The 576,716-nt window shown below is 36.0% G+C and overlaps 1 protein-coding gene across 2 annotated transcripts; it reads left to right on the top strand.

Moving 5' to 3' along the window:
* Nucleotides 1-177,024: 177,024 nt before the first annotated feature.
* Nucleotides 177,025-541,381, top strand: TRHDE (thyrotropin releasing hormone degrading enzyme). 2 transcript variants are annotated; one of them, XM_019748962.2, is made up of 19 exons: nucleotides 177,025-178,057; nucleotides 190,215-190,488; nucleotides 286,456-286,582; nucleotides 374,137-374,291; nucleotides 378,285-378,398; nucleotides 397,917-398,054; nucleotides 432,368-432,433; nucleotides 450,911-450,976; nucleotides 451,658-451,845; nucleotides 457,803-457,891; nucleotides 464,124-464,257; nucleotides 464,353-464,408; nucleotides 501,124-501,271; nucleotides 503,122-503,219; nucleotides 503,713-503,820; nucleotides 524,743-524,910; nucleotides 525,447-525,587; nucleotides 528,916-528,997; nucleotides 534,436-541,381. In XM_019748962.2, exons 1-19 carry the CDS (start codon nucleotides 177,153-177,155, stop codon nucleotides 534,577-534,579), a joined length of 3,201 nt encoding a protein of 1,066 aa, XP_019604521.1. In that variant the 5' UTR covers nucleotides 177,025-177,152; the 3' UTR covers nucleotides 534,580-541,381. The 2 variants fall into 2 exon arrangements, with proteins under 2 accessions (XP_019604521.1, XP_019604522.1); XM_019748963.2 differs by lacking the exon at nucleotides 397,917-398,054.
* Nucleotides 541,382-576,716: the final 35,335 nt, after the last annotated feature.

Here is a 576,716-nt window from a genome sequence, read left to right as displayed (position 1 = left end):
GTCTCTGACAGTTTGGTTACCTCTGCTTCATTTAGTTCCATTTCTGAAGGTTTCTTCTGTTCTTTTATTTGGGATATGTTTCTTTGTTTCCTCATTCTGGCTGACTCTCTGTGTTTGCTTCGATGTATTAGGTAGATGCCCTGGAGTTCTTAGTTCTTGCTGGATTAGTATATAATAAATGTCCTTTATATTTGACTTGCACTACTTCGTTCTTCTCCCCTAGGTGTGCTCTAAAAGTGACTCTTGTGTTGTGTATATTGTCCTGTTAAAGAAGATCCTTAATTGCTTTTCGCTTGTGAGTAGGTGGAGTTAACTCCTAGGCTGACTAGTTGTGAGACTTGGCTTTGCCCACGCAGGGTATTCTGCTGCGTGAGGATTGACCGCTTAGATGTGGTTTGCCCTTTGGCCTCTATGTGCCTGTAAAGAATCCCTCTGAGTGTGTCACTTGTAGGTCAAACCCGGTAGTACTCTGGCTTGGTCTGGAGTTGGCCGCTGGGTATGTTGAATCTTGTGCCTCTTAAGCTGGGCACTGGTAGGGCAATTACAGAACAAAGCAAATCACCAAGCACAACAATAACAACAAGGAAAAAGTCAAATACATTCACATGTAAAAAACAATCGACAACCCCCACTCGACATAGGCAAAGATGTCAAAAATATAAAGACAAATCAACACAGAACAAAAACAAACAAACAAACAAAAAACAAACAAACAAACAAACAAAAAACACAGCGCCAGTTGTGGCTTAAGCCCACCAAGTGATCTCCAAGTTGTTCTCTGCTGTAGCACAGAATCCTCACTCGACAGAGGCAAAGATGTCAAAAATATAAAGACAAATCAAAACAGAAAGAAAAGAAAGAAAAAGAAAAAAAAAAAAAAAAAAAGACAGCGCCAGTTGTGGCTTAAGCCCACCAAGTAATCCCCTGCGTATTGTGCAGGTAGAGCCGGTCACCTGATGCCCAGAGTGACTCTGAGGCTGCAGCTTTAGATGCGTGGGGCTGAGGGGTCTGGACAGTAGGTTTTACAAAGTCAGTGCAGTTTCTGCCCTTGCCGGCACATATGCACACCGAGAATAGCATTCAGTAGAACTTTCTTAAAAATTTCTTAAAACTTTCAGTTGATTTAAATTTAAATAGCCGTATGTAGCTAGTGGCTACAGTAATGTACACAATAGTGCAGTTCTTAAACATATTATAGGAGAATATCTTATAACCTTGACATAACGAAAAGATTTTAAAAATACGACAGCAAAATTAGCAACTACAAAGGAAAATATAATAAATTGGACTACATTAAAATTAATTTTCTTTCATCAAAAGACACTTTTAAGAGAATGAAAAGTTAAGGCACAGAGTGGGAGAAAGTATTTTCAGTACAAAAAATTAACAGGATGCCAAGGATATAGCATGGCATACTCTGACTCTTTCCACATACCCTCCACTTTTTGATGTGAATGACTGATCCTTTCTTGATCTTAAATAAAGTCGTATGCAAGTGGACCTTCAAGCTCCATTTTCCAACCACATTGATGCACATATAAAGCCACCACTCTCTAGGTTATAAAAGTGATGTCCAATACATTCTCATACCTTTTTATTACAATCCAGAAAGATTACACAGGATGACAGCTGTCCATTGTTGAAATTTATTGGCTCTTCTTCAGACTTCAGTTGGAAAGAATCTTGGAGGAAGGGCTGAGGCAGTAGCTAAGGGTCTGTTTGTCATTCTGTTCCTAATGCTGACACTCTGGATACATCCCTCACCGCTGAGATTCATTGTTTAAAATCTGAAAATCAAGAGAGTTGCTGGCCCCTGAGGACCTTGACTTTCCTAATTCCCTTTCCCCTTCCAGCTACAACAACGTTGCAAAGAGTCCTGCTGTCAAGGGGACTGGCTAGTTGCAATTGTTACTGCAGAAGCCAATTTGGGGAAAGGCACATTTCCTGGAGAGAGAGACAGTCTTGTTCAGCATATATAAAGAACTCCTATAAAGAAGAGGAAGATAAGGAAAAAGGAGATAATAGAAATTTTTCAAGAGATTTGCACAGGCACTTTAAAAGGAGGGCATATAAATAAACAATGAACATATGGAAAGGTGTTCAACATGATTAATAATCAGAAAATGCAAATTAAAACTGTGAGACAATACTACTTACTCTCTAATCAGAATATTAAAATTCAAAACACTTAAAAAATGCCAAGGGTTGATAACGATATAGAGCAGCAGGATTTCTCACACATGATGGAAAGCATGTCAGTTAGTTCAACCGCTTCGAAAACAGTTTGGTATTGTCTCCTGAAACTGAAGATCTGTATACCCTTTAACTCAATAAGTATTTTCTGAACAGAAACAGGACACATGCCCTAAATAACATGTCTAAGAATATTCATAACAATATTATTAGTTATAGCTCAAACAAAGAAAAAACCCAAATGACTATCATGAGTAGAATGAATGTATGTATCATAGTGGGTTAATAGAATGGAACTTTGTTTTTTGAATGGGATTTTTTATAATAATGAAAACGAAAACTGAAGCCCTTCGGTCTACATTCAGGAACAAGACAGGGTTGTCCACTATACCACTGTTATTCAACGCAGTACTGGAAGTCCCCGCCAGAGCAATCAGGCAAGAGAAAGAAATAAAAGGCATCCAAATTGGGAATGAAGAAGTTAAATTGTCACATTTTGCAGATGACATGATGCTATATATAGGAAACCCTAAAGACTTCACCAAAAAGCTATTAGGAACAATAAACGAATACAGTAGAGTTGCTGGCTACAAAATCAATGTACAAAAGTCCATTACATTCCTATATACTAACAATGAAATCTCAGAAAAAGAAAAAAAACACACAAAACACCAATTCCTTTTGCAATTGCAACAAAAAGAATAAAATACCTAGGAATAAACTTAACCAAGGATGTGAAAGACCAATAGACTGAAAACTATAAGACATTTTAAAAGAAATTGAAGACACAAAGAAATGGAAAGACATTCCATGTTCATGGATTGGAAGAATCAACATAATTAAAAAGGCCATATTACCCAAAGCAATATATAGATTTAATGCAATCCCCGTCAAAATCCCAATGGCATTTTTTAAGAAATAGAACAAAAAATCATCAGATTTGTATAGAACTTCAAAAGACCCCAAATAGCCACAGTAATCCTAAGAAAAAAGAATGAGGCTGGAAGTATCACACTCCTTGGCCTCAGCTTGTACTACAGGGCAATAATAATCAAAACAGCATGTGACTGGCAGAAAAACAGATACACAGACCAATGGAATAGAATTGAAAACCCAGAAATAAACCCACATAAATATGGACAGATAATTTTAGACAAAAGAGCCAAAAACATGCAATGGAAAAAGAAAGGCTCTTCAATAAATGGTGCTGGGAAAATTGAATAGCCACATGCAAAAGAATGAAACTGGACTACTATCTGTCACCATATGCTAAAATTAACTCAAAATGGATCAAAACCCCAAACATAAGACCTTAAACAAATTGCATAGAAAAAACATAGGAACTAAAATTATGGCCTTGGGTTCAAAGAGCATTTTATGAATTTGACTCCAAAGGCAAGGGAAGTAAAAGCTAAAATAAATGAATGGGACTATATCAAACTAAAAACTTCTGCACAGCAAAAGGAACCATCGACAAAATAAAGAGGCAACCAACCAAATGGGAGAAGATATTTGCAAACAATGTCTCCGATAAAGGGCTAATATCCAAAATTGACAAGGGACTCATACAACTCAACAACAAAAAGACAAACAGTCCAATTAAAAAATGGGCAGAAGACATGAACAGAAACATCTCCCACGAAGACACACAAACAGCCAATAGATATATGAAAAATACTGAACTTCACCAGCTATTAGGGAAATGCAAATCAAAACCACAATGAGATATCACCTCACCCCAGTTAGAATGGCTATCATCAACAAGACAAATAATAACAAGTGTTGGAGAGGCTGTGGAGAAAAAGGAACCCTCATACACTGTTGGTGGGAATGCAGATTTGTGCAGCAGCTATGGAAGATGGTGTGGAGTTTCCTCAAAAAATTAAGACTAGAATTACCATATAACCCAGCAGTCCCTCTCGAGTACATACCCAAAAGTCTGAAAACATTTATTTGTAAAGATATATGTGCTCCGATGTTCATTGCAGCTTTGTTTACGATGGCCAAGACATGGAAACAATCAGTGTCCTTTGATAGATGATTGGATAAAGAAGATGTGGTAGGTATATATACACAATGGAATACTCTGCCATAAGAAAAGATGAAATACTGCCATTGGTGACAACATGTATGGACCCTGAGATTGTTATGCTCAACGAAATAAGTAAGACAGAAAAAGTCGAGAACCATATGATTTCACTGATATTTGGGATATAAAACTGAAGGCAACAAAGGAACATGACAAACAAATGAAGAAACAAAAACTCATAGACATAGACAACAGTTCAGTGGTTACCAGAGGGTAAGGCGGGTGGATGGTAGAAGAGAGTAAAGGGGGTCAAATATATGGTGATGGAAGGGGAACTGACTCTGGGTGGTGAGCACACAAGGTGATATATAGATGATGTATTATAGAATTGTACACTTGAAACCTATGTAATTTTACTAACATTGTCACCTTAATAAATTTAATTAAAAAAAAGAAAGAGATGGGGGTGGACAGGGAGGGAGGAAGGAAGAAAGGGAAAGGAAGGAAGGAAAGAACTACTGAGGGAGGGGAGAGTGAGACCAGAGGATGAAAAGGAGGAAGGAAAAAAGAAACAAAAATAGCTTTACAGGTTAAAGCTGCGATTACTCAAACAAAAAAACAAAAACAAAACAAAAAGAAAAGAAAAAGAAAAAGAAAGAAAAATGAACGAATTACAGCCACACAAACAACATGGATTAACCTCATAAAGTTGAGCAAAAGAAGGCTGACTAAAGAGAATATATAATGTCATATTCTACTTATATAGAATTCAAAACCAGGCAAAACTGAACTGTGTGTTTAGAACTTGGGATAGTAGTTGTCTTGGTTGGGAAGTGAAGATTAGTGATCCAAAGGGGGCACGAGGGAGCCTTCAGGGTGTTGATGTTTTGTTTCTTGACCTGGTTGTAGGTTACATGGGTATGTTTGTTCTGTGATACTACTTTGAGCTTTGCACTTCTGTTTTGTGCACTTTTCTGAATATGTGTTTTACCTCCATAAAATGCAAATTAATGAAAAGAACAAATTAGATGATAAAAAGTAGACTGCAACATAGACTAAATATAGAGAGTAAACATTTCATCTTAAATGTGTAAGGAACACGCATTCTTTTCAGAAATATGAAGCAATATTTTATCCTTGCATTAATGTCAGTGTTCAAGACAATCTTAAGTTCAGGTTTTGGCTGACGGTACAGGACCCACAAGTGGGTTAGCTCAACTGGGCAGGAGAAAACAGGGCTGGCTTCCACACAGCAAACACTGTGAGACAGCCTGGCAGGTGGAGAGCTGGTATCTGGGAGGCCTGGCAGTGGTCTGCAGACAGATGTCCTGGCTGGTGGTTTAGGGCTCTCAAACTGGCCGCAGGCCGGCAGTGAGTGTCCAAGCAGTCGGGTGGTGGGTGGTTGGTGCAGGGAGGACTCACAGCAGGTAGCATTGACCATGCCATGCAGTAGGACCCAGGGACTGGCCTCCATATCATGAGAAGAACGGGAGGGAAAAAATGGGATTCAAATCCCAGAGGAATATGGTACAAGGCAGAAAATCAGTTCATGAAAATCGGGTACAAAGTAGAGGTTCGGTCATAAGAATGACAGAGCCTGGAGCCATTTTGAGTCTAGAGGTGGAAGTTAAATATTTTCAGCTCTGCAGCTTGGAGGCTAAGAGAGGGAACCAGGCTGGTAAACAATTTCTAGTACGTAGGAAAAAAATAATAAAAACATAAAATGATAGCATCAGAAGGGATCTTAAAGCTCACCTAATTCATTCAACCCCTTCATTTTACAGGGAAGAAGACTAATCTTATTGAATGCCACCTGTTAATTGCTTTTTATAAGCAAATCCATCCGATCCGTGTACTACCCCGTGAAATAAATAGTATTACCTTTATTTTACAGATTGGTCAGAGAAATTAAGTAAGTTCCTCGGTGTCAGCACTGTCGATGCTATTTCCACTTGAGGTAGTAAGTTACGGCAGAGTTGGGTTTAAATTTCAGCCTTCTTGACTTCTAGGTTTATTCTGTTTCCAATATGACAGAACTGACTGGAATTTTATTTACATGGATTGACTGAAAAGGAGAGGATCTGAAATTTCAATACCTCTCCTATCTCACTTGAGTTGAAAACATGGCTGACTGGTAATTTACACTTTGTTCACTGTATTTGAGATTTGTTGAAAATCTGATTTTTGCCTGAAATGGCCTCAAATACAGGGATGCTTAAATGGATCAAATTGTATCTTTGGGTTCCAGTTAAATTTTCCTATGTACAGCCTTAGTTCAGGAAAACCAGAGCATGCAAACTGGGGGAAAAAAAAAAAGAAGAATTAGGAAAAAATCAAATGGAAAAGTTCTAGCCAACTGTTCTGAAGCTCTTTTGGATGAGAGGTGAGCGGATGGACTGGGAAGAGGCTAATGACACCCTTCCTTGCAGCTTACTCTCACAGACCTATTAGCCCTGCAGCAGGAGTGGGGAAGACAATAGAAGCTCTCTGCTGGGATAGAGGAGGAGAAATTTCCAAAGCCACCTGAAAAGCCCAAGTAATTATAGAGTCACCTGAAATTTAGCCAGAAACAGCATGGACAAGTCACTAACACCTTTAGTCATCCTTTCCTAATTGCAGATAAAAGCTTTTAATGTACTTACTGTATGGAGACATAAGAATACATGTGATTTTTATTGTAAAATTTCTTTCAACTATTTCACGAAGAATTCTATCTAAGAACAATGTATTGTTATTATCATTTCTTTCAGCTTTGTGTCTAGGGAGCTTTCGAAAGAAGCTACAAATGGATTGGGTGGGTCTAAGATAATATAGTCCTCCTCCTCCAGGAGGTTGAAATGTGGAGATGGTAGACCATTTTCTCCCCAGCACCTACATGCAGAAAGGCAAATGAGTACATATCAATATGTATATACTATCCAGAGATGTCATTGTATTGTTATATTGTGTTCAGCACCCTTGCATTAGCCATAAGAGTTTTCTATTTTCTATGTCATGCTATATTATATGCTTAACCCCTTTTCCCCTCCCTGTCTATGCTCCTTCCCTCCTTCCCTTTTCCCCTCCCTTCCTTCCTTTTAGGCATCTATTGACTTAGATGAGAAGTGAAACTTTTTTTTTTATCATGGATACTTTATTTTTCTATGGGATGCCAAATATTCTTAAATATTTGAGATTTGGAAGAGTCTGTTTGGTGTGTTATTGAAAACAGGCAGACATTCTATCTCAATGTTCCAGGTGTGAAAAACATGTGGTTCTCTCAGTCCAGATTTCATTTTCTCATTTACTAAAAGATACTAACTTATAGAAACATATTTATGACTATGACATGAAAAAGAGACTGTGCACGCTCGATGATAAACAACTATTGACGTGCAGACTAGGGTCTGGTGACAAGATGGGGTAGTAGGAATTATAGTTATTATTGTAGTTATTAATTGTAGTTATTAATTGTAGTTATTATATACCATGAGGAAAATGGGAGCAGTTTAGACACAGTTTTCAATTTTTCAAGAAAACTCAGGAATTTCAATTTTTAATTGGTGATAGCATTTTTTCCCCCAAGTATTAGCAATGAGTTAAAAATCTTTTGAAATACTCTTTAGGGCCAACAAAACATGTTTGTGGTTCAACTTCTGTTCACAGGTCCTAGTCTACAGTCTTTGAGGAAAGATATTGGTAAGAAATTTGGATTTTAATATGCATGCAACATCATTAAATAGTGTTAATAGCAATGATAAAATCTAGTTTACTATTCCAACAATGGCTTTGGAGATTGGCTTTTAGACGGGCAAGAGTGGAAGAAGGCCATGGCTGTGGTCCAAGTGAGAGATGATGGGCCCTGGTACGTGAAGATGGCAATGGAAGGATAATTTGAGTTACTGTCAACAAGGAAAGAGCTGAATCTAGGATGTCACATAGATCTGGGCTGAAGCTGTTGGGTAGAGGTGGTGACATCTACTGAGATGCTTATGAGGGTAAAGGATTAAGTTCCGGGAGAATCAGAACTCAATTTTGGAAAAGTTCTTTCTCTAATTTCTTACATTGAATGCTCAGTTCACTTATTATTTCTTTAAAAATTGATAGCATTTTTGTTTGAGCCTGCTAAGATTGTCATTTTTACTTTTTGGTGGTTTCCCTTCAAAAGTTTACCATATTTTTTATTTCCTTTTTTATCCAAATTTGATTAAAGGGTTATTTTAAAATATCTAAGTGGTTCTGGCTTTGTTAGTGACTTCTTTTATTACATTGTGGTTAGAAAATGAAGTCTGTTCAAATTCTGCTTTTCTAAATTAATTGAGATTTTCTTTGTATTTAGTTTAAAATTGGTTCTTTGGGAAAAAGTACCTATTTTATCTCAATTTTATTTTATCAACGCTTCAACATCTCAGAAGGCCAATCAGAGTTTCTTACCCACATCTACTTCAAAGAAAGAAGAATGATTGTTCTATTTAAACTAATGGTTGATTTGCTCTGTAAGTGAAAATATCTTATACAAAATTAACCTCATGAGAAGGTAATGTCATACCATTTTTCACATATAAGTTTTCAAGTGAATACAGTGAGCATTTGCTATAGAACTATTTACTTTAGTTCCAAGTTTGACCAAAGGCGATTTCATTTTGGACCTTGTCCAAAGAAGCTTTACATCTTCCAAGGGATTTAAGCAACTGAGGGCTGGAGTATTACAGAGGGTCTCCAGGATACTTTCTCATAATGGAACTCTGTTCTCAGCCCTCGCACCTTCTACTGATTCCAGGGATGTGCTGCTTTTCCCATCACAGATGCTTCTTAAGTGCGTACTTACTTTGATTCTCTCAGATGCTCGCATCACCTGTTTTTTTCACAAACCCTGCTTTCGGGGAGTTCTTTGATAGCATCTATGACGTACTGAATCTTATGCACGTACATCTCTGAGGACTTCCCTTTCTATTGAAATATTTTGCTGCTGTTCTGTAATCGAGTGACAGTCTTGTTACTACCACTCTTTCACGGGCTCTTTCAGCCTTGTTTCTCTTCTTTTTAGTAAGTGGTCAAGCAGAGAAAACCCTTGCCAAACTCCCTTTTCTCATTGTAGTCACCCGTTTATTTATTTTTCAGTTTTCCTTTATCCTCAGGTGCCTACCTGGAACTAGATTGGGAAAGTATAAAGTGTTTGTTTCAAAAGCATGGGTAATATTTGTATACTTGTTATTATAGTAAGATATTTAATAGTAAACCTGTTTGTGTATTCTACACTGTTTTGGACTTCTAGTTACACATTTGTATATTCTCTTTGTGAACTGAATTCAATTTTCAGTAGAAAGAAAATATTGAAAAGAGCCTAATGAAGTACATTATAGTCAAAAACTTATGGGGGAAGAGAATTTCTCTTGTGCAGTTTCAGAAATATCATCCAAGTGAAGATTGTGCTAAAGGTTCGAGGCCAGGTAAAGAATTAAATTCTTTCCCACATGGTGGCCAGTATTTCTAGTGTACATTGAAAATGAAATAGTCTGCCAGTTATTAAGTAGGCTTGAATATATTATTATAGGAAGGAAATTATATGGGATTTAAGTGCCAGCTCAGGAAGAGAGGCCTAGACTAGCTTTCCCGCCTCCTCTGGCCCCCATTTAGTTGCAGCTTGCTTCTGAAAGAAGCAATCAGCAGTGGTTTATGATGCTCAGACATTTCTCTGATGCACGCTCCATGAAAATCATTGATGTTTCTGCTTTAACTAGATTTAGCTACTTTGAGTTGAAAGCACTGCGCTGCCTGAAATCCTGTTTTACTAAACCCGCCAGTGAGTAAAACCACTGAGTCCTTCAGGAAAATTCCATTGCACAGTTAGAGGAAGCTGTTAATTACAGCTACAATCAGCTCTACCTTAAAGGTACAGGAATTCTGCCTGCTCCAGCGGGTCTTTATATCCAGCTCATGTGGTTCCATTCAAGTGGTATCATGTGGCTTAGCCTCTTTTGAATGGGTTTCCTGGGCTCTGATGAGTTTTGTGTTCCTGCAAAATGCTTTGCTAGCACGGCCACAGATCTTTCAGATATCTCCTTTCTTTTCCATTCCTGGGATTCCAGGCTTTTCCCACTTGCCTTTCTTCCCCCTCACCTTTAGCAAAACAGCTATTTCTTAAAAACTAAATATAAACCAGCCCCACACTTGATTATTTGTAGAAATGGTCCCTTTACACAGAATATGTTACCTTGGGAACTGAGACAAATTGTAGGCTTATGTATTATAAAGTTTTTTTTTTTACCTTAATGAAAATTTAATTTGTTATGAATGGTTCATCACAACATATGCCAAGAAAAACGTGCCAGAAATAACAATCTGAAGGAACACACGGGATCTAATGCTTCCATAACTTTTCCAAGAGTGAAAGAGATCATTGAAATAACACATGTCAGATGCTATTACTGTCATATTGTTGAGGCCATCTGTTAAAAACCAAGATCAGAACCTGCTGCATTCATTGAATTTGCAGTTCTGGAAATGACAATGTCAAATGAAATTAAATTGATTCTGTTAACAGGAGTTTACCTGAGGGATTAAAATATTTTTTTCAGAAAGATAAGCCCATTTTATTCATGTAGATATTCATATAAACATAGCAGACTTTAAAAACAAAAGCACTAAAATTTGCATCATTACACTATTCAGTTTTTAGAACACAATATGGCAATAATCCTTTGTATATTTAGATAGATATTTGAATGTATGCATGTAAAGAATCAGAATATGGATACGTACCTGATAAAGTTGGCACATGGAATACTTAGGGACTTTCAAAATAAATCAAGGATGGCTGCAAAATAATATGATTTGTTTATAAATTTAAAAAAAAAGTGCTGTTTTCTTTGATATTCTGATGAGGCCTGAAAAGTGGGATTTAAGAGTGGTTTTTAATGAGATGCTTTCTCACTTTCAGCTATACTTGCTTTTACATTGAAACATCAAGCTGGTTTTATTAAACAATAGCTACATGGGCCTCCCAGTCTCTTGGAATGTTTCTTTGGGCAGTATTTCAAGTGGCCCTGCTAACATTCCACTTGTCTGTACTCTATGTTTTTTCCCCCATTCTCCCACAATACACCCTCCCCTCACACAGATAACAAAAGAGGAAAAATTCTCTTTCTCATTCTATTTCTTAATTCTGATCAGGCTATGCATCTGGGGCTCTTTAGTAAAAGCATATTTGCCTAATTCATCAGCTCTAAATTAGTGGCTAAATGCACTAGGCAAGTCAGGGACAATCCTTAGATCTTCATTTCCTTATCTATTAAATGCTTGGAGTGGATTTAATGGTCCATTTTTCCATCTCTAGAAGTCCAGGATCCTAGGGAAAACAAGGTCCTGTATATCTCTGTAAAGTGGTATGACATGCTTTATTTAAATTTTATCTCAGCAGATGATGTAGAGTTAATGATATATAGCAAAATCGCCGAGAAAATCTAAGACAGAACAATAATGTTTGACACAAATCTGTACTCAATGAAGATGAAGACATACTTTCTGAGTAGTTCTCTACTATTTCTTTAGGGTGTTTTTTTTAAAAAAAATCTTATTCCATGTTTCACCACAAATTCAAATCTATCTATCTATCTATCTATCTATCTATCTATCTATCTATCTTCTATCTTCTATCATCTATCATCTATCTATCAATCATCTATCATCTATGAAGTTTCTTTTGATGTTTAATGGCTTAGATGCATGAAGTTTGTTTCTCCCTTATTTTTAGGACTATATTTAAATAGAAAATAATATCTGAGTAGGTGTCTCCTGGTCCTGCCTAACAAATGCTGGAGTGCCAGGTTTAGACCTGGAGACCTAAGAACAGACCCTCAGTTCCCTCTCATCTGATAGTTGATCTGCAGGGGCAGATGCACCCAGCTATAAATTAAGAATGAAGGTCTCTAATTCCACTGTAGTGACCCTGTCGACTTGTGAAATGGATCCAGGGTCTGTCTCAGTCTCTCACTACTCTCTGGTAGCATTTTATTCCTTCTGGTGTGGGAAGGTGCAATGTAGCTAGTAAGGGAGTGGACAGTGGTAGAAGCATAGGCAGAAGATATCCTTGTGGACAGAGCAGAAATACAAGGAGAGAGGCAGAAACGCCCCCAACTCTAGCAGTTCGTATATAAACAGCAACCATGATGAATTTGGTAGATTGCTCAGCTTCTTGGTTCTACATACAACACTCAGGGAACTGATGCCTATTGCTCCAGATCGTTATTAGGATTTATCTTAATGAGATTATCCTTTTTTTACAAATGGGTATTGGGGGTGAGGACACTTTATGTTTTGGGCTTTATACCTCTAATAAAGAGGAATATGCTTATGTGCTTGATTGAAATTTCCTCTGAACTTATTTTATTATAGTGACATTATAAGATATTAATTCATTGTGATTCTTCATAGTTTGAGTGAGGGTCTCTAGCACACTGGGAAAGTCTTAACTGTCTCTTACATATATATAATTAAATGCAATGGAAGATTGTTGTGTACTATACGCCGGGCTCTGCAGGGTACACAGAGGAACAGCCTTGCTCTTCTGGATCTTACAGTTCAGTTTAAAAATGTTAATACTGCACTTAGTGATTCTAAGATAAATATGTAACATTTCTAAAGTTGGGATTCTTCTTATAGTTGATGGCATGACATAGTTTAATTGACAGCATTTAAAACTTTTAAAAAAGATTTTTGTTAAAATATAGCTAACATACAATATTATATCAGTTTCAGGTGTACACCACAGTTATTCAACATTTATATACCTCAAGAACTAATGACCAGGATAAGTCCAGCAACCATCTGATAGTGTACTATGCTATTGCAATATTATTGACTATATTCCCCATGCTTTACTTTATTTACATCCCCATGACTATTTTGTAACTACCAATTTATACTTCTTAAACCCTTCACCTTTTACACCCTGTCCTCAACCCTCTCCCATCTATCACCCCAATAGTCTTATAACAATCTGACACCATACATACTCGTAGTTGTGACAATATTATTGACTATATTCCTTATGCTATACCCTACATCCCCATGGGTACTTTGTATTATAACAATCAATTTGGACTTCTTAATCCCTTCCCTTTTTTCACCCATCCCCAATCCCTTCCCATGTGGCAACCATAAAAATGTTTTCTGTATCTATGAGTTTGTTTTTTTTCATTTGTTTATTTATTTTGTTCTTTAGGGTCTACTTATATGTGAAATCATATGACATTTATCTTTTGCTGTCTGACTTATTACACTCAGCACAATACCCTCTAGGTCCATCCATGTTGTTACAAACAGCAAGATTTCATTCTTTTTCACAACAGAGTAATCCATTGCACATATGTACCATCTCTTCTTTATCCATTCATCCATTCAGGGACACCCAGGTTGGCTTCCTATCTTGGCTTATGTAAATAATGCTGCAGTGAATGGATGAGCACATCCCCTCAAAGTAGAGTTTTGGGTTTCTTTGGATAAATACCCAGAAGTGGGATTACTAGATCCTTCTTTGTCTCTTGTTGTATTCTTTGTTTTAAAGTCTGTTTTGTGTCGTATAAGTATCATTACCCCAGATTTTTGTTGTTTGTTTTCATTTTCATGAAATATAATTTTTCAGTCTGTATGTGTCTTTCAATCTGAAGTGAGTCTCTTGTAGGAAGCATATGTAAGGATCTTATTTTCTTATACATTCAGCCACCCTATCTTTTGATTGGAGCATTTAATCCATTTACATTTAAAGTAATTTTTGGTAGATATGTAGTTATTGCCATTTTATTATTCATAATTTTGATTTTTTTTCTTTTTTTTTGGTCTTAAAGAAGTCCCTCTAACATTCCTTCTAATACTGGTTTGGTGATTAGGAACACCTTTAGCTTTTTCTTGTCTGGGAAGGTCTTTATCTATCCTTTAATTCTAAATGATAGCTTTGCTGGGTGGAGTAATCCTGATTGTAGGTCCTTGGTTTTCATCACTTTGAATATTTCTTACCAATCCCTTCTGGCCTGCAAAATTTCTGTTGAGAAATCAGCTGACAGTGTTATGGGAGCTCCCTTGTAGGTAACTAACTGCTTTTCTTTTGCTGCTTTTAAGTTTCTCTTTATCTTTAACCTTTGACATTTTAATTATGATGTATCTTGTTGTGAGCCTCTTTGGGTTAATCTTGTTTGGGACTTTCTGTGCTTTCTGGGCTTGTATAGCTATTTCCTTCACAGATTAGGAAAATTTTCTGTCACAATTTCTTCATACAGGTGTTCAATTCTTTGCTTTCTTTCTTCTCCTTCTGGTACCCTTATGATGTGAATATTTGTGTGCTTGATGTCCCAGATGCCCCTTAAACTATCCTCATTTTTTTTTTTTTTTTGATTCTTTTTTTCTTTTTGCTGTTCTGTTTGGGTGTTTTCTGCTACCTTATATTCTAGACTGCTGATTCGATCCTCTGCCTCATCTAATCTACTGTTGATTACTTTTAAGTACTCTTCTTTTCAGTTATTGTAGTCTTTATTTCTGACTGGTTCTTATTTTATGTTTTATGTGCTCTATCTCTTAGGTTAAGTTCTCTTTGAGATCACCGAGCATCATTATAACCAGTGTTTTGAACTCTGTGTCTAGATTGCTTGTCTCCATTTTGTTTAGTGCTTTTTTCTGGAGCTTTGTTTTGTTCTTTTATTTGGGACATGTTTCTTTGTCTCCCATTTTGGCTGCCTCCCTGTGTTTGTTTCTATGTAGGGTTGCTATGTCTCCCAGTCTTAGTAGAGTGGCCTGATGTAGTAGGTGTCCTGTGGGACCCAGACTGATTGGTTGTGAGGACTGGCTGTGACTACAGTGGAGGAGCTGTGGTGCAGGGGCTGACCCTACAGAGCCAGGTTTATTTTAGTAGAGCTTCGGTGCCTCCGCAGTCTGCCTTTGGTGTGTTGTCCTTGTAGGTGGCAGGGGAATGCTCTGGCCAAGTCCAAAGCCACTGGGCCTGCCAGAACCAGAGCATCCTGGGAAGATACTTGCTATAGGCCAAATTCAGCTGCGGTTCATGCTTTCCTGGGGCCACGTGGCATGAGCCACATAGCAATGCAGAGATGGACATCCCCCATGCTGTGCTTGGAGGTGCTTTGAGAGGCCAAGTTGCAAACCAAGGCTGGCTCTCACTAGTGCCAGGCTTGGGGCTGCTCTGTTAGACGTTTGGGACATGCCAAAACCAAATGCTTCTTGTTTGCATTTTGTGAACCTTTGAGAGGTTTTAAAAATGTTTGCAGAATGAGCCAAGGCAGGTAGTTTGTACAAAAAAGCCACTGAAGTGGCTTCAATGTGCCTGAAAGTTAGGAGGGGTGTGGTTTCAGACTCACCAGGGTGGGGCAAATGAATGGTGTTAGCCAGGTTGATGGAGACTCATATATGACACCTGTGTCTGCATGCCAAGAAGGGGGAGGGCTCAACAAAGAAGCAATAGTTTCTGCCAGCTCCTCCTTCTGAGAGAAAGCTGCCCCTCCAGCCCTCACCTTCAAGCCAGAGAATTCAGTTCTTCTCCTTATGTCCCTCGTGCTGCTGCTGCAGCACTGGAGCTCAGAGCGAGTGAGTCTGTCTGCAAGTAAGTCCATACGTGATCCCTTTAATAAGAGAACCTGGGAGTGCAGCTGCCCTCTGACTCACTTAGCTACAATCTCCACTAGCTTTCACAACCAGAAGTTATGGGCCTTCTCTCCTCAGCACTGAAACCCTGGGCTGGGAAGGGTCTTGGACCCCTTGCTTCTGGGGCTGGGGGTGGGGACCATCCACAGCTGAGATATCTTTCCCAATTTTTAATGGTCACATATGGGTGTGGGACCAGCCCGTTCCGTGTCTCTGCCCCTTCTACCAGTCTTGAGGTGGCTTCTTCTGTAGTTGTAGGGCTTTGGTTCAGCTAGACTTCAGTCAATTCTCAATGGTGGTTGTTCTGTGGTTTAGCTGTAATTGATGTGGTCCTGAGAGAAGGTGAGTGTTTACCTACTCTGTCATCTTGACTGGAAATCTCTAAAATTTCTTGATAGTAAGTAAAATTACATGTCTTCCAGTTAATATCTTCAGATTCAATGAGAATTTTGGGCAAGTTTACCTGCCATTACACTTAATAAGCACATGCTGTGAGTGATTATGAGATAGGAAATAAGAAGCTGTAGTTCTGTCAGTTGATTTCAGTTTCCAGTTTCTATTAGCTTTGTGTGATCATTGTATCAGCTGGAAGTGATTTTAGGATTTAAAAATATATCGTCTTACAAGACGCAAACCAGTTACCTCATTTGGTATTCAGTAATCAGGTACCTCCTGGAACCCTGGAGGGAACACTGGGTTTTCTAGACTTACTGAAAGATGAAGACTTCAGCAATGTGACAACTTTTAAAGGATTCAAAGATAAATATGACTATATATAATTTTTTCCATCATAACTAAAAGACCATGTAAGGTGAGTGGGGACAGAGTCCCAGAGAACAGTTTCCAGGCTCTCGGCCTCACCTGGAGGGGTGCTGGCTCGGTTATTGGGTGGCCATCAGCCGTAATCAGATGGCCATCCACTGTGTCTGGGTGGCCATCAACTGTTACCAGTTAGCCATTAGCCACCAGTATAACTGCCATGGCTACACTAGGCTGTGGGTTGGTTGGCCGAGAAGGGGACGGCAGATTGCGGACCGTGTGGCTCCTGCTTCCTGTACCTCCAACCCAGCCGCCAGCGAGAATATAGTGGTGTGAACCCCCATCTATGGCTCCGTTTATGTTCCTTTTTGGCTTCACCATATCCTGTGTTCTTATGTGGCTAGCGGGACCAGAGACCCTGCATTACAAAGTGTCTTCACTTTATGCAAGGCAGGATATGGCATTTTTGGCATTGGTATGAAGATTGGATGATGCCCAAATTATTTTTATTCATTTGTGCATTTAGAAAACATATTGAATGCCTATTATGTGCAAGTTGCCTACCCAGTCTGGGAGAGTATTAGTGAGAGACCAAGAGATAGCATTACAAATTTTGCCTTCACGGACTTTGCAATATAATACAGCAGAGTAACTACAGATATTTAAATGAGCAAATATTTGAAATTGTTGATATTATTAAATGAGGTAATATATTTAAGTGTGTTTAGAACAGTGCCTAGAACATTGTAAGTGCTACATGAAAATGTTTATTAAAAGAAATATATAAACAAAGGAAGGTCAATTTATAATATAGTATAGTATAGTATGGGATAAGTGATCTAAGAATGGTACCAAAAATTCTATGGAAATTCAAATAGAGAGATATGTTCCAGCTGGGAGTGATAAGAGAGCCAAGGGAAATTTTGAGCCAAGCTTGTAAAGAATAGTAGGATTCCAATAGAGAGAAGAGAAAGCACTCTGGATCCAGTGAGTGTCAGAAGAAAAGTCCATGTACACTAGCTTTTCTTATTACCCTACAGTGTGTTTAATTGCTGCAAGTGGGAGCTAGGAGACAGAGAAAGGCTGAAGACACAGGAACCAGGGGGGGTCAGTAATAGATTATGACTTGGGAAGAGGTAAGAGGTGATGGGCTTTAGACTAGCAGAGGGATTAATCTTAGATAAGAAAAGGAACATGTATTCCTCTGAGGCATGAAAAAGGAAGGAAGAGTAAGTAGGATGCAGTTAAATTAATTTGGGGTTGATTCCTTCAGCACTCCTTAGCAGCTGAAGTGTAGAGGCAGAGCAGAGGTAGGAATGCAGAGTTGCTACAAGGTTGAGTTGTCTTGGAAGCTGCAGCTCAATAGGGAAGAAAATAAAGTCAAGAGGGCTTCCAAAGAGAAGAAGGGAAATAAGGGTCAGGAATTGTCAGGGTTGAAGTTGATCATTAAATTTGGTGGGAGTGGCCTATGTGGAAGCTCAGGAGGCTGTTGTGCACAAGAGAGCATCAGAATGTTGGGTGCTTTGGCTGAATCAGGTCTCCTCACTGGAGAAGGAGCTGTTGGATAGTCATCCACGTTGATAATGAATTAGCTCAACTTCTAGAGTCCTCAGTGGATCATGGGAAGTGATCTGGGGTCAATAATTGGTAAGAACAAGGAAGGCTGCAAGGAGTTACAGGGAATCAAATATATGTTGAAGAAGCAAAGGCACAATTTAAAAAGGTGAAGGAAGAAAGAGCAAAGAAGATCTGCAAGAAACAGTGGGAGTATGAAGAGTGATATCCAAATATTTTAGCCTTAAAGTATGCACACTGTAGGAGAATGAGCATTTGGACGATATATAAAGAAAGCAGTAATTTTAGAGGAGAAGCGTGCCTTGAAGTTTAGCTGCGTTGCAGTTTGGTATTCTGGATCAGAGTATGAACTATGGAATCGGATAGTCAAATCCAGGCTTTAGAACTGTGTGATCCTGGGCAGCATGACTTTGCTATGCCTCTGTTTTCTCATCTGTAAAATGGCAATAATAATACTATCTGGTAACTCTATGGATTAAATACTATGGTGTTTTTCTCCTACTTTACAAATCTCTCATCTTCACTTCCTTTCTGTGTTTTATTGTCTCCCTGGGCCTTTAATATTGGGAGTGTCTTAGGGCTCATACCTTGTTCTGCTTTACTTTCCCTTCTCTCCTTTCTCCCCTCCCTTTCCCATCCTCCCCCTTCCCTACCCATCAGCCTGTTTCCTTGTTTTAAATACCATTCAAATGCTGATGACTCTTAAATTTTATCTCTAATACAGGCCTTTCTCCCAAACTTCAGACTCATATATCTGCTTGCTGATTAGACATCTCCACCTGGATAGCTAATATACATCTCCAACTCAACATGTCCAAAACTGAAATCCTGAACTACCCCTCAAACCTGATTTGCTCACAGCCTTCTCCATCTCACTGATGACAACTCTACTTACTTGCCAAGGCCCAAACCTCTGAAGTCATCCCTTTTCACTCTCTCAGACCCCACATCCACTTATGTCTTGCATACAATGAATGTCTTGAATTCAGCTGCTTTTCACCACTCCCACTGCTATCACCCTGATCTGAGTTCACTTACTACACTGTTTCTAGCACTGTCCTCTACAGTCTTTTCTCAACATAGCTTGAGCTTGCTAGAAAGATCTTTAAAAATGTCAGTCTGGTCATATCAGTCTTCTGGCACCGTCCAGTGGATTCCATTTCTCTCAGAAAATGAAAGTCCTTACAAACGCTTGCAAGGCTGGGCAAGGTCTGCACCCTCCTTACCTCTCTAGCTTCATCACCCGTTTCTCTCTTTCTTCTCACCATGCCACAGTCTGTGCAGCCTCCTCGTTCCTTGAACAGGTCATGTAACCTTCACTCTACGGCCTTCGTGCTGACGATTTTCTCTGCCGAGAATGCTCTTCGTTCAGGTGTTTTCGTGGCCAACTTCCTTGCTTTCACATCTGTGTTTAAAGCGTCCTTCTCAGTGAAGCCTGTGCGGACCACCCCATTTAGCAGTATACCATGTACCAGCCCCCCATGGCACTCCCAATCTCCTCCCCCTGTGTGACTTTTTATTATCACCTCCTTGCATATTATAGAATTTACTTAATATGTTTATTCTCTCTTGCTTATCTCCCTGTGCCATAAAAACTCCATTTGAGCAGAGTCTTTATCTGCTTTTATCATTAATATGTACTAAGAACCTAGTATGGTGCTTGGCAAATGGTGGGTACTCAATAAATATTTATTGAATGAATAAAACAATGAATAAGTGAATGGATGACTATAAAGCACTTTCTATATGCTGGACATTATACCAAGTCCGCCATTAATGCTACCTGTTATTATTGTTGCTATGTTTTACTTAGGGGAGAGGAATGACAAATACATTCTAGAAAGGTTTGAAAAAGAAGAAGGAAAGAGAGGAAGATTGTTAGGTTGACATAGGCTGGCAAATGGATTATGACCTTAAAATAAACCCTAACAGGCTATTGGTTTCTCTGTAAGAGCTTTCTGGGAGAAGGCACCTTTGGGAGAGCATAGTTAGGAAATAATTTACCCATGGATAATTATTACTAGCAGGAATGAGTCTTTTCCCACCCTGACTCACCCAATAGAGACTACTTTTAAGTAATTACCTTGGTTAAGTTTTATTAATCTTTTCGCACTGAGTGCAGTGGTGCACTTTATTGGAGGACACTGTTCACCACTGAGGTTTTAAAGCTCTTGGGGGAGCATTAGAATGAGAATAGAATTTGATAGCAGGATTGATTTAGGAGTGGTTGTTCACATTTTCCTGACTTTTTTTTTTTTTAATGTCTTGAATGTTTGCAATTGGTGAGTTTAAGAGAGAACCGAAAATTTAGTTCAGAGAATATGGAATTTTCTGATTACTTTGAGTGAGTGTTTATGCCTTTTGAATTTTGATGCTTCCTCTTTGTGCTGCCGCCCATTGATTTAAATATTGAAGTGGTCTAGCTGCTATGTTGGACCTGGGAGTTTTAAGATTGATCCAGGGATAAATGTCAATAATTTTTCTTCTTAAATTAACCTTTTGTACACTGACATAATTCATACGCAACATAGGCAATGAAGACAAGATAAAAGAAGAAAAATTAGTCCTTGTCCTATCACCAGAGATGACCACTGTTAACTTATTGGTCTGTTGTGCATGTTCTACCTTGAATCATTTCAAAAGTTGGATATATTTCCTTTGGAACTTGTTCAGTAGGCATCAGAACTACCTTACAGTCTGCAAGGCAGTGATGTCTCACCATTTCTTGCATTATGGACTCTTGTGAGAATCTAATAAAACCTATAGGTTCCCTTCCTCCAAATCTCCATATTGTCAGGCACACAAATTTTGTGTTTATTAGCAGCGGTTTTATGCACAATCTGAATCCGATTGTAGTCTGTGGATTCTAAGTTAACATTTTTGCTATAAAGCACAAGTCTCTTTAAAAAATTTTAAAATCTGATAAATAATGAAGAAGTAAAATACACTCTTATGATGCTCACACTTGTTCAAAGGTAACTGCAGTGAATGTCTGTTGCTTTTATCTGCCTGGCACCCATTTTATCCTCTCTTACTGCCCAATCACCTTGTTATAAGGATGGACTTATATCCCAGGTTGCAGCAAGAAGATCTGACCTTTAGAATAGCTTAAGTTGATGTAAAATTAAACTGAGACTGACATTTTACCAAATACATAGGAATCTATGCATCTGAATGTTCTTTTCTACTGTGATCACTTTGGGAGATTTCATTTCAGTTACACTGTCATGGTTCAAAATATTTTTTAGTATCTCTTTTGGAATTGCCTTTAAAATAAATTTACGAGCTATATAAGCAAGGCACATGGTTGAAAGTTACAGAAAACCCCACTTAAATTATTTAAGCGAAAAGGGAATTTATTGGTCCACATGACTATAAAGTTTTCAAACACAGGTGGACCAAGGAACTCAAACAGTGCCATTAGGATCTTGTTTGTCCCCTTGTCCCTGGGCTCTGCTTTCTTTGTGTCAGTTCCATTCTCAGACAGGCTTTTCTTTCATGATAGCAAAAGTGACCACACCATCTTATCCTTCCAGGCTCAAATCCACCAGAAGCAGAGAGCATCATTTCTGGTAGCTCCCAGAGAAGTCTCAATACTTAGACTGCATACTCACAGTGAAACCATCTCTGAGGCCAAAGGAATGCAATGTGGCTTTTGGTTTAGTTCTGGGGCATGTACTATCCCATGGAGTCTTCGGTCCTTCCAATATGCATGGACTAATTAAGAGTGGGGGAGGAGGTTAAAAGTAAAAATAGGGGGCTATTGTTGGAAGATGGGCAAAGGATACTGAGAATACTCACTCATTCTTTAGTCAATATGATTCCTTTTTAAAATTAAATTATAGTTGATATATTAGTTTCAGGTGTACAACATAGTGATTCAACATTTATATACCTTACAAAGTGATCACTACAATAAGTCTAGTAACTCTGTCACTGTAAAAATTGATCCTGATATGATTGACTATATTCATGGCTCTTGCATCACTAATGCACCAGCTCACACGGCACTGTCTGTGAGGGAGTTTTTAGTCAGTAAACAAATAACTGTTTTGGAACACTCTCCCTACTCACCCGATCTAGCCCCTAATGACTTTTCTTTACCCGAAGATAAAGGAAATATTGAAACAAAGACATTTTGATGACATTCAGGACATCAAGGGTAATATGATGACAGCTCTCATGGCCATTCCAAAAAAAGTTAGAAAATTGCTTTGTAGGGTAGACTAGGTATTGGCATCGGTGCATAGCTTCCCAAGGGGAGTGCTTGGAAGGTGACTGTAGTGACATTCAGCAATGAGGTATGTAGCACTTTTTCTAGGATGAGTTAGTGAACTTAATTGTCAGTACTTGTGTGTGTGTGTGTATGTACATATGTATATATGCATATACATATACACATATATGTATATATATGTGCATGTGTGTGTGTATATATATATGTGTGTGTGTGTGTATATATATATATATATATATATATATATTTTTTTTTTTTTTTTTTTTTCAAATGAGTGTTTTCAATTTCTTTTCATAAGTACCCAGAAGTGCAATTGCTGGGTCATATGGTATTAATAGTTCTTTTTTTAATTTTCTGAAGAAACTCCATGCTGTTTTTCATAGAAGCTCTACCAATTTTCAAATCCACCAATAGTGCACAAAGGTTTCCTTTTCTTGCCATGTCCTCGCCAACATGTGTATTTGTTGTCTTTTGGATAATAGTCATTCTGACAGGTGAGGTGATATCTCATTGTAATTTTGATTTGCATTTCCCTGATAATTAGTAATGCTGAGCATCTTTTCATGTGTCTGTTGGCCATCTGTATGTCTTCTTTGGAGAAATCTCTGTTCAGGTACTCTGTCCAATTTTTAATCTGGATTTTTGTGTTTTTTTGATGTTGAGTTGAATGAGTTCTTTATGTGTTTTGGATATTAACCCTTTATTGAATATGTCATTTGAAAATGTACTCTGTCATTCAGTAGGTTGCCTTTTTGTTCTGTTGATGGTTCCTTTGCTGTGCAAAAAGCTTTTTAGTTTGATGTAGTTTCATTTGTTTAGTTTTGCTTTTGTTACCCTTGCCTGATGAGACATATCCAAAAAAATATTACTAAACTGATGTCAAAGAGTTTGCAGCCTATGTTTTTTTCTAGGAGTTTTATGGTCCCAGGTCTTATATTTAAGTCTTTAATCCATTTTGAATTTTCTTTTGTATATAGGTAAGAAAGCAGTCCAGATTCATGTTTTTTTTTTGCATGTATCTGTCCAGTTTTCCCAACACTGTTTATTAAAAAGACTCATTTTCCCAATGTATATTCTTGTCTCTTTTGTTGTAGATTAATTGACCATATTAGCATGGGCTACTTTCTGGGTTCTATATTCTGTTCCATCAATCTATGTGTCTGTTTTTTTGTGCCAGTACCATATTGTTTTGATTACTATAGATTTGTAGTATAGTTTGAAATCAGGTTGTGTGATACCTCCAACTCGGTTTTTGTTTCTCAAGATTTCTTTGGCTATTTGGAATCTTTTGTGGTTCCATATAACTTTTAGGATTATTTTTTCTAGTTCTGTGAAAAATCCTATTGGTATTTTGATAGGGACAACATTGAATCTGTAAATTGTTTTGGGTAGTATGTACATTTTAACAATATTAATTCTTCCAATCCTTGAGCACAATAAATCCTTCCATTTATTTGTGTTTTCTTCAATTTCTTTTCCCAATGTTTCCTAATTTTCAGAGCACAGGTCTTTTACATCCTTGGTTAAATTTATTCCTATGTATTTTATTTTTTTGATGCAATTGTAAATAAGATTGTTTTCTTAATTTCTTTTTCTGATAGTTCATTATTAATGTATAGATTTCTGTATGTTAATGCAATAGATTTCTGTATATTAATTTTGTATTTTGTTACTTACTGAATCATTTTAGTTCTAATAGTTTTTTGATGGAGTTTTCCATATGTAGTATTATGTCATTGGTAAATTATGATAGTTTTGTTTCTTTCTTTCCAGTTTGGATGTCTTTTATTACTTTTTCTTGTCTGATTGCTGTGGCATCAATTTAATTCTTTTGAAGTCATAACTCATTGTAACCCAAACATCCACCTTCTTCACCAGACATGACCCTAAATAACTTTCAATAACAATAAAGATAATAATTTACTATTGTCAGAGGTATTCAAAAGAATGTGTTTCAGATTGTAATATCCACTCTAAGGGAGGCAGTCATTACACGTGGGAATATACAGTTTATACCTGGGAAAAGGAGTTATCTCCTAATTTAAGTAAAACAGAAGGAATAAGAAGTAAGACAAATAAATCATAAAATAGCATGTAAACCAGTGTTGATTTTTAGCCTGCATTGTTTAAGGCCATTTCACAAAAGAGATTATGAAGTTCTCAAAGGGTGTCTACAATATTCTACAATATTGAATTATAGACAAAATGTCAACCTAGTAAATATAGTAAGTTTTGAAAAATGTTCTAAACAATGAATTGTTGTGAGTGTTCCTGTAGGTTCAACAATTTATATGCACCCCGTGTTACTGGTTTAATATTCTATGTGATCAAGTTTATTTACTGTGGAATTTATACATTTTCTATTTGGCTTATTTTTGTCTTTTCACGTAGCACTTCGAAATGAATGTGTTAAAAATCCTCACTTACAATTGTCGATTCAGCTATTTATCTCTCCTAATTTTTCAGTGACTTAAAAAATATACACCTTTCAAGGCTACGTACAGACATAATCCTTATTTCCCTCACCTCACTTCCCTCTAAAACATGACAAACACCTATCATGTGTGAGGCAACATACTGAGTGAAGTAACAAACACAAAAGATGTGATCCTTGCCCTTGCAGTCAATTAAGACCACTAGAACAGCCATAAAATCATTTAAATTTAGAGCAGTCTTTGATAATTCACACCTCCTCCCTTGTGCTCTACCATCACATCTTCTTTGTAATACCTGCTTGCTACTTTTACATGTTGTTTTTCTCCCCCTTAATATGTATGTCTCTTGTAAAACTCTTATTTAAAATTTTTTTTTTAATTTATGGCAAGAACACTTAACATGAGACCTGCCCTCTGACAATTTTTTGAGTTCACAATACAGTTTTGTTAATGATAGAAACAATATTGTACAGCAGATCTCTAGAATTTATTCGTCTTGCATAATTGAAACATTATACCTGTTGATTAACAATTTTCTACTTCCCCCTCCCTCTAGACCCTGGTAACCACCATTCTACTCTCTGATTGTATGAGTTTGATTATTTTAGACACCTCATACAAGTGGAATAACACAGTATTTGTCCTTCTGTGAGTAGGTTGTTTTGCTTAGCAAAATGTTTTCAAGGTTCATCCATGTCATTGCACATAGCAGGATTTCCTTCTTTTTAAAGACTATCTTTTAAAATACTATTCAGTTGTATATATATGCCACCCTTTCGCTATCCATTTATCCATTGATTGACATTTAGGTTGTTTCCACACTTTGGCTATTGTGAACAGTGCTGCAATGAACCTTAGGGTATTGATATCTGTTCAATATCCTGCTTTCAGTTCTTTTGGATATCGAGAAGTGAGATAACTGGATCAAATAGTAGTTCTATTTTTAATATCTTGAGGAACCGCCACACTGTTTTGTATAGCAATTGCACTATTTTGCATTCCTGTCAATAGTGTAACTCTCCTATTTGATTTTTTAAAAATCACATCTTAAATGCTAAACATAAATGTGCTGTTACAGGAATTACAGAGGATAAAAGAACATTTCTGGGTTGCCAAGAATAGTGACAATGCTATTTGAAGTAAGTTACTCTTTGGCTTTAACTCAAATCCTCTTTCCTCAGGTGTGCTTTCAAACGTTTTTTGATCATCTTGAAATATTGTTTCCCTCTGAGTAGAAATTTCTCAAGAACACATCAGCTCCAAGGGAAGGGCTAGATGTTTTTGTCATCATCTCTGTCTTTTGGATTCAACTTGATTTCCATTGAAAAAGCAAAATTTTCACCTGATACAGCTGAAAAACCTTTTAGTGTGGGCTGCCTCTAGCAGTTCAGTGTCACTTTGGCTAGGCTGTTAACCAACACCCACGGACCCCTGTCATTGCTATTCTCAGCAGCACATGTCCCACTTTTATTTGCATAGCAAGAAGGTTGGCGCTAGAAAAGAGAACAATATCCCATTTGACATTTGAAATCAGTATTATCAACATAGACTGAAGAGATTCAAGGAAGGAGCAAGGTTGATGGTCCTTGATGAGAGAGGATATTAGAACCATGGCATGATTGAATGTTAGAAGACGCCTTGGAGGTCACTCGTTCTACTCCCCTCACCGTAGAGATGAGGAAACTGAAATTCAGGTTGGTGAACTGCCTTGGTTAAATTAGTACCCGAACTGTAACCACAGCTTGGGCCTTCTTACTTCTAAGGCAGTGTTCTTGTATTATATTCAGCTACGCTTCCTGTGTATTTCACTCTTGGAAGTCAACGATAGCACGTTGATAGGATAGTTTTCTATAGATCTGGATTTTGTAAGCCAGAAACTGTAGTTGACGACATGGAGAATTTTGCTAAGACTTGTTCCTGTTACTCTGGAGAACTCTGATGTATACTTAGTGAAACATTTGTTTCTTTAATCCAGCCTTTGAACCTTAAATATTTGTACCCAGAGAATATTATCTGATGTTTTGTGTCATCATTTGCTATTATCTGTATCTCTAATGCTCTGTAAACACAAAGATACTTCTCTTTTATTTTGGTACTAAAAGAGAACCTTTAAAAATTATGCCCTTGTTTCTTCCTCAGTAATGGAGATCATAATAGAATCCTGATAAGTCTTTGTCAAATTGTGACACCACTGCTATTGGCTCTACCTGGTGAAGGGTGAGGCGGGTTTTTGGCTCACGTGCCAGAGATGGCAAGAAAGCAAGCACACAACAACTCATTTTTTAATTTTCTCTGAAAAATTGATAGTTGTTCTCCTGTCCAGTCCTCCATCCTGCTTTTCCAAGATGCTCCCAGGTCCTCTCTATCCTCTTTTTATACTGGTTAGGACACTTTCAATCATTAGTCACAGTAACCAATTTATTCAGCCCAAAGAGAATTTTATTTGCAAAGTCTGAGGGGAGTTCTGTGATAGGTGAATTCAGAGCTTCAAATATTATCAAGACCCAGTCTCTCCCCATCTCCCTGCTTAGCTTCCATATGTGTTGGTGCCATTTTCAGGCTAGGTTCATCCTCAGTACTGGCAAGATGCAATCAGTCAGTCCTAGCGCCCATTCTGTTCACCTAACACTACAGGAGAAAAGAAAGCACTTCCCAAGAGTTCCAACAAAAGTCCTGGTTCTGACTCTCATGGCCAAATAGGTCATGTGTCTGTCCCTGAATATGCTGGTTAGCTTACTTGCAGGTCAGACACCCATCTTTATACTTCAGTTAGGGCTGGCCTCAGTCAGCCACATGTGCAAAAAATAGGAAGAGGCAGTTTTCTCAAAGGGAAAGAGAGAATGGATGCCAGGTAAAGAAAGTAATAGAATACACTACATCATCCCTGTCAAGTTTAGCAGTCAGATTGTATCTGGCAGGTGGGTGAGGAGCAGTGGAAAGGAGAACTAAAGAGCTCAGTCTTTTATATAGTTGAATATTTCTTAATCTTAAAAATTTTTGAATATATTTTTCAGATTTATTGAAGTATAGTTGACAAAATTAAAGTATATTTAAAGTGTACAATGTGATGATTTGATATACCTACCCATTATATATACACATATTTATATATGTATATTTATATATGTGTATACACACACAAACACACACACACACACACACACACACACACACAATTGAGATCTGGAAATAGTGAAAGAAGACTAAGCTAGAGAGCCTCCTCAATATTTTAGAAACAAATTACATTTCCTGGAAGGTTTTAAAGTTTAGAATGGAAGTCTTAAATATATTTAGTCTCTCCTTACCTTATAGTACCATTTTCTCATTGACTACTATCTTGTCAACCCCGGCTCTTCTCTTTCTTTCTTTTCTGTGGTTTGCCATAGTATTCAGAATGAAATACTGGGAGGTATGCTCCACGAGGAAAGGGATTTGGTCCATTGGCTCATTGTTATATATCCAGTGCCTAGAAGAATACAGGGCCCATGATTGTCACTCAGAAATATTTATTGAATACATTGTTTGATAAATTACATGTTATTTTATATTTCATACCATGGATTTGGTAAGATGTCATGGTAATGAATTCTGTTTTGTTTACTATGTTCTTTATAATGATTTTTCCACTTGACTTTTTTTTAACATTACATTTTTAATTTTGAGACAATACAGAGATTTCCTATATTCTTTACTCTGTTTTCCCCAATGGTAACATCTTGCAAAACAATAGTATAATATTACAACTAGGATATTGAGATGTTGACATTGACGCAGTCACTCTGGCTCACTCGGTGTGTGTGTGGCCATGGGAAATTGTCTCATAGCACAGATTCTTCCCATCTAATGTATGTGCTCTTTTGCAATGTGACTTTGCTGTTCCTGTAATCCAGAGGTAAGTCTCTTGCTCCATATCCTTGAATTTGGGCCAGATGTATTTTGCTTTGACCAACAGAATGTGGCAGAAGTTATATTGTGTGAATCCTAGAGCCTCGGCCTCAAAAGGCTTTGCATCATTTTACCTTCTCTCTCTCGGTACATTTTCCTGAGACTCCCATTTGAAGAAGATGGTCTAGTCTACTAGAGGATGAGAAACCAGGAGGAAGCAAATTGAGGTTGTCCAGCCAACAGCTAGAACCAGCTACCAGACATGTGAGTGTGCCCAGCCGACTGTCTTGCTGGATGCATAATTAAGCCCAGGTGAAACCAGCACAGGACCTGCCCAGTCAAAACACACAGAATTGTGAGAAATAATGAATTATCAATGCTATAATTTTTGGGATACTTGGCTATGTATTAGAGGGTAACTGAGATGGCAGCATCTCACATTGAGTATCTTTTGGTACAAACACTCAGATTTTATTCTTGGATTATGATATAGCAACTAGCAGGTGAGGATCAACTATGTGTAGTTTGAAACTTTTTCCCCTTAAATACATTATCTGTCAGTTGCTTTTATCTTGTCATGTTTCTACTCAGTTACATGTCAAGAAAATCTGATTAATACCAGCCTTACTTCATCTCTTTTTTTTGTTAGCATGCAGAATTTTTAGTGGTATCTGACAAAGCAATTTAATGGTTTCATGTAGTTACAGATCCAGATTTGTTTCCCTAGGTTAATACTTATGTAGACTTAAATCCAGCCAAATAAATGTTTCAATAGAAAAATCCACATTACCGTATTGTATGATTACCGTATTGTATGAGTTCAGACTCAAGAAGACAATTCAAAGACTATTTTTGTTTCTGAAAAACATTCAGTTTCTGTCACTTTTATTTTTGTGTTGACCCTAATGTTAATACCAATGATAAATCTTTAACTAGATGTGGTCTGAAAGGACCCATTGTTTCAGAAATCCCAAGAAAATATCTGGACATACTATGGATAGTGAAAATATGAATGTGTTTATATTGACTGGTTCTTTACAGCATTTTTCTCAAATACATTAAAGATTAATCAAGTATTCCAGTGAGTAGATCTTTGCATAGTGGTGAAGAAATCAGTCTTTGGAGTTAGACTCCCAGATGTAAAATCTAATTATATTGTTTACAGACTGTAGGACCTTAGATTGCTTAATCACCTTGTGCCTCATTTCCTACATCTGTAGAATAAGGATGATAATAATAAATGTTTTGGGTTTTTTATGAGGATTAAATGGGAAAATACACAATTCCTACCACATACTAATGACTCAAATGTCACTTAATACTACATCTCCTTTTTACTTCTCCTCTTCTTGCTACCACACATAACTCTTCATTCTCTCCTTGGTTGACCACCAGGATGCACGGTCTTATTTCTAGCTTCTCAGAATGCTGGGACTCTGAACATTTTGCACAAAGCTAACGACTTGTTGCCTGGTTCAAGCTTTTGATTGTTGCACTTAATAGATGTTTACAATGAGGTCAGTAATGTGTAGCATGAGAGAAACTCTGTGGGTTTACTGGATCACTAGGGTGTATTTGTTGTTATCATAGTTATTTGTCTTTCCTAGATATCCCTCTACTTCCCCTGAGGGATCAGATAAATAAACACATAAATAAAACAGATAAATAAAGATTTCTGAAAATTGCTGCCTCCTAGTCCCTTTGGGATCAGGTGATGAACATTCCCCTTGTAACGGAAATTACCTCTCTTTCTCCTGGCTGTACTTAACCTCTCCAAGGCATATTGCGACCATGACCCAGCCATTCCACCAAAGTGCAAGGCTTGTTTCCATTTATTGAATCATTGGCTGGGCCACTGACCCCCTCATGTACATGGTAGGGTTGTATCTGTCTGGGAATTGATGACAGCTTAGACTTACCAAGATTCCTCATTCTTTCTTAGTAGCCTTGATTCATTCTGGCTGCTAAATTTATTGCAAGGTACATACATTCTGGGTCTTCTGGATGCCAATAAAACTTCATAGGATGTATTTAAATTCAGAGGTAAACGAAGGGTAAAATGGTATGCTAGTGTGACTGCAGTTTGACTAATTTGAATCTATTTGCCCTCTATCATTTCTGTGTCAGCATAGCATACCAAAATGGAATCTGTGAAGCTGATTGAATCACAGCATCTAGAAGCTTAATAAGCTGCTGAAATGTAAATACTGACCTGGAGAATTTTGCATGGCTAATGAAGGCAGAGTTGAGTGTCCATGATTATATTGCACACCTTTACTGTAACAGCTAATAAATGTTTACAAATCCATTTGATCTACTCAGTTTGCCTGCTTACAGTATAGGTGGGGTGATTATGTTTCAATAACAACTTAGCTCTTTCAGGGAGAATGATATGAAGGGAATGAAGCAGTAGACACAGGATGAGTGTCTGCTTTGAGTCCATGTTTTAAGGATGGTTGATGAACAATCCTTAAAGTACCCTGGTGATTACAGTGTCATCTTTATGAACAAGGAGCTTTCTGCCAATAAGTCTTGCAAATAGTTTTGGTTCTGGAAGGAAATTGAGAGGAGAGTGGAGAGAAGAGAATACAAATGCTTTGTGCTATGAATGCTGGATTTTCCATCTGAAATCTGTAAATACAATATAGATTTTCCTGGCATTGAGTTAGATTTGGCTGATCCTTCATTCGATTGATCTTGAGGGTAATAATATTTATCATAGTGTAATCCTTTAGTAGAAGCAAAAATACTTCTGACTGAAGAGACAATCCAATTATTCATGTCCTTTTGTTATTGTGCTATTATCTTTATGTTTGTTTTGTCTGACTGTTTTGGTGAAGAGAGAACAGACTGAGAAAAATGTGGAATCTGAAATGGTACAGGGTGAGTACTCTGGAAAATGAGAAATGCACACATAGTTTTTAAACTTTGAATTAGAGGTGAAGTTCATTTCCAAACTAAAAACATAACTAGCTATAATGACAGCCTATTTTGTTTAGATCATTTAAAATTTCAAAGTGTGTTGCTAAATGCATAGATTTTTTTCATTTCATTTCTTCTCCTGTGTGAATCTTTGCTTACAAGGACCTCCATGATGGAACAGAGGGAATCTTTATAAGGCCGTAATCAAGCATAATGAACACAATTGGGAATGCAAGACTTGGTGTAAATCGTGCTTTTCATTGCCCTCAAATATATTCAGGTAGCTAGACATGCTTAACCACATCCCAGGTGCTAGGCAGTTTGGGTACCCCACCTCGCCCCAGATAATGCCAGGGCTTGAATAAGGCATTAGGAGAGGAACAGAGTGACACGCTTGAGCTCACAGTCACCTCAGAAGAGCTTTCTCTAGAGCAGATTGGTTCAGTCATCCAGGACTTCCCCAAATGTGGTAGAAGGGTTTGGCTCCAAGGTCACAGAGAAATGCCAGGAATTTGATGGGTCCACTGAAGACTCAAATAACTTTATTGTCTTAGATGAACGGAACCCGATTGCTGGACCTGAGTCTGTTGGGCCACCTGATTGTGTGTCCCAGACTAACACTAACCCTAACCTAAATTTAGTTATTTATGCCATTAAATTCCAATCTTGTACTTTAATTAGTCCAACTGATAATAGGCAGCTCATGGGATACCAGAAAATGTATTTAGAAATTGAATGTATTAGCAAATGTCTTGAGAGTTCAAGGGGAGGAGAAAGGGAGACCATGGGGAGTTTGTGTCAATGTAGAACTCTCCAACCTACAGTGTTTAGAAAATGCTCCTGTGGATGTGGTCATCAGGAAACTAGGCAAATCCCAATGTATGATGAATCATGGTGGGGGGGGCATTGCTAAGATCCCCTTCCGAGGAAGGGCGTGTTGCCTTAGCATGTGGGAGAGCTCTCAAAAGACAGCCTGCAGGCATTGTCTCAGCAGCAGAGAACCAACTGCTAAGCCCAACGCTACCTTCTTGGGCAGCCCATATCTCATGACTGAGCTAAGCAGGAGTATAAGGACCTGGACATTTTGGCCCACTGCAGGACAACTCTGAGGGACCATTTCGGCTTAAGATCTCCCTTTGCTTTGCCGTGTGACTTCTTCTCCTGCCCAATCCTGCTTTCTTCTCCCTCTTCCCCAAAGCACTACCTACACACTAAATTCCATTTCAGCATCAGCCGCCCAGAGAGCCCAACCTCAGACACAATGTGGACATTAGGGTCCACTTGAAAAATACAACTGGAGTTTAGTGAGGAAGCACCAAGTGCCCTGATTTGAAAGATAAAGAAGGCTGAGATTAAATCCTTTGCTCACAGTTCCTTTGCAATACCACCTAGGTCAGGTCTAGTTTTTAAAAGTATTTTATCTTAAAGAAGTATCATACTAGAACATCACTAAATAATTATCTTTTTCATTAAATTCATGGGAAAGCCTACTGCTTAAAGGAATCCCACTTTTGGGGATAGAGTTAAGAAAGCCTCAATCTGGTCACAGGGACAAGAGACCAGTATGACAGAAGAGAGCTAGGCATGAGTAGCAGTGATAATAAAAGACAAGGTCTGCAGCATTTGCTGTCTGCAGCCCTATTAAATGTTTTTTATTTACTGTGAATCCCGTGGCTGGAGAAGCTCTTAGAGTCATGGAGACTCTATTTTTTCTGTTTCCACCGTCCTTACTCCTCTGTTAAAGGAATATTATTGGCAGGCTGGTCTTTCCCTTTAGAGTGTAAGTTCTTTGAGGGTATTGTCTTAGTTTGGGTTGCCCTGGAAGCAGAGCAGAAAATAAAGATTTGAATGAAAATAGTTTCCCTCCCTCCCCTGCCCAAGGAGATATAGAGAACACAGACAGGAAGTGGAAAAGTAATAGAGCAAAGGAGAGGAGGCCAATAAAATGTCTATTACTAAGTTGGTCATAGTGGGCCACACAATGTCTCAGTATTATGCCCCTCCAGTGTTAAAGGAGCTGGGGTATTGATGCACCGTCTGGCTCAGGGCTGTCACTGGCTGAGGGCTGTGGGGGGCAAAGGTATGGGAAGCCCAGGAGGCACAGGGGGGTGTTAATTCCCTGGTGCCTCTGGCCTGCTGTGCTCTGGAAGAGTAGCTTTCTAGAAGAATTCCAAGCTCAGAGATGTAGATACTAGCCAATAGAAGTTGGAGCACACCAAACTGGTAAAGTCCAAAATATGTGGGTGTGGGGGAGAACCTGGCAATGGCTGCTCAGGCATGAATTATATTATTCATCCGTATATTTCCCCTGTGCCTGGTACATAGTATGTGCTCAGTCATTGTTTTTTTGAATTCCTAAAAGATGAAACCAAGCTCAGCTATGTGGTCCTTGCGTGCCAGGGTCCTAGACTCCAGCAGGCTTGAGAAGGTGAATGCACTGTGACTCTGGACATCTCTTGTTTCTAGAAGAGAGAATGGAGAGTGCCAAGCATACTTAGACTCAGTTCTTAAAGATTAATGTAATACTCAGATTCCCTGATAAGCTTTAAATTAAAGTTGGAAATTGCCTGGTGCGATTCACAAAGGTGCATACATAAGAAGGGAGAAAAAAATTCTGATTACAGTTTTATTTGCTGACACTCCTTAACAATTTATGTTCAAGTGCTATTTTTCTAATTAATGGCTGCTCAAGAAATGCCATGTGTCAGCAATGAATCACTTACTTTTGTTGCTCTTCAATGGTATACAGATAATGAACAAGGACAAGTCATATAATTAAAGCTGAAAATAGCCTGGCTGTGGGACAGAGGCCATCAACAGGAAAAAGATACTGTATTTACCAGTATCCATACCAGGTCTTTAAGAGTTACACTAGTTAAAAGCCTAACGGGAAACTTGATTGACATATATAACCCAATAACCAAGGTACAGAGGACAGGTAGAGTTAGCTTCAGGGATATTTGGGATCAGGGAGTAGAACACTATCCAGATTCCCACTTTCCATCGCTGATCTATGCCTCTCTGTGCTTCCTTCATTGTCTCCCACTAGCGTTTGCATGGTTTTGGGGGCACGGCTCTTGGTAGGTTTGAGTTCACAACTAATATCTCTTTGCCAGAAAGGAGAGGGCTCTTCTCCATTCAAGCTTGAAGTACTTCAAGGAAGAGTTAACTGTCCATGAGTGTCATGTGGCCAAGGAAGTAGACCCCAGTCTTTAAAGCTTCTTTTCAGAAAAAAGGAGAGGTGCCTTGTGGGTGAACCAGACAATAGACTGTTAAATGTACGTAGCAGTACAAAGAAGTATATGATTGAAACTCTGGGTTCAAACTGCCATTGTAATTCAGAGACTGGGAAGAGGATGGTTCAAGTGATTGGGGAGGTGGGACTTGAACTGGAGTTTGATTAATGAGTAGCTAGGATAGAAAGGGGGCATTTCAGGTAAGTGATGCTAAATGAAGAACGTCCAGTTCAGGATTGAAAGCAGGGCACTGGGGAGACTGGTCTAGCTGGAGTAAAGCTGGTCTGTGCTTGGGAGTAGAAGAGAAAATGTAGAAGAGAGATTATTGACAGCTATGAATGCCAGGCAGGAAAATCACAATAAAAATTTGAGCTAGAGAGTGGTGTGATAATAATAATAATAATAGTAATAATAGCAAATACTTCTATAGAACTTACTTTGGGTCAGGGACTATTTTAAGTGCATTATATAATATTAAGGTATGTAGTCCTCAGAAAAACCCTGTAAGTACAATTATTCTCTTTTTGCAGAGTAGTAAACTGAGGCATAGGTCTTGTATGGTCATGGTCATATCGTTTATGAGTGGCAGTCTCGCTCCAAAGCCTATGCTTTCATTGCTATACTGTACCATTTACAGGTAATACATCTGAAGCTTAAAGCTTACTACCATCTGATAGTTGTGTTATGTTTTAAACACCACAAAGCCCTTTTATTTATATTAATTCATTTGAGTTTCACAACAATCCCATGAACTCAGTGAAACAGGAATTTATTTCTATCTCCATTTTATTTTTGAGACCCCTGAAATACACTTATCTTATCCCATGCAATTGTTCTAAATTCACATGGCTGGAAAGTGGTTGGACTCAAACTAGAGATCAGAGTTCCTGGGTCTGGCTGGTGTTTTTGCCTCATTGCCTCAACATTAATGTATTATGGATGGATGACATTGTAATGCACACATGGGAGGGAGGAAACAAGGGTGTACAGATGATTCAGGAGCTGTTGGAAACTCCAAGAGGGAGGTGGTAAGAGTCTGAGTTACAGTCATTCTGTTTACTTCCCAGATTAAAAGGAGAGACTTTTGTACTTTTAAAAATTAAACTCAGTGTTCATGTTTCAATAAAAAAATTATGAGAAAATTAAACTCAATGTCTTCTAATTTCCCGAAAAAGGAAAATTAATTATATGTAGATGTTTTTACTGAGGAAACATGATTTAAAATATTGAAATTGCCTACTTTAAAAATGTTAAGCATTGCAAACCTAAGCTTTAATTCAATAAGTGTGAAAAATATTAAAAAATATTCTTTAGTTTTTAATTAATTTTAAAGAAAAAGGCAAATAAAAGAAGAAGTGAAAAGTAAAGAAAAAGATGTGAGTTAAAAGGAAATGCATGTTGAGAGAATAACAGAGAGAAAGACTTGAGAGGAAGGCAGGATGAATATTATATATGTGAAGGAAACTAGCACAGACCCTGGCACACAGTCTTTCTTTCTTTCTTTTTTTTCTTTCTTTCTTTCTTTCTTTCTTTCTTTCTTTCTTTCTTTCTTTCTTTCTTTCTTTCTTTCTTTCTTTCTTTCTTTCTTTCTTTCTTTCTTCCGCTTTCTCTTTCTTTCTTTCTTTCTTTCTTTCTTTCTTTCTTTCTTTCTTTCTTTCTTTCTTTCTTTTCTCCTTATCCCTCTCTCTCTCTCTCTCTCTCTCTCTCTCTCTCTCTCTCTCTCTCCCTCCCTCCTTTCTTCTCTCCCTCCTTCCCTTCCTCCCTCCTTTTTTTTCCTTCCTTCCTTCCTTCCTTCCTTCCTTCCTTCCTTCCTTCCTTCCTTCCTTCCTTCCTTCCTTCCTTAACGTCCAATACATTTTAAGATGTATCTTGGCCTGCAAAGTTCAAAGAAAATGACTTTTGTAATGTTAATTCCTCAGAGATACTTACTTATTTGAATTCTGAGAGTTTATAAATTATACTCTTAATATGATAGGCAGAATGATCCAATATAGTAGACATTTCCACATTGTGAAAATACTGATTATTTGTTCGTTCCATTCATTCACTAGTTAATTAATTCTTTCAACAAAGCCTCTCCCATTTGCCATGTACTATCCTAGTGGTCCTGGTCCTAGTCGCACTCTCTGTCTAGCAGAGAGAAAACTTTAGGTGTGTAGCTGTATGCAACATACTTCCTGATCTGTTATGTCATCAATCCATAGGGTACCATCTTCTCCAAATGACAGAGGGGGGATCTGAGATTCAGGCCTACACATTGGAACTGCAACTTCTAAAGATGTAGTGAGAGAAATATTAGTCTGGTCCCATAAAGAATCAAGCCATGTGTTGGAACTCATCTCCTGTTGCATATTCCCGACTCACATTCCAAGTTTTGGCTAAAAGGAGAGTAATGTCATATCTGTTCTAAGTCATTCTGTTCATGGTCTGAGGCATTTGTGAACTGAGTTGCTTTTTAGTCAGAAAAAAATTATGAAGCTTAAGCAAGGGGCAACAGTAAATTTTGGTATGATCTTTCAAAAATCTGTTGGTCTAACCATATACTATTCCTACAAATTTCCTTGAAGCAATTTTTTTTTCTTGTTCGCAAGTAATTTCCAATTTTCCTGAGACCGCTTCTTGTTGGGAGGAAGCTATCTGGTATTATGAAGTCTTTGGTACCAGCACAATTTAGTTTCTTCTCAACTTTGAGGAGCAAAATGCAAAAATAACCTAAATATATGCCAAAATTCCTGGGAGCACAGGAACTGAAAGAAGCCTCCAGGGTAGAGCTGAAACCCTATGACTCCATGTGCTGGATTCTTTTTTTTGTAATGGGTATTTTTTTAAAAAATTAATTTCAGGTTCTTTTGTTGATGGGCTGTACATAGGTAATTAGGTCAACTCCCTCTTTCTGAACCCTTCAGAGTTTCCAATGGAACGATCCTGTTTCCTATCGTTAACGGAGCTCTACATCAGTGCAACCTGGAGCTAAATCCTTTATAAAGGTGCCTGTGGCATTTGGAGATGCAGAATTTTCAACTTTCAAAGCTACTGTGGCTCTTGAATGTCTGACTAAACTGCCAGATAGCACAGAGACTGCAGGGCTGACAATTATCAGTGGCTTTGATCATTTGCTGAGAACTTAAAATGAACTTATTATAGTGCTTGTTTAGACTTTTTTTGGAAATGTGTTATTTAATGGATTGATTTAGTAAACTTACTGAAGAATGCTTCACTGTTTCACTTGTTGGCTTAAAGGACTGCAGCTTCCTTAGAACTAGATACTCTAATAAACCTACTTATTATGTGACCTTTTGCTCTGCCTACTTTCCTCTGGCAGTTTCTCTGAGTTCAAGAATGAAAAATTGCTTGTATTTAAAATTACAAAATTATGGCTTCCTGATAAAATGTTAGGGACGATCCAGTGATGGTGTAACATTGATCTTCCATCCAGTTAACTCTGGGAAATGGTCTAATTCCAAGCCAGTAAGTGAGAAAATCAAGCATGACTTATTCAGGAAAATAAGGATCATTAACAGTGGAATTGATGGTTGTAGGGTGGGAAAACTGCTTTTTTATCCAAATAGATGGATTTGTGGAGCAAAGTTCCTTAAGGAACCAACAGGCTCAATTTTCATGTTGTGGTAAATGCTGAGACAATCAGAAGGGCAGTTCTTACCCTTCACCTGGAATAGAAAAGAGAGGAAGGAAGATAAGGATGATTTTCAGTTTGTACAATCATTGACAGAATATTCAAAATATAATGATAGGTCTTATGAACTCAGAGTACCAATATGTATATTTTTTCAGGCTAACATCCTATTTGCAAAAGGGACAGACGCTGTTTATGTTTGCAAGTAGTCAACGAAGCTAATATGTCAGCTTCTTCTTTGATGTTTCAGCTTTGAGAAAGTTGCATTAATGGAGGGCAATTATGGTAATTTGAATTAGGAATGGAATTATGGTAATTGAAAACTTGTGCAGTGACAGGTATTCGTGAGACCCTGGTGTTCTGGTGCAGTTCAGCACTGCTATTAAGCCCATGGTAATTAGCATTTCCTCCCCTGAAATGGCTGAAAGAATAAGGGAACATAAAACAAAATTTGACAGTGTGAGAAGGAAACTGGCAACAACATCAAAATCTACAGTCAACACAAAGAAACACAAACACACTGATGGTCTTGGCTTTTTAAAAATAGAGAATCAGAAAAAAAAATCACAGCTTTGTAGGGGGCACTGGGGAGGCTAAGCATTTATGTTGTAGGGCTGCAGTATAGAGCCATTTGCAACAGAAAGATGAAAGCCATTCTGGCTTTTTGGCTTTGTTTCCCAATCAAATGGTGCAGAGAGTGCTGGAGGCCCCCCACAATCGAGTGCACTAGAAAGCTACAACAAATTTGACGAATTACTCCACAGTGTTCATGTAGTCGTTCAACAAATGTTTATTGATTATGTACTATGTGCCAGGCAACGTGCCAGGTGCTAAAGATGTAAATAAGACAAGGTTCCTTCCCTCACAGAGATTTTCCAGTCTAGTGTAAAATTGATACCTATTTGGCTCCACCTTAAAGGCAGGGAAGCATTCTTTTAAATCCAGAGCGATACTTCTGGTTTCCTTGATCCTGCAAGGGTGAAAAATGCTGTTTTAGCTCTTTTTTTTTTTGCCCCCCCCCCCCTTTGTAAGCCATTGTTTCTCAGTCTAGTTGTAGGGCTCAGCTCCCTGGTCCATGCTGGTATTACGAGCCTTGCGGGGGGGCCCCCCCCCCGCCCCAGGCAGTTGGTTGCTCATCTCATTGGTCGGCCGCTCACAGAAGCTCATGCTCACAGCAGCTCACACCAACCTCTGGCTGCTCCTGGCAGCCCAGCTCCTGGGAGAGCCATTGTTCACAGTCTTAGCTGTAGAAGGCACAGCTACTGGCCCATGTGGGAATCAAACCGGCGGCCTTCAGAGTTAGGAGCATGTCACTGTTTTAGCTCTTAATCCCTTAGACTTCATTTCTGTTTTGGTAATTTCTCTTGAGGTCTCTAAGGATAGTACAATAATAGAGTGTGTATAAATTAGGATATGCTTGACTGCAAATAACAGAAAACCTGACTGAAAGCATGTGTGTGTGTATATATATATACACATATACATACATATACATATATATACACATATACATACATATACATATATATATATGCTTTACTAATCTCACATAATAAGTAGGAAATTCCAGAGTTAGTGTAGCAGGTCAGTGTATCACCAACAATCCAGGCTTCTATACTTTCTGCTCCACCATTGTCTCTATGTTGGCAATGTCTCCCTAATAGTAATAGATTGGCTACCACATCTGTAAGCTAATGTCTTTACACAATAATATTCCAAGCAAGAAAAAAGGGGGCAGGAACTAAAATACTTTTCCCTTTAAGGGGAGAAATTCCTAGGGGAGAATCCCCCCTCCCTGACCGCCCCCAAACCACTAGGAGACTGCCCCTTATGTCTCATTGGCTCAAACTGGATGCCTACTCTTAGAACTTTAATTGGCAAATGGGAATAGTATTGGCATGACTGGCTTAAACAAACTATTACTCATTGACGGTGGCTAGGTACATCCCCATTCCATCAAAATACAGTTTCAGTTAGGATGGAAGAGGGAAAATGGCTTTGGTTGCATCTGTGTGGAGGCAGAGATAACGGAAAAGTGTGCAGATACTTTCCCTCTAGTTGTACATTTCTAATTTTTTCCTCAGGTCAAATAGCTTTCAAACATTTTTCTATAAAAATGAAAATGCTTCTGGGAATGGTACCACATCAAGTGCTTAATACCTGTTTGTTGGATAAACAGTAATAGGAAAGAGTGGGACACCGTGGAATCGCTGGGAGTCTATAAATTTAAGATGAGCTTAGTACTGAAAAATGGGAGAATCACATAGAATTTTGAGATTGCTGAGGATACATTTTCCCTACACAATAATTTCATCAACCGTCTGTGTAGAATTTGATTACCTTGTCCAAAAGAGTTCATATTTATTGAACATCAGTTATCTGCAGAGCACTGTACCCTATGGGCATTAATCCCAAAAACATTGAGGTCAGACCATCTCTACAAGTAAGAAAGTTAAGGTACAGAGAGGTTAAGTAACATTCAGGGATTCAAACCCACCCAGGCCTGATGCTGAAGTCAACTTTTCCCCCATTACATCACAATTCTTCTCAAAGTCTAGTGTACAGGTAAAGTCATTTGAATCTGAGAATGTGATTTATGAGGTTTTGTGTCTGTTGAGAATTTCCTTGTTATTCAATGCTAATTTCTATATAATATACTTCTTTAGTCCAGCAAGAGTACAAACACATTGGGAGAAAAATTAGAAACTTTCCCTATCAAATACCTGAGACTAAATAACACTGTATTCTTTTGATAAGATCCAGGCAATTAATATTCTGTCTCTAGGTGCTGCCATCATTGCTGTCCTTCAATGATTTATTTCAAATGAACCGTGGGCAGAAGATTTTGCAGTGAACAGAGTTGTTTCAATATGGAAAGAGGGAAGAAATAGAGATCTATAAACCCAGTAGAAAGTGCTGTTTGTAAACATGTTTAAATGGCTAGTGTTATTGTTTTAATGGGGGAGGGGGAATGGTGGAAAATATGGTGAAATTCAAATTTCCTCAAATGAGAACTATGTCCTCATAAGTGGGCAAGTATGTCTCTTTTCCTGTCACTCCCAAGCAATCTCTGCTTGTGATATGCATCAGCTAGACTTCAGTTCAGCAGAGGGTAATTGACCAACGCAACTTCACCACAGTCAGCGCTTGTCATTACCAGTTATTCTATGTCCTTGGCAAAATCTCTGAGACGCAATTCCATTATTGGAGTTCCTCTTCAAGAGAACAAATGTTTTCTTGCTGCTGAACATTAACTTATGTTACAGATGTGATTGAAACGATGGAGCAGTCCCTCTCAGAGAGCGGGGAGACTGGTTCTATTGATGACCTGATTTCTGCCTCCTGATGACTTATGCCAGAAGCACGAGTTTGCCTGTGTTGGACAGCCCCTGGCAATAGAAGGACCACACAAAAGAATTGGTCTGTGCATTAACTCTTTCTGCTCAGTTTCCTATTTAACAAACCAACACACGAAACGGTAAAACTTCCCTCAGTAATTCAGAAAGGCTGTCTATCTATCTGTCTATCTATCTATCTATCTGTCTGTCTGTCTGTCTGTGTCTGTCTGTCTGTCTGTCTATCTATCTATCTATCATCTTTCTATCTGTCTGTCTATCACCTATTTATTTTTGAGTCCTTATAAATAGAAAGCTGGATGAAACAGTTGATTGTTATGGGGAGAAAATGTCATTTGGGAGTGTGAAAGAACAATTTGACAAGTATCTCCATAGTTCCAAGGTCTGAGGAAGAGAAATGCCAACATTTTATTAGAAAGCACTTTTAATTGACGTAATTAGGAGCAACAAAGCTAGGGCAGGCTGAAAGACTGTCAGAAGGAAAATGGATTTTCTGGTCAAGTTTGCAGAGTGGGGAGGTTGCTGATGAACTTTTGTGATAATAATAATAATGTAATGCTTCTGAGGCATTTTCAGCCTTCCCAGAAATTATTTTTCTCTGCTTCTTTCTTATTTCAGATGAAATAATAATGTTTAGCACTTAGCTGGCATCTCTCATTCTGATGGGTCCCCTGGTTCTTAAACAATTTTTCTATCTCCACATGTGTGAATATGTGTCTATACAGAGACATTTCAGCAATCCCACTGGGTACCATGTTGCAGCTGTTCAGTATTATCCAGCAAAGCTCATAGTGTTTGAGGGGTATAAAATAAAAAAAAAAAAGGAAAAAAAAGAAAAAGAAAAGAAAAAGCAATGTTAATAGTCTAGGAAGAATCTGGCAGGCAGAAATGTATATATACACAAAAGGATTTGCTCAGCATATACCTAATTCCTGCTTCTAATATATGAGCCATTAAATATCTGGGTACCAGGAGGGGACTGTGAAGTCGGTTTTAAAGTGTCTTTGAAATATGGTGTTGTTAGCAGCAGGGTTTGCCGATGCAGTACTGGGGCATCCATTCAGCACTGACGCAAAGCAATGCATGCTACTTCATTGAATTAGCAATATACTTCCTGTAGCATGCTGTGTTTTCCTTAGAGCCCTCACTCAAGGATTGGCCATGCCTGCTATTTCGGTTTTAGGAGCTGATAAGTAACTGTGATTAGCCATTCAGATTTTATCTGAAAAGAAATAAAATCATTTAATTGCTTTAAAAAGACATGTACATTCACAGCCTTGGTGTAATTGGAATTGGAAAAGCGATGATTGATTTTGTCCAGCAAGTGGAGCAGTGCCTGGCACATAGTAGGCACCATCTATTAAATTAATGAATGAAAGCTTTGAATTCCTGATGGTAACATTTGTACGGTGATAAGTACGATTTAATACCGTTTCACAAGTACCAACTTTTTTTATCTCGTTGATATTACACTGGACTTAATTTCATATTGTTAATGTTAGAAGAATTTAATGTAGGAAATTCATCACGGTGAGATCACTTCCATTTCTCTTTGGCAAGCTATTACTAACACTCTCAGATGGATTGAACTTTCAAGGCCTGCCTTGCTCACACCCCGTTCTATGGGAAACTGCCTGGTTGAGAGACCTTATTGCCTGTTAGTTTTGTTTAAAACTATGAGATCCTTTTCCATTTTGTTGTCTCTCAAGTCAGCTTCCTGGGCTTCCAAGGCCCTCAGAAGCAGGCATATCACTCCAAAGCAGTCATTGCGTAAGCTGGCCAGTGATGTTTGACCTGTATTTCTGTTTCCAAAACGGAGTGGAATTAAGTGGGTTTTCTCTTAAGAACCTGAAATTAGAAACATGGTAAAAAATTTCCAGCTATTAGGGCAGCTGAAAATGAAATGAGGGTATGAGTTAAGAGTTGGCTGTAGCAAGCTAAAGGCGTGTGATGACTTTGACAGAGTCCAGTGAGAAAGCTGCATGGTGGTAAAGAGAGGGAACAAATATACAGAGAATCTAAGAACATGCATTGCTGATGAGATCATAAGGTCCTTGTGAAAGAGATGGAGAATTATTGTGACAACTTCCTCTTCCATCTGTGTGCGTTTTTATAATGCACCTTCATTTCATAATGCGACTTAAGTGGGCTCTTGTTCCGTACAATCAAAAGAGTTGAAAGAGATGTTGGCATGATACAAATTTGCTGATGAAAATAGAGTGATGCATAGGAAAGATGGTGATGGCTTTGAACTTCTCTTCCTGGATGGAATGTTATATTAATAGTAATCGATGCCTTGGCTTTGGGAGGAATTAATGAGAAATTGCCTTGAAAGATTGCACCAACTTTTCACATGATGTGGGTCTTCTTATCCACCATAGTACTTAGATGCTGCTGAGTACATGGTTTACAGCAGGTTCCTGGCCCCCTAGGAGCTTATATTCTAAGTCAGATAGTTTTTTATTAAGACCTTGCCTTAGAATTATTGGACAAGGATCTTCATTGGCTATTTCAGTTTCTGTGTGGTTGACTTACCTGAGCAGGTGTGGCTGCAGATCTTGCATGTAGGGGAAATTAGGGGCCAAGAATGATACCCTCTGACTTCTGAGAAGTTTAGTTTTATGCCAAGAGCTACTGGAACTATTGTTTTGGGAGCTAAAGTAAAAAAAAAAAGAAAAAAGAAAAAAGAAGAGTATGCTGGGGAGCTAAGTCACTTAGCCAGTCTCATCCTTCCTTTCCCCATGTGTCCATTTCTAACGCTCTTAAAGTTACTAAGGGAAAGTACCAAAGAATGATGTTAGGAGCCATGTGCTACTTCACTGAATCGTGACTGCAAATTGTGAGGAATAGTTTTTGTTCACCTCACAGAGGTGTTATCAGGTTCAAATGTTAGAACACATTCACTAACATTTACTGAGCTCCCAAATATGGACCAGATGATTCTGCCTGGCAGAAATAGTTTCCCTTTTCTGTCCCTCTGTGCGCCCTCTATTAGTATTCTTGAAGATTTCGTCATTGTTGTTTCCTTGGGCACACACTCTTCCTGTGTGGGCTCATAATCTATGCACATGCAAGATGATGTCATCTTTGCTGGTTAACTCCAAAATCTTTCCCTCCAATGTATTTTTTCATCAGTTCTAGACTTCAGTATCAAACTCTCTGGCAAATATCCCTCTCTAAAAATTTTAGGGACACCTCAAGAGCATTACAAAATATGTGCAGTGGCTTAGAGGTGACAGAGAAGTAGGCTTGTAGATCCAAAGTGGGGACCCATAAATAGTGCAGGATGGGAGAAAGCAAGGGAGGAGAAAACGCTAAGGAGTTTGTTTTTGTGGTGGTTTGTTCCCTGTCAACCTAACTAAGCTGGAGCTACTTCCCCCAGAATTCTTTTTCCAGTGTGGTTCTGGCAGGGTTAGGGCTAACCCCAAGAGAAATTTGACTGAGATTTGGAAGGTGGAAGTATAGCAATAGCCACATGTCAGTGTGGACCAGATGCTGTTGCATGACCTGCTGGCTTACCTGGTTGGCATGGACAGTACCCAGGTTATCTCTGCATGCCCTCCCTCCTTTCCCCCACCACTGGCCTCCTTCAGATTCTCTGAATCCTATTCTGGAGCTGTGGTGAAGGCTACCTAATACCCTGCATGTCACTCATACCATCAAGAAGGGAGGTGATGAGAAAAACGAGGATTCCAGTTTGTCCATGTTAGTTTCCTTTTGTCCTCACAGCTTCTATCTTGTTTTTGCTCTGCCCCCACTTCACATCCTTAGTTTCTTCTGTATTACTGGACCTACTGACCTCAGGCCAAGCACTGGAGGCAGAAGCAGCAGCTCACACAATTGTTTAAGTTTTGATTGCCACAATCAATTCCTTAATCTGTATCATTCATTGTGACTCTTCTTTGATCAAACCCTAACTGGTATAGCTTTTTATTACATCAGTGCTCATCTATTAGTTTAACTGATTCATTGATTAGTTTTGACATTAAAATTGTACTCTACACAGGAATTTTAGACAGGATAAACAGACTGCCCAGTTTTAACAGAACTGTAGCAGCAATTTCTTTGCTGAACAAATTTCCGTACTTTAAGAAATGTTTTCCAGTAGTAGGCTATCATGTCCAAGAAACTGACTTTTGTAAAAATGAATTTTCAGGGAGTACTTTTTCCATATTATAATGCTTATTTTTTAATAGCTTTACTAAAGAAGGTGATTTTTCACTGTTAGCCAAACTCAAAACACTTAGAGTATCATATCATTGAAAGAAAGTCACTTTTTTGGATATTTGAAAGCTCTGTGTACACATCTCTAGAGGTCGTGGTATCCACCTAATGCAAAAATAAGTATTTTATATGTAAATGAAAGTTTCTGACCCTAAACATAACTCTTTCCTTTTGTTCACAAGGAATTTCAAAACTAAATATTGTTTAAAAATATATTTAAATATATAATGAACAACTTTTAAAATATAGCTGCCAAATATTTATCTTAAAGATTCCTGTGAAGGAAACAAAAGTGAAAGCTAGCAGAAAGACAATACCATCCTGAATTGTACATTTAAAAAATAAAAATATTCAGTTGTAATGCCTGCTTAGAGCTGTTATGCTGGTAGACAGCCCAACATTCCTATATCTGAGAATAAATTTCTCATACGTAAACAATTTGAGGAGACATGGCAGATAGACACATGGAACTGCCATCACAATTAGGGTGTTGAACATTTCCATCACCCCAAAGGTTTTCTCATGCTCCGTTTCAGTCATCCCTCCCTTGGCAAACACTTATCTATTTTCTACCGTTGTGTACATTTTCTAGAATTTTATATGAAAAGAATCCTACAGTATTTACATATACTCTTTTTCTGTCTGGCTTCTTGCTTTCTTTTTCTTTTCTTTTTTTTCACTTTTAAATTTTATTCTATTAAATTTATTGGGGTGACAATTGTTAGTAAAATTACATAGATTTCAGGTGTACAATTCTGTATTACATCATCTATAAATCCCATTGTGTGTTCATCACCCAGAGTCAGTTCTCCTTCCATCACCATATATTTGATCCCCCTTACCCTCATCTCCCACCCCCCACCCCCTTACCCTCTGGTAACCACTAAACTATTGTCTGTGTCTATGAGTTTCTGTTTCTCATTTGTTTGTCTTGTTCTTTTGTTGTTTTTGGTTTATATACCACATATCAGTGAAATCACATGGTTCTCTGCTTTTTCTGTCTGACTTATTTCGCTCAGCATTACTCTCTCAAGATCCATCCATGTTGTCACAAATGTTCCTATATCATCTTTTCTTACCGCCGAATAGTATTCCATTGTGTATATATACCACAACTTCTTTATCCATTCATCTATCGAAGGACATTTTGGTTGTTTCCATGTCTTGGCCACCGTAAACAAAGCTGCAATTAACATTGGAGGACACGTGTCTTTATGTATAAATGTTTTCAGATTTTTGGGGTAGATACCCAGGAGAGGGATTGCTGGGTCATATGGTAATTCTATTCGTAATTCTTTGAGGATCCTCCACACTGCCTTCCATAGCAGCTGCACCAGTCTGCATTCCCACCAATAGTGTATGAGGGTTCCTTTTTCTCCACAGCCTTTCCAACATTTGTTACTATTTGTCTTGTTGATGATAGCCATTCTGACTGGGGTGAGGTGATATCTCACTGTGGTTTTGATTTGCATTTCTCTGATGATTAGTGATGTTGAGCATTTTTTCATATATCTATTTGCCATTTGTATGTCCTCTTTGGAGAAATGTCTTTTCAAGTCCTCTGCCCATTTTTCAATTGGGTTGTTTGTTTTTTTGTTGTTGAGTTGCATGAGTTCCTTGTATATTCTGGATACTAGCCCCTTATCGGAGGCACTGTTTGCAAAAATCTTCTCCCATTCAGTTGGTGGCCTCTTTATTTTGTCAATGGTTTCTTTTGCTGTGCAGAAGCTTTTAAGTTTCATATAGTCCCATTTGTTTATTTTAGCTTTTACTTCCATTGCCTTTGGAGTCAAATTCATAAAATGCTCTTTGAACCCAAGGTCCATAAGTTAGTACCTATGTTTTTTCTATGCAGTTTATTGTGTCAGGTCTTATGCTTAAGTCTTTGATCCATTTTGAATTAACTTTGGTACATGGTGACAAATAGCAGTCCAGTTTCATTCTTTTGCACGTGGTTATCCAATTCTCCCAGCACCATTTATTGAAGAGGCTGTCTTTGCTCCATTGTATGTTTTCAGCTTCTTTGTCAAAAATTATCTGTCCATATTTATGTGGTTTTATTTCTGGGTTCTCAATTCTATTCCATTGGTCTATGTGTCTATTTTTCTGTCTGTCTGGCTTCTTTCCTTCAGCCTAATGCATTTGAGACTCATCCATATTGTTACCTGTACTAGTAGTTTGTTTTGTTTTGCCACTGAGTGGTATACTGTTGCATAGCATGCAATTTCCCCCATAAAATGTGCAGAGAACAACAAAACCACACTGAGATTCAGATGCTAGACACCTCCACTACCCTGGATTCATAGTGCTTGTGAATTACATTCATGATTCAACATAACTACATATTTTCATAAGTCATGGAACTTGAGGTCACTTAAAATAATCAACATCTCTAATGTTAACTTCATTCATCTATTTGTTTGAGATATGCAAATTTGCTAGTCATACCTAGGTACTTGAGGTACATCAGCAAACCAGACAAAAACTTTTTCTTGTTGAAATGATGTTGTAATAGAAGATGAGATTAAATTACAGTAAATAGTAGATATCAACATATAAACCATCCAGTTCGTTAGAAGTTGATAAGTTTTACCAAAAAAAAAAAAAAAAAAAAAGAAAAAAAGAAAGAAAACATGGAGGTGGGAATGGCAGATTGGGACAGCCAGGGGTGTCTGTTTTTGGGGGTGTAGAGTAGGTTGTGAGATTAAATAGAGTGATCAGAGTAAATCTCAGTGATGTCTGAGTTTTAAAATCTGACAAGGTCAAGGATCTATTTGTCATAGTATTTTCTATGTAATTCTTTGTAAAGTATTTTCTATGTAATTCTTTGTATCCATTATATGGATATATGATATTCAGTGGGGTAGTTATATCATCATTTGCTTCATCAGAGCTATGGTTGAACATTTAGATTGGCTCTAATTTTCACTGCTATATATAATGTTGCTATGAACATTGTTTGAGTAAAGCTTTTGAATTGAATTGCTTTTATAGATTTTGAAGTACAATTATTGTAACAAAAGGCATAAGCTTTTTTCTTTCAAATACTTTTTTAGATTTTTGATGGTGAATCATTATTGCATTCCTAAGATTAAATCTCCTTAGATATGATATATTATTATTTCCTAAAATATTGCTACATTCAATTTGTTATATTTTATTTCAGATTTTCATCTATTTAAAAAAATAAAATTGATGTGTAATTTATTTTCTAGTGGTTTTTTGTTTTTTCTGGCAATTGTTATTAAGGTAAGTAATTCTATCATCATAAAACAAATGAGTTGCTTGCCCTCTTGGGAATAATTTTGAGCAGAGAGCTTTGTTCCTTTGTAAATATAATAGAACTTACCTATAATTCCTCTGTTCTGGATCCTTATGGTGGGAGAGATTCCTTGCAGATTGTTTATATCATTTTAATTTTTATTTCTCTTATTAATGATTACAGTTGTTTCTGTTGTTTTTCTAATTACTTATCCTGAATAAAAAATTGAGAAAAAAAATTGGACCTCAAGTGCCCATCATAGAGTTGATCAGGGCAAGTAATCATCACCAGGCAATAACATCACTCATCTAATTGTTTTGCTGTTCCCATTATCTACTATCTCCAATTCTCCCTTGCCCTTCTAACATCCACTGCTATGTGTTTAATATATGCCCTTCCATTCACTGTTCATGCATTTATTTTTATCCTTGAAAAGTATATGTAGAATTTTTTATGCTTCTGAGTTTTACGTAAATAATTTCCGGCCTAGATGGAGTAACACTCTTAAACAACTGAAACAAAACAAAACAAACAAAATATTTTAGCCAATGGTTTTCAAGACACTGGACATCAGACAAAACAACAACAACAACAACAAAACAACAACAACAACAAAAAAAGTGATCCCTGAGAGATGAGAAACAAATGAGGTGATCTCTGTGACTTATCTTGAGAGAGTTTCTAGAACATGATGCAAGTGTGGGAGAACTGAGGTGGATCCTGGAAGACTCTGAGTTGAAGAGATGGAACTGAGAATTTGGGGAGACCAATGTGGCTTGAGTTTGCAGGACAGGATCCTGGAGAGGAGCAAACTGCCCAGAAACAGTACCCTGGATATCTGCAGAGGTTACCCCTTGAGTATTTAGCAGAGTCCTGATCAGTGCAGTTGTGTGAGGTCAGGGAAACGACCATTGGAAGGAATTAGAGGAAACTGCTTTGTACTCATACAGGGCTAGGAACAGTGTCTATTCCCACAATGCAGTCTAGAAAACCTCATAATTCATAGGACATTGGGTAGAGTACTCAGAAGGGTTTGCCTCAAGAGTGGGCAATAATTAACCCTAGAATAATCACTGTCCCAGCCCTGCCTAATAAATCTTAAAAGCAAGACCTGAAATAATCAAAGTGTTTACAAAAAACTGCATTCCAGAACAAAGCTTGACAATAATTATATGAATACAAACACATTCAGTACACAGTAAGTTAAAATTGGATGCCTGGTATCCATTCAAAATTACCAGGCATGCAAAAAAGCAGGACAATATGACCCATCATCAATCAATTGAAACTGAACAAGAACTGACACAGATGTTAAAATTTCCAGACAAGGACATCAAAGCAGTCATTAAAACAATATTGTGTGTTCAAAAAGTTAAGTATAGAGACAGATGATATAAAAAAAGACTAAATTGAATGTTTAGGGATTAAAATTTAAATGTGTAAAATGAAAAAGTCACTGAATGGGATTAGCAGCAGATGAGATATTGCAGAGGAAAAGATTAATGCACTTGAAGGCATTGCTGTAGAAACTCTCTAAAAGGAAACACAGAGAAAAAGGGTTTTAAAAAACAGTATCAGCTGTGAGACAACTTCAAGAAGCTGAATATGTATGTAATTGAAGTCTCTAAGGGGGAAGGGGGAACAGAAGAAGTAGTTGAAGAAATAATGGCTGAAAAATTTCCAAATTCGATGCAGACTATAAACCCGCAGATCTAAGAAGCTCAAAGAACACCACAGAAAGACGAGGACACATATTAAAATCAAACTGCTCAAAACCAATGTTAAATAGGAAATATTAGGAGCAGCCAGAGAAAATGTCACATATGCACAGAGGTACAAAGATAAGGATGACAGCAGATTCCCCTTTGGAAACAGTGTAACATCTTTAAGGCACTGCAAGAAAAATAAAATTCTACTTAGCACTCTAAAACCAGGAAAAATATAGTTTAAAAACAAAGAAAAAGTAAAGACAAAAGCTGAAAAAATTTATCATCAGCCAGCCTGCACTAAGCGAATTGTTAAAGCAAGTTATTCAGGCAGAAGGAAAATGATTCCAGATGGAAATATGAATATACACAAAGAAATAAAGAACTCTGGAGATGGTAACATGGGTAAATACATGACGTTTTCTTTTTATTTAAGTGTCTTTAAGCCAGCTCTATTTATCTGTTCCTACAGCATGAATACGTAGATCATCTCCAACACTTTCCTAACACTCAGACAATTGTGTATCTCTTGTGTATCTAAGCAGGAATCCCTAGAATATACAGAGGGTGCCAAAAAAAATGTATACACATTTTAAGAAAGGAAAACACTGTAATAAAATTCTAATAGTCAATATATACCGATAAAAGACATACAAGTCATGTTTAACTTCTGCAATTACAAGAGGTGCTCAAAGTGGTTGCCATCAGTATAATTTTAATACAGTTTTTCCCTTTCTTAAAATGTAAATACATTTTTTTGGCATCCTCTGTATAACTTTTAGAAAACTAGAATCAGAAGGAAACTTCTAGATGATAAAAGCTCTTTACCAAGAACTTACATTATTTAACAGAGAAACTGTTAAATATGTAATGTTGGAAAAAGACAAGGTTGACTGCTTTGACTGCTATTGGTTCTGGATATTGTAATAAGCAAAGAAAAAGTAAATAAGACTTTTATTTGAATAGACAGATAAAATAATTACTCCATAGAGAACCCAACAGAGGTCAGTAAGATTGCTGGATGTAAAATTTATTAGTATTTCCCTATGCCAGTAAAGACCAATTAAAAATGTAATAGATACCATTTTCAATAGAACAAAAACTATAAAGTACTTAGTAAATTACCTAATAAAGAGTGCTTAAGACTCTAGTAGAGAAATATAAAAAAAATTTCTATTAAGGGACATAAAATAATAAATGAAATGATACATTAAACTCATAGTTGGAACAAGTCATCATTTTAAAGATTTAAGTTTTACTTCAGATTATTCTATAAATTCGATGCTAAAATAATATTGAAAAAGAACAGATATGCAGGATTGCCTTACTAGATATTAAGACAATACAAAGCTACAGTTAAAGCAACAGTACAGTACTGATATTGAACCCAACCAATGGACAACTAACAAGTTGGTATATCTTATAGTATAATAGGGGAAAGGATAAATTATTTAGAATAAAGTTTCCAAACAGATGAAAAATCAAACAGAAGAAAATGTCAGAAAATATCTTGGTGTCCTTGGGATGTGGTAGGTTTGTGAACTGAGACCAAACAAATAAACAAAATCAGTGGGGTAACGTTAATGGACTTTTCTATATCAAAATAAAATATTTCTGTCTATTTAAGAACACTACAAGGTTAATAATTGGGTGACAGACTGGGGAAAAATATTTGTAAACTAACAAGAAAAGCTCAAGAAATGCAACAGCAAATGGGAAAGGATATGGCTAATAAGTATATGAAAGAGTCTCAACCTCATTATTGATCAGAAAAATGCTAATTAATATGTGATTACAAACACTACCATTGAACAAAAATGAAAAAGCTAGCTGATATCAATTGCTGGAGAAGAAAAAGGGAAACTAAAACCTTTATATACTCCTAGTGGGCTTATAAATTGGAGATACCATTTTGAAAAGCAATGTGGCAAAAATAAGAATTGAGAGCTTTTTGTACATATGGCCAAATTATTTTCCCAAAAGTGCAATGCCATATGATGTCTGTTACTGCATCCTTTGTATCTTTTAAGTTTACAAAAAATTATATTGATACTCTCATTTTAATTTTTAAATTAATAGCAAAGCCGGATATTTTACAATCTGTTAATTGATTTCCTCTTATCCAAGTTATTTATCTTCTTTACCCATTTATCTTTTGAGAACTTGACATTTTTTTCTTATTGATTCATATGAGCTTTCATGTAAAAAATATTTTTACTTTGATATATTTGCATAAAAATGTTTTGATCTGTTGTATCTCTCAACCGTACTATACTTATAAATGACTCCAAAATATCAGTTACACATTGGCTGCTGGTTGGTGACCGCTCTTCTGGGATATAGCAGGCTCTGTTCCGCGTGTGCTCATCATTCTAGGATCCCAGCTCAGGGAGCAGCCCCACCGTGGGTCATCCCTTTTTTTGTGGTGGAGAGTAAAACTCAAGAGAACTCGTGGAGATGTATACTGGCTCTTAATGCTTCTGTTCAGAACTGGCATTTGGCACATGTGCTCCTTTACAGTTGCTCAAAACAGGGTAGGGAAATGTACCCCACCTACAGGAGTCCATGTTAAATCACATGGCAGTGGGCAGGAATGGATAATCCTCTCACTGTAAATGAAATAATGAAAGACAGGGAGCAAGAAGAGGATAACCTACTAAAGAATTTATTTGTAGGTGACTAATTTCTTAAAAAGAATCCAAATCTTTTCATTTCTACCTTGGTTTGATGTAACAATGGAATAGGAGTGTCTCGAGGAAGGCTATCTGAACAATGAGAAGTATCCCTGGGAAAGTACCCAGTTGTAACTTTTGGAGGTTGTACCCTACAGCTAAATGAGCTTGTTTAACTGAAGGAAATGTGGTAAGCCTGCTGGTTTGCCTGGAGACTGGTGAGGCTGGCTGGCTGACTCTAGCAGTACTGGCAATTAATAGCATCTGAAGAAAAGAGCAGGGCTTTCATAGATAAGAAGGCTGCTGAGGGCTTAAAGGGTACAGCAGTTTTGAAAGACACGAGCAGTCTTTCAGGTGGCATTGCTTTGGGAGAAATTTGTGCCCCATGGAAACCAGACCAAAAAGTCAAGTCAGACACTTTTGGGTACAGGATTAAAAAAACAAAAACCAAAAAAAGGAGCACAGGCTCAAGATACATGCAGTTCCTCTTTCTAGTCCCCAAACTTTTTCTGATTGATAAAGTTCTTTTGCTGTGAGTGACTCTGCCCTCCTCCCAACAACCTTGCACTCAGACTCCAACACTCCAAAAGCAGAGTTGCAAAAAATTAGCGCAATCCTCAGCTCTAAACCTGCTCTGCACATCAATCCTTGGTGTTTGGGAAGACTTTTTATTTCAGTAAGTATTTATGGAGTGCTTTCCCGTGCCAGCTCTGTGCGGGGTGCTGGGGACACAGATGAATAGAACCCGTGCCCAAGAAGTCAACATGAACATAGATAATTTTCTTGTAAGGTCGACTGATAGATACTACAAGAGACACCAGAAAAAGGACATATTCATTTGGCTAAGAGGATGGTGGGTCAGATAGAGTTTCATAGAAATGCTATATTAACTTGGATCTTGATGATGAGGGGAGGTTTTCCTCAGAGACAGCAAAGTCATAGGATATGAAAAAGAGAAAACAGTGTCTTCTGTAGCCAAAGCAGGGGGCCTGGGAGAGAGTGGCATAAGGTGAGTCTGCAGAGGTAGGTTGCAGCCATGACAGTGGATTTTTATTTTTAAGCAATGGGGAGCCACTGAGCGTACTTGTAAATATACATTAGAGCGAAGCCCACAGAGCTGTGCTTCAGAAAATAGCTATTGATGACCGGAAGACAAACTAGTGAATGGCAAGTTTGAAAATTGGGAAACAGGTAGGAGGCTAATGCTGTCATCCAGAGAAAAATTAATGAGTCCTATTGAAAGCAGTAGCAATGAAAATAGAAAGGAAGGGGGCAGATTCAAGGGATATTTCAGAGATGGAACTGACAGGGTTGGCAACGATTTGGATGTGGGGAGTAAGAGAGGGAGGAAGCAAGAGTGGCTGAGGTTGCTGCCTTGGGTCGAACATTGTGAGATCACAAGAAGAGCAGGCTTGAAAGAGACAGGGAGGCTCTCTTTCAAGAGAGGGAGGGAAGATGATCTTATTATCCTAGAAGAAGTCCTATCTATTATAGGATGTCTGGGCTAGAACAGTAAGCATTGCCACAGTTTTCCAGTCTCTTAGAGTAGTTTTCCATCTGTGGGTTGAATTTCAAGGTGGACTAGAACTATACTGACTCATAGCATTGATGCTGAACTTGTGGTGTAGATGCTGAATCAGAAGTCTGTAGCTGGGCCACTGGGTGTCCCTGGTTGCATCCAAAAGGCTGCCCATCTTCTGACCTATGCTCTAATGCGTGTGCTGGGTTGTCTATGGAGTGTTTAAGTGACTTACTGTCCTGGTTGATCTTGGGCTAGGAACACTGCTGGGACTGCAAAAGCTTCAGCATTCTTTTCTTGACAACAGCTGCATCTCCTTTCACCTCCTCCTCAGCTTTTCCCTGGGTGGCTGTTCTATATGCAGAGCGATATAGCAAGCACTGGATAGGTGATATTGCCGACTGCAAGGGAGCAAACTGGCTTCTCTTGGCTGTTGTTTGTGCTGGCAGCTAAAGTTGCTAATTCACTCCTCGTTCTAATTAAAATTAGAATTTGCCAGGTCCTTGGTCTTTTTTTTTTAACGAATAAACATGAGGAGCTTGTGATGGAATTGACAGGTTTCTTTAATTGTCACTGGCACAGGGTGATCTCTGATTTTCTTCCCCCTAGTATTGGAGCATAAAAGTAAGCATAGTTTGAAAATTCAAATTCAGGAAATAATTTCATTGTCCTTGCTCTTTTTTTCCCCCTTAAGGTTATTTCTTGGAAGTTTCTGGAAAAAGGGCTGTTGTTCACTATTTGGTTTCATGTACAAACGGTGTGTTCTGACATAACTGAGAATACATCTATTGCCCAGACTCCAGAAGACATGTAGTAGAAGAAAAAGATCTTGGGAAAAAAGTGGGAGAGGGTCATGGGAATTAGGCTAAAGCATGCTGTGTGAGCAAGAGTGAGAGACATGGAAAAATCCATTCCAGCCCTGTTACGTAGGGATAGAGGCAGATTTATTTTAAGCTTTAGAACGCTTCCCTTACATGGGCCCCTTCCACATTCCTGGGAGGGGCCCTAGCAATGCATTGACATAGATATATATTTTTGAAAAACTTTGTGTATGCTTATTCTCAAAGAGGACCCCCCCACACACACTGTGTAATCTATAGGATTCACAGAACCTGGGTCTGCTTTTAATTTATGGCCCTAGAAAAAGAAGACAAAGAAAAACTCCTAATAGGAGTTTTTTTGTGTTCCTTCTATGCATTATGTTAGCTTTATCTGGCTTACTATAATCCTACAATTCGACATGCAGCTATTTCGAAAGTTGGAAAGTTTGGGGGGTTGGGTGCAGGGGAAGGAGTGGGAGACAGATTTCAGTTGGTCCTTTGGTTCTGTCATTTGCATAATTCCAGATAAACAAATGATGACAGCAATGACTAATAGTTATTGTGATACTGCCTTAACTGTTTCAAGCCAGCAAAATGGTAATTAGTCATTGATGCTAGACTCTTTCTTTATGTTTGCTCTGTTTTGGGTATATGCATGAGCTTTAAAATCAGGACATGTAAAGTGCTGTGAAAAAAAGAAAAGAAACAAAAAAGGAAAAAAGAAAGACAGGATGTGAGTGTTAAAGTAAAAATGCATCAAGCTCCAACATAAAAGCAGATGAAAACTGGCAATAAGCCTAGGGCTTGTGGGGTTTTGACTTCTAGTTCAATCACTCAAAATTGGCACTGAAGTGTCATTTTCCAGAGGCATAATTGGAATGACCAAGTCTCCATAGCCTCTTCAGCATTGTCATTTCTCTTCTGTTTATTATTAATTCGTCATGTTGTTTTCAAGCATTTCAGCACAATCATTGTGTTTGAAGAGCATTTCCATTCATTATAAGTTCTGCCGAATCCCCATTAGGTATGTTGGCAGATGTATCAGCCTTGTCGTTCCATTTGGTGACATGGAGACAGGGCCAGATGAAGCTTGCCTTAGGTCTCACATTCAATCAATACTTGGGACAAAGCTCAGCAGTAGTGGTAGACTTGCTAGCCCTATACCTGGCTACCGGGACATCCTGCTTTCATGATTTTTTTATATTGTGTGTGTGTGTTTAACCTACACGTTATTTTTAAATAAAAGGACCAAGGAAAAACCTGGTCTTATCGTAGCTGCCTTGAGCCCCTGAAAAGACTCACAAGGGCTATTTACTGGTGATAAAATACAAGTGCCTTGTTGTAGGATGAGATCAATAAGTAGTGTTCTCTAGACTTCCTGCTGAACTCTGGGGAGATTAAGTTTGTTCCGCGTTCACTGAGAATTCTTCTCCCTTTAGAAGCAAGCTGCTGTGCGCCCATCCAGGTCTCCGGCTGAGTTATGCTGCTGGGACAGATGTGCTGCCCCCGTGACTTAGACTCTTTAAAACTCTTTTTGTGATCAGTACTGACAACACAGCACTGGACAGTTCAGTAATGGGAATCTTGGGGCTCATTCTTTCTGGAGACATCTGCTCTTCAGCATTTGCTGCTTGGTTTGATGTTGCTGTAAGCATGCCATTCATTTGCATCGGCCGGGCTACGATGCCTGTCCTTCGTTTGGACCATGACTATGTAGCAACATACCCAGAACTCAATTGATTACGATATTTTTGAAATTTCTGAATTGCAGCTGGATAGGAGAGGAAGGGTGTCTCCACTTATTTTCAGTGCAGAATATAAGTAAGTCTGTGCTGTGAGGCTATATGAACATCTGCAAAATGGGCTCTTTATGTTTCTTTTTCTTTTTTTTAAAACGTGCACTGTAGTGGAACAGAAGCATAATATAACCCATTAGCGTTACTGTCAGCGTAATAGCCTCTGAACTGCATATTGGTGTGAAAATATTGATAGCAAAGTGTAAACAACCGCAAATGGGAAATGCAATAAAGCTCTCTTCATAGGATCCGTAATTTACAATTAAATAGGCTACATTGAAATAACATGAAGTAGAGGCATGTGTGTTCAATAAAATGAACTTAGTGGATTGTCTGGCCAGTGTAGGGCTGTTGATGGTACAAATAATATTTGTTAATCCTACTCTGGGTTAGTGTTAAATTTTCAGCAGTGAATATTCTGTGTACCCCAGTGCAAGTTGCTTATAGCAAAAAAGCATTTCAGAGGTACAAATGTATTCCACAGTGAGGAAATATGCAGTTGAAGGGGTGTTTTCTCACAGGCAGGCAGCTGTCTTTTGGGAAGAGAAATGACTGGCTTAGTCAAGTGAATTTGGACTTACTCTTACAGAATTCCTAGTCTTCAGTCTCCTCATCTATACTTTAATGGAGTTGACCTAAGTCGGTGTTTTCCATCTGCTCCATGTTGTCACTCCTGTGTCATGTAATAAGGTGACAATAGATAAGACTTACTAGTCTGAGTCTTGGGAAAGTAGTGAACTTCAGAAACAAAGCACTGGTATTATAATCTTTGTCATTCTGTGGTGAAATTGGCACTGAAAAGAGGGATGGGGGAGGTTCCTTTTAAGTCTGGTGCCTGGTGTTGGAGTCGTTGGCCAGTTACAGATTCGGGGTAGGGCCTTGGGGAAGCAGAGTCTCTGAAGGCAGGGTTTTTATGTTTCCCTCCCTTGGGCACCATTTGAAAAAGAAGCAACTTTTGTGTTTGAGCTTCGATATCAAAGGAGCATTACTTGGATCCAACCCGACAAGACAGTACAGAGAGAAACCAAGGATAACATTGGTTTAGCCCCAAGAATAACAGGTGTTCAAGTTAGATATTCCAGAAATGGCTCGATTTTGAACCCCAAGTTTGTGAGGCAGTGCATTTTAGATAGATCCATATGTGGGATGGGCCCCCTTTAGTAACTGTGCTCACCATGGGTCACTGCATGGATAAATAAAATTAATTACGGGTTAGGCTAAGTTCCTAATATGCTAGTAAAAATGTCTCCATTTTGTTTCTCAGGGATTCTTGTACTCGGCTGAGGCTGAGAACCTCGAGGTTCCTGAGTAATCCTACGGCTGTGGTCATTTCACTTGTCTTTTGGAGAGAACCACTGGTGCTCTCCTAACCTATAATGATTTCTGGGAGGAATATCAATAGGGGAATCTTCCTCAATAGAAGGTGCTTCTACGGAAAAGAAATTAAGTAAGGAGTCGAAGATGGAGTTATCATATCTGGAAATATTCATCTTTGTGCTTTACTTTTCTGCTTCTCATAGTGTATGACTGTTTCCCAATGAGTCAAACTATTCTCCTTCAGAAGAAGTAGGATTGCGATAGCAGGAAGACAGAGACAAAGCAACAGCCCCTGTTGTGTTTGTGACTTCCAAAACAGGCCCTTGAAGCCCACAGGAAAAACAATAGTTTTAAAAATTGAAGCTTACTGTTTTTAAGAGTCAGTCTCTGCAACAGCTAAGAAAATATTTTGAGATTCCAAAGGAAGACCCTGAAGGAAGTTTGGCATGTAGTTTGTGCCAGAACAATAGATGAGAAAGTGAAAAAGAAAAAGCAGTGTTCTGAACCCTGGCTGAACATTAGAATCATCTGGGGGAGCTATTGAAATGCCTGTTCCTAGCCTTTACCCGAGGCCAATTGAGTCAGAATCTCTCAGGGTGGTCACTGGGCATTGGTACTTAAAACAGAACAGAACAGAACAGAACAGAACAGAACAAAACAAAAAACAAAGCTCTCTGGATTTTTCTAATGTGTAGCCAGGGTTGAGAACTAGTAAATGGGAAAACCCTAGACCATTCTGATCTGGGAGGGGGTAACGTGTGTGCTTGGAGGAGGTGTTTGGGGGCTGAGATTAGGAGACGAGGTCTGGGCAGACCTCATGGAGAGGATCTGAGGATGGAAAAACTGTCCGTCCACATTTACTGCTAACATCAGGGGGTTGTGTGGGAGTTGAGGCAACATCCACAGGTCAATGCTATTTCTATTTGGATGTGACTCTCTGAGGAGTCACAGCGGTTGTATTCCTTACTGTCTGGGGAGGACATTCCATAGTCCAGTGCTTGTTAGGTCATCCTGAGTTGGACTACAGAAGTCGCACCCTCCTGCACCCAGACAGTGCTGAGTCCTAACCAAACTTCCCTGGGGGACATTCCCAGAGCAGAAGGGTGATAACCTGTAGGAAAACCTGGAAATCTGGTGAGGTTATACAAAGGGCAGCACCAAAACTGAGAGGCAGGGCTAGACCTTGGTGAAATTTACTCTTGCTATGCAAACAAGGGGTATCTCAACAAAATCAAATGAGCACTAGGTGCATTTTAGAAAGAAGATGAATTGTGTGAGCAGAGCCTTTGACTTGTATTTCTTTCCCCTAATTAGGGGTTACCATGGTGATTTCAAAACAATGCTTGATGCCCCTGCATATACAGAGGATGCGAAAAACATGTGTACAATTTTAAGAAAGGAAAACAATGTATGAAAACTGTAATACTCAATATATGCCAATAGCAAAAGATGAATACAAGTCATGTTTGACTTCTGCAATTACAAGAGGTGCTCAAAGTGGTTACCATCAGCATCCAGACACTTCTGATTACTGCGAATTACTGCTTGAGAATAGCTAACATCTCTTAAAATGTGTATACATTTTTTTTTGCATCCTGGTATATTAGAACCCGGCTCACCAGTTAGGTGGAGTTGAGTTGTTCTTTTGAAAAAACACATTTAAGATTATAACTAGCAGAATTGAGTATAAAAGGAAGAAATACAACTAAAGATGCTGGCAATGTTTCCATTTTCACCATCAAATTTTATTAATAGAAGGCAGAACTGCTTTTTTATTTTTAATGTGGTAAAAAGGCTTTTAAGAGTAAATTCAAAAGACTTTTGCGGATAATATTTAGGTTTCTGAAAAATTTATAGTGATAAAAAGTTCATAAAGATGATAATTGTCATACTTGCATGACTTTAATCTTGATAGGGTGATACAATATCAAGATGTGTGTTTTACATAAACTATATCTAAAGAAAGACATATTAGAAAACCTCACTAGGGAAAGTTTTGGATTACTGACTCCCTCTTGGTATCGCTGTATAGCCATTATGAATAGAAATGTTTTCAGCTAGAGCAGGAATGTCAACCTTCGGAATGTCACAGTTGGGGGTGATGCTGAACAGGAAAACATAATTCTTTGTTCCTTGTGCCAGGTAGGCTGCCATTGAGATCAACAGCACTGTGCTTTCCAAAGCAATGCTGGCTCAGGTCCTTATTAGAGATCAAATTAAGCTATTATGAGAAATAGTCTTATTTAATGAGGATATAAGTATTTTAATTGTGGCTAGTAACAACCATAATACGAGTGACAGAGCGTGTTAAGGAGCTGTTGAGCTTTGTAATCAGGTTGGGAATTCTCTGCTGCCCACTCTCCCCGGGTCTCAGTTTTCTCAACTATATGCTAAAACAGTCACTTCAAAGAATATCACAGAGTTTTGGCAGAAAAAGTCTATGAACATGGTGCAAAATACAAAATGTTCTTAAACTTTTAATTAAAAGGGGGAGATGATGGGAAAGGGTTTGGTACTGCTGATGTGAGTGGCTACACTTAAATTAATCAGAAAACTAATGAATAGCATGCCTTTTCAAAAGTTCTTTTTCACCAAATGAAAACACAGGACACCCACTTAAGTGAATCTCAGATAAACACCAACAATTTTTTTAGTGAGAGTATATCTCATGCAACATTTGGGGCATACTTATGCTAAAATATAGGGCACTCTTTATGTTATCTGGTGACCCTAATTAGGTGGCCACCTCTGAGATGAGACTTGAGCTGGGCCTCAAGGAAGCCTGCCATGTATAAAATATTACCTTCTCCCACTGGCTGCTCCTGTGCCTGAAATTCCACAGCTAAACCATTTCTATGAGTTAAGGCATGACATCCAAGATGTCTTTGTTTAACTGCACGTATGTCACACATTATCACATCATTTTATCTTAGTTTTTCAGGGACTCATGCTGTGAGTCCCCTCTATTCAATAGCCTCCTGTAGCTACAAAGAAAGTCTCTAAAAAACTGTAGGCTTAGCTCTGTCAACTCGTTAACTAGTCCCGACCATGGGAGACAAAATTTTGGAAGGCTTAGAATGATCAGCAGTGGGTTCTGAAATTATTTTTGTAGTCATGGTCTTAAATTTGAGGAGCCTTTGCTTCTTTTTAGCAGTTTTGTGTTCCTGAAGCTGCAATCACTCACCACATATTTGTTGAATCCCTTTATGTCTGGCACAGTGCCAAGTATTATGGGTAAGAGAACTAATAAGTAATGGTTCTAGTCTTTAATGACTTTATAGTCAGGAACATAAACATAATAGATAACTCTACTCTAACGTAGGAGCTATGATAGAAATAGGCTCTGAATACCATGGGAGTATGTAAGATGAACCCCCAAGTCAGACTGCGGGGATTAGGAAAGACTTTTGGAGAAGGTGATGTTTTAATAGAGTTCAAATGATAAGTAGGAACTGGCCAGGAAAGAGGAGTTGGGGAAGAAGGGAAGGGCCTTCTAAGCAAGGGTTAGCACACGCAGGAAAACAACAGGGAAAGGGCACCAGAGAATTACAAGTAGTGCGTTATGCTGAAATCTAGAGTGTCTCTTAAATTTGGGGTACAAGGTATTGAGAGGCAACTCTGGACTAGCAGATAGTCACGAGGATCTCTTTGTCATGCTTAGAACTCTTTGTTCACCATTTTCATGTTAAATAGGCTGACTAGGCCTCTGTCTCTCAGTTTCTGCATCAGCATTCTTGGCAGTTTTCATGAGGGCTAGAGTGTTGTTCTAACACCTTTGGCAGGAGTCCTATCATCCTACCTGGCTCTTTTTAGTCCCTTATCTGTCATGGCGGTAGTGGTGGTAATCTTATGTACATTTATGCATGGGATGAGCCAGGATCCTATTTCTTGAATTACTGAATTGAGTCATGATGCCAACATAATATTCAGGAACCCAAAACTGTACCCCAAATATCTTTCAAGTGTTTTTACTGGTTTACTTCTCCTACCATGTTCAAGGACCCCATTGAATAGTCTTTGTTACTGTTGATGAATTTATTAAGTTGATATTTTTGGAATTAGAGATTAGACATATTCACACTGTTTTTTAAAACTTGTAGCCAGATTCCTAGACCCAGTCCTGTGCCGTTCAAGTTTCCTATTTCCCTGTAAAGTCTTGACATCTTATCTATCTATGAAGTCTATGGCATCTTTTCATATCTCAAAGCTGTGTTTCTGGAGTAGCCAGGTGAGAAACGGTGGGGAGAGGAGACAACCATTGCTTCTAGGGAGGATATACATACATACATATATATATATATATATATATATAAAGTGGGGGTGACTAATTTCTAGAGGGCCATGGCCGGACTCAGTGGGATGACAGATGACAGTGGTTTGGCCAGGCTTTCTTTGATTTTCTCAGTCACTTTTTCTGATCTCCCTGTTAAGGTTCTGGTTGGGCTACCTCTATTTGGCATCACATCCAGCTGTTAGCTTCTGTTAATTGCCAGCTGATGGCTCTATTGTTTTTGACGATGCCCTGGGGTACCATACCACATGCTCCAAAGCCTAATCCAGTTAAAGTCAGGCCTTTTGCCCAGGTAGTCTTTGAGGCTATCTCTAACTCTAGGAGGACTCTATTTAGTTTTCTCTTTCCCTGATTCTTGGTATTAAACTTTTAGTCTGTCTAGTGTTTTACCTGTGTCTGTCAAGGAGCTACCAGCCTCCTGTTAATTGCTCACCACCGAGATTTCCATTGTTTTTCGATAATGCCCCTAGGCTTGGACTCCCCTCTCTCCTTTCAAATAAAGTCATTCCCCTTAGAGAGAGCCACAGAATTCTGTTTGAACAACCTGTCTCTCTTACTGGGAAGAATGTCTATGTCATGGTTCTAGAGCTAGTGTCAAGGAAGTGGCCTCCTTCTTTCAGAGTGACAATCCTGTTCTGTGAGTGAGCACTGGGCATGTGTGGTAGCACCTGGTGTTCTCAACTTGCCCCTCCTGATGTGGAATGTCCGGCTCCCTTTATGAGAGACCAGAAGGGAGAGTAATGAGGGCCCAGTATTCTTGTCCTGCCAAGACTGCGATAGAGCTTCTGTCACACTAGTGAAGGCTGCTGGAAGAAAGGAGCCTCAGACCGCTCTGCCACTCTTGCTTGGAACAGAGTTTCTGCAGTACAGATCAAGGTACAGGGTACGGGCATGATAAATGCAGACAGATTTCCTATGTCCAGGGAGAAACCAGCACCCTAGCCTGGGAGCTGGGGGAAGAAGGGGCCCTGTGTTCTTGGTTGACCCTGTCTGGATTAGAACTTCCATCACACTGAGCTGTTCTTACTGAGATTTGTAAAAGATTTTCGTGAGTAAATATTTCTTCATTTGCTATATGCCCTTAGGATAATTTCCATAGACTTTAAATTGTTGTTTTTAAATTCAATTTCCTCCAGTAAGGTTGTTTTACTATGGAGAAGGTTTGCAGAGATCCTAATACCACCATTCAGAAGTGTTCCTCTTTTAATCATTTTAAAAAAGGTCATGGATTCTGTCTTCAGGAAGAACCATAATTTATTCAAATTCTCTTTCTGTACTGGGCATTTAAATGACAATACTATAAAAATATTGCATTGCTCATCAGTGTAGCTTGATTTCTGCATAAATCTGGAATTCTTTTCTCTGTCTTCTTTCTTTCTTTTCTCTCTCTCTCTTTCTAATTTTTATTGGGGAATATTGGGGAACAGTGTGTTTCCCCAGGACCCATCAGCTCCATGTCAAGTCATTGTTTTTCAATCTAGTTGTGGAGGGCGCAGCTCACTGGCCCATGTGGGAATCGAACCAGTGACCTTGGTGTTGTGAGCACTGCACTCTAACCAATGAGCTAACTGGCCACCCCTGGAATTATTTTCTTAGGATTAGTCCTTTGAAGTTTTATAGATGGTTCTAAGTTATCACCTGGCTGGATTCTCACCAAATGGTTCACAGGGTTTGGTGGTAAATAATTTTTTGTTTTAAATTCTGTATTTAGTTCTGTGTAGTAACAGCATTAGTTCTGTGTAACAGCTCGAAGCAGACAACTTGGCTTCTCTTACTGTGTGACCTAATTCATTCTGTTTCCTTTATGAAACCTTTTTTCAGTTCTCAGCTCATTTTGGTAGTAAAGGTGAATTTTTGAAGTCAGTAAGTGATTAGACATTTCTAGTTCTAATTCTTCCCAGTTTTAGGATTCCTCTTCAATTATCTCTTTTCTCAGTTGTTCCCCAAGTCAAGCATTACCCAAATATCTTAAACAAAAAACTTAAGACACATGAATTCCTACAAAAGTAAGAATTGTTTTTTCATAGGTTTTGGGAGTTGACGTAAGGACTCCTAAAAGTAAACTTGTTTACTTAAATATTTCCTCTAAGGACATTCCTGATTCTAATCATATTTTAAAATTCTCATCTGTTATTTTTAGGTATTTTTCACTACCAGAAGTATGCTACAATAGTAAGAAAACAACTTATAATAAGGATTGTGTGCTATAAAATAAAACCAAATTTCTGTCTTGTTTAAATATTCATGAAAACGTGTGTTCAGCTGTCATCCTTGTCCTTATTTATTTATTTATTTATTGGGGTGACAATTGTTAGTAAAATTACGTAGATTTCAGGTGTACAATTCTGTATTATATCATCTATAAATCCCATTGTGTGTTCACCACCCAGAGTCAGTTCTCCTTCCATCACCATATATTTGATCCCCCTTACCCTCATCTCCCGTCCCCCACCCCCCTTACCCTCTGGTAACCACTAAACTATTGTCTGTGTCTATGTGTTTCTGTTTCTCATTTGTTTGTCTTGTTCTTTTGTTGTTTTTGGTTTATATACCACATATCAGTGAAATCATATGGTTCTCTGCTTTTTCTGTCTTATTTCGCTTAGCAGCATACTCTCAAGATCCATCCATGTTGTCACAAATGTTCCTATATCACCTTTTCTTACTACCGAATAGTATTACATTGCGTATATATACCACAACTTCTTTATCCATTCATCTATCGAAGGACATTTTGGTTGTTTCCATGTCTTGGCTGCCACAAATGAAGCTGCAATGAACATTGGAGCACACATGTCTTTATGTATAAATGTTTTCAGATTTTTTTGGTAGATACCCAGGAGAGGGATTGCTGGGTCATATGGCAATTCTATTCGTAATTTTTTGAGGAACCTCCACACTGCCTTCCATAATGGATGCACCAGTCTGCATTCCCACCAACAGTGTATGAGGGTTCCTTTTTCTCCACAGCCTCTCCAACACTTGTTACTATTTGTCTTGTTGGTGCTAGCCATTCTGACTGGGGTGAGGTGATATCTCATTGTGGTTTTTATTTGCATTTCTCTGATGATTAGTGATGTTGAGCATTTTTTCATGTCTATTTGCCATTTGTATGTCGTCTTTGGAGAAATGTCTCTTCAGGTCCTCTGCCCATTTTTCAATTGGGTTGTTTTTTTTTTTGTTGTTGTTGAGTTGCATGAGTTCCTTGTATATTTTGGATATTAGCCCCTTATCGGAGGCACTCTTTGCAAAAATATTCTCCCATTCAGTTGGTTGCTTCTTTATTTTGTCGATGGTTTGTTTTGCTGTGCAGAAATTTTTAAGTTTCATATAGTCCCATTTGTTTATTTTAGCTTTTACTTCCCTTGCCTTTGGAGTCAAATTCATAAAATTCTCTTTGAACCCAAGGTCCATAAGTTTAGTACCTATGTTTTCTTCTATGCAGTTTATTGTGTCAGGTCTTATGCTTAAGTCTTTGATCCATTTTGAATTAATTTTGGTACATGGTGACAGATAGCAGTCAAGTTTTATTCTTTTGCACGTGGCTATCCAATTCTCCCAGCACCATTTATTGAAGAGGCTGATTTTATGTCCCAATATATGGTTTGTCCTTGAGAATGTTCCATGTACACTAGAAAAGAATGTATAGTCTGATGTTTTAGGATGAAGTGCTCTATATATGTCAATTATGCCCATTTCATCTAATGTGTCATTTAGGGCTGCTATTTCGTTATTTATTTTCTGTTTGGATGATCTATCCATAGCTCTCAATGATGTATTTAAGTCCCCTAGTATAACTGTGTTTTGGTCAATGTTTCCCTTTAGTTCTGTTAGTAGTTGCTTGGTATATTTCGGTGCTCCCTGATTGCGGGCATAAATATTGATGACTGTTATGTCTTCTTGTTGTGTAGTCCCCTTTACCATTATGAAATGTCCATCTTTGTCTCTTGTTACCTTTTTCACCCTGAAGTCTGTTTCATCTGATATAAGTATGGGTACACCTGATTTTCTCTTTTTCCATTTGCTGGGAGTGTCAATTTCCACCCTTTCACTTTGAGTCTATGCTTGTCCTTGTAGCTGAGATCTGTCTCTTGGAGACAGCATATGTTTGGGTTTAGTTTCTTGATCCAATCTGCTACTCTGTGCCTTTTTATTGGTGAGTTCAGTCCATTTACATTTAGGGTGATTATTGATATGTGAGGATTTCCTGTCATTCTATCTTTAGTTTTCTGGTAAGGCTGTGTCTCCATTGTTTCTTTGCCTTTTTGTTGTTGTCTATTATTTCTGTGTGGTGGTATTCTATGATGTTTCCCTCTGTTTCTTCTTTTATTACAGTATATATTTCAGTTCTGGATTTTTTTTGAGTGGTTACCCTTAAGTTTATGTAAAAGAAAGTTTGATATTTAGAGTATTCCATTTTCTTCAGCACGTTTACTTTCTCCATTCCCATATTCCGGTTCAGGCCTTTACTCTCCCCCTTTTTATGTTTTGGTTGCCACAAATTGTCCCTGTTGATGATGGTCGAATAGCCTCCTTTAGTATTTCTTGTAGTGCAGGTCATGTATTAGAAAATTCCCTCAGCTTCTGTATGTCTGGAAAGGTCTTTATTCTTCCTTCATCTCTAAAGGATATCTTTGCTGGATATATTATTCTTGGCTCATAATTTCTCTCTTTCAATAGTTTGAATATTTGGTTCCACTCCCTCCTGGCTTGTAGAGTTTCTGCTGAAAAATCTGATGATAATCTAATGGGCTTTCCTTTGTAGGTTACCGTCTTCTTTTCCCTGGCTGCCTTGAGGATTCTTTCTTTGTCGTTGATTTTAGACAGCTTCAATACAATGTGCCTTGGAGAAGGCCTGTTGGGATTGAGGTAATTAGGTGTTCTATTTGCTTCTTGGATTCGAGGATCCAGTTCTGTCCACAAGTTTGGGAAGTTCTCATCAACAATTTGTTTGAATATATTCTCTGTTCCCTTGTCTCTTTCTTCTCCTTCTGGTATGCCCATTATTCTTATATTGCTCTTTCTGATGGAGTCAGAAAGTTCTTGTAGAGTTCTTTCATTTCTTTTAAGTCTCAAGTCTCTTTCTTCTTCCATCTGTGTAATTTCCAGGTTTCTATCTTCGATGTCACTGATTCTTTCCTCCATCTGGTCAACTCTACTACCTAAGCTGGTTATTTCATTCTTAATTTCTTCTATTGAGTTCTTAATCTCCAGAAATTCTATTTGGTTCTTTTTTAAAATTTCAATCTCTTTCATAAAATGCTCATGTTGTTCTTTGATTGTGTTTCTGAGTTCATTAAACTGCCTTTCTGTGTTTTCTTGCATCTCATTGAGTTTTTTCAGAACTGCAATCTTGAATTCTCTGTCATTTAAGTCACATATTTCCATATCTTTAAGTTCCTTTTCTGGAGACTTTTCACTTTCTTTCTGAGCTATCTTGTTGCCTTGGTTATTCATGGCAATTACTGATTTATTATTTCTTTTCCTAGACATCTACAGGAATGGCTTCTGCAACAGGTTGATAGGAAGAGGTCTTTCTTTTGTTTTCCAGTACTTGTTAGTAGAATGTTTTATTTTCTCTCTGACTGCAGCCTTTTTCTCTCTCTCACATGGTAGTGCTATATTTTCTCTGTACTATTCCAGCTTCTCACACAATGGGGGGATTCCCTGGGAGATGGGCTTCTCCTCTGTTAATAGTTTGCCTGGGTCACAGGGTGCAGTGTCCGTGTGGGTATGAGGAGAGCTTTTGAAGTTCCAAAGCTCTTTCTGCACCAGATTCAGAGCCCGTGTGTTTCAGCAGTTCTGTTTGCTCCTGCAGGGATCCACCCAGATAGGTGGGGCTAGGGGTGGGGTGAGTTGTGAGAGGTGGCCCAGAGCAATGGCGGCAACCACCACCACAGCTGGTCCTGTTTCCACAGCTCCCTCCCCTTTGCCGGAACTAGTTGGGCTGCGAATCTGTGTCTGCGGTACACAGTTCTCAAAACAGCAAATATTCTGTTCTTTTGATCTGACACTGCTACCCTTCTGTTTCTAGCGCCGGGCAGGTGGGGCGGGGCGAGCTCTGGGAGGGTAGGGAGGGGGTGGCTAGTCTCAGTGCCTAAGGCTTCCGTTCAGAGGGCTTAAACCACTGTTTTTTCAGCCTTCTTCTCAGTCTTTTTTCTCAGGTCTCTCTGCAGGCGTTGGGTTCAGCCGTGTTATATGCTGTCCCTCTGCCCTGTGGGCCATAAGCGGAGCCCTAGCAGTCCAAGTTCTTCCCTCTCCCGCAGCTGCGGTAGTTCCAGGATGCAGGGAGCTTGGAGCACTGAGCTAGGTCTGTGTCCTGCGCGCCAGCTGCTCCATCTCCTCACTTCTCCTTCCTCCTCCCCTGCTCCGATTTCACCACCTTTTAGGTGAATTCAGTAGTGGGCCTCTTCGTCTTGCCTGTCTGCTGTGCAGGGAGTCCTTTGTGGAGTTATAGTTGTTCAATTAGTTGTAAATTCCAGGGGAGATTTACAAAGGCTCACCTCACGCCACCATTTTGATGACTGCAACTTCCTTGTCCTTATTTGTTACTCTTAAGATTATTTTAATAAGATGCATTCTTTATTTTTTATTTCTAAATTATTGAGGAAATAATATAACAATAAGCTTCCCAAAGACCCCTTTTCTCATGTTGCTTCCCTATTCAAAAACCTTCAGTGTCTATAGGGTAACATTACTTCTCTCACGTTACACTGTAAGTACAGCTCTAGGTTTACTTTTTCAACCCCCTTGCAGAAAGTCTCTTCTTTAGCTAGTGTGGTTTATTCAGTTTCCCCTGAGTATGTAACGTTCCTGCTTTGCAAGCTCCCCATCTGGATCGCCTCCCTAATCTATTATCTATCAATTGACTTTGAACTTGGAATAGGAAAGAAATATGATTATCAGTCTAAAATCTCCATATCCAAACCTCTGAATCTATACAAAAAGAAATAAATAAAGCTTCTGTCCATCAAGGTTCAACACTTCTCTCACCACGGAAAGTCATGGTGAAATTTTTCTCATCCATCTTCCAACACTACCAATTGATATCTATCACTTGGCACTTGTTTATTGTGTTTTTATAGTTTTAGTTGTGTTATGTAGCTGTCACTGGACTGTGAACTTGTTGAAGGAAAACAGTGTTTCAGTCATCTTTGAACACCTGAAGTGCCTTCCAAAGGGTAGGTGCTCAATAGACATTGAGTGATATCAATTGTGCTGAATGGCTCTTTTATGATTACTTCAAACTAGCTTTTGAACAATGACTTCTCTTAAATAATAATGTTATTGAATTTGTTCTGTACTTTACAATTTTCAAACTGCATTTCAAATGACATGGCTTACTTTATTTAATCTTTAAAGAATCCTTTGAGATGGGCAGAACAAATATTATTTCCATTTCTTAGATGTGACACAAAGATCTCAGAGAACTGAGTTACTTGCTCAGGGTCATGGTGCTTATAAATTTCAAAATTCAGTACTTCGAATTCCTAGGAGATAACCCTTTTATCCTGCCGCAACTGTCTTTTGTATGATGGTAGAAACCTCAGGTGACTTTCCAGAAATGTAAAGAATCCCACAGCATTAGAAAATATATGACATTTCCAAGGCACCAGTTGAAATTTGATGTGAAATTCCATCTGACATGTTTGTAGCAGCTTTAATTATTTAATCAATTTAATAACAGAATATTTAAAGCAGCCACAAAAATCACTGGGCATAACCAATTTCATCCATAAGTCAGACATTTTGCACCTCAATTTTCACTCTTCAGTTCTATTTTGTGAACTAATTGGCAACACTTGATGGGAAATTTAAGATGTAGACAGACTATACCAGGTGGAGCAATCACCCCTTCAAAATAAAAGCTGATGATAAATAATACATGTTCATTTTAAACAAACAAACAAACAAACAAACAAACAAACAAACCCAAACTATGAAAAAATATATAAAGAAGTCAAATAGTGTGTGAAGTCATATCACTGAAAGATAATAATTATTTTTTCTACTTTTGATTTTCACTGCTTCAGATGCTATGTTAAGTTCTCCAATGGTTTTTCTTTCCCTTAATTTTTGCACTTTTCCTTTGCCAGTTCTCTTTTCATCTTAGTATTATTATTTTGGGGTCATATCATTTCATCTTTCATCTCTTGTTTTATAGAGTTCTTGATTTCTCTAATTTTCTTTAGATGTCCAATTAGTTACTTTCTTAAACACTTCTTTTTCTACCTAAATCATCTCTTCCTAATTGTGTTCTTTTTTCTATATTTTTTAGACTATGCTTTTATTTATTTATTTTTCTTTTGCATTAGTTATATTTGTTTTTTTCTCTGCCATTTATTTCTTAGTTGGGGGACATTCTCTCTGGTTATGTTATGTGTTCATATTGTTGGCCAAGGTTTGTTTGTCACCTTCTCTGCTTCCCTGACTCCCATTTGAATACTTCTAGGAATTAAACTGGAAGTCTAGATCAGTAGTGACTCTCATAGTGTGGTCTACAAACCAGCAGCATCAGCATCATTTTGGAATTTATTAGATATGTGAATTCTTGGATCCCCATCTCAGACCTCTTGAATCAGAATCTCAGGAGTGGGGCCCAGCAAGCTGATTTTAGGAAGCCCTCCAAGTGATTCTGAGACAAGTTCTGAGAACCACTGGTTTAGATGTGCTTTTTTTTTTCCTTCCCAGTGGCTCCCATCCTATTTATGTTCATGTCACATTTCTAAATACTAGCATTTTGGGGCAATACATTTGAAATAGATTACACTGTTCCCTTGGTAGTGTTTAGTGTTATACTGCTGTTTGAGTAGAACTGTTCACTGCCTGGCATTCTTTCTCATCTACTTAATATCAGGCATTTTTTGGGTTTGTTTTAGTAAATATAAAATCTTTTTTTGTTCCTCTCATCTCTCATTTATTGTACCTTTTATGTATCATTGGTTGCACATCGTACCTGTGCTGTGTGACTGCTCATCTCAGTGACTGATCGACATTTGCTATCAATAATATGTCCTCAGGTGTAGCACATTAAATTTTTTTACATTGATGCAATTTGGATAGACGTTTGTGACATTAACTAAACATCAGTATTCTATATACACATTAGGGCAAATGGTTTATATTATCGGTCTAGTTATATTGATTTTTGTGATGGGTAAGGAGAAAACTAGGGCTATGCCCAAACATGTTAAGCACTTTTTCTGGATTATCTATGAATGAATTAGAATTTTTGTACTGAAAAGTTAGCTTTTTGGATTTGAGAACATACCTTGCTCTGTTGGGAGGGGGTTTGGTTTGTTCCCCTATTTAAGTATGAACTGGGTAATTTGATGTGATGTCAAATTAAAAAGAATCTCCATAAAGGATGGATTACAAAGAAATTTGGGAAAACTTTTCAGGCTGCTGGATATGTTCATCATCTTAATGTGTCAATGTTTTCATGGATGTATATATATATCAAAACTTGTATGCTTTAAATACATCCATCATATTACACGTCAGTTATACCTCAATAAATCTGTTCAAAAAAGCACGATGGGTTTTTGTAAACCTGTCAATGTGGTTTGCCTTATAAACTGTGGTTAGTGAATATGGATCTTTGGTTCTAACTATAACTCTTTGTAAGTTTTACCTGTTTTTCCCACCATTCATGGGGCAGAGAAAAAAACCCCACAATGTAATGATTTTTCTAAACCTGTCATTGTGATTTTAAAGTACACAGTGTGAAGGAGAACTACAAGTGATAATGGCTAACAACATCCACTCTAAGTTTTTTCTGGTATGCTAAAACTATATTCCTAGATCTTAGGTAGTCAGAGTTTCAGGTAAGATTTATGTTTCATCAACCACATGCTGTTATATGAGGCTCTGATTAAAAAACTGAACAAAGGCAAGAGAGGTAGTATGTGGAGGCACCGGTTATGGAAGAATGTCATGGTTTTGGAGCCATCATATGAAATGGTGACCCCCTATCATGGCAGATGATTCCCTAATCAGCTCCCTGCTACGGTGTGGTGCCCCTGTGTTCCCAATATATCAGTGTGTCCCATGGTGGCAGGGTTCCCAGTCATGTCAGAGTTACTATGGTTTTGCAGTCAGCAATAGTACAAATGGACTCCTGATTTGTTAGGTAACTGTGGCAGTGGTAATTTCTGCGGCATTTTCTGAATCACAGTTGTGGCTTTCTGCTTAAACCAGTTAAAGTGGATTCTGTTGTGTGCACGTGAGACCTGAATGATAATATAATTAGTACCAGAAGTAGTTATGGGCAATAAAACATCAAAGACATTGGACTCGATTTTGTTTAAAGGCAACTATAGCACAGAGTGAGCAGTTAGTTAAATTATCACCTCTGGTCATCCACTGTGATAGACCATTATGGGACATGAAGAAGAAAAGGACTTAGGAGCTGGTGTTTTTTTTTCCTCTTAGTTGTGCTGGTGAACTAAAAGAAAGAAAGGAATATGCTCAGTATTTTAAATTCTGAGCTTCAGGAACCATCTGAGAATCAAGGAATTTTTACAACTGTACTTAAAGACTCTTTCATCTTTTGCAGACTTAAGACTAATTTAGATGGAAATCAGATGGAAAGTCTGATGCTGCAGGTGGTTGAATTTTAAGGTAGGTTGAATTTACAGTTTTGCCCTTTATTTTTCACAAATTGAAAACACTGCCTGAGAAAAAGTTAGACCCCTCATTGAAGTGATGTCATTTAGGAGGACTTGATTAATCTCCAAACTCTGTACCCCAAACTTTATCAAGTATCCCCCGCCAGCAGAAGCAGCTTCCCCCTTGCCTGATGAGGTTGATCTTGACTTGCTTGAAGACCCTATAGCAGCCTTTTATAAGGCAGGTCCCTTGCAAAGAGATGACAGTTCTTCTCTTGTAGCACCCCTAATATCCTCATTGCTTCCACACCTATAACCATATCTGATCCCTGCATGTCCTAAGGAACAATTAGGCTATTAAACCTTAGAGGAAATGGCTTACAAACAAAAGGAGTTAAATAGTTTTGCTAATATATTTATAACAGCAGAAAGCTGGGGATCATCTGTGGGAAAAGGATTCTGAAGATAATACGCCAGTGCTTTAAAGGGGTGAATTTATTGATATGGACACAATTACCAGAGATTTGGGACTCAACGTATAGTTTGAGCACCTGAGAGTGTTTCTATTGGGTCTGATAGCTGATTGAGTCTTAGACTTAGCAGTGTCTTAGGCTAAATGAAATTGAGATGTCAGAAATCCTTAGTACCATAAAAAAGAAGAAATTCAAGTCTTAGGGAATTAAGAACATTAGAATGGGTTTAACATGTGTGATCAACTCAACTGCCCCATAGCTAGATCTCACAAGGGTACCCAAGTCATTGATAAATCACATTGATGGGAGGCAGCCATATCTGTCCTCTATAGGTTGGAAGTGAAGACAGAACATGCTGCCATTCAATCAGAATTCCAACGTTAGTGGGAATGATAGAATTTTATGTAGCAGAGGCCAGAAAAGCTGAGCATAGTTATCTTAGCAGGCTGAAGTGGTTTGACGGCAGAGATTTTTATTGGTGACTTGCTGATTGGTGGCATATATATACCGAATTGCTTCTCATAAAGTGAGTGGTGTCTAACTTGCCAAGTCATAAATTAGGGCATGTCCAGCATCACTCTGTCATCAAGAGGAAGTATCATGTATGCTCTACAGTGCAAGTCCTTCTGCTGCACTTCATTCTTCCCTCAGCCTACACTCAGGACCTCAGGGGAAGTTCCATATAACCTGAGAAAGAAAAAAAGTTTCAAGCCTGTTTATAGATCGTTCCTCATTATATGTGGCATGAACTGGAAGTAGACTTACTGCTGAAGCAGTAAAGCTTTGCTCAAGGATCTTACTGAAAGACAAGGGAAGAAGTAAATCTTCCCAGTGGGCAGAACTTACAGTGATACGGTCTACTTGTCTACCTGTTCAGCATGAACGATAACTGAATGTATGTATACATTTTAATTCATGGGCAGCAGCTGATGGCTAATGGTTTGGGGAATACAAGATTGGAGGATTTTAGACAAAGAAGTTTGAGAAAAAGGTAGGTGTATGGACCTTTCAGGTGGACCTAGTCAGATGTCCTAGTCAGATGTCCTTTATGACTGCTCTCCAAAAGGTTCCACTTTGGACTTGAGGTTCTCAAAATCAAGTGAACATATGGTCACTCATATGATGAGATGAAAGAGAAAGTGTTTTTCCAACCACTCCAATGGTTGCTAACTGGGTTAATGAACAGAGCGGCTCTGGTTCTATATCAGCTAAATAACGTGAATTTTCCTCCACCATAGTTGTCATGGCTATATATCAACTAAGTGTCCAAACTGCCTGAAACAGAATAATGCCCAGATAGCTTAGTGGTAGGTAGATTACAGTAAGCACCTTATATCATGGGAAAGTAGTGATTTTTTCTCACTGGAAAGGGATTACTCAACTGGATTTGGATTTGTTTTCTCTGCTTACTATGTTTCTGCCAGCAGATATCTGAGGACTTGGTAAATAGCTATTCACAATATCACACACAATACATTTTCTGATCTAAGAACTAATTTTATAGTTCTAGATCTATGAGGCATGAGGTTCATACTTATGAGATTCACTGGTGTTATCTATCCAGAAGCAGTTTCCCTTATAAAATGATGGAATAGACTATTGAAGACTTAGTTACGGCAGCATCTAAGAAATAATACCTTGTGAGATTGGAGTGCTGTGTGACAGATGTAGTATTTATCACTGACCAACATATTTTTCCTATTTCTGGAATACACAGGGTCTGAAAACAAAGTGAGAAATTTGCGAATGGCATCTCTTACTACTATACCAATCTAATACCAAATGACCTACTTATAAAATTTTGCTTCTTGTTGCTGAAATTTTTGACTCTGCTGGTTTAGAGTTCTCAGTATCTAAAAGAGGATTACTTCCCCGAAGGGACAGAACTGGCCATTTTATGAAAAGGGGACTAATCCTGTTTTGGCTGACACAATTGATCCTAATTATCAAGGGGGAAAGGAAATAAGATCATGTCTGGAACACCAGCAATCCTCTTGAATGTCTCCTATGTCTCCTTGAATGTCTCCTTTGTCTGTAGCTGGAAAACTGCAGGAGATAGGCATGTTGTGGACATTGTCATTTGGAAATATAAGTATGGAAAGTAGGTTGTCTATGGATGCCAAGTATGTAGAAAATAGTTTTATAAACAAATACTCTTATCCTGTAGAATCAAAGGTTGGACAACTTTAAAAAAAAATCCCACATTTCCTGAGCTCCTTTGCAGCTAAGATTTTGGACATGATTTAGATTACATCAATCAGAAGTATTTTTATGGTATATTGATTAGTATTTGAGTCACACTGGTAGAGAGGCAAGATATGGGGTACCCATTTTGTGGATATAGATAGAGGATGACAGAAGTTACATGGTTTTGGGGTCATCTGCTAAAGCTTCCTAATTTAGAGTCTGGCTCCCTGATTCAGCAGGTTCCTGCAGAATCAGATTTCCTGATCATAGCAGAGTCGATGTGGCTTTGGGAGCTGTCCTTCGTGTCCCGACCTTCCAACAATTTTATAATCACTTAATTTCCTTCATCAAATCTTGTTCGCTTCAACTAAGTAGAGTGGATTTTCTGAAATTAAACACTGTCCAATGTACCTTCCTTCTAGCTTGGAGATATTAGTGGGATTTTTTTTTTTTCAGAAAAATTTCCATTTACTTCTAGCTGTGCTGTACTGTTCTCTTGAGAAGGTGAATTATGTAGCTTATTGGCAGCTTCTTTTAATTTAGTCCAAATTTAGACAGTGTTTCTCAGATGTTGTGCTTTAAGCTTAGGAGTCTGTTTTGTTTACAGGGTTTTTAAGAGTTTCTTTATTAATTTTGTTTCTTTCTTTGAAAGTTACTTCCAACAGAAAATAAGAGCTTTTTAGTAAGTCTTTATATTAAAAATCATGGACTGATTTATTCTCAAGTTATTTTAATTTCAAGCTCAGTTTACATTCTGCTGCTCAAGCTGGCAAGATATAAACATGTCTTCCGTATCTATTTGGGGATTCCTTGAAATAGGAGAACAAATATATCTAATCTAAATACATCCTGTATGTGATGTCATTGGGACAGATTTTTTAAAAAAATAGGCCTAAGGTTTCAATCTTATAAACCAGGGACAGTCCCAGTGGTTCTCAACCTTGGCTGCACATACAATAATCTGGGAAGCTTCTAAGAAGTTTAAATGCAAGGACCAGACAAACTGAATCATTTTCCTAGGGGTATGTATTTTTTAAAGCCACTCCCGGATTATTGTATTAGTCTGCTTAGGATGGCTGCCATAACAAAATACTACAGACCAGGTAGCTTTAACAACAGCAATTTATTTTTTTCACTATTCTGGAGGCTAGGAGTCCAAGATCAAGGTGCCACAATGATTGCTTTCCAGTGAGGCCTCTCTTTCCTAGCTTGTAGATGGCTGCCTTCTTACTATATCCTCCCTCAGCCTCTCCTCTGTGCATTTGTAGAAAGAGATCTCTGGTGTCTCTTCCTCTTCTTATAACAGTCCTGTTGGATTAGGGGTCCATACTTATGACCTCACATAACCTTAATTACATCCTTACAGGCCTTTCTCACAATACAGTACCATTGGGGATTGGGGCTTCAACATGAATTTTGGAGAGGCACAATTCAGTTTATAACAATAATGACTGACAACTACTGATTTAGTGGAATCATCTGGTTTGGGGGGGCTGAATCTTAGGACATAAGAAAAAGCAAGTTGCAATGCTGTACCAGGGTTAAGAATGGGGCAACTTGGCAACATCTGCTAGGTAGAAAGGAGAGAAAGAGCACTGGATAGAGAAAGGCCTGGGATGGGCAAGAGCTCATCAACCAGAACATTTAGTCTCTGTGCGATAGCAGGTTCAACTCCAGTTCAAGCTGGCTTTATATCCCAGAGTGTGTTACAGTATTGAGACTTGTCAAGTACTAGAGTTCTTAAAGTCATGAATCCTGAAGTAAATGACAAGAATATGAGAATCAGGGTCCAACTTTAGTGACAGGAGCAGTAGGAAATGGATGTGTGATCCTGTAAACTGGTTTTCAGGAAAAATTCTTGACCTTGTCTGCAAATTGGAAAGTAAGTCTTGAGGCATCAAGAGCCAACTGGGGCATATGTGGGGAGGTTAGAGTGAGAGCTTACAGAAGGCTAAATCGATTCCCAGGGTTAACTGTTGTGGGAACGGCTGACTATTGTTAAATGTCATTGGTTGGTGGAGTGAAGAATTCTTTTTTAATCTCTGATATGTCTCTCATTGGTCTAGTATCCAGAGCAGTGGTTCCCAAACTTTAGCAGGCATCAGAGTCTCCTGGAATGGTCATTCAAACATGGATTGCTTGGCCTCCCCCCCAAAGTTTCCTATTCAGTAGGTCGGGGGTTGGGTCCAAGAATTTGCACTTGTAACAAGCTTTCAGGTGCTGTTGGTATTACTAGTTTGGGGACTACTTTGAGAATCACTGATGCTATTTGCATATAACAGACATTTTATAATGTGAACTACTTTTATTGTCTCTGTAATAATCAATTAAAAAGTTAAATAATATCTTCAGGTATTAATAATTAGAAATAAATTTAGAGGGACCCCAGGACCATGTTTAATCATTATTCTGGTGTCACAATTGGACAGACTAAGGTGAGGTGGGAGTGGTATGATGTTGTGGCCAGATAGATCTGAAATTCAAACAAAGCTAGAAGAGGTTGGTATGACCAAGTAATAGGTATAAACTATTATCATTCAGGTGCTCACCAGCTATCTATAGGTTTACCTGATATTACAGAGAGATGATACAATTTCCCATGATAAGGAAAAAGATACAAATATGAATTTAACTTGGACCGGCCTGGTGGCTCAGGTCGCTGGAGCGCCATGCTCCCAACGCTGAGGTCGCCAGTATGATTCCCAGATGGGCCAGTGAACTGAACTGCCCCTCTACAGCTAAGATTGTGAACAACAAGTCTCCTTGGAGCTGAGCTGCCGTGGGCTGCTGTGTGCAGCCGGTGGCCAGCATGAGTAGCCAGCAGCCAGTGTGAGTGACCAATAGCCGTCAAGAGCTGCTGTGAGCGGCCAACCGCTGACCGGAGACCGACTGCCTCAGCGGGAGGGAGCACAAGGCTCATAATACCAGCATGGGCCAGGGGGCTGTGTCCTACACAACTAGACTGAGAAACAACAGCTTGAACTGGAGTGGTGGGTGGGAGGTGCGTATGAGTGTGGGGGAAGGTGAGGCGGAAGAAAGGGGAAAAAAAAGAATTTAAACAGGAAAGCTCCCCACACCCAGAACACAGCAATAGTCTCCCCAGCACTCTCCTTTAAAGGGCCTGCTTCTCATCCCACCCACATGGTTCCTGTATGTGATGTCATTGTATTACAGCGACCCTATGACCCTGGCGTCAAACGGAGGTCATTTAATACTTCAGCAGAATTAAAAAAACTTTTTGTTATGAAATAATTGTAAACTTAAAGAGTTGCAGAATAGTACCCAAAGCTCCCATATCTCACTTATACCAAGCATGCGGAGTCAGCCCTTGTTACCCTTCTGCTACATTTGCTTCTCTCTTTCTTTATGCACATGCAGCACACATGCTACTTTTCCCCACAACTATTTGTGACTAAATTGCAGACATTATGCACCTTTACCCTTAATCATTTCAATGGGTATTTTCTAAGAATAAGGCTATTCTAATTATAGTATGAGGGATTGCAAAATGGCCACATATGTCTCCTGTATGTGTATGCATATCCTTTTGTAATGTGACTTAGATGTTCCTCCCAACAAGAGGGGAAATATTTTTCTTCACTCCTTAAATCTGGGCCGAGCCATGTAACTTGCCTTGCACACAGGATATTAAACATTGATGTAAGCAGAGGTTGGAAAAGTGCTTGTGCTTTGGGGCTTGCTCTCTCTTGAGGCTGGGAACCTTTCTGCCGCACTGTGATCAAGCTGGGCTAGGCTGCTGGGGGATGAGAGACATGCAGCTGTCATCTTAGTTTACATCAATCCGAGTGCTGTTAATGTGAGTGAGGTTATCTAGACCATACAGCTGCAGCGGAACCAGCTCAGACTACAAGAATTGCCCAGACAACCCGTAGAACCATGAGAAGGAATAAATACCTACTTATGGCTTCAAGCCATTAAGGTTTAGGGTGGTTTGTAGCACAGCAACAGACTAAAATGATAACCAGGACATTCAATAGGAAGACAATATTATTATCCAATCCATATTCAAATTTTTCTAATTGTTCTAAAAATGTTTTTCTAGCATTTTTTTCCCCTCCCCAATCCATGTTCCAATACAGGATCATACACTATAATTAGCTGTTATGTCATTCCCTTTTTTGAACCTTCACAACATTTTGTTGTTATTTTTTTGACATGCAAAAAGCTGCACATAATTAATGTATGCAAATGGATGAGTTTGGAGATAAGTGTACACCTGTGAAGTCATCACCACAATCTGTGCCATAAACCTGTCCATCAACTCCAAAGTTTCTTCCTGCCCTCCTATTTGTGACGATGATGATGATGATAAGAACACTTAATATTAGATCTGCCTTCTTAGGACATTTTTAAGTATACAATACAGTGTTGCTAACTCTAGGCATTGTGCTGTGCCGTAGATCTCTAGGACTTATTCATCTTGTATAACCAAACAGTGTACTCTTTGACGCATAGTTCCCTTTTCCCCTCCCCTCAGCTCCTGGCAACCACCAATCCACTCTTCTTCCATGAGTTTGACTATTTTAGATTCATCATATAAGTGGTATCATGTAGTATTTGTGTTCTGTGACTGACTTATTTCACTTAGCATAATGTCCTCCAGTTTCATCTATGTTGTTGGAAGTGGCAGGATTTTTTTCTTTTCAAAGGGTGAATACTAGTCCTTCATAGGTATATCCTACATTTTTTTTTAAAATCCATTCATCCATTGATGGACATTAAGTTGCTTCCATGTTTTGGCTATTGTAAATAAAGCTGCAGTGAACATGAGAATGCAGATATTTTTTGAGGTCCTAATTTTAATTCCTTTGGTTGTTTACTCAGAAGTGGGATTGCTAGGTTGAATGCTGGTTCTATTTTTAGTTTTTTGAGGAACCTCCATACTGTTTTTCGTGGTGGCTGTACGAATTTACCTTCGTACCAACAGTGCATGAGGGTTCCCTTTTCTCTATCCATGCCAACAGTTGTTTTCTTTTAATTTTTTTGATAATAGCTATCCTAACAAGGGTGGGGTGATAAGTTATTGTGGCTTTGGTTTACATTTCCCTAATGATTAGTGATGTTGAGCACCTTTTCATGTACTTGTTAGCTATTTGTATGACTTTGGAAGAATGTCTGTGCAGTTCCTTTGTCCATTTTAAAATTGGGTTATCATACTTCCTGATTTCAAATTATATTACAAAGCCACAATAATCAAAATAGTATCGTACAGGCATAAAAACAGACCAATGGAACATAATAACAACCCCAAAATAAACTCACACACATCAGGTTAATCTTTGGCAAGGGTGCCAAGAATATACTATAGGGAAAGGATAGTCCTTAAATAAATGGTGTTGAGAAAACTGGATATCCACATGCAGAAAAATGAAATTGGGCCCTTATCTTACACGATCCCACCAAATCAACTCAAAGTGGATTAAAGGTTTAAATGTAGGACCTGAAACTGTAAAACTCTTAGAAAAACTCCTGGACGTTCATCTGGGCAATGATTTCTTGGACATGACACCAAAATCATAGGCAACCGAAGTAAACGTCTATAGACAACTGAGATTACATCAAACTAAAAAGCTTCTCTACAGTAAAAGAGGTAGTCAACAAAAGGAAAAGGCAGTCTTTGAAATGGGAGAAAATATTTGTAAACCATATATCTAATAAAAGATTAATATCTAAAATATGATATTTACACAACTCAATATCATGTCTCTTTGATTTCCTTTAATCTGGAACTCTGCCTTAGCTAATTTTTTTTCTGCATGGTGAATATTTTTGAAGAATACAGAGTTGTTTTGAAGAATGTCTTTTAGTTTGAGTTTATTTACTTATGATTAGATTTAAGTAATGCTTTCTTCCCCCACAAGAATACTATGTAAGTGATCTTGTGTCCTTGGTGCTTCATATCAGAAGGCACAGGATGTTAGTTTGTCTCACTGGTTATGTTAATTTTGATATTTCATTAAGGTGGTGTCCACCAGGTTTCTCCACTGTAATATTACCATGTTTCCCTTTGCCGTTACTAAGTATCACCACCCCAGGGAGGGGATGGGAAGTCCCTAAAACAGTACATTAAAGAACAAGCTAGGAGTAGGACTCTTAATTCTTCTAATGTTACCAACACTGATCCAGAAACCTGACCTGTGGCACATATTACCAATAACACTGGGCATGGGTATTCTTTTTCTGTCAATCAAACCACACAGGCAGCCCATCAAAGTGCTGACTTGGAGGAAGGGTCCTAAAAATACCTCCATTAGTACCGTAGGTGGCTATGCTTAGATTTGGGGTGGGTTCACATGGCCGACCCTAGATTATGGACATTTGAGCACCTGGGCACCCCATGATGGGAACAGAAAAGTCACTCCAAACATGACCAATCGAATTGTACCATAGATACGGGGTGGTTATCACTGAAACTTTGTTGTCATTCTGTCCCATTAAAGGGTAGCGACTGGTTTGGCCGTGACTGGTTGCGCCATCCAGGTATTTATTGGGTATCCCTGAGTGGGACTCCGTGGTTGTGTGGCACAAATCTTTGGCTGTGACTTCCACCTGGGTGGTTGGGCCACTGAAGCCTGGGTTTTCCCTGGGAACAGGGGAGAGTCTTCCCTGCACTAACAAATTGCCAACCTCAAGGACAGATGGGCATGTTTTGTTTTCCACTGGTATGATTATTTGGTCTCAGCCTTTGTCCCTTGCATTGGCCTGGGGGACGTTGTAGCACACATAGACGCCCTTACAAAATTCACCCAGCAACCCTTAGATGATAGCTAGCAAAGCCCGTCTTTACCAAACACTTACACGTCTCTAATGAGAAAAGCTGTCTTCCAAAATAGAATGGCCTGGGACATTACGGCTTCCTTGCAAGGAGGCACCTGTGCCGTTCTTCAAACAGAATGTTGTGTCTTCATACTTGATGTGTCTGCTAAGGCATCATCTGTATTAAATCACGAGGGCACAAGTGAATGCCCTGAGTGGTCCAACTCCCAGCTTAGGAGACTTAATAAATCAGTCATTTGAATATGGGGCTCTTGGTGGAAAAAGTTGTTACTTACATTGGGAATCATTATCTTAATCAGTGTTTTCTGTTGCATGTGCCTATATTGTTGCTGTGGTATCTGCCTCCAGTGCAGCCAGAGAGCCGCACCAATGGAGTGACTTCCATGCTAGTGAAACCCCTTGCTGATCACTCTGTGTACATCGCAAAAGAGGGGGGCATATGAGATTGTAAGAGCCAGTCATGAAGTGTGGAGTGTTGGAGGAGGTCATTGAGAGATATAACTGCTGGTTGACCCACAGGCTGGACCCAGGCAATCAGAGGCTCCTTACCCCTCCCCTTTTCTTGGAATGTACATTCTGCCCCACGTTCCACAGTGAGAGCCATTTCAGGGGTGCATTCTTGAGAAAGTAACATGTTGTTGAGACCATCTGGATGGTATATGTGCCTCTACCAAGATAAGGCTTCTGTAGAAACTGTTAATATTTTAGACAGCATGTGCAGAGATCTTCTCATTTCGTGGCTGCCCACAAGCCTTGTATGTCACTTCCCTTGTTTATTAAAACTGCCACCTACTAATCTGGAGTGGCCTGCCTCTTTCTTCAGTCTCTCCTTGTGCTCTGTGTGTGGGGGTCAGATTTAGATTTCACCTCGGAATCTCCGGAGGGTGCGAACTATCAAAGTAGTTCCTGTCACAGTGTCCTGGGTCTTGTTGAAATTGCTGGTTCTTTATATTCTCATCCTGCTTAGTCCAGATATGGCCTGAGAAGGATTTGACCTCAGGCTGCGTGATGATGCTCTGCAGTTGAGGCAGACCCTAGAGATGCTGACAGCTAAAGGCTGTCTGTTGATCACCCTTCCCAGACCTAGGCAGCAAGTCCTTCTGGGAGGTTCAGCTCTGTGTCTACTACATCAAGATACTAAAACAGTGAGTGATATGTATTATTATGGGTTACCATATGTTGCTCTCAGTTACTTAAAACTAATTGTGTGCATTAATGTGGTATGTTTTTTTTCCGTAAAATACTGTCATTAAATTTATGATGCATACACAGCCAATGCCATCACAGAATGGGAAAAATATAGCAATTGAGATTGAGTCGTTAAATGAAAAGTGGTCATTAACTTGTTTGAAAATTTCCTGTCCTATTCCATATATTTCATAGAATATAAAGGAACCTTGAAAACTTTACTTTCAAAAGAGTACTTCTCATTCAAAGGAAACGATAGCAGAAAAACCAAAATAATCAATTTGATATTTTGATACCAAAGTTCCTCTGGATTTATTTAAAAGAACAAGTTGAATTATACCTTACAGAGAGGCAGAAAGCATACAAGAAGAACAAGATAAATAATGAAAAATAAAAAGTTTTTTTCACTGGTAAGGAAGCTGGGGCCATCCAATACATCATGGAGACAAGTGAGCGGTGATAACAATAAAAGATATTCTTGGAATGGATATCCCAACAATTCAAGTGACTGGCCTTAGTCCAGGTCTTTATTTCTAGGTCTTAAAAATGATATGTGTCTGAGCATCACTGAAGGTATTTTTTTTTATTGGAAATTGCTATAACTAAGGACAGATATGATTGGAATTTGGAAGGCAGCATTTATCATCACTAAATTGGATTGCTTATATTTATAGTTCTTTCAAAAGTACCAAACATGGAAAGTTTCCACTTGCAACAATTCTACAATATTGTATGTTAGCTCAAGAAAATATGACAATGAAGTACTTTTGAGGCTTGATTTTATAAAGACAGTTTGGCAAATATACATTGTGCCTGGAAACCTGATACTAAGAGGTCCGATCAATTTAGGTCATTCAGTGGCATTTATCTAGAAGTGTATACCAAACAGGCATCTAGAAGATGAAATAAATAGCTGCAATAAAAATGCTCCAAATCACAGTCTAGCAAAACCATGACCAATAAGAACAAAATTATGAAATGTCTATAAATATTATCCAAGGTGAATATATGTTATAAATTCTACACATGTAGAATAAAGACTAACTGCCAAAATGTTTTCTACAAAACTGGGTTTATAGAATGCCACAATTAGGTGTGAGCTTAGACAATGAAAATACTTTTTTTATTTTAAAAAATGTACTTTTTATACAGCAAAGCTGGCTGAAACTTCAGATAGCTGTTGAACTATGCCTAAAATGTCTAAAATGATAAACTGTTATTAGAATTTATATATTTGTATTCACCAACAATCATTACTTCTAGGCCTATGAAAGGAAGATAAACAAAAAGAAGTGAATACTTAGAACTGTGTTCTAACCTGACTTCATACTGTATTTTGTCAAAGTAAGCTTCAAGATATACACACCAGCCATTGCAAGGGAAAAAGACCCCGTTGCCTTCTTTTGTGAAGGAAAAAACAAAAATGCTTTTGAGAGAAAAGTCTGGAGGCTAAATTGCCAAGTATATAAATGAAAAGTGTTAAATAGTTTTTTGAAGATCATTTTTTACATACATTTCAGAAAATGAGCAATTTATATAATGTCAAGCACCATTAATTGAAATGTGCCCTTGTTTTGATAAATTTGCCTCCCTGACTTGATCCAGAAGGTTTTTTTGATTAAATGATCTTTGCTTCTAAGTTGGAAAATACATATGAGGAGTCTTTATTTGGACTTAACTTTTCAGCATGGTGCTGTAAGTAGGCTATTGTAGTATCCAAAAATTCAGACTCAGATATTGAATTGTGGGATAATATGCTGCTATCATAAATAATAATATTTATAATAATAATAGTAACAGCACTGAAAATATCTTCAAGTCCAAAATTTAAAATGCCAAAAGAAATAATGGCAATAAATACACTGGTTTAGAACTATAAAAACTGATTTAAAAATATCTTGCTCAATAGACCAGACATTTTGTTTCCTAAAACTAATAATATAAAGGTGCCTATGCCTGTAACTGTTCTAAATAGAAACATTTCAATAATGTAGGGGAACAAAATTAGTGTAGCCTGTGGGTTTGACACAAAATTTGATGAGAGATGGAAATTGAGGAATATTAAAAGAGAGATAGTTATGTTGCTGAGTGGAATAGTTTCAGAAAGGCTAATGGGAAATCTTAACACACCTGGAGAACTTATCACACTTTGATGTCAGTGAAAAAGTTACTACTTCCTCCTATTTGTCATACATCAGAATATTTCTAATCCTAATAGAAGATATTACAATGTACTTGGCCAGTACATTAAAGTAATTGTTAAAGTAACTTGAGAACAGATTTCTCTGAACTGCAAAAACAAATATAAATTATAAACCCAAGGCAAGATATCACAATGTTTGTTTAAAAAATAAACAAAGAAATATCTTGGACTCTATCATGAAAAATTGACTACAGAGGTAATTTGTACCAACTGAAGATATATCGAAGCCACATTTTGGGAAGGTTCCCAAATGTCACTGAAACAATGTGGCCTTGAAAGAGATAAATCAGACAGATGGAACCATGCAAATGTCACCTATTGGAAATCTGAACAGGAGGTGACTGATGTAATAAAAGCAGCTTGTAACCAGAAAGCTCAGGTCCTGACTGATTGCAGACTTCTGGTACGAGAAGTTCATGATAACACTTGGAGACGTTGCAGACTGTATTATGAGTAAATCAGAAGAATACTGAATTTAATTAGACTTGAAAACAAGTAACAATTGTAAGTAACACTATTTTGAGGTCGGTAAAATTTTGATCAGTTACATTTTACCTACTTTTGTAAACCATTTGCATCAGTTTTGCTACAGATTTGTCTCATTGAGAGGGAAATAGCTCCACTGATGAGCTTCAAGGATGTAACTAATTACTGGACAAATATGTAAACAAACTATCACAGACTTTATTTGCCTTCAGGTACTTCTTTTTTGAGCCAACCCACCTTCCTCCCATACATTTTTACTTTCCCCAGAAGAGTATTTGATAATACTCTCTGCTTTTGTGGAATCCCTACCATCCCGTTTCTGCTTGTACATACCCAAATCTTACCTTCACATGCCTTTTTCTCCATGAAGCCATATCTGCCCAGCCCTAGCCAGATATAATCTTTTCCTTATCTGAGCTTTATAGTCAGAACTCACTCATGTCTCTTTTGGTTTTGACCTCATATTATAGCTCATTATGTACTTAAACTATTTTCTTATTAAAATATAATTTCCTCAAGGGAAGAGTTTAATCTGAGTCATTCTCATTTTCTCTGCAGCAGCTAACAATATCTTGTACATATAGTAACTGTTTGTTAAATGAATAAACAAATCATAGTCTAATTTCTAAAACAATAAGCTGAGAAATATGAATGAATCTACTCATAATTATTCTAGTTATTTGTAGGATTTATGAAGATACAGGCCGTCTCTGTCATTTGTTGCTTTACATTAGGTTGTGCTAGTCATGCAGCACGTGGTAGTCCATAAATACTACGTAATACTCATGCCTCCATTCTGAGGTTTCTTTGTTCTGTTAGTAGCTTCAGCCTATACTTCAGGGTACTAAGTTATATCTTTTAAAAAAATACGTTTTATTTTTAGAGTGTAGTTAGATTTTAAAGGCAGTTTGCAATGCACACACTTTTGGGCCAAATAGGACATGCAGTAACATTTATGTGACCTGCATATTATTTGTGAAAACATTCAGTAGTTGCCAACCATTTAATATTGGAAAAATTTGCATTAACAACCCCACACTAGATTTCATGAAAATCAGATCTGACAATACTTTGTCCCCATTTTTTCAGAGCAACAATCTGCTGGATTCAAATATGGGAACTTGGAATGCTTTCCAGTTTTGAACAGTTTCTACCAGGCCCCTGTCACTCATTTATATTCTTTTTTCTCAACTGTAAAAACTTTTTAATATTTCAATTACAGTTGACATACAACAAATATTATATTAGCTTCAGGTGTACAACATGGTGATTAGATATTTATATAACCTATCATGTGATCACCCTCATAAATCTAGTACCCATGTGACACCATACATACTTATTACAATATTATTGACTATATTTCTCATGCTATACTTTATATCACCATGACCATTTTGTAACTACCAATTTGTACTTCTTAATCCCTCCTCTCTTTTCACCCATCCTCCCAATTCCTCTCCCGTCTGGCCACCATCAAAATGTTTTCTGTATTTATGAGTTTGTTTCTGGTTTGTTTGTTCGTTTATTTTGTTCTTTAGATTCCACATATAAGTGAAATAATATGGCATTTGTCTTTCTCTATCTGACTTACATCATTCAGCACAATACCCTCTAGGCCAATCCATGTTGTTGCAATAACAAGATTGTATTTTTTTTAATAGCTGAGCAATGTTCCATTGTATATATATATATACCACCTCTTCTTTATCTGCTATTACATTAATAGACACCTAGGTTGCCTCCATAGCTTGGCTATTGTAAATAATGCTGTAGTGAACAAATGGATGCATACGTCCCTTCAAACTAGTGTTTGGGGTTTCTTTGGATACATATCCAGAATGGGACTACCGGGTTCTTCTTTGTCCCTTGTTATTGTAGTCTTTGTTTTAAAGTCTCTTTTGTCTGGTATATGTATTGCTACCCCAGCTTTTTTGTTTGTCTGTTTTCTATTTTCATGAAATAATCTTTTTCCATCCCCTTAATTTCAATCTCTGTGAGTCTCTTATAGGTAGCCTATGTAAGGGTCTTGTTTTCTTATCCATTCAGCCATCCTATGTCTTTTGTAATCAAGTTTACTCATCTAGTTTACTTATAATGAAAGTAATTGTTGATAGATATGTAGTTATGGCCATTTTATTATTCAAAATTTTAATCTTTATTTTTTTTTCCTTCTTCTTAAAGAAGTCTCTTTATTCCTTGCAATACTGGTTTGGTGGTGGTGAACTCCTTTAGCCTTATCTTGTCTGGGAAGCTTTCTATCTGTCCTTCAATTCTAAGTGATAGCCTTGTTGGGTAAAGTACTGTTGGTTGTAGGTACTTGCTTTTTTTTTTTTTAATCACTTTGAATATTTTGTGCCAATGCCTTTTGTCCTGTAAAGTTTCTGTTGAGAAATCAGCTGTCAGTCTTATGGGAACTCCCTTGTAGGTAACTAACTGCTTTTCTCTTGCTGCTTTTAATATTCTTTGTTTGTCTTTAACCTTTGGCATTTTAATTATGATGTGTCTTGGTGTGGGCCTCTTTGGGTTCATCTTGTCTGGGACTCTTTGTGTTTCCTGGGCTTGTATATCTATATCCTTCACCAGGTTAGGAAAGTTTTCCATCATTATTTCTTCAAATAGGTTTTCAATTCCTTTTCTTCACCTTCTCCTTCTTGTACTCCAGTGATGTGAATGTTGATATGCTTGATGTTATCCCAGAAGCCCCTTAAAATACCCTCATTTTTCTGCATTCTTTTTCTTATTGGTGCTCTAATTGGGTGTTTTCTGCTACCCTATCTTCTAAAGTGCTGATTCAGTCTTCTGCTACAGCTAATCTACTGTTGATTCCCTCTAATGTATTTTTTATTTCAGTTATTGTAGTCTTTTTTTTCCTGACTGGTTCATTTTTATGTTTTATGTCTGCATTTTTATGTTTCCTATTTCTTTGTTTAAATTCTCTGTGAGATCACTGAGCAACCTTATAACCAGTGTTTTGAACTCTGCATCTGCAAGATTGCTTGTCCCCATTTTGTTTAGTTCTTTTTCTGAAGCTTTGTCCTGTTCTTTTATTTGAGAAATGTTTCTTTGTCTCCCCATTTTGGCTGCCTCCTTGTGTTTGTTTATATGTATTAGGTAGGGCTGCTATGTCTCCTGATCTTAGGAGAGTGCCCCTGGGATGGAAGGTAATAAGTCTTGGGTCAAGATGATATTTTCCAATTCATATTTACTAATAACAGAGCTAATATGTTGGTGCCTATTTAAGCCCTGAGTCTCTTTCTAAGTGTAATTACTTTATCCATTCATTCCCAAACTATAAACAGCTCTGGAGCCTCCAACTATCTACCTCAGTCTCTATAGCTCTTAGTTCAAACAAAAGACAGTGAAATAATTCAATTGGTTCAGTTTAAATAAACTGTCTGTCTCTATTGTGGACAGTTACCCCAGTTATGGCCAAAGGGGTAAGCTAACTTGAACCTAATTGTACCTCTTCAGCAGAAACCATGGGGGAAACTCCAAAGAAGGTTAGTAAGTTGGGTAGACCCACCAACAGTCAAAGGTCTCTTTAAGTTATAACATTCCTGGTCTCTAAAATAGCATTCACCCCTAAAGCTGTTATTATTTAATGGATTCCACAATTGAATTCAGTGACAGGATTGTTCTCAATTTGGCAAATAGAAGATCTATCATCCTAGCTCCACATTTAAAAGACATCCGGTATTTCCCACTTTTATTGCAATGTGTTCCTGAAAGTGATGTTATAAAATGGACTAACATTAACCAAACTGTAAAAATAATATTACAAGTGGGGGTTGTATGCCATCAAGTACATTGCAGCCTTGTATCATGTAGCAAAGGTCAAAATGGATTGGCTTCCTTGCCCTTATACCCAAAGTTGAAGTTGCCTGTACAGTAGCAGGCAGAGCAGCTAGAAATTTCCAAGCCTCTCCCCACCGAGGTCTGCCCTGATGAACACTTCAAAGACAATGATTATAGATACTAGTCGCTGGTCAATTAAAATTATGTTTCAAATCTTATAAATGGGTCTGATGTTCTCTACACATGATTATGCTAGGATTGCTACATTACTAGCATATAAATATATAATTCTAAGTCATGCTTACAGAAATAATTAATTTTATAACCTCAAAATTTCACCTAATATGCAAGCTATAATAAATATCAAAAACTGAATTTAAATTAATTTTGCTTGCAACCTAGCAATTCAGAAGGACCTAAGTGAAATGGTTTGGCTAGCCCAGGGCTCTCAAAGAGGCTGCATATATAAGTTGAAACTGAGGTGCTTTTTTTTTTCTCTCTCAACAAATTTCAATGAAGCTAGGAGAGAATTCAATATCATTCTACTGACCTGGGGGATGAACTCAAAGGACTAAACCAGGTGCTCAGTAAAGTTTTGGTGTTGATGCTAATGATAGGGCTTCTCTGAATAAAAAGCATCTTAAAAGTCAAGATGACTCAATGTTTCTCTCCCTCACTCCTTTCCACTACTAAATTTTATCTACAAGTCCCCACACTCAGAACAAATAGCGCCATTATCATTTATTCTCACTTATCCTCTGCCTACTTGACAATTGTTACCAAGAATCAGCTGCCATGACCAATTACCATGTCATTAACATTCTGGATTATTTAGGGTAGGCTAACCACCAAAACAAAGAAAACTTAATGAATTGGAAAATATCATCTTGACCCAAGACTTATTACCTTCCATCCCAGGGGCAGGGGATGATTGGATGAGCATTCTGTGCAGACCCCACACACCCCTAGAGGAGAGAGAGCACCCAAAACGGATGGGCAGACCAGGCTCCAAAAGAAAGATCAAGAAGATCATGGGTTCTACACACGCAAGGACCCTCCTCGTAGTCTCACCAATCAGATTAATTCACACCAGGGAAAGAAATGAGAGAAGGGAATAAAGAGAGGTATACTTCCTTCCCAGTACTCTGTAAACAAGGAACATTTTCAGTTTTATGGACCAAAGCAAGAGTCTGAGGAGGGGGAGACAGTTATTTCTTTGTATGGCCTTGGGACCATCTTTTAATCCAATGTTATGGGGGAGTAGGAACTAGGAGCCTGCAGAGAAAGAACAAAATAAGGGCAGGAGAGGGGAGAGTTCATATACCGACAGAAAAAGTGGAGAATGTAATTGCCTGATGTCTCTATTCCCATAAGGGCAGCCCCTTCTTGCTACGGGTTCACTGAGGGCCCTCTCACTCCTTTGGCTTATAAGCTTCCCTCTCTTTTCAATGAAACCATCCCAAAGACATAACTCACCTTCACTAGTTTTAAAAAGTTTATTATCTGCTAAGCACTATGGAATGCACCTAACGATCTTTAGCTGATTTTGTGAAAGGCTGATTTGTTATTATGGAAGTAAATAAAGATTTAGTTATTAAATATTTGACATTTAAAAAACTTAGCATTTACTTAGCATTAATAGTCCCCCTTGCCTTAAAATAGACTCTCAGCAACTATACAAAGTATGGTGAGTAGCACTTAGAAAAATCCACCCCTTCCCCACCCCCCAAAAAACACATTAGTTCTTGTGTAGAGGATTATTAAACACTTTCTTGACAAAATATATAATTCCATAGAATTGCTGTGAATACATTTGTAATAGTTCTAACATTTATTTGACGTTATAAAATGGTCAAGTGCATGCAAAGAGATCATGATATTAGGTTGAACCATAGGACATTTTCGTTTTTTTGTAGGTCAAAATGGCCAAAGGTAGGCAATTTCCTATGAGTCAGCCTCATTATACACCATAATAGTGATAATGGTTTTGTGGATTTGAAAGATGAAGAATTTCTTCATGCAGAAAACTATTCAGGCTGCAGTCTAGACTTAAGTCTAGGGAAGTGGTTCACAAACCCCAGTTCATGGCTAAGTTGAAACTTGGTTTAAAATGAAAGAAATAATTACAGTGTGAAGAAGTTTTTCCAAAAAGTTAAATTTCTTTCATTTTAAAAACCTGAGATTATAGGATTTGGAGGGTTAAACTACCTATTCTTTTGTAACATGATGTTTTAGTAGATGCTGCTTTTAAAATCTACTTAATTGGAAACAATAATGGCAAGTGCATATCAGCCTTCAACATGGTTCTTTATATTTTACTACCCTCTAAAATCTCAATGTTTAGGAACCACCCAAGGGCACACAAATAACAAGTAGTAGTATGACCTGAAAGAAGACCAGTAGGGAAAATTAAAGGCTACATAGCCATTCATTCATCAGGAAGTCTTCATTCTTTCTTTTATTTATGCAACAACTTGTGGAGCACCAAAGGTATTTCTTACTACCCTTAAGGGAAGAAGGTCGTCAGTGCCTGGGGTCTTCTCAGCTTCTGTGCCCTGCATCTCCTGTTTGCTTGATAAAAAGGCACAGCGCCACCTCATAATTGTTAGGGAGGAATGTTCCTTCAGCTCCTTCTCCTCTGTAGCCTGAGCAAGTCATCCTTCTATCCCTGGTACCTCCCACCTTCCCTTCTTCCCCAGCGCAAGTGCATATCTGATTATTGTGAAGATTTCTCATCTTCTCTAAGGAGGGTCTTATAGGTCTCAGGACTGTAAAGGAAGAACAGAGATGAAAAATTTAGCTTACTTCTTTTCCTTCTTGTACTACAGATCTACAGATAGGAAGAACATTCCTTTAATTAAGACTTCAAAAGGCCTCATTCTCTCTCGACCGACTTCTTTCCTTAATATTTTGCAGTCAACTTTTTAAAGTTCCCCATCCTTTTTTCTTCATTCTCTCCCTCATGCAATGGAGTTTCCATGCCTCTGCCCCATTTGTTCTTGTGTCTGGAGGGCTTCAGGGTTGGGTGTATCCAATCTGGAGATGAAAGGGATGGCCTTTTGCCCCAAGTATGGAGGAAAAGTCAGATACTCCCGTTTTGGTTTAGTCTGCCCTCCAGCAGGTGCTGTGGTTCATTTCTTTAGTAATTTTGCCTAAGAAGCAAGGTAAGAATGATTTTTTTCCCATAGAAAATACAGTATTATCTCAAATGAGTAAATTGTATTTCTTTTATTAGTATGATATGACCTTGCCCATTGCAAAACAATAATATCAACAGCATGGTACAATGTCAGAAAGTTGCTAGACTTATGGTAATCATTTCTTTAGGTGTATAAATGTTGAAGAACTATGGTGTATCCTTGAAACTGATATAATGTAGTTAACTATATTTTTTTAATAAATGTTTTTTTAAAACAACAATAATAGAACTATTATTATTTTTTAAATTAAAGTTCATTGGGGTGACAATTGTTAGTAAAGCTACATAGATTTCAGGTGTACAATTCTGTATTACATCATCTATAAATCCCATTGTGTGTTCACCACCCAGAGTCAGTTCTCCTTTCATCACCATATATTTGATCCCCCTTACCCTCATCTCCTGCCCCCCTCCCCCCTAAAGACACGTGTGCTCCAATGTTCATTGCAACTTTATTTATGGTGGCCAAGACATGGAAACAACCAAAATGTCCTTTGATAGATGAATGGATAAAGAAGTTGTGGTATATATATGCAATGGAATACTATTCGGTGGTAAGAAAAGATGAAATAGGACCATTTGTGACAACATAGATGGATCTTGAGAATATAATGCTGAGCGAAATAAGTCAGATAGAAAAAGCAGAGAACCATATGATTTCACTGATATGTGGTATATAAACCAAAAACAACAAAAGAACAAGACAAACAAATGAGAAACAAAAACTCATAGGGGGGAGAATTATTTTACTACAAAAATTTTGACTCATTTTTGGATCTGGCATTTTTAAAAAAAACATGCACAATTATTGCAGTTGTAAATAGTTCTCCTTTATCACTCTGGAGGGGTGGCATCAGTTCCAGTTAGATTCTATAGATTCTACATCTCCTATCTGATAGAAATAAACAGTTGTGTTACTGGTTTATCTCACTGCCTACATGATAGGAACTATATTTGTCATCGTGACACAGAAAAGAATAAGGTATAGGGGCAGCTCTTTGAAAGCTCAGTCTCGACAAAACTCTATAATTATAAATATTTATATAATCTTGTATTAAGTAGTATGCAAGCAGAGAATTTGAATTTAGGTGTTCAATGCAAAACATTCTTGATAAGGAAGCAACTTGAAAGTCACATAGGATTAATTTATAACAGTTTGCAGTGTTTTCACATTTAATATCTTATTTGACTCTTGTGATTATGTTGTGAGATAGATGTTGTTATTCCATTTTACAGATAATTAGAGCCCAGAAAGCTGAAGTAATTTGGTCAAGGTCACACAGTTTCTGAGAGGTAGAACTGGGATCCACATTGTAATTGAAAAGTACATACTGCCTTTGACTGCTATGTACTGTATTATCAGACTAAATGTGGTTAAGAATGTATCTTAACAGTTAGTTCTCAAGTTTAAGCTAATAACCAATTTAGGATTATATTATGCACATAAAGCCAAGGAAGTTACAGAAAATAATTAATGCAAAAATAGGAGAATAGAAAACTCTGGCCAAAACAATAGATGTTCTGATGTTTGATAAATGGAGTTAACAGTGATGGCTTATGATATTACTCTTCCACAAAACAAGGATATGCAGAATTTATGCAAAAATGACAATTATGGTCAGAGGAATTGCTAAAACTAATGTGGAGGCTGAGTAAATTAACACTATTATGATTTGGGGGACAGAGTTTCAGTAGTCAGTAGTTAAATGTCATGAGTAAGAGAATGCATTATAGTTGTAAGTAAATTCATTCAATTGCATTGACATTGAAATCACACTAGACTAGACTAGTTTCAGTTTGTTTAAATAGTTAAAGTCGTTGTGAAAATGGATCTCTAAAAAAATTGGCATCAGATCACAAGGTAGTGTTTCTGTATCTCAGCTGTTAAGATCTATCTTGGACCAAATTATTTATGCCCCACTCTTTCCCATTTCCCCAACTCTGCACCTAGTACAGCTCGGATAGAGAGAATAAATTTCAGTGCCTACAAGAGCAGAGTAGGCTACTTAAAGGAGGGAGATGAGCCAGGTGTAAACAGAGACTGTTGGGCTCTGCCTGTGCCCTTGGTATCCATCTCATCTCTCTCGCCCAGACTCACATTTCTTTGTACTACAATTTTCTTTGTGCAAATTTCTTGCCCAGCCAGATGCTCATCCCATAAAGGTTAGGAGAAAAGTCTTTGGAAGCAGAGAGACCTGCCATTCAAGGAACTTATAGTCCTACTCATTTTTCCTGTACCTAAAATAAGGATTATCAAATGTACCTTCACTGTAGCCATCTTTATTATTCAGGGTATTGATTATTTTACCATCTCAAAGGGAAACATGCTGACCTACTTCACTGATGACCTTGTGATGTCAGGACTCGGTAAACAGGCAGTAGCAGGCACTCTAGATGCCTGGTAGAAAATATGTGATTTGAGAGTAGGAGAAGAATCCAAAGAGAATTCAGGGCCAGTCACATTGGTGAAGTTTTGGGGAGACTGGCAATCTGAGGTGTGAAGGGATATCCTCGTCAGAGTACTTCTAAGAAGGAGGTACAATGCATTGTGGGTCACTTTGAATTTTAAAGCCAACAGAGCCCACATTTAGAAACTATTTACTGAAAAATCCCTAGGGTTACCAGGTACGAGTGAGGCCAAGAGTAGGAAAAGCCACTACTTGTCCTAGCTGGTCCAAGCCTCAGAGCAAAGCTCTGTCCTTTAGTCCTTATAGCCAGTGGGTACATTGGTGCTTGAAATGTCTGTGGCATTTTGGGATGTCCTAGGTAGCCCTTAGCAGGCCCTTATAGGAACATCATATACAAAGCAAGCTTGTCGCATTTGGAAATAAATAAATATTCTAATGTTGAGAAATTGCTGTTGGCTTGCTAACGGGCCCCACTAGACAGTGAAAGTCAGGCCATGTGAACTTAATGTTCAATAATGGCCTCGTTTTCTCCTGCTCCACCAGGCACTAATGTTAAGTGTGTCTGTCATCAGGTGGAAATGGCACATATGAGATCAGGCCTTCTCACATTCTGTAGGCACTAATAAGTTTTAATTAACAGGGTAGCTCCTGTTAAGAGCAGGTGGCTCCCATTACTAATGCACTGCCTGCTGTTGCACTGTCACCTCTCTGTCAACCCACCCATGGCCTCATTCAGAGTTTTCTATAACTAGCTAACTGATGAAGAACAAGTTCAATTCTGGTTTGCAGGTGGCTCTGCCTTACAATACCGCGTCGCGCAAGTGGCTTGCTGCAGTGGTCTAACCCCACAGAGGGGTGAACCAGAAGGCTGTGATGAGGAAAAAAAAAAAATCATTCTCGTGGGCGGGAATTTGAGTGATATAACTAATTGTCCATTTTGTTTGTCTGGAAGGAGAGATGGTTAGAATCATGTACCAATTCACGGATAGAGGTTAATGGTTTGGCTGGACATTCAGAGATTTGGAAAGATCATGATTGAAGGATCATTGATACGTAGGTTTTGGGAAGAGATGTGTGCATAGACCTCCAAGAATGGACACAGAATGTAAGGTAGTTTACATCTCCTGTGAGTATTCGCCAAAGTGCCCTCTCTATAGAAAAGTTTTAATAGCCATGTGGACAAGATAATTTTCCCTGAAGATTTCACTAAGTCTCTGTCACTAGCCACCTTAATGCTTGATTAATGTGCTAATGAGCAAGTGATCATGGTGGCAGGGATGGAAGCAGTGCATGGAAGTAATGCAAAACACAGACTTCCCTTTACTAAGTCCGATCTGGCTAATGCCCATGCTCAGTGTCCAGTCTGTACCATACTTAATGGAACTGGAAGCTACCTAGTGGCACGTCCGTTAGATCAGACCCTTTCTGGTATAAAAGGGGCAGCAACTTGTTCTCACTGGAATAGTTATTTACTCTGGATTTTATTTTGTCTTCGTTGCCTTCTTTCTGCAAGCACTATGGTCTGTGGATTTTCTGAATGCCTTAATTTCTCTTATGGTATCCCACAGAATATTGAATCTGACTGAGTAACTGATTTTACATAGAAAATAAAAGACAATAGATAGACTATCATGGAATACCCTGGTCTTTACATGTGCTCCATCACTCACAGACAGATGGATTTTTTCATCTATATTGAGGTAAAATTGACAAATTAAATGGTAAGATATTTAGTGTACGATGATTTGATATAAATGTACATTGTGAAAGGATTTCCTCATCGAGTTAATTAACTAACACATCCATCACCTCACATAGTTACCTTTTTTGTGAGACTATTTAAGTTCCACCCTCTTAGTAAATTTTAATCATACAATACAATGTTATCAATTACAGTCACAGTCACCATGTTATACATTATATCCTCAGAACTTATTCATCTTATTAGTGAAAGTTCATACTCTTGTACCAATTTACCCCATTCCCCTCTCCCCGAAATCCTCTGGCAACCACTTTCTACTCTCTGTTTCTATAAGTTTGACTTTTTAATTTTATTTTTTATATTTTAGATTTCACATATAAGTGATACCATGCAGTCTTTGTTTTCCTCTGTCTAGCTTATTTCACTTAGCATAATGCTTTCAGGTTTCATCCATGTTGTCACAAATGACAGGATTTCCTGCTTTTTTAAGGCTGAATAATATTGTGTTGTATATGTATGCAACCCCTTTTCTTGATCCATTTGACAATGGCTGTATAGAATGCTTAATGGACTCTATTAAAGCCTGGCTAGCATGGATCATGGCAGAAGTGTGATTCCGGAGCTAGGAGCTATTGGAGTGGCTTCCTGACTTAACAGGCAGCTTCTTCATTCTACAGTTTCCCGATTTTGTTAGGAGCAGCAGCTCTTTTAGTGTCTAAGTTCTCAGATGTGACTTTGAGAGTCACTCTGTGAATCCCAGCCTATATTCAGTTTCTGCAGCCCTCCTAAAGGCTAAGTCATTTAATATTCTGTAATAATATACCTATTGCTTCAGTTAGCTAGAATGGATTCTGCTTCCTGACACTGAACCCTGACCAACACAGGCAAGAAAGTCTTTTCCCATTTCCAAAAATTGTGTGGACAAATGACTCCATGCCCAGGCAAAAAGCAATTTTAACCTGTGCATTTTAATATGGAGCATTTTGAGAAAATTTCAATAGCCCCTGATTATAATGTTCCAACCCCCTTCCAAATGTTTCATTGTTGTCTTAATACTCAGTGAATTTGAGAAAGGGAAAACAGAAGTGGTGTGAATTCTTTGGGAGTCTAAGCAAAAAAAAAAAATTATATATATACATATATATATATATAAAGTTACACTAGCAATAATAATAATAATGTTTACTGACTAACCATGTGGAGAAGTCGTTGAATGTTTTGTAAACTTAGAATAAAAATTTGTTCTCTTAACCACGTCATAAAACTTATGGGAGATGTTAATGTGGTATTTTGTGATTCATAAATGTGCTACAGAATTGAAGTATAAGCCTTAATATAATATGAAAATCATATCTATTCATTATTTTTTTTGAATCCGTGATTGAAATAAAAACAGAATCCTCCCACTGAAGTTGAACAGTAGTAAAAGCTGTCTGCCTAAAAGTCTCTAAATAGAAGCTGTTCTGGTTTAGCTTTCTAGATTGGAAAATTTGGAGGAATTTTGAAACCCAGTGAAAGCACTTCCTTAAACTCACCTGGTGTATCTGCTGCTCTCCTTTTCTCATCGTTATCATCAAGTTCTAGAAGTTTATAGTGTCTACTTGCAAATGACACTTGGAAAACTTCCCTGTGCTCTAATATACTAATTTTAATGGGGATTAGTGCTGAGTCTGTCTGAACCTGGACGTTTTCTTCTTGATAGCAGTGCTACTTAAACTGGGGACCTGTTTGGCAGGTGAGAGAGGGGTCTGGATTTCTGCATTTCTAACAAAGTCCCAGGTGACATTGCGGTTTCTGATCTGCAGATTTCATTTTGTGTAAGGAGGTGTTATAAACTGAAATTTAAAATCTCAATCAACTTTTTCCTTTTAAAGTTGACAACAAATAATTTGATTGAGTCCTTCTTCTAATTCAGCCAGATTATTTGGATAATTTACTTAACCCAGTCACAGTGTCGACTCAGGGAAAATATGTATAAAAGAGGAAAAAGGCAGAAAAGTTAAGGTAATGATTTAAAGTACTGGCAGATTTTCAACTCTGGGCTAACTCTAAGGCTTTTGTTTTTACTCTATTACAAAACAGAGTCTACTTCATAGTGTGGACTCTGCAGTTAAGCAAGACCTGGAGTGGGATCCGAGATCTACTTTTAGTTTTGTATGAACTTGGGAAAGTTTTAAAAATTCCTAAGCTTGGTCTCCCCATGTTGTTGTCATAATGTCAAAGAGTTGCAGTGAGGTTAAAAGAGCCAATACAGCTAAATGTTTACTAGAATGCCTTTGCATAGAAGTGCTCAAAAACTACCTGCTTTATTAGTTATTTTCAACAAACAGTCTAGATTCAATTTGATGGTGACTCTTATTGGCATAGGAATTCTTGGCTAGAAATCTACTGGCTGCAATAGTTAATGAGGTTGTTTTGTGAAAACTAGTCCATCACCATCATCATTACATCATTCTCAAATAAGAAGCTAATAATTACATATAAAGTACTTTACCTGTAAGAAAAATTGTGAATATCAAAAGTGGATACATTTCATTTTCAAGATTGCTTATAATTGGAAGTTGTCTCATTTATAACTTTTGGCTTAGATCTTTAAGTATTAGTATACTTATTTTGTCACTGTTATGAACATACATATAAGGAAAATAAAGTATGTACATTTTTAAATGAATATTTAGCCGCGTAGTTGCCCTAAAGACTTACATGAGTCTATAAACATACAGATACATTAAGTGTTCCATTTTTTATCCAGCATGTTAGAAACTTTCATTTCAACCTCAGAAACTTTTTTTCTCCCATTAAGGAGGCATTTGTGCAATTGTTCATATCTGTAGAACTTCTAATACTGTATTTATGTAAAATTACACTTCAGTATAATTGCCTATGTAATTAACATTCAAGAAGAAATTATTTATTCAGGAGTGCATTTCACAATTCAATTTCAGTCTGTGACAAAGAGGTTTTTAAATGTTAATCTTGTGAAAGAAAATGGAGCAAATAGTAAAGGCTGTGGATTAATACAAGAGGCAGCTATTGACAGTGTTTTAACATTTTCCCTGACTGGGAATTACCTATTTTCTACCAGAGAGTCTAGGCATGTTGCAAATCTCACTGGGAAGTGTGGAGTTGAATCTTATATTTTGTGCCTATTAGATGGTTTCCCATCAGGTGACTACATAAAAAAGCAAAATGGTTACAAACACATTTGCTGTCGGAGCTCTAAAGGAGGCTGAGAGAATGAATGCACATTATGATGAACCTGAAAATGATCAAGAATATGTAGAAAATAAAAACAGGAGGTATATTTTCAGCCTCAATTCTATGGAAATTTTCTACCTTGGATGATAATCCTTTCAAAGCTTATAAATAGGATCCACGCCTCCCCTCCATCAGCTAGCTTTAAACTTCAGTAGCATATAGTAATAGTTTCTGTCTCATACCTATTATTGTAGGAATTGGTGAAAACATAAGGAAGACAAGAATAATCAGAATATTGTCCTCTATTATTTGAAAGTTTTTTTGATGATCATGTTGAAATACAATTAATTTGATAAACATCCAACAGTACATTAAAACTTATAGGAAAGTTATTTTTAGCCATATTTGTGATGTAAGCTTAAAATTTTTCTTATCTTTAATTCTGAGGTATAATTTAGTGATCTGAGTTTATACCAGCCTTCTTTCTAGGCTCCCTGTTTTCACACTTACATTATTGCCCGCAGAACAGTTAGAATTAACTTTGATTATATTCACAGGCTCCCACCACATCTATCCATCTACCTGTTTCTGTGCCATTCTGACCTCCATTACCTCCTTATTTTGGATGAACTCTTCATTCTCCCATCCAAAGCCAATCTTCCACCTGTGGATGAGAAGATCCCATCTCCTTTCGCTTACTAAAAACACTCCTCCAGATATTCTCTCTCCTCTTTCTAGCAGCATCACTTTTTACCTCTTCACTGAATCATTTTTGTGAGCATGTCTACCCAAACCTCCCTCCTGCTATTACCCCTTCTCTTTGCCTTTTTTTTTTTTTTTACAGAAACATCTCTTTAAATAGTGACTTATACCAATTTCCTCCAATTCTCCCATTATCTCTGAATGCACTCTAATCAGGCCAATACCCACCATCACTTCACTGAAACCATTTTATCAAAGTTCACCAGTGACCTCCACGTTGCAAGATTCAACAATCAATTCTTAGTCTTCATCTTAGCTGATCTATAGCTGGTATTTGGCACAACTGATCATTCCTCCTTGAACTACTACCTTTAGGAGGCTTCTGAGCTATCACAATTTCCAGTTTTCTTCCTACCTCACTGGCAATTCCTTCTTAGGTCCCCCCTAAACACTCATGTCTCACTTCCTCATTTCTTTCAAGTCTTTGCTCAAATATCACATCACAATGAGGCCTTCCTATTCCACCTGTATGTGTCAGGATTCTCCAGAGAAACAGAGCCAATAAGATATAGATATCCACAAGAGACACAGGAAGAGTTATATTTATTATAGGGAATTGGCTCAGGTGATGTGGAGGCTGAGAAGTCCCAAAGTCTGCATTTGGAGAGCTGGGGACCCAGGAGAGTTGGTTGTGTCGTTCCAGTCTGAGTCAAAAGGGCTGAGAACCAGTCAAAGGGCAGGAACTCAAACAAAGCTGGACTTCAGGCAGGTGAAGTTCCCTCTTATTCAGCCTTTTTTTTTTTTCCCCCCTTCGATTTAGGTCGTCAACCGATTGAATGAAGTCCATCTACATTAGGGAGGGCAATCTGTTTTAGTCAGAATCTACAGATTCAAATGTTAAGCTCATCCAAAAACAGACACACTCAAAATGGTGTTTGACCCATTGTCTGGGCATTCTATGTCACAGTCAAGTTGACATATAAAATTAACCACCACACCACCCTACTTAAAATGGCATATCCTATGCCCTTCCCTGACTTTCTTATCTCCTTACCACCGACATATGCTATATTTTACTTATTTACTGATTGGGCAGCTGTCTCCTCCAATGGAATGGTAGGTCTATGAGGGCAAAGAATTGCATCATTGTTTATGGCTGTAACTCCTATTTCACAGCAGTGTTTGGCACATAGTAGATGATAATTTAATTTATTGTGTGAATGACTAGGTGTTACTCCTTTGCTTAAAACTTTTCAATGGCTTATTATTACAAGTAAAATAAAATCCAAAATGTTTACCATGACCTATAAACTGTGTGATCTGCCCATTCCTTCCTCTCTTCTTGTGTCCCTCTCTCTTGATTCTTCTTTGAGTTTCTAGGACTCACCAAGCTTTTTTCTGCCTTAAGGTGTTGATACTGTTCCTTCTTCCAGAAACACTGATGCCTCTTTCTTTGTGTATCTGGGTTCTGCTTATATTTTAGGTATGTGATTAGCTACTGGCTCCTCAAGGTAGCCTTCCCTGGTCATCCTATTTTCTAGGGTTCTCTCTATTATTCTCTACTACCGTACCCTCTTTTTTATTCATATTTCTGATTTATAATTATATTTTCTCTTTAAAATAGATTATAATTCATATACAGTAAATTTTCCCTTTTAAAGTATGCAATTTATTGGGCTTTAGTATATTCGCAAAGTTGTGCAACCATTATCTAATTCCAGAATACTTTCATCCACTTAAAAAGAAACTCTATCCATCAGCAGTCACTTCCTCATTTCCCCTCCCCCCCAGTTTCTGACAAACACTAAACTACTTTCTGTCTTTATGGATTTGCCTATTCTGAACATAGCATATAAACAGAATCCTACAATATATAATCTTTTGTGTCTGGCTCTTTCATTTGGCATAATGTTTTCAAGGTTCATTCACGTTGTCGTATGTGTTAGTACTTTATTCCTTTTTATGCCTGAATAACATCCCATTGTATGAATATACAACGTTTAATTTCTCCATTCATCAGTTGATGGACATTTGGGTAGTTTCTACATTTTGGCTATTATGAATAATGCTATAAATATTTATGTACCAGTTTTTGGTTGGATATATGTTTCCATATCTCATTTTTAAATTACAAATTTATCTACTTATATCCTTTTTTAATTGTCAACATTGGGCAGAAGATATGCTCTATGAGGTCAGGGATCCTACTGTTTATCCACTAAAATCCCTAGTGCCTAGCATAATTTTTGTTACCAGGAAAGCACTCAATATGCATTTGTTGGATAATGAAGGTTTGCAAGTAAGGGATTGCATAACCAGAGGCAGCCTGCCTTTTCAGATCATAATTCAGTGTGTGGAAATCATCCCATCCACAAGTGGATGAAAATGTTAGTATCTGATACTGAACTTTAGTATTGTGGGGATATTGGAATTTGAGCTTGGACAACCTGGCTGGAAAGCTCTATCTTTGCCTGAATTAGCTATGTGGCTTTGGGGAAATTCTTAATATCTGTGAGTCGTACTTCTTTCCCCATTTTTAAAATGAAGAGATTGGACTAGAAAGGTGTTTTGCGAATATGTTCTGTAGACATGAGTGTGCGGGGTTTTTTTTTTTTTTTTTATGCCCCGTTTTCCTTCTTTGACCAGGGTGGCTCCAGTCCTATGTACTTTTTAGAGTAATAGGTGACCATGTGTGATTTCATTTAAAAATGGTCATGGGAGGTATGTTGATGCTTAAAAATATACTTTAAAATGCTACTGGACACACCAGAGGAAGGTCAGGTTGCTTTCAGCGTTAACTTTCTGTGATATTAAGTGCATTTGGAAATCAAATGAGAGAGGCTAGAAGGGGAGGTCTCAGACAGATGATATTTGGGTGGGACTTGTTGGGCTGGCAAAACTGTGGAAACCAGGTTGTCATGGCATGTTAGAGGGACAGAGAACAGACCACATGGGGATAAGAATATGATGTAGATTGGAGCTCGATTATGGATGGCCTTGGATGCTAAGTGACGTCTGTGCCCACAAACTCCTGCAAACATTAAGAAGTCACTACAGTGGTTTAAACAGTTGACATGATAAAAATAGCCCTTACGAAGATAAAGACATAGCACACTAGCAGGCCACTCTAGGAACTGAAGTAAGCCTTCAAGAGGCAGGTAATTTGATTAGGTTACTTCGTTCATTATTCATTCAGTGATTTGGGGGCTTGCCATTTAATTCTTGGATTATGTGAAGATTCTTCTGCTCTCTGTACACCAGTGCATTCTGATTAAGGAGCTCACACAATTTTGGTGTTCAGATCCTAGTATGAATTTAAATTCTGAAGGGCTAGCCTGTTTGAGATTTCTTCTCCTTTGTGCTAAATGCGGTCAATTGTGGTGAAATTAAGCTTGAATTCCTTCTGGTGCCTTCAGTGGTTATCTGCATATGTCTAGATTTCTTTCTTTTTTTTTTTTTTTTTGTGAGAAGGGGTGTGTGTCTCTCAGCTGAAAATAGGATACTGCTGAGATAGCTGACTGAGTTCTAAGGTATTCCTACGTGAATCACAGACTGACCTGAGAAGCCCTCTGATTTCTAGCATGTTGATGGATGGAGATTTATTTCCTATTGACTGTGTGCCTTGAATGGAATAGGAACAGTGTTACCCCCAATCCATTAGGCTGACATCTCTTGTAATTGAAAGCCGAACAGGTATGTGTAGTAAAGATTGATTGTAGATTTGTGTATGTGTTGAGGAGAGGGAAAGTGGGAAGAAGAGAAGGCGAGGAGGGAAGACTGTGAAGCAGTTGGTGTGAAGCCCAGTGTATTTAAGGAGCTTTAACGCAGTCATGAGAGGGCTCCATTTAGTGACTGTTGGAGAGATGTTTGTTAGAACAAACACCTGCTGCCTGAGAAAACTGGCATTGTCTCATTTTGAGTTCCATTTCCTATGGAAGTATCATTTGCGATAATGGCTTGTATCATTTATTATGCTATCAGAAAATGCATTCCCTGAACCTAAGTGGAGGGTATTGTCTATTGGGAAAAAAAATTGAAAGTGATAATGAGAAAGTTTGCTTTGGGGATGGAATCTGGAAGTGCAGAGAATGGAAAGAAAATAAAATGGAGAAATCACTTCTAGGGTCCAGGTGGTGTTGTTAACACCTCGTGTGACAGTGACGATGCAGTAGTTTGGGTTGAAAGCCTAGGTTAAGCTTTAGGTGTTGATGAATTCAGCTACTGTGTGGCATATCCTGCTTGCAAGGGTCTGGTTGTCTAGTGGCGAAGACCGAAAAATAAACAAGTGTCTATACTATAGGAGCTAATTTATAGACTGTTTATGAGCTCACTAAGACAGGGCACCTCACCCAACCACAGGGGCGTGGGGATCAGGAAGACTTCTGGGAGTGGCTGTAAGCTAAGCTGAGCATTAGCAGGGAATGTGGAATAGGAGAGTGATGCAGGAAGACTTCCTAGCAGAGATAGCAGCATGCCCAAACCTAGGGGTAAATGTGGAGAATTATATGCCACTAACTGTATTAGATTAGTACCCCTGGAGATTCTCTCTCTCTCTCTCTCTCTCTCTCTCTCTCTCTCTCTCTCTCTCTGATGCGTCTATCTTAGAAGAGGTCAGTGTGGGAGTGGAACCATGGAAGAAGGGAAAGGGATGCCCCTGGAGCAGCAAGCAGGGTTAAGGGATATTAGCCACTGGAATGGAAATAATTAAAGGAGAAAAAAGAAAATGCTACAGCTGTAAACAAAAACAAAAAGAATTGTAAAATCCAAATCCAGTAGCTTACAATAGGAGTTCTTAGAAAATGATTTTAGGGGAGCAGAAGATCCAAAGAATGAAGGGAACAAATGGGATAAGGAGAGATTAATATTTTTGGCTAAGTTTCTGAAGTTAGATTCTCCCCCAGTTTAGCCTAACTAACTCTGTTAAGCTTCTAGTTTATTCTGTGGACTATCTCTAGCAGTAGAGGATTTAGAAACACAAAGGATGCCTCTGGGACCCACCTAGGCGACAGGTCCTCTGAAGTGATTTCCAGACGGATTGTAAGAGGCAGCAATAGTTAGGAGTCTTTGTAGGAGTGCGATAGTTAGTCTACAGGAAAGAAGTGTGCTGGGCAGGAGCAGCCGGCGATCAGCACGCACCGTGACAGGCAGAAGCACCCTCAGCGCCCGCCGCTTGTTGGCCTGCAGCGGTCTTGCCTCGGTGTTATGACACCTTCTGTTTTTTCAAATCTGGACAACTAATTCAAACTTCCTCGTCTTTGCTTCTGCTTACATCACAGCCACCTCCTATCGTGTGTGTGGTTAGAATCATGAAACTGTGCAAGCTATGATGAATCATCACTAAGAAATTATCAATCGTTCATAAAGTGTCCATTTTTAATAACTCCGGAACATTCTTTTGCTAATTTTGAGTGAGAACATAAAGTGCTCACCAGAGCAGATATTTGCATTGGTCGTAACAGTGCTGCCTCGTTCTGCAAACAACCTGTGTGGGAAGCCAGTTCATTACGCTGGTTGCTGGTGAGATGGCCGAAATCAAATTTGGGTTTTAATTTGCCTTGATCTCCATGGTAGGCCTAGGGTTTGGATGTGCCCAGGTTCTGCTCATTTCTTTGCTGCTAAGATTCTTCTCTTTCTCTCAGTGTGATACTGCGTCCTTTCTCTCTGTGTGGTTAACTGTTGGTTTTGGCCACGGGGGAACCTTAACAGGAGTTCTGAGGGAGGAAGGAAAGTGGGGTTATAGTATTTATTCCCTTGGTTTCTCAGGGTGTATCCACATGACAGAGTTGTTGAGATGTTTAATTAATGTCAACAGTATAGTCCCTGGTACAGGTAAGCTCTCAGCAAAACTTGTTTTAATTTTTTAAAAGAATAATTAACATAGTTTAAGAAGTTAAATATTTTCCTGTCTCTCCTGTAGGAAGTGGATCTTTTCAAGGTGATCTGCTTCCCCTAATGCCCCTTCTGCATTTCGGCACTCTAGCTTTCCTGACTTCCTTTGAGTCTAAGGAAGAGGTTGGTTTTATCTTTACTGCTTCTAGTTCCAGATTTCTACACTATCCACTATGGTTCCCTGCCCCACTGAGATCATGGAAATGAATTACTTTTTAAATAAGCCCTCCTAGAATTACCTTAATGTGAGTGTATGCCATCCACTTCCTGTCGGAATCCTGATTATTCGACCCTTGAAGCCATTGTCATCTCTTGCTTGGACAACTGTCTGTTTCTGGTCTCGTAGCAGCAGAGTCAACTTAACCTGCGGTTCTGAATATACCACTTCCCTTTTACAAATCTCTCACAGTCGACTGCCTTCAATTTAGCTTCTATTTATATCTTCTATTTAACTTTTTTTTCAATGACGTTACCTATATCTTCACCTGTCCTTGTCTTTCTCCAGTCACAGGTAGAGCTAGAAGCCTACTCTTAAGCAGAGCTAACCTTCTTATCCAAGTGGTTGACTGGTTGATTTAGGGCCCCTCCCCTTCCCCAATCTTTGAAACAATGACTTTCATCTTACAAAATGCAATGGTTAATTCTCTCCATCCATCTCACTTTACCTCTCAGGAGCACATGCGTCCGTTGATTAATTTCTCCACTTGAAACACTTTTTTTCTTGACTTCCTTTTCAGTACACTTTCCTGATTTTCTTCCTCCTTCCTCGCCTGCTTTTTTTCCAGCGTCCTTTGATGGCTTCTTACCTTTTTTTTGTTCTAAATATTAGAGTGCTCTAAGGCTCTGTCCTTGCCTATCTTTCTTTTCTTTTTCTTTCTTTCTGCTTTTTTTTTCTTCCTATTATTTTTATATTGACTCTTCTTCTGGGTAATTTCACCCATAAATAGTAGCTATATGGAGGAGATTGCCACATTTGTCTCCTGAGACTTAAGCCCTTCCTTGAGCTCTAGGCTCCTATAGTCAACATCCTAATACATAGTAGGTGCTCAATGCATACTTACTAATTTAATTCCTGTTAACAGGTAAATGACAGTCTATACCTTATTTATTATACCTCTATCAGCATGTATAGAAAGAGTTGACCTTTCTAACATCAGTCATATCCTCTATTTTTTTAAAATAGAAGAACACGAATTATGTTTTCACATTATTCCTTTCCCATGGAATTCAATTGACTTGTTGATGTAGTTATTGTATTACTGTTTCAAAATGACAATTAAAAAAAAGAAATAAACTTAATTATATTATTTATGAAGTAATAGCTTTATTTAAGAATAAAGTGTTACATACTATATATTCATACCTAAATGCCTACTTATATAATATGTTTATCTACATATAATAATATATAGGAGAAAATATTTTGCATGTTATGAATTGGATTTGACATCCAATGACAACTCCTAGTAGGTGAATGAACTTGAAAGCAACTGGTATGATATGATTTATTGAACACAGTGGGATGAAAATATGACTTTTAACCTTTTTTCTTTTAGTATCACACTCTTAAGGTCCTCAGCATTTCCTATTACAGCTTGCTCAAGTGTGTCAATAAATCTCTACATTTTACTTGCAATGTTATTTTATCTTTCTCTTGGACATCTGTTCCTACTTTATTCTTTTGAGAATTTTCAAAAGGCTATTTCCCTCCTACGATTGCCTGCGATAGCTGATGACCGAAAAAGATATGTACAAACTAGAAAATAGGAGGACAGCGTGGCTATTACATATGGTCCAGTCACATTAGGTTAAATCAAAAGTGTTTATTCTGTTTTTTACCCCTTATGTCACCTAGTCTTTAGAATCTGACTTTAGGCAAACTGAGAAAGCACAAGCTCAGGAGGATAGCTTAAAGATCACAGTTAAATTTCTTTGGACTTGCATTGAACAACATCTAGAGGGACAAGTTTGACTACCAAATGTCAGTACTAGTGGGAAAAATGCAGAAAAAATTGCACATTATGAGACAGAATTCCATAACAAAAGGGACAACCACTTTAACATATGGCTACAATTCAATTTTATAAAAATGATAACAAAAATAAAACCTCAAGAGAAAAGGCCTTGTAGATTAAGAACTATTCTGGCAAAATGTTTGTATTGCCTTTTATTAGTAGCATAAGTTAGTAGCTTGCTGTGCATGATTGAAGGGCTGGTTTATATTGCATTGCTCTTGCTCTTCCCTCTTCCTGTGTATCCAGCAAGCCAGGATGTCCCCAGCCCCTGCAAACACTGAGGTCACGTGATTTTGCTGCTTGGTGATGCTCACCTGTACAATGGTGGGGCCTCAACTTTTTCCTGCTGCCGTTCAAAAACTCTGCTGTTTATTTCTAGACATCTCTGGGAGAGTTCTCCTGAGATCTGAAGAATAAGGCCATTAATATGCTTTTGTTTCTTTGATGTCTGCTCCCTATGAATCACAGAAGGAAGCATCTTTACCACTGTGGCTTGTTGGTGCTGTGCTGAGTGTCTCTGTCCCTTCTGTTGCCCTTTCCCTAACTGTTCCACATTTTATCACTTGGGCTCTCTCAGCTTATATAAATCACAGGTTTCGAGGAGTTCCTCCTACACACAACCCCATCGACTTCCATCTTCAGCCTTCAGCTGTTCTCTAATTTCCAACTTCTGTTATATATCCTACCCACTGCCCTTTACACACACACACACACACACACACACACACACACACCCTCACATTCTTTACACAGTTCAGGCACTTCAAAGCCAAACCTCTCCAGCCATAAAACAACTCAAGTGAGTGGGCTGAGTGCAGGAGGAACAGCGCATGTTCCGTGTATTTGCATTCGTTTGCTCAGATTTCACCATGAATGTCCAACTTGATATGTATGACATAATGGAAAGGGAAAATCAGATTGAGGGGGTTGCATAGGGAAAAGGGTGCGGAAAGGAAGAAAAGAAGAATTCATCTATTGCATCTTCTTGGAAGATGATGAAAAGGAATGAAAGTGGCACCCAGTAGGGGTGAAGAATGCAAATTGCTAAGTTTCAAATCCATCTCTACCTCTTATGTGACCTGGGACAAGTTTCTAAAATCCTTTGCACTAATTTTTCTCATCTCCACATTGGGAATAATAATAGTACCTACCTCATAGAGTTATGGTGAGGACTGAGTTAGTTAATATATGCCAAATACTTAAGTGCCTTGTAAGTATTGGCTATTGTTAATTATTATTATTTACCATTGAGTCTATAAATTCGTCTAGATTCTATGCCTTTGCTTTAATTAGAAGTTGAATTAATCTATAAGTATCTGTGTATTTTGGAGTGATAATCAATGTCTCTGGATCCAAAGACACTTGTGGTCAGCAGGCCATTAAAACAACCCACTCTGCCTAGGATCTGAATCCCCAACACAGGGCACTGATGCTGCTCTTATGACTTCTCTGAACTCTTAGGCTCTAGATAATTCTGGCTTCTGCTTCTGTAAGCTGGCTACCTCTGCCTCCTCTGACCTTTCCAAATCAGCCTCATTGTCTACTTCTAATCATAAGTAACTTGTAGATGTCTTCTGTTTAACTGGCCTTCTAGTCCTGGTTCTCTGAGTTATTCCTCTCCTGTTGTCACTTGTACCCTGTCCTGATAGAATTGAATATTCAAAGACTAGAAACAGATGGATTATGATGAATATAATATATTGTGCCCTCACTCAACCTGGTTACAGGTGGCTGCTTAGCCAGCTGGACTCGTTTTGAGGACACTCTCCCAGGCCTTCCCTCTGACCATATGCACTTCAGTCCAGATGGTGACATGGTTCCCCCGAGTCTTGGATCAACTTAACAGTAGATGACATGGCCATGCTGATTTTGCCTAGGGTCTAATTCAAGCATAAAGGTTTTTTTTTTTTGTGTTTTTTTTAAATTTTAATTTCTAATTCAAGAAAAAGGAACAAACCTTATGTGAAAGTTATGTTCACAATGTGGTTTCAAATTCTGTCACAGGAAATCTAAATTTATGTGATTAAATTAGCCTTCATACGTAAATGCCAACGCCAGAAAAGCAAATGAATTGGTTTTTAAGATTGGAAAAGAATAAAGATGACTTTGCATTATCTAATGTATTCGGTTTACTTTGTAAAGATTCATGCTACATTAAAATAGTGGCCAACATGTTTGTTATGTTAAGGTACAGATACATTGGGCACAGACTCACCTTGGTAAGAGATGGAGGCAGGTTGATTTCATGTAAGGTTAAGACTACTTTACACTATATTCTAGAACTAAACTACTTTAACAAATGGCTTATAAGAATAGTCATATTTGCTTAAAGTTATTTTTGCTTACATAGTGTTTTCTGATGCATTTATGCAAGTGTTGATTAAATCCTTCATGTGGCTTGAATGCTTATGATCACTGAATTGTTGGTTAAGGAAATATGTTCCCAAGCCAAGGCACAGATATTTTTGAGGTTTGAGAAGAATAAAATAACATGGCATTATTCCAAGACTGGTTGAGAAATTTATAAATAACTGCAGATGAAACAGATGAAAATTTTCTAATTAATTAAAAAATTTTGACTTTTAAAATTTTTAATCTCAATAAACATGAACTTTGAAATATCTAGAACCACAAAGATAACTTCATCTATCTATTTATCTACCTATTATCTACCTATTATCTATCTATCTATCTATCTATCTATCTATCTATCATCTATCTATCTATCTATCTATCTATCTATCTATCTATCTATCTATCTATCTATCTATCTATCTATCTATCTATCATCTACCTACCTACCTACCTATTTCGGGGCTGACAGAAATTGTATAATTATATACAAATGGACACTTTGGTCAATGTTGCTCAAGCAGTAGTTCGCCGTAATCAGAAGTGTCTGGACGCTGATGGTAACCACTTTGAGCACCTCTTGTAATTGCAGAAGTCAAATGTGACTTGTATTTGTCTTTTGTTATTGGTATATATTGAGTATTACAATTTTAATAGTTTTTTCCTTTCTTAAAAAGTATATACATTTTTTTTGGGCACCCTTGTGTGTGTGTGTGTGTGTGTGTGTGTGTGTGTGTGTGTGTCTGTGTGTATGTGTATTTTTTTTTCCTGATAGAATAGCATACCTATTTTATGGGTGTTTGTGCCATTACTCTATGACATTAAAAGCTTTAGTAACAGTCTTCTCAGTAACGTGGCTCCGACTGAAACATGACAGAATTCTGATGGTGGCCTCCATTGTTTCCTTGTCCATCATCAGTGTTCAATATGACTGCTATTTTCCATTTCTAACCCTGGAGATTAAGTTCAGTGAAGAGGAAAGAAAAGTTAGGAAAGGGAGGAAAATCAATGAAGGACAGAAAAATCAGGGCTGTAACACTAATCTTGACCAAATAATCCTCAATATTTGTGTTAAAGGATCATTTTCTTAAGGTGAAATCATGATTTTCATACAAATATAAAATGAACACGTGTCAAAGATTTTATTTAACTCATTAATTAATGAGGGAACCAGTAAATGTTACAACTGCTTAAAAGGAGAATTTAAGTTACAGAGATTTATACTCTCTATTGGACAAAATCTATTTACATTTGTGTGAAGAGGAATCATTCATAGAAGTATGGACAAGAAACTATTTTATTACTATCAGTTTCTATATAGGATAGTCAAAGACAACAAAAAGTGGAGATAACCCTAACAATTGAGCTAGGCAGAACACCAGTTTCTTTTCTTTTTTCTTTTTAACCATTCTGAAGTCATTCACAATATTTCCTGATATTTGTATATATAATATCTATTACGAGCTGAATTGTGTCCCCAAATTAAAATGTGGAAGCCCTAACCCCCAATGCAACTATATTTTGAGATAAGGCTTTTAAAGAGGTAATTAAGGTTAAATCAGGCCATAAAGGTAGGACCCTAATCCACTAGGACTAGTATTCTTGTAAGAAGAGCAAGAGACACCAGGTTTCTTGCACACAAAGAAAAGGCCATCTGTAAGCCAGTGAAAAGAGGCCTCAGGAGAAACTAAGCCTGCCAACATCTTGATCTTGGACTTCGAACTTTCAGAACTGTGAGAAAACACATTTTTGTTGTTTAAACCACCCAGTCTGTGATATTTTGTTATGGCAGCCCTAGGAAACTAATTCAATATCTAAATCCCACCATAACCTAAGTAGCACAAAACATTTGAAAGTGAGTGTTGCTTTATTCTAAAATTGATGACATTACTGAAACTTAGCAGCTGGCTGACCAGATAATTGATGCCCTATCCTTTGGTGCCACCTCCTGAACAGCCCCCACCCACGTGGCATTTATCCCTTTCCACTTAATGGGGATTCTGAATGTCAGATAAATACTATGGAAACAGGAACGCTCCCCTCCTTTCTGCTTCCAGAGACAGCTTTGCCTGCTAGCCCAGCACCCTCTTCTTTTGTTCTCCTCCATTTCTCCCACCTCACGTCCCAACTCCTCTTCCTGCTAAAAACTTATCCTTTCCCTAGAGGATAGACAGGCATCAAGACCTATGGGCTATGTCACAATACTGAGTTGTCTTGGATTTTATTTTAATTTGGTTTCTATAAAAAAAAAAAAAAAGGAAAGCAAATAATGTTTTTTGGCTGCTATTTACGTACTACCCAGTGGACTTGAAGGTCCACCTCAAAAACCGACCTGTGAGCAGTCCTAACCTTGGTCATCTTCTAGTTATGACCATCCTGAAAACGTTATCAGCACAACTTGAAGCTCTTAATGTTTTTTTCTTGTTGTTGTTGTTGTTGTTTTGGTTTTCATTGTCACTGTGCACTAGCAATTCTTTTTTGGGAAACTTCTCTTATTAGGGAGACTACTTCTTATTGTTATTCTTCAATATTTCACTTCTTTTTTGGTACGTGCCTGAAGATATCAACATCCTTAGGTCTTTGCCTCTAGGCCTCTTTTTTCTTTCAACTCCTTCCTTATAGAACAAGAATTTTGAAATCTTCTAAGGGGATGTTCCTGAGCCTATAATGTCTTTTTGCCCTGAAAGTTTCCACTGACAGAAATTTCAGTAACACTTAAAAAAAAATCGTTATAATGGGGATGGCAGAGTTAAGGGGATCAAAGGATCCTAAACAATTTAACTGGTGAAAATTGTCAACAACAACAATCATTTAAAGTCTCTGGAAATTGTCCTGAGGTTATATAGCAAATGGAGAAGAATCCATTCAAGAAAATCTACCAAATCTTGGTAAGAACAGCAAGAGTCTGTGGTATTTCAGACACTACCTGCTCTATCACCACTCACTCCCATGTTGTGAAACTCTACCTGGTATGCTCTAATCTGGGCAGGTGTGGCCGAGGAGAGGGAGCTCTCTTTCTCCCCAGGTCCTAGTCAGGAGCTATAATTTCCACTCAGGAGGGGCAGGCTGCCAGCATTTGTCACCCCTCCCTCACCACCAGCCCCACCTCTATTCCAGGCAGGCAATGCCAAGAGGATCAGGTTGCTCTTACCCCATCCAGCCTCCATGTATAGGGTGGCAACTTTATCTCAGGTGTGGCCGGCCTCGGTCAGCCCCTCCCCAGCTCTCTCATATGGTTGGTCCACACCAGGAGTGGCCAGATGAGAAGACCAGAGGCTGCCACCCTAAGCGCCAGTACAGTGATGCTGGGGTTCTGCCTAGGGAGAAAGGCAGACCACAAGGATAAAGAGCTCCATGGTTCTGGTTGAGGGGACCTATTTATGTAACAGATCAAAAAATACATGCCATGCAAAATGGAACTCTGAGAGACCTCAAATGGCTATGCTAATATTAGACAAAGTGGACTATAAAACAAAACCATGTTACTAGAGATAAATAGGGACATTTTATAATGATAAATGGGTCAATCTATTAGGGAGATATAGCATATAAACATATAGTCATCCGATATTTAATAATATTAACTTAATGATATAATAACAGTAGGACACTTCTAAAATATTTAGAGATATTAACAGTAAACATAAATTCCAACAATTATTGAGCACTATTGTGGGTCAGAAATTGTGAGAGGCTTGGAGGACCCAAAAATATAGACAGCTACTCTTGAAGAATTCAAGGGACATAGACATTTAAAAAATTTCTAATTTACTAATGAAACATGATAAGGGTTCTTATAGAGCATTTGAAGAAACCATTTCAACAAAAAGGACAATAATAAAAACAAAATTAATTTTCTCTATTAAAAAGTCTTAAAAAATGTCTTTACATTATTATTTCATTTGATCATTGCAATGACTTGCTTTTATACAGTTGAGGAAATTAAATTTCAGAAAAGTCAAGTCCAAAAAACTGATACGTAAATATAAATTATCAAAGGAAAAAGTTGCCTACAAAACAATGTGCATTATGTGATCTCATTAAAAATTAAATAAAACAAATACACAGAGAATAGATTTTGGAAGCATATAAACCAGGGTGATAAAAGTGGTTCTTTTGGAATGAATAGATTGTGGGCATTTTTTGTTTTATTCCTTTTTCTTGTGTCTATATTCTGATTTTTCTCTAATAGCATGTACATATTGTGTTGGACATATTAAATTGACAAAACAATGGAGTTGGACCTGTGTCTCACACCAAAAACAAAATTAACTCAAAATGAATCATAGACCTAAATGTAAGAGCTAAAACTATGTAACTCTTAGAGACTTAGGAGTAAATCTTCAGGATTTTGGGTTAGGCATAGGCTTTTTTGTGTAATACCAAAAGCAAAGACAACAAAAGAAAAACATAGATATACCAAATTTCATCAAAATTAAAACATTGTTTGCTCAAATGAGAACAGTAAGAAAGTAAAAAGACAAGCCACATAATAAAAGAAAATAGTCACAAGCCATATATTTGATAAGGGACTTGTAGCTCAAATATATAAAGATCTCTTACAATTCAATAACAAAAAAGATAAATAATTCCAGTAAGTAATAAGCAAAGGGTTAGACATTTCTCCCAGAAAGCCATACAAAAAGCTAATAAGCACAAGAAATATATTCAATCTATTAGTCATTAGGAAAATGCAAATCAAAACCATGTCATACTACTTCATACCCACCAGGGTAGTTATAATAAAAAAGACAGAGAATAACAAGTGTTGGAGAAAATGATATTCTTGTACACTGCTGGTATTCGTATGGCACAGCTGCTTTGGAAAACAATATCATTTCCTCAATATGTTAAACATAGATTTACAGAATCCAGCAGTTACACTCCTAGGTACATACCTATGAGAAATGAAAGCATATGTTTACACAAAACCTTGTACATGAACGTTCATAGAAGCATTATTCATAATAGCCAAAAAAAGTAAACAACTTAAATGTGCATTACCTGATGAATGGATGAATAAAATGTAGTATATCTGTACTAATAGGGGGATATTTGGCAATAAAAAGAAATCAAGCACTGATACATGCTACAATATGAATAAACCCTGTGAAATTATTCTAAGTGAAAGAAGCCAGTCACAAAAGATTACATATTATATGATTCCATTTAGATGAAAGTTCCAGAATAGGCAATCTGTAGAGATAGCAAGTAGATTTTTGATTGCCTAGAGATGGGGATGGAAGGAGTTGGGGACATTGAGGGTGACTGTTACTGGGCATGGGGTTACTTTTATGGGAGACAAAGATATTCTAAAATTAGTTTGGTGTGATTGTTGTACAAGCTTATGAATGTACTAAAAAACATTGAATTGTACACTGGAAATGGGTGAATTATTGAATGTGTATTATATCCCAGTAAAGCTGTTAAAAGTAACATAGTATCTTTAGGGTATATTAGAGTTAGCAAAGATACTTTCATAGACATTTTTCTTAAACATCACAGTAAACTTTGTTATTTTGAAGAGAAAGAGAGTTTTGAAGAGAGTGAGAACTGAGGTTCAAAGAGAGGCAGTGATTCCCCCAAGGTCACATTAGCAAAGCTAGGACACAGATACTAGATTTTCTCCATCTAAATCTCCTGGTCTTTCCACTTACCATGCTGATGGTTATATTACACCTGTAACTATCAAATTGCACCATATTCCTATAGTTACCTGAATGATGTACCTGAATGGGCACCACAATTTTGTAAAGTCCAAAACAGAATTGTTTGACATTATTTGTATGTGACACCATAAAATTAAATTCATTTAAATTTCTGTGAGCCAGTTAAAAGCGATTGATTACATGTGAGTCACATAAAACAATTTTTTCATTATATAATCCACATTATGTAGACCACCTAACTGGGAAGTAACTGGGAAAAAAAAAAACTTTATATAACTAACAGTCTTTAGATGTTTTTTGCTTCCATATGAATATTTACTATGCTAAAATTCCAAAAACAAAGACAAAAAGTGAATAAAAATTGTAACAGCTCTTTTAATTCTTGGTCACTCATATATAACTAGACATTTGTATTTTTAGATAAGTTAAATCTTTGTACATTTCACTCGATGCAGATCAAGAATAAATAAACAGCTTTGATAATTTTAACATGGGTTGTGGGAAAGTGCTTGAGAGATGGTGAAGGGTTAATACATTTAATAATCTGAGTAATATTTTTTTGGAGAAATGATGCAGGTCTCCTGATTTCAGTTGCATCTCTCTTTACAGAGCACTGCATTCTGAATACTGAAATACAACACTTCTTGGAATGTAAAATAAAACCATTAGTCTCTCTGACCCTATTCTAGGATAATTTGACTAGAAATTAGTAACTGTCAACCGGAGATAGTTTGCTGGTACTAAGGCAAAATGATGTGTGATTCCTCTTCAGGTTACTCACAATTGCACACTACATTTACAGCCAGAAGATTAAGTTACTGGCTGGAGTGGGGGAAAAGGATTTTAATTTGCAAAACAATTATTGCTTTTTCTGAGGTCATGAATTTGATTTTCTGGACGTTTTAGATGTTTTAAAGTGCTGCCTCACTCAATTGCTGAGTAACAAGCAAAGCTGATGATATGGTTTTAGTGACTTTGTAATAAAGTATCCAGTGTTTTGCATTTGAACAGTTTTTTTTTAACATATTTTAAAACAAAATCATTCCATGTCTACAATATAAAACAATAAATACAAACAAATTAATGACACAGTATTTACTTAATGCTGAATGCACTGGCATTTTCTTGAAGAAAACGAAATAGAACCTATAAGACAAAATTAAAATTATGATTGAAATTGTATTTAACTATACTTTTTCTCTTCTGATATACTTTCTCTTATTCTTACTGCAGGCCAAAGAAACAATGCTTTTCTTTCTTCATGCATATTCTCCGGTGCTGCTACACTGTAGGGACAATAGACCCTCTGAAAGCTTTGTAGACATTGTCAGAGAGGAAGAGTTACCTCTCATCCAGTTTTTAATCCCACCAAAGTCTCATTTCTTTGGTGCCTTCTTTGTTTTAGATGCTTCCTATACATGACTTCACTTATCTCCCAACACTTTGAGGTTTTATTTTAATGTTTATATGAGAAACATGAGGCTCACAGAGATCTGGGAACTGCCAAAGGTCACAGAGCTAGGAATGAGAAGCAGAAGGGTTGGAAGCAGCCCAAGTACCTAAATTCGCTGTACTCTGTTATGCTGACCTACTCAACAACTGTTTGCCCATCTTCAACTACCCTTTCCAAATTGTCATGACAATAGTATGGTCTAAAATCCCTCAGCGAGATTCTCAGGGCCCGAAAAGATTTAGATAAATGTCAGATCATTGAGGCACCTTGTTTTGTGTGATCAGCAAGACTTTGGAAAGACAGGTGGAAAATGTGCATGTGGTACCACAGTGCCCTGGAATTCATTTGGATGGTGGCAGTGACACCTGAACTCCTGGAGGGTCTCAGAAAAATGGTTGGAGACTGACAATCTGAATAACCAGTTACCTTGGGACATGGAAAAGGATTGTGAATGTTCTTATATTTCATTTCTGAATCTTCCACTCCAATTGCACTTGAGCCAGGAGAAATTTGGATGGGATATAGATTAAAGTGGAAAAAAGTTTGGGCATGGAAGCAAGACATAGCTGGGTTTGGAACTCATCTCTGCTGTTGTTACCAAGTGAAATTAGGCAGGTGAATCCATATGAATCTCTTTCCTCATTTGTAAAATGTGCATAGCAAAATTTCTCTCTCTGAATTGTCATGGGGATGAAATTAGGCTATATAAAGGATTAGATAGTGGGCACTCAACAAATATTAGTAGGCTTTTTACTTCCCAGAAATCTAGTTGAATAGGGGCAGCCAAGCAAAGACTGCTTGGGTAGATTTGTGCTTGATTCTATGAGAGTTCTAGGCTGGCAGCCTGGGACTCACACGTAGCTACAAAGGCTTGCCAGCTCTGTAGTATCTTATAATTTACCAAGCATTTTGACCCCAACCTGTTATTTCACTTGATTCTTATAAAATCCTCACAGTTGGGGCATGGCTGACACTTTTTATGTCCAATGTTTAAACGCCATTGAATATAGATGAGAGGCTCGATGCTCAGGTCACACAACTTAGTTAAAGTCATAGAATTGTCAGGTAGAGAAACCAGGATAAAAAAAGCTAGGTCTTCTGTCTTCATCAGGGTCTTCATTATGGATCTCTCTTGAGAGGTGGGAACATGTCATGCTGCAAAGTGTAAGGCATTCTGATCAACTTGAATCTACAATTCCTGTTTCTCTCATTCCACTGGAAAGATGTGTCTTACATAGAAAAGCATGCTGTGCAATGGACAATGCAGGATACATTTTAATGATATTTTTATAAGCTTGACAATTTTTATTGATTGATTTGTTGTGTCACCAAAACAAATATCATTTCTATATTATCAATTACTATTTGCATTTTCTCTAAGGTTTTATACCAATGTAGTCATTTAATGAATTAAACTTGCATTTATTTCACTTCAGAACGGTGAGAAAATTTATTATAATTTAACTGAAAAAATTTACATAAATTGAATTCTTGGCATTTCATTTTAATGGTATTGGCCATGGAAAGTAAACAGCAACCTAACGTGATGGTGTTCTTTTTTCTTTTTTTTAAATTTAAACTTTTATTTATTTAAGTGTGTTTTTCCAGGACCCATCAGCTTCACGTCAAGTAGTTGTTTCAATCTAGTTGTGGGGGGCACAGCTCACAGTGGCCCATGTGTGGATTGAACCGGCAACATTGTTGTTAAGAGCACCGCACTCTAACCAACCAAGCTAACCAGTTGCCCCCATTTTTTTTTTTTTTTTTTTGTATTTTGTCATTGAAAAGATTTTAAGATAATGTTAGTTTTTTTTTTTTTTAAATTGAGGTTGTATTAAGGCAATTGGTCAGATGAGCAATTATAATTTAATGATTTTATTATATATACTATAAATGATCATTTTTTGGAATATCTGTCAGTATGCGTTGCATCTTTAAGAAAAAATTGAAAGAAGATGATGTTTACTGATAATAAACATTTTTAAAAAAACCACTCAAATGAAGGTGTATGGAAAGTAGTTATATATACCATATCTCTACTATTCCCTGCTGAGGAAATCAAGCCTGGTAATGAACTTTGGTTATTCTATTCAATTTCAGCAAGTTGCCATTGTGAATCAAATTACTCTATAACCTCAGTAATACTAAATAGCTCCCTTTCTCGCCTTTGGTTTCCTAAATAACTATCTATTCACATCTTGTTTAAGGACTTTCCCTAGTGCCTATAGTAATTAATGGATGGTAGCATTCCTCAACAGCGTCTTAAAAAGCCAAAGATCATTTACTGTATTTGGAAAAATCCAATGAATGTCTGACAAGATGTGAGAGTTTCTTGCATCTGTCAGTCTCTTATTTGGTTATCAATGTACAGCATGTCAGTTAGATGGTCTTCTGTAGGAGGAAGTAAGCCTTGTTAATCTCTATAAAAGCCAGAAATCACTGCTTCATCATTCCAACCTAATGGCTGATTTTTATGCTTGAAGAGCAGTGCATATACATTTAAAGTAGCAAGATCTCTGCAGATTCAACAGAATGTTAAGTGAAACAGAGATGCTTTCGTTGCACAATATAATGAATCAGAAACATGAGAAACATAAAAAATTTTAAAACATAAGCTGAAATGTCAGATTGCAGTACAACAACTCAATTTTTTTACTGTATTTGATGGGAAAATGTTTAAACAAAATATTGGACTTGTTTGGTAGAAACCCAGAGTCAGATATTACTCATTTGTTTCTGCATCTTATTAAAATAGACTTTAAAATAAGTTTAAATTTTAATTTTATTTGTCTACAACAAAGAATGTATATATTATTATTAGCCATGACGTAGCTCAGTTCATGATTTAGCAATGGCAAAAATAGTAGCCTACCTAAATTAGTAGCCCTGAATTTTACTTTCCATGATATTACATATCTATTCAAATAAAGATATCAATGTGAGCTATAGGGAATACAGATATAGGAAAAAATGTGAAGTTACTTTCTATATGATCATGATTTTATGTCAATGAGACTTTAAAAGCAAATAATGGAAAACTTTATCACTGTGGTTTCTGGATCAGGCATAAATTGGACCAAATTTTTATGCCTGTATATAATTATCATCTTTCAACTAAAGGAAATGCAAAGTTGGGAGTGCTATCATGTTGATATTTTTCTTCTAGCATAAATAATAAATATAATGGCCTTTCTCAGACTATAGATTCCTCCATTTTGTTACATTTTCATAATGCCATTTTTGTCAATCTCCAATTTGAATAACTCCCTGTATTAGTTTCCTAGGGCTGCCATAACAAATTACCACTGACCGGAGGGTTCAAGATAACAGAGATCTATTCTCTCATAGCTCTGGAAGCCAGAAGTCTGAAATAAAGGTGTGGGCTTGGCTTTTTCCTTCTGCATTCCCTAAGGGAGAATCCATTGCATGCCTCTTCTAGCTTCTGGTGGCTACTGGCAATCTTTGGTGTTCCTTGGCTCTCAGCTTCATAACTCCAATCGTTGGCTCTGTCTTTATGTGACTTTCCCATCTGTGTCTCTGTTTCTCAAATATCCCTCTGACCTTTTCTTTTAAGGAGTTTCATCGTTGGATTAGGGTATAGGATGATGTCATCTTAAGACCCTTAATGTAATTATATCTGCAAAGACCTCTTTTCCAAATAAGGTCACAGTCACAGGTACTGGGGGCTAAGACTTGTACATATCTATTTGAAAGCCATTACTCAACTCACTACACTTCCTAATGCCCCAGTTTCATGAATTGGTTCAAGTATAACCCGAGTTTCAACTCCAGCAGAGAATAACAGAATCAATGACAATGAAGCAAATCCTTCATAAAGTTAATGAATTAAATATAGAAAATGACCCCTTGTTCTAAGAGTATTCCTTCCTAGTTTCTTCTTATTGAAACATGATGGTAATAATAGATAGCAATGGTTTGAAAATATTTTTTGTTCCTTGGCCCATTTTGGTAAAGACTGTTCTACTGTAATAAAGCTCCTGAACAGATTTCTCTATTAGGACTCTTATTTACCAGTGACCAAAATTCCAGCTGTATCTAAGAATGTAAGTGCTGGAAGCTATGGACTCATTCATCCAATGCATATTTTTTGAGTGCTTATTTTGTGTCCATTACTATAAATAAGACATTACATGACATTGTTCACATGAAGTTCATATTGCAATGATGTATACTTTTTTTAAACCTTTAACCACCCAAAGGTAAGAATCTTTCCCATGAGCTACATGAGAGTCATTTTCAGGGAAGGATCCCAGTTGCCTCAGCCGGTCTACCTTGAACCAATTACTGTGACTGGGAGGGAGCTACTATGATTGACCCACCTTGGGTCACATGCCCAGCACTGAATTCCTCATCATAGGCCTATTGCGAGGAGGAGGGAAGAGAAACTGTAGACAAAACCAAAATATATTGATGAGCCTCTGTTATTGGGATGATGAGCATTGTTAGAGAGCATCACAAAACTGCTTTGCTTTTGTGCGCTACAAATTCATGGTACTGAGTCTTAGCCCTTCATTTGATAATCCTTGGTCATTTTGTCCATCTTTGTTTTGACTTTGTGTGCTTGTTCACCAGGGACCTGCTTAGATGTTGTGCTTGATTCTGGGTTTATAAAGATAAATAGTACACAGGCCCTTCCCACAAATAACTTGTGGGCAAGAATGATTTTAAACATTTAATTTAAAAAACAACATGGTGAATACCCTCATCGGGGGAAAGTGCCATTTGCAGAGATGAAGAAATAACTAACCTGGAATAGGTTAAATTCACAAAGGAAAGAAGTGTAGAGTGGGCCTCCCAGGCGTAGATAATAAATGGGATGTAAAAAGTCATGGGCGTTTGAAAGGGCACCACATGTTTGCAGATACGTTTAGGGTAGTTTTAGGGAAAGGATATGTGGTGGGAGAGTGCAAATGAGGCCAGACGCGACAGCGTGGAAGCCTTATATGACTAGGATTGCAACTTTTAGAAAGCCTCTTAAATGTCTCTGCAGCCTCTAGATTCTCCCTTTTTCAATTCTGAAAGTTATCCAGTTATACTTCTTAAAGCTTGCTTTGGTCATGTCATCTTCCTGCTGAAAAACTGAGATAGATATCTATGACCTAAAATATATAGGCTAAGTTTGTAGCTGTGTTTTACAATTAATACAAGTGAAGCACTTGAGACAGAGCCTGGCCCGTGACAAGTACCCATTTCATGCAAATTACTCTTGTTACTGTTATTAGCTTGGCATTCCTGCATTCTCTAAGGTGAATATGTTCTCTCGTAACTTTCCACTATGTCCAAACCAGGCGACTCACTGTTCCCCAAATAGTTCTTGTTTCTTTCCACCTTTGTTAACCTTCCATGTTATCTTCAGAGGTTGGAATCTCACCCATACTTCCAAATCCCACCCAAAGGTCACTCCCATTTCTCTTAGTCAGAAATTATTTCTCCTTTTTTCTCATACCATTTTGCTTGAACTTCTTTGATGACATTTCACATGGAGTCTTATACTATAGTTATTTACGCACATGGCTTCCTGTCTAATTTTCTCTTATCAGCTTGACTCTAATTGGTGCATTTTTCGATCTGATTACTCTGCCACCAAGGAGTGTTACTGGACATTTTTGATGTGGGTCTTCTTGTTTGCCTGTCTTTATTGTGAAAGCTGGCTATGTTTTTGTTTGTTTGTTTTGTGTTTTTTTTTGTCTAAAAAATGTATCGCTATTAATGCATTTTTTCTGAAGTCTTTAACAGTTTCAACAAGACACGAAAATGTAACATGGAGCAAGGAAGGCAAAGGAGGTAGCAAAATTATAATTATTTGAAGAAAATAAGATTATCTACTTAGAAACAAAGTCAGTCTAGTTTATTTGTGAGAATAAGTTGAAAGAGTTGTTGGGATGATTTAGAGAGTTTAGTAAAGTAGTCATGAACCAACAATACATTTAAAATATGCCTATTTGAAACTATGTATATGTGTATGTGGGGAGGACAATGACATCTAATAGCACTAGCAACAAAAATAGAAAATGTTTGAGAATAAATTTACTAAGAAATGTTCAGGACTATGTGAAGAAATAAAACCAAGAATTACTGAATAGTGTGGAAGGAACCTTTAAGAGGAAAATATATCAAGTTCATTAGGACCTCTTAATATTGTGAAACAAGCTAATTTATCAATTTAAGACAAACTCAAATAAAATGTAATGGTCCTTTGTTAATTATTTATCGGTAGACCTTGAAAATGGTTCTAACATTTAGCCAGCAGTCCAGAGACTTTTGAAAAAGGCAATTCAGGTGGGAATAGTCCTTCTCACCATTAAAATATATTACAGAACTATATTTAAAATAATATAGAAAAAAGTACAGAAATAAGGACTCAAGTCAATAGTTTAGAGGAAAAAGTCCAGAAATAGACCCCCAAATATAAAAGCATTTAATATAGTAACTGTGGCTTTTACAAGGAACAGAGAAAAGGTGGATTATTTCATAAATGGCATTAGGATGACTGGCTTAACTTGGGAACACACGAGGTTAGATTACCAGAACACTCTATGGTCAGCGACTTCTAAATATTAGTGGCCTAAAACAACGACAGCCATTTAATTATGTCTCACAGTTTTTGTGGGTCAGACAATTGGGAAGGACCCAGATGACTGGGTCTGGCTCAGGTTCTGTCATGCAGTTGGAGTCAAATGTTGGTGATTGGAGTTGGAACAGCAGGGTGTTGAAGCAACTGGGCCCTGGCTGAGCATGATGAGTCTCCGTATGATTTCTTCTCATGGGCTCTGTTGAAAGTCCTTCAGCATGAAAGCCTCAGAGACTAAGATTGCTTACAACTGTTCTTTTGCATAAGAAATTATTTATTGACATACAATTTTATACATCAGCATATTATAAGGGCTTTTTCACATCATGAAGTGAAACTGACATTTCAAGTGATTATAGAATGTTATACGGCTATAATAACAGATATAGATTTTTGCATGTTCTGTGGAGCATACTTTAAGGGTCTACAAGTTATGCTCAGTCCTGCCCACCACTGTTCAAACTATACTGACATCTAAGTCGGTGACCAGAGGAGATTTATTTTTCATGTTTCTGCTTTATTAAGATTAATAATTGGTTACATTAGATTCCTTAAAAATATTTAGGATTGTGTTTGAGGTTAAAAAGATGAGCATGAATGTTTTCTTGAATAAAAGTATGTAGCTTATGAGTCAAAAGCAAAATATTTCTCAAGTACTATTTATTTATTTATTTTAATTAAAGTTTATTGGGGTGACAATTGCTAGTAAAGTTACATAGATTTCAGGTGTACAATTCTGTATTACATCATCTATAAATCCCATTATTTATTTTTTAAAGAGCTTTTTTTTAAAAATTTATTGGGGTGACAATTGTTAGTAAAATTACATAGATTTCAGGTGTACAATTCTGTATTACATCATCTATAAATCCCATTGTGTGTTTACCACCCAGGGTCAGTTCTCCTTCCATCACCATATATTTGATCCCCCTTACCCTCATCTCCCACCCTCCACCCCCCTTACCCTCTGGCAACCACTAAACTATTGTCTGTGTCTATGAGTTTCTGTTTCTCATTTGTTTGTCTTGTTCTTTTGTTGTTTTTGGTTTATATACCACATATCAGTGAAATCACATGGTTCTCGGCTTTTTCTGTCTGACTTATTTTGCTCAGCATTACACTCTCAAGATCCATCCATGTTGTCACAAATGTTCCTATATCATTTTTTCTTACCGCCGAATAGTATTTCATTGTGTATATATACCACAACTTCTTTATCCATTCATCTATCGAAGGACATTTTGGTTGTTTCCATGTCTTGGCCACCGTAAACAAAGCTGCAATGAACATTGGAGCACACGTGTCTTTATGTATAAATGTTTTCAGATTTTTTGGGTAGATACCCAGGTGAGGGATTGCTGGGTCATATGGTAATTCTATTTGTAATTTTTTGAGGAACCTCCACACTGCCTTCCATAACGGATGCACCAGTCTGCATTCCCACCAACAATGTATGAGGGTTCCTTTTTCTCCACAGCCTCTCCAACACTTGTTACTATTTGTCTTGTTGATGATAGCCATTCTGACTGGGGTGAGGTGATATCTCATTGTGGTTTTTATTTGCATTTCAAAGAGCTTTTCTTTTAATCATGGAGTAAAGAAAAAAAAATTGTTTAGAAGGCTCTAGGTGTGAAGACATTTCTATTCTCAGTTTCCCAGAGCTGTAAAGGTTATTAGACTGTGTTCGGACAGCTAACATCATATCTGAAGTCTTCAAGAGCAAGTATTCCAACAAGCAAGACAGAAGTTGAATTGCTCTTTGTGACAATTCACCTATGTGAGCTAGAAAGTCACATGGTCTCACTATTGCCACGTTCTATTGGTTAATGTTGAAAGACAAGCCTATTCAGATTCAAGGGTAGGGGGCATAGACCCACTTTCCTGATGGGAAGATTGTCGATGTCATTGTAAGAAGAGTATATGTGGGATAGGAGATATTGTTCCCACTACCTTTGGTAAATACAGTCTGTCACACTATTTCATATATTGCTGATTGGATCTTCATAGAATAATCTGAGGGAAAGTCTCCCTGTCTCTCTACTCTGATAGTCACCATCATACATCCATGATTTTCAAACTTGAGCATACATCAGAATCACCTGGAAGGCTTCCTAAAACATACATTTCTGGATCCCCCCTCAGAGTTTCTGATTCATTATTTCTGGAGGTAGGTAGGTGAGAATTTGGATTTCTTATAAATTCCAAGGTCTGAAGACCACATTTCGAGAACTGCGTTCTAGAACATAACATTTATTCTTTGCTAACTATTATCTTTCAGGTGGACATTATGGGCCATGTAGAAAGCAATTCTTTTCCATTTATTGAATCACTTCAGATTTGTTCCCATCTGCAGTTATGGTTGGCTTAGGGAAATTAGAAGGTTGCAAAAATAAGAAGGATTTTTAGGTTTTGTGAGTCTCAGTGGGATAGCCTCCATTCTCCCATTTAGAATGTCAAGGACACTTGAATTTTTAGTGGGAGGAAAACCATACGATATATATATATATATATATATATATATATATATATATATATATATATATATATATATTTTTTTTTTTTTTTTCTTTTCTTTTTTTTTTCTGACAACTTCAAAAAAAAAATCTGCCTAAGTGTCAGTGGTGAAGCTTTTCCTTTCACCTTCCATCAATTTGCTAACCTTCTCAGGGCCCTGTTTCTATATTGCCAAAAATTCCTCACCAAGTGAGTATAGTGACCTGAGAAGAAAATTAGAAGTGACAATCTATTATCTCATCAAATTGTGATTTGTATTCTTATATAAAGAATATAATCTCCTTTTATGTCTTAAAATTTTCAATTATAATTAATCCACGTGAGAAGACCCAAGTTTAGCTGTGAAATCAGAACATGAAGCTAGATTGTACAGTCTAGTTTGAATTTGGTGACATCATGGAGACTCAGTATCCAGAGGACATCAGGAAGTTTATTTTTCCTGGTTTCGCAACCGAAAGTTAACAACTCTGAATTTTGTAAAAACCTAGATATTCTGGATGAAAAGGCTTAATCACAGTTGACTTAAATGCTCAAACCAAATAAAGCTGGGAGAGAAGAGCAACTTTTCCCATTACTGTTCAAGGACAACTTTTAATATTGGGCTCTGATCCTTGACCATGTTAATCTAGAATTACAGTACGGTCTAGTTGGACTAGATAACAGGTTCTTCAAGTTATTCAACAAAAGATGATTTCTAATCTTAAATTGTAGACCTGTTAGCTTAATAGAAATTTATCTATCTATTGTCTGTCTATCTATCTATCTATCTATCTATCTATCTATCTATCTATCTATCTATCTCTCTATCTCTCTATCTCTCTATCTCTCTATCTCTCTATCTCTCTATCTCTCTATCTCTCTATCTATCTATCTATCTATCTATCTATCTATCATCTATCATCTGTCATCTATCCATCTTTCCTAATCAGTGTATTCAGTCATATGAACTCAGTGGAATATAGATAAAAAATATCTAAATTTTTCTCCAGTAATGGGCTTCAAACATATTCAGTGGAATTGCTGTTTTTCTTTCTGACCTATAATTGAATAGATCCCATTGTTTTATAGTCCCTTTCAGGTATACACAGTTCAGTTTAAGAACTTTATTTCACATTCAGCTCACTACCTATCCTGTAATTTGCCCTTGACCAGGGAGTGAGCCTTGCTAGAAAAGAGAGAGGAACCTATCCTTTGCCTTCCCCTCTTTTGTGGGCTACTGTTAATCCTTTGGCATGAGGAGGGCTAGCAAGAAGGGTGGAGGAAGGGGAAATTAAATAGCACTACTCAATAGGGCTGCTGTGATCCACTCTTTACAGTTGATGGCTTCTGTATAACAAGCACCCAGAGTCTGGCTTCCCTGTAGGATGTATGTGTTTTTTCTTTAGGGGTCCTATGAGAGTCGGCATCCACCGCATCATGCCTGACATGGGAGATGGGCTCCTGCAAGACCTCTTCCAAGTCCCATCAACCTTGGACTTCAGTGGTATACCCTAGAGCCTCCTACTTCCGGGGCTCCCTTATCTATCAGGCAGCCTCTTTAGTTATCTTCTGTGGTTATCCCCTCTCACCCAAAACTCAAGCATCCTTAAATCCTTGCCACTGTAAATAGGGGTGCGGGCTAGCCCACCAACACCTCTCTCCCATTTCATTCTATTTCATTCTGATTCATTCCCTTATGTTTACTCAGGCACAGGTTGCACATCAACTCCTGTGCTACGTAAGTGGATATCCAATCAGGGAGTGAGATGCTAATCTATTTTCTTTGCAAGCACTTCCCATCTCTAGTAGTGGCCTTAACCTCTATCATATGTAAATCCCCTTTTTGATAACAAATACTTAGTATTTCTTTTCTTTTTTTTTTTAATCTTGAATTGAAATTCAGAGGTAATAAAATATCATAAAATAACACATTTTAATTTAAAAAGAGCATAATTTAAAAAGAATTATATAATGTTCTAACTATAAAATAAGGGAAAAATAATGCAATTTATAAGAAAATTATATGTAAAACATATTAATATGTAAGTGTTGAGGCGTAATAGTACTAGCAAATATAATGAAGTAGTAAGATCCTTACAGTTACTTGGATTTAACATAAAAAAAGCCAGAAGCCATTTTCTATATAGGAAGAAAAGTTGAAAGGCAGAGGAGCAGGTGGACCCTAATTAAAACTAGTGGAATGACAAGTAATAATAACCTGCCACATGTAAATGAGAAGAAAAAAAAGGAAGAACCTTAACCAAGGTAGTGATAATGCCATGTCAAATTATAAACTGTCAAAATGGGGGGGGGGGGAAGAAGAATTAGCAAATGAGCTAGTCTTATTTATAAGTGTAATGTAAAAATACTTTCTAGCTTATGACAGGTGGAATCAGTGACAAAATAACACAAAAACATATTTACCATCTTGAAATGCCACCACTTATCCAAGCATTTATTCAGTAATTGAATATCTGACAGACATGCTAAAGATTATGGAGGAGTGAAACAAATCTTCATTGGCTGGGATTCTTCCATGCAGTGAGGATATCTGGCATCCTTGGTTCCTTCCCACCAAATGCCTAAAGTGGCCCACAAACATGGTAAGAACAACCAAAAGAGAAAAAACCTCTCAAAATTTCCAGAATGTTCCCTAGGGTTTGGTTTTTCCCTGTGGGAAACATGTCTTAACATATATATATATATATACACACACACACACACATATATACATATATGTGTATATATATATATATATATATATATATACATATATATATGTGTGTGTGTGTGTGTGTGTGTGTGTGTGTATATATATATACATATATATATATATATATTATATATTATTATATATATATATATATAGTTTTTTCAATTAAGCCAGACCATTTCCTTGGTTCATCCTAGTAAGAACTGGTTTTTCTGAATTAAGCTTCAGTTGAGTTAGTCACTTGTCTGCCCTGAAACTCAACACTGCATTATTGACAAATGTGGTATTGAGGATGGTGTTCACACCACACAGGGTCTTCTTTGCAGACCAATGGGATGTATTTATTTCTGACTCAATATTGGGATGCTTCAGCTTCTCTTGAGTACTGCTCACTTTAAGTCATGTACCTAATCACGTTTCCCTCTTTGTGTGGGGCAAATGAAAGCGTAGAGGCACATTTCTGAACTGTATCCAGCAAAGGGTGGCATAGAGTACTCTGTATATACTAAATTCATTCTTGATTTTTATCATGTTTTCTGCTTTCTTTCCTCTTTTGCTCTTGTCACTTCTGTGTTGAGAAGCTGGAGTTGGTGTATTGAATTAACAATATGCAGGCTATGACCTGCTCAGCAGGGAGGCACAAGCTCCCCACATGGGGCAGCAGGTTGCTCTCTCAGGATTGAGCTTCCACTTTGGGGAAGTGAAACCCACAGGCTCCTTTGATTGAAGTTTAGTACACCCACACAAAGGAAGTAGAATCACAAGATACTTTTACTTACAGATTCCAGAACCAAGGGGGCACAGTTGAGCCAGGGGAAGAGCAGTCTTCCATCCCTGGTTACCAGGAAGCAGGAAATACAGAGCAGGGTAAAAAGCACCTATTACATATAAGGTGGTTGGGGCAGAAGTCACTCACTTTTCACAGGCTTAACACTAAGTGGTTATTTTAAAACGTTCCCTGGGAAAAGTAAAGCATGAACTTGTGGTGTGCATCCAAACTCAAGTCCTTATCTAATTATCCAGGCTCTGGGTGTGAGCAGGGCTATCACACTATAAAATGCCCAGGCAGCAACTCAGAAAACACAGTTGTTTTTCTCATTACAGCTTCATGCATGTATCTATCTTTAAAATAAATGTCTTTTCCCTGTTAGGACAAAGTAACTGAAGACTTCCACTTTTAAGATTGCAGACTAAACCCATGCTATAATCCCTCCCCGCTGACCAAATCCCTAGAACTATATATATATTCATAAGAGTGGTGGCAAATCAGAAAGGCCTCTTTAGTGGACCTGAAGCTGAGGATAGAAAGTCACTTAAAAGCTTGGGACCTTTGCAGGTGATGTCCACCTAAGAAAGCACCATAGGATGTAGAGCCTAGGGATAATAGGCATGGTGCTATGGAGAGGCCAGCTGGTCAGACTGATCTTTCAATATCACCTTCTATTCTGTATCGATTTGCTACATATCACCAACCGGGCTTTGGTGAACAAAATAATATTATGTTTTGCTTGGAATTTTGTATCAGAGCATCAGGGCCATATGGTTCTCCAATGGAGGGTTGTGGGGAGAGATTACTTTTTATTTTATTTATTTGTTTTTAAATTAAATTTGTGGGGTGACATTGATTAATAAAATTATATAGGTTTCAAGTGCATAATTCTATAACACATCATCTATGTATTGCAATTCTATAACACATCATCTGTATATTTGATAATATGTCAAACTCAAATCTCCCTCTGTCACCATATATTTGATCCCCTTTACCCTTTTCTACCTCTCTCCTTCCCCCTTCCCCTCTGGTAACCACTACACTGTTGTCTGTGTCTAGGAGTTTTTGTTTGTCTTGTCTGTTTGTTGCTTTCAGTTTTATATTCCACATAATGAGTGAGATTACCATGCTAAGTGAAATAAGTCAGAGAGAAAAAGTCAAGAATCATCTGAGAGATTACTTTGAAGATGTCGTAGAAAGTTGTGTGTCCTCAGGGAAGAGTGGATTTCTCTGTAGATTTTCATCAGCCTGATGGTTCCCCTAGATTTGCCATCATGAGCTGCTCAGACATAGCTAGCACTCAATCAGCTATACTTCAGTAACAACAAAATTGACGGATAGGCTACAGCTTCACACTATTATTTTGCAGCATACATATCTTATAAGCCACCTTAAAATATTAAAGTGGGTTACAGATAATCTCAATGATGTGATTGTTAGTCATACCTCTTCACTAGTGCAACTATATATAATGGTCACATTTTAATCATCTTCCTTCCTCCTCTTTTAAAAATCCATGTGTGCTCACTTAGCATTTTTTTCAATTCTAATGTATATTCTATTGTTTATTAATACAAGGCATGAGTAATTTAGGTTTACTTTTATATTAATCACTTGCACTGAACGTCAGTCAACTTTTCTATCCTTGCAGCAGCTGTAAGTCCTGAATCCACAAGAAGTTCTGCAGAGAAATACACCTCCTCCTAGGGAATGATAATATAATAGTGTACTAAAATGATGCAGTTGACCAACTGTCAGAAAATGTTCTCTGACAGCTTTTCTAGTGAGCATACTGAATTACTCTACTGACTAGTTAGAGCTGCAGTCTTCTTGTAGAAAGAATTTTCTCTCTGTGAAGTTAATTGGCTCAGGTAAGGAATAAATGTGCAACCTTAGTCCTGTAAGCATCACATCCTTTAACCAAGTGAATTGCTTAAATAATGTTTATTACTCTTACATATAATAATCTATTGTTTATTACAAGCCGGATGCCAACTGCTTTCTGCATAGCACTAATTTATCTTCAACTGTCTTAGGAGTTAGGGAAAAGCCAGTGGAAAGATAGAAGAAAGCCGGGAAATAGGAATGGGTAATAGGATGAAGAATCAATCAGCTTTAAACAAAAGCACTGAGATTCATTCAAAAGCTTTTCATTCCAGTTTGGAAAAAAGCAGATGTGCTGGTTTCCTTGTGCAAAAGGCAAGTTATTAAGCATTTAATGTATTAATATATGAAAATTTAACTGTATTGTTTCTTTTTTCTCTTTATAAGAAAAATGTCATTTCTCCTTGGGAGGTGGGATGTCTGTTATTGTATTCCAAGAGAAACCAGGAAAATGAATAGTTTCTTTTGTGGTCTTGAGGTTTGGCACGTCGCTGTCTGATTGCCCAGTACTTCATGATGTGCCATGAAAAAAAGAACCAGAGAAAGAAAGGCTGTTTTTCTTTGTTTGGTTGTTTTTTCAGGGGCTGGAGAAATTAAGACTTGACCTTTCAGGGGCAGGAGAGTTCCTTAGAGAAGGGACCAGAGGCTGACTGCTGTTTTGGGAGGTGGGGAGCAGGGTATTACCAGAAAGTAGAGTGTAGGAGGTATCATAACTTCCAGGTGATATCTGCATGGGTGTCAAGAAGAGTGCACTAAGGGTTGTCATATAGGGGACCAAAGCTGAGATGGGTGGTGATGACACGGCTGCTACCTGCAGAACAGTCCACCTTTGCATGTGGATGGGCATAGCGAGCATCTCAACTGTGACCAATATCTCTCCTCATTTATTTCCTCAAGGTTCTGTAAGCTTGGGGGTCTTTCTCCTAAGAGAGGAAAGGGAGCCATTTAAAATGACTGACAGTGCTGACCATGGCAAGTGGGGGTCCAGAGTTAGATTTGCTTTGAAAGTGCCTAACATACCCTAGGCACTTTGAGTATGAGGGGCAACAGATGATATTAGCACATTCACCTTACCTTGTTCACTCCTGAGAGTTTGTAAAGGCATTAGTGTTATTCCTTGCTGTTCATATCCATATTCCCTTTAAACTCCTATACAAACAATGATGTGGAGACAGTCTTTTTATTTTGTGGAAACTCTTTAAAATAGGGCCAATTAATTTTAACTGTGGTGTATTTGAACTGACAGTTATATTAATAAATGTTATGTTAATAAAATAGAAATTACTTCTAATTAGTAGAAATTCAAGTTATAATTAGTAACTTATCATGTAAAATAGACTAAATAAAACTCATTGCTGATTTGTGAATTTCCAGAGAACAACTAGTAATTATTTGACTTACCATTATAAAGAATATACCCAAGTGAGATGTAGAATCATCATTTAAATATGCTGAGGCTGGCATAATTGAATATATCATGGAGTTGGTATAAACTATTCAAAAGTACTCTAAAATGGATGAAGGATAAACATAATTTCTGATTGAATTGGCACATGAGTCAGAAACCACAGATTTTTCTTATGATTCTCTCAAGGAATAGTTAGCTGAAAAGATGAGAATGGTACCTAAGATTAGTGATAACATCAATAAGCTATTTGAACTCAATAGACTAAAATGAACACATGGACCATAGCAATTAAGCACATTTGGTTTAAATAAAGCATCCTTATTCTCTAGGAAAATTACCCACTGCGTTTATGTTTCCATTGGGAAATATTTCTTGGGATTGGGACAACCGAAGCATTTGAAAAACAATGCAAACAATAACCAAGTTAAAAATACTTCGGAAACAAAGAAAAAAAAGAGCCCTCCTGGCCATTATTATCTTAAATTCTCAGTAACATAACAGAACAGATATTAAGAAAAGAAGTATTATATCTGCATTAAGAGAGTAGTGAAAGCCTGGGTGATAAACAGCATGGGCTTATACAGAACAGATCAGGACAGACATATTCAATTGCATTCTTTTGATCAAATCTAAAAGTGAGTGAAGGGAATTCAGTAGATGTCCTATACCTGGACTTTACTACTTCATTTGCTTTATGCCTTATGAAAGCCTACTTAACATGTTAATTAAAATTAGCTTAGCTATTTACACTGTCACATAGCCAGAAATAATATTTTACTTATTTTTTTATAAGTAAAAAAAATGGGAGATGAGATATAGCAGCAATATATGAATGGAAGAAGGATGTGGAAAACTCCTGAATGGGCACTGGAGGCACATTTGGTCCTTAAACACAGTGAGAAGTAGTAAAAGAGTAGAGAGGTGAGATGTTAATATGGTGTTACAGGAACTAATGGACTTCTCTAATATTATAATTCAATATTCATTTTGAAGGATCTGGAAAACATAGATATTTTTGCAATATAAGAAATGACACAAGTATTGTCAGTCTGTAGATGTGCTAGCAAGAGATTCTTTGGTCTGTCACCACCTGATAATTTCATTCCTAGGAAACCTTTACTTATCAAAACTTGTGTAATAAAAACTGTTGTGTCAATGAGAAAAAGGGCCTGAGGTCCTAAAGAGTTTAAAAATGCCAATAATAAAATTATGTTTCCTCTAGAAGTTTTAATAAATATTGCCTTGGATCCCATTTAATCTTTGGTCATTAATAATGATCTTTGTGTTCTCATTACCATTAACCCTATCGTTTTAGTACAGTACTTCCATGCATTCTTATCAGGCTATTATCCCTATTATGATAAAGAAAACAGCTGTTGTAACAGTTGCTTTAATTTTTTTTCTTACATGAGTGTCTTGGCACCAGACATGATCCTGATATAACTGATAATCTGTGTTTTGCAAAACATGTTTTGCAATTTATCAATCACATCAAATCCAAATCAGAATATGGAGATTCACACTGTCAAATAAAAGCTGTATATAGAAGTAAATTGGTTAGCAACGCACCCAAAATTCATCTCATTCAGGGTAACTAGCCGTAATTTTTAGTAGCTGCCACTAAATCATGAAATCCTATGGTGCTATAGTATGGTGATATTCTAACAAATTCCAGAGCTCTCCACTCAGAGCCCTAAACTTTTCCCAGAGTGCCTGGTTGTAAAAGATTTCAAGGCACGCCAGCAGAAAGACTTACTGACCTTGTCAGGGCAGGGACATGTGTTTTCCCTCTACCCTTTTTGCTGTAAAATTCCCCCTCAACCGCCACCATATGCTTATAAAAGTTGGCTCTGCTTTATAAATTGCCAAAGCTTCTAAACCAGAAAATATGGTAATGTGTTAAACAGATACATAGTTGTTCCTCTCCAGTAGCACAAAACTCTTTTTAAGGCAAACATACTGTTACTGTGAATTATGATTCTGTTTTCATCATTCTATAGAAATATAATTGAAAAATAACACACTAGGATTATTTTAGAACCAAGAATTAACCTAAAAATATGAAAAGAAAATGGGTAATAGAAATGATATTGTCATTTTTGGAATTTGGACATTTATCAACTCTTGGAAGTCAGAACTCTTATTTTCCCCGTAGGATTAGTTTACATATCAGGCAGAATTTTAACTGACTAAGAGTTATCACTGTCTTTTGAGAAAAAAATGAAAACTACATAAAACTGTATGTCTGTTTGACAATCAAAAACAAGCACGAAAATTAAAAAGAGAAACATTAAGACACAAACAAAACATTTCATATTTCATTAGCCATTGAGAGGCCCACGATATTTGAGATCAGGTTTTTACTGGCTTTAGCATTTATTTACTTTTTTTTCACACAGTTATTAGTTTCTAATGTGCATAGTCAATCTCCAAGTTCATCGAGGTAGGATACATTATGCAGTATTTACAAAACTTACTTGCCCAAGGAAGCCCACCTTTTGGAGAAACATCAAGTTTGAGGAGAGTTTCTTTCGTACAATAGTTTGGGAAACCCAACTCATTAAGTTCCCAACTAGAGGTAAGGGTGGCCCATGAAGCCATCCTTGACCTGGACGCCTTTGTCTAATTAAACCAGACAGGTGGTTTTCTTAGGGTCCCGTTAATGAGGAACATAGGGTCTCCAGGGAAACAAGTGTTATGGTCTGTAGATGGTTACCTCTGGAAAAACCAGAAGTTTTCTTGGGCCACAAGATCTCCTGGACAGGGTATGTCTAGCTTGGATTTTGATACTTCCTTAGTGAACACACTATTCATGATTCAGGTGGTAAATCTGGCTTAGGAGACACTACTTATATTAAAGAGTTAAATGATGTGGACAATTGGAATGAGGCTCTGGAGTGATGGGCAAGATTATGATTCTATAATCAGAAGTGGAGTAGAGTTTCTGTGCTGTGGAAAGACTTTCATTTTGTGTAGGACAGCTAATTTTTGTGCTTATTAGTTATGCACAGTAACTAATAAGTAGACCTCCAGTAATGGGAGCCCTTACCGGAAAGAAAAGTACCACTATTCCTCTACTGAAGGATAAAAAGAATTTGCGAATTGTCGACTGGCTGCCTGATAGGATTTTATTTTGAAATGTAGCCAGGATTTTGGTTTTATTCAGGTATGGCAAGGCCAACAGATCAGGAGGTGATTGCCATTGGAAAAATGGTTTTTACAGTTCCCAAGAGGGAGGGAATGTCATGCTATGTAAGGCCAGATGAGCAAGCATCAGGGTCAGTCAGGAGGCGGACGAAGCAAGAGGAAAGCATGGGCAAAAGTCTTTATTGTGGTTCTCCATGGAGTATATGGATGAGGCAGGATAAGCAGTCGAGCAGACTTTGGATTGGATAGTTTAAATAGTTTTGGCCGGCCCTGGCCTGTAGGCATGGTCCCTACTTGCCTAGTAGCTGGCTCTGGGGTGAGTAGAGCACAGGAATATTGCCTCTTGAAGTAGAAAAGTCAGATAGAGGAGACAGTTCTGAGTTTGAGCTCTGATTGGTTAATGTGCATGTGAAAGGTACATTTCCCAGAGAGTAGTGAGGCCCTCGATGCCAGAGCTTCAAGAATACAGAGAATAAAGAATATAGTTAATACAGGACTCTGGAATGGAGAGAAGAGTCTAGGTAATGTGAAATTAAGAACTTCTCCCCAGTATTCTCTTTGCTGTAACTCCAACATTCTAGGGAAACTCCCACCTCAGAACCTTTGCTTTTGCTATTCCCTCTACCTAAACCACTCTTTACAAACATACCTCTGTGGCTTTCTCCCTCGTTTCCTTCACATCGTTACCTAAATAACACTGTTACATTAAATCTTTCCTTCATCACCTTTCTTAAAATGACACCCCTCCCAACAGTCCCTCTACCTTACCTGCTTTATTTTTCATGGTAACACAACTCCCTAACATATATTTTGTTTGTTTTGTTGGTCATCTCTCTCCCATCATTAGAATGCAAGCTCTATATAAAAGCAGGTTTTTATTTTTTATTTTTTTGTGATGTTTTGCTCACTGCTGTATCTTCATGATCTTGAACAGTGCCCGCACAGGGTAGGTACTTGATAAATATTTGTTGAGTGAATGAATAAATGAATGAGCAGTGATGTTCAACATTCAATTTAAAGCTGTTTTCTGTTCTCCTCAAACCTCCTATAACTCTCTGTTGTACACACAGCCTTGGGTCATCGTGCTTTGGACCAGGAACCCGGAGTAATGTCCAATTTGGGACAAAATGGTGCAGAGAGCAGGGTATCTCCAGGAGGAGAAACCACTGGAAGGTGGGCAAGAGTGGGAATTCAGAGTACAATTGAAGAATAAGAGGTCTCCAGAAGAACTGTAGGCACCTCCACCCCAATTCTCAAGGGGGCAATGAGGAGTTTGAATTTTCCCAAGCATGCAGCATGGGCAATTAAACAATTTTATCTGAATATTTTTTTTTTAAAAGGGACTGCAGGTGGCTAGAGGGTACATGTGGGTTACAGTGACCTTGCAAGATAGTCTTAGGTAAAAGACAGAAATATTTGAAGAAAAAATATTTAATAATAAGAAGCAACCTGACTTTCTAATGTAACTGCAATTCATATAAGAAAGGAAGCACATTGAGTTTTGTTGAAGAAACAAGGTTATTGATAGTGTCCTTCTCGGTACTTCCTTGAGGTTCTCTGGGCATTTCACTGATATATAAGAAACACAAAACCTCACCATAAAATTTCATAGTTTGTGAGTCAATAGTGCAAGAATGTGCAATAATGCAGCAGCCTTGAGATAAATTAAAACACCACTATTGTTTCTAACTGCTTGGCATTTTATTCTCTTCACACATTTTCAAGATTCCATTTTGCAGATATTTTTTCCCAGTCAGTGCAGTACTTGCTTTGTTTGTCACCTAATTTTTCAATCACCTACTTCCAGCTGATAATAAAAGAAATGAATAATATCCTGAGTGTATGCGCAGGTCTGTGTTTGCATTACCAGTTGTAGGAACTACTTGTACATAATAATAGTAGACCAGTTCTCTAAAGTGAGGATAATTTATGTTTGTGATGTGACAAGTCTGCTGTATACCTATGGAACACTGAAATTTATTGTAAAGTTTTCTGATGAGATACAGTATACTTCAAACACATTTTAGTATAAGTGAATAAAATAATTTTTTTACTGTAAGTGATACAGAGGAGATATTTAAATGTTGAGAAAAGCCTTGTAATTTTTATGTTCACAGCTTTGTCAGAAAGATGTTATCTTCCCACCAGCATCATGTTATCAAAGATGCAAACCTTAAATCAACAGCTGTTACACCTTCAGCAAGTTATGAATTTTTTCTGATTTATAGCAATCATTCTTTTTATTTCTTTTCTCAGTCAAGCAGGGAAATTAAGGTTATTTTCATGTAAAAGATACACACAATGTGGCTTAGTATTACACACAATCCACATCTCTTACCTTTTAAATTAAATTGCTATTGAATTGAGTGTGATCCAAGGGTTCTTTTTGACTAATACCAGAAATATTGTTAGTAAATAGAAGGTAGAAACAACATTATTTACATAAAAATAAAGAGAAGCTAACCCAGACATAATAACAGGAATCATTATTATGATTTTCATGATTTGTATTATACTGCTATAGCAGAACAAAATGAAAATAAAAGCTAAAGAGATTTGTGGTAGTAGAGGAGAGAAATGCTACAGTTTTTTTGTTGTTGGTTTTTGGTTCTCTTTTGAAAAATCTACTTTGCCTTAAATAGATCAGAGAAGGTATCTTTGGGTGAATTTAGGTAAACAATACATTAGAAGTTACAATCCACTTCTTAACAAGCTAAAAGTGACCTGGTAGTATCTAAAATTGTTTGCCCAAATTAAGAATAACTAACATTTATTTAGTGTTTATAATGCAATACTTACTGTACTAATACTTTCTGTAGGGCATCTACTATAATACTGATAACTCCACAGAGCTAAGTACTATTATCGTCCCCACTTTCCTGATGAGACCCAGTGTCTGACAGAGCGCTCAAGGTCTTAGATGGTGGAACAAGAATTCAAATCAGGTTGTTTGACTCATGAGAAGGAAGCCTCAACAGATGGAACTCTTAACATTGCGAAACACGGACTCCTGATTACAAAGAAGAATTTCTGGAGAATTCAAGCATCCTCTGACAGCAGGAAACATAGTGAGTCATGTTCTTGATACAGTATTTACTGACACATTTGTGGGTTTACAAGGTTTATTTTATTTATCTCATACACACTGTTGCAGCGGTACTATGTACCAGGCACTGTTCTAAGCACAGTATATGTATTAACTGTGTAAGATAGGTACTATGACCCCATTTTATAAACGAGAAAACTGAGGCATAGTTTAAATAACTTGCACAAGGAAACATAGCTAATAACTTATACACATTTGACATAGAGAGTTTGACCTTATGGTCTGTGCTCATACCCACTCTACCCTAAAGCTGCCTGTCTGTGCCATCAGCTATTACTTGAATACCCACCCTCCTTCCCAAACTCAGTGGCTTACAACAAGCATATACTTTGCTTGCTCACATGTCTTCTGGTCAAATATGGTTTGACTGACTTAGGAAGGGCTCAGCGGGATGGCTTTGATTCCAAATGTGGATCGGATGGCCTCTGTTCCAGGCTGTGGGTTGGGTTTAGGTCTGCTATATACGTATTTTTTGATCGGTTTAGGCTGAAGAGGAGCTACGGGGCATGCTCTTCTCAGGCAGTTCAGCAGAGCGCCACAGCCAAGCCCAAACTACCCAAGCATATTTAAGGCCTCTACTCATATCACATCTGCTAATGTGACATTGGTCAAAGCAGGCGGGGCCGATGGACAACATCAGTAATGCAGAAGTAGATTCTTCCCACAGTGGAAGGGAGAGGGTAGTGAATGTTTCCTGAACAGCAATCCAAATGATCACTCTCTCCTCCTCAACCAGATTTAGGAGTGGGGGTGTGTATTAGTTAAGGTTATTCTAGCTACTAAATTAGGTACATCTCCAAATTCCCCAAATCTTAATTGTTTAACATAATAATAGTTTATTTTTCATGCACATGTCCTTTGGGCAGTGTTCATTTATGGACTCACCTAGAACCAAACAAAGTATGCTGCCTCTACTTTTCTCTGTGTTCTCAAAGACCTCTCCACTCAGCCTGCAGATGCAGAAGAAGGAAGGTGAATTGGGCATGAAACCTTGTTATGGGCCAAATCTGGAAGTTGCATTCATTCTATTGGCTAGAACGCAGTCACATGGCCACTTCCACCTCTGAGAAAGGCTGGAAAATAAACAGAATCATGAAATCAGAAAGAAGGATAAATGGATTTGGTGAGAGCGTCTAGTCAATCTTTGTCCTGGATGGCAAAGTACTCTTGAAAAAGCAAAGACATTCAAGTGAGTGAAAACAAGGCATTGGTATTTGAGCTTGTGCTTCATGGTACCACTGTATAGCCCAAACCAAGAAGGCTTGGATATATTTAATCTCTTTCTAAAGTAAAGATAAAACCTTAGTATCCAATCGTAGCTTTATGATAATGGAAGTGGCAAAGTGTTGGCTTTTTGAGGGGCTGGGAGGGCAGGTGGTCATGTGAAAGAAGGAAGCCATCTCTACTGATACCTACCTTTATCTTGTTCTGTAAAAACGGTCTTGGCATGAGAAAGCCCAGGGTTTGCACCAGAATGAAGCAGTCAGTGTGTACAAAATGGGAAGGTTTGAAGTCCCAAAGCAGAGTATGAGTCTTTTGAGGAAAATATTTTGTGATGGCATGATTTCCCTGGAGCCATTTTTTAGAACAGATATTTCTCTTTGGTTTTATGAAAGTGTACTGCATTTCTGCTGGGTTTCAAAAAAAAAAATCACATCTTCCCAGTTAATCTGCACTGTTTTTGAGGACCATGACCAGTTAAAACTCTACATCATTACTTAACCTCATGGTTTTTCTTTTCTTTTTCGTTGTGTGTATTTTTTTTTAAATAAAATTACTCATAAAAGACAGGTGGAAGATGAAAGATTAAATCTATTCTTCTGTAGTGCTAAATCAAACTCAATTTTGAGGCAGAGCTGTGAAAATACTATGAAAACAAGCATTCAGTTAAAGATGTTATTCATGATATGACTCACCAATTACTAATACAATTATAACACTTATTGCAATGAGTAGAAGTTCAATTATATTACAGCAAAATACAAAATTGATGTTTCTTACCTTTTCGTTTTTAGGGATTTGAAGCATCTAAGTCACCTGTTGTAGCTGTCAGTTTTCAATCATTATTTATGTCAGATGTGTTATTCACTGACGAAAGCCAGGTTTTCCTTGCTCCCCTTAAAACACTTAGAACAGTTGTTTTTGTATCTTGATTTTTGACAAGTACTTTTTGTGTCAAAAACATTATGTCATAGCATATAAATCACTGCTTCAGTCCCTGCATGCATGACTTTCTAAAAAGAGATTAAGATCTGTTAGATTCCTTTAAAGTGAAAAACCGATAAAACAGAACAAAGAGAAAAATTGTTTACTACATATCATCCACATTTTAATTCAGCTTATAGCTTTTGCTTGGCCCACGTTATACAGCAAATTTAATTAGGAATGTGAATGAGGCATTTTTGTGTAGATAACATGATAGTCCCAAGGACAACTCTAATGATAAGAATTATGCAGATGATGTAATACAGAATTGTACACCTGAAATCTATGTAATTTTACTAACAATTGTCACCCCAATAAATTTAATAAAATAAAATTAAAAAATAAAAGAATTATGCTTTAATTGATTTTGTGATTTTCCTAGGAATTTCTATATCTTGTACCCTAACAAAAGAAATCTTGCAATCTTGTCAAAACTTAACTGGTTATTTAGGGTTGCTGTTTGTTTATTTGGTTTAGGTGGTCCTGAGAAATATTCCTTTATTTTCTGTCTCTCTCCTCTTTTAAGTACAATTGTTGGTTCATGGAAAAGAAGCATTCTCTGGTGTTAAAGCACCTGGTGCCTCAATATTCATATTTTTTAAGCTGAAATATCACAGTAAGATCATTGTGGATAGAAAAGAAGGAAATAAATCAGCTTATGAGATATTATCCTTCACTTTACATAATACAAAACAAATACAGCTGTCGTATTCTAACATTCACCATAGGTAACTTGAAAATGTATATCACTACTTAGTGACAAAAGAGAGAGTGTCTATGGCTATGGGATATACAATATTCTGGTAATGTGTCACATTAAAACAAAGTAAATTGGCTCCTGGATGGTAAAACGGCAAAGAGCTTACCAAAGTGCTGAATCAGAGGCTCAATGTATAGAAAAATATCTCCCCCATTTAGGAGTGAACAACAAATTGGTGTTTATTAATCTTTGGAACAGGTTATAGCATTGTGCAATATTTTAAAACTACAAAAGTATTGAAGTGGACTTTGATATGTGAAGAGTTGTCATTTTGTGACAGGAACTTGCATTTCTGACCATAGTGCTTGCTCTGAGGTGTGCGGGAGCTGTCCTAGTATTTTAACTTCTCTTTCCATAGTGGATGTGATTCAAGCTGGGGTCGATAGGATTTTTTTTTTTTTTTTTTTCCATTTACAACCTGGAGCTGGGAGCGAAAGTGCTTCCACAGTCAGTTTGCAATAAGAGGGAGTAAGGCCAAAATGAAGTAAGAACAGAGAGAGAGAAGAAAGACTCTTGTTTGTGTTTGAACTCTTGTGTCTAGGCTCTAAAAATCCCAGAAGCTTCTGTGCTAAGGTTTGGTACTTCATTTCTGTGAGATTCAACAGTTTCTTTTCAATAAATATCCGCCCTCTTTTTTTTTCTTTTCTTTTTTTTCTTACTTCCAGAAGTTCAGGTTAAGGTTCTATCACTTTCAACTGAAGGAATAAAAGAATCCTGGCATATATTCAATATATACAGATATTTTCAATATAATTATGTATGTTTATTTGAATCAGAAAAATATTTAAAACTCCAACATCTTTTAAGACTAGCATAATAAATTTTAATTCAATAATAAGGCATATTGTGTTATGTGGTTTCAAGGAATTTATATAGAATGTATTTATTTTTCCTTAAGGTCTCCAAAGATGAACTTTTATTTTATTTCATTTTGATATCGAGTAAGAAAACAAGTTTCTCGGCATTCATTTATCAGTAAACATTTATTGAGAACTGCATTATACTACCAGTTCTAGGTGCTGAGGACACAATAAAACAGGCAAGATGTCTGCCTTCATGGAGCTTACATATGTGGTGTTACAATTAAGTTCATGAATTCAACTAAAAAAAGTGCTACACATCTCATTGCTGAATATAACTATGGTCATCTTTGAAGTACTCCCCTTGGAAAGATATGCACCGGTGCCAACACCTAGTCCACCTTTCAAAGCAATTTGGGAACTCTTTCTGGAATGGCCATCAGAGCTGTCATCGTATTACCCTTGATGTCCTGAATATCACCAAAATGTCTTCCTTTCACTATTTCCTTAATCTTCAGGTAAAGAAAGAAGTTATTGGGGGCCAGATCAGGTGAATAGGGAGGGTGTTCAAATACAGTTATTTGTTTACTGGTTAAAAACCCCCTCACAGACAGTGCTGTGTGAGCTAGTGCATTGTCGTGATGCAAGAACCATGAATTGTTGTTTTTTGTCTAACTTTTTCATGCAGCTTTTTCAGTACTTCCAAATAGTAAAGTTGGTTAACTGTTTGTCCAATTGGTACAAATTTATAATAAATAATCCCTCTGGTATTAAAAAAGGGTATCAACATCGTTTTGACTCTTGATTTGAACTAATGGAAAATTTTGGTCGTGGAGAATTGGCTGACTTGTATTGTGCACTTTGACCCTTTGTTTCAGGGTCTTATTGATACACCCATGTTTCATCACTGATGGTAACACAGCCCAAAATATCATCTTGCCTCTCCAAAAGTTCTTGGCAAACTTCGACTCTCCTTTGCTTTTGTTCATTAGTGAACTCCTTTGGGACCATTTTGGCACATACCTTTCTCACGACAAGGTTTTTAGTTAAGATTTTCCTAACTGCTTCTCTATTGATGTTTATTTGGTCTGCTATGCTTCTCACAGTCAGCTGATGGTTTTGATGTACAGTTTGATGAATTCTTGCAATATTTTCATCAGTTCTGCTCGTTACTGGCCACCCTGACCTTTCTTCATCAGTGATGTGTTCTCTCCCCTCAGAAAAATGGATAAGCCATTTGTACATTGCTGTTTTCTTCATGGCATTACCCCCATAAACTTGGACTAACATGTCCCTGATTTCACTTCCATTATTTCCAAGTTTAATAAGAAACTTAATGTTCGTTGCTGTAATTGAAGCTCAGAAATTATCGCGATGGCATAGAGAAACATACAACAACAATAATGAAAGCCACTCAGCAAGACACTGTCACATTTCAACATGAACACAGCTGTGAGACACTGACATACCAAGGTTATAGAACCTTACCGAGCTGTTTGTACAGTGCTGTCAATATAAGCACATGGTGGCAATTTGGCAAACTTAATTGGCAGACCTCATATATCTTTGTTTAGATTTACTTTTTAAATGGATGGTCTAGGCATTATGATATACATACTTCACTTTTCATAGTTTATTTAAAAATCAATACTTCTTAAAGCAGCATGTATAAATCTTACCACAATATGGGTGGGTTTATCCTATCTATTTGTGATGTAATTGTTATGTATACCTCATTATTGAAAACCTATAAACAATGTCATAATATTTGCTTTTAACTCTCAATCAAATTGTAAAGATCTCAAGAGGCAAATAGTATATATTTATCAATATATTTACTATTTCTGATGCTCTTTCTTTATTAATGATGTTTTGAGTTTGCTCTAGTTTCATTTCCTTTTTGTCCAGATAACTTTTATTAGCAAGTCTACTGGCAATAAATTCTTTTAATTCTATTTCACCTGAGAATGTTTTTATTTCACCTTTATTCTTGAAGGATATTTTCATTAGATATCGAATTCTTGGTTGACAGATCCTTTCTTCCAGTGCTTTTAAAATGTTGTTACATTTCCTCCTTTTCTCTGTGGTTTTTGATGAGAAATCCACAGTCATTGTAACTATTGTTCTTCTACAAATAATGTGTCATTTTTCTCTCGATACTTTTAATTTTTTTTCCTGCAGTTTCCACTAGTGTGCTGTGTATGAACATTCTGCAAATATGCCAAAGATTTATCCTGTTTGAGATTCATCAAGCTTCTTAAATTTGTAAATGTAGACCTTTTACCAAATTTAGGAAGTTTTCATAACTATTTTTTCAAATATTATTTTCTGCACTGTACTGTTTCTCTTCTCCTTCTGGGATTCTGATGACACGGATGTTAGATCTTTTGCTATTGTCTCACATATCTTTAAGGCCTTGTTAAGTTTTCAATCTTTTTTCTCTCTGTTGCTCAGATTGGATGATATCTATTAATCTGTTTTTAAGTTCACTGAATCTTGTCTCTGTCATTTAAAATCAGCTATTGAGAACATCTCGTGAGTTTTAAATTTTGGTTATTATATTTTTTAACCCTAAAGTTTCCATTTAATCTTCTTTACATCTTCTATTTGTTTGCTGAAACTTCTTATTTTTCCATTCATTTGAACAGTATTCACCCTTACTTGCTGAACATTTTGGTAGTAGTAGCTACCTTAAAATTTTTGTCAGATAATTTCAAAATTTGTGTCATTTCAGCATTGGCATTTGTTGATTATTTTTTCTTACACGGGTTGAGGTTCTCCTGGTTCTTAATATGTTGGGTAATTTTGGATTGTAGCAATAAAGTATTTTGAATATTAAGTTATGAGAACTGGGCCTTGTTTAAATCTTATAAATGTTGATATTTTTGTTTAACAGGCACTTGACCTTATTGGGTTCAAGCCCCTAGTTATTGTCAGCCTTCTATGAATTGTGATTTCAGTGACAGTTTTGTTTCAAAATCTTTGCTGAGCTATGCAAATTTGTCCCACATCTGGTGGCCAGTCCGGGAATTGGCCAGGATTTTATCTCTCTGTTCAGTCATCAAAGTCTTTGATATGAGGTCTGAAAATTAAGTTTGTGAACTTGTTGCAACACTGTTGCTAGCTTTTTGATATCAGAGGGATTATTCATTATGAATTTGTACCAATTGGACAAACAGTTAACCAAGTTTACTATTTGGAAGTGCTGAAAAGGTTGTGTGAAAAAGTTAGATGACCTGAACTTTTTGCCAACAATTCATGGCTCTTGCATCATGACAATGCACCAGCTCACAGGGCACTGTCTGTGAGGGAGTTTTTAGCCAGTAAACAAATATCTGTATTGGAACACCCTCCTTACTCACCTGATCTGGCCCCCAATGACTTCTTTCTTTACCTGAAGATAAAGGAAACATTGAAAAGAAGACATTTTAATGACATTCAGGACATCAAGGATAATATGACAATAGCTCTGATGGCCATTCCAGAAAAGGTTCCAAAATTGCTTTGAAGGGTGGACTACATGCTGGCATCAGTGCATAGCTTCCCTAGGGGAGTACTTCGAAGGTGACCATAGTGATATTCAGAATGAGGTATGTAGCACTTTTTCTAGGATGAGTTCGTGAACTTAATTGTCTGAACTCGTAAACTGTTTAGGATCAGATCCATGCATGTGCAGCTCCAGCGTAAGCCCAGGAATTCATAAATAGCTTTATGGTACTGCTTTCTCAAGCTCCTTTCTCTCCACTATCTCCTCAGTACTTTAAGGTTCTTTGTGACTCCCTTTTATGGCCCTCTGGCTGGAAAGCCAGGACTTTATTTACCCTGCTCTGCAATAGAGTTCCTGCAACTGTACCCAAGTTCAGGTCCAAACTGAAGCTTGTACCAACTTTGCAGAAAGTTCTCTCTGTAGTCATCTATTGTTATCAGGAGAACAGACAGATGAAAAAAAGTAGAGGGTTTTGTAACCTTTTTGGAACCACAGATCCCCTGGTCAGAATTTCCTTGGAGTTCTTGGTGCCTGTGGGCTCCTGCTGCCATGGCTACCACTGCCCGCCTCTCCTCAGTCTTGAACTAGAGAGCTTCTTCCTGAGATCTTTGTGTCTACGCCAGTGTGTACATCTGGTTTTTGGCCTGCCTGGAAACCAAGCTGTGGGATACTAGAGAAAAGAGATAAATTCACTATTGATTCAGGGATGCTTTGAATCCCCGTCTTCTTCCCAAATATATCTGCTGCTTTTCACTTTTAAGAGTCCTCAAATATCTGTTTCATCCATTGTGTCCTGATTTTACGACTGTATCCAATGGGAAAGACAGGCTGGAGGGTGCCTACTTCATCTTATCTAGAACTGGAACTGCCCATATCTACTTCTTGACAGTGATTGGTTAAGGAATAGCTTTTAACTCAATTCTGGCCAATGAGATGTAAAATGAATCCTACTGTGGTATGGTCTCATAGCAATGTTTTCTCACTAATTAAGAGAGACACACAAGAAGAGATGCTTTCTTTATTTTACTTCTGAATACTGTGATATCAAGATGTCATATATCAGACTACTGCTGCCATTTTGGTACCAGCCATGGGATAAAGGCAACACACAGATGACAGTGTAAACACATGAAAAGAACCTGGGTCTTTGATGACATGATTGCATCTGCTGTACTTCAGGACTTCCTCTGATGACATACCTTCATTTAAGCTTGTTTGAGGTTTGGGGGTTTGAGGTTTTTACTTGCTGTCAAAAGTATCTTAAAGTACAGTATTCTTCTTTCTATATTCTGTACGAAGTTCTTTTGTTTGTTTTGTTTTGATCTGAACCTTTCAGAGAGTTCCCTCTGAGATCATCTATTTTTTTAAAGCTATCCTGTCCAACAAGATAGCCAACAGTTACATGTAAACACTTAAAATGTGGCTATTCCAAAGTGAGATGTGCTATAAAGTGCAAGGCATACCAAATTTTGAAAATTTAGTTAAAAATAATGAAATAAAATATCATAATAAATTTTAAAATTTTTTACATGTTGGAAGGATAATATTTTAAGATACTGTTTTAATAAATATTAAATTTCATTTGTTTATTTTAACTTTTTAAAATATGGCTTCTAGGAAATTTAAAATTATATACATGACTCACATTATATTTCTATTGAACAGCACTAGATCCCAGGCTTATGTATCCAACTGCTGATTCGACAGCTTCATCTAGAAACTGAGTAGGCATCTCAAATTTACTATGTCCAAACTCAACTTCCTATATTTCTCTTCAAATATGTTTTTCTGTAGTCTTTCTCATCTTAGTAAATGACAACTCAGTACTTCAAGTTGCACCGGTCAAACTTTGGATTTATCCTTGGTTCCTTCTTTTTCCTACCTCCTATATCTATCGGTACTGCATGCAGACACTATCTATAATCCAAACATATTGCACTGTGTTCTGTACGTCCACTTGAATTCATGCTACCATCATCTATTACCTGTATTATTGCAACTGTCTCTATTTTAAACAGAAACCAGAATGATCTTCTTAAGGAGTAATATTATTTCACTTCTACATCCATGGTCCTTCAGCGGTGTACCTTTCCACTCAGAGTGAAAATGAAAATCTGGACCTGGTACCTCTTTGATCTGATCACGTCCTACCCACTCCCTCATTCACTTCACTCGGGTCATGAGGCCTTTATGCTGATCTCAGACTTGTCCAGTGAACTCTGCAGGGTCTTCGCACTTAACGATGCATCTACCTGTATGCTTTTCTTCCAGATGTCCCCACGGCTTGCGCTCTTACTTCCTTTGAGTCTCTACCCAAAAGTCTAAAATTTTACCGTGTGCCTCCAGCACATCCTGCCTCCCTTATCTTTTATTTTTCACCATAATATTTATTACCATCATACATTGTTTATTTTCTACCCTCCTTCCAAATATAAGCTCCACCAGGGCAGGGATTTTGTCTATTGTATTTCCTGCTGAATCTGCAGCCTCCAGGACAGGGGCTGATGCATGGAAGGTACTCCATATCTATGAATCAATCATTTCTTATTCTCTCTTTAAAGATCATCCAGATTTCCTTTTTACAGTTTACCCCTTGTTATATTCTGAATTTTGATATGCTTTTATTTCATACTCAAATAAAATTTAAATTTAAAAAAGAGAAAGAAGTAATAGCTTCAGAGTAGTTTCTCCTATATTCCATTTTCTCTCTGAAATTATTCGCAGGTGCAAATGAGTACCTCACTGACAATTTCCTTAAGAGGGAAGTAAGGCTTCTAGCAAAATGACCAGGTAGTTAATTTTGTAATTAATATCTTCTGCCTCTGTGCCGGTTTTATAATCTACATTAATGGGGAATATTTATTTCCTGCCGATCTTTCCTTCCCTATAGGGAGCTAAAGTAGTTAAACTATCAGCCTCTTTCTGCTCCATTTACTCACTTTGTCCCTGGGAGGTTTTGGACTTGAAAGGAGAAACTGGGAATGTTTGTGTCAGCTTTCCCTTGTTTCACCTAGGAGTGAGTCTGCCCACCTAGAGCTTAAGTTTCCCTTTGCTCATTCTTTCTCTAAGTAATGTACGCCTGCATAAAACCATCATCGGCTGTGAACAATGGGCTTCATTTTCCTAATTTAGGGGTTACTACTAGAAGCAATGGTGGGAAAGAGAAATGCTATTTACTGGGGCTTCTTCAAGATTTAAAATCTCTGCCAAAAAACATCATCAACTTCTTCTAACTGGCCTTGTCATCTGTGGTTATTTTAATAATAGTATCATTTCAATTCATGATTTTTAGGATAATTTTCTAACTGCTTCTCAGTACGCTACCACAGTCAGGTGTATACAGTATACATGGCATATAGTCCTACCCTTCAAATATTTCTGTTTATTTGGAATACATTAGTTTTCCATCATCTCATATCATTTACTAAGCTGTGGTGTTCAATATGAGGCTCTGTATATCACCTTATGTTGTTAGATTTATTTATTGTCCATTGTTTGCATATTAGTATATAGATATCTGAGACTATGATGTTACTGATACCTTTCTTAATAACTTTCTCATGTGACTTATTGAATCTTTGCCATCATTTTATGTCTTCCTGATATATTCTATAACAGTGATTTTCAAACAGGGACGCACACAACCCTGGGGATAAATGAGCTTTTTCAAAGGATATGGTATTAGAGTTGGGTAATTTAAGAGAAATGCATTGTGGATTCTATCGTAAATGATGCATTCAGCAACACCATTTGTAAGTCCAGCTCCTAATGATGATCTAATATATCTCTTCCTTCGGCTGTTAATTTCCACTGACCCCCCTCATTATAAAAAAAATAATCATCCATGGATACATAAACTAATTAAAAAATAAAGAGTACCTTAATTTCAATGAGATGAATTATCAATAAAATTTTACTTTTATGTTTACTAATTCTAACAATATTTAATATATTTATGTTTTCATTGATTATGTACTAACAGTTTTTTAATGATAATTCAATCCAGAAGAAAAGTTGTCATACTTAATGGTCCTATAACATTTTTGAAAATTAAAAAAATAATTTATACACATATTTTATTGAAGAGAATATAACAGGTTGATCAATGAAAGACTTTTAAGCATAGCAATATATTGCATTAAGATCAAATTCTTTTGGGGATTGAGGAATGAAAATGTAAGTTCAGAGAGAAAAAGGAATGATATAAGATTTCTAACTGGCAAAGAAGAGCTTGTCCATGTATTCTTCAAATTATTATGTTATTGAGATTCATTTGACTCATATGAAACATGATGGAACAATTCTATTTTAAAATGCCATTCTTAAAATACACAAGAAATTATATCCTTTGCAATCATTTATACATATAATAAAGTTTTTAGATGTTAACTACAAAATGTGGGGGGTATATCAATAATTTAAAAAATCTTTTATAGAGTATAGGAAAAACACTCTTTTGAATAAACTGTCAAATTTTATCTGGACATTCCCCCCCCCCCCACTCATCCTATACGATATAAATTCCTCTTGAAGAAGTTAGATAGTTTGTGAGTCAATACCTTACCAATTGTGTGACATGAATACATTCCTAACTCACCATGCCCATAGTTTAGAAATCCAAATCTCATTCTTTGATTTTTATATCTATATCTATATCTAAATCTAAATGTCTATGTCTATATCTAATCTATGCTTATACCTATATCTATACCTATACCTATACCATCTATATATCTCTAATTACTCACTTCTCACATATTACTTTATTTTTCCAAATCCCAATGTTCAGAGAAAAAAAGCAACAAAAGCATTCAACTATCTCACTTTCTTACAAGGCTACAAGTACTTAAATTTTCTATAGAAGATTTCATAATCCCTTTGGAAGGTTCCCAAATCTCTTGTATGGGAATTTTCCCTTTTCTGACCCCTATCAGAAGAAGAAGAATAATACTTTCTCTTCAAAAGGTCCACTTTTACTCATATGGTTGTATTTATATACCTATAAATACATCTATATATCCATATATCAATATATCTATATTCAGTCTCTTTTTCCCGCATGACATGCACCGATGTAGGAAATTACTAAAAATTTATTTTGTGTATTTAAATCCATACACACACACACACACACACACACACACACACACACACACACACACATATATATATATATATATATATATATATATAGAGAGAGAGAGAGAGAGAGAGAGAGAGAGAGGTAATTTTCTACAACTGGGGTCCCAATATATACTCTGTTGTTTCATCTCATTATTCTTAATTACAACTTACAAAGTACCAAGCTATATTCAACCATGTCCATATTGATGGCACGTAAAAGACTTTCAAGGCTTAATCTCTTAGTCACAAACAATGTTGCAAAGAACATTCTTATGAATATATCTTTGTGCTTTTGTTTGATTATTTCTCAAAGATAGATTTCTGTAAGTGGAATTACTTGGTCAACGACTGCACATGTTAAATTTAATGGATATTATCCTCCCCAAACTGCCATTTTACATTCAAAGAACAATTGAAGAAATATGCTTCCTTATACGTCTTCATAAAAATACATATAATCCAATTTTATTATGTTTTTTCAGTCAAATAGGCAAAGAATAATTTCTTGTGGTTATTTCAATTTGTATTTCTCTGACTTCTGGTGCATTGCTCTGTAAGAAGTGGCATGCACTTAATTTGAGTTCCAGTAAGTATATCACTGTTCTTTCTCCCCTAGCCATGTTTATCTACTCAGTATTATCTGGTACGGCTTTTGATTCCCTCTGACTCTTAAGAAACATATTCCCCAGTTTACTTTTTTGGATCATTTCCTCTCTTATGTTTTTGTCTTCATCTTTTTAAATAAACTGTATAGAGAGGTCTTCCTCAAGCCTGTCTATTTCACCTTAAGCAGCTGACTTGCTTAATGTAAATAGCTGGATATTGCTTCTGGCAAGAACACCAACCAAGGACACTCCCGGAAGGGCAAAAGGCATAATCACCTCACCTTCCATTTCCAGTCCTCCTGCTTTTGGTTTGTTTCTAACACTTTATTACTAAGTGTTAGAAAGCTTTTTTTTCTTTCTTTCTTTAAGGTGGTGCTGTTGAAACTTTTCCACAAAAATTGCTTCTATAAGCAGAGATGATGAACTTGGAAATAATGACTTGTTTTCTTATTTCAAACCTTTGAGTAAAATTGAAAGTATAAGAACATTTGCTGCTTTATTGTCAGTTCTTTTACTCTCTGCCAAAGAGTATCCTGGTTCGAAGCACTGTATGCAGTTGGAGGAAAATAAAATCATGATTAATTCAATTCAGTACAATTTTACAAAATGTATATATTGCATGCTAAACTTCTATTCAGTAATTATATACGAATTTGGGGAAAGTTTTGACTTTTGACCTAGTAGAAGCCCTGAAAGTGTCTTTGGGACCTCCAGAGTTCCATGGACCACACTTTGAGAAGAACCATTAATCTAGAACAATGGTGCTTCATCTGGCCGAACATGAAAATCATTTGGGTACCTTGAGTCTCAGTCCCAGAGATTTTGATTCAATTACTTTGGGGTAGGTTTGCCCATTGGTATTTTATCAAACTTCCTATGTTATTTTAACATGTAGCCAGAGTTCAAGATCACTTCTGTAGGACATAGCATTTCACATTGTAGACACTCAGAATTTATTTTAGAATTGCATTAGAAAACCTATAAGCACAAACACATTTAAAAGATATTTAAATTATATAACACAATGTTAGTTAATATTGGGTAGACCAGGGTTATTTTAGATGGAGAATGGGTCAAAGCAATTTCAAGAACCTCTTTCTCAGTATTACAGACACCAAAATGGTGTTTTGGAGCCTCATTGTCATTAGGTACAGGCCGTTGATATCTATCTATCTATCTATCTATCTATCTATCTATCTATCTATCTATCTATCATCTACCTATCTACCTACCTACCCATCCATGTGTGTATACACATATGAATTGAATATGTAAATCAAAGAGTGAAATGCTTATTCATATGTGTTTTCACTTTACTTACATTAAAAAAAAATCTATCAACAAGATGCTTTTCCTAAGTTATTACGAAACTCTCTCTGACATCTCATGGGGCAAATCCATTTCAGAGGATAAATCATCGATGGAAATACATTAGAATATGAAGAAAGAAGGAGAACAAAAGTAGATTTAGAATTTACTAGTTATGTAGTAGTTTTTCCAACTCTTGAATATAAGAGGGGATGGCATTGTTATTGGGTTCTTCTTTGGTCACTTCTCCTTGTAAGACATACTGAGCTGTGGGCATTCTAGAATAAAAAGAGAACCAGGGATGAAGTTCTTGATAAAAGCATGATTAAGGTAGAAATTCTTATAGTTAATGCTTTTACCCTGGTACATGTGAAATATGGATAATTTGCTAAGAAATTAAGTAATTTATATATTTGGAACCCTCATTAATATATATTAATGTTTTGATTGATGGTAGTCCTTTGGGGTTAAAATAAAACACTGAATCACTAATGAATTTAATTTAGATAATTTAATATTAATGGAGACAGACAAATGGAGTTGAGTTCTGGCTTTTATTATTATTTTTAAAATAAAAAGAGAATTAAAATATGTTATAAACCTAAACGTAAAATATAAAACCTCTAGACAAAAACATAGTAGAAAATCTTCATGGCCTTGGGGTAGGCAAACATTTCATATATAAAACTAATCTAAAGCACCATCATAACATTTAAAAAAATGATAAATTGAATCTTATTACAATTGAAACTTCTGATCTTCCAAAGACATTCTTAAGAAATACAAAAGAGTAAGCCATGAATTGGGAGGTACTATTTGCAATCTGTGTACCTGATGAAGAATTTTGTCCAGAATACATAAGCTCAACGATAAGACAAACAATCCAATTTAAAAAGAAAATGAGCCAAACATTTGAGCAGACACTTTATAAAAGAAGATATAAGATTAATAAGGATATAACAAGATTTTCAACATTATGAGTCATCAGGGAAATGCAACTTAGAGCCACATGATATTCCACTCCACACCCACTAGAATGGCTAAAATTAAATAGACTAAGCAAATGTTATCAAGAATGTGGAAAGACTGGAACTCTCATATGTCACTGGTGGTAATGTCAAACAGTCCAACAGTTCCTTATAAAGTTACATATACATCTACCATTTGTTTCTAGGAACTGTTCCATTCCTAGGTATTTACCTAAGAATAATAAAAGCATCTGATCACTTACAAAGACCTGTACGTGTACGTTCACAGCAACTTTATTTGTGATAGCTCAAAACTAAAAACAATCCAAATGTCCATCAATGGGTGAGTGGATAAACTATAGGTAATAGAATAAAAATGAACAACTACTAATACACACAACTGCATCGATAAATATTTAAAAACAACATTATGCTGAGTTAAAGAAGCCAGACACAAAAGAATCCACACTTTATCTTTTTGTTTCAGTAAAATTCTAGAAAAGACAAAACTAATCTTAGTGATAGAAAACAAAATAATGGGGCTGAGGGCTGGAGAAAGAGGCCAAGGGAACTTCTTGGGGTGATGAAAATGTTCTAGAATTTTATTAGGATGGTTACATGGGGGGTAAATTTATTTTCAGCATGCATCAAACTTACACTTAAAATGAGTGCTTTTTATTGCGTATGGATATGCCTCAGTTTAAAATAAACACATCAGTGTAGATAATGTGTTCTAGAAGTTTAGAGATAAAAGCTATCATTAGGGGATGGTAGTTTAGAAATGTCAGGCCTGGTTAAGCACTGTGGAAAGCAGCTGAAAATGGAAGGAAGATCACACTGGTCTGAGAGTCAGATAATCCTGCTTTGAGGAAACTCCTTCTCATCCAGATTTTTGTACGGATTGTTAAGGGGCCAAGATCTTTCTCTGTTATGCTCAAGTTCAGAGGGCAGCCAGGAACTGGATAAGTGAAAACTCATTGTGTATGGTCAGAAGGAAACTTAAAATTTTTTTCTAATCAGTTGCAAACAGACTCTTAGACGATACTCCAAATTGTTTGACACAAAGCTGCTTTGAAAATGTATCAGAGGCCTCTCGGTCTAAGAAGGGCTTCAGAGTGGATTTGAAGATTTCTTTCATTTTGGCCAGAGAAAAGGCCAGAAGTAGTCTAAAGATTAATGTTAAAAGTAAAAATATATGCTGCTGTTTTTATTTCTTTCACTTTTGCCCAAAATGGTGTGTCACTTTCAATAAAAGTTACAGATTTAGAATGTTTGATTCTCATTGTGTATGTTCCCTTTCTAAAGCATAAGATTGCTCAAATTATCCATTCTCCATAGGAAAAGCATTCTCTCTCTCTCTCTTTATATATATATACACACACACACACACGCACATACATATATATGTAATTTATTTATATAGAATTTATTTAACTTTTTATTTTGAGATAACTGAGAGTTGCATGCTATTATACAGAAACAGTACGGGAAGATTCTGTATATCCATCACCCAGTTTTCCCAATGTTAACATCTTGGATAACTATAGTATAATAGCAGACTGGAAAATTGCCATTAAAAACAATCCATCGACCTTATTTACATTTCTCCAGTTTTATATACATTCATTTGAGAGAGAGAGAGAGAGAGAGAGAGAGAGAGAGAGAATTTAATTCTCTGCAGTTTTGTTGCATGTGTATATTCATGTCACCACCACCAGTCAGGATATAAGAGTCCCATCGCCACAAAGATCCCTTATGTAACTGCACCCACGTCCCTCTTACTCATCCTTACTGCTGTATATAACTCCTGGAAACAGCTAAGTTCTTCATGTATATACTTTTATCATTTAACGAATATTACAGAAATGGGATCATAATCATATAGAATACAACATCTTGGGGTTAACTTTTTTTTTCCACTGAGCATAGTTCCCTGGCGATTTATCCAAAGTTGTGTGTATCAATAGTTCATTTCTTTTATTGCTGAGTTCTATTCCATGGCATGGATGTATCACAGTTTGTTTATCCATTCACCCATTGTAGGGCATTTGGATTGCTTCCAATTTTTGATCATAACATAGTTGTGAATACTCAGGTATATATTTTTGTGTAAACATAAATTTCCATTTCTCTGGGATAAATGTTGGAAAGTAGAATTGGTGTGTTGTATGGTAACTGCATGTTTAGTTTTTTCTTTTTTTTTTAAACTGCCAAACTGTTTTCAAGTATAGCATAGCAATTTTGAATTCCCACCAACAATGCATGACTGATCTAGTTTCTCTACATCCTTTCCAGCATTTGGTACTGTCACTTTTTTATTTTATTTTAGCCATTCCGATAGTTATGTAGTGATAGTTCCTTGTGGTTTAATTCACAGTTCCTTAATAAAATTGAATTAAGCCTACAGATCAATTTGGAGAGAACTAACCACTTTACTATGTTGAATCTTTCAATCTGTGAACATGGTATTTCTGTTTATTTAGATTGTTATTGACTTTTTTTTATCAGCATTTGCAATTTTCAGCATACAGATAGTATGTATGCATGTATTGTAAAGTTTATGCCTAAGTATTTCATTTTCTCTGGAGTGATTATAATGTGTTTTAATTTTGGTTTTCATATGTTCATTTTTACTATATATAACTAACATTGATTTTTGTGTATTGCTCTTTTATCCTGTGACCTTGTGGAAACCACTTTTTAGGTGCTAAGAGTTTTATTTTTGTATAATTCTTTGGATTTTCTAAATAGACAATCCTGTTATCTGCAAGTAGGGAGAGTTCTACTTATTCATTTCCAACCTGTATATGTTTTATTTCCTTTTCTTGCCTTACTCTGGTGGCTAGAACTTCTAGTATGATGTTGAACAGGACAGGTGACAACAAAACCCTTGCCTGCTTCCCTATTTTAGGGGAAAGCATTCTGGTTTTTCACCATTAAGAATGACAGTTATAGAGTTTTTCTATGCTCTTTCTCAAGTTGATGCTGTTTTTGTCTATTTCTAACTTGCTGAGAGTTTTTAATTTATGGATGAGTATTGGATTTTGTCAAATGTTTTGTCTGAATCAATTGATACAATGATTATGTTTAGTCTGTCAATTCCTCCTCCTCATCCTGTAAGTTGAAAGCTTATGATGATGAAATTTGCTATGTAAATGAAGTCTTGGTGGAAAGCAGGTATCAATCATGACAAGGAAAAATTAAAAGGAGTTTGAAAGAAAATAACGTTCAAAGAATGAATTCATAATAGAACAGGAATTCCCTATTGCACATTAAAGTTGAGTGGAGGTCAGTGGACTTAAGTATAAATTCTTAACAAATGACAGTATAAAAAAGGACATGTACGTTTGAGCTCTGGGGCAAATATTACCTATTGAAATACAAGAGCCACTATTTTCTGGGATTCACTGTGCCTTAAATGTAGTATTTTCATTTCAAAAACTAATATTAAGCAGTAATATTTCTTCAACTTTACAGGGACTTACAATCTATTCATTCTACCCCATTTTCTCTGTCTTTAACCCTCATTTCCTCACTAACCTCCTCACTCAGTTTTTATTCCATGGTTCATATTTACAATTGCTCCCTTGCCAATACCCTTTACCTCCCTTACCCTGCTCTGCCTCTGTTGCAGTTTCCTGCCCCTTACTCCTATTACATCCAACTCTCCAACTACTCTAGGCCTGTACCCACATGGCATAGAATGGCCCCAGAAAAACTTTAAATTTGTGTCCACTAATATCATGTGGCTATTTAGTCCCAATAATAGTAAAGGCCAACATTTCCATTTTCAATTTACTCATTTTCTTAGACTGCTATAGAATATATTTTACCTTTTCGCTCAAACCTTCAACACTATCTTACCCACTCAGCTGATGACCTTGCTTCCTATTTTCACTAAGAAAATAGAAACAATTGGGAGAGAATATTTAAAAGCACCCACTACCATATATACCTACTTAACTACTTCCTACTGGTTCCTACAGATGAATTGTGCATCTTCAAGGCTTACCTTTACTTCTAGAACCTCATTTTAGGACATAAGTCCAAAACTCTTCCCCTTCCCTCCTGCATCAAGGTATTTTCCCCAACTGGATCATTCCCATCAGCATATAAGCACGTTATAATTAACTCCAACCCAGAACAAAACTCCAATAACAGAAAATAACACTGAAAATATTTACCTGTACTCTCCACTCACCACTGCTCTCTTCCCATTCGCTCTCGAACTCTCTCCAGTTAGGTTTTGTCTCCAACAGTCTCCAGAGCCTGTTCACGTGAAAATCACTGATGGCCTCCACATTGCAAAATAAAATGATCGATGCTTCAGCCACATATTCTTGACTATCAGCAGCACAGACACAAAAATCTTTATCTTCCCCTCACACCTGCCTCTCCCTAAACCTTTCCTATCTTTGTAAATGTCAACTCCATTTTTCTAGTTGTTCAGATCAAAATACTGGTGCCAGTCTTGAGGTCTCTCACACATACACCATGTACAATCTTTGAAGCAAAACCAAATCACTTCTCACCACCTGTGCTGCTACCACCCTAGTTCAAGCCATAATCATCTCTGAACATGAACTATTTCAATAACCTCAAACTGTTCTTTTTTTTAATCTTTCAGAGAATTCTCATCAAATTCACTAGAAGGATTTCTCTAGAATTCACAAGATTGTCATTCCTCAGCTCAAAACTCTCCAATGATTTTTCATCACTCTCAGATTAAAGGCAAAGTCTTTACAATGGCCTGCAAAACCTTGTACAGCCTTGGATCCCTATTATCTTTTGGGTCCCACCTCCTTTCCTCTCTGCCTACCCTACTCCATTCTGACAACACAGGACTTGATATGTCTCAAACATAGTGGCCACATTCTTGTCTCAGGACCTTTGCTCTTGCTGGTCCCTCTCTTCAGTTATCTACATACCTCACTTCCTGTCATATTTAATATTGTAAGACCTCTTCCTGGGCTCATGACTTTCATCCCTTCTTTTATCCCCATTTATTTTACTTAGAAAATTTTCCATTATATGTCTCCCTATTAGATAGCAAACTCTACAAGGTCAGGAATTTTAATCTGTTTTGTTCACTATACCAAGAACAGTACCTTGCACACAGTTGTTTCTTAATAAATATTTGCTCATTAAATGAACGAATAAACACAAATAAATAACAGGGCTGGTAATCTTGGGACAAGTTTCAGAAAAGAAACCTTGTGATCTAATGCTTGCATTAATGGCCATACTGAAAAGAGACTGATATATTATAAGTTGGGGAACCCGTCGCAGGCCCCTCCTGGTGGTCCTGGACTATCAAAGGAGAGCTGTAATCCTTTGAGAGGTGTGAGGCAGATCCTGGACCAGAAGAACCTATACTCAGGATTCTCATCAGTACAGAGATGTGGGTTACTGAGAGGGCTCCTGGATGAAATCGAACCAGCTGTGTGTGCACACAGCATCATGTGACATGACCAATAAATGTGGCATGCAGTTCAAGTTGCAATACTTCTTGACTTTAGAAATATCAAAGGGAATGAAGATATTGGCAATGGTTTTCATCATGCCACAAATAGTGCTGCCAAGTTGCTTTGTTTTTATCATCATCGTCATCATCATCATCATCATCATCATCATCAAATCAGAGCGACTACAAGGAGGAAAGTACCAGATTATCTAATAGTATATTTCCCAAGTTTCTGTGAGGCAGATTTTGGCAAGAGAGTGAAAACATCTCTCCAAATAAAACTTGGGGCCATTGTTTCTCAGATGCTTCTGATGTATGACTGTTGCTCGAGACTTAGACAGTCTCTTTGATTGTTCTTGTCTTCTTGCTGCTTCACCTGTCATTCCTAAGGAACGGTGGCTATTTTAATTGTAGTCAAGGTAATTTGAATTTAGATCTTATAAGGTTTCTTCTCTTTTAGCAATTTCCCACATTCCTGACAAGTGCTGTTTAGAGTGTCAGACTGTTTCATAGCCCTGACTTAAGGCAGGGGAAGATGGATTAGAAGGTAGAAAACAAAACAAAAAACAGCATGTATATTACGTAGCCCTCATTTCTTTTTGTGTTATAAGTGAGAGGTTTGAGGACTTTAGATTAGAGGGCTAGAAAAATTGCTGGAGGTCTACCTCTAATTAACTTTAAGAACAGTTTTACATCCCTGATCCATAGACGAAAGGACAAAAATAGTGATAAAAAAGGGCCATGAGAGTCTGCTGGGTGGGTGAACAGGGGTGAAGGGTAAATGTGTAGAGATTCTTTTCTCCTCTATCTGATCATATGCTACTTTGTCATGAGGGTGGGCAGGGCATTTTATGTTTCGAATAGGTTCTTCCAGTAGGGTGAATACTGCTTCCTTAACAAATAAATGAAGGAAGGAAGGGAGGAATAAAAAGAAAGTAAAGTAAAAGATAAAAGTAACTGCAAAGGTATTCTCAAAATGTCTTTTGATGTGTTTAAAATGAGTGCATGAATTTGTGAAAGGAAAAATGTGAACAAGCAAAGCTGGTGCCTACAGGATGCCAGGAGAGTAGATAAAAACCAAAAAGTGTTGTGAAAAAATTGACCGGTTGCCATCATATGATTAATCTCCTTTGCCACTTTACTGATGCTATTATTACTGTTTTTCAATGAATGCTCATTTCCTGGCTTGTGTAACTTTAGAGCTGCACATTGGAAGTTTAGAAAAGTACAGATAAGCATGGAGGTTTTTTATTTAACTTTTTATTTTCAAGTAATTTCAAACTCTCAGAAAAGTTGCACGAATAGTATGACAAATACCCTTCTTCCAGACCCCTGATTCAAATTTTGCCAATTATTCTAATAATGTCCTGATAGCGAAAAGGTCCAATTTAGGACCATGCATTGTACTCAATTGTCATGTCTCCCTACGCTCTTTCAGTCCAAAAGTATTCCTCTGTCTCTACTTGACTTTCGTGACCTTGACATATTTGAAGTATGTTATTTTATAGAAGTTTTCTAAATTTCTGTTCATCTGATATTTCCCTTGATTATAACCAGGTTATGAACTTCTTTTGCTGAAATATTACATATGTGATCTTGTGTTCTTCTCATTGCATCCTGTCAGGAGAAACATAATATTGATTTGTTCCATTACTGGTGGTGTTAACTTTGAACACTTGATGCAAATGGTATCTTTTGGGTTTCTCCACTGTATAGTTATTTTTGCTTTTCTTTTGTAATTAATAAACTCTTTGTAGACAGATACTTTGAGACTGTGTAATATCCTATTCCTCATCTTACTTTCATCCACTAATTTTAGCATTTATGGATGTGTCTTGTCTGAATTCCTTCTACGTTTTTAGTTGAAATTCTAATCTTAGAGGTTTCTTTCCTTCCTATTTATCTAGTCACGTCTTACTTCAGTGTGGATTCATGGATTCCTATTTAATTCAGTATATTATAATCCATGGTCCTTATTACTTATTTTAATGCTTAAATTGTCCCAGATTTTGTCAGTGGGAGCTCCTTCAAGGTGGCTCCTATATTCTTTGGTTATGTCCTCATCATTCTTTAGAGAACTTTCTTATTTTCCGGCACACAAAGATGTTCAAAACTCATTTTATTCTCTCCCTGATCCATTTTTTAGACTCTCCAGAGCCCTGGAAAGATGTATTTAGAAATGAAGCCTTGGGCATTAAGTATACTCATTACTATGTACGTGTCATTGCTCTCAAGTTCTCTTAATGGACACACACATCCATGTACATTTGAATATCTATATCTATAAAACCATATGTTTAGGTCCACTGTGCAGACTTTAGACTTCCATGTATATGTACATATTGTTGTATGAGAAAAGACACATGCAATCATGGTTTACTACTTTCTGTGAGCTGTTTAGGGGATTTTTCAAGGGCAAATTTGTCCATGGGTGTTTCTTACTTTGTATGCCAACTTCACAATCTAATTCCTGTATAAAGTATTACTCCATTGTATGGCCTAAATTGTCTCAACATCCAGCCAAATTCTTTCTCCAGGAGAACATATCACTTCGGGTTCCACAATTGGAGCTGAGAGGATAAGATACTGATCTAGATCTTATTTACTTACCGCTGGCTTATTCAGGGAATATGATATAGTTTTTGTTTGTTAGATCATTCCCTCTAAAATGTAGATAAAAATGCTTTCAATAAATACTCGGATACCATGTTTCTAGACCAGAGCTAGGGAAGAGCAGGGTCCTGGATATGGGACCAACTCCAATAAGATGGCTCACTGGGGCATATGTAGGAGGCCAAACTGAAGAGCGCCCCTTCAGGAATGGGGGCCAGAGAGTCCTAGGAGAGAAGCCTTAAACAAGAGAAAGCAGTAATAAGGGCCAAGAAGCTGATGACAAATACTACTGAATGGAGCATTCGTTCATTCATCATACAATTATTAAGGACTCAGTATATCCCAGGTATATAGATAAATATATGTGTTTCCTGCCCTGAAGCAGCTTTTATTCTAGTAGAAGAGAGTCATGCCACTAGTTGCAAAACAAGATATCTTAGAAGTCTTGCTACAGTTTTTAGATTGTGAATTTTGATAGCTGTTGCTAAAGTACTTTCCATAAGATTGATATCAATTTATAATTGTAGAGCTGGAAAGTCATTTCTAAATACTACATTTAAAACTCATTTCACACAATATTTTATGGGTTTGAAAGGCACAATTTAAGAAGAATTTAAATAAGAATTTTAGACCTACCTAGGATATTTTTTCCCATTCTTGAGTTGTTTTACAAGTACCAAGGAAGTAGACAGTAGTTTTCTGAGACAAAAAAAGCTTAGTGCCTAGTGGCTGTGTTTCTCTAAATCTTGATGATACTGGACTGAATTTTAAAGGGTGTGCAAAATTACCTACCTTTCCGTTAAAGCACTGGTAACTTGTTATTTTGTTTACTTTTCATTATCGGTATCATTTTTGAATGGCCATTGGGTAAATGAAGGCTATGGAGTTTTGTTTAAATTGGTCTGGACTTTACAAAATCAGGTGGTTAATTTCATAAGACAGGCTGTTATGTGACTGGCAGAAACCTATTTTGATGATTAGGAAGAAATTACAGACTATTCTTAAGAGCTTATCAATAAATAAGCACTAATATCTGTGACATTTACTTTGTTCAGAATTTGACTTTTTTAAAATTGGGATTCAGTTGTTTCCTTTTACTTTTTAGATACTTTATTGTTTATTAGTGAGCCGTCTCATATAGTCACTTCTCTTTCCTGACATACTTTCAATGCTACAGTGTTTGTGGGCAAAGATATTTAAAAAGCAAGTAAATCACCATGATGTTCTATATGTTATCTTTGCTAATAACTCCTTGCGCAAGGACTCTAGACAAATAAATGACAGCATGTGGATCATTTAGAATGGTTTTCTTTTTAGAACCAACTGTCTGGGAATTGAAAAATTCAAAGTGCTTTTTCATGGCATTATTTGAATTCATTAAAAAAAAAAAAATCACTTCATTTAGACCTGTTTCTGTGTCTCCTCAATTTGCCCTCCTGAGTAAGAACTGGAGAATGTGGCACTTCAGGAAAAACTTAATTAAGTCAGTTCACAAAAGAAAATTAAAAGATAAAATCCTCAGGCCTGATCCTTTTTGGAATTGTGGAAACATACAGGAGGTGACGATCTGCAGCCAGCCCTCTGCCTGCAGAGCAGAAGCGCCCCTCTCAGGCAGGAAAGGGCCAGAAAGGCTGGTGAAGTGAGGCTGAGGTGGAGATCACAATTCATTCTCTTATTTTAATGCAATTTCAACTTGCAAGTACGTCCAAGGTGTGTCAGGAGCATTAATATTTTGAGCCTTAGGCAATCAGATCTGAGGGCCCATTCTGTTCAATTCATAATGAGGATTATATTTTATAGTGTTGCCAGGACTTGATTATTTGCACATCCTAGAAGGGATAGCTTCTGCTCTGAACATTTAAAAGAGAACGGCTATAGAACTCTGAACATTAAACAAAGAATTGCTACAGGTAAATCTCATAGAAATAAAGAAATGATCCTATGATTGTGGTTTTAAGAATTATGTATTTGGATGACTATCACACCAGCAGTGTAGTTTGACTATGGTGGCAATCACTGAAAATGAAAGAGTGACACAGAGAACTGTTTGTGTACTTTATAATATTGTAGGTTAGCATAGTGACAAATAAAACATTTTATTCAGACCATATATTCATATCTATCTCTCTATATTTATACATAAATATAGAAAATAAAGACACATACACATCCAAATAAGACATAATGATTACAAAAAGTGTCTGTAAACATTAATGTTAACTTGTGGACATACATTGATTTTAAACACATCCTTTACTTTAAATAGCTTTGATTTTCTGTCTAGAAGATAAAAGAGAACATTAATAGCTATTGCTTACTAAGTTTACCTAGTTGAATGTTAGCGCTTCTAAAAACGAGTCAATATTTGTTACTTTTGCACATTGGAAGATTAAAGGAATAAATGATCCTTTGAAACTGAAAATGAAATTCTCCAAAATGTCAAGAAAGTATTTTGCTCAGTCTCATTTTAAGAGGAAATGAATAGAGATCATAAAAGCCTTCTGACATTAGAATGAAAGGCTGTTGGTATATAATGTAACCCAATGAACTAGGATCTGCTTAATTTGGAATCCGTGAAAGAGTAAATATGAAATATATTTTGTTGCTTTCAAACTCATGGTGAAAACTCCACATGTTTAACATGAATATAATAAAAATGAGAGAGGCTGAAATTCATTCCTGTTGTTAAGATGTGTGGTGGGTGAAGGTACCACTTGTTTGAATCTAGTGCAGCCCCTCACTGCCAACGACAGCACAGTGTCCTAGGAATCTTCTAGATGGCCCTACACAGCTGCTTATTTATTAAGCTTTATTCGGTTTAAACCGAAGGAAGACACACCTTTATTATTAAAGCTGAAGTTGAAGCATGAGCAGAAAGATGGTCACAACTTTTCATGGTCACCAGATAAGAAAACCCTTTTCCTAATTATTTTTTGGGTTAAGCTCCAAGAACAAAGACTTGTTCAATGATCGTCATGCAAAGGTTAAGTGGAGGACAATAGATTGAACGTTGCCATTCTAAGGCATCTTTTAATTTGCTCCTTTACCAAATCCTTGGGAAACTGGATATGTGTCAGAATGTCATGGACAGATTCAAATATCAAAGGGCAGAAAAATTAACAATTAAAATGCATTTTCTGAATTGGAAAGCACAATATATTACTTTCAGAGACAAAGTATAAGACTTGCTCAAGTTAAAAATGGCTAGAGTTAAAGTCTAAAGTTTTTACAACCTTATTATTAGTATTTGGCTGATGTGGTTGTATAATAAGATTTTAGCAAGTCTATAAAAATACTTAGAATGCTTTTTTTTGGTTTATGTGTTTCTAGCATAGGTAACTGATAGCTTATGACATTCAGGTTATAGGTCAAATCTGATGCCGTATTACACATCCATGGAAAATTACTTTTTGAATAATGTGATATAATCTTCAACTCCTAATAGGGCAAGAGGAGTTCAGATATGGACATTTACATTTCAAAGTGACCAGATTACACATGATTTTTCACTTGCTCTGAAATAACTCCATAAATGCAATTTCAAATTTGTTTCTCCATCATAACAGAAAAAAACTTAGCAGTAAATTCTAACACATTTAGTTGTTTTTAAGAGGAGAAACTATTCTTTTTTGTTTGGCTATTCAAAAGATTATTATAGCATCTCTAATATATGGAGAATGTTAGGGAACATGTAACACATTTCCTGTGTGTCTCCAATAAAGGAGACGTTTCAATATACTGTACAGACTTTTCCTTATTCTCTCATAACTGCAGCATAATTAAAAAATAAACTAAGTAAGGTAACTCAATGCAAATTCAATCTGATGGTAGAAGGAAGCTGCATTTGAAACTAAATCAGGTACAGGAGCTTTTTCTAAAATAGGATTAAGCAGTGTTTCAAATCACCTAGAATCAATTCTCACGGGATGCTGTTGTAGAAATGATACTGAGTTAAGAAAACATTTTTTTCTTGTGGAAAAATCATAAGTTAAAGCTTGTCAATTATGTTATCCAAGATAAGTTTGGTGCTTATCCTGTAAATGAACATTGATTTTTGTGTAGACTCCAATATTTCCAATCTCTGAGAAACTGTTCTGGTGTCCGGGATGGCCAATTGCAGAATTATGGCAAATATCTTCTAGTGAAGTGGTTGCTTGTCTGAGAAACAAAGAAATTGCTTCACATCTGAGTGTTGCCACACTGTTTTCTAAGGCTAGCTTTAACACAGCGCGGTTGGGGGAGGGGGCGGGGAGGGGGGGGGAAAGAAACCCAACCTCAAAACTCTATATATTTATTGTTACTGGCTAACCCACAAGGTGGCACTAAAGAGAAAAGTGACAAAAAAGATCACAGGCAACTTTTATACTAAATCAATTCTGCTATGAGAATTAAGCCTATTTTATGACATGATCATCCAAATTTTAATATACTAATAAGTCAAAACATATTCAGGTATGTTGCTTTTTTCCTATAGACTGTTTTGGAGTGAAAAGATTTCATTTAACCAAGCAGCTGGTTATTCTCAAAAGAATTAACTTGTTTGAATATTTCTTTGTAATAGTTCTTTTTGTAGGGAAGTATTTATTCCCCACCAGGTGTAGACTCCACAACCACTGTATGGTTATACATTATGACCATTTCTTTTGTATGTTTTGTAGAGTGTCTAGCACTTAATGTTCTTAATATAAATGTAAAAAATAATCTATTTAACATTATAATATCTATAGAATAATGATATATGTAGACTTTTAATATTTGTGATAATAGTATAAAAATAACTTTTTTCAACCACCAAGAAAAAGACATTGGAGCCAAAGTCTAGTTTGAATTCCAAGAATAATTCTTGGATCTCCAAATACATATTTCACCTAACTTTCAATGTCTCTGGAGAGTACTTCCTGGATGTGAATGGGGAAATGTTCTCAAGAAACCATGTATAGAGAAAGAAAAAATGGTATGCTATTGACATAGCTTTGGTATATAAACCTGAAAGTAGAGGATCCTTAGTTATATTAGGAGGAATGGGGTCTTCTCTAGTAAGCATCTCTAATTATGAGCAAGAAGGTATATACCAAAAAAAGAGGCTATTTTTCACTTCATGATTAAGAGATATGCTATTCATGCACAGGTCTACGAGTAAAACTTGAAGGGAACTGCTATAATTCATCTTTTTTCTTAGTTTCAAAGTAGGATCTCAATGAGTTGAAAACCAATGTAATTTTAATTTTTACTATTGTGTAATATATATGTAGTTTGTGAAATATTTTCTAACTGAAATGTTTTCTCACTCAGAAGTGACTGCATCTTTGACTAGAATACTGACTCAGTGAAACTATATATTATGTATTTTATATTATATTATTAAAAATAAAAAATACTCTAGATCAAAATCAGCTTTCAAAAACTTGCATAGAGGTGTATGACATCAAGACTAGTGATTTTTTTTATTATCTAAAAGAGAAAACCTTCATTATATTTCTTTTTTTACAATGATCATTTGCTACTCAAATTTAAGAGAATATTGTAATTACCTGATTTAAAGAGTTGTAGTGATTACCGTAAGTCAAACAAATGTCTATCTGTAGTAAAATTCAGGTTTTATGAGATAAACGATATGTTTTATTATTAAATTGAAGAAGAGTGAATAAAATGATTGGAAAAAAGAAAAAACGGATTAGAAGATATATATGTAAGAAATAAGCAAAATATTTTATGTCTTTATGTGACTTTATATATATATATATATATATATATATATGTTTGTAGTGGATACTTTTCATGGCCTGAAAGAGGTGAGTCACCTCTTTCATTTCACATAAATTTGAGTTGTCAAATAAGCCTGGGTCAAAGATACATTTTTTTAATGCATTCAAGAGGTAAGATTTCTGAGGCATATAAACTGCTTGTTCTGCAGTATGGATATAAGCTGTAGTCAACTCTTCCAACTACTTAGTTCTCCATCTAGGATGAATAATGCTCTCCCTTTTTCTTTCTACTATTACTTTATAAAATTGCAATTATGATTCTGCTCAGGGTCACATTACATTTTCTCTATTTTTTCATTTCATTTTACAAGTACAGACGGTGTGAAAAAAATGTATACACATTTTGAGAAAGGAAAAAATTGTATTGAAATTGTAATACTCAATGTATAGCAATAGCAAAAGATGAATACAAGTCATGTGTATACATTTTTTTGGCACTCCTGGTATCTAGCACGCATCACGCACCAGGCACTGGGTCCTCCAATGAGGATGGAGGCCATCTTTCTCTGGTTCAATGCTATATACCTCTAGCACTCTGCCTGGCACTGACTTCTTAATTTTCACAGCAAATACCAATTTTACAATTGGATGGTTTATATCTGGCTTACCTTTCGGGAAATGGTATGGCATAAATGGTTAAATGGACAAGTGAGGAAGTGACATTGCCTAGCTTCGAATTTCAGTTCTGCTACCTACTAATTAAAGTACTTTGGGCATTATGTTTCATCTTTTTGAGCCCCAATTTCCTCATTTGTCAAATGAGGTCAATAACAGCATTGACCTCATGGAGTTATTTTACTGATTAAATAAGGTAACATAAAGTACTTAGGCATTTTATGTCTGACACAAGGTAAGACCTTGAAAAACTTAGGCATTATTAATAATAATAATTGTTTCTGCCATATTTATCTAGAAACATGGATTTGAATGACTTAAATTCATGGTAAAACTATATTGGTATAATTACTATTTCCATTTCTTGAGCTACTAGACAAATTGACTAGTTCAACAGGAACATCTCTGTAAAGTTATCCAATTTCTTTTCTGCTTGTAGAATTTGGTGTATATTATGTTTGCAAGTTTCATGAGTAAACTACAAATATGTCCATGATACATTCTTTGACTTTTCATGGAGCTTTCTTACTGAGATAAACCGAAGAGTCCAAAGTGAACATTGAAGAATTTTAAGCTAGTGTTAGAATCCCCAAATAACAGTACAACTTTCTTGAGATCCTAATTCTCTCGTCTCTGGATATAACATTTATTATTAGAATTGGGAATAGTACTATGGATATTTGGTTCTCCTTTTCCTTATATTTGCTACTGAGAAAGGCCCTTTTTATGCTGTAAGACTTGTTCTGTTTTGGTGTAATCATAATTATGAGACTTTCCTAGGACTAATAACATGTTGTTATTAATAGGTTAGTATATGTTTTCTTTTTAAAAGAACTTTATAATCTCACCAATTTTTGTGAGAAAAAAGGACACAGTCAGATTTAGATATAATTTCCATTCAGATTAATCTTTTTAAATAAACGGCAGTCAGACAATAGTTAAATCAAGGTGTTAATTTTAGTTGGCAAACTACAGACATCATGAAATCTCACTGTCTTAATGACGGCTAATTTTAAACAGTTCTCCTGTTTCCATCTTTAAGATCCTAAAGGAATGTTCTATCTAGAAGTGTGTTTCTTACATGAAGCCCATCAACAATGTTGACAGATACAGTGGTCAAATGGTATGAAAATTTGAAATTATGCAATATAAAAACATCAATAAAGTCTGCAATAATGTTTTCTCAAATTAAAAATTTCATCAAATCACAATCTTAAATTTCAAACTGCTGTTTTATTATTGCCACATGGGGGCACCACTTTAGCTGCTAAACAGAGACTCCGCCATTCATTGTCAACACTGGTCTCCAATTACGTGAGGTCTTCAGGAATATATCCCTATCATCAACTATATCAGTCTCATTTTCACTGCCAGAGTAGCAGGGGTTGTTTCCTTTCCCCCTATATTTTTTGCTAGTACAGGGTATTTTTGTAAAGGCTCTTTACCGATTAAAATTTTAGTTTTTAATTGAAATTTCTTGCTTCTCAGTGAAGAAGATTAATTAAAAATCCCTTGAGAGTGTAAAGAGACTAATGTACCAGCTTTAGAATTTCGTTCATAGAATTTGAGGACTGGAAGAGACTTCTGAGGATACCTCATCTAACTCAATACATCAGCACTCCAAGAAACTGAGCCTTGTAACTAGGTTAGGATAATGTAGGGAGGTGAGCGCAGATGGGGACGTTCTTTCTCCTGAGCCAAGATGCCTCTGGATGCGAAGGGGCTGAGAATATAAGGACACTTAAGTTGTGCGTCTATACACAAACCAGTGTGAAAAGAAAAAAAAAAAAAGCATTTCAAGTGTGAACAATCAAAGAGTAAAGATTCTGAAGCCAGCTCATTCACTGAAGGTAGTTCATTTTGATTATTTGAAGGACTAAGGTGTAGATTAAATTAAAAATAACTTCTGTTTGATCTCGTGTATATTAAGTATTTAGACTGATTTGACTTTTACAAGTGCCTAAATCAAATATGGCCACAAAATGGCTTCAAAGACATTTATTAGCTACTGAATGTAATCATAAAATTCTCCCAACAATAAATGTGTTTCTGAGAGAAGCATCCAGCACTTTGCAAAGTCTTATTCCACTGCAGGGCTCTAGCATTGGCAAAGTCAAAACTATCTCAAATTTAATGATCTACAACACTAAAGGCAATTTCTTCATAGTTATCAGTGAGTCATCTATTTAATATTTTTGTTAGGTACACAATCTAAAATTTTTGCCTTTTTTTGGGGGGGGGTTTGAGGGTAGAATGGTTATTCTCTAGAAAAATATTAAAATATTTTTTTTTGCCAACTTGCTTGCTTCTCAAGGGAAGGGTGATACATACTTTCAGAAATTAAAAGAAATAAAAATTCACTGGGACCCTTTTGTAACATCCACACGAAAGAATTATTTACCCACTTGGCCTTGATATTGAATTTATGGGATAAAGTTACATTTTAGGGTAATCAATGTTTTAATAAGTTGTGTCCACTCTGTGTTAGTAAGCTGTGTCCACTCCACTTGGTTCCCCAAAATAATCCACCCCTAATTTAATCACAGTCACTAGAGACTTTATTAATTGATATAGTCTTTAATTCTGAAATATTTGAGAGTTGCCTTGTAATTTTCCAGAGTACATCAACACATTGAAAAAACACAAAGAAGGACAGAAAAAGCCTTCTTTGAATCTTTTCTTGACTAATACCATTTTAGAGAAAGGTCTTCAACATTTCTTAGTGTGTGACCTCTTCTTCTAGATTGTGGTTCTCAGATTTTGGTGGGGGAGGAGGGGTTCTACATGCCTCTGATAAACCAAATGAGTTGAATCCATGGATTTTAGATCGATAATTCTGAATAGCCAGATTCATACTCTGAGGTCACAGAAGTCTGGTGACCTGCTAAGAGTCACACAGCTCTGTTTTGTCTGCCTGTACTATATTTCCTGATTCTGTGGAAACAAATTAATGAACCTCAACTCCTCAACTCTTAAAATGCATATAGCCAGATACATATGGACAGCAAGAGCACACAGCTTTAAAAACAGAGCAGAAAAAAGTAACTTGAACAGAATGTGGCATTTCCCTTGGTCTGTTGTTAACGGCCCACATATATCTTAAAAAAAAAACAACAAAAAAAAACAACCACGCTGGCACTTCTTTTCATCATCATTTAAAAATGATTCAAATGGACATTTAGAAAGTGTGGCATTGGGAGTGTTTCCCATCTGGGGATAAATGGAAAAGAGCTTTATCCAGCAGAGCTGTGTTTTCAGTGGTTGTCTTGCTAAAGTTGATGTGTATTTGGTCTCTTCTCTTTGGTCATGCCTTTAAAGACAAACACGATATTTTAATTATATATTTTCAGGACTCCAAAGCCAGTAGCATTAAACATTCCTTTTTGCCTTCTTGTAAGAAAAATAATTATGGACATGATTTTTTTAAATGCCTTCAGAATTTGAAGATGTGAAAGAAACGTAAAAAGGAATTCATTCTTCTTATTCTGCATTTTATTTTTTTTGACTTGGAAGCCCATCATACTTTGTTTTATTAAAAACTAGAGACTCCTGCCTCTTAGCTGTTACCTTTGGGATAGCTGTTTCCTAAACATTGTTTCAATTAGGGTTCTTCACACAAATTCTGAGGGTTGGATAGCCCAAATACTCTCATATACTCTGCAGTTTAAACTTAGACAAGGGTCCATAACCAGCCAATGCTCTATGAACCTGTTTCTAGGTTCCTGTTGTCAGCATCTATTGTTAACTGTTCTAAAAAAGTTTAAACAATTCTCATGATAACACTGAAAACTGCAAAAAAGTAATTGTGGCTAGGTGAAGTGAAATATATTTATTCACTGTTCTAATAAGTCTAAAATAATGAAGCTCATCTTCCCAGCTTTTCTCAATCTCAAATTTTTGGTCCTGAAATGCTACATTGTAGGCATTTTAGTTTAATTATTTCCCCAGTCTAAAAATTGAAATTATTCGATGGGAAAGTATCTTTTATTTAGCCTTTACTTTTGGAGGATTATAATGTTTCACGGCTAACTCTTATTTTAGTACTGCACACCTGGACACATCATGCAGTATAATATATAAAGTAAGGCTTGGGAGAATTTATTTCAATTTACATACAATCCTCCAAATCCTCTGGCGAGCTTCAGGTGAAATCTGACACGACCATGTCTCCCCAGCAGGATCTTCCTTTGCTCTCGGTGATAATAGCCTGAGGCTTCAACGATCCATCCAGAGAGGCCCAATGGGGCTAAGAAGTCGGGAAGCGGGGTGACTGCGGGGCTTGTTGCGCTGAAGATTTACAATGCACTTCTTGCAGAGGGCTCAGCAACCCCCTCTGTGGCTGTGGGTGTCTGGTGTGACAGAGCGGAGAAAAGCTCTCTAATCTCCCAGTGCCTGCCTCTGCCTCCCAGCCGCTCCCCTCCCTCCCGCCTTCCCTTCGCTCTCTTGCTCTCTCCTTAGCCTTTCTCGGGGAGTTTCAGTCCCTGAATGCAGCCAGAGTAGCCTTGGCAATCTAAACCTGGAGCCTGTGTACACACACACACACACACACACACACACACACACACACGTGCGCACACACAGGCACAGGCACTCGCACACACGCACGCCGGCTCTCCCCGCCGGGATACTGAGCGAACCCGGAGCTTCATCTACCTGAAGGGATGGTCCGGCCGGACACTTACTCACTGGGCATCTCCAGAGGTCGGAGCAACGTCGTAACGAGGGAGGCTCGTTGTCCGATCTGCGACCTCCCGCCGTTTGCCGCCACCGCTGCTTAAAGTGTCCAGGGTGGAGGAGAAGGCTTTTCCAGGGCAGATTCCCGGCGCAGTTCCGCGGCCCTGGGACTTCGTCGGCTGGTTCACCGCGGTCTCTTCTCCTTCAGCCATCCTCTGGTCCCTGGCTGCAGGGTGCACGGCTCGGGTGCCTGGGCTGCTGCCGCCGCCGCTGCTGCTGCTGCTGCTGCTGCCACGAGCGTATCCCACCCAGAGGACTGAACACTGCTGCTAGGGTGGGGAGAGAAAGCGGAAACCCTAACTTCCCTTTCCACCACTCCCTTTCTTTTCCAGCCGAGGACCCACTGTAAGGCTCCCGCGGGAAGCCAGGCGAAAGCTTGGCACAGGGGAGGGTGAGCCCGGAGCCGCAGGCGCACAGGGGGCTGGAGCAGCATGTGCCCTGGCGCCTGGTACCCGCCGGAGAAGTAGAGCGCGCGTTGGGGCGAGAGAGCGGCTTTCCAAGTTGGGCGCGTCCCAGAGCTCGCCGCCCCGCGCTTCCGCCGAGGGTGTCAAGAGAGAGGCGGGGCTGATGGGGGACACCGAGGTTGCTGTCGCCTGCGGCTAGAGCCCGTCTTAAAAGCATCCAGACCAGCATCTCCAGGGTCCCAGCTGGCGTCTAGTCCTCCGCCCGGGTGCACTCTGTGATGCCTGCGCTTGCAGGGGCCCGCGTGGCCTGCCCGCGGGGGGTGCCGGAGGGGGCGGGGGAGGAGGAGGAGGAAGCAGTGTGATGGCCCTGGACGGCGAGCGGGGGGAGCAGGAGGAGGAGAAGAAAAAGAAGAAGAAGAAAAAGAAGAGGAAGAAGAAGGAGGAGGAGGAGGAGGGGGCTGAGAAGAGCAGCTCAACCTTCACGGCCACGATGGGAGAGAACGAAGCTGCGCTCCGGGCCAGCGGCAGGGGGCTCTCGGACCCGTGGGCAGATTCCATGGGGGTGCGACCCCGCACCACGGAGCGCCACATCACAGTGCACAGGCGGCTCGTACTGGCCTTCGCCGTGTCCATCGTGGCTCTGCTTGCGGTCACCATGCTCGCAGTGCTGCTCAGCTTGCGCTTCGACGAGTGTGGGGCGAGCGCATCACCGGGCTCAGACGGCAGCCCCGCTGGCTTCCCACCGCGCGGTGGCAACGGAAGCCTTCCGGGTTCCGCCAGGCGCAACCACCACGCTGGCGGGGACTCCGCGCTGCCGGAGGTAGGCAGGGAGGCCACCCCTGGGACCCCGTCCGCCCAACCGTCGGAGGAGGAGCAGGAGCAGTGGCAGCCGTGGACGCAGCTGCGCCTGTCCGGCCACCTGAAGCCGCTACACTACAATCTGATGCTCACCGCTTTCATGGAGAACTTCACCTTCTCCGGGGAGGTCAACGTGGAGATCGCGTGCCGAAACGCCACCCGCTACGTCGTACTACACGCCTCCCGGGTGGCAGTCGAGAAGGTGCAGGTGGCCGAGGACCGGGTGGCTGGGGCTGTCCCGGTGGCCGGCTTTTTCCTCTACCCGCAAACCCAGGTCTTGGTGGTGGTGCTGAATAGGACCCTGGACGCTCAGAGGAATTACAACCTGAAAATCATCTACAACGCCCTGATCGAGAACGAGCTCTTGGGCTTCTTCCGCAGCTCCTACGTGATCCACGGGGAGAGAAGGTACGGAGGGAGGCGGTGCCGGGCACCGCCCCACCCCGCAGGCTGCTCTAACCGCAGGGCGGCCGGCGACCCCTGGGACCCGGCTAGCTTCCGATACCCAGGAAGAGAAGGGTGGGGGAAGGAAGCAAATGTGGGGTAGGACCATCACCCAGAACCCTCAGGGTCACCCAGATGCCTGAGCTCTCACTGCTGCCTACTTCACAAACTCACTCACCAGTGGCGAACGGTGAATGCCATCTACCCCTTCTTTTAGTCTAGAACTAACCCCCGCCCCAGCACCTCCGCTGCCATCGCATCAAAGTTTCTTAGCCAGCAAGGCACACAGCTCAATTTCAAAGGGTAGCATCGAAAACCTGCCAAGTTACCGTCGAGGGAAAATACAAAAGTGCCAAAAGGCCAGGGCAGCAGGGCAACCCCGGGAGATGTCAGCGCAGGATAGGGCAGGGAAAATCCCCTCTCTACTCCCACCTTATAGCCCCCAAATGCCCACCTCGTCTATTCTCTGGCAAGCATAGAGCAGAGGATGGGATTTAGCTGCATAAAGTTTTCCAAAACTGGAAGTTGCTCTTCGCAGTAGTAAGAGCCAGTCCCACTGACAGACTAAGTGTGTGTGTGTGTGTGTGTGTGTGTGGGGCAGCTGCCATGGTCATTGCCAGCAAGAAATGTTGCAGGTGTTGTCAGCTCTTTCCTAATACAGTTAGAACTACAGTTGTTAGTATGTGAGTTACTGCCTCTGGAAACGGCTCCAGTGGTGAAAGGGAAAAGCTAACAGCCTCAAATGCCTTGCTAGCGAGAGCCTTGATGCTTTTTAGATTTCGGAAGTATTGTGACTTTCTTTTTAAAAAAGAGGCTGTGGGTTGTTCACCACTTGTTTAGAGCTGAGACTTTGGAGTCCAACAGAACTGGGTTCGAATTCCAGCTGCACCTCTAGCTCTGGGGAAGGCTTGAGCAAGTTGATGAATCTAAGTCAGTAGTTCTTGACAATGACTACCTCTAGTGCTTACTAACTCAATCATACAAGAACCCTATGGAGTAGGTGCTACCAACACTTCCTATTTAACGATCGGGAAATGGAGGCAAAAGTTAAGTAACTTGTCACATAGTGAGTTCACAAAGCAAGGATTTTGACCCAGGCAGTTTGGCTCCAGAGCCCATATTTTTAGTTTTAATTTAGGGATGGTAATAATGATACTGTCTTCATAAGATTGTTGCAGGTGTCCATGAGCTAATGCATTGAAAGTCACTTCACCCTATATCTGACATTTAGAGTGTCCCCCATAAATGTTAGCTATTATGAGTCTCTGGTGGTAGTAAGCCCTCTAACATATTGTTGAGTGAATAAACAAGTGATTCTTGCTTTTTGCCCTAACTCATTACATTTAAAATAACTTCAATTAATTAAATGACTATGGGGCTGGTGAACAACCAAAGTGATTTTAAAAATGAAATCGACAACCTTGGGAATTAGTAATGATGCCACTGGCAGAGCCTCTGTTCTTAAGTCATTTTCACAACCGCAGAAAACTGGGACTGAGCAGCCCAGGGCACCTGAGGTCAGCAGTCTTATCAGTGGTCTTGAACTTTGGTTTTCTGGTACCTGGACCAGGGCTGTCTGGAAACTCTCAGAAGTTGTTATTGTATAAGAGGCTGGGGAAATTGCAATGTGTTACGGGAGAACACAAATGTTTTATGATTTATAGAGTGCTATGAAGTAACCTCATACAAATAAATTGCCCAATGCTTCAGTAGTTGTATGATAGTTAAAATCTCCTATAAGAGAATGTGTCGATTATTCATTTTCCTAAGATCAGATGTGGACAATTTAAGCCCCCTTCCACTACTTCCTCCAACATATTCTAAAGAATACAGATTAAAAATATTTTAAACCCATGATCATATCAAATATGGGGGAAAGACATAGAAGGCAAATTTGCATGTTACGTTTAAAAACAAGCTTGTTATATTAAAATGACAATAGTGGGAGCTGCATATCATTACTGATGAATCTGTGGTGAAATAAATACTTTCAACAACTCCTGTTTTCTGAGCCATGCCAAAATATATTTGGTGGAACTGAGCTTGCTTTGGTCAGTGCTTTCAAATTAACAAGTCTCTTAAAAAGATCAGATGTTTCTGCTTGACCCATAACTGATTTTTTGTACCCCTGGTACATATTTGTATTCAAACTCTCCTTCAGTTTTCTCCCAAGATGTAAATAACTTGGTTGAAAATTTAACCTAGTGCATATGTGGCTAAACTCTGCATCCCAGTACAAGTGCAGGATTCCGTGTTTCTGGAGATCCCAGGATGGTTTTATTTCTAAACCACATCTTAGAATCTTGTTCTTTTTTCTTTTTCGCCATTCAATAGCAGAGTGAATATGATAATTTCTTGGATGTTTCTACTGGAGTTGATAAGGCAAAGGAAATAGAAAAAAAACATTTCACAACTATGTGAACATTACGTATCTTAACCTTTTTTAAAAATCTTTTTTTGGTGATTGTGATTACTGTACCTACTTGGAGCATTTTTAACATGCCAGTATGAGGAATTGAGCGAGGGCTGGACTTTTATTGGTGATTTTGTCCCCCAAATGCAACGTAAATCGATATTTTAAAATGCACTTTCTAAAAGAACACCTTTGCAAACTCTGAATTTTTATTTGATTAATCATTAAATATCTTGGTTTTTAGTTAGTCATAATTTTTGCCAATTTAATTATCAGATAATTTCTGTAATAAAAATAAATATTTAATCTGCCACGGGGGAGTCACACTGAGCCACTTGAAATGTTTAGAAGAGTAATACTACAGTTCAGTCCACTTGCTTAGCTTATGTGGAAACAACTCATTAATACCCAATTAATCTGATTCTTTGACTCCTTCCTCAGAGGTCTGAGAGAAAGAATTTAGATGAGGGCAGGAAAATTAGATTTTACTAGGTGTTGTATACCTTTGAATCCTGGAAGGTTTCATCCCTCACTAGGTAGACATTGGAGGGGGCCTTGGTTTTGTCCTAGGGGGAAAATTTACCTTTCCTTGTTTCCAGACTGATGCGGAGAAAGAGTAGAAGACAAGGTCCTTATGGAAGTCCAGGGTTCCTCTACTTGAGGCAGACCCTCTACTTTTTGGTTGATAATTTGGCTGAAGGGAAAATTCATCACTTGTTGAAAATTGCAAATAAAAAAATTCTCTTAAATTTGAAATGTTTACACACAGCAGTAAATTATCTCCATTAGGCAGAACACATATTCACCTTTTCCTCAAGTAAGTGTGTAGCGGGCACGTGAAAAGGGTGTGGATTTATGCGGTAGTATTCTATAACAGAATATACTTGCTTAGAATTAGGTAAACTGTTCATTTACCTGAAGTAATTGCCGCTTTTGGGTAGCCAGATGGCGAGCATGCCCATGTTCAAAGTAGGGTACCTTAATTTAGATCCAGATGGTCGGATTGAAAGAGGAAATTTACCCAAAGTAAATGAACATTTTATTCACTTTCAAAAGGCACACTCTTTTTCTTTGACAAACTTTGATTGGGTCTATAACATGCCACAGTGCCAGAAGACAGAATAAAAATGGGAGGTCTTTTTCTGTTAAGGATTGTTTAGAGAGAAAGCATGATCTCCAAGTAAAATGGGAAAATAACATTGTGGTTCTCAAAGAAAATTGCAAGAAATGTTTGCAAAAATCTTGTGGAGAACATAGAGGATTTTATGGGTAGGCGTTTGATCTCTTGTGGTATTAGTGTACATGGGTTGATGCCTTGTACTTTTTCTGGAATGAATTAATAATCATGACATTTAATAAAAACAAGAAAACCACCACATTGTTTTTATGTCGAAAGAAACCTCATTTTTCCTATTCACTCTGGTGAGGTGAAATCTTTACATGAGCAAGGTGGTGTATATAGCTCTATAGAAAGGCTTTGAATTGAAAAATCTGTGAGAACCATTTGTTTCTGTGAAAACTTTTTCATATGATGCCTTAATGGATTTAGGAATTGTTTTCCTGTCAGGCATACATAACCATATGGCCAAACTGAGTCTAGTGCTGCTGGATTTTGGTCACAATTAAAAATGCCACCAGTAAACTAAATCTAGAAAATACTTTTTTTAGAAAAAGCTTTGACCATTTCATGACTCATTCAGGGAGGAAAATCTATATAATTGGTGTTTATCTTGCTATGTTTTTTTCATGGTGCCATCTGATTTGATCACCCTGGATACTAATAAAGTGTACACTTTCTCTAAAAGAGTTAAATTAGCTTGCTTGTGTTTTTATTTATTCAAAGCAACTCCAAACAGAGCCTGTCTGCTCTGGATCTCTTTCAAGCAAAGATGTGACTAGTTTCCCTGTGTTCGTTTTGTTTGCACAGCATGCTTATTTCCTCAAGACAACTTTTGCCACCATGTATGTGGGTACAGGGCAACAGTTTAGATTTGCTAGAAGATGGTGGCATTTGGTCATTATGATTACAGGAATAGGACTCACTTATTTAAGCATGACTTCAAAGAATGACATTAAAAAGAGTGAGGAAGACATACTTAACCCTTAACACATCAATGTTTTATAGTCGGTAAGAAAGTGCGTCCCTCCATTACTCCGTGTTCATCCTCCCGCCCACCAACAATGATGATCATCACCATGGTTATCATCATTGTCATTCTTTTAATTCTTTTCATGTCCTTTGTATCCTTTTAGATTTACATTAGTGGCTGGGTTCCTCCCGAGTTTTTCAAAGTCCCATGCAATCCTGCTTTTTGCCACTAGAGAGTGGATGCTCTTTCCAACAGATAGAATTTTACTACATAGAATTTGGGAGAATATAATAGTGACACATACTCCCTGCTTTCCTCAGTTTTCTGGACAGTCTGAAATGATTCACAAACAGGTCCAGCTAAATGGCGGTGGTGGTGGCGGGGAGGCTCTGAGGGTGGCGTGGGGCTGAATAGGGGGAAGCTCCCCAGCCTCCTTTCCGTCCTGACAGCAGGTGCACCTTCTCAGTCTTTGAGTGCCCGAGTGGCCCCAGGGTTTAAAGAGCTCTGGCACCAGTTGTGTAGAGATGGGGGTGAATCGACTCTTCCCAGTGTAGACTTATGTTGAATTGCAGGGTGAAGTTTTAGTTTAATTATGCAGCTCTTTCCTTATGACTGCATCACTCAAAAAAAGAAAAAAAATCAAAGGATGAAAAAAGTGAAGTTTTAAAATGACTGATGTTAGTTACTTTTCATCTCTTTTACGAGTAGGGGCAAACAACTTTTGGTTGTGTTGCTGGATGGAAAAGTGTGTGTGTGTTTAGTGTGTTCAGGGACTCTAGAACCAGACTGCTTGGGTTCATATCCTGAGTCTGCCGCTTATTAGCTTTATGACCTTGTCCGAGTTTCTTAATGGTTCTGGGTCTGGTGTCCTTGTCTGTAAAGTAGAGTTAATGGCACCCTATTTCATAAGGTTATTTGTGAGGACTGCATGAATTAAGTCATAAAGCACTTAGAACAGTGTCTGACAATCGGTAAGCACTTCGGTGGGGATTAAATATTATTATACTCTGTCATGGCTGGAGATTTATTTGTGATGGTACCAGGTCGTGTAGGGTCAGTGTTGTTGTCTTGAGGCTTCCCCTTACCAGCAAGACAGAGGTGGAAGGAAATGGTCACCGTGACATTTCTTCTGCTACCGTTGTCTTGCCGCCTAAGCAGAAGTCAAAAGATGGTAGAGGAAGAAACAGGGCCCCCTCACCATGAAGAAGAGAGTGAAGACAGAAAGGCTGTGATACTTCACAGCTAGAGAATCCCCATGCTTAGTTCAGACACTGTGAGATGGAGAGGGCTGAGGGACTGGGAAGAGTGTGGGAAAGAAAGGAGCACACAGCTCTGATTACCGCACTGCTCCCTCTCAGCAGTGAGAACAGCAAAAACCAGTGACTGAAAGGTCAGGAGGGATACCTTCCTTGTCACTCACTGGAAGCTCGCACAACATATAGAAAAACCCCAGGTACCAAGGGAAAGGCACATCAGTCATTAAATATTGTTCTCCAGCCTTTATTTGCTTTCTGATAGTAGCAGTACTTTATAATCCTTACATAAAGCTTTGCCTCTTTCCAATATTAAACAAACGAATCTCCGACACTAGTTTATTTATTCTTATGAAAACCTAATATTACGGCCTGGGACATTAATGTTATGCATTCATAATACTCTTCATCAATGGTGATCAAATACTCAGTAGTTTTGATAAGACTATTTAGTATACAAATAGGAAAACAATTATGAATATTATGCTCTGTTTTTATAACACAATTATTCACACATGCACCATTTCCTACATACATATTGCTGGCATTATTGCATTATGTTTTTAGTTTACTAGAATGGTTATTTAAAAAAAACAGACTACATGCTTGCTTATAGTATTGAATATTCAGCAGGAGAACTTCTCTTCTGAAATGGCAGAGGTTTAATGATTCATTGAAGTACATAGAAACACACAGTCTAGCCAATATACTTTTTGACTTAAAATGTTTTGTCTTTGGGTGATAATTTGCATTTTGATTAACAACCTTAACTTTAAATGGGACATGTGTCAATTCCATGGCCTCCTAACTGAGTCTATTTATTACAAACAGTTGAATAGTAACTAGATGGCCCATTGTAACTTTTCTTTCAGAGTTTTTATTACCAATCTTAAGCTATTGCAACACTAGGCCATTTGCAGTTGCAGTAGAAGTAAGTTCAAAGATCATTTTTCACTGTGCTGTATGTGTGGTATGTATAGATGTGGCCAAAACGGAAACCTCTCACATATACCATGCCATTTGTGAGGTTCTCTTGGTTTTGGTGGGTTCCACAGTGAAAAGTCATGAATCAGTATGAATACTAACAGTATTATGCAAATGTTTGTTTCCTCTGCATATTTTAACTTTATTAAAAGGCAAACTGAAAATAATGGAACAGAAATTGTTTTGTATCACATACTGTAATTTGTTGGCAACATCAACCAACGTTAATGCATTACTTCTGCTGAATCTTATAATGACTTGACACAAGTAGCTTGCCTAGTGAACTTCCGCAGAAATAAGAAGAAATCAATTCTCTATATCCTTGAGAGACAACATAGAGCTTTAAGCTCTCTTTAGCTCAACCGAAATGTCAAGTAGACAAGTTGTTAAGAAATCAAGTAATTTATTTTAAATAGAAGAGTATTAAAGTACAGGTATGTCATTCATATTTTTCTAATTATGCTAAAGTGACATCCTTGGAATGACACGTTTGGAAGTGGATTTTTTTGTGGTAATAGAGGGATTCATTAAAAGATAAAAGTGATTTTGTTTAAGAGAGCAGGAGAAAAAGACAATAAAATTCTTGTCCCCATTAACTTCTGCCTCCTGCTCTTTTATTTTACTTCTTGTTGTATTTACATATGTATTTCATATCCACATGGTTTATTAAAATGTTTTCTATCTATTTTTAATTTTTTTGTTTGTATTTCTTCTAGTTGGTGTCCTGTACCACCTCCCACTCACTTCAAATTTACTCAAATCTGAACTCATTACTTTCTATTCCAAATCACCTTCTCTAGAGGCCTCTGATGTTTTTAATGACAATAAGCAGAAAAGGAGCCTTACTTCTACCAGTTGAAGGCAACCCTAAATTATGTGCAGTGAAGACAAAATTATATTTTTGAAACCCAACAGACACTGTTGCCTGTGATAGGCCCTGAGCCTGAAACTAGACCTTTTAGTTAGAGAGGAGAGTATTAAGGATGAGAGAAGTGTTAGAGATCTGGCAGTACTGAGATCAGATAAGACCAGAACCTATAAGAGATCAAACAAGACACTAACTTAATATGTGAGTCAAATCTTTCTTAAAGGCTTATTTCTGTGCTACCCATGGTCAACTTGCTCACGTTTCCACCATCTCTGACCGTAATATACTACTCAGGCTTCAAGACCAACTCTTATGTTTCCTCCTCCATAAATCCTTCCTTCAGTTTTTAAGACTGGTGGTTCTCAACTGGGTCAATTTTGTTACCCAGAGGACATCTGCAATGTCTGGAGACATTTTGATTGTTATAGCTGGGGAGAGGTGGTGTTACTGGTGTCCAGTGGTAGAGGCCAGGGATGCTGATAAAAATCCTACAGTGCACACGCTAGCTCCCAACAATGAATTATTATCCAACCTAAAATGTCAGTAGTGCCGAGATTGAGAAACCCTGCTATAGGAGAATGTAATTTATACATTTTCCCTTAATCATGGCTTTTTGTATGATACCTGTTTAGATATATGTTTAATTTCTTTTACTAGAGTATAAACTCCTTGAAGAAAAGAAGCTAAGATACTTCTTTCTCTCCTCAGTATTAAACACTCAAAAATGAATGATTAAGAGAAACACATGCATTATAGAACATACAGTAAAAAGCTAGTTAGTGGTAGTGTCATTTAACATTTTTAAAAAAACCTCATCAAATTCAGGAAGTATTTCTAATTTTTGTTCAGTTATAGGATCTCAAGCTTGGAAAAGACTCTAAATGCAACCTAGTCCAACTGCTCTTCTTTACCAAGGGACTTTTTTGATTTCCTAAATACTGAATTGAAATTCTGTTGCAATCGTCCTTAGGTGCCAGACTGTGAAATTGGTATTTCCTCATTTAGACATTATCAGAATATATGTTGGCCCTCTGTGCATAGATATATACTGTGTGTATGAATTCATTAAGAATATTAATTGCAGGAAAAGTCACTAAATGATCTCTACAGTTCCTTCCAACCCTGAGAATCAGTTATTTAAATTGCTAGCTTCACTCACATATTTACTTACTACGTAAGGCAAAAAGAGACTACACGACATGATTCTTCTGCATAAATGTTTGGTTTATTAATCTCTCATTAGCCCAAAGGTATTTAGAACTTCTATATCTAATAAATTCCTACCCATTAATTACTTAGTGCTAAAGACACCTTTGACTTTTACATAATAACTAATACATTCTAATTGCAACCACTGTTGAATTCTTGTAGAACTTTTCACCTAGTATTATTAGTATTACAACATATAAATATAGATCCTTTTCAATTAGATTGCAAAGAACTTAAGGGCAATAATGGTTATATCTTTTTTAAAAAAATTCCACCATGTACCTAATATAGTAAAAAGTTTACATAGCCGACAATATTTGCTCAATGACTGGAATTGGAGTTCTCAGAAACTTGAAAGTTGAAGGGGAACACTTTTCCTCATATATAAAATCACATAGGTAACTTTTAAGTGGCCTCAGTAGAGAAAGATCAAGCTCAGTGCACCTCTTAATTAATAAGACTGAAAGATAAAATTCAAGAACATTACGTAAGACAAAAGCGAATGATGAGAAAATTGTAAATGGGTGCATTTAAACTAAAAGGTACTGACATTTCATTAAGCAAAAATTATATTGCTATCAGTAAATATAATAGGGAAAAATATTACCATGATTTTGACAAATTTGGAAAGAACTTTTATTACCAACAGTCAAATGAAAACACTGTTTATAAATTTTGCCTAAAAATTAACTTTGCTGTTTTTGAAATATGATTGCCTTTTACTCAGACACAGAAAATGTAAATTCTAGACCCAGCTTTGCACTAATTGCCTGTGTAACTATGGACAATTCACTTAACCTTACTGGAACTACTTTTTCATTTTAGAAATTTATGAGAGCTAGACAATTTGTTTCTAAGATTACTTCCAACTTTAACCTCATATTTGTCTGAAGATTTATAGTTAAAACTTCTTTCCCATATATTATCTCATTTTATCATCTCGACAGTTTTGTAAGGAAGGCCTAGGAAACGTTATTGTTTTCCTTCTACTAATGAATAAATACACTCAGGCAGTTAAGTGATTTACCAAGTCTTGTATAAGCAGCCTAGTACCGTTTCCAAGCTAACTCTCAAAAACCCTTTCTCTGAGAGTTAGTATACAAGTAATCTTAAAACTGTCTGATTTTTCTCTATTTTAAAACTAAGCTTTAAAAAGGTAGGCCCTCTATGGTAAATGTGAGCTTCATAATTTTAAAATAGTGTAAACATTTACACTGTCGCATGCTGCGCAAAGAGGGTTGTGGGGAGCGAGGAGGGCGGCGCAGGGTTAAGAAAAGACAGTCACCATGAATAGAGTTTAAGAGGGGCCAAGGGGCCTGCAGCCTCAAGGACTGAACCCCAAATCTGGCGCATTAGCTTTTATTAGTTAGATGGGGGAAGTAAAGGAGATAAAGCTTGTCAATCTCAAGATCTGTGAATCCTATACATCATAATAGGAAACTGATTTGAGCCAATCACCCTTGCCTGCAGGCAGTCTCAGGATGTTTGTACTTCCCCAAGGGACAAAACCTAATGCCTATGAATAGATGAAGAGCACTTCATTGAATCACTTCCCTTGCAGGTTATGGGAAAGAATGCAGCCACAGAGGCAGAAGCTTTTCTTAGCTGGAGGATGGTGGGGGGCTGTGCCCACCTCTGTGAACCTTGTGGGTTCTCCTGTTGGTTCCCACTCAACTGCGCCTGGCTTGAGTTGTCTCCACCATGGGAAATCTTACCCGTCATTGACTGACCAGCCATCCTTCTGGGGCCAAACAGGGAAACATAAGGTGTAAGCACAAAGGTTAAGCAAAGTCCCTGAAAGGATCCGTCTCACAGACTCTCCTTTCTTTAGGGGCAGGTACATAGAGACAGATGGGTAGGCTGTGGCAACAGACACCTCATGGTTTGAGCCAGGGATAACCAAAAAGATTCAATGCACACGTCAACTCCTATTGATTGATAGTAGCTGTCTGAAGTTCCATGCTGAGAATAATTTTGAGGCCAAGTTCAGACTGAGTAGGAAAATGTACCGTGTTAGATTAACCATGTATACCTTGGATGATGGAGAGGGGAGAGCTAGCATAACTACTTACGGGGGAAACAGCTTTTTAAAGAAATTACTGTAGAACTCAGCCATGTTTTACAAAAGGTGTGATGTTGATTTGCCTTGTATCAAGTTTTACAACTAGTATTATTTTAAAAGTTTAACTTTTGTTATCAACGTTTTCATAAATATGGCCTTTTCTAAGTTAATAGAGTGTCCTTCCTAAAGTACTTAATATGAGTGTTTTCAAACTGTGAAAGAATGTAGAAGTTGCTTCTAGTTAGAGTTTTAATAAGCAACTTTGCAACTTGATCTGACAACTTGAGGGCATTAAATATACCACACACACACACACACACACACACACACACACCAACATGTTTATTATGTAGATATTTGTCATATTAACATATCATAATATAATAAGTATATATTACGAGTAGTAAAAACAATGGTCTCTGGATTAGTCAATGTAAACATAGGTTATAGCACTCCAAGAAAGTCTGAAGATATTGTGAATCAGTGGCTGCCATGTTTTGACTGGCTGCTATTTAGTAACAGCCTGCTGGGTGCTATTCATCTGCTCACAGTGACAGATGCATTACATTCTCTTCCCCCTGCTTCCCCCCCACCTCCCCACCCCCAGCTTTACACTTATTTTGAATTAGGCTTGATTATTTCCTTTTAAGCAATAAACAGCTACACCTTGGGGATATTTAGTAATCGTCCAGGATGATATGGCTAAGAATGTTGTAGAGCCAGAATTCAGACCAAGTTCTGTCAGGTTTCAAAGTCCTTTTTCTTAATAAAATCAGGTCATGTCTTGCTGAAATTTGAGGGAACAGATGTTTTCCAGTGTGACTGTATATGTTCTGTATGTATCTGCTGACAACTTCTGGATTTCAGTTTCACTGTCTTACATGTTGTATAGCTTCAGGGAGGAAAGTGGGGCACACCAAAAAAGAGAATTATTATTTTCCAATATTTGCCAATGTGATGCTAATGAGTTGTTTTTTTCTGTAGACTGTAATGTTTCGTCTAATAGGCACTGCTCTGGGTTTAGAGAATTTACTTTAATTGAGACAAAAACTTCCCTGAAGAACTTTTATTGTTGGGGAAATATATATGAATGGTGCTTTCATGCTATTCATGCATTTAAGCTTGGTTCCAAAATGAAAAGTATCTTGCAATTTGGCAAAAATACTTTGTCAGCGGAAGCATGTAAAGTGGTCATAACTCAAGCCATCAATGTAATTGGGAATGTCATTTTCTTTTTTCCAGATTCCTTGGTGTTACTCAGTTTTCGCCTACACATGCCAGAAAGGCATTTCCTTGTTTTGACGAGCCCATCTACAAGGCTACTTTTAAAATCAGCATCAAGCATCAAGCAACCTATTTGTCTTTATCCAATATGCCAGTGGAAACTTCTGTGTTTGAGGAAGATGGATGGGTTACGGATCACTTTTCACAGACCCCTCTCATGTCCACATATTATTTAGCCTGGGCTATTTGCAACTTCACATTCAGAGAAACTACCACCAAGAGTGGGGTTGTAGTAAGTATTTTAAACTTAATGGTGTTTTTGGATAATGCACACTCTGTAAAGTAACCTTATTTCTGGATTAATAATGAATCATTCCTACAGCTGAATTCTTTCCTTAACTAACCCTTGGGAGGAAAATTATCTTCCTAGTTTCAGAGAGCCAGAGAGGAATGTCTCTTTTATACCCAGCCCTTGTATTCCTTTAACCACTTCCCCCACCTCTGCTATCCCTGTTCCTCTCCATCTCCTGAGTATCTCTGGAGTAGCTGTTGTTTGTATTGGGAAATTGCCTATTTCTATTTATATTGCTGAGAAAGCTGTTTCTTTTTATTGTGAAATATTTTGAATATGCAGAAAATGTGGAGAATAACACAATACATGCCACATAACTACTAGCCAGCTATATAGAATCTAAACATTTTATCATCTTTGCTTCTAATTTAATTTTTGAGAAAGTAAGACGTATGGGATAGAGTTGATGCTCTCTGTAGCCCTGTCTGATCTCATGCTTTGCCAGCTTTCTTAGAGATAACCACTCTCCTGAATTTGGTGTTTGCCATTTCCATGCATATTATTATATGAGTATTAAGTATGAATATATACATTTATAATACATGTCATGCTTTAAAATTTCATCTAAGTGGTTTTATATTACAGATATTATTCTGCAACTTATTTTCATTTCATTTTATTTTTTGCTTAAAATTATGGTTTTGTGGTATATCTGAATAGAATCATTGAATGAATATATCAAAATTTGTCATCCTCCTATGGGTGAACATTTTAATTTTTGTGATTTTCAATGATTAACAAAAATGCTCCAGTGAGCATTTTTGCATATAAGTTCTTCCAATGTGTTAGAATTTCTGTAAGGTACAAAGCTTCTTTTAGCCCATAACACCCAAGTGTATAAAAATATGTTCTTAGGGAAGGGTGATATATAGGAAGCCTGGAGAATTACTGTCTGTATTAAATTTATAATAAAAATCAATCAGACTCTCTATGACAACTATCATTTGTGACACCATGGTGTTCTAGGTACTTTTTGCATGCTGTTGAATTGCATTAGTCAGGCTAGGTCAACCATGATGAGTTAACAACTTTCTTCCTCATTTCAATGGCTTACACAATAAATATGCATTTTATTTTAATTTTTGTGTCAATCCTAAAGCAAGGTATTATGACTCCATTTTTCCAAATGAGTGCAGTAGATTGAGGCTTTAAGAGATTAACTGTCCCAGCATCGCAAAGTAAGCAAGTGGTAGAGCCACAAGTCAAACCTCTGTTGGTTTGATTCCATATTTTGGGCTTTTCCACCCTGTGCCCTAGGAAAATTCTGTTTCATCATTTCACTTGTATGTCTGTAAGATAATTCAGATAATGATTCTTCCCATCCAGTGACCATCGTTTTCAATGTTGCTTGAACAAAACAAAAGAATTGAATAGAAATCTATATTCTTATTCTGTAGGAGGTACATAGCTCTATAATAACCTAAATTTTGAAAAATAGGTTTGGCTAAATAAATTTTTCTCAATGTTACTTTCAATATAAATCACTGTGGAGCCTATTGAAAAAAGTAAACTCTACCTGCATACAAAATTAATGCCATTATTAGAGAACTGCATATAGTGAATTCATCTACATAATCATTAAAATAATGTCTTAAATGCTGGCTATAGAAAGCTCGATGACATTTTACTCTTTTGGACTTATACTTATTGGATATATGGAATTCCTCTGATGTTTGTTGATGTCTCCTATAGCTATTTCAAAACTGTACACATTGGATCATACACAGAGAAGAAGACATCTCATTTCCTTTTGTAGCTTCAAAAGTTGATGACTGACTTGCTGTGGGTCAGCTAGCAGCGTAGGGTACAATGGAAATGGTTTTTCCAAGTATGTTTTCTTAAATATGTTCTCAATCCATCACAATTACGCTTGCTGCTAAATGACCGATGTTTAAAACCAGACACATTCTAATTATTTAGATGTAACTTTGTATTAGTGTTAAGAATCTATGTAATTAGCAAACATTTTAAAATTCCTTTGTAATAATTTTTATGTAGGGAAGATAAAACATGCTACTAGAGAGAGAACATTGAAAGGTCAACTGAAATAAAATTTTAGATTGTATAATCTAAAAATACTATGAATAGTAAAAGGAAAACAAAATTGCTATTGGGAGCCCTTAGTTATCAACTGTGGAAATATGGTTCAAAACCTGTATCTCTTTTTCTGTCACCCCTTTCACGCCAATCTTTTTTTCATTGACTTTCCTCTTTATTACTGGGAGTACATTTCTCAACTCTTAACAGCTGGAACAAGTGGAAGTTTATCTTTAAAATCCTGGAAGTAGGGTGGCTAGGTGAAATCCAGGTGGTAATTTTGGATCAGTAGCTAAAGCAGTTTCCTTTAGGATATGAAAGAGCAACTTGAGTAGCATCTTAATAATACACAGCTGAATTGTAGCAGTGTCTCAAGTGTGCATATTTGAAGCATCATCATTATTTGCTTATCAAGTTACCTATACTCTGCAAGGCACTATCCTAAGTAATTAGAAAGATAAAAAATAGTCTAAGATCCCTCTAGTACAGAGATTGCAAATGCAACTTTCAGATTGAATCCAATCCTACGGACGTGTCTTGTTTACCCACCCCCACAATGGCTTGACATTTTTCTAATTACTTGTCAGCATTTACACATTGGGAGATTGCACATAAAATTATTTATTTCTGGCTTTTCTTGAAAAATTTGAAGGTCACAGTCCTTCCAATGTGGGTAATTGTCAAGCCCACATTACTGATTGACAACATTTGTTCATTCATTCATTTATTTCTTCAAAAGATATTTATTGACTGAGTGTGAGGTATTGTTCTAGGCTCTGGTGATATAGCAGTGAACAAAGCAGACAAAGTTTCTACTCTCAGCAAACTTATCTTCTAATGAGGAGAGAGTGACGATAAACAGATAAATGTAACATATGTCGGGTGATGATATATGCTATGAAGAAAGGCAGTGTGCTGAAGCTGATGGTGGCTGGCCCATATACATGGGGCATTTGCTTCCCAATGTAATTTAATCAAGACCACTTTTGTCCTTTGTATCTAGTCCACTTCACTGTTGCATATTACCTGTTTTCATGCCGTAGGCGTTTGGATTTTCAACCCTTGTCTAGGGACATAATTCAAGAGGGTAGCCAAGGAATATACACTGGAAAAGCAATGAATTCACTAATTGTGAATTCGTGTTATTAGCATTCACTGCTTGTCAAATTAAAGCTGTAGAAAATAAATTAAAGACAGTTTAGAAGAGGGAGAAATTGCCAAGAATTGGAGTCTAGCATATGCTTCATGGAGGAGATAGGATTTAATGTGGCTCTGAATGATTGATGGTTTGGTCTTAGAGGAGCAGATGAATGTGGGCATATAATCCTTGGCAGGGAAAGTGTTAATAAGAAAAGAGATATGGATATCTATGGGAAATAGTGTAACTTTATGATTATAAACATGGATTTTAGAATCTTATAAGTCTGATCGCTACTTGGCCTTCTGGCTAAGATCAAGTGTAGAATCATGTAAGTCTGTTTTAGGATTTTCTCTTTGCTTCTCTATGAACTTGGTTAATTACCTAACCTCTCTTTATCCTGGTTTTCTTGTTTAAAAATTGAAAGTATGAATTTTTCCTTTATAATATTGTTTCAGTTACTATCATAGCCTAACTACTCCAGAATTTAGTGGCTTAAAACAACCATTTTATTACGCTATAAGTTTCTGTGTGTCAGGAATTTGGAAGGACACAGTTGGGGACACTGCCTCTTCTAAGTGATGTCAGGGGCCTCAGCTGGGGAGATTTGATGATTGGGGGTGATTTGACTGGAGAACAGAATCATCTGGACCATCTTTAGTAACATGTCTGGTGGTTGTTATTCCAATCTTCTGCGATGTCACCTGGGGCTGCTGGCCATAGCATTTATACGTAGCCTTTCCACAGGGCCTGGGCTTGCTCAAAGCATGGTGGTCTCAGGGTGGTTGGACTTCTTACCTGATGAAGTAGCTCCAAAGGTAAATGTCCCAAAAGAACTAGGTAGAACTAGTTTTGATTGAGCCTTAAAAGTTACACAGTTTCACCTCTTCTCATTTTTAACGGTTATAAGTCACTAAGGATGGTCCTGATTTGATAGACAAGAACATAGACCCCACCTGCTGATGGAGAGCGTCAAAGAATTTGTGGACTTGTTTTAAAATCAATACAGTCTGACCTCTGGTCACAAATTATTTACATTCATTTCACATGCAAAGTACACTTGCCAATAGGTCTGATTCCATTATAGCATCAGGCTCAAGTTTGAGGTCTAGGATCTCACCGTCTAATTTAGGTCTAGGTGCAGATGAGACTACTTGGGTTTGATTTCTTTGAGCATGGTTTTTCTCTCTCTGAAGACCTGTTAACGAAGGAGACACATTATCTATCCCACTCCCCACCCACATGAGATGATGGTAATATAAGAATATGATTATTGCAATAGACCTTTCCATTCAAGAATAGAGAAAATGAGAAGATACAGCGTTTGCTGGCCCATAGCAATTCTGAAATCCAACAGGACACATGTTGGCAATTCCTTAATTATGGCTCAGTGCTGCTTCCTGTGAGGTGTTCCTGGAGCTTGGTCCTACCCTTGGGGCTCCTAGTTTTGCCTTCTAAGGCATCTTTCTCTTCCAGTTAAAAAGTAGTTTGTGTTTGTAATTGAATAGTCTTCTGGGCTTGCTTCCTACCAGTAAAAAGTTGGGAGTCCAAAGGCTTATTTTTCTTTTGTATTGGCTCTGTTGCTTTCAGTCCGAGCAAGTATACTTATGTAAAAAAAAAACCTGTTGCCTTTTTATGTATTAAGTTACATCCATTTCATCAGACAAAACTATACCCATAGGTCTCTTTAAGATGAGCCTTTGTCTACCTTGAGGCTTTGCCCTTAGCATGCTTAGATGCTCTATGATTTAACAGAGAGGTTTGGTGAGGCACACTCTTAAGACCCTTAGAAAACCTATATGGGGCATCACTTTAAGCGTATCTGAAGTCTTCGTTTCTGAAGTCACATCTTTGGCCTCATTTTTAGACTGTGCTTTCCTCACAGTAACCTGTGTTTATTTCCCCTGAGGCTGTTTCTTACTTTGAGAATCTTTTGCCATCTGTGGGGAAGAGGCTGGGAAGAAGAAGAGTTTTAATTTCGAGCGTAGAAAATTCTGACTTTTTAATATTTATTTGGAATTTTGCTTGGAAACCGGACAGTTTGTTCTTTTCTCACCTTTTTTTTTTTTTTTTTCCCCCTACATTTTTCATGGCCAGTGAGAAGAAGCCAGGTGGCACTTTCAGTGTTATACCTGGAAATCTCCTTAGCTAGAAAATATAGTTCAATAGTTATAATTCTCATTTTTCCATGAAACTATAGGCAACAATGTTGCCAAACTTTCTTCCACTACATAACAAAGGTTCCCTTTTTTTACCTTACAATACCATTCGCCTCAATATCCTTCAAGCCCTCACCCACAGCTTCCTTAAGGCCCACAAAGGTTTTCCTAATAAGCACCTCAAGAATCTTCCAGCTTTTGCCTGCAGTTTAGTCCCAAAGTCAAAGCCACGTGTTTTGAGGCTTTTGTTAATGACAGTGCCCCACTTCCAAGTACTAAAATTGGTTCCAGTTGGTATCATAGAATAAAAAAACATTCTAAAACTTAGCAATAAAAAAATAACCATTTTTTATGCTCACAGATTCTGTGGGTTAGGAGAATGAATACTACAGGGCAGGCAATGACCCATCTCTGCTCTATTATGTCTCTGCTGGAGAGGTTCATTAGGTGAGAGTGACTTGACAGCTGGGAGTCCTAATTATCCGGGGGCTTCTTTACTAAGTGTCTTTACTTGATGTTAGCTGTTATCTGAGCCCTCAGTTGGGGCTCTAACCTGGAGCATCCATGAGTCGTCTTTCCATGTGGCCAAAGCTTCCTTGTAGCATGTTTCCTCATGTTTTCCGACTTCTTACTTGTGACTCAGGCCTCTGAAGGTGAGTGTTCCAAGAGATTTATATTCCCTGTTCATTCCATTATGAATGATTACATAGATTATATTAGTCACCATGTTTCTCCTCTGCCTTTAGCAAGGCAGAGGCTGTATTACCATTTCTGAACTAGAAGTTAAACAGTGTCACTTTTGGGGCAACTTAGGTTGGCCCAGATTCTAGTAGAGGGGACATAGACCCCATTTTTCAATGGGAGTAGTTTCAAAGGACTTGCAGACTCATTTGAAAACCACCACAGTTGTTATAAGTATTATAGGAGATTATGTTTATAAAATCATAAACACTGTGCCTGACACATTGTACTGACTGACAATTAAATTGATTAGATATTCAGAAGTCATAGAAGGGAGTAGTGATATGTAAGTTTGAATGATAGATGGAAACTAGATTGTTCAAGAGCTTGATGTCTCGCTAAATTTTAAGATTTCGTTCAGTTAACAGTAAGAGCCACTGGAAATTTAAAAGCTGGAGACATTTGTATAATTTTTATAATCTGCCTGAGAAAAGCATTCACAGTATGTGGACATGAGGAGACTGGAAGCAGGGGGTCCATTTAGCTAAGAAACTCTGGACTAGAATAGTTATAATTTAAATGAATAGCATAGCGTACTGAAAGGCATTTTAAAGGAAGACTTGGTAGTACTTGGTGAGAAATAGAAGATAAGGACATGTAAGCATTGGGGAAGCAAAAGAGCAAAGACTCAAAAGACTCAAGAAGTGACTTTAAGATTTAAGTTATAACGGCTCTGTAGTTTCTATCCTCCAGAATCACTGTGTATTCTGAATTGGGTATCACAGCCAATGAGGGTTTTCATTTGCCTTGGCTAAGCTCTGGGATGCACAACCTATACTATTACATTTAGTTGTGTAGAATTTCATTCGTCAGCATTCTTTTCTTTTTAAAACAAATAGTTTCTTTATTAAAATTCAGAAATGTTCTGATACATTCATTCATAAGTGTGTTTCACCAACTTTTTTTTGTGGCTACACATTTATATAATTTAAGATGTGATCCTCCTGACCAGTCCAGTACCCACCTGACACTATACATAGTTATTACCATATTTTTTACTACGTTCCCTATACTTTACTTTACATCCTATGACCATTTGGTCAGCATTTTTTTTTTTTTTTTTTAGCAAGTTACAAAAACTCAGTTGGAGCTTAAACGAAAAAGGGAAATTTATTAGAAAGATATTGGGGTATCTTAAGGAATCGCAAGTCAGGGATGGACGTGGGGCTTGGAGCATTGTGAGAAACTTGGGAATCCTATTTCTGGTCCTTCTTACTGCTTCTTCTGCTTTGCTTTTCTCTCTCACTGTGGACAGGCTTTCTCTGTTCTTTGATTCATGTGGTGGAATATTGCTGCCAGAAGTTCCCAAGATTTCCATATTGCCATGCAGGCCTCAAGTGGGCATGTGACCTTTATAAATCCCAAACACATAGGGAGTGTGTAGGTTGCCCTTGCTTGAGTCATATGATCACCTCTGATCATGTAGCTAGACAAACGTCTGTGGGTAGCCATGCTATAGAGCAAACGATGAAACATCATATTCTAATGGTTGATGTTTCGTAGATTCAAATGATTCTTACAGGATATGATGTCAAATTTCAGAAAGATTAATGAAGATATTTGGTTGAGTCCACATGTGGCGTCACAACAGAGGAACATGGCACCTTCTGCTTCACTTTGTGAAAGGGAGTGTGTGGGGGAAAAAGAGGAGTTTCTAGTGGATGGATGCTGGACAAAAAGCTACAAGTGTCCCAGGTGTATTTTTAGCTTTAGTTTTAGCTTTATTGGACTGACTACCATAGGAAGAATACACAAAATTTATGGCATTGGTATACATGAACATATGCTGTCACCCAGGAAAGTACACACACACACACACACGTGATGCACATTTCTGATGTTCAGGGTTCTAATGATGATATTGTGTATTCACACTTAAAACATGTGTGGATATTATAATATATATTCTCTGTAGTTTCCTACTGAAAATAAAATTTAAGTTCTCATTTTAACAAGAGAAGTGGAGGACTATAGGTTAATGTAGTCTAAGCATATATTCCAGTTTAAAAATACCCATGTTAATAATGAGTCCTTTTGTCATTAGACATTCTAGTTAGATTGCAGTATAAATATAACAATGGCCCATAGAGAAATAAATAGTAACAGAAGAGTGGGATTGCAATCTATTTAGGAATATAACTAGAGACTTCTTGACTACCCCAAGAAGTAGTCAGGAAGTCTCTACTTATATTCCTCTCTACTCTTAGAATACTTTGTACACTCATCCCTCATAGTAATTATCTCACTGTTCGTAGTTCTTTCTTGCTGGCCTCGTTGCTCCTGTAGGCTGTGAACTATTTGAAGGCAGGTACTGTCTTTCTCATCTTTGTAAGATCAACATTTCCTATTGTAAGTTGAAAATGGTAGGCACTCAGTGAAAGTCCATTGACCCTCTAAATTAGTGAATTCCTTTCAGAGATGTCACAATGTTGGCAGTTTCCAAAACCTTTCGGTTAGATTAATAATTAGGGCACGAAAATTGATGAGAAGTAATTTTGACCAATATTGAAGTACAAATAATAAATGTCATAATATAGACATCATCACTTTAAGACATTCTAGTGGAAGATGTAGTTGGAAAGAGTTGTTAAAAGAGAGGTGAGTACTGAGGGACAAAGTTTTACTGCCAATCAGGGAACTGAATTTGGGGCAGAGTCCAGGCTCTGGAAAATCTAATATAGGGGAGGAGAAATGGGGTGATGCTTATAAACAGAAAGACCAGGATTGTCTCTGTTGTCTATCAGGAAAGCAAAGTCTCTGAGTATTGATGATGGGCTAGGGATAGCTGGCTAGATGGGCCTGGGCTGGTTGGGTGGTCTGCTGCCATGTGCATGTTTTAGGGTCACGGTACCCAACTCACTTCTGCTGTATGAGAGATACGTCTGAGCCAAGGTTGGATCACCCCATTAACTCTGCACTCTTGTCAGCAAATAGTGTGGCCAGGTCAGGAGTTTACTGGAGTCAAGGAGTTTGAGAAGTTAAAAAGAAAAAGAATGTACTTGGTGAACTTCCTTAAATTTCATTAGTGTGGTAGGAACAGAGGCAATAGGTTCTGTGAAAGAGTGAGTGTAGAGTGAAGAATGGTGATCATAGACTATGTTTTTAACAATGCTAGTTAAGGGAAGGGATAAGAAAATATATCTATGCAAAGCCTACTGTGATTTTAGATAGTAGGAGAGCTGAATCTGTAAAAAGAGAACAAAAATGTTTCCGGACAGTAACTAAGGACTACATGATGTTTAATGGCTTGTCTTTGTAGAGGAAATGTCCAACATTCTTTGTCTATTTCTGCAAGTTTTAAGAACTTTAGTAGTAAGAATGGAGACAGCAGATATGGGGAGATTAAACTTGGGAGACTGATTAGGTGCACATGGCCAGAGGTCAAGAGGGTGAGATATCTAGAGTGACAATAAAATTTTGCTGATATCATAAGACATGATACCAGAGAGGCAGAGAGGCAAGTGAATCCATAATAATGGACATTATATTCATGAACAATGGATTGGGATGGTTGACAAATAGAAGTCACCATGAGAATAAAAAATAGGACTGGAATCATGAAATGAATGCGGTGGAAAGAGAAGGTCTGTGATAGAGAAGAGGGTTTCAGATTTCAGGGTGAGTTGGAGGAATTTTAATCCTGTTATTGCAAAGTTGGATGGATGAAGGGGATTGAAGATAGAATCATGGATTGAGCAGAGATAAGGTAACTGTAAGGCCATGTTAGAACAAACATCAAAAACATTTTAGGGGACTCCTTGTGAATATTGGTAAGAAAGCTGTAAACCAGGCTTTAGACCCCAGAAGTGTGAGTATCCCCTGGAGGCCTAGATGGGGAAGAGGATTCATGAAAGCCATGAACTCCAAAAGAGGAGAGTGTTTTCATGGAAGTGGAGGAGCTGTGGTGTAAAAGCAGCAATAGCAGAGCTAGGGAAGTTTTCCTTCCTCTCTCGCTCTCTGAGGGTGGATGACAGCAAATCTAAATAAGGATGAGAATGTGGGCAGCAGTAGCGGGAGTCAGGGGTTTGTGTCAGGGATGAGAGCTGCTGATAACGTGGATCACTTACACAGCAGATGGAGTGGTAGTCTGGGGAGACCTGTTAACAGTAGAAGAGGGAGAGGACTGAGTAGGCAGAATTTAGTTAATGGAGCAGCTTCTAGACCTATCCAGCCCCATGCTTTCCATTGGGAAGTTGGTATAACAGAGTGTGCCTCAGCAAATCTCCATCCCCTGGTGCCTGGCCTGGGCTGATGGTGAATTCATGATGAATGATAATGGATTTTGTTATATAATCCACAATTTATCAACTGCCCTGAGGTGTAAGAGTCTACATATTAAAAGGTTAATAGAAGCTATGGGAAAAGCTGGGCTTAAGAAACAAACCTACAAAACAGAACAGTTTAGTCAGTGTAGAGTATTCATAGTTGTAGTATGTTTATTCTTGATAGTGTGTGACGGGTTGTATGGTGCCTAGCGAGGTCCATTTCTGTCTTGGTAGAGAGAAGGAGATGAGTATGGCTGTGATCTTTCCTTAGTCTTCCCGCTAGGATTTTGGGTAGTAATGGTGGAGGCCATTCATTGTCTTTTTGATAGGGTCCAGCCATATCTACGGTAAAGTAAAAGCATATAATCTGATCATCTGAAAGGGTTTGCTTTTCCCTTCTTTGCTGTTTCCTTTTTTTCTTTTAAATTTATTTATTATTATTTTTTTGATCTTTCTTCTTTTTCCTTCTAGTTCTTTAGGACTTTTACTACAAAGGGTTAAAGTTTTGGCCAAGCCTTTATAATCTAAGGGAGATAGAGTATTGTATAATATTAAGGAGGGAAGTGATAATAGATGAGGTGGAGATTCAGGCAGGGGCCAGATCATGAAAGGATTTGTATGCCATGTTAAGGACTTTTGATTTTATTCTGTAAATAGAGGGAACCATTCAAGCATTTGAGCTTGGGAGGGCTTTAGACCACATCAAGAGTTTTCTGTAGAAGCATGGGGATAATACAAAATGTCTTATCACATTTGCCAAAAGACTCAGTACTTTTTCTCTATTACTTATTTGACTAGATCTGTTTTCCTGTTTGATGCAGGCTGCCATGCCTGTTTGCTCAGCTTTCCCGAAGATCAAGGAACAGGCAGTGAATGGATGTATGGCAAACAAGTGGAGTTACTTCAGTTGTGGCTGACATGAAAATATAGCCAAACGTTTGCATCTAGTCTCTGACACAAAATGTGCAGCGGTCCAGAGAAAAATTTGTGGGTAACCATGCTGTAGAGCAAATGATGAAGCAAATCATATTCTAAAGGTTGACATTTCTCAGATTCAAATAATTCTTATAGGATTTGATGTCAAATTTCAGAAAGACTAATGAGAATATTTGGTTGAGATACATTAATATTTCTGGAGATGGAACTTGCAGAAAACAAGACAATTTCTTTGCTGAAGAATCAAATATTTTTCCCGAAAGGCCTTTGTATTCAGTTGGATACATAAAACTGAATATTCCGAGTGGAAGAAGACATTGAAAGTACTAATAGTACTGTCTGTCCTTAGCCACTGCCACCTACTAATGTTTCTTGACTTCCTTTTCTGACCAGATGGCAGGAAAGAAACTCACTGGGTTTTTGAGATGCTGCTGTTTTCTGCTTAGATTTAATTTGTGGAGGAACAGGAGAATGCCTAACACCAATCACTATCCATATGTACTGTTCACATGGCACTGAAATTATTTCAACCATCTTTCCTAAAACCACAGAAAGCATTGTTCATCTATTCACAAATATATATTGAGCAACTGTGTTCCATAATGAACAGATACTCGGAAAATTCTGGCATAAGTGAGAAGATCAAAAAGAGGACACGTAGGGCAGAATTTATGAGAAGTTCACATAGATGTAGGACTTTGAGTGACAGGGAGAGGAGAAATTCTGAACTTTTCTAATTAACTTTCATTAGAAACTCATAGATACCAAATGTCTTTTCTGGGCTTAGCAGCATGTTAAGTACTACACATAACCCAAGGTATAAGCTATAGATTTTGTTTCCAAGGGGTTTAGGAGTGAGTTGTTGAGACAAGATAAATACACTGGATGGTACAAGCACTATTTTACAAAGGAAAGGTGAACTCAGTGTTATGTTTTATGTCTAAGAACAGGAAAAGAGATCAATGAGGGCATATGTAATTACCGGATCTGGAAGGATGGGTGGATATGAGTAGGTGGAAGGCAAATAAGAAAACCTGCTTTGTGAGATGAAGAGAATGTCCAAGGAAGGGATGACCATGAGGTTTTCTTCAGAGGGAGAAGATTGATATCAGTTGGTTGGTTGAAAATATCTGAAGGCAATTCAGGAAAATTGAAGCAAGAGGGAAAATCAAGGGTAGAATCCTGGACAACTGACAGAAATGAAGAATTAAACAATTATGTCTTGGGAAGAATAGCCTCGAGGATCGAGACAGCAGATAGCAATTAATAATCTTCTTGGGGCACTGTCATCAGATTATTTTACCTGTAGTCCTCACAATTCCAGGAGACACAGAGAGCAATTTGTTTTGTCTGAATAGAGTGTCTATCTCCAGGGATGACGTAGATGCTGGGGTTCCCTCATTGGTACTTCTATCAGGGGCAGGTGAAATCTGGGAGGGGTAGTTTTTCAAAGGAAAAACAGTATTACATTATCAAGAAAGAGGAAGGTATACATTGTAAGCAAAAACATCAGATAAATACAGATATCATTTATTGAGTACTTACTAGCACTGTTCTAAGATTCATTTCATTTAATGCTTTAATACTTTGAGCCAAGAACTGTTATCCCCATTTTCAAGATGAGGAAAATGAGGCACTGAGAAAGGGATTACCTGACTTGTTCATGATTATGTGACGCACCAGTGGCACAGCTAACATTCAGGCCCAGGCAGTTGGGTTCTGGAGCTTGTACTCAACTAGGCTGGATCCTATGGAAGATACTCCAAAGCATGGAGTTGCAGGAAGTGAAATTAAATAGGTAGAGTGGGGTCAGAAAGACCAGCTCTTAGACTGGAAATGTACAGAAATAAGGATCCCCAAAAGATAAAGAAGTAGCATGATAAAAGTAATGTTTTAGAAATATTAATCTTGAAGAAATGTGCCAAGTAATATGGAGGGGAGAAAGCCTAGAGTTTTGAAAGCCCATCAGAAGGTCATGATCAAGCTTGGATAATACAGGTTTAGACCCGGTGAAGACATATACACTGACTGTCCACATGTCTTTTTCACATGGCAATGAAATAATTTTAAAATGTAACTCTGTGAAATGCTGTGGTTCAGTTACTAAGATAAGATTTTTAAAGAATGTTAGTATAAAAATGAATACTTATCATAGCACAAGAGCATAACTCTTCTAGGCAGTTTTAGGTTTCACGTCATCCATGAAGCTTTGCCCCACCTTTCCCTCATTTGAACTTCAGTTATAATTCTCTTTGGATCATTGCTCTAATAAATTTATATTGTTGTCTTCTGCACATCTTTTCTCACTTATTAGATTGTAAAAGCTATGAGGAAAAAACTGTTTCCAGTGAAAAACACACTCATATAGTATATAATCAGACACACATATGCTACCAGATATATATTCAGAGGGTCCCCCAAAAATGTATACACATTTTAAGAAAAAAAAACTGTATTAAAATTATGCTGATGGTAACCACTTTGAGCACCTCTTGTAATTGCAGATGTTAAACGTGACTTGTATTCATCTTTTGTTATTGGTATATATTGAGTACGACAATTTTAATACAGTTTTTTCCTTTTTTAAAATGTATATACAATTTTTTGGCACCCTCTGTATATATCTTGGGCAGCTCACAGAAATATATAATATGTACTATGTACTCCATGGTATCTAGCACAATTCCTTGCCCATAACAATCTCTCAGTAAATATTCAAAGCATGGATGATATAAGATGAATTTGAAGGAAAAATCAATAGGTCTTAATGAGTGCCTTGTTTGGCTGACAGAGAAATAAAAATGAATCAAAGACAACCTCAAAGTTTCAGTTTGCTTGACTGAGAGGATGGTGCATTCGTTCAGTGCCCTTCCTTCTTGTAGTTTTTCTCTTTACTGTCTTTCCTCTATCCTCTTATTTCTCTCACTCCTCCCTGTAGAGTTCACGCTTCAGGTGGAGGATTGGCCGGAGTGAGGCATTTCACTTTCTTTCTTCTCCTTCAACCTAACAGTACACACTCCTGTCATACCAGTGAAAGAAAATGAAGAAATGCGGAGTTCTTTGTACTTAATATGGCGAATTTATAGAATGTGTCTCTCTGATGAAATGTAAATCTTTTAAATGGCAAATCAGGCTAGAAGTTGGGTTATCTTCACACATGCCTGGAATTAATGTAGAAATGTCTCTCAGCATTTCAGATAGGAAAAAAAACCCACAATAATTTGAACCAGGATCACTTGTCTGAGTGGGAGAATCATATTATTATTATTATTATTATTTTATTTATTTATTTTTTCCAATTTTTGGAATTCAATGAGAAATTCCATCAGAAGGGCTTCTGTAGAAACGTGAGAGATTCTCGTGGTCGAGGCAGTTTTTTTTACCTTCCCTTCCCCTAGGGAGAGACAATGTGAACAGGAAGTGAGTGAAATAGTCCCATATGAAAGAATCACCTGAGAGTGGAGGGACTCCATTACATGATATGTGTTTTCTAGGAGGCCACAGAGGAGTCATGCACAGGCGGGGCAAAGAAGAATAGTGGAAATAACATTGGTATTAGGCAGAATGGGGTTGGATTTTGGACTCCACCACTTATAAGTTTCTTAATTAGAGCCACAGTCTCTTCTATAGAATGGGAACAACAATGTATGCCTTGTAATGCTGTTGAGAAACTTAAAAAAAAACAATGGAAGTGACGTGCCCATCACAGTGTTGGACCTGTAAGGACACTCAGTGTGTGGCAGCTATCCAGACAGGAGTATGGTTATGACTTTCAAATGTAGGCCAGGTGGGGTGGGGGGAAAAAGAGCACAAAAGATCAAAATGGGAGCCTTTGTGGGAGCAGCTTTAAAAGATAGTTTGCAAAGTCCAAGGAGAATTGTTTAGAGGGGAAGACAGGAAGCACTGCTATTTCATTTTGTCACCCCAGCAGAATGCCACTGTGAAAAGTATTGCAAAAATTGGTAGTGTTTATTTTTTCTCTGGTGACCAACATTGTGCAAGTGACTTGTCACCTCCTTATTAATGAAAGTGAGATGGGTGTAAAGGACGCTCTTGTATGGTTCTGTCATCTGGAGGAAGATGGAGTCTTCTTAGGTTTATAGAGGAACTGCTCCCGGGAAAGAACCAAGGAAAGGTATTTAAAGACACGGCGATTACACCGGTAACACAGAGGTATCTATGTCTATTACTACTTATGTACACATATAAAAAAAAGGTGTATTTCAACAGTTACCAGGTTATGATTAAAGGTGTGGTGGAGGAAAAGCACATACAAGTTAAAAGATGGAAAAGAGGAAATTTTCTATACTATTGGAGCATCACAACAATCATTCCTTCATTCATTCATCCAATTATTGTTTAAAAATAACACTGCTTTATTAATCATTTATTATGTGTCAGGTGTTGTAAGAACTTCCCATGGTTTATCTCATTTAATCTTCATAACAATATATTATGTTTTCTATCACAATAATTTTTATATACTACAGAAGAGGAAACAGGCTCAAAGGAATGTCATAATGTGCTCACCCTGCCATAGTATTAAATGCTGGAGCTGGGGCTCAAGCTCAGGCGGTCTGACTGCATAGCGCATGCTCCTCATGGCTCCGCTGTCCTATAACTCGCAGATATCAAGATGGAGCGTTGGCAGGGCAGACACGGGTGTGCGCAAGCATCGTGTGTTTTCACGGAGCTTATTTTCTAGCTAGATGTAAGCTGCTTCTCAGAGAATATGTATTTTGGGCATTTTAACTACAGATCTATAGCGGAAGGGTCCCTTCAACACTCTTTAGAACAGTGTCTCAACCTTGACGCTGTAGATTTTGGACTGGATAACTCTTAGTTGTGGGGGTCTGTCCTGTACATTCTATCATGCTTTTCAGCGTCCCTGGACTCTTCCTGCTAGATGCCAGTAGCACCTAGGTTGAACCAACTGAAAATGTCTCCTGACATTGTTAGATGTGCCCTGACAAAAATCACACCTAATTGAGAACCACTGCTCTAGAAGAATGACTTGGGGGTTGATGACTCTCTATGAAAGATATGGAGGTGGATCCATCTGGAGGTGTGCAGCCAAAGTGGGACACGTGTTCAGGAGGTGATAAAGGGCTCGTCAAGACTGATTTTCCTCACTGATCGGTACTTGCTGCAGATAAATGTGCATGCCAATGTAATTAGAAGAAATTTAGAATATATCATTAGAAACTTTGAGGTTCTGGATGGGAAACAGAAGGATTAAGGCTTTCATAATTAAAGGAAATAGCTCATCATATAGAAAGAACAAATAAGCAAGAACTTTTTATACTATATTCTATGATCAGGCATTACTTGGCTGTTTTAAGGATAGTCTGTTCAGTTTTCAGAGTTTCCAATATACTATTTGATTGATGTTCATTTATCCTTTATATTCTACAGGAACAGGTGGAGGCTTTATAGCAATGATTCTTAAACTACATGTACTTATCAAAATCATGTGGGGACTGTTTTTCAGATTCACACTTATGGGCCCTACTCTGGACTTGCCGAATCTGAAACTTTAGCCATGCGGCCTCTGCTTCTATAATATATTAAAATGCTCTGATATACATTCTTGAAAGAGAAGCATGAACTAATGCTTTTCTTTCCATGCTTCTCTGTCTCAGATCATCTTTTGCGACTCTGCTCCCTCTTTTTAAGGGCATACGCTGGAATTCACACATAAAGCATTTTTAAAAGAAATTCCCATTGGCCATAACTTTCTCACATGTCATACCAAGGTGCAAAGGATTTTGGAAAATGTAGTCTTTATTCCATAAAGACATGTCGATCTCAAAATGAGGGGGTCTAAAACGAAAGAATGATTATTGTTCAGCTTCAGCTTCAGGTGTACAGTGCAGTGATCAGGCACCTACATTATCCCTGAGGTGGTCTCCCTAATGAGACAAGTGTCTATTGGATACCCTACAAAACCTTTACAACATTGTTGATTACATTCCCCAAATTGAATGTCAACTATAATCATATGTATGTATATATATGTAACCATATATAGGTTACATATGTATATATATAACCATATATGTTGGTTACATATGTATATATATGTAACCATATATATATATGGTTACAAGAAGTGGAGTACAGCATTAGGAATAGAGACAGTGGAAATGTAATGGCTGTATGCGATGTCAGAGGGGTAGTAGATGGGGGGTGGGGGCTTATCACTGTGTGAGGGATATAAATGATAAATATTTAACTATTACATTGTTTCGTACACCTGAAACTAATTAAAATAAATAAATAAAAATAAAACAAAAGAATGAAAGGATTGGACATTTGTAGACAATTAGCAGTCCCTGTTACAGATTATCATCATTAAAACACAATAACAGCATTGGACACTTATTAAATGCTAAATGTGTGCCAGGATCTGTGAAAAGCAACCGCATGATGTTGCTGCTGTCATTTTCCCTATTTTATAGATGAGGAAATGGAATCTTAAAGGGCTTAACAACTTGATTACTGTCACATCATTTGTAGATGTGAGAGCTAAAATATTGAATAGGTTCTACCTAGTTCTACAAGCATTTTCCATGAGATAACCTAATTACGCTACCTCGATTGCCCCAATGAACTTACTAGTTACCATTTTTATATTCTTTAGATTTAGATATAAAACATATTTGGCTCTTGTTGGTAATGAGAATGTCAGCAGTCCTTTATCCTTCAGGTTTTATTAGAATTTTACAACTGTGTATTTTTACTTTAATAGCTACTTTGTTTTCTTAGTTCTAAACGGGGAAAGGAAATATCACCATAAGGTGGGGAGGCTGCAGAAAGAGCCTGATGTTATTTAGTAAATTTGGTAACATTTTCGGTTTATAGTGCCCAATATTCCAGGATTAGACATAAATATTAGGAAATTTTGGAGTCACAGTGATCCTTCCAGAGTATGATTCATAGAAAATCTTGTTTGGAATTATATAAATATATAGGCTTCTCTTCATGATAGCTAATTCATGAATCAAATAGAAAAATACCTGGTTAATCTTATTTATCACCTTAAAATGACAAACAGCAGCCACGTAGAACCATCTGTCTAATCAAGAAGCCAGTTAATACTGAGTCCTCATAGCTGGGTCCATCTCTGAGTTGGTTATTCTCATCTGGAGTTTTTTTCTTAGATTTCTTTCTTTCTTTCTTTCTTTTTTTTTAAAGTTTATTGGGGTGAAAATTGTTAGTAAAGTTATATAGATTTCAGGTGTACAATTCTGTAATACATCATCTATATCTCACATTATATATTCACCACCCAGAGTCAGTTCTCTTTCCATCACCATATATTTCACCTCGTTTACCCTCTTTTAGAACCTCCTACCCCCCCTCACCTTCTGGTAACCACTAAACTATTGTCTATGTCTATGAGGTTTTGTTTCTTCATTTGTTTGTCTTGTTCTTTTGTTGTTTTCAGTTTTATATACCACATATCAGTGAGATCATATGGTTCTCTACTTTTTCTGTCGGACTTATTTTGCTTAGCATTATAATCTCAAGATCCATCCATGTTGTTGCAAATGGTACTATTTCATCTTTTCTTATGGCTGAATAGTATTCCATAGATTTCTTTTGACTCCCAGTATCACTGAGCTACATTTTGCACATAACTGAACAAATGATGTTTTAGCAAATTTTTAATATAGAAAATATATTTTTCCAAGTCCATGACTGACCTTTTAAATAGTAAGTTATTTATAGTACACTGGTCTCTTTAGGGAGGTATTTCCTCTGTAAGTAGTTGTGTACGGTTGTAGATAAGCAGAAATCAGTCTTACTTCCCCATGTTCCTGTCATCTTGTCCTGTGGTTAGATAAATATTGTGTGAGAGAGAGAAGCAGAGAGACTGAGGTTGATTTTTTTATTAGCATATCCTACTCCCAAAAAAGACCTCAATAAAATATCAACAATAATAAAAGCCTTTAATTCTGCAAGATAGTTTCATGAGTATTATATCATTCAACGAATTTTTTGTATTTTTTATTCAAAAGTATCCAAACTCCAACAATGACAATAAAACAACTCTGACTGAGTTTTAAAGATGACATGTGACTTATTCATTAGAAAACCATAAATGTTAGATTACTAAATCCCATTGAAGTCTCCAGGCACAGTCATTATGGATAATAATTGAAGAGGATATTGGAACATTGTTGGTATTCATGGTATAACTTTTGCAAATGAAGTCATAGAGGCGTAAACTGTCATTGATGACAAGCCAAATGATTAATTACCAAATGGTGAGTCGCCAGGAGGATTTTGGATACAAGAATCATTTGCCTCCTAATATTTTCAGTAGGATATATGCTAACAATATGAGAACAGTTGTATCAGGATGTATTTGTGACAAGAGAAAGAGAATTTCTCTGTCTGTTTTAAAGTACAGTGGGCAGGGCTTTCCCCAACCTGGCCAAAATAAAAAACAAACAAGCAAAAAAACCTAGCAGTGATGAGATTTTATTGTGGAAGATACAAGGTCTGTCTGAATGAGTATGTACAGTCTGACACGAGTAGATCATTTTCTCCAGTAATTTTACTGGTTCCACTGATTCTAGGCCTAACATTCCTTTTTCCCTCCTCAGATATGGCTTAATTATCTCTCCTCACACTCAGAATCTTGGAAAACATATTCCTAGATTTCTGTCTCGGTGTTCTGCTTATCTCTGCATTGGCTGTTCTTACTTTTTAGCCCATTTGGACATACTCGTACATCTCAGCTGTACAAACAACTCCATCTTGCTGGGTTACCATTAGTGAGAGACTCTAGTCCTAACACAGGACCGGTGAAGTTTGGATTGTTCCATCATCTTCCTTTGTTTTCCATCTGCCTCATGGCTGAGAGTTTGTTCTGCTGATGAGTATCCAACTGACACTCTTTCAATTTTCTTTTAAAAAATTATGAGATTAGATGACAATCTAATATTTTAGGGAAACAAGTAGGAATTATACATATCTATTTTTTATAAATTTTAAAAATTTCTCTAGTATTCACTAAAAACACCCTATTGGACAGTATTCATTAATCTTCCCCATTAGTTTTTGATTTCATGTCAGAAAATAATTATGGACTAAGCATAATCATAGTCTAGTAAATGCTTCTTGAAAACCTGCATGATACTAACATTGTTAAATCAGGGAGGGTAGGAATTATTTTATTATACATACAATTCCAATGCTCAACCATGCAAAGTATACTTTTGCCCTAATTTCTCATTTATTTTAAATTTATATTAAACAACTTGAGATTGACAAGAAAATAAAACACATCATATGTGAGATGGTGATATGTGCTAAGAAGAAAAACAAAGCAGGGGAAGCAAGTGATGGGATTAAAAATAGGGTGATTAGGAAAGACCTCTCTGAAAGGGAATGCCTGAGTGAAGCCTTCACTGAACTGAAATTGTGAGCATTGAGATAGCTGAGGAAAGAGGATTCCAGGCAGAGGTAACAGATAGGGCAAAGACATCGAGTCAGGGAAAAGTCTGGAGTATTCCAGGTGCTTTAAGAAGAGCATTGCGGTGAAAAGAAGAATGGTAGATGAGGAGGTCAGATATGTGTATGTGCATGTGAATATAGGTAGGGTCTTATAGGTGATCACAGGCACTTCTTTTTTTCAGTCTGTGTGTGATGGGAAGGCTTTGGGAGCATTTCACGTAGAGCAATGACGTATCAGAATTGTACAGTCATGCAACTCATAATGATGTTTCGATCAACAACAGACCACATATACTACAGTGAACACCTAAGATTATAATGGAGCTGAAAACAATATCGCCTAGTGACATCATAGCCATCATAGTGTTGTAGCACAATGCATTACTCACTTATTTGTGGTGATGCTGGTGGAATCAAACCTACTGGGCTCTCAGTTGTATAAAAGTACAGTACACACAATTATGTTCACTGCATAACACCTGATAATGATAATTAACAACCGTGTTACTGGTTTATGTTTTTAGTATATTATGCTTTTTTATTGTTATTTTAGAGTGCCCTCTTTCTACTTATGCGTATTATGCTGGCAGCAGCCTCATGGTCTTGTGTTTACCATATTTTTTAGTTGCATCATTTCCTCTTGTGTTTGATTTTAATCTTGTGTTGTTTTATAAATGTAGTGTAGCCTAAATGTACAGTGTTTACAAAGTCTTCAGCAGTGGGCAGTAACATCCTGGGCCTTCACATTCACTCACCACTCATGTACTGACTCACCCAGAGCAACTTCCAGGCCTGCAAGCTCCATTCATGGTAAGTGCCCTATACATACAGGTGTACTATTTTTGATCTCTTATATCATATTTTTACCATACCTTTTCTGTGTTTAGAAAAGGTATGGTAAATAGTATTTAGATACACCATAGTATTGTATTACAATTGCCTACAGCACTGAGTACAGTCACATGCTGTTCAGGTTTGTAACCTAGAAGCAATAGGCTTGTACCATACAGCCTAGGTGTGTAGGACGCTGTACCATCTAGGTTTGTGTCAGTGCACTCTGTGAGGTTTGCACCATGATGAAATCACCTAACAAAGCATTTCTCAGAACGTATACCTGTCGTTAAGTGGTGTGTGACTGCATTTCAAAAGGAGCCCTCTGGCTGCAGTGTGTAAACACACTAGTGGGGTAAGGATAGAAGAAGAGATCACCTAAGTGGTGACCTCAGTGTGTGGGTAGTGGAGTGTAGAAAAGTAGTGATATTTTGGCTGTATTTTAAACGTAGAACTGCCAGTATTCATGCCAGTATTGGGTATGAGTTTTGAGAAAATGAGGGAAATCGAGGAGTTCCCTCACTTTGTTTTATGCTGAGAAGATACCTACAATCTCTGTGTTACACAGAGAACAGCTGAGTTTGTTGCACATGTGATCAGAGAGAACAGTTCTGAATCTGCTAAACTGAAACTAAAATGGAAAATGTTCCGTTCTCTAAATGGATAATACTAAATAATTCTCACCAACAAGGTAATTCATTGAACTTTTGAGAATGAATTGTGTAGCTAACGCATTTTATGTACTCCTATAAAAATGTAGTTTTTATTAAAAATCAAATGCTTTATGGTCAAGGAAGATACTCTTTTCTGTCATGCTTGTCTTTTCCATATTAAATGGTGTAGAACTCTTGGGATTAAACCAGTGACTCCCTGAAAGCTTCAATAGAATCAAGGGTAATGATAACATTTTTGCTTTCTTGAAGATCCTCCTCTGGTCCACAGCGTGTGACAGGACTGAGAGAGAATACAAGTGGGCAGCTCTAACTCCCATGCTTCTTGGTGGCTAAAGCACGTCTATTTCTCCTCCTGTCCCCTAGATTATTGGTACTTCATGCACACATCAGTGAACGTGAAGACAAATTGCCTGTGACCCAGCATTTGCCAATGGCTTCTTCAGACAATTGATATCTGAGAGAGATTGTTTAATGGGCATGTTGACAATCTACTCTTTTAGATGAGTGGATGTAGAGGGCATAGAGGAAGGATTTTAAAGCTTGATAGATTCTGAAACTGATTCTGGTTCTACTACATATTAGCTGTGTTATTTAACCACTTTAAATAAGCAATTTTATTTCATCTAACAAGCTCTTATTATGCATGTTAGACGAAATGAGATTACATACATAAAGTACCTGGCATGTGGAGGATGATTTTTCTTCAGTGCTTATCTATTCTTGCAGTGTATTATATTGTCAGAAAGTAGGAAGCCCAGTTCATTTATATCAGTAACTGTAGAAATGCTTTCATTGAGTAATAATTTAATGTCATGCTTTCATTTTTTAAAAATAGAAGGTGATGCATAAAATGTTCAATTTAATATTATTTCTATATATTTTAAAAACTGTTCTGTTACCTAAAATCTCATATTAGGTGATGCAGTCTTCATTAAACTCTATTACCATGAAGAAATTTCTCTAATCTAATCCAATATTACTTCCTTTCTGACTTGGTTGAGAGGAAACTTACGTCTCAATTTAGTGTTTAATTGCATAATTTATCTTATTTTACCTTTTGATAACTCTAGTCCACTTCCCTCTGGTTCATTTCTTTGTATTTCTTTTTTTTTTTTTAATATTACAACTCTTGTCACACTGAGTTTATTTTTAAATCAACTTTATTGAAGTATAATTTATATATGATAAATGGCACCCTTTAAAAATTTCATTTCATTGGAGTTTTGACAGGTGTGAATCTGCTGCCACAGTGAAGATACCGGTTATTTCCATCAGCCCCCCAAAGTTTCCTCATGCCCCTCTTTCCATCCCCAGTCTCAGTCAACTCTATACTGAGTTTATTTTACAACTGTTTTTTTTGCTAAGTAATTTTTGAGGTAGGAGTCATTTGACACTGGTTTGAGATGCAAAAAGGTGATGAAGCAAAGAGGTGGTGAAGAGAACACTGAACATGTACTCTTTCAAGATATTTGATTGTGAAGAGAAAGTCTAAGAGAGGTAGACAGACAAATTAAGGGAGGAATTTTTCAAAATAAGAAAGATGTTAGCATGTTTATGTGCTGAATGGAAAAAGTGGTGGAAAGGGAGATTTTAAAAATACTGTAGAGATTTGAGATCAATGATGAAAGAGGTCCCAAAGGAGATGAGAGGGGTTGGGGGGAAAACCTAATTGGGGGGAATAACTGGAAACAAAAGGAAAAACAGCTTTTTCTCAAACAAAAGAGGTGAGGTGGTGAGACAAAGCAGATAACAGGTATATTATTTTACTTGGAGGCAGAGAATTGAAGAGTCCATATTTGATGGTTCAATTTCTTTATTCAAGTGACAGAAAAGTTCATGTATTGAGAGACATGAAGAAGAGTGAGAAGTGCCTGAGGAGAATAATGAGGCTTTGGAATAGCAGCTGTGTGTGAATGGGACAGGTGGTTGGACTGTGTGACAAAAATGATTGACTGTACTAATGCTCTACTTGACATTGGAGATCAAGACTTTATGGTGGAACCAATCTCATGGTAATTTTTTTTTTTTTTTCAGTTGCTGTCTGTGGCTTGGGTGTAGCAGCAAAGGAAGTAAAAGATGGGTTTTTCAAAAAGAGGATAGTTGTAAAACAGGGATAGTGGAAGGACAGGAAAATCAGGAAGTTGAATGCTTATAGCAGAGCAGTTGATGGTATGCACCATGGGGTTTAAACGGATTAGGAAGTCAGTCAGAGTCAGGGTCAAGATAGGGTGAGAAACATTTCACTGTCTCTGTCAGATCTGAAACCCTTTAAGCAAAGAAGTGAAACAGTGATCATTCTAACTTGTTACTTGTTAATTCAGTTTCCATTAAAACAAAGTTGAGTGTGTACATTGGTTAGAGTCATCCTTATGGCCAGTGCAGGAATAATAGAAGATGCTATGACATACAATATTTTATGGTGGTGGATTATGGAATCTATTGCCTGTGTTTGAATTCTGGTTCCTCAGTTTTCTAGCTGTGTGACCTTGGACAAGTTAATTAACCCCTCTATATCTCAGTTTCCTCACTTGTTAAAGAGAGACAATAATAACATTCAAATCATAGTGTTGTGCAAATTAAGTGCTTTGCTAGCTGCCAATAGGTAAGTCTAGCTTTTATTAGTAAGAGTCAGAAAACCTGAACTCAAGTCCCATGTCTAAGTTCAGAGCCTTAGGTCTGAGGCTATGGGCAAACCATCCAACCATTGCTTTTCACTTACCTCATTTGTAAAACAGGTTTAACAAATGTTTATTGCATATGCTTTAGTGACAATTGAAGGAGATAATATACATGACAGTGTTTTGTAACTCTGAAATACTATACAATATTGCCTTAATTGTGTGTCTGGTTACACAGGAATTACATAAAATAATGTTAAAATGCTTCAACATGTGAAGTCTTTACATATATGTAGATCAGCATTGGAAATTGGAAAGGTTTTGTGGGTTGTTATTATAATAATTATATATTTGTATGATTATATTTTTAAACTGTAGCTCTGAAGAAAAAATTTATTGGAGAGAAGGCAGCCATTTAAATTCCTAATTAAAATGAAGTTTTTGCTTTCCTCCTGGATCTCATTTCCTTTCATTGCCTTAGAATGTGGAGCTGAAATTTGACAGTACTTAATCAATACCAATTTCAATTGATTTTGACCTCTAATAGTATTGAGTCCAAGAATTTATTCATATATAGAATGTTGCAAGTTCTTTTAAAGATTCGTGACAACTGCATTTTAGCTTCATGGAGCATTATTAGAGGATAAATTACAGCATTTGTTGTCGCTAATGGCCATTCTACTTTCTTTTCCCCTTTCCAATTAACTGGCTTTTATTAAAGTCAGGTTTATTGGCCTATAGGTTATAAACAGCAATATTCACCCAATTTAGGTGTATAAGTCTATGGATTTTGACAAGTGCATACAGTCATGTACTCATCACTACAGTCAAGATACAGAACATTTTTGTCATTCCTGAAAGTTCCTTTATGTCTCTCTGTGGTCAGTCCCTTCTTCCCAACCTCCAGCCCCTAGCAACTCCTGATTTTTTTTTTCCTTTTTCTTTTCCAATTGTTTTGTCTTTTCCAGAATGTCATTTGTATCGATTAGTTATTTTAAAACAAGATCTGGAAACTTCTTCCTGGACTTTATTACTAATTACACCATAATTTATTCATCATCTATGCATGTGTGAATGTATGAATGCATATGTCTATGTATGAGATGTGCTCAAACAATACAGTAAATGTTTAAATAAAAAAAGTTATTATAGTAAAAGACATTGCCATTAATCTTCCTCAAATTACTCCCCCTCACTTCAAACACACTTATCCCATTGTTCTTGCCACTTTCTGAAGCAGTTCTGTAAGTCTTTTTTCATGAGTATCTTCAGTTGCACTGCTGTGGCTGCCTCAATGTCCTGAATTGATTCAAAACATTTACCTTTATGGTCATTTTGACTTTGGGGAAGAGTCAGAAGTTGCATGGTGCCAGATCCGGTGAATAAGGTGGATGAGGACACACTGTAATATTTTTATTTGACAGAAATTCCTGTATCAGAAGTGATGTGTGACACGGAGCCTTTCTGTTGTGATCACAAAATACGGTGAATGCTGTTGCTGAGTGCCATCCAAAGGAAAGGCAGGGATCTTCAATACAGGAAGTGGCACGTTGAAACTTAGTAACAGTGTATGACAGGTTTCAACTTTTTTGGTGTGGTCAGTTGAGTGTGAGCTACAGCTGAGAAAAGGTGTGTTTTAACATGTGCTGTAAATCATCCTCCGTCATGACAACGCTCCATGTCACACATTGCTTCTGGTATACAGCAATTTCTGTCAAATAAAAACATGACAGTGTGTCCCCATCTGCCTTATTCACCAGATCTGGCACCTCCCCCAAATCAAAAGGTGTGACTCCCGGCTCCTCCCACGAATCAAAATGATTCAGGACATCGAGGCAGCAATGACAGCACAACTAAAGACACTCACGGTAGAGGACTTCCAAAACTGTTTCAGAAAGTGGCAAGAATGATGGGATAAGTGCATTCGTTCAAAGTGAGGGAGAGTATTTTGAGGGGGATTAATGGCAATGTGCTTTTTACTGTAATAAAATTTTCTTTTATTTAAGCATTCACCGTATTGTTTGGTCACACCTCGTAGCTGGCTATGGGTGATTGAACAAAGATGGTGCTAATGATGTAGGCTTCATTTATAACTTACAGCCCATAGGGCTAGTGGTGCAATCATCATAGATGGTGTCAGCACATTAACATTGCTGAAAATCCAGGGAAAAAAGGAGGTTATCTTTCTAAGTTGCCACTCAGTAAATATTGTTGACTGTTCATCAGATGAATGATACTTTAATGGGACACTAACCATATTGCTTTACCTACTGCCAGGGAGAAACTCAGTTAAATCTGTATAATAATAATGATAAAAATAACAGAAGTAATCCTATTTTGTCCATTACACTGACCAATTTGGTGTGTCATAGTTGAGTCAGTACATCTTGGTAGATGTCTAGTAACACAGCTAGAGTAAACTAAATTGACTGCAAATTGTTCAATCTAGAGGCAATATAAATTCTTCCCATAACATGTTGGGGAGAATGAAAGTCGTTACGTAACTGTCTACTGTGACAGCTTTAAATCATTTAGTATCTTCCTTCAAAAAAGGCTTTTTTTCTTACAATTCTTTTTTTCTCTCTCCTTATTTTCTTCATTAGGACTACTACGTAGACCATTTCAAAGTCTGGATTGTAGCATTAGCATAGATGTTGGTGGTGGGGAAACAAAACGAATCAACATTTGTTGAGTTCCTGCCACATGTGTAATAGACACTTTAAATGCATCTCACTTAATCCTCACAAAAACCCTGAGTAGTAAGTGTTAATTACCACCATTCTACAGATAACAAGTAAACCAAAAGTGATCTTGTCCAGGGTCACACAGCTAGTAAAACTAAGTCTGTCTTCAAAAGCAATAAGTCAGTGCATCTCACCTTGCTTATTTCCCATAGTGCTGCTTATTATGCTAGGTGATGACTTTTCAGTATCATCCCTTATGCTCCATTTATCTACTGGCTAAATGTATTGATAGTGTTCACAGTGCATCAACTTTATGATTATGTACAATTGTTCAACGTTCAACAAATAACAGGAATTGCTTTTTATTTTCTATATTTAGGAAGTTAGAACAACTCATAATAAATATGATGACCTTTAGGTCAGACATTTCCTGTAAAGTAATGACCAGATCTTCTCCAGCCTGCTATTAATTATGATGCAAGAGCACTCAGCCATTGTTTTAAAAATAATAAAAAAATAAATAACACAAGAAATGATACTTTGGTTATTATGTAATAATGTGGTGGGTGTTAAAAAGGTAATATTGGTGCTCTGTGACTATTTCCCGCCACTCCTCTTACAGAGTAGATGAACACATTTTCCGGCAGGCCACAAATTTACCAGATTTCATTGGACTATATTATTCTCTCAAAACTTAATAAAATTTCTTGAAGGTTATAATTCTGTAAACATTTAAAGGTTATGCCACCTCAAAAATATGAGATAAACATCAACTTCCTAGGCTAATGAGAAAATATTTGGTTCAGGAGTTTTATTAAATGGTAAAGCAGTGACCCAAATGTCCACTATTATCCCTCTTCTCTCTCCATTTCTGTGGATTTATGTGAAGAAATCTATATCTAATTTTTGAGGGTCTTGAAGAAAAACTTTTCTTAAATTTTTTTTTCTCCTAAAGGAGGTTTGTCTCTCCCTTTCTCGCTTCCTTCCTTTTTAGCTATTTGAAATATTTTTACTCTTGTGATGTAAGCCCTTAGACTATCTTTGATTAGATTAGAAACATTAAAATTCTTCCAAGCTATCAAGTTTCATTATTTTGGGCAATATTTACAGTTTTGAGGCAATATTTACAGTTTCATACAACTATGTCAGATAGACAAACATTTTGCTCTTTTCCAAAAACTAAAACTTTAGCTATTTCCAGAATATTGACTGATTTTTAAGTTTTTTTTTTAAAAATAGATTTTATTGATATTATAGAACACCTGATAGAATAAACATTAGTGCAGGTCTTTGTATTGTCTCTTTGTATTTTTCCCTGTTGCTTTTTACTTTCTTCTTATTTCAACTAAAATACACAAAATACTTATAATACTTGTTAAATGTTTATATTTGTGTTTTAAAAATGTTGTTTTATGCAAATAAGATATGACTGTGATAGTGTGAGATATAGCCCAAAATATATGAAATTAATTCTACCATCCAAAAGAGTGTTATTTTCTTATTGGGAACACTAAACTTCACAGTTTTGTCATTGAAAAATGTCTTCATGAAAATAGTACAAACTTTTATTTTTAGATAACATGGGGATCTATTTAGAAAAAGTAATTTTAACAAAGTATGGAGCATAGAACCCCAAATGGTTGGGGGGGCATTATTCACTTGTATTTCTACAAGGTTTGTGACAGCTTTGGTTCTGGACTATCAAGGATGTTTGCATAGCATACAGCTTTGGAAACTAGGCATAGTGTCTGCTCCTGGGGAAGAGGGTAGATTTGTTTCCCTCAGGGACAAAGGTTAGGCATGTTTGCTTACACTTCTTTTTATAAGACTGGGGGTTTCCCACCTTGGGAGTTTTTGAGCTGTGACACAGACTTACCGTGTCTGTGTCAAGATGGATGCTTCCATTTTGGCCTCTCTGTATGGCCCACATTGAACTTGGAGGCATGGGGAAACCATATGACCATGAAGCTCATGTTGTCTCCTTCTCTATGGGTAATAAAATCCTTTGCCTCCCACCTAAGTGTCTCATGTATTTGCCAACATCTATGAAACTGTGGCAGGCTAAACTGTTAGTTTGCAAGCAAGATAAAATTCCAGACCCTTTATAATTCTTGACAAAAACTTGTTTTATCGAATGTGAGGTGAATGTGAAAGATCAGAGCACCAGGTCTTTCATTTAAAAAAAAAAAGAAAACATCAAGAAGAAAAACACCTTATAAATTGCAAACTTGCAATATGTTACTCTTGATTTGTGGTTGATTTTGCAAATTAAATGCAGTGGAATGAATCGTTCATATACAATATCTACCTTATAAAACATAATCCACTATGGCAGCATTTATTGTAGACACAATACATGAATATGAAATTAATTGTATTTGCATAAAATCACTACTGTTTCAAATGACTGTTGCTGAAGGAAAAATGGTAGTTCTGTAGAGTTCAACCCTTCGGCCCTATAAACAGTTTCAGGAGAACTTTATATCTGACTTGTAGCAAGTGCATAAAAACATTGCAGAGTTTTAAAAAGTAAAGATAGCTAGAGACTGCAATCTTGTTTTGCTTCGTATTGTGTCTTTTATTTTTTTCAGTCTCAGTTCCACTGATTAAATGCTAGAATTAGGAATTGTGATTTAAAATGTGGATACATTTAAAAAGATTGAAAAATCATTACATTCAGGACCAGTGTTCAGATAGATGTCAAGTTTGTACTCACTGAACCCTGAATACCTGTTATGATAATTCAGGCTTTCAGTGCAAATTGGCCAGATTAACTTGATGCCACCTACTTAAAAATAAATTGTTAGGTAAGCATATCTATTTAATTTACATCAGGATGGTGTCTTAAAGTTTATGTAGAGTATTTTTACCCTTAGCTTTTTAAAAGAATATCTTTTGTTCCATTTAAAGAAAACTTGTGTCTTCTTATGTTTTTTGTTTGTTTGTTTGTTTTTTTAAGTTTACTTGTTTCAAGGTTTTCTCAGCTACTGGCTTCAAGATCTTTTATTAACATAACCTATGTGAGGAAGACAAACTTCTCCCCTATTTCCCTGAAAATAAGATGGGGTTTTATTTAATTTTTGCTCCAAAAGACATATTAGGGCTTATTTTCAGGGGATGTCTTATTTTTTTCATGTACAACTATCTACATTTATTCATGTACAACAATCTACATTTATTCATGTATAAAAATCTACATTTTTTAAAATACAGTCATGTCATCTTCTGGAACATCGTCGTAGCTCTCCAAATCCCGAATTCCAGCTTGAATTTCTTGCAACTCCATTTCCTGTAGAATCTTTGGCCCCAACCTCTCATGTCCTGCAATAGAGCTCTCAAGTGAGCACTTCTTGTCCATGTAGCCTGCTCGTAGTGCATTGGCAACACAGCTGTCAGTGATTTTATCTCATGAATTCTTCACCCAAGTCATGACCTCTTGCAGGCTAGGCTTCACAAAGTTTCCACGCTGACTTCTCTCCACTCTATTTTAAATGTAGTCATTGATTTCCATGCACAAATGGTCATTGAATGGCTTGTTTATTGCAATATCAAGAGTCTGGAGATAGGCATTCATTCCTGTGGGAATCATTACTTGATCCATTCTTCTCTCTGCAAGGAAGTTCTTCATGTCTTTAGTGCGGTGAGTGCTGGCTGAATCCCAGACTAGCAGACCTCTTTGGCCACCTCACAAAACAAGTGGCAGCATTAAATCGACCCGCTTCCTTATAACTGCTTGTGTGCACCAGGCTTTTTCTGTTTCAAGAACATAAATGCCTGAAAGACGTTCAACCTTGTCTTTCTTGCCCTTAGTAATAATTAGAGGTGGGGTTCTCTTTCCATCCAGACGAATTGCCAAAATACAGGTAACACTTACACTTTTGTAACCAATGATGGTAATGTAGATTGACGTGGCACCCTCTGATCAATTGTCGTTTGAGATCCTTGGCCCATAAACACTGTAGTTTCATCCATAGCAATCATGTTGGAGAGTTGGTATTTAGAAAGTCGATGCCATCAACAAAGGACTTGAATGCAAGTACACATTTAATAACTGCAGTATCTTCCAGCTTGAACAGTGTTGTCGATCTTAGAGACAGTTCATATCGCTGAAGGAAGCCATTCAGCCAGTGTTGTGATGCTTTGAATTCTTCTGGAGATATTTCTAACTGTGGAGCCGTTGCAAATGCTTGAATATCAGCTCAGCACACAACCAAAGCCTTTGCTCTCCTGTCAGCAATCCATTCACAGATGATGTCTTCCAGCTCAGAGAATGATGGTTGCTGACCTGATCCACACATGTGCTTCTTAGCATTTCCCTCGACCACCTGTTGACTGAGGTTATCATTCTCTGCTCACCATTTTTGGACCATTTGGAGATCCAATTTCTTCTCTTTGCAGAAAGCCGTAAGATTCTTGCCCTGGGAGTCCTCCATGATTCCTTTCTTGTACTCAATGGAATAGATCTTTCTTTTTGCACTCATCTTGTCTGGAGGTCAAGATATTATTCCATTTAAATCTACCATTAAATCAAGTGTTAATTGAAGACTTATGAGACAGGAGTGGCAACAAAAATCATGACAGTTAAGAATGATGGTCCACACAAAAATGACGAAATATTGCAGGTACCAAAATTCAGAAAACGTTTATTTCACACGAGTGCATTAAGTACATCCGATACAACACACGATGTATTGAATTATGAAGATTCACATTAGACACAACCATATCCATTCATTATGAAGTGTGCACGTTATTTGTGCGTTGTGTCTGTACCCCAATTGGTCATTCAGCAATGTCTCGAGTGCATCTGTTTACATAGGCATTTACCTCTCCTCCAAAGGGGCCTGCTTGGGTATTTATAAATACTTAATTGTAATTTATATTGTCATTTGTTTTAAGTATTAATGTCAATAATATTATTTATTTATATTTAATTATATATTAATATTATTATTTTATAATTCAATACATCCATCGTGTGTTGCAACGGACATACTAAATGCATCTGTCTGGTTGACGACCTTAACTAGGACTTATTTTTGGGGTAGGGCTTATATTATGAGCATCCTGAAAAATCATGCTAAGGCTAATTTTCTGGTTAGGTCTTTTTTTCGGGGATATATGGTACCTTAGTCTTTAGTGAGATTAAGAAGTATATCAAAGTGATACTTATGGGTTGCTTTTTATTAATTTTATAAGAAGAAAAATGAATAAACTGTTAAGTCCTATACAAGTTCCTCAAGGTGACAATTATTTTATGGAACAAGTAGTATAGGTTTTGTAAAGTCCATATTTACTTTAGATTTTTATCAAGTAGCCATTGACACCATGACTCATGATTTCTTGTGCATTTTTAATCAACATCTACTTATGCACAGCCCAGCCTTTTTGCCATCTAAATACTTAGAACAGTAAAGTCCTGCTGGGTAGTAGAACTCATCACTGTAAAATTATGGTGTGCACTTTCTCTCTGTACCTGAGCAAATCTGCAAATCAAGGCCTCTTAGAGGCACATCTGCTGAGCTGCAGGATAGTATGCCTGGCAATAGGAACCAGGGCTCCTGTCGGAGGCTGCTGGGGGCCTGGCCTTCTTGCGTTTTGGGTTTGGGTCCTCCGATTAGGGAGAATGGGTTGGTGTCCCATCATTCCTGTCTTTCTCTGACCGGCCTCTCACTACTGATGGAAGAGGAGAGCTGGCGATGCACCATTATTGCCAGGTAGCTTGATTTTTTGCAGCATTTTAATTGTATTGTGTGGCCTTAGAATTATGGTTACTTGAAATGTATACTTAACGAGATTTTCCTCCTTTATGTGTAATTTAGTGGAAGGTGGGGGAGAATGTAGCTAAACTTCATTTCAAACAGATATGTGTTGCATCAGCTGCAGATTGAGGCCTGGACTTGATTTGCAAATTTTCAGATTCAAAGGATGTTCTGCCAGCAGCCAACGTAATAGCTGGGACGTGGCCAAAGAGCAGCTTTTCATTGAATGCATTCTATTGCAGCTTCCGAATGCATAGATCCAAGGAACTGTTTCCTTGGGAAGACACTGATATATTTACTTGGAATAGCATTATACATACATAAATCAAGAGTCCTGGCAAGAAAATCAGTACTTGCAAGTTTTCAGTTCTGAGTCATGGATTTGTTATATGACTTCGGGGTAGTCACTTATGCTTCGGCACCCTTCTCATTTTGCAAACTCATACATTGTCTGTAGATCCGTATCACTGGGCGCCTGGCAGCTACCATGGAGATACTTGAGGCTACCATTTTTTTAAATAATAAACATTTTTATTGAAGTATAACAAATGTACAGAAAAGTGGTCAGATCCTGTGCTTACATTTCAATGAATTTTTACAAGATGAAAACACCCGTGTAACCACCACCCAGATCGAGAAATAGAACATCAGCAACACCTATGAAGGCCCTCTCAGGCTTCTTCTCAGTCACTAACCCTACCCTTTTTCCCAAAGGAAAGTACTATCCTCACTTTTAACACCGTACATTAGTTTTTCTGTTTCTTAACCTTATGTAGACGAAATCATCCATACGTGCTTTTTGGTTTCTGACGTTTCCCTCACTGATATGTATGTACAATTCGTTCACGTTGATGCATGTGGCAAAATTCCATTAGGTGAATATACCACTATTTATCTATCTAAAAAAATAAGAGTTCATAGGATTAAGTAACACTGTAATCTCTCCTTGCTCTGAAGTTTATAACTGAATGATCATTCAGAGCAACACGTTCTGATGTGTAAGTTACATGGTTATCTTGTGGTTGCTCATATAGTACTGCATTTAGTAGAAACTCAAATTCATGAGAAAGGCTATAGAAACTTTTACAAATGAATATATTAGGGCATGATACATATCATGAGAATTACTGTGTATTTTGTGATGTTCGGTACTATTACTTACATGCCTTAAACATATATTGAGTTTCAGACATTATATTAGGTACTTTTGACTCTTACAGAAACTTTACAGCATATTATCATTCCATTTTTATAGGTGAGGAGACTGAGTCGCAGAAAGTTTGTTAGTTGTCTGTGTTGATACAGCTTCTAAGTGATGGAACAGTGCATTTAGGCTGCTTCATCATGCTTTTTCTACTGAATCCTCTTACAAGTTATTTAGGCATGCTACTTGCATACTGGAGCTCATATTCTGGTGAGGACTAGAGCTGCAAGTGGGCAAAGCAGACAAATTAAATGTGAATTTTAGTGTGGTGGAGAACAACTGTAATAAAGATATGGGAGTTGTAGGTCCAAGGATGGAGGATGCCAATGGCAGCCTACAGAATAAGGTAGTGGTTGTCGAAGGGTGGGAGTTGTAGGATGGAATGGGCAGAGAACATTTAAGGCAGAACAACAGCATGTGCAAAAGTATGGAATATTTAGGAAAGCTGCTGTAGTAAGACTTCAAAGTGGATGAAGGGGTGGGGGGTGGCAGAAGGAAGGCTGTGGTTGGAGTGAGGCTGAAGGCGAAAGCACGGATATGAGCATGGAGGACTGAATTTTTTTCCTAATGAGCTTGGATTTTTCCATGCAGGGAATATGTAGCCATCAAAAGGCTTTTCATCATGTAAAAATCATTAAAAGTAGTATAGCTTGGTGGTATCAGTTTTTTTCCGCCAAAGACATATCTGTAATTGGAAAAGTTGGATTTGTTGCTCATTGCAATGAGTGGAAATCCAGGTTACAGACAATAGGGGGTGTTATAAAGGATTTATTTATCTAGGTCATGGTTGGTTGACTTTTGGGAGGGTCCAAAATAGCAGGGGTTCATTCTGGATTGTAGTCTATTAGGAAACAGGAGTAATTCTGTGATTTGATACCTTAATAAATCTTATCTAGCTGAAGGGTTTAGACAAGAGGTGTTTAAAGCTGTAATTGGTAAAGAAGTGGCGGTAACTTATACTAGTTGGAGGGGGAGATGTTTGGTATTTTTGTCATTTGTACAATGACCTTATTTTTTATGTGTGCTTAGACAAGATTATGAAGTGGTCTTGGTTTTGGGTTCGCTTCATCACAGTCACAGTGACCTTTGCTGATGTTAGTGTACTTTGAGATTGTTTATACCAACAGGTGAACACCATGGCTTAGCTGTGAGTTTCATGCCAGTTTCCGGTTGTCAGGGGCTGCTTTCTGTTTCTCATGGTTAGTAGTGCAATGTATAAATTCACACTGGTCCTTCTCAAATCCTGTCTCCAGTATGTCCCAGCTGAGTTAACTTTGGAAAGATATTTATTTTCTTTGTGCCTCAATTTCCTTATCTGCAATGGGGTTATTTCAAAAAGTTATGAAGACTGTATAAGCTATGCATCTAACATAGGAGCACCTAAATATATAAAGCAAATATTAACAGACCTAAAGGGAGAAATACAACAATAGTAGGGGATTTCAGTACCCACTTTCAACAATGGATAGATCAACCAGACAGAAAATCAATAAGGAAACATTGGTTTTAAATTACACTTTAGATTAGAAGAACTTAACAGACACTTAGAGAACATTCCATCCAGCAGCAACAGGATACACGTGGAACATTTTCCAGGATAGATCATGTGTTAGATCATAAAACGAGTCTTAATACATTTTTAAAAAAGATTGAAATCATCTCATGCATCTATTCTGATCACACAATATGAAACTACTTGGTTGAAATCAGATGAAATCAAATGGTCAAAGATCTATGCACTGAGAACTATAAGACATTGATGAAAGAAACTGAAAACAAATAAGTGGAAAGATATTCTGTGCTCATGCATTTAAAGAATTAATCTTGTTAAAGTGTCCATACTACCCAAAACAATGTTAAAATTCGATGCAATCCCTATCAAAATTCCAATGGCATTTTTTCACAGAAATAGAAGAATCCTAAAATTTGTATGGACCCACAAAAGACCCTGAATAGCCAATGCAATCTTGATAAAGAACAAAGTTGTAGGCATCACACTTCCTGATTTCAAATTATGTTACAAAGCTATAGTAATCAAAATAGTTTGGTATTGGCATAAAAATGGACACAGATCCATGAAACAGAATAAAAAGCCCACACATACGTGGTTAATTAATTTACAACCAAGGAGTCAAAAATGGGTAATGGGGAAAGGACCGTCTCTACAATAAATGGTATTGGGAAAACTAGACAGCCACATGCAAAAGAACAAAACTGTGCTATTATCTTATACCATATACAAAAATCAGTTCAAAATGGATTAAAGACTTGAACATAAAACCTGAAACCATAAAACTCCTAGAAGAAAGCATAGGGATCAGCTCCTTGATACCAATTTTGACAATGATTTTTAGATTTGACATCAAAAGCAAAGGCAACAAAAAATAATAAACAAGTGGAACTACATCAAACTAAAAACCTCTGCACAACAAAGGAAACCATCAACAAAATGACAATGCAACCTGTGGAATGGGAGAAATCATTTGCAAGCCGTATATCTGACAAAAGATTGGTATTCAAAATACATGAAGAATTCATACAACACAATAGCAAAATACCAAACAATACAATTAAAAAATGAACAAAGGAACTGAACTGACATTTTTCCAAAGAAGACATGCAAATAGCCAATAGATACTTAAAAAGGAGCATCACTAATTATCAGGGAAATGCAAATTAAAATCACAGTAAATGACACCTCACATGTGTTAGAATGGATCTCATCAAAAAGATCAGCAATAACAAATGTTAGTGATAATGTGGGGGAAATGGAACCCTTGTGCACTGTTGTTGGGGATGTAAACTGCTGCAGCCACTATGGAAAACAGTATGGCAATTTCTCAATAAATTAAAAACATAACTACCTTATGATCCAGCAATCCCACTTCTGGTTAAATATGTAAGGAAATGAAAACAGGATATCAAAGTGATATCTTCACTGCCATGTGCTTTGCAGCATAATTCACAATAGCTAAGATACGGAAAAAACTTAAGTATCTATCAATGGATGAATGGATAAAGAAGATGCAATATATACGAGTTCAAACAGTTAAGTTCGAGAACTCTTCCTAGAAAAAGTGCTACATACCTCATTGCTGAATATCACTACAGTCACCTTCAAAGTACTCCCCTTGGGAAGCTATGCACTGACGATGCCAGCACCTAGTCCACCCTGCAAAACAATTTTGGAACTCTTTCTGGAACGGCCATCAGAGCTGTCATCATATTACCTTCTATGTCCTGCATGTCATCAAAATATCTTTCTTTCAATATATTCTTTATCTTTGGGTAAAGAAAGAAGTCATTGGGGGCCAGATCAGGTGAGTAGGGAGGGTATTCCAATACAGTTATTTGTTTACTGGCTAAAAACTCCCTCACAGACAGTGCTGTGTGAGCTGGTGCATTGTCGTGATGCAAGAGCCATGAATTGTTGGTGAAAACTTCAGGATGTTTTCATCTAACTATTTCACGCAGCCTTTTCAGCACTTCCAAATAGTAAACTTGGTTAACTGTTTGTCCAGTTGGTACAAATTCATAATGAATAATCCCTCTGGTATCAAAAAAGGTTAGCAACATCGTTTGACTCTTGATTTGGACTGGTGGAACATTTTTGGTCGTGGAGAATTGGCTGACTTGTATTGTGTACTTTGACACTTTGTTTCAGGGTCGTATTGATACACCCATGTTTCATCACTGGTGGTAACACAGCCCAAAATATCACCTTGCCTCTCCGAAAGGTCTTGGCAAACTTTGACTCTCCTTTGCTTTTGTTCATTTGTGAGCTCCTTTGGGACCATTTTTGCACACACCTTTCTCATGCCAAGATTTTCATTTAAGATTTTTCTAACTGTTTCTCTATCAATGTTTACTTGGTCTGCTATGCTTGTCACTGTCAGCCGACGATTTTGACACATAATTCGACAAATTTTTGCAATGTTTCTGTCCTGTTGTTACTGGACACCCTGACCTCTCTTCATCAATGACGTGCTCTCTACCCTCAGAAAAATGTTTAATCCATTTGTACACTGCCATTTTTTCATGCCATTATCTTCATAAACTTGGACTAACATGTCCCTGATTTCACTTCCACTCTTGCCAAATTTAACAGAAATTTAATGTTTGTTTGTTGCTCTAATTCAAGCTCAGACATTCTCAGGACGGCACACAAAAACATGCAACAACAATAATGAATGCCACTCAACAAGACACTGCCATATGTTGACATGAACACAGCTGTGAGACACTGATATACCAAGGTTATGAAACCTTACCGAGCTGTTCGTACAGTGCTGCCAATGTAAGCACATGGTGGCACGTTTGCAAACTTAATTGTTATACCTCGAATAAATGCTATATGCAAAAGTGCAAAAGTGGTTGCCAGGGTTTCTGGGGGGTGGGGAAAATATGAGGAGATTGGTAAAAGGATACAAATTTTCAGCTGTAAGGTAAATAAGGTCTAAGTATCTAATGTAAAGCGTGGTGACTATAGTTCAGAAGACTGTGCTGTATAATTGAAATTTGCTAAAAGAGTAGAACTTAAATGTTCTCATACACAAAAGTAGATAAATATGTGAGAAAATGGATGTGTTAATTAACTGGATGGGGTAATCCTTCCACGAGGTATATGTATATCAAATCGCCATGTTGTATACTTTAAATAGCTTACAATTTTATATATCAATTATGCTTCAATAAATGAAATTTTAAAAGAATATATGAGATAATATATGTAGAGTACTTAGAACAGTGGCTGAAGTGTGATAAAGTCTCAATAAATGCTATTGTTTTTGCTATTATTATTATTATTAGTAGTAGTAGTGGCGGTAGTAGTAGTAGTAATTGTAGTATTTTGGGAAGATTACTCCATCAGTGGGCATGAAGAAGGAAAGATAGGGAAATCATTAGGATCATTATTCAGGATCACAGATCATAGGTGGTTCTCTCTTGGCCTGATGCAGTGGAAGTAGGCATGGAGGAGGGCACGGTTGGTGAGTGCTAACACAGGGAAGACTTGTTCATGGTTGGGGCGACGGGAAGGAGAGGACACAACACAGTGTCCCTATGATTTTTGTTTGGATGTATTTAAGTAAGGTCACCAACTAGAGGTTAGGAATACAAGAATAGAAAAGCACATTGAATAGCAGACATTATGGCCAAATGGAAATATTCAGTGAGCTGCTTGCTGATGATATAGGACTGAAGCTCAGAAGAAAGGTCAAGTGCCATAGTCTTTAGCACTTACTGACCTCTCAAAGAGAAGCCACTATCTAAGTGAAAAAATAAGTACCACTGACCTTGCCCTCAGTGCCTCCCTTGGCTCCCCTATGTAGGACTATGGCAAAGGGCCTCTATTATTTCATATGTATTATCTAACCTAGACCCACCTCAGTAGATGGTCACAAGTTATGGCTTTGTCTTTAATCAACAACATGCCAAGGTCTTGTCAAAAAATTTTAACCTTGAGCTCTTTTGTGCACAATATTTAATCAAAAGCTTGAATGGGAAAAACAGTATATGTAGAATGCCTGAAAGATGTACTGCTTATAGATATTTCATCTATCTATCTATCTATCTATCTATCTATCTATCTATCTATCTATCTATCCATCCAACTATCTATCATCTGTTTTTATTAATATGGCTGTCAGGTTTGCTGAGTAGCTGGACTATTTTATATTGGCTCTTAGTAGGATTGTTTTTACTGAACTGTTATTTGACATTATGCCATCAGCCTGCATTGAGAAATATTGTAAGAAATAGCAAGGGAATCCTTGCTAAAGTATTTATTCCTTTATTCACTGTTTTAATATTGTGGAGAATAAGGGTCCTTATATTGCACCAAAGGGAGTTTATGAGGACTCTTGAGGGAAAAATATCTGTCAGACATCAGTAACATATTTTCTTCCTTGATACAGTGAATTGGGTAGCCAATGATGTTTCTCTGTGTGCACTGATCACTGGGAAGCTCAGAGGAAAATATATGGTCTTGAGTGAAGCATCTGAGTATTGTGGCCTGTACTCATACACTAACCAGACCTATGGTTTTATTTTCTCTCTCCTACTTTTACTTTCCCTCAACACAGTTTTCTCTATTATTTCAGTCTTGTTGTAATGGTAACTTGCCTCAGTTCTTGTTTGGAATGAGGAGTGTTTATGAGCACTAGAGCACACATGTATACATGGAATCATGCACATATTCTATTTAGGAGCATTAATGGAGTGACACGGACACAAGTATTCTTATTCAAGTGAAGATGACTCTTCTATGTGGAATATAAAAACAACAGTTTCATTTCTATCACTCCATAGTGTTACCTTGATGATAAAGATACATTAAAAATGCCATATGTGATAAAGTTTAGGTAAGCCCTTTTGCTCTTATGCAGAGTGTATTAGGAAAAGCTCTGGATTTGAAATTGAAAGATTGGATTTCACATTTCTTAGTCTGTTTCCATCTGTGGGGCCTTGGACAAGCTGTTTAATCTCGATAGGCTTTGGACTTCTTGGTAGAGTGAGAATGAAAACACCTGTTCTCCGCGTCTTACCTGTTTTGCTAAGACTAAGTCAGATAGAATATTTGCCTCTGTAATCTGTAAAGAGCTATAGGTAAGATCGTTATCCCGGCTTTGATTCTATGTGGAGGATATTTTAACTTCTTAGTCAGAAGGGTATGTATCTTAGCTTTAGAACAGGAATTACCAACTCAGATGTTGACATGAATGAACAGGGTGTGAGAAAAAGAAACTTGTGATTCTAAGCTGTTTTTCTGTCTCATTTTTTTCAGGCATTCTACATATACTGATAGACGTATCAGTAAGGGAAATACTTAACCTGTCTCTTTTTATTATTATATTTATTAGTTTCAGGTGTACAAAACAATGTAATAGTTAGATATTTATACCCCTCACAAAGTGATAACCCCCTCCCCCAATCTACTGCCCCTCTGACTTCGTATATAGTTGTTACAGTTCCACCAACTATTCCTTATGCTGTAATCCACATGACTATATCTATCTATCTATCTATCTATCTATCTATCTATCTATCTATCTATCTATTTATCTATCTATCTATATATATATATATAATTATAGTTGACATTCATTATTATTCAGCTTCAGCTTCAGGTGTACACTGCAGTGGTCAGGCATCTACACCATCCATGAAGTTTAACCTGTCTCTTAATTTTACAATAAGAACATGGAACCGACACTCAGCCCTAGTGTGAGGGATAAGAGGAAGTGCCAGAACTGAAGCCAACAGGAGAGGGCGTGCCCCCTGCACAAGAGGCAGCTACTATTCAGTGGTTGCTAATGGTTTCCAGGCAGGAATGGGGCAGTGTTCACAGATGACTTTTTTCAAGTGTACCCCCAAAATTAGATTTTTGTGTAAGTCTTCCTAATTTATAACTTTTGGCAGTTATTTCAAATTATAAGAAATACACTGAGTGGATAACACGGCTCAGGGAAAACTAAACGTGATCTTCAATGTTTGGGCAACTAGTTCATGATCTCTGCTCTGGAAAGAATTTTCAAAATTCACCTTGTATCTGAGGCTACACAGACCCAAGGAAGAAGACATTTGTAAACTGTTTTTAGAAAGTAAATGGGCATGTATTTTACATAGTGTTACAAAGCTTTTTCTCTAGTGAATGTTTATGAAAACCTATATATTGTGTTTTAAAGATATTCAGTTTTGTTTCTAAAAGATACTCTTAATTGCAAATGCATTATAGAGGTGTACATTAAAATGCAAGGCTAATAAAGTTATAAAGTAGCACAGTATTTATAAACAGTTATTTGTAAATAATGTACAATTTTGCTTAGTGTTGATGCTTTCTGCCTAGTTGTGGCAGAAACATTATTAAAAAATGGAGGTCCTGGAGGCTGTATTCCACTAACATCAAAGGAACTGTTGACTGCTCATTTTATTATAGCAGTCTCTATGGATAGGAGATAACAAAATATAAGGAAGAAAATAGAATGCAATTTAGTCACCTAGATTATATATAAATACAGTCAATCCTCATCATACACAGATTCCATATTTGCAAATTTGCCTACTTGCTAAAATTTATTTGTAACGTCAAAATCAAAACTCATGGGACTTCCACGGTCATTCTCAGATATGTGCAGAATGGTGAACAATTTGAGTCACCTGATGTGAATGTTCCCAGCTGAGGTCAAACAAGGTGACGTTGTGCCTATGTGCTTCAGCTCTCATGTTATAGACAAGTGTCCTCTTCATTGTCTGTTTAGTGCCACTTCTTTTTCCCCCTGCATTTCTGGGCTTTTTGTTGGTGAGTTCACAGTTTAAAATGGCCCCTAAGCATAGTGCTGAAGTGCTGTCTAGTGTTTCTAAGCACAAGAAAGCTGTGATGTGCCTTAGGGAGAAAATATGTGTTAGATAAGCTTCATTCAGGCATGTGTTATAGTGCTGTTGACCGTGAGTTCAATGTTAATGAATGAATGGTATATATTAAATAAGTTGTCTTTAAACAGAAACAAACACAAAACAAGTTTATATATTGATTGTTTGATGAAAATGTGACCAGAAGCTTGCAGGAATCTAATCCCGTGTTTTCCCTGGGAGCAGTCATTCAGTATTCGTTAATTCAGTGTTTGCAGCAACTTTACAAAGCATAACTACTGTGAATTATGAGAATAGACTGTATATGAAAATATTGAGATAATTGACTATTTTTTCAATATGGACTCTGACTTGTAGATACTACTTTAGTATTGTAAATGAATTTTTAGTAATTGAGATATCCATGTTCGTATGTCATATCAACAATAGATAGAGGGGGTACTACAGCACTGCCTGGGACATTAGCCTACCTGGGTTCTTGTTTTAGCCTTGTTACAGATGAGCTGTGTGATCTTGAGCAAGCTTTTTTCACTTAGACTCTGTTTTCTCATTTCTAAAACAATGAGCAGTGTGAAGATTTCCCAAGTTCTTTCTAGTTTTAAAATGATGTGTGTCTATGAGAGTATTAATTTAGCACTTATGCTTTTACCCATGATTGTCAGGGAAGGGGAAAGAGAAAGGTTACAAAGATGTGTCTATATAAAATACAGTGCCTACAATTGAAAAGGTCACAACCAATTTGGGATAATAGTAAACAACATGAAACAGTAAACAACATGAAGTTATATATAATTAAGAGATAAATTAGATCCTATTGAGCAGTAGTTTTCAACCTGGATGTGGACAGTAGAGAGTGGCTTACTAGAATCATCTTGCAAAGAACAGAATTTTTCAGGTTAACTATATATAACCCTCCTCTCCACTTTGTGCCTTCCCTCAAAATGTGTACTAATGAAGTAAGATTTAGAAGGCTTGATAATGAGTGTTGTATGAATTTCTAGAAAAGGACAACAGTGTGTCATTCTCAGGATTGGTCCTGCCCACAGCTCCACTGATGTGGTCACACCCTGAAAGGGCTGCTCTTTTTCAGCCATGTTTGTTCCAGGTGCTGTTGACACTGCCCTCTCACCCCAATCCCATGAATTATGGGATTATATTAGAGCACGTGACCCAAAGGAAGCCAGTTCAGTGGCATGTTTTGGTGCAAAAAGATGAACTGGGTCAATCAGATTTCCCCTGAGCAATTTTGAACTAGGAAATAGTTATAGAAGGAGGCAGCTGTGGGAGTTGAGGCTGAAAGCCAGTTATGATATAGAGAGCAGTTGGGTTGATCATGATGGGTCTCTTGTAAGATGAAGTTATGAGAGGGGATAGAGAGATAGATAGATGATGGATAGATAGATAGATAGAGATGGGGAGAGTGGGGAGGAATCTGGTTGATAGAGCAGACAAAGAAGTAGACACAGAATGCCTGTGTCACATTAATGGCAGGCTATTCATTGAAAACCCCAAAGTTCAGCTCTACTGCACAGTTTTGTTCTTTCTAAGATCAAAACATATTATAATTCCTGACCTTCCTGCTGCCAGGTTGTTCAGCACTTCCTGTGCCTGTTTATATAACAATAACCGCCTGGTTGGATCAGTCCCTTGACTGCCTTTCTCATCCTGGGAACCCAGGGGCTTAGCAAAATCGAGTGGGTGAACATGGGGTAACCAAAATCATTCGTATTTAGTGAATACCTACTGGATACTTTCTATTTGTTATTTCAGTTTAAAACTGACACGAACCTTAGAGACATCTGAGGCTCAGAGATGTGAAACGATAGACATATAAGTAAAGTGTTAAAGCCAGGACTAGAACCTGAGTCTCCTTGATGCTATTGTTCTTGATTTTCACATATCACGTCCATGAATGTAGAAAAGGCTTCATGAAGGAGGTAGGGGTGCTGGGGAGGATTTACAGTGAAGGAGAGATCGAACTTTCACATTATTGAGCAAATGACATCTGTTGACATCACCAGGAGTAGAAGTCCAAGCACTTCTGCTGACTACATCTTAGCATCTAAGTCGCCAAGGAAAACACAACACAGTCAAGCACTGGATGGAATAATGCTTTATTCGCATAGAGAAGAGACAGAGCAAGATCAGCTTCATAGTGGTCATGAGACCCCCATGGCCAATGGGTCCTTCCCAACAGCTGACACAGGGCAATTGACCCCGTTTATGCTGCAACAAAAGGACCCTATCTCCCCGCCAGGACACATGTAGCAGTGGGTTTGGCCAGGTGCCATATGACACACATGCTGAAGCATAACAAAGGAGCACAGATTGATTCTGAAGCAGGGAAAGCTACAAGGTGACAAGTCTAGCACAGGCTGTGAGGACTCTTTATCTCTTGGTAATGAGTGTTCCAGGCCTATGGCCCATTCTCATGCAGCAGAATAGGGTCGAAAGTCTGCATGCGATTTTCTTTCCCAACATACATAGAGTTAGAGACATCATAAAGGGTATAAAATGAAATGATAAATGTGGGAAAAATTGGGTGAAGAATCAGACATGAGTTGAATATTCCTATTGTCAATTATGGTCCAGAGGAATCATCATAGAAAGACTCCAGTTTGGGCAGGGAACTTCAGTAGATATAAGGGAGCTGTGCTCCCTTAGTGACATGGTTAAAGTTTGTGTAGACCTGCCTAAAAATCAGAGTCAGGGAGAGGAGTAGCATATTGCTGTATAAATAACAATTTATATTGAGGACAACTTCTTCCTGGAAGAGTATTTTTGTTCCCTTTGAATCTTTGCAGACCTCATTTACACCTCTATATTTTTGTATCAGAAGGAGACCTCTTACACCATCTTTACTATTATCCTGTAAAACTCCTTAATGGATAGCTATACTTAAGTGATGTTCTTTAATCTTTCTGTCATAAATATCTTTGTAGACATTGGGTATGACTTGAGATTTCAGAAAACGCAGGTATTAGTAATGGTAAATGTATAGTCAGTTGTGCTTCTGAGGTGTTGATCATCAATCGGGAGTTTTTGAGCTGAAATGTTCTTTTCAGGGATAGCACAAGAAAGCAGCAAATTGTTTGACACAAAATGGAAAACAAATTAAAAGAGAAAAAAACAAAAAGTAGAACTCTTTTGGCATAAAACATTGCCGATAGCCATTTGCTCCATATTTTTAACCTGAAAAAAACCTCTTATTATTTGTTATGTAGATGTAACATTGTTATTTAAAAAGGCTTAATTTGAAATTAAATTCTATTTTCTTCAGTTTAAGCCTGTACCCTCCAGTTTTATTCTTTTGTAGTCACCATTCTTCTCTTAACAATTCTTCATGTATTTTAAAGCACTGCACACTACAGAGATTTAGATTTCATCTTCAGAGATTTACGTATTTTTACATGTTTATTCAAATCCCAAGAAGAAAATACCTAGAGAAATAAAGTGAGTAAAATAAGTGAACACTTCTGTTTATCAAACAGCATTTTGCAAAGAAAAACTACAATGGCGATTTTGTTGTTACAACCAGAATTTGATGCTTTAGAAGAAGTTATGCAAATACAACAAATAATAAAAACAACAAAATAAGGGATTTTTTTTAGGGAAAAAAACATAGTATTGTCTTTGTATCAGAAGTATTTTACAATATCCTGTACCTGTAAAAGATTTTAATCAGTGATTTTGAAGCCAAGTCTCTGCCTTTGTTAAGCATCCAATGAAACCTTCCTATTGTAAGGATGAGTTTAATTACTTTAAAATGAGGAATTAGTTAGTGAAATTGACAATACACCAGCCAGTTCCTTTTTTAATAGTAGGTTTGGGGCTTTTTGCTTGAATTAACTGGATAACTACCTGTTGTGCAATTCACTTTGCTTTTACATAAAATTTTATTCTTGGTTTATGGGACTATAAACCAAGTGTTTCACATGGCATAGTCAATCAAGTAATTTGCCAGTTTGTTGGGGAGAAAAGTCTATACCGCTCATAACAATTATCAATCCAGTTCCCCAAGTAGTAGGCATTAAGGCATTAAAGACAATTTGAACCTCTAGAACATTTAGAGGGGCCTCTGTTTTCTTCTAAACCACTGACTGTTCCATGTTCATGAGGAAAATAGTCTTTTTTGTTATTATTATTATTTTTTAATTATGAGATTTTTTTTTTTTTTTTTTTTTTTTTAAGATTTTATTGGGAAAGGGGAACAGTATGTACTTCCAGGACTTTTTTTTTTCCAAGTCAAATTGTTGTTCTTTCCATCTTAGTTGTAGAGGGTTCCATTCAGCTTCAAGTTGTTGTCCTTTCAATCTTAGTTGTGGAGGGCACAGCTCAGCTCCAGGTCCAGTTGCCATTGCTAGTTGCAGGGGGCGCAGCCCACCATCTCTTGTGGGAGTCGAACCAGCAACCTTGTGGTTGAGAGGACGTGCTCCAACCAACTGAGCCATCCAGGAGCTCAGCGGCAGCTCAGCTCAAGGTGCCATGTTCAGCCTACCATCCCTTGCGGGACTCGAGGAATTGAACTGGCAACCTTGTGGTTGAGAGCCCACTGACCCATGTGGGAATCGAACCGGCAGCCTTCGGAGTTAGGAGCACGGAGCTCTAACTGCCTGAGCCACCGGGCCAGCCCCTGTTATCATTATTTTTAAAGGACACCTATACAGTTCAAAAACAAAAGGCACTGATATGTTGTCAAGAGGCTAATCCCATTTCCCATCCTGGCACTTCCTAGACCACATGACTGTGTTCTTGTTTCTTTATCTCATCAAGCTTCATCTATAAAATAGCAGTGTGTAGATTAAATGCAATTTAAATTTAGAGAATTCACACAACAGAAAAATGAAGAAACAAATATTGTGAGCCAACATAGGTTTACCACTTTTAATCTGTCACATAAGCACAAGTTTCTCCCTGCAAACCACCATCATTATTGCCATTATTCCATCAAAGACAGTATGTTTTAACACTAAAAAAAGGAGGAACCACACTCTCAGAATAGCAGATTATCCTTCACGTTGAACAAATTAAGCTTTGTGAAAACTTGCTACATTTCCTTTACTTTTTTCATTTTGATTTGAATAGTGACTATGTTGGGAAGCAGTGGCAGTAACCTTGGGGCCCCGTTTGGAAACTCCTGGGCTAGATTATTCTCTCTCTCTCTCTCTCTCTCTCTCTCTCTCTCTCTCTCTCTCTCTATTTCTGTCTGCACAACATCTAAAGTTTTTTGATGTTGTGATTCTAAGTTTTGTTCCTTCCTCTAAGCATTTACAGACTTACAGAAAAAAATAAGGTCTATCAAAAGAGTTTGAATTTTTAAAACTCCTTGTGAAGACGTTTATCTTACTCATATCTTCTACAAATGGCAGGTTGTTTCTCAAAATGGCTTGAGCTAACATGTCCAGTGAGAAGGAGGGGTGCTGAAGTTGGAGACACTGAGCAGGAGCTCTAAATAGCGAGACTGAAGTTCGACTGGGGGATCCCTTCCTTATATCCCTTTAATTAATATTGAGACTTCTACAGAGAAAATGGGCATGGGGTGAGACCTGAAGCTGTGGCAGTCATAGGGGTCTGGTGTAGATTTCCCAAGTTAATACTATTGGTTAGGAGAATGAGTGAAAGAAAGAAAGAATGAATGGATAGACGAATGAATGTTCTTTTTTCACATCATTAAATCTTCTTCTGGATTAAAATACTTAGGTTCATAATGTTCTAAAACTAGTTGTATTTGGGAAATTATTAGATTTAATGGGTAACTTAGTAGAAAACACTGAGTCACCAAACTGACCAGAGAGATTTGTTTTTATAATTCAGCATAATATTCGTAGTGACATTGCCACACAGTATTCATAGTAACATTGCCAATAGAAGAAAGTGCCCAAGACCACAATTAAGAGATGTTCTATATCATTTTAGGGATGATTTATTTATTTTTTTCCTGCTTGCAGACTTGAGCACTTTTATTTCTTCCTTTTGAAGCTCCTTAAATCCCAGATGAAACTAGCTCTTAGCAGTTATTCTCTTTTATGGGATTAATTTTAAAAGAAAAAATAGATGTAACATAAAATTAACACCTAAGCTATTTGATTACATATCAGACTGAAAATATGAAAGAACTGGCTTTAACTTTCCAAAGATTGTTTTGGGAATTTATTTTGCTAAGACTTCTTTCTGCCACTTGTCTGTCACTTACACATTTGCTCCTCAATTTTCTCACTAGGACTGTGTACAGATCAAGCCCAATTTTAGTAATTGTCCTTGCTTGGCTTTTACCTAATCAACACCAGTCACTCCTTTTTTTTTTTTTTTTTTTTTAACATACAGACGTGCATTGTAAATGGCCCAAGAGTAAAGGAAAAACCTGGCTTACCGGGTTTAAACAACATCAGGTTATAAACTATATCAGCCAAAGCCAAAATATTTAAATCTGACAACCAGAGAGTTCATTCTGAGTTTGATGCTAGCTTAGTGTACTTTTATTTTACTGTGTATTGACATACTAAAATTAGATTTCTACAAAGGCTGGCATTGACAGGGTTGGTTAGGCATTCAGGGACAATAGAAAGAGAAACCAAATGTTACAGATGCATTACAAGTAATTGCCTAATTTGGATTTTTTTTTGTAATAGGTCACCTTATTATATTTAATGGTTCAAATTTAAATTTGATCTATGTTCTTTTCATAAACAGCATTCACATTTTCTATTGACTTTCTTAAATATTGACCATCAGCCTAAAGATAAAGAGATATTCTTACATTTATCTTTGGATTATGGATGGTTTAATTCATCATGATCTTAGGAAGATAAAATAAGAAAGCCATTTGTGCATTTATGATTTGGGGACCTTGAGTGAAGTGCTTACGGATCATCTTTCTTCTAGGTACTCCTGAGATTTTAATACATTTCCACCATGTTATATTTTAGAAAGAAACTATACCACACATGCATCATAAATGGATTAAGCCAGAAAAAATTACTGAAATGGTTTAATATGACAAGATTTAACTTTACATGGAGTGAAGTAATTTTGCAATGAGGAAAAGTTTCTTGGTGACTAATGTTCTTTGCTTTGTCATACTGATAATTTTCAGGTGGTGAGAGATTTCTCCTAATTGACATAATCCTATTTGAGTAAATAGTTTATTATTCGTTTTAGCTTATACTATAATATGTTGTTTATTTGACAGCTAAATCATATAAGCTTCTAAGTAATAACTAATTCTTCTGGTATCCCTATTTTTCTCTGGTCCTATTTCTCTAATGTCATTGAAAATATGTTTGTTTAAAGGTATGAAAAATAGTTTCAAAGATTTGTAATCCATCACAAACGTATTTGTGGAGAGGACTCCATATTCTTGTCTTTTGCTAGACTTGCGTTTAGTGTACGTTTCCCAACATATAGTCAACTGATTAGGAGACAGACAAGAAAACCAGTGATTGTCACACATTGTGTACTATGATAAACCAAGCAGAGGACATTATGGGACCATGAAAGGTATATTCTTACTTTTGGATATTAAATAAAGAATAGTGTTGGTAGAGTTCACCCATTTCAGATAAACCAGTCTTTGAAATTTTGAATAGTTGTCGATAAACTCAACAACTTGAAAACAAGATTTAGACTACAGGAAAATCCAATTTGATTTGGAAATGGGAGTTAGGTATATCTAGAGCAAATCGTGAGAAATCAGAGAATTACTATAATGATAGTAAATGCATCGAACCCCTGTTTTTCCCTCCATGTTGATAATGCAATACCTTTTTCCACCAAGTCTTTGAAGTGGGTGTTGTGTAATATTTTAAAAGCAAACAAATGAAACTTATTGAAGAACCTTTATTTTTTTTGGTTTTTGAGGACATTTCTAGCTTGTTCCAATTTTGTTCCACACTATATAGATTGCATTGATAGATGGTAGAAACATATGCCTCCATTTTAAAGAAGAAAAAGTGTGGAAGTGGAACATTTTCTTTGATTATTGTTTATCCCATTGGGATGGAAAAACAAAAGAGGTTCTTTTCTGGTTTACGCTATAAAATGATAGCTTATTTATCCTATGCCAGTTCTCTCAGAGAGGAAAAGGATGTATGGGGCTTGTTACCCAAAGAAAGCACTTATCTTGGATTCCACCAGTTTGGTATTATCAAAATTCAAGAACACTTGTATGACAGGACGGGTGGGAGGAAGAAACCAAGAGAAACAGAAGGGAAGCAGAGAGATGAAAGTGGGACTCCAAAAAAGATAAATGATTTCTCTGTCGGTGCAGAGTAATGAAAATGAAATCAGCATAGGCAGTGCCCATTTCCCTCATCGTGCCTAGCCCCAAACACTGTTTTAAATAAAACATATTTCTGTTATTTCCCATTTCTTGCTTGCTAACTTAAAGATAAATGACTTGCTTGCAAGTGCAGTGAAAAGGAAATAAAATCAGTAACAGGCAGTGCCCAAAATGCCCCAGCTGCTTAACGGTCTGGCCTTGAGCAATACACAGCTTTTATGGAACAGTTTTACTGTTCCGCTGTTAAGGAAACAAAAGCAACTCTCCCCAATTCCCGCCCCCCAATTCTCAAAAAACAAAAGCACAGAAAAATACAAAACCGAAATCAAAGCTGAAACACGCCAAAGCAATTCAGAATCATGCACATAGTTGGTTCATGTGGCCAGGACGACATTAACTGTGTGAATAGAAGTGTCAGAAGTGGAGCTCTGTGTGCAGCATTCAGCCTCCAGTGCTGCTCTCTGAAGCCCTGGGATTGCTGGCGGTCATGCTCCTGCAGCCAGGGGTCAGCCACTGGTAATTAGACCCACGGGTGTTTCTAGGTAGGCAATTGGATGAGCAATTAAATAGTTTGTGAGCAGCAGTTTGGGTCACTCTCAAAGGTTGGCAATTAGGTAGCCCCACAACTGAAGCAACTAGGTAGTTCCATATGCGGGTCCGGATGTGTCAGTGTTAGGAAGTAGAATAAAAGCACTTCCAGAGCAAAAATCACATCCTATTAAAAATAATAGGAACCATTTAGTATCTCCTACTGTGTCTGACACTAAGCTTACGTGGCTTACAACTATAGTTTCTTTAATCTTTAGAACCGTGCTTCTTAAATTTAGCGTGCATCAGACTCCTGCACAGGCCTTGTCAAAACACAGATTGCTGGGCTTCACTCCAGGTTCCTAATTCAGGAAGTCCATGGTGGGGCCTGAGAATCTGCATTCCTAACAAGTTCCCAGGTGATGCTGTTGTGGCTGTGAGAACCGTATTCTGAGAACCATTGCTTGTGTACAACCCTCTGTGGTGATGGTCACAATAGCGAACTATGATAATGCCAGACACTTTGCTAATCATTTCACGTCTCTTAGCTCATGGATCTTTACCCAAACCATATTGGTATCATTTATCCCTTTTATAGGCAGAACTTTAGGTGCGCACGCTAGAGGACTTGGCCAAAGACATAGATATAACAAGGGATGGAGCCACGATTTAAACCTAAGGGTTGGTCTCCGAAACTCACACACGCCTTGGTGTCTTGTCTTTACACATTAGCTCAACTCAAATTTTTCACCTCGCCCTGTATCCCAAATAAAAAAATAAAAATGAAAAAGCAACTGAAGCGGATTCATTTTCTTTATTTACTTAGCTAGAGCTGTGCAAATACAGGACTGAACTCGCTCAGTGAACTTGACCCTGACAGAAGGACATTTCCCTCCTTTGCCACCAAATGAACCAATGATCCTCACTGTGGATCTGCTCCCATGTCATTTTGCCCCACTTTCAATGTCCAAAAAGAACTGTGAGTTACAGACTTCTTGGAAAGGTGGAGTTGGGTATGGCTGAGGAAGCGGAACAGGACTTCCCAAAGGAGGTGACAGAAGAGGTTGGTGGAGAAAGAGAAACAGGTTACGGGACACTCTGTAAGGCAGGCATTCATTTATGTATATGCACTGGGAAAAGTGACCCAATGTGAGACGAAGGTGTATAGGGAAAAGCAGATAGGCAGAAACAATGAGTCAATAAGGGTCAGTTTCATGGCTGGGATGAGAAGTTGGGTTGAAAAATGGTTTGGCCAACTCTATGTAAGAGAAAATTGGGATGAATGCACTGGTTCCCTGTATTCTTTTCTTCTTCTTTAATATGTCTCTTCCACAACGAATTATTCATTCCAAAGATGTCTATTGAGCATTTGCTATGTGCTAGGCAGCGGGCCAGGCTCTGGTCTAGAATGAGGTATAAAAGACAGAGACCCTGCACTGAGAGACCTTCCAGTGTAGGCCCTTGCTACTCAGTGCTCTAGCAGCATCAGCATCAGAAAACTTGTTAGAAATGCATAGTGTCAGGTCTAGCTAGACCTACTAAGTCAGAATCTGCATTTAAACAAGATTCCCAGGCAATTTATATTTTATGTTAATGTTTGAGAAGCACTCAATTCAGCTTTTAGTACTTTGCTCTCTTCTTCTCATTCACTGAAATTATCATTGTCTGTGAAGGATGGTCTGAATTATGCGATGAATACATTTCCCAGAATGAGCAAAGTAAATAGGAACATATGAAAATGTGACAGAAATAAAATCCCTGACTAATGGTCGTCAGGTGCTTGATTGAATGTCTCCAGTAATGGTATAGTAATGGAGACATTATCTTTTTCTCTCTTCTTTAGCTTCTAACTCCGGGCTCGGTGAGGACTTACGGACTCTCAAATGGTGGAGAAAATAATAAAAATTAAATCAGAAAATATAGATTGTTTCTGGGTATTGACCAATGTGTATTAATCTCTTACTGTGAGATCTAAACCCAGGATAAAAATTGTAAGAAAAGCAGATTTGAAGGTTGTGTGAATTGGGAAATGTTAAAAATTAGGAATTCAGGACAGGAGAGAGTGATAATCCAGGTAAAGATAATGAGGTCTAATTTTAGAAAAGAAGGTGGTTTGGGGAGATAGTGTGAAAAATTTGTGACAGTAATGGGATTAAAATAATAGCTCTGCACTCCTGAAGATTTCTTGTTCTGTGCATAAAAGTGGATGGGCCTGTGCTGAAGGGACCCAGTAAGGTGGAAATTCATACACCTTAATAATTGGGCATATAATAGGTCAGCAAGGCATGCCTATACCATTAGTAAATCTTGTTTGATCCTCTTGCTTCCATAGCCTGAATACACTTCTGAAAAATAGCAACACCACCAGACTGAGTCAATGGTTTGGATTCGGGATTGAGGTGAAATGTTACTTTGGACCTTGGTCACCTGCATATTTTTTCCCTAAGAGTAGATAGACTTCCTGTTGGAAATCTTGTTACGTACTTAAGAAACACAGATTTAAAAAATATATATTACACAGGATCATTCAAATGTAAGTGAAAGTGCACAGAGGAAACTAATGCTTTATGCTCCAGTTACTTGGAGATTAAAGTCAACTTTTGATTTTCTATACCTAGTCGCATGGGTATAATTTTAGGTTTATTGAGAGTCTTCTGAATAACTTTCCTAATTCTCTCTTCTTTTAATTCTTTTAACATGGAAAGAGAAGAGCAGCAGTGGCTTCTGCTAGAACTGTATTGCAAGGGGCACGGCGTAAAATAATAACATTATGGTGCTTACAGAGAGCAAAAATCTCTGTGAAATATATTGTTCAGCAAATCATTCATCATCATAATTGCCATTGTCGACACTTGGCTCATTTGTAGATTTTTCCCTTTCTTGCCAGAGTTTTTCTCCAGTAAAAATGATTTAAAGAGTAACTATAGGGTTCAATTCTATTCTTCAGGATAGAGCAGGGACACAAACATTGTATTTTCCAAATCCACTCCCACTCGAATTCTAGTTTATTGTGATTATACCTTCCTTAGGAGGTTGCCGATCACAGAGCCTTTGCTTTATGTTCTCTTGGGGGCAAATTCCGTATTCTGTCAAGAGATTTCAGGGAGTAAACCCAATTACAACTGCATAGCCCTTAAATGTGACATTTTCTATCTATTTTGGGAAGATTCATTCTTTGAACCATAGATGTTAAGTTCAGACGAACTAGTGGGCACACATATGTGGTTTTAGAAATTACTTTGGCATTTAAGCATTTTTTATTTCAGTGTTTTCTTTCATTGGCCAGTGAGATACAGAAAAGAGGAATAAAAACAAGTGACTTGGCACAGACACCAGATTACACTTGGGTGTGCTTATATCATGTAGACGTTCTTCCAACTCCTTCCAGTGTCCTCCCTGTACACACACAACTACCCACTGGAGGATGAACAACTGGAGGGTAGGGACAATAATGTAATCCTATAGGCTTGCTCCACAGACTCTCATGTGTAGGACTTTAAAGGTAAACATCCATCAAACTGAGCTTACTGAATAAAAAATTTAGTAAAACATTTCCCAGAAACCATGGCAGCAATTCAGAATATTCCGTTTTATATCTCTGGTGACCATATTTTTAGGCCAGAATTGGAGATAGTTGTTTGATGAGTAGGCAGGATCTCTGAAATCAGAGCTTCCCTGAAAAACCCAGGGTGTATGATTGCCATATCTATGTTTCTGTGAAAGAATAGGTTCATGAACAATTATTTTTTAAAACACTTAGTGAGGAAGAGGGATGATACACTTAATACATTAAAAAAAAAAGCAAAATTTGTAAATTCAATGTGATTTTCCTTAGGCATAAGCACAGTTAGAGTAATTAAGGATGGAAGTAGTTACGTATGTAGTATGGAGGAAAAAGCATTTATGGTGAGGCTGGAGGTGCAGTTTATTTAGGTGCCAGTAAAAATGGAAAAGAGTTTTAACATTTGTTATGAACTTATGTTTGTTATCTGTTCTAAAACTCTGGAGGCAAGTTTTATTATACCTGGTTTACTGTTGGGAAACTGAAATTCAGAGAGGCTATTTTACTCCAAAGCTGGTGCTATTCTACTCTACACTCTCTTATGGTAAAACACTGTAAAATCTCATAGAACAGTTCAAGAAAATTCAGCACCCAATTCAGCAGCTAATACCATATTTCCCTGAAAATAAGACCTAGCTGGTCCTTCAGCTCTAATGTGTCTTTTGGAGCACATTTAGTAAAATTATATTAATTTTAGTATAATTAATAGTAAAATAAGACTGGGTCTTTATAACATAATATAAAATAATATAATATAAGACTGGGTCTTATATTACTTTTTTTTCCAAAAGACGCATTAGAGCTGATGGTCTGGCTAGGTCTTATTTTCGGGGAAACACGGGAGAAACAATCCTTCCTAACCCTCCAATTATCTGTATTAATTGTCAATGAATGAAAGCATCATGGGAATTTCCTGGGTGGTCTTTCCTGATATTTAATTGCACTAACACCTTTTCAGACTCAGCTTAAGGACTGCCCTCTCCAGGAAGTTGGCTTTCTCTGTGCCCCTCAGGCTGGGTTAGTGCCCATGGCATTTACCATATTGCATTTTAGTTCTCACTTTCTGGCTACACTTAGGAACTCTGAGCTCCTAGACCCTTTCTATTCAAAGTGTCATCTGTGGACCAGAAGCATCAGCATTACCTGTAAGCATGTTAGAAATCCAGAATCTCAGGTTGTGCCCGACACCTACTAAATGAGAATCTGCATTCAGGGAACTCCCCAGGCAGTTTGTATGCACTCAGGTTGAGAAGTATTGTCCTAGAACATGGTAAGCACCCATTTGCGCAAAGAGATGCAGCCATAAAGGATATTTAAAACACATATAACCCAGGTCCCTGATTGGATGTTATGAGAGTGTGGATGCACTGGCTTCCTGGAATGTCAGAGGCATATGTCAGGAGTGTTAGCTGAGAGAGAACCTATCCTTCTACTGCAGTTGCTTTTTTTAGGCAGAACTGAGCTGCATGGCAGGAGGAAAAGAGAGATAACCATGCTACACATGCATGCAGGGCAGCCTAGCTATAGGCACCTACATGTCTAGTGCTGTGCCCCGATATATCCCAGGCAGGAGCCAACGACTCCTAATGCAAGCATGTTTTGATGCCAAGAAGAAAGGAAAGAAGTAAATCTAAGACTTCATTTTTAGACCTCCTTCAGAGACAACGAATAGTTCTCTTTAATTATTTATGGTGTTACCTTGGTGGTATTTATAGCTTGTGATCAGGTTTTCCCTCCTTGGAGCTCATTCTCTAGACTGTATAAATTTAGTTTCCCTGAGTGTGTCTCATATGTCTTTTCCTCTGAGCCAAGCCTGAAACGCATTCTATTCCCCTTTGCTTGTTCTGTGATTTATCTACATTATTCCTAAACTGCTGGAGTCGGAAGAGTTCCTGCTTATGGTCTTTGGCTGGTGTAGATTCACTGCTGTGTCCCAGGTTTCACATGCTGTTCCTAACATGCGTAGTTGAGTTACACTGGGATTATTACTTTTTATTTTATTTTATTGTTAGCTCAGTGCAAACGTTTAACTGTAGTACGGTGGATAAAGACACAGTTTTCCTGCTGCATGCACTTGGCTGTAGTTAAGCAGGATACTAACGGCTCTGTTAAAGTAGGAACTTGAAATCTGTGAAAACATATCAACAAAATCGAATAAATACTCAAACAGATCCCCCAAAAAATTAACTTGTAGAAATGTTTTATCTATAGGAATTTTCTGCTGATTGGAACTCAAAAATATGTTTCAGATGACTTTTTGAACAAGTGTCACTGTGCCTGCTTATGTTTTCACACAGAGTATTGGAAAGAAATGTGTTTTTCTTTCTTGACTATACTTATTTATTAGATTGATGCCAAGTTTTTTCTCTGAAGCTTTTTTATTGCCAGTTTGGGGCTTTCTTCCACCATCTCAACCTCCAGCAAAAATTCTGCTGTTTTCCAACTAAGGATGGTGGTGATGATTGCTTTAATTCCTGGCAGTTGTGTCAAAGATCAAGGTTGATTGTATAGACAGAATGTGACTTCTTCAATCGGGTATTTCCTACTTGTAGCACTTACCTGGTAAATTTTAAATAATTCAAGAATGATGAAGAATAGGTATTTAAGAGCTAAACTGACCTTCAGAATTTAGAATTACTGAAAGCAGAGAAAGTAACAAATTTGAGTATCGGTGTGTGAAGGTGACAGAAGCAGTACTGGGTCAGGAAGAGTTAGAGTGTAGGTTCTAGCTTTGAATCTACAATGTACTAGTTATATGACTTTGCCCAAGTCACTTGTTTATTATTGAGGATAAATTTCTTCTGCTTCACAAAGCTTTAAGGAGGATTGAGTGGTTGATGTATGTAAAGTCCTTGGCAAACAATGATGTGCCATAAACATATCAAATAGCAGATGATGATGAAGATGCTGCTGCTGCTACTTATGGTAACATAACTTATGTCTCAAGAAGAAGACATATTCTAAATGAATTTTGTGAACATACAGCATGTCTTTAGAAAGAGATACTAACAAAAGGATACTATTAATATATGATTTTTTCCTACAAGAATTTCAAGATTTTTTTTTAAAATTTATTGGGGTGACAATGTTCGTAAAATTACATAGATTTCAGGTGTAGAATTCTGTATTACATCATCTATAAATCCCATTGTGTGTTCACCACCCAGAGTCAGTACTCCTTCCATCACCATATATTTGATCCCCCTTACCCTCATCTCCCACTGGTAACCACTTACCCTCTGGTAACCACTAAACTATTGTCCATGTCTATGAGTTTCTGTTTCTCATTCGTTTGTCTTGTTCTTTTTTGTTTTTGGTTTATATACCACATATCAGTGAAATCACGTGGTTCCCTGCTTTTTCTGTCTGACTTATTTCGAACAACATGGATGGATCTTGAGAGTGTAATGCTGAGAATTTAAAGATTTAATAATCAACATAGTTTGTGTTCTTTTCTAAAAAATAATTGTTTTATTTTTTTCAATGACAGTTGACATGCGATAGTTTCAGGTGTATGACATAATGATGAGACATTTGTATAACTAACGAAGTGATCACCCCGATAGATCTAGTACCCACCTGGAACCATACATAGTTATAATATTACTGACTATACTCCGTATGCTATACTACCCTACATCATCATGACTACTTTGTAACTACCAATTTGTACTTCTTAATCCCTTCCTCGTTTTCACCCCCTCAACCTCCTTCCATCTGGCAACCATCAAAATGTTCTCTGTATCTCTGAGTTTGTTTCTGTTTTGTTTATTTGTTTATTTTAATCTTTAGATTCCACATATAAGTGAAGTCATATGACATTGATCTTTCTCTGTCTGACTTACTCCACTCAGCATAATACAGTCTAGGTCCATCTGTTGCAGATGGCAAGATTCTATTCTTTTAAACGGCTGAGTAATATTCCATTCCACATATGTACCACCTCTTCTTTATCTATTCATCCATTGATGGACACCCAGGTTGCCTTTATATCTTGGCCATTGTAAATAATGCTGCAATGAGCATAGGTGCACATGTCCCTTCAAAGTAATGTTTTGAATTTCTTCAGATAAATACCCAGAAGTGGAATTATTGGGTTCTTCTTTGTCTTTTATTATAGCCTTTGTTTTAAAGTCTACTTTGTCCGGCCACCCTACCTTTTCTTTTGTTGTTTGTTTACATTTTCATGAAATATCTTCTTTCCACTCCTTTACTTTCAGTCTGTGTGTATCTTTCAATCTAAAGTGAGTCACCTTTAGGTAATATATGTAAGGGTCTTGTTTTCTTATCCATTCAGGCGACATAGCTTTTGATTGGAGCATTTAATCCATTTACATTTAAAGTAATTATCGATAGATAGGCAGTTATTGCCATTTTATTATTCATATTATTAATATTAATTATTTATTTATTTATTTTAAATAATTCCATCTAAGATTCCTTGTAATACTGGTTTGATGGCGATGAACTCCTTTAGCTTTTTGTTCTCTGGGAAGTTTCTAAACTACCCTTGGATTCTAAATGATACCTTTGCTGGGTAGAGTAATCTTGATTGTATGTCCTTGCTTTTCATCACTTTGGCTATTTTGTGCCAGTCCTTTCTGGTCTGTAAAATTTCTGTTGAGAAATCAGCTGACAGTCTTATGGGAGCTCCCTTGAGCTAACTAACTGCTTTTTCATGCTGCTTCTAAGATTCTTTCTTTGTCTTTAACTTTTGGCATTTTAATTATGATGTGTCTTGATTTGGGCCTCTTTGGATTCATCTTGTTTGGGACTCTCTGCACTTTCTAGACTTACGTGTCTATTTCCTTTGACATTATAGGGAACTCTTCTGTCATTATCTCTTCAAATAGGTTTTCGATTCCTTGCTCTCTCTTTCTTGTCCTTCTGGCACTCCTATGATGTGAATGTTGGTGTGCTTGATGTTTTCTCAGAGGCCCCTTACACTATCCTCATTTTTTTGGATTCTTTATTCTTCTTGCTGTTCAGAGTGGGTATTTTCTGCTATTTTATCTTCTACATTGCTGATTTGATCCCCTGCTTCATTTAATTTACTGTTGATTCCCTCTAATGTACGCTTCATTTCTGTTATTGTAGTCTTTATTTCTGACTGGTTCTTTTTTGTGTTTTTCTATCTCCATTTTTATGTTTTCTATCTCTTTGTTGAAGTTCTCCCTGAGATCATTGAGCATCCTTTTAACCAGTGTTTTGTACTCTGTATCTGGTAGACTGCTTATCTCTATTTTGTTTAGTTCTTTTTCTGGATCTTTGTTCTGTTCTTTTGTTTAGGACACGTTTCTTTGTCTGCCCATTTTGGATGCCTCCCCATGTTTGTTTCTATGTATTACGTATGGCTGCTATGTCTATCAGTCTTAGTAGAGTGGCCTTATATAGTAGGTGTCCTGGTCATCAGGTGTGTCCCTTGTGTGGGTTGCTTGTGCCCTTCTGTTGTTGTTGAGCCTTGGTTGCTGTTTGCACATTGGTAGGAGGGATTGATCCTTGGGCTGATTGGTTGTGAGGACTGGCTGTGACTACAGTGGAGGAGCTATTGTGCAGGAACTGATCCTATGGAGTAGGAATCACTTTAGCCAGTCTCTGGTGCTTGACCAGGCTGTCCTTTGGATGTATCACCCATGAAAGTGGCTGCGTGATGCTCCAGTTGGGTCCTAAGCCAGCTATTGGGAGAACTGGTACCAGGGCCTCCTGGGAGTGGCTGCACTGCAGACCAAGTTCATCTGTAACCTGTGCCCTCCCTGGGACCATCTGGCATGAGCCACAAAGAAATCCGCAGATGGTTGCCACCCACACTAGGCTTAGCAATGCCTAGGAAAGGCTAAGCTGTGAATTGAGACTGGCTGCACTAGTTCTGGGCTGCACAGCAAGAGGTCTGGGGCATGCTGAGATCAGATGCTGCTTGTTTGGGTTTTGTATACCTTTCAAAGGTTTTAGGAAAGTCCACAGCCAAGACAGGCTGTTTGTACGGAAAAGCCATTGGAAGTAGTTTGGGTGTGCCTAAAGGTTGGGTGGGGCAGGGTCTCAGGGAATCACCAGGAAAGGGCAAATATGTTATCCAGGTTGATGGACACTCAGATATGATAGCCACTTAAGTGTGCATGCCAGGATGGGGGAGGGCACAACAAAGAAATAATGGCTTCTGCCAGCACTTTTGTCTGTGAGAAAGCTGTTTCTCCAGCCCCTGCCCTAAACCATTTCCTCCTTGTTTGTCCCTGAGACCTTTCAAGTTGCTGTCCCAGTGCTGGAACTCAGAGTGAGTGAGTCCATCAGTGAGCCAGTCTGTGCAGGGACCCTTTAAGAGGAGCACCTACTGTCATTCAGCCACAATCTCCTCTGGCTTTTACAGCCAGAAGTTATAGGGACTTCTCTGCCTGGCACTGGAATCTTTGGCTGGAGAACCTGGTGTGGGGCTGGGACCTCTCGCTCCTCTGGCGGGGGGACCTCCACGGCTGAGTTATTCCCCTGATTTTTAACTTCCACACAAGGGTGTGGGAACAGCCTGTTCTATATCTCCACCCTTCCTACCAATCTCAAGGTGACTTCTTTTGTATGTCCTTAGTTGTAGGACTTCAATTCAGCTAGACTTCAGGCAGTTCTCAATGATCATTGTTCTGTAGTTTAGTTTTAATTTTGATGTGGTCATGAGAAGAAGTGAGCACAGCATTTACTTACTTCACTATCTTGACTGGAAATCCTACTTTGAGTTCTTTAAAAAGGAAAAAAAACTTTTCTTTTACAATTGGCCTTACATTTATTCATAATGTCTCAAACTTGAAAGTAACCAAGATGTAGGTGAATGGATTAATAAACTGGTACATCCAGACAATGGAATGTTATTCAGTGCTAAAAAGAAATGAGCTATTTTGCCATGAAAAGGCATGGAAGAAACTTAAATGCATATTACTAATTGAAAGAAGTCAGTCTTAAAAGGCTACATATTGTATGATTCCAACTATCTGACATTCTAGAAAAGAAAAAAACTAGAGTGTGGAAAAAGATCAGTGGTTGCTGGGAATTGGGGTGGGGAGGCAGTGAGAATAGGTGGAGTGCAAAGGATTTTTAGGGTAGTATTGTAATGATGGATGTATGTCATTATACATTTTTCCAAAAACATAGAATGTACAACAACAGGAGTGAAACCTAAGGTAGACTATGGGATTGGGTGAAAAAGAAATTGGCCTACATAAGAGAAAAGAATAATATTAAATTAAATTAATTCGGTCTATCTGTTTTCTCTAGAATATTTTTGAAGTGAAAATTTAAGAAATAACTTTTTTCTTTTAAGCATTGAATATTGTGACCTGGTATATAACAAGTATTGTCATCTCACTTTAACTGAACTTGCAGCATGGTTGAATAACCTCCTATCTAAAAGTCCACTTTCTTCATATTGCTCTGTTTCTTGGGACACTGCTACAACATTTTTACTAACTTTCACCCTTCTGCCACTCATATGTGCTTTTATTCAAATGCCACTAATTATTTTTTCCTCCTATTTTGCTGAAAATACCGAAGTTTTTACCTTCAAATTCCCTCTTTTTTCCCTGCTACTTTAACATTTTTTTCCTTCTTTGAATCAATACAAGCTTCTTTTATTGCTACCTTAACAAAGTATCATTCCTTATCTTAAAGAGTGTTCTACATATGGCTAAACTCTCAGTCTTACTACGTATGTCATTTTATCCTGGGGTTGCTCTTGGATATGGCCATTTAACCTCCTTGGGGGTCTAATTTACCTCATCTCTAAGGAATATCAGCCTAGAGCTGATATGGTATTCCAACTCTGTCTTCCTCTCTAGCAGGGCTTTACTTCCATAGTTATCATTTTCATGAGCATCTTGTATTTCTCCTCATTGAGTTTATCCCCTTTGCCTGAAGACAGACATCACTGTTCATTGGTTTCATTGTCCATAAATCCAACCATCCAAAACTAAACAGCTGTTTCATTATTTCAGGCATTGCATATTTCCAAATGTATAAGACAATCTCTGACTATAGAGGATACTGTAGTGCTCACCCATCCCCCATTGCTGAGGATACCTGCTGCTAAATGATCATAGTTGACTGGGAATTGTCCTTGGCCAAAGGTATCTTTCTCACTCAAGGTTTATCTCCCTGGGAAATGAGGGGGTAGTGGTGGTAGGGATAGGGACAAAATAAATAACTGGCTTATATGCGTATAGCAAGGCCTGCCCCCTTGCTTCAATTTGTGACAACTCTAAAGAGTTACCATTTCAGCTCCACAGCTCCTCCTAGGATGGGCTGAGGTCACAGGTGCAACTGCATTGCAGGTCAGCTACTCTTTCTGCTCCATACTCCCTCTTAGGTTTCTTACAGATATGTCTTCTGAGAGGATATCCCATAAGACTTTCTGTATGCAACTTTCTCTCTGAGAGTTAGTTTCCAGAGAAACCAACATAAGATTCTGTCTTTCAGGAGCTCATAATTTTGTTGGTATAAGAGATTGATAAGAAAGCCTGTCATTAAAAGTAAATATGGTAAGCACAATTGTGAAACTGCGGAGTCATATAAGAACTTGAAGGAAAGATAAAAGGCTCACCTTGGAATATGGGAACACAGAAAACAATAAGGCAGTGAAGATTGATGACCTGACACTTGTGTTTATAGAATTTAGCCATTCAGATGAAGGGGATAAAAGCAATCCAAGCAGCTTAATGTTTTTGCTAAGAGAGCTTGATATATTTGGGCAACACTAAATAGAAATTAACTTCATAAAATGAGGGAAAAGATAAGTGGAGTAGAAGTCATGAATGGCTGTGTGCAGTAGGCATCTATTGTTTTATTCCATCCAGCATCCATTATTCTTTCTTCGAGTATTAACACTTTGAGTTGCTATGAGGAACTGTTTTAGTTCAGTTTAGATTTGACTGCAAGTAATAGAAACCACACAAATAATAGTGGCTTAAACTAGAAGTGTGTCTATTTCTCTCTTATATGAAAGAAGCATAGAGATACTCATGCTAGTGCTTCTGTGATGCTTTATGGTGTCAGGAACCCACCTCTATGCTGTTATTCCACTGTAGATGATTTCCATTCCCAACTTGATTGCCAAGATGGTTGCTGGACCAATCTGTTACTTCTGTATTCCAGCTAGTAGGCATGGGGAGGGGGAGGGTCATACCTTTAGGGATACTTCCCAGAAGTTGCACATGACAACTTCCACTTATGCTCCATTGGCCAGAACTTAGTCATATAGTCACACTATATTTGGGAGTGTGACAATGTAGTGTTTATTATTAGGTTGGTGCAAAAGTAATTGTGGTTTAAAAGTTTAAAAATAATTGTGAAAACCACAATTACTCTTGCACCATCCTAATATAAGAGACTATGTATGAAGTTAAAAGTGTGATGAAAAGACAGAATATTGTGAATAATTAGTAGTCTTTACTATAGAAACTATCACCTCCCATCACATACAGTCTTATTAGGCATCAAGGGGTGGACAAGTGACTTAAACCCAGAAAAGCATATGCTCTGTCCATGGTATTTGAATATGAGCTGAGTAACCCAAAGACTGACATAGCTGCTGTTTTGATGAACCCATCCATGTGTTCTTGCAACCTGGAACCTTATTTTGTAATCCTACTTGATTGGTCTTTCCTATGATTTTGTGAACCATCCTGTGTCTTTCCTTAACTTTGAAGTTGTTTCTGTCATATGCAAAAAAGTTTCCATTGTATAACATATTACCCACATTAAAAGACTCAGACATTAGTCTATAGATGAAAAAATGCAATGAGTTTTAAGCAGACCAGTGATACTATCTTCAGATTTTTGCCTTAGAAAAGTTTTGCAAAACCTTCAGAATTGGATAATTTGGAAGAAGTTAAGGTTGGAAGCTGAGAGAATCCTAAAATCAGCCCATTGATCTAGATGAGAAGTGGTGAGGGTCTGGGTTTAGAGATACCAATAAGGGTGGAGCTGAGGGGCATTATTCAAAAGATATTTGGAAGGTAGAGTCAACAGGATTTAAAAACTGCATATTTATAGGCAAATACTATTCATTAATAAAAGATGAACCAGATGTTTACAAAGACAGTTCTAAAAATAATCTTCTAAAACCAGTGAAATACTATTGTTCTTTAAAATTCTGGGCTGCTAAGTTATAGGTGTATATTCAGAAGGAGAAAATACTTGAAGAAGATTTTGAAAGAACTAGTCTACAGAAGTAGTGAGTTACAAAACAGCAGGGAATAGATAAATGGTAGAAAAGAATGAAACACCCAGTTTAAAATCAGTGCTCAAAATATAAATATGAGTAGAAAGAAAAGACTTTAAAAACTCTCAAATTTCTGTGAATGTGGAGCTGTTTGAAATAAAAATTGGAGCTCATTTAGGGAAAGAATGCCGATATTTGGTATTTGTCTTCCTAAATTGTTAGTTTGTTTTATTGTTATATTTTGGTTCTGTTTACTTATTTACATCATTATATAATCTAATTTAAAGAAAACTGTGGATATACATTTTTCTTAGATTGAAAACTACATGAGAAGTGTGGTATAAGTGAAAACAAGTTAAATCTACCAGAGTTAAAGGCTTGTTTTAGTTATCAAGTAATCGTTTATTTTTAAATGTGTACCCTAAACTAATTTTCAGTGTTTTAAACTCTTGGGCAACAGAGTACATTTTTTCAAGAGGAGAGAAGTTCTCTGTATCTAATAAAAACTGAGGTGTATTCTTCCTGAAATTATACCTTTAAGTGTATTCTATTTCCTAAAGAAAGCAATAATGAAGAGAATATGGTTAATGTAGGTGATTGCAGTGTAGAATTGGAAGAATCAATCTTTTTTATTTTCATTATGTAGTGAAGTAAGCAATTAATGAATAAAGAGAACACCATTGGAGCATAATTTATGTATTTTATAAGTAGATTTAGCTAATACTTCTGAAGAAGAGTTCTATCATCTTTCTTAACATTAGAGAAAGATGAAATTGGACATATAAGAATTAGAACGCATTTATTGATTTTCTTTCTTCATTATAATGATATGTAATACAGTTCTACAGATATGATCCTCAGAGATTTTTTTCTTTCATTTTTTGGAACTCAGCCATTGTAGCAACGAGGCTTTGAGATATGTCTTAGTCAGTTCAGTCTGCTCTAATAGAATACCATATACTGGGTGGCTGAAACAACAAACATTTATTTCTCACAGTTTTAGAGCCTGGCATGTCCAAGGTCAAGGTAGTAGCAGATTTGTTGTCTCGTGAGGACCCTCTTCTTGGTTTGCAGACAGCAGCCTTCTTGCTGTATCCTCACATAGTGGAGAGGGAGGGAACTAGCTAGCTCTCTAGTCTCTTCTTATAAGGGCACTAATCCCATCATGAGCAGAGTGGTTAAGAGCTATGACCTCCTCTAAACTTAATTACTTCCCAAAGTTCCCACCTCCTAATATCATCATGGTGGGAGTTAGGATTTCAATGTACAGATTTTTTTTTTTTTCAGCAGGGGTGGTGGGGACAGAAACATGCAGTTCATAACATGATACCAGTTAATTTCGACAATAATGCTAATAATCATAGCCATCATATAACATTTATTATGTGTGAGGCACTATTCCAAGTGCTATACATATAGTACTCTTAACATCCCATGAGCTAGGTCCTATTACTATCTCCATTTTGTGGATGAGCAAATTGAGGAACAAAGAGGTTATGTAACACAGCCAATAACTGTCAGAATCAGGATTCTAATCCAGTCAGGCTCCATAGTCTATGCTCTTAATCACTATGCTATTTGAAGAACATAGATTGGGGATATTAACCTGCATAGCTGCAAGAAGAAAGCAGAGAAAGTCACTTCTCCTTATAAGTATTGTTAAGATGAAATGTTAAATGTTAAGATTTATGTTATTCTCAGTATGGTTCACAACAGTCCACATTTTCTTGTCTTTCTTGTCTAGGCTAGTTGTGATTGGCAACCTTATTATCTGTTACTTTAAATTTAATTTTATGTATCCTCCTGCTTACTGGGCCAAGAGTTTGCATTGTCAGTGGTGGTTGTTTAAGGCATTTCATAACTGATGGCTGGTACTCTTCTCAATGGATCTATTTCCCTGTGGTGTTTTTTGAAGCGAAAAATTAAAGTAATATGAGTAGTATGACTAAGGATACAGTATAGAGAGACTTATAGGATCTAAAGAAAGTGTTAAACTTCCTAAAATATCTTCTAGCTCATTGATTCTAAAAGGAGAGTGCTCTTCTCATGGCTGGAGAATTGCTCACTAGTTTATATCTTTGAATACATCATTTATATTGTATTGCTTTCATTGGAAACTTCTGTTGTGATTATTCTTGTCTATCTAAACTAGCTTTACAGTAGAATCATATTTACTCTGTTTTGACTACATTGATTACTTATAATCTGTTGACATTGGACTTGCTAATGTTTGTTTTTCAGTACAAGATTTACTGAACATATGGCCAGATTAGATGGGCTGTTTCTTTATTAATATTTCAACAATCGTTTTATTGGAATTTACTGACCCAAATATATTACTGCTTTTGTAGTAGATATAGAGCTATTATTTAAGTCTTATTATTTGAGCATAAATCTTTTAAGCCTCAGTTTCTGCCTTTCTGAAATGGACATAATAACAGTACCTACCTCCTAGAGTTCAAGTGTGAGAGAATTAAAATGAGTTAGTTCATGTGAAGCACCAAGCACCGTGCCTAGTGAGGAGTGCTTAATATATGTTGGTGCTATAATATGACTTATAATATCTCATTTAATCTTTACAACAAGGCGAGATTTATTTATCCTCACTACTGAGAACACTGGAGCCTGAGGAGCTTCGATGTCTTGTCTACTACCACATAGCTAGTAGGTAATGGGCAAAGCACTGGTGCCTCCAAATTCATTTATTCATTAATGCAAATCAGACCTTTGAGTCCTACTGCATGCCAGGACCTGGATTGGGTTCTGGTGGTAGGATGATGGAAGTAAAAGGGCATCCAATGCAAGTAAGCAACATGAGCAAGGGCTTGTCAGTGAGAGCAGCATGGTGTGGAGGGTGTGGAGAATTGCAGGCAGTCTGGTTCAGTTGGTGTGCAGCGAGCAAGACAGAGTGGTGTGGGTCTGGACTGCCCCTCATGCATGCAGATCCAGGTCAGCGAGTACAAGGGGAAGCCATGTCCAAGCTCCTACCCCTGAGCTCTAACTAGCTGCGGTACTTGTGTCTTCCTCCTCCTGGCTTGGTTTAGGATCACGAGGGGCAAGTCGCTTGGGGTGCACACCCTGCTGCATGGCTGTGTACACCCCAGGTAGCACGGTCCACTCTCAGGAGGAAGGATCCAAGAAGAAGCCAGTGGGCCCTGGAGATGAACTCTGGGCTTAGTGATGTGTAAACGTTTAACAACTAGCTTTCAGAGTATAGCTCCTACGGGCATGGTATTTGAGATTTTTATTTATGTTAATGAGTAAGATGAAAGTGAAACAATGAAGTGGAACTTCACTGGCTCCTCAATGACATGGGTGACTTCTTTGCTAAATTATACAATAGGTTTTGAGTATCAGACAAATGTTTTTCTAAATTTTTTGTGCCTATGTGTGATGGCTAGAGACACGACACGTTTTTAAGTTTAATCTGCATTAGTAATATTTTCTCCATTACTTTCTTATGCCTAAAGAATCAATGAAATAATAAATCAAGTCCTGATGTAAAGCGTTTGCTGATTTCTGTGGTGTAAATACTCTCACCATGACCACTTTCACGCTACTAATGTGATGTAACTGAATGCAAATTTAGGAAGAGATGCACAGTAGTAATCTAATATCTAATGTTTCTACTATACAGATACAATAGATGTAAATAATTTCAAGTTTATAAATAATATCAAAATAAATAGGAAGTGTCGGAGTTTTAATGTTTATTACCTTTGTTTTCAATATAACACAAAGTTTATGGAATTTATTTTTAATAATGGCCACGCTTAGCATCCAGCTTGCAAAATTAATGAAAATTTAACAATGGACTTTTGTGATCCAGTAGGAGCTGACTCCAGAACACTGCTAGACTGGGCTGTTTGGGAATTCTACGGTCTTGGGTATCCAGAGCATTATTTAATTGGGTGGGCGAATGCGTAGGCTCAGGGTGGGCACACCAGCTTGGCCTCAAGGATCCCTCATCTGCTGGGGAGAGGCGAAGGTGGAGAAGAGAGGTCCTCCGGAGCATGGGGCCAGCATACGGGCTTTGATCTTTCACATCAAAAGACAGTTCTGAGGCCAGATCTCAGAGTGCCTTCTGGTCTCTGTTCAGTACTTCTGAAACAGTGACAAGTGTTCCTTAGTAAAGTGAAGCTATAAGATAAGCATATCACGTCTTGGTACATCAATTTTACTCTGATGTTTGAGAGGAAAGTCTATTATTTTTCTATTAAAATAAGAATGAATATACCATGGTGTAGTGTATAAAATTTGCATTTATTTTCCAAAGAAAATGCCACACAGAACAGAAATTTCATGCTTGTGGTAGTCTGTTTTTGGATACCACTAGATGATTCTATGATTCTCTTCTGCTATTACAGGTCGTTTGGTAGACATTGAGACCTATTGTCGGAGTCAGCTCTAACAAGCCACTGTCTGGGCTGTTTGAGCATGGTATTCTGGGCTCTTGGATATCCCCAGCAGATATTTGATGGGGAGCTATGAAGAAATTGTAAGTTTTGAAAGATCTGTGAGGGGAGAGAGGTAGAGACATTGACTCAAGTCTGCCATTAATGGCTGTGCGAGTTGTCTCCTCACAAGAGCATCCAGCCAAGAGGGCAGAAATGCAGGCTGCAGTCCAGTTGGCGCTCTCTTGCCAAGTGCAATTCCTCTGCCCATATAGATCCAATGGATTTTTCTGCCCATGTGTCGTACTTTTGTCTAATCGTTCCACTCAGAGGAGCATCTTATGTTAATTCATTCTTTACAAGGGAATGCCATTTTGCAATTTGTCTGCCTAGAGATGGCTCCTCTTTTCTCAAGCACAAGGACACCCTATATGCTAGTGTGCTAGTGTATTTTGCAGCTGTATTTCGTGTTTATTGCACTTAAAGCTTGGCATGTAGGAGGGACTGAGTAAATATTTGTTGAATAAATGAATGAGTAGGTACACTGATGTGGTGAGATTCATATTTCAAATTGATCTCTCTTGGCAAGCCCACTAGAAGATGATATATTAATTTGCTAGGGGTTCTGTAACAAAATAGCAGAAATTGGGGTCCTTAAACAATGGAAATTTATTGTCTCACAGTTCTGGAGGCTAGAAGTCTGCAATCAAGGTGTTGGTAGGCCAATTCAACTTCTGGAGGTTCTAGGTAAGGATCTGTTTCGAACCTTTCCCTTAGTTCTGGTAGTTCCTTGGCTTATGGCAGCATAACTCCAGTCTCGCATGGTGTTCTCCCTGTATGCATGTCTGTGTCTACATTTCTTCTTTTTGTAAGGACACCAGTCACATTGGATTAGGGTGTTACCTATTCCAACATGACTTCATCATAATTACATCAGCAACAACCTTGTTTCCAAATAAGGGCACTTCAATATATGAATTTTTGAGGGACAAACTTACAACAGATGAATTCAGAAGGGATAAAACTATAAGCAAGCAGACAAATCTAAGTGCGAGATACTGAAGTCCTGGAATCAAGTAATAAGAGTTGGGGTGGAGATAAGGATCTCTCCACTCTAAAGTCAGTAATATATCTATCTATATCTATATCTATATCTATATCTATATCTATATCTATATCTATATCTATATCTATATCTATATCTATATCTATATCTATATCTATATCTATATCTATATCTATATCTATATCTATATCTATCTATATATTTATATCTATCTATATATATTCGTATGAGACCATTAATTAAGATGTTATTTTGGTTGAGTATTGTATGTTCTTTTCTTACTACATAACACATTATCTCAAACATTTTAGTGGCTTAAAACAACAACATTTAAAATCTCACAGTTCCTGTGGGTCGAGAAGGTAGACACAGTTTAGCTGGGTCTTTTGGCTCAGGGTTTCTCATCAGGCTACCATGAAGTTGTCGGCAGGGGCTCCAGTCATCTGTCTCAAAGCTCAAATGGTGGAAGAGCCACTTCCAAGTTACTCATGTGATTGCTGGCAGGTTGCAGTTCCTCGTGGGTTGTTGGACTGAGGGCTTCCTTGCTGGTACTGGCTGGAGGCTGCCCTCAATGCTCTGTCCTGTGGACCTCTCCATAGGGCAACTCAACATGAAAGTTGGCTTCATGAGAGTGAGCAAACTAGAAGAAAAAGGTAGAGTGCAAGACAGAAATTCGTCTTTTGTAACCCAATCTCAGAATCGACGTCCCATTGCTTTGGCCACATTCTGCTCATTAACAGCATGTTACAAGATCCAGCTAACCTGCATGGTATTCATAATCCCCACCTGCTGGATCACAGAAGGGCATGAATACCAGCAGGTGGGGATCATTGGGACCATCTTGCAGAGGCTGCCTACACACGCTTTATTGTTGGTATGAGTAAAGATCTGTACTTTAAATAGTTGCTCAACTTTTTAAAAGTTTAAGTGTCAGTCATCTTGAACTTTACTTCTTTAACCAATTAAAGTAGTAGAAAGCCTCTGTTTGCTGGATTAATTCTCAGTGTGTGTATGATATGCCACCTCTCTTCTGTATTACTCTGGGCTACTGGTAAAGCAGTTAATCACTTGATCCCTGACAATGGCCTTGACCTTTTCTATGTAGGAGTCCTGCTATGTGAACAACTCTTGATTCAAGTTGTCTTTATTTTTTTTCAGTGTGTAATATTTTTAAAAGATTATTCTAGGAGCCATTATAAGTCTTACCAAATTTAAATATACTGAGGGGATCAAATCTCTCTTATTTGTCCTACTCTTTCTATTAGAAAGTCTAGGATTTTTTTTTTCAAGATTGGATGTTGCCTGAATTAATTTCACAATGGAAACAGAAACTTGAAACTCTTCACATCAAATTTGTGATAGCTAATATGATACTTTCTTAAACTAAAAAAATGTATATATAAAAAATGCATTTAAGTGCATCCAATCAACAAACATTCTGTTGAGATCTATTCACTCAGAGAAGTATGATGGTACCTTGATGGATCTATATGGCCAAAATAATATCACTGTATAATTTCTTTGGAATTTTTCTTGACTTTAAATCATTTATTTTTATATTTGTTTTGAGTTGAAAACATTTTATTTAATAGAGGTCTTTTTCGCTCATAGATTTTTTTTCAGGTAGGTTGTGGTATATGGAAAGTTTGATTTTTTTTGTTTCCCTATTTCATGGTTAATGGATTTTGCTTTTTCAAGCTGAACTGTATGTCTTTCCCCTCTGACATGTTTCTAGCTTCAAGGAACATATAGTCCCCGCTGGTCCATTAATATTAGCCGTCGTCAGTGATGTAATTTGGTTTCATTTCTACTATGGATTTTATACTGTAGTTGTGACTTTGCATACATAAATTTGAGTTTAGCATGCACTTTTACCATTTTTTCCTATGAATATCTTTGCGTTCTTCAAAATGCTAACCATATATATCAGAAATTTATTTGTTCATACAAACATTCTATAATCATCATGAAAATACATACTTTTATTTTGAATTTGCCTGACTTTATTTTATTGCCCTTATTAGACAAATAAGCATTCTTTATGCTTCTGAAATTTCAAAACATTATAGGGCAATCTTGTAAGGACCATCACCAGCAATGTTGTTATTAGAGTGACTTTATTTGATTTCTAGGGACAATGAATGTGAACATGGTTCATTTTTTCTTTCCTCTGTTTTACTTTTAGTAAAAACATTTCCTTAAAAAGGTAAGTGGCATGCTTTGGCCTGTAGACAAATACATACTCTTACAGTGTCCTGAACAGTAGACCCTGCTTGCTTTACACTGAGGCTTAAGGACACCTTTTTATGTTATTTGTGATTGTAACTAATTACATGAATAGCTCTGGTAAAAGAAGGCCAAGATGTGTGGCCATGGAATCAACTTTGGTGTAAAAACGGAGCATGGACTTTGAAATGAGAAAACCTGGTGCTGGTCTTGGCCTGTTATTTTCTAGATGTATGACTATAAATGAGTCACTGTTTTGAGCCTTGCTTGCCTCATCTGTAAAATGGGAATTGCCATCATGCATTTCTATGCATGGTTGTTGGTTATAAACTAGAATATGCTTGTTTTTACACAAATCTAAAAGGTAATAAAAACCAGAGATACTGGATTCAAAACTGTGCTGTCATCTTTTTTCTTCAATTGATAGTATATGCCATGTTTAACATTTTCTGTATTCCATGTACTTCTTTCTTTGGAACTACACCTTTCTCCTTCATTTAACCTATTCAACAAACACATATGCAAACATCACTTTACGACTTCTTCTCTCTCCACGTATTCTTGCTGAATTTACCTAATTCTTTACATTTATTGCTAGTTGCTATGTGACTTCCTCAATTTTGCATCTTTCAATATGCCAAGAGACAGAAGGTCATTGGCATGACCTTTCCCTCTTAACTATCCCACCTTTGGTGGATGGCCATTCCCGGAAGAAAGCAGGAAGCATAACAGTGATGACAACAGTGGTGGTGAGGATAGCTCCCACACATCTCTTCGTGCCACGCACTTTATATGTCTCAACATATTTTATACTACATAATATAATACAGAGCACAATATATTTTATTACAATCTTCTTTTTAATAGGAAACTGAAGGTTATGTATGTTAAATAAGTCGCCCAAAGTCAGTGGTAGGTGGTAGAGGATCAGGCTGATACCCAAGGCCACGTTTCTAAGCACAATACCTTTCTGTGCTGATGACGTATGAGCCCAGAAATCCCGCATGTTATGAAAGATGGTTGACATGGCTAGTTCTGCTTGCCTAGGTTTGCATCTTCCAGTTACCAAATACCCTGCTGAAACTGTGCATGAGAAATGAGGTTTGATAGAAAAATGAAAGCACAGATATATTCCAAAAATTAAAACTGGGTGTGTTTTCAGAATATATGAATGGATGTTAACAAATAAATCACATAGTCCAATTGGGAGAGGCCATGACAAAAACTCACAACATTCTTAGTAGTTATGGCTTAGCAAGGGAGACAAACGTTAATGTTAAAATCACACAAAGGTAAAATTACCCTGACGGGCAGGATCCTGGTCAATGTTACTCTGAGGGTCTATAATAAAAGAATCCAAATCTTGCCAAATAGAAATAGAGCTAGCCATTTGCATATAGTTGAATGTGAACATAAAGGAAAAATTGTAGCAAAACCTTTGAACACGTTTTTATTTCTGTCATACATATATTGTTCAACTAATAGAAGATCCAGAAGAAAGGTTAGACATTTTTCTAAAAATTTTTAAAGGTTTTTGCTGATAAAATATTTTATAAATTGGAACAAATCCTTAGAAAAGAATGAAGTAAGCATCCTATGTGTGATAATCGGATGTGCTGAAGAAGCAAGCAAGGTTAATAGCAGTGAAAATAAGTTATGTCTCACAGGGTTAAATAGGATCGTACATTCGTCTGGAAAATTAGTTCTGCCATGTTCCAGAAGTATAGATTACAGAATATCTACAGCTAAAACTGTTCTTTATTATAAATGGCGCTGGAACTATTTCTTTAATGGATGCATGAAAAATTCTGCCTGGATGTCTAAACAGTTGCAAGAGTGTAGTTCCTTTTTAACCTGAATAGATGTGACTGACTGGCAACCATAACAGAGAAAGCAGGACAATGCCTAGAAAGATTCTTGGAGCAGTTATGAAAGAGGTTTTTGTTGCATCTATCCTTTCCTATCTCAGCCTATTGATTTTGCCTCTCCAATATCTCTAGAGTCTCTGCACCTCTTTTCATCTCCATCACTACCACCTCAGTTCAAGTTAGTACTATCTGTCACTTGGACTATGGAAACATTTTTATAATTTGTTTCCCTTCTTGCTGTTCCCCCAATTCATTCTCTCCATTGCAGCCAGCCTTCTTAAAGCCCATCAATAGCTTTCCATTTTACTTAAAGGATAAACACTTAGGATAGCCAAATAGCCAGGCTCATTCTGGAGACCTCTCTTTTCTCCTAGCATTATCTTGCATCTCCTTTACACCTTCCCTCCCAGCCATAGTGGTGGATTTACTACATTCTCTTACATCATAGAGTTTTGAACATGCTGTTCCCTTCACCAGCTTAACTCCTTCTCTCCCTAACAGACGTTGGATCGGGAAAGTTTTCTCGGACCTTCCAGACTATGTCAGATTCTTTATTATAGTAGCATTGGCCATGATCCTGTCCTTCAGAATAATTTCACCTTTGTATGATTTTTAAAACTAACATTTGTCTCCCCTGCTAAGTCATAACCATTAAGGATATTGTGAGTTTTTGCTCACAATTGTAACTCCAGAATCCAATAGATGTTCATTAAACATAAAGTATGCAGAATGAATCTGTATACTAACTTGGAATTAGTTGGAGAAGAAGAGATTTGGCTAACTTTTTCTTAATTGTGTCTATTTTACCTACTTAGAATATTACTAGTGCATATAGAAACACGTTATTTTCACCAGGATGCTTTCTCTGTCAATTGTAAATTCTTATTTATGTCACCTAACTTTGCCATTAAAAATAAAAATTGTGTGACAATATCAGGTATGAGAAAGCTATTCAGGAGGCAGTGGAAGTGGTGGTGACTCATCATTATTTCCATTTCTTATTTAGCTGTGATCCTCCCCTCCCCCCATTTTTATATAAATTGCACTCATTCAAGATGGACATAATTACTTTTTTCTTTACTGATACTTTGGGATCTCTTCTTAAAAATATAGAAATCATAGACTTCCTATGTAGATTTGAGCTGAGAAGTTTATTATTAATTTGTGTGTTTTTATTTGGTAGGAAAATGGTTACAAACTTTAGCGTTCTCCACATAGATTACCTTTAAACACTAATTCTTATCAAATTTTTATTGGTACTCGATTTCGAAGTTTCTAAGATTTTCTGTGTGTTTTTTATAAATGATTGCTAAGAATTCTATTAAAAGTGGCCCTTTAACAGTGATAAATAGTTCCTTTGGTAATCTTGCAGAAATTTATATTATTTTGGAAATCCATTTTAGGGATTATTCAAATTGAATAATGAGTTTGAAATTGAGACAGAGTACTTGTCTCTGAGAAGATTTGGCAGAATCCATAGCTCCTTGTACTATCATTACTTTTTTTTTTTTACATTGCCCATTAAAAACCAGAAAGAGAATTGTTTAATTTTTCCACTCGGGAGTTACTATTTTCTCCCTACAATTGTGGATTTGTGTGTTGTTGACTTAGAAAAAATGAAATATAAATTAAATTTTATTGACCAGATAAAAACTACATTGAGATTCAACATTTATTCACAAAAATGACCCAGCAAGGCAGTATGCAAAAAAGAGCAAACAGTTGGAATTCTGTAATATTTGATCTCTGATTACTTACTCACTTATTCATTTAAAAACGTTTGCAGGGGATTCATACCCAGAATATATAAGAAGCTTATGTAGACAAGAAAGGACTATACAGGAAGTATGGACCAAAAATTGTTAAAGGATATAAATGGACATTTCACACAGGAGGAAAGTTGAATGAAAATAATAGTAAATGATTATAATGAATGGTAATAATGGTGTACATTTATTAGCACTTTTTTGTACTAGGTTTTTTTTCTTGGTACTTAAGTTTTAATCATTTAATTCCTCATAATAGAAGTATTATTATTATCCCAACTTTACAGAGGAAACAACTGAGTCACAGAATAATATACTTGGATACTAAGTAGAAACCTGGCTTCAGATTTTGTATATGGAGACTTAATCTCACTAGTTATCAGAGAAATATGTATTAAAGTAATAACATCTTACAACAATCAGGTTTTCAAAAATGTGAAAATCAGATTATATCGAATGCTGGTGAGGATGGGAAGTTGAGGGGAGCCCTCTCCACTATTGGTGGAAACATAAGATGATGTGCCCATTTCAGAGAACAGCTTGTATTTCTTAGAGAAATTGGGTATGCCAATCCTGATGTTCTGGCAGTTCTTGGACATGTGTCAGACAGAAACTATCAAGTTATTGCACATGCGGACATGCACTAGGTTGCTTATTGCATTGATATTGGGGAATGTGGGAAGTTGAAAGTACCATAAAAGTCCTTTTCTAGGGAAATGGACACCTTGGTGTGTTTATAGGATGGTATACTATGGATTGCTCAGAAGCAATTAACTAGGTTTTATATTTAGAAACATGGATAGATCTCAAAATTAACTGAATGAACAAAGAGTAAAAGTAAAAAAAAAAATAATGAGATTATAACTTAATACTATTTATTAAAAAAATTAAAAAACACACATATAATACTATATGTTTTCCTGGACACACTTACATGCAAAAACAGTATGGTGGGTGGATGCAAAGTGCATAGAAGTAGCTACTACCAAGGAGAAAGGAATGATTTGGGGGATAGGAAATTAAGGAGGAAGCAATAATAAAAAATAAATATAAAACAGAAGAGGAAACTTTCAGGGATCACTGGTGAAAGCAAGACATTACATAACTTCAATGTGGGCCAGAATTAATCTGTTTTGTTTATTGCTCTACCCTTTATGCCTAAATCAGTACCTGGGACATAGCGGGTGCTCAGATAAATGAAATGGAAGTGAAGAATGAATGTATAAATTAAGAAGATGATCCACTCAGTTTCATGTACCTGGGAGCCAATCAAAAGTAGGATTCCTCTTCCAATTTCTTACTTGAAAATTAAATGCATATTACATATAGGCGTTAGGCTAGTTGCTGGAGAAAGTGAATTAAACACATTCTCTGCCCCCTAAGGACTTATAATCTATTTGGGGAGATTGAGTGGAAAACCATTAATAATGTCAAGTGTGATAAGTACTATGAAGTAGGGATTTGCAGATTGAAGTGGAAGCACAGAAGATGAATGCATGGACATTCATTCATTCATTTATTCATTTGACTAATACTAATTTGAGTTCCTGCTTTGTGCCCATTTCTCTTTTAGGTCTGGAGTATACAATGAGGAACTTTCATGGAACTTTTAGTCTCCCAAGGAGACTGACATGAATCAAATGATCACACCAAAAAAATAGGAGGTACAAAGTTGCTATTGTGCCAAGTGTTCTCCTGGGAACTTATTTAAAAAGAATGAAATAAAACATTGATCTATATTTGTATTCTAAGGATGGGTTCCCTGAAGAAGGGATGGGAAATTTGAAGGATTAGTAAAAGTTGATTAGGAAGTGGTCAGGGGTGAGGGAGAGGGTAGAGGTTGGGGAAGGTGTAAAGATTAAGTGAACAGTTTATGCATAGCTGGTTAGAGACTGACCACACAGACCTCTTAGACCTTTTTCTTCAGAGAAAATAAAGGTTTAAGATGGAGGTTATATCATCAAATATTCATTCTAGAAACCTCTAGCTACATTGTGAAGATTTAATGTAGAGGATGAAGGAATGGAAATAAGAAGTTATGGAGTTATCACAGTAGTTCAGGTGACAAAGATGGGATCACTTAACTTGGCTGGCAGTGATAATGGAGAGAAGTGATGGATTAAAAATCAATTAAAGAGGTAAAATTAAGAAGGGCTTTGTGATGGATTGGATTTGGAATGGTGTGGTAAGGCAGAGAGGCGATAAAAAATGACCTGAGCAGGATAAGTAAAAACAAAGCCACATAGGAAACATCGTGGTAAAACTGAAACACCAAACTCAAAGAAAAAGCCTTAAGAGCAGGTGGACGTCATTTTGTAAGATGTATAATAACACTGTGGTTACATTAAAAAAAAAAATTCATAGCTTTGGAGATGATATGGTATGGGTGAAATGACATAATGTCTGTGATTTCCTTTTAAATATTTTAACAAAGAAAAAGATATAGATAAAACAAATTCTTGATCATTGTCAAATCTAGGAGATGGTTAGACAAGAGTTCGTTATCTCTGCTTCTTTCTGAAAATTTTAAATTATGTTTTAAGAAAGCAACCAGAAAGAAAAGAAAGATTACCTATTAAGAAAGGAATGTGTGGGGAATATAATCAATAATGCTGTAAAGATTTTCTAGGGTGTCAGATGGGCACTTGTCTTATTAGGGAGACCACTTCATGGATGGTGTAGATGCCTGACCACTGTGATGTATACCTGAAGCTGGAGCTGAATAATATAGAATGTCAACTATAATTTTATATATGTGTGTGTGTGTGTGTGTGTGTGTGTGTGTATGTATGTGTGTATAAATATAGATATACATGTAGTCACAGGATGTGGAATACAGCATAGGGAATAGAGTCAATGGAATTGTAACAGCTATGTACTATGTCAGAGGAGTAATAGATTGGGGGAGGGGATTTTCATTTTGTGAGGGTGTAAATGTCTAACTATTCATTATTTTGTGCACCTGAAACTAATAAAAAAGAAAAAAAAAATGGGGCAAAAAAGAAAGGAATAAAAAGTAGACTTCTTATCAGTGACAACACAGTCTCCTGGATTATGTAATACATACTTTCAAAATGTTGAGAGAAAATTTCAGTGATTGCCTTACCTAAGCTTCCATATTCTCATACATTATTAATTATGAGTGAAGGCACAATATCAAAATTTTCAGACAAAGAAGAACTGGGAGAGTTTTGTGTTTATTGACCATTGTGAAACCAGTCACTACAGGATATACCCCGGAAGAAGAAAATTTAACCTAGGACAAATAAAACAGAAACATACCCATAGAATCAGAGAACACACTGATGGGGGTGAGTGAGTTCCAGGGGAGGGTGTGGAGAGATGGATGAAAGGGTGAAGATGAATAAGAGATACGAACCTTCATTATATATATAAAAAGTCATGGGGATGTAATGTACAGCATAGAGAAAATAGTCAATATTATTATAATATCTTTGTATGGTGACAGATGTTTATTAGACATTTGGTAGTTAAATCTTATCTTAAATAAAAGAAAAAATCTTCCCAACATGTCTAAGTAGGTTGTCTTCCTCTACCCCACTGTAAAGCAAACAATTTAACACTGGAAAATTTATTACTATAATTCACTTCCTTAACAGAACACAGGACAAAAGAAGAAACATATCATCTGAATAGATGTGATGAAAGCATTAGAAAAACCCAACTCTATTCATGATACAATTCTTGGCAAACAATGAATAGAAGGGAACTTTCTTATCTTGAAGCAAGAATTATAGTTGGTAGTGAAACAGTAAAAGCATTCCAAATAAAGTAAAAAAAGAAAAAATAAGATAAGGATTCCTTCTTTCATTTCTATTTGGCATTGTTCTAGAAATCCTGACTAAGACAAGCCAACACACACACACACACACACACACACACACACACACACACACACACACACACAGAAACACAAATTAGAATTAATTCAGAAAGTTGGCTGTTTCAAAGTCACTTTGCAAAAATTAATGTGATTAATATGAGAAATAAGAGATTAGAAATATGATTTTTCAAATCCCATTCACAGTAACAACAAACCATAAGGTATCTAGAAGCAAATCTAATAGAAGATGTGCAGGCCTTATATGAAAGAAATAGTAAAACTTGAAAGTGGGATAAAGACTGAAATAATCAAAAGATATTCCGTGGATATAGATGTTAAGATCTAATGTTTGAGGCTGTCAAATTAACATGCAAATCCAGGGCAGTTTTAGCAAAACCCTCAGCAGAACTTTGTATGTAAATGTGGAAATGATCCTAAAATTCATATAATAGTAAGAGAGTTAAAAAAAAAAAAGTAAAAGTACTGCTATTATTAGACCTCACATTTTTTACTTAATGATTACAAAATATTCTGTTGTCATGATGACATACTGACTGACAGAAAACAACGGAGATCCAAGTATATATGAGAACTTAGTGCTGTATATGAACAGGGGCATTATATATCAATGGGAAAGGCAAGACTTTTCAACAAGTAGTACTGAGACAATTGATTATCCAGATAGAAAAAAATAAAATGAGATCACTATTTCACATCATTCACACAAACACATTCCATGGGGGTTAAAACTCTCTCTTTGAACAGCAAAAGTTAAAAACATTTAGAAGAAAATGTAGGGAAAATATGTTTTGACCTTGAGGGCAGTGACAGATTTCTTTAAAGACACCCAGAAAGCACAACTCCGAAAGGGAACATTTTGATATTGGACTGCATTCAAAGTTAAAAAATTCTATTTGATCAGGGACGTAATGTTCAAGGCTGGCACAGACTGGGAGAAGATTTTGGTAAATCATATACTGGCAAGTGAGTACTGTTTAGAATATACAAAGGACTACTATAAATCATGAGGAAAAAAAAGATGAACGACCCAGTGGAAGAATAGTCAAAGGAACAGGGCAGTTTGCAGAAGAGGAACATAAAAGCCCGTAAGCATAGGACATGATATATGACATCACCATCATCAGGCAGATGCAAATGACGGTAACAGTGAGGCAACATTTCATACCCAATGACTAACAAACATTTCAAAATACAAAATTTGCGAGGATGTGGGGAAACAGGAAGGGTCGTGCATTGCTAGTGGGATGTAAATTGGTACAACTCCTTTGAAGAGAAACTGATAATCCTGAGTAACACCGAAGGACAAAGATAACATGAGTTGGAAATATGCTGAAGCCAGAATTTCATGGCCATGGATAATTCTAGAGAGGGAGGGGACTGGGAAGAAGGGGGTGTATCGCCTCCAGGGAATTGTAATGTTTCCCATAATTAGAAAATATCTGAAGCAAATGTGGAAAACATATCATCATCATTTAAATCTGTTGGGAGTATAGGGATAATGTTGACTCGTGCTGGACTTTTCTACATAATTGGAATATTTGGTAATTTCCTTACAGAAAGAGTTGAATGGAGAAGCTTGAGGACTGAAATGACAATTTTCAGCACATTGATAGGTAGCTCTTCCTGGAATGCTTTCACTTCAGAAATCTGTATCCACATTGCTCACATCCTTACTTATTTTACGCTTTTACTCAAGTATCATCTTCTTTCTCACTGAGGCTCTCCCTGACCTGTGACATTTTCTAACTCCCTGTGGTGTATTTTTTAAGTTGAAATCTTATTCTTATTTATCATGCTATGCATTGTTTATATTTATTTATTTGTGGTGTTTATGTTGTATTATTTGTACTATTTATTTGTATTGCTTGTATTTGTCTGTCTTTCCTACCAGAATATAAGTTCACCATGGTAGGGATTTCTGTCTGTTTAGCTCCCTTCTCTATCCCCAGCACTTAGAAGAGGGCCTGACACAGAGTAGATATTCAATAAATATTTGTTCAGTGAGTGAATGAACAAATTAACTCTGGTTCTGACCGTAGGTGGCAGAAAGCTGCCTGCATCATTGAAAGATACAGGAGAGAGGAGTGATGCAGGCAGGATGATATGTTTGAACTGGGGGTGTTGATCTGGAGGGGAAGACAGCATATGTAAAAGTGAGGTCAGCAGGTAGTTGGGGATCAGGGAACAAAAGGACAGATGGCCCAAACCAAACTGAAACTGAATCCGACTGAGCACTGAGCTCCTGTATTTACAAATAGATGGACTTGGCTGTCAGTCTTGCTGAAGGAATTTGAGGAGGCATAAAACAGATAGCTTAATAAGGAAATACTCTAAATTTATTGTATCTCGCTTAAAAAAAATAACTGCAATTCAGTTTGCTATGAAAGAGGTACTTACTCTATCTCAGAGAGCGATTAAGTGCTACTGTTTTATCTATGGGCTGTGACAGTATTAAACAACTTTTACTGGTTTCCAAACATTGGATCTGACTGATCTGTTGTTTATTGTTTATTGTGCAGGGGAAAGAAAGATTAGAGTTAAAAACAGTAATGGCTATATTGAATGTATCTTCATTGAACACTCTGCTATTGAAAGAGATTTAAGGAATAAGGATATATGTTTTCCTATGTGTTAAGCTTTTGCTGAATATTTCTTTTTAGACTTGAGGTTTGCTTGCTGTGGGACTGAATGAACAAAAGTTTCTTCAGGTGACTTTAGGCCAGTAATTTTTCAACTTTAGTGTAGATATGATTCAAATGGTAAGTTTGTTAAAATGAAGATTTGAGGGCCCCACCGGAGAGAGGTGAGTCAGAATTTCTGGAGTGTATAATAAGCCCAGGAATCTGAATCTTATACAATTACCTCAGGTGATTCTGATCAGAGCATAGTGGGACAACATTAGGAGAAAAATTGCTGTAGATGATTCTTTTACTCAGTTATTTCATTTTTTTGTGTCTGTACCAGTTATGTGCAATAATGATGTTGTGTGCTTCATAATAATATATGCGGGTAAAACAGGTGTGCCAACATTAGCAGTTCGAAAGCTGTAAATAATTGTATCTAAAGAGAAAGAGAGGCTCACAAAGAAATATAAAATGTGCTCCTACATGAAGGTGAAATTCTAACATAAAACAAACTGTGTATTAACTGGTGTGAAGATAAAAAAGTTATAATGTATTTCCCTATTGCTGCTGTAATAAATTACTGCAAACTTAGTGACTTAATGCAACACACATTTATTTTCTTACTATTCCAGAGATTATATATCCAAAATGAGTTTTGCAGGACTAAAATCAAGGTGTTGGCAGGGCTGGTTTCTTTTGGAGGCTCTAACGGGGGATCTGGTCCTTGCCTTTCCAGTTTTGAAAACTGTATTCCTTGGATTCTGGGGCTCAGGGCCTCTTTCTCCTTTGCATCTTCAAATTTCTCTTTGCTTCTGCCATGCTATCAAATTCTCCTTTTCTGTAGTCGAAACTTCCTCTGCTTCCCTCTTACAAGCACATTTATGATTACATTTAGGGTCCACCTGAATAATCCAGGATAATCTCCTCATCTTAAAATATTAATTTAATCAAAACTGCAAAGTCCCTTTTAGTAACATTCACAGGTTCTAAGGATTAGGACACGCTATCTTTGGGGGCCACTATTCAGCCATTATATATATGTGTGTGTGTGTGTGTGTGTGTGTGTGTATGTGTGTGTGTGTGTGTGTGTGTATATATATATATATATATATATAGCATAAAAACATATACACATTTTAAGAAAGGAGGAAATGGTATTAAAATTGTAATACTCAATATACACCAATAACAAAAGATTAATACAAGTCATGTTTGACTCCTGCAATTGCAAGAGGAGCTCAAAGTGGTTACCATTAGTGTCCAGAGACTTCTGATTACAGCTAACTACTGCTTGAGCAACGTTGACCAAAGTGTCCACTTGTATGCATTTTTTTGGCACCCCTGATGTGTGTGTATGTGTGAATATATATATATATACACACGCATATATACACATATATACATATATATACATAATATATATATATAGTGTATGTGTGTGATCAAGAAATATGGTGTATGTTAAATAAAAACATTACTTTTACAATAAAACACATATTGCCATTAATACCCCTCAAAATACTCCCTCTCACTTCGAACACACTCATGCCATCATTCTTGCCACTTTCTGAAGCAGTTCTGGAAGTCCTCTTTCGTGAGTATCTTTAGTTGCGCTGTTGTGGTTCCCCTGATGTCCTGAATCATTTTGACTTTGGGGAAGAGCCAGAAGTTGAATGGTGCCAGATTTGGAGAATAAGGTGGATGAGGATAGACTGTGATGTTTTTATTTGACAGAAATTTCCATACCAGAAGCGATGTGTGACATGGAGCGTTGTCATGCTGGAGGATGATTTATGGCACACTTTAAAACACACCTTCTATCAACTGTAGCTCACACCCGACTGACTGCACGAAACAATATGAAACCTGACACACACTGTTACTAAGGTTCGACATGTTGCTTCCGGTATTGAAGATTCCCTGTCTTTCCATTGGATGGCACTTGGCAGCAGCAGTCACCGTATTTGTTGATCACAACAGAAAGGCTCTATGTCACACATCGCTTCTGGTACAGCAATTTCTGTCAAATAAAAACATTATGGTGTGTCCTCATCCACCTTATTCACTGAGTCTGGCACATGAGACTTCTGGATATTCCCCAAAGTTAAAATAGCCATGAAAGGTAAACATTTTGAATAGGTCGAGGACATTGAGGCAGCTGCAACAGCACAACTAAGAGCACCCAGGAAAGAGGACTTCCAGAACTGCTTCAGAAAGTGGCAAGAATGATGGGATAAGTGTGTTCAAAGCCAGGGCTAGTGTTTTGAGGGGGATTAATAGCAATGTGTCTTTAACTGTAATATCTTTTTTTATTTAAACATTCACCAAATTTTTGATGACACCATATATTTGTGTGTATGTGTGTGTATACATATACATATATGTACATGTGTATGTATATGTATATATACACACACATACACAATCTTTCTAATATATGTATATTAGAAAAATGTGACAACAGCAGTGTGATTATGGCAAAGCCCTGCACTTTTCTTGAAGTTCCCATAAGTAAGTTGAATTCGTAAGCTCCATAGTGAACTAGTAAATACTTTGCGTAGTAAGTAAATGTGAAGTGATTTTAAGGAGAGACTATACAGGTTGCCACAGTACCAGTTTCCTTGCCTGAAGCCAAATGCAGTTGGAAGATGTAATCAGTCTATTATAACAGCATTTTAGTATTAGAGTGGACAAAGACCTTCAAAGTTTATTGCCATTTTGTGGGAGTTAGCAACATGTTGTCAGTCCCTATTGAGAGAAAGCCATTGCATTTGGCACAATGAGTGAAAAAATAAACTGAAAAGATGGATCCAATTCTTAAAGAACTGAAAGTCCTATAGAGAGATGAGACAAATTCACTTTAAATATAGAAAGCCTATGAACCTATAGAATAAAGGCCAGTGGGTCCTAAAGGAACCCACAGAATATAGCAAACTTCTCTCAGAATTCTCAGCAAGTATTTTTCTCTGAATCCTAGGACAATTCTATGGGAAGGGGGCAAATACAAGCAGGGATAGGCCATTAGAACAACTTTATCAGGGGTAGTACTCTGGAGTCTCCTTATAACAGTATTTAATATGAAGTGGAATTTAGTATAAGGCTGGTAGTAGAACTCATTAAAAATGTTTAAGTAATTGTTCTTCAAACATCTATCATATGGATTTCAAGGTGAGACTCATCGAGAGCCTGTGATATTTCTTTCTGCAGTCTGTTTTTGTGAGAATGGTAGTTTTGAGGTAGCTGTGGTAATTTTGCTATCACCATGTGCCTCGTTCTTGGTCCTGGGATTTTATTACCTATCCATTCCCAATTCTAAATTCTCCTCCTTCTCAGAATAAGTTCTTTGACTACGGTGATGGAGATAGCCTATTACTGGCTGTTCTTGCTATAAAAGCTACAGAACAAATTTTTCACTTGTAATATGCTTTTCTACTCACTAGCCTCCCTGTCTCAATACATCTTAAAATCTGTTGCCTAAATAATCTCCCTTTGTTGTTTTCAATCATGTTACTCTGCTTCAGACCCTGAAGTGGCTCTCCATTTCTCAAAGCAGGCTCTTTTCTTGAGCTGTCAAGGCCTTTCACAAGCTCCTGTCTCCGGGGCCCACATCGCCTGCTCCAGCTGGGCGAGCTCCTTCCCCAACCCACTTCCAGCCTCCTCTTTATGTTGACTGACACACAAATGCACAGTGATTCCCTACTGCTGTCAGAGTTTTGTGTGCATTTACTTCCTTTTTGCTTAAGAAAAAAAATCTGTACTTTAAGTTGGACTAATACTCCAGGGCTTTTAGTTTCTTGTTTACAATATTCTTTCCTCTTTGTATCAATATATTTGTCTTCTTAGTGCCAACAGCACCTGCTCCCTTCTCCCTGGCTTGTTCTGTTTTACTGATTTGTGTGAAGAACCCCCAAATCAAATTATATTTACATACGTGAATTAATTCAGCTTAACTGGCTGATAATTTAGTGACAACACATCATTGTTTTGCAGTTATTAAAGAAGGGTACTGATTTTTCACTTAGGCGAAAGGAAAAGTAAGCTTATTATTGTTATTGTGGTGATATTTTAAAGCCATGAAATAATTACTTTTCTTCCAAAGTTCCTAATGTAGTCTTGCGGTGTAAAATTTTCTCAGAGAATAACTCCAGCAAGCCAGAAGTTTTGTTTAACTTCATGCCACCAAATTACAAACATCAAATCAGGGAAAATGGTATGCATGTTTTATTTTACAGGGGCACTAATGTTGTAAACGTGTTTTTTTCTTCTTTGCTGTATGATGACACTACACACTGTTTCCCATAATTATATAGCAACTACAACAATTCATTTTTAACACAACAAATAATTAAAATGGTTGAGAAGAAAGGCTTTAGACAGACAGATTTAGTTTCACTGCCCTTGAAAGCGACTCAGTGACTTTAGAAAACCTCTTCAAATTCTTCAACTGTAAAATCATAATTTACTGCTAACTACTTATTCTACATGTATTTTGTAAAGATAAGTACGAACCTCCACACTGCCTTCCACAATGGCTGCACCAGTCTGCATTCCCACCAACAGTGTATAAGGGTTCCTTTTTCTCCACAGCCTCTCCAACACTTGTTATTATTAGTCTTGTTGATGATAGCCATTCTGACTGGGGTGAGGTGATATCTCATTGTGGTTTTTATTTGAGTTTCTCTGATAATTAGTGATGTGGAGCATTTTTGCACATGTCTATTGGCCATTTGTATGTCCTCTTTGGAGAAATGTCTCTTCAGGTCCTCTGCCCATTTTTAAATTGAATTGTTTGTTGTTTTGTTGTTGAGTTGTATGAGTTTCTTATCAATTTTGGATATTAGCTCCTTATCGGAGGTGTTGTTTGCAAAAATCTTCTCCCATTCGGTTGATTGCCTCTAGTTTGTTGATGGTTGTTTTTGTTGAGCAAAAGCCTTTTAGTTTGATATAGTCCCATTTATTTACTTTAGCTTTTACGCCCCTTGCCTTTGAAGTCAAATTCATAAAATCTTCTTTGAACCCTCATAGACACGGACAATAGTTAAGTGGTTATCAGAGGGTATGGGGGGAAGGGGGTGGTAGATTAGGGTAAAAGGGATCAAATATATGATGATGGAAGGAGCACTTACCCTGGGTGGTGAACACACAATGTGATATCTAGATGGTGTATTACACAGAATTGTACACCTGAAACCTATGTAACTTTACTAACCATTGTCACCCCACTAAACTTTAATTTATAAAAAGATAAATTAGAAAATCTGTGAAGTATGTTAAATTGTTAGAAGAAAATCTCTAAAATTATTTGTGTAAGATTTTATAATATTTCTGACAATGGCATATCTGCTTACATTTTTTGGAATTGTATGTATATTTTTACCTTACTTTGAAATCTTTAATACAATGGAAGGTAGGACATTAGATATAAAAATGAATAACTACTTGCTTTTTTCTTTTTTCTTTGTTTTAACTTCCATGGTGCTCTGTCCCTTTTGCACTTAATCATCATCTCTAGGAGAGGACTCCTCTGAAGAGCCAATGTAAATTAGGCCCACTTTATTATTCTCAATTGTAAAATGTTGTTGCTGTATCTCACTGCAAGTTCCTAGAAAGAAGAGACCATGTTTCCTTTGCTTACTTGTGGATGGATGCTCAGCACATGAACAGTGGCCTGACCATTAACAGATGCTCATCAAATAGTAACTGAATAAATAAATGTCCCATTGATGAAATCCTTGAACAGTCTTTGATGTTCTTATTCTGAATAGCACAGTTATCAGAGACAAAGTCAATTTGCATTTGTCTCAAGTTCCCTTCCATTATGACTCCCTCCCAAAGGATATTCAATCCGAATCATGGCCAATATCTGACACTAATACCATCTCTCCCTTGAGAGCGCAGATGGCATTGCACAGAGCTTGGCACTATCTCCTGCTAAGTGCAGATGCAGTCTCAGGATCCTTCTCCACATGTCCTCTAACTAGCTGCTCTCAGTTGTCTGAATAGTTGACACTTAATTGACCACCTGTTTTTGTGAGAACGTGAGATGACTAAAGGGATTGAAGATATCTGCCTTTAGTATTTTTCCCCATTCAATGATTAAAATACTTAAAATCCTGTAAAAAGTGAAACAAACATACTATAAATATACAGAGGCCATGAAACTAATGAATAAATCCATGGAACAAAGCCACTGGAGCAAATCCATGGAGCAAATTCCAAAAGACCTCCCATAGGAACACCTATTTTGGGCATTTAACTGTTGTAAGAGATCAAACATATGTAACTTCTATACCGTAGTTCATTGCTATGCTGTATTACTACAGGAGTGGCACCATAAGAATATTTTTCTGTAGCCAACTTCTTGTATTTCATATTGGCAATTACAGTTATTAGGTTGGTGCAAAAGTAATTGCGGTTTAAAAGGTTAAAAATAATAGTAAAAACCGCAATTACTTTTGCACCAACCTAATATGTCTATCTAATCAATAGCAATATTTCTATCTAATCATTTGCAGTTAATGGAGAAAACAAAAAGAGGAACATTCAAGATTGGTTGCTCAGCAGTTGGGATGTATTTTCAAGGCAAGTGAAAAATGCAAGGGCGTAAAATTATGTGAAGATAAAAAAATAACTTTTCATGATTTTCTTGTCAAAATAAGTGGGGACTAGATGAGAAGAATTTTGGCAAGTTCGTATGACACACCAATCTCTTAGGCATAACGATGCACCCATTTCTCAGGATATAGATATAGATACCACGATATATATGTATCTAACGATAAACTGTTATTTTTGAAAGGTACTTTGAGCTGAGACCCAGAGAAATTAACTGACTTTCGCAAGTTGATAGAAGTAATTAGTGAGAAAGCTGAGTCTCACCTCCTTGTGTGCCAGTTCCTAGTGTAATGTCATTTCCCCTGGAAGAAACTGAGCAGTTTGGTTCATATTAGTTGTTGGAAGAGGCTATGCAGAGGAAGAAATGAACCCTGGTAAGCAATTTATATTTTCAGAGCTGGGCTCTTATCATGGGATGTCAGTAAATGCAAATAAGCAGGTATAATAAAATTATATTTCACTGCTTTTGAGTGATAACTGTTTATGATGATTTTGTTTCTGTTTTTATTAAGTAGAGCCTAGTTAACCTAAAAGAAGAAAACAACTGTGATTTTTTTCACAGTATAAAAAAATTATTGTATAGCAAACTCTTGATTAACCACAAAGGAATTATCCAGTTTTGAAATAGTTTGGACCTTTCCCCCATCCTTCAAATGGATCTCACTAGTTCCAACAGGACACTGGAGTGAGACAGGTACAGATAATGTGAATGATTGTTCTTAAGTGAGAATGTGACTACAGTTGGTTTTACTTGGTAGCTAAAGGACTTGTTCTGTAAAATGCTAGGACCAATTGAATAAATCTATTTCTCTGGATCCCTGCTGCCATCTCTCCAGTCTAAACCACCATCTTTCACTTGGACTTCTGCAATAGTCTCACTCGTTTCCTTTTATTTGTTTCTATTCTTTTCCTAATTCATTATCTACACTGCAGTTGATGTAATCAGCTAAAATCAAATTCTAATCATGTCTTTCTGTGATTCAAAATCTTTGAATAACTTGCCTGTGCCCATAATATTAAATTAATATTCTACAATTTAATATACAGACCCTTCTTTAATATGGTTTGAAGTTTATCTTTACTTCTTTGGCCTCAGCTATCACAGTGTATCTACTTACTTTTCTAATTTTGTGGGGAATCTTAATAAGCAGCCCCCATATTTCAGTTTACCTCGGTATAGATCACTGATGTGATCTTTCTGAAATGCAAAAGTAATTTTATCACTTTCTGGCTTAATATCCTCCAATGAATTACCACTGCTATTATAATTAAGTCCTAATATTTACTGTTGTCTTTTAAATCACTTATTATTTGGTCAGCACTGTTGCCTTAGTACATAATGTAACTTTGGTCTGGAGTATCACCCTCCAGTTGGTAGCTTACAGTATGAAGCTCATCCTTTAAGACTTAGCTGAAACATCTCCTTCCCTGATAATCCTGTAGTCTCATCAAAGGGCTCCTATTGCTTACTCCTTTAGGAGCTGCACATGCCTATGAAATTCATTCATTCATTCATCAAAAATTTATTGACTGCTTACTATGTAACATGTACTTGAGAAGCAAATTGAACAAAATATTTTGACCTACAAAAATGGCACTTTCATGGTTAGAATTAATAGATACAAATTATTGCCCTCATGTAAGTTGCATTCTTGGGGAAAAAAAGCAGCAACAAATAAAATGAGTAAGTAAGTATCTTTTGATAAATGGTGATAAATGTTACAGGAAACAATAAAGGAAGGAGGATAGAGGTGGGAAGGAAGATGTCTCAAAAAGAAGAAATATTTGAACGAATAGATAAAGGGGTACAGGGAACAAGCCATGGAGTACCTAGGGGAAAGCTCAAATGCTTTGGTGGGAGAATTTCTTTAGCATATTTGAATAATGCAAAGGAAGTATGTGAATGGAGCAAGGTTAGTGTGGAGCAAAGTGGTAGGAAATGAAGCCAGGATGGTAAAGGAACTAGATTTTTACAGGGATGTTAGGGCCCTGTAAAAACTTGGGCTTTTCCTTTGAATGACATGGAAAGCCACTGGAAGAGGAAAAGCAAAAGAATGCTATGATTTGATGTTCATTTTAACAGGAACACTTTGTTGCTGTGTAGAGAACAGACTGAAGGGACAAGACATCATAAGATACTAGTGCATTTGTCCAGGCAAGAAATGAAGGAAACTTGGACCAGGGAGGTAGTGGTGGGGTTATGAGAAGTGGTTGGAATTTGGATATATTTTTAAGGTAGAGCCAAAAGGCATGAGGACCAATTGAACACGAACTATGAGAGAAACAGGAAAAAAAGGATGATGTTGGACTTGGGCAGATGGATGGAAAGACTTTTGGAGGAGCAGGTAGGGGTGTGTGTGTGTGTGTGTGTGTGTGTGTGTGCTATCAGGAGTTTGGTTTTAAACATGTTAAGTTTGAGATGCATGTTAGATAGCTAAGTGGAAATATCCAGGGGGAAGTTGAAGTTGGATTAATGAGTCTGGAAGTCTGGAATTATGGGGTACGTCTTGATATTTGTAAATGTTATCACCAAGGGACTGAATATAGACAGACAAGTGAAGAGATCTGTGGATTGGAACCCGGGACTCTCCAACATTGAATAGTGAGAAGGAGGAGGAGGAGGAGGAGGAGGAGGAGGAGGAGGAGGAAGAGGAGAAGGAGGAGGAGGAGGAGGAGGAGGAGGAGGAGGAGGAGGAATCATCCAGGAGACTGAGAAAGTGTTAGAAGGAGAAGAAATGATGAACTGTGTCAAATGCTGCGGCTGCTAGGTTAAACATGCTGAGGACTGGGATCCGACTGTTGGATTTGTCATCCTGGGGCCATTAGTGATGTTGATGAGAGCGGTTTGGGAAGAGTGTGGGAATGAAAGCCGTGTTGCAGTGAATTCAGGAGAGACTAGAAAGAGAGTATAAATGAGCAACCATCCTACTTACACGTAAGTGCTCCTTTCCATTCTAAAAGTGTTCTAGTTTGGATGTTAATTTGTATGTTAATGCTAACTATATAGAAAACTCTTTCAAGGAGCATTGCTGTGCTGGAAATCACAGCTAGAAAACTGTGGTCAAAAAGGTTTGTTTGTTTTTTAAGCATAGGAAACAATGCAGGGTATTTGCTTATGAAAACGATCCAGTGCAGAGGCATAAATTGGTGATATGGGAGATAAAGGGGAGAATTTTGAGAAAGCTATCTTTGAAAAGGCAAGAAGGGATGGAATATAGAGGGCTTGGTCTTGAATAGGAGCTCAGTCTGTACGTGCTTTGTAATGGGAGGGAAGGCAGAGTACACTGTTGCATTTCTCACATTGTATTTTATTATTGATTTATTTGGTTCCTCCCCCCCCCCCAACACACACACATTGTGAATCTATTAGGAGTAGTAAGAGTAAATGTCTTCATTTGTGGTAGAAAATTTCCTTGTTCTGTTCTCTAGTACAATGCCTGACACACAGCAGGTGTGCAATAAATGTTTGAATGAATAAATGAAGACACTGTACTAAGTAAGCATGTGTATGTTTTATCTTCTCACTGAGATTGGATCATTTCCATCAAACCTTGACAACCAGATTGATTTAATTGTGTTTCTCTTGTCTGGACCTACAGATAGCTTGACTAACTTGTAGAGTTGATTAATAGGAATGGCTGTTTCTATCAAAATGAATGATGTTTCCTAGGAGTAAAATCAGAGACCTTTTGCTGCATCATTTTGCAGTGGTCCTGGTTATGGTTTTAACATGCAATTACTATTTTCTTCACCTTGAACCTTCTGAAAGCTATCCATTCTCCTCAGTATCCATTTGTCATTTATAGATTACGATTCATATGCCATGTATCTTTATCTGTGATTATTATCTAACTTAATAAATGGGAAGCTCTTTGAGCATGGGGAGTACGTCTTCGTTGCATTTTCCCCCAATAATGCTTTGTACCACCTTTGGTTAGAGAGCATGTCTTCTTCAACACTAAGTTAAAAATGCTTAGTCCAGGCTCTGGTGCAAAGCAGATATCAAACGAACATTGGTTGAATGAATGATTGCTGTCTGTGGTGGATGCTGTTGGTACACAGACCAGATCTTGTTTCCTGTTTGGGGTGCCTACCCCCCAACTTTCCCTGCTTTGCTCCTCATAGTTCATACCTGAAATCTTCTTCAAAGGACTATCCTTGGGCCACTGGAGCTGCCATCAGCCAGATCCTTCAAGAACAGGAAGTGTCTGGGATTTACTGCCTTCCCCTTGGTAACCAGTATCACTGACTGAGGTGTAGGAGTTTGGGAATTCGGTGTTTATGCCTTAAGGTAACACGCACTTGCCAGTGCAATTTACACTCTAGAGCTCCCTGTGAGATCAGGCTGAGCCAGGACTTCACCTGAAATTGTAGCTTGCTTGGCTTATTATTCTTTCTTGTCTTGCTTCCTGTGTTCCCTTGTAGCTTCTCCTGAGAACACTTCCTTAGTGAATCACTTGTACACTCATCATTTCCTTAGGGCCTGCTTCTTGGGAACTTAAGACATTGCATGTTTATAAGCAGGTGATGTCAGGGGCAGGGAATTATTACCACTGTCTCTCTAAGACTGTTAAGTTTTGCTGTCATAGGTGGTGTCTACACCACCAACCAAAACTGTAGGTGACTGTGAACTAAATTTGATACTTGATGTGGTTGTTTGGTGGGAAGTAGCTTCACACTTTCAGTAAATAAATGTTATTGAATTTAGTAAATATCTTATTGAATTACAAGACTTTCTAACATAAAGTCAGAAGTTTTTTTTTTAAACTTGCTAATCTTTTTGATTATACACATCTCTGATATCTCTGTTCTCTCTCCTTAAGCAAGCATAATAAAGAGTTGATTGTATAATCAATTTTTATATGATTGAGTACGGCTTCCCTTTGTTTTTCTGTTGAATATAAATATCCATTTTCCCATACTGAGTAAACCATTTATTTTTTTAGTGATTTGAAAAGAACACAAACTCATTTATCTGTAAAATGTGTTTGGAAGTAATATGTTTTAGAACTGAAAAGAACTTTTAGTAACCAGCTGGTGGTCAACACCTTCATTTTGTAAATGAGAATATTTGAGACCCAAGGAGGTTAAGTAATTTGTTTAATATCACCCAGCTTGGTTAGTGGCAGAGCAGGACTAAAACCCAACTCCCAGGTTGCTGTGCTCTCCTCTGCGCCACAAAATACAAATTTATTATTCATAGAATTGATATGAGGATTAGGGACCACATCTGTGAAAAATAGATTTAGCCTTTGGAAAGAAAGATGCTGGATAGCTTTATGAAAGCTTTATGAAAGCTAATCTCATTTTAACCTTTTCTGTACAATTGTTAGTTTTGTTCAGTTTTATGTTATTTGCCTCAGGCTTTTTTTGGGCCAAGGACTAGATAATATACAATGCTTGATTTAAAAATCAATATTAAGTATCTGGATTTGTGTTAGAAATATGAATTACTTCAGCTGGTTTTCAAGCCGGGAGCAGTTGTAGAAGGACTTCCAGAATGGCAATCATTTATGTACGTGAAAAATTTTCTGTTCCTACTTTACATATTAGGAATAAGGACAGTTGGCTTCAGAGAGAAGAAGGAAGCATAACTTATATCTTTGCTCAGCCCAGTAATACTTCCAAAGCTGGATGCAGTGTGTCTTTAGCAAATCCTGGATTTTCTCTTCTGTGAAGCCACCATATCCTGCCCATTTACAGCATAGTCAGGGAACCATTATCCTAATCCACGGTACTTTCATATCTCTTGCAAGCACATGTAAGTGACAACTTTGAATATTTATTTTGATGCAAGGTGTATAAATCTTCTCAATGCCTTCTTGTAAAGTGAGGAAATTGTCACTTGCTCAACTTGGTTACGTTAATTGTTTAAGTTTGGTTCTTTCAGTCACAGCATGCTTTAATATATGAACAAGAATACTGTTTAATTTTTGTACTATTCGAAGTGATTTGTGTAGATTCATATATGCAGGGAAGATAAAATTTGAGTACCAAAAGGCTAAAGTAACTTTTATATATATTTTTAATTAGGTACGATTATATGCAAGACCCGATGCTATCAGAAGAGGATCCGGGAACTATGCCCTCCATATCACAAAGAGATTAATAGAATTTTATGAAGACTACTTTAAAGTGCCCTATTCCTTGCCAAAACTAGGTAAGAATTTTCTTGCTTATTTTATTGGAAGTGGTCCTTGAAGGTCGCATTTCTTCTTCATACATTTATTTGAGACTCCCAGAAACATGCAAATTCCAAGGGTTATATTTTTAGAGCAGATGAACATGAAAAATAATTTCTTCTGACGAGGTAAAATAAAATTTAGTGTTTCTGAAGACTGGCCAAAAAGTGCTCATAGGAATTAAGAAAGGCATTATGTGTGTTTAGGATTCCGACAGATACCCCACATAGCTATAAGGCATTGAATGTGTACTTGGAAAGAGTGCTTGCCAGCATCTCATTTAATCCTCTCCCCTACTATGTGGGGAGGTACTCTTAAAGCATTTCCCACTAAGGAAACTGAGACTCAGGGAGTCTTCCATTCACTCAGACAGCCAGTAAGTGAAGGAGCTGGGATTTCAAGCTGGGTCTTGATTACTCCCAGAACTAGTCAATATTTTACACTCATTGATTTGTTTCCCTTTCCTAATTCTCAAATGTCAGACCTCAGTGTATTAGTTACCCCTTAGATTATTTTTATTCAGTCATATTTCAAGTACTCATAAATTATGGTAAATAGAATAAAATCAAGAGAGAAGGGAAACTTAATGGTGTAGGCTGTGTTCACCATGAATATGCGTACATTCCCTTATTTTACAAAGATAATATACTCAGTAATTATTTGTGGAATGAATAAATGAGTGAATTTTGTTATCCTAATTTGAATGAAGCTGATGCTTTTGCATGGGAGTGAGCTCTGACTTTCCAGGAAATTAGAAAGTGTACATACACCCATGAGAAATGATAAAGTTATTTTTCCTTCTCAGAAAACCAGTTTTGAAATAGTACAAAGCCCTCTGTACCCATTCTTTTCTCCTTCCTCCCCATTCTCTTTTCTTCCCAAGAGCATTTTTGATCAGCATCCACATAAAAGTTATTGCTTGTTGGCAAGAATAAAGTGCTTACCTGATCAAAAGTGTTAGCATTTGAACCGTAGTTTCTCCTCTCTGGAGTACTAGGCCTAGACCTATTTCATTCAAGTATCTGCCTGCTGGGTACCTTTGCTGGTCTTACAATGAATATTTCAGAGAGTAGATAGAATAGTTGATATTGTTATCAATGGGTGTGGCATGCAATTTTAATGAATGATATTATAAAATTCTCTGGTTTTTTTGAAATATGTACTCTTAGAATCCATAATATTTAATTTCAAATTTCTAAACAAAATTTTACTTCAAATAGGATCTATATTTTGTTTCATTTTATTTTGTTCTGTCTTTTTTTTTTTTTTCTTTCTTTTCCCTTCTATATCACCTTCCTTATTAAAATCTGTTAACTGAAATCTCCCTGGTAGACACCCAAGGCTGGAAGAATACCTGCCCTCATTTGCATGGGAGGTGACACTGTTCTGCACTCCAACTAAAACTGACTGGGAACTTCCCAGCTTGACCCTAATGTAAAATTCACAAGTGCTTATGTTGCAAGTTCAGCAAGAGAAATAACATGTGGATCTTTGTCCCCTTCAGACCAGTAATTAGTAGAAGAATTCAATTTATAACTTCAGGGGGTTCCATGTAACTGTCAGCTTGCAGCAGGAAGCATTTCTAGTCCTCTATTTCACTCACAAGTGAACCATGCAGGCTTTCATCTGTAGAAAAGAGCTTTGTTCACTGTTACTATTACTTGATATGCTACCTTATGGTGTATATAATTGAATGATTTGACTTACCCCAGCACACTTCTTTTTGTGTATTTAGGGAAGTTACTCTAGCCTGTGGCATTTTGTAAAATTTCTCTTACAGTTCTACTTATTTTATATGCCCATAGGTATTTAGATCTATATATGAATGGATTTATAAGTATGATTTTTAAACGAGGTATGATCAAAACATACGGCGAATGTTTAAATTAAAAAAAAATTATTACAGTAAAAGATACATTGCCATTAATCCCCCTCAAAATCCTCCCCCTCATTTTGAGCACACTTATCCCATCATTCTTGCCACTTTCTGAAGCAGTCCTCGAAGTCGTCTTTTGTGAGTGTCTTTAGTTGCACTGTCATGACTGCTTTAATGTCCTGAAGGAATTCCAAACATTTTTCTTTCATAGCCATTTTGACTTTGGGGAAGAGTCAGAAGTCTCGTGGTGCCAGATCCGGTAAAGAAGGTGGATGACGATACACCATAATGTTTTTCTTTGACAGAAATTGCCATACTAGAAGCAATGTATGATACGAAGTATTGTCATGATAAAGGATGAAGTAAAGACACTCATGAAAGAGGACTTCCAGAACTGCTTCAGAAAGTAGCAAGAATGATGGGATGAGTGTGTTCGAAGTGAGGGGGAATATTTTGAGGTGGATTAATGGCAATGCGTGTTTTACTGTAATAATTTTTTAAATTTAAATATTCTCTGAATTTTTTGATCACATCCCTATGTAAAAATTCTTAAACACAGAAACATTTTGGCAAATCTTTACTTTCCAATGTACTTATGAATTATATTTTAAATGAATTCTATGAAAACCAACTCAGTCTTTGTTAATAGCATGTGTGGATGTATCCTCGATATCAGCTGTGTCTGCCTTGACCCTTCAGATCTATCTAAGATCGTTTCTAAGACATATTGTCTCTCCTTTCCTCCCTCCCTCCCTTCCTTCCCTACTTCCCTCATTTATTTAATAAGCATTTGTTAGGTGCCTCTCATAGGTACTTTTCTATTTGATGGGGATACAACAGCAAATAAAAAAGACAAAAATCATTTCCCTCCTGGGGCTTGCATTATATTAGTTAGAGGCAGATATTAAAACAATCTGTAACATGTATAGTATATCAGGTGGAGATAAGTACCATCAAAAATAAAGCTAGAACGGAGGAATAGGAAATATGTGGGGCAGATCAGGCATGGGAAAAGGGATGAATTTTTTAATGAGTGAATATGTGGCTTCATTGGGAAGCTGACTTTTGAGCAAAGAACTTAAGGCATGAAGGAGTAAGAAGCCAAGTGGATATCATGGAACAAAAACTATAGGCAGAGGGGAAAGGTGGCTGGACTTTGAGATGAGAGTTTTATTGTGTATTTGAAGAATAGTAAAGAGGCAAGTAAGACTGGAGCAGAGTGAGTACAGGAGTGAGAAATGGGACAGGAGTTCAAGGAGTAATGGTGGGTAACAGATCATGTAGAGCCAGCACACTGCGGTAAGGACTTTGACCTTTTTTTTTTTTTTTTTTTTTCCCCCTGAGTGATAATGGAAATCAATTGGTCAGGTATTAGCATAAGTAGTACATGATCTAGTTTTTGTTATTAGAGGGTTATTCTTGTAGCCAGATTGAATACACTGTTGGGCAGTTGTTCTCAATCAAGGGGTGATTTTGTTGCTCAGGCACTTGGCAATATCTGGAGATATATTTGTTTGTCAAAATTCCACGGGGAAGGGAGGTGTTGGTGGAGGGTGTGCTATTGGCATTTAGTGTGCAGAAGCCAGTGATACTTCTAAACATCTTACAATGCACATGACACTTCCCACAATGAAGAGTTATCTAGCCCAAAATGTCAATAGGGCTGAAATTGAGAGACCCTGATGTAGGGAAAAGGTCAGAGGCATGAAACCAGTTAAGAGTCTATGGCAGAATTCAGGCAAAATATGATGGTTGCTTGGGCTAGGATACTAACAGTGATGTAGTCAGAAATGGTCCAGTTCTGGATATATATTGGAAGTGGAGACAAAAATTTTGCTGATGAACCAGATGTGGGATGTGAAAGGAAGAGCGGTATCAAGGGCTACTCCAAGATTTTTGGCCTGAGAATTTGAAGGATGGAATTGCCATTTACTGAGACAGAACAATTGTGAAAGGAGATCATTTTTGAGACTGACATATCTATTAAACATTTAAGTGGCACTTGATGTCTGTGAGAAATTCAAGTAGACAATTGAACTTATAAATATAGACTTTGGGTGAGTTATCTGACTAGAAATATCCATTTTCCAGCATATTATGATATATAAAATTATGATGATGTTTGGGAACACTGAGGCTATGGGAGTAGGTAGAAAAGACAGTAGAAACAAGGGATTGATCTAATATTTAGAGGTTATAGAGATTAGGAGCCAGTAAAGGCCACTGATTGACAAGGAGAAACTGTCTTTGCTACTAAGAAAATAAGTATATGTGATATTATGGGCATCTAATGAAGAAAGTATTTAAAAAAGATTTTTGGTGAAATATAGCTAACATACAATATTATATTAGGTTTGGGTGTACACCATAGTTCAACATTTATATACTTAAAGAAGTGATCACCATGAGAAGTTCAGCAGCCATCTGACACCATACCACGCTATCACAATATTATTAACTATATTCCCTATGACACACCCTCATGACTTATTTGTTTTATACCTGGAAATTTGAACCTCTTATTCCCCTTCCCCTCCCACTTTTAAATTTATTAATTACAATTGACATTCAATATTTTATATTAATTTTAGGTGTACAGCATAGTGATTAGACATTTATATAACATTTATATAATTTAAAAAGTGACCCCCCTGACTAGTCTAGTACCCACCTGGCACTATACATAGTTATTACCATATTAATGACTATATTCCTTATGCTTTACTTTACATCCCCATGACTACTTTGTAACTACCAATTTGTACTTCTTAATGCTTTCACCTTTTTCACCCTGTTTCCCAACCCCCATCCCATCTATCACCCCAAAAATCTAGTACTCATATGACATCATACATAGTTATTACAATATTATTGACTATATTTCTCATGCTGTACCCTACATTCCCATGGCTACTTTGTAACAACCAGCCCCCAACCCTCCTCCTATCTGGCAACCATCAAAATGTTCCCTGTATCTATGACTTTTCTTCTTGCGTTTGCTTGTTTATTTTGTTCTTTAGATTCCACATATAAGTGAAATCAAATTGCATCTGTCTTTCTCTGTCTGACACCCCACTAAGCACAATACCCTCCAGGTCCATCCATGCTGTTGCAGATGGAAAGAACCCATTCCCTTCTATGGCCGCAACATTCCATTGTGTATATGAACTACCTTCTCTTTATCCATTCATCCATCGATGGATACCCACTGCCTCTACATCTTGGCCATTGTAAATAATGCTTCAATGAACATATGAATGCTCATGTTCCCTTGAAGTAGCAAGTTGCATTTTGGAGTTTTTCATATAAATACCTAGAAGTGGGATTACTGGGTCCTTCTTTGTCTTTTGTTATAGCCTTTGTTTTGAAGTTTATTTTGTCTGGTATAAGTATTGTGACCCCAGCTTTTATTTTTCATTTCCATTTTCATGAACTATCTTTTCCCCATTCCTTTACTTTCAGCCTGTGTGTGTCCTTCAATTTGAAGTGAGTCTCTTCAAATAGGTAGCATATGTAAGGGTTTTGTTTTCTTACCTGTTCAACCTATCTTTTGATTGAAGCATTTAATCCATTTACATTTAAAATAACTATCTGTAGATATGTAGTTATTGCCATTTTACTATTCATATTTTTTATTTATTTTTTTGGTCTTGGAAGGAAGGTCTTTATCTGTCATTCTAAATGATAGCTTTGCTGGGTAGTTTCTTGGTAGTAGGTCCTTACTTTTCATCACTTTTAATATTGCATGCCAATCCCTTCTGGCTGGCAGTTTCTGTTGAGAAATCAGCTGACAGTCTTATGGGAGTTCCCTTGTAGGTCACTAACTGCTTTTCTCTTGCTACCTTTAAGAGTCTTTCTTTGTCTTTAACCTTTGCCATTTTAATTATCTTGGTGTGTCTTGGTGTGGGCCTCTTTAGGTTTATCTTGTTTGGGACTCTGTGCTTCCTGGGCTTATATGTCTATTTCCTTTGACAAATTAGGGAAGTTTTCTGTCATTATTTCTTCAAATAGGTTTTCAATCCCTTGCTCTCTCTCTTTTCTTTCTGGTACCCCTGTGATGAGAATATTGGTACACTTGATGTTGTCCCAGAGGCCCCTTAAACTATCCTCACTTTTTTGGCTTTTTTTTTTTCTGTTTGCTGTTCTGGTTGAGTGTTTTCTGGTACCTTATCTTCCAAATTGCTGATTTGATCTTCTGCTTCATCTAATCTACTGTTGATTCCCTCTAAAGTATCTTTGGTTTCAATTATTGTAGACTTTATTTCTGACCAGTTCTTTTTTATGTTTTCTACCTCCATTTTTATGTTTCCTATCTCTTTGTTGAAGTTCTTCTTGAGATCATTGAGCATCCTTATAACCAGTGTTTTAAACTGTGCATCTGGTACTTACCTATCTCCATTTCATTTTGTTCTTTTTCTGGAACTTTGTTCTGTTCTTTTATTTGGGACATGTTCCTTTGTCTCCTTATTTTGGCTGCCTCTTTGTGTTTGTTTCTAAGTATTAGGTATGGCTGCTATTTCTCCTAGTCTTAGTAGAGTGGCCTTATATAGTAGGTACCCTGTGTGGCTCAGTGGCGCAATCTTCCTGATACCTAAGCTGAGTACTCCAATATGTTCCTCATGTGGATTGTGTGTGCCCTCTTCTTATAGTTGAGCCTTGTTTGATGTTTGCATATCAATGGGAGGGATTAGTCCTAGGTTTGATTTGTTATGAGGATTGGCTATGATTACAGTGGAGGAGCTGCTGTATAGGGACTGACCCTTCAGAGCAGGATTCACTTTGTCAGGGCTCTGGTGCCTGCCCAGTCTGCTGTTGGATTGTGTCATCCCCAGATGTGGTTGAGTGATGCTCCAGCTGGGTCCAAAGCTGGCCAACAGGAGTGTCAGCCCCAGGGCCTCCTCGGAAAGGCCACATCAAATGCCAAGTTCACCCACAGCCTGTGTCCTGCCTGGATATAGGACAGGAGCCACAAAGCAATCACAGATTGTTATCAACCATGCTCGTCTTGGAGGTGCCTCAAGAGGCCAAGCTGCAAACCAAGGTTGACCATCATTAGTGCCAGGCTTAGGGTTGCTTAGCCAGAGGTACAGGACATACTGAAGCCAGATGCTGCTTTTTTGGGTTTCATGAACCTTTGAGAAATTTTAGGAATGTCTGCAGCATGAGCTAAGACAAACCATTTATACAGAAAAGCCACTGGAAGCAACTTGGGTGGGCCCAAAAGTTGGGTGAGGTGGGCTCTCAGGGAATCAGGGTGCAGGAATGGTTTAACCAGGTTAAAGGAGACTCAGATATGGCAGCTGCCTGTGTCTGCTTTCCCGGAGGAGAGAGGGCTCCACAAAGAAACAATGGCTTTTGCCAGTTTCTCCATCCCTGAGAAAGCTGGTCCTCCAGCCCTTACCATGAAGCCAGAGAATTTCCTTCCTCCCCATATGTCCCTGGTGCCTTTCAAGCTGCTGCCCCAGCACTGGAGCTCAGAGTGAATGAATCCACCGGCCAGTAAGTCCATGCATGGGCCTTGGGGTGCAGCCACCCTCCATCTCACTCAGCCACAATCTTTGCTGATTTTCACAGCCAGAAACTGTGGGGGCTTCTCTCCCTGGTACTGAAACCCTTTGCTGCAGAGCTTGGTGTGGGGCTGAGACCCCTCACTCTTCTGGCGGGGACCTCCACAGCTGAGTTATGCCTCCTGATTTTTAATGGTCACAAGTAGGTATGAGACCAGCCCGTACCATCTCTGCCCCTCCTACCAATCTCAAGGTGGCTTCTTCTGTATTTCTGTAGTTGTAGGGCTTTGGTTCAGTTAGATTTCAGGTGATTCTCAAAGATGGTTGATCTGTAGTTTATTTGTAATTTTGATATGGTCCTGAGAGGAAGTAAGCACAGTATTTACCTACTCCTACATCTTGACTGAATCCCCCAAAGAAAGTATTTCAAAGACAGCAGATGATTAAAGTGGCAAGTACAGTTAGATGAGAAATGACAATTGACCATCCATTGGTGCTAGCCTTATGGTGGTTGTTAGTGACCTTGACCAGAGCAGTTTTCAGGCAAAGGTCTGATGGGTGTGTTCAAGTACAAATGGAGGTGGGGCTGAAGAGTGGATACAGTGACTAGAGACAGTAAATATGGATTACAGATCAGCATTTCTGAAAGTTCCCAGTGGGGAGGATTCTGGGACTAGGGGGAGAGGGAGAATTATTTGTGGTCTAATAATGCTCACCTCTGGATAAGAGCTCTTCCTGTGAACTTAGAACACCCTTTCCTCACAGACCTGTCCCTGTCCCAAGCCATGTCAGTGGAGATATAGAACTTGCCTCTTTCTTTGATTTGCATTAAAAAACCCAAAAATGAAACAAATAAATAAGAAATTCCCCACCAGTTAACTTGAATTTACTGAAGCTTTGGAGGGGGTGTGGGTATATGTGAATGCCAGGGTGTTACATTGCAAAACAACAAAAGAACAAAACTTACCCTTAAAATGTAATATTGGAGCCTCCTTTTCTTAAAGGTCTCTTTGCTGGTCTATCATAAACTCTGCAATATCTTCTCTCTTTTCTTTTACCAAATTCTTTTTCATTTCTAATGCTGAGTAGTTTAACTTTCTCTACTGTGGCATCATCTCATGCTAGCTTGTCTCTAGGGATTCGAGTTTCCACTCTAAATAGTTTATCAGAATAGTTCCCTAAGTTATGCTTACTCTTAGGGCAATAATTTATTCTCTGTGTTATACAAGGGTATTCCTTAAACATTTTTAAGCCAAAATAGGCAACTGGTGTACACTGAGTAACGATGTGTTTTTAAATCTCTAATTTAGATAATTAAAACTATTTGTTTGAGGTTTGTACAGATTTTCTCTCTCTTGGTGTGAAGTTGTAATCAGAGGTGTAGAGTCTACTTGATATAATATGGCAGTCTTTCTATAGTATGTACCCTATTTTCATGAGAGCTCTCAGAGGCCTGGATGTTTACTTTAAAAGAAGGTTGTTGTAGACGTATAAAGAATTAAGTTACCTTCCCTCTCATCCCTAAAACATGTTCAGCATAACTACAACAACAACAAGAACAAGAACAACAACAAAAGGGCTTGTCTTTACTAAATGTGGACCACTTTTAAGAGCCTTATACATTCTAACCCATTTAATCTTTTTCTGCCTTTGAGGTAATGCCTGTTATTTTCTTATTTTCCAGGTGAGGAAATTTAAGCACTAAGTGACTAAGTAATGTACTCCAATTGCACAGCAGAAATTAGTGGATTTATAATTCAAACCCAGGTTCTCTGGCTGTAGAGTCTTAGGATTTCGCTGAAACAGATTCCAAGATTCAAAGATTAAAATATAGGTTCCCTAATGAACTAGATAATCTGATTTCTAGAAGAATAATGGAATATCTATTTTTGTTAATTTCATACTGATGTTAAGAGTAATACATGGCCCTTGTAGAAAATTTGGAAACTTAAAGAAAAAAAAAGAAGAAGAAACTGTGCCTTATAACTCATAATGTCATCAACCAGAAGATATATTTGGGTATTTTAAATGGTTTTTTTCATCATAGATGTTCTATAAATTAATTAAATGGCAAAGTGACAGATTTGTATTGGACTATTTTGTTAATCACCCTATTTAAATTTCAATTAATTATGGCATATAGTTTTCAGTTTCCTTTTTGCTGCTATTTTGTAATTTGTAAATCAATGATTTGTAAAGGAGTTTGCTTGATTGCTTTTTTTCAGGACACTGTGCTTTTATGAAGAATTCAATATCTACCTGGCATAGTCCTGTGATTATAGAGGGAGCACAGGTATTTTATAACAAGAATTTTTGTCCTCAAAGAGCCTGTGGTTTTGTAGAGGAGATAATACAATATTTACAGAAATTAATGGATTAGAGACTAATGCAATATAGAAGCACCAACATTTTGTGGGACAAAAACAGAGTACCACGTTAAGAACATGGGGTCACTGCACACTGCTGTAGGCACGAAATGCACATAAAAAGAAGCCTTATCTTTACTTGAGTCCTGAAAAAAGAAACACATTTAATTGGAGGTGGAGAAGAAAGAGGAGAACTTGTTTTGAGAATTGTGCAGTAGGGAAAGCCCCTGATACCTGGGGCTTTGTGTATCATGTTGATGGGGTCTCTTTATTTTTCTATAATGGAATAGATCAGTTAGGTGATAACATGCCCTATTGAAGTTTATGAATGGGAGAGGCTACCCTGAATGATTGAGTTTTATTTAAGCTATAACACATACATCTGTTTGCTTATTGTGGTAGTGTTGGTGGTGGTGATGATGATGATGATGATGATTTCGATGATGATGATGATTTGCTATTTGCTATTTGTGACTAGTACAGTTTTGGAGTTTTTCTTTCATAAAATATTGTTATTGACTGCTAAACATTTAATTTGTTATGGTTATATATCTTTTCTCTTTAAGCAGTGGATATATTTGTTGTTTTTAATATGAGGTGATAATTATATAATACCATTCCCATCTAATCATACATCTCATTGTTATTATTTGATACTTTTAAAATTATTATTTATTTATTTTTAATTAAAATTTATTGGGGTGACAGTGGTTAGTAAAATTACATAGGTTTCAAGTGTACAATTCTGTATTACATCATTTATATCTTTTCTTACCTGCTTTTGATTAGGTAAATATTAAATACTATGTATATGCTTTGTTGATGGCCTTAAGTAATACTACTTTTCAAAATAAAATATCTGGAGGCTGTGTATATAGTTTGGTCTAAATCTGAATAATATCAATTCACTCCCAAGATGCTTCCTTTAACCAGAATTCCTTGAACTATTTTAACTTACACTGGAGTTATTTAATTGTATGGTTCTTGGTGGACACTAATGTGTGTCTCTCGGTGGGTTAACATTACCAGTACATTCTTAGGGCATCCGATGAATTGGTTCCTTGTCTTCTAGTTTTCCAGGTACTGTAGAGAAATGAGTTTCTTCAAATTACTATCATTTCATCCTATTTGGAATCAAATAAATATAGTCTCTCCCTATTGTATGAAAGTAATTTATTTCTGAAAAACCTTTCACATTGAGATTTTCTCATAAACCAAAGTGTAGTTGTAATTTCTTTCAATGAGAAATAGTTTTTGTACATTCCTAACCCTCACCCTGACAACCATTTGTGCTAAAACAACACCAACTCCTAAAAAATAAACACAGTTACTTCAGTATTTAACAGTTATTTTAGTACAATTTAACAAGGCATTTTTTTCCTTCATTAATGATTCTATAATATAGCCATTTTACTGTTCTTGTTTAGCTGTTTTGCAGCTATTACATGCTATGCATTTCTAAGACTTTACTAACAAACACAAAATATGTAAGATATTCAATGTTTATTATATTTAACCACTAGTGCAAAAAAAGAAATAAAGAACAGTAAAGAAGAAAGAAATCAATGAAAACAACGCATTTTATTGGGAATGATTCATGAGGTTACTATGCTATAAACTTGCAAACCACAAGTACACTGAGTGGAGAATTTAATGCAACACAAACCAACTATAGAACTGAATTAACTAATTAATTTAACAAACATTTACTGAGTAGTTACTATGTACATTGTACTTGTAATGATAATAAATGTCTTCTGCTAGAAGCTTAAAATCTAGTTGAAGAGAAATTTTGTTTTTTTATTATTTTGCTTGATTGTCAATATTGTCACACATTCAATTTCTTAACGCCTCCCTCCCTCTTCTCCAGTTTTAAGAATTTCAGAACTTTGCAAGTTTGGATTTGCTCTTAAATATACTTTAACTAATTCAATCAGGGTTTGGTGAAAGTTTATTTATCCCGAAAGTAAATGCAATTTTAGAAAATGTTTAACTTAATCCGGACATATTTATGAAGGGGCCTCCAAGTTATTGTTTTACATATTCCAAGAGAGGTACTTGGCCCTTGCAAATACAAAGGCATTTGGACATTAAATTTGGAAATAACAATTTCCAGTGTTTTCATAGTCATGGCATAAGTCTTATGCCATATAATCTGCTTTCTTTCCTATTCCTATGGATCAAGTGGCATTGCTCCAGCACCGGACACCTCTTTTTGTACACTTGATTGGGTCTTCTGTCACCTGCTTAAGGATATCACTTCAGCAGTTTTAACTTCTCTCTTTGGAATCTTCAATTTTCCCTCTTTATTGGATCTTTGCCCCACAACATTGAAAATATAGTGTTATTTCTTTCAACTTAACCACACACATGCACACTCACTCCATCTCCTGCACCATTTCTCTCCTTTTTCATACAGCAGAACTGCTGGAAAGTGTTGTCTACCTGTACTGACTCTGACTTCTCTTTCCTTTGTCTCTTAAATGCACTCGACTTCAGGCTTTCGCCCCCAACACTACACTAAAACTGCTCTTGTCAAGTTCAATAATGCCTCCACATTGCTAAATCCTATGGTCAATTCTCAGTCCTCATCTTGAGCTGTCAGCAGCATCTGACACAGTTGTTCTCTCTAATTCCCGGAAACACATTTTCAGCTTGCTTTTAAGGGCAACACGTTTTCCTGTTTCGTTTTTATTTATTTTTATTTTTCCCCTCCAAACCTCTGGCCATTCTTTCCAAGTCTAATTTCCCCCCCTCTTCTCCTCTCAAGCTGCTCAATACTGGAGTGTCTAGGACTCAAGTTTTGGACCTCTTCTCTTTGCTACCTATCTTGGTGGTAACCACATACAGCCTCATAGCTTTAAATACCATCTGGTGATCCTGGTAATTTCCAGATTTACATTTCTAGCCTGGTTCTCTCGCCTCAACTCCAAACTTCTATATTCTTCTTCTTTTTTTCAAACTTCTACATTCTATTCACTATTTAACATCTACATTTGGATGACTAATGATTATCTCAACTTAACATTTTCACACTTGAGCTCCAGATCTTAAATCACTCTTTCCTTCCACATTCTTCCACATCTCAGTAAAGGGCAATTTTATCCCTTCAAAAGTTGTTTAGGTAAATACCCTTGGACTTGCAGTCCTTTTCTCTCATGTTACAGATCAAAATATATCTGGAATCTGATTACTTCTTACCATTTCCTTAGCTACTACTCTCATTCCAGCCACGATGTTCTCTTGCCTAGGTGAAGAGTTCAACCAAAGGAAATGTGAAGTTAAAGTGGTATGAGAACATAAGATACTTGAATTTACTGAGTTCTTAGGAAGGATATTGGACTTATCTGGTGATGGTGCTGTCCTGATCAAACATTTCAAAGACTTCCCATTATTAATAGAATAGAATCCAGATTCTTCCTTTGGTCTGCAAAATCCTTGGGAATCTGGCCCTTTGCTGCTACTCTAACCTCATCTCCTAATTCTCCCCTACTCACTCTGTTTCTCCAATATATCGATCACACTCTAACCTTAGGACTTTGCACTTTTTCTTCCCTTGGCCTAAAATATTTTTCTTTCAGATATATGCATGGCTGAAATATCACCTTTTTTTATGAGGTCTTCTTTGACACCTCTATTTAGATCGCAGGCTTGCTGCTCACTTCTCATCTGTCTCCCCTGATTTGCTTTTCTCCATAGCACTTTTTATTATCTCCCCTAACACGTATTTTATCTTGTTTTACTTATTATCCATCTCAACACTACATCTTCCCCCTGACAAATGTAAGCTTTATGATAGCAGACGTTTTTATCTGTTTATTCACTGCTATTCTCTCTGCCTAGAACTGTGCTTGGATCAAGATAGGCACTCAATAAATTACCATTGAATGAATGAGCAATTTCCAACTTCTTTGAACCATCTTCACCACATCAGAGAGACAGAGAAGGCAAAGCTTTGACTGCTTTGTGAATCAAATAAAATATGATTTTTTTGAAACAGAATAAATGAAGAAATAATGGTGATGTACCTTGTTGACCTTAAATAAATAGACAGCCAGAAGTGTCTCCAGCAAAATAGGTTTATTTGGGAACAACAAAGAATTGCATTTTGGAACATGCAATCTAATGGAGAACCGCCCGCAACACCAGAGAAACAAAGAAGAGGAGTGCTCTTTTATGGACTTGGGAGGAGCTGTTGTAAACAAAAAGTCCATTGGAGGAAACTCAAAGTTTGAAGTAAAGTGACTTTTCATTGGCTGAGTTATGGCAGTCTCCCATTGGCTGATCTGTTACTGGCAAGGAGGAATCTTTTGTCCCTTCTGCTGAGGTAGTAATGTAGTATTACTTCCTGTGAGACATGCAGGGTATATCTCTTCCTGTTGGGAGTCAGTAGTGTATGTTGAGTGACACGAGGGTGAGAGTTCTCTCTTCTAGCCCCCTGCCTCCATTTTAAATAAGGTTTCTGTTTATTAATTTTCACAAACTTATAAACTGCTATGGAAACTCATTTTGGGTAAATACAAATGGAGGTGGTGAAAGATGAATTAGCTATAGCTGTAGCCACTTTCTTAATAAGGATTTATGTAAATGTAGTTGTTGGTAAAAATAGGTGAGTTGACACCTAGAAGAAGTATTGAGCTCTTGGTTTATTATCATGGCAATCCTAGAGTGAGGCTATTAAGAAGCTATACTTTGTACCTGGGATGATTTTTCATTCCAAAAATGAAATAAGTATCTAGTTGTCTATCACCTCTTTCCCCTCTTATTGTTCTTTGAAATAAGAACAACATTTATTCATGGATTCGATAACATTGCTGAATATCTACTTTATACTAGACACTATTCTTTTAGGTACTGGAGAATTAGCACCTAACAAAACGTACAATAATCTCTGTCCTTACTGGGTTTGTATTTTAATAGGGGAGAGAGGCAAACAATAAGATAAACATGTAATGTTAGAAAGTGATAAGTGCTGTATAGAAAATAAAGCAGAGAAGAAAGCGTCAGAAGTAGTAGTGAGGATAGAAGGGGTTGCAATTTGAAACAAGATAGATGGTCAGGGAATTCCTTGCTGAAATGGTGACATTTGATTCAAAATTTGAAAGAGTGATGGAACCCTAAGAGGAAGGGTGTCTGATTTGTTAAAAAAAATAGTGAGGAGACTCGTGTGACTAGAGCAGAATGAGGGAGACTGAGAGTAGGGCAAGGTGAAGCCTGTGAGGTAACTGCACCAGGGGACAAAGGATCTTGTTGGTTGGCTATTGAAAAACATGGCCTTTTATTTTGAGCAGAGGCATTGCCTTGGTCTGCTCTGGCTGCCATAGCAGAGTACCATAGACTGGGTGGCTTAAACAATAGAAACATATTTTCTCACAGTTCTAGAGGCTGAAAGTCCCAGATCAGAGTGCCAGTACACTTGAGTTCTGGTGAGAGCTCTTTCTGGCCCACAGGTGGTCGCCTCTTTGCTGTGTTTTCACATGGTGGAAAGAGAAGGCAAGCTCTCTGGTGTTTTTTCTTATAAAGGTCCCACCCTCATGAACTCATCTAAACCTAATTATCTCCCTCCTAAAGATTCATCTCCAAATACCATCTCATTGGGAGTTAGGGCTTAAATATGTGAATATGGGGTAGAGACAATTCAGTCCATTACAAGCATGATCAGGCCTGACTTATGTTTTTAAGGGATTGCATTAGCTGCCTCATACAGAACAGACTGCTGTGGACGGTGGGGGAGGCAAGGCCAAAGCAAAAAGAAGCCACTGCATTAATCTGAGAAATAATTCTGTATTGAACCAGAGTAGTAGCAGTGGAGGTGGTGAAAAGTGGGCAGTTTCTGAATATATTTTGAAGGATAATCAACAGGGTTTACTACATTACAGTAGGATTTCAAATGAAGGTTTGATGTCACTTCCTCTCAACTACAGTTTAGAAGATTGGGACAAGGTTGAAAAACTTCTCCCCCTTCCACCCCCCAGGCTTACTTTTTTGTGTAGCTACAATGAAAGGGAGCAATCTTTTTATGCCTCCTTCTCTATTTCTTTGTTATTTAAAGTTAACAATCACAAGATAATTTACATTTTCTGTATTTTCCAGACAGAGCAACTGTATTTAGAACAAAATAATAGTTGTAATAATCCTCTTCTGGGAGTGAGTTGAGTTGCTTCCTTCACTGACCATTGGTCAGAGTGGACTTAGTTATAGCCAAATAGCAATCTAAAACCCTAGAGAAAGCGAGGAACAGTTCAATAAAGTCTGGGCTGGGGATTACTGCTGACAGAAGCACTGCCAATTGGGCAATTTTAAAAGACAGGTGACAATTCCCATCAACTTTAGAGCTGAAGTAGCTTATGTTGAGATCAGAAGCTTTTTCACAATAGCTTAATTTCAAGAAACTGAGGGATAGTTATGTAAATTAAGGTTAAACATCTAAAAGTCCATTAAGGCAAATGCTCTATCAGAGAGAAATAGTCAAAATATGTGTTTTTCCTTTGTCCCAGTGTAATTGTGACAGTGCTCTTTACCCACTACAGAACTTTTCAGATGTTTCCGTGTTAAGATATTGATTATCATGTCTAAGATTTTGGAACTTTAAGTCATAATCATGATCAGACATCCCTTTACCCTTGGTATTAATGTCTTTTGATCTCATTAGATAATGAAGGGTACTCAAAATCCGTGTGGTAAACCATGGACTATATACATATAATTTTGTAGAGTACGAATCAGACATACTATTGTAATCTGAGTGAGGTGTACTTACAATGTAGGTGATGGGTCCTCAGCAAACCATATAAAATTCAACTTGGATGGCTACTGAGAGATTATGATAAGAAAAACTTATTACAAAAAAATTCTATGTAATGTAAAAGTGATATAGTCATTTTGAGAATAAATTATTTTTGTAAAATCGAGTACTTTAAAGTTTTAAATTATGACATTATACGCCATGACACTGGGGGATCAAGGACTGAGGTTGAAACTTTTTGAGAGAGTTCAAATGGAAAATGTATTACTGGTCCATTGTTTTGTTTTAAAATCTTTTGTTACTGTCTGAGAATTTTGATGCTGCTGCTTATGGACTTGGGAATGTAAAAGAGACAGAAATGTAAAACAAACCTTAGCCTGTAAGGGAGGTTGCAATACACATGCAGAGCAAATCCAATATGGTCGTTGTAAATGAAGCCCTTAGGGCATTTCAGAAGCTTTTTTAAAGGGTAATTTTGAAAGAAAGGGTAAGTCTCAAATGCCATTTTTCAGTTGGTGGAATTTTAATGGCTTATAACTTAGATTTATTCTTTATTGGCTTTATTTTTTTTCCCCTCATGGTTTCTATCTTTGTATGAGAAATAATTCATGAAAGACCTGGAGTCTGTCTTCAATAGTATAGAATGGGATGTTTTTTAGCTTTTAAACTGTTTAGCAATTCTTTTTATTTATAGACTGAAAAATTCACTAAGCTGTAAAATAATTGATAGGTTGATAATGTTTAGGATCATTTAGCTTCTTAAGTATATTGAGATATATCCTGTCAATTTTTATTAATATTAATAAAGCCAGCCAGTAAATGACATGAAACTTAATGAGCCAAATTTCTCTAGTCGACAAAACCAACACTCTAGGTCTGTAGCAGAAATTTGGGTATACCCCAAATCATAATTTCTTATACCTGTTGCTAGGTACTGAATTGTGTCTCCTGCAAATTCATATACTGAAGCTCTAACCCTCAATGTGACTGTATTTGGAGATAGAAGGTAAATAAGTGATGACTGGGAGGTAATTGAGGCTAAATGAGATCATAAGAATAGAGTCCTAACCTGGTAGGACTGGTGGCTTTATAAGAGGAAGAGAGAGAGAGAGCTCTCTATCTTCCATGTGAAGACTCAGAAGACAAATGTCTACAAGGTAGGGAGAGCACTCTTACCAGAACCTAAACATGCTGGAAACCTGAACTTGGATTTCTAGCCTCCGGAATTGTGAGAAAATAAAATTCTGTTGTTTAAGCTACCCAGTCTACTACATTTTGTTATGGCAGCCTGAGCTAACTAATACTCCTGTGTATGGGCCCAAGTCATTTCCAGCTCTGTTTGCTTAGTTTTGCAGTAGGGATGCCAATGAGGACTATCCAAAATAAAGTTTGTAGCAACTACTTGAATTATTCAGGCCTTCCCATTACAATTCTATTTTGCCTGAATTATTTGGGTCATTCAAGAAGAAATTACTGATTTACCTTCTGAAATACCTGTTGCTTTGCCTCACCCCCCACTTTCATCTGTAGTGAATAAAATCAGTGATTAGAAAGAATTTTAATCATCTAAAGAAGTCTCCATAATCAATATGACAGTGGTCAGTAAATGTTCTCTGTAAAGGATTAGCTAGAAAATATTTTCATCTTTGTGAAACATACCATCTTGGTTACAACTTTTCAACTTTGCCATTATAGCAAGAGAACAGCCATAGATAACATATAAATGAATGAATGTGTCTATGTTCCAATAACATTTTATTTATAAAAACAGATGACTGGCCAGATTTGGTCCATAGCTTGTAGTTTACCCACTTCTGTGTTACTCAGTAACCTCTTTCATTCAACAATATTAAAATTACAAATGCCTCAAAACAAGAGACCTTTATTAGGGATTTATTTTTTTCTACACTTTTGTAAATGCTTAAGAATCAAACTGAATTGGTATATTCAAAGTAATTATGCATTGTTCTTCTTAAAGACATCTGTTTGCTTATAAGTGCATACAGTATACATTTGTATTAATAGACAATAATTATATACTACATTATTTAAATATTATATATGAATTTATTAACATATACATTTAAATGATAACTATATATTTGTATAAAATATATTTATTTATATGTACTGATTACACATTCACATTTTATATATTATATACTTATATCCTATATTAATATTCACACACAACTATTATATCAAATACCTTTATATAATTTATTTCATTCTCACCAAAAATGAATAGTGTCTGGAAACTTTGACTTTTTTGCCAAGATTAAGTTTCCTATTTTTCTCTGTAACCTATAATAATGTTTCAAATTAAGAAGGGAGATAGTAGGGAGCATGGCTGTGATTAAGGAATGGGAGGCTGTGCTGGTCATTTGAGGAGAAAGAAGATGTGGGGGCCGGCCTGGTAGCTCAGGTAGTTGGAGCACCATGCTCCTAACAACGAGGTCATGGGTTCGATTCCCACATGGGCCAATAAGCTGTGCCCTTATAGCTAAGATTGTGAATAATCTCCCTGGAGCTGGGCTGCCATCAGCGTGAGCTGCGGTGGGCTGCCACGGTCTCCAGCATGGGCCAGGGAGCTGTGTCCTACGCAACTAGACTGAGAAACAATGGCTTGAACCAGAGTGGAGGAGGGGGAGGCGGAAAAAGGGAAGAAAAAAATAAAAACATGTGAGATAATTGTCTCAGAGTGCGGGAGAACAAAATGATTAACAGAAATATAGTATGACCACTGCACAGCATAGGGACCCACTTCACTAAATTTATCGTCATAAATTTAAAGTGAATGATCAACTCAGTGCAGGCACAGGATGGATACAGAGTGGGGTTTAACCAGGGTCAAGGTTTTGCCAGGAGAGAATGATAGAGAGAGAGGCCAAGATGTTGAAGACAGCAGCAAGGGAACAATTAAATGATTATGGTGATTCATCACATCCTCTAACCTGAGTGATATGAGAAGAGGGGTAGCTGTGAAAATGTGTTAAATTAATGGATTGAGGATCCCAGGGAGGAGGGGGATGAAGTATTATTGCAATAGAAGAAATGGAAGAACAAGGCTGTGAAGATAGGATGCTTCCAGCAAGGTGTGGAATATTTGAAATGAAGACATTTCCAGCTGCTGCAGTTATTGGAAATGACAATGTCCCGGGTAGGATCATGGACTGGATGGGGACACTGGAAAAGATCACTGGAATGAAGGGATTATCAGTTGGACAGTGAAATCACCAAGAAGGAAAACAGAGCAGTGGCAGAAAGAAAATCAGTGGTTCAGGATCATCTATGAGACCTCATTTAATGAAATGAAATGCCTGGGAAATGATAGCAGATGAATTCAGCCAAGATGAGGAAGTTTATAGTATAGTTCACTTGCATCTACTCAGGTAGCTAGGCTTTTTAGGAAAGTGGTAGAGAGGCTACTTCACCTATAATTAGCTTTAAACAATAAGGTTGACACTCCCAGGCTTGTTTGTTGTGGGTGTGAAAGAAAAATCGACCCCGCTTGAGAAAGCCACAAATAAGTAAGTGTCCTGTAAGATATAGCCAACTTTCAGTTAGAGCTAAAAAGTAAACAAAACATTCAGGAAAAAAAAAGAGTGAAGGACATAAAAGAATTTATTAATGTCATATAGGGAGTTCTAAAAGGTAAAATGGAAGAGTTTGGAATAGTTTTGTATTTGAATTAGATTAGGGAATGTACACATATAAAAGTAGCAAAGATTCAAGATGAGAGGTGCTTGGGTTATGGTGGTATGGAGTTAGGTAGGTTTGATTGTCTATTAAGGAAGGCCAGTAATCAAATCTAAGTATGATTTTCTTCTTTGTACAGTTTTTTCTCCCTCAGGCAGTTTGTTATGCCTAAGAAGAGTAAGAGTTGTGCTGGGAGATGAGAGGTGTAGAAGTGATTTCACGAATACACTCTGCCTTAAGGATTTCTTTCAAATATGTTGAAATTGACATCTTCAGAATTTTCCTGTTACCTGGGTTATAGTTAAGTTTTTCAGTTTTAGAAGTTGAGAGCTTAGAAAGTGTCATCTTGCCCTATTTATTAGATGCTGGTAATTAGGAACAAATTTAAATTAAGCACGTTAATGTAGGCCTGAATATAGTTCATCTTGATGTCTCCAAGTCTATGCAATTAATTGTCTAAACGAGTATTTTTTTAAACTTTTGCCAACCTCAGTACACAATTGGGTAATGTATACCTGAGCATGTTCACACGAGCCAAGTAAATTGTTAGTTGTAATTCCAACCCATTTGTTCTCTCCCAGTAAAGCACTGCAAACAGCAAATACTTGGGAACTGTATTAATACACAAACCTTGATTCCACTATATTTTTGGAAAAAAACACCTTATTCATAGTAAGCTTTAATGCTTTCATGAGATTTGTAGTAACATCCTTGTGATACTTGTGACACACTTCACAACTGAGCTTAACAGTCTAAGATTCACTCTCTAGGCTCGGTACAGAATAACGTGTCAACTATAACACAGCATTATGTCGATCAAAATAAATCAACTGCCATCCAAGAATAGGGATCAGCATCTTTTCTTTTTTGTGATCATTTATTTGTAGTTTTTTTCATCTCGTACTTTCAGTGACTGATATGTTTGACAACAGATATACAAAATCTGACACTGTTGGAACAGATCCTCAATTTTACTATTAGCTAGATGTAAAAATGTGACAGATTCTGAAGTGTGTTATGTGTTCCCTGAGATTGACTATTTGCCTCTGCACTCCCTTTCCCCATCCTCGTCTTGTTCTGCCTTGCACGTCACAGGAAAACACTCTATCAAAGTGGGAGCCCGCTTCCTGTGGCTCAAGTTCTGAAACATGGGATGCAATGCCCTCGGCATGAGGCTTGGTGAACTTAGAACTGTGAGAAGAAGCACTGGACCAATAAAAAATAATATCTGTTATTATTAGAGATATAGATCTGAGATTTAAATCCAGTTGCTTAATGCACAAGTTTTTTCATTGTCACCATCCCGTCCATGATCATACCCGGGACATTGTCATTTCCAATAACTGCAGCACCTGGAAATGTCTTCATTTCAAGTATTCCACTTCTTGCTGGCAGCATCTTGTCTTCACAGCCTTGTTCTTCCACTTATTCTACTACTACAGTACTTCACTCTCACCCCGGGATCCTCAATCCATTCATTTAACACAGTTTTCACAACTACCCCTTTTCTCATATCACTCAGGTTAGAGGATGTGATGAATCACCGTAATCATTTAATTGTTCCCTTGCTGCTGTCTTCAACATCTTGGCCTCTCTATCATTCTCTCCTGGCAAAACCTTGACCCTGGTTAAACCCTACTCTGTGTCCATCCTGTGCTTGCACTGAGTTGACCATTCACTTTAAATTTATGACGATAAATTTAGTGAAGTGGGTCCCTATGCTGTGCAGCGGTCATATTATATTTCTGTTAATCATTCTGTTCTCCCACACTCCAAGATTGTTTTGCCACATCTCCCCTGTACTTAAATCTCCTGTACACTCCTACCATCCTCACACCAACCAAAGACCTATATACTTATTGCATAGAAAAAAGAGAGAAGCAATCAGAAGTGAATTTCCTTCTTTCATCCCCTGCATCCATACCTATACCTTGCCTTCCCTCCTGGTACAATGGATGACCTCTGTGCACCCAGGCGGTCTTGATCCTATAGCTTCTGGCTGCTCCTGAAATGATCCTGTCTGTCTTGTATTATCAGCTGTTTCCCTCCGGTCAACTGGATGATCTTGAAACAAAAAAATGCTTCAATATATCCTGTCTTAAACAAACAAACAAACAAAAAACCCCACAAAATTCCCTGACCTTGATTTGCCCTCTGACTAGTATTTCTCTGTTCCTATTTATAACAAAATTCTACAGAGTGTTTTCTGTACAGTCTCTAGTCCTTCCCTCCTTTGTCCTTAGAGCTGATTCTGAATGTCACTAAGGTTGCTGTCTAATGATCAGTTGAGGGACTTAATTTTTCTTGGTGCCTGAATAGCATTTGATGGAGTTGATCACTCACTCCTTCAAAATGTTCTTCCCTTAACTTAGCTCCTGGAATGTTACACTAGCTTCTTCCTACTTCACTGGCTATTTTTTGTCAGACTCCTTTCCTGGGTTCTTATTTTCTCAATGTCTACATATCTAATATTCTAAAAATGGAATTCTTCTTCTTCCTTCTTTCCTTCCTTCCTTCCTTCCTTCCTTCCTTCCTTCCTTCCTTCCTTCCTTCCTTCCTTCCTTCCTTCCTTTCTTTTCTCCTCCTCCTCCTCCTCCTCCTCCTCCTCCTCCTCCTCCTCCTCCTTTATCTAAGCCTAATCTTATTCAGTCCCATGGTTTGAAGCTATATGTATGCTGATGACTCACGTATTTATATCTTCACCTCTGACCTTCTGGGAGCTCCAAATTATCTGATATCTCACATGTCAAATAGGCAAACATAAACACCTCAGATACAGAACTCTTGTCCCCCCCCCACCAATCCTGCTTCTTCTTCCATCTTCTTTATTTTCGTAAATGACAACCTCAGGCACCAGGATGCCCAGGTAAAATATTGAAAAGTCAGCCTTGATTCTCGACTTCTGTCCATTCTTTTGTAATCCATCAGCAAATCCTGTGTGCTTCTATCTTCAAAATGTATCTTGCATTTTACTAATTCTCCCTCTTTTCACTGCTACTCCTTAGTCCAAGTCAGCACCTTCTTCCTCCTGGGTTATTGAACTGACCTCCAAATTACTCTCTTTTGCAACTTTCCCTACTGTCCAATTCTGTTATCTAAACAACATCTAAGAGTGAGCTTTTAAAAAATACAAATCACATTACATCAGTCTCTCGTTCTGTCGCTTCCCATCAAATTTAGAACAAATCCTTATGTCAGCCAATGAGGCCCTCAACAATCAGACCCCTGGTTACTTTTCCAACCTAACCCACCATTGCCTTTGTGCTCACTTTATTAATATGATTTTTTTTCATGCTTACTTGAATATATCACTCTCATCTCTTCCTCAGAAGCTTCGAGTTATTGTTCCCTTGGTCTAAAATAGTTTACACTCTAGTAAGTATTATGAGAATGTGTTTCAGTGCTGCTTGTTATCAGAGATAGAAAGAGTGAGAGACATTTCCTGATGATCAAAAGTAACTACTCATTTGACCCTATATCCTTGTCCTTCTTTCCTTTCCTTTATAGCTCTTATATGCCATTGCATTGTATATTTTGCCATTTATATAACAGTGTCTACTTATTCAATTAGAAGTTTCATGAGGGCAGGAGTTTTATCTTATTAACCTTAATATATGGTTTCTTAGTGCCTGACATATGGTACATAGTTAATAAATATACATTGGATAGGTGAATTATTGAAATATCAATGTTAATCCCTAGTTCACTGTTTTCCCCCCCATTTCTGTAAATCTGTACTTTTCAATTATTTCAAGTCAGTGGAATCCAATCTAAAAAAAACGAATCAAATTTAGAACTCTAATATAGACAAAACATGCAAGCAGAATTTCTCTTGTTAGTGGGAATGGAGGATTAGTAGAGTATCTCTCCCTCTACACTTTCATCAGGAGATGGAAATTGAAGTATTACATACTTAATGTTATTAGAAACATTTACTAGTCAAAATTAATAAAAAATTAAACTCTAAGTGTTACCTGAAGGCCAGTGTTAGAAAAATCATCACAGAGCGACTTAGGAGTATACCCTCAAATTAGATCATGAAATTGATTTTTCAAGAGAAAAAGATCTAATTCTTTTTGCACTAGAAAAGATGCAAACTATTTTATACAGCAAGTGGGTCAATTTCTAATTATTGGGATAATCTGATGTGAAACTTGATACTTTTTTGTTGATTTAATAATAATTATGAACCACTCCTGTGCTGCTTTAAAAAAGGATAGGATATAGAATGATTTATTTATTCCATTATTCAAATAAGAACATAAATGTCAATGTTGTGAGTTACATATCTCACCAATAAATGCTTTTTAATCATGAAAAAAACTATAGTTTTTGGCAAAAGCTAAAATTTGCATGTAGAAAGTTGAAATTAAACTCAGTTTGTAATTGATGAGACATACAAGCTGCAAAAATAAGTTCCTTTCATTGGATTTTAGATGATTTCTACACAAGTATAATTAAAAGAATGTTTGTTTTCCTTATTCTTTATTAAAGTGTAATTATTCTTATGACTTTAAATACAGACTAATTTTTCTTTTTTTTTAGAAGGTAAACTTTCAATGATTAATGAATGACAGATTTCTGGGTTCTTTATTGCCTCTATAGCTCAATTGTCCATGGTCTATTTTAAAATGTAGATGAATAGACTATCAAGGGAGAAAACGGAGTGCAATGATTTCAGTTTTAATTTCCCACTCTACCACTAACTCACTGTTTAATCTTGGGCAAAAATCTCTCTGGATCTCAGTTTCTTAATCTAATAAATGGGGATCTTACTGTTTGTCATTTTCATTTTTGCCTAGGATATTGATAAATAAGTATCAAGCCTCTGAGTCAGAAAGTGACTTATTTAGTGAATATAGATTCGGTACCTATGGAAGTATGTTAAACTCTGTTCAATTAGGCAAGTATGCTTTCTTGGGTATTAGTAAAATGAATCATTTTTAATAGTGAAAATTCACTTATAAGACACTGCAGCAGAAAGTATTTTGCAAGGTTGATCAAGTTATCAAGTTTATTAGTATAGAAGTCATTTCCTGGTTTTTGAGGACTTTTCCATGGCAGTGTAGAAAACTAGGCATTGGAATTAACTGCTACTGGAATGAGTAATGCTTTTGTTCAGAGAGCTACATCTTAGACTACACATACATTTATTTAATATGGAGGTGTAAGCAAAATCAGATTTCACATACTGACAAAAGCTCTCAGGATAAATGTGTTTGTTATGCACATTAGCAGCTATGCAGTTAGGGAGGCACAGATTCCCAACCTTGGGAGAGTGAGGATTTTGCAGAGATCCTGGCAAAGATGACTTTCAAGATATTATCATATATTTATAAGTAACTTAAGTAAATCACATCCCTGGTTTATGGAGATAATTAAAAATAAATCATATTAGGACCGAATTATAGATCGCATATATTTTGTTAAATTGCATATTTGATTTCACTGTATATTGTATGCTGTTCAGGTTTGTGAAAAAAAAAATTGTCTTAATTAACGAAACTATGATTACTTAAATACTTTGCACGTTGAGTAATGCTCTCCTGTATCTTCTTACCTAGAGCACGTCTTTGCTTGAAGAAAGTAATTTTCAATTAAAAAGGATAGCATTAGTGGACTAAAATAATTTCTCTCTTGACTTATTCTATTTTGTATGTAGTTAAAATAATCTGCTGAGAATATTTAAGCAATTTTTAAAGATAAAACAGAAGGTGCCAAAAAATGTAGACACATTTTAAGAAAGGAAAAAAACTATATTAAAATTGTAATACTCAATATATACCGATAATAAAAGATGAATACAAGTTACATTTGACTTCTGAAATTACAAGAGGTGCTCAAAGTGGTTACCATCAGAGTCCAGACACTTCTGATTACAGCAAACTACTGCTTGAGCAACGTTGACCAAAGTGTCCACTTGTATTCATTTTTTTGGCACCCCTGGTATGTCAGAAGGCCCTACTCAGCCATTTCCTCCCGTTTTAAAAATATGCACAACATTATTACTTAGCTTCACTTCATTTATAAATGACATATATACTAGGGAAAATGTAATGATCAGAGAATAAATTCTAGCCCTTTAAACTTTTAAAAATTATATTATTTTAAAGTGATATTTCACGTTTGGGGGGGCATTTGTGTTTTTCAAAGGCAGATCTCTATGAGTTATAATCTTTCCAATGTCCCATTCAGATATTAATACATGTCTAATACTAATGGCAGCAACAATGATAGCTAACACTCACTGAGTTCTTACTGTATACAAAGTATTTACTAAGTATTTTATATCCATTATGTTACTGAATTCTGATATCCTTGTGTTGTATTACTATTACTGTGTTTCCGCGAAAATGAGACTGGGTCTTCTATGAATTTTTGCTCCAAAAGACACATTAGGGCTTTTTTAAGGGATGTCCTATTTTTTTCATGTACAACAATGTACATTTATTCAAATACAGTCATGTCATCTTCTTCTGGAACATTGTCATAACATACAAAATGTGTCTGTCTGGCTGACGATCTTACTGGGGCTTATTTTTGGGGTAAGTCTTATTTTTGGGGAAACACGGTATCTTCATTTTACAGAAGAGAAAACTGAGCCTTAAAGAGATTTAGTAGCTAGGGTCACTGTGATTTTGTGATTTATAATAAGAAAAATATATTTGGTCTTTGTCCCAGTTTCTGGCACAGAGCTCCTAAAAATCCTTGGAATTTCCTAACTGATGAGAGCCATAAAGGTGTTTTTTGTTACTAATGAAGTGACTTTTAGAAAGTACTTAAGAATGGGGCTGGTAGCCAAGAGAACCAACCAAGTCATAAGAGGGTTGGAACGTTCAATCCCACCCTTCAACCTCCTGGTAGAGGAGAGAACTGGAGGTTGAATCCATTACCGGTGACCAATGATTAAATCAACCAGGCGCATGTAATGTTGCCTCCATAAAAACCCAAAGACAGGGGTTCAGAGAGCTTCCAGGTTGGTGAATACATAGAAATTTGTGGAAAGAGCATGGAAACTCTGTACTGTTTCCCACATACCTTGCCCTATGCCTCTCTTCCATCTGGCTGTTCCTGAGTTATACCGTGGGAGCCAAAAATATGTACACACATTTTAAGAGATGTCATCTATGTATTACTTTTCAAAGTTGAATTGAATTACGGTAGAAATGTGTAGTATGATGTTTGCTCAAAAGATGGAGTTAATTAAATAAATGCTAGTGTCACCACGTGAATCAAAGAAAATGGTGGAAGCACAGTTCTTACTGGAGGAGGGCAAGACCATTTGGAAGTGGTGTTTGAAATTGGAGAACGTTGTGGAAGTACAATGGCAATGGAGGCATGGGTATGTAACAGAACCTCCAACACCCAAACAAGTGCGCGCATTCGTGGTAAGTTTGAGACGCACGGTGCTGTGTGATGTGCACAAGGGAAGACCTGGGAGGCCTGATTAGCAACAAGTCCTGCTGCTTCTGCTATGGTGCTGGAGCAGTTTACACACTCGCCACAGAAGTCTACCAAACAGTGTCCCCGTAACCAGAAGTGTCTGGACGCTGATGGTAATCACTCTGAGCATCTGTCATGCAGGGTGCCATGTGGGGGTTTCAGCTCCTGCTCCCCTCATAAGAATGCAGGAAATGGTGAGGCCAAAAAGGAACACCCACGGAGCTATAGGTAGGGGAGTCATAACACTATAGTCTCACTGGTGGCACTATAGTCTCACTGGTGGCACTATAGTCTCACCGGAGGCTGGAGTCACACGACCAGCAACCTGCTGTCTGCTTTTCTGCCTGCCACCCAACCAACTCGACTTGATTCTCTCCTCCTGACTCACCAACCAACGCAGCCATGGCAGTTATATCAGTGGCTAATTGGCTAACTGGTAACAGCTGATGGCCATCTACTACCCGTGCCAGCACCCCTCCACATGAGGCCGAGAGCCTGGAAACTGCTCTCTGGGACTCTGTACCCACACAGTCCATCAAATCAGGGATGGAAGGCAATTCCCCATAGTTCACAGTCATTCGCCGGGGCTGTGTACCGGCCCCACAACGTGTACCCTCTCCACAGGGCGAGGGCTCCAAGTCCTCCCCAACCTGCGGTGAGGAAGTGCCTTAGCAAGCACTTCCCAGCCCATAGGGCTGCAACAACCTTCACTTTCTCCGGCCTATGCTGGTCAGAGAACCGTCCACATCTTTCCATCCCTCCACAGGGGTCCAGCTCTCTGGTTGCTGCTTCTCCTGGTCGTCCTGAGACTGAATGTTGATATGCACAAACTGCTCCACTGCCCTTCAGAGAGCTTTGGCCGGCACCATACCCTGCTCGCTGTGCCATGTGTCATGCAGGGCATCACGCGGAGTCTCAGTTCCTGCTCCCCACATAAGAACGCAGGATGTGGTGAGGCCAAAAAGGAACACCCATGGAGCCATAGATAGGGGAGTCATACCACTATAGTGTCGCTGGCAGCTGGGTTGGAGACACAAGAAACAGGATCCACATGGTCCGCAACCTGTCATCTGCTTCTCTGCCAACCAACCTCACTTGCTAGCTGCAATCCGCTCTTGCTAGCTCAGCCATCATCTTCTTGCTAGCCTCCATGTACTGCTAGCGCAGCCACAACAGTTATATTAGTGGCCAATGGCTCACTGGTTACAGCTGATGGCCAACTAGCCACATCTGATGGCCATCCAATCACAGTGATGGCCATTTACTATCCGAGCCAGCACCTTTCCACGTGAGGCCAAAAACCTGGAAACTGCACTCCTGGCTCTGTCCCCACAGCATCTCTCGTGATTGCAGAAGTCAAACGTGACTTGTATTCATCTTTTGTTATCGGTATACATTGAGTATTACAACTTAAATAGTTTTTCCTTCCTTAAAATGGGTATATATATTTTTGGCACCCTCTAACATAAACTAGTAATCTAGTAAGTAAAATGTTTAATGTTTCTCTGAGTTCTGTGAGCTGCTCTAGCAAATTAATTGAACCAGAGAGAGAGTTGTTGGAACCTTATTAGTTGAGGGGGAAGGTCCTTAACCTGTGTCATTGGTTGCTGTCTCCTGGTAGATAGTGTATGATGCCCAGTCTTAGAGAATTTCTTGTTGGTATGGGGAATCTGCCCTCCCTACACATTGAAATTGGTACCAGAACTTATTTAGTTACATTCAAAGCAAGTGGAAAAGTAGGGGTTTTCATCCAAACACGGTGCTCCAGAATCTGCAGTTCAACATTATAAAAACATAGAAATTGAGATTTTCCTACTGGCAAGTGACAGTTTAAGAGACGTGATCAAGGTCACATTAACAACAGAGTTTATAAAATACATAGGAATGCCATTAATGAGAAAGTTTTGAATCTTATATTCAGTGCCATTTAAAAATCTGGTTGAACCCTTTTATATATTATCTTAAAAGCTACTTAACAAAAGGTTCCTGAAGTTCAGCTCAAAGAGTAGAAATAGATGAGCAAGAATAGACCACGAACATTTGAAAAGAGAATAGTAATGTCTGGGCCTACCGAGGGCCTGCTTTTCAAGATGTGGATGATAAGCTGCTGAACGGAATTGTTGGCTGGCCTGGGATGAGGAACATTTTTTTCCTTCATTTTAGTATTTTGGCTAAAATGATTATATTGATTTATTTTCTTGACTGAATCCTGTTATGTTTTATTGAGATTTTCCTATTGTTTCCTGAACAAAACTATATTAGTTTGCTAGGGCTACTGCAACAAACTACCATAGATTGTGTGGTTTAAACAACAGAAATTTTCTTCTATTTTTCTCCCCGATCTTTTTTTTAATTTAATTTTTTTTTCAGTTACAGTTGACATTCAATACTATTTTATATTAGTTTCAGGTATACTGCATAGTGGTTAGACATTTACATAATTTATGCAGTGGTCCCCCCGATTAGTGTAGTACCCACCTGGCACTGTACATACTTGTTGCAACGTTATCAACTATATTCTCTGTGCCGTACTTTACGTTCTTGTAACTATTTTGTAACAACCAATTTGTATTTCTTAATCCCTTCACCTTTTTCACCCTGCCCCCCCAAGTCCCTCCCCTCTGGCAACCATCAGTTTATTCTCTATGTTTCTGTTTTGTTTGTTGGTTTATTCTGCTCTTTAGATTCTTCATATAAGTGAGATCATATGGTATTTGTCTTTCTCAGTCTGACTTATTTCACTTAGCATAATACCCTCTTGTTCCCTCCATGTTGTCGCAAATGGTAAGATTTCATTCTTTCTGTCTCACAGTTCTGGAGGTTAGAAGTTCAAGGTCAGGGTGTAGTAGGGCTTGGTTCCTTCTTTGGGCTGTGTGGGAGAATCTGTTCGGTGCCTCTCTCCTAGCCCTGGTGATTTGGTGGCAATCTTTTGTGTTCCTTGGCTTGTGAAAGCATCACCCTCATCTCTGGCTTTATCTTCACATGACATTCTCCATATGTGTATGTCTTCTACTTGAGTCTGTCTCTGTGTACAAATTTCCTGTTTTTATAAGGATACCCATCATATTGGTTTAGGGCTCCCCTAATAATTTCATCTTAAGTTGATCATCTGCAAAGGACCAATTTCCAAATAAGGTCACATTCATAGATATTGAGGGTTAGGAATTTAACATCTTTTGGGAGGGAAACAGTTCAACCCATAACAATATCCCATTCTAGTTTTGACACTGCTGTGTTTCATATGAAATATCCTCACTGACTTATTTTTAGCAGGACACACCTTTTCATTCTTACTAAAGTAAAAGGCAATCAGTCCACATGGAGGTGACTGCCTGATTCAGCAGCAGGGTGAAGGTTCAAGGTGCTCTTTCACTCTGCTATGGAGCTGAGAGGGAGTTGTGGGTTGATGATTGCTCCCTTGCTATTCTCGCTTTGTTTTATTCAACCTTATTATTTAGTCAGTTGTCACCTTGTCATTTGGTGGTTCTGGGATAAGATCATATACTCAATTCCAGAAAAAGCTAGTACCTATGATGGGGGAAGAGAGGTAGTATGCGTATATAATCCCCAGCATGCACACACACACACACACACACACACACACACACACACACTCTCATGCCTCAGCCTCTAAAAATCTAGTATTACAAACAAAAAAACACATGATAAAATGTGGCAGAAACTAAGATGAAAGTTTGTTTAGATTGTTGTGACAGCACAAAGGAAGGGCATTTCCATGAGGAGATGATAACAGAGCTGAGTCTTGAAGAGTGAAGGGGAAGTGAAGAATAGGGGGAACATTCAGATACACAACATAATAAAAGCAGAATTATAATATCCTGTTCTCAACTTTTTTTTTCCCCATTCAATGCACCTTTATGTTGTTTGCCATGTAGCAAGCTTGGTTCTAGGTATTTCACATGTATTATTTTATTTCATTCTCATAACATCCTGATGAGACAGGTCCTAATAATTTCCACATGTTGATAGTGAGGAAACTGAGTCTCAGAGAGGTTAAAAACATGCCCAGGATTACTGGGATTCAGTAGCAAATTGGACTGATTCTAAATATTCTTACTCGCCTTCAAGGAAAGATGGGTTCCAAAACAAGGCTCTAGAGTGGATTCCCAGGGATGTAAATTGGACACAGGAGTAGGATAGGCTATACCCAAAGAGAGCAGAGTTTCAACCCCAAAGTTAACTAGGTTCTGGAATGAAGCCAACATTGAAACCCAGCTAGGAAGTCCAAATCAGACATCTACTTGAAGAAGATCGTCAGAAAAGCAGAACACAATAGAAACCAGACTTATCAGAACAGATGATGGGGACTTGGAGGAGAGTGAAGGAGATAGGTCCTAGCTGAAGATGGTTTAGCAGGCATTTATAGTTTTGATTTAGGGTAGAAAGGAAAATGTTAAGGGGGTCAACTTGACTCAGACTTAATATCGGTGCTTTTTATAGCTAAGCAGAATGCACACAAATGTGTGTGTGTGTGTGTGTTTCTATAGTATCAGTACTCCGTGTGTTGTGCTACATATGAAGCAGACTACCTTGGTTAAGTATTAGCTCTATCATTTCCCAGATATGTGACTATGGGCAATTTAGTCATCCCCTCAGTGCGTCTATTTTCTTGTCTGTAAAATAAGGATCACAATAGAATATACATGTAAAACACGTAGACCCATGCCTACTGTATAATAATTTCGCAATTAAAGTAGCTATTGGTTTTGATTAGCTATGATAAATTCTTCAAGGAGATTGTAATGAGGGAGACAAATCCAAGTGAAAATATTTAGAGTACAATCTTAATGATCATTTACTGAATGCCCATGGAGTTTAAGGCATGTATTAGAGGCTTTTAGGAGTTACTCCATTTAATTTTTAAGGTATCACTATTTTTTTTTTTTTACAGAAGACAAAACTGATACAAGAGGGCAACATTCTATATGTGGTAGAACAACATTCCAGAACACTGTATTAATTTATTTGGTGGCACTTATGGAGGAAAGTCATGGGAGACCTCACGGAGGGGATAATGTTTAATATTTTATCTATTGACTCTAAAAATATTATGTAACTTGCCTGTTTTTGTTCATTTAAATTGACCTCTACATAGAGCACTAAACAAGTTAGTATGTTTGAGATGTCTCTACTTTCTTCAATGGTCTCTTCCATGATTTGATTTAGTTCTCCAGTTGTATGTTGGTAACTCTTGTCTCTAATAATTGGTTAATTCCTAATTATACTTTTCTCCAAAGTCATCATTTATCTGATTATGAAAATGGATAAACGTATCTCATTGAAGTCTTTATTTTGTTTTATTTTTTTCTCTATGTACATCTGTCATCCAAGTGTTTGGACCACAGAAGGGAAAATTAAAAACAAACAAAACGAAAAAAAACAAATTGGCTAATTCAAAGAGGCTTTATGTAGATTGATATAAGCCTCATACAAAATCTATTGTGATGTTTTTAAAAGGGTGAATGTTTGCTTAGTATAAAGGAAAATGTCATATTTCATGAGGATTCTATTTGCTAGCAAATTGGTAGTCTTGGAACAGTTACTGAGGCCAACATTCTGGGGTGTAAATATCAAGTAGATGGTTAGTGTCCCTGTCTTTAATTCAAATCACTGTTACTTTGCACAAACCTTTGCTTTGTAGGTCTTGTCAACTGAAACAGCTCTTTCTCTGTCTTATTAACTTCTCTCAATATTGAAACATTTCTTTGCTCTCTGGCCTATAACACTTTTACTTCTGCTTTAAGAAAAAAAAAAAGAAGAAGCAGCAGCAGAAGAAAAAAGCTTAAGTAAGTAACTTGGCTGCTTTACTAGAAAGCACTCAGGGATGCAGGACTCTGAAAGCTTCTATATAAAATAATGTGTTATATTATTTTAAATACTGTGTTTACAGAGCTCATACTGCTAGGGATTAAAGGAATGTACTGTGACAAATCTGATTCTGAGTAGGATTGCCTTTCCCAAAATAGATCACTCTCATTCAAGTAGAACTTTTGATTTATGGGAATTAGGGCTTTCCTGGGCATTAAACAGCGCTGCATAGCATACAACAGATTACTGTTTCCACTGAGACTCCCAGTGGAAGTCCAGCAGAGATCTCTTGCCTTGCAATATCATTGCTTCTGAGCAATGGCCAGGATATTCAGGCTCTCCTCTTGTAAGAGACATACAGCTTTTAGAGGAAATAGGGTTTTTATTGGTAGATGTTGGTTGTCTTAATAAAAAAAAAAAAAAAAAAAAGAATGTGTACCTGGATGTTTTTGGTGAGGGTGGATTTTTCTCTTCCTGATGAAAACTTTAAGATATTCGCTTCTCCTAAGTATTATTCAAATAGATTATGCTATTTTAGAAAGTTTAAATTGCTCCCTCCCACTTCTTCTTTGTAAGATACATATTTATTGCTATTTTTTTTTTTTACTAGAGTTTGGCTATTTATGTCAATTAACAAGTATAAAATTCCAATAGTCTACTAGAGTGGACTATATCATGTAGTTTTACTTGAATATTTTAGAAATTTTATTAAAGAAATGGTGCAAATAGATATACAGCTTCTTACCACAAGCATTGTACAGATTTTGGCTAAGTGTAGGGTTAAAAGTTTAAAAACAAATTTTCATAAATTATTTTTTATTATGAAAAATGATATCAACATGTACAGAATGTCCCATTTTTGAGGTGTCAAAAGCGTAGCTAGAAGGATACCAAGTAAGAACAGAACAGTTTGTTGTCCATGCAGAATTTATAGAGAATGAATGATAAGCTGCTCTATCCCCTTCAGCTCCCTCATCAAGGGCAAGGCCTTAAACAATCATAGAGGATTTCAGGGACTGAATTGCCAAAGAGATTTATTTTCAGACAGCTACGGTTCTGTGGGGAGTCCCCATTCCACTGCCTTTGGGGAAGTGATGATCTGTTCTTGCACCCTCAGAATGAGCTGGGGAAGATGTCAGTGAGGCAACTTAGAATTTTCGATGTATTTCATATAGTTGGAAGCCGTAGATGACTTTTGTCTGACTTACATGTGAGAAAAACTAAAGCAGATGTAAGGCTGACGTCTGATTCCTGCTTGAGAAATCTGGAGGTGACAAAAAGTTGAAAGATGCTATTTGACAAAGCTCAGAGTGCTGCTGTTGTCTGATGGACCTGTACTTCCAGAGTATGTCAGGGCAAGAGATGTGGAGCATTTCCCATGGATTAAATATGGGCTACACAGGAGAAAACGGGTATGGAATCACTGTAGGATTTATCCAATGGTCATCTTCAGAGGTAACACTTTGGAAGTGTACCATCAATAGCCAAGGGTTAAGGAAGGCATCTCAAATGACCCTCAATAATAGAATCTCATGTGCTATGTCGGGTCATCCACTGAATCCACAAAGTACTTTGTCAGAGTTAGCTTTCATCATTTTCCAGGTTCAGAGAGCCCAAAGCCACCCATCTAAGTAAGTACTTTCTTGTTTCCTTAACTCTCGCACCTCCATCCCCATGACTGCACATATAACTTCGATCCTGGAAAAAGGCTAATTAGTGGCTCCTGAAAGGGGAAGAAATTGCACATACAGTAGTCTTCCCTTATCTGCGTTTTCGCTTTCTGTGGTTTCAGTTACCCACGGTCAACCACCATCCAAAATTATTAAATAGAAAATTCCAGAAATAAACAGTTGATAAGTTTTAAATTGCACACCATTCTCAGTAGCAGGATGACATCTCACAATTTTCTTCATCTCACCGGGATGTGAATCATTCCCTTGTCCAACATATCCACCTCCCTTCATCTCATCATGTAGGCATGTATCATCTCACATCATCACAAGAAGAAGAAGAAGGGTGAATACAGTACAATAAGATATTGAGAGAAAGAAAGAGAGAGAGAGAGAATATTCACATAACTTTTATTACAGTATATTGTTATAATTGTTCTATTTTATTATTTATTAGTCATTGTTATTAGTCTCTAACTGTGCCCAATTTATAAATTAAACTTCATCATAGGTATGTGTGTTTAGGAAAAAAACACATTATATATATGTAAGGTTCAGTACTATCTGTGGTTTCAGGTATCCACTGGGGGACTTGGAATGCATTCCCCATGGATAAGGGGGATGGGTGGGGGCTACTGGACGGTAGAATGGAATAACAAAGGGATAAAACAGGAAAGGAATTAAGTAAAGAGAGTTGAATAGAATAGCAAAGAGACTTTTTTTTCCATAGAGCAGGCTCCAGACCAAAGCAGGTTAAAGTTAATGAGGATGGATTGAAGGTAGTGAGACAATTTAATGCTAATTTAGGTTTAAAACTTATTGTTATCCAGGGCTGCATATTCAAAACATGAGGCCTATTAGAGCTTTCATGTAGGCAGAAGAAGATTGATTCCACTAAATAAGCTGTAAAGTGAAGGTGAGAAAAAAATGTCATTTGTGTTTTATTCACAGTTAATATGTGCTACTTACAAAACCTCAACAAAGTATGAGGATTATTTTAAATGAAGGTACATTTTTGAACTTCCCTTTTTGGAAACATGATGGGATAGATTATTTGGATCAACCTTTGAAGTGAAATAAGAACAACTTAAAATGCTGAATAAAATAGAAAAAAATCTTTTTAAAAACACCAAAGATCTAAAATGACAGTAAAGCTCGGTAAACAGTGGCAATTTTGTATTTTGTGCTTTATCCTAGTATTTTTTTGTTTCTTTTCTTGCCTTACTTCACTGGGTAAGCTTCCAGTATGATATTAAACAGCAGTGGTGGACAGCTGGCCACCATCATTGTCTATTTCCTGAACAAAAGAGAAAATGTTCAAGGTTTCATCATTAAGTTCTATTCTCTATACGATGTTTGCAAATGGCTTTTTATTGTATTAAGAATGCTGATCCTAGTTTACTAAGAATTTTTGTCATGAATTGGATGTTGAATTTTTCTGCATCTATTGAAATCATCATGTACATGTAGCCTTTTATTGTCCTGGTTTACATTGATTGATTTTCATATGTTGAACCAATCTCACATTTCTGGAGTAACTCAACTTTGCAATGCTGTATTTTGAACTTGCTACTTTTGTTGTTGTTTAAAATTTTTGCATCTATGCTCAAGTGAAAGTAAGATAGGGTGGATAGTAAAGAAACCCAGGGCTTATTTTAGGTAGAGCGTCTAAGAGACAACACTTCTCTTGTGGAGCTGGGAACCCTGAGGGATGAAGGGAAATTAGAGGTAAACTGGATTCATTCTTCCAGTATCATGAATCTTCAAGGAAAGTCACCGGACACTGAACAAAGCAGAGGAGGGAACTCTCAGAGGAGTTATAAACACAATTTGGTTCTCTTGTGTATTTGAAACCCAACTTTACATGGGTTGGTTGTTCCCCAAAACTTCAATTCTGTTTTATTGCTTCTGGACTGTGAGTATCCTTAAAGACCCATGGAAGTAAACTAATTTTTTTCTATAGAAAGATATCTTTATCTTAGCCTCAAAGAATAGAATATCTATAAATATTTTTTTAAGGAAAGTGACTCAATCACATTCACTGTCAATAGTAACCAATCACACAAGGAAACAAGGCATCAATAGTAGGAACCAGCTGACAAAACATGAAACAGAAACAAATGTGTAAATACTTTAGATATTGTAATTATAGTTACAAGTTATAAAACAATCATGCTAACGATGCTTAAAGAAATAAAAACATATTTGAAATTAGAGCATTCTCATCATATTCTAGCAGATTTGAAAAAGAAAAGTTTTAAAAATGAGAAATCCAATAACTGAAATTAAAAACTCAGTAACTGAAATTAAAATGTCATATATATGTGCAAGAGATGTTAAAAGTCATGGAGGACAAAAAGAAAAAATCTAATACATGAGGTATATGCATAATTGGAGTTCTAGAAGAAAAAGAGAAAAAATGGGTAAGAGGAAATATTTGAGATGTTGCCTGTAAATTTCCCAGGCTAGAACAATATAATCTGTAGATTCAAGATGTCCAATAAATGCCAAGCATGATAAGTAGAAAGGAATATACCTCTGAATATATCATAATGAACCTTTGGTGTAACAAGTAGAAGTTAAGATATAAAAACCAGCCAGAAATTAAAAAAAAATAAATTATCTTCAAAAGGGTACAAGTTAGACTGGCAGCTAACTTTTTAGTAATAGTAATGAAGTCAGAAAAAGTAGAATGATATCATTATTGTACTGAAAGGAAAAATACCCAGAGCTTTGCATACCAGAGAATGCCAGTAAACGAAAGACATTTTTCAGGAAAATAAATACTGAGTTTGTCATTAACAGACTCTATCTAATGTAAACACCAAAAAAATAGTTGAATAGATTTTATTAATATCAGATAGTTTTCTGTCTCTTTCTAATATGGACCTTATCCCCCACTGATATCAGATTTGACCATATCACTTTGTTAGCCAGTGTAGTGTGAGTGGAAGTGACATGTAACACTTCTGATCAGAAGTTTTGAAACTTTTGTCCTAGATAAGGACTGCTCCTTCAGCTTTGATCCTGAAATGAGGAGTACATTGAGCATATCTGTAGTTGATCCACCGTGGACATAAATGTGATAGAGAACTAAACCTTTGTTATTGCAAGCCAGATTTTGGAGTCATCTGTTATTGCAGCTTAATTTGGTCTAAGTTTTCAATACAGATGTCATTCAGGCTGAAGGAAGATGTTCCCAGATGGACGATTTGGAAAGCAAACCTAGTTAGGAATGACAAGCGAAAAATTGGCAAATATCTAGGTAAATATAAAATACCATTAATTCTTTAAAATAATAATAAAATGTATTGTGGGATTTAAAATAGAAATAAAGTAACTGGCAGTGATAACATATCTATTGGAAGAGGAAATAAATGCAGTTACAGTGTTCTAAGGTTCTTGCTTTGTCCAAAAAGAATGCAAAAGTAAAATAACTATAAACAATCTAAGAAGAGGTGATCAGCAAAGTTGATTTTATGAAAACAATGATAAAATGTACAAATATCTATTACGATTAATCAAGAAACAAAAAAATGAGAATGTATGAATAATGTACAGAATAAAAGAGGGTATAACCATACATATTGTATATGTTAAAACTAATATATGGGATTTATTAATATTTTATGTTAATAGTTTTGACAGTTTAGTAAAGTGGACAAATGCCTAGAAAAATAAACTTGTGTTGACAAAAGAATAGAGAGAAATATATGAATAGCCCTATATCTATTAAATAAATTGAACATGTCAAAATATGCCTACAAAGAAAACTCTGGGTCTAGCTGGTTTTACCATTGAATTCTATAATATTCTACCAAATAGTAAAAAGCTGGATATAACATCAATTTTACACACATTCCTAAATTCAATGTAAAAAAAAAATAATACACCCCAATTTATTCCATGAGGCCAGTATAACTTTAAAATCAGAACCTGACATGGCCATTATAAAAGTGAAAATTACAGGTGTTTCTCATCTACGAACATAGATGCAAAAATACTAAACAACAACAACAAAAGAAGCAAGTTCAAAATGTAGCATTGCAAACTTGAGTTATTCCAGAAATGTGAGATTGGTTCAAGATCTAAAAATCAATCATTGTAAACCAGGACAATAAAAGAAAACTATATGTATATGTGTGTGCATATATATATATGCACATATATATATATACATACACACACACACACACACATATATATATATATATATATATATATATATATATATATATATATATGGTTATATATACCAGGACAATCAAAGAAACTATATATATATGATTATATATTGATTATATATGATTATATATGATTATATATAGAATATATGTAGAAGATATATGTGATCATCTCAATAGGTACAGAAAAATTCAATATTTAATTCATGAAAAAAATTCTTAGTGAACTAGGATCAACATTCTTAATATGATAAAAAGCCATCTGTAAACATCATACAAGGAATAGAACTTGATGATGAAACATTGCATATTTTGTCTCTTGATCAGGAATTAAACAATGATGCTGGCCAGCTGTCCACCACTTGTATTTAATATCACACTGGATTCTTTAGCTGGTGAAGTAACACAGGAAAATAAACAAAGGATGCAAGCATAAAACACAGAATACAAAATTACCCTCTTTACAGATAACATGACTCTATAAAGCATATAGATGTCATATTATAAAGTACACCTGGAACTTATATGTTATTAACTAATATTACCCCTTTAATTAAAAAAGATTGCTACATGCACATTAATATATAATAATGTATTTTTATATACCAGCAATAATATAACACATTTTACGGTAGCTTAAAATATATGAAATAACTGTGAATAAATCTAACAAAGATATATGAGTTCTGTGGAAAAATATAAAATTAATAATATTAAAAATGATATAAACATATTTAGAACAAAAATTAATAAAATATGACTCAAAATTACAAAATATTTCAATTCTGTCTTAATTTATCTGTAGAGTGAATGAATTCTAAACCATATTGTTGCAGACTCCTTTGTTCAAATCTATAATCCGGTTCAGAAATTATATAGAACTTGAAAGGGTCAAGAAGAGTGTCAAAAACTCTTGGGAAAAATATAAGGTAGGGGAGAATTGACTTATCAACTATCAAGACACATTTTAGCGCTATGTAAATGTGACAGTGGCATGGGGCTAGACAGACAGACAAAAGGAACAGAACAGAGAGTCCAAGACGAAACCCACCTATTTATGGAAATTTGGTTTATGAAAGAGATACCTCTGCAGATTCGTATGCGAAAGACAGACTTTTAAATAAATAATGCTGGACCATTTCAATATCCAAATAGAAAAAATAAACTTGACTCCTATCTCACATAAAACTGACTCCAATGCAGATTAAAAAATTAAATGTCAAAGGCAAAATGCGAACTTCTAGGAGATAATATAGGAGAATTTCTTCATAACTTCAAGGTAGATAAAGCTAATTTCTACAACATATAAAAACTAGTACCTATAAATATATTGATTTCATTAAAATTAACAATATCTATGCATCAAAAGACCCCAGTAAAAGCACGGTAAAACGAACTACAGAGTTGGGGAAATTACTAACAATTTGTATAACCAAAAAAAGAGACAGATATCCAGGACATATAAAGAAGAACAGACAAATAAAAAAGACAATAGTAATATAGACAAAAGGCTTCAAGAGGCACGTCACGAAAGAGGAAACCCAAATCGTCAATAAATATGTGACTATATGGCCAATTTTATTAATAACTAGATAAATATAAAATAAAACTACGGTGAAATACCGTTATATTCCTATGTGTTTTGCAAAAGTTATAGTCTGACAATGCCAATCATTGGTAAAAAGATATGGCAGAACTCACCTCTGCTGTAAATGTAAATGTATTTACCAATTCAGAAAAGTTAGACATTATCTAATAAAGCTGAAAATGAGCCTGTCTTATGACTGAGAACGTCCACTCCAAGTGTCCTCTTAAGATAATCTTGGACATGGACCTCTTCAGATATATGAACGAGAAGTTCATAGCCGAATTGTTTATAATGTCTAACTCTAGAAAGAACTTTGAGTGTAAATCAATAGTAATAGAATGGTAATAGTCAATAGTAATAGAATGGTAATAGTCAAACAATGAGCTAATGTAGCCCTGAAAATGAATAAACTATATCTAAAAAAAAGTAGGCATTTCACAAGATAATTGTGAGCAAATGTTGCAATTCCCAGAGTAATATATACTACGTGATTCCATTTCTGTTAAATTAACAAACAGAAAACTAAACTATTGTATATTGTTTGGAGGATTCATACTTACTTAGGTGATAAAACTTTAAAGAAAAGTAAAGAAGATAACTGTATATAGAGCTGTGAAATAAAATGTTTCAAGAATGGTTAAAAAAAGAAAAGTAAAGAAATGATTACTGCAAATATCAGGATTGTATTTACCCCTAAGGAGTAAAAAAATGTGTGGTGATCAGGGCACACATTAGTGGTGGTTGGTTGGTTCAGTTTTATTTCTTAATGGATTAGCAGACATTTGATCCTGTCTGAAATATCCATGGAGTCATTTGGTCCATGCCAAAAAGACCTTGATATTTGGTCCACCAAGGCAAGAAGGGTTATTATTGGTGATATAGCCACAACACAGTTATTGGACCATTAAAACATGATAGTTTTTTTATGTATTAATCCTATAAACCAAAAACATATGTAAACATTAGGGGCTATTTGAACCCAGGGACATTTTCTAAGCATGGATATTTTGGACAGGACCAGATATCAAGGGCCTTCTGGTGTGGCTCAAATGTGTCATTGGATGTTTTGGACAGGACCAACTGTCCTGCAAGGATCTCTTGACCTGGATGGTAATTAAATGGGTTTTAAAAAACACATTATTATCTTTAAGATTATATTTGTATCTTACTACTTTTTCTATATATGTCATCTAACAGTAGTAATAAAAGACCCAGTTAGGCTATAAAATAAATCTACATGAGTGTGGGTGCTTCTTTGGTTCCAAGGCAATTTTACAGCGTAATGCTTTTGTGATATATACCAGCATATGTGTATGTTTTGCAAACTATAGAAGGATAGGTTTCTAGACTTTTAGGGTGGAAGAGAATTTGAAGATTGTCTAGAGCTGTACTGTCCAATATGTTACCCTGTTTCCCCGAAAATAAGACCTAGTCGGACAATCAGCTCTAATGCATCTTTTGAAGCAAAAATTAATATGAGACCCAGTCATATTATATTATATTTTATTATGTTATGTTATGTTACGTTACGTTACGTTACGTTACATTACATTACATTACATTACATTACATTACATTATATTATATTATATTATATTATATTATATCCAGTCTTATATTATAGTAAAATAAGACCGGGTCTTATATTAATTTTTGCTCCAAAAGACACATTAGAGCTGATGGTTTGGCTAGGTCTTATTTTTGGGGAAACACAGTAGTTTCTAGATGCATGTGACTATTGAGCACTTGAAATGTGCTTAGTTCAAATGTACAGTAAGTCTAAAATACACACTAGACTTCTAAGATTTAGAAAAAACTAATGTAACTACCTCATTAACAATTTTTATAAAAATTACATGTGGGAATGATATTTGGGAAATACTGGGTTAAATATTAAAATTAAATTTACCTGTTTCACTTTCTTTTTATAACTTTTTATAACTTGGCTGGTAGAAAATTTTAAATAACATATTGGCTCACATTTTATTTCTATGGACAGTGCTGATATAGACCAATTTACAGATGGGAAAATACATCCCAAATGTAGTAAATTACTTTCCCCAAATTTGACTACCATAATTAATACATCCACAAATCTTAAAATTATCCTGAGGGTCCTGGAGTCAGGACAAAACCAAGACCATCACCGCCTTCCAGCTCTTTCTATCGTCACACAGTTGTGGTGAGTACAAAGAATGGCGGCCTTGTTGTGATACAGACTTGGGCTCACATCTCAGCAGCACAACTTAGCAGCTACTCATAAAGTGTTTAATTTAATTAGGCCTTAATTTCTTGGTCTATAAAATACTGCAATATTACTCAGTTCGCTGGGCAATTGTGACAGTAAAATGAGAAAGGCTACATGCCGGTTTTTAGCAAAGTGACTATTTTAGAATAAATCTTTTAAAAATTTAATAGTTATACCGATTGCCCCTGTCATAGTAGTTTCCATTTGCTTATGTATTATCATAGGGTTGCAGCTTATTATTTTTTTTTTGTATTTTTATTTTACTTCTTTCTGGAAATGAATTCTAAGTTTTTGTGGATATATCTGGAGATGCATGCTGAAGGAAAGTTTCAAAATATGAAAAAATTATTTAAGTATCCAGGATAAAATTTTAAAATCAATCCTTCATAAAATATGTGCTTTTACAACCACAGAACACAGTAATTTTGGTAATTACCTGGCTGCCTCCACTATCCTTTTGGGGGCACAGATTCTCTAGTGCTGACTCATTCTGTGTGGCCTGGAATTGCCATTTTCTTTTATGATTATATTGCTTGGTGTATATTTTATACATAGAGAAATGAATGATTGCATGATTTTGACTAGGATTAGAACAAGTTTGTGACAAAGCTCAAATTTAGACCTAGAATTTTTTTAAGGAAGTAATGAAACTGGTTGCTTTATAAATTAGTAGTGGGGGAAATCAGGGCCCATGGACACCTTTGGATAAATTTGAAAGACTGTCTCTTTGATAGAGAGACAAATAAAATTCATATGCCGTAGTACTAACCCAATATTAGTGACTAGCTATTTGATGTGACTCTTAAATTGCATAGAATTAGAAGAAAGGACAAAGAAAGGAAAGTTAAAAATATATTAACACATTTTAGTTTTAAACAATGCATTTAAAAAGGCAAAGAGTTTATCAGTAATCACCCTCTGCTTAGAAGCCCAGCATTAAGAATGGAGTACCTAGTTCTGTTTTGTTTGTTTGTTTGCTCTACTCTTTAGATACCGCATATAAGTGAGATCATATGGTATTTGTCTTTCTCTGTTGTACTTATTTCACTTAGCATAATATTTTCTAGGTCCATCCACATCATTACAAATGGTAAGATTTCATTCTTCTTTATGGCTGAATAATACCCTATTATACAAATGTACCATAATTTCTTTATCCCATCACCTACCCATGGGCATATACTTGAAGCTGAAGTTGAATAATGTTGACGGTCAACTTTAATTACACACACACACACACACACACACACACACTCACACACACACACACACACACACACACAGTCACAGGAGGTGGAGTACAACATAGGGAATACAGTCAATGGGATTGTAACAGCTGTATTTGATGTCAGAGGGGTAGTGGATTGAGGGAGGTTATCACTGTGAGGGGTGTAAATGTCTAACTATCACATTGTTTTGTACACCTGAAACTAAAAAAAAAAAAAAATTTAAAGAATATACTTAAAAAAAAAAAAAAAGGTATGGAGTACCATAATTGAATAAGGTCAAGGAGAAAGTGACTTAATCTTTAATTAGGTAAGCAGTAGGGACCATCACTGGGCAGTGATGCTGTAAAATCACTACAACAACCTACAAGAGATGGTTAGCTGTACAACTGTCTTTAATGTGTATAGTGTTTGTTTTTGGTAGAGACATGGGGATGTATTAATTGATCCCTGCTTCGTATCTTCCGTGATGAAGAGGGGGAGGGCATAATTTATTCATTTACTACTCTCTGGTGATCTCTTTACATACATTAAAACATTTAATCATTACAACAGTCCTGTGAAGGCACTGCTTTCATTTTTAATGAAGAAACTGAGACTCAGAATATTTCATTGTCTAAGGTCATACAATTTGTAAGGGTCTGAGAAAGGATTTCAATTTAGTTGCATTTGTCTGGTTCTGAATCCTGTGCAGCTGCCTCTCTGTCTGGGTCTCCTACTATTTATCAGTTCATGAATCTATTCCAGGATTTTAGCCGTGGAGTTCTTTACACTAACGAAATCTCTGCAGATGATATAAAGCTGCCACATGTTGCCCAGCCGCTCAACTCACTTGGAAAATCATTGCTGTGGTTTATTACTTTATTATTTAGTCCTTAATTCTTTTGATTCTGCCACTAATGTGTAAAAGACAAGTGTAGTAACTGCGAGGAGGCTGGAACATGACTTTGATAGTCTTAAATTTCAATTGTATTTTCTCAATAGATATATAATTGGAATCATTGGTAGTTTAGCCTTGGTGAAGATTATAGAATTAGACTCTTATTCTTGTAATTTCACATCAATTTTGGCTTATTTGATTACTCTGGTTTTCTTTTCTGCTCTGTGCAGTCTGGGGCAAACCAAGATATTACTGCGTCTTTGTAAAATAACTGTGTTTTTTGTGTTGTAGTTACTATGAGCAATTGATACTATCTGTACCAAGTATAATGTTGATGATTTTGGATTTGAAGTTGTTTTCCAAAGAAAGAAAAAATGCTGGTGAGGTGGGGCTTTAAGTAGTACTCTTTACTGGATTTTATTTGCATGAGTGCTCTGTGATGGATTTTTACAGTTTGTTTTCCAAAATCTCTAGGCTGTGAGGTTTCATTTGGTGCATATACTTTCTATTGTTATTGATGTTTTTTCTTAGTTTGATTCCTGAATTTCCTAGACAGATGGCTGTAGCTGCGTCTAGTCATCGAAATAAGCCTTAGATATATCTAAGTCATTGTCAAGTAATTTCCTCCCCACAAATGTTAATACTGTATCTTATTTCCTTTAAGTCTACTGACCAATTTTCATTAGTCTTTCTCATATTTTTCATTGTCTTTCTCGATTATGTGGGAACATTCATTGTGTATATTGTTTATCAAATGTAGTAGAAAAATGGTAATTGTCTGGAAGTAGACATTGTGAGCTCAGCGAGGATAATTTGTTTTCAGATGTCCTACGTATTATTTTGAAAGGTATTTCAGAACTTATGCTGAAGTTTAAATTTCTCCGTAATTCCTACTTTATTAATTCTCATTATAAAAAATAACTGACAGAGAGGGTGTGTTGCTCAATTTCTTTGAGGCATAAAGATCCAAGTCAAGAATTGTCCTCAGCAGTATTTTAATTCCCACATTTATTTAGGCATGACTCAAAGTTTTTATTCCTTTAATGTTTCTCTTTTTGTATTCCATTATACTAGCAGAATTTAAGATAAATACTTTTAAAGATGATTGAAAAATACATGATATTTACTTGAAAAATGCCTATTTACTTTTTAGGTAAATACATATTTAAAATTTTTAAAAGCTGTCAGCTGCATACACAATTTCTTAAGTTCAATCTGCTTCCTGGTTCTGATAACAACATGCAGTATAAAATCTTTGGATCTGTATCTTTTCCTATGTGAACTTCTCTTCCAGCTCTGCTACAAAAAGTGAGCAAAATGGTTTTTTAAAAAACTTTCCATAGAGACTGGTGAATTGTTTTCTCCATCTTTATAGGAAAATCAGAGTGACAATACAGCAACTTTCATCAGAGACTCTCAAAGCTCTTTACAAACGTTGTCTTATTAATCCTCACATCACATCAATAATGGGAAAACATTATTGTCCCCACATTTCAGGTGAGAAAAAGAAAGTGTCAAGAGGTCTTGTTTCAAATCACGTGTTGAGTCAGAGATAAGTCTATAAGAAAATTTTATCTTTTGTTTCTGCTTCCAAGAAACATTGTTGTCTGCTGTGCATTTTGATGCTAAAGAAGAAAATACTTCAGAACAGTTTCTAGTTTTTAAAAGTTATCAAGGAAACAGAAGGATAATGATATAAGCAGAGTTACTTTATTTTCTTGGGAGAAAAAGTGGACACTTTTTCAAGAGGACACTGAATACTAAAGAGGAAGGGATAGGAAGTAACTAGGAAAAAGCAGCTCTGTCATCCAAGAGTTAATCATAGAGGAGCTATTTGAACATATCACAATTCAAAATCATTAGTGGAAAAACTATCTAGAATTCTTTTGATGGAGACTTAAGAAAGAGTAAATGGATAAAAGGAATAGAAAATAACTCCAAATAGAATTCTGACAGTATAATCAGTGTTTAAAGAAATTGATGCATGAATCCAAGAATTTCACTGATGGATTTGACAGAGAAAAGATGGAAAAGCATGTGTACAAAAAATGGAAGGAGAGGTGGATGACCGAGGATGACAACAGAAATAATAGATGAAATTTGATGAACATTTAATGCAACTATACTGTGTTTTAAATCTTACAACATACTGTAAGTTGGGTACTACTGTTATTTCATTTTAGAGATCCGACAACCTAGTATCACAGTGCTTAAGCTAGTTGCCCCATGTCATACATAATATAAAAGAGTGCATGATCTGAAAAGTAAAACACAGATTTAGGTAAAGTTTTTCAAAAGGAAAGAAAGCTGATAATAATCAAAAGGGCAAATTATATTTGCAGCAAGAAGAGAGAGGGGGTGGCTTACTCCTTGGGGCAGATGGCAAGAAGAAAAGAAATTTCTCAGCTTCAATTGTTTCTTCCTCTTCTCTACAAAAGAGAATAATTCTCAGACCAATGAGATAAATATTTCTAAAGGAAAATTAGAAATTCAGCATTGAGGAGATTATTGGAGGCAAATAACTGCCCAAATGAGCTTAAACTTCACGGCAGTGATGTGTGGTGGAAAGTGCATGGGCTTTGGGGTCGGCAGATGTCGGTTTGAATCTTGGCTTCTGCTACTTTCTTGCATTAGAACTTGGGCAAATATTTAACCTGTCTGAGTTTCCTTACCTGGTGATTTGGAAAAATAAATCTAGCTCCTAGAAGTTAGGTCATTAAAAGAGATAGCTGATGTTAATAAAGGGTCTAGTAAACGGTAGCCACTTGGTAAGTAAATGTTAGTTGCCTTATACTTCCTTCCAGGACCCTTATGAATTGTTTCCCCGTGCATTGCAGAGGAATCTGCTAAACTACTGGGGGTAAATCTTTGAAAAATCATGGAAAATGAGGATGGAAATGAAGTAATACCCCATTTTCCAAAAAAGCAAAAAGGCAAATTAGTAAAACCACCATCAACAAATCCATGAATTAAAAATAGGAACAGTTCTAGAATGCCTTATTTAAAAGATTATCACCATGAACTGTACAGAGAAGCAATCATGTCCATTAAGCAGTGCCTTTTTCCTGATCTCTACATTCTGTTAGATCCTTCTGCTAGGGCAACTTGACCCTAACTGTAGATTCAGGCACACTCCATGACGCTAAGATCAGGTCTGAAATTAGCTTGAATGTAATTAAGGATCTCTTGCTTAGAACCTTGGAAATCAGTATCCAGATAGTCCAACCCTAATTCTGGAGACTGCAGTTTTGTCTTGTTTCATGTTCTTAATCTCTTATCTTGGCAGCCCCTCCTACTATCCAAATTTTCATAGAACGAGGTTCAGAAGCTGAGGGAACTCTGGACAGAAAGTCTGATTCGTGTTTGGAAGGTACAAACTGTTTCCATAAGCAAGTCCGGGGGACCTTCATGATCCAAGCCAGCCTCATGTTCAATAGATCTGCATTGATAGGGCACACAATATTATCCATGGTTCTTTGTGTTAGGGGGGATCTCATTCATACAAAGGGAAATCACAATAACTTCCTGGAAGTAAACTTCGATCCTGGAGAAGAGGTCTTGAAAAAAGCCCAAGGGATTAAGAAACCATCTAAATATGGTTTCAATTCCACCAGAGATTAAGCTTTAGAGTTGACCACACAGATTGGTGACACAGAAGATACATCCATTTCATATATACTGAGATCTTCTCCAACTTTGGGACATCGGATGTGGGGAACTAGATCTCAATCTTTAGTGGGGAAACACCTAATGTACTCCCAGATTAGGTTCTCAACTTGGCCGGAGGGCTGGATATGGGTCTGAATCTGTAGGTGGTAGACTTTAAGTACATGTAGCACGATTCCTGAATTCCAGAATATAACCTATGTATTGGATTCTGAACAGACTAACTGTGGTGTTGGTGTAGTTTCTATACAAAATATGAAGTAGGCTCCATGTTCCAATGATCCAATACGGCACAACAAACCAACTCGAACTTAGTGGCTTCCCAGAGCAACCATTTTGTGATCCTCATGGTTTGTGTGGCTCATGTCTGCGACACGATGTCTGAGCTTGAGGTGGGAAATTTTGAGGCTGAGAGTGATGCACAAATGGCTGGGTTATTCTTTGGAAGCTTCTTACTCACATGTCTGATAACTGGGCCAGGAGGAATTGAAGGGTGGGCTCAGCTATGACTAACAGGAATACATGCACGTGACCTCTCCATGAGGTTTGGCCTTCTTATAGCATGACAGCTGGTTCCAAGAGGGGATGGCCTGAGAAGGAGTACCTACCTGGAAAGGGCGTCCCCAGAGACAAAGGCAGGAGCTGTGGGGCTTTTTCTGAACTGGTCTCTGAAATCATGAGGCGTTATTTTGCTTCATTCTATTGGTTATTAGAGAGTTCCTAAGGCCAGCCCAGATTTAAGGGGTAGGGGATTTGCAAGATCACATTGTAGACAGTCCTATGGAATGGAATATATTGTTGTGGGGATTTTTGGAAAAATACAATTTGTCACATTGTGCTATTTTTTTTGTTAGTCTGATTGATTGACTTTGGTCTATGACAATATAGTCATTGTCTTGGACTATGACTAAAGTGGGAAAATACAGAGAAACCTCTAAGTTATTTCTAAGCTTTTTAAGACTCATCTGTGGTAGTAATGGCAATTCAGTTATGAGTTATAAAAACTCCGTTGCTTCAGGACATTTTTGTAAAAGCTGTGATAAGTATATACTCCAATGCCCTATTAAATAGAAATGTTGTGTAAACCAGATTGCCAAATATTTTATCGTACAGAGATAATAGATATATATGTCCACCTTTATTTCTTAATATTGACGTAGATGTATTGTTATAAAGAGTCTTGTGTCTTTTTCATAGCTACAATGTTCCATTATCTCTTACCCTAAAACAACTGTTTTAAAATGTTCTGGGGCTGCTTCTGTTCATCTCTTATATTATATTAAATTTTTATTTCTAGAAATAGTTCCTTTTTCAGTTGGGATTTTATGGTTCCTAGAAATAGTGATAAGAATATGAAAATCTTGCCAATTTTATAGTGCACCTTAAAACAATGGCAAGAGTTTGCAAATTGCTTAACTAGTTAGCATCATTTGAGTTGGAAAGGACTAACGTTTATTGTAACTTCTGCCATTTAGTCTTTGCATTCCCTATACAATCCTAGTCTATATTCATTACCAGTGGGAGACAAGATACTGTATTCTCATTGTATACAGTGTCAAGTAACTGAAACATTTTGATTAGCAATCTGTCTTTTCAGTTCTAGCCAGTGATTTATTCTTGGAGAAATATGGATTAACAGAGGAATAGTAATTTTTTTTATGGCCTCTTTCTGGTATAAATTTCTTTTTGGAGAGAAAGCAAATGTTTTTAAGAAATAGATGATCCTATCTCTATAATGTCTGGTTTCTTGACTTTCCAAATGAAGTTAAACTTACTGAGGTTGGCCTTTGAAGTTCTTTCAACCCTGGCCCCACCCTCAATTCCTTTTTTTTCATGAATATCCTTTAGGTTATTCTCCACTATGGGAAAACTAAACTGTTTATATTTCCATGATCACAATCTTCATTTTTTTCTTTTCGTACATAGACTCATCGTGTTCTTCCATTTGAGTTATTTTCTTCTCTTAAGACTACAAGTCAAAGATCCTGCTCAGCTTTTAAAGTTGTATGGGTTTTTAGTCCCCACTCATAATGTAGCAAGCAAGGCCCAGGAATTGGGATTTTTAACTGACACCGTGGTGATTCTGACATAGGTGCTCTGTCCACCCCTCTTAGAAGAACTCACTTTATGCACTGTGGTAGGCAGAATAATGGTCTCCTAAAGATATCCCATCCTTTTTTCAGGAACCTATGAATATGTGACATTAAATGGGAAATTGCAGATAGAATCAAAGTTGCTGATCAGGTGACTTTTAAATAAGGAAATTATCTTGGATTATCTGGGAGGGTTGCGTGTAATCACAAGGGTCTGTAAAAGTGGAAGAGGAATTATTCAGAGAAGATGTGACAGAGGAAGCAGAGTTCAGGGGGTGTGACTTGAGAAGGACTCTATCTGCTCTTGATGGCTTTGAAGATGGAGGAAAAGGACTGTAAGCCACGAAATGCAAGTTTCCTTTACAACCTGAAAAAGGCAAGGAAACAGATTTGCTTCTTACGTTAGTTTCCTAAGGCTGCTGTAGCAAAGTACTGCAAACTGGGTAGCTTAAAACAAAAATGTATTCTTCTACAGATTTGCAGACTAACAGTCCAAAATTAAGGTGTCAGGAGCACCATCCTTTCTCTGAGACTCTGGGTAGAATTGCTTCTTGCTTCTTTCTATCTTTTTGCGGTGGCCATCAGGCCTTGTCTGCCTCTGTCATCACATGGCGTTCTCCTTGTGTGTCTCGGTCTTTACATGGTGTGTGTTCCCCTTATGTGAATACCAGTCATACTGGAATAGAGCCCACACTAATGACCTCATCTTAGCCTGATTACATCTGCAAAGACTCTATTTTCAAATAAGATCTTATTTACAGGTACCCTGGGTTAGGGCTTCAACTTGTCTTTCCTGGGGAACACAATTCAGCCCATGACATGCCCTAGTGCCTCCAGAAAGGAACGTAGCTCTGTCTGTGCCATGGTGTGTGCCCAGTAAGACCTGTTTGGGACTTCTGATCTCTAGAACTTTAGAATAATCAGCTTGTATTGTTTTAAGCCACTAATTTATGCTAACTTGTTACAGAAGCCATAGAGAAACTAACCCAAGGACTAACTCAAATTCTATCTCATTTATGAAGTCCCTTACCTCCCCTTGCTAAATTCCATCTCTCCTCCCAATACTAATTTGTTGATACTTTTCTAAATATTAATTTAAATATTAACCACTAATCATGCTTTTGTTATTTTGTTATGCTTGTATCCCTCTAATGCTAAAGTACTTGAGGGTCATCTTTGTAGCTCCTTGAGTAACTAGAACCGATAGCCATTCAATAACTATTTAGTGAAAGAATGTTAAATTCTTATCCAGAACATAATTCCTATTGTAATAGTGCCAAGGAATTCTCCAAGACTAAGTAAATTTAAACTAAAATAAAGGAGAGGAAATCTAAGAAAGGAAAAAAAAATCATTGAAAAATTTACTACAAAATCATTTTATAGTAACTTTTAAAGTCACTATAAAAAGCTACTCCTTTAAGAGAAATGAAAGTAATATTAGTTTTGTATCTTACATTAAATTTTGTTGTGGGCTTAGAATATTTTGATAAAAAGGAGCAATTGACATGCATTTTGATGTTTTTGTTAGTGTGGTTTAGACTCCCAGAGTGTTTTTCAAGTGTAGCACAGAAAACGTTGGCATTCTGTTTTCCGGCAAAGCCCTCAATGTTTTCCCTTGAAAAGCTTTAATGGATCAGTTTTGTTTTTCTTTATGGTTCAATTTCTGCAGCTAATGAAACGTGCATATTTCTGATTAAATATGCCTACAATATATAGTTAATATCAAACTTTGTTTCATAGTTCCCAACTGTTCCACAGCACATTTAATATTTTAAAATTCTCACTTATAGAGAAGAATCTGAAAGAATCTGTTAACCAAATTGTCTGTGTGCATTCGTGTTGACTCCATTTAGCTTAGCAATTGTACTTCAGGTTATCAAATCAATTGAATTTCTATAATTTGTCTTCAGTTAAGATCCTCACTTCATGACAACTAATGAAAAGCTCTTGAATGAAGTTTTCATTACAAGGAAAGCCTGAAAATAAATGGAGAAACAATATTTTTCTCTTTTCTCAATTCTAAGCCATGATTTCTCGAACATTTTGAAGTTTCTGTGCTGTCTTTCTGTTTCCAACCCCAGTTGAAAGAAACCGTTTTAAGAGGAAAACTTTTACACTGCCTCATATTATTCATGGCAAGAATTTAATTAATTAGTTAATTAATTAATTATACTCTTTGGTTTTCATTCTGGCTGTGTGGCAAATAAATCATATTCATTGTGATGGGTAACAACAACGATCACAGCAGCAGCAATAAAAACAAAGTTTCGCTGCAGAAATTTGAAAGCCCAGGAACCATTGGAGTTGCCACAACTCATAGATACACATTTATAGAGGACCTAGAAAGGGACAGGAAGACACCAAGTATTCATGCCAATAAGCATTGGTGATAGAGTCAGACAATGGAGCTACTGGTAGGGATGAAGCCAACATTATTAAGGAGTCATTTGCTATTCTGTGCAGTAAGTGCTGTTACACGGCAAGTGAATGTAGTATGTATAATCTCTCAGTAATTCAAAGTATATCTGGTTTTAAAGTACATAGGGACATGTTATTGGGGATATTCTGAATACATAGTATATGTTTGATTGAAGAAATACATTGACACACACTGTTTTCTTATTGTTGAATGTAATAATACAATGTTAATACTATATTCTTATGGGTAAAATGTCAACATAGACGTGTAATGTATATGAGTATGTTGGGCTTTCCTACTCTACAAGATTATAAAATGCAAAATTTAATCTGTGAAAGAAACTGAAAGTTCCAAAATTTCTAAAACTAACACTCAATTGTTATAATAAATTGTATATTGAAATTGAAAATTTTCAGAAAATAACAACAATAAATACATTGTGCCAGACTCTGTTCTAAATCATATATATATATATAGTATATATTATGTATATATATACATATATATACTATATATATATATAATGTACATATCTCTAAGATATATATTAGATACACACACACACACACACACACACACACACACACTCACTCAATTAAACCTAACAATAACCTGTGAGGTAGGATGAGGTAGGATTATTATGTTTGTCTTTTTCCAGATGAGGCATCTGAGGACCAGGAATATTAGGTTATTTGCCAGAGGTTGCCCAGCTGGTAAGTGGTAGAGATGGTGACAACAGCTATTTGCTGAGTGACTTCATGTGTTAGGTACTGTTTTAGTTGCCAGAGAGATAGTGGCAACAAAACATAATTAAAAAAGAGAAAAAAAAATCCAGTTTTGTAATTTACATTCTTGAGCATACTTTTTCCTGGGAAAAGGAATCAGTTATCCAAGAAGTCAAAAATATACTTAAGTAAGCCACAGAGAAAATTATTCCTAATACTTTTTTTTTCCCCCTCATATTTTCGTTACTCTCAAACCTGTTTCCCTATGAAAAGGACATTTGTCTTCATTGTATTCATTTCCACTTAGTGGCCAGATAGCTATATATAGTCCAGACCCTCTAATGGTCCACAAAACTAAAAATGAATCTTTAGTTATTTCGGTTTCCAAACAAATTCTGGCCAATTGTGTTATCTAGGCTCTAGAGCAGTGCTGCATTCATGTCTTTGTGGATCATAGAGATGGTAGCAACTGTTTGACTCGGCCTGCTATTGTAGCCTAAAAGTAGTGGTAGACAATATGTAAATGAATGGATGTGGCCGGATTTGGCCCTGGAGGCTGTATTTTGCCAACCCTTGGTCTACAGGGTGAGGTCACCCAGAGGAAAAGGCTACTTTTTCTAATTTACAAATGTGTGTCATGGTATCGGTGCTAGAAGGGCACTGCTTATGGACTCTCTTAGAATCTCTCCCAGCCCTTTCACTTCTCTGCATTTTTGTTGCTAAATTATATTCCATTGTATGGATAGATCACATTTTATTTATTGATTTATCGGGTGATGGACATTTGGGTTGTTTCTACTTTTTAGCTGTTATGAATAGTGCTGCTATGAATATTCATGTATGCATTTTCTGTGGACATATGTATTTTCATTTAAATGGGGTATATAGTAGCTAGGGGTGAAATTACTGGGTTATATGGTAACTATATTTAATGTTTTGAGGAACTGTCAGACGATTTTCCTAAGGGGATGGGCCATTTTACTTTCCAACTAGTAGTGTGTGAGACTTCCAATTTTCTATGTCCTTGTATTGTTATTATCTGTTCTTTTAATTATAGCCATCCTAGTGGGTGTGAGGTAGAATCTCATTGTGGTTTTGATTTGCGTTTCCTTGATGGCTAAGGATGTTGAACATCTTTTCATATACTTAATTGATCATTTGTATATTTGGAGAAATGTCTATTCATATCTTTGCCCACTTTTAAATTGAGTTACTTGTCTTTTTATTATTGAGTTGCTAGAATATTTTATATATTTTAGATAATAAGTCCCTTATCAGATATAAGCTTTACAAACATTTTCTGCCATTCTGTGGATTGTCTTTTCGCTTTCTTCATGGTATGTTTTGAAGCACAAATATTTTTAACTTTGGTAAAGTCTGGAATTAGACAATTTTTTTCTTTTGTTTCTTCTGCTTTTGGTGTCATATCTATGAAGTTTCTGCGTAATGCAAGGTCACTATATTTTCTTCCAAGCATTTTACAACTTTTGCTCTTACATTTAGGTCTGTGATCCATTTTGAGTTAATTTTAATAAATGGTTTCAAGAAACGGTCCAACTTCATTTTTTTTGCATGTGGCTATCCAGTTGTTTCAGCATCAGTTGTTGAAGACTAATTTTCCATTGAATATTCTTGGTACCCTTGTCAAAAACTAACTGACCATAAATGTTAAGGTTTATTTCCAGACTTTCCATTCTATTCTATTGATCTATATGTCTATCCTTATGCCAGTACCACAAGGGTTTTGATTTGTGTAACCTTGAAGTGTTATTCTAATTTGTTCTTCTTTTTCAAAATTGTATTGGCTATTTTGGTCCCTCAAATTAACATATGGATTTTGGGATCAGGTTGTCACTTATGCTAAGAAGCCAATTGGAATTTTGATACAGAATGCCTTTGATCTCTAAATACATCTAGGGAGTAGTGCCACCTTAAAATTAACTCTTTAGATCCATAAACATGAAGTGTATCTCCATTTATTTGAGTTTTTAATTTCTCTCAACAATGCTTTGTCATTTTCAGTGTATGCATCTTGTACACCTTTTGTTAAATTTATTTCTAAGCATTTTATTCTTTTATATGCTATTACAGAAGGAATTCTTTTCTCAATTTCATTTTGGGATTTTTCATTACTCGTATATAGAAATACAGTTGACTGTTGCATATTGAACTTATATCTGGTAAGCCTGCTGAATTCATCTATTAGTTCTAATTGTTTATTAGTGGATTCCTTAGATTCTACTAAAGATCATTTCATCCTTCATACAGAGACGGTTTTACTTATCCCTTTCTAATATGAGTGTCTTTTATTTCACTTTTTGCCCAATTGCCCTGGCTAGAACATCCAGTACAATGAAAAACAGAAGTGGAGAGAGTAGAGTCCTTCATCTTAGGGGGAAAGCATTTAGTTTTTTACTATCAAGTATGAGATTAAGTGTGGGTTTTTCTTAGATGCCCTTTATTAGCTTGAGGAAATTCCCTTTCATTTTTTAAAAAAATTATGAAGTGGTGTTAGATTACTTTTTTTCAAATGCATTTAATGCTTTTATTGAGATGTGTGGTTTTTGTCCTTTATTTTATTGATATAGTGTATTACATTATTGATTTTTGGATATTATACCAACCTTGCATAAATTTAGGTTTGCATTTTCCTCAGTTCTGTTCCAAATAAAAATATCTAGGGGGATAACTTCTGAGCTCTCTGTTCTTGTAGCCTGCTTTCCCCATGGGCAAAATCTTCGAGCCACTATTTTTGAACTAGGCTTTGGATAGTGACCTTCTTCTCTTGGAGTAAAACCCTGGGTTTATGGGAGAGGCTCTAGGTAGACGCAGTAGCTTCTAGTTTGTTGACTGCCTTTCCCGGCATGAAACCTTTGCCCTGTGAGAAAACAGAAGCAAATGCAATTGGTTCCCTAGTGTTCTTCACCTGCCACACCTAGGGCAGTGCCTCTTCTGTCTGGGTGGGACTGGGTGTAGGAAGGAAACTCCTGACCTCTTGCTGCACATGCCTCCTCTGAAATATGGAGCTGGGGTTGAAATAGTGGCAGCCTTTCCTTCCAGGAGAGATAGTGTAGACCCTGCCTGAGAGCTAGTGGGAGAAAGTTCCCTGAGCTCCATCTTTTGGCCACAGCTGTTGGTAGTGGAGCTTCCATCATGTAGACCTGGGGAGATAGGTGAGTGAGGGAGTGGTGTGTGGCTCAAGTGCCACAGACTCTCACTCTTCTTAATGACACGTAGATTTTCTTTAATAAATGTTTCTCCACTTGTTACATATCCTGAGGTGAATTTTCAAAGATTTTATATGTTTATTATTCCATAATTCTCACCAGTTACGGTTGTTTTGCTGAACAGCAGAGTTTCTCGTGACACAATTCTGGACATATTCTGAATCCCTAGATTAGATTTTCAGTCACTGTTGAAGTTCCTGTCAAAAATAAGGTTTTTCAATGATTCTCATGATGGACCTAATTTGGGGGAGCCATGCACAACATGATCTCATAGGTTCTTTTTAATCTTAAGGTCTCCTATTTTCATCATACCTCTTAGCTCGCAGGCTGTGTCAGCCATGGGGAAAATCAAAGTCTCTGGTAAAAAGAAAAAAATAAAAGTCTACCAAATTACTCTCCACCCCCAACATGCTCACACTTTTATGAGAATGAATCCTACCACTTGTTCTCCTTCTGTTGTCCCCCAATAGTTCTCCCTTTGCAAGCAAGGTAGGAGCCTACCCCAGAGAAGAAGAGCAGTAGGATGGGGTTTTTGGACCATAGAACAAAAGATGGCAAGTTTAAATAGTTTAAATATGCCTTGAGGGGTCAAGTGTGTAATGGGAATTAGAGAATTGGGAATTGAAGTAAACTGGAAAAGATGTGTCACCCTTTAAAGAGAAGTTCTTCCTCAACAGCAGGTGATTGTTTCCAGATGGATGTCATCCTTTAAGAGTTCTTGTCATTCTTCAACGAGAGCCAGGAATCCAGATTTATTTTATATGTGAAAGCACCCAATTTTTTAACTGCTGACAACTAATTAAAAAACAAAACAAAAACAACCCTGTAGGTCAAGCAAAACATGACTGTCATCTGTCTGGCATAATCAGATAAAATTAGTATCCACTTTCATATCTGTTTTCCTGAAAGGATGGAAATCTTCCTTCAAAGTGCAATGGCTTATTTAACTCATCTTGTAGGAATTGATCTTTATAACATCAGTTAGTTGGTATTGGTGGTCGTTTTAGTTGAGAGTTCCCTGAGTCGAGGAATTAGGCCAAATTCCTCTAAGCTGGGATGGGAAGCTTCTCGGACTGAATGATTCTGATCTCAATCTGTTCTAAATCAGCTCGTTATAATATGAAAAAAGTCTTCTAATTTTATGATGTTAATAATATTGTCCTGCTTTTCTTGCACTCTCATTCATAATGCCCTTGATTTAATTTTACATGAATGAAAGTAGAGCCAAGTTCGGCATACGTTTTTGGTCCAAATTTCCCCAATCCATTGTAGCACTGTGTTTGCTTTGAATGAAGTAGTTAATAGGAATTTTTTTCATAGTTCTTTTGGGATGCAGTGTAAGAATTTATTACTATCAGCTCTTATAAGAGAAACATATAATTCTGAACTAATGACCTGTTAGGTAAAGGAGTAAATAGTTGCAATATAAAAACCAGTTCCCAAGGACATAATTACGTTATTACTAGCAAACAGAGAGTTTCTGCTTCATTAAGTAGGAAAGGCAAAAAATAAGTATAAATGTTAAAGGTGAAAATTTAATTTTTTCACTGTTCACATATTTCCCCCACTGATCAATAAAAATAAGAGGGAGGCTTTTTATGCTAAATGAAAATATAAATGAAGCCTCTCTTAAAGCCAAGGCCATGTGTCTGTCCTCAAGTGTTTTATTATGTGAAATTTGACCTTCATTTAAAGATCATCTCTGTTCAATGATAATTGATGGTGCTTTGAGTGAGAATTTATGACAGTAGTTCTATTTATTAAAAACCATTTCCTTGAGGTGAAGAAGCATCTTTTTAACTTTTGTCCTAGCTTAACCTTTAGAAATACCATGTCAGTTTACTGGCATTTATAGATTTAATTAACATGTTGTGGGTTTTTCGGGTCATCAATAAAGATATGACGATGACTAGACTTATTTTCCATCCTGATAACTCACCAGCTTGTTTAACTTAATCATTCACACTTTCTTTTTGTCATGTTGGTTTGTAGTCTGGTTTGATAAAAGTAATTCAACCCTATTAAAATTTTAAAATGTTCCATATATAAAAACATTATCTTAATTACTCCTCTGGGATTATTTTTGAGTTGTTACTAAAAAAATACTGATGTTTTGTCTTGTTTACTCAAGCGTACGCCATTTGTTGGGCTTCCCAGGGTTCCTTTGAGGTCAGGCACAGTAATAAGACACGGCCTGGGTACAGTATTAATGCTTCCTTTAATAGTATTCCAAGAGCATCAGCCTAACGTACCCTCCAGAGTTAGGATGCTTGAAAGTTCTGTAGAATTGAGGTATTGAAGAATAGAGAGCTATTTCTCTGAACTCTCTTGCTGTCTTGCTTCTAGAATTTCATTCTGTTTGGCACTATCAAGGGAGGACCTAGACAGGTGAAATGTGGTATGAACTCCCCTCTTAAGTGCATAACCAAACATTTCTGTGAACCTCACAGATCCTAGAACATTAAAGCAAAATGTTGGCATGCAACCACCTATCATCTACATGTTAACTTTATGTTAATACCTGATTGAATAAACACATCATGAAACATACCTGTCATTATCTATTTTCAGATATTTATAATTTCAGCTTATACATGATACAGTTAAGCTAAATACATCACTTTATATTTGAGGGAGGCAGTAAAGTATCATGAATAAAAGCTAGACTGTTTGGGCACAACTACTTACGCCACTTACTGCTATAGTATGACCTTGGGCAAATTGATTAACCTGTCTCAGTTTCCCTATGTATAAAGTGAGAATGATAATAATAGTACCTTCCCTATTAGATTGAGTTTTGTTGGGAGGGTTAAACAAGTTACTATGAGTAAAGCATTCAAACATTGTCCGACAGAGAATGAACACTTTATGAAAGTAATTATTATGCTTTCTTCTAACCTCCCCTTATCCCTAAATCAATTCAAAGTCCATCCTTCTCTGGCCTTTTGTCACCCATTTCTCTACTGCATCTCACATGGTAATCCAGTGTGTTAATCCAAGTAATATTTCAGGCTGTTAAAAGAGGCCTCTTATTCCATCTCTTGTCCTCAGGACTCCCGATTTTTTTTTCCCCCCAATAATGCCAAATGGAAAAAATAACTAATTAGAAGTCAGAGTTAGGGAAATTTTGAATTATTATTGTCACTGTCAGCTTATTATATGATTTGATAATTTTATGGAATAACAGCATGGTAGGTCTCTTTGGATGTTCATTTTTAATTTATCTTTATACATATGCCAAGTTGGCTCTGTTTACTTTTACATACACATTTTTGAGTATAAGCTGACATCTGACATGACTTGATTTTTTTGGAAAATCTTTTATGTTTTGTAGAGGGATCAAATATATATTTACCTGTTTAAACTCATATTAATAATACTAGATAAGACACATAAGGTTTAACAATTAAGTTGGCGAACTCATCCTAGAAAAAGTGCTACATACCTCATTGCTGAATATCACTATGATCACCTTCGAAGTCCTCCCCTTGGGAAGCTATGCACCGACACCAGAGCCTAGTCCACTCTTCAAAGCAATTTTGGAACTCGTTTTCTCGAATAGCCATCAGAGCTGTCGTCATATTACCCTTGATGTCCTGAATGTCATCAAAGTGTCTTCTTTCAATTTTTCCTTTATCTTCAGGTAAAAAAAGAAGTCACTGGGGGCCAGATCAGGTGAGTAGGGAGGGTGTTTCAATACAGTTATTTGTTTACTGGCTAAAAACTCCCTTACAGACAGTGCCCTGTGAGCTGGTACATTGTCGTGATGCAAGAACCATGAATTGTTGGTGAAAAGTTCAGGTCATCTAACTTTTTCATGCAGCCTCTTCAGCACTTCCAAATAGTAAACTTGGTTAACTGTTTGTTCAGTTGGTACAAACTCATAATGAATAATTCCTCTGATATCAAAAAAGGTTAGCAACATCATTGCAACAAGTTCACAAACGTAATTGTCAGAACTCGTATTAAGCATGTATTACATGTTAGCACATATACTGACTTATTTCATCTTCATAACAGTCCTATCACCTATATATTCATGTTGTCATACTTTGGCCAAAATAGGAATTGAGATTAAACAGTGGCAGTAAGTGGCAGATTGATGAGTAAGTGGCAGATTGATGAGTAAGTGGCAGGAAGTGGCAGATTCAGTTCCAGGTAGCCTAGCTCTGGCATCCCAGGTCTGGACCCCTCCACTATTCTCTTAGTGGGAAATAAAGTATGCTTAGCACTTCAAGAGATCTCACCCAGCACAGTCTGTAACAGGTAGATGCTTGGTAAGTATTTAATAATGGCAACCAGGACTTTAATTATTGGGATTCAGATGACATCACACTTTATGACTGCAGTGGATGGAAGTGCGCATATGCAAAATGGATTTTAATCAAGGAGCTAGTAACGAATTATTCAATTAGTAAACAGTACACGTGTGGTGATTTTTAGGGGTGAATAATGTTCATGTCTGTTTTTACTTTCTGAAATGAGGAAAATCATGGAGGACTAAAATACTGTTTTACTCAGTTCCATGTTATTGCTTTAGGTTTTACTACTATGTAAGGTGATGAGGGCTTAAAGGGGGAAAAAAATCAACGGATAAATTGTAACTACTTGCAGTTCAGAGTATCTGTGTTGTGACAAGCTCTTCTTGTTTCATTGTTGTTATTTTGTTTTGTTCTTTTAATGCACACTTCGCCCTCCTCTCAGATAAAGTTTTCCATTTTTATCATTGAAGTTATGTAGTCATTTGCAAGGAAAAAATATAATGTGTTGTTTGGCTGAAGCAGAAATAGAATTTCCTGATAATAACTTCAATTTTCCCTTTACTCCCTTTGCTTCTCTCCTGCCTGCCCACCCTTGTGATGGACTTGCCTCTTCTGCAGAAGCCTCCCATGATGCATATCTCTGGATAAGGCGGTCCATCCCTGATTGCTGGACACAAGCTGGTTGGCATGGGGCTGGACAGGCAGGAAACGAAATGGACGGGAGGTGTGGGAAACGTCTGATAAGTACCACTTCTTACTAATCCTCTTGCGGAAGAATCTCTTCAAATCTCTTCAAGTGGTTTACTGTTACAGGAAGAAACATAAAATATAATACCAGATTTGAGTTTAATGAAGAGAGCTGTTATAGGTGCACTCTCATTTCCAAAGAACTAGAAGCTATTCCAGTCCTGTTGATGTTGTCAGGACAAATTCATCTTATTCGTGTTGAATCTAATCACCAAAATGCAGGGATAAACAAGATAATAAAGCCAATGCTTGCAAGAAATAGAACAATAATAATTCAGAGGAAGTGCTTGGAATATATATATGAACAAAGAAATAAGAAAATTCAGCTAAGGGTCCTCTCCTTTGACAGAGTCCTCTGCCACCCATTTTCCTTGAGTAAGCTTGGGAGCAACAGACAGAATTCTCTAGAACATTCCCTGTAAACAATAGGCAATAAGTAGGGTGTCCAAACTGGAGCCCCAGTCTCTTTATATTTTTTATTGTTTAAGGTATATTTAGGATAACATTCCAATTTGTGAAGAGTGCGTAGTCCCTAAATGATGCTGGGATTACTTGCGATTTTGGGGTTGGCATTCTGCCTCATCCTACCTCTCTACAGGAGACTTATTAAGTGGTTGATAACAATTATTCACAATGATTTTTAAATGTAATTAAGGCTTTTCACTCAGTCTGGGGAAAATGACTGTATTTTCAAACCATCTTGACAGAGATCCTTATGGATGTGTGTGTAAAATAAGGGATTTCTGCTTCACAGAAAAAGGGCAGAGATGCTTGGGCAAGACTCACCCATTTACATGGGTTAGCAATCTCTGGCAGATTTACTGCTGTCACTTCTTTATTACTTAGTCACTCAGCCTATAGTGAGATCTGGCTCTCATGCCCAGTAGTCCATTGAAACTGCCTGGCAAAGGCAAAATAGCCAAATCCAATAAACAGTTTTTCAGTACTTATCTAACTGCATCTCCTTGCTGCATTTGCCATCATTGATCCCTCGTTCATTCTTGGAACTTGATTTCCTCTGAAGCACTATCTCCTGTTTCTCCTTCTACTGCTTTGATTAATGCTTGCTGAATCTCCCCTCATAGATTATGACTCATTTTTTTGCAGCAGATCCAAGCAGAAATCAGCTTTCCTACTCCCCATTTTGCATCCTAACCAACCCTGCTCTTCTCATGTATTTCATATTTCAATTGTTTGCACACACATAAGGAATTGGCCCTAACGCCATAAACAGAAGAGGAAGATTCTCAGATTCCTCCATCTTGATGCCCCCATATTACTCCTCCAATTTTAAATCTTAAATATTTCTTAACTCTATCCAGTCTTCCAGAGTCCTGTTAACATTACACAACACATGACATAGCATAGTGACAACTTGTCACTGATTTCCCTGCCTTTGGTCATTTCTACAGCAGATCCGTCTTTCACATGCAGCATAGGCATATCTAGGCGTGCTGTTCTCCTGCACCCTCCATTGGCTTCCCATTACCCCCAGAATAAAATCCAAGCTTTTAGCCTGACACGTAAGGTCCTCCATGATTTTGCCACTGACTACCACTTCAGTTTCATTTTTTCATACTCTTTGCTTTAACTCGATACTACAGTAATACTTTCCAGCCTGTTTTCCAGGCATACTAGGTTACTTCAAACCTTGTGTCTTTCCTTTCCTTATTCCCTCTGCTTGGGATACCGTATGCCGTTTTTCTTTTTGTTCTACCCCTGTTTTATTTTCAGGGGTAGCATCGCTTTCAGGGGTAGCACCTACTCAAGCATCGTTTACTCTAGGAAGCCTTCTTTTGACGTCCTGATTAAATGAGATGTTCTCTTTTTGTATTTTCTTAGCTTCCTAGGCATGCTGTGTTTTCTATGTACTTAAACTATTTGTTTAATGATCTTTCTGAGACCTAAGAAACAAGGACTTGTTTTCAGTATTGTTCATTTTTCTGTCCCTAGGATTTAGCATAGTAGCTCAGTATGAATAAAGTGATGTTAATGAAGTGAACTGGTAAAAATAAAGGAAACCTATTTTAAGTATCATTAGGAAAAATGGAGAATAAATTGCTTGGGACATTTTGCATATATACTTATATATATGTGAGTATATATACATACATATACACACACATACATACATATATATATATGTATATATATATATATATATATGTATATATGTTTTTTATTCCCCTCTTCCTCTAACTGTATAGTGTACTGTGGCAATATGGCCAAGAAGAAAGGTATTTTGCTTGATTCCTGCTGTAGATCCTCTCTATAGTTCTGAATTTTATACTAACACTTAGATAAAGAAATTATTCGCTGTAGAGGGGTGAGGCTATGATAGAAAATGGATTTCAGGAGAACAGTGGTCCTTAGATAACTTATTGTGATCAGGATTTACATGTGATTTACATAGCAATTTACTCAAATACTCCACAGAAAAGAGATGTTTTCAATTAAAGGGGCCATAAAGATTGTCTAGTTCATCATCTCATCTGACTGGTTATTTTGCCAAGCACAGCGCCTGGCAGATATTAGGCCTTGATTAAATACTAATTCATTTCTTTCCCCCTTTTGTATATAATGAAAATGAAATGGTGATGTCGGTTTAAAATAAAGAAACTGAAATGCTTTGTCCTTGGGTCACATGGTTTCTTGCAGGCAAACGTAAAAAAAACAAGTGCTTGTGATTTTCAGTGCACTCCTCTTTCATATCATCTTCTAACTGCAATATTTTTAAAAAGTTCCCAAAGATGAAATATTACAAATATATATTTTAGGGAATATTCTCATTTATAATCTCTAATCTTGGCAGCTTCAACTACAAATTGCCTTATTTGGATAGGGCCCTAATAGTCTGTACTTTATCTGCTACTATGTGTCATTTTAAGGTGCCATATGCAGTTTGAGGTGTGTTACTTTTTTTTTTTTTTTTTGGTAGAAATAATTTCATCTAATTTCTTTGTTAGTTAAATGTCATTGGTATACTCACCTTATTTGTAACAGGCTGATGAGAAAAATTAAGAAGGGATGATGACAGCTCTCTCAAATATTGAACTAAGAAGGATATCCAGCTAACCTTTGTTTCATTAGTCTAACGACAAACGCTTGAAAAGTTTATAAGGATATATTTAGAGTACAGAAAAGTATCCATTGTCCCAATTGTTGGCCTAATTGAAGGGATTTAGAGAGAAGTGAGCAGAAAGTATTTAATAATTTAATAGGATTAAAGCTAAATCTCATTATGAATACCTTTTATCACAGGCTAAGAAATATGCTAGTGAGCCTCCAGAGAGAGCCTCTGGAGGCTATGGAGTTAAGACTCACATTCAAAATACAGACCAGGAGAATCAATCACACTGTTACTGCCTGCCTGAACTCCATCTGACGATGATTTGAGACAGACATCTAGAAATCTTGACTGACTGCCTGCCTTCATAACTCAGAATCCAGGATTATAGTTTGCTCCAATCATTAACCTTTGTTTTTCTTTTCTTTCCATAGAGATGCCTCTTATTAAAACCTGATTGCTTGCACCATAGGCTTAATGTTGGGGGCCTACTGGCATCCCCACCTCCTGAAATGAGACACAACTATTTACCTGAACTATTCTCAAGACTGGGACTGGTTTAATGATAGAATGGTCTGTCAGCCCACTTTCTGGAATGTGAAAATTCCAGGGAAGTTTAAGAGGAGGGAACCATAGGGGTCCAGAATGAGTCACCCCAAGATGTGCCTCTGTGATTATGTAGGTTGTTTTGAGCTAAAAGGCAACTTTAGCTTCCAGGTCAAGAGACACTTGGGCCTCTCCCTTTAACTATCTACTATCTGTAGGGCAGGTCAAACTTCTATTTACTAAACATCTGTTCTTATCCTCCTGCAATGACCCTTTGAAGCCCCCAAGGCACCTTCCTTCATCCCTAGCTCAGGATGTCTTATATCCCATGTTCCCTTTTTATCTCAGAACCTATCCTGCATATGGGGTCTCTGACTCTCATGTATGTGGGGTTTCCTTACACATTTGGTTATTTTCTCTTGCTAATGTGTCTATGTCTATTTGATTATTAGACATTGATGTGTCTTATGTCCATTTGATTACTAGAATCTTGAGATAGAGAAAATTTGTTCCTCCCCCACAATACCTTTGAAATAAGCCATCACCACCATCAAGAGTGCACATAATATTGTTAACTATCCTGTAACCCAGTCCCTGCCTTGCTTTCTACCACCTCCTTTCAATCTTCCTCATCTTTCCTCCTTAATTTCAGATGCATAAAAGAAGCTGTAAAACTCTTATTCTCTGGGGCATTTGAGATCCTGCTCCTCAGCAATTGTCACCAGTTTGACTCAAATAAACTCTTATAAAAATTCAAAAAATAAAAAATAAACAAGAATCACAAAGGGAAAGAAGTGAGTTAGGAAGGACAGTCTGATTAGGAGAGATTGGATGTTTCCCTTAGCCTTTCTTTCTCTGCCATACCCACATCCTTTATGAGACTTCGCTTGTTTACTGGTACTCCAGCAGAGTAACAAGCAGTTTTCATAACTTTCTATTCTCTTGTCCTCCACTTAGATATATAATTTGACTTTCATGATTCTTTTCAGCCTACACAGCTACTCCTTTTGTGTTTTTCTAGTCCTATGTGACCTTTCTGAAAGGTACCTTCTTGTTATTCTCTAGATAGCTTCTAAGAGGACTTTAATAAGTGATTGCTTAAGGTTTAAAGAACAAATACCCAGTGACTAGTAAAATGTCATACACTGAGAATATTGTCTGCCTTCGTTGGAAAAAAAACCAAAAACTTCTTCATAGTTAAAGGAAATGATACAATGCAATGCTAAAGATGGAGAGGAAATATGAAACTGAGGTTGTTTTGCCATTTCTTCCTTTACTAGTGAAAATAAATTCCACATATATAATACTGCTATTTTTCTTCCACTCTCAAAGACTTATGATTAGAAATTTTGCTGTGTCCATAGGTGTATTTATCAGTAAACACAATCAAATGCCTCACCTTTCTCATTCTGAGATTTATTGTTCGCGCATCTCATGTTCTTCAGAGGCACTCCCAAGGCATTTCAACTTCCTCTCTTGCTTCCTACCTTATAGCTGCATATTTTTCTTCCATAACTCATATTTCAAAGAGTCCTGTATAACATTTATTTTGCTGCTTTCTTGAGTTCGTGTCAGGCAGAAATATGCCCTACGGAAAATAATTAACTGTTACCAAATATATCATTTATCTTAAGCCTTTGAAGGAAGAGTTCTAAGGGGAATTTCCAGTGATTTATTTCAAACTCTAATTCAATTTATGATTGATTCTTTCTAGATCAGAAGTCATATACAGGCGATCTATGGGCCAGATATGGCCCACAGACATATTTTATTTGGTCTTAAAGATGTTCTAAAACCTTTGAATTAATTGTTAATATTTTACAGTTGGGTGATTTCACATAAAAATCCAGATTACTTATGTTTTTGAAAAATTAGAATATCTGCTAACACTGAGTCTGCCTTTCCACATGGGCACTGAAGTTTTTAGAATATAAGCTCTTTAGTTATTTGCAAGTCCATAACCTATTTCATCCCCATTTTTGTTCCTCTTTATCCCAATAGGCTTTTAAACAATTATTTATTTATTTATTTATTTTTAAGGAGGGTGCAACTCATAGTGGCCCATGGGGGCATCCGACTGGCAACTTTGGAGTTATCAGCACCACTCTAACCAACTGAGCTAACCAACCACCCCCAATAGACTTTTTAATTGGTCCATCCTCTAGACCATACAGTATGGGAATATAATCAATAATGCTGTAAAGATTATGTAGGGTGCCAGATGGGTACTGGACTTATCAGAGGGATCACTTAGATGCCTGACCACTGCACTATACACCTGAAGATGAAGTAGAATAATATTGAATGTCAACTATAATTTTATATATATATATACACACACATATATATATATATATATATATATATAGTCATGGGATATAAAATATAGCATAGGGAATATAGTGAATGGTATTGTAACAGTTATATATGGGAGTAGATGGGGGGGTTATCACTTTGTGAAGTATGTAAATGTCTAACTATTATGTAGCTTTGTATACCTGAAACTAATAAAAAAATGGGGAAAAAATCAACTTTTAATTTCTAGCGAATCACCAGGGAATCTTGTTAAAATTCAGATATCTTTTCAGTAGTGGGTGAGGCTTGAGATTCTGCATTTCTAACAGGCTCCCAGTGATGTCAAAGTTACCATCACAAGATAACATTTTTAGTAGTAAGATTCTAGACCAGTGGTCCTCAAAGTGCGGTTCTTGACCAGAAGCTTTGGCATCTACTGAATCATGAACTCTGGATATTGTGACCAGAAATCTGTCTTACGAAATCTCCCTGGTGATTCTAATTGCACACTAAAATTTGAGGGCCACCATTCTGGTCTATCTTAGGTAGGAACACTATCCGTAAAATCACCTAAGTCAGAGGTTTTAAACCTTACTGGACATTAGAAATCATTTGGGGAAATTGCAAAAAGATTGATGCTTGAGCTCCAGCCCTAGAGACTCAGACAGAATTGATCTGGGGTGGGGCCCAGGCATCAGTATTTCTAAAAGCTCCTTGATTGAGTTTAATATACAGCAGAGTTAAGAGCTATGCTAAGAGACTTTCTTGGCATATTACCTAGCTGTTCAACAGCTCTCTTGTCAGAAAAAAAATATATATCTTTAACACTTAAGTCCTTTTTTTTTTTTTTTTTTTTTTGCTATAGCCTCTATAAAGCAACACAGCTGATTTCTCATCATGTTCTTAATAATCATTGGGTCCTTTGATCATGTATGGTGTTTCATAAATCATCTCTTCATGGTATTTGTTATTTTGAAAGCCTGTTGCACTGTCTCCTTGCAAAGTGCATTAGACTTCTGAGCTCTGTGGATCCGGAAACATTTCTCGTTTATTCTGTTGATAGTAGATTAGGTTATGGATACCACAACTCTAGAAGGGCACCATTCATGTGTGTGTATTTATAAGGACTGTTTTCTGGTAGATGAGAGTACAGTGCCTTGAGGTAGAGGTGGCTGTTTCTAAATTGTATAATGGGGTTATTTGGGCTAGCACTAGGGTTGTATTTAGTATAACAAATATGACCACTATAAATTCATGATAGGACTGATTTCCCTCAACTGAAAAACATACTGAGTAATCAATCATTTGGAAAATAAGCAGCCGTTCAATTTAGTATTAGTGCTAAACAGTTAATATGATTTAATTAGCTAATATAAACTTAGGGTGGTAGTGTTCCAATAAAAATTTATTTGATAACCAGGTATTAATACCTAATTTATTTGAGTATTTTAAAAAGTTGTGCCCATTATTTACTATGTTCTGAATTAGGGCATTATTAAGAAACAGCACTTAATATCTATCACTAAAACATCTTAGAGTATGCACAGTGGATTCCCAGATTAGCCCAGTGAATTGAACCACAGCATTATAGAAAGCAATCCAGGAAAGAAAAAAAAAGAATGAAAGAAAGAAGGAAAGAAAGAAAGAAAGGGAGGAAGGAAGGAAGGAAGGAAGGAAGGAAGGAAGGAAGGAAGGAAGAAAGAAAGAAAGGAAGGAAGAAAGGAAGAAAGAAAGAAAGAAAAATAAACTATATCATGACTAGTCATTTTGTTTGCCTTTGGAGATAATGGAATTTTTGTTTTTGTTTTTTGTTTTTTGTTTGTGTGTTATGTATAGAAGAAGCAGCAGAATAATATAAACTAACTCTGAACATAGAATGGATCCTTTGCCTATGGGTTTAAAGTGAAAGTGCCTGTCTTGTAATGCCATTTTGCCCCCTGCTGTTATATTTAGCCAGAGTGGAAATGAAACATTTTTATATTGTAGTAGTCAGTGCCTCGCCATATAGATTTTCTTAATTTGAGCATGTCAGCAGAGCGTGGTTTGCATCTGATGCCAAGGATTCCCTTTTCTTTAAGGATTAAAATTCACTATTTCTTGTTATAGGGTGTTTGTGTAGTGGGGAGAAGGTTTTGACATTTTTCATTAACTCCAGATAATATGCCATACTAAAGAATGCAGCCTCTCAATTGCCAAGCAAATTATGTTTAAAATAGGTAACTATGTTTTTACACAAACTTATCGGCACTTAAGCAAAAGAATTTAGAGCAAGTTTACTCAGAGTCTTGTCTTTTATAACACAGTTCTCTAAGAGGGGATTGAACATTTGTGGAAATCAACACTGGTAGTTCATAATAAAACTGAAAATATTGTTTATTTTATGTCTTCCTCGATACCAGCAGAGCAGAAGTGAATGTGATCTGAAATTTCAACATTTTTTCCCAGCGTTGCAGACACACTGCCTATTATTATTTGTTTTCTTCTTCAGATACCTTTTTAAAACAATAGACTTTAGTTCAAACAGCATCATCGGGCATAAAAGGATAGACAGACTAGGGTAGGTGAACTTTTTAGTCTCTCATAGCTCTGGGAGCTAATCCCTATTATTTTTGACTTATTGTTTGGCTTTGAATTGAGTCACTTTGCCATCAACATGAAAATAGAACAGGATGCATCATAGAACAGAGATTAAGGACATGGACTCTGAAGCTAGGCAGCCTAGGTTTTAACTATTAGGGGGGTTTAAAGATATGTGCTGCTAATGGAAAGCACCTCCGTATCACTTATCTATTGCTAGCAAAAATGGACTTTTTCAGGTGAGCGTTATGAAAATAATTTGTTCTATCTATAACATAAATTTTTTTTTCTTTCCCTTTCTCTTCCCCTTATTTTCACACCCTTTCCTCACTCTCCCCTTCTGGTTCCCTGGTGTCACAGTCTTGGTTTATGGAGCACGAAGATCCTTTTCATTGCCCATTCATTCAACTAGTCAGCATGGTCTATGCCTCCTTTGTGGGTTTCTTGTCTTCGGTGTTTAGTTTACTACCAAGTTCTGTCTGTTTCCACTTCTGAAACACTTGCATCGTTTAGTTAGGATTCTCTTATTTCTGACCTGGATTACTTTGAACCAGTCTTGCTGCTTCTATTTTCCCTCCACCTAAAGCGGTAATTTTCAGTCCTGCTGCATATTTGGACTGCTTAAAGAATACGGAGGCCTTGGTCCCTTCTACAAACAATTCGCAATCTCTGTTTGAGGACCCGAGCATTAGATATTTTTTAAACATTTCCCAGGTGACTCAAATGTATGACAACACTTGAGGTCCTCTGTTATAAACTCCCCTTTGTAATAATGATTCTCCAAGTATGATCGCCTGACCAGCAGCATCCGCCTCACCTGGGAGCTTGTTAGAATGCACATCCAGGCCCTACAGAGCTACTGAATCAGAAACTCTGGTCTCGGGGCCCAGAAATATGGATTCTAACCAGACTTCCAGGTAATGCCAGTGAATGCTCAAATTTGAGAACCACTGCTCTATGGCAGAAGTCTCCTCCACCCGCTTTTTTTTTTTTTTTTCTGGTTGTATCCTATTGCCAGATATTTTGGAGTATGTTAACTTGTACTTAGCTATATTTATTTAAGTTTGAAGTAGCGCACATGATACTTTTATTAACTAAATTTCAAGGCATAACATGTAGGGTGGGGGCAGAGTCCCAGAGAGAAGTTTCCCGGCTCTCAGCCTCACATGGAAAGGTGCTGGCTCGGGTAATAGATGGCCATCAGCTGTGACTGGTTGGTCAACAGCTGTAACCAGTTAGCCATCAGCCACCACTAATATAACTGCTGTAGCTATGCGAAGGGGTTGGTTGGTTGGCAGAGAAGCGGATGGCAGGTTGTGGATCGTGTGACTCCTGCTTCCTGTGTCTCCAACCCAGCCGCCAGCGAGAATATAGAGGTATGACTCCCCTATCTATGGCTCCGTGGGTGTTCCTTTTTGGCCTCACCATGTCCTGCGTTCTTGTGCTGGGAGTAGGAGTTGAATCCCAGCATTACTATGTTTAATTGCTAATGAGCATGAATGTAAACCAATAGTGCAAGTACTCTTGATCAATTTTTTTTTTTTTTTGTAATAAATAATATCTTTGTTTTTACCTTATAATGCAAATGCAATAGAGTGAATAGAGTGTAGTGGCTGGGAGATCTAAATCAGACAGCCAAAGTTACAGTGCCTTCTCTGCTAAGAACAAACAGGCCTGGGCAATTTACTTCATGTCTCTGTGCCTTAATCCTGCAAAATGGAGCCATGAATAGTGTCTGTCTCAAAGAACTGTTAGGATTAACTGAATTAATGCACTTAAATCAGAAAGTGTCTGGCCTTTAGTATGCGCTCCAAAAACGTTAGTTATTCTTACTTAGAATTGAAGAACTGTCAGCTCCATCATTTACTTGTTTTTGATATCTTTGATTAATTAGTATTAATCTCAAATCTGTAATTTTTTTGTAGGAATCTTTTTAGGCCACCTATTTATTTTGTAAGGGTTTGTTTAGTTAAACTAGGTAGTGTAATCCATAAAGCCATTTAATTGGGTGCTCCTGTACTATCACCATGCCCCAATCTCTTGAAAGGGAACTAATGAGCAAAGCGGTCCTGCTCTCTCTTCCAGGTCCTTGGCAATTTGTCTAGGAAAGATTATCTATATTAGACAAAAATAAATTCAAATAAAAGTTCTAATTTACTCTCACACCTCCATGGATGGTCATATATAACATCTGGGGGAAAAGCACCCACCTTGGAAGATTTGCTATAGGTCAGGGCTTCTCAGACTTTAATGTATATGTGAATCTCTTGAGGATTTTGTTAAAAGCATATTCTAGTTCACGAGATCTGGAGCTGGTCCTGAGATTCTGCAGGCAATTACATTAAATGTGAGAATACACCTATTAGTAAACAACTGATGGAATTTGAGGAGTGGTAGAGATCAGGAGGTTAGGAGTAAAAACCAGCTGAGAAGTTATAGGTATTGTATTTGTGTAGCTAATGTGGAACCTTGCGGATGATTTTTGGAAAGTATTATTAGCTATTATTATTGTTAAATTGGACCCCACGGGACAAAATCCACAATTGTGGCCTGATTTTAATACCTTCATCTGCCTGAAGTTACACTGGATGAGATACAGAGCAGTCTACTTCCAGCATGAATTTAAGATGATAGACTCATAAAATGCAATGTATTTACCAAAATTTAACTAATTTCAACTATATATATATAGTGTGTGTGTGTATGTGTATATAGGTAATATGTAATGTACATTCAGTATGTATATTTACATAATATACATATTATATGAATATTATATAATACACATACTATATAAATATTATAGCATATGTACTTATAGATACACGTGTATATGCACATACACACATTCATACACATGCATGCATAGTGCACTGAGATCCAGAGAGGTGGACACAAGCGCCTTGAGGTAGTTAGCTCTTAGAGCTTCCCAAACACAAACACTTTGCAGCATTTTCTGCCCAGGCTGTAAGGTGGTCAGTCTGTAAGGGTACCATCCCCCACCCAGGACTAGAATATCCCAAATGCTACTGCAAAACATGAGCAGGAACTTTAGTATTCTTGGACCTGTTCATTTTAGTGCAGCACTCCACAGAATACTGGTTTTCATTTTAATAACTGTTCAGACAGCTTCCAAGACACACGACACAAGTAAAAAATTTGCATAGTGTATTTGGAGGACAAGAAGAAACAGAAATAACTAGAAGGGTGTTACTATTTTCTTCACGGTAGTCTTCCTGCTGCAAGTGTACCGTGATCAGTTACATGTTGTTTTCAGCTATAGAACCCTCATGTTCTATTAACTGGTATTAGGAAAGTGGCTTCAGGCAATTTTCCATCATGTCAATTCCCTGAGTATTTACATTAGGAGAAACATTTTTGTGATGGGTACAAAAAAAATCCCCTCTTCTCAGCATTTCCCCATTAGGCCCACAAAATATTTTCCAAACTATAAAACATACTTTCAGAATATAACTTAGTGATGTATGTTAGATACTGGAGGTTGGAGAAGTAAAGGGTTCAGTTCAATCTCTGGCTCATTATTAGTTCTTTCTGTATTTCATTTCTTGATCTAATGTAAATTGAACTAGGGAATATTTGGAACGCTTAGTAGTGGGTTCTGAAAAGGAAAATCATTGAATAGAAGCTGTCAGAAACACTTCTGTAGAAAAATTTGGAAAAGGCGGTTTCTTTATACTCTCAAGAAGATATTTATAACAAAGTATCAGGTAACTCTGGTAGTAAAAGATGGTTCATATTTTGATCAGTACTTCGCATCTGATACATAATTCAGCCTGAATGGGACATGACATTTATTTTTCTTCACAGCATTGTGTGACTTGATGCTATTTTAAATGCTAAATCTATGAATTTGAATTATAAAAAGATAAAGTCTTAGTAACAAGCCAAGAACTAAATTGATAACATTCTCTTTTAGTTCTCTTAAAGGCAAATTTGCTTCAAGTTAGTGTCAAAATTTAGTGAAGTAACAGTGTCACCACGTTTTGTATTTCTATAATTGTGCTATTTTTAACGTCTATTTTCTTCCCTTTTCTCTGCCTTCATTACCCCAAACACCATCAGAGATTTCCCTAGCAGCCTTTAAAATCTATAGTGAATTTTGGTATCTCCTCTTTATACTACTAGCTCTCTGAAAATTTATCCATTGTTTAGATGCCAGTTTGTACTGCAGTAAGAAGTGATAAAAAAAAAAAAATCAACAAGTATTGGGCTTCAGAGATTTTTTTCCTCAGGAGCTTCAACAAATATTTGATTTTACTGAAATTAATGCTAGACAGTTTTAAGCTAAGAATCCAACATTAGTTTCTTTGAATTATATGTTTTTTTTTAATTGAATATTGTGTCTACTACTAGTACAGTTTATGCTAAGAGGAACTGGCCTTAAGGCACAATGAATCTTTGTTCCCACTTTACCAAACTTACATAAATAATTTCTTTTAGAGGTAACCACTTTGTACTCAGGCTGTCTAAAATGCATATGAATTTGGAAATACATTTTAGTGACAACTCCAACTTTCAAGAGGTAAGAATGCTCATTTATAAGTAGTACTATTTTCATATTCTCTTCTGCTGGAAATGTGAATCTGTCAATTAAAGAGTGTGAAATAGCTATCCAAACTGCTACAATGACTCCCAACTACTTCAGACTTTTGAAACAAGCAAGGCTCCTAGGTTCCATGCTGTGGGATGGGCCCACCCCAGCAACTACCACTCATTAAATACCACTCATTGATGAAAGCCCCTAACTGAGTATTGTTTATTTCACCCCCCTGGCTCCTTCAGATGATGATGCTAACATACATGAAATACTTGATGTTATATCTGTGTGTGAAAGGTCTTATAATTCATTCAAAAAACCTGTTAAGAATGATATTGAATGGTAACGTAGTATTCTTTAAAATCATTAACTAATATTTAACTTCTTGAGTGTATAATATCTGTGTTTTATAAATATATCTAAGATATTCATAGACACTGTTGACTCTCGTCTCCATCTGCTGTGCATCACTACTCTTGAGTAATGTAATGTCACACTTTCCTGGCTCCCCCCCGTCGTATGACAGTGCCTGTTAGTATCCTTTCTGGGCCCTGCTCCACTTGCCCCCTTCCTCTGCCTGTTTCTTAAATCTCAGTGATTCTCAGACATCTTCTTAGCCCTCTTTTACACTCAGCATTCATCATAGTCTACTATATATGAGTTGATGACTTCTTCAATCTACTCCCCCAGCCCAGACTTCGTCCCAACATGTCAGACCTCTATATTCGACCTCTTAATATCTTCATTTGGATGTCCCAGAAGCAACTCAAAGTCAGCATGTTCAAAACAGGATTTGTCACTGTATACTTCAGCCATATTGATCCTGTTTTTGTTTACTGAAAGTACCATGTTCTCTCAGACTTCTTTGCATATACCCTTAGCGTGAAATATACTTTCCCTCTAGTTAACAGATCCCATAATTGACTTCTTCCAGAAAGCCTTTCCCCATCCTTTTGTTAAGATTTGGGATCTCTTTTATATAGTAATCATGATAATAATATAGTAATACTATTATAGTAATATATTATAGTATGTAATATAGCAAAATATTATATAATATTGATATATATTATGTAAGAATATAGTATATATAATATATTGTAATATATTATAATACAGTAATATAGTTTAGTTATTACTATACTATACTATATTTATCAATATAGTAATAGTGATAATTATAATGATAATGATGATCATAATGATATTCTATTAGTTTCCTATTAATGCTGTACCAAATTACCACATCCTTTTTGGTTTAAAATAACACAGGTTTATTATATTACCATTCTGTAGGTTGGCAGTTTGACACTGCTTTCACTAGACGCTTTAGGGGACAATCCATAAATTTTCTTGCCTTTTCTAATTCCTAGATGCTGCCTGTATTCCTTGGCTCACGTCCCCCTCCCATCTTCCTAGCCAGCAATGGCCTCCAGAGTATTTCTCACATTGCATCACTCTGACACTGACTCTTCTGCCTCCTGGTTTCACTTTTCAGTACTTTTGAGATTATATTGGGTCCATCTGGATAATTCAGGATATTCTTCCATTTTAAAGACAGCTGATTAGCAACCTTAATTCCATTTTCAACTTTAATTCCTCTTTGCCAAATAATCTGATATATTCACAGGTTCTGGGAATGAAGGCATGGATAGATATCTTTGGAGGGGCATTTTTCTGTCTACCACAGTAGCTGACAGCTATTGAGAACTTACCACTTGCTAGGTACTGTTCTAAGTACCTCACACGTGTTAACTCACACAGTGGTCAAAACTGTGAAGGCTCTGAGATTTTAACTTACCTTGTTTGCAAGTTTGACATGTCAGCCTGTCATTGTTTCATGAATGTTGACAGAAGATATGAAACTCCGAGATTTGACATAAAAACTTTATTGCTCTAGCTATAGCAGTAGGCAGAACGTCAGCATTTTTTTTTGTGTGTGTGTGCCATTTCCCTGTGCCCAAATTCCCAGCAGCAATACAAAGAGGTCTGGACGAGACCTGCATATGCAATTGATTATCTTACCGGTGAGGAATCCTGAGCCTGGGGAATCTGATTCTTGAATAAGTGATGGTATGTATGACTGTCCTTTGGACAGGAGAGGATACTCTCTCTATTTTTGCTGTTCAAATATCCTTATAAAGATAGTTTGAAACAAAAAGCAGTCAATGTCTGTGCTGATAAGACACACAGAGATGTGAGAGACCCTTGAGAATTATGTTCCAACAATAGCCCTTGTAGTAACCCTGTGAAATCGTTGCAGTTATAATCTCCATTTCACAGGTAAGGAAAATGAGGGGCATAAGTGATAAGTAATGTGCCCCATTAAGTAGCAGAATTGCGTTTTGAAGGAGGCTGCCTGGCTTCAGAGTCCATGTTCTCAGTCTTGGCTCTGTGCTGCACCCATTATACTGCGTACTCATTGTAGCATATGCGCTATCCTGCAGTTTCCTTCATGTGTGTCTATAATATAATATAATGTAATGTAATGTAATGTAATGTAATGTAATGTAATGTAATATATAATATAATATAATATAATATAATATAATATAATATAATATAATATATATATATATGTACTTTTTAACTTGTTTATATCCCCCATTAGTTTTTAAGCTCCATGAGAGTTTAATGGGACTACATCTTTATTGTTCAAGATGTATCTATCCAGTGCTCAGATCAGGCCTATATTAGGTAATGAATAAGTATTTCAGGGATAAATTAAAATATATCATAAGTGAAATCTTAATAGAGAGGAACCTTTGCATTCAATCTACATTCTCTTAGATAACAGCAAGTCTTTGTTATATAACAAGCATTAGTCAATTCGGCCTGTCACCGAATGATGGGGACAGGGATCATTTAGTGTGTTTCCTATGTTTACAGCTAATCATGTCCATTAAAGCAAAGACCATGAATTTTGAAAGTGCTCAGAAGAAGATGAAAATATGATGATGGAAATTTAAGTAGAGCTAATTTTAAAAATTCAATGGGTGAGAAAATGACAAATGTTCCTTGTGCATATGGGATAAGTCCTCTGGTATAGAAATTCTTTTTCAGGGAAAAAGGGACTTAAGCAACACATGAAAAGTGCTCCTCCTTTGCAATTGACAGTAATCAGTAAGTGTTGAGGAAAAGTGATTACAGATGAGAAACAAAACAAAACGAACTTTTGAGTGTGTGACAGGACGATCAGCAAAAAATCCTGAGTACGTATTGTAGCCTAATGCTAATTCAGGAGAATGCTAGGAGTTTGAGAACTTTAATGGTAGGCTTGTGAGTACAAGTGATGCTGATGAAAATTCTGTTATCGGCCAAACTGTGTAACTGAAACTAGTCTTTTTATTTTTTTGATGGAAAGATGCCCAAATAGAAAGTCTATCAGGAGAAAAGTGTGTTTTGTTTTAAAACATTGAAGGTTGATTCACTTTTAAATTTGGTAGAAAGGTATCCAGGGATAGCAAAGCTTGAAACTCCTTTCAGATGAACTTGAAACACAGCCATTCAGAACCTAACCTGTTTGTGAGTTAAAAAAAAAAAATCAGAATGTTCACTTGAAAGGAAGAATAAGTTGGTTGCGCTCACATTATAAATACCAATATGTCTGGCTTCTATGAATTTTATCTTATTAATACTTCTATTTCAAAAGCAATTTGTATTTCTCCTAGCTGCATATGGCAACTGTCAGAGCAAGGAATTTTATTTTTTATATTTAAGCATAAAGCCTATGTAGATAGTATCTTTAGCAAATCGCAGTTATGTCATCCTCAAAATACAGCATTGTTTTTTACCTGGTATACCTTTAAAATTTATTCAGTGTCTCTGAATGATAATATGGACATGTCCTATGATGTTTCCTTGATTCATTGTTAGGTAGATCCTTATTGTTGCATTATGTCATAAAATAAAATTTCAATTCAGAAATCAAAGTGCCTAATATACTAACCAACACTTAATCTTTGTTCAAACACAAGATTCCTCTCCCAAGCTAAGGCTGGTGACGCTTTAGATTCCCCCAGGTGTGGATGAACTGAAAAGATTCCAAATAGTGATAACATTAATTTATCATGTTATGTGCTTAGGACTAAGTGCTTTACATGGACCATCTTATTTAATCTTCACAAAAACCTGCAAGGAAGGTATCATTCATATCACCATTTATCAATGAGGAAATGGACACAGAGAGCGTGAACAATTTTTTTCAATGTCTCATAGCTCGTGTTAGACCTCGGTCCGTATCCAGACAGCGTGGATTTCAAAGTTCCAACTTTTAACTGTTATGTCCATTACCCTCTGCCAAGAAGGCCTGGGCAGCAGTGCCAGAAAGGTAACTTGGATTATCAGTGAGATGCTGTTCGAGGACAATATGGGAAGACACTGTTGTGATGCAGGAAAGAAGATGGAGTTAGGTCAAAAGCCTGGAGATTTGAGTGCCAGATGGATTTGGGATGGAAGGACCAGGCCAAGAGTTCAGAATATGTCTTTGGGTTTAGAGAGAGTGCTTCTGGGTGATAGTTAGTAGAGGAGTAGGATGGTGATTTAAAGTTGCAGCAGAACCTTTCACATGGCAGAGAGTAAAACAGTAGAAATGATGATCAGAACTGCAAAATTTAGTGCTCTTTTTTGAATGGGTATTGGTAACGGTTGCACATCTGTTTGGTTTGTAAGACCAGGCAAAACTAGCTGTAAGCTATATTCAGCATGAATTGTCGTCAGAAGGTAAACTATTCATTCATTTTGCAATTAGTTGTTGAATATCAGCCATGCATTGGCACTATCCTAGGCACTGGAAATGCTACAATTGAGATGAAAAATGACCTGCCTCAGAGCTAAGGTTCAAGTGGGTTGGTGTTTCAGTTTAGGTGTTAACTCCTCAGAGAGGCTTTTCCTGGTCACTCAATCTGAATTCTCCTCCTGCCAACCCCATTACTCTTTAACATACCCTGTGTTATTTTCATCACAGTCCCAATTGCAGTCTCATATTATCTTGATTATTTATTTATCTGAGTATGTTTTGGCTCCCTACCCTACCCATCTCCTCTCCACCCTGGCAGCTGGAATGTGAGTTCTATGAGAGCAGGGCCCTGGTCAGTCTCCTTCTCTGTTGGTGTAGAGTAAGGACTCAACAAGCTTTGTGAATGAATGAATGAATGAATGAATGAATGAATGAATGAATGAAATGTACTACATGTACAGGGAAAAGAAGAAAGAGCAGTTATTCCCATGAGAAGCCTTATAGATCTTTCTCATCTGTGAGACCAAAACGTCTAAGATTAATGTATGGCACTTAGATTTACTGAGCAGAAAACTCACTCCCATGCAGGGACCACTGCAGCTTTATAACAAAAACACCACATCCTCTGACCATACTCAGGGCTTGGGAGCAGGTCTGTTCTCTGCCTAAGTATGAAAGGGACTGGCTGCTGAGGTGATGCTCTAGAGTTGCTAGGGGTAATACTTCTTTCCTTGGTATTCAACCTTTCATCTTCCAGAACTTTCTATCCTTTTTCAAGCTCAAGGTTGAAGTCTGGGGTTTTGTTTCTGATCTTAGCAGAGACGCTTTTACTGGTCTCAAAATATTTAGATAAATAAATGGCAAATTCAAAATGAATTGACAAATTTGGATGTGGACAACTTGAAGACAGACATTGGCTGGCAAAGAAATATCGTGGAGGAAAGCCATGACTCTCGGGAATCTGGCTTAGGCAAAAGAGAAAGTGTCAAGAGAAAGCAGGACAACTGACAAGTATCTGAGGTCATGTTTCAAATAGATCTCCTCTAGTGCTGTCACTCTTAGACAGAACTTGGTGTGTGAGCTTCATAATGTGGCAGAAAATGTCTGAGCTGGAGGATACCAGACTCTCATACTGGAGCCAGGCTTTGGAGCAGCCCACAACTAGGGCAATGAATCTTATTCTGATGACAAATGATGATGATCTGTGAGCCCACAGTGTGACTAGTAGAATGGAGAGGACTGATATTGCACACTTTTTTTTTGCTAGTGGTTAATTATGTGGAATGCATTAGTGTATATTTCTAGTTTCCAAAGTTATGTATGGGAACACTGCCCCTGATGCTGGAGACTGGATTTCTGTTCATACGTACTATGAGGCTCCGTGTGGTGATTCTTTAGATCTTTCCGTATGGTTTTAGGGTTCCTCAAAGCATGGTGTTGTCAGGCTAGTGGGACATGTTTTCATGGTGGCTGACTACCCAGAGTGCAGAAGAGGAGCTGCAAGGTTTTCTGAAAGTGTAAGGCAAATTAAATGGGAGGGGGCTATTTGAGAAGGAATAGTACATTAAGGGGCTATCAGGTAACTGTCTACTATAAATGTGCTTAGATATCTTCCTGTAGAGCTCTAAGAGAGCTGTCTGGGCATGTGGGTAGTGATGGACAACATTGGAGTGTGTGAGAACATTCAAAGAAAACAACTAGTATTATAGAATGAACAAAAACAAAAACCCACTATCAGAAATCCTGGGAACTTTGATTTTCAGAAGTCAAAGGATGACAAGGAAAAAAAATACCAAAACAAACAAAACAACAACAACAAAAAGAAAGGCTAATTTAAGAAGTAGAGGGAAAAATGGATATCCTGTTAAAACAGATCGGAATTGAAGTATGATAATCTCTGCAATGTTAAAAAAATAACAGAAGTCTCCGTGAGATGTTGCGATCTTGGTTTTCAAGGGCTGTTTCAACATAGTGTTAAAGGCAGAAGGCAAATTATAGTGCATTGAAAGGAGCAGGTAGAGAAAGTCAGATTTTTATGTTAATTTATGTAATCACATTCACTAGTGCTATATGAATATCTGCTATCTGTCTACAATTTTTAGGACTGTAGTAATTAATTGGAAATAGACTGCTATGCATAATTTTATCCAGGATTTTCTTTGAATTTCGAAGTAAATTAGATTATGGAACGTTGGTGTTTTTTTACTTCTGTTTTCAAGGCATATTGAAGAGTTATGGTTGCACATTTTAATGGATATAGCCTCATGGCAAATTTATTTTGCAAAAATTAAAATAATTTAACGCATTGTCAATAAATCTTATCTTTTTTCAGCAAAAGAATATTTCAGGTATAGAAGGTATTTTTTAAACAGTTTCATCGAAGTATAGGGACATGCAGTAAACTACACAGATTTAAAGTACACGATCTGATGTTTTAAAATATGTGAATATCATGAAATCACCACCCTGGTGAGCATTTCCATCACCTCCCAAAGTTTCCTGTTGTTTTCTTCTTAACCCTTTTCATCGTTGTCCACAGGTAAAGATGATCTGCTTTTTGACAGCACAGATTAGTTTGCATTTTCTATAATTTTATAAAAATGGCATGAGTCATACAACATGTATATTTTTTCTTCCTTTTTACTCAGTATAACTTTTTGGGATTCTCCTATGTTGTTGTATTTATCAGTAGTTAATTTCTTTTCATTGCAGAATAGTAGTATTTGTATGGATATACCACACTTTATCCATTTACCTGTTGATGGACATTTGATTTATTTCCAGTTTCTGGCTATTAACAGTAAAATTGTAATGAACATTGTGTACAAGTCTTTATATATACTTCATACACGTATTCTTAAAATATAGTAAGTCTATTACATTAAATTCCCTAAGTTACGAAGGTGGAGAGCAGAGAGACACAGTTAAAATCTCAATAGTGGAACAAATTCCAAGTTTCTTCAGTGCTTTGTTCAAAGGATATTGAGAGTGTATAGCATAGTCTATTTTTTAAAAATTTTTCTTTTTTCCCTTCTACCATCCATAGATCTGGTTTCCTATATCTGCTATAACACCTGTCTATTTCTGCTGCTTCTTATTACTGAGCTCTCTGTGTTTTATTCTGTTCTTAATCATTTTATCTGAATCTGACTTTATTTGCTGGAGTCCTTGTCTGGTTGATGTATAGTCTTGTTACCCAGGTCTGACTTTTGTGCCCTCAGACCGCTGGAAACCAATATGAAATCAGCTGCCTGCCTAAGTCACCATTGCCTGATATCTTTGGCGCCAACCTTCAGTTGCCCCCTCATCGTATCTGCTTACGTGGCTTGTCAGGCTTTTGCTGTCTGATAACTGCCCCTAAGTGTACCTTCTTCGTCATTCCAAACTCCCAGACTCTGCTTCTGGCCCATGTCTGGAGTTGTCTCTCTGTGCCTTTTGAGCCAATCCAAATTCCAGTGCGTGGCCTCATTTGCTCACTTAGTCTTGGGGACCTGACTACTCTCGGCTCTCGGAGAACTCCGGCTTACAGAAGCACCTCTGTTTTGCAACAGATTTGGTTTCCGAAGGATTGTTCCTAAATCTACAGGTTCCTACAAGTAAATGACACCAGATATGCTACTGCCATTGCCATCTGCTGGTGGCAGGCAGAGTTGACACAATGTTGTTCTGTTGCCCAGTTTGTTCATATTTAGGGAAGGTCTCAAGTTAAAATCTGAAATAGAAGAATGTCTATTTGTTATGTACTTGCAATTTGTACTAATTCTCCGATCTATGTTCTTCTCCATTCTATGCTTCAGCCACACTGACCTTCCTTCTGTGTGTCTCGTTTCCACCTTACAGCCTTTGCATTTATTGTGCCCTCTTCCATGGATCTTCAAGCAGCTGGCTTCAACCATTATTCATGTCTCAAGTGAAATGTGATTATCTTGGAGACGTCTGCCTTGATCACGCATACCCTCCCTATCCCACTGGTCAATTACTGTCTTACTCTGTTATGTTTTGTTTGTTGCGTTTACCATTTACTAAATTTCTTTCATTCATTTATTACTCATTAAGTGACCTCCTCCTCCTACACACAGCCACGTATGAATATAAGTCCCATGAGAGCAGGGAGCAAGGAGCTTAAAGGACAGAACAATGCTTATACTGAGCCAAGGAGCTGCTCAATTAATACTCAATACTCGTATGAATAAATACAGACAGTACCTCTGTCTGCCTTTTTAATTCTTACTTATCTTTTCAAGTCCAAGTCAAACACTACCTCTTTCAAAAACCTGTCCAACAAGATTTGTTTTATCTCTTTTTACAGCACTTTTTATCCTTGCTTTATTTCTTGCGTGAAGCAGTCATGTCGCCATTCTTGGTTTAAAATGTAACAGATACAGGGACCGTACCTGACTTATTCTAATATGCATTTCAGAATTAAGGACACGGCAAATGCTGAGATGTTTGTTGAAGTCATGAATAAAGTCACCCAAATTGTAAGACTATTATTTTATTCTTTTTCTTATTATGAAATATTTAACGCATACAGAAAATAATCAATAATACAAATAATACCCATATACTCATCACCTGCTTTAAAAAATTAACACTGAAGACACATTTGCAATCCCTGTGTGACCATCTGTGATACTGTGATTTCTAAGAAATATGTAGTTGGTCATTTAAATGACCAGCTACATATTTCTCATATATGCAGTGGTACCTCGGTTTTCAAATGTCTCCATTGACAAACATTTCGGTTTATGAACGCTGTAAATTTTATGGATCTATGGTATCATTAGATAGTAAAATTCATGCTAAATTTGAAGTTTTAGGGGTTGATTTTAAAGGTCTGGAATGGATTAATTCATTTTGTATTACTTTTTATAGGGAAACTGTGCCTCGGTTTTTGAATGTTTCAGAACTTGAACAGTCTTCCAGAACAGATTATGTTCGAAAACCGAGGTACCACTGTATTTCCTTCATGGTTTCTGGCTCACAGCTCCCAAAACACTTGGAATTTGCTACGTATTAAGAGCAATAAAGTTATCTTTTATATTAATGAGGTGACTTTTGGAATTCACTTAAAGATAGGTCTGGTTTCCAGGGGAACCAACCCTGTGATTAGAGGGTTAAAACTTTCATTCCCACCCCCTGACGTCCTGGGAGGGGAGAGAGGCTGAAGATTGAGTTCAGTTGCCAATGGCCAGTGATTTGATCAATTATGCCTATGTAATGGAGACTATATAAAAACCCAAAGGACAGGGTTCAGAGAGCTTCTGGGTGGGTAAACCTTGGAGATTTGAGGAGGTTAATGGGGTTGGAGAGGGCATGGAAGCTCTGTGCCTTTCCCTACTACTTTGCTCTATGTATTGCCTCCATCTGGCTGTTCCTGAGTTCTATCCTTTTATAAAAAGCCGGTGATCTAGTTAAGTAAAATGTTTCTCTGAGTTCTGTGAGCTGCTGTAGCAAATTAATCAAACCAGAGAGGAGATCATGGGAACCTCTCATTTACCTCTGGTCAGTCAGAAGTACAGGTAACAACCTAGGTTTGTGGTAGGCATCTGATGTTGCCGTGTGTGTGGGGGGTGGTGGTGTGGGGAGTCTTGTAAGACTGAGCCCTTAACCTGTGGAATCTGATGCTATCCTTGGGTAGATAGGGTCCAAGCTGAGTTGAATTCTCAGACACCCAGCTAGTGCCCATGAACTGCTTGTTAGTAATGTGGGACGCCCCCACACCCCGAAGTTGAAATTGGGTCCAGGAACCTAAAAGACCGTCTCTCATCCCTTTCTCCTCCTCTCTTTCCTGAAGCAATCGTGATTCTGAATTTGGTATTTATCATTTGAATATTATGTGTCTGGCTATGTGGATACATGTGTGAGTATTCATGTACATTAATATTCTGGATATTATTCTGCTTGTTTTAAACAGTATATGGTAAGGGTCATTTTACACCTTCATTGTTCCCTCAATATTATGTTTTTCAGATTATCTATGTTGACACATGCTGTGTTCGAATCTCCTAGTGAGATAATTTGTTTTAATTGCTGCATAGTATTCCTTTGTATAGCGATTTCACATTTTCCTTGCTCATTATCTTGATGAAAGGCATTTAGTTTTCCATTTTCACCCTTGTAGACAAGATTGCAGTAAACATTCTTGTACCAGTTTTTTCTTGGCATCCTTAGGAGTTACTCCAGGGTTTATATTGGGAAGTGGAATACCTTTTTCAAGAAGCAGTGAGCACCAGCTCTCTTCAGCCCTTCTCATGAGCATGCATGTCCTACCTCAATCCCTGGCATCAAGCAGTCAGCTTGGCTTCAGTCTCTTTGGCTACGTCACATCCTGCTGGAGCCAATTCTCAGCTGCGAATGCCTGTTCCTGGAGCCAGAACCCAGCAGGCCTGTGGCTTTACACACAAGCACTATTTTGCATTTCTGTACCATTTCTGGTCCATGGAAAGGTTTGTTTTCAAGCATGGAGAAATTGTTTCAGTTTTGCCTTTTAATATTTTTATGTATCATCACTATGTGTTTGGAGCAGAGGGAGTACATCAAAGCATGAACCTATTGTCACCCTCACCAGAAGTTGATAATACCTCTATGTCCTTTTAAAATAAGCAGAAATCTTAGAATCATCTAATCATAGATTTAGCTGGAAGGGATTTTCGAGATAATGAAGGTCAATAACCTTATGTTTTATAGGTGAAAGAATTGCGGCCTTAAGAAATTAAGTGATTTACCGAAGTCATATCTCTAGTTAATGGTGGAGGCAAGACCAGAGCCAAAGCCTACAGATTCCCACAATAGTCCTTTTGCCACTATATCCACTACCATAGTTTTCTCTATGTTATATTTGCATGTGACATTTTATTTTTAATAGAACTGAAAAAATAGAATTCAAGCCATTAGAAAAATGACACCTCACACTTTTACACTGACATAACATGTTTTCTTTCGAAAGATATTGAGGTAAAAATGAGAGAACAGTAGTCACTGCACTGAACTGAATATATTTTCATTAGAAGACACTATGTGTTTTGACTCTGTAGGTTTCTGTTGCATTTGGTTTCCTTGACTTTCTGAAACTTATTAGGATGGGCCCATCAATAATGGTGCTGATGCTTCAAGCCTCCTACTGCATTGGGTCTGAAAATGAACTGTGATGAATGGACCTGGCCCGTGTTTACAGTGATAGCCTATATTTCTGCTGTCATGTAGAAACGGCAGGTAGTTTAATTTAGAAAAAAGTTATGAAGAAACAAGTATTCCTTCTAATTAGGATATTTAGATTTTTGGGGGACATGACTCTTTAGAATCTGGGATGTTTGTTAAAGTCTTCGGAATTGTTTTATTCTATTTCTAGATCTTTTAGCTGTGCCTAAGCATCCGTATGCTGCTATGGAGAACTGGGGACTAAGTATTTTTGTGGAACAGAGAATACTGCTGGATCCCAGTGTTTCGTCTATTTCTTATTTGCTGGATGTCACCATGGTCATTGTTCATGAGATATGTCACCAGGTATGAGAAAAAGGATCGGGTGTAAGTATAATTGCTAACTATTGAGAATGTGGAATGATTTCAGATACTTAGATTAGGAGCTAAATTCTTATTCTCCCAATTAAGTTTTAATTGTATATAGAACATTGTGTAGTTCTTTCTGGAAGATACATCGTTTTTCTCAGATGGCAGCACAAACAGAAGCAAACACGCTGATCATATTGAATAAGCAACTGTCATTCAGTTGAGCTGAGGAGTGAGATGGCACTGCCACCCAGCAGCCTCATTGGAGACCGTATCCAGTTACTATTCCTTGTCAACCTTGCTTTATTTTCTTGTGATCATTGGTGTGTATATATGGTAAGTGCAGTGATGGCAATGATTTATTGCTTTGCTGTGAGATGCAGCTGAGTTTTGTGTACATGTCAAAATTTACTTTTGCTGAAATCAATTTGTTATTCCCCTTTTCCCATCACACAGACACTTAGGAAGTTTTTCACTAACTCGGCCATAGACGCTTTGTTCTCAAATGATTGATATTTTTTTGTCTTGCCATGTGTAGAAATTCATATGTAAATTAGCAAATGTTGTAGTGAAGCTAAGATAAAATTAATTTCATTTTGACTTTATGCACTTTCTTATAATGAGTGGAAGGTATTACAGAGATTTTGCAATGCTTATTTGAATCTTGATTGTAGCGAGAAAAAAACTGAAAATAAATGTTCATGCTAATAGAAAGCAATGTTGGTCCTTGTTACCTGTAACTATGGATAGTTTTTAAATCAAAACACCAGAAATTTCCTTGTGATACTGTAAGACTTCAATTTATTATAAACCTAAAACCTTTTTAAAAAGCTAGAAAAACTTAAGAAAGAGTGTTGTGGAAAATCCCGTCAGTGAAAAAAGGTGAAATGCTAATGCTAATACATGAATGCTGACTTAATGATAAATTGGTCCAGGCCATACGACCATTTACCTAAATGTCAGCCTTTTGCAGTGAACCTGTAAGATGTTTGTACCTGTCATGCTGGCCGAGTTGGACAGGTGTTCTTTGCCTCAGAGACTTAAAGGGATCCATTACAGAGATAACCAGGGCTCCTCCACTGTGCTAAAGAGAAGGGTTTCCAGCTAAAATTACAATTCTTTGAGGCAAAAACAGTTTCCTTTTTGAACATTTCTAGAAATAAGTTACCTGTATAGTTCTGTTGAAATGAGTACATCAGTAATATTATCAATGTTCCTAGAACTGGATTTCATTTGTTCTTTATTCTATTAGGTTGGTGCAAAAGTTATTGTGGTTTAAAACATTAAAAATAATCGCATAAACCACAATTACTTTTGCAACAACCTAATAAGTTACTTTATTGTTATAACTTAGTAGTTAGTGTTAGGTTACTTACTAGGAAGGAATGAACCAGAAGCTAGGAGAGACATATAATAATTTTCACTATCATTGCCTAATTATTGTCTACTCTCTCCTTACCTACTTATTGTCACAATTCTTCTCTTTTTTAAATATCATGAGGTTTTTGTGTTTATTGAAGGAATAATATACGTTAAGTGCTCAGTTTAGATCCTGATAGGTATTAAGTGCTTAATCAATCATGGTAAGTAGTTCTTGTCTCCAAATGAGAGTCACAGTGAAACATCCCAGAAATGTGTCAATTTGAGCCTTCTCCCCATCCAAGGGCAGTGGGATAAAACAGGTCCAGATTTGGTCTAGTTTAGGTGAAAGTGCTCTTGCCCCACAGGCTGCCTAAGAAAGCAGGCTCACCCAGCAGCTCCCTCCCATTCACAGAAGCTTCAGGAATGTGCAGTCACTCCCAGGCACTGAGCTTCCAGTTTGCACTGATCAGAAACCTTCTTCTCGTGTCAGTCAGGGCAAATGGCATCATGCAACAAACTTGTTTGCCTTCATCACCAGCTCACAGATCACCTTTATCGTCTGGGTCTCATCTTCAGACCACTCTACCCCTCCCTTGGTGAGGTCACTCTCCAATCCCCTCCGACAACCTCCAAAGCTTGCCACTCGGACTTCTGAATTGAAGAACCTGTCATCCCAGCCATATATCATCTAGTAGCTGCAAGTTTTTTTTCTTTACTTTTCTGTGTCTTAGTTTTCTGTGTAAAATGGGGCTAATAATAATATCTACAGTTTAGGATTATTGAGAAGACTAAAGAAGTTTTTCCAAAACAAAGCAATTAGAATACTATTAGACAAAGAGTACATATTCAACAACAAAAAAACTGTTGCTATGATTTGCCCCCACTGCTGCTGAAGTGAACACCCGACAGCTCCATCTTCTTTTCTGAGTGATTCCTTGCCTTGGCCCACTAACTGGACCTGGCTGGCCCCCAGGATCCCTGCTCACATCTCCAGCATCTCAGGGCCTAGAGGTAGAGTGACTCCTCTTGCCCCCACCCCCTTCACCGTTTCCAAAGCACCATCCTCCTCCAAAAACTTCTAGCCCCTCTGAAGTTCACGTTCTTCTAACCATTTCTCCTACTTCCTGTCTTGCTTCTGTACCTGTTATTCCCGACAGAAACCAGAGAGGTCGTTGAAAAACTGAATTCAGGTCATATGCCTCTTCTGCTCAGAACACTTTTGTAGCACATTGTCACGATTCTTAAGACAGACTTTCATTTTAAAGAAGAAATACGCATTTTTGATCAGGAATAAAAATATTTAAAATATCATTTATTTTGTGGTCACCACCATATTCAGAGTTATCTCTTATTTGTATTTCAATTAGAGATCCTCTTGAGTAAATGATACTTTATTATTAATACCGAAATGCTCAGTCACCAAGCTCTGTACTACTGTCTCTCCTAAAGCTGTACGTGATTTGATACTGGTCCACTTTTTCTTTCTGTTTCTTAAATAACTCATTCCCACTTAGGGTGTTCACATTAAGGGTTGCTTAGAATTGTCTGGAATCCTATTGCCCAAGGCTTTCTCATGGCTGGCTCCTCCTTATCATCAAAGTCTGAGCTCAAATGTCACATACTTAGAATGTTTTTACTTTCATAATCTAAGGTGGTCCTTCCCCCATTCCTATTACACATTATTAGGATTTGAAATTGTGTTGTCCTTTTGCTTACTTATTTTTTATTTTCAATTTTACCTCATTCCCCCTGCCTCCGCAATAAAATGTCAGCTGCATGAGAAGAGACATTATTTAACTTTTCATCATTAAATTTCAAGTTTTTAAGAATGCGCCTGGCATAGAATGTATTTTTTTCTTTAATGAAAAAATAATTCTTTTAACTTTTTGTTGAGCTAAACAAGGGTTTCAGAGTAAGGCATCGTGATCTAATCAAAACACCGATTAAAAATTACAACATTGGTTTTTATTGAAAGGATCTTAGAGATTTTTTTGGTTCAGCCCCTTGTTACCATAGACTAATGGAGAGTCCAGTGCAGAGCCTTTTAAAAGCCCTTAGTTCCTTCAATCAGCCTATGTCTTCTCTGAATTGCTTCTGCAACTAGAAAGCAATGCTTCAGTACTTCTGTGATGAGTCACTCAACACCTCTAAGGCAGTATTCTCCATGGTTGGTCATCTCAGTCTATTAGAGGGTCTCCTGCATTCTCAGAAGACATCCATCAACCCTAATTTCCATCCATTAGTCTTGATTTGTTCCTTGTAGGACCACAAGACACAAGCCTTTTCCTCTTCTACATACTAGGTCTTCAAATATTGAAGAGAGCTGTGGTCAAGGTTTTTTTTCTCCTGAGTCCTTTATTCTTCAAGTTGGTGTGTGTTCCTTGATCATTTTATTTTTGTTCTTCGCTGAATGCATTTATTAAAAAAAAAAAAAAAGACACAGAAACTAGTGTTATCCAAGTAGTCAGATAAGTCAATAATCTTACCACAGCACATTTTAAAATCCCCAAATCAATTGAGGAATGAATTCCAGTTATGATAATCGTAGTTTAATACATTTAATTTTAGATAAAGTAATTCTGGGATAGATTTGATTTTATCTGATATGCATTCATTTTGTCACTGCAGTGGTTTGGTGACCTCGTGACTCCTGTGTGGTGGGAAGACGTGTGGCTAAAGGAAGGTTTTGCTCACTACTTTGAATTTGTTGGTACAGACTACCTCTACCCTGGCTGGAACATGGTAAGTGCACTGTTTAAAAATTATTTAGAGCTCCCAGCCAAAGATTGCTCTGGTGGTCCATTGGGCTTTTTTATCATTAGAGGTGACTTAAAATACCAACTGATACATGGAAAACATTAGCTGTCCCATAAAGAAAAAGTAACCAAAATTTTACATTTGTATTTTGCAATTTTCAATTTGTACATTAAAATACTATTTCCAAAGAGTTCTCTTTTAATTGTGTATTAGAACTAAATGGAGTCTGATGTGTTGTACATTGATTTCAAAATGTTACAACTTTTCTAAATAGAAATTTTTTAAGAGTCTCACGCTCTACTGACTAAAAGCAACAAATGAACCAGACAAAGAAACAAAAACTCATAGACACAGCCAACAGTTTAATGGTTACCAGAGGGTATGAGAAGAAGGGAGGTGGTAGAAGAGGGTAAAGGGGGTCAAATATATGGTGATAGAAAGAGGACTGACTGTGGGTGGTGAATACACAACGCCCCACATAGATGATGCATTATAGAATTGTGCAGTTGAAACCTATGTAATTTTACTAACTAATGTCACCACAATAAATTTAACTAAAAAAACAAAAAAACACTGTTATATGAAAAAAGAAATGTTTTAGATTGCGGTATGTTATAACAAACTGTCTTTAACTAGAGAAGTTAGCAAGTAATTAATAAGTGATATTTTAAGTATATAGAATTTTCAGGATATAGAAAAATGAGAACTTAATATTTCTTCAATGTGATGAAACAGAAATAAGTTAAAATTGTTGATGCATTATAGTTGTAGATGTACTTTAGGATTAAATGTCTTAATAAGAGGTGATTAAGTTTATGAAGAGTTGTGCACATTTCACCCACACTCTAGGAAATACCTGTATGTCTGAACCTGAAGTAGGATTTCTTGTCCCTTAAGCAGTGATGTTCTAGAGCATCCTAGGGGGAAAAAACAAACAAACAAAAAACTGAAAAGATGATGTGATTTTTATCTGTCTTCTAATATAATTGTTTTTTGTTTTTATATACGCTTCCATTAATCAATAGTGACTGTTATTATTAAACGTGACGCAGGATGTATGTTGTTTTGGAACTCAAATTTAAAATTTATTTTAAGAATTACTATATAAAAGTTGCAAAGTACCAACATTTATCAAATTGCAGAAGGTCAAATTTTACCTGTGATATAGCATAGGTGATAATACACATTTATTTGATGTTACTCTTTTTGATGTGTGAATTATTAATAAGTGATTTTCTAATTATCTGTCATGATTACAAGTATGGTTTAAAGAATATTTAAACCAAGGTGAAATATGAAGATATCTGTAAGTCATGATATAACTTGTCTACCATAAATTCAACCAACTCCTGCTGATGAAGAAATGTGATCTGACATATCTCACAGAAAAAAAACAAAGCACACAATGGCATACCATATTGATATATTTTAATTATGTTCCTGCAGTTTTGTCCATATTTTATGAAGGCAGTTAGGTTCATTTACACTGATGTATAAGAGAATTTTACTTAACCTTATGTATGTAGGTATGTAAGTATATGTGATACAGTTTTTAGAATCTTACTTGAACTGTTTTATCATGGTATTGAAATTAATTAAAAATGCATTTAAAGAACTTTGAAGAAAAATCACCAATACTATGCAATATTAATTATTTAAGTATTTTTTCACAAATGTAAAATTTGAAACTTCAGTGTTTAAAGATGTTGAAACATTTCTAAAAATATCTTTTGGTTTTTAGATGACTTTCTACCAACTTTGTTTAAAATTTCATTATGCTATAGATTACTACTGACTTTATAATTTCATTATGTTTTAATATTAAAATATATCCTTACTACAAATGACTTCTTATTCATTTAGGTAAGCTTTCTTTCTTTTTTTTTTTAAAGCTCATTCAGCTATCTATGATAAAATCCTTTCTATTCATCATTATGAAAAATACCCCTTGGATTAAAAAGTAATCAACAGAACTATACATGGGGTGAAAACTGACAGCTTTTAATAGATTCATCATGGCAATATATCCTGTTTCATTGTCCTTATACTGGATTCTTTAAAAAAATATTTTTTGTATTTCTTTATCATTTTTATCAGTTAAATTATAAATGTATGCCTTCTGATGAGCATTTTTGTAAGAAGTATTGCAAATGAACACGGAGTGTAAATAACACATATGAGACTGTCCTTAGAATATAGACCATGCACTGGAAGTATAATAACCTTGGGATGGTAAAATACAAGATTTCATTTCTTGTAAATCCATATTTCATAATTAAGGAATGGTAATTAATGATGGCACAAGTACAGTGACACAGAAGACTCACCCTATTAAACTAAGAAATGAAAGATTAAACTCCATCACAATTAATTAGGCAATAGGGAGGAGGAACAGGTCTTGCTATAATTTTTCTTTCTGTTCAGATTGTAAAAGTTATAAATACTTCTGATTGTTGATTGTGTTTGCTTTTTAGTAGCTTTATTTAGTTTGTAGTGTACCCCAATATATAAGTTCATAAAGCCTATAAGCAGAAACTCTAAGCAAATTGCTTATCAATGTATCATTAATATCTTCTTTGTGAACAAAATTTTAAGAATATGTTAGCCATATAAATAAAAGAGGATAGTAAGTGACTTTTGGGCTGTGCCAGCATGATTTTTCATAATGACATCAGCAAAAGAATGAATGAAATACTAGAAAGAACAAGAGTGATGGCTGTGTCAGCAGTAACTAATACTGTTGTAATATGCACAAAAGCTTACCTCAGAGTGCATGACTTGGGCTTCACTAGAGCTTAGCCTAAAATAGAAAAACCCCAAGTCAGGCTCACATCAGGAGTAAAGAAATTCAGAAGCTGACCTCCTTTGCCTCAAATCTCAAAAATAGTGCTTTTATCATTTTTAGACACCAAGGCTCAAGCACTGAAATGCAATTTCAATTTGCTAGAGAGATTACTATGACAATCTACTTTCAATGGAATAGCAGTAAAGAAGCCCAGAATTATTACACAGTATTGTTAAGAAAGCTGTTGTACTGATTTAGACCAGCATACTTGTTTAGGCTGCTTAACTGTTAGTAAAATCTTGGGTTCTGTGCATGTGTGTTTGTTTTCAGAGCCAGTTTCTGATATAGAAGTAATCAATTTTTATATTAGAAACACTGCGTGGAATAAAAGCTATTATGACAGTTTGGTTCCCAACAAACAGATCCAGTTTACCATTTTATAGATATGGGCCCTTGCCGGTAGTGTGACGTAAGGTCAGAGGAATGGGTTGGAAAGAAGAAATTCAGATTCCAGGAAAGACATTTCACTTCTCTGACTCATCCTTATCTTTTGAAAAATGGGACAATTGTACTGACTTGGCAAGCTCACATAATTTTTGTGAAGATAAAATAACTTGCAAGGTCTTTGAAATGTATAAACTACTACACAAATGTGAGTGTAGGCATCATAGACCTGGAAAATGAATGCTCCATTAGAGAGGTGCATTGATTTGATGTATAGAGGCCCTAATATTTCCAACCACGGTAGTCTATTTTGACACTCTAGATTTATAGCAATTATATCTAGATTACAAAATAATTACTATAATCTTTGTATCTAGACTCAGTCTCATCAAATCAATTCTTATCTGTACTGGCAATGTGGGCTATTCAGAAAGAACATAAGCCTTGTATAATGTTTCATTCATCAAACAGCAGTGTCAAGCTCATCAGAGGCAACTTCTTCAGCTCAGGGCTAAGGATACATTTCATGGGGCAAACAGTTCTTTTGCTTGACATTATTTTATCAAAGTTGGCTGTTAGTGATAGCATTATTGGATGGATCAAGTAACAGTATGCTACCGTGTTTCCCTGAAAATAGGACCAGGCCTTATACTGTAAATCCCCCCCAAGTAAGACTGGGTCTTATATTAATTTATACTCCAAAAGATGCACTAGGGCGTTTTTTCAGAGGATGTCTTATTTTTTCATGTACAACAATCTACATTTATTCAAATAGTCATGACATCTTCTTCTGGCACATCGTCATAACGTCCTAAATGCATCCGTCTGGCTGACAATCTTAACTGGGGCTTATTTTCAGGGTAGGTCTTATTTTCAGGGAAACATGGTATGATGGAAGTCATATTAAATTGTACTGTGTTTCCTCAAAAGGAAGAAAAGGAAAGACTCATGAAACATAATTACTGTTCTTCAACAATTCTTGATAATTTAATTTGAAAAAGTTTATAAGAGAGTTTTAATATAGGAAAAGGATAAATAGTAAAATGATACTATAAAGAACTCCTTATTTTACCAGAACTGGTGCTGATGCAGGCAAAACCATATTCCCTGTACATATTGCATAGGTTTTCATTATAACTTGTGTCTATATTATATGTGTGTCCTTTACTTTCCAGAATATAACATTATAAGGATGTACTGCTATAATGAAAATTACTAAACATGAGTGTGTGTTCTTTTATTAAGTGAGTTGGGATGCTATGGAGCTTCACACAGAAATAATTTTATATGCTAATAAAGTCTGAAGACTGGGAATTCTCCCTAAATTTTTATGAGAACACATACTTGGGCAAAAAGATAACTATTAGTGAAGAATCATGCACCTAATTTGATTATACTAAATACTCAGGATATCGCAAAATGTATTGCCCAGAACCTTGATAAATGTTTTTGATTGTCTCTATCATGGACAGGACTAAAATAGTAAAAATGAGTTCTGCCATTACACTCAGTATCATTTTAATAGGCTCCAACAAAAATTTCCTGCTAAATATAAAACAGTTATTGCAATAAAATTATCTTTACTTTAAATTTTTTTTTTTTCAAAGAGAAGTTGAGAAAATCACTGGTGAACTGAAATAGAAACAGTAGTCTCTACTTATCTGATGGGGACATGTTCAAAGTGGGTGCCTGAAACCATGAATAATACAAAATCCTATAGTACTATGTTTTTTTTTCTCTACACATACATACCTAGGATAAAATTTAATTTAAAAATTAGGCACAGTAAGAGATTAACAACAATACTATTAATAAAATAAAAGAATTATAACAATATACTGAATAAAAGTTATGTGAATGTGGTTCTCTCTCTCTCTCTCTTTCTAATAACCAATCTGATAACTGAGACGGCTACCAAGTGACTAACGGATGGGTAGCATATACAATGTGCATACATGGGACAAAGGTATGATTCACGTGTGGAACGGAACTGGACAGCACGATATTTCATCATGCTACTCAGATCAGCGTGAAATTTAACACTTATGAACTATTTATTTCTGAAATTTTCCATTTAATATTTTTACTGAAAATTGACCCTGATTGATCATGAGTAACTGAAACCATGGAAAAGGAAACTCTGGATAATGGGGAACTACTGTGAGGGTTTACTGAGTTTAATGTTTTTTTCCGGTTTAAATATAAAAGTGTACTATTTACTCATTCTAAACAAAAATAAATACTCTATTACTCAAAAAGGGAGAAATAGAAAAGTAGAGAGAAAAATAATCTTGGTTTTAGTTAATATTTTACTTCTTCAGCTGTTGATTTCTCAAGTCCATCTTGAATTTAATGTCCATAGAGATAAATGCTTTCACATGCTAAGTTCTAAGTTCTAAGTTAGTTAATATATGTTTCAACAATGGTTGGTATGTTGGTACTGTTGCTTATAAGTCATCAATATGAAGACATATTTGCCCAGTTGAGGGGTCAGAGATAGACCTTTTGGGAATTGAATATTCATTTTAGAATCTTACCATATAAATTTTTATATAGCTGTGTTTGTCTATTCCTGAGATGTCAGTAAATTAGAAGGTGATACAATTGTTTTAAACTGACTGATGATTTTTTATTCTCAAATGACTGACAGATACTGAATGTGAAAAATTTAAAGGCTTCTCATGGCTAGTCCCAAGGATCTGTGGTTTTTTTTGATCCTGTTCAGTAGCTTAAAAGTGACATTACTTTCATAGGCTAGAAGGGAAGTAGAAGTGCCTACTTGGGTCATTCGGGGGTCAGTCTTCAAAATGGACCTCTACATGCTTTTCCTTATTCTTCCCTTCTCCCATCTCTGCAATTTCTTTTTCTGCTGAAAATATAGAGCTTTTTATTTTTTTTGAGTAGAGAAATATTTTTTTCTCATTTAAGAATCACTGGGGTTCTATAGCCCCCTCTTCTGGGAGAAAGGGTTGCTTTTTCCTTGGCATTAGTGGTCAGAGTATTTTGGGGCATTGGTGGAAAATGGGCCTATAACAAGACAAGGAAAATACACAGAGGAGGTAAGAGCTGCAGTGAGAACAGCTGCTGATGCCAGTAAAGGGCCTTGTCTGCTATATCTGAAATCTCAGTAACTGTAGGAGGAGTTCTGATGTGCATACACCCAATAACTCTTCATTACAAGATAACTTTTAATGGAGAATCATGCAACTAAACTTGATTATGCTAAATACTCAGGCTATTTCTAGGCATACTGCCCAAAACCTTGATAAATGTTCTCAATTGTCTCTATCCTCTATTGAAGATTAGACTGACATTCAAAGAGTGTACAAATTATGATAATCCATAAAAACCTTAGTGTTAAGAAGCAGGCCAGAGACTTGGATCCTAACTGATGGTGACTGAAGAGATATGAAGAATTTCTAGCAAGTAATAACAATTAAAATAGGAACTGTACCTGTTGTACTAACATATTAAAACACCTCTCACGAAGGCTGATATAATAACAAATAGTGTTTGTTTTCTCTCATCTTGGGACTAATTCTATGCTTTTTACAAAATATCTTATTGATGTGCTGGTAGCCATGCTGAGGACATCAATGAGAAAGAAGACTGAAGGCTGGTCAATTATTTGTTAATTGTTGAAGTGAAAATTGCTTTAATAAAGATATTTCTCTTGATTATAAAAATGAAATAGTATGCTTTTAAAAATTTTTTAAACCTAACCCCCTTTTGTGTACTGGTTCTTTGTTTCGTATAACACAGATTCTCATAACATGGCATTTTTTTAGGGACCTTACAACCGTGTTATACTGCGGCTAGCTGTATGTAAATTAATTGAAAAATTTTATGGTACAAATGCATTTTTGAGGATAAAACTACCACTGAACAACAGACAATATATTCATACTTTTGTAAACAAAAGAATCAAGACTTTGGCTTCACAGCTGTTTAGGAAATGGAAGCTTTTGAAGAGCTTCACTGTTATCAAGGTGTGCTAAGTCTCAAAAAACGTAAATCTGCTTAATTTATTGTTTCAGATGAAAGACCAGCTTTTGTTAAGTGAGATATCTTTAGAAAGGGAAGAAGAAACAAGCATAATTCATTAGTATGCATATATATTCACTTATATTTCTATATATCCAGGTATGTGTCTGGGAGGATTTTAGTAAGATTACCTCACATTTTTTTTCCCATATGAATTTAAAAATTTAAAACAAAGCTTCAAATGAAATGTCATGTATGTTCTTAAAGGATATATATATATATATATATATATATATATATATATATTTAAAGCAAAGTAATTAAAAAAAAGCAAAGTAATTTTGTTCAGAAAGACACAAATTGTTTTGGGTTTTGTATATTTTAAACTTAAAGATAGATGATAAATAAGTGTTCCCTTTGGAATAAATTATTTTTTCCAAAAACTGTGTTCAGGTTTGCAAGGTATCAAGCTATTTCTATATTTCTTTAGGAATTTCTGAAGTAACCAATAAATTGACAGGATTAACTACTTGCTAAGAAGCAAACTCTTACTGAACCTGGACCTATAATATTATGATATTCATAAAAATATTCATAGAAATATTACAGGGAAAATTAACCATTTATTTTCTTTTCAAGTAAGAGTATTTTGTAAGCAAAATATTCCAGCTTGCTAAAAATTGTTGGATATCACTTGGTAAACCAAAAAAAATTGCTAACACCAAAAATTTATACCAAAATGATGCTATGTTCTGTTAGGCATCATCGTTCTCGAATACATATTATTGGCAATAGCAGATACTACCACTGTTTAATCTGTCTCTTTTACTACCCCTGGTGAAAATGTTTATCTTCCTACAATATATGAATTATGTGACATCAGATATTATTCAGCGTTTTCCAAAATCTGTTAAAAATAATTTGCTTTGCAAATCTCTAACATGAACACAACCAAAAATGACAGTTAGGGACTAAGTGGGCAACCAGAGAATAATTCATTAATTTTCTAATGATTAATCATCCTTAACCGGGCAACTATGTATTAAAAGACATCAGGACACAGCTCATTTCTAAGCAAGGAATGACTGTCTCAGCCCACAACACTTTATGGGATTTTTTTTTTCTTTTCATCAAGATTCCTTTAATACTGTTGAGATGTTACAAGACAAGTCTGTCAGAAATGAAAGTAGTGAGTTCAAGTGCTACAAATGAAAAAATGCAAAAGAGCTTCCTGTAAAGAGAAGACAGAGGAGAGAGAGAGAGAGAGAGAGAGAGAGAGAGAGAGAGAGAGAATAATATGAGGTTAATGGCGATTTTGCCTCAATTACTCCAGTAACACTTGTTATAATAAAGACTTATGTAGCATTTTCTGTGTCTTTAAACACTTTGTATGTATTTATCCTCTGTGAAATAGAGCAAGACATTCTGCTAGGAGTCTTGAGAAAACACATTTTTATTATCATTTTTCTTAAGTGTTTGAAAAGTATGGTAATGGCTGGACCTCTTACAGTCCACCACTTTGGCAACTCTCCTCAACAGTGAATCCAAAAAAATAATTTGGGGTAGAACATGTTTTGGCACTATGTTGAATAACCTCTGTGGAGGTTATTTAAGTCACAAATTTAAGTAAGTCCCTTTTTAAAACTATTCATATTCTTACCTTTTTTATTTCTGGGATTGATGAAATAAAATTCTTTCTAATGATTAGAGTGTCCAATTTGTGTCATATTTGTCTTTAAAAATGAAGATACGTGGGAATGCTTTTTTTCTTTAAGAACCTACTTCAAATACATCTGTGTCCAATTAATTCCTTTAATCATTTTATTTTCATTTCTCTAAATTTATAATCCAGTAATGCTTTTCTTGAATGTTGTTACTAGTATACTAGTTCAATAATTTTATATAAACTAATTTTATGGACTGCTGCCACTTTTTTGCCATTCCATTCAGTCATACATTTTATCCATTCTATTTAATTCATTCAAAGAATTATTCAGCACCTAAAATGAAGCATTCAATTTTGTTAATTTCCGTGGAATAAACCTCATGATATTATTAGCATGGAACTGCTATATATCAATTTCTTATGTACACTGTATTTTATCTTTATTGTAAAGGTTTCAGTGAGTAGATGTAGATAAATTCAGATTTTTTTTTTTTTTTTTGGCTCTTAGTTGACCAACCATGCCTCTGTCAGAAATTGCTTTGTTTATGGAGTAGCTCAAAAACATAGATCCATAACCTCAATCAGACTGTTCATATTCTTGGATATATCTGGAAAATAAAATTTAATACTGTAAGCCTTAGCAGGTTAGCCAAATGATGAAACAATTAGAACATTTAGCTACCTATTTTTATTTTTCTATAACATGGCTCAAACATGTTCTCTAATATTTACTCAGATTTACCTAGTTACAATAGCCATTATTTTTCTTTAAGATTTTGAGTAATCTGGCAACAAGTGTAAAGTTTTAACAGGCTAGGCTATTTGATGAACTGACCATTTATATCATAAATATTTAAATTAAAGTACATAAAAATGTGGTATTTAATAAATTTCATTCATCAAGTTAATATTTTTGCTACAGAGTTAGGTCATTTGAATTATTATTTATTTCGCAAATTAAAATAACTTAAATGAATTAACCACTTGGTAAACGTGTTAATAACTTCTGGGTGGTGATTAGCTTATCCTTGAATTCTTCCAGATTTGAATGGTATAAGAAAGTTTCCGTTAGCATTTAAACAGAAATTTAATTTAAGACGATTAATCAGTATGCATTTAAAAATATTCTGAATTTTATCAATTAAATATTATAGTGCCTTCGACTGGTTATTATTAATGTACCTGCAAAATAGAGATTCATTGTGATGAATGTGAGAAACAAATGTGTATCAAAAGAGATTGGCAAATTTGATTTTATTGAAATGTCTTATCAACTTGTCAAAAAATTAAGCATAGAAATAGAGGAAAAGATTCATATTGCCAAAGTAGAGGTAGGATTTTTGAAAAGACGAAGAGACTATTATCTCTCAAAAGCTTAAAGTCTACGAAGAGGATCCTGAAGTGACATATAGAAGAGTGGGAATGAGTTCATGTTATCTAGCCAAGGATAGGAGGTAAATCTCCCCCACTAAATAATATGCTTCCTCTAGTTAGGGACTGTTTATTTCTCCATTATTTCTCAGCATTTAATTCAAAGTATAGCATCTATGAGGGTCTTAATAATAAAAATCTGGATAAAAGTTAACAAAAAAATTATGAAAGGAAGGTCAATAAATCATTTGTGAAAGATTATAACAGTTTCTCTATATTAGGAACTCATTTGTTGAATTAAAAAGAATATTGACTTTAAAATTATATGAAACTACATTGGAGAAATGTTTGAAGGAAAATAGAGGGAAAGGAGTCAAGGAATCCTAAACAAAATAAAGGGAAGTGAAATGATATGAACATTGTAAGGGGATTATATGAATGCACATGGCATATGGTGACTGTTCATAGATTTTTTTTGTTTGTTTGTTTGTTTTGGGGGCTGCTGGAATCAGAAAGAGCTATGTAATTAGACAAACTGTAATTGTTACTGTGATTGGCATTATTTGAAGTACTTTCATGATTGTTTCTTAAGGCCCAGGATTATCATAATTAATAAAAATGTGAGTGACTAAATTGGTGGTAACTTCTGCCATATAAATATTGTTACATCTTTAAGCATCTTGAGTAGGTAAGTGTGCAGAACGTTTAGAATTTGGTTGTATATAATGCAGTACATTTTGTGTTCCATCTTAGAATTTTCCCTCAGCTGTGTCACATCTTGGATAATATGAGACATGACACATTTAGCTTGGATATTACAAACAAAATATAAAGCAGCTGAAGGATGTAGTCATTGAAGAGACTCACGATTTAACTCACTCTCTGTGTTAGCCATGTTTGAGAGTACGGCAGTTCATAAAAACCTATGCAGGGAGTTATTTGGGGTTATGAGAAGCTTATAAAAATCATCCAAGATGTTCACAGAAATATAATTGCTTTTTTGTTTATGGATTGATTAAGTCATCTTAGAACATTGGTAGCTTGGCAGTGGATGAAATATGGTTGATAGTTAAAAGAAATAACTTACAGAATGCATTTCAGTTACTTAAGTATAAAGCTTGTGTGAAATCACAGAATAATGTTATATCAATAGAGATCTGTGTGGATTATTGTATTCATATACCACTTTCTGTAAAAAATTATGTAAACAAATACAGAGATACAATTTTCAGTATAGTACTTATTTCATTGTAGGCATTAATGGTGATTATTTTTAAAATTTATTATTCAATGCCTACTGTATATATGTGTTTACACAAGTTTGATTTTACTATAAGTGGACTGCTTTAACAAGCTGTGCATGACAATGATTAACATCTTGTATATGTGCATTTTAAACATGAGATTTTGAAATGTTATTTTTAAAGTACATTATTTTATGGAAGCAACATTTATTTTCATTAGCTCTTTAGTTTTATTTCATCTATCAATGTGATCAGTGTCTGTAAAATGTTAATCAGCTAAATAATGATATACTCTTTCACAATACATCTAGCTAACCTTCAACTGAGTAAAGCTTAAAATATCTTTGGGCATTTTAGAAATTTATAAAGGTAGGCTGACAATATAAAATTACAGAATAAAATTCTTTTAAAATTTTAGGAAATGAGGTGTTCAAATAATTCCTAATTTTTATAAATATGGCACGTGTTAATGTGTTTTAAAAAGATGATAACTTTGGTTGTTTCTATGTCTTGGCCACTGTAAATAAAGCTGCAGTGAACATTGGAGCACATATGTCATTATGGATAAATGTTTTCAGATTTTTTGGGTAGGTACCCAGGAGAGGGATTGCTGGGTCATATGGTAATTCTATTATTACGGTGGCCAAGACATGGAAACAACCCAAATGTCCTTCTATAGATGAATGGATAAAGAAGTTGTGGTGTATATACACAATGGAATACTATTTGGCTATAGGGAAAGATGAAATAGTACCATTTGCAACAACATGGGTGGATCTTGAGATTATAATGCTAAGCAAAATAAGTCAGACAGAAAAAGTAGAGAACCATATGATTTCGCTGATATGTGGTATATAAAACTGAAAACAACAAAAGAACAAGACAAACAACAAATGAAGAAACAAAAACTCATAGACATAGACAATAGTTTAGTAGTTACCAGAGGGTAAGGGCGGAGGGAGGTGGTAGAAGAGGGTAAACAGGGTCAAATATATGGTGATGGAAGGAGAAATGACTCTGGGTGGTGCACACACAAGGTGATGTATTACAGAACTGTACACCTGAAATCTATGTAACTTTACTAACAAGTGCCACCCCAATAAGCTTTAATAAAAAAAAAAAGATGATAATTGCAAAGTTATAGAGATAGCACATAAATAAAACCCAATGAATATTTCTCTCCAATACATTTGCTTTTCTTGTTTGCATTCTTTATTTTATTCCTCTGCTTAACCTTTGTCATGATTTGAGTAAGTCATGAAAGAACAAGAGTAAAAAAGCCAAACTGTGCATTGCTAGATATACACGTATTCCTTGTTCTAGCCTTGCATAAGCAAAGGCTTCGGATTAGTAATGATTCATGTGGCATTTTGTGTAACCTATGAAATCTTAAATGTCTTTGTCTCATGGTAGTATAGATTTCCAGAAAGGTAAACCATTAATTAGATATCTTATTTTTTTCTCTTTATCATAGATCGGTTGAAGTTGAATCAACATAGTCACAGACACTGAAAACAGATATTTACCTATATCTTTCCCTCTGCTCTCTACTCCCATTGTACTTTGTGCTACTGGTACTTCACCCATCACATAGCCTTAACGAGCTGTATGTTTATCTGTCTTCCCTAGCATAGTTGGTGTTGCTTGGAGGCAGGAATTGTGCCCCAATTGTGTTTATTTCTCTAGCCTCTAACACAAGACATATATATGAAGCAGTCAATAAACATGTATGGAATTAAATTACATTGTGCAAATATTTTTATCAGACATTCTTATTGGTTTGACTCCAAGAATTATGAAAGTGTCTTTATCTAGGTTTAAGAGTATACCGTGATATTAAAAACTTGAATAAGACTTTACATAAATGAGTGAAATACTGAAAAAGGAAATATTTGTATCTATTTGGATATCTATATGTGTATCTACATTCATATCTATATCTATGTCGATATTTATGTCTATGGCTATAATTTAGTCATACATTTTGGAATTCCAAACTAAATGCCCCATTTGATCACTATTGGTCATCCCAAAATTGAACTAAATTTTAGAGAAGTAATTGGTACAATATCTTTTGGTCACAAAGAAGAAGCCCACATCATGTGTTATTTGAGCATAATTATGCAATGTTTTCCTACTTTTGTTTCTAGTTGCTTCTCAGTCTGGCTCACTTTCCACTCTTTATTCATAGTTATCTCTCTAAATGTTGGTCTGATGATGTCACTTTTAGCTTCCCCAATGTGGCATGGAAGATCCTCGATGATTTTGTTCTTGTCTATCTCTCTGTGCTAATCATTAGTCATTTACCTTATTATACTCTCTACCTTCTGCCACACAACACTCTGGTCTCCCCAACAGATCATGCTGTTTCAGGCCTCCATGAGTTTCCCCAGATATTCCTTTCCATCTAAAATGCCGTTTTCTTCTGTATCCACCCAGAAAACTCAACTCAACCTTAAAGATTCGCGTCAAACTATCAGTTCAGAAGCTTTTTCCTGCTTTCCCTTAGGCAGAATAAATCACAGCCTTCCCTGTGTAGTCAACTATATCCTGAACCTACCTCCATTTTTACACATAGCAGGTGATGTTTTAATACTTGTGTTTATCGTTGCCTCTTTCTTTAATACTATAAAATCTTTGAAGGTTGCATCCCTGTCTTTGTATCTCTATCCCCAGAACCAGACATACCATTTTGGATATAGCAGGTGCTCAATAAATATTTGTGGAACACATTCCCTTATTTAATCTTCACAACCACATATGTTTAAAAATGAGAGTGCTGAGGTCTAAAAAGAATGAGTAACGTGCTCAAGGTCATACAGCTAGTGAATGGCAGATATTCTTTTTCCAGCCTAGGACTCTGTCATCAAGTTTGCTGCAGTCTCGTCTTCTAGGAATACCAAATGAGCCATTTGTGTTCAGATCCATCTTCCCAGAAAATTAAGTCCTAGTTACTGCTCTAATGTAACCCACATTTGCCCTGGGAATTTTTTTCTGCCTGTGAACACCTCGCCACTACATGAGTTGGCTCAGGCTTGGCTCTCATCTTCCTTGTCTAGTTTGATGTATCTGACTTTCTTTTATCTCTATTCAGATTATTCTCAAATTTTTTTTTTCTTTTTTTTTTTGGTGCAGAGTTAAAGTCTCTTCCTGGTATTGCTTTTCACCAGAAATTGCCAGCCTTATTATAGGAACTTGAGGACAGACCTACTTTTCAATAGAACTTCCTCTTTTCCCACTCATCACCATGACTGTGGCTAAACCAGGCATATTCACTTTTAACCCTGTAGACCCTGACATGTTCAGGTAGGAGCCATTTTGAGACATCAAGGAATATAATTTCTTCGGTATATCTAATATCATGATAAGAATTCTTAATAACATTCTTTACATATAGTACTAAAAACCAACATAAGACACGGTAATATTATAAGAAATAATTTAAAAACAGAGTGGATTCCTTCTGAGATTTCATTTATATTTTTATACAAACTACAATGTATTGCCAGAAGTTGTTTACGTTTGACTTCTTATCTGAGACCCAGGCTTTTACTTCCAGTTGCTTGCAGCATATTGCTTTTTGGAAGTGCACTGTCACATTCCTTGTAACATCTAAAATTGATGTTTTTAGCTTGCCCTCCAAACCAAACTTTTCACTTCTCCATTTCTGTCTATAGATGCTCCCTCCCCAACCTTTAAAAAAATTGCATCAAATCTAAAAGCCATGTAGTTATCTCTTAGTATTTCCTGTCCATCATCTACTAAGGGACCCAGGCATCAAGACATCAATACGAGTCGATTTTTCATTCAAAATATACAGACCAAATAGTCCTTCAGCAACAGCATGTTCTACTACATTACCACATCCCCACTTAATAGAAGAGCCACTTTCTGTCTTCCGTCTCTACATACATCAAGCCATCTTGTATACCACAGATTAATTTTCCCAAGACACTATTTTTATGTTATTATGTGTGCTACTGCCTATTTATTACAAACAAACTCTTCAGCCTGATAACTGAGGATTCACAGAGTAGCTTCTTCTCATGTTTCTTCTGACTGGATTTTTCTTATTTTCTTTTTTTAGCTATTTCCCTCATTCATCTGAGTAATCCTTCATCCTTCAATAACCCACTTTAATGTCACTACCTCTGTGAAGCCTTTTCTGAACTAATTAATCATTTCACCTTTTGTGTTTTATAACATCCATCATATTATAATACAATTAGCTTTTTATCTGTTATTCTCTTGTACTTTGTCTTCCAGGTTAGGACTAGGTTTTACGTATATACAGAGGGTGCCAAAAAAATGTATACACATTTTAAGGATGGAAAAAACTATTAAAATTATGCTGATTGTAACCACTTTGAACACCTCTTGTAATTGCAGAAGTCAAATGTGACTTGTATTCATCTTTTGTTATTGGTTTATATTAAGTATTACAATTTTAGTACAGTTTTTTCCTTTCTTAAAATGTGTATACATTTTTTTGGCACCCTCTGTATTTATTCCCAAAACACAGTACAATATCTGACATGGAATAGGAATTTAATACATGTTTGTTGAATGAATGAATAAAATAATAGTGGCTTTCTTCTTTTCCATGTATTATTCTCAACTCAGTGCATTTAGTCACACTTTGTTTACTTTTCTGATAGCCTTTGCATTATTCCCCCAAAATTCAAATGCAATATATTGTTGAAAATAATTCAATATGATATGATATATTCAATACTATTGGACTATTTAAATGTAGACATGTATGCAACAACTCCAAGGAATATATATATTAAAGTGGTAAGATTTATTGTTACTGTTAACATTAAACTTCTTGTAAATAGATTTTAAATTTCTCCATTTTACCTTATTGTGCTGCTCTTTGAAAGTGGCAGAATGGCTTATCTCGGTGTCCTTAAAATATAAAGTAAAATAAAAACTAACTGTTGAATGTTCCCATGAATACATATATTATTCCCTACACACACACACACACACACACACACACACACACACCAACTTTAAAAGTTCCTTCAAGGGTCATATCAAATTCTACCTCTTCCATTAAACTGTCCATAAATAGTTGTGTTGTCCTATTATTTATAAAATAATATTTCCATTATTTTTCTCATAATTCTTTAGCATATCTAATTTGTAAGATAAAACTATTTTGTTCACTGTGGTTAACTATTTTGTTTTATCTCTTATCTCACATTACAGCTAAAATTTATTTAACTTTATTTTTAAACTTTGTAGTCTCAGGTCAACAGTAGGCAATTAATCAATACTTAGTAATTTTGGTGTTATTGTTGTTGATAAGAAGGAGAATGAGGGCCCCAGCCGGGGACTGACAAGCTAAATTCATTTCTTATTTTGTCGTGACACAGGTCCTTATAAAAAATTAGCACCTTTTCTCCTGGAAACTCTTTGTAGTTATGTTAAATTGGGTTTGCCTCTGGCTAGAATTTCCTTTTTTCCTCCTTAATTTAGGTAGTCTCTCTCCTGAGCTTTTCGAGTGCTCTTCTGGCAGGCTTTTCTTTTCTTTTCTTTTTTTTTTTTTCTTCTCTTTCTCTCTTAGTCTCTTCTAATGCCTTTTTTCTCAATTATACAATATCATCTCCCCAACAATGTAAAAGATGAAGTTTTTGTTAATGACTTAACACAACTAAATTTAAACACTGCTTCTTGAAATTTACTGACTAGACAAAAGTTTGTTTTTGTTTTTCTCCAGAAGCATGAAGCAAAATATTATGTACAATTTATATTGTACATAAACTTCCTTAAAAAAGAAAGTTTCATTTTTGAAATTTACCTTAGATTTTATTTTTATAATTACATAGCCATTTACTTTATACCATTTAAAAAAATTACATCTAGGAAATCAAGGTATGTTTGCTGAATTTTAATATTGATCAATATATATTTATAGTTGCTAAATATTAATAATTAGGATTCAAATAAAGCACCATTTTAAGTTCATTTTACACTGTAATTTTTTATTAGATGTTTGAGTGACATAAAGAAACGCGCAATCACTATTTGAAAAATTGAATATTATTTTATCTTCAGAATGAAAATCACCTTTTCAACTGGTACTTCTTATAAATAAAAGTGTTCATTGGTCACGTTGAAGTATAATTATACACTTCATGATTCCTCCAATAAATTCCAATATCAAATAATTTTAAAGTGCATTTTAAAATTGAATGAGTAACAAGATTACATACCTGCTTAAAAGTAACACTAACATTTTTATTTTGGAAATGCATGATTTTCTCTTATTCCGTATATCTAGGCTATTTGAGATCTTTTCTTTGCTTTTTAGTGGGTTTAAAATGAGAGATGTAAATATCAATCTTTTTATTCAAATTTTACATCACAAGATCCAATTCCATTCTCCTTAATTCGTTTTGAATTAAGAGCTTAATTTGAGGAGAAATATAGTATATTAATTTGTCATATTTGTTAATTCATTGTAAATTTGACCTTTTCATTGTGGCTTCTCAGCGTCTGGTATAGCTGTCTGGAACTCAGAGTGACTTTTGGTTCTGTCTTTGTTATATTGTCTTCTTTGATGGAACATAGACCATTGATTTGAAACTCTTAGGCCAAATAAAAAGGACTGACGAAATTAATAAATATAGTCCACAGACTATAAAAAATAAACTATTGGAAAATAAACCTTGCCGTATATCATTAGATGGCTAATTAATTAAATTATTGAGTAAATATACTAAATCACTGAGCAAATGATGAGCAAAAATGTTTCTTTAAAGCCAGATTTAAAGTAGCACACACATATATACCGAATTAACTGTTGTTTTATCACCATATTTATTCTCTGTTTTCATTTTTTTAAATCCAGGATTGGTGTACGCTGAGCTTGAAATTACAATTCATTCGGAAATGACATGCTGTTTATCTGCTGGCTCAAAACTAGGAGGTTCCAGGAATGAGTTCAGAATTAGTTAGAGCAATTTAAGTGTGGCAGTCTTTAATCTCTGTAATGATATTCCTCAGGTCCCAACTACCTAGGGGCTATTTAGCTCTTGTTATCTCTGGGAACTTCTTTTTTCTTTCCCTCCTCCCTCAATGTAGGCAAGAGGCTGGGAGGACTAATAGCTGCCAGCAATTTTGTTAACAAAACTCAAGCTGTTTCTTTAAAGCAGGCTTCTTATGACAAAACAAAACAAAACAGAGGGGTACTTTTTCTTTACAGTTGATTCCTAATATAGTAAATCAGCTTTTATTAGAGGAAATACTAATGTCTCAACAATGCACAGAAGTCTCACGATTTTGTCTGTTTTCACAACTTTATGGTAATAGATTATTAATGTCAATTACCTCCACTTTACATCCGTTATTCTGAATTCCCATGTACACTATATGTCCACAGATATTATAGCTTATTGTCAATATGCCTTTTATTGTTTGTTGTGGTCTCCTGAAATTCTTTCAGAAAGTGTGTGTGTGTGTGTGTGTGTGTGTGTGTGTGTGTGTGTGAAAGAATAGAGAGAGAGAGCACAAAAAGAGAAGAAAGAGAGGGATAGGGAGAGGAAGACTGAGCTATTCAAATGGTACTAGAAATAAATGGTGTAAGTAGCAAAATAACACTGGAATTTTAGTTATTATTCTTACATTGAATTCAACTGAAAAGTTTATTTGGGACTGGAATTGTAGTCTTGACCCTGCAGAATGCACAAATGAGCTTAGTCAGTATCACTATGTGCCCGCTGTCCAAATTGGCTGTTACCACTGTTAAAGCAAACAGAATCCACTGTTTTTATCTGTTTGTAGTTCATTAATTTTGTTTCATGTACTCAAATCAACCACTTTAATTTTAGAGTAAGTTAAGGGGCGTTTTATGTGCTGGGTTCTCTTTAGAGTTAAGTCTCGCCGTGGAGGCTGAGGACCATCGTCAATGAAGTAACACACATTCTGTTCCTGTTGTCACAGGCATTCTGTCACAGCCATGAATCACCTATGATATTGCCCTGTCTACTGTATTGCAGGAAAAGCAGAGGTTTCTGACAGACGTTCTGCATGAAGTGATGCTGCTGGACGGCTTGGCCAGTTCCCATCCAGTATCACAGGAAGTGCTACAGGCAACAGATATTGACAGGGTGTTTGACTGGATCGCATATAAAAAGGTGGGAATAGATAAGACCCAAGTGCCAACTGGATATTTCAGTATCCTGGGGTAGCCAAACTCTTTCATGCTACATATATTGTATTCTTCTCTTCTTCCTGGCAGATAGAAAGGGACTGTGGTTAGAAAACAGAGTCACCAGGTTCATGTCATTTTATGACTTAGGACTCTGCTTTATAAATCAGTAAAATGAAGATGAATGTTTGCGAAATAATGCATAGAAATATTGGGAGTGTTAATGAATAAATATTTGGAAACTTGATATGAAGTTGCTGTCTGTATAAATGGTGTAATGTAAATGCCAGTTTTAATATCATTAATAAGAGAACTGACCTATATTGTGACAGATTATTTTTCACCAATGCCTGTTAAATACTTAACTTTGAAACAGGTGTAGGCAGTGACATGACATGTATTTTATAAACCCCGTTTAAGGGAGATTTGGGGGATAAAGCTTCTTTCTGGATAATAACCGTAATAAATGAAAATTTAAAGACTAGATTTCGAATGGGGAGATTTTTGGCCAAGGACCAGACCTGGGAATAAGATACATTATGAAATTTTTCCCATTGTTACTTAGGTTAGGATTTTCCTAATATCTGTATCTTTTAGTTCTAATTTTAATATGAGCATGTGCATCTCAGTATTTAACACTTAGTAGCCACTTAATAACTGTTAAAATACTGTTAAAGTCTATTTCATCTTCGGTGTAGATTGAATTGCATTTATGCGATTTCTACGTGCTTTATTGATTTAATATTTTAAGTTTTTAAAAAAAGTTGCTAATTTTTTTTTCTAAAAAGGAAGATACTACTGTTTATAACTAGAGATCAAATAATAATTCATCAGAATTCTTTGGGAGAGTGATTTAGATAAATGGTTTTACATTCAAGAAATGACTATCTCAATGATTATTAGTTAATATTGTATGCCATAATATATAAAGATGCGAATTGTGTTATAAAATATCTTTTCAAATAACTTATTGCACTGGCTCAAAAAGAGTATTTTTTAATTAAAATTTTTTTCAATTACACTTGACAGATAGCATTATATTAGTTTCAGGTGTATAGCATAATGATTAGACGTTTGTATAACTTATAAAGTGATCACCCTGATAAGTAACACAAAAGGTGTTTTCGATGTTTCATAAAAATAAGTGGAAGTGTAGAAACATACTTATTTTTTTAAATCTTTGTTAAATTTATTAGGGTGACATTGGTTATAAAATTATATAGGTTTCAAGTGTACATTTCTGTAATGCATCATTTACATATCGAAATGTGTGTTCACCACCCAAAGTCAATTCTCCTTCCATCACCATATATTTAACCCCCTTTACCCTCTTCTGTTCCTCTCCCCCCTTACTCTCTGGTAACTACTAAACTGTTATCTGTGTCTATGAGTTTTTGTTTGTTTGTTTGCTTGTCTTGTTCCTTTGTTGCTTTCATTTTTATATCCTACGTATGAGTGAAATCATATGTTTTTCGACTTTTTCTTTCTGACTTATTTTGCTTAGCATGATAATCTCAAGATCCATTCATGTGGATGCAAATGATAGTATTTCATCATTTCTTATGGATTATTACTATTCTGTTGTATATATGTACACATCTTATTTATCCAATCATCAGTCGAAGGACACTTTGGCTGTTCTCATGTCTTGGCCACTGTGAATAATGCTGCAATGAGCATAGGGGTACATATATCTTTACAGATAAATGTTTTCAGATTTTTAGGGGCAGATATCCAGAAGAGGGATTGCTAGTCCTATGGTAATTCTATTTATAATATTTTAATATTTTGAGGAAACTTCATACTATTTTCCAAATTTTATTTTTCTCAAATTTATTCCTAAGTATTTTCAATGAAATACTTTCTATTGATATATTTGTCTTTCTGTGCACCAATACCACCAGTCTTGATTGCTGTAGCTTTATAATAATCTGTGAAATAAGGTTGCTAGTTCTCCAATTTTGTTCTTCATGTTTTGTTTTAAGTTCTTTTCGTTATTCTTAGTCCTTTGAATTCGTATATAAATTTTAGAATGAATTTTTCAATTTCTACAGCAATTCTGTTGAATTGCAGGAATTGCCTTGCACTTATAAGACAATTTGGGAGAATTGACATCTTAGCAATATTAAGTGACCCATGAATGCAGTATAAGTATCCCCTGCTTTTCCAAAGTTCTCTTTAAATCACTTTGCTTTTATCAAAGACCTACATTAGTACCTGTTTTGCTAACCCAAAGAAATCTGAAGAGGATTTTCACTTTTAACAACAACAAAAAAAGGCCAAAAAACAGAAATAGTGTTCAGCATTTATTCTGTCGTCACCTGTTACAGAGACAGCACACACCCTGAACAGTGAGAGTAGCCCCACCAAACTCCTTCCCCCGAGAACTATACTTGATATCCAGCATTAAGTCACCATAGCTTTGAACTGTGTCTGTGAGCATCTGTGCTTTATCTCAGCCTACTTTGTGCATTCATTAGCAAGATGTGTCCTAAGGTTATTTCTTCTTAGGCTTTACACCATTTTGGCTTATGAAAGGTTTCATAGGACCACCCTGGATTTGGATAGTAGTGAAACTTGTATACCCGTTAATATCCATTAATTTAGTTACTCTTTATTTTCTCTCAATAATGTAGTTTTCAGTGAATAGATGTTTCATATCTATTTTCATATTTATTCCTAAATATTTTACTCTTTTAGGTTACTGTAAATGGTATTGGTTTTAATTCCCATTTCTATTTTTTTATTCTATTGTAAAAATCCAATTGATTTTTGTATATTTATTTTGTACAATGTTAAATAGAAATAGTAAAAGCAAACATCTTTGTATTATTCCTGATTTTAGCAATATGTTGTCTTTTACCATTAGGCATGATGTTGTCTCAAATATTTTATAAATATATAAATATTTATTAGGTTGAAAGAGTTGCATTCTATCCCTATGTTACCAAGAATTTTAATCCAAAATGGATGCTGATTTCATCAAATATTTTGTACTCATTTATTAAGATGGTCAGATATTTGTTTGTTTAGTTTGTAGTATGATGAAGTATATTGATTGATTTTTGGATGTTAGACTATCCTTTTATTCCTGCAACAAATACATTTGGTCACAATTTTTTTTTTTAATATATGTGTAGTTGGGTTCAATTTGCTAAAAATTTGTTTAGAAATTTTACATCTATGTTTATAAGGGACATTGGTCTGTAGTTTATTTGTAAACTCTTTGGTTTTGTTATCATTATAATACTAGCTTCATAGGTTGGAAACAATTATTTCCTTTTCAATTTTCTGGGAGAATTTCTTTCTTTCTTTGTTAAATGTTTGGTAGAATCTCGGACTGGAATTTTCTTCATGGTAAGATTTTTAACTAATAATTTCATCAAAATATAGTGGGTTGTTCATGTTATTCATGTCTTCTTGAGTGACCTTTGGTAGTTTGTATCTTTTAAAGGATTTGACTCATTTCATCTAAAATGTTTCACTTATTAGCATAAAGTTATATATGATATATTCTCTTATCCTTTTTTAAAAAAAACCTTTAAAAAATTATTGGGGAATATTGGGGAACAGTGTGTTTCTCCAGGGCCCATCAGCTCCAAGTCGTTGTCCTTCAATCTAGTTGTGGAGGGCGCAGCTCAGCTCTAAGTTCAGTAGCCTGTCTTCAATCTTAGTTGCAGGGGGTGGAGCCCACCATCCCATGCGGGAATTGAACTGGCAACCTTGTTGTTGAGAGCTCAGGCTCTAACAAACTGAACCATCCGGTGGCCCCTCTGGAAGCTCAGCGGCTGCTTGTTGTCTTCAATCTATTTGTGGAGGGCACAGCTCACTGGCCCATATTGGAATCGAACCGGCAACCCTGTTTTTCAGAACTTGCTCTCTAACCAATTGAGCCATCTGGCCGCCCCTTTCTTACCCTTTTAATGAATCTCTAGTGATGTCATTTTTATTCCAGATGTTTTGTTTTATCATTTTTTCTATTAGTCTAGATAGAAGTTTATACATTTTATTTAAAAAAAGCCTTTGATTTAATTGATTCTTGTTCTTTCTATAGATTTCCTCTCTAATTATTATTATTTCCCCTATATACTTCAGGTTTAACTTGTGTTTTTCTTATTCTAGTTTATTAAGGTGCAAGATGAGGTCATTAGTTGACTTCTATTCTAATTCAGGTGTTTATTCTACAAATTTCTTCCTAAGTGCACTGCCTAGGGCATGATACAAATTTTGATATATTGAGGTTTCATTTTCATTCACTTTAAAATAATTTCTAATTTCCTGTTTGATTTATTAGTTGCCCCATGAGGTATTCAAAGTGTGCTATTTAGTTTACAAGTATTTGAAGATTTTTCCAGAAAACTTTCTTTTATTTATTTCTTATTTAATTCTGTTGTGGTAAGTGAAATATATAGTATGTCTCCTTAGAATTCTTGAGGCTTGTCTTATGGCCCAGAATTTGGTATCTGTTGCTAACTGTACTTTATGCACTTCAAAAGAATGTGTATTTCACTATTGTTGGCTGGAGAGTCTTATAAATGCCAATTAGGTCACATTGGTTAATAGAGTTGTTCAGGTCTTTTATACCCTTATTGATTTTCTGTCTGCTTGTTCATCATGCTTTGTTGATGGCCCTCATCATTTGGATTCACCCACATGGTGTCAAATCAGATATCTAAAAATGTAGTAGACAGTAGTGCTTCCCTCCCCCTTCCCTCCTTCTTGCTGGTATATCTGGAAAATAATCTTCTAATGTGACTCTACAATAAATAAAGATAAGAACAATTTGACTATAACCTCGGGAACTTCATTTTGACAATCTCCGTATCAGTACTTACTGTATATTTAGTGTCTTCACCTAGTCCTCTGACTTGACTTCTCTCAAGATCTTTGTATCAGTAAGGCATATGTGAGTAATATGCAATAACCAGTTTAACTTTGTAGGTGGAATGGAAAAAACCTTTCTGGATGTATGAAAGGTACTATGTCATTCTAGGTTGTATGACAGGTAATGTGGATAACTGTACAACCCTAAATAACATCAACTGCTAATAGTTATTGAATGCTTACTCTGTGCTAGTCACTGTACCAAACTCTTTACATGTATTAACTCATTTAATTCTAATAACCTCCTTTTGGGATTGTTAGTTTCATAATCATCATTTTAAAGATGAGGATATTGAGTCATGGTTAATCCAAGGATATGTTCTCCAGAAAATCAGGCTCCAGAGCCAAAATGATTGCCACTACCATATTTGATCAACAAGCTTGGTTGGAGCACTAATTTGTAAGTTTCTACTTATGTTCCATGCACTGTATGCTGAGTGCTAGGGTATACCAATCAATAAGACAGAAAGGAGAGACAGCTTATAAATAAGTCAGTGCAATAACACATAACGATTAACAGTAATATTTCCATTTTAAATGTAGAAACCTAATTTAAACCATCTTAAGCAATAAAAAGGAATTTGTGGACTGAATCACTGATAAACTTGAGATTTAGTATTAGCTTTAGGAATGGTTGAATCCAGGTATTTTTAACAGTATTGTCAGAAATCTACCTTTCATCAGTTTCAAGGCTCTTTGCCTCTATATGACATAATTTCTAAGTAATTCTTATAAAGATGGTCCCAAACAAGTTTAGGTTGATAGAGTTCTCAACTTTCTGATCCTTTTGAGCTCAGAGTAAGAGTACATTTCCTCTCTCACAACAGAATCTATTTCTATTGCCCCGAGGGTTGTGGTTTGTTCTGATTAGGTAATAGATCACCACCAGCCAATCCCTATGTCATGGACTGGAGAGTCCCCATGGACATTCTGACTGGCTAAAATGGCTCATGAGCTCATGCTCTTGTGGGAGAGACAGGCCACATTATTGGCAGGCCTACTGGAATCACTTGAAGTAAGGTTTCAGAAGAAAACGATGGCTAGAAAAAAGTACTGGATGCCAACCTTAAAATATTAGGACTTACAATAGAAATAAGAACAAGATATAGTCATGGGGTAAGGGGAAGGGAAGTGACAAAAAGGCAAGAAAGAACCATTCTCTAGAGAAGGCTCAGAAAAGGAAGACAATGGTGATTGAGTGGAATATCAAGGAGTTTAACATGGTCACAGAACAGCGAAGTTATGGGGTAGTAGACAGGCTGGGGAGATAGCTGGTTAGAACTTGGGGGACCTCTTATATGATACTAAGAAGTTTGAAGTTTATTCAGCAGGTCAGCAGGAACTAAGGGAGAGTTTCAACCAAGGTATAACATAATCAAAATTTTATCCTAGAAAGAATAGTCCTGTAGGTGTGGTAGAGATAGAAGTAATATATAGGTCTAGAAATTTCAGAAAAGCTTGTAGTGACTAGAGCTGTAGCACGTAGAGAATTTTTTGGGTTTTTTTTTTTTTTTGGTATTGTAGTATATAGCACTTAATAAAACCTTCTTGCCACTGCTTTTCTGTGCCCTTCTCCCAGAAGATCCCTGTTACTAGACAACATTAACCTTTGCCAAAAGGTAGCCTCTCTTTGCATCAGTGCTTCTCTGGCTTATCATCTCTTGTAATTATTCTTTTAATAATTATTCTAATTATTCCCTCTTCTGTTTTCTGAAGATTATAGAGAAATAAAGGTTAGGAACCAACAGATCAAATGCTAATTACTTTGTGGATTTAAATTAAAGATTTAAATGTTTTTGGAGAAATACCAAGTGATATTCAATATGGATAGTCTCAAGACCAGTATTAAATGAAAACAAAACAAAACAAAACAAAACAAAAACTCCTAGAATCACATATATATTTTTAGAATGGGAAGAGAAAAAAGTAAGAACTAGTCTGTGAGGAAAAAAAGTTAAATGAGTTATATTCAGTAAAATAACAAAATTTCAATTTCAATTTTAATAGTGGATTGAAAATGCTTTTATCCTAAAAGTATAATGGAAACAGGAAAATACTGCCAATAGATAGGTCAACTGGAAAAGATAGATTGAGATAGTCTCTTTTCTCTAAAAGCACAAGGAGAAATATGAATCTATGACCCAGTGACCTGGATGATGAAAGTAAGCGAATGCTCATTAAATTTACATATGATGCCACATTGGAGAAGATGCTATAAGCTTGAGAGAAAGGAACTGATGTCAACATAACAAGCAAATTTAAAAAGGATGCTTTAAAAACAAGAATACCTTTTAGCAATCCTTATATCAAGGATTTTAGAGACTAAATGAAATTATGTAGAATAAAAGAAAAGAATTGGCAAGCAGAGAAAAATCCACAAGGGGTCATGGTGAACACAAATTAAAAAAGGGGATGTGGCAATTCAACTTGCAGTACTCTACCAATATATTCCAGACTTAAAGTGTGAAAATCCTTGTATGGCTAAAGAGGAAAATGTACACATTTTCTATACCTTAAAAGTGAATATGAAAAGACCATTCAGCCATTTTCACTACTGTCCCCTTCTGATACCAGATTCCCCATCTACAGCATCATGTCAGCCAGGCCATGATTAGTACATGGAAAGAACACATATCGACTCTCTCTATAGGACAGGTTATTTCTGTAGGAAAAACAAAAGTAAGGTGGTGCCTTCCATCAAGAATATCCTCTAGAAGTAGACATGAAACATGAAATAAAAACAATAATTATGCCAAGACTAACAGTAAAGTACATCTATCATTTAATGAGCACTTTCTATGTACAAGGCATTTTGCGAAATGCTTTGCTTGTATGATCCCATTTTACTCCTAACAGAAACCTTGGACTGTAGGCATTTTAACCCATTTTACTAATAAGGAAATTGACTAAAAAAAAGTAAGTGATTTCCACTGTGTCAGACATCCAGCAACTGAACAAGCCAGGATTTGAGGTCAGATCTGTCTAACTCCAAATTCTGGGCTCTTACCTATGAAACTTTTCACAGATCAATAAATATATTTTAAGGCAAGTTATGATCTGAACCGTCTCAGTGGATGGCAACTCCAAGTTCTCAGGCCACTTTTGATCCTGTCTTCTTTCATCCTATTTGTCAGGAAATCTTACTGTCTCTGTCAAAATATTTCCAGAATCTGACCTCTCCTCCCCATCATTACTGTTGCCATAGTGGTCTGAATCACCACCATATTGCCACATAATTTCCTAAAAGCTCTCTCTGTTTCTAATCCTGCTCCCTACAGTCTATTTTTAACCAAGCCCTCAGAATGATCTTTTTAAAAACCTAAGTCAGATAGTGTACATTGCTTGAAACCCTACAATGACTCCCCGCCAAAGTGAGAATAAAAAAACAGTCTTTATGATGACCCACAGGGCTCTATCTGATCTCCACTCACGCCTTATCCACAATCCCCCATAGACCCCTTACCCTTATTCTACCTCTTACCTCTCTGACTTCATCTCTTATCACTGTCCCTGCACTCAGGGTACTCCTGTTTCACTGGTTCACTTGCTTTCCCCGAAATCCAACAAAACTCTACCACTCTAGAGCCTTGAGCTGGCTGTTCCCTCTGTAGGGAGTGATGTTACTCCAGAGATCGTTGTAGTTCTAACTTATTCTCCTTGAAGCCTTTATTTAAATGTCACCTTCTCAAAGAGGACACCCATTTAAAATGTCAGCTGACACCCTCACTGTTTTCTTCACTCATTTCCCTTATTCTAATCCACTTACTGTTTTGTCCTATGGTACAAAATCACCTTCTAGCATATTACACAATTTATTTAATATTATGTTTACCATATTATCTGACTTCCTGCTTACCCCACTGAATATGAGTTTCATAAAGGGAGGGCTCCATGTCTGTTTTTCACTGTTTTCCAGCACTCATTATACTGCCTGCATGTAGTAGGCGCTCAATAAATTTGTTGAGTTGAATTAAAGTAAATGTCAGAAAATCAATAGAAGCAAACATTATGGTGTTTCAGAGGGGACGATCCATCTCTTTATAGGAATTAGGAAAAAGAGTTGGCACTTGAAATAGGATTAAAGAGTTTCAAATGTAATTCCACATGCATTCCAGAGGGGCAGGGAAGATTGTGTTGCCCAGTCATTCTGTTTACTAATGGGTTCTGTCCCGTGTGGCCTGACCCCTCAGCCCTGGACCTCACGGGACCCCTATCATGTCAGCTCAGCTCTTCTCCTGCTGTCTCTGTATTCTCCTGCTTCAGGCATAATCAGTCTCCTGTTCTGCAAATCTTTCCAGCTTTTATTCTTCTAAACAGGTACTTCTTAGTCTCTGCTTTCTCTGTTCACAATCAACTACATACATTTTATCAAATGAATGTAGTTTACTATTTTGTCCTTTATGACACATTTGTACATACTTTACTATACTGTATCCGATGTACTATATATAATATATATGTATATATTTACAGGTTAACGACAGCACTTGTGGTCATTTCTATAAAACAGTGGACCACAGGCTTTTGGTCAGGTGTATAACGGCAATCATACTAGCAGTAGGAATAATAGTATCAATTGTTCTTTTTGAGCCTATTTTGCCACTGGACATCCATTTAAGAATCTTACTTAATCTCCCACCACTGTAAGGTAGATATTAACTCCAATTTACATCAGAGTAAACAGAGGTCCAGGGAGTTTAATGATGTTCTCAGGCTCCCAGGCCTCAGAGCTGGGATTCACATCTCATTGTTTCTAACTCATGCTAAGATGCTTTCCTTAACTAATTGCCTATTATGCCACTGTTTCAATAGGAAATATGATTTGGGTTGCAGTCTTTTGACATATACTAGAGTAAGGGATTTTCCTGAATAAAAGTAGTATTTTAAAATAAGTAATGTACTGGCATGCAAATTAAAAATAAGGGTTATAAAATCTGGGAAGTAATTGCTGGTTAAGATAATCTTATAAAGAAAATGTGAACAAGTTTAAGAGACTGAGAAAAATTAAACAAAGAACAGAGAGAGGGATGGAGGGAGAGAGAATGATTTAGAAGCAATTGGAGATAATCTTATCAGAATAGCTAAATAACTTACATATGTCCACTCTGGAGGATAGAGGGCTAAGAGGTGACTTAATAATTGGCTCTAATATATATAAATGGTCATTATAAGACAGCTACTCACCACCTCTCTGTCAACATCAAGGTCAGAGTAAGCTAACTGGCCTTAAAACAGGAAGAAATTTCAGTTAATCTAAGAAAGACCTTCTTGATACAAAAGGCAAACATTTTAATATGAACTACTGAGGATTATAATATCTTTATTCTTTGATATTCTTTAAAAATAAAATTAAAAATCTGCTCCCAGGTTAGCAAACTAAATTAGAAGACTGTTAAAAAAATTCCTCCTGGATCTTCACAACGTGGCATATCATAGTCAAATGATGTAAGATAAAATTATAATTTGTTAGAAATTAATTTTGCATGCATATATTTATCCCTGTATCATTCATTTTTCCCCCTTGATTATATGTGTAGAAGTGTGAATTGTAAAGGAAGCAAACTACTTGCTTCTTAGGGATGGGAAAATTTAGAGGTAATTCCCATCCCTCTCTGAATCATCTGTTGATATTTATAAAAACAACGCCAACAAAATATCAAAAGAATGTCCAGGATAGTATATACTTTAGTGACTCTTTCTCTTTGTTACCAGTGTGTCTTGCCTTTGTGTTTGGCCTTGAATTATCATTATTCTAGGCCAGAAGTGATTGTAAGACATTCATGTAAAGGAAATGCCTTTTTCACCTCTTAAAGAAAATGTACATGGTGGGAGGAGATGATTTTATTGACATTTCTGTGATAAATGCCTTTACCAACTACTGGTAAATTATTAATTTGTGCATTTTGCTGATGGAAGCAAGTTTCCTTTTGCATATGTGTTTGATTCATCGCCATTTGAATGGTTTCTTTCTTTTTTTCTTGCTCAACTCCTAATACTTAAAACCGCTTGCTTTTTACTTTCTAGTAATTTACACTTCTCTCCCCTAGCTGTTCCTCTCTGATTTAGATTTGCTTGATGAAACTAAAAGAAAAAGTATGTATTTAATAAAAATGACTAACATATTACTCAATAGTATAAAGAATCCCAAAAGATTATTATCCTATCTGGCACCTCTTGTGTTTTGTTTTGTTATTAGCTAATGGTTTAGTATGCTAGTTTTGAATTCCTCTGCTGCACACAGTTTGTCCTTTTTACTTTGCTGAAATGCTTAAGAAGGTTTTGACTTTATTCTTCTGCTGTTTTTGAAGCTAGAGTGGTGATCACACATCATAAGAAGCTTAAGACCAGGCCTTTGTTTACTCTTAGCTTGCAGAAGTTGATAGTATTGAGATTCTGCTTCTGCAGCTTTCTGAAATATGTTCACCATTACAGTTGTTCTTAGTGTTTTGCTTATGCAAAAAACCTAATTCTAATGACTTCTGCAGTGGTTCTGTCATGCCAGACTTCATCAATAGCCATAATTAAAAATAAAAAGTACCATTTCAATTAGTATAAATGGTAATATACAACAAGTGTTCCATTCCTGTAACTTGCTCACCCTGCAACTCTCTGTGACTTTAATTCCATTACGCTAGGAGGCAGCTATAATGCATCTCAGAAAGGAATGGAGCTTCTGTTAACAGAACAAGGTCAATTCAGTTAGGAGACCTGTGAATCTGAAATTGTTTTATATAGGATAGTCAGAGAGAAAAAGCAATTGAAGAGAAAAACTAAAAAGAATTGGGAATCAGCCAATGTATATCCCCCTAGAACATATGGGGATTGCAGTGTTTTGAATAGATTTTCTGGAATAATGGGATTCCATGGTGTTTAGAAAAAGGACAAATACATTTAGGAATAAATTAAGATTTAAAGGATAAACAAGTAAGGCTACTGGAATTAAGGGTTGACATTTTGACAAATGAGAAGTATAGAAGAAGGAAAAGGAGAACAGGATTAAAACTACCTTTTTACAAAAAAGAATGGTTGTGGAAAATGAAGAATAAAAATGTTCACAATATAAGCAGTTTGTATACTTATAACAATGGAATAGGTTGGGAGAGGTTGAACTGAATTAAATTTTTTTCCTGAAGAATAATGGTGACTAGATTGTGCTTTAGTGTCTGATGGATTCATCTTTTTACTCAACATGATGACCACCAATTTTTAATCAACAACACATGGTGTATTGATGTAGTATAAAAATCTTCAGAAGCCCTGTATGGTTACTAATATTACATATGAAGTTCAAAAGAGTTATCCCCCAATTGTTTTATCATTAGGGACTCTTATAATAATTACTATTCCTCTTTTATGTGAAGCCAAAGATTGTCTATGTTTATTACTAAAATAATTATACTTACCAAGTATTAGACAATTCACCTCTATATTAATCAAAGACATATGTAAGTCTTAATCAGAGTTTCTATTTCAAATGTGCCAAACTGAGTTACTACTCAGGGTAGATACAACCTTAGTCAAACAAGAAAAACTTTCCTGTTTGGCTCTGTAGCCTTTTTGGAGGTAAATATGCTATTTCCCTTGAAATAATGAAAATATTTATTTGGACACACTTTCACAGATATTTTCATGGATGCAAAAGGTCATTTGATGATGAACTGAAAAAATTATCTAGAGATTATATATTTGCTACATACTTCATCATTCATGCTATTGCATATTTCCTGGTAGCATTTAATCAAGTTTTTGGTCTTTCTGCTTTTTAAAAATAGAATGTCTTTCAGCTTTTTTTGAGTTGTCTCTATATCAGTATTAGAAAGCTAACCTGTGATTTTGTACAACATATTCTTACCTTTAAAAAACAGAGAGATTAAAAAAAAAAAATATTGAAGTCAGCTTTTCCTGAGGGCATTTTACCAACCAGGAGAATTTGAGCACAATTTTCAAGGTTTCACAGAGATAGGAAAAGAAGACAAGAGCCAAAGGTGAGAAGTTTAATGGGAAGCTTCCCATAAAGCCAGGACCTTAAAGAACTACACCTTTAGCACACAGATGAACTAGAAATAAACCTATCTCCTTCCTCAGGAGACTACAAAGAAATGATCTGTTTTAAAGTTGGACAGCAAGTAGAGACAGAAAGAAAATCTCCCCTGAAAATTGACAACCACGAGCAACCCTTGCTTGACGTTTTAGCTCAAATGAAAACAACCTCAGTACACTATAAACATCAAGTCAGAATTTTAATTTAAAGTCATTTAAAATTAATTTTAATTTAAAATCCTGAACTAGAGGTGTCTCCTGATGACAGACAGAAAGTAAAACAAATTCTATTTAGAAATACATGCTTTCATATCACATCTCAAGAGATTTCCACAGATATATCCCCCCAAAAAAGAGCATAATATAATAAAAAATCATCCAGTATGCAAGGAAACAAGGTTCCATGACCATGAGACAGCTAAAATAATTGAAAACAGAATTATTCATGCATATCATTAAAATACTGGGGGTGCCAAAAAAATGTATGCAAGTGGACACTTTGGTCAACGTTGCTCAAGCAGTAGTTCACCGTAATCAGAAGGGTCTGGATGCTGATGGTAACCACTTTGAGTACCTCTTGTAACTGCAGAAGTCAAACGTGACTTGTATTCATCTTTTGTTATTGGTATGTATTAAGTATTACAATTTTAATACAGTTTTCCTTTCTTAGAATGCGTATACTTTTTTTGGCACCCTCTGTATTGGATATGTTAGATATAGAGTATAAAATAATATATTAATACATTTGAGGAAATTAAAAGACTCTTGAATATATAAACAAAATAATACAAGCAACCAGATTTTTAAAAATAACTAATGAGGATTCCTAGAAATGAAAATGTAACAACTGCATTTAAAAATATAGTACATTTAGTAGATGGTTTATCACAGATTAGAAAGAGCTGAAGAGGCAGTTGTAAACAGGAAGATAGAATTGAAGAAACTATCCAGAGTGCAGCGTGCAGAGACAAAGAGATGGAAAATATGAACGAGAGGTTAACAGACATAGGAGAGGGAGAGAAAAGGTCTAACAAATGGAATACATAAACTCACTACCTAGCTTCACTTACTTTTCTATCCTTTGTTTCTTCATCAAATTCCTACTTCTTAGCTACAGGCACTGAAGTTTTACGTTAAACGATAGCATCATTCTTAGAAACAGAGTTTGGAGTTGGATCTCAGATTCTCTTTAAGTAATGAATTTTACCCATCAACAAAGTACTATTTTATCATCTTTTTTTTTCTTTTGTTACCATCTTAAAAGTTTGAACAAGATAAAACAGTGATATTAATTTAAAAGTTGAACACAGTGTACTTTTTATATTAATAGTTATTTTCTATCAAGTGCTCACTATGTTACTGGAGTTTTTTTTTAATTAAATTTATTTGGGTGACAACAGTTAGTAAAATTACATAGGTTTCAAGTGTACAATTCTGTAACACATCATCTATATATCACATTGTGTGCTCACTACCCAGAGTCAGTTCTCCTTCCATCACCATATATTTGACCCCCTTTACCCTCTTCTACTATCCCTCCTCCCCCCTTAGCCTCTGGTAACCACTAAACTGTTGTCTGTGTCTGAGTTACTGTTTCTTTATTTGTTTGTTTTGTTCCTTTGTTGCTTTCAGTTTTATATCCCACATATGAGTGAAATCTTCTGGTTCTCGACTTTTTCTGTCTGACTTATTTCACTTAGCATAATAATTTCAAGATCCATCCATGTTGTCACAAATGGCAGTATTTCATCTTTTCTTATGGCAGAGTAATATTCCATCGTGTATATATACCACATCTGCTTTACCCAATCATCTATCAAAGGACATTTTGGTTGTTTCCATGTCTTGGCCACCGTGAATAATGCTACAATGAACATCAGAGTACATATATATTTATGGATAAATGTTTTCAGATTTGGGGGGTAGATATCCAGGAGAGGGATTGCAGGGTCATATGGTAATTCTATTCTTAATCTTTTGAGGAACCTCCACACTGCCTTCCATAACTGCTGCACCAGTCTGCATTCCCACCAGCAGTGTATGAGGGTTCCTTTTTCTCCACAGCCTCTCCAACACTTGTTATTATTTGTCTTGTTGATGATAGCCATGCTAACAGGTGTGATGTGATAACTCATTGTGGAGTTTTACTGTACCTCATTCCATTTAAGTATGACATCAAGGTGAAGCCTAGAGTAGTTACATTTTTAGTGTGTACATGTACAACTCGTGAGTAGAAGAACCAAGATTTCAACCAAACCTACCTGACTCCAAAGTCTGTTCTCTTATCACCTTATCACATAGTCAAATATGTGTGGGCTTTCACAGTAGAGAAGATTATACATTTATGCAGATGATTCTGCCTTTATCTGACCATTTATTTCACCTCTCTTTTGAAATGATCTTTAGATACAATTCCTTGCCTGTCCAAGAAAATCAGTGTCATAACTTTATGTTCCTGAAAAGTCTACCTTGACCAGATATTTTTATTTTGTTTGTCCTCCCTTCTCATCCATCATTATAATACTCTACTTAGCTCTTCCTGGCTTACTCCTTTCTACTTTTTGAGCCAGCAGCCTAAGGATCCTCAGAAAAATGTTATACTAAGACTGTCTTGGAACTGAGAGTCCATAAGTAGTAAAGTGCAAGGCTGGAGTAGGCTGTGTGGGTCAAGTTGACTCTGAGAAGCATGGTTAGGTTTCTATAGAGTGAGCACATGAGAAGCAAACCAGCTGGTGCAGTTCACTTTTGCACTACCTCACATCTGTACTTTTACAATAGGATGCAATTATCTCAGTGTCATAAAAATATCTGGCCTAAAGTAGATAATTTTTGGTATGTATCCCTCTGTTAAATACTATTATCAATTTAAGCAAAGCAATGATAAAGCAGTTCAATATCCATGTTTTGCTTATATATTTCCCAAATGGTTTTCTAGCCCCACAATTTTGAGATGAAATTCGTTGCCACATTATTGTCCTTCTAGAAGGGCATCAGTCACAGCAGGGACTTCGTGAATAAATTGGAGCAATCAAACTATTTCAGTAGTCACATTTGTTAAGAGTAAAAGCAAGAGTTTTAAGTGCTAATGTCTAAAACAATTTTTTTTTTCTTTTTCAGTTTGAAATTAGTGTGGTGGTAGTGTTGAGGGAAAGTTAGTATATTTAAAGGCATGTTGTCTGAAATAATAACCTCAATTAACTCTTCTATAACACCATGGTGGACCAATTACTTTTGTATAAGTTCTTTCTATATATTATCATTAATCCTTATAACAACCCCATGGTCAAGATACTCTTTCCATCATCATTTTATGGATGACAGAATTTAGGAAGTGACTTAAGCAATATCACAAAGTTAGTAAATGTTGGAGTCAGGATTTATACATTGACAATTTTATTTCTGTTCTTAGTCAACTACACTAGACTGGTAATCCTTTGATTTCCTTTTATGTTTAGACAGCACATTGCCTATAAAACATAAAGAGACCCTCATTTATTTCTAGTAAAGATCTTATATTTTGTAATTATTTGTTTAATAGTCCGCTTGAAATCAAAGCTTTAGCAATATACTAATTATTACCTAGTTCAGTGCCTTATAGATAGTGAGCACACAATAAATACTTGTAGTTTGAATGAATTTTAACAGTGACTAATATTACCACCCAAACCCTCAGAGACTTTAAGGTAAAATTTTAATTTCTAGTTGTTTCAGATTCCTCATAGCAGTAATTTTGAGATGTTTTTGCTTTTTATTTTAATCACTTATCATGTAAAAGAGAAATAAAAATATGGCCCTGTATACTATTAAGAAAAGTCATGTTTTATTAAATGCTGATACTACCTTTTAAAGAGTTCTTGAACTTGAACTATTCATACTTTTCCTGGAAAGTAATGCAGAGTACATCTTCTTTTGCTTGTCCTGAATTTGCTTTCTTAAGCGTTAAGTGGTACTTCTGTGTTCTGGTATCCCATACTTCCTTAGACAAACCCGAGGGATAAGTTAGGAAGGTTCAAAGCACCCCTCACCTCTGCGATGAAGGTCCTGGAAAAAAGGAGCATAGCTGACTCTTAGTGTGCCTCGATGCCTCTGTCAGAGATAGCTCACAGTCTGATGGATCATTGATCTGCCTCTTTATGGCATTTTTTTGGTTCCTAATTCCATTTTTATACACTTTAAGAGCTAAGTCTTTTGTTGTTTTCCACTTCTGCTTGAGAAAACATTTTTATAGCTTTGGGACTAAATGTTTCTTTTTATCAGCTCATTTTAATGTCTCTTTCAGTGAACTTGTGGCCAAATGTTTTTTTTATCAGCTCATTTTAATATCTCTTTCAGTGAACTGAAGCCATGATATTACTGGTAGAATTTTGGGGAAATTTGCTATGGGCCAAGCGGAACCCTTTTGCTTTTCTCCCAGAAATAATAAAATAAGAGTCATTTGCTTTTTCCCTTTCACACTTGCTCTATGGTAAACCATGAGAAACTCACGTTGAGTTTATGGTTTAACCTTGAATTGTTTCTAAAATGAAAGGGTGCTAGATCACCAGATATTAGGATAGTTTATTTCTTCTAGGCTTCTGGTAGTGTCAACAATGAATGTTTTTTTGTTTGCTTTGTTTTGCTTGGTTTTGATTGATTATAAAAAGAAAGGAAGAAAGCAAGAGGTATAAATTTGCTGCCACGTACAAGAAGCTAAATTTTAGAAAAGTAATAACAGAACCTGTGATGTAGATATTTGCTTACAGAGAGTTAAATACTTTCTCATAGGTTCCTAGGAGAAAGGGCATTGTGCATTTTTATGTACGTGTCTTGGGAAGTTTTAACCTACAAAGGTGATGTTTTCCAAAGTATGATCTGTGGAATACCACAGTGTACTCTCTTAAAATTATTTTCTTCCTCCTCAGTCAGATATTGAAACTTCAAATTTTATTGATCTGGCTTAATGGCATTGCACAAAACTATACCTTAAGTGAGAGATTGAAACGGTGAATTTCTCCTGTTGAGTAAACTCTGGCAAGACTGTATTTGCTTGTTTCTATATAAACACGGCCTAATTGTGCTCATGGCCCACCACCTCAGAAGAGTTTGCTTCATGATAAATGGCTGGCTGCTTTGGTTCCTTGGAGGATATGTTTTTGAATTTTAAAATACTCTAAGTACGGAATATATCTGTGGTTTACCACACTGAAAACAAAAATCAAAAGCTGAGGGGAAAGCTCTCCTTATGTTTCACAAGAGGGGATGGAGATGAACATGTACCTCATTGACTCGTGTCTACGTGTTATCGAGTCCTCCATACTAACCTGCTCCCCAACATGCTCTGCTACCCACAAGCATCCAAACTGAATTGATAACTTCTGCTTTTTTCGAGGAGAAGCAAGGAAAGAAATGAGCCATTTCTCAATGAAATATGTGAAGACGCTAATTATATATTTTCTTGAGAAGAGCTGAAGGTGGTTTGATGAAACTTTAATCTGGGCATTTCAGTGTCTCTGTAAACTCACCCTGAAGTCAGGATAACAGAAAGGGAGATCGGGAAAACCTTACTCAAGCAAGTATTTTCCTTATCCTGCAAATATTGGAACAGTAAAATAATTTTCTTCGCTTGCAGACGAAATTCATTCATATCATGTATAAATGAATCTGACCATGAAGATTAGAGAGTGTCATTCAGTTATCAAGCCCATGCCATAGCAAGATGTTTTTCCTTTTTGCTTCTACTACATAAATCTGAGTGATACAATGATATGGAAATTTCAATTGATACATTTCTGATGTGATTAATTGCAATCAATGAACGATTAGGTATGCTGGTATTCACTGATAATACATATTTTATTTATTATGGATCTAGTAGGATGGCAAATTCAGTTTTATAGCCCATTGGAGTTTGAGAAGTGTGGCTTTATTCAATATTGTTCTTGAATTCCGTGATGGCCCATCTGTGTAAATAATCTCATCAACCTCTTGTGTGAGCCCATCCTTGAAGAGTTCCTCAGATGGATGCTTAATGAAAAAAATGTGCTATGCTTTTGTCCTTGTCAGTGGTGTCAGAACATATGAGATATTCGGTACAACTGCTAAATAAAGCTTCTGCTGTAAGAGGAGGCCCAGCAACATTTTGTCTGGATGAGTAAGCAGCTAGTGCATACTGGGTTTCACAGAAAAAAAGACAATCCTGAGCCCACATGAAGGACATAGTTATTTATGCTCATGTCTAGTGATTTTGTTCATGTGGAAAATATGCCTAAAAGTCCAGAGAACTGACCTCCGAGTCTCAAATCTTCTTGACTTGAATTTCCTTAATTTTCTAGGGAGGCAGCTTTTAACACCAGTCCCCAAAGATGCATTTATACCACCCACGATAAAACTTGTACTAAGATATATTTGAATCTAGAGTTTCTGAATTAGACCATCAAGCTGTGGATGTTTATATAAAATACACTGTAAATACAATTGTGCCCCAATTTACTTCCTTTTAATGTCATTTAGAAAAAAGTCACTTGACTGTATACATATTTTAGAAAACTGAAAGTTTTGAAAATTTGGTATCCCTTTTGAAATCAAATAACTTAGCCCTTTAGACATGTGTATCATTTTTAAATTGAAAAATATTCTTCCCTTAGGTTGGAACCCAGTTATTTCTATTACTTCCTAAGTTTAGTCCTTTCTAAAAATATCAACTCTTTCAAAGCTAAATAATGGCACACTGTAATGAAATATTTAATCATTAATTAGCCTAATGAAATACAAAATAAAAAGATTCTGTCCAGTATAATTTGGGATTATTGAAATTTAGGCTTTGATTTGTTTGCCTTTATTATATGTACTTATTCTATATGTACTCATATGGAATAGAGTACCCTAGGCTTCTGCTTCGTATGTGCATGTGTGTGTGTGTGTGAGTGTGTGTGTGTGTAGCTGGCAATTATTAGGCCTTGTTTTCTTCCCAAAAGAAGTATCAGTGAGCTATGGTGGGGGAAGGATTTGGGAGCAGCATGTATGTTAATGGGAGGCTGGGTTAGATGGGTGAATAAATTAATAAATCAAAGAATGTGCCAGTTTGGAGACAGGCTAAATAAGAGTCCAATCACAACTGGTGATGGTAGGTCTTACTAGAGAAATATTCTGCTTTCTGGCAGATTCATACTTTAATCCTTAATACAAAAAGAAAATATACTTTATTCAAATTATCATTTGAAGGACAATCTACATGTTCCATTGATAATTAATGCCAAATATTAAGCCTTTCATGGTTAAGAAATTCTGTCAGTTATCTCTGTATTAGTCATTTTTTTTTCATGTGGTTGCTGTTTAACTCCCAGTGGAGTTGAAAATCAACTGACCACATCAAGTTTATATGACTTTTTCCTTTATTTGAAATTTTAATATTAAGAACAATTTAATATTAAGTGTTTGGCTGGCCTACCTTTTTCTAGGAAAATAAATCTTCTATCTTGTTTTTCAAGCTTTTTATCCTATCTCTGGATTTTCCCTGATGTTTCTTGGACATTTTACCTATAACTTTTTTGTTCAGCACAAAGTTATTTCATATCATGTTCAATAGAATGATTTTTTTCCTGTGTTATATTTTACATCCTGGTATCATGCCCATTTTGAACAGGGCTTCCAGATACTCAGAGACTCAGGAGCAAAGGGTCATGAGTTCTATTGTTCTGCTTTCGCTGGATTGATTTTTTTACACTTTTTAAAAGATAACTTATTGCTAAAATCCTCTTTCTTAGCAACTCAGACAGTAGCAATTGCTTACTTTTTGTCAGCTGTTGGTAGAAGATTTAGAAATATTACCTCAAGACTCCAGCTTCTTTTGGTTTGGTTATTACGTTTGTAAAGGATATTTTATTTTGCTGGGATGACTGTGCTTTTGGAATGTTCTGTTTATGACATGTAACAGTTCAAAATTATTGTTTAAATGAATATGCAGAGACATTTTCCCGTTACTAGCAAATCAGTTCTTCATAGCTTGCAAACAGATTTTTCTTGGGCACTATGCAGATGACACAAAAGTGCCTGTCCTCTCCCAGGGTTCAGCCTTTCCAAGTGCCACTCTCAGTAGAGATACACTTGACAGTGTTCCAGCTTGGGCAGAGTCAGCAAGGTGTCTGTACACAGAGTCTGAGTTTTGGAGGCATGTCTCTTTATGACTTGAATGTAAATACCCAAAGGCTATAATTTAATGGTTAAATGTACGAGATTATTTAAGAAAAAATAAACAAGAAATTTTGAAAATGTTAGGGCAAACCTGTAGAAGGGAATAGTGAATTTGAGACTCACAAAAGAGAAGTAGATGACTAATAAAATCTGTATCTTGTTTTATGGAGTTATTCTCTTTCTGACATCCCCACCTGGGTTTGTCTCTAGAAAACAGGAGAAATATTTACCAAGGGTTAGTCTTCATCCCAAATAATGCTGTTGTTACATGTACTTATCATTTTCTTTTTTGCTATTATTTTTGTTACTATTTCACATAGTAATGCATTTAGTCATCTAGTTTAACAGACATGTACTGAATATAGTCATGTAGTAAGATGCTGGGTTTTGCAGCACCTGAGACCTCCCCTCCTAATATTTGTTATATATAAATTTTCAAAATAAGACAGACTGTGTCAAAACTGATATAAAATAGATATAAAAACAAGAGCTATAGGAGAACTGTGAGGACAATTTTAATTCTGGCTTGAATTACAAAAAGGTTTCTTAGAAAAAAGTGATACTAGAGTTAGGACTTAAGTCATATTAGAGTTAAGACTTGATTTGGGACAACTGGGGGATTTCAGGCATGAAAAACTTGTATGGAGGCAAGGATAATGGGAAATACAGGGAGACCAGATAGGTGGCTCTTTCCATAGTCTCTCAAAAGACAATATAGGCCCAATCTGGGAGAAGGATTACAAAGAAGAGCCAGAGTTAAGAAAATACTATTCTTATAAGAGTCACATTCCCATTCATTGTTTCTTCTCTCTTTCAATAAGTCAAATAAAAATATGAATGAACTGACATATGCTGCATATAGTTTATGTACCTCAATTTATATACATCAATATATAGAATATAAATAAAATTTAGAAAAGAAAAATTGGAAAAAGGAGTGAATTTAATCATGTAACTAAATTTTGTGCTTATACATTACTTGATAGATAACTTTCAAATATTTGAATATTTGGCATTTTCATTATTAAGTGAAAAGCAAATGTTTGGATTATTCAGAAAATATGTAACTTTATAATTTATTAGGGTTAGGTCTGTACTCTAATTTTCTAACAAAATATCCACCGAGCACTAAAATTTTATTGCACTAACATAATTTTTGCTTGCATAATAAAGCATATTTACTTAAGTTGTTAGCATTCAACTAAATCCAGCAATGTCTCTTTAAGAAGTACCAGGTTAGGGTGGCCGATTAGCTCAGCTGGTTAGAGTGTGGTGCTAATAACACCATGGCTACCTGCTCAATCCCCACATGGGCCACTGTGAGCTGTGCCCTCCTTAAAAACAAAAAACAAACAAACAAAGAAGCAAAACAAAAAGAAGTACCAGGTCATCTTTTATATTAGACAGAAATTGGGGAAATATTTTGTATTCAGAGCATATCTAAACCTAATTTGTAATGATTCTGTTAAGTATTTACTTTGTGACATTTGCTAGCACAATATTACATGTGTTTTTTCAGTCTTATTTATGCAGCACATTTGATATGCCTTGTTCACTAATGTTAATTCATGTTGCATTTTTCTTAATAAGCTAAATTTCATATGGGTTTCCAGCTGTGATAGTTTAAATCCAACAAGGAACAATTGTCCTACAGTAAGTGATGAGGACACCATTTGTTGGCTGATATTCAGAAAACACCAATGGTATTGACGTCTTTGTGCAATTATTTTATAGCCTATTGTTCTCAAATTCTAAAATGAATTTGGGACTAAAGAATATTTCAATATTTTCGCAAACAAATGGTGTTTTGTAAATTCTTAAATTAGTTGTACTCATTCAATACTGTTATTGGTTTGGGACATTTGGGATATTTCAGCCACACACACACACACACACACACACACACACGGACACACACATGAGTATATATAATTTAAGAACATCAATTATTCTTAAACCACTGCTTTATTAATACCATAAAAATTTAATGGGAAACAGTATGTTCATTAATACTTTGATTTTAAAAGAAAATTATTATTCATAGCTCTTAATAGTTTAAAGAATTACTCCAAATGTCTGGCTAATTCAATTCAACTTACTTCATTTTTTCTCTATTAGATAAGTTCATTTTATATTTTTAAAAAATGGTAGCACCAAAATACTCCTGAAAAATTGTGCAGATAGATCATGGAATTAGGGATTTTCCACCGTGAAGATTATGATAAGAGAAAAACAAAATTTATATTAAACATGGGAGACTGAATTAAATAAGATCAATTATAAGGTGTTTTAGGTTAGCAATTTTCCCAAAGACCCTTATTTTTTTATTTATTTTTTCTTTCATCACCATATGTTTGACCCCTTTTGCTTTCTTCTATCATCCGCCCTCCCTGCTTACCCTTTAGTAACTACTAAACTGTTGTCTGTGCCTGTGAGTTTTTGTTTCTTTGTTTGTCTTGTTCCTTTGCTTTCAGTTTTATATCCCACGTATGAGTGAAGTCATGGTTCTTGACTTTTTCTGTCTGATTTATTTTGCTTAGCATAATAATCTCAAGATCCATCCATGTTGTCACAAATGGCAGTATTTCATCTTTTCCTATGGTAGAGTAGAGAAAGACTCTTTGGTTGTTTCCACATCTTGGCCTCCGTAAATAATGCTGCAGTGAACATCGGAGTACATATATCTTTACAGATAAGTTTTCAGATTTTTGGGGTAGATAGCAGGCGAGGTATTCCTGGGTTGTATGGTAATTCTATTCTTAATTTTTTGAGGGACCTCCATAGTGTTTTCCTTAGCAGCTGTATCAACTTACATTCCCACCAACAGTGTATGAGGGTTCCTTTTTCTCCACAGCCATCTTGTTGATGATAGCCATTCTAACCAGTGTGAGTTAATATGTCATTGTGGTTTTGAGTTGTATTTCTTGAATAGCTAGTGAAGTTGAACATTTTTTCATATATCTGTTGGTCGTTTGTATGTCTTCTTGGGAGAAGTAATCTGTTCAGGTCCTTTGCCCATTTTTAATTGGATTGTTTTGTTTGTTATTGTTGTTGAGTTGTATGACTTTTTTTATATATTTTGGATTTTAGCCCTTTATCAGAGGCATATAGTTTGCAAATATCTTCTACCATTCGGTTGGTTTCCTGTTTGTTTTGTTGATGGTTTCTTTTGCTGTACAGAAGTTTTTTAGTTTGATATATTCCCATTCATTTATTTTAGCCTTTATTTCCTTTGCCTTTGGGGTCAAATTAATAAACTCCTCTTTGAACCCAAGGTCCTTAAGTTTAGTGCCTATGCTTTCTTCTGTGCAGTTTATCATTTTAGGTCTCATGTTTAGCAAAGACCTCTATTTTTAAATAAAAAAATCTCAAGTGATTTTTCAAACATGCAGAGAATACTAACAGGTATGCTTGTATTCAAGACCCAAATTTAACAGAAGTTATCATTTCTGTTATTATCATTATCATCAAGACCCAAATTTAACAAATATTATCATTTTGTTAATATCATTATATCTCTCCCTCTCTTCCCAGTGATAAGCATTAAGCAGACATAACTTTAGAATGTTTGTTCTCTCTGCCTGGAATGTTCTTCCCCAGTTATCAACATGACTTGCTTCTTTGATTCATGTCTCTATTCAATTGTCAATTTATTAGAGAAATCATCTCTGATTAGCTTAATAAATTTGACAGTCCATTTTCCCCAGCACTCTCTATCCCCTTACCCTGTTTTATTTTTCTTCATAGTAATAATCAGTACTTGGATGACTATATGAAGCTGTTTCTTTGTTTATTAACTGCCTCTTCTGCCTAGAATGTAAACTCCATGGAAGCTTATTTGGTTTGTTCTTTGCATCATTTTCAATCCCTATGATGGTGCCCAACACAGCAAGTACTGAATAATTGTTTGTTAATTTCACAAATAAATCAATCCTTAAATTTACCTTGGGGTATCATTTCCCTCCCAAAGTGTTTGTACCTATATATCCGCTCCCACTAGAATGTTTGAGAGATCTTATTTCCTCACATTCTAATCTCTGCTTGGTATTATTAAACTTCCAGATTTTTTGCCTGGCTGTGGCTACGAAATGCCATTTTACTGTTTTAATTTGCATTTCTTTGTTTATTGGTGAGAGTAAGTTTTTTGCTTTTTAAAAAAATTTCTGTGCTTTACTAATTTTCCAATGGGGTCTTTGTTTTTAAATTTGTTTGCTCATTTATTTAATCATTGGTTAATGAGAGGTTTTTTTTTATTGTTGTTTTCTTTTTCTTTTCTTTTTTTTGCTGTTGTTGTTTTTCCATATTCTGGATATAAATCTTTGGTTGGTAATAAGACTGTAATTAATCTTTTAATTTTTTTTTATCACAAAGAGGTTTAACTTAGATGTAGTCTGTTTATCCATTTTCTCTTTTATGTTTCATGCTTTTTGTTTTGTTTAAGTATTCTTCTTTACCCCCAATTCTTAAAGATATGCTTTGACATTTTTCTTAATATTTAAAAATTTTTGCATTTATATTAATTTCTGTAATTCATTTAAATATTTTTGTTGTTTCCTTTTTATGTTGATATGTAAATGTAATTTCATTTTTGTTTAGATAGTCTATCTTCTCAGTGCTATTTATTGACTTTCCTGCCCCATTCCTAATATTTTGTAATACTGTCTCTGTCAGCTATTGCCAATATCAGCGTTAGTGCGTTTATAGCTCCTGATTCTGGGCCCTGGTTTCCACATATATTTTTGCTTCTGCATTTCTGACTAAGGTCTATACACTATAGCATTTTCAGTTTGACATTGGGTGTGACGATTCTCCCTGCCTTGTTCTCTTTCAAAATTGCTATTCGCCAATCCATATAAATTTTAAGATGAAGACAGTTTCTGGGGGGAAAAGAATCTTTTCAAGATTTTATAGATTAATTTAGAAATATTTGACATTTTTACAATAACAGCTTTTCCATAGCTTTGTAACAAATACAGTTTTCGTATTTCGGTCCTTGTGCCTTTGATTAAGCTACACAATTTTCTCCATGAAAGCTCTGAACAACTTTTTATTTCTTCCTATAATTTTGGTTTTGTTATATTTGTTTGTATTTTGCTCTTGAGAGTAGGACTCTTTATAAATTAATTCTTTAAATTTGTTTTTACTGATTTATATCAGCTGTCTTGAGTTTTATGTATTGATCTGTGCCAGGTAACCTCGCTGCATTCTTTTATTGATTTTATCGGTTCCTTCTATAGATCCTCTTAGATTTCTGGAAGAAATTTAACGTCATCTCTGAGTAATACTAATTTATTGCTTCATTTCTATCTTTGCTTCATAATGCTCTTGTTTTTTATTTATTTTATTGTATTTCAAGTATAACTACTAATAGAGGGCGTTCTTGTTCTATTCCCATAAGGAGAACACATATTTCATCATTCAGCATATTTTTGGATGATGGCCTTTAACATGTTAATGAATTGTCTTCTCTTCTTAGTTTACTAAGATACATTATTTTGAATAAATACTAAGTCATAGCAAATGTTTTTCTCACAGTATTGATGCATTGTATTTTTCATCTTTACCATTTTATTTTCTATTTTGTTAATTTTTGCTCTTATGCTTTATCCTTCCATCAACATTCATTTCAGTTTATAGTATTGCTCTTTTTCATATTTTTTTCATTGAATACTTTCATGTAAGTGCTAGTTTTTGACACTATTGAAAGCTCACTGTTTTCTTGTTCTAGGATCTGTAGTCTTCTTTTTAGGTTTCCTATTGGTTTAAATATAGATTACCCTATTTGAATTGCTTGAGAATACCAAAAAACAAAAGGCCCCAGTATAGCAAATATGCTGAATTTCATTATAGAGAAGACTGAGTACCTGTGTGTTGACTATGAGGTTTTAGCTTGGATTGCTGATTTGAAACTATTAATAGCAAGTAGTTGGTAAATACCTCTCTCTGCTAGGACCATCTTTCACTGGCAAAGGAAAAGCTATGGCATTGACAACTAACAAGTGTGCCAATAATAAGTCTAAAGGATATGACCCACATGTGATTGTGGAAAGAAGAAACAGTCATTTGACTCAATTGGTGAGTGATGTAAAAATAATTTAATATTGTGTAGTTTAGACTTAAAAGTTTTATGACTACAGGAGAGAGAAAACCATTGAGGGCTAACATATTTTTGGGAAGTTTTATATTATAGTATGGGCTATCCTGTGCTTTTGAATAATGTATAGGGTTTAGAATATAAGATTGAAAAAGAATATCATTGCAATAAAAATAACAGTATGATTAAAACATGACAATATAAGATATGCTCATAGGCTAATGAGAAGATCTTCATAACTAGAGGCTGATTATTGGGCCACATGGGAGACAGTGTTGGTAGGTCATGGTGAGTTTCATTGCATGGCCTTGATTTACTACCATAGGAATTAAAATAAAATAGAGTTTGGGGGCAAGGAGTTAACATGAAAAGGATGGCAATGATGAAGATGATGACAATACCTACATGCTTTTGTTGAAGTGTATCATACGAGGTCGGACAATTAAGTTCGCGAACTCATCCTAGAAAAAGTGCTACATAACTCATTGCTGAGTATCACTATGGTCACCTTCGAAGTACTCCCCTTGGGAAGCTATGCACCGATGCCAGTGCCTAGTTCACTCTTCAAAGAAATTTTGGAACTCTTTTTCTGAGCTGTCGTCATATTACCCTTGATATCCTCAATGCCATCAAAATGTCTTCCTTTCTGTATTTCCTTTATCTTCAGGTAAGGAAAGAAGTCATTGGGGGCCAGATCAGGTGAGTAGGGAGGGTGTTCCAATACAGTTATGTGTTTACTGGCTAAAAAACCTTCCTCACAGACAGTGCCGTGTGAGCTGGTGCATTGTTGTGATGCAAGAGCCATGAGTTGCTGGTGAAAAGTTCAGATCGTCTAACTTTTTCATGCAGCCTTTTCAGCACTCCCAAATAGTAAACTTGGTTAACTCTGTCCAGTTGGTACAAATTCATAATGAATAATCCCTCAGATATCAAAAAAATTTAACAACATCATTGCAACAAGTTCAGGAACTTAATTGTCCGAAGTCGAATGCCAAACACTGTTCCAAGTTCTTTATATAAGTGATTTAAATGAATCCTCAGAAGAATCTTGAGGTATCATCATTATCATCATGATTCGTAGTCATTGTTACTGTTCTTGTTATATTCTAATTGTAGATAGTTAGACAGCCCATCTAATGTGCCTAAGCTCTTACATATAGTAGATGACAGAACTAGGACTTTTAGCAGACATTATTCTTCTTCAGAAGTAATTTTTTTTAAATTAAATTTATTTGGGTGATAATGGTTAGTAAAATTACACAGGTTTCAAGGTACAATTCCATAATACATCATCGATATATCACATTGTGTGCTCATCACCTGGAGTCAGTTCTCCTTCCATCACCATATATTTGACCTCCTTTACCCTCTTCTACCATCCCCCCACCTTCCCTTACCCTCTGGTAACCATAAAACTACTATCTACGTCTATGAGTTTTTGTTTGTTTGTTTGTCTTGTTCCTTTATTGCTCTCAGTTTTATATCCTACATGTAAGTGAAGTCATATAGCAGTTCTTCTCCTGGGTATCTACCTAAGAAACCTGAAAACATTTATCCATAAAGATATACCCTGTGTTTCCCCCAAAATAAGACCTAGCCAGACCATCAGCTCTAATGTGTCTTTTGGAGCAAAAATTAATATAAGACCCGGTCTCATAAGACCGGGTCTTATATTATAGTAAAAAAAGGCCGGGTCCTATATTAATTTTTGAGCCAAGAGATGCATTAGACCTGATGGTCTGGCTAGGTCTTATTTTGGGGGGAAACATGTTATATACTTTGATGTTCATTGCAGCATTATTTAGAGTGGCCAAGACATGGAAACAAGCAAAGTGTCCTTTGATAGATGATTGGATAAAGAAGATACGGTATATATACACAATAGAATACTACTCTGCCATAAGAAAAGATGAAGTACTGCCATTTGTGACGTAGATGGACCTTGAGATTATTATGCTAAACGAAATAAGTCAGACAGAAAAAGTGGAGAATCAGAAGTAATTATTAAAATAAGTCTGATGTTGTCCATAGAATGAACTTATGAAAGTGAGAATGCATCTGGGGTTGTCACTGGAGGCTGTGAAATAATTTAGGTTCAGTAATAGAGGCTTAGCCTTAGGAAGTAATAACTCAAAGAGGACTCCAAGATTCCAAGTGTGGGTGATTGGGGCAAAGGAGCTTTAATTCTGCTTCCTTTTTCAAATTAACTTTCTTTCCCTTTTTCTCCTTTTTGTTGTCTATCCCTTCTCTCTCTCTCTCTCTCTCTCTCTCTCTCTCTCTCTCTCTCTCTCTCTCTCTCTCTCTTTCCCCTCCACCCTCCGCCTTTCCTTTTTGGTAATCAGTTTGTGAGTGAGTGATATTTAGCTTTAGATATTTCCTTTTTTCTTCTTCCTCAGGTCCTAAATGTAGCTATAATACTATTGTAAAAAAATAAAGAAACAAAAAAACATGTTTTTGAAAACATGGATTTAAGATACGCTTTTACTTTAGACCAAAATCCATTGTTCAGTAACTAATCATATTAGAACATTGCATAATCTTGACACCTGTCCAGATTTAATTCAGACACATCATTTAGAAATTTACACTTTAAAAGTACTTTGATTTAGAATCAATAGACTAATCCTTTCAGTAACTTAGAAAGCAATAAGAAAGTCTTACCTCATAGGTTTCTATGCTAACAAATAACAACTAAATGTATGGAAACAAATCTGGAGAAAAGTTCCAGTAATTATCATATCTCTGTAATTTTGGACAAATTACTTCATCCCTTTGTCTCTCCCATATGTAAACTGAATATAATGATACATTGTTCCTTATCTGCTCCTATCCTGGATAAAAGCAAACACATCTGTGATGTGGAATATTGGAATGTGCCAGCTAAAGACCAATAATTTATACGTGTTTGGACTGCAGCATTTTAAGTTGCCATACTGGGTCAGGTCTTCTGAGAAGAAGTCACTGTGCTGTGCAAGATATTTATTTAAGGAAGGAGCGGTTAAGGTAAGGAGAGCCACCTTGAGATCATAAGACAGTTCACAGCCTGTTCAAGGAGAGAGGGAAGAAAGAAGCATTGGGTTGAAAGAGTTTCAGACTTCAGTCCAATTGCAAGAAACATCCATCGGGGCAATGGAGAATCCTGGAGCCAGAGTTTTCTATTAGAGGAGTTCCTTGCTGCAAAATATCTACCTTAGTTCCACTGTTGTGCTCAGTCATTGACTGGGAGTACACTATGGAAAGTTGGCCTTCATGGTGACAAATGGAGAAGGACAACTCTGAACAGTGCATTTTCACAGCTTCCACATCCACATTCAGCATTTGATAAAAATATCACTTGTTTTCAATTTGACTGGTCTTTTGTTTTGCTGAACCTGCTCTAAACTAGCTTATGCCTTCTAGAACATCAACATGTTCTATGATGCTAGCCATTTATGTCTTCTATTCCATCACCAATCCTGGGCATTGGTCAGCTATTTCAGCTTTGTGTCATTGAGTTAGGTTTCCTTTCACTCTTCTGGGAACATCTGCTGATTCCAAGCTCTGAGCCACTCTAAGAATTCCCTTTCGTTTTCCAAGTTCTGGAAAATATGTAACTATTTTGATTTGGGATTACAAAAAAAGTAATTCAAATTTGTTAAGATTATTAATTTTGAAGTTGGAGATGAGTGGAATTCTAATCCTGGCCCCATTGCATACTACCTATGTTACTTTGGTCAAGTTACACAACCTTTTAAGCCTCAATTTTCTTATGCCCTTTGTCCTACAGTATCACCCACCTTACTGTGCTTTTCACTTTCACACCTGCGTGACCATGCAAAGGCCATTCTGGCCATTCCAGGCAAGTGCTTTCTGTTTTCTTTGCTTATGGAATACCATCCATCCTTCATGGTCTAACACAAATGCCACTTCTTTATAGCCTCTTTGTCGTTCATCCCTCCAGATATAATAAACTCTCCCTCTTCTGAAACACAGTAGAATATTTCTTTTGTCATTCATCTTATACTGTATTGTATCTTCTCACTTACGAGGTTTTGAGGCGCTGGAGGACAGAGACTTGTAGCATACCTATTTATATTCTACAAGATACTGAGCACACTGCCTTACTCAATAAGCATGTGTAAAAGGAACAAATTAGTTGAGAAGATCTCCTTCTTTTCAAATGTGATTACTTATCACTAAGGTATACCAATAAAGTAACAAACTGTATATCCAGGCTGAGTAGTTTTCAAGAATAAAAAGTAATTACTAAGTGTGCAACTAATTTCTCTTTCTCTCTCATCAGTTATTATGTTAAGGGAGTACCACCTCTGAGGCAAGCACAGGGAATGGGGTGGGGTACCAAGTTGTGAGGGCACTGCCCTTTCTCTGGGGATATTTACTGTTTTTGAGACTGACATGAATGCAAATCATTACAACGTAAATTAAAAGAATTTTTAGATAAGAACATGTATGGAAAAGATACTCCAAATATAAAAATTACTAAATGAGAAATGGGTTTACAACCATACTTTCGTGGAATATTCTTTATGAAAACTTAAAAAAAAACACAACAAAAAAAAACAGGTAGTACTTTCCAACCTAATATCTCTCTGAACCTTACTATAGTAAATATGATGATGGTTTTTCTCAATCATGTCTCAAAATTATGAAAATCTTGCAGAAATAGTTATTTATTTCTCATAAAACTAATTAGGCTGCCAGTTTGTTTGATTGGGGCTGGGATTTTGAATCACGAGTGAGAATAAGTTATAATATTATAAATAATATTTGTTTGGTGAAAAAAATGTTTTAAAGACATGATGAAAGAGGATTCAGTGTTTTCTTTTTTTAAAAAAAGGTTTGTAATGAGTTATGCCTGCATTGAGGTGTGACCCTCGTTATGAGCCATGCATAGTAGGTGCTCAGTATACGTTGGCTGAACATATTAGACAGTTGGAGAGCCCATCTGTCTATGAAGTTCTATAAAATAAGTATTTTTAAAATTTAGTTTTGGAAAGAAGAAGCTAGTGAAATATAGAAGAGTGCATGCTACCCTGGAGAATTTAAAATGTTCGAGTGGGCAACATAAACATATTTTTAAAAGTTAATTAAATTATACAATATAATAATAATAATAATAGAGAGTTCAGTGATATATGACATTTATATATTGATCATATTTCTAGGTTTTATTTCCTTTTAGCACTCTGCTCCCGCTCAACTGAGACAGGAAAACGGGCACATTCTTTATGATTAGAAAGGACTCTTTTGCCGTTAAACCATGCTAAATTGATCGTTTTTATAGCCTGACAAGAGACCAAATCATCATTACCTGGAGGGAAACACTTAAATCATCTGAAGATGCCTATTCTATTCTGAAGGAAAGTTTGAGTTGACTGCTTGAGATTCGAAGTCTCATTCCCCAAGTGGCAAGGGGTACTTTTGCTACAGAACTGACAGTTTCCACCCTCGGGGTAGGTAGATTAGATGGGGAAATGTATAGAAGGAGAGTTTGTCAAGGAAATTGAAGGAGCAGAGCTGATAAATTCTAACAGGAATTCTAATCTGGTCCCCAGGTGGAATCATAAGTGCTTATATCTTGTGGACTTACACAAGTGTGCAGAAGATAAAGAGGAAGAAGCAAAAGAAAGGGCAGAGTAGAAGGTGTGGGGGAAAAATATTAATATATCAGAAGAGGCACAAAACTCTCTGGCTTGTCCAGTTGATAATTTGTTGAGTTGTGAATAAAATACCAATTTTGGGAGCAAGTTTGGTGATGACTGAAATTTTTTGAGACATTTCTTTAATGGTGATTCATGCAGCTTGAGTATTGTATTGCATTTAAATTTCAGTATTCTAGGAAATGATTCTACTAACAAACAATGATAATTCTTTCATGTGTCTCTGGACTGGCTGCCACAGTTCTGTCCTAGGCAGGATGAGTCTGTGTGGTTCATATGATTCTCTCACTTAAAAAAGAGACTTCTGGTAAGAAATGAATTAAGGGAGGGTGTGAATTTGTAATGAAGTATGAATTCTATATGTAAGTCATAAAAAGATTTTTTCCCCCCTAAAACCAGGCTATTCTTTCTATTTAAACTTTTGTTGCTTATAATCCATTGCTCTATAGTTAAAAACAATTTAGCGCCGAATGAAAGAGCTTCTTGAAAGCTTATACTTTACATATACATTTGTGATCATCTAGGCTTAACCATCATTACTTGGAATGTTTCGTATTGATTACATGTCTGCCTTTTTACACTGATACTGTTCTACAATATTACAGTAATTGTTCTCAGGTGAGGTAGACTCATACTTTTTTCTTCTATTATTCTGAGTATTTATATCGATCACATATGTTTCACTTGTATATGGATATATGGCTACAGCCTGCCTCTACAGACAGGAAATAAAAATAATTACTCCGTTGCAATACTGATAAGTAACACTCATATCACGGTTACTGTTTTTCAGATCCAGTTTGAACTGCCTTAATTCATTTAAGCTTCAAAATAACCATATTAAATTTGGCTATTATTATTACCTACATGTTACAAGTGAGGAAAGTGAGGAACAGTGAGGTTAAATAATTTTCCTGAGTAAACATGGCAAGTAAGTGGCAGAGCCAGGATTTGAACCTAAACAGTCTGACTGCTTAGTACTCCCTACTCTTCATTTCTGCAGCTAAACTATTCCTGTTTGAGCCAGAATTAGAGTAAGTAACAATGTTACTCAAAAGCTATGTTTTAATATGATTATTTATTAACATGGGTATTCTCCCTTACTAGATTATGAACTTGTAAGTACAAGAGCCATGTTTTATTAACTTTGTTATATGCAGTGATAAATAACATTTTTATTACTCCTGAATTAGAGCTTTTTATTGCCCTGAGATATTCTGTCTAGAAGACTTCTATTTTGATGTCATTGGTTTTAGAGTCACAAAATAAAAGATGCAATTTTCACCTGTAAATGGAGTATTGTATTTATGTTTTTGTACTACTATTTCTTAACAATTTTTAAGAATAAAAGAGCATGAATGAAACAGACTATTTTGATTGATTTAGGATAATTTTAGAATCATGTTACTTGGTTGAAATTATTTTCTCTTTTCTCAATACTCTTTCCTACAGGGTGCTGCTTTAATTAGAATGCTGGCTAATTTTATGGGCCATTCCGTATTTCAGAGGGGTTTGCAAGTAAGTAGAATGCTTCCTATTTTCTCTTACATTTTTCCTTGTCCATATATTTACTTTAAAGATTTTTTACAGCTTGGGAACTTTCTAATACAAAATTGCTGAATTTGATGGAAAACTTTAGGATAAGTAAGGTAAGCGATGTCTTCCATGACAAATGAAAATGGTTAAGATTCTCACTGTTATCAACCAATAAAACCTCAAACTGTTATACCATTGAGAATCTCTTTAATATGTATTTTTCAATTGAAGTAATTTTCAAACATATCAGATCCTAAATAATCTGTGTAAGATTTTCTGAAGGTCTGCTTCCTTTTTCTTCCATTTAAAATTTTATATGAAATTTTAAAGTGTAAACAAATTATGTTAGCCTTACTAAAATTATGTATTTGAGAAAATCTTTTTGCCATTATTTCAGATCTGTATCTTTTATGTTTTTTGTTTGTTTGTTTTTTCACTGTTGATGTACACAGGTTGTTATTTGTTCTATTGCTATCTAAATGTTTTTTTAAATTAGAAAATACAGTATTTTAAATGGGGGAAAAAAAGAAATAGTTTTATCAGATTGCATTTAGAATATGAAGTATGAAACCTAGTAGTGGATTCTTAGAAAGGGAGGATTCTTAAACTCTTAAAGCAAGCACAAATATAGAAAAATAGAACTTTTATTCCATTGAATCTGTTGAAGTGAATCATGTTCCTAGCATCTGTGATTGATGAATTATTTATGATGCATTCTGCTACTTAGAAGTGTCCTTTAAAGTAAATTGATGTTCACCTGAAATACAATTATGCTAAGACAGAGAGAGCAATCAATCTTATCTGTTCTTAGTAAGCTTTTCATTTTGAAATTTAAATAAACTACATATGGGATCAGGTCATATGTTAGTAACATAATTCTATCTTTACCCAAAATAAACTAAAAGATAAAATACAAAGCAAGAGTTAAATATGTTATGAAAAAGCTATATTATATTTAATACAACAAAGACAAACAAATACATTTCTTGAGGAGTAATTTCCCTTAGAAAATGTTTTTACAGATTTTTTCCAGCAGGGGTTAGAATTTACTTTAATCAGCTCTTTCCATTACGGACACCTTCAGAATACCTGAATTCCATTAAACCTATTTGCCGGGTGCTAAAGCCTTTATTCTGATCACATAGTTGGGAAAATCTTTTTTTCTCAAGGAATGCCTTCCATGAATATCAACTTTCTGGAGGAATGTCCTTCTTTATCACCACTCCTTTGTTTTTCCCCATTGAAGTTGTAGCATGACAGTTCCAGAAAATATCTAAGCTTCCATAAGGGCAACACAAATCAAATTTGATTTTCTGGTAGCAAGTTGATGTGAAATCATTTTCTGTATATAAATTTTATTGTTTTTTCCTCATCTGTGTGCATGGATTTGCTCAGCAGATTGAATAACTATAGTTATATTATTTGGAGAGGATTACTGTTTTGCAATATTTTTCTTTGTCCTGTTGTGCTTTCTATAGTATGCAAAATACATCAATTTTTAATATTCCCTTTTCTACTGGCCCCATGTGTTCAGTTTTGTCCGAAACAGTTAGAATATACCCTCTGACTCCCATGTATTAAACTTTCATTTGAAGCTTGAGTTAATGTATGCCTTTATGCTCTGATACCTGATTTGGTTAATTTTCAACTGAGGGACTATGTTTGTCAACATTGCATTTCATTTGCCTTCTGACATCTCATTGATCAGATAGGTATGCATCCTTCAGTACTTCCTTGCAGCTTTATTTATACTCATCACTCAAACTGATTTAGTGTATCATCAGCAGTTTGGATTAGTTTACAGTAGATCCCTACGTCTAGGTGATAAATTATCATCTCTTGTGCATGAAGATGTATGGGATACATTTTGGAAATGACCTCCTGAACAAACCCTTTATGTCATGGTGCTGAGTGGTCACAGAGATGATAGTAATGTATTTCCCATCCACAAGGCTCCAGAGAGTTTTGGTTTTACAGTCTTGTTGAAAGAGCTAACCTGGACTGTCAGTGCTTACCTCTGCTGGAAAATCTATTAATTGTTTTTACATTAACCATGGCTGTTTCTGTGTAGTCAAATGCAAGTTTATATTTGCAGACAGACCCAAGGTTAGATGTACAGGTATAGGTAATCCCAAATTGCAAACAGCATGTTTTTCATATACTTTTATTCCTTTTCTTCCTTCCTCCCTTTCTCCCTCTTTCTTTCCTTCCCTTTCCTTTATTCCTCCTCCTTCTTAGTACTTGGACTTGACTTAATCTTCATGTTCCACAGAGGAACAATAACAATGTTGGTTTCTTCTAAAATTTGTGTTCTCTTACAATTTTGATATCCTTATAACTCATCTTAGACTCTTATGGGAACAAAGCAAACATTTTTTACAAATACAACTGGAGGAAAAATATAATAAATATATAATAAATATAAATATATAAAGTAAATTATAAATATAATGTTTATATATTAAATATAATAAAACTAATATAGAAAAATAGTAGGTTTCTGGGGAGTTTCTGGGTCAGTTCACATGTTCATATTTTACCTATAAAATGTCCGAGTGTAGATTTCACTACCTTTTTTTTTACCTTTTATAATATTCTCATATATATATATATATATATATATATATATGTAAGCTGGAGTTACATATATATAAGTTGCATATATATATGTAAGCTGGAACTTAAAAAATTTTATATATATATAGTTTTAAGTTCATATATGTATGTATATGTATATATATACACATATATATGTAAGCTGAAGTACATATATGTTACATATATGTAGCATAATAAGTTCATATATGTATGTATATATACATATATATGTAAGCTGAAGTACATATATATGTTACATATATATATATATACACACACACACATATATGTAAGCTGGAGTTACATATATATAAGTTACATAGTTATATAGTTTTTTAAGTTCCATCTTACATATATATCCCTCATAAGAAGGGACTCAGAGATTGTTGTGAGAAAAGTTTTATTCCTAATACCCATATAATCCACTGTGTCAGTTGTTAGAAAGTTTAGAAAAGTTTTATACTGAATAATCACAACTTTCATTAGTCTAGTCTACTTGATACATTTTTGTGTAATTCTCTTCTTGAATTTTGTCTGATGCTTAAATGGGTCAGTCTTGCATATCTTTTTAAAAAAATTGCCTCAAAACATTTTTTTTGAAAATAGACAATACATATATTAAAATATTTATCCTGGCTACCGTTAATAAGTTAGAGTCTTTTTTGATGTTTATATTGAAAGTGTAGAGTGAACCAAACTTGAACCCCTGTTTGATTCTGTATGCCACTTGTAAATAATGTATTTTTAAAATACAGAAATGTTTATATTTTTGCAAACTCTATATATCTACTGTTCTAAACAGTCAATTTCCCAAAATAATGGCAAGTATATTTTGGGAAGCATGAGGCCATGGAATAAGTAGGCAGAAATAATTCTAATTTCTGTTTCTAATTAATGGCAGGTTTTCTACAAGTCACTAAATCTTTCTTGGCCTTTGACTTTATAGTTATCAAATGTAAGACTTGGACTAAATGCTCTTTAAGATTTTTTTTCTATTTTTCAGATTTTCTGAATCTAAGATTTATTTAATGCTTTTTACTAGTGATATAATTTGGGTTTTATACTTTAATTTGGGACAGCTGATTTAATTTGATGGGAAAATTTATAAACTAGATGTGCAAAAGTGAGTGATTCACTGTGTTTGAATCTTCAGTTAGTAATCTGAATATTAAGACTATGTGGCATTCAATGTATATACAGTTGACCTTGAACAACATGGGTTTGAACTGCAGAGGTCCACTTCTGTGTGGATTTATTTCAAGACATATTTTTGATCCATGGATGGGAGTGTGCTTTGATCTATGCCATTTTATATAAGAGACTTGACTTTGGTACCATGGGCATCCTGGAACCAATCCCCTATGGATACTGAGGGACAACTAAGTTTTTGGAGAGTCAGAAGTTGTAGGTGAATTTTTACTGCAAGGGAGTTGGTTGCTCTGACCTCTACATTGTTCAAGGGTCAACTGTAGCATTGTAACTATGGTCCAACCAGACCAGCGTTTGAGGTTACTGAGAATTTCTGCTGGTAATACCTATGTTACTTTTTGCCGATAGTAAGAAACAACTTATATTTCCTTTGCTTTTTAGTTACCTTTCTTATTTTGTTATAATTTCATATTTTGCTCTGGATTCTTTACATCTTTGTAATTTAACCATAATCATCTTAGATGACATTTTCTGAGGACTTTTTGAAGTTTCTTGAAGATTTTTCAATGTATATGTTGTCCTCCATAAGGTCAGATTTCTGCTTGTGTTCCTGAAATCTGCTGATGTTGATTTGTTTATGGGTCTAACACCATTGAGGTGCATTGGAGGTTGGTTTTGAGGAGAACTGGCACCCCCTTGATGAGTGTCATTACAGGGGATTCAAACAATGGTTAACTTACTTTTTCAGAGACAAGGAGAGCTGCTTTTGAACCCAAGTGTGGAATTTAGGTATTAAAGGCCCCCGATCCAATTATCAGTGTCCCACACTTTCTCAATCAGTACCCTAATCTTTAATAAGAGACCTAAGAAATCTATGAAATTTACTTGAGGTGTAATTTTACCACTCAGAATTTCAAACTTTAGTCTGCTTTTCAGTTATATTGATTCTAAGGCTAAAAGAGATATAAGACTTATTTTTTTAAATTGAAACTTTTATTATTAGTTATAGATTATTGGAGATTTCAAACTGGGCTTGACAACCTATAGCCTATGGGCCAAATCTGGTCCACTGCCTGCTTTTGCATGGCCTGAGAAGTAAGAATTGTTTTTTACATTTTAAATGGTGGGGAGAGAAGAATCTTTCAGCATAGTCACAGATGACCACTGATTCCCTGCCCATACTATAGCAGAGAATTTAAAGCACCAATGTTACAGTTTTCTTTTTGTACTCTTTCCAGTCTAGTCAGAAATACCCATTCTTCTTGCAGATTTTGTAATTCTCTATTCTACTGTAATGCGTTTTTTTTTTGAAATAGTCATTTGTTTTCCCAAAGCCTATTCTTCAGTTTGGACAACTATAAAGGATAATTTAAGAATTTGCCTTGTCCCTGAAAACCATGGATTACCAGGATATTACCACCCATTATCAATGCTATTACCTCATTTAAATCTAATCAAGACAGGGAAGCAACTATATTTTTCCATCTTTGAGGGTCTGTTTCCTAAAACATTGGGCATATAATATAATAGCCCAATCAAAACCACTCAAGGTACTTCAAGCAGAAAGTTATTTTGACACAGAGTGTATGAATTTTCTAAAATTGTTGTGAGGGCTAGAGGAGTGAAAGTAGGAAAACCACTGCTAAACTCCAGAAAAGCAAGAAATTTAACACACAACGCAATATATAGAGGTATTATAGCACTGTACACTTAAAACATATAATTTTACTAATCAATGTCACCCCAATAAATTTAATAACAATTAAAAAAAGATTTAAGCATCATAACAAACTAATACCCATTCTCAGAGGCCTGCAGTACACCTGGAAGCCACTAGTAGTACCTTAACTTCTACCAAAGCCCATAGGCCTGCTCATTGCTGCTTGAGCAATATGACTCCTCCTTCTTTTATGCCTCTTATGTGTACTTTTCATGCAGAACTTAAACTTGTACCTAACTAGCAAAGAATTCTAGGAATTGAAGCTTCCAGCCCGTACGATGCACAAACATGTAGAATGTAGCAGGAGTGGTGATGAATTGCTTACAGACAATCTGACACATTGCATCTATAAATGTCTTTGTTCTATTGATTAAATATTATTTTATTATTTTTTAGGTGGAATTAACATATGCAGATTTAAAAATGGTTATCTCTTCCTTGATATTTATGTTAAGACCTAGTGATACTATTGTAGCTGAGGAGAATGTTTTCAACTGATTTCAATCATTTTATAAGGATATATAATGAGACAAATTAGGAAAATCAATCAATGACCGTCATTCACTTATTTCCTAACTACAATTCATTTGCCTGTGGTCTATAATCCCCAGTTTCCTCTTTGAATGAGTTGATTTAGTTGTGTCAGGGTGAATCAGTACCAGTAATATGTCTAACAGTTTCACATATCTAAATTTATTCTTCTTCTAAAATAAAGAACCAAAGCAGAAAAGACAAGGAGATTTACTGTTGTGAATAATTGTTTTGCTTTTTTATTAAATTAAAAATTTCAAACTTCTGGTTTGTACAATCACAACTGCTGGCTCCTCTTTCTACCTCTCTCACCTCCAGATAGGCAAATTCTTCTAAGATAGGGTAAATGCAGGGAGAAAAACTTAAGTAGCAGTTTGCCTAAATTGCTTTTAAGACCAACTATACCTAGGGAATCTGGAGACTAAGCTTATGGGTTTTCTCAGTCCAGAGTTTTCTCCTAGCAATAATTCCGGTGAGTAATGATGACTAAGAAAACACCTGCATGATACATTATCTGTAGGGACTAGCATAAGTGGGAAATGGGATAGGTAGGTCAGAAGTAATGAGTAATTCCCTTTTGTATACAGGCTCAAGTTATACTTTTTATACATAATGTAATTCTTACCATTATCACCTTATATTTGTGGCATAAATACCTCCAAATTCCATCCTAGGTCATCCTGTAAGGAAAAGGTGGTAAGATTTCCGGGGGTGAAGGGGGCTCCACATCTGTTTAATAATGTGCTATCTGAATGTGTTTTCCTCATTACAATATCACAAGCATAAGCAGAGTCCTTACTGGCAGGACACTGGGAGGGAGTACATGCAGTGAAACCTCATTTCTGTCTTCTTTTTCACATGGACAATCTTCAATGTCAAATGTTGTTGACTTTCCTTTCCTTTGTGGTACCTGGAATAGAAATATAGAAATATACTGCAATTTTGCCCTATCTCTCTAGAAGTTCTTGATGATTTTATATATACCCCTGAAATCTCCCTTGCTGCTATGAACAAATGCTTCCTCTAAACACCTCCTTCAATGCAAATACCCCTTAGGATCTCAGTTTGCTCCTTTTTATAGACCTCTTAATGGAGAGAACGTAATCCTCCACAGAATGTCTGGATTCTTGCATTCTTTATCCTTCCATCACTGTATTGATTTCCATTCCAAAGCATCTTTCAGCAATCCTTATATCTTTCATTTCCTGGGGTTCTTATTGTTTAAGCGCATATACGTTAAATGTCAGTCATATGTACCAATGCTTATGCATGTGATCAATAAATTAGGATCTACTTCTTTTACCTTGTTTTTATAATTTAAGTTCCTATAGCTCAAATCCTAATTCTACATAAGTATTATAGGCTTACTTTTAAAGTAAGTAATTCAAGTAATTACTTGAATTCTTCTGATAGAAATTTTTACATGACTTTGACCTGCCTTATTTCATTTTTACTTGTTTTAATCTCCCTAGTTACATTTTTTTCTCGGAAATAAAAGGATAAGACTATAATTATGAAATCCTCAGATAATATTGATTGGCTCAGCAGCTATTAAAAGTAATTAGTACTATTGCTTTTTCTTTTCAGACAAAAACAATATTGTTTTAGTGATTTCAGCCTAGCAGTACTGTTCTTCATGTTGTTATGACTCAACATCAGGGAATTGAAATTACAAAGAAAGATCATTGTTGAGCTTGATATAAACTCAAACTCTGAAACCTGTGTCAGAAAATGAGTCACCTTCTTGCTCAACCAATGAGGGTAATTCAATATCATCTAAAATATGGTTGAATAAAGAAAGATTTATCTTGATTAGTATTTAACTGCTCTTTTCCATAAGGTAACCTACAACAAGATGTTTGGCTCCAATTATCAGGGTGGAAATTGCTTATGCAAATCAATGTAAGGCAATGAGGTGTGGATAAAAGCAAAAGGGAAATATCATTATTATTGGTTTGTGCTCATAAAATTCTGATTGCCTGAAGGTAATGACAAGCACAAAGCCGTAGGGCTTATTAGTAGCACCAACATACTCAATAACTTGTGTTCCAATGAGAAATTACATATTAACGTGTACACAGGATTTTTATTTGATAACTACTGGCTTACATTTATGAGTGTTTGCTCCCTTACATGTAGGTTTTCAGATAAATGAAAATCCAGAAAATAACAGAAGGAAAGAGACAGTGTGTCAAAGTTAATTTCCTTTCTGAAGAGGTAGTATTGTGTTTTCATCCAGACGGTAGCTGAATTGTGCTTAATCTTAAATGAATGACCGTAGACAGTTTTTGCTCAACTTCTCTGTGTTTTACTTAAATTGCTTTTGCAGTTTAGATATGCTGTAGGTAGAAATGGTTAACATTTGGTAACAATTTGTTGTGATCACTCAATGCCATATGAAAATAATGTTATCATTTCTGGTGCTTAATCATTGTATTTAACTTGATTAGCATTACTTTTATTTAAGATCTAACCATAGAGCTAAAATTAGTGAGCATATTATAGAGGGAAAAATATTAATTTTAAAAGACGCCATAGATTTCAGAATTAAGCATACTATCTCCAATGCCTAAGCAAGTACTTTTAAATATTAAATAGCAATGGCTATTCATATTTGTGAATCAGAAATTACTTTTATTCATTAGTTTCCATTAGTTTGTTTATAGACAGCCACATATTGAATCTTCATTATTTGCCCCTGAATTAGATGTTGTTAACTGCCCACTCTGACTATAAAGCATTAACTAAAAAGCTTTTATTCTTAAAGACACGTATCTCCATTTTGTCATCCTGCAGGCATTTACCCAGCTCAGTGAGAAACCTTATACGTTTATGTTTACGGGTTTTCTTTTACCTGTTTGTTAAAGGTTCATGATATATTTTACATTTATTATTAGCTAATAGGGTTGGTACTATAATATTATGTTTTTGATAACTTTATTTAAAATGTATCTGTGAAATTATTAGACATGTTGGCTGATGGGTGGACCTAGTTGTGTGTTGGTATGTATGAAAATGCATACTGATCTTTAAATGTGCACACACTTGGGTACCCCTGCAAACTGTCTCTCACTCCTTGAAGACAACCATTTGGTTAGATTGTTAGTTCATAAGTACAATAAACTTGACTTAGAGACGTATTTCTCTAACTTATTTAGCTCTTGCATCAGCAGTTTTCCTTCTTTTCCTCTTTTAGTTTATTTCTTCTCTTATTTTATGTTCTCTTTTAGGAATGTTCATGTAATAGCCTAGAATTACATATTTGGCAATGTTGCAAGTTTTGACACTACAAAAGTCTTCTTAGTTGGGAAGATATTTTTCCCTTGTGGAAAAACAATCATTAAAACAATTTCATAATTGCTTGATAATTTTATTACATCATTTAATACTAGTAACAGGGCATAGATGTATCATACTGTTTAGTTTTTTTCTTGTCTGTGAACATCTAGAATGCTTTTCAACTTTTATTACATAAACAATATTGTAATAATCCTTAAGTTATAGATTTTTCTCATAATATTTTCATTGTTTCATCACATACATTTCTGGAAACATTATGAATTTTTCTTCCAAAATGTTAAGCCAATATATATTGGTAGAAAGTTCTCTTTTTATAGTACACTAAGCAAACAGCATTGTGTCCTATAAAGTTTAAAAATTAGATTTTTACCTATTTAGTAAATAAAAAATTGGCCCATTATTTCAATGTACATTTTTTATTGCAAATAGGTTAAAAATTTTTCATATAGTCTCACATTTCACTCTTTTCATTTAGTCTTTTATGACATATTTATCCATGTCTTTTATCCATTTAAAAATTGGCATTTTATTCTCTTTTTCATAATTTGTAAAATGGTCCTAAAATAAAAGTGATGGACAATGACATATTTACTACAAATTCTCTTTTCCTTGTGATATGTAAATGTCAAAATTATTGTTAAGAAAAAAACCACATGTTATAAAATAATGTCTTAAGAGGCGTGCTTTGAAGACCTAGCTTAAGTTATATACTTGGAACCTGTCTTGCAAAAGGTTCAAATGCATTTGCAATTCAATTGTGATCTACCTCTGTATTTCTGTCTATGGAAGAGAGAGCTCTGAGTTAGTATGACACACAAAGAAATGTGATATCCATTTGTTATATTGCATCTCATTTTCTTTTTACAATCTGTCTCCTATAGTCACCTTTTCTCTTTTGCTCAAGGTCTCTCCCTGTGATTATTTTACAGATCATCTTTTCCTTAAGAACAATAACTCATTTTAGTTGTTAGAATCTTTTCTCAATGCTTTGTGCTAATAAACCAAAATTGCGATTTTTTTCCCCCTCTTGCACCAGCTCTGCTTAGTTTTATGTCTGCAGTCCCTGTTGTTCATCCAACAGATATGTTCAATATTTATTTATTCTCCATATAATTATTGCATACCTACGCTATGTCAGATACCATGATAAGCTCTGAGTATTCAAGGCATGCTGCACACAGCAAATATGGCCACTGAGCTCATGAATCATATAATAAGATAAGATTGACATTGAATAGGAAAAAAGCAAATACATACATATTTACTAAATGTGCTACATTCCAGGAAGAAATAAAATAGGATGCTCTGGGAGGACATTTGGGTGGGTGAGTAGGGCAACTTTAGTTGGATGTTTAGGAACTCCTGGGTGAGAAGCATGTATACTGGGGTCTGAAGGAAGAGAAAGCGCTGGGGAAGGAGGATCATTCAAGGAAGATGGAAGGGCTTATGCAAAGGGCTGAGGCAAAGAACTGAGTATTTTCAAGGCAAAGAAAGACACTGATGCAAGTGAGTAGAGTTAGTAAGGATAAGGGATGAGGCAGGAGCTAAATATGCAGTGCCAAAGTAGACTGTGTTTGGAAGGTTGGGTTTTCTTCTGAGTGCAGTGGGATGCGATTAAACAGTTTTAAACTGGGATGTGATGTGATTTCCTTTATATTTACAACAGTTATGTGGCTACTTGTAATAATACGTTGGGATTGCAGTACTCAGAATACTCAGAGAAGAATCAGGTAATATGATTAAGAAGATACTTTAATATTCAGATGAGAGATGATGGAAGCTTAAATAGGCAGTAGATATACAGAGACATGTGTGGATTTGAAATGTTTTTTGAAGGTAGAATTAATTGGACCTAAGGATAGATTGGATGAAGAGTGAGGTGTGAGAGGAGAGGATGAAAAGGCACCCAAGAATGACTCTGAGGTTTCTGGGTAGAAGTCCTGGGACTAAGCCCTGAAGGGCTGTAACAGTGGAGGTTGAGAGAAGAGAAGGGGACAGCAAAAGAGACTGAAGTAGAACAGCTAGAGTGTCACACAGAATATCAAGGGTGTGGAGTCACTCAAGTTAAGAAAAAGCTCTTTACACGCTAAGAAAGTGATCAGTGAGGTTAAATGCATCTGAGAGGTGGAGAAGGATAAAGAGAAAGTGTACTATTGGAAGCTTGCAAATTATTGATTTCAGTGGAAGAGTGAATGGAAAATATGTAGGTGGATACAGTGTATGTAGGATAAAATTTAAAGAAATTGGCCAAGGAAGAGCAGAAAAAACAGGGTAGGTAGTTAGAGGGAGATAAAGGCTAAGTAAGGCTTTCGTTTTGTTTAGTTTTTAAAGATAGGAGACAGTTATACTATAATAGTTTTAGGCTAGAACAGAGAGAAAGAGTTTGAGAACTCTAGAGAAGTAAAAGATAATTGGGACATTGGTCCTGGAGAAGGTAAAATGACTGGTTTTTGATAGGAGATACACTTCCAGTAAATTTGGAGCTTTGCAAATTGGACAATGAGGAAGTTCTTTCTGATGAATTTTATTTTTTCAGTGTTTTTTGAGGCAAGGCCAGTAGAAGAAAGTGAGGGAAGGCTGGGCATTAGAGAGATTTGAGGATTAGGTAGAGTAGGAAGGCATAGTTTGAGTTGGGTGATTACGAGTTTATAATAAAGCTAAACTGCTCAATTGCATTACTTTCTCCTGTGAAACTCAGCTCTATGAGTGCAGATTTGGTGAAGGCAAATACTTGGTATCATCCAGGATTGGGGTTTTTGCCAGCTAGTATAATTGAAGGACAGAGTTGCAAAGGAGATGAGGCTATTTGCTAGAAATTGATTAAAATAAACTATGAAATATAAGCTGGATAATCAGGGAAGTGAAGATGGGAGGGCCCGATAGACAAATACCTGCCATGAATAAGGTTAACAGTAAATAATATATTAGCAAGTGTATATAATTTTAACAACGAGTAAAAGAAATCGCATATTTCTGAGCGTATGGGAAATTTACTCTGTCCTTATTGAATTCCCCTTATGGCATGCCCATTAATATGAGAATGTTCCAGGGCACTTTTTCAGTCTAAAACATATGGTAAGAGCTCTCTGTTCTCATCCACACTGATATGCAATCATGTTGGTTTCACGGAGTGGGTTGATGAGTGAATGGGAAAGAAATGAGACAGTGCATGTCGCTTGAGTGTTTAGTGTATATCTTCTCCAAGCCTTGCCTTTCTGGTCATCTGAAGATTCCTGTCTTGGTTGCTTTAGTGCCAAATCAGGTATGGCTATTTTGTGCTCACAAGCCTAATTAGTGCCCCCAATCCATGAGCCACCCATCAATGGTCTTCTCCCCTCAGTAGAGCGCTGTAAAAAACAGGCTGCTAGACCCCACAACTTGCAGAGACCCCACAACTTGCAGAACCCTCCAACTCTCTTTTGTTTTCCAGTCTTGGGTGGGGGAAGGTTTCAAAGTTTTCCTCAAGTTTGAATAAGCATTGGTCTCAATTATTTTCTTGCGTTTTTCACTTTTTAAAAAAAGTTGTATATTTTTTCTCTAAGTTATTTTATATAATTTCCCTTCCGTGGACTTCTAGAACATTTTGTCTTCTCTTAGAGGTAAGTTTGAAGAAGAAGATGTGGACTCTAGACTTTTTTTCCTCTTTTGAGCTTGGCCTTAAAATAATGAATGTTTTCTGGGTTTTATGTGTGGCGGGTATTTTTCTAAGTGCTTTACTTGTTTTGTGTCATTTGCTGTGCATATTCTTCTCAAGTACTGTATTATCTACGTTTTCCAGTTGAGGAAATTCAGGTTTTGGAAAAAGAGATACCTTACCCAAGATTGTCTGGCTGATATAGATCAGCCTGAATTCTTGAGTTTTTCAGAATACACGTCTACACCACTTCTTTCTCAACTGAGTTGGATTTTCTTCTCAACTGGTCACCATCAACGGGGGCTGAGAAGACAAGGAGGGGAAGTGGGGAATTTCGTGCACATGGCTTACAGTCAGTGGGCATCTTGATTTACAAAAGGCAGTATATTTTTTTTACCAGCCGGAATATAATTTATCTATTTTGTGAGCTTGTCGTGGTCAAAGCCCTTTACCAGGGCATTCGGAAAAAGCAATTCGCAAACCTCAGTCTCACCAATAGATTCATTTTATGTCTCAGTGAGATTTCAAACTAGCAGCAGAAGTGAGAGGTGGGGATATTTTATACCCCAGAACACCCCTGTAGACTTACATTTACACTATTTCACTGACAGGTATAGGACTCTGTCAAGTTGTTCCAGAATGGAGTAAAAATTCAGCAGCGGCAATATTGTACATTTGGTGACTCTCCTGCATGTTGTGGCATTGATGGCATGATCTGTAATTACTAAGTAAGAGATATGTGAAAACAACACTGATGTGAGAATATGCCATTTGTCTAGAATTTGAGACAAATAAACAAAAAAAATCTTTCATGTGCTAGCAGTTTGTTTTGATTTAAAAATTTCTAATTATCTGGTATATTTAGCAACCTCTTAAGGAAATCTACTGATTTTATAAAATTTACACTCATTAGGTGGAGTAATGGATGCTTAAAGCATGTAAAATGTCTTTTTGTTCCTAGAAAAATAACCCAATACTCTTATCTCTAAGCAAGCAACTTCTAAAAGTGAAGTTCTGATAAAGACACATTTCAAAAATCAAAGTCAAAATGGCATGAAAACAATGATATAACTGACTTTTCAATTAGTGTTGTTCTATGTATTCAAATAACTTTCCTAAATTTCACTTCTTTTTTTATTGTGTCTGGTGGCCAGAAACTTATACTTCAAAAAGTTTGGTAATTGTTTCTGTTTTACTGGGTTTCCTCCTTGAAAATTTGTCATCATTTAATAATAAAGGTTGAATAATTACTTGTATCTTTTCATCCTTGGTTCTTATTGAATAGAATGAAAATGTAAACATTCTTTTATTTTGCATAATGTTTTTTCAATGTTTTGCTACTCATTTTAATCTCATAATCTCCTAATAGTCTTCAGGTATTAACCAAAATAAGATCTTGATCTGTAGTTTAGCTTTCTTGTGTTTTAGTTGTTAATCTGTCATTGTTTTAGTCTCCTTGTTTCTTTTTCTCATGGTCAGGGAATGTGGGAACATCGTCTGAAGTGCAAGGGCCACGCTTCATATGGGTTTTATTTGATCCTTGTGTGACATTGCTGTGATCTGGCAGCTTTTGTTTTTGTCCATGAATCCCTTTCAGATAGCTTTACTCTAATAATGCACATATTTAAAAATATTTAATTTTAGAGTTTATGGTTTCCAGTTTACAACCCCCTGCTGTGGGAGAGTGAAGACAAAAATTTTGCATCGTTTTATTTTTCTGTTGTTACTCATGTACACTCCTGTCTGTGAAGGGTATCTACCTCTACCCTTCCAGCCTCCATACCCACAGTTCATAACACAATGAAAGACTAGTAGATTTACTAAATAGAACTGGGTTTTCTTTGTTTTTCTTTCTTTTCTTTTCTTCTTTTTTGTATACGTTGTGAGAAAGCATTTCTATTTTCCTTTCTGAGGTTAACAATAACTTTTAAAATGTCTTTATTTGTTTTTTATATCACCCATTATCGTGTAAGTCAGGGTTTGGGGTTGTAAGCAAGAGAAACAAACTCTAAGTTAAGCAAAACGGAATTGATTGGCAATATAGTAGGGTAGCCTTTGGAATCTTTGGGAAGGCTGAAGAATCGGGCTTAGAAAACAGATAATAGGAACTAAGGGAGACTCAGAAATTAAGAAACCTAGCCATGTTTGTGCCACACGAGTGGCTGGTTCAGTTGCTGCCGTAGCGTGGCTACCTGTGGAACCTCATTGTCGCCATCGTAGCAAATAATCTATCTCTTAACTGTTCCTGCTTCTTGGCCCTGATCCTGTAGGATTCACAGTCCTGGGATGAAGTACCTACCCATTCTCTGAGGCCAGGGCACATGTCCGTGCTTTAATCAGGGAGAGTGGAGAGGGAACTCTTAGAAGTTTGTTCCTTCCATTTCAAGTGGGAGGCAGAGCCCTCACTTTCTTCCAGGGTTCCACGGCGAGTTATTGCCCCCATATAAATGTAGGATTTAAATGCTGAAAAAGTCAAAAGAACGACAAATGCCCACTACAGATTTTTTGAAGTACAGTTATTCTTAACAGAAAGGAACAATATTTCAAATCCCTGCTTCAACCTTCTTGTCACATAGTCAGAAAAATCAGTGCCTGAATTTACCTGGCATTTCCTAGACTAGTCTTACACGTGGAAGGGGTCCTACCTCCCAGTGGTACTGAGGCCCAGATTTGTATCTCCTGTCTTATCGGAGGAAACACTACTATGGTCTACCCATAAGCTAGTCTCTTCTTTCTTACTAACTGAATTCTGATTTTGTTCAGGTTCTTACTCTTCCATACAACCATGTACTTCACAGGATGGAGTCCTGCCTTGTCCATCCAACACAGTTCTCCCTAAAGCTTCATTAACAGATTTCTGCTAAAGCACTTGATGCAATTCTGACAAATGGGAAACATGGGATTTGATGCAGCATTCAAGGGGAAGTTTTCCTGATACTTAAAAACAGATTCTCAGGAAGACATTCTGTCTCTTTCCTATGTGTCATATCATGTCTGAAATGGGATGCTTGGGATTGCAACAGTCATCTAGCCTGCACTCCATATATCAGAATACACTTTTGCTTAACATGCTTTTAACTTTTAATCAGTTTATATTGTTGGTTATGTCCCTTAAGATTATTCTAGTGGTCATCTTTGTTTTATTCTTTTCAACAGCTTTGCTATTTCTGAAATAGTTTGTGTAGAGAACCCATGATTCTTTTTACAGTTAATATTAAAACATTCTTTTACTTTATATCATAATGTCAAATCGCTGGTTGACTTTCATACACTTAAATATAAACAAATTTTCATTTCAAATTCATAACTCCAGCCATTTCCACATTCGTTGTAGGTTAAAAAGGAACTTGTTTAATCATATACCAGATGTTAGAATTCATCTTCTCAAGTGATGATTATACTAAGACTACTGCAGTTTCAGTCACAGAAACCTTCCCCCACAAATCACATCTCAGTATTTGCAGTTGTTCTCAGTAAACTTTTCTCCAACACTGTTTCCCCAGCACCTAGAAAGCTACTTGGCACATGCAAAGTGTACTGTACATTTTCTGGAATGAGTGAATAAATAAATGATTGATTATAAAAAACACACACACACACATTTATTATTTTTCAAGTACCTTTGTAATTCTACAAAAATAAAGCAAAATTTCACTAATTGAATATATGACTATTTTTGTGCAAGAAGACAACTGAAATAACTAATGAAAACATTTGGGGCTTTTTTTGGAAAAAAGAGTTGACATATGTACAATTCCATTAACACCCAAAAACTGGGACAGCTGGGAGTCCAAGGAGATACGCTGTTGCCATGAATAATAGGAAGGCGAGTTGGAGCTGCCTCCTTAGCCTCAAAATTTGCCATTTTAGCCTGCTTGACGTAAACTTGTATTTCATTCTGAATAGGGGAGGGCACCAAGAATTCGAGTTGATGATCAATATTGGGCCAAAGTCAACTCATATCATGAACAGTTGGATTTTTATGACCTGTCTATGAAGAGAAATATGTAGTTATGTACCGGGCCTTTCAAGGTCCATATAGCATTCCTTTGTTCCCTCTTTTGGATTATTCTAAAAGCACTATCTATAAATAGAAATCAGTAATAAATAGTTCTAATTTTGACCCTTTTTTATTATATCCTCACTAAAATACAATTCAAATTTATGTTTCATAATTCCCAATGTTCCCAAATTTATTCATGTGTAAGGGCTTTTAAAAAAGCATAAAAAATTATTCAGACAATTAAATCTGAAATAATTTATGTAAACCCAGGTCCCTGGATTCTAAATGAAAATGCCTCAGATGGCATTTTCAAAGCCAAAATTGGGATTCAGATTGGTTATTCAGGGTTGTAGTTTTTTTCAAGAAAGTTATTCATAACACCTGATGACGATGACGAATTTGTGGTTGCTAAGCTACTGTTGGACATTGCATTTCTAGGAGTCCTATAGAATGGGCGTTGCCATTTGCTGGGCTGTGAGTTGGCAACAAAGCTGAATCTGTCACAGGTGCTGTAATTTGTATTTCAGAAAATTTGCTTTCCCAACTTTAATTATCCCCGGAGTATTCCACTCTACATAAAGTACTGAAAGGAGTCAGCATTTTTTGTTTTTGTTTTAGCTTTAGTTCTGTGATGTAAATTAGGATTTTGTCTACTACCTACATGTTATAGAGATGATGGCATTTCAAATGAAGGAAGGGACTGTCTGTCTTATAATATAAAACACTGCTTTCTATTCATTTTTCTACTTTGGATTCAGAAAAAGATAATGTCAAGTAGCCATAACTAAATAGCACATTTGTAGTGACATAAACCGCGCTTCACAGAATGAATCAGATAGAAAGTGTGTAGGTCTAACTACTCATGATTGAAAATGGGAAATGGGAAGTCCTAAGCCCAAACATATTAAATAAACTTAGACTTTTCTTATTACATATTAATATATGTTTCAAACTCCTGGAAATAAGTACGTATCATTTTTGTATTAGGCAGACTGTTCTTTGAAGAAAGACTAGGGAACTAGACAGGTTGTGGAGAAAGTCACCGCTCTTTTGGTAAAGTAATCCCTCTTCACATCCGCATAATCAGGCAGTATTCTTTTTGTTATTATTCCATAAAACAAAACAAAACAAAACAAAACATTTCAACATGAAAGCTTGACGGAAAGTTTTACCTAATGTGTTTCACTGCAGAGATAGTTTCTTCAGAACTGCCCAAAGTTGACTTGCTAAATTAGAGGAAGATCTTTGACCCTGGAAATAAGTAAGGAGTGATTGTGGCTCTGAAATAATTTTAAAAGATTAATAATTTCTAAAAGATTGTTTGATGACTTAATTAAGAAATGTGCTGTAGTTAAATCTTTTTGGAATATTTTAAAATGCGATTCTTCATCTTTCTGCATGTCTTTCTTTTAGTGTTAATGAAATTCCAACAAATGAAAATGGTTAATTGAATTGAGAAATAAATACATTTACTGGAAAGTGCTTAGCCTTTGAATTGTAATTACAATTTTGCACTCTTTGCAGGATTATTTAACCATTCATAAGTATGGCAATGCAGCCAGAAATGATCTCTGGAATACACTATCAGAGGTAAAGTATAGAAAGCTCCAATATCAAAACCTCTTCTTGAATATTTGATTTGAGTTTATAAAACAGTCTTAACTTTTATTGCTACTGACAGCTTGCTTTTGCTTTTCATACTTTTCTTTTGCTCATATTGCTTTCTTGTTTTATTTTTGATATATTACATATATATTATAAAGATAATGAGTTTTAAAATTACTTAAACTACAAACGGTAATAAAATATCTCTTGCCTACTTTCAACATGACAATACTTCTGAAATATAATTTTAATATGTTGTCAGATATTGACATTTTAAATAAATTGTTTTTCTATGTATGAATAACGAATATTTAAATTTGATACTAGACATACTGGGGGTAATTAATAATGCTTGCAAGTACTTGCTCTAACAACAACAAAAAAACATGTCTTATCTTCCATTAAGTAAAAACTTTAATGTTAATAAAGCTTTCATATATATATGTATGTATATATATATGTGTGTGTGTGTGTGTATATATATATATATATATATAAAGATTAACTTAAGGCAAGAAGACTAATTTTACTAACATATTAACTTCACTGATTTAAATGTTTTTCATGTTTAGGTAAATCATAAAGGTAAAAGTGAAAATGGTTCAATGTTAATTATGTTTATAATTTAAATTTATAAAACTAATTTATATAATTTTGGTTATAAAGGCATTAAAAAGGAATGGAAAATATGTAAACATACAAGAAGTAATGGATCAATGGACGCTCCAGATGGGTTATCCTGTCATCACCATCTTGGGAAATACAACAGCAGAAAATTGGATTATAATTACCCAACAACATTTTATTTATGACATCAGTACTAAAATGAAAGCACTTGCACTGCAAAATAACAGGTACAACACTTTTTTTTTTTTTACATGAAAGAATTGCTTTAATTCTTATGTCTTACTTCACATTTTTCATATTTTGGAAAACATTGGTAACATAATTCTGAAATTTTGTAAGTGAAATCTTTTGATTTATTTACATATGGTGTTTTCATTTTGATTCCTCTTTTACTCCCATTTCAAGATGTTTTCACCATCAAGATAACAGCACACCACAATTATTTTGTTTAGGAAAACAGCATTTAAATTATCATGATGATTTAAGAAAATAATATGTAATTATTTACTTTTCTCTGTAAATGTTTGTTGAATTAAATTCAAGAAAGTTAAGATGCAATGAAGTGAATTAAATGGGATTGAGCAAACTGTGATTTATAACATAGATGAAAACAGAAATTAACAATCCAGGAAGATGGATTCAAACAAATAAACCAACCAACCAACCAACAAACAAACAAACAAAATTAGGCTAAATAGTATCTGAGCCAAAGAAACATAAACTAGATTCATTTCAAAATAGTCTAATAATCAGTGCCACTTAGTATAAATTATGTTCCCTTCCCTCATTTTTAGTGTTTAAAACCACTAAAAAGACAACATACATAGAATTTTGATTTGTTGATACTTTAACTTACTTTTGAAATTCTTATTTTATTACTGATAATTCAGCACCATATGTTTCTTTTCTAGTTCATGTTTTCTTAGTGTTTTGTGTCTTATTAAAGGCTGAGCCATGGAAAGATAGTAGACCTTTATCCCTCAATTTCATTTTTATTAGGTGCCCTAATAAGAGATTGGTGGGATAAGGAGGGTTAAAATTAATAAATAAAATGAGGTGTTTGGATTAGGTTGGTCATGCTATCTCCTATGACTTTGGAATATTAGGAGTCTGACTTTCTCACTCATCAGCATCTAGGGCATGCATTACGTTTTCTTTGTTATCACTAAGAAAAATGGAAATCATTCCCAAGTAGTAGCCTTGCTCCCAGATGGATTATGAGTAGAAGAGAAATTCATTAATGCTTACTGGTGACTAAGTTTGGAATCCCATTTTGGAAAGCGTTGTCTTAAATCTCCTGATATATGATATATATATATATATATATATATACATATACATATACATATATATATATATATATATATATATATATATGTATATGTATATATATATATATATATATATATATATATATATATATATATATATATATATATATATATATGGTCTTCAACAAACTGCCCTTGCGGTCTATCTGCTCCCATGAAATACGTATTAATTACCCTGCCACCCTGCCACACTATCAGGGTCTGGGTCTGTCAGCATTTTATTTTTTTTTAAGTTTATTAAATGTATTGGGGTGACATCAGTTAATAAAATTATATAGGTTTCAAGGATGCAATTCTATAATACATCATCTGTGTACTGCATTGTCTATTCACCACCCAAGTCAAGTCTCTTTCTATCACCATACATTTGACCCCCTTTACTCTATTCATCCTCCTCCCACCCCCCTTTCCCTCTTGTAGCCACCATATGTTGTCTGTGTCTATGAGTTTTTGTTTGTGTGTTTCTCTTGTTTGTTCGTTTGTTGCTTTCAGTTTTATATTGAACATATGAGTGAAAGCATATGGTTTTTGACTTTTTCCCCTCTGTCTTATTTCGTTTAGCATGATATTCTCAAGGTCCATCCATGTGATCCATCTGTCAACACTTCTTCATACAGCCAGGATTCCCCACAGCTACCAAATGCTGCTTCTGCTAAACTGGCTCCAGGCTAAACCGCTTAGGCATAAACCCTGGCCTTGCCAGCAAGTACATAAAAACTACTTGACTGTGGCAAAGTTAGAGAGATTCAGCCATGCCTTTGAGAATGATTAGTTTGATACAAGCATCACTGATGCAGAAAAACATAAAGGACATGCAGATGACAGAACAAATTTTGAACAAAAAATACTCTGTCAACCTATAACATGCATCAGATGCTATCAGCCACGAGCTGATTCTTTAAAGGAAAAGTTTCTCCTAGGCTGTATAACTATATGTAACATCTATAGAGCTTTGCTTCTGCTGGAGTTATAAAATCATATAGATGATTTGAACCCTGAGAACTTGGTGTATAAAATATTAAGAGTAAGATAATGCATGGCATCACATTAATCTCAAAAATTATTTTCTGTCTATTTTGAAATAATAGAGCTTCCAGTAGAAAATTTAGTATTCAATTTTATATTATTGATCATTTAATTCACTGTAACATTGTGGTCAGAGCTTTAATACCAATTCTATCTGTCCTTTATATATAGCCTTCCTAGATCTTTATTATATAATACAGACTCTTGATGTAGTAAATCATAGTGCTCATCTATGCCAAAAATCCTGTGAATTGTGGATATTTTCAGAGCCAATATAATTAATTCTTTGTCTTGAATTTTGTGAAGGAATATGACTACAACATGCCTAGAACATTTTTAATGTGTACAGTGATTATGGTTTATGTGTAGTAGCTACTATATTACAGCACAGAAAGAAAAAAAAATCTTTACATAACTAATAATTGCAAAAAGTTAGTTGATACATAAAAGTGAGTACAATATTTGCTGGAATTTGAGAATTTGGGAAGTTGTGAATTTTTATAGCTTTTTTCCTTTATAAAGTTAATACACTGCAATATTAAGTAGTGTTTCCTCAGACACTTCTCTGAGTCCTGTGCTACAGAGAATTATATTTGTCTCTACAGTCATATTTTCCTTTTGTTATTAACCTGATGAGAGTAACCTCTGAACAATTTTTCATGGCATCTACACTAATGCTTTACGAATATTGGTACAACTTTTTTACAAAAAGATTTCTCACTCAAGCTAAATACGTATATATTCTTTTCTACCTTAACATAATGAGACTAAACATTGCTTTACTATAAAAATGTGAATGATGATAAGGGATAGTACCAGGGATTATTAAATAAAAAAAAACCTTGAGGGTCTCTTGGAATAAAATTTGGTTTTGTTTTTTTCTGTATAAAATGAGATGACTAAAAGTCAAGTTAAACTTATACAGTTGGGCTACAATCTAATTTCGCAGGTACTTTTTTCTAGTCTCTTTTTAAATATAACCCATTGCAGTCTTAGATTTCTTTACAGTATACCATGCAGAGTTCTTCGCTCAACAGTGTTCAGTGTCTTCCAGCTTTTTAAGTTGTAATCATAAAACTACATAATTACTATGGTTTCTTTGATTTTCAAATGAAATTTGTGAAAACACTAAATACTTATTGGGAAAGTTATGAAAAATAACATATAGCATTGATAGTACAGCAATTCAGAAGTGAATACAAATTTCAGATATGCTTAGTAATTTGTAATTTTTATTTTGTCTTTGTGACAAAGTATAGATTTTGGTTGTGTGCTTGTATATGTATATACATACATATACATACAGACATGTGGAATAGAGTACAAAAACATTCTTAGGAAATATATAGATATCTCTTTTAAAAGTTTTCGAAATGTCCAGTGTTTTTAACCCAATACCTAATAGGTAGGTTTTTTGCATATGAACAGCTATGCAATGCAATGATTGCCATTTAGGAAGGTTTCTTGTATGTTATATGGAATTTCTGTAAGCAACATAAAGGTATTGATATGAATCTGTTTTTCCTGTACTTTAGAGAATTTTGCTAACATTGAACTGTACCAATTTTTATCATAATTTCTAGTTTCATTATTTGGAAGAATATAGTTTAAGTACATGCAAATTATATGTTTCTTTATATTAGAGGCAAATAATATTTTATGACCATGCTACAAAAAACAAACATTTATCCTTGAGGATTTTAAAACATCTTCAGTTTTATATATTTCTTGCCCTTTAATTGATATTTGAATTCATAATTTCGTTGACCCAACTGAATGTGAGGAATATATACTAAAAAGTCAAGTTTGTAAAGTTAATCTCTGTCTTGTCTAGAGCTGATTTAGTCCCTTAATTTTGCTCCAATCTAATTGAACAGCAATTTATGGAATGCTTTCCATTTCCAGGCTTTTGCAAGATCTCAGGTGTGCAAAAATGTGCTCATAGTTTACATTGAGAATCAAATCCAAAGTCAGACATTGTTGTTTCTTAACTAGTTATTCCAATTAATCAAATAAGTCATTTTTTCTTTAAAAAAAAAGAGATTGGCCGTTAAAGAAATATATCAGTTCTCTGTGTTTTCCTCACAGTAAATCCATCAGTAAATATTTGTGGCAAATTCTTAGCAATGTGTTCCGAGCTTAGAAGTTTTTGTTAAAGAGCTTACATGAGTTGAATTCACTAACTTCTACCTAAAAAATCAATACTTGTTTGGCTAGTGTATATTGTTTATTTCCTGACCAATTTTTTGGAGTCCATTTCAGTATAGCATTGTGTCTCCACATAGCTGGCACTCAAAAATATTTATTTGATTAAGTACAGCATATAATTTTAAAATTTAGAATCTTAAACATATTATTTAGATTTTCCATATTGTAGATAGCAATTAGTATAAAATCAGGAATTTCTTTTAATCTTCCATTTGGATTTTTTTACTGTTACTGAGTTCTGTTTATTATGAATGGGAAACATGAAATGATAAAATAATACATTCCACATTACAGATTTAGAAAAGATGCCCTGTCCTCTCACCCCGCAAAAGACATGTTCATTATGTTTTCAGTTAAATAACCCCACACACGTTGCCTGAAAAATCCTCAATTCTCCATTCACTCTCACACTTATGGATCTCACATAGTATATCTTTTTACATATTTAAATAAAAAATAGTTTTCCCATACATTGTTAGCTACCCCTGTTGATGATGATGCAATGGTAGGTCTCAATAATCTCGTTATACAGAGGTCACAATAATCCGGTTTAAATGTGCTAAAAAAAGTACACATTTTGAGAGATGTTATCTATGTTTTACTTTTCGAAGTTCAATTGAAGTACAGTAGCAATGTGTAGTATGACATTTGCTCAAAATATGGCGTTAGTCAAATGAATGTTAGCGTCATGCATTGTATTACACTTTAATACCGTTTTTTTCTTTTTAAAATGTGTATAAATTCTTTTGGCACCTTCTGTGTTTTAGGGAAAGAAACAAAATGTGATCATTGAATTTATTTTAATGAATAAATTAAAACCACATAGCGTATCTCAGGCTACTCATCTGAAATTAAATTGGTATTATTCCATGTATAAGTATAGGCCTCAATTTTTGTCCTATGAAAAGTCAAATTCTAGAACATGCTTTTCTCTTTAATAGCTGAGACTCTTGACTGATCCCTGCCTGGTGGTGGATGATTTTACACATCAATTTGGAAATTCCATTCCAGAAAATAGAGCATAAAATGTGTCCCCCAGTGTTCTTTGTGTTGATCTGGATTTTAGGAAGAGCTGATTAGTTTTGCTTTTCAGTTACTCTGCCTTGCTGTGTAACTTTAGGTATGCTAAGTTAAACTTTCTGTAAAAATATGATAATAGTATTTTTTAGAATATTTAGACAAATAAATAAGGAGAGTGCTGATATGTACATGCATGAAAGCACTGCAATGTCTATAAATCTATATAGAAACAGTAGAAAGCACTTATTTTTAGACTTTAATCAATCTATGGTGTGGCTCAGATTTACAGATTTTAGCTACTTTTTATTCCTAATACAAAGTGCAAATCTGTTTTGTTTGTTTTTCTTCAAGGTAAATTGTTTTGTTGGCAGTCCCTCTTTTGAACTGAAATTGAAACTCTTAGAGTCCAAGTCTGCTTAGTGGCACTGAAAAAGTGGATTCATCTTCTTGACTTATTCCTTAGTTTTATGACTAGGGATGTTTCCTTAGGTTCCCTAAAGAGAATAATTTAAAAAATCACAAAGAAGGTGCATAATACATGTTGTTTGTTTATTTGTTATAACCATTTTTATTCTTAAAGCTTCTTTTTTATCTTGCAGTTACCTGTGGCAGATTCCATTAACTATTGTGGTAGGAAATAGAAGCCATGTGTCTTCAGAAGCAATTATTTGGGTGTCTAACAAATCAGGTAAAATATATATTCTATCCCAAGGAACTCTTTGGTTTCGTATAATTGTTTAACAACTTAACCTTTGGTTTCAGCTGCTATACAAATGGGAATAAACACAAATTAGAAGAGAATATACAGAAATGATAATCACCTCTACAAAATTAAGTATAATAGAGTGTAATTTTGACATAGTCTGATTTCAGTCAGCCTATATAATTATTAAATGTATTTGTGTCTTTGATTGTAAAAAGAAAATATAAAAACTAAGCATTTGTAGTATGAATTTTAGCTGTTTTAAATTGTATCATTTTAAGAATCCCAAATATATTTAAATTATAGTCATAATTCCCAATAGGAGTTATACTAAACACCGTATACTAAAACACAGGCCACATTTTTGTTTCCATTTTCCTACTATCTTCTCTTTACCAGACTGGCTCTTTAAAGAATGGGTGAAGCAATAGTCTTCATAAAATTAGATAGTTATAGGGCCAGAAGGGAGAGGTCTTAATAGGTTATCAAACCATCCTCTAGGTAGTGTCAACTCTCAAAGAGCAGAGAAAGAGGAGATTCTATTCTGTTTCTAAATAGTTTCAAATAAGATAGTGACCTATTTCAGTTCACTGTCAGAAAGCTAGTTCTTGAATCTAATCTAAATCCTTTATGCTAGGGTATGAAACAGGTCTCTTTTATTTCTGTTTTACATTAATTGAAGAAAAAGCTAATTACCATCTTTTATGTAACATTTAATTTAGATGGTTAAGTATGTCCACATTTTTCTTTTTTTACTCCTTTCTCATGTTCTGCTAATTGATGTTATCTTGATATTTCATAGGCATCATTTTAAACAGCCACATGTCTTTTTTTGAAATAATGTGGGTATAAATAAATAAATACTGACATCAATATTGTTTATTTCCTTCAGTCTTGCTATTATAAGGGAAATGTAGGTACTCAAAATGTATGCACACAAGAAAATGTTCTTACAACAGAACTTAACCTGTTTACCCAACATATAAACAGTTATATTTCCAGCTGAATTTCTATTCAAATATTCATTTTATTGTATTTTAACACATAATCACATATTATGAAAATATGTGCTTTCATTTATATGTTGTGTATAAAACATTCATATGTAATATGGTGACACATTGAAATGCTTACTTGAAAACATTGTTGTTTCTCCTTTAAATAGCTTTTATAATCTATTCTTTTCACCTTCTTGGACTTAGTATTTGTACCTTGATTCTGAATTCACATTTACTGTATTATTTGTCTTTATACTTCTCTTTTACCTACATATAGTTTTATTTATCTATGTAATTTATTATGAAACGATAAGTGAAACAGTGAGTTGTTATAGTAATGATCCAACTATTAGAATGAAGTCTTTCATGGATTGCTAGGAACATGGCATAGAACAGTATTTGGAAGTAAAATAAAGCATTTCTCATTGGAAGGCAGAATAGAAATGGGAAAATGAGAAGAGCACAAAAATACTGATCAAACATCAGAATCGGCCCCAAACTTTACTTTTAGACAGAGCAGGGATTCAGAGAAAGTCAGATTCTTCTTGGATAGCTTTCCCAGGACCATTTCCTCTAACTCCCTCCTTACTTCCATGTTGTTATTCATGGTATCCTTTTATTCCACACAAAATATCCAGAATAATGTCACAACATTTCTTGACTAGTAGCCATAGGTTGTTGTATTTAAGAGGTGGTTTTCATTCTTAGTTTTTCAGTATTAATCAGGAAGAATAACAACATATACTTCAAAGCATGTTTGCCTAAAATATCCCTATCTCAATACACGTGCTTGTTATACATTGCTACACCATTTGAGCAGTACATAACTCTGGGAGATGATATTTACATAGACCGTGATATGAATGGCACACTCCCTCATCCCAAAGCTGTGCAGTATTCAACCTACAAATATAATGTGTCATTTTCCATTAAATTATAGCACAGGCTTCTGGTAGATAAAACATTGTCTTGGTTAAAATGTTGAGGATTTTTTGTGAAGGAATGCCTAGACCAAGTAAATGTTTCTTGGAAACTTAATAAACACATGAATCTTGAAGAAATTTCTAAGAAGGACCTAAAAGGAAGGCAGCCTTTCTACTTTCCCTGTTTAGTCTCATTCTAATTGTATTTAGTTTTGTCTTGAAGTTTTTTATTCTGATGATGAAAAAGACTGACATCAGACAGAGATTAGGGGACAAAAAAAGGTTGTTAACTCTTGTCTCCTTTTATGTGTTGCTTCCTGTTTTCAAAATATAGCCAACTAATGTCAATGAAATATGTTCATCCACAAGAATGTCAAGAATATATTCTGGTCAGTTTTTATCGACATATGTAAAAAATACCTTTTAATTATAACAATCAAATCAATGTTTTTATAATTTCTCATTATCAGTAATACAGATTTTTATCTCAAAGATATTAAGGCAAAGTCATTGGTGAATAGTATAGAATATAAATTTGATTTGAATCGTCATATACCCATGACATTTAAATTTTTAAACCCTTTAGATGAAAATTTAATTAATTCCAAGATCAGGCATAGATCGCTTTACCCTGATAATAGTTTTAAAACCAATTTGTAAGTTATTGAAAGCAGGTAAAAGAATTCATCTCTTTTGTTTTTACTATGAAAATACTGAGAATACAGGCATTTACAAATGTTGTAGCTTGTACGTTGACTGGCTATAGGTTAGTGTTCAATGGAAGGGAATAAATACTGGAAAAGAAAATATTCAAAATAAAGGAAAAAATGATGAAAATTAGAAGTAAACATTAAAAATAATATAATGTTTTATTGCTTTCCATAAGCATTGATTCAGATGAGACTCACATGCCTTTAAAGTGCATATTATTTTTATCCCCATTTTACCAATGAGGAAATTAAGTGTCTTAGGAGCTTGGTTTTATTTTCTAAATTTGTTATCTTTACCCCTCACAAAGAGAGAGAGAGAGAGAGAGAGAGAGAGAGAGAGAGAGAGAGAGAGAGAGAGAGAGAGAGAGAGAGAGAGAGAGAGAGAGACAGAGAGACAGAGAGAGAGACAGAGAGAGAAAGATTTTAATACTTGAGGAGCTTGCTTTGCTGATGCATCAGTTACTCAACAAATTGCCATTAGATACACAGGTACATGGTTCTTTATAGGTTCTACAGAGCACTATCTAATTTGATTCCAACAAGAGTCCAGTGAGAAAACTTATATGTGTTATTATAAATGAGTTTTTTTCACACTGTTACCTTGTTATTTTGGTTGACTTCATGTTTGTTTTAAATTCTGATTTTTCTGCAACCAGCCAATGTTAAGTAAAATGCCCTAATCTCCTTTTACTTTATTCTAAAAGAAAGTACAGAATATAAAAACAAAATATTATAAAAAGTACCAACTACTCTGTGCCTTGATATAGTCTAGTTGTGCCATTTTGGATACATTCTAAAAATCTTTTTTTTTAAAGATTTTATTGGGAGAGGGGAACAGGACTTTATTGGGGAACAGTGTATACTTCTAGGCCTTTTTTCCAAGTCAAGTTGTCCTTTCAATCTTAGTTGTGGAGGGTGCTGTTCAGCTTCAAGTTGTCCTTTCAGTCTTAATTGTGGAGGGCGCAGATCAGCTCCAGGTCCAGTTCCCATTTCTAGGTGCAGGGGGCACAGCCCACCATCCCTTGTGGGACTCGAGCCGGCAACCTTGTGGTTGAGAGGACACACTCCAACCAGCTGAGCCATCCCGGAGCTCAGCGGCAGCTCAGCTCAAGGTGCCATGTTCAATCTTAGGTGCAGGGGGCACTGCCCACCATCCCTTGCGGGACTCAAGGAGTTGAATCGGCAACCTTGTGGTTGAGAGCCCACTGGCCCATGTGGGAATCGAACCGGCAGCCTTCGGAGTTAGGAGCATGGAGCTCTAACCGCCTGAGCCACCGGGCCGGCCCCCTAAATATCATTTTTAGTTGTTAGTACTAACATTTGAAGTATAACTTCCATACTTTTTATTATGGTACTCATTACATTTTCATTAGGTCACTAGAAAAGATATCTTTGAAATTCATTGCTTGCCATTAGGTAATTTGAAGAACATTTTAGAGATATAATTAATTAGAATGAAAATGATATTTAAAAATGTATTACAAAATCTTTTTGGGAATCATTTCTCCAAAGATTTGATTAATAACAAAGGTATAAAGATATTCACAAACAGTAATAACCTGCAAGTTTTAGTTATCAATTTAGCATATTCAGTATTTCAATCTTAATTTTTCTTCATTCAATTCAGACATGATTAATTAAAATCTCTCTTTATGAGGTTATTTTAGATTTTTTAAATGCTATATTTCATTATTTATTTTTATTTTTACATCTGTAAAATGGGTGACATTCTAAAGCTTCACATAAACTGTGTGCATAAATACATTAAACTTTTGAAAAATATGCATATACAAAGTATTACAAACAAAGTATCAGAAGCTGTTAATATTTTAGAGCAATATCTAATGGATTAATTTTCCTAAGAACCATGAATTCAGCTGGGTAAAAATCTCAAACTAAGAGAAATAGCTCCTTCTTCAAATCATAGAATTGGAAGGGACCTTCAATGCCATTACTTGGCCCTTGGGCTATAGGTAACGAAATTGTGAACTGAAGAGAGTCAGTGGCTGAAGTTCAAACACTCATGCATAGGAAAACTGGAACGAGAATTCAACTTTCCTATTTCTGTTCTAATTCTTGTTTTAAATGCTTTCCTCCCTTTTTGAATCAATATAAGAATGTGGGAAATTTATATCATTTTACAATAAAAGTATTATACCATCTTGTATCAATAGAATACAACATAGTAAAAAGGACACCAAAATCAGGACACCTGATATGGACCATTTCCATCTTTCTTGGACAATTCAATTAAATTGTCTGAGCCTCATTTCTTTATCTGTTCCAGCAGATACTATTTACAAAGGTGGCAAGAAGTTGAAGTGCTATTTGAAATATTAAAGACTAGATTTTTATGTTCAGTATATGTTATGTTTAATTTTTTTTTGTTTTACTGTACATTTTTGAAAATTGTCAATATGAATTACACTAATTAGCCCACCCCATTCCTGTCCTGAGCAATTAATGGTCATTAATGTTTACTCAATAATTTTTGTGCTATGTATAACTTCTCCTTTTGTGGGCTTCTTTTGAGAGAGGGTACTGTGTAAACTCACTGTTAAAAAAAATAAAACCTGTTCTGTACTCAGCTGTGTAAAAACCTTGATAATAGAGTGAAAACTGGAGGCTGTGCCTCTTACTCAGAATTGAAGCAAATGGTTGCTGGGATGCATGTTTTTGGCTTTGAGTCATTGTGTAAATTAGATAGACCATGGTGTGTGTTTATGTGTGTGTGTGTGAAATATAAATTTTAAGTAAACTTCATACATTATGTAACTGCAATGAAGCATGAGTCTGGAGGACATCAACAACAAAATGATCAGAAGTGTGAACTATGGTTCTGTGAAGTCAATAAAGGCTAACATTAAAAGTGAATGAAGTTTTCTCTCTGTACCATATTTTATGGAGTTAAATATGTAAGTTGTGTGATTACTTTTACTGGTTTGCTTTAATTGAATTAGCTGGTGAACAAAAGTTACCATTTTACAAAGTCATTTCGATAAGCAAAATGTATTCTCCTGTTGTAATTATATGTAGAAATATTAATGAGGTTCCTTTTTCCAACATTATTGATGATTCTGGAAAGTCTGTTAGTTATTAGTACTTCCAAGAAAGCACAAGCAAAAAGGCAAGACACAGCAATGACTTTCAAACAAATGAACCCTATTGGTAATCCATTTTTCACTGAATAAAATACGTAGAAAATGCACCTAAAACTTTTATTTTATTCTAGCCACATATTCGTATACAAACTAACTAGAAGCCATATGAATACAGTAGTAGATTTCTTGGTTACATTTATCTTCAGGGAAAAAAATTATGTATAGGAATATGGGGTTTTTTATCAAGAACAAAAATGTTAATTATAAGAAAAATTAATTGAGGTAATGAGTAACCAACTAGAAGTTTTCTAGCAAATTCTAGATATAGCGATTAATTGATTAAACAATAGATTTCAATTAGGCATTTAAGATGGTGTTCTCTTTTAACTATTTGTATTATGGTATCTGGTATTAAGAAAACATACTTCACACCATTTTAACCCTTAAAATTTATAATCTATTCTACCCATGAAAATGCTTTTCAGAGAACCACAGAATAACTTCTTTGGACAAAGGAAGCTGGTTGCTTGGGAACATCAATCAAACTGGCTATTTTAGAGTCAACTATGATTTAAGAAATTGGAGATTATTAATTGATCAGTTAATCAGGAACCACGAGGTAAACTGGATTTACTCATCAAAGATCTGTTTTGATATGTGAACTTGCCGTTTTAATCCTAAGTGATTCCATTGTTTTTCTGGCTGATCTCATAGGTTCTCTCTGTCAGTAATCGAGCGGGTTTGATTGACGATGCCTTCAGCCTAGCCAGGTATGTTTTCCTGTGGATCTCCACAATAAAACTTATGCCATAAGATTTCCTCTAGTAAGCTAACTAGTTCATATGTTTTGAATAATAAATCTTTTAAAAACAATTTTTTACTCACATTATTTGTATTTGGAGATGAATTACAATGGTGTCCCAAACCCTTGGTCAACAAGAACCAGAAGGTATTTCTGAGTCAGGAGAAGCTTGATCAATTTTCACTACAAATTCAATTTAACCGGAGATTAATGTTCTCTTCCCAGTTTCATTAATGAACTCTACAAAATGACCATTGTGTCATATTTGATGTTTAATGGAAAATGCCTTCAAACCTCAGCAATTTTTTCCCTGACATATTCTAGTATATCTTTTTTATTTGTATTTTTTTAGATTTTTAAAAATCTGATTCATTACGAGAAGCTTGTGCTACAAGACAGAAATAAATATTCCACAGCCTAAAACTGTTCTGGAAAAAAACATATATCAATTTTGTAGCAGAAACCTTTAATTGTACTAGTTATAGTAATATTTCTGTTATTTTAATAATTAGATTTATAATGTCAAAATCATTTATTCCTTTGAATAGTCATTAGTTATTCTTTTGAAATAATGTTGATTGTAAACCCAAGCTATTTACTCAATTTTGAGACTAAATACTTTTTAATGTTTTGTATGCCTCATCCCAGTACAGTTTCAATTTCTTTTATTTATTTATATTTTAAGATTTTTATTAAAAAATATAGCTAACATACAACATTAAACCAATTTCAGGAATACACCATAGTTATTCAACATTTATATACCTAAAGAAGTGATCACCATGATAAGTCCAGCAACCATCTGACACTGTACCATGCTATCACAATATTATTGACTATATTCCCTATACAATAATTTATATCCCCAGGATTTATTTGTTTTCTACCTGGAAATTTGAACCTCTTATTCTCCTTCACCCTTTACCCCACTTTTAAAAATTTTTAATTACAATTGACATTCAATATTCTTCATTTCACTTACTGTATTCTTTATTTCTGGCTTGTTCTTTTTTATGCTTTCTATCTCAATTTTTATGTTTCCTAGCTCTTTGTTGAAGTTCTCACTGAAATCATTGAGAATTCTTATAACCAGTGTTTTGAACTCTGCATCTGGTAGATTGCTTGTCTCCATTTTATTTAGTTCTTTTTCTGGAGCTTTGTTCGGTTCTTTATTTGGGACATGTTTCTTTTTCTCCCCATTTTGGCTGCCTCTCTGTGTTTGTGTCTATGTATTAGGTAGAAATGCTATGTCTCTGTATCTTAGTAGAGTGGCCTTATGTAGTAGGTGTCCTGTGGGGCCCAAGGGCCTAGTCTCCCTGGTAACCTGAGCTGGGTGTTCTACGTGTGTCTCTTGTGTGGGTTGTGTGTGCCCTCCTCTTGTAGCTCAGCCTTGGTTGCTGTTTCCATGTCAATGGGAGGAATTGATGTTCAGGCTGATTGGTTGTAAAGACTGGCCGTGAAGTCAGTGGAGGAGCTGTTGTGCAGAAGTTGACCATACAGAGCAGGATTCACTATAGCAGGGCTCTGATGCCTGCCCAGTATATCCTGTGGGTGTGTCATTCTTGGGGGTGGCCAGGTGATGCTCTGGCTCAGTCCCAAGCTGGCCACTGGGCCTGCCAGCTCTGGGACCTTTTGGGAAGGGCCATGCCACTGGCCAAGTTCAGTCACAGCCTGTGCCCCGCTCACAGCCACCTGGCATGAGACACAAAACAATCCACAGATGGCTGCCACCCACACTGGGCTTGGAGATGCCTCGAGAGGCCAAGCATCAACTTAAGGCTGGCGGCCAATAGTGCCAGGCTTAGGACTACTCAGCAAATGGTACAGGACATGCCGAAGCCAGATGCTGCTTGTTTGGGTTTTGTGAACCTTTGGGAGATTTTATGCAAGTCTGCAGCATGAGCCAAGATGGGCTGTTTATACAGAAAAGTCACTGGAAGAAGCTTGGGTGTGCCTGAAAGTTGGGTGGGCCGGGGTTTCAGGGAATCATCAGGGTGGAGTAAATGACGGGTTGATGGAGACTCACATATTGTGTCTGCCTGCATCTGCATGTTGGAAAGCAGGAGGGCTCAACAAAGAAATAATTGCTTCCACCAGCTTCTCTGTCCAGGAGAAAACTGCCCCTCAGCTCCCGTCCTGAAGCCAAACAACTCAGTTCCCTCTATATGTCCCTGTCACCTCTCCAGCTACTGCCTCAGTGCTGGAGCCCAGAGCTAGTGATTTCTTCATTAAGTCTGTGCACTGTCCCTTTAAAAGGAGTGCCTGGAACCCCAGCTGCCCTCCATCCCACTTAGCCACAATCTCTACTGGTTTTCAGAACCAGAAATTATGGGGACTTCTCTCCCTGGCACTGGAACCCTGGGATGGTGAGTTTGGTGTGGTTCTGGGACCCATCAATCCTCAGGGGAACCTCTGCAGAGGAGATATCCCTCCTGATTTTTAATGGTCACATGCGCAGGTGTGGGACCAGCCCATTCTGCATCTCTGCCACTCCTGCAAGTCTGGAGTGGCTTCTTCTATATGTCTTTAGTGGTAGGACTTTGGTTCAGCTAGAATTCAGTTTATTTGTAATTTCGATGTAGTCATGAGAGGAGGCAAGCACAGAGTTTACCTATTCCGCCATCTTTACTGGAAAAATTAGGTATTCTTTTAATGGTTGTTTAAATATAAATGCCACATGAATGCATTCTAGTTGTCCAAGGTTAAAACAAAAGAGAAATACCATGTGAAAATTTTCTTTCACTCCCTCCCATGCCATGCCAACACTTTACCCTCCTCACAGGTAAAATTATTCTTTGGTCTGTGTCAATTAAGCAGTTTTTCTTTACATTTACACAGGTTTCTTTTGTTTCGTTTTTTTCATGAATAGAAATGCATTCTGTTCTCTGACTCATTTAGGAAAATAAGTCTGGGGAGTTTTATCCCATTGTTTCTAGTTTTTCACTATAATAATTAAGACTGCAGTGAGTATCGTTGAACAGTTTTTGTTGTGCAATATTTCTTTTTATTGGATTGATTCTGCTAGTGGAATGTTTGGTTCAAAGAACATAAAATTTTTAATAAATGTTACAAACTGTATTTCTTTCTTTATTTTTAATTAAAGTTTATTGGGGTGACAATTGTTAGTAAAGTTACATAGGTTTTAGGTGTACAATTCTGTAATACATCATCTATAGCTCACATTGTGTGTTCACCACCCAGAGTCAGTTCTCCTTCCATCACCATATATTTGACCCCATTTACCCTCTTCTATAGCCCTCCTCCCCTTTATTCTCTGGTAACCACTAAACTATTGTCTATGTCTATGAGTTTTTGTTTCTTCATTTGTTTGTCTTGTTCTTTTGTTGTTTTCAGTTTTATATACCACATATTAGTGAAATCATATGATTCTCTATTTTTTTCTGTCTGACTTATTTTGCTTAGCATTTATAATCTTAAGATCTATCCATATTGTCGCAAATGGTACTATTTCATCTTTTCTTATGGCTGAATAGTATTTCATTGTCTATATATGCCACAACTTCTTTATCCATTCATCTATTGAGGGACACTTAAGTTGTTTTCATACCTTGGCCACCATAAACAAAGCTGCAATGAACATTGGTGCACATATGTCTTTATGGATAAATGTTTTCAGATATTTTGGGGAGATACCCAGGAGAGGGATTGCTGGATAATATGGTAATTCTATTCTTAATTTTTTGAGGAACTTCCACATTGCCTTCCATAGCAACAGCTCCAATCTGCATTCCCACCAACAGTGTATGAGGGTTCCTTTTTCTCCACAGACTCTCCAACTCTTGTTACTATTTGTCTTGTTGATGATAGCCTTTCTAACTGGTGTGAGGTGATATTTCATTGTGGTTTTTATTTGCATTTCTCTGATGATTAGTGATTGTTGAGCATTTTTTCATATGTCTATTTGCCATTTATATGTCCTCTTTGGAGAAATGTCTCTTCAAGTCCTCTGCCCATTTTTAAATTGGATTTTTTGTCCTTTTTGATGTTGAGTTGTATTAGTTCCTTATATATTCTGGATATTAGCCCCTTATCAGAGGCGTTGTTTGCAAAAATATTCTCCCATTTGGTTGGTTGCCTCTTTATTTTGTTGATGGTTTCTTTTGCTGGGCAGAAGCTTTTAAGTTTGATATAGTCCCATTCATTTATTTTAGCTTTTACTTCCCTTGCCTTTGGAGTCAAATTCATAAAACGCGCTTTGAACCCAAGGTCCATAAGTTTAGTACCTATGTTTTCTTCTATGCAGCTTATTGTGTCAGGTCTTATGCTTAAGTCTTTGATCCATTTTGAATTAATTTTGGTATATGGTGACAGATAGCAGTCCAGTTTCATTCTTTTGCATGTAGCTTTTCAATTCTCCCAGCACCATTTATTGAAGAGGCTGTCTTTTCTCCATTGTATGTTTTTAGCTTCTTTATCAAAAATTATTTGTCCATATTTATGTGTGTTTATTTTGGGGTTCTCAGTTCCATTCCATTGGTCTGTGTGTCTGTTTTTCTGCCAATACCATGCTGTTTTGATTATTATTGCCCTGTAGTACAAGCTAAAGTCAGGGAATGTGATACCTCCAGCATTGTTCTTTTTTCTCCCAGAGGCACAAGGATGGTTCAACATATGCAAATCAATCAATGTGATACATCACATAAACAAAATAAAGGACAAAAATCATATGATTATATCAATAGATGCAGAAAAGGCATTTGACAAGATACAACTTCCATTTATGATTAAAACACTTAATAAAATAAATATAGAAGGAAAATGCCTTAACAAAGTAAAGGCCATATATGACAAACCCTCAGCTATTATCATAATTAATGATGAAAAACTGAAGCCCTTTGCTCTATGTCAGAAACATGACAGGATTGTCCCTTATCACCTCTGCTTTTCAATATAGTATTGGAAGTACTAGCCAGAACAATAAGGCAAGAGAAAGAAATAAAAGGCATCTAAATTGGGAATAAAGAAGTTATATTGTCACTTTCTGAAGATGACATGATGCTATATATAGAAACCCTAAAGACTCCAGCAAAAAAAGCTATTAGAAAAAAATGAATACAGTAAAGTTGTGGGCTACAAAATCAATGTACAAAAGTCCATTGCATTCCTATATACTAACAGTAAAATGTCAGAAAAAGAAATTAAAAATACCAAACACAATTCCTTTTGCAATTACAACAAAAAGAATAAAATACCTAGGAATAAACTTAACCAAGGATGTGAAAGACCTATATACTGAAAACTATAAGATATTAAAAAAAAAAAAAAATGAAGAAGACGCAAAGAAATGGAAAGACATTCCATGTTCCTGGGATGGAAGTATCAACATAGTTAAAATGGCCATATTATCCAAAGCAATATACAGATTTAATGCAATCTCCATCAAAATCCCAATGACATTTTTTAAAGCAATAGAACAAAAAATCATCAGATTTGTATGGAACCACAAAAGAGCCCAAATATCCAAAGCAGTCTTAACCAGCTGTATTTCAAAGGCTTTTCCAGTTTTGTTTTTTTTATCAACCATGTATGAGAGGGTTGAATTCCCTCAAACTTTTTATGATAACAAAGAGTACACATCTTTTACATTTTTGACAGTATGGCAGCACAGATAATTTTTTTGAAGTTGTTACAGTACTAAATTATCTTGTGCATCTTTTCTATATCTAGATTTCTTATATATACATTTGTTATTTGTATTTTTTTTATTTGTGAATTGTTGCCTTCTTAAGAAATGAAAGATAAAAAAGATAATAGAAAATGGGTGAGGTATTTTCCCTACTCAATTTTCCTATGTATTTTGGATGTTTTGGGATATTAATCCTTTTTGTAGCATCTTCACAGTATTTTGTCTCAATAGTATGTCAGATTTTTTTTTTTTTTTTAACTTTGTGGTGTCTTTCATCACCAAAAGGATTTTAATTTATATGTCAAGTCATTTCTTTTATAGCTTTCTGGTTCTCTGGTTCTGTCTCACATGGAAAACTTTCTCTATCTGAAGATTTTGAAAACATTGCATTTTTTTCTTTAGAAGCTATTTTGTTTTTAAATTTATCTCCTCAAACTTTCAGTCTCTAATTCTTTTTTTTTTTTCTTTTTTTTTTTTTTGGTATAGAATGGAATTGGTGTCTAATTTTCTTTAACATTAATACATTTATAACCAATTATTTCAATCTTACTTATTTAAAAATCCTTCCTTATTCACAGGTTTGAAAAGCTATCTTTATCTTAATGCAAATTCTCATATTTTAGGGAATTGATTTGATTCTGTTTCATTGACCTCTTTGTTCTTTTCACACTAGTACCGTAGTGTTCCAATCAGTTTAGCTTTATAGTATGCTGTGGTTGACAAAATTTTCTCTCATTCTTGTTCAAAATCTTACATACTTTCTCTTAAATATAAATTTTAGGATCAGTTTGACAAAGCCCGTTAAAAAAATCCTGCTGGAGATATAGAGGAAAAACTGAGGGTTGCTAGATGAGTGGGGGAATGGGGATAAGGGAGAAGGTGAGAGGATTAGAAAGCACAGTCAATAACCACAAGATTGCCATGGGGTTACGAAAGTTAATTTGGGGAACATAATCAATAGTGTTGTAAAGATTTTGTAGGGTATCCGATGGACACTTATCTCATCAGGGAGACCACCTGAGGGAAGATGTAGATGCCTGATCACTGCACTGTGTATCTGAAGCTGAAGCTGAAGAATAATTAATGTCAACTACAGTTTATATATATGTATATATATGTGTGTGTATATGTACACACATATATGTATATAGTTACAAGAAGCGGAGTACAGAATTAGGAATAGAGACAGTGGAAATATAATGGCTGTGTGTGATATCAGAGGGATAGTGGATGGGGGAAGGAGGGTTGACACAGTGTGAGGGATATAAATGATAAATGTCTAACTATTACATTGTTTGGTGTGCCTGAAACTAAAAAAAAAAAAAAAAAAAAAAAAAATAGGAAAAAGAAATCCTGCTGTAGTTATGACTGGATATGCACTGAATTTATAAATTATTTTTTAAAGAATTAACATCTTTTTAAATGTTAGCATTCCAATACCAAAACACCTTATTTCTCTCTATTTATCCAGGTCCCTAAGGAAAGCTCTTTGATTTTGGGTACATGGGTTGTAGAAATGTCATATTATTCCATTTTAAAAAATGGTATATGGTTCTCTAGCAAGTGGCACTGCTTCTGCACTTACATATTCTAATTTTCATTGCTTGTACGAGGTATGACCAAACAATATGGTGAATGTTTAAATAAAAATAAAAATAAAATATTACAATAAAAGACGCATTGCCATTAATCCCCTTCAAAATACTCCCCCTCGCTTTGAACATACCCTATCTATCATTCTTGCCACTTCCTGAAACAGTTCTGGAAGTCCTCTTTCGTGAGTGTCTTTAGTTGCGCTGTCATCCCTGCCTCGATGTCCTAAATCATTTTGATTTTGAGGAAGAGCCAGAAGTCACATGGTGTCAGATCTAGTGAATAAGGTGGATGAGGACACACAGTCATGTTTATTTGACAGAAATTGCTGTACCAGAAGCGATGTGTGACACAGAGCATTGTCATGATGGAGGATGATTTATGTCACACTTTAAAACACACCGTCTCTCAACCGTAGCTCACACCCAACTGACTGCATCGATCAAGTTGAAACTTGTCACACACTGTTACTAAAGTTCAACGTGCCGCTTCCCATATTGAAGATCCCTGGCTTTCTGTTGTATGGCACTTGGCAGTATTCACCATATTTTGTGATCACAACTGGAAAGGCTCCATGTCACACATCACTTCTGGTACAGCAATTTCTGTCAAATAAAAACACTATGAAGTGTCTTCTTCACCTTATTCAACCGATTTGGCACAGTACGACCTCGGGATCTTCACCAAAGTCAAAATGACCATGAAAGGCAAGCGTTCTGAATTGATTCAGGAAATTGAGGCAGCCATGACAGCACAGCTAAAGACTCACAAAAGAGGACTTTCAGAACAGCTTTAGAAAGTGGCAAGAATGATCAGATATGTGTGTTCAAAGCAAGGGAGCTATTTTGAGGGGAATTAATGGCAATGTGCCTTTTACTATAATACATTTTTTCTGAATTTAAATATTCACCATATTTTTTCATCATTCCTTTGTATACAAAATCAATTAATTGATTGCCTTGCAAATGTCATTGTGTTTTGACTTGAACTCTGAAATTAGTGACTAAAATGCCTAGATTGTGTTGTTGTTGTTTTTGTTGTTGTTTGGTGTGTTTGTTTTTGGTTTTTGTTTTAACAAAGCATTGTTAAATTTGGAGATCTGAAAATGAATAAGTGGCATTCTTTGTTTTCAATGAATTCACAGCCTAACAGGGAAAATACACTGTAAACAATGAACTATATTCAATATGTAAGTCCTATGAATAAAATATTTTGGAAACATTGGAAAATAAAGAATTTCCTTGGCCTAGGAAGACTATGGAGGATATTACATAGGAAACAACATTAGAAGAATGTTATTTTACTATGAAAATCCATTGACAGTTTAAAAGTAGGAAAATAAGAGTGGGGCAAAGTATAAACTAGAGGATGAACTTACAGCAGGAGACCTGTTACAATACTAATAATACTCATTCTACAACTGGGGTAAAGCAGTGATTTGAAAAAGAGTGGAATTGGCAGCTAGGTAAAGTAAGAACTCTTATTGAAGTTATTAGCTTAATACGTGAAAGAAACTAGAAATTTGGAAGATATGCAATAGGAAGTATAATAGCCACTGGATTTGGATATTTAAAGCTATTAACATGCTCTGAGAACAATTTTATAAAGCTGTAGAAGTGTGTATCACTGGCTTGTGGGCCTATGTTTTATTTAAAATACATGAAAATTATTTGGAGAATTTGTTCATATCCAAAAAAATTCCAGAAATAAATCATTATCATCATGATCATGACCATCATCATCATTACCACCCTCCTGACCCTGGGTCGTTCCTGCACGTATTTATTTATTTATGTAGTCACCACTTTCTTGGAAAATTCTATTATGCAGAACATATGACATTTTGCAGAATTATTAATATCATAACATATTCATTTTAGTCTGTGTAGTATATTTTTAAAGTTTCTGTTTTAGGTTATTCCATTAAAAGTACAATTACGTGTAAAGCCTTAAAAAGAGCAGGTTATTACAACTTAGTTTGCAAATTTTGTTAAGGAATAAGAGAGCAGTTATTTCTTTTTAAAATATTAGTGTTTTATTGACAACCAACATAAGGACCTATACATGGAGATTGGGAATGTCACACTTAGAAGTATTCTAATATGTTAAAATTAATAAATTAATGTTTAATAACTTGTTTTAGATAAGTCTGAGATATGTTAGGAAAGCTGAGAATTCAATACATGAGCCTGTGAAAATATAATGTCTCATGAAGAAGCAAATTATGAGAACATCCAAAACCTACCTTTACACATTGTTTTCGTTTCTGAGTCCTGTTTCAGGACTGGTAACAGCATTAATAAAACCACCTTCACAGTGTTTGCCAACTGAGTGGTAGAAATCTGGCTCCTTCTAGGACTCCTTTCATCATGGCTTTTATTAGAAATTCTTCTGGTTCTTCAGTGTGGTTCTCCTGTATCTTGCTTAAAGTTTCTCTTGCGAATTATGTACTGATCATTTCTTCCCTCATTGCAGAAAATAATAGCGCGATGTGCCTGAGAACAACAGTCCACTGCACTGGGCTAGATGAGGAGCTGGTTTTCCTACTTTCACAGCTAGTTCTTTAAATGTGCTGTGCACTGACCTTTCGTAGATTAAATTGAGAAGGAAGGACTTAGAGAACTTTTGGGAGAAATACCTTGACAGACTGGAATTTTTTTCCTGATCCCCCCATTCTGTTATGGAGATAACAAGACTACTGCACTTCAGCTGAACATTGCAGTGGAAACTCTGGTTAAGAATCCCTTTGACACTGTCTACTGCTTTATTAATTCTGAGTTTATGAATGATATTAAGTTTCAGAATGCTTCCTTTAATCCCTACCTTTTTTCTTGTTTTAAATCATTATATAATTTTAGCATAAACATTTTTCTTTCAGCTGATTTTATAATGAAATCATGAAAGTAATAATAATAGATTGCTCAGAATACTGATTAAAACATATTTTATATCGTACTTAGTGGGCAGGGAGCGAAGGATGATTCTTTTGCTGTGTGTGTTAGACTCATTTGGGAGAAGTATCCATGTAGGAGGATTATGTTACTTATTTTTTCTGAAGCTATCAGAATATGTGTGCAAAAGGATTGCAATTAAATATTTATGAAATCCTGAAAGAGATAAAATTTTTTATTGCAACTAAGATTTATTTGTTATCCATAAGCTTCCTATCTTTTGCTAAAGACCAAGAGCTATTAAAATTAGCTCATATTTACCCTCTCAGCTTTTCTAACCAGGGCGGATCTTTCCATGCTGTGAACAGTCTCACTGTGATTCCATTCAGAAGCTTCATGGCCATCCCCAAGAGATCACAATATCTCTCATGTCTCTGAGGTTGGGATTCTAATTATCTGTTTGTCACCATCAGCTAATTCTCCTCTTGAGATATACAAAAAGTCGCCTTGAAACACTTTCATTTGATACCTTTCTGCATGCAATTACTTAACAGTTCATATCCAAAAGGCCACTGAATTAGTCTTAGTTTACGCAACACTTTGCCACAGATAAATGGTAAAAATAGTCTGGAAGCGTTTTTGGGATATTTTGCTATACTGAGTTGGGAGTCCTTGGCTTGCTTTCTATCATAACCCAGTAAAACCTTAGAGTATATGCCTGAATTTTCAAGCTATACTGTTCGTGCAAGGCATACACTTGTTTGCTCAAGGTTAAAGAATGAAGTAACGTGCCTTTGAGCAATATTTAGAAATCTTTTGAGGGTGGAATCACAGGTATTGTCCTTCAGATAAGGATTCAGGGGGAGCTACCATCCCAGTTACTTCTGGGAGGTACAGAACTCCTGGGGCACTAAGGGCAGGCCTATGGCTCTTGAAGACGCAAACTTTCTTAGTGACTTTTAAATTGCACTGCATTAAATCAAAAGCAAATTTGTAACCTTCCAGTGCCAACTCTGTATTTCAACTCTGTAGGTGAAAGTGTTTTAATATTAATGTCTAATGTCTGAGAATGCTGAGTAGAAAGTAGAAGAGAAATATTTTGACATCATTCTGTAGGTTTGATCCATTTTCCCAGCGAACAGCCTGCACTCTTGAGTTAACAAAAGTGTGGGTGATATTTGTAGGTTACATGGATTTATTCTTTTGTGAGAATAAGTAGTCTAAATTTCAAAATGCAAGTACAAATTTATTTGAATAAGTGTATATATTTGAATAAGTGAGTAAGTGTATATCTTTAGCATCTCACAATTTAAAAATAATTTTATAATCCACATTGTAGTTAGTACCATCTGGTCATCTTTAACACAGAATTGTGATTCTTTTGGTTCTCTAGTTGTCTTGAAAACTAAGCCTGAGATTTTGTAAGAATTTGCTCTACGATCTCTGAACTTCCCAACAATTTGAAATACTTGCATGTTCACAAGTAATATACATTATTTAGGCAGAGGTCCCTCCAATATGGTCATTTACAGCAGAACACCAACTTTACTTAAATAGATTTTTGTAATATATACTTTTAACCTAAAGACATGAATTAATATCTCGGTGTTTCTGTTTTCATGAATTTGAGTTATCTGTTTCGCTGCTTGCCAGAAATCTTTTGCATAGTCAGGTGCAGTGCTCTGTTGAGTATGATCTGAGAAACCTTCTACATCACAATCACCTGAGATGTTTTACTAGACATTGCATATTCCCGTTCTCCCTGGGAATCTGCATTCCATGCAGCACTTCACGAGATTCTGACACACACAATAATGTGAAAACTGCTGCTTTTGAGGCCCAGATGGTATTTATGGCATCGGCTTAGACAAGCAGGTGCTCCTCTGAAGCTGAGAGGCCTCAGAACAACAGTAAGCATGGCTTTTTTTGGATCCTGGAGTCATGAGCTAATCACTCAATAATTAGGATATCAGGGAATCCGTTGTAAGTATCCAAAATGCTTTTTAAAATTCTTCTTATTAAATATGTTACCATTTTAGATCTTTCATTTGATACTTGTAAACATAACTCATAATCTGGTGTCTCAGACATTTTCTCAACCGTGGAAATGTACATTAAGAGACACCATTATGTTCAAATGGCACCTATCAACCATGTATGTGGAATTCTAAGGTATTCAATAGTTTTCCCTGGTGAAAGGCATGGTGGGATGTTCTTGCAAGTTAATCTGGTATTTAAACCTGGAATATTCTGCAAATCTATTGCCAATGTAAGTAGGCAAGAACAGTCGAGCTACCTACAAGTGTCAAGTGAGAGAAGGTTATTAGATTTATATGGCTATTCTGTGATTGTTCTTTGAGGAAATCAGAACTTAGAAAGATGAAGGGAAGAAAGAAAAAGATGAGTAAATTGGTTCTATCAGCAAGGAATAATTGATAAGAAAGAAGAAAGTGAGAGTTTTGTGGTAGACAGTCTGTGGAAAAATTAAATGAATCCTTCTGGCATTTGTCTTGTTAATGTAAAAGTCTAATTTAAAAAAAAAGTCTGTGTGTTAATTTGAATTAATCACTCACCTTCATTGCACAAAATATGGAAACTAAATTTCCTTTTCTGTCTTCAAGGCAAATCTTAAAGCCCTGAAAGATGATGTAAAATACATGATGTTGCCGTTAATTGCATGCAATTTGAACTATTCTGTGTTGAATGCTTCAAATGACTTTATGTGGAATGGAGTACCGGTGAAGAGGTCTTCACTATTTTCAATGTAAGAAAACATCAGATTAGGAAAACTTTACTCCCTGCAACTGTGCCAAAACCTATTTAATGTTATTTAAAGATATGAGTGCAGGCCCACTCAGAAGCTAAGAAGTAGTGCTAAGCCCTGCAGGATCAGACCACATTTGAATCACAGATTGGATTTTTCCTCAACAGAGAATGGCTTGGAATGCAGTGGATTCTGGCCTCTGAAGGAAGTAGGCAGAGGTTTCCAGTTGTTCAGCTGCTTCACCTAATTAGGATCAAGATTACACAGAAGTTCAATATCAACCCTCCAGGTCACCAGGAGATAGTGCTAAACAGAAGGGGAAAAAGAGGAGTTTGTAATAAGAAAGAACATGTTAGTCTAGAAGTCTAGATGTGACAAATTCATGTAAGACTAACAGGCCCTGAAGAGAATGATATTGAATATCAGAGAATTTTATGTGATGCTAACTTAAACACACTCTAAATTAGTGGAAGGTTTGGGGGACTGCTGTCACACATGGCGAAATACAAAGGACTCCAGGTGAAAATTAGTTGGTTTTGCATTCCCAGTGTGCAAATATAATGGATGTTAACTGCAAAAGCTGAGGGAAAGATCGTGAATTCTATCCATACCACATGGAGGCAAATGTTACTTCTCCTTTTTCAGCCAGTAGTGAGACTATTATTACAGAAATATAGTTACTGTTGAAAGCAATTAGGCCCCTGGCCTCCTAGCATACTATACTTTTTAATTTTCATCTTTGTAGAGTTTCTCAGGTTTTCTATTTCCATTTTAAAAATGTTACTGCATTCTGTTGAATTTTGACATTGATAGACTATCAGTTATTTCTTAGGGTGTGAAGAGTTGAGATATCCATATGAAAATTTGTGTTTCAGTAAATGCAAAGTAATATGTAGGGTATTTCAATAAATTATATATACAATGTGAACGTTGATGAGTTTGTTGACAGACCGGTGATAGGTACATGGATTGAAAGGTAGGTTGATAACAAAGACAGAACCATAATACAAATACAGTGAATCACTATATTTGGCCTCAGAAAGATTATTTTCTCATGCTTACTTTCATATGAGAAAAGTCACATAGAATTTTAAAATCTGAGGTTTAGTTAAAATAAATTCAAGTGATTTTCTTAGTGAAAGGGAGATATTACTGAGATAAATATTTTATCCATATGAATTACACACTAAATAATTATCACATGTAACAATAAAAGGTTACAAGTTGTTTGATGAAGATATTTTCCAATATTCACTTATTTCATGATATGCCAAATTAAAAGAAAGGTAGGAAAATATGTTCTTTATTTGTTAGTCTATATTTCATCTTTATAAAAATGCATAGAAACTAGTTGGAAAATCTTTCAATAGTTACTTAGTTTTTATGTGCTGTCATCATCCAACATTTATTTTTCATTTCAAATAAGTTAATCAGTTCCTAAAGTATCTGTACATGGTAATAAAATGAACTGTGTTCTTATCATCTACAGATAAATAATATGATAACATCTTTTACAAACAGGAAAAATGAAAATAATGAAAAGCATGAGAAGCACTTCAAAATGCTTTTAGTGAGTTGACCTTTTTTATTTTAATTTTCGATGCTCATTAGTAAGAATAATTCACAAATGGAGCATTCTGTAATACAAAGTCAGTCAGCAATATTTTCTAGTTATATAGCAGCAGCTTTGTATATTTGAACTACATGGGGGTACAGAATATATGTAGATAATAATAGGAGTGGAATTCCCAAATGGCCTATACACAGTGTGACATTTCATTTATTAAACAAATATTCAATAAACACTACTGTGCACCAGGCACTGTTATGGACACTAGAGTGAATAGCAGTGAATAAAAAAGCAAATGTCCCTGCTTTAGAGAGTTTATGTTACAGTGGGGAGTGATTAAAGTCAGATTATCATGCAAATAATTGTGTCAGCTGACAATACTTTTAGAGTAAATAAATAATAAAGCGTAAAATGGGAGTGTTTGGAGATGCAGCACAGAGAAGGAGTTTCTTTTAAATAGTCAAGGAAGCTCTCACTTATCAGTTGATATTTGAGTAATGACTTAAAAGAAGTAAATAAGGAAACCATCTGGAAGCAGAGCATTACAGACAGAGGAACAGCAAGTGCAAAGACCCTGAGGTAGAATGTGCTTGGCATGTTCAAAGGAAAGCAAACAGATGGATGTGGTGCTAATGGAGTAAGTACGGGGCATAGCAGGATGAAATGAGTTTAGGGAAGTAACAGATCACTGATCATGTAAGACCCTATAGACTATTGTGAGAATTCGGAGTTTTATTCAGAGTGAGAGGGAATGTATTAGAGGTTTTTGGACAGAAGAGTGATGTGATCAGTCATATTTTGAAGGATGACTCTAGCTGCTCTGTTGAGAATATACTATGAGGGAGCAAGTGTGGAAGCAGGGAGCCCAGTTAGGAGGGCAATTAAGACAAACTATTAAGAGATGTTCAGAACTCTAATACAATATGGCCATTTGCCTGGTAAGGGAGCCTCCTGAGTGGCAGAGGTTTACAGACCAGAGTTATAGACTCATGCAGATGTTTTCCTGGAAAATAGTTACTCAATATGCAGTAATAGCAAAATAAATAAATAAATAAATAAATAAACAAAAATAAATAAATAAATAATTAAAATAAAAATTAAAAAATATACATTTATATCTTTTAAGCATTTGGGTTGCTTTCAGTTTTAGTCTGTGATGAGTAATACTGCTATGGACATTTGCATATTCATTTTTGTGTGGATATATGTTTTCCTTTCTCTTAGCAGATACCTAGGAGTGGACTTGATGGGTTGAATGGTGAGATTACTTTATTAGATACTACCATACTGTTTTATAAACTGGCTGGACCACTTTGCATTCCAACATGCAAGATAGGGCGGTCCTATTTGGTTTGTATCCACGCCAACCACTTAGAATTGTTGGTCTTATTAACATCAGCCATTATATTGTGTGTAGAGGGTATCTTTCTGGGATTGATTTAATTTACACTTCTCTGATGATCCATAATGTTGAGAATCTTTTCATGCACTTGTTTGCTATTTCTATATCATTTTTTCCTCAAATATTTGTTCAAATCTTTTGTCCAGTTTTAAAATTTGGTTGTCTTATTATTGAGGTATAAGAATTCGTTAAATATTCAGAGACAAGCCTGTTAATCAGATATGTTTCACAAAATTTTCTGCCAGCCTGTAGCTTGTCTTTTTATTTTCTTAACTTGTCTTTCAGTATTGAAAGTTTTTAATCTTGATGAAGTCCATTTTGTTAATTTTTCTGTTATAATTTGTGCTTGATATGTTCTGTTTAAGATATCTATATTACATTCAATAATACAAAGTTTTTCTTCTATGTTTTTGGGTAAAAGATTAATAATACTAGGTCTTTTATATAAGTCTATGAGCCATGTTTAGTTAACTTTTGTGTGTAATGTAAGGTAAGGGTTAAAGGTAATTGTTTCCTCACAGATATCCAGTTGTTTCAGCACCATTTGGTTACAAGGCTTCTTTTTCCATTGACTTTCTCTGGCCTCTTTGTCAAAAACGTTGTGTAGATTGTGAATCTATTTTTTTGGACTCTACAGACTGTTCCATTGATCCATATACTGTCTATCACCATGCCAATACCACATTCTCTTGATTACTGTAGCTATATAGTAGGTGTTTCAGGATTTTGGTTGTGATTACTTTGAAAATATACATCAATTTGGGGAGAATTATCATTTTAATAATACCCATGCCTGGAATATCTCTTCATTTTTTAGGTCTTTTTGAGTTTTCTTTTGTAATACTTTGTAGTGTTCAGTGTACCGATCTTATACACCTCGTAATACATTTATTCCTGCATATTTTATATTATTGTAAATGAAGTTGTTTTTAAAAATTTTACATTTGGCTAGTTAGTTGCCTATATCTGGATATGTAGACACACACACACAAATCAGGGGTAGACAAATTATGGTCCACTAGCCAGCCACCTGCTTTTGTAAACGAAGTTTTATTGGAACACAGCCATGCTCATTTGTTTATATATTGTCTGTGGCTGTTTTAATGCTACCCAGGTAGAGTTGAGTTTTTGCAAAAGAGACTGTGTGGCCTACAATTGGAATATTTACTATTGGGCCCTTTAAGAAAAAGTGTGCCAGCTCCTCATATCTAGAAACACTTGAATTTTTTTATATTGACCTTATACCCTGCAACCTTGCTAAGTTTGCTTATTATTTCTTACAGTTTTTTAAAAATGGTTTTCTTAGGGTTTTCTGCAAACATTGTAATGTCATCTGGAAACAATAGTTTTACTTCCTGTCCAACCTTGATGTGTTTATTTCCATATATTAATAGAAAAATTTTGAAGTGTTCTCTAATATTCTATTGTATAGGTATACATATTATATCATAATTAATGTAAACATATTTACATTATTAGAAAGTTATGGTGTTTTCAAACTTTCATTTATGAATAATTCTAAAGAATATTTTTGTTCATGCAATTTTTATTTTTTATTAATTATTTGCTAAGATATATTTTTGGGAACTTTGTTGAGTCCATGATCATAAGCATAGTGGTTAAAATCATTGAAACAAATTGTCAAGTTGCCATTAAAGACAACAAATTTCTCTCAAGAAGAATATGAGAGTGTTTTCCAGCATGGCCAATTTTAAAATTCATGTTATTTCTCTTTTTACATTATTCTGTTCCCTAAACAAAAATAATTTTAAGAATTATATATATTTTTAAATAGTTGCTCCCTCTTGTCTAATTTCTAGTTTTGGAAATTATAGTGGTTCAGATCACTGACTGTAGAATTAAATATGAGTATTAGTCGTAGCTCCAACAAAAATGTAATCTTGAGCAAATTACTAATTCTATTCTTAGCTTCCTAATTATAAAATGTGGATAAAAGAGTATCTACATTAGAGGTTTATTTTAAATATTAAATGGGACAATGTAATTAGAACATTCTGTATGGCCCGAGGCCCGGTACATTCTAAATCACTATTTTCTCTTATTATGCAAGATTCCAATGCAGACCAGGATTCAAGAGACATATGATATTGAGGTGAGACTTTAGAGTTGGAAAAGGACTTAATCTGAGGTATGCCCTTTTTTCTTTAGTTTCACCTCAGTTTAAAACAAATTATTTAGGATTGATTTTATTTCAAATATATGCCAATGTACTAAAGTATAAAATGTGCTCCCAAATTTTAATCTGAGTCTATTTTGATGAAGTTGTTGACTATTACTTTTTATCTAGTCTTTCTTTATAATATACTGTTTCTTTTGATAAGAAATATTGTAATCTAGAATAATCCTTCCAATATACAACATGTAATTTTAAATACGAAGGTTGCATTTTAACATTAAATTTAGTAGTTTTGATAATTAAATAGATAATGGAGGTAACAAATATCTCTGGATAATAGCAGTTTCATGTTGTTGAGCGCAACTAACCTCTTAAAAACAATATTTACAAACAAATTAATTTTTTCATCTAACAATAGTTATTAGAAATACATGTATTTTGTTTGTCTATTAAGTGTTTATGAGGAACCCGCTATAACTGTATATTACACATATGAACTACAGAATTCAATAGAATATCTTCAAATGCCTGAGAATTTAGAGTATAATCTCACAATTATCTAATGTAGATTTAATCTAACATAATACATTGGCCCAAAGTATTTAATGTTTAATATAAATGTTAGGTAGATTAAGAGAACATAAATGATGTTTTAAAGGAGAGAGTGATCACTCTGGATGGTATGCTCAATCTCCTAATGCTTCATGGAAGAGGTGGCAATTGAGAATTTAGAGTGACCTTGTAAAACATCTAGAAGAGGGAAGCAAATAATATCACACAAATAATATGGTGACACCTGCATGCAGAATTATCTGGTAATAGATCTCAAACATTTTGGCAATGGATACTAATTCAGGATAATCTTCAAAGAGATCTCAAAATAAAGTGACTGCAACAAATGCTTGTAGAGAAGGAAGGAAGACATGAATACTCAGAATGAGAAAGTTAAAATGATAGTAGCCTTGTGAAATTTAAATTTCAAAAAAGAATGCCTTGCCATTATGAAAGGCTGCTCTCAATTTCAAATTAAGAAGCATGTCCAGATTTCAAATCTCTGCATACACAGAGGATGTCCAATTTTGTCTTTGCCTAGTTAAAGTGACCTGCCAAAATAGAAAGTCCATTTTAAAAGTTGTCCATTATCAACGAGTTTCACTTGTTATGTGATCCAGTTTTAAACCATGTTTATCTGAATTAAATCACTAGTGAGATAGCACTATAGGAAAGTAAAAAAATGTCACTCTGGAGAATATAGTATGTCTAGTTATATACTACTACATGAGAACTCAGTGATGATGTGGAAATACAGATTTCTCTCTTCATTAAGCCTCATTGAACTAGAGATTTTTTGGAGTTTCTTTTGTTGGATCCCTGCTTAGAATATTACAGTGCATTCATTTGCTTTTTAACAATTGACAACTTTTGTGGTTCTTTTTATATTATATTTATGAAGCATAGCAACTTGCACTTTGATTAGGAAAAGTAAGAGAGGTGTGTGTGTGTGCATGTATATTTAAAATATAAATCATATGAGACTTTAATATATGAGGTCTGACAATTAAGTTTGTGAACTTTCCACTGTGTGCTTACATTGGCAGCACTGTACAAGCAGCTTGGTAAGGTTTCATAACCTTGGTATATCAGGGTCTCACAGCTGTGTTTGTGTCAATGTGTGGTGGTGTCTTGCTGAGTGGCATTTATTATTGTTGTGTGTTTTTGTGTGCTGTCGTGAGAATGTCTGAGTTTGAATTAGAGCAATGAACAAACATTAAATTTCTTGTGAAATTTGGCAAGAGTGGAAGTGAAATCAGGGACATGTTAGTCCAAGTTGATGGGGATAATGCCATGAAGAAAACAGCAGTGTACAAATGGATTAAACATTTTTCTGAGGGGAAATGCGTCACTGGTGAAGAGAGGTCATGGTAGCCAGTAATCAGCAGAATTGACGAAACATTGCAAAAATTCATCAAATTGTGCACCAACATCGTCAGCTGATTGTGAGAAGGATAGCAGACCAAGTAAACATCAATAGAGAAACAGTTAAGAAAATCTTAACTGAAAATTTTGGCATGAGAAAGGTGTGTGCAAAAATGGTCCCGAAGGAGCTCATCAATGAACAAAAGCAAAGGAGAGTCGAAGTTTGCCAAGACCTTTTGGCAAAGCAAGATGATGTTTTGGGCGATGTTATCACTGGTGATGAAACATGGGTGTACCAATCCAACCCTGAAACAAATCGTCAAAATGCACAATGGAAGTCAGCCAATTCTCCATGACCAAAGTAGTTCCATGAGTCCAAATCAAGAGTCAAAACGATGTTGCTTAACTTTTTTGATATCAGAGGGATTATTCATTATGAAGTTGTACCAACTGGACAAACAGTTAACCAAGTTTACTATTTGGAAGTGCTGAAAAGTCTGCATGAAAAAGTTAGACCACCTGAACTTTTCACCAACTCTTCATGGCTCTTGCATCACGACAATGCACCAGCTCACACGGTACTGTCTGTGAGGAAGTTTTTAGCCAGTAAACAAATAACTGTATTGGAACACTCTCCGTATTTACCTGATATGGCCCCCAATGACTTCTTTCTGTACCTGAAGATAAAGGAAATATTGAAAGGAAGACATTTTGATGACATTCAGGGCATCAAGAATAATATGATGACAGCTCTGATGGCCATTCAAGAAAAAGAGTTCCAGAATTGCTTTGAAGGGTGGACAAGGCATTGGCGTCAGTGCATAGCTTCCCAAGGGGAATACTTGGAAAGTGACCGTAGTGATATTCAGCAATGAAGTATGTAGCACTTTTTGTAGGAATAGTTTGCTAACTTAAGTGTCATACCTTGTATATTCTAAAAAAGAAATTATATGTCAGGTTTCCTTAAAGCTATTAGTGTGTTATTTCTCCTAATTTACATGCCATAGCTGAGGAGGCAAAAGGAGAGAAAACTATTGTAATCTCTTCTTCTTTTTTTTCTTTTTGTAACACAATATTCTTAAATGTAACATTTACTTCAGAATATTACCAAGTAATATTTTTTTAATTGTCCAAACATAATTAAGTTTACCTAAGCAACATTTTCTTCAACCAATGGATTGTGTAACATACCTAGGGTGTGGCAGAAAAAAAAATCTATTGTTTTACACTTAGTAAATTAACAGACATTAATAACAGTGATCATATATCTATATTTAGTTAAAATCAACATTGTCTTTATCCACTTTTGATTTCCAAATGCTCCTGCTAAATTCCTATGCTGCTTTTTTATTTTAAAATATCCTTAAGAAAAAAATCTTACCTGATAAAGTACAAGGAGTACATAGGATTGTCATCTTTTTTTTTTCTTTTTAATAAATGAAATGCTGATTTCTTTATGTTTATTTTATGTTTTTGGTCAGCAAACTGGGAATTCAAATGATACCTTCTGAATTGTTATCTTTCGAATATAAACCAAAGTCCCAGCTCAAAGTCCAGTATCTCTAATTGAAACACAGATCTCTACATCAATTTTGGAAATCTATTAATTAATACGTTGGTTGTCTCACACACAACTGATTATCAATGGTGGATCAGGAATAGAATAAAAGCTGTCATTCAAAACAGGGAAAAATGGAACACACAGAAGCCACTGTGAAGGACTCCTGGGAATGAGCAAAGTTTCTTGATTAAATTCTGATTTTGCTTTTGGAGCATAACTTCCTGGTCAGTTTTTTTTTTGTTTTTTTTTTGTATTTTCTGTATCTGCTCTTGGAGAGACTCTTCCTTTTCCTTTTCCAGCATCCTCCATAGACACATATGAAATGAGTGTTGGGCATATATGTTCCTTGTATGGCATTCAGCATTATCATCCTACCTCCTGCGTATAGAAGGTGGAGTAGATAAGGGTTGTTTCAAATCTTAAACAGTTATGTGTTCTTCTAATTCAAGATTATAACATCTTTGGTAGCAAAACTCTTAAAAACTTGGTAGCCTTCCTATTTTATTTCAGGCAATTCCATGTGTGAGTACCCATTGCCATAATTATTTTAGAAACTTTGTTCTTAGATCCTCTATATTTCATTGACATATTGGGGATTATCTGAGTTCGTCAGCCTTCAATAGCAAAGCCAGAGCAGTAGGCATTTTCCCTGAGTTGTATTGCTATTTGAAAAGATTTACTATAGTAGACCTCCTCCAAGACCTAGAGTTGTTGTCTTTAATAAGTAGCCCTGAGGTCAACTTGGGGTTGTCTCCATTCCAGCAACACAGGACACAGAACATGGAGAAACATACAATGGGCTTTAATATGCCACTCTGGAAAAGGTTTGCGTCCCTTCTGCCCACTTTCCTTTGGTAGAAATCAATTACATGGTAATGCATAATTTTGAAGGAATCAGGTAAATGAAATCTGGTTGTGTTTTCAGAAAGTAAAAAGAAAGGATTTGGTTAAGAGCAAGCTGATTACTCCACAGATAAGAATTGAACCTAATACCAGAAATACATGACAGTGCCGGTTTCAACACAATATTTTCAGGACCCATATTATCAAGGTATTTTTGTGTATTCTGTTTTGTTTTTTTAAGGATGCTCAGTTGAAGGAAATGAAATGTATATATTTTGACTTCCCTACTTTCTCAACACCAACCGCCAATTTAAGAGAGAGAGAGAGAGAGAGAGAGAGAGAGAGAGAGAGAGAGAGAGAGAGAGGAAAAATAGAAATGACTGAATTATGGACCTAAATACAGAAAGATTCCCAAAATAGATGAAAGTATTTACAGATCCTCTATGGAACACAGAAATCTACAAAAATGGAAGGCCTATCCATGAAGGGACTGCCTTATTTAGAGTAACGAAATCTGGAGGCATGATGTAACCCCACTGCTAAATCTTTCTCCACATGGAAGATCAGGAAACAAATTCAGGCCTGAAAGAAGAGACACACAAACTCCCAGTTTTTGCAGGAAGCAGGGGCAGAAATGGTAGGGTGGGAGATAAATATATATGACCATTGGTTTGGCAACCATTAACTCAGACAGCTGGGGAGAAACAATTAAATGCTAAATCACCACAACAATAACCTACAATATATGAGGTTGAACTATAAATCACACAGCTCTCTAACATATTCTGAAATGGGACTGCGGAGCAAAAATATGCCCCTAAACAGATGGAAGCACCAATTTGTTTAGAACCTGGTCTGAAATAACAAGTCTAAATGTAAACTGCTACCACTCAACTTATTCACCATGATTGCCCTTTAGCCACAATCTATCAGCAGCTACCTCTACTAGATAGGACTATCCCCTTGAAATATGAGTGATATTTTAACATGAACCATCCTGAAAGCTGTAGAACTATGGAAATATACCACAACAAAGATAATTAAGAATCATAACAGCAGAAGAACTATAACATCAAGCAAAAAATTTAAATACATCCATCTGTTTGATTTCAAAGAATTAAAACAAAGCAGTGTGGTTTCTTTGTGGACTAGAGTTTAAAGAAAACATGTAAAAGAATAATAGAGGTAAGGCAACAGAAAGAATAAAAGTGATCTGATGGTACAAGAAAAAAAACAACAACAAAAAAAACAGTATGAGAAGCGGTAAAAATTCCATAGCCAAAAGGGAAAACAGACAGGGACATGGAGAATAAGCTTGAGATAGTTGAGATAAATGAAATGGAAAAAATAATGAAAATCATAATGTAAACAAGAGATTCATTGTGCTTGTGTGTGTGTGTGCGTGTGTGTTTACTTGGTATTTATGGAAACGAAGAAAAATTTAAAAAATCAATAATGACATGAATATGTAAACTGAAAAGACACCCTGTGCATTAGGGAAAAAATCTTATACACAGAGGTATTGAGAGATATCTTGGTGAATACCCTGGACTTTAAAGATTAAATAAAGAAAGTTACCTGTAAATGAAAAATTGAGACTGGCTCAGATTTCTATAAGCAAAAAAAATTCCATTAGATAGAATACAAAATCTTTATGTAATCATGTTATGCTTTTTGGAAAGAAATGATGGTGAGTCCTGATTGCATTTGCACATGGAACCAAGGATTAAGAAACAAGGAAATTAACGTTATGAAATAGAAAGCAAATCTTTAAAACTCAAAAAATCAGAAATAATTGAACAAATGAAAATCCAGAGGGGAAAAAAAGAGAAAGTATAAATCTGCTGCTTTCCTCATCTTTCTTATCAAGGACTCAGTGGATAAAGATTTAACTATGGATAAACCCATAGGAAAATATTTTGAGATAGTTTAATTGAGATGAAGTTCCTTTTGAAAGAAAAGAGTATCAGTATAAGTTTTTTATCAGTAAAGTAGTGTTTTAATCACATGGAGTGTCTCAGTAATCTGTCATTTTTCTACAACTCTATTAATTTTGAAAGATTTTATCCTTTTGTCATCTTTTTCCTAAGTTTATGCTTTTTACTTTTAAACATGTGATTCTTATGAAGATTGTCATATTAATATTGTACATTAAATAATAATGACAATTTTATTAAATTAAGTTTCTTGAATTTTCATCTTGTAAAAGTGATTCTCTTGCTCGAGAGAAATTTTTAATTTTTACAATTTTACGTCACTTTCAATTTTAATAATATTGCTTAATTACATGTGGTAAACTTAGCAAAATATAAAACATTATAAACTAATATGATTCCTGTGAAAAAGATACATTTTATTTTTACACTTATGTTTTGGGATAATATAAATACATATCCTTGTTCTGAAGTAACCAGTACATTTTTTGTTATTATTTTGTATTTTCACTGATGCTTCAACTTTAAAAAATTACTTCCTATAAGTGCTAATGAGGGGTAAATTTTCAGACACTAATCAAGGACTTAACTATAAGACTGTTATTAAAATTAATGAGTGTCATTGTTAGAACATGGTAAATCTATATCATTAATGTCCTCTAATTGTTAATCATCATTAAGAAGTTAGAACATTGTTATCATTACTTTTTCTAAGTTTTATTTGAACATCATCATCTTGAAAGAAAATCAAGGAAAGGGTAAGCTCTTATATTTCTGAGCTGGGGATCTAGGATTAATTAAATGTGTCTGTACAAATGGAATATCCTCAGTATTTTATGACACTGGAAGCTGAAGCTAAAATTGAGAGATATGAGAGCTATTATGAGATTGGTGCAAAAGTAATTGCGGTTTAAAAGGTTAAAAACAATTGCATGAACCACAGTAACCACCACAATTTTGCACCAACCTAATAGCTATTACAGGAAGCTACTTCCTTTTCTAACCTCTGTCCCTGGAGGTTTTATAAATTGTCTACAAGTTAGTGTCTCAAAGGACAGAAGTTATCTGCTATTTTAATCCATAGTCTTAAGCTGATTTCAAAAGGGTTTCAATGTATTATCATTCTAACCATTAAATTTTGAAATTTTCCTCAAATACATCCCAAACTCCTTGTATTAATAGTTACAAATTCTCAAATAAGTTGATGGCATCATTTTGTTGCCACCATTTACTTTATATTCTTTGAGGCTCAATAAATTTATTTAGCTTTGTCCTTTATTTCTTTGGGTCATCATTTAGCACCTTATGAGGGAGAACAAAGTATCAAAAGTCTAACTAACAGGACTGTTTCCCCAAATGTAATTTCAAGTGAGCACAGCTATCAGTTTCAAAATACTATCCTTTTTCTGTACAATGAATTATACAGTTGAAGTCATTTTTTTATCTCACTGGTAATAAAAAGTATTTTTACCTTGCACATTTCATCTGCAATGGTGTTGAGTGGCTTTTAACTCTAATTTGGAATAGCGTATCATATTCTGAGAGGCAGGAAAATATCACTTTAAGTCACAAAGAAGTACATTACAGATTTCATTTCTCCATCAGTAAAGATGAATATTTTACTCAGATTAGAGAAGGAGAAAATGCATGGCTTGCAGAAGGTATGTCCTCTCTATCCCTTTTCTGTCATTCACTGTTGTTGCTTGAAATGTTTCCTTAACGTGCTAATAGCAGCTCTGATTGAATTAAAGAGCAATGTGCATGATTGTTATCATTACTAAATGAAAAAGACTTTTTTTCCTTTGAGGCAATAGAAAATGTGTAATGCCAAACAAACAAAATGCTTGTCACGTGCTTTGCAATCTACATAAAACAGATGATGGGGTATCTCTCTAACCGATGGCTGAGTAAATCACCTCATTTTCGTTGTTTTCACAATGTTGACCAACATGCTGCCTGGCTTCCTCCTTCTGATTTAAACACATGATTCAGAATGACTTTGGAGGGTTGTGATACTCATAGATTTATGGGGCACTTGTATGTGGGATTCTTATCACTGTACAGCAACCCTGTCGTTTTTGTGACAGAGCCTGTTTGACTTGTTTTGGATTTATGATGGAAATAATTCAGAACAGAGTAATAATTTTCTCTTGGCAATTACACTACCATTTGGTACTTTGTCCCTAAGGGAAAAATGAATGTGCTGGGATCTATCCATGAGTTTAGTAGCTCGGTGTAAGGAACAAATCAAGGTCAGAATACAAATGCGAACACGTGGTTGCTGAATTCTTGCTCTGGTTCTTCAGTTTAAGACACTCCACATTTCTGTGATGCTTCACAGTTTACAAAATACGCTTCCATTTCATGTCATTTAACCCTTACAATGACCCTGGGAGGTAAATACCACTTCTTCCATTTTGTAAAGAAAGAAACTGAGCCTGGAAATGTCATTATTCAGCAAATATTTTTAAGCATGTACAATATGAAGGCTTTATGATGCACAGGTCAGTAAGACTTAGTCTCTGCTTTGACTTTTAAACCATTTATTGAGAAGAATTTCAAATATATACAAAAATTGGCAGAACTGTGTAATGAAGCCCCTGCATCCATTGCTCTATAGCAACAATTATGGACAAGTTATGGTCGGTCTTATTTCTTCCATGTCCCCATCCAACCTTTCGTACTTTTTGGAAGTGAATTCCAGACATCAAATTATGTCCTCAAAATAATTTCCACTATGTATCTCTAAAAACGATGACATTATTAAACATTTTGACCTAAAATTAACATTTCCTCAATAATATAAAATATCCAGGAAGTGTTCAAGTTTCTAGTTGTCTCATAAATGCCAACATTTAAAAGTTTTTTGATTTAGAATCCAAATGATGTTATTGCTCTGTGACTGATTAATATTATTATTTTTTTAAATCTCTTCCAAATTATTGATATTCCCCTTCACCTTTTAAAAAAATTTCTTTCCAAATGATTTGGTGAAGAATGAGGTTGTTTATCCTACATGATTACCCACAGTTTGGATTTTGCTGGTTGCATCCTACTCTGCACTTTTATATGTTCCTCTGTTCTGTCTGTCATTTGTAAATTGGTAATCAACACTAGAGGCTTCAGCCATTACAAGTTTAAATTTTTAGCAAGTTTATTTCAGAGTCAACTCTAAACGAGTACATAAAATGAACATGATAAATGCTTGATTGTTCCCCTGGATTTTTCAGTTTCAAAAATAATGAGCCAATTTTCTAGCCTGTTCCATAGTAACCAATTATTTTTTTTATTCTGTTTTTATTTATCATTTTAACCTATGGATTTAAATGTATTTGATTAGTTTAAATACACTGCGGTTTTTATTCTTATTGATATTCAAAATATTCTAACTTTGGCCAGAAGCTTCTTCAAATTGACTGCAGAGGTCAGATTAAATGGGATGCTTTCACTCTGCGCTTGTTAGATACCCTTTATCACTTTTGGCAGCTCTTCTAACACCTTCTCAACTGAGTCTTCATTTTCTTCTGCATGGCTACATTACATTCTCAAAAGTGTGTGTTTCTTTTTTCAAAAATTCATCCACTTTTTGGCTGATATGTATCTCCCTTTTAATTTATTAACTTTTATGTTAGTCTAAAATGTAGAACTTAGCTATGCATTTAGAAAATTCCATAGGGAATTATAATGGCCACATATATTTGGTGATACCTCTGTGGATAAACTGGGGGTGGGATTGGCTTAGTTTTGAGATTTCTTGTGGAGATTTTTAATTGAGGTAGACTATCTAGGCGCAAGAGTCTGCTCTACAGTTATGTCCTGGAAGCAATTTCCTTCATGCTCCATATACTGTTATTTGAGTCCTTCATCCTTTCCTTTTTATATAGGACCCCCAAATCACTTTCTATAGTCTTAATTCTTCCCTTTCCTATAAGACCTTGAGATAGAAAATATATTTTCTTTGAAGCATTTCCTCTTATTTAAAGATCATAATTTAATATGATTACCTCTGACTTCCTTTTTAAGACCGTGTCCTAGTACTCTACCTATTGTTCTCACAATGTTAACAATATTTCTGAAAGAAAAGTTGCTGTAATTAATGTTCGTGGTAGGTATATGGCTGCTAAGTGGAATCAGTGTCTCCAGGCCAGAGTCTGGGCTGAGGATGTTTCTTGAATTCTAAAGATTAGACTAGGTACTGAAGAAATACAGGGGATGAGGGTGCAGTGGTGAAGAAAGGGTTTTTTGGCAGAAATGGCCCCAAATGACCAAAATCTAAAAACTATGTCTACAATGAGTACACTAAGCCCCTCATTTCACAGTGACAGCCATGGACCAAAATACTTCATCTTCCCCATATGTTCTATTACTGTATCAAGTTTCCCTCATAAAGTCTCCATAGATTCCTCCCACTAGATATCGCCTTATTCCTCTCCTCAGTTTTTTCTCTTTTACTAGAAGATGGGAGAAAGAATGCAACATTACTTGTCAGGCTGTTTTGGAATAGTGGTAAGAATATCATGGTCTCAGTGCAGGAAGACTGGTCAATTCCCAGCACCACCCTAATTTGCAGTGTGACCCTGGAGAAGTTAGGGAAGTGTTTTGAGCCTCCGTTTTGGTCTGTAAAATGGAGACAGTAATGTTGCTAACTTCAGAAGATTGTCATAAGAATTTAATAGCATACTGCATGTGTCGGACTTGTCCTAGGGACCAGCACACAAGGAGTGCCAAATCAGTGTCTGCCTCCACGGTAACTTCCTGTTTTCCTTTGTCTGGGGCCAGGTGCTGATAGATGAAGCCTGAAAACATGAATTCAGATTTGTCAAGGACCACAATATGTTATGACTTTTAGCATGCTAGTTCCAGTTTGGGTATTCCATCCAAAGAAAATCATTCAGAAGATGTAAAAGCATTGTACACAAAAATGTCCCTAGCTCTGTTACTTATTATGTGAAATATGTATATACCCAGCATGCTCAACAATAGTGAACTACACTTCTCTTCCCAACAGAATACTGTTAGAATGAATTCAAAGGTAATTATGAGGAATTCCTAATAACATGGGGCAATTTTATAAGTTAAATATAAAAACTTATGTACAGTGTAATAAAATCTATGTTAAAAGCAAAATTTTGACATAAACGTTAGATAAGAGGAGATACACCCAGTGCTTTGTAAGTGGTTTGGTTTGTGTGATGTTTTTCTCTTTTCTGGTTTCCTATTATTTAGACATCTCTCTACAAAAGCAGCTATATAGGGTGCTAGAAGCGCCACTGATCTATGGACCTTTAGATTAATGATCTGATATCTTGATGTCAGTAAACTCAAACTCTGCAAAATCCTGCTGGAATTTTTTATTCTTTTTACTCCCATGTGACTCTGTAGAGCACTGGAAAATTTCACTGCCCAGTAAGCAAAATTCCATACCAACTTCAAGCATTGTATTTTCCATGGAAATCATAAGCTATGTGGATAATTTTCCTGGTAGTTCTTCATGCTATTTTCTGTGTTTCAGTGCTGGAATAGCCCTGCTAATTCAGCCTAAGTGGAATATATAACTTCCTGTACATGAAGTACATAAAAATGTGTTAACTGTTTAAATGATTTCTCAGTGATGTTCTCCATATTATCTGATGCTGTTTATTAACAATGGAACAACATTAGATAATGCATAGATGAGCTTTTGGAATTTTTTTTGATACTTGCATAAGAAACTTTTTGAAACAAATCTCATTCATAGCCTCTTTAAAAAAATCACGATGTCTGTTTTTATGTCATCAGTTTCATTCACTAGGCATATAGTTTTCGAGAGAGAGAGAGAGAGAGAGAGAGAGAGAGAGAGAGAGAGAGAGAGACAGAGACAGAGAGACAGAGAGACAGAGAGAGACACCAACTAGGAAATCATATTTCACTTCATTCTCAATTTGGAAGACCATATTTAAGTATGCTCTCTACTGAAGCCAGAGTTACCCTTTTAGAGCATAAATCAGATCATGTCATTTCCCAGCTCAAAAACTTGTGGTGGCTTTCTATCACTCTTAAAAATAAAATCTGAAGCCCTTATTATTTGAGGTCTTTCATGATTTAGCACCACCAACCTTTGCAGCTACATACCCTACTCTTCTTTCTTGGCTCACTCCATTCCAGCCACAAAAGCGTCTTTTCCAACATCCCAAATTTGTTCTTGTCTCAGGACCTTTGAACTCTTGTTTCCTGTCAGTCAGAATGCCCCTCCCCCAAGAGTCACTAAGTCTATTCTCTCACTTCATGCAGGCGTGTTCACTGAGGCCCTTTCGAAGCACCCTATTTAAATATTTCCCCCACTATTCACCTTTCCCCAATATTACTTACTTTCCCTTCATAGCACCTGGGATTACATTATATATTTATTTGTGTATTAGGTTTAATGTGATGAGTGCTATGACAGTGACATGTAAACAGATGTAAAAAGTAGGGAGAACGACAGTATTTAACCCTAGTTCAAAGTGGTATTTGGGGAGGCAGCCGCATGTGGTAGAACCAGTGGGAGCTTTCTTGTCAGTCTTGGATTTGAATTCTAGTTCTGTCACTTATCAGCCAACTGGGCTTGGCAACGTACTTATCTTCTGTAAATTTTAGCTTCTGTATCTAAAAAAATAGGGGTGGGGGCATAATAGTACTGATTTTGAGGCTTCTAAACTGAAACAAACTTAGAGCATCTTTCTAGAACACCGTAGCTTCTAGTATACAGTAAGTCATCAATATACAATAGTTTAAAATAATGAAGTTGATAGTTTTCTAAAAAAAAAAAAAAAATTAGTTAACTTTGGCCATTAAACTAATGACTTTTCCTTTTGGTCAAATAGCTAACATCTATTAACTCTTCCAACTAGTGGCCAAACATTGATCTGCTTCTTAATATTACTGAGTGATCCTCTGTATTTAAATGGTGGCTGATTTTCTGGGAAATTGTGTTTAGAAATAAAGAAGCAAGTATGCGTGAGGAGGGAAGAGTGGTTGTGGTGGTGGTAGCAGGACTATATAAGTAGAAAAACAAAAAATCTGAACGTTTTACTGTTAATTATTAAATGTTTACAGGAAAAGACACCCCAGAGATCATGCAGTTCACTCCCGTCAATTTACTGCCTAGGAAAAAGAGATTTCCAAGCCCTCCATCAATTTATTTAAATGCTGGTATGAAATAATACTGTTGGTTTTTAGGAGAGTAGAAAAATAATTTGCTAATCAGACAGAAAAAATCAGAGATGTTTACATAATGCCTCTGTTTTCTCACTGGCTATGAAGCTATTTTATTTTGGTATCGATTAGCTTATTCAAAGCTATTGGCTAGAGAGCAGCGGCCTTCTTATCTTCTATCATGTGTATCGTTAATACACGAGATAAGCAAAAATACTGTAAATATCACTCTAATAGAATTTTTGCTTCCTGTTGGGACCTTGTAACTTTAGAGAATTATGGTTATGTTTAAGTTTTCATATACTTGTAAAGTGCTCCTGTTTTAAGAACGATTACATTATTGCCATAATTTAATTTAGTTAAAGGAACATTTATTGAGTACCTAGTTTGTGCTTGATTCTGCATTAGGCTATGGGGATAAAAACACAGGCAAAGCATGCTTCATTTCCTTAAAGATCTAAGGCCAGTAAGTGAGAAAGATAATATAATGAAATTATTATATAATTAATATCATAATTATTATGAATAGAGGTGTTATGTGGGCCCAGAAAATAGATGCCTAAGTTAGTTTTGGGAGATGGCTTCTGGGAGAGAAGGAGCTGGAGAAAGGCGGGGCTATGAGAACTCTTTTTTTGTACAACTTTTTATGTTCCTAATTATATGAGGCTCCAAATAAGGAACTTCCTTTTCATTTCTGCAGATGGGGGTTCTCCAATGCTTGAATCATGTCTTTATTTTCTCTAGGAATTGACCAAATGGACTGTTGGTTGATAGAGATACATCCCCCATGTATTTCCCTTTTCCCTCTGGCATTCCAAAGGCTAGTGGAATTTCCAATCTCTGCCATAGGATCTTCCCAGGAAGAACACATTAAAGTCTTTTAATAATGAGTAATGAAGAAAAATGATAAAATAGTAAACTTTTTAATTAAGTATTTCAGCAATTGCTTTAAAAATCTGTGCCATAGGGACAGTTATAGTGTCTCCTACTATATTGTGAAACATATAGTAGGATATTTATTGGTTTTAAATGAATATTCAATTAATGAAGACTGGAGTATGATGCTCCGAAGAGTCTGAGGACTGTGCTTTCTATTTTTACCCCCTAAGTTTCAAGCACCCAATAGCTTTTAAAGAAAACTCACAATAAAATAGGTTATTTGTGTATGAGCCACCCATCTCAATAGATATGAGTTTACATTCAAAGGGATTCAGAAAGGTTTTAGAAAGTAGTTTTGATCTTATGTGAAAACAAAGCCAGTTCAGATCAGTGCATTGCAACATCAACTATAATACAGTCTGGTTTTAATTTCCTTCTTATAAAAAAATAATCTCTTATAGATAGATATATTTCACTGCAAGCTCCTAAGAATTAAAGAAGGAGGAGGTGACAGTTTGTGTGTGTTTAGGGGGTGGTAGGGGTGAGAAGAGGAGCTGTATAGCTGCATATGGGCAACCTTTTATTTATTTCTTCAACTTTTCTCATTTGTCTCTCGTTCCCATTGTCTTTCCTTTAATTCCTAAATCATTTCTCATGTCAACCCTCACCCCAACAGTAGAGAAGATCGATACTATCTGTAACCTTTTCCTAAAATAATAAAATCCATTTAGTTATACATGAAATACTCTTTAAATTTGCTAATTTCCTTCCATTTTGTTAGCATCATTTCTTGTGATGATGCAAAATTAGGGAAACTTCATTTCAGTGTCAGGAACCTACATGTGCTCCCTACTGGGCTGATTACTTTGAGCTAACATAGTATTCCATTCACCGGACTCCACACACTTCCCTTATATTGATTGCATTATCAGTATTACATAGTAATCACAGGTGTCATTATCGACCAATTACACAAAAACATATCTAAACTAGGTAACTTATTCACCGAGATTATCTCTTACAAGTCTTAATTTTGTAACAAAGCTGATCATCCTCCTGTTCAACTGAGTGTAGCTGCATATTTTGATCCAGTAAGCTAACTAAACGCAAGTATATTGAATTATGTAGTATGTAATTACTTACATATGTTTGTAACAACACAAAATAAGGGCAATTTGAGTATACTCTGTTTCCTATTCTATCTGAGGACTGCATCAGAGAAAATAGACCCAAACATTTATTAGGATCAAACACAATAGAAATGTATTTCCAGGTCACATAACGGAACTGAGTTTGAAACCTGGTATTTGGGTATGTGGACCCAGGTGGGTTTCTCGCATATTCACTGTAAGAGTTCCAAGATCACTCTGGAAGATTTATTTCAGGGAAGAAGAACACAGAAGAGCTAGTGAGAGATGTCTGTGGGCTAATCCTGGTCATGAGGAATATTCATATTCTATTGGCTAGTTGATAGTCACATGACCACACCTAACTACCAAGGAAATGCAAATTATAGTCTATACTAGAAAGTAAAGGAGAGCATGGATTTTAGTGAGCAGTTAGCAATTTTTGCCATAAGGACTCAAAACAAAACTTATTCCATACCTCTATAAATGAATACTTCTACTTACTTGCCTTATCATGACTTAGAACTTCTTTACTTTTATTTTCTTTACACTATGTTCAATGTCTTATAAAATCTAGATTCAAGTCCTGACTCTCAGACTTGTATATACTAAACAATTAAAGAGTGGGGAGTATAAAAAATTACAAAGTATTTTTTCTTTTTTTAAACAAATTATATTATGCCCATGTTTTGTAATATTTTCTCAGCAGGTCAAATTGTAAATAAGTAGGTTAGAATAAAAGGACTTTGGAGCTACAACAAAATGTCTCTTAGTTCAAGCCTCTTTTTCCACAGATAAGGAATGTGAGGTTTGGAGAGATTAATTTATTTGTCTAATTGTATAGGGAACATTAATGGTTTCAGGTTCTTCTCCACTTCAGGCTCTTTCTCAAATCCAACTCTTTTCCCATTACATTAGTTGTCATCTTTTTTATTTGTAGATGGATCACCCACAAAGCGTAAGTCATTGAATAATATCCATCAGTTTACAGAAAGGAAGTAAAACACAAAAATTATAACTGACATAAGGCTAGTATGTTTAAATCTGTGAGAAAATAGACCCAGACAATGTTTCAGATTTTTCAAACTTATTTGAAGCTCCGTGATAAGTTAGATACTTATTAAAGATTTTTTTAATACAGTATTTTTCTGATTTCTTTAACAAAAGAACAATGAATTCTAGACAAATCTTCAACTCTAAAATTATATAAATCATGGTATGTGGGTTATATAGTTTTAGAGGAGGCAAGTTCATCATCACTATGTTAATTAATATTTAGAATTAAAAGTTTAGTTAAAACAAATAACAAAATCTGAAATATTGGAAGCTACGTTTCTTTTAAGGAAAAAACCAAATTATTATTTTTATTTAAAATATGATATTGCTTTTTCAGTAGGTGAGAAACCCGTAAAAGCGAAATTTAACTATTATTGAGATGCTGCACGAGTGGAAAAGATAAAGTTCCCGATTTAATTGTTGTTACCATAGTCTTTTTCTCAAGGATGTATAAAATGGAAAGTGTGCAAGAAAAGTGGCAAAAATCTAGATGTGCTCCAAATCACACAAACTTTAGGAAAATTTGAAATTATGGGTAAATTTGGAGTTATTCTCACCATTCTTATCTACATCAGACATTAACTGTGGTTAATATCGTGTTTCCCCAAAAATAAGACCTACCATGAAAATAAGCCCCAGTTAAGATCATCATCCAGACGGAGCATTTAGTACATTATGACGATGTTCTAGAAGAAGATGACATGACTGTATTTGAATAAATGTAGATTGTTGTACATGAAAAAATAAGACATTCCCTGAAAATACGCTCTAATGTATCTTTTGGAGCAAAAATTAATATAAGACCCGGTCTTATTTTCAGGGAAATACAGTATAACACGCGGTCTGATTTTCGGGCAAATACAGTATTATACCATGAGTGAACAAAAATCATATATATAAATTCAAGGAAAACTGACAGACAGTCTTCAGAATTGGTTTTTATTATGAACATGATAAATACAGTTGCAAGTTAATATGTATCTGTAGAATAATTTTTGCCTCTCATATTGAATAAAGATTAAAGAATCTGGCAAACTTATTTTTAATGAAGATGAGAAAAAGTCCTTGCTCCTTTCCTGCCCACCTTCTACCAAGCACAAATAAAAAGGTCCACTAATTTTGTGATGTTACAATAGAACAGAGTGTGAAATGTAGACAAAGGAGATAACTGGGCATTGGTTGCTTTCATATTTACCTGTTCCCTGTGTTAAAAGTCTGCATTCAGTTGATTCTTAATGTTAAAAAAAAAATCCATCAAAATATATAATACTATATATATATATATATATATATCTGGGACATCAAGGCTAAGACCATCTTTTAATGTACTGTGAATTGTCATTTATGTTGCTTTGATTTGCAAGGATCTCATATGCAATCTTCTGTAGAGTAGAGATATACATCTGTTTTTGGCTGCTTTTTTGAATATACGCTCTTTGAAAACAGGCAACAAGTGTTCAGATAATTTTAAAAAGCTACAGTTTCATATTTTCCAAAGAATCCAAAGACATTGGTCCCCAAGGTAACACGACATTTATTTTAAAAGGAAAATAGAAAATGGAAAGAGTCTATTCTTTTGACATTTTTGTAATTTGGACTCTATTAAAATATAACTCTGGTTTTCATAAGCATTGTGGAAAGCACTTTTAAAATAAACAGGTTTGAAAATGCTTATATTTTAAGGTAACAGATACAGTAAAAAATAAAAGTTGCTACTTTGATCGTCATTTTAAAAGCAATATATATTGAATATTATTACACATAGCTACATGAAAAGTAAAGAGAATGCCTTGAAAAACTGAAATTTTATTCAAGTAATTAAATTATTTTCACTTATTTGTGACCTCTGAAGAGTCTCTGTTAAGTAAATACTTAGAATTGGTTTTATTCAAATTTCACATTCTTTCCTTTTTCAAAAACATGCATGCTAAGATTTTTGTGTTCATGTAAATTTTTAACTCTCCAACTCTGAATATATTAAGGGACACTGGCATCCTAAGTAGGACTAATACATTTAAAAAGTGAATAACTATTTTTACAGTACTGAGTATGATTTCTTTATATCGTGATGAATCTTGCTTTCTGCCTTTTATTTGTGGAAGTAAATTTGTGTAAGTAAAACTCTTCATTTTTCCATCATCATGGATCTTTTCTGCATGTAATTAACATTAACTTTTTTGACTGTGCAGAGCTGGCTATTTGCCTCAGAACATTCCACTGGAGATTATCAGATACCTGTCTGAGGAGAAGGATTTTCTTCCTTGGCACGCTGCCAGCCGAGCTCTTTATCCTCTAGATAAACTACTGGACCGCATGGAGAAATACAATGTCTTCAATGTAAAAAGATGTATTTTCTTCTTTCCTATTTTCAGAAGATAAATTATTTTCTCATTATCTGTTATATTCAACTGGTTCTGAGTTATTTTAGTTTCTTCTAATTCATATTATCATTTTTTTGTCCTGGTTTTCTATGTAACACTGATGAGAGTAACTTGAAGAAGAAATTTAAGACAAGCTACTTTTTGTTCTGGCCTAAAAGTGTCAATTAAGCTTAAATGCCTCAGAATTTAAGAACAAATACACATGGCACAATCTTAAAGTTCAAACTTACTTTCCAAGAGTTAAAGGGCTCCATGTGCACAAAAGACTTAACCTGGGTGGGAAGATCACGAAGATCTTAACAGAATATAGACAGTTTCAGTAAAGATTCTTAGTCATTATTTCTATCCAAAAGAGCATAGTGAATTCAATTCACTTCCTTAATTAACAAGGATAAGATCAGCATTGAGGCAAAAGCCCATTCATAATTGGGTCCGAGGGGACACAAAAAAGCAAACAACAGATAATCCAAATAGACATGAAGACATGACAAACATTCCAAAATATTACCTGACTAGATTTCCTAAACTCAAAGCCTGGTAAACCAAAATTTCACTGCTGTCTCCACCTAATCTAATGTAATAATCATTTTGAGTAAGATTAGAATTAAGTATGGCTAATGAGATTTTGATTCCTCAATTTCTTATCACCAGTGAGGCTTTGCATCAGAATGTATCTCTGTGCCTTCTATCACCTTTGAGCCCTATTTGCTTTCATTTAGTTATTTTAAGAGTTTGCCCTATGGCTTATAAAATTATCCTATTTCTTATGGCATGCTGGCTCTGCTAATTAGCCTACACATTTGGAATTACCATGACCAGATCTAATAAAAATCGGGCCATCTAAATTGTCTGATGGACATCACAGTTGCTTCATTTTATCTTATTCTGAGCTTACATGAAACCACCTCTGTTTCAGTTCTTTTTTTTTAATGGGAATAATCCTGGCTTGAGTGTTTATTGTTGTTAGTTTTGTGTAGGCCCTTACAACAGACATGCAAAGAACTGTGTCATTACTGTTATGGCATAATTTGCATATGCTGAAGAAAGACTTATGACACACCCCGCTTCTCTGAACAGAGAAATGCTGCGATGTTAAACTTTTGTAAAAGTAAAATACATTTTGTGTATATTTGAACGTTAGTAGATCATGTCAGACACCTCAATTTCAGTAAAAGTTAAGAATTGCTTTTACTGTAATTTCAGTGCTTTCATTCCTTTGACAAAATTCAGGACCAGATTAAAGTGAGGAGAGCATATTTTACCTTGCCACTGATATTTAAATGTATCATTAGCTGAATGGACTATTGACTTTGAAATAACGTATCATTTGACTGAAGAGTGTTCTGTGAGTGTCAGGTTCAACAATGCTAGGCTATTGACTGGGCCAACATAATAGTTTTATGTTGAATATGCTCTACTGACACAAATGTATAAATACTAGGTGCTCATTTCATAAACTATATCTACATACATTTGTATATATGTATACAGGAGTGTTATCTATATTCCTGTTTCCTTGTTTTGCTACAAAAATTGTCATCTAAAATATTTTATAGTGTATATTACTTCATCATTCAATAACAAGAGTAGATTTTCACCATTGCAGTTGTGTTTTATCCTATTTTCTATATTTGAAATAATAAGTTGAATAAAATTATAATAGATCATCACCAGGCTCATAATTTTGCCTATATTTTCAAGCAGGTACATTTAGAAACATATTTTAATTTTATTATATAATTTTAATTGTCAGCATGGAGAGATTTGCAACTGACATTATCTTTATTTGCTGTACCCCCTATTTAGGAATATATTTTAAAGCAAGTTGCGACAACATACATCAAGCTTGGATGGCCAAAAAACAATTTTAATGGATCCCTTGTTCAAGCATCCTACCAACATGAGTACTGTTTTATTTTCTGACTTGCTTCCTTCCCCCCAGAGCTGTATAATAATATACTACAAATACCATTGTGACTTTAGCAGCATGAGATGATCCACCTTTCATTCTGCATCTTTCATTTCCTTTTCCTGGGAAAACTGCTGATGGGTAGTATAGTTTCCACCACCTGATTCTGGGAACAAAGGCATTTCCTTGTCATGTTTTAACTTAAGATCTGCCTTTATTGGTAAAGTTGAGACCTGAATGCATGCCCCTCACTGTAGTACTGTTTCTAGAGCAGACTTTCAGTATAATTATTATAATTTCTAACTCTGGCTAATTGTCTCTTCTTACTGGGCGAAATAGGACTTCTGTATCTGAAAACTATGTTGGTGCTAATTATTTATTTATCTACTGTAATGTAAGGTAATGAGTTACCCTTTCTCTCCAGATATTGACACTGCTTTTTATTTTTATTTATTTATTTATTTTTCCCCCTTTTGATGATACATAAGAGAACTACGTAGAGAAGTTATAATGCTGGCATGCAGTTTTGGCAACAAGCACTGTCACCAACAGGCATCCACACTTATTTCAGATTGGATTTCCAGCAACAGGAACAGGTAAATAGAACCAAATCCTGGATTTCTGATGTGATATAATACTGCTTTCAGATTCCCAGTGGATGCTTTCTGTTTATCACCTGGAGAAAAACCAGACAAGGAAAAAAACACTGCAAAACTTTGTTTTAGGTTCATAGCTTACTGGGCAATAGCATGAAAGTTACAATATACGTATCTGGAATGTTTTATTGAATTTTAAAATAACTTTGTACATCTAGGCCCTTATTCTTTATGTATAAGGTGTCAATTTATTTCAAATTTTGGTAGCTTTGCTTTTGTGTGAGAACAAAATAATTAAATGTAGACCAAACTCTAAGGTTCTTCATAAAGGTCATGGTATTTATTCATAAAACAACTGTAAGCATATGATATAAATGAAGTAGCGTGATAAGTGTTCATATTAAAAACTAAAACCAAAAAGGTTATAAAAAAGATCTTTACCTTTTCAGTGACCCTTGACAGAGACCTTAAACTTGTATTTCCTCTTGGAATTTCATAGTACAATATTTTCAGATATAATGTAGGGTTAAATTATTTAATGAAATTACTTTTGATTAAAAAATATGATACTAAATGTCACTTATTAATGTTAATGAAGAGAATGTTAAACATAAATACATCAAACATCAATAAGATCTTTACTGCAGTTTTTTAAACCTTCTAAGGTGTCTTTATATTTCCAAGGGCCATTATGTTCCATTGCTTTTTGCACTTTGGGCAATTTATAATCACCCCTCTGCAATCTTCAGCTCCGGTGTTAAGGCGAGTCTGATTAGAAGGGTGAGGAGCTAGGGGCGATTTGCTCAGATGATTCTATTTTACGTGCCACAATGGGCTTGTCCCTGATATGACTGATGGCTGGCTGGGATGATCCCATGGACAGTGGTGAAAGGGATTTGTTCTAGATGAACATAGGGAACCACGGAGAGTGTAACTTACTTATGGAGCAAATTGGTATTGGTTTTGTCGAGAATGATTTAGGTTCAAATGTATCTGACTCCAGAAAAAGGTAGCTATTCTGCTTTAAAAACGTTTGAGGGAAATCTTTCACCGCATTACTTAGTAATTTGTCATAATATATTACCTTCTCTAGCATTTTCCTGTTTGCCCTTTAAGTTAAATTAATCATTTCTGGTCTTATACTGAGCTACGAAGGAAAATATTTTATCACTATCATCTTTCAGTCGATCGATTATATACTTGAAGACAGTGATTAAATCTGTCATCCGTCTTCTCTTGAACTAAAGCATCCTCATTATTTAAACTTTTGCTAGTGGTTATCCTTTTTGCTAAGTCATCTGAAAACTTGAACTTAAAAATGTTATAAAAACTTTTTCCTATTTTTTAATATCTGTTTTAAGTCTACCACGTATATTTAAGGTGTGAAAACATAAACATGTATCCCAAATCAATACAACCAAAATTTTATTAAGATACATAATCATATATACATATAAGAAAAAAGGTGAAATATATTATATTACATATATATATGTAGTAGTTTCTACTTCCCTGATAGTTTCTTTTAACCCCTTAATGAATTTACTCATGTTATTGTATCGTTTTACTATTTATTAAAATTTGAGTTATATACCATTTCATTGCCATAATTTCTCTAGAGAGTCTTCAAGCCTCATATCACTCCCTGTGTTTAAAAATATAGCTATTGGGAAATGCTATTTTTACAATAATTCACTTATTTAACAAAATTTTGTTGAGCAATTCTCAATACCAGTTTGTAGCCAGGAAGTAAAATGTAGAGGCAGAGCTCCAAATTAATAGAAGATACAGAGCTATAAACAAATAGTTGTACTTTGAAGCAAGAACGAAGGGAATGATGGGTAGGAATCGCATTCTGCCTCAAGAAGGATAAGTGGGACTATTAGACAGACAGGACCTGACTGAAGGCAGGTGTATCTGAATATGTAAAGTGGGTGGGTGGGGATTTCAGGCTGAAGGAAGGCACATGGATTGATGTTTAGTTTAATGAGTAATAATTTTTTCACTTGTGTTTTTGAACAATCCATCACTTCCATAATTCCCTTATAAATGATAGCTCATTTATAAGGTGTCAGTTCATTTTGTTGTTGATAATTCTGCCATTTGTTCGTGGTAAACAATGAAATTTAGGCCTGATACTTGAAGTTTCTTTGGTTCTTTCTTTCATCATTTTTATATTCTTCTGCTTTGCTTTCTTTGTAACGGGGCAAGGAAACATGCTAAGTGCAACTAACTCTGTGTTTACAAAGATTTGTTCAACCAACCATGTGACACGCACAGCATACACAAGTGACCTCCTGCAGTGGGGGGTACATGAGACTCAATGAGCTAGCTATGTGTGCGAAGATCAGAGGCTTAATCTGTAATTTTTGGATGACAGTTTAATAATAAAACAATAATGCAATCCTGTATTTGGTACTGAGTTTAACTTTCTTAAATTGAGTCAAGGAAGGGAAGGGCAAGGTTTCTTTTTAAATGTGCCTGAAGCAACAGACCAGTCAGCATTGTTTGTTTGTTTTTGTTTAACTGGAACCTTAAAATTATCTAATCAAACCTCCAAAGGTAATCAAAGCTCCAGTGACATTGGGTTCAGAAAAATGGAATGGATGTGCAAGTTGATGCAGAGCAGGGTAATGGAACCAAAAAGTGCGATGAAAAGCTAGAGGTGATAGCAGCAGAGAGAAAAGTTTAGGAATTACAGTGGATGATCAATTGAAGGAGTGGACATTCTGATCCCTGTTAAAATATTCAAATGCTGCAGTGTGTAGAATTATAATGGTGATGTCATGCAGAAAAACAGATTGAGCTACATTCAGGTCTTGGTAGGCTGTGATTTGGGGACTAAGTTCAGCAGATACAACGTTTCAGAAAAGAGACAAATTACTAAGCATTTGGTAGAGAATAATACAAATGATAAAAATATCTTGAAAATATGAGCTACACGAGCTGGTTGTGAGACCTGAAAATTTTAGTCTTAAAAAAATATGTACAAAAGATGCTAGTCTTGTATATATAAAAAAGCATAATAAAGGGGACAGATACTGGCTTCTTTTACTGGTTGGTGCAAATGAACAAGAAATAATTGGCCTAAGCTTCACTGAGTGTAATATAGGGAATATATCATTACTGCAGGTGAATTATTGTTGGAAAATCTCTATATTAAAACACAGTTTTGAGATTGTACAGTTAACTATACAGAGATCACAATATGGCAATATGAAGTTTTCTTTGAATAAGAGAATGTAACCTGCAATTAAATGTGTGTCTACAGCAACACAGCCTCATAATTTTGTGATAATGTATTCATTTTCAAATAATGCTAAAAGGTACAATTTAAAGCTTTAAGCCAATACAGAGTAAAGATTTAAAGTATTTAGTTTTAAAAGTCATTCAATAGATAGTGATATCCATTCCCTAACATATAAAATAATAACTGGTATCATAACTCTGTGTAAACAAAACCCTGAAACAAAAGAGTACCTTGTACATTGTGGGAAATAAAAAATGTTTATTGAGTTGAAATGGATTAGAAATTCATTTTAAAACTGGAAAAATTAAACCCATTTGATAATAAAAGTTATAACTAGAGGAACACCTACGGAGCTTTGCAGCACACATAATATATAAGCTTCACTACTCATACAATTAATTATAATGTTATTAATGTATTGTCTTCAATAATGATCATCATAATGAAAACTATATTTACTTTATTGAGTAGTTACCACATTTCAGACATTGGGCTACAGTGCTTTTTGTGCATGGTCTCATCATTTTTATTTTCATTTTTACAGATGACAAATCCAAGTCACAGAGGTTGTGTAACTTGCCGACCTTATGTAACAACAGGTGGTGGGTCTGGGCTCCCACCCTCAGCCTGCCTGCCTTCTGACCCTGCCACAGGTGATTCTGTGGTGCAATAGCAAATTACCACATATCAGTAATACATATCCAAAGATGATAAAAAAAATAATTTAAAAAAAAAGACACTCAACAGAACTCAAGTACTCTGCAGTGAGTTTAAGCAATAGTTGTATGCAGGTTGTCCTACCTGGCTTAAGCCTTGGTTCTCAAATCTGTACGTGCATAAAAATCACTGGGGTGATTTGTTAAACAGTTTGCTAGGCCCTCCCCCAGAGTTCTCATTCAGTACCGTGTTTCCCTGAAAATAAGACCTAGGCAGACCATGAGCTCTAATGTGTCTTTTAGAGCAAAAATTAATATAAAACCCGGTATTATATTATGTTAATTTATTATATTATATTAATTTATTATATTATATTAATTATATATTATAGTATAGTATAGTATATACCTGGTCTTATATAATATTAAAATAAGACTGGGTCTTACAGTAATTTTTGCTCCAAAAGATGCATTAGAGCTGTTGATCCTGCTAGGTCTTATTTTTGGGGAACCATGGTAGGTGAAATAGGGCCTAACAATTTGTATTTATAACAACTTCCCAGGACATGCTGGTGCTGCTGGCCCAGGGAACACACTTTGAGAACCTCTAGTGTGGGGAAATGTTATTGTCTTCAGAGTCAGAGACACCAGTGATCAAATTACAGTGGTGCCACTAACTGACCTTAGGAAAATCACTTGGTTTCATCATTTGAAAAATGGCGATAGTATTACCAACCACACAAGTCTTAAGAGTTATATAAAAGAATGCCTATATAATATCTGGCCCTTATAGGTAATCATAAAACGCTAATCGTCTTTGTAGTTGTCTTCTAGTTGTTTTGACCACTCCTGTGTAATGGGTGGTATATATTTTAAATAGGGAAATTAGGAACAGTATAGAACAGGAAAGAACATTTATAGAATGCCTGCAACATTAAACCTACTCTGTAAGCTTTGAGAATATAAGGATGTGACCTATAACATAAAATATAAAACAAAATATTACCATAGAGATTCTCAATTAGGAGCAGGGAGACATTTGCCCTTTTCCTCCTGCTTGAAGAAATACTGCCTGTCTTGACCTCCAAAGTAAATACACTTTTTCTTCCCTCCCTTTAGTCACCTACTATTTATGGCACATGTACCTCCATCAGTCATAGCTCATTTTATCTCATAGTGTAAAGAGTTCCAGTTAAGCTCCTCTCCTTTTTGTCTGCTTTCTGTCCATTAATATTTGCTTTTCTTACGTGAGAATCTAAAGGTGGAGGGACAAAGGACTCTATCACGGTGTGTATATGTCTGGTTCAGAAACCTCATGTTTTCTTCCCCTAAACCATAGATCCTAACTTATTGTCCATGTTTCCAAGTTATTGTGGTCCTATTCCCTCTGTTTTTTACACTGTGTTATGTATTCTTCTTACTATAAATAAATAGTATAAAGAATAGGCTAAAGTTACACCAGCCAGACGTGCCATTGTAGTACTGAGTTATCGGCACAGGCATTATCCAGACAATTGAACACAGGAGAGAGTCTGTCCAAATGTCCAGTGAGCTGGGGTGAAGAATTAGGTTTGCTCCAAGTTAGTCACTAGACAGCTGTGGCTTTTAATTTCTCCAAATCTCGATCTTGTTTCTCGAGCGAGGCCGTTTCCCCCAACTATCCAATGCTTACATTAGCTCTAAGAGTACAAAGTTTCACACTCATTGTGCATGAATATAAATCATACAGTTTTCTTACAATGTATCCACTCCTGGTTCTTTTTGATTATACAGTTGAAGGAGATATGTTCCTATATCCATGTATTCAATAAGTATATATCAAGCAGCTGTGTGTGTCAGGCACTGAGCTAGACACTTAAAAGGCAGCATTCCTTCATTTAGCGCCAGCCTCGTAACTTGCTTGGCATTGAAAATATGTGGTCCGTGCCCTTACGCACCCTAAAGATTAATGGCCGGGATAGGAGGAAAACAAAAGGTGTTAATAACCATACAAAACTAAAAAGGAAACTCAGGGAAGTACAACCAAAGAGACATCTGTGGTGTTCTGAGAGACTGTCATATGGGATTGGACCAGATCAGGGAGATCAGGAAAGACTTCCAGCCTTGAGAGCTGGAGGTGGAAATGAAGAGAATTTGAGCATGATAGAGGAAGGAAGAATGACAGGAGTTAATGATTGTTTGGTTATAAAAGGTAAGAGAAAGGAAGGCATCGCTGACATTTTAGTTGACTAATTCAAAAGGGCGCAAACTTTTATGCATATGAATTGCCTAAAATAACGTTTTAAAGTCTAATTCTAAAACTCTCCATAACATGTTTAAATAAGTGCAAAGATTTAATTTCTAGTATATTGTAAGTAGACAGTTTTTCAATACAATTCTTTCAAGACCTCTAACTGTATCCAATGGAATCAAAACACCAAAGCTATTTCACAACCACCATTAGTCATTTAAAAATATGATTATTTTCTTATTTAATAGTCACACATTTTACACGTTTCTTTTCTCTTTTCCCAAATTGTATTCTAATATGATATATTTTTTTCTTGAAAATATTTTTTGGATCACCGTATCATACTTCTCTGTAAAAGAAAAACACACACACACACAACACATTATATACAAACATAATTTTTTCATGTCAGCATAAAATCTTGTGTTAAATTTTTTTTCTAAACTGGATTTTTAATACAATTGTTACTTGTGTACAATTGATCAACTTACACACATTGCAAACTTTGATAAATAATTTTCAAGTATAAAATAAAATTGTTAAATATAAAAATATAAAAGTAAAAATTGAGATTTGCCTTTTTTTCTAAATAGCTTATATATTCACTGATAAATATTACTCGCTGCTGGAATGAGAAAAGTTTCTCCATCAATTCTATTCATATTTTTATGTTAAAGTCCTGAGAAACCTTATACATAAAAATAAATTGATAGAATGGGAGGCTTTAGGTTATAACAATGTAACACAATTCTTCAAAATCTTTCCAAGTTTTAAGCCAAAAATCACAGTAATCTCTCACCAAAAATGTTTAATTATCACCTGATAGTTAGGTTCTTCTTCACATTTTACGGGAGCGATGAATTTTTAAAAATTGAAAACTCATTTCCTAGATATCAACACCAATATATAGAATTTTCTCATTATTTGGTACTGCTGTGCAATGCACCCTCGGAAGATAGATGAATGAATGAGAACTATGTCTTCTCCTGGACAGTGAGAGAAAGTGGGAGAAGGGCTTTGATAAAAAAAAGAGAAGTGTCTATATGAAAGTTTACAATGTGGAACTTGATTGCAATAACACTACCCATATCCTTATGTACTCATGAAAAGTCTTCCCTTAAACCCAGAAGAACAAACACCCCATTTTGAAGACCACTGCACTAGGAATGGAAGGAATGAGAGGTAGATAAGATTGTCTAGGGAGAGAATATAACATAAAGAGAGAGTTCAATGCTAAGATCTGAGAAATCACAACATTGAACAGCTGGATATACTCCAGACATGAGTTGTGGCCCTTAAAGCTTAACATTTACAGTGTATTTCAAAAGTTGTTTGTTTATTTACCAATTTTCATATATTTGTCATTTTTTATTAATACTTTCCACTATAAATCCAAAGATTTTATCTGTCTAAAGATATATTAGTAGATATATCTATAGAGATAGATGTGTAAAAATGGTATATACGAGGTGTGATAAAAAATGTGAATGTTTAAATTTTTAAAAAATGTATTATAGTAAAAGACACATTGCCATGAATCCCCCTCAAACTACTACTCCCCCTCGCTTCAAACACATCCCATCTTTCTTGCCACTTTCTGAAGCAGTTCTGGAAGTCCTCTTTCGTGAGTGTCTCTAGTTGCGCTGTCATGGCTGCCTCGATGTCCTGAATCATTTTGAATTTGGGAAGAGCCAAAAGTTGCATGGTGCCAGATCCGGTGAATAAGGTTGATGAGGATACACCGTAATGGTTTTATTTGACAGTAATTGCTGTATACCGGAAGTGATATGTGACATGGAGCTTTGTCATCATGGAGGATGAAACCGTTTGCCCATTTCTCAAACTGTTTTCTACACACATTGTTTCTTAAATGCTCTAATAGCCCTTATAACATTCAGAGTTCACCGTAGTGTTCTTGGGTACAAACTCAGCTCGCACAATTTTGTCAAGGTCAAAAAACACAATTAACATCACCTTTCTGTTGGATGGTACTCAGAAGCAGCACTCACCATATTTGTTGATCGCGCCTTGTAGTCTAAGAATTTATGTCTGGAATTATTTTTATAAATGCCCCCAGAAACCTTATACAATTGTTAATTGTACTTAACTCATTTCCCATTAAAATATACAACCACTTGCATTCTATTTTGCATTATAAAGTAGGCAGTTCATATGTTAGTTTCAAAATGATTCTTATGATTTTCTCACATGTGTTTAAATATTTTACTCAAAACATTGTTTTACTATATCAGTAATACTGCCTTTACAAATTAAGTTATGTATCCCTTTACCTCCTGCCAACACCTGGCATAGAAACTGCTTTTTTTTCCATCAGAATATCAGAAGACATTTAATTATTAATTTCTAAGAGTTCAGGAAGGATGCTTCAAAGGGTATTTATATTCTCAGTGGATTATGTTAAGTAGCTTAAAACTAATTAACCTGCATTTTTAGTAGCTCACATTTTTACTTGCATGTGAGGTAATACAGCATCTTACACTGCAATTTGTTTGGCTAGTTCCTTGTTTCACACTGTGCACAGTCGGGGCATTGTTAATGGAGAACTTCATGCACCCTGTGTGTGAATTCCATTGTAAACGTTCTTATAACAGACCCATTGAGGTGAGAGGAAAATAATATAGTGAATTACCTGAATGTTGGTGATGAAGATTTAGAAAACATACTTTCAGCTAGTTTCCCCCAATACAATATCTGAGGGCACATATTTTTGTTTACTTTTATCATATGCTTGGAAAGAAACCTTAAGGGATAATCACCGTCCTTCATTACCTTTCTGTCCTAGGAATTTTATACTTCAGTAATTACGGCTGGTCACCTCGTTATGAGTTGTTGCCTGCATAATCCTAGCATAGAGACTTAGAAATTGCTCACAAGAATCTTTAAAGCAGAAAGTGGTGTGGGAATTTCTGGAATAATTCACAATTACCATCAAAGATGTCATCATCATTAATATCTCATTATCAATTTATCCCTGTAGTTCTTTAAACCTAAAAAAATAAAATCTTTACTATGCCGCATCCCTCATTGTGACAGGCAGTGTTGCAGATTCCCCAGTCCACATGTGGGAAATGAGATATCTGATTAGTAGTCAACTTGGTTTTTAACCTTTAGCTTTATTTCCAAAATATTGTTGATCATTTTTTGCCATAGTCATACATCTACTTGATTTAGTTAAGTAGGGTTCCTTCAGACTCTTAACAGTGTTTGATACCGGTACCTAATATACCTTGAATCTCTGCCACATCCCAGGGCATCCAATAGAGCAAAAGGAACAGTTTCTGCCTTCCGTAAACTACAGTCTGAGTAGAATCAGATGTCATAAGAATACTGTAAGATTTTAACTGTATTGAGAACACAGACTGGGGATTTATACAAAAAGGACAATTTGACCTGCCAGTGAGGTTGACCTTCTTGCAGAATAACAACTGACAGGAAAGATACATGTTCACTAGGCAGAGGGAAAGGAGATGTTAAGCAGAAGAAACAGTGTGTAAAAATGGCCTTTCTCCTCCACATCATTTCTCAAGATTAAATTCTTGGTATTTTCCAAATTTTAGCTGATTGTGCAGAATCTATACTGACCCATGAACATTCTCTGGAAAATTTGTAAATTTTTTCTTTTCTTTGCAGTTAATCAGTTTGTTTTGTTTTTCTTTGCTAAGAAGAGCAACAATCCCTGTTTACTGATTATGCTCCTTCATCAAAGTTTTAGAGGAATCTCTCCTCTAAATTAGAGCATGGTACCAAAAAGAAGTGTTTTGGAATAGCAACGTGGAAGTAAAATACCGTGAAATGCAGCAAGTATGCTTGCTCTCTGAATTAATCGCATTGTGAATTCCTTTGTCAAACTGAATATCTTTTTTGTAACCAACAATCACTACCTGACTTAATATTTGTATAAGTAGAGGTCATATATTAAGACTACTTAAGTAGCGGCATAGAGAAAAGGACTTTATTATTTCTCTTTTCCCTAAACTTCTCAGAAATCATGCTGAAAATATCACTTTTCCTTGCCATTTGGAGACTTTAATATGTGCTTGCTCAGTTCAGCCCACTATGGGATAAATATTTGACTGAATGTCCTAACTAACCTGAATGTATTTTTAATTTACTGTTGGGTGTAGCAGAGACTTTAATTGCCTCAAGAGCTAATATAACTCCAGTAAGTGCATGGTTCTATTCATTTCTGTATAGTACATTTAGTTTGTAATTTAAATGCATTAATGATTTTATATTCTAATTTAAATGCAGAAATAATCATATACTTATTTTCCTTGTTCCAACACTTTTGGCTTTTTTCCTGATATTTTACTTAAAAAAAAATATATTGCTAACTGTGCATAGAGGCAAATAGTCAATAGTATTTTTCAAGGTATTTTCATTTTTACAGAAGTATGCTTTTGAAAGTGACTTGATTTAATTTAAATTTTTTTCTTTTCAATGTAATTGGCTTTTCCCCCATTTCTGCCAATAGTAATTTTCCTACCATGCTAGTATTTTTTTTTGCCTAATATTATACCAATTTCAGGGATAACACAATTGAACTTTTGTGTCATCTATCAAAAGATATGCCTATTGATTAGTTATAGAATAGCTCTATTTTAACTGCCTATTTTTCACAATACAAGTGCTAAGTGAATATAGATTTCACTTAGGGAGCAATGCTGATTAAACTTAAATAGTAATCATTATTATTTACTAAGCCAGAGTTGAAGCACCAACAAAAATATTTGCAACTTCTAAAACATTTCTACTTACAGAAAGTAGGTTATACTGGATGGATTTAGATTAATCGAGTATAAGGTTTTTAAAACTACCACCAACCACTTTAAAGAAGAAATTTCCTCCACATTTTCTCAAAATAATAATATAAGCCTTGCTAACAGCACTGAGATATGTTCCCTAAGATCAACATTTCCTTTCTGTTTATTTTTCTTTCTTATTATTAAGATTTAGGACTCATTCTTTACATATAATTCTTCTATCTCAAAATGATACTGAAAATATTTCATTAGTCTTCTTTCTAATGATAGTGTGATACTATTTACTTAACATTGTGATAATATTGATGAAAAATGTCCCATAAGCACCAAATATTGTTTTGTGATATGTATATATATATCTTAAAATATTTGAAAGTGAGAAAGAACTTTGATGATTTGTAATTTCTTGAAATAACAGCATTTGTTTTCCCAAGTTATATCATCTCCAATGCAAAATATGCCTTTTTTGCTCATTTTGTAAATTTTTCATCCACTCTTGCCATTCCCCTTTTCTCTAGAACCCAGATTGTTGTTTTATCTCTTTCTTAATAATTTTTTGTTACCTTATATAATATGCTAGAGTCTTCAAAACTGTTTTCAATTATCAAGTTAAATTACCAGATTAAATTATATCTATCCTTATTCTTTAAAACATATATATGTGATATATATATATATATATATATATATATATATATTCTTTTTTTCTGTGATATATTAAATATATGGAGAGAGAGAGAGTTAATCATGCATTTCACTGCTTTTTCACAATGCAGTAGGTCAAAGTACATTTCAGTGAAGCCACAGAAACATGTAGGATTTGATATGAATAAGAATACTTCTCTATTTTTAAAAAGCACAGCATTTTCTTGTAGTGAACCTATCAATTAAAGCTATGAAATCCTGCAGAATTGCATGTTGGTTAAAGCACAGAAACATACACATGCACACACAAACAGACACACAGGTAAAGAGTAAAATTTACTTTGGCCAAAATAAAATCTATTTTTAGTTGGGGGACTTTTAAGTTAGAATTATATTACTGATCTACTCATGAAAGCTCAGTGGTTACATTTAAAAAAGTAACTAAATTGTCACAGAGGTTCTTCTCAGTCTGGAGAAAGCTTTTTTAACATGAGTAACCTTGACCTTGCATTAGCAATGAAGGTAAACCACATTTGCACAGGCACTCACATTTCTAGATGTAGTATTTTGATGGATACAATATATGCAACTTTCAACCTTTGTATGAAGAATACAAAGGACAATGACTGTTGCTATAAATCATCCTGGGCAACAATGTTATCCAGTCGAGTTTTCATGAACATTCAGGCCTGCATTATGATTTGAATGAGAACAGTGCTCATGGATTTGCTATTGTAACAAATGTGTCATTCCCATTATTTTCTTTCATCTTAACAGTTAACTTAAAGTACCGATTCCTAATCACTGTGATTTAGACACACATATATGTATCTTGTCTTATATATATTTTAGACTATATATGTGAAGTCTACTGTATACACTAGATTATATATATAATACTGAGGTCTGATAATCAAGTTTGTGAACTTGTTGCAACAATATTGCTAACTTTTTTTTTGACATCAGGGGGATTATTCATTATGAATTTGTACCAACTGGACAAAGAGTTAACCAAGTTTACTATTTGGAAGTTCTGGAAAGGCTGCATGAAAAAGTTAGAGGACCTGAACAGCAACAATTCATGGCTCTTGCATCACAACAAAGCACCAGCTCACATGGCACTGTCTGTGAGGGAGGTTTTAGCCAGTAAACAAATAACTGTATTGGAACACCCTCCCTGCTCACCTGATCTGGCCCCCAATGACTTCTTTCTTTACCGAAAGATAAAGGAAGTATTGAAAGGAAAACACTTTGATAACATTCAGGACTCAAGGGTAATACAATGACAACTCTGATGGCCATTCCAGAAAAAGAGTTCCAAAATTGCTTTGAAGGGTGAACTAGGTGCTGGCATCAATGCATATATTTCCAAGGGCAGTAATTTGAAGGTAACCGTAGTGATATTCAACAATGAGGTATGTAGCAGTTTTTCTAGGATAAGTTTGTGAACCCAATTTTCCGACTTCGTATGTATATATTAGACTTCGTATCAGAGCAGGCAGTTAAATTTACAGTGCTCTGACCAGAGCTGAGTCTTCACTGAGCTTACATACTCATGGATCAGTATAGAGCAGATTCGCTGAGATGTCATGGATAATTAGCAAGCAATGACCAGAAAACAATTTATCCCATCTTTAACATAACCATCTATAAATAGGGCAATTTATCAGCTATTTCACAACTTCTATGAAAACTGTATGTCTCTTTTTTATTTTTATTAAATTTATTGGGGTGACATTGGTAAGTAAAATTATGTAGCTTTCAAGTATACAAATCTGTAATATATCATCTATTGCATTGTGTATTCACCACCTAGAGTCAGTTCTCCTTTCATCACCATACATTTGACCCCCTTACCCTCTTCTACCTCCCCTTCTTCCCTTACTCTAAACTGTTTGTGTCTATAAGTTTTTGTTTGTTTGTCTTGTTCCTTTCTTGCTTTCAGTTTTGTATCCCCCATATGAGTGAAATCATATGGTTCTCGATTTGTTTCTGTGACTTATTTCTCTTAGCATGATAATCTCAGATAAATTCATGTTGTCACAAATGGCAGTATTTCATCTTTTCTTATGGCCTCTTATGTTTTCAATTATGTTATGCTCTTAGAGCTATTTATACTAGCAGCCTGCTGCTCACTGTTTTAGAGTGAATCATCATAGATATCTTAATTTTTTACTTTTGTTGTAAAGCAGTTTGATTTTTTTGAGCTCTTTGAGGTATAATTAATTATGGATGTCATAAGGGCTCTGAGATGTGAAATGTTAAATCATACTGTGATAGGCTTTTCAGTTGAATGTGTTTAAAATACAGGCCAAAGAAAAAATTTAGACAAGTCAAATCACAATTTCTCCTCTAATTGTTTGCTTTTTTTTTTTTTCCTTCCTTGTAGGTTCTTGTCATGAATATCATTGTTGTCATCTTTGAATTTTTTGGCTTTTCTGTATATTTCTCACTTGTGTTCTTCTGTCTTTCTACCTTTTCTTTGATATCTTCTTTTTGTCCTCTTCTTTTTGATGTCTGGGTCACTTGGTTTCCCATCTTTTTGAGCTTTAGCAATTACATTTTATTAAGTGGTTTGATAGCCCAGATTCTTAGCCCTTTCAGAATACAGTGATTTTAAATACAGTTGGTCTATTCTCCACCAAGTTTCTCCAGCTCTATTTTTTGAGGTCCAAAGGGCCACGCAGACTGGTTTTGAACTGTCTTTTCTTTCATTCATAGGTTTTAGTATCCGTTTTTGTTATGCTTAAGTTTTGATGGAAGTGAACCACCACTGTATGGGCACCAGTGACAGTACTCCCTAGAAACAGAGCAACCCTGGCTGCTGGCTGCACACTACACATGAGATTCTGTTCTCCCTTAGGGGCCTTGTAGACATAGTAACTCTTTTGCTGCAATGTTTGGGTATGTTTTCCTGTGGCTTGCACTATCAAGAACTTAGATGTTTTGTATGCCATATTGTGTGACATTTTCTAATACACTTTTTTAATGTCATCAATGCCATTAGATTCTAATTTATCTATACTTAAATCTAATTGATGCCACCTAGTATGTTTTAGTATTTTTTGCTAAAATTCAATATAATGGTAATTTATTATCATATAACAAAGGTTTAAAATAAAAACAATATCATTTATGTACAAAGCAGCTCAAAATGTTATTAGATGCATAAAATAGTAAAAATATCAACTTTTTATTTTTTGCAGGTTTTTGACAAATTTTGAAAAAGAAAACAAACTTGAAATCAATGTAGTGATAGAGTTAAGGAACATTTATTTTTTTTCTTTTTGGCCAGGGTTTTAATATTGAATCAGTGGCATAGTTGATGGACAAGTGTACCAGTATATTTAGGTGGGATTATAAAAATGCATTTAAACTTGAGACGTATGATCAGTCATGATTTTTATCATTACTCATTCACTTTTAGCGAGTGTCTAAACATTTCACTTCTGCTTTATTCTTAGTCTAGTACTCATTTGGGAAAGATAGAAGTATTTGTTGCCACTTCATCCTAATAATAGTAATAAAAATAATGAGGAGGAGGAATGTCATTATCACATATTGAGACAATTGTCTATGTTCCTTGCCCTGGGCTATGCACAGCATTTAGATAACGCTCATACTGAGCCCTTGATATGCACTAAGCACTGGCTAAACATTATCTCATTTAATCATTGTAATAACTCTGTAAGGAATTATTATCCCCATTTTCCAGATGAGGAAAACTGACACAGGTTCAAACAAAATCACATCGTCCTTCTAAACAGCTTTAAGTTTTACTCAAGATGGGTTTTTTTAGCAGCAGCCAAGAGACTAAGGAATTGGGGATAGAATGAGAGGCGGGGTAGGTGATACTATGACCATGGTCAGACTTTGTAAATGCAGGTTCTTTTTTAGTCTGACATTTTCAAGTCATGGATTGTTTGCCCTGGAAGAAGTAAGAACATTAGTACTTATAAGGCAGAACAAGATTTGCAGTGTTGGTGAGGAAGCCTCAACCCAAACTCTTTTAATTTCTAATTAGATTAGGCAAATGATCTTTTAAATGAATTAATTAACTGCAAATTAAATAAAATTAATTAAATGGTAGGCCATGCTCTAGATCAATAGCATGTGTAGTGTTCCTGAAAGAAAGAGGTGCTCTTAGAGAGGCTAGTGATTTGAGAAACTTTTCTCATTGTCTTTGAAAATAATTAAAACCACATTTCAGTGTTAATACGATTACTGATGAAAAGAATCTTGTACTAACAGAATGGAAAGGGACCTTAGAACTCATGTACTATCGCCTCGTCCAATTAGAATGAAAAATGAAGCCCAAAGCAATGACCTTGACTTGCCCAGTCCTAGAGGCACTTACTGGTTCAAATTTATATTTTAAAATTGGGTGATTTTTTTTCTCTCTGTCAAGTAGTAGTTTCCTATGGGAGACACATTAACTGTATCATCAGAATTATTTCTATATCTTATTTAATAGCATTTTTCTATATTGGAATATAATTTATTCTAGTAATTACAGAATCTTACCTTTATAAATATAATTATACATTTACTTATCCTATTTCCAAAGTAATTATAAAAGTTATTAAATTATAAAATTTGAAATATATGACTTAAAAAAAACAAAGACTGATTATTTATTATATGGTCGCCAAATCCAAAGGCAAATGTTAATATTCTCTTGTTTACCCTTTATGTCTTCCTAACATACACATTATGGTTTTTCAAACATAACACAGTTATATTATATATGTAGTATACTCTGTTCTTATATGTCTCATCATATTCTCTGTCCTTAATATAGCTCATCATGTTAAATAATATATTTACCACATCATTAAATATTAATCTATGATATCATTCTTAGTTGCTATTTTTATCTTAAACCAACCCCTTATTATTATTTTAGATGAATCCTGATTTTTTTACCTTAAGAAACAATGCAGCAATGAAAACTTTCACAGCAAAATCTTAGGAAATTTTCCTCATTATTTTTCGTAATTTATCAATCGACTTCACAATTTTCCATTTAATAACTAAAGTACCAATTTACTATGATTTAAAGTGTTAGGTCCATTTCACCATCATTGTTATCAAATTCAGTAAAAATTATTCCTAAAAGATGCATGCCTTTATTTTTCTACCTGCTTAATTTTTTGGCTCCTCCCCAAACTTATAGTTTTTAGGCATTTGCTTTAGGCAAGGTGAAAAAAAAGGTAAACACCAACAAAATACAACATTAAATTACTTCACAATGATGTACTGAACTTTTATGCTTTAAAACTTGTATCATACAAATGAACTCATGTCATGATCTTATTTAAATGGAGAATAGAATTAAAAAATATATAGTATAGTACAAGTTACACTAATTAGGTAATAATTTCTGCAATGTTAGTACCCTAGTAAAATTAAGGCACTTCCTTTTGGCTAAACATTACCCCATTCATCTCAGATGAAGGCAGCTAGGAGAGACTAGCTCCCGCTCACGTTTATGGTGTATACCACACCTAGAGAAAAACTAGCACGGCTTTCTTTCCCAGATGATAAAATCCCATTAAAATATTTACTTCTGAGGAGCAGTTAAAGAGAAATGACTGTGGGGATATTCACATTTTCATAAATAATTTCTATGTTCATGAGAAGAGGCCCTCTCTCCCTGTAATCCTGACATCAAGAATCTCACAGGACTCATTTGTACTGTTCATAACTATGGGATCTGTGGGTTTACCAACTCATGCTTTACAAACAAATGAGCTTTTTCATTTGTTCCTAATGACTTCGGTTTATACACTGAGATCTTAAACTCTCCCCAGAGCAATTATTTTGCTAAAATGTTATTAGAATATCTTGACAAATGTAGCCACAAAGGTGGGGGAGGGGAGTTCATTAACAATGGAAATTATTGGGGACCAAAGGTTCTTGGCAGATTCAGCGCTTTCCAGTCTTGTTTTATTTACGGTGATGAGTACAAATCATCTTGTGAACTATACATTGACTCTTTATCTGGTAGGTGGGTGAGGAAGATGAGGAATTGATGGGTGGGAAGAGATGCTGGAAAAATCAGAGCGGTATTCTCCATCTAATCAGCTCTGTTCATGCTCTTTTAAGGAGGCTTAGGAACCTTAAGCAGTGCGTACCTCCTAGCATCTGCTAATAGAGTTATTTCTTTCCTGAGATTTTGTGGATTTGTAGCTAAGACTGGGGGCTATTTTTCAGTGGACCATCAACAGGCTTTAGATGTATAGACATATGTGAGTCCCATTTTCATAGTAATCACATTTGACACATCTGCTATGCACAGAGGGACAGCTGCTGACAAGCCTGGATGCTGACCTGCAGTTTTTTGCAGAGCACGTCCAAATGATGCGGTCTTTCTCTCGGTTTGTAGCTTCAGCTTCAGATACGGAATCTGCCACTGGTCTGGGCAACTTTACTTTCAAAGGTCTCCTTTGCCCAGGAGAACTTTTGTGAGTTTCCTTCAGGGTGGTCTGTCTGCCATTTCATGCTGGGTCTCCATTCAAGATTTCTTCTGCTTCCTCTGTGGATTACCAGCTGGCCACATAGCAGCTCCTTAAATACTCTGCTAGCCTATGTCCTTTCGGTTACCCAGTGGCTGCATTTTAACAAAGATCACTTCAGCGAACAGAATGAATACTTATGGTTGGAAAAACAGTCTTGCCAATATTGAATATGTCTCAAAGATGACTGATTATACCGCGGATTATATATATAATTTAAAAAGAGGTTAGAGGTGACATCTGTGGCCAGTTCAGCACTAAGAGAATTATAGGTTAGATGCATTGATATTACTTTGCAGCCCACTGGTTAGGTCCAGGGCTTGGTGATAATACCCTCTTAAAGGACAGAGTATATTTTTTTAAAAAACTTTTTCTTGTTTTTACTTTTTATCAGATGGCATTTGATTGAACAACAAAAATCAGAATTCAGTGACAATTATTTGAGTATTACTAATAATAGAAATAAATATACCTTATTTTCATTGTCATTAGCCATCTCTAGGCTAATAAGAATAATGCCTTACATGTACAGCTCATCCTAGTTCTCACCTTACTGGGTAGCAGTTATTGTGCATAGTACCCTCCCTTTGAACAGAGGTCCCTGTCTTGCAAAAGTAAGTTTAAAATAGACACATCATGATCTTATTATATAGACTAAATAAAATAAGACGGGTACCCTGAAACATAGTATTGCATAAAACTGTTATTTTTTATCTGTGATGCCCCTTTAGCCAGTGTCCAGGGCTTTCGCCAGGCCAATCCATTTAGTTGTTTGTGTATGCGTCTTACACAGGTCAGCATCTACCAGTAGCAATCACTGAATAACAAAAATATTGACTGATGCTACTGATTATAGTATATGGCATTTAAGTTAGTTCTACGGAACATAGTTTAATACCTGCTTTACCCTTTTATTTTTTTTCCCTCTTCTATATTTCTGTCTGTTTTTTCTACTTGAAACCATTGCTAATGGGGACTGGTTTTATAGACAGTAACAAACCTAATTCAGTGGACCCTATTCTGTACTCTCTTTGGTATATTAACAACTTAATGAATTTCGCTTAGAAAGTAACCTGTAACTATTATGTCTAACATTAAGAAAATATGCAATGATCGAAGAGTTGATGATTATAATAGACATATTGTTATTATACCTTGTGTATTTTTATATTGATCTCTTGGCTAAAGTCATGACAATAAGACAGTGTTGTGCTCTGTAGCCTGTAATTTTTGGAAGCAAAGACTCATCCTCTTTTCTAGATTGTTTAGCTTTCTTATTGCAGTTAGTACACATGGAGGCATCTTTGTAATCTTATGTTGTGTCTAGCAGGAGTCACACATTCTTTCAAATGTGGTGGCAATGTTTTCCTTAGTGATGTCAAATGTACTGTGTGGCCAACAGTCATATACAGAACAGAGAGAAGGTTTCACCAACCTAGGGAAACTATTGTTGGTACTTTTTTCATGGGGCTCCTGGGTGAAGAGGGAAGACAGCAGAAAGACGTGCAACTCTTTGCTGGTGTCTTCTGATGTCTGTATTCCTTTTGTTTCCTTAACAAATGAAACAAACAAACAAAAATGCTTGCCTTCTAATACCACAGAGAGAAAAGGTTTCAGTTAGCAAAGTTAAAGTAATTTTTCTCCAAACACTTTAATTTCTTGCAAGAAAAGACAGAATAACACAGTTTTAGCCATTTCTGGGAACCATGAATTTGTATGAAACGTCTAACAACTCTACACAAACGGTACCCTGCACAGTCCTCTGTATCCTGATTGCAGCCCTACTTAGCTGCTTAACAGAACAAAATGACGATCATCTTACTGATAATTATTTGACAGTTTCTCCAGTTTTCCAAATACTCCTTTAACGATAGCAATGTTTTAACCATCAGAGTCCTAAATCTTCACAAGGGATTGATTTATCTTGTTATCCAGAGAAAGCGTCTCTTATTATTAGCCACATTCAAATTATAGATGAGAAATTTTAATAATAGATTACTGAATATTGCACAAAGCAGAAATACATTTTTAACTTTTTTTAAGTATTGGAGTGTTCTTTTAGAAAATTAAGTTTTTTAAATGGGTATAGACTGAAACTTGAAAGAACAATGTTTAGTAAAAATTTGCTATGGCAAAGTACACATGAGAATTTACATCTTATAAATAGCCAAGACTGTTTAAGTCCACTAACAGTTTCCTACTGTAACATTTATTTTGGAATCAAAGTCAAAATCTAGTCTATTTTTATAGTCACCTTTATAAACATAGGGAAAAAGAACTTTTTGCTTTCTCAAAATTTGCTATTTATATTTTATTTGTTTATTATCTGTGTAATAATTTTTTAGGCTCCAAAATTTAGAGAACTATTTGAGGAAAATAATTTTAGAAAAAAATTTCCAAGAATTTAGGAGAAAATGTTTCTGTTTTACCCGAATTAGTCTTTTCAACCAGTGCTTTCTTGTCATTCTTGGGTTTATCACTGTGAGAGCAAAGTCTTTGGTTGATAAGTATATTCATGTTGGTGAAAATATAAAGCACCCTATTTTTATTGGTTTCTTAAGTTCTTATGTTCCTTTTTTTGTTTGTTTAAATATATACATAGTTTTGAGAGTGAAAACAAATGCTGCATTCAAAACTAGTTTTAAATAGAATACATTATTTTATTCATTCAGTCACCAATATTTTTGAGTATTGTTACTATATAGTATTATTCTCTTTCAGGTAAAATCTAATTAACAAAATCATCTTTTAAAAACTGACTGTAGTAAAACGTCTGTCTTTATTTTAAATACTATGGAGCTTTTAATTAACAGAACATCACCATGGGTTGCTTCTTTAGAATACCACTAAATGTTAGAGACATCGTGTACTGTACAGGAGTTTCACTGCTAGATGAAGATGTCTGGGAGTTCATATGGATGAAATTCCACTCCACCACGGCAGTTTCTGAGAAGAAAATATTATTGGAAGCCTTAACTTGCAGTGATGACAGGAATTTATTAAATAGGTGGGTCAATTAATGTTCTAAATTTACTTGTGTAATGAAAACATTTTCTGTTTATCAAACTGTTCTGAAGTTGATTTTATTTCCTTGAATATATGCTAGTTACTATGAAATATATCTGCCTAGATCTAAGGAAAATTGATCTGTGAACATGACTAAAGCTAGGTGACTTGAAAGATATAATTTTGTTTCTAACTCATTTGTTATATACCTTTATTCACACATGTTAGACAATATGTCAATATAAAAGGAAGTATTTACCATAAATAATTTTTAAAGTACGTTTGCATCATCAAACCAGAATTGTGACTTCTTCTTGCACAAGATTTATTTCAGAATGTAATTAATATATTAATTAACATACTATGAATTTGATCTTTCTTCTTTAATAACCAGAAAATTATTCTATTGATCAATTTGCATTAATAAAGTTTACACTGGACTATTCTCTTGAGGAATATGATAAATTAAATCATGTAATTTTATACAAATGTTTAAGTTGTTTGAGTAAAAATTTTCTCACAATTTTATCCTTAAAGGCTTCTGAATCTGTCACTGAATTCTGAGGTGGTGCTGGATCAAGATGCAATCGATGTGATAATCCACGTAGCACGAAATCCACATGGCCGGGACCTGGCCTGGAAGTTTTTCAGAGATAAGTGGAAGATATTAAATACCAGGTAGATATAAGAGTTCAGTCATTTCTACTTGAGTGAGTAAATTAAAAGTGACATATGAGAGATAAAAGCCCAACTTTTTGTGTTCGAATAAAGGTCCACATAATAGAATTAGATTTTAAAATACTCAACCAAGATGGGTGTTGCCACTCCTGTGAAAGTCAGAATTATTTTAACAATTTTATAAAATTATTCATTTATTAAAATTGATAACTAATTATATATGGAAATATAAGGAGTGAAAGTTTTAGCAATGCAACGTCCCTGGAAAAATCTATCAAACTCTCCAAGGGTGAAGAAATTGTATCATAAAACACCTATGTCCTGAACGCATTATAAAAAAATATATTTATAAATCAGATATACTGGCATTATAACAACACAACTTTAATTACTTCTGTAGAATTGTTTTAAATTTCTTTTGACTATAAAATCATAAAATACCTAAAGTAAAACCATGATATAGGAAGGAATATTCAAATCATTGTATACTTCTAGTTGGCAGTTGAATTCATTCCTGAGACATCTTGTTTCATGGTGAGAATCCTTCAGCCTCAATTATAGGAAATATTTTATGATATATTTAAATATATTATAATAAATGTTAATTTAGTGCTCTGATAATCTCAATGGCATTTTAAAATTAAATTTATTATAGAGCATGTAAATGCTGCACATTCTCAAATTAAATGTCCCCAAATAGTGTTCAGACCTACTGTTCTGTCTCTTAAAAAATGGAAATATAAACTTTATTTTTAAAGCGTACACTTTATCAGTTGCCCTCATATAAAGAGTTCAATTTGAATGGATGTGTCATATTAAAACCCGTTTCTAGCTACAGATATTTTATTGTCAGAAAGCATTGATATTCCTAGGAAGTACATTGGCTTTTTCGTACTTTCAACTCAGAAATTAGAATGATTGGAAGATTAGAACGTGCTTTGTTGTCATGCACGTGACACAAGATGAAATTAATGTATACAAGCTCATTATGCTCATTATAAAGAATATTAAATATTTACGAACACACTGAGTTTCTTTAGGGAGTGATTTTATAGATCAGAGTTCAATGTAATGTATATATAGTTTAGTCCCTACCAAGAGAGGTTTAGTTCCTGATATGCCTGTTTTGTCTCAGAGTTCATGATCTCTAATCAAAAGGTAGAAAGGTTGAGGTTTTAGCATATCTACAGATAGGGCTGTGTTTATCTTGACAAACAGAATTGTCTTTATCTACTCCTACTCCTCGGTCAATCCTTGAACATTTGAGGTCAGGGGGGTGCTGTCCACTGGTCTCCTTACTTCCTGCCCTGCAGATTCTCACTTGCCATATATTCCGATGGTTTCAATCATTCTTAAATCTGTATCTCTAACTCAGACATTTAACCTGTGCATCACCCTATAATAGATCGTGACCTGTGGTGATCCCCTACTGAGGTGTACCTGCAAAGCTAAACCTATCATTTTCCTCTTGTCTTCCTTTTCTCAGCAAACAATATGACTATTCACCAATTGTTCAACCCAGACATCTGGAAATCTACATATGGCTCTTCTTTTCCCTTGCTATATGTAACAATTAGGCTTGAGGTCTTGTCAATTTAACAGTTCCTAAATGTTTCTTGAATTATTCCTCTTTCCTGCTACCACTGCCCCTAGTGCAGGTTCTTCCCTCTTACTACTACACTTAACAATAGCCTCTGTCTCCCTGCCTCTATAATTATGTCCAACACACACACACACACCCCTTTTCCCTTTGTTCCAAGAATCACTCTGAAAAAAAAGTGCCATTCCCCTGAAGTAAAAACTTCAATGATTCTGTGCCACACTGACAATCTAAGCTCCTTAAGTCCTCTGACTGACCCCTCAGTGTTTTATTCTGCTATCCCTTGCTTCACAATTCATACATTCTTAATACCAAATGCTTGTAGTTGTCTGCACACACCATGTTGTTTCAGACCTCCTTCCCTTTGTTTACGTTGGTCCTCTGCCAGAATTTACTTTCTTCCTTGATGTTCAGAACTACTCCCTACTCAATCTATATGCCACCATCTCCCTGAATCGTTTCCCAAGATCCCACAGCTACAGAGACCTTCTCTGAACAAGGTGTGTAATTGTATGATCAGCACATTTAATCACAATAAATGGAAATTATCTGCTTACAATTCTAGATAGTATAATACCTTCAAGGAAGGAATTGTGCCTTATTCATCCTCACATGAGTGTAAGCAAAGTATAAGCAAAACACTCTAGGAATTATTTTCATTCCTAGACAGTAAGCCATATCTGTAACCACAGAGGGATTACTAATGATTACTTATATTATTATTGAATGCCTGTTTATTTTATTTAGCTAACATTTTCCCATGGAATAGTTAAACGTTAGAATTATAACAAATTATGACAGTTGTCCAGTTTAGTTCCCTCATTTTACAGATGAGGAAACTGAGGCTTCAAAAACTAAATTACTTAAGGTCCCACAAGTAACAGCAATATTACAAAACTTACTGTAACAGTGGCTGGACCTCTGCTTCCAAAAACTCTAAATCTTATTGTTGGTGTACTTTTCTTAATTCTAAGAGTATGATAGCCTGTGATAGGTATCGTTAGCACAGTGGAGACAAGTCAATTAAATGAGAAATCTTTCTAACTCACAGACACAAATTGTTCCTTACCTTGGTCCGTGAGTCAAGGAATTATGCTTGTAGTAGAAGGATTATGCAATTCAAGTCAACAACTTGATATTTTATTTTACTACCCACATTAAAAAAAAAAAAGCTAATATTTTTAGAAGCATTTTTAAGAAATTTGGCTGTTTCTAAGCATGAAAAAGAGACTGCCAATGTCAATTACGACTGACCAGACCAAAGAATCTGTGTGACATCTGACAATGCCCAAATTTGTCTTGCAGTCCTGTTTCCTTTGTTGGGATTATGTTCCCTTATAATGAGCTAGGTAACTTTAAAGTTGAAACGTTTTAAAAATAATTCCTCCTCAGGTCTCAGATTGGGAATATAACAGCAATTCCTAAATCTACTTTTAGAAGGTTTTTTGTTTTGTTTCGTTTTTGTTTTTAACTTACTACAATTTAGACCTCTCTTAGAAATCGTGAGCCAAATCAGGTGGCCTGTACTGGTATCTCACAGACACAGCTCTTTGGCACTTCTCTGACTCCCTTAGAGGAATGATTTTGAATGCTCCGAGATCTTAATGGCATTGAGACTGCACCGGTCAAATGGAACCTTTGCAAAAGATTCCGAAAAGTCTTTATTGTATTATTTCTTAAATTACTGCCTGTATTAACATTAAAACTTTTTTTTTTTTATCTTTTGAGGTATGGAGAGGCATTATTTATGAATTCCAAACTTATCAGTGGAGTTACAGAATTTCTCAATACTGAAGGTGAACTCAAAGAGGTAAATATTTTAAGATGAGTTCTAATGCTTTTCTTTTATAAACATATGAAATTATACATTTACTTCAACCATTTCTTTCCAATAGATTCATACCCATTTCTTTAACACACACACACACACACACACACACACACACATGCTAAAGTCTTTACTCAATTCATTATTAAGGTAATTTTAACATATTAAACATTAAATGCCTGGGAGAAGTGTTTGAATATAAAGATTCTCAAACTGGGGGATTCAGAATCCAGTCCAGATATCTTGGGTACAATTAACTGCTCATCAGCTGATTCTGTGAACCCAGTTTAGGATCCTCGAAACAACAAAATTATCCCGTCACAATGACTTGAGTATTTGGATACAGAAGACCAAGGTTGAGGTTGAGGTACAGAACCTGAGTCTCACTCCTTTGTGCTTGGGTCCATACAGAGAATGGATAACTAGATGTGGTAATAATGCTTCATGCTATCCAGTCTGTTGAATGGAATGAATTCATATGTTGGAAGGGAGTGTATCTGACAATATATATTGAGATTAATAATTTGTTTTAAAATTCTGCTTGGTACAATCACTAAAGAATTTCATTAATGAAAATAAACTTCATTTTTAGCACGAGTGTCCATTTTGTGGAGTATCTAATATTTCCTTTTTTTCTCTGGTTTATTTCTCTGGGAACCAGCTACTGTTTTGACTACCTACATCTCTAGTAGAGAGAGGTGTGAAATGGGAAAGGGTAAGTAAGTAGTAGGAAGGAACAAAATATAGACACTTTTAAATGATGAGTGGGGCTCCAAACATCTATCTCTTTTTCACCTCCTGCTCTCCTCCATTATAAAATCTAGCTGAGATTTGTCACTGAGCCACGGTTCCCTTGGTGTTCACTGACGGAATGAATGCCCGATGCTGTGACACAGAGCTAATCACATTGAGCCAGCAGTCCTCCAGAAGCACCCACCCTGGCACCATCCCTAATATCTTCTGCTATTGCTCAATTTTGTATGATCGTTCCCCATGCACTAACTTGGATTCTTTCACACCATGAGCTAAGCTAAGCTAAGTCTCTCATTGTAATTATTTGAAATTCAATTTTTATCCCTGCTACATGTGTTCCCAACCCTGAAGGATTTAGTTTTGAAAGCCCCAGCACATGTTTCACTATATTTTTTAATAAAAGAAGCTAAATGGGAAGGGCTTTTTTCATATCCATACGAAGCAGAAAGGTCATTAAATTAATGATTGCTTCCCATTTACTCTGTATTTAAATGAAGTCCTTTTAATTTCATGATTTTACATTCAATAACTTGGGAGTGAAAGACTCATTTAGTCACGACCTGCGCAGCGGTTGAAGTGAGTGCGGAAGTGAAAAATCTCTTCCCTCCTCTCTCTCTTCCTTATTGCTGCCTGCCTTCTCCCAGCTTCTCTCCTGTCTTCTTCCCCTTCCCCCCCTCTCCCTGATTCTCTCTTGTCCCTTTTTCCTCTTTTTCTAGCCTCTAACTCTTTGTGTCTTTCCTATTTTCCTTGTTTCAGTAATACCCAGGTCATGGGGAAAAAACAAACAGACATCTTTTAAATGGACATTTAATTGAATTTATCATATACTGGCCATTTGGTTTTACATATTTCACTTACATATTTCATTTTTTACACTTGATTTAATTTCCATTGGACATATTCCAACCTATCCCTATAATGAAAGGTGAAATTTCAGAACTGAAACTGAGTTGTGACTTTTACTCTGTTATGTACAAAGCAGCTAACTTCACAATAGAGGCTCCAAGTGGCAGGAGGGATGCATTCCATCAGGACACAGCTGCTGGCTCTGACATTTCTAGTTTAACAACTGTGGCCTGAGGCTTTCCTATACTGTCATTATCTAGTCCACGGTAGGATTGGGGGCCACTCTTGTTAGGTGGGATGGGGGTTTAACTTGTAGTGCTGATAACTCCCTTTCATAAATAATTAGGGGCTGAGGAAATTTCAATCTCGTTCTCTGTAAGCAATCATCCTTGTAAGCAGAAAACCCAATGTGCTGCCTTTGGATATAGCATATTCTTATTTCAACAGTTAGTAGATCAAAAAGGAATCAGTATATTTATGAATTCTGAAAACTCATTTGAGATTTGAATGACCCCCACCAGCTTCAGGACCAGTAAGTAGAGATACTTATATTGTGCCATGGTTCCATCCCCAGAACTGCATTCTAGAAACTGAAACTGGCAATTTCCTTGAATTCCATGGCTCTAGCAATTTGAACAATATTTCTCCATGAGACAGTACACTATTTCCTTAATTTTAAACTAATGGAAGCCCCACCATGTGGAACCTCAGAGGCCCTTGCCATTTTTCCGTACTAATGTCCATTCAGCAATCCTTCTCCGCAGTCATTTTGCTGCCTCTTGAACCTAACACACAACACGGTTGTGGAAGAATATAGATCCCATGCACCAGACATCCCATGTACAGTTTTAATGTGAAAATACAGATCTCATCTAAGGACAATAGCTAATCCAATTCATTGATATGGTCACTAAGGTATATTATGTTTTGCAATTTACAGTACAAATAGTATATTTTGTGATGTTTAGGATCTAAGGTACCTAACATAAGAGTTTTATAAATGTTAAAATGTTTTTTTTTAATAGAGAAACTAACAAACATATCTAGAAATTTTATGCTGTGAAGAACAGGGGACACAAACAACTCTGACATCTTACTAAATGTTATTTTATAAAAATATCTAAACTTACAACACGTTCAAATAAAAGCATAAGATCACATGCATATTTAGGAAAGCACGACAATAAAAACTAACAACAGCAGAAAACCTACCAAAGAGATGCAGAAATAAGCAAACTGGAATGCCAAATGTCTTCCATCTACCCCATGGCCTCTAGTGTGACAGGGTCTGGAAGACGCTGTGTTCACACCCTAGGACCAGTTAGAGGGCTGCTCTGCCCACCTCTTTGCCAGAAGAGCTGTGGAGGAATACAGGGCATAAGATCAATGTGTGCCAACTATGGAAAGTGGGCCAGATGTATTCTGATGAATAAGCTATTCCTAAAATTCATGTGAGTCACCTCAGGCTCTCTGAGTGCAGTATTTTGTGTACCAAAATAGTGATTTAAGAAATGAATCTTCTTGCAAGATAGTCTGACCTACTATTGTGTAAATAGCACATTCATATTCAAATCCATAGTTTGCCTTTGAGGAAGACTTAAGAGTTTTACTTCATGTGTTCAGGCTGGCTTGCTATCTCATCAAGAGGCCAAGAGCATGCTCCATAGAATCGAAGTGGCCGAAGGGTCATTTTCACTATCTGGCATATTCAGTGACTGCCTGGGAAACTATGTAATAAAGCAGAACATGTGTTAAAGGGGTAGATGAATTTTTTTCCTGATTCACATATATTGTGTAAATAATGACACTGTTATGTACGAGGTCGGACAATTAAGTTCGCGAATGCATTCAAGAAAAAGTGTTACATACCTCATTGCTGAATATTACTACAGTCACCTTCCAAGTACTCCCCTTGGGGAGCTATGCACCAATGCCAGCGCCTAGTCCACCCTAGTCATTGGGGGGCAGATCAGGTGAGTATGGAGGGTGTTCCAATACAGTTATTTGTTTACTGGCTAAAACCTCCCTCACAGACAGTGCTGTTGTGAGGCAAGAGCCATGAATTGTTGCCAAAATGTTCAGGTCATCTGACTTTTTCACTCAGCCTTTTCAGCACTTCCAAATAGTAAAATTGGTTGTTGGTCCAGTTGTACAACATCATAATCAATAATCCCTCTGATATCAAAAAAGGTTAGCAACAAGTTTGTGAACTTAGTTGTCAGACCTCCTACATATGTAATGTACATGTTTTTGTATAAATTGAAACACAAAATGCAAAACTTAGATCAAAATGTATTATTTGCTGCTTTAGGGCTATAGACTGAATGAGTCCGAACATAAATATATAAATACAAATGAATTATTGGATTAATCAGCTAGAATTTTAAAATATGACTCAAGTACTTCCATTAGACTTCTTTCTTATATATGCATACATGTTCCAGGTACATGTGTATGGCACAGCATATACAGCACATGTGTATGCCATAATATTGGAGCTATTCAGTAAATTCCAATCCCTTCCCTTCCTCTTTCCTTTGTATGTGTGAATTTGGTCAAATGTCAAATTCGTTATAAGGATAGCACTGATAAATCTTTGTTATACATTGGATCTTATAAAATATTACAGGTTTGTTATCAAAGCTTTTTGAACTCTTGCAAAGTGTATAGTATATGGTTATCCATTGCTAAAGCACTGGGACGTGGGTTTGCAAGAAAGTAGAGGATAAAATTTGAGAAAAACCATTAGTATCATGTTAACAAAATAACCCTGTCATAAACAAACCAAGATATCCATGAACCAATTTTTAGATTAATTCAGTGTATAATTAACTCCATTTTAAATACTCCCTCCTCCCCCGCTCCCGTTCTCCTTGGTTGTGCTTGTGCCAATCTTCACACACTGCATTTCCCTCCTGGCTTATCTTCCATGTGGTGCCCACCGTGTAAATGAATCACACCCCACACTAATTACACCACATAATGTTTCTGTGTTGCAAGCTGAGTTTTCACATTTGTCTATTAGCACCACATTGTTGGTTGGTTGCCAGTTTCTTAAGACATATCAACTAGAAAGAAAAACTGCTAGTATTGAATCTTGAGATAAAATCCTCGAGCACGCCTAAAGTGTGTGAATTCTGTAGAGAAAATCTTATTTCCATAAAAATTAGGACACAATTTTTAAAAATTATAACTTATTTTAATTAAATCTCAAATTCTCTAGCTAAATGAGACTACATTCCTGCTTCATTCTTTCTATATGTAGTTATTCAGGTTATTGCAATGCCATTTAATCATCCAGTTTTTATATCATCATTACTTTTTCCCCACCACCCAATAACTTTGGTAATTCCTTGCCATCATAATGCTTGCCCTCATCATGCTTATTTGGAGAAGATAAAGAATATCTTCTCTCTACAAACAAACAAAAAATGAGCTTGATCCTTATATTCAGTGTTTAAGGCTGTTCTGTCTATTGAATATGCTTTGTAATTAGAACTCAACTTTGTCACAATCCCTTCAACCTATGATGAAAAGAAAAATATGTCTGTTTTAATAGTTATTTATGAAACAAGAAGCTGAATTTGGAGTTATTTAAACTGTAATGTCCACTCAGTTTTTTCTTTCAGTTCCAAAAGAAATCACACCCAATGGATACACTCTGTTCTGTTGTGTTTCATTACTAAACCCGCTCCACATAATAAATATACCTCCTTCAGTGACTGTGGCACATTGTTTCAAATAGATTCTTGCTTGCATATGTTAGACATGAGTTCATGTTAAGACATGCATATTTACCATGTTAAAATGTCTATTTCCAGCTAAAGAACTTTATGAAGAACTATGATGGAGTAGCTGCTGCTTCTTTCTCCAGAGCGGTGGAAACAGTGGAAGCCAACGTGCGCTGGAAAATGCTTTACCAAGACGAGCTTTTCCAATGGTTAGGAAAAGCTCTGAGACACTAGTATATGTCATACACCAGTCAGCTCAGAATTTTGTGGGAAGACCTGCTTTCTGTGGAATGAGGAAAATATGCTACATGGAAATGGCCAGATTTTCAGTGTTAACGTGTGGGAGGAAATTTTTTTTAATTGTTGGTTTTGAGGGAGTGTGTGTGTGTGTGTGTGTGTGTGTGTGCTTCATTCATTCTGTTTTGTTTCTCTACTGGGTGTCCTTCTCTAAAGAAACTCTTGCAAGTGAAACTAGCCATGATTGCTTCAGCTGTACATTCCTTGCTCTCCAGGACCAAATATGATAGTGGTGCATGTTGGTGTTGCAGTAAGTTTGGAAACACGTGTTCAGAATAATTTGTGCATGGTTGTATGGTCCTGCCTGTGTTCCAGCATGCTTATTTAAAATGTCCAATGCTGTATGTGAATATATGTTACCTCCAGGATGGGCATTATGCAAAAGCACAAAGATTATCTATGACAATCAGTGTTGCAATGAAAGAAACACTAAAGAAAGGGAATTATATTCTTAGTTTGGGGCATTGTAAGAAGTAAAATAGCCCTTTAAGTGATCAGTGTCACTTATTTCAGCACTTGGATTGTCTTGCAATGATTACTGTATTGCTAACTCATTTTCTTTGAGTTAAATCTGTGTATACATTTAAAAAGGCATATCGATAGTGTATGCATATGTATATGTACATAGGGAAGCCCCATGTGTATATAGTATGTTGTACACTGCACTTCTACAAAGAATCTCTTCAGATCAAAGAAAATTTATCTCTTTTTATAGACTAATGCAAACTTAGAAAAGGCTGAAAAGAATTTATCTCAACACTGTCGTTCCTGACAATTTCCTGACTAAATTTCTCAACTGTTACGGATCTTTGTCATCTACTTCCTGAACAATTGTCTATTCTACTACATAAAAATGAATTCAAACAAAATTTATGTATAAACTCAACATTGTTCTAATTCTCCTAAGTAAGTGGCCACCTCACTTTCCAAATATAGATTTTGTCATCCTTTTTGTCCAACTTCCTGTTGCATAAAACAATTGTGCATATTTAGTAATTGTTAGTGCTGCAAAAATATTTATTTTTCATCTTGTTTGGTTTTCCTTCTCATGTTGGGTGATCCAGAGAGTTCAAAACTCTCTCTGTGTGTTGGTTTTGTGTCTGTGAACCTAATCCTCCATTAAACAACCATACCTCAAGAGGGTCTATTAGCCTGTAATGACCTTTGATGCCAGTTGTGCCATCAATTAAGAAGAAAAGTTACTTTTCTTGAGCAAAGCTTTTTCTTTGGCATTGACCACCCTTTTCATGGCTTTGTGTTATGTAACACAAGTGTTTATAAATGATTTCTCACCCAGTAGGCCAGCTCTCCAAACATTGCTCAGATGCTCCAAATTGACACATTTTCTTTATCATTATAAACTACCAATACAACTACTGTACATAAGTCAAATGTTTGTGGACCACTTTCTATTTTCCTGAGGTTTTCCACTCCTCCAAATCTTCTTGCAAATCACTGAAAGAAAATATTGTAACTCTAATAGTCAGTGCACACTGGGGAAAAAACAGTTATTTTAGAAACTGGAGTCATTGATTTATTGTAAGTTTGTAGTTCCTAATTCATGGAATGAGTTATCACCTAAAATTGAATTTTATCTTTTTAGCAGGTAATATATATTTACACCTAAATTTTCAAGCACTTCATTCAATTAAAACACATGACTTTTAAGTACTCTATGTGGTGTTAATAAGACATAGTAATGCTTTGTATAAAATCTATGCGTCATCCCACCTATCAGAAGTAATGAAATTCAATTAGTACTCATCACATATACAAAATCCTTAAGGGGTGAGTCTGAGACATATCTATAATAAATATCACAATACTGTGCCAGTCCAAAACATGTACCATGTCACCACTGGATTCATGTAATAGAGAAGATAAAAAACTAGAGGTGGATGTCTTGTTTTGTGTTGTGAATTACTGAAAATTCTTAGTAGCTGTGACATTCTTTTGAGTGAAATCACCATTTCCAGATTTGAGTTAGAAGGGCTGTTAAAGTTCTTTTTTCCTCCCCACTGTTAATAATCTTAATCCTCTTTCAGTATTTTAGTGGCCTTGAACAACTGGTTTAGCTACAATGTCAAATCCTAAGTGTATAATTATGTGCAATGTTCAATACCTCATATAATACTTGTTCAACAGTATAAGTGGTATCAATGACATTGAGATGGAATTTTTGTTCTACATATTTTTCAATAGTTATCCTTTCAAATGTTGAAGATTATATCAGGCTTTAACGTTTTTTAGTTGTTTAAATAAGTAATATTTTCAAAATAATAAAATGACCAATGATATCTCTTGGAATATTCTGTAAAATGTAGTTATAAAATTCTATTTTCTACATAGAATTTTTATCTTTTTTCTCTTCTTTGTCTGTTTTACAAATCATATATATGCATGAAATAACAGTTTGTTGAAAGTATCCAACATCTAGGCTTAAAACTTTACTGTGCCAATGTATGTACAACAGCAAAACTTGGTTTCAATTAGAAAGAACTAAGTTATTTACCATACTGAGTATTAAGTATCTCTAAGTAACTTGTAAATAAAAAGTTTTATCTCTTTTGACACATTTTCCCTTAAAAGTTTCTTATAATCTTTGAAGTTTTTTTAATATACAAGCACAACCACTAAGGCTAATAACTACAATGCTAGGTTTATTCTTGAATTTCAATAATATGGATTTTAGCTGGAGCTTAAAACTCACTTCGGTTTATATTATTTATTGAATAATTATATCATAGAACTGAGATTTTTGTGGTAGTGAAATTTACAAATATTACAACTAATATCTTACAGGGTTATTAAGATTGTATGATATATTTATAAATTGCATTTTATTTTCAAAGAACTACCCATGCTATTTTATTTAACTCCCTTCAAAAACAATAAATTATATTAGCCCTGATAGTCTGATGAGAAAACTGAGGCACAGAGTAGCAACATGAACTGTTTAAAATTATATGGTTGTTATTTTGGTAACAGGTACAATAATCTAAGACTTTCATTACACCCTTCCTACAACTAAAATAGAAAGACATACTTGAAATATCTCTATTCATTTCACTAGTTGGAAATTTTCCAAATACTGAAAGCAACATCAAAATATGTGATTAAATATATCTACAATAATCATATTAGTTTTAAAAGTCTGCATTTCTAATTTACATGGTGTCAAACAACTGGATGAAATGCTAATCAGCATTCACTTTGGTTAGCATAAGTAGTCAAATATTAGGATGAAAAATATTGATTATAGTTTCCTTTTTTAGCTTCTGGTGAACATTGTTTAAATGACCTTAAAATACTGCTAATTTATTTTCCACACAAATTTCTCTGATAAACTCTATCTGTAGTAACAGATGGTCAGACCACAGATAAAATGTTGTCCACCTAAATCCGTGAAAATAGCATTCAGTAAAATGTTTATAAATCTATGCAGACTAAATTGTGAAATAACACATTTTTGTGCAACTGTAGTACTGGATTCGATGCAGTAAAGGGATTCCTAAAGAAATTTACCATTACATATTTAATTAAAAATCTACTGGTTATTAAAAATTCAAGGAAGTTTTTTCTAAGAATTCTGAAACCTGAAATAGCCCAGTTATTCTCCTTAGCATGCCCATGAGGTAGTCACGTATGCCTATTAAAGAAGTAGTAAAAGCTCATATAATGAGAAATTTAGAGTCCCACTCCTGTATTCTTCCCTCTATCACAGATTGTAGTTGAATTATTATCAGTTGACACCGCTAATTATATAATGACAGAATTCAAGTTAATTAAACAAATTGTGCATCTTTTGTTTCACAAAGCACTTTGTGAGAAGTAAAGAAGGAAGAGATAAATAAGGTCTGAAGGAATTCACATCACAATGAGTGAAACAAACATAAGGAAATAATGACCCAATCAGAATAAGGGCAACATAAAAAATAATTACATGCTACAGAAAAGGAACCAAATCCTTTTTTAGGTTTGGATAATTTATGCAATTATTTTTGTGCACTAGTTCTCAAAATGTTTATGGATAATTCTCATTGTTTTGTTTCACGCCACTTAGTCCTGTTTCACGGAAATGTGTAACATTTAGAAAGTATAATAAAACCAGTTAGTTTCAATTTTATAGTTGAAATATAAATTGGGATGGAATTTATCTTTAAGAAAAGCTGTTTGAGCAATTTAATAATATCAGTAAGTTGCAGGAAGAATGTTTAACCTACTTATGTAAAAGTGGTTCAAGTTTTTTAAAATGGTTTTTAGCATACTATTTGTATAGTCGCAATGTGCTAATTTTGGGTTAATCATATATGTTTTTTCAAGCAGGTTCAATAATTCTTATCCTAGGCAATAATGTATTAGTTCAAATTAATATAGGTGAACTTTCGAGTACAAAAATGTTCCTGTAAAATATTCTAGAATTCCAAATTTTAATATGTAAAAGCAACCTTCAGTTCAATTGCTTTGAATTAATAAGAAAGTTTTTTATTAAAATATTTTGTTTTCTGCTGCTTGTATTTAAGAAAAATATATTTAACAAAAGTATACTCTGGTAGCTTTTATTTTTAATTTTATGAAATTTTATTTCAAAGGAAGTTTCAAGTATCTGAAATACTAAAAGTAAGTAGTTGGTGAAAGTATATATTCTAATTTGCAGTACACCGCATATGCGTGATTACCTGCATTTTACTTTTTAAATAAGTAGTTCACAAATGGCCCTAGGAGTAGACACTATTATTTTATCCAGATTTTGAAAACAAAGCATGTTAAGGGACTTTATTTTGAATAGTTATCTTTTGGACATTCCCATTTCATGTACTAGTATACTAAGACAAAAGAAAAAAAGACCAATCCTTTATTTTAATCTGAATTATTTTTTTTGTGCTGTATTAACATTAAAATGAGTTAGAATATAGAGAAAGAACAAAAATTTGAGTGTCTACTAAATGCCAAGCATTTTCTAGATGTCATCTTATTTGATAAACCTAATAAAGAGTTATCAGTTCCATTTTACTAGTGAGGAGACTAGGCTCAGAGTTATGATCAGTTTATATAACTGGTGGGAGGTATTAGCTGGGATTCAAAATCCTGCACACCCAAGTCTCCTACAGCTCAAATTAGTCATTAAGCTGCTCCAACGTGAATGGAAACATAATGCTTATCCATACAGACCAGTCTCTATAGAAGATTTGATTAGATACTTAGCTCACTTTCTCATCGTTATTGGCTCACTTGAAAGAAGTGTTACTTAGTGCATTCTGGTTTGCCTCTCATTTGTTAACAAGGTTACTTCATATCACCAATAAAAAATTTATCAAGATGTTTTACACTACCATAGTAGGTTTTGTAGTAGGTACTCCAGCCAAGATATGGAAAATAAATAAAAAGATAGGCTGGATTGCAAAGCTCTTCACCAGTGGATCAAAAGATAAGGTTAAACCTCTTTTCTGCACGTGTAGGAGACCTATTAGTCTCTAGAGAATTTTGCTTAGTGATGAGGTCAGAGAAGTATTTCTCTCTCTCTGCTTAGAACTATAGATGAACTGCAGCTGTTTAATTTACCTGAAGTTAAATTTTTCACTGGCCTGCTGTGTATAGATACAGTTTAAGATAACTGCTTTGATCTAGCTCTGCACAGGTCAACTTGTTTCTAATAGCACACTTTTTTTATTATGCCATGAAAATAAATGAAAGAGTGAACTATTTTATAGCAAATGTTACAGTGAAGTTAAGAATATCTGTCTTGGATGTGCAGTGCATTTATTTTCTATGTTGATCAGCCACTGTTCATTTAACCCCTACTAAATTCACAATATTGTACATTATTGTGTTCCCACCTTCACATAACTTATGACCTACTGGGTGAGAACACGTATTATTATTTTTTTGTTATTCAGTTTTATTTAAAATAGGTTTATTATGTAATTTCTCAAGTCCTAGACATTTTTCAAATGAATGCCTCCTCAAATGTTGTATCCTACCTTTGAAAATATTGTATAACAGTAATCTCACATTATCTTTTTAAATGCTGCTTGTACATTGCCATATATGAATACACTTGCCATTTTTTACTATCTTTTAGTCCCTTTATATTTTGATACTCACTGAAAACAAATTAGGACTATGAAGCTAAAACACATTAGGACTATGAAGCATGTGCACCATCCAGTTATTGAAGCAAGAAAATAAATTCTGCCTTTTTCATAATTGGCTTTCTGGACACCACTGCACTCATCAGATAATCTTACAAAAATATTATGCGGACTATTTCGAGTGAACTTGAATTTATTCAGCAACAAAGTTTATTTTCCTAAAACCATTTCCCAAATGAACAGACTTATTTAAAATATGCCAAATGGAAGCAATTTTTTCTTTCTAATTATTTTATAATTTAGAAATAAAAATGTAACATCTTTTAGTAAATACAAGTTACTAAAGCATTTACCAAATAAATAACTTGTGTTAGTTTAGCAGATGTTCTCTATGGTATGCCTTTAAAATTATTCAGTAATAATTGAATCAGTATGTACAACATGAAATTTTTATTCCATTATAACCAAGCACTAACAAAATGAATTTTTCTAAATGAGAAAATTTGTCTTCTGTATTTTAAGCAGAACAAATTTGAATTTTGCCTCTGATAATAAAATTTTGTACAGTAATGTATAATTCATCACTGTCTTAATTTTCTGACATGTGCAGATAAGGCCAAGATAAATAATACCTTCTTTTTTTTTTATTATGCTCTGTTTTCCCTTGAGAACCTATTTAAAAACTTCTGAGTATACACACTGTAGAGGTCCATGAAAACAGAAAACAAAACAAAACAAAAAAACACTCCCTTCTCTGAAATGGGCTTTATAAAAAGCTACACACATGCTGAAGCTAGGATAAAGAAGTATGTATTTATGCTATATTGTGAAAAGAGAAAAAAAATACCAATTCGGTCTCCATTCTAATTATATGCCTTTAGAGTAAATTAAATGATCTGCACTTTGGTAAAAGTGATTTCACCTGAAATGCATTTCAGATGGTTTTTTAATAGGTTTTCTGCGTTCGACAGACTGTGAGGGTCTTTGGATTTCAAGAACAGTTTTCAGTAACAATAGGACTATAAAATATATATAACCAGGGCTCATAAGTAGTACTCAAAATATATTTTTCAGTGTCTCTGGGTTTTTCTAAGGATTGTTCAGAGAACATTAGAACTTGACTCTGCATAGCCACCATATGAGCCTTACCCGTAAAACTTTACACAACCATAGGAAATCGTCCTCTGCTATGAGCATGAGAATGAGAAATGGAAGGCCTTCCAAGCCAGAATTAAGACTTCTCCTATTAGTATGAGAACCAATGTCTACATGTATATGTATATATATGTATACACATACACATATACTGGAGATATATAGATGTCTGTCTATAGATGTATATGTATGTATCATATATATATATAAACCTCATTTATATCTATATAATTTTTTTATTTCAATATTCAAAGGATAGTTGTGTGACAGAACGATCATGTGTCAGAAAATGGCTATTGCAAGATGTAAATTGGATGAGTAGAGCATGGCTACCATCTTTACCTGAATAGCATGTCAAATGGATCATCAAATTATAAAGGCTTGATCGCAGGAATTCTCTCGAAGAATCATGAGGGAACTTATTATGAAGCCATGCTGCCTGTCCCCCAACCCTAGAAATTGTTTAGTTGTTGTTGGGTGGGACATGGTCCCCTGCATTTTGAACAAGGATTTTTGGTGATTCTTGTAGAGGTGATCCATCTAGATGACACTTTCAGAAACATTGGATAGGCGCAGTGGTTCTCTGCCCTGACTTTATATTAGACTTCCCGGGGTGGCTTTTAAAACATAATGATGCCTGGGCCACACTCAAATCCAATTAAAGAAGAATCTCTGGCATGGGGAATCAGCATTGTCATTTTTTAAAGCCCCCAGATGGTTCTAATATGCAGTCAATGTTAAGACCTTCTGAACAGGAGATACCAAATTGAGTATTAAGTAACTTAAGCAATAATTACAGAATATTACCAAAAGTGCCTATTTTTCAAAAAAATCTAAGAAGTTTTTACTAGTTATCTCCATTCTTCACCAAATCCAGAAGTGTTCTTAATTAGCTAAATAGTAAAACGTGAATAAGGAGTTTAAACAACCGACCTCATTGCTCTAACATATCACTGCCACAGGGCAGAAAACTGAGTGGTTCCCAGCCGTCCAGGTGGAGGCCTAATTTTCCCTGTGTTCTGACACTGACTTTTCTCCTGTCACTCACTTTATCTTACATCCTTTTCTACATAGCCTTAATGAGTATGACTATATCCATATTTACTGTTATCAACAATAATAATTTTTCAACTTTTGTTTTGAAATAAACTTTTATTTTGTTTGCAGGGTGTGCCATCAAATGATTGCACATTTTTCTCTGAGGAAAGAACAATTTTTTTCTGCTGCTCATTTCCAAGTCCCTGAAATTGGAGATCCAGCCTGATACATAGATTAAAATTGTTACATCTGGGAGATAAACACATATAATCTTATTAGTAATGATTTTCATCTGAAACATTATTCTTTTTTTAAGTTATTTTCCGGTTTCTTTTTCTCTGCTCCCTTCTTTCTCTCTCTCTGTCTCTCTCTCTCTCTCTGTCTCTGTCTCTGTCTCTCTCTGTCTCTGTCTCTCTCTGTCTCTCTCTGTCTCTCTCTGTCTCTCTGTCTCTCTGTCTCTCTCTCTCTCTCTCTCTCTCTCTCTCTCTCTCTCTCTCTCGTTGTGACCTGCCAGCTGAGAACTGAGTCTTTTCAGCTATATTTTCACTTGACATTGCAAAAAGAATACTGAAAGTTTTGAGCAGTTTCTATATCAGTGTGCATAATAGAAAGTGACATGTGTTCTTGGGGTTGTCAAACAAGGCCCAAAGGGCACCTGGATACATTGAAACTGCCTGGTTGTGCTCTTGAGTCTTCATGCACATTCATCATTTCTTTAGTTCTTAGCGTCCCTTAGGTCGTTAAAATCTGCTTCCCTTTCCTAAAATCTCTAGCTAATTAGAGATTTCAGAATACAAACGAATTATTTTTTTCACTAAAAAGGAAACTAGAAACACTGTCACCTCTGGAACATTGTAGCAAGCTGATAGATGGTAAAACATTTAATTGGGGAACTCTTGAGCCTTATCTGACACACACACACACACACACACACACACACACCCTCTTTATTCTACTTTTGCTATTTTTTTCATTCTTCATCTTTCACCCTATATGTAATTGTCTTCATATGATTTAATATTGAACTTATTCTCATGCAGAAAGGAAATTTTTCTGTAGACTAAGACCTCCCAAGTTAGTAGCTTTTTATTAAGTTATTAGAATTTGTACAATGACCAATTTCGCTGAGACATTTATGACAAATTCAGGTCTACCCAAGAACTCCAACAACTGCCTGCTGGGTAAAGTAAAAGAGGGAACTGCTTAATGAGCAAAGATCTATGTAGAAGTCCTAAAGCTAAATCCTAATAGGAATGGCTGCAATCCCACATTACTAGGTAGATGTACACCAAAATTTAGCACAAGAAAAGAGAATGGAAAGTAGGCTTGCCGTATTTAAGGTGGTGGTGGACTTCAGAAGACAGAGAACATGCAAAGGTGCAACAGGTGACTGAAAGAGTACAGTTTGAGTACATCAGGAATATGTTATACAAGCAACAGTTATTTTGGTATTTGGAGCACCTCAATAATTTCCAGTGGTATTTGAGTGAAGATAATTGAGTGAAAAAATAAAGACAAGTTCAAAAACAAATATCAATTTTAATCCTGTTCAAATTGCCTCTGAAGAGCAAGAACTGGCTAGTGTTTAGGTATTTTGTGTGTGTGTGTGTGTGTGTGTGTGTGTGTGTGTGTGTGTGTTTGTGTTTTGGATGGAGAAGAAGGATGAGGAGAGTTGAGAGCAGATGACAGAAACTTTAATTATATTTCCACATGGAAAACAAATGAAATTATAATTCCACATTATACATTAAAATCATTTTCTAATCTTTCAAACTCAAATTATTCAATTTGCTAGTTTGAAATTTCTCATCTTATTGCATAAATATCTGGTGGTTCAGAGGAGAGATTTAGACTGAAATGTGATACTATTACTTTTGTTTCAATAGAAAGTGACATGAGTTTCTAGAACTGTCAAATAAGATTCAGAAGATTTCTGGGTGCAACAGAAGCTAGGTTTTCTCTTGAATTTAAAAAAGAAATACCCAAACCTAACTTTGGATAAATGTAACCAGAAGAAATCAAGTTTCCCTTTTTGGTTAGTAACTAAACATTTAAACTCTAATGTTGGAGGTAATATCTGTGGATATATGCCAATTATATTTCCACATGAAAATAAATAAAATTATAATCACACATTATACATTAAAATCATTTTCTAATCTTTTGGACTCAAATTATTCAATTTGCTAGTTTGAAAATGCTCATCTGGTTGCATATGAAGAAATACTTGGTGATTTAGAGGAGAGATTTAGACTGAAATGTATTTTGTCATGAATACCTTTTAAAATAAAGATTCCCATGTCTCAAGTTTCTAGTCATTCTCAGCTACTTGAACAATTTGAGTGAAGGCAAATGCTTTGGCTGAGTTTTGTGCACAAATACTCCATTTTATTTGACCATGGACACTTAGCTTACTTATCATGTTATTTATCATCACTTGAGAGGTTTGATTTTATACTACAAACCTTGCACAGAATGAACAAATTACAAGGATCAAGCAAAAGATCATTTGCCATGCCCTAGGTGCCTAAATTTGCAGTTTCCTTAAAATCAGCTTGATCCGGAAAACTTTTAGTTAATTAAAGTTCCAAAGTTTGAATACTGCTAAGGCGAATCTCAATTAAATACTGGCTATGTTTTGGACTTGAGCCAAGCGATTGATATTTTTGTTCTTGTTAAATTTTGTCATGTGAGAATTTTGAGATTCTGATGCTGTCATCCATTGTAACAACTTTTCTCTATATAGTACCATGTCATTTTTGTCCTCATTTAAATCAAGAGACGGGATTGTTTTTGTTGCAGATATCATTGTGCCAGCAGATCTGATACCTGCCAGTCGTTTCTTACTTAGACGTGTGGAGCCTGTGGTTAGTCTATACCCATGTGGGACTTGTTTGGGGAAATCTTCTCTGCTTACAGACTATGCACTGCCACATTTAGGGGTTAAGGGGCTAAAATAAAGTGGTGACAGAATTCTACACTTCTATGTTTCTGATGACTCCTTTTTACCTACCTCAGAAACATTGAAATGGCAGCTATCAAAATACCATGCAGCTAAGAAAAATTTTTACTCTAATATCTTTTTAGAGTTTTATGAAGAGGAGTTGGGTCGATTTTGTTCTCTCTCAATGTTTTCAAACACACCCGAATAAAATCAATTGGAAATATTATAATCTTTCCATTTCTTGACAGCAACTTCAGGTATAATAAATTCTCAATCACATTTTCTTGATTGAGAACAACCTAAGTGCCGGTATGGAAACCAATGACTTTCCAGGATGAGCAAAAACAGCACAGAACAAGAAGTGTTTTGGGAATTTAGAGGCATAACTAGAATAAAAAGTGTTGATCATTTTAAAGTATTGCAAAGCTAAAGCTTTTAAACTCACTTCATTCCTTTAATTTGTTCAAAAATATCGCTTTAGAGTAACACTTGTTATCGACTTTGACCTGCTTGGTAGAGAAAGTAGAAGGGGAGGATAATAAGATGCTATTTCATGACACATCCATTACAGTAATTCATTTATAGTATGAAACCTGTGCCAATGATAAATGCATGTTACTGTGGTGCAATTACGAATGTACCTTGGCTTTTCAACAATAAAGCTGCCAAAAGTTTGTAAAATGCACAAGGGAGAATGAAATTTTAGTTGAAGAACTGAACTAACCAAGAAGTATAATTTTTAAGAAAGTGTCTGTACTGTTTCTTTAAAGAGATTTTTGTCCACTGTTGGAGATTCTGTGATAACAAAACACACTTTCCGCTTAATTAATAGTCTATGAACTTGACCTACACTTGACTTTGCATGCATGCTGCCTTTTCCAATTATCTGCATATAGAAACCATTGGCAGTACTACCCTATTGCTGCAAAACATAAATCTATTCAAGAAAATGATGCCACTTACAGCTTTGAAATTCCTTGCAAGACCATGGATTGGACTGGGAAAATGATGTTAATCTTTTGATCTTTGATATTTTAGTATGAAATGGATATGACATAGAATTATATAATCATTTGGCTCACATGCCACTACTATGCTTCATAATCTTACGAAATGTTAAAGGTCTAAGCTACAATCAGTATGGAGTTAATGAATGGTGAATTTCTGTTGACCTACTGTGCACTCAAACCTACATTATACGCTGTGCTTTGACATTAAAGTAATGTAAGGCATAGGTCTTTGCCTCGAAGAAAATTTTGTGATTGGAAAAATGACAATATGGCTAAAACAGAATATCATAAAATAATAGAGAAAAATGTAGACTGCACATTTTAGTCCACTTTTGAGAAAAGGGTACGTTGTGAATGGACTGAGCTTCTTGGGAAAGACGGTGGAGTAAATGGAGTTGGCGGAAGATTACTGACCACTCTATGGTTTCCATGAGAGAAAAGGTAAGGCATGGGGGGTGGGGCGTGGGGGTGAGGAATACTTAACATAGGAAAAAGTTTAAGAAGACCTTCGAGATCTGTCCTATCCATTCTTTTTATTCATCCAAGTTACAGGAAGACTTTCACTGGCTTTAAGTTACTGCTGTCTGATCTGATGAAAACTATTTCTATTTTGAGGACTATTTTTCAGAAGTGGTGATTATTATGGGAAGAAACTAAGCTATAAAACAAGCATCTTCTTAAAATTGTGTGTGATGGAAGTATATAGCAGGAAAGGGAATATATATATATATATATATTCCTTCAAGTTTCCATTTCATGATTTTTTCTATTATGTATATAATTTAAATGAATAAAATTATATTTTTCTTCCAGAATGCCCAATAATAAGGCCTCTGGGACTTTGCTTTGGAAGTTACATACAAGTTAAGAAACAAATTGAAATGCATGTTATAAATGCATTTCTTCCATAATTGAACATGGGGTATTTTGGGGGATGGACTTCATAACAATAATCCTAACTCTGTGAATCTGCTTAGAATTTCCTGTTTGTCTTTTCTTTAACAAATTTCTCCATGCTTTGCCTCCAGTTCAACTTTCTACAACCAATTTGAATTATGTGTAATGAGTCCCTTTTGTATGTTGAAAAAGTCCTTTGCCTTAACGTGCAAGATTTTTCACAGTTTGCTTTTGACATACTATTTATTTCTTGGTTCTCATTTCTCTTTTTTTCTTTCATTTATTAATTTACTTATTTATTTACTTACTTATTTACTTATTTTTAAATTTTTATAGAATGTATTGGAGTGACACTGGTTAGTAAAATTATATAGGTTTTAAGTGCACATTTTTATAATACATCATCTATATATTACATTGTGTGTTCACCACCTAGAGTTAGTTCTCCTTCCATCACCATATATTTGAACCCCTCTACCCTCTTCTACCATCCCCTCCTTCCCCTCTGGTAACCACTAAACTGTTGGCTGTGTCTATGAGTTTTTGTTTCTTTGTTTGCTTGTCAGTTTGTTACTTTCAGTTTTATATCCCACATATGAGTGAAGTTATATGGTTCTTGATTTTTTCTGTCTAATAGCTTACTTCGCTTAGCATAATAATCTTGAGATCCATCCATGTTGTAGCAAATGGCAATATTTCATCTTTTCTTATGGCTGAATAATATTCCATTGTATATATGTACCATATCTTCTTTACCCAATTGCCTATCAAAGGACACTTTAGTTGTTTCCATTTCTTGGCCACTGTGAATAATGCTGCAATGAACATTGGGTACATATATCTTTATGGATCAAGGTTTTTAGATTTTTGGGGTAGATACCCAGAAGAGGAATTGCTGGGTTATATGGAAATTTGATTCTTAATATTTTGAGGAACTGCTATACTGTTTTCCATAGTGGCTGTACCAGTTTACGTTCCCACCAGAGTGTATGAGGATTCTTTTTCCTCCACAACCTCTCCAACACTTGTTATTACTTATTGATAATGGCCATTCTAACATGTGTGTGGTGGTATCTCATTGTGGTTTTGATTTGCATTTCCCTAATAGAGAGTGAAATTGAGCATTTTTTTTTCATATATCTATTGGTGCTTATTTGTCTTATTGGAAGAAGTGTCTGTTCAAGTCATCTGCCATTTACTTATTTATTTATTTATTTATTGTTTATTTATGTATTTATTTATTTTTGTTTTCTGTTTTATTTTATATAGTTTTACACTTATTTATTTAGACATTCAATATTATTTTATATTAATCTCAGATATACAGCATAGTGGTTAGACATTTATATGATTTTACTGGCTAGCCTAGTGCCCACCTGGCAGTATGCATAGTTATTACATATTATTGACTATATTCCCTATGTTTTGCTTTAAATACCCATGACTATTTTGTAGCTACCAATTTGTACTTCTTAATCCCTTTGCCTTTTTCACCCTGCCCCCAATCCCCTCCCCTCTATCAACCCAATAAATCTAGTACCCATCTGACACCATACATACTATGTTTCCCCAAAAATAAGACCTAGCCAGACAATAAGCTCTAATGAGTCTTTTGGAGCAAAAATTCATATAAGACCCGATCTTATTTTACTATAATATAAGACTGGGTCTATAATATAATATAATATAATATAATATAATATAATATAATATAATACAATACAATACAATACAATACAATACAATACAATACAATACAATACAATACAATACAATACAATACAATACAATACAATACAATACAATATAAAAGACCGGGATGGGAAATATATTTTTCCCATCCCTTTACTTTCAATCTATGTGTCTCTTCCAATCTGAAGTGAGTCTCTTACAGGCAGCATGTGTAAGAGTCTTCTTTTCGTATCCACTCAGCCACCTTACTTTTTGATTGGCGCATTTAATTCTTTTACAATTAAGGTAATTATTGATAGATATATAGTCATTGCCATTTTATTATTCATACTTTTAATCTTCTTTGTTTTCTTTTTCTTCTTCTTAAAGAAGTCTCTCTAACATTTCCTGTAATACTGGTTTGGTGATAATGAACTCCTTTAGCTTTTTCTTGTCTGTGAAGCTCTTTATCTGTCCTTTGATTCTAAGTGATAGCTTTGCTGGGTGGATAATCTTGGTTGTAGGTTCTCACTTTTTATCACTTTGAATATTTCCTGCCAGTCCCAGCTGGTCTGTAACGTTTTTGTAGAGAAATCATCTGATAGTCTTAGGGGTCCTCATTTGTAGATAACTAACTGCTTTTCTCTTGCTGCTTTTAAGATTCTCTCTTTGTCTTTAACTTTGGCATTTTAATTATAATGTGTCAATGTGTTCATCTTGTTTGGGACTCTCTACACTTCCAAAGCTTGTATGTCTATTTCCATTATCAGTTTAGGGAAGTTTCCAGTCATTGTTGCTTCAAATAGGTTTTCTTTCTCTTTTTTTTTTGGTTTTGTTTTTTAATTAAAGCTTATTGGGGTGACACGAGATCTAACATATGGTGATGGAACAAGAACTGACTCTGGGTGGTGAACACACAATGTGATATATAGATGATGTACAATTGAAATCTATGTAAACTCAAGTAGGTTTTCAATTCCTTGCTCTCTCTCTCTTCTTTTGGTACCCCTAAAGTGAGAATGTTGGTATGCTTGATGTTGTCACAGAGGCCCCTTAAACTCTCCTCATTTTTTGTGGATTCTTTTTTCTTTTTGCTGTTCTGATTGGGTGTTTTCTGCTACCTTCTCTTCCAAATCACTGATTTGATCCTCTGCTTCATCTAATCTAGTGTTGATTCCCTCTAATGTAGTCTTCATGTCAGTTATCGTATTCTTCATTTCTGACTGATTCTTTTTATGTTTTCTATCTCCATTTTTATGTTTTGTATCTCTTTGTTGAAATTCTCTCCAATATCATTGAGCATCCTTATAACCAGTGTTTTGAACTCTGCATCTGGTAGATTGCTTATCTCCATTTTGTTTAGTTCTTTTTTCGGATCTTTATTCTGTTCTTTTATTTGGAACATGTGTTTTTGTCTCCCTACTTTGGCAGACAAAATTGTGTTTGTTTTTATGTACTAGGTAGGGCTGTACGTGTCCTTTGGTACCCATGGTGCAGTCTCCCTGGTCACAAGAGCCAGGTGCTCCAGGTGTGTCCCTTGTGAGAGTTGTGTGTGCCCTCCTGTTGTAGTTGAGCCTTGGTGGTTGTTTGCACATCAGTTGCTGATTGACCCTCAGGCTGACTGGTTGTGAGTATTGGCTGTGACTACAGTGGAGGAGCTGTGGTGCGAGGGTTGACCCTATAGAACAGGGTTTGCTTTAGCGGGACTCTGTTTCCTACCCAGTCTTCCCTTTGGGTGTGTCATCCTTAGAGGTGGTCAGGTGATGCTCTTGCTTAGTCTGAAGCTGGCCACCAGGTGTGCCAGCCCTGGGGCCTCCTGGGAGAGGACCCACTGCTGGTCAAGTTTAGCCACAGCCTGTGCTCTGCCCAGTGACATCAGGTATGAGCCTCAAAACAATCTGCAGATGGCTTCTACCTGCACTGGGCTTAGAGGTACCTCATAAGGCCAATCAGTGAACTGAGACTGGCTGTTGGTAGTGCCAGGCTTAAGGCTGCTCAACCAGAGGTATGGAACATGCTGAAGCCAAATGCTGCTTGTTTGGGTTTTGTGAATATCTGAGAGATTTTTTTGAAAGGTTGCAGCATGAGCTAGCACAGGTTGTTTGTATGGAAAAGTCACTGGAAGAGGTTTGGGTGTACCCAAAATTTGGGTGGGTGGTGTCTCAAGGAACCAGGGCAAATAAACAGTGTTAGTCAGGTTGATGAAATTCAGATGTGGCTTTCACCTGTGCACGCAAGGAGGGGGAGGGCTCAACAGAGAAACAATGGCTTCCGCCAGTTCCTCCATCTGAAAGGAAACTGCCCCTCCAGCCCTCACCCCAAAGCCAAAGAATTCAGTTCCTCCCCATATGTCCCTGATGCCTTTTGAGCTGCTGTCCCAGCACTGGAGCTCAGTGTGAGTGAGTCTGTCAACAGGTAAGTTCATGAATGGGTCCTTCAATGGAGCACCTGGGAGCGCAGCCACCCTCCATCTCGTTCAGCCACTCTGCTGGTTTTCACAGCCAGAAATCATGGGGACTTATCTCCTTGGCACTGGAATTCTGGGCTGGGGAGTCTGGTATGGGGCTGGGACCTCTCGCTCCTCTGTGTGGGGACCCACACAGCTGAAATATTCCTTCCAATTTTTAATGGTCACACACGGCTGTGGGACCAGCCCGTTCCGTGTGTCTGCCCCTCCTGCCAGTCTCGAAGTGGCTTCTTCTGCGTGTCCTTAGTTGTAAGACTAGACTTCAGGTGATTCTCAATGATCATTTTTCTGTAGTTTACCTGTAATTGATGTGGTCCTGAGAAGATGAACACAGCATTTACCTACTCTGCTGTCTTAATCAGAATCTCCTTCTGTCCATTTTAAAATGGGATTATTTGTTTTTTGTTGTTGAGTTGTATGAGTTCATAAATAGGGATACTTTATTTCTTGCCATACATGTTTTGAGTATAGTGTTCTTGAGTCTTTTGCAAGAATTTTGGGCAATGAGTGTTTAGAAAATTCTTATCCACTGGAAGTTAGATATGTACTACTTACCCATCATACGGTGTTTTACCTTGAGTCCTGGCCCCTGTGTCTCTGCTGCTTTAGCCAGATACCAACACAGATAAGGAGTGCTAGGTAACTTTTCTGTTGGAGGTGGTCACCAAGAGGACTTGATTACTGGTTCACCTGCAAGCTGGACCCAGGTAACTGAGGGCTCCTCATTCCCTTCTATCCTTGGAATGTACATTCCACCCACCATCCCACAGTAGGAACTTTTCCAAGGATGCATACTAGAGAGAGTAAGGTGCTGAGACTATATGTGACTAAACCCCATGAGGGCCTCTATATAAACTTATAAGATTCTGGCAGACAGGTGCAGAGATCCCATCCAAGACAAGCCTTGTAAGTTTTTTTGCTTATTCTGCAGTGGTCTGCCTCTTTCTTTGGTTTCTCCCTGCCCTCCACGGTGGGAATTTAACCCAGGGAACTCTCCAGTTTTCAAACTTACATTTTCTGCAATAGAATGTTGTGTGAGGGCACATAATATGTAAAGTAAGAATGTGAGTGATAGCAAAATGTAAATAAGGGAATCTGAGCTTATGTCTAAGGAAACAGGACAAAGGGAACTCCCAACCAGTCGCAGTTGGACAGAGGAGATAGTTGAGTCTCCCACATCCTCCCGACTGTGACTATTGTTGGCACGTGTTTATGAACCTTGCCCAGGGATAAGTCGAGCCATCCTGTCACCAGAGCAGGGCCACAGAAAACCAGTGTCTGCCTGTTGTTCCAAAAAGAGTTCGTCACTTTGCTGACCTCCGTTATGAGTTCCCTGTGATGTCTTGTCTTTAGCAGTTTGCACCTGTTTCCATGAGGTGTGAGGACCTCTAATTGATATTTATGTACTCTTCATCAACTTTGGGGCAATTTAGGGATATGTTTGGGGTGGCAATATTAAATCTGTTCTAGTACTGAACTCCAAGCCTCTCTATTTTCTAGACGTGCTCATCAGAAACTGCTTTTATTTTAATAGGCTAATTGGGATGGGAGAAGGGATTCCAAAGTCCCCATGGAGATCAGATAATACTTTCTCCTTTTATCACTGCCTTCTCAACGCTATTTATCTTTTAAGGCTCTGCCTGTGTGTTCATAAAGCACGGTACTTCTGCCATTTCTATCGCAATCACCTGGGGTGCTGGTTAGAAATGCAGACTGACTGTATAAATCAGAATCCCTAGGGATGGTCCAGAAATGTAAATTTTAACAAGCTCCTCAGGCATCTTTTATGCATGCAGAACTTTGAGAACTACTATTCTGTTCAAATGCCATGAGGTCTTTCTCATTGCCCTAGAAAACCAATGTACTTTCTTTATCTGGAATTTCTTTAAAAGATTGCTTTTATACTCTTCCTGTAGTATTTATAATATTCTGTCTTATATTATAATCTATCATGACACAATGATCTCTGCACTTGTTTTATTTCCTCCATAATAGGTAGAAGTTCCTTGCAGGCTAGGCCTGTGTATCTCCAGAGCATCTGGCATGAAGCTTTGCTTCTAGCAGGTGCTCAATTCTTATCTCTAAGAATGCATGAAATGTTACCTCCAGGCCTTCCCCTTCTCTTCTGTCAGTGCACTGTGAACATAAGCTACAGTGTAACTCCAAAATGCTTGTACCTCATTAAAATAAATGAACTGCTTAGAAAACCTCTTGCTTGAACTAAGCTTAGTTCACAGAATTTGGTCCCAGATAAATAGTTGACTCAGGCTTTTTTGTTCTCTGTAAATCTCCTTATCAGCAGAAGGTTTATTTTTGAAACTCATGGCTCAATATAGTGAAAAGTAGTCACTTCAATCAAGAGCTAAAGAACGATTCATGGCTTAGGTCATAAAAATTACCTATATGTCTGTCACTGGTGAATCATTTATGATGTCTTCAGTACAGTTTGCATTTTCAAAAGGTTAACTTTGGATGTGCATTTTTAGAGTGCACATGTTTGCTTAGAATATGTCATCCTACAAAAAGGGCATTTTCTTAAAATACTGCTGTTTAGTTTCTACAAAATCCAAGTGAATGAAAAAAACATACTCAATCAAAGATCGGAAGCATGGCTTGAAGTTCAGTTGCGTAGCTGCAATTATGATGTAAGTGTTCCCAGGTATTTGGTTTTCCTGAAGTATATAACCCAACAACTTCAAACATGTGTTGTTATAGATTTAGGTGACCTGAATCATTTGTTTTGCTTTATAATGTTGAAGAGACATAGCGCGTTTTCTTATTTTTCATGAACCAAGTAAAATCCAGTAAAACTCACATACACAAAATATAATTGAAATACTTATTTTTTTAAATATATGTAACTAAACTTAATGTGGTAATCATTTTGCAATATGAGCTTGTATAAATCATCGCATTGAGTACCTTAAACTTACACACTGTTATATGTCAATTATATCTCAATAAAACTGGAGGGAAATTTTGGTTACACAAAGAGGATGGATTTCTCTAATCTAATTGTAAGCTTTGTAGGAGCTTTAATTCACATTCAATATTGCATTTAAATAATACATTAAATAAATATTAGCGAAATTATCTTGATAAATTACACTAGAGTTGACATCTAAATAACATCCATCATAGAAAGAATATCACAAATATTTTTATAGATTAGAGTAGATGCACTTGAAAATTTTATAGATATATACCTTTTGCAAATGGTAGGGGAGGAAGACATTTTAGGTAGAAAACATTTTAGGCAAGAAAAACTACAAAAGTTGAAGTCTCAAATGAATGGTGAATGCAGTATTTTGGATTCAAATGAAAAGTAATGTATTAGCATACTGTCAAAAAGTAACAGAAATGCAGAGAAATAAACTGTCAAATGTTAGCAAGTACACATTTGAGGAATATAAAGACTCTCACAATCAGGTATCTTTTGAAAAATTTCAAGAAAGCTGACTATCTCCTGGTCAACTCAATAGTTACCTTTGCCATCTTCATGCGCCGTGCTCTCTATCCAACCTTATCTAGCTCACTTGCACAACTCAGGCCTAAACCAGGGTTGAATCCCTATGGAATATTTCTAAATGTATCTTCCTACTTTCTGTTTTCTCCCTGCCTCTCCTCCAACTCTAAGTTTCCATCCTACACGCCTCTGTTAAAATGACTCTTTTCAAACATTGTTTTCATCAAGTCACTCCTCTGCTTGAGAATTTAATTTTCCATACCTTATGATACAAAATCCTAATTTGCTTTGCAATAACATCTTTCACCAACTGGATTGTCTCTTCCTCTAACCAAGGAAATATGTATCACTCTCAGAAATATGTGAGGCTCTATGCCTTACATAACTTGCTTTGTATTTTTAGGAAAATTCTGAAAGATTTTTGAAAAAGATTACTGGATGCCCTTTGGAATGGAACTCAATGGAATGCTGGATAATATAATATCTAGGGTATTCTTCAGGGATTATTTTATTTTATGGGGTGTGTACCTGCTATTGTTCTTGATTAATGTATTTTGCACCTTTATAAAGATAAAGATTAACATTTAGAGGACTGATGACAATGCAGCAATGATCCATCAGTGAAAGTGTCTTATCCTTTGAAGAACTGGGTTTATGAAGGTTAACTCTGTTTGTTTGTTTTTTTTCCTCACCTTACTAGTTTTACTCATTACTTAATGAGCTAAATAAAATTGTTGACTTGTGTTCATTTTATATTTTTATGAGAGTCATGATTTTACCTTTTGGAAAATTGTGAGTTAACAGAGAATGATATACATAAATCTTTGTCTTGTAAATCCCCACCTGTCATAAGCCCTCTTCTCTTCCAGTATATACCTGCACTCTCTCTGAAACTCAATTCACATCCATCCTATTCCAGAAACCTTATCAATGGGGATGTTGCTAAAGGATAATTAATGAGGAAACTAGTAAAATGTTACAAGATGTTCAAAGAAATTCAAAGAACCACACATATCTAAGGCCATCAGGAATGCTGATATAAGTTTTCTTAGATGAGAAGGTGTCAAACTAGCCAATATTCACAGGGCAATAATTAACCAAATCTCCACCAAACACAACTTGCATTTCTATGGACATGTACCACTTGCATTACTATTGGAATACTATAATTTTGGGGGCACTCTTCTAGGCACTGGAGTTAAAAAGTAAACAAAATAAAGTCCCTGCTTCCTTGGAGCTTACATTATAGTGTGTGTGTGTGTGTGTGTGTGTGTGTGTATTAGGGAGTGGAATCAGATATTAAACAAATAAGTATATTATGTGACCTTAGAGACACATGCTATCTGTGAAGAAATACAAACCAGGATACCGATTCTAAGTAAGTAGGCTAGAGGAGAGTACACATTTCTATGGTGTTATGAGGAAAGACATCTCTGCCAAGGTGATATTTCAAGAGAAACCTGAAGGAAGAAAGGGAGAAAACATGAGGCTATGGGAGTTGAAGGGAGAGATAATTCCATAAGTAGGGAACACTAAGTGCAAAGGCCCAGAGCCAGGAACCCCAGAATGGAAAAGGGGCCTGATGCAACTAGTGTGGAATAAGTCCCAGGGAAAGGAGTTCTGAGAAATGGCCCTGGGGTGGGTGAATTGCAGGGAGGTATGGGGAGATCCAAATGAACTCTCTTGTCCTTTCAGGGCTTTGATTTTTTTTTTTTTCTTCAAAAGCAATGGAGCATCAGTGGGGAGTTTGAGCAGAGATGGAACATGATCTTACATGTAAAATATTCTGGCTGTGATGAGGGGCATAGTGTAAAGGCAAAAAGTGTAAAATAGGAGAGCACATGGGCAGTATTATGGATTGAATGGTGTCCCCCAAAAAGATATGTTGAAGTCGCAGCCCCTGCTACCTGTGAATATAACTTAATTTGAAAATGGAGTCTTTGTAGATGTAATCAATTTAGGATGATGTGGTACTACATTAAGGCAATCTCTAATCCAGTGACTTGTGTCCTTATAAGAAGAGGTAAATTTGGACATACATGGGGAGAAGGCTGTGTGAAGACATAGACAGAGATTGGAGTTATTTTGTCACAATTCAAGGAATTCCAAAGGAATAGATGAGAGTCTAGATCCTCTCCTAGAGACTTCATATGGAGCATGGCCCAGATGACACCTTGATTTTGGACTTTTAGCATCCACAACATCAGAGAATAAATTTTCATTGTTAAAGTGCCCAGTTTGTGGCACTTTTAAAAATGCAAATCCTAGGAAACTACTACAGGAGGTTATCGCAAATACTTCAAGTGAGAGATGACGGTGACTTGCCTGAGGTGGTATAGTGGAGGTCATGGAGGGCATTGGGTATCTTAAAAAGGTAAAATCAATAGGATTTATGGATGCACGTGTGGTTTGATGGAGAAGAGTTAGAAGTAATTCAAGAGCAAATGCAGCCTATTACTCCTAAGAATTGACCACAGGAAAACTTGGCAGCCATATTTCTAAAGTGTGGTGACTGATATCTGGGATAGTTTTACTGCAAATTTGCAATGGAGAATAAGACTGGAATGGTCAATTACAATGGGAACTGTCCATTATTGATTAAATTCTATCCCCAGGCTGTTAGAATACATTATGTTATTTAAGCCTCCAATACTCCTCCTGCAAGGTAGGTATGATTACTCTCATTTTACAAATAGAAACCTTTCACCCAGAGATGTTTTGTATGCACTCAAAGAAGTATTAAAGGACAGATTGGAACCCTGATTCAGCATCAACTTTCTTTCAAAAGTGAAAAATGCTTTAGGGAATAAAGCAACATTTCTCAGAAAAACGCTAAATAAAATAGTTTCATTCGTTGCTTAGGTTTAAGATGCTTTTAATATACTCTTCGAATGCACAGAATATTCCTGCCCTTGTTGTTATTGTATCTTTATGGAACCGAATTTGCTGCTAGGTAGGCATAGATATTCAAGGAATACCCACTGAATTTATTAGCTTACCCTTGGAATTGAATACTGAGATTTCTGCGATTTTGTACTATTCTATGCAGTATCTTCTGCTTATACATACTTAATAGAGTTAATACTTCTTTACTCTTATACAGAGGGTGCTAAAAATGTATACATGTTTTAACAAAGGAAAAAACTATTAAAATTGTAATACTCAATAAATATCAATAACAAAAGATGAATACAAGTCCCATTTGACTTCCGCAATTACAAGAGGTGCTCAAAGTGGTTACCATCAGTGTCCAGACACTTCTGATTATGGTGAACTACTGCTTGAGCAACGTTGATTAAAGTGTCTACTTGTGTACATTTTTTTGGCACCCCCAGTATAATACTTCATAATATATAAAAGACTTTCACACTTATCCCAATAACATAGACGAAGTAGACAATGGTTCCTCATTTCTATTGCTACATACCAAATCACTGTAAGTAAAACTTAGTGGCTTAAAACAACATAATCATTTTTTATTATCTCTCAGGGTCTTAGGAATGAACTGGGTGTAACTGATTCTTGCTCAAGATCTCGTGCAGTTGCAGTCAGTCATATTGTGGCTGTGTCCAGAGTTGCCTAAAAGGATTCCTCATTTACGTGTCTAAGGTTGGTATTGGCTGGAGCCCTGCCCCAACACCTACATGTAGCTTTTTCCTGAGCCTCCTCGCACATACAGTCAGGGTTACAAAAGAGAACATCCAAAGACAAGTAGAATCTGACTATTTCTTAAGGACTAATCCTGAAAACTGGCAGTGTCACCACTATTGAATTCTGTTAGTCAGTTGCAGAGCCTAGCTGTAAGGAGAACATAGATCTCACCTCTTAATGAAAGGGTGGTCGAAGAATTTTATTTTGACATAATAAAATATTGTATTTTATTCTATTCGATTTTTAATTTTTCTCAAGGAGTTTTAGAATCGCACTGAAAATTGTCACAGAGGTCAAACTTAATTGTGTTTTACCCTGAAAAAGCTGAAAGCTGAGAAATTAGGACTCTTGCCTAAGATCACAGCTAACGACTGCTGTAGTTGAGATGCAAACCAAATTTTCCTTACTTTGTTGTACTTTCTAGTGTTAGAAAGCAGTGGAGTGAAGTGTTTAAGAACTGGGTGTTTGGAGTCAGAGTGTCTGAGATTTAGTTTTATTTTCTAGCTCTGTGACCTTGAGAAAGTAACTTTGCCTCTCATGCTTTAGTTTTCTCATCTGTGAAATGAGTTAATAATGGCACTCAACAAAGAGAATTGGGAGGACTAACTGAACTAATACACATACAAACTCACAACAAGTGACATATAGTAAGCAATCAATAAAAGTTAGCTATTATTATACTTTTCACATCTGGCTGGCAGTATTTAGGAAAGAGTTTGGAAATTTTGTGGTTTAAGTTTGGCATGCAAGGACGAAGTTTAAGTGGTCAATGATGGGAGTGCACAGGTTTAAAATGTGATGTGATGGGTGCTCTGCCAAATGGTTAATCACCTTTCTTCTGCGCTTTCACTCCCCTGAATCGTATCTTAATCATTATATTTTGTATATTGTTTAGAAATGATGTTTTATCCACTTGTCTTCCTGCTAGAGTGTCAACTCATGGAGGACAAGACTATTCTTATTCACTTGTGATTCTTTGTGACTTGCACAGAATTTGATATATAGTAGGAGTTCAATACTTTGGTTAAATAGATATATAACAGGTCAATATGGTGGACTGAAAAGCATATGTAAGGAAAAGGCATTGCTTTCTTTAAGCATTTTCCTTTGTGGACTTGAGGGTTTAAAATATTCTGGGAATTTCAGGGAAAGGGTGGAGAAGGGAAGTACAGACTGAGATAATAACCAAACAACCCAATTACTTCAACTATTCACTCATTCAATCATTCACAAAAATGATTAGGTTCTTTTTTATCGCCTTACAAAAAGCATTCGTTATCAATTATTTTTATTTTAGAGCTAATTTACTTTATGTATTATGCAGTCCAGCCACTCTGGTTTAGATAGGACTCAGCAGTTTACTTATATTCAAGAAAAACGTGCCTTTCCTTTTGAATTAATGATCAGGTTTCTGGTAAATGTTAAAAGAAGAAGTTATTTTTAGATACACTGAGAGAACTAAAGAACTCCCTTGCTCTAAGTATTTAGTGATTTCAATATATTTTTAAATTTATGTTTTATTTAAAATTTGTGTTTTATTTTAATGTACCTTTATCCTTCCTGTAATGTTGGTAATCTCTCGAGAAACAGCAGAGTGATTTGGAATTCTAATCCCTAGAGTCACTAAGAGAAAATATATATGTAATAAGGCTCTAAAATTCCCCAGATTGGCAATTGAATGAATGAGATTTTGATGCAAAGATAAATCTGTTGACACATTTCAACACTGCCCTTTTAGGAACGTGTGGGAGAATTCTGCCTTGTTGCATATTACATAAGGTGGCCATTAAACATGGATTATTTTTCAAAGCAGAGGCAGAGATTAATGAGTAAAATCATAGTGAGGCATTAAATGAGTCCGATGAGAGCGCCTGTATAAAGAACCAGCAAAAATATTCATGAAATAAGAATAATTGCAAAGTGATTATTGAACGATAAACCTGAGGAGAAGGCTCTCATCTAAAACCAGATATTATTGTGAAAATTTTTTACAATACTTGAAGCAATTTTTGACAATTTTGTCTGGGATGTAAGCACTGAAAATGTTTACTTGGGTATGTTCTTAATATTTTTTGAATTTCCATCAACTATTTTGTCTGCAGTCAGCAAGTTCGAGGTCATAGTTAAGAGGAAAAAAATAAGAAACTATCTCATGGCTCTTTTACATTGTCTACTTCTTTCCATCCCACCCACATTGAAAATATAAGGAAAACTTGATGCTGAGGAAACCTGGCATTCTTTCAGTGTAGATTTTTTTTTTCCTTCTGTGAGTAAATACTTGGTTCTCTAGGGGTTTAAAAACTTTCATAAGAAAAATTACTCAACCAGTGAATTAGTTAATGTTATTAGAAGGAGGGTACTGACCAGCTGTTCTTCTCAAGGGGCAGAATTGAAAGAAATAGACTTACATAGGAAATGGAAACTTGTAAGAAAGGAAAGCTTCCTGACAACAAGGTTGATAGAAGCCTAGGGCATTCGAGATTTCTCCCCAGAGTAAATATGCCCTAGTGGATGAGAGCTAGGCTGCAACCTGAGATTGAGTCCTGTTTCTGCACCTTCCTTGTCAAGTCTGCATTTTGGACAACTTGAATTTACCTGGCCTTGGTTTAAACCACTGTAGAAAGGGGAGATAATAATAATTAACTCTTAGAGCTATAGTGTGGATTTCAAAATAATTTATATAAAATTATTGGCACATAATTAACAGTCAATTAATGGTAGCTGTGATTATTGTTAGTACAACTGATTGGGTGCCTGTCACATCATTTCAAGGTGATTTCAGTTGCAAAGGGTTGCGCAGTCTTCTTCTGGAGGGAAGGAAGCTTGGCAAAAAATATACTTGTGGATTTTAAAAAAAACGTAACTGAAATGATTATTTTCCTTTTAAATATAGGAGAGAGGGCATTCTCAATAATTTCTGGAGGAGGAAACCCATTTTTCTCTGATGGCATCTGATAATGTGCTGCTGCCCATATCTTTGCCACTCTAAATTACAATAATAATATTATGATTGTAATCATAAATTGCACTGAGATTTTAGGGAAACACATGACAAAATTTCTTTTAGGATATGTTTATATGAAAAAAAATATACTGAAATACTTCCAATGATTATATATGGCATGTCGATCTAATCTTTGATCATATTTTCCTCAATTTGGTCTTTTTATTTTAAACTTTTATTTATTTAAGTGTGCTTTTCCAGGACCCATCAGCTCCAAGTCAAGTAGTTGTTTCAATCTAGTTGTGAAGGGCGCAGCTCACGGTGGCCCATGTGGGAATCGAACCGGCAACCTTGTTGTTAAGAGCACCATGCTCTAACCAACTGAGCTAACTGGCCACCCCTCCTCAACTTGGTCTTTTCGCATGCACTTTTGATGATAATATATGGATGTTTCAGAGGAAGTATTTTTGCTTTTAAAAAATGTTAATTATGAGTTTGTTAGAAAAGCAGTAAAGAACACTAATTCTCAATTTTTTTGGCCTATGTTGGGATTAGAAATAGCTTTATTCCTTAAGTTTTGTTCATCATTTTCTGCAGTTAGAACAAACATCTAAATTATATCAACATACATTGTGTGCAGAACCCAGAGCTACACATTTAGAAATCAATATAGATATAAACAATATGTATTTCCAAAGCATGGGAAAACAAAAGCTTAAATTCGATTAATCTATAAAAGGATCTAATGACTTGCACTGGCTTTTCCTACAAGATGAAAACAGCTGTGAGATTCTTATCACAGAGATATTCCTCCCTAAATGGGGTATTTAGTACTTCTGCAGAGATGTTGAGGAAAGAGGCAAACCCTCTCTTCTCTGGGCAGAAGTTGTTTCTTATTTTGCCCCTATTTTCTTCTATGAGGGACTCTCTAGTTTTTCTATCAGAGAAGTTAAATGACATGTATTTTAGATTTCCCTTGCTGACAATATTTAATCAATTAAGAAGTATTTACAATGTGCTCTGTACTGTGATAAGTACTCAAGAGACTAATACAAAAGAAAAAGACATGACACTTGTCAATGACACGCTATTGAAATATTTCTTGGGAAGGCAAGATTTATTCATAAGAAGTAACTTCTACGCAACCATTTCTTTACCTCTCTTCATTTATTCCATTCCTTTAATCATTACCAGAAATTTATCGAAATATATAATATGCTAGAAATGTGGTAGGTTTAGGAGTCATAATAAAGAAAACAAATGATTTCTGTCCTTGAAGGTAATGTGGCAAAAATTATGAAGGATTTATGTACAAAGAGTAACTGGTACATGAAGGAAATAATGCCAATTCTCAAGGTGTTGTCAAGGAATTCTTTATATAGGTCATTAAAAAGAAAATAACCTCTTGAAAGATACCCTGGGATTCACCAGGCAGATCATAGTCAACCATGGAGTAAGGTGGTAGAGTTAAGTGCACTATTACCTGGGGTAGAGTGCATGCACAAACATGGAAGCATAAAACATGATAGCATATTTGAAAAATGACAAGTAATTCAATGCAGCAAGCAGGGACAAAGAAACCAAACAAACACTGAGAGAAAGATATTGGCCAGATTATGCAGGATCTTAAATTTCCTACTAGGAGTTAACATTTGTTCTTACAGGAAATGGATTGAAGAATTTTATGCAATGGATTATTGCAGCCATAATTTGAGTTTGATAAAGCTAATACTAGTGGCAATATTTAAGATAGCTGAGAAAGAGTAAGGGAGGAGGCCCTGACATCGGTTCATAGTCTATTGTATTCTCCCATGACAGAGCTGATGAGTTTTTAAATGGGACCCTGGCAGTGGAGGTGCAGCAGAGGAAATGCCTGAGGAAATGGTGAGGAGGTAAAAATTCCAGAATGTAGCCATCATTAAATGTGCTGGCCACAGGGCAGGGAAGAGTGTCCAATCATAAATAGGTTGCTGGCTTGCGAAACTGGATGCTTCTGTCAATAAGCCAAACCTGGAGCAGATGAAATGGCGCAGAGGTTGCCAGAAATAAATGCTAGGAATACTAATAAACCACATGTGGATCTCAAGAACCCCATAGAATGAATGTGTTCATTTCAGACTAGTATTCAGGTTCAGGGAGACCTCATATCTTTTTCACTTTGGTGGACCTTCTTTAAGGAAATGATTATATGACACCAAAAGAAAAGATAATAAAAATAAAAATAAACAAGTAGGACTACAGCAAACTAAATAGTTTCTGCATAGCTAGAGAAACCATCAACAAAATGAAAAGGTAAACAGTGGAATAGGAAAAATTTTGCAAACCACATATCTAATAAGAGGTATTTTAATATTTGCAAACCACATATCAAATAAAGGATTAATATTCAAAATATACAAGGAACTCATATAAATCAATATCAAAAATAAATTAAAAAAAAACCCTGACTAGTCTACTATGCACCTGGTACTATACCTCGTTATTGACTATATTCCCTGTGCTATATTTTACATCCCCATGACTACTTTGTAACTACCAATTTATACTTTTAATCCTTTCATCTTTTTCACCCTATCCCCTAACCCACTCCCATCTATCACCCCAATTAATCTAGTCCCATCTGACGCCATACATAGTTATTAAAATATTATTGACTGTATTCCTTATGCTATACCCTATATCCCCATGACTGCTTTGTAACAACCAATTTGTACTTCTGAATCCCTTCCCCCTTTTCACCCATCCCCTCCCATCTGGCAATGATGAAAATGTTCTCTGTATCTATGTGTTTGTTTCTGTTTTGTTTGTTTGTTTGTTTGTTTTGTTCTTTAGATTCTACATATAAGTGAAATCACAGACTAGTCAGTGGGATCACTTCTTAAATTATGTAAATGTCTAATCACTATGCTGTATACCTTAAATAAATGTAAAATAATATTGAATGTCACCTAGTTAAAAAATTAAAATGTGTGGGGGCAAAGGTGAAGGGGAATAAGAGGTTCAAATTTCCAGGTGGAAAACAAGTCAGAGGGATGTAATGTACAGAATGGGGAAGATAGTCAACAATATTGTGATAGCACGGTATAGTGTCAGATGGTTGCTGGACTTATCATGGTGATCACTTCTTTATGTATATAAATATTGAATAACTATGCTATATACTTGAAACTAATATAATATATATGTTAGCAGTATTTTTAATAAAAATACTGAAATATAAAATAAATAAAATAAATTAGAAAAACAATTAAGAAATGAGCAAAAGGCCTGAATAGACATTTTTCAAAAACGATGTACAAATGACCAACAGATACATGAAAGGTGCTCAATATTACAAATCATCAGGGAGATGCAAATCAAAACCACAATGAGATATTACCTCACACCTATTAGGGTGCTTATTATCAAAAAGGCAAGAGATAACAAATGCTGGCAAAGATGTGGAGAAAAGAGAATACTTGTACATTGTTCGTAGGGATGAAAGCTGGTACAGACACTATGGAAAACAGTATGGAGAATCCTCAAGAAATTAAAAATAGAACTACCAATCCCACTTAAAATAGATCTAACAATCCCACTTCTGGGTATACAAAGGAAACAAAGGAAACAAAAATATTATCTCAAAGAGATATCTGTACTCTCATGTTCATGTTCATTGCAGCCTTATTCACAATAGGCAAAGTATTGAAACAACCTAAGTGTCCATTGATAGATTAATGAATAAAGAAAATGTGAAATTTATATATCTATATCTATATCTATATGTATCTACACACTATCTATACAGACATGTATACAATGGAATATTATTTAGTCTTAAAAAGAAGGAAATCCTGCCATTTGCAATAACTTGGATGAATCTGGAGGGATCATACTAAGTGAAATAAGGCAGACAGAGGAAGATAAATACTGTATACTATCACTTATATGTGGAATCTTAAAAAAAAATTGAACTCATAGGAACAGAGAGTAGAAAAGTGGTTACTAGTAGCTTGGGGGGTGCGGATAGGGAGAAGTTGGTAAAAGGATACAAACTTTCAGTTATAAGATAAATAAGGTCTGAGGCTCTAGTGTAAAACGTGGTGACTATAGCTGATGACATTGTATTATATAATTGAAATTTTCTAAGAGAGTGGAACTTAAATTTTCTCACACACAAAAAAGGTAAATATGAGGTGATGGATATGTTAAAGGGAATCCTTTCACAATACGTACATATATCATATCATCATGTTGTACACTTTAAATATGTTTCAATTTTATTTGTCAATTATACGCCAATAAATCGGGGGGGAAATGATTACACAATTACCAGCACAAAACTAGGTTCACACAATTTTAGGTCTCCTCACAAGGTTTAGAAGGGTCCTGCATTGTGAAGGGTTCCAAAGTTTCAGGTTTATTAGCTCCATGGAAAATCCACCTCTGACTAGGATATAAACTCTACCAAGTTATGATCTCTGTCAGTTATATTTCCATCTTTCCTACCTTTGCCCTACACTCTCCACTGTGACATTTTGTGGCTCTTTCCTGTAAGATCACTTTATGTTGGTATCCTCTGGAAACACTGAGCTCCTATGAGAAGCCAGTACATTTTTTTTTCTTTACCCTTAAAAACAATATATTTGAACAACATTTTAATCTGTCTCACAAATACATTACTCAGTTTTTTTTAAAAAAGATCATGGATATTATAGAAACAACTAAGATGTTTTAATAATAATAATATTATGTATTGATTGAATAAGTACTGTATATCAGATAGTCTCCTTATACATATTAACTGACGTGATCCTCATAAAAATCCTATATAGTAGGTTCCATTACTCTTCCCAATTTGCAGATGAGAAAAGTGAAGCACAGAGGAGTTAAATATGTTTCCCAAGTTGTAAGCATTTGGTAAATGGTAGGGCTGAAGCTTGGATCTTGGCAACCTGGTTCCAGAACCTGGGGTCTTAACTGTTTGTTTGCTCTATTGCTTCTGGTGAATCTACTCATGTTATGAATTTGTCAGTGTTATAGATGCCAAGCACACGAATGTTCATTTGTAGGCATTTTAGTTTTTAGTGAACAGTTAAGGGATGAGTTTATGAAGAAAGAGGTGGGGTGGTGGGATGAGCAACCATTTACTGAGCTTGTACTATACACTAGTGCAGCTGTGCTTGGCACACCTTTTCCTTTCTGTCCTCCAGGGTATGCTCCTAATTCCTTTCTATAGGAGAAAAGTGTTGGGGGAATTGATGGTAGGAATACTCAAGATAGGCGCCATCTTCTGGAGAACACCCTAGAGCCCTTCAGATCCCCATGGAATAGGACGGCTGGAATTATTGCCATTTACCAGAAGCGATGTGTGACACAGAGAGTTGTCATGATGGAGGATGATTTATGGCACACTTTAAAACACATCTTCTCTCAACTGTAGCTCACACCTGACTGCACCAAACAAGTTGAAACTTGTCACACACTGTTACTAAGATTTGACACCTCACTTTCCATATTGAAAATCCCTGGCACTCAGCCGCAGCATTTACCATATTTCTTGATCACAATGGAAAGGCTCGGTGTCACATATTGCTTCTGGCATATGGCAATTTCTGTCAAATAAAACATTGTAGTGTGTCCTCATCCACCTTATTCACCAGATCTGGCACTGTGTGACTTCTGGTTCTTCCCCAAAGTCAAAATGACCATGAGAGGTAAACATTTTGAATAGATTCAGGACATCGAGGCAGCCACCACAGTGCAACTAAAGACATGAAAGAGGACTTCCAGTACTGCTTCAGAATGTGGCAAGAACAATGGGCTAAGTATGTTCAAAGCGAGGGGGAGTATTTTGAGGGGTATCAATGGCAATTGGTCTTTTACCGTAATAAATTTTTCAAATTTAAGCATTCACTCTGTGTTTTGATCATACCTCATAAATACACGATGTCATTAAAGGCATTCAAATTCAATTTCAAAGCAAAACAGACAGCCAAATCCTACTAACCAGACAAAACCCCCAACCAGAAGTAGTTTCTTTATCTTGAATTGACAACCCTTCCTCTGTCTCTATCATGGATCTCCTTCCCTTTTGTGATAGCTAAATGATTTGCTCCAGCTCCCGCAGTGCAACATAGCTGATTTAGGCAGAATAATGGCCTCCCCCAAATTTTCATACCGTAATCCCTCAGAAACTGTGAACACATTATTTATTTGCAGATGAATTAATGTTCGGGGCCTTGAATAAAGATTATCCTGGATTATCAATCTAATCACACAAGCTTTAGAGACAGATACCTTTTTTCCGCTGGAAGAAGTGGCAGGGGAAGTCAGAGATATTTAAAGCTAAGAAGAAATCAATACCCCATTGCTAGTGTGGAGATGGATGGGGCAACATGACAAGGCATGTAGGTGAGTGTAGGGAACTGAGAGAGACTCCCTGATTCACAAGGAATTAGATTCTGCAATAACTTGGATGAGTTTGGGCCTACTCTTACCCAGGTTCTCCAGAAAGCAGCACGAGCTTCAGGCAGCTTGATCTCCTCCTTGTGAGACACTAAGTAGAGAACCAACTGAGCCATATGGTACCTGGACTTCTGCCCCACAGAAAATTTAGGTAACAAATGAAACTGCTACCTCTCTGGTAATTTGATATGGTTGCAATAGAATACTTGTCCATGTCACAGTTCCCACTCCTCTTGTCTTACAAAATGACATTCAGACTTGAGCTAGATATTGATGGAATGAGTTATTTTTTGCTGACCTCACAGGGCAAGTGGGGAAAAGGGAGCGCCAAACCTGCGGCTGGGTAGAAGTCTCAGACAATAGAAGCTCAAGTGTTCTCTCTCTGCCCTGGTGATGTCTGCAGCCATTTTCCTCCTGAATTATAGCAAAATAAATACTCCTCACCAAGAAGATAATTCATTTTATTTTTAAGGCCACATAGTCCACATTGTGCTATCCATTTTTTCCTGTTTTCTCATTTAATCCTTCATTGTTAACAAGTATTATTTATTCCCATTTTCCAAAGATGACTCTTGAAGAAGAGCCCAATAGCAATTAATGTAGTGAAATTCAAATCCACATCTTTTGAATTCTAGTGATGGTGGGAAAAGGATGGGTTTTTTTTCATTATAAAGCATGGGAAAGTTGGGATGAAGCAAATTGGCTCGCAGCTCAGATGTGATATCTGTAACTGGTGTTTTTTTTCTTCCATTTTTATAAGAAAGTTATCCTTCCCCAGTGTCTGTAACTAGATTTCTTACTGTCAATTGAAAATTTGAAGCATCAGAACACTTATCTAATTTCTACAGGGCACTCATTATTTTATTAAAGTGTTTGTAATTCAAAAGCCATGCACTAATCTAATATGGAATGAAATGTCTTTATGTATTTTAATAGACTATCATTTACTACTGCCAAGAAGTGAAGCTCAACAGCCTGCATGAACACACCCCTTCTCTCCACCCAGTTTTTATTGTTGCGTGCTTCCAAGGCGCCTTTTTCATTCCTATAGACTTGAAAGACTAACTCAGTGGAATCAGTGATTTTTCTTTTACTAGGTTGTAAACTCCATGAGAGCAAAGGACACTTTATCTTCTGGAAAATCCCTTGGAATATATACAGTAGGAATTCGTTACATATCTGTAGAAGAAATTAAATGATGAAATGTCATCATTAAAAACTAGAATGAGTATTGTATTATTTTATTGAAATGGGGTCTTGCCCGAACATTACTTACCTGATAACATATTTTTTATTGTGTGGGAAAGTAGCTACCAAAAATCCTAAGTCATATTCAGGCTGGTATCCACTCTGTTCTACAACCCTTGATTCATCCTCTAACTTTTGTCTTGTTTCTTTTGTTCTTGTGTTTTCTTGTTTTTCTATGGTTTTGTGGTATGTTTGTATGCACTTGTTGCTTGGCTGAGGAAAGTCTGTTACAGGTTGGAGAAGGGAATGTGATTAAAAGGCATCATGCAGCCAAGAGGAAGCTTGGCTCCTTAACCTGAGCTCAAGATCCCACTAGCCTATATGTAGCCTTTGGGCAGACAGATGAGACCGGAAAGGGCAGTCCCCACTTGTATCTTCTGCCACTTTTATGTACCATATAAGCTACAAAGCTGCATACAGTGGTCCTGTTTGGGCGGATGCTGTCACAGCTTCTTAAGTAGGCTATTTCCTGAAACCATTTTTGGCCTTTTCGTCCAATTCTCTTTTTCTTGTACTCACTTCCTACCTCTAGACTCCCATTCCTTCATATCTCTACTCTGACATCTGCCTGTGATACCTCAGATTGTATGGCCCTCTGAATTGCCTCCTGCCATTTTGATTTTAGGCATGTTTGCTGTTTTTTTTTTTTTGTGTGCTGTGTTCACTTCTTTGGCCCCCCACAACCCTGATAGCTAAGAATGGAATTTTCAACTCTAGTCTTGGCCCAGCAGAATCCACTCAGAAGCAAGCCTATCCTATCGCCCTAAGAGAAAACTGGGAATTCAGCCAACAAATGTGCTTTTAGGTGACTTAAATAAATATCTCAAAGAATAACTTGGAATGTGTCCAGGTCACCAGAAATATCAGGCAAAATCGGTGTGATGTTCTAAACAGCCACAGGGACATAACTGCATAAACAAATGGCTAATTTGATCACTTTCAGAGAAAAAAGTTACATTGAGCCAGCGGAAAAGTCTTAAAAAATTTTATTCTGTGGAAATGGAAATTTTACCTTATGTTCAAAACATAACTGATGAATGCATATTATATAAAAGTGGTGCTTATTTCTCTTTGTACAAAGTAGGTGCAGATGAGCAGATGTATCAGGACATCTGTCATATTTAAATAATCACATTCATTAAAGTGCTCTAGGAAAGAAATTATTATTAATAAAATCTCCTTTTACTATTTACTCTCAGGGGACTATTATTTCTAAAGATAGTGTGATGAAAAAGAATAGAAGACTTTGGACAAAGACTAAGACTTATCTTTTCCATCTCTGGCCATCGCTAGCAGAGCCCCCTTAAATCATGCAAATACCTTTTCCAAAACATTGCTATCTCCAGAAATTCTTTTTGCACCATCCATCACCGTCATGATGTTTTCATCAGCTGCTTCTAATGATTTTGTTGCTGCTCTGACATGAAATTTTAAGGAGATGAATGAATTGATAAATGGATGAATGAATGCATGCTAACTTAGAACTGTCTTGTTCTGAGTGGAGGGAAGTTATTCAAATAGCACTGATGGGGAATGTGAAGAAGGAGAGAGTTCTTCTTTGCTCATATTAATAAAACTCTGTAGTGTTATAACTCAGTGATTCCACCAACTGATGGGAGATGGGTGGCTGTAGTGAATGCTCAGGAATTTAAAAATATTTCACAGCTTAACTTACCTGACTAGAAAATGTAGTTAAGAGTATTTGACTTTTTAGCCCAATGGATTTATTTTTCCTGTAGATATGTTTTAAAAATCTATGTGAACAAAAGTAATAAATTGAAGTGGTAAAAACAAATCAGAAAAATTGAAATCTTCCTTTTTCTAATCCAAACTTCTGACCAGCAATTTCACTTTTTGATGATAACCACTGTGAATAACATTTTATATATCTTTCTAAAAAATTTTAAGCATAAACAAGCATATTCTGTGTATTTTTGTGTGTATATATTTTTTACTATTTACACTTAATGGTATTATGTTAAATATAATGCTATATAATTTGCTTTTATCAGTTAATAAAACTTTTTAGAAATTATTTTATATCAGCCAATCAAGACCTACTTTATTCTTTATATTTCCAAAAAGTGTTTCATTTATATTCAAAGAAATGGTAAAAATCAAATTTTACGTGTGCCTTCCCACCCCTACCTCATATCTAGAAGCAACTCTTTTAAAAACTTTTTAGTTTCCTTTAAGTTCCTTTGGTGGTTACTTTCAAGCCATTAAATCATATGACTAAACTTCTATTAAGTTTAGACAATCATTATTGACGCCCTTTCCTAAACCATGAGCATTTGGCTTCCTTGCATTAATTCTCTCCTTATTTTATTTTTTACTGTCTACTGAAAATATGCTTTATTTTTTTCACCTTTACTGAAATATGATTGACATATAAGATTGCATAAGTTCAAAGTGTACAAGTCAATTTGATACACTTACATTTTGTAATATGATTACCATCTTAATGTTAGTTAACTCCTCCATCACATCACATAACTACCATTTCTTTTTTTGTGGTAAGAACATTGAAGATTAACTCTCATAACAATTTGCAAGTACACAATACAGTACTGTTAACTATAATCATAATGCCTGCATTAGAGCCAAAACTTACTTATTTTCTAACTGGAAGTTTTCTAACCCTGTGATCAACATGTCCCCAATGCTCCACCCCACAGCCCATGGTAACCATCATTCTACTCTCTATTTGTATGGGTTTGGTTTTTGTAGATATAAGTGATATCACTTATACTTGTATTCTCTCTCTAACCCATCTCATTTAGCAATAAAGCCCTCAAGGTTCATTTAAGTTGTTTGAAAAGCAGGATTTTCTTCTTTCTCGTGGCTTAAAAATATTCTGTTGAATCTATATTTCACATCTTTATGCATTGCTCTGCTGATGACACTTAGGTTGTTTTCATATGTTGGCTGCTATGAATAATGCTGTAAACATGGGAGTGCAGCTATGTTTCACTCCCCTGTTTTCATACCCTTTGGATATATACCCAGAAGTGGGATTGCAAAGAAAATATCAACAATATGAAAAGACAACTTATGGAATGAGAGAAAATATTTGCAAATCACATGTCTGACCTGTAGTTAATATACAAAATATATAAAGAACTCATAAAACTCAATAACAAAAACATCTGATTAAAAAATGGACAGAGGACTGAATCGACATTTTTCTGAAAAAGTACTTGAAAGGTGCTCAATATCACTAATCATCAGGGAAATGCAAATCAAAATCAGAATGGGATATTACCTCACACTTGTTAGAATGGCTATCATAAAAAAGACAAGAAATAACAAATGTTGGCGAGGATGTGGAGAAAAGGGAACTCTTGTGCACTGTTGGTGGGAATGTAAATTGGTGCAGCCACCATGGAAAACAGTATGGAGGTTCCTAAAAAGATTAAAAATAGAACTACCATGTAATCCTCTTTTTTATAATTTTTGATAGTTATGTTATCTTTGAATTTTTTAATAATGTAACTATTTGTTGTTTTCATCAACTTTAATTCATATCCAGAATCCCCTCTAGTTTTCTTACTTTTGGAGGCAGACACTACTCTGCAATCCATTCTCCTTTTCTTCCATGGTAAAAAAAAGTTTTGTTTTAATGTGACTTCTCAGTAAGAACAACAATTACCAGATAGTTTTGTTGCTAAGTGTGATTATGTGATAAAAATCTTGCTAATATTACAAATGGAAAGGATGACTATTAGCTTCAATATACTTGTTTAAGAGGTGATCTTTACCTTCTGTTCTTTTCCCTTTTCCCTGGCTGAAAAGATGGTTTTCAGTGTGGCCTTGGAAGCCCCATTTTGAATACTGTAGTACTGCCTAGTCTTGGCCTTTGAATGACTACATGGAGAAGAGCCACTTATTGGCCATGAAATTTGAGTTTGACATAAGAGGAAAATAAGCTTCTATCTCTTTTAAGCATTTCAGTAGTGTTTATGTTACAGTATTTTATTTAGCTTTTTACTCTAAGAAATAAAATCTATTTTTCCTCTTCCCATCGTTATCTCACTTTCCATCAGCTACACTGTATGTAACATATATAATTGATGTCCTGCTCATATCCTTTTGGTACGTACTGTGCTAGTACATACCATAGTGCTCTACTACAAGTTCCTGCCACTTTCAGTCACAGGGCTTCTCTCAATTTACATTCAGGGCGTCTGAAAGTACCAGGGAGTTAACATCCCAAGAGCAATCCTTTGCCAATGACGGATTGGAGTTTGAAGATAAATACTTTGGATTTCCTGACCCTTGAGAATGCTATTTTTGAGGCATGTTTTACACTGTCTCCAAGAGTTCCCCAGGAAGATTGTATTTTAGTTGCCCACGCTAGTAACTTGCATGATACCACACTCTTTATTTGGTTTCCTTTCCTTATTTGTCTTACTTCCTCTTTCCCCTGTCAGTACTTCTTGGGAAGAACTCTCAGATAAGCTCCTTGTCCTCGGATCCTTTTCTTGGGGTATGCTGGCTGAGGAACTCAACTTAAGATAGTACCAGAAGTTAACACTTTGATGTAAGGTTCTAGAATTGGAGAGCTTACCAGTCAGGTGATAATAACTCCATCACCAACCCTCTCTAAGCTCATAGTCATGGCTTCCTGGGGTATTCCTTAGGGATAGTTAATAGAGAAGCAAAACACCTGGGCTTGATCATGGATGGTTTGCTTATATGTTGGTACAAGCAGAAGTAAGACTAGTGCCACACTGCTGCCACTCAGAGGCAACTCTGAAAAACAGCAGTGAGGGAAACCCTCCCCCACCCCCACCCCAATGCATAAAACTTCATTCAGTACAGTAGTCATAAAATGTATGGAAGGAAGAAGAAGTGATCTGAGATAAACAAACTTCTGGGAAGTGGTGCATAGTTTGGTAATTGATAGATGTACACCTTGTGTGCATAACATCACAATTACTAAAGCTCTTACCTGTGATGAATTGTGATGAGATTTAGGTGAAAGGAGATGCACTGGCCTATGGTACACCTCTAGCCCTTGAGAGACATGGAGTAAGTAATTATACATGGAGTTGATTTGTAATTGTTAACTGCCATGGAAGTCCTGAAGGAAGAATATAAAAGGCTTAGGTCAGCTAGCAATTAATGAAGGGATTGTGCAAAAGCCAGAAGGTCTCCAAGGCAATAATAAAGAGAGTCTTAAATCTTGCAGCTAAGAGAGTAGGATCTGCTGAACATCAGGCCCAATACCTGATTTTCAAAGTGGCACCATTATACAGAAAGTTGACTTTACATCAAGTTTAGGACCCTAAGAGGGAAGGAGTGGGAACCTTAGACCTGGATGAAAATATTTGGGTAAATGGACTTAAGAAGCTTGAATTCCCATATTCTCCTGGATGTTCTATATAGCCAGTAATCTTTCTAACCCCACCCTTTCCAGAAGGAGAGAAGCCTCTTCTGGTTTGCCTGCTTGCCTTCCTCAGAATCTTCTCTGCCTCCCCCCCTGGCCTGAGACCGATAGAGTGATCTCAGCTTGGCTAAGTAGTGAAGTACTGTACCTGAAAGAGGAAAAGGATAATTTATCAGAGATCTCGTTAAATTACACTATGAGGATCTGGGAGAACATGCCTCAGAATGAATCTTAAAATGATATACCAGAGGGTGGAACATAAGACTAGTTAGTGGATACTATTGGTATGGAGGCATTCTCTCATGACTCAGGATTGAACGGGATGGAAAAATAGGATAATAAGCTGGTCCTATAATTTTATTAGGGCGACTCTTTAAAGTTTGGGATGATAGCCTACAGTAAATAAACTTGCTAGAACTCCCTTAGCAGGGTATTGCAAGGGATAAAAGACTTAGAGAATTGAACATGTTAAAACAAATGGATTATATAAGCCTATAAATAATGCCATCTGACTATGTTTCCTGGGAGGGCCCAAGGATATTCCTTGTACAAAAGTGCTAAGAAATTCACTATCAAGGAGGGCACCCACATTGATAAGAAGCATAATGGTGACGGTCTCTGTAGGTTTCCACTGATAATAGAAAATGTGTACAGAACTTCTCTCCCTGGGGTCAATATGGGTAATAAACTTATGGCATTGATATCAGGTGGCAGTACTTACCCATCAGGATCAAAGAAGACATAAGTATTACGATGAGCAGCAAGGTCAGAATGGCATGCAGAGGTCTACTGTTGGGGATCCATCTTAGCTGATAGACCATGGCTCTCCTATGGATGAGGTAGATGGATGGCCAGTGCGAACATTGCTAGACCTGTATCAGGGTCAGCAAACTGCAGCTTGTGGGTCAAAAAGAGTCATTTGTCTGTAGAACATAGCCACATCCCTTTGTTAACTTATTGTTTATGGCTGCTTTGTGTTACAGTGACAAAGCTAAGTAGACACAACAGAGACTGACCTGCAAAACCATGAACTATTTACCATGTGGCCCTTTACAGAAGTTTGCTGACCCGTGACCTATGTAATAAAAGAAGGTCAAGTCAAGTGAGAAAAAGATTGATGTCAGCCTCTCTATAACGGAAAATCACAATCTGTGTTTCCAGACCTTAGCCAGTTTTCAGACTCAGCATTATTGCCCGAAGGAGAGGAAGAGCCCTGCAGAAGGAGTATGCATAGAAGGCACATTCGATAGCCATTCCTCCATTCCTTTTTCTTTAATAGAATAGCATACATTGGTGAATGGAGAAACGCCCGGCTCTTTGGAGAGCACTGATACATATTCTGAGCTGACACTTATACCAGAAGACTCAAACATCAACTGACCACCTTGTAGAGGAGAACATACAGAGGTCAAGTGATAAATGTAGTCCATGACTACTTCACAGACCTGCAGTATAGTCATTTTTCTGGTCCCTGAGGGCATGTGAATATTCATGCTGGATAAACTTGTTAGATTGTGGACCCTTCACATTCGTTCCTTGACCAGAACCCTTTGTTACCTACCATTGTTGTAACAACAACTCTCCCTAAGCTCACAGGTATATTTCCTCTGAGGATTCCTTAGCACAGATGATGGACCTTAGCACAACTGGGC

The sequence above is a fragment of the Rhinolophus sinicus genome, linkage group LG02, assembly GCF_036562045.2.
Source record: "Rhinolophus sinicus isolate RSC01 linkage group LG02, ASM3656204v1, whole genome shotgun sequence".
Lineage (NCBI taxonomy): Eukaryota > Metazoa > Chordata > Mammalia > Chiroptera > Rhinolophidae > Rhinolophus > Rhinolophus sinicus.
This window is presented reverse-complemented; position numbering and strand designations above follow the sequence as displayed.

Bases quoted from the DNA above. Each gene is read 5' to 3' on its own strand.
- TRHDE (XM_019748962.2), top strand. From the start codon at position 177,153: ATGGCCCTGGACGGCGAGCGGGGGGAGCAGGAGGAGGAGAAGAAAAAG. The intron at 374,292-378,284 runs GTATGAGAAAAA...TTGTCACTGCAG, and splicing joins TTCATGAGATATGTCACCAG to TGGTTTGGTGACCTCGTGAC. The intron at 450,977-451,657 runs GTAAAGTATAGA...TTGGTTATAAAG, and splicing joins TCTGGAATACACTATCAGAG to GCATTAAAAAGGAATGGAAA.